The 576,716-nt window shown below is 34.2% G+C and overlaps 1 protein-coding gene and 1 long non-coding RNA gene across 3 annotated transcripts; both read right to left on the bottom strand.

The window, feature by feature from the left end:
• Positions 1-114,564: 114,564 nt before the first annotated feature.
• EDIL3 (EGF like repeats and discoidin domains 3) lies at positions 114,565-514,529 on the bottom strand (the record flags this gene model as incomplete). Of its 2 annotated transcripts, XM_081296057.1 has the most annotated exons (11): positions 513,912-514,529; positions 392,676-392,804; positions 370,059-370,088; positions 324,679-324,807; positions 285,115-285,228; positions 255,945-256,126; positions 226,968-227,123; positions 225,653-225,797; positions 220,934-221,118; positions 137,081-137,236; positions 114,565-114,714 (listed from the first exon to the last, which is right to left on the bottom strand). In XM_081296057.1, the coding sequence occupies exons 1-11, from the start codon at positions 513,976-513,978 to the stop codon at positions 114,565-114,567; spliced, it is 1,443 nt and encodes a 480-aa protein (XP_081152183.1). In that variant the 5' UTR covers positions 513,979-514,529. The 2 variants fall into 2 exon arrangements, with proteins under 2 accessions (XP_081152183.1, XP_081152184.1); XM_081296058.1 differs by lacking the exon at positions 370,059-370,088.
• A 21,656-nt stretch (positions 514,530-536,185) lies between these two features.
• Positions 536,186-539,280, bottom strand: LOC308658437. Its single transcript, XR_014024166.1, has 2 exons — positions 538,779-539,280; positions 536,186-537,129 (listed from the first exon to the last, which is right to left on the bottom strand). It is a non-coding gene; the product is annotated as an uncharacterized lncRNA (long non-coding RNA).
• Positions 539,281-576,716: the final 37,436 nt, after the last annotated feature.

The raw sequence follows: 576,716 nt of genomic DNA, 5'->3' as shown, positions 1-576,716 counted from the left end.
CACCACCCTGGAGACCAAATCTTTTACACATGGTCCTTTGGGGAACACTCTTCATATTCAAATCATAGCAATGGTACTAGGGTGGCCCAAGTTGATTTTTTTTAATTGGTTGTTCAAAACATTACAATGCTCTTGATATATCATATTTCATACATTTGATTCAAGTGGGTTATGAACTCCCACTTTTACCACATATACAGATTGCAGATTCACATTAGTTACCACACTAGTCCTTGTCTGCCCTAGAGTGAACCTAAATCATCCATCTCTAAATTACTCTGTTGGGTCTCTTAGGCTTTCCAGACCACAAGAGCCCTCTCTGGGCAAGAGGTAGACTCCAGGACTAGCCTCAAATTCAATGTATTTATTTGGAATCCACCTAGCATGAAAATAGCCTTTCCTTGGTAGGCAGCCCATGTGTAGCACAGCATTGCTCAACACAGCACATTCTCATTAATGAATGACTTTAGAAGGAAAGTGGGGCTGAGCATGGAAGGTTGAGGTTAGAGGTTTCTCAGAAATGTCTGTTTCACAGAGCAGCTATTTTCTCAGTTGAACAACTTTGAGCCTATTGCTTTCATTTTCCTCAAATATCTATCAGTGCTTTGTAGCTTATGAGCAAACAAACTGAAACAGAAAGTCATTTTTAATTTAATTTTATATTTTGGTACAGGATTGGAAACTGCTCTGTTCACACACCAGCTATAGCCTGTAGCATAGAAACCGTGCCTGCTCTTCCAACACGTAGCAGTGGTATTCAGTTAGAAGGGGATTAAGGATAAGAGAGGAAAAAAGAAAGGTCAGTTTCTATTTGTAGGTAATTCTCAATGTTCCCCTCTCAGAATCTCAATTACTTCTTTTTCTTATTTTCTTTTCCATGTGTGTAGTCATGGCCTTAAGACATGTTTGAAACACTAACGTCCCACATTCTCATCAACAGTCATGGATCGTAGCACCATTTACTAGCATTTTATTGCAATGTCCTGAGCTGCCCAGTCACCTCATGCTAAATTTAGGCTTAAATAAATAGAGCATTTTAGTTGTAGTGCTACTAGAAAGCAGCTGAAGAAAGGATAGATAGGTATTTTACTTTTGTACTTGCTGCAATGTGAGGGATAACTTTGAGAGTTATTTTTTGTCTTTTTTTAATTAAAAAAAAACAACTCAACAAACACACAACATAAAGGTACTGATCCTTTTACAGAGAAGTCTTCAATAAACTAAACTCATCTACTGAACTACTGTCTGATCTGAAAAACCCTAAGAGGAAACAAAGTTGTTAGCCTCTTAGCATCTTTGGAAACCTTGACTAGTTCAATTTTACAATTGCTCATTTCTCTTATATTAGACCATGCTGTCAATATGCATGTGGCCCTAGGAAGATTAAAGCTTACCTGCCTCATACACCCTTCTCTCACAGCACCTACCAAGGCCTTGTCCAGTGAGACAATCAAGAAATGTTTATTGACATGACTTGCCCTTAACATGAAATTGAAGTTATATTTTCCAGAACTAGTTTTAAAAGCTTATGTAGTGCTGTTGTGATAGCTCAGTGGTAGAACATGTGCCTAGCATGTGTGAGGCATTGGGTTTGATTCTCATCACCACATATAAATAAATAAAGGTCCATTGACAACTAAAAAAAAAAAAACGTAAATATATGTACAGTACAATATATAAAAGCTACTACAAAGGAGACACTTTACTTCTCTCCTAGTCATCTAGCTTTCCCTCCTGAGAGGTGACTCATGACTTCCTGTGGAACATTCCAAATAGTACCTTCACTTACAAGCTCACACATAAAAAAATAAATGTGTATAATCTAATGTTATTGAGGGCATACACTCTCTTGCACTTGGTTTTTTTTTTTCATTTAATGATATATTCTGGAGAATTTTGATCAATACTGAGAAATCTAATACATTCTTTTTAAAAACTTCATAGACACATTCTATGGATGTACATTTCCCTAAACTTCTTACTATTATAGATTATGTAGAATGAATATCTTTGTATATATGTCATTTTAAAAAGGGATAAGTATAGATAAAGGGTAAATACCTAGAAATAGAATTGCTGTGTAAAGGCATTGACAAATTGCTCTTTACCAACTTTCTTTCCAACCAACTTATAATGCATGTGGTGACCATTTCCTTGACTTGCCCTGTGATATTCAAGTGAAGAATGTGACATTATTAATGGCAAACACTTACATGGTACTTAGTCTATGCCAGGGAAAGGCCTATGTGCTTTACATTTATTATCTCAAATAAGACTCACAGCAACCTTGTGAGGGAGTTACTTTCATCATCTCTAATTTACAGATGAAATAAAACATCTTGCCATGGGTCCCCAGCTGACAAATAGCAGATGACATCTGAACCCAGGCTGTCTGGCACCAAGAGTCAGTTCTTATAACCATGACCCTAAACTGTGCTAATTAGGATACTTTTTCTTAAATCTTCTGCATGAGACATAAGAAGAATTTCTCAAGAAATAAATGTTCAAATGTTGATTAAGGAGGATTGCATTAAGGAGGAACCCTTCTTTTCCTTTATTGAAACCTGGGTCCCTCTCCAAAATTCCTTGAAGATTTTAGCTTTAGGTCTAGTAGCACGTACACTAACTTCATTCTTGTTATATTTTAGGGAAAATCAATGTTCATGTAGGCCAAACTTTCACTGCCCTGGCTTCTCAGTTCCTCATCCTCCTCTCTTTCAATTACTTTACCCTTTACCCCCTGCCTTGACTCTCTTTTATTGCAGACACACTGAGGTCTAGAACTTATCATCATCAACACCTATATCTTCTTTATTATATCATCATCCTACCATTGAGACTTTCAGATCAGAAGATAGATCAGGATATATATTGATTTATTAATACCTCTCTGGAAAAAGATCAGTATCTTTATGTTGTATATTTGTTTAATTTTATTTAAGACAAAAAATAACTCTCAAAGTTATCCCTCACATTGCAGCAATATAAAAGTAAAACACCTATCTAGCCTTACTTCAGCTGCTTTCTAGTAGCACTATAGGTAAAATGCTCTATTTAAACTTTGCAATAAAATGCTAGAAAATGGTGCTATGATCTGTAGCTGGGAATGCAAAAAGAGAAAAACACAAATATACCTCATAATTTCTAAGAGGAGGGAAATGACAAGGAACTCTTAATACAATGTTTTAACCTTGACTCAGGTTGTTGTCTCCCTGTCTACTTCTAGAGGAGTCACTCAATCCTCCAGAATAATGTTAAGAGAAGGAAGCAGAATCCAAGGTCTGAGTTGATTAGATTGCTCTGAGCCTCCACACAGAACATCAGAAGACTGAGTATCTGCTTTTGCTCAAAGACTGTTTCCAAATAAAATAGGATTGCTTTTAAATGGCAATGCCATTGTTAATAGATTAAATGACTTATCTGTAGAGCTGCGTGATGCATTACTGTGCATACATATACTCCAATAGGGGTCAGAAGAAGTAGGAATAAGTCTGTAATAATCAGAAGGTATCTCTTGTACTTCTTTTTACAAGTGTTGTATTCTTCCCCATTCATGGACATCATTCTGGGCCCCTATCAAAAATCCTTTCCACACTCCTCCTCAACTCTTGCTCAGTTTTTGACTCTCCTGTCTACATGTGGTTCCTTCCCTAATTATTATTTATCTCATTTGCACATGGTTTTTCTTATCATGATTCATTTTCACAAAGTAGGATTTACTTGTTAGATCAATGTAACAATGTTTTGACCACAAAGTTCAAAGCTGCCTGGTCTGATTTCTAACACGTTCTGGCCTTCTGTACTATGGTAAAATGGAGAAGCCAGCTGCACCAAATGTCTATTCCTTAATCCCTAGATAATCCCTGGAGAGTAAAAATTAGTGGTGTTACACAGTAAAATACCATCCAGATATGCTTAAGGTTATGATCTCAAGGTGGGGAAATTATTCTGGATTGTCCCTTTACACCTAATCTAATTATGTGAGCCTGGAAAGGAGGTCTTTCCCAGCTGGAGTTTCCAACAGAGGGTGTGAGAAGGACTCCTCTCACCATTAGTTACTTGAAGATTGAGGAAGAGGCCAACAAGTCCATGAGAGCTTGTGGCCACTAGAGGCTGGGAGCATCCTCAGCCAACAATCAGTAAGCAAAGAGGACCTTGGTCCTGCAATGGTAAGGAACGTAGTTCTTCCAACAACCTATTTGAGAAAGGAAGCTGATTCTCTTCCAGAGGAGTCAAAATGTGTCACTCAAAATGAGCCACTTTGGCATGTGCATTATTTTGAGCTGAAAGCATTTGAGGTTCAACCAACACTGAAAGAAAGCGTCTGGAGCTTCCCTCATCGAATTAAAAGCAGAAGCTTCTGAGACATGAGGATTGTTGTAAATCTCCTTTTTAGGGAAAGTTATATGTCATGAAGAAAGTGGAAAGTTGGCTCCAAGCTGGACCTTCTGAAACAAACCTTTCTCTGCTTATTTGCTTTCCCACATTTTGCTGCCTTGGAAGACTAAATATTTTCCTTTGTTTTGTCACTTCTTTGAAAATGTAATCGCTCCAAGTTCTAATTATCCCTTTTAGTTACCCATCATGGACTTTCTCCTACACGTATGCATACTGCATGGATTAACAAACCCTGTTTTTCTCTTGTTAATATGTTTTTTTGTTAATTTTATTCATAGGATCCACAAAAATATTAAATTGTGAATTTATAGTATTAAGGTACTCAATTTATTGTAATTGTTACAGAAACAATATAAAATGAATGTACCTTCTCTGTATGGTTAAGAGAATGTCCATTATTCCCTGGATTCAACTCTTCTGTGATACTGTTCTCTTTTTAAACTCAAGATCTAGCTGAGAGACAAAATTCTTTATTTTATAATCTAACTCCTTTAGTACTCTAACTCTGAAGTTTTCCCATGTGTATTACACAATAGATTCTTTTTCTAATACATGCATCTCACACAACATGGAAGTTAAATAAGTTTTAAATGTAAAAAGAAAACAAATAAGACTAGAATTTAAAATAGGATGCATCTGGTCTAAACAGAAAACACAAAAACAACTATTTTCATATTTGCTTGACTTTATCAAACAAAGACTCCATATGGCAGAAAGTAGATAATAAAGAAAACATCAAGAAAGTTCAGAATCATTTAACAAGTAAACAGAAGAAAACTAGATATTTTTATTATAATAATAAATGCAAATTGGAGAGATTAAACAGTAAAACAAAATCCAAATGACTTGATTAAAACAAACATACACAAAAGGTTTAAGTACTAAAGCAGTTATAAAATAATATCTAATATATTCAAATTGAAACAAGGTATGTATTATAATAACAGGATGTTAGTCAGCTTTTCATCACTATGACCAAAATAGTTGGTATGAACAAATTAAAGAAGGAGATATTAATTTTGGCTCATGGTTTCAGAAGTTTCAGTCTATGATTTTCTGGCTACATTGCTGTGAGCTTGAGGTAAAGCAAAACATCATGGTGGTCATGGTGGAAGGAGGTGCACACCTGCTTGCTTTGTGGCGGCCAAGAAGCAGAAAAACAGAGGTGCAATGTGGGGGAGAGAAAGAGAAGTTGGAAGGGGCCAGGGATAAGAAATGCCTACCTGGGGCATTCCCCCATTGACCTACTTCCTCCAAATAGGTCCTACCTCCCACAATTTCTACCATCTCCCAGTAATGCCAATGAATTATTAATCCCCTAAGGGATTAATCTATTGATAAGGACAGACCCCTCATGATCCACCACTTCTCTAGGGTCCCACTTCTGAACACTGCTGCACTGGGCATCAAGCCTTCCACATCAGCCTTTGGGGACATTTCAGATCCAAATCTTAATACAATCAATAAATTTTTTAACAAAGCAGAAAATAGGATAAATGTATCATGAATCACCTTTTTAAAAAAATCATGCTATATAAGGTACAAAATATCATATAATATTTTAAAAAGTAAATGCTCTGAGTTAAAGAACATAATTTATTTAAATATGTTATGTATATTCAAATACATGCTTTATATAAATGCAACTTCTTTACAAGTGCCCATTAATTACATACTAATAAATTTCTGAAAAGAGACATTTTATGGGTTATATTCCCTAGGCAAACTGATTTAATTAATATTAAAATATACAGTAATAATTTAACCTTAAAAATCTAATAATTTGGGCTGGGGATGTGGCTCAAGCGGTAGCGCGCTTGCCTGGCATGCGTGCGGCCCGGGTTCGATCCTCAGCACCACATACAAACAAAAATGTTGTGTCTGCCAAATACTAAAAAAATAAATATTAAAATTCTTTCTCTCTCTCTCTCTCTCTCTCTCTCTCTCTCTCTCTCATTCTAAAAAAAATCTAATAATTTAAACACATTAAAATACTTTACTCAGTATTTATTGATTCAAAGTTGAAATCATCACTATAATGCAGAATATTTAGAAATCAATAACCATAGGAAGTTATATGGAATCTGGCCAAGGGATTACTCAGACAAAAATTCACAGATTAATAAATGTTTCAGATTAAATAGAAAAAGAAAAAACAATGTACAACTAAGGGCCATAAAATAAACAAATAAGAAAGATAGATGGGTGATTTTCTAGGGAAATGTGAATTACTAAAATTAATTGAAAGACAACATGACTAATCTAAAAAGATAAAAGTGATTCTCAACTTATCAAAAAATTACCCTTATTAAAGTTCTGATCTCTATCCAACACTGAGCTTATTCTATTATTACCAGGAATAACAGGCAATAGGGCAAGAGAAATTTATATGTAGATTTTTTTATACCTACATTATGTTCTTGACACACTGTGCAAACTGCTCTGAAGGAAATGTGTATCCCAATAACACATAATAATCCATCATAAGAAATGCATTTCCTTAAAAGCTCAGCTATCCCTAAAGGAAATGAACCATTAAGGCCCTCATGTCTAGATGAGTTGGTCAGGTTGCTTTGCTGCACAATGACAAAAGAAATGAGGCAAAATGGACCATTAGTGTGATTTTGGGAACACCTCAGTGCAAATCATTCATTTCCTTACCCTTTCTCCTGAACTCCCACTGTGACCAATTCTTCTCAGACCTCAACCAAATGTGCACAGGGGTAATCAGATGATGCCTTTCTGTGGCTGGCTCCATGTACTTCTAATCTCTGCCCCTGGTTTCCTTGATGTGTGGTATGGGAAGTCCATAGAAACTCACTTTGCACTTGTGCATTTGATACTTTAAAAATATAGGTGCTTGTGTATAGAGGGCTACTTTTGACCAAGGAGAAAGAAAAGCTTATGAATAATTTTTTTCTCTTATCCCAGGTTTGAGATCTGTCACCTGTAGTGGAGGCCAACAAGCCCTTGGATGGGCTTTTATTCCTTCCATGTTTCTGTTCCTTTGTCCCCTCACTCTTCTAGATGAATTGCTTCCCAAATAAGGACCTATGCTAGAGACCACTGTGGGCTTTGCTTTCTGGAGAATCCAAGCTGATGTGAGAAATATGGCGATAGTCTAATAGGGAAAGGTGCAAGATTTGTGTTTTCTTGAGGTTTGTTTTTTTTCTATGGATGTTAAAAATCACTGAATAGTAAAGATTTAAGGAGCTAAAATTATACCACTTAGAATTTTATATTCTTTGGTGGTAAAGAGATGGGGCAGAAAATAAAAATATTCTTTAAATATTTTAACTTTAACTTCTTTTGCTTTCACATGTGTATCACTAGGTAATGACACTAATTTGAAAACCTCTTTTCACATCCACAATCTTTTCTCTTTAAGAAAGTATTTCCATTTTTAAGAATGATTAATATCTTATGTTGTCAACTACATGAGTTATAGTGGTGTTTAAATATATCTATATCTATCTATATATACTTTTTTTGAAACTCATGATTTAGAATTAAAGGTTAAAAAACACATTTCAGAAAAGTCATAGATACAATGACAGAAACTTTGCATGTAAGCCCTTTGGCATTCTTTCAAAAAATTTAAAACTTATCATTCAGCAAGAGAGAGAGTCTGTGTTATTATTCTCTGTGCTTAAGGAAAAATTAACACTTCAGCAGATGTCAATGATTTTTCTCTTTTAAAAAAAGCAAGTGACAACCTTGCTGAAATTCAAGGTTTTTTAATAGAAAATTTCTTAATGCACATCCATAAAACATTTTTTAGACTTATTGTAGGAACTGCCTAAATTATCCAATGTGGGGGTTGAAAAAAATAAAAATTAAGAACAAGGGCATAAATAGATGAATGACTGTATGTGACATTATTGTTCACTATTTTTTTTAATCCTTGAGATTAGAACTGTCCTTACAATGTATTATAAAATTATATTCTATTTTTTTTATTTATGTTCTACTATACCATGGGTGACCAGAAAGGGATTTTCCTATTGACTGGTGTCTATCTTGCCAACAGTGCTAGAAATGAACAGAGGTACAGATCTGAGAATAGGTTATCAATCCTGGAGTGAGAAATCTGCTCAGAACTGAAGGCCTCTACTTCTCTGAGACCGGTCTATATCTGAACAATTTTATAATGTCAGTTCTGAGAGAGGAAACCCAGAACACGTGGAAGAGAAAAAATGCACAAAGCTGGAGACAAATTCAGACAGACAGAAGCAGTGATATGCTCTGACCTTGAATGATTTTTAGATAACTGCTTCATTCTTTCTTTCCCTGAATGTGAAGAGACACTGTAATTGTGGAGCATAAATTTTCGAGTCTCCGTTTTGGCAAGGGGGAAAAGTGTAAGAATTCAAATTAGATTTCTTGCTCATCTTTACCCTTTTTATTTCCCTGCGAGTCAAGGGAATTACATATGAACACTAGCTAATTGTCTAGGGGTTAGGGATATCTGTTATTGAGCACTGATAAGTATAGAGGTACAATCTATTTCAGAATCCATATTCTATTCTAATTTTCTTTTGGGTCAAGGGAGAGTACAGCTATGGCATGAATTTAAATTCTTGTTTCACAAGAAAAAAACAATGTTCAGGAACCAAACTGTTCTTCAAAAATAATCATTTCTCTGGTAGGATTCCTCTCTATTGCAAAAGCTGCAGAGGTGGAAAGTGTTAAATAATAAAGGTGACACTTTTCTCTGTAGTCAATTCCATCCATGAGGGAGGTGCACATCTCTTTCAGATTGCTAGAGAAGACTGAAGGGAAAGGATCCAGTATCATTTTCTCAATTTCCTGCAATGGCAATTTACCATACTTCTTTTCCTTATTGCTTTATATCTACAGATTAGAAATCTAAACAGATTGGCACTTCTCTAGTTAATCTGATAATTTGGGTCAGTTAGACAAATAATCCAAATGCTAGTGGATATGCTTGACCTTGATGACCCAATTTGGCCATTTTCAATCATGTGATTGACGCAAATGTTGCCAAATCTCCACTACAACACTTGGAGCTACTGCTGTCAGTCTCAGTCCTGTGGGTCCTAAGCTGGCTCTTGCTGCTGGTGCAGTTACACACATGTTGCCTGCTCACGACCTACTTTACTGCCAAAAACCCACTTATGAAAATAGATAGAAGATCAGGGGGGTTGTTAGAAAATTAGGTGGCATTTTCGAGTATAGCCCAGAGTCATTCCTTTATAATGTAGGAATAGAAGGAAAACCTCAGGAATTAGGGAAACTGATCATTTCTATTTTCTCCTCAGTCTTACTGGATATTGGAGTTAAGATTGCCACTCTCTTAATGGGGCATCTACAATTATTGAGAACAAGGTTTCTGTAGGGTCTAACATTTCTCAGGAAATCTTATTAGAGATTTCACTCTCAGAGTTGTGGTGAGACAGCCAGGCTGCTGGAGAGCCCCACCTCTCTGGTATGTTCTGGCCTGCACAGCAGCCAACCAGAATGGCCCTGAGCCCAGGCTGAGTGGCCAAAGCTGCCCAACTTGGCTAGGGAGATATGCACAGTGTGCAAGTCAGCAAAGCCCTGGCTGCCGGGCATTTTGGGTCATGAAAATTTAATTGTGTTTTCAAAAATTTCCCCAAAGCAATCAGTGAGCAGTACATAGGAGATTGTCCTTGTGTTTCCCCCTCATTTTATACTTTCCACATCTAATAAGGTATTTTCCTCCACAGGTTTAGTTTCAAGCCAAAAATTCAAGAGGGAAGAAAAGTTGTGACACAAAATTGAAGTAAAAATTGAACTAAAGGAACGAAGTTGTAGGATGAGCTGCTACCTAAAGAATTCCTGTCTTTGTCACCCTTGGTACTCAGGGTGCTTAGGAATAGGCCACATCAAGTCACAGGCTGAGAAAGACCAGATTTGGTACTCTAATTTGCATATCAAATATGACTACTATGTGTTCATAAGCAATTTTAACCTAGTAGCTAAGGTTAAACAAAATCACTGAATATTTTTAATCTAAAATGTAACCAAAAATATGTGTATGTATGTGTGCACACTTATGTATAAGAAGAAAAGATATATGAAAAATAGCCCAACAGGATAGGAAAAAAATGAATCATCTTAAATTGCATCAAACAAATCTGTATGGCATTTTAGATACTTTCTAATTCTAACTACGGAATATTTTGTTAAGGAAAACAATGATATGTAGTTGTTTGAATATTTTTTAAGATGAGATATAGTTAAATAATTAAAAATTTTCAGAATGACTTGTCTATGCTGAAGCTAAGGTGGAAACTAAGTAATTTTTAGGGGCCCTTTGCTCATCTGTTTTTGCTGTTTTGCTGACTTAAATACCAAAAGGCATACTCAACTCTTACTACTCCTAACTTAATCTTTAATTAATATTCCTATTTATTAATAGGAAGTCATTATTACAGCAATTCAGGGGGGTTTAAAAGACAGTACTTAAGCTTAAAGAGATACCAAGAAGAATCCGTTATAGCCACAGCCTGGTGCTATAGAAGGGTTTGTAGATTATATGATTTTATTTTTTCTTGTTCTCTCTCCTCTCTTCCCCACCTCGTCTACAGCAATTTCTCCCATGATGATTAGGGTGGTGGTTCCTGAAAAGAGTTTTAATTTCAAAATCTTGAAAATATTCCTGAGTTGTTAAACAGGGAAATATGAATGTTACTTGTTGCAGACGAGGAGAAACCTGTAAGTGGCAGATGGTATCAGAAGTCTGACAGCCTAAGACAACCTCTGCAAAGGCATCTGGGAGAGGAAACTGTCTACCAACTACCACTCAGGGGAAAACCTTTTAGAGAGTTGACTTCAGTGGTTTATAAACACAGGCCATTTTCTTACTGGAATATCTACCTCTTCTGTCAGATTCCCAACTAAGCTTTGCCCTGCTATTAGGTTTCTAGCTCTCCAGAACATCAACACTACCTCTCCTGCTTCCCCCCCCCCCTTTAAACATATCTGTATTTTTCATAAACCTTTGGAATTTGGGACATGATACCAGTTACATATACTCACAGAGAATAAGCAGCCTCTTGAACTTAAATTTTCATTCATTTTATTCTCTCTGAATGATTGCAACAAAAATAAAGAAAATAAAAGTAATTTGGAAACAAAGAAAATCTGGGCTTGAAAGGTGTTAGGGACAGAAGACTAACATTAGATACAGATGAAGACACTACCTTTTAATTTTCAAAATAGAAATATGCCAGAATATGCCAAAATACTCCTCAAAACACAGAAATTCATTCTCACTGTATTGTTATTTTATTAAAATCAAACTAAATGAGCCTTTCAGAAATACTACATCCTCCTAGTAATTATTTCTGCCATCTGTACTTGTGATCCTTAGTGATGGGCTGATATTATTAAGCATAAGGCTATATGAAACACCCAGCATAACCCTATATTCTATGGATATTTTGTAAAGATGATTTTCATTCTGGCTGCCAAATAAATTAGTGAACAAAAATAATATAAACATGGTCAAAAACAATCAAAATTATTACAAGAACTTTCTTGTATTTTCATTGCTCTTTGTATTTTAAACACAGGTACTACAGTATATTCCATTTGCTATTTTATTATCACACAGCCTCTTCCAGATGTGGTTCTTAGGAATGAGTACCATTCCAAAGAAATGCAGTTCACCGAGCATGAGCTGCCCTACAGAACATTCCTATATTTTTGTGCTCCTCTCAGGATGGAGGTGAGGTACTTTTGTCCAGCACTTGAAGCATGTTCTCTGCAAGTTGCTGCTGGGCCAGCTCCAGGTGAAGATGTGAAGCAGAGAAATGTGCTTTTGGTGCTCTAAGCTTTCCTATTTTTATTCCTTCCTGTTATGGTTTAGTTATGAAGTGTCCCTTGAAAGATCATGTGTGAAACAGTGCAAGAATTTTCAGAAGTGAAATGACTATATTGTGAGGTATAACAAAATCGGTGGATTGATCCATTTATGGTGTAACTGGGAAGTAACTGTAGGCAGGTAGGATGAGGCTGGAGGGAATAAGTGACTGAGGATGTGACTTTGGATGTGACTTTGGCGCTTTAGCTCTCTCTCTCTCTCTGCCTCCTGCCTATCCTGTCCTGCTGTGACCAGAATGGCCAAACTCAAGAGTTTGGGTGAGGAGCAAAGTGGGATAAGAAAAGTAAAGACTAGAACATGCAGATTTTGAAGATAAAGCTGGGGTCAGGTGGACTGCTGCTCTTTGACAGAGAAGCAGATCTAAAGAATTATAGAATTATACCAGCAATATATATCTCAGGTTAAAAACTATGTAAGCATTATTCTTTGTATTCGGAAAAGTTACAGAACTAGAAACATCTATGCAGCTTTTCCCCAGTTGCAATGTGTAATGTTAGGAGCTTTGTGTAGCACTCAAGAAGGTTCATTGTTTAAAGTTACTGTGAAGTGGACAGACTCAGGAGTAGAAGAGCTGGTAAAATATTGTGATTGTCTAACATGAGAATTCCTTTATTTCCAGGATGTAGGTGCCTGAGATCAAAGTTGAAGCTGATAAGACTCTTGCACAGAGCCTCCTTAGGCAGGGCATTACCATAGCAACTGAGCATCTTATGCTCCTGTACAGAAGCATTTCCAGACACCAGGCATGCCATAGCCATGAGGTCATCAGAGACCCCCAATCTGTCACTGCTCTCCCATTCTCTGTCACTGTTCTCCATAATGTCCTAAGTAGCTTTCCTCCTCCATAAGCTTTCATCATGGTGTTCTGCCTTACCTTGAGCCCAGAGCTATGAAGTTGGCTGACCATGGAAACCATGAGCCCAAACAAACTTTAGCAATGCAAAAGCTGACTAAAACACTATCCATTCTTTATCACTTACTGTCTTTAACTTCTCAAACCTGACAAAATTTTCTCTCAGAAAAAGCTCTCCTTGAAATTCTTTTTTAGGTCTTAGCATGAAATTCTGTGTGTAACCCTTTCTAGCATGATTTGTATGTAAATTCCAGAATAAACTGCTTGGTCCCTTTAAGTAATTCCATGCATCACTGGGTGGATGAGGAAGAGATTCTGGAATGAGATCAAAGAAAGCCTTCTCAGCACACTGGAATATTCCCTGGAACATGCCTTGAGTTCACATATACACACCCCCCCACTACACACACACACAAACACACACAGATTTAACCTCTATTGAAACAGGAGTTTCTCCACTTCTCCAGGCAGGTGGAGTCTGTGCAAGATGCTGACTTCTGCAGCTGAGAAAGTGCAGTTAGATATTAGCTACTAATCAGGGCAGGAGATGCCTGCCAGCATCAGCTCAGAGAGTCACAGCTGGCAAAATTGGATTCATCTCCACTACCATGGAGTGTCACAGCTCTTAGTAGTGGACTATATTCTCTAGTGTTGTAGCAGATCCCAGCAGCTGACCACAGATTTCTTCCTGGGTTCTTCTCTGACAAATCCTAAGAATGAAATTCATGGAAGGCAAGTGTAAAAGGAGTAAGATTTATTCAAGTGTGAAGAATAGAAAACAGAATTATCATAGAGATGGGACCAATAACAGGTCACTACTTGGGTGTGCTATCTCAGGGTTTATATAGTTCTTGGGTCAATGTAATTGGTCCAAATTTATGCTAATCATGTTTTGGAAAGTACCAGTGCTATGGGTTTGCCCTTCAGTCTGAACTTTTCTTCATTCACGTCTGAACCCACTTAATTTTTTTTAACCATTCGTTTGCCTGGACCAGCTGCTGTGGGGCAACAGGTCAGTGCACTCTGGCTTGCCTCAGCTCTGTGCCAGCAAGGCAAGCTCCAAGCAGATGTGCCCTTGCTCACCACTCACACTCCAGCCTGTCTGGGTAGTTGCTCCACCACTTTGGGACAAGGGCTTGGCTTCAGCATCACCTCTCTAGCATGCAGTAGGAGGCACAGTAATTCTCATTTGTATGTTTCTCACTAGATTCTTTACTGCAAGTGAGTAAGATTCAAGACAATGTTTAAACTATTTCACAAAATCATGAAACTAGTCAACCTCAGGTTCAGGATGAAAACCTTAGTCAACAATCAATCTTTTTGTATATTCTAATTATTTTTGTTGATTTCCCTTTGCAGTGAAAGTATTCATGGGGCATTTTCTGGGCTCAAATCCACATGAAAGTATGGGAGAAACCAAGTGGGAAAACTTAAATATAAAAATGTTCTTAGAAACTCCAGGGGAAAGCCAGAACTATTTTAATGTCTGAGGTCTTCATTTCTCTTTTTCCCCATCTTTTTGAAGTTTCTAAAGAGACAATTCATTTCTCATCTTTGTATCATCTCTTGCTTTGGTTAATGGATGGTGTTTCACTTTGATTACTGACTGATCCCTCATAACTTCTGTGCTGTGAGTCATGAAACATTTCACAGCACAAACATGGCATTTTCTCTAAAGAACAACTAAACATTTATTTCCCTAGAAATGTTCATCAAGGTCTGGGTGCCTTGCTTTCACATTTTCCAACATTTCCCTCTTATTGATTTCATTATTGCTAACAACATTCTGTCATAAAACTGTTTTATAGGAGATAATAGATAAAACTGTTATAAATCCTTTTAGGAATGCTAATGCATACTCTACTTCAGATGGAAATGAGTTTCCTAACAAGTAAAGGACTTCTAGGACTCAGAACATGTAAGAAGTGCCTGATGCTGATATTTTCAATGTTTGACTTTTCCTTTTGCATTTATAGCTCTTCAGTTGCCTTCATGCATATTGACAAAGAGAAGACCACTAACAAAATTTCATATATTAATTATTACTATTTTAAGCAAAGGGTATTTATTTATTTAATTTTGGGGGGTATGTTTTAGTATGGGGATTGAACTCAGGGGCACTCGACCACTGCACCACACTTTATTTTGTATTATTTTATTTAGAGAGAGGGTTTCATTGAATTTCTTAGCACCTCATTTTTGCTGAGGCTGACTTTGAACTTGCAATCCTCCTGCCTAAGCCTCCCAAACCACTGGGATTATAGGCATGCACCACTGTGCTCTGTTTAAGCAAAAGGTATTTTATTTTATTTATTTATTTATTTATTTATTTATTTATTTATTTATTTATGTAGGTGGTGCTGGGGACTGAACCCAGGGCCTTGTGCATGTGAAGCAATCACTCTACCAACTGAGCTATATCCCCAGCCCCTGCAAAAGGTATTTTAAAACAATTGTTCATATCCAGTAGCAAAGTAAGTCAAGCAGTTTGGTAATTATTTGTTTTCTTTTTTGCAGCAAGTATTAGTAGCCTCCTATTTATATGCCACACATTGTTGTTGAGCTAGGGAATTAAAGTTGGGGAAAGAAGTCTCCTTGCTGTCCTACAGACTAGTTGAAGAGATGGGTATTTGTCAGTTGGAAATGCGATGAATGTATGATTACAAATGGAAATGAGCACTCTAGAAGAAAAGAAAGATGTGATAAACACCTTTCTATAAGAGTTATAAAAAGGGAAACTACTGGCTAGGGAAGTTGGTGCACATCTGCAATCCCAGCAACTTGGAGGTTGAGGCAGGAGAATCACAAGTTCAGTGCCAGCATCAGCTACTTAGCGAGGTCCTCAGCAATTTAGCAAGACCGTGTCTCAAAAAATAAAAAAAAAAAAGGGTTGGGGATGTGGCTCAGTGGTTATGTGTCCCTAGACTCAATTCCCAGTACTGAAAAAAATAAAGGAACTTACACTAGCATGAGAATTCAGAGATGGGAAGCTTCCAGAGCAAAGGAGCTCTGAGCTGAGATCTGAAGGATAAATAAGATTAAAATGAAGACCAATAAGAAAATTTAAAAAAATAAAATAAAGTGAAGGAACATGATAAAGCAGACCCTTATAGACACAAAAGAGCTGTTAAAGGCCTGGCACTTGGAGACACTGGGAATTTCAGAAATAGAAAGAAGGCAGTTTGACTTGAGCTCCTAGAGGGAAAGAGTGATCATTCAATGAGGCCAAGGAGATAAGAAAGGGCTGGACCAGGTGAACAGTTTAGGTGGTGGTAAGGATGTCATTCCTTACATTAAGAGCAATAGGGATTTACTGCTTGCCTTTGATCATGGAGGTAACATGATTGATCAACTTTGTATTCCGAAGAGATCTTCTTGTTCCTAGCAGAGTGTGGATTGCTGAAAACATATGACTCAATCATCAGTTTTGTTCTTTACTGTCCAGTTATTATAAAGTTTTCATGGGAGAGAAAAATGAATAAATGTGTTCTATAATGACTAAGGAATGTCTTTTTCTCCTTTCTATCTTTTCTTCTTTTTGTTTTCCCCCCACTCTCTTCCTCCCTTCCTTACCCTTTTTCTTTCTTTCAAAGGGATTGATACTATCAAAAATGGTTTATTCAAATTTAGAAAAAAATCTACTTGGGAAAGGTATTTTCTAAACTTTACTTAGAAGGATATATAGAAAACTTTAAATTTGTACACACACAGAATGAAGAAAGAGTAATAGATAATAACCAGTCACCAAATACAGAAATATGAGCTATAAACATTTTTTTTCCTCCAATGAATACGATGCTTTCAGGAAAGACATAGTATACTTTCTTATTTACAAAAATATTCTAATCATTTGTGGAATGTTTTTCTATGAAACATGGATGTTTTATAAAACCACGGGATGAAAAGGAGCCTTTTTTTCTTTTTTATCCAGGCAGAAGTATACCAAAACATTCAAGGAAAATATTTATTAAATGTCTCTTAGTGCTAAAAAGAGCACTATATTTGATTGAGTCATATATTCATTCACTGAACACATTTTTACGTATGTCCACTTTACTCCGGATACTGATTCTAGGGCTATCACTGAGAACTAAAGAGATAATGGATTTGGGCTTAAATTTTAATAGAGATAAACAATAAAGATAGAAACAAGGAAATATAATATGTGCTGTTAGATGGTGTAAACAAAAGGAAGTGTTATTGCAAGACTCTAAGTGCTTGAGACACACACACACACACACACACACACACACACACACGTGAATAATGAGACCACATTTGAGCAGGTCATAATGCTGATATCCTAACTCAAAGAAAAGCTTTTTAAAATGTTTTTTTTTTCCTACCCATTGAGGAAAGACAAAGAGTCATCTCCATGTTTAACATTTTTTAACATCAAGTTTAAGTGTTGTTTTCTTAGTATTTGATACTGGAAAATCTTGCCAGTGCTACCTTACCTCTAATCTGCCATCCCTTCTTCTGCTTTCTTCTTTGTTGCTCAAAGCTGATCTACTTCTGGCTCTGTCTGAAGAGCTTGCAATTTGATGATTATGGATTCTATGAATAGCATGTTTGGTAAAAGATCCACTTAATTTGCAACACAGTTTAATTATAAAAGAACTTTTAAAACTAACGTTTCCTTGCTAATTTCTTTCTCAAAGTTGGTCTTTCTCTTTTGTTTAGCAGATGTGTTTTCATTACACATCCATTTGGCAATTTTGAAACAAGTTCACAACAGCCCATTTTCTAAACAAATCTGTACGAATATGTAAACCATGAACTTGACTTTCAGCTTTATAGATGCGACAGTCAAAGGATAGTTTTGTCAAGAATTACCATTCTGAGATTGAAGATTAAATAATTTCCAGTGATAAAATTAATTTTTAGGGTAGTATCATGAAACACTGTTACCTGTTTTAATATACAGAAACAAAATAACAACATATTTATTTGTAATACCAGTGATTTCAAGGTATTTAAGAATCTGTCCTTCAGTTCAATAATATTAAAATACAACAAATAAAATCTAAGCTTCTTAAATATTGCTTTCATGTAAATATTTTAATAGAGTTGCATGTCTGTCATGTGCTATACTATTCTACAGAATCTTTTCAGGTGGATCATTTTATTCAAAGTCCATATATGGGTTGTATTAATGAGCTCTCATGTTTGTGTCCTCCCCCAGTACATACATTGAAATTCTAAAGTCCAACATGATGGTATTTGGAGATGTGGTTTGAGAGATAAATAATTTCTATTCATGCACAAAGAGGTCACATGAACACACTGCAGATACAGCAACTGCTTACAAACCAATGAAATCTAACTAAATCTAAATCATGGACTTCCCAGATTCCATTCAGTAGGATGATAAAATAGATTTTGGTTGTTTAAGCCATGCATGTTTCCATGGTATTTTGAGCAGACTATGACATAAGCTATACCAGCTCTGTTAATAAATGATTTTTTTTCATTGGTAAAAGCAATATGACAAAAGATACTAATAGGGTTTTTCTGTGTAAGGTTTTGGAATAAGGAAACAAAAATGAAAATATGAATGTGTCTAAGTATGTGCACAACTGGGAGGTAAGTTATTTGATTGAGTCCAAATAAGTACTTAAGAAACATTTATACCATTGGGTCCCAATTCTTACAAACCCTTAAGATTCAGAAACATAAGCAAATGAATAGTTCACCTTCAGGCTTGCCTAAGCTTTTGTTAATGTTTGATCTACTATTAAGGAAAATCAATAAAGTTGTCATCTCAGAATACCAATGATGCTTATCATATGATATTGAACCTTTTGGTTTTAAAAGGAGTATAAGAGTATTTAAAATTGTTTTTTAGACCAGAATAGAACTATCCAAGGTGCAACTCAAGAATCCATATGGAATTATTGCTGTGACTTAAACTTTTTTTTCTTATGGAATTCTAAATAACATGATTTAGAAAGATTGATTCAAAAACAGTTGTTAAATACAATATGAGTTAGATTCCATGATTCAAACAGTAAATTTCTTTAAGAATTTATGAAAACTACTAAAAACTTGCTCACATATACAAACTTCCCCCTGTTCTTTTAGAGTCTAAGTTGAAATGGATGGGAAGGCCACATTGCAAATATTATTCTTACTTGAGATCAAGGCTATGGGAGGGAACTATTAGATTTAGTTCCCGAGTCATATTTAGGATTAAGTAAGTGTTTGACTCCTGAAAAGTCACCTTTTCTCTTCATGTATAGAGTTAAAATAATGTAATAACTTGTCCTTAAGTGTCTCCTGAATGGCGATTAATGACTACTTACTAGATTTCAGAAACATTTAAATATTTTGGATCTATTTTCTTTTGAAATTAAGTTGCATTAAGGTCTGAGTCTATCTAAGCTGAAATAAATCATGAAATTGGGTATGATATCATGTTGGGAAAACAAGTCTTAAAGTAAAACAAATCACATACACACAAAGCTAATTTAAATTACATGTGATCCACAATAAATCTAAAGCACTATGAAATCAGGAGACTCTCAGAAATTAAACTTCATCAATTTAGTCATGGTCAGTTAAGTTCTTTTCAGTGGATAATAATGCCACCCTACCAAATTCTGCCCCACAGGTACCCATTAAACCTTAACCAACATTAATTAGCAAGAGACACATAACAGTCCATGTAATATGTTCTTTAAACTTTCTGCTCTTTTAGGAGCTCTAATTATTAACTTCTATAAATTATCCCTCACAGCAGACCCAACAGTTCAGAGGTTGAATTCTCTTACTCTCTGGAGGCATTAGGCAACCAGAAATAATTTAAACTCAAATGCTTGGATTGGCAAGATTAGGGTGTGCCTCAGCAACATCGCAGCCAATACGTGTATATTAAATAGCTTTAACAAACTAAGGTTCATTTCTAATGTTCATGTTTGGAATTAAAAAGCCACAACTTTCACCTTTTCAAGCTCATTTCTCATCTCTAAAAATACTGATTAGCAAATCCTTGATTGTTGATGGAAAATGGGTGACAAAAGCACTTGGAGGTGTATGGAGTCCAAGAATAGAATGCCGGGGACTCATTAGCACAAAGATTATAGCCCAATATAATATCATACTGCACAAAATTTTTGAAACCAGTTGAATTCGTTTCTGTACAACGTATTATCCATTAGGATATAGAAATATGATAGCAAACATATGTCTTGAGGCCTACTTCAATGTAAACTAGATAGTGTAAATTTTAACACCTTTTACTGCAAATGATTTTAGTTTTTTTTTTTTTGTCTTGACTTTTTCTGTCTCTCTTGTGTCACTTTTACAGTCTGTCACATATTGTATTCATACAGTTACATGGTTGAACTCAGTCTTAGCCATATAACTTTATTTGGCCAATGAAATGTGAGTGGAAAACTTCTAAGAAGCTTTCAGGGGCAGAATATGCTCTATAATTTTCTCTTTTCAATGACTACATATGATGTTTCGAGTACATGATTCCCAATAGCTTGGGTTTAGGATTAAAGAAAATATGGATCATAGTCACATTCTACACATAAGAGACATATAGCATGAATGAAGAATAAAATTGTTACTTTTTACCACTGAGATATTGGGGACTAGTTGTCCTCCCATCACCTAAGATATACTGCTCAGATGTAACCACAACAAAACACCAAAAATTACAAACATAGTCTGTCTGTGGTTTCATTCCCAAACCTGAAGGGTGGATTTTGAAACCTGCTAAGCACAGGCTTGCATTCTGACTGCATCTCTTGCTAGCTTCATATCATGATTCAGAGACTTATTAAATGATAAAGCAATATATTCTATAATTTTTTTATTATTATAATACTTAATTGATGACTTCAGAAATACTTTAGTATATGAGTCCTTTCTGAGGTCAAGACTAATCGCCATAGCATTTCTTCTAATAGAGTTTGGATTTTATTCTTATACTTTTCCATGATAATGTTTATTTGCAAATTGGTTTCCTACCGTTTGGGGCATTTTCTTTCTTTTTTTTAACATATAGAATTAAAATTTTATTAGAGATAATCATGACATTGGCAAACTAGAGATATATGCTATAATCTCCATGTTCTAGACCAGCAGATCTCAAACCTATGACAAATATTTTTTAAATAATTTCAAGACTTATTGAGAACTCTCATGAGTTTCTGTTATGTGAGTCATTCCTATTAGTTTTTATTATACTTAGAAATTAAAACTGGGAAGATTCATATTGTTTATTAAAAGTAAAAATACTACTATTAAATATCTCAAAATAATATTTTAATAAAATAAAAGCAAATTGATGAGAAGAATGGTGTTATTTTAAATTTGTGCATACCTATTTAATATTTGATGTAATTAGAAGATATCTGAATAATCATATGCTTCTGGATTCCACTTGCTTTCATATGCCACTTTGGTTAAAATTCTAAAATAAATATGTTTTTTCACAGATCTGCAGTTGTAAAAGGAAGGAGTATTTTAGTAGTCATTCCAAAAATTATACACATTCTTCTTTGATACTACACCAAAACTTGACATGTGATAATTTCTTGAAGTTCAGTTACAATGTAAAATCTGAAATTATATCAATAAACTTCTTATATTCTGTTATATTAGAATCTGTAAAACACTGTCACTTTGAATAGAACTACTATACGTCTATGATTGATTTAATAACATCACACATTGGTTACTTGGAAAATATTAGTTCACTGAATCATAAATTTTTCAAGTGCTATCATATAATACTTTTCAATATCAAAAAGATAACATTCATTTATATCCCCCACCAAACCCATTAGAAATATTGTTATGTTAGGGGATGCTTTCAAGTTTAGAGTGGAGTCAATTTTCTAATTCTATTTTTCACTTAGAAATCACATTTTGTCATTTACAGCAAATGTGGTTAGTTGTTCTCCTGAATTGACAAATTCACTTTGTTTATTTTTGATAAAGGATATACCAAGTATTTGAGTGTATATAACAATACTTTTTTAGTAACTCTTTCAAATAAAATTTATGCTCCACAAAAACTCTGCATAAGTGCTTTTTCTGGAGAACACCCTTAAACGTCTATGTGTGTAACAGGGTTTTATACTTATATTCTATGTAGTTATACAAACTATCTAAATGTTATGTGTTCAAATGCAGAGCCTTAGTAAGTAAAATCCACTTAATTCATCAAGGATATTAAGTAAAACTGAAAAATGCCTATTATGGTTTTTAACTGGGAACATACATGAAAGAAAACAATGAGGACTAGAATTGGGTATCAATGTTCTGATTAAGGCATCAGTAGTCTTGCCTAAAATTGGCTTTTGCAACACAAGTGCAAATGTGAACACAATGAAAAATGAAACCAAAATCATTGTAGTATTATAGAAATGGTTTTTACCACTCAGAGATACTGAAATGGTTCTGAGGACTGAGGGATTTCACAAACCACACTTTGATCTATTTTAGATCAAGAGTTCCAATTTTCATTTTTGGAATAATTGACTTCTTTAAAAATTTAGGGAAAAAACTACAGTGATAATAATAACAGCAATCATCATTTATGTAGAGCATTGAATATGTCAAATATGAACTAAGACACATTTTTCTATATAAACCACCAGTGTTGTATTATTGTACTTATTTTATCATGAGGAAATTGATGGACCTGAAGGATTAAGTAATATCTCCAAATCATTTTGCTTAAAATTTGTGCAGTTGAAAATAGGATCTTGGCATTTACAATACAAAATCCTAGCCACTCTTTGCCCTGGAGTTAATATAGTTTTCAAAATAAATATATATTTGAATACAAATTTGAGGTTATTCAGGGACTGTAAAAATTCAACTTATGTGAACACATATTGTTCTGGAATTTAAATGACTTATAGATGTTCCAAGTACAACTTTTTCTATGATGGTTTTCCATGGAATAAAACTCCATACTTTTCCCCATAGAAAATTATTATTTTTGTCCTAACCTTTCATTCCTATCTCTGTATGATTTTTTTTCACTCTGAAAATTTAGACTCTTATCCAATGAAGTCATTTAAATTTTTTGGTGGAAAGCATTAACAATCTCCTCTTTTTTGTCTTTTTTTTTAAACAAATGGTATTTCAGTGGCTCCACAGACTCACTTGAGATTTTCATATCACTCCGGATTAAGCAAACATAAAGAAGTGTGTTTATTTTCTTTTAGATGTTAAGCCTCTGGGAACAGGAACTTGTTTCATCACTATATTGTCTCCTGTGTGACATCATTGGTACCACTCCAGATAAGCAAGGCACAGTGATAAGGGGAAGTCCCATTTACTATACCCTGCCAAGCACTGATAACCTCACAGTGTTGTTCATTTCCTGTTTGACTTGATTCTTCCCTTTCAGATAATGAGCTTTTGGAATCTGTGGGAACTCTGCTTCAATCATGGCAACCAGGTGCCCAGTAAGTCACTGACATCTAGGCTGAAGGATTGAAGCTGGGCCACCAGTATAGGACACATGAGTTGTGTGATTCTGTGTTCTCCTCAGGGGGTTGAGGGACAAGCCTCCTGGCTCTGCATGGCTACCATTCACACTCACGCCTGGTCCTAAACTTGTGAAAGAAGAGTACATATTGTACTGAAAACTCGTGATACCAAATATACTTATTTATCAAAAACTTTCATACTTTTATTCAACAGATAGTTCCTGGATACTTACTTCAGGCCCAGTGTTGGAAGCTGGAGAGTAATGTATCAAGAGTAGTTTTCCTGCCCTCAGAAAATCTGCTCTCTATGGGCAAAGCCAGTTAGTAAGTATATAATTACAATCATGACTTTGTCTATGAGCAAACATTTTGGTGGAGTTCTTCTTACTTTTTTTTTTTTATTTACAAGAAACATTTAACTCAACAAAAGGAAAATCTTTCCTTTGGGTCTAGACCTGTGAAAACCTCCTGCTTTCAGCTTAGGCCACTGGTGAGGGCTACCAAGCTGCAGCCATTCAAAACACCTTTCTACATGTACCATGTTTTCCTTCACTGAAAGCTACCTGTTTCCATTATTTTCCAAGGAAATTACTCATTCCTAAAGTCCCAGTTCAACATTACCTCCTCTGTGCAGCCTTCATTAATTCCAGACAGAGCAAAGGAATCCTCCTGTTGCATTCCCCTGGAGTTTTGAGGAAGCCAGAATGCATTACAGTTTCCTTTCCAATAGTCAGAATTCACAACACTTTGGTTCAGAGGCCAGCTTTGCTACATCTTGCTGTGTGATACGGGACTAGGAGCTTACACTTTTCCACTTCAGTTTCCTCAACTAGATCATACAATAGCTTGACTGAGCATTTTTGAGAAATAACCAGAGGACCAGGTGCAAATCAAGCCCTCAGAGTTTATCAGGCAATCCTTTACCAGTGAGTGCATTTATTCTTTAGTAGTATAACTCCTGTTCTATTTTATTTGTGAATCTGTGAGTGAACATTCAAAAACCTAATTTAGACCATCTTCACTTGTGCTCAAATTCCTACAATGGCTCCTCTGTTACTCAGAATAATATGAAAATCCTCCCAGTGACCTACAGTGAGGCTGCAGGAAACCATGCCTTTCTGTCTCTGTAGTTGCCTCTTTCTGCTCTCTCACCCTCTCGCTCTCCCCCAGCCACACAGCTTCCATGTTGTTTCTGCACCTAAACCATCTCCTGTCTTCAAACATTTGTACTTGCTGTTCCATTTCCCTGGAATGACCTTCCCTCAGACATATCCCTGGGTTCCTCCTCTACTTCCCACATCAGCTGCAGACAAGACCATCCCCCACCATCCCAGTTATCTACAATGGTGGTACCCCTTTCTGATGCTCCTGGGCCCATTTTCCTGCTTTATATTACTTTATGGTCCTTATTATTTCTGTGCCTTTTCTTTGTCTACCTCCTAGATTAGAATATACATTCAGGCTGAAATTTTTGACTCTTTCATTCATCACCAAACACCTGAGCAGGTAGCACAGTGTCTAGTGTTGAGTAGGTGTTAGTTATTATTACTGAAAGAAAGAAGGAATGGGGTTCCCCACTCTTGAAGTGCCTTCATGATTTACTTACGAAGTATTTAGAAGATAATCAAGTACTAATTTAGCTTAAGCAAATACCTTGTAGAAAGTAGTTGAATTAATAGATTACCTAATCTGCTTTTATCTATAAAACTGACTTGGAAAGATGATATTTGTCCTTTGTGAATAAAACTTTTTACTTAATAGATAGATTTTCACTGCTTGTATCAGGGACATGCTCAGAAAGCCCTTGTGAAAAGTATTCCTCCTCCTTCTTCATCACAGCACTCACTGTATAAGTAGAAAGTGTAGAAAATACTATGGATTTGGCATTCAGGGGTGTGTGTGTGTGTGTGTGGGTGTGTGTGTGTGTGTTTCTCCCCCTCTGTGTCTGTAGCCTTGAAAGAAGGTAGAACCTACCTTTGAATTTGTGAAATTTTTATATGGGCTTTTGAATCATAAGAATTTTTCAAGAGATTTAGATCATTCATGAACAGTTTTTACTCCAAGAAACAGTATAATATTTACAAGGTCTTAGGACAAACAATTCTACTGTAGTATTGGATGACAGTCAGCATTTGTAGGAGTTGGCTTTCCCATCATTCCCTGCCTATTACTACTCACAAATTAAATCTACAGGCACACAACAGTTCCTCTTTCTCATCTGCTCAATATTTAAAAATATAAATTGTGCAATGATTTAAAAAAAAATTTATTCTCCTCATTATATTCTTGGGGGGTGGTGATACTGGGGATTTAACTCAGGGGCACTTGGCCACTGAGCCACATCCCCAGCCCTATTTTGTATTTTATTTAGAGACAAGGTCTCATTGAGTTACTTAGTGCCTTCCTGTTGCTGAGGCTGGCTTTGAACTCATGATCCTCTTTTCTCAGCCTTCAGAGCCTCTGGGATTACAGGCATTCACCACCATGCCTGGCTCCTCATTATATTCTTTCGAACATGTCTTTCAGCCTGAAAAATTTTTTTTATCCTAAGCATGTTGCTAAAAACCTTTTGTTCAGAATGTGGGTAATGCGTGCGCTTGTGCATATGATACAGTGGTGCTAGGAAAGGTGAATGCGTGCAGGTATAGCATAAACCACCTTTGATACCAAGGGTAGTAAATAGAGTGTCAGTGTTGCTTAGATGACAGTCAATCAGAGAAACACATTCTGTAGTTCTCTAATACTCGGCAAAGTGGCCATTGAAACTCGTGCTAGGGAACTTGTGAACAAACCAGGTTAATTTTCTATTATGTTTTGTTATCATTATGAATTTTTGCTTGAAAACTAAAGGAAAAAAAGCTTCTTTTACTGATTTCTGCATTTTAACACCAAATATAAAACAAGCTAACAAGCAGAAGGTATAAATTTCCTGTAGGTGGGAAACTATTAAATTTAATGACTCCATCCTCAAAGGAAAAATCGAGATGTACAGAAATGAGCCTCAGGTTTGGGGAATTTCAGATGTCAGTGCTCTGTGTCTACTTGCATGTCCTTACTGCAAGGTCTTTTCTTCTCTTTCTCTTTCTCCTTTTACAGGGAATCAAACACAGGGTGCATTGAAGGGTGGTATGTAAGCAACTGCCTCCCGGCAAGACCCAGGGCAAGAGCCAGGGACAGGGACTACACCATTACCAGGCTTAAAAGCCCTGTGCCATGGAGGTGTTAGTAGAAGGGGTCCAACTTTCCTAAAATCTCAAACTTTCCCAGGAAAAACAGTGGTTCCACAGTGGCATTTGCTACTTTTGTCATGTTTCTGCAGTGTGGGACACAGACTTGAGATGCTATGAGGCTTATTACAGCATTCACATATGTCAGCACTTCCTCCTACTGGGAATGAACTTGCTAAGACTTGCTAAAAAAAAAAAAAAAAAAAAAAACAGGCTTTGTTTAGTTGATCTGGGGACTGATCAGTCAGAGTGACCTTCATAGGACAGGTGTTTCAGTCAGCTTTTTCAATGCTTTGACTAAAAGGACACAACCAGCACAATTATAATGGAGGAAGACTTTATTTGAGGGCTCAAGGCTTCAGAAGTTTTAGTCCGTAGAAAGCTGGCTCCATTCCTCTGAGCTCTAGGTGACGCTGAACATCCTGGCAGGAGAGGGTGGCAGAGGAAAGCAGCTCACATCATGTTGATCAAGAAACAGAGAGACTCCACTTGCCAGATACAAATATATACCCCAAAGCCATGCCCCAATTCCCATATCCTACTGCCACATACTACCACTTAAATTAATCTCATCAGAGATTAATTCACTGATTAGGCTAAGCCTATAACTCAATCATTTCTCCTCCAAACTTTCATGCATTGTCTCAGGTGTGAGCTTTCAGAAGATACTATATCTAAACCATAACAACAGGTGACCTGAAATTGTGTTTCTGGAGTCATTAGCAAAATTATATACATCCTGGTGAAATCGGGAGTTTGGGACTCAGCCTGTGGCTTCCAATTTAGATGCAGCTTTGATGAGACTATTCACAAGACAGTTGTGGAAGCTCACAATGGTGCAAGGAGGAGCTTTGTCTTCTTGACTAACACTGTGAAGGCAGAAATTGTTTGTGCATTCCTGATTATGGGTTCTCCAATTCAGATATGTCTATTCAGCCCTGAGGGTCACATATAAAGACTGATTATCTCCTCAGGGTTGAAGCTATGTCTAGTTTAGCAAGCCAGGAAAGATTAGTGTGTGTGTGTGTGTGTGTGTGTGTGTGTGTGTGTGTGTAAATTCTCTGTGAACCTTAAATATGTATTTTATTTTCTCATCATAATTTTATTATCATGGACACAAGAAAATATATTCTGAGGAAAACTATGATCCATTTTATTAGCTGTTGAACTAAGTACAAATTACCTTCTTGGGGCTTCAGTTTTTTGTTTATAAAATGATAAAGGTTAAGTTAGCTGTGGAGATTAAAGGATTTCATAAATGTAAAACACTTAAAACTATGCCTGGCTTATAGTGTGTGCTCAATAATTATCAGATGTTTTATAGTCAAGTTGTTTTTATTCTGTCCAGTTTCCTCCACAATTCAATGTTACATTGAGACTGGTTAACAAACACAAATGAATAACTTTTTCAACATAAAATAATGTCTGTACTATGCTCAAATCCTATTTTGTAATAATTATATCTGAAATCACTAAGGTCCCATGTATTAAGCACTTGTAGGTTCTAGGGAATGTTTCATTATTCACTGGAACAACCTCAGGCATGTTTTATAGATAAGTGGTTCCTAAAGTTCAGTGTGATATGATCATCTGGAAGACTTGTAAAACACTAATTGCTGGGCTTTGTCCCTAGTGTTTCTGATTCAACAGTCTAGGGTAGCTACCATGAGGTCATCTGCCTTACACATTCCCAGGCAAAGCTGATACTGCTGGTACATGGACCATACTTTGAGAAACAAAACAAAAGCACTCATTTTCTTTTTTTTTTTTAAATGTGTCTTATCACTCTTGATGCATTTCCCCCATTTTTTTTTTCTTACTAGTTTACATTCACAGTTTTGGTTTTAGGTTTCAGTTTGAAAACTGATGAGGGTTAGATCCTTGGAAGCTTTGGAAGGGGAGTCATAATAGATAAAGATCAAAAAGGAAAGCAAAAATTTTGACAAGATGGCATTATTTGCACTTTTAATGTTGCATTTTTAAAGCTATATTAAATTCACTTTGCTTTATATCTTTAAAACATTTTATAGAGGTTTCCTCTTATATCCACCTTATATGATACATGGACACCATTTATGGGCTCTGGTGGAACAGTAGAAAACATTAGTAATAAGAATGGTTTAGCTGAATATTTCTTCCAAAAAGATTAAGGAATGTGTTGCTCTATTAATCTCCTTTCTCTTGCTTTCGTAGAATTCGAGAATCACACATTAACTAACAAGTCAGATTTAGAATGTGATGTGATTTCGCACATATGAGACCCAAGATGTGAATGGAAATTCTGTTTCTAATAGCTATTTTTAAAACTGCTTTGGCATATAAGAATATTAATAAGAGGAACAATGAAATCTCAGTTCTAAAAGTATATTTTTCCTTTTTGGAATTCAGGATTCTGAATGATGGTGAGTACTTCTCAAGCTGAACACGAAATATCAAGATAGGTCACAATATTCTTATTTTTTTTTAATTAACAGAAACTTCCAACTGCAGAAATGTAATAAAACCTTGGAACATAGGAAATGAGCAATTGATGGGTAACAGAAAGATCTTCCAACTAACCACCAGCAATAACCATATACTGTCTCTTCTTATAGGTAAGTAGTTATTTTATGATTTTTTAAAAAAGGGCCAGTCATATAAACTACAAATAGAGCCCTTTCAAGCCTTTTAATAGCATAGGCCTTCCCGGTAAGAGTATGCAGTTTCCATCACACCTGTAACTAAATTTGATCTTGTCTTGGAAACACTTCACCTTCTTGGGTTTATGCATTTAAAAAAAGCTCATTTTAGTTTGAAATATCTAATTCAGTATATTTAGCCTAACTTTAACACATAGTGACTCAGGAGATACTTTCCCAAATACCTCACTCAGGAGGCCATTTGTAAGCTGTCCAAAGACAAGTGACCACAGGCATGAGTCTTGGGGAGGAGGTTTTGAAATAGCAGCCAAAGAAAACTGTGTCTTGTTAAATGGGCATGCTATTTAGAAACAAAGTTGCCCTTTTGCAAAGCTTGTTTTTGGAATATTACCAATTTTAGGGTGGCATTAAGTAAAATAAGAGTTAAAATGAAGTTCTTCAAACTTGTTCTTTAATGATCTTGGAAGTCAGCATCAGGCTTCCCACCGGAAGTTCCATTTTAGGGCTGCGACAGAGAAGCAGCTGATGAGAGAAAAGCACTTTGCTAAGACAGGATGTGCCTGTGCGTTGTCTCCACAGCTGTGTCCTCAAAGAGGATAAATGGGGGCATATTCACTCTCATTAATCAACCAAGAGGGATCGCACACACAGAAAAAGGATCCAATCAAGTTGCTCGGATGTTTTGGTCCTTAAGCAAGATCACTGATTGCCTGGAAATGTGCCTACAATTAGAGTTGGCCCTGGGCCTCTCTTCTCTCTTTTTGAGTCCAGTCAAAGAAGCAAGAGCCAGCTCCCCAAATCCTGTCTATAGCTTGGATTATGACACTCAGCTATCTCTGTGCATTTGCCAGAAAGGAAATGGCAACCAGAGTTTAAGTGGCAGAAAATCCTTAGTGACAGTAGGGATACAGCTGGGAATGAAGTGGTGAAATAGCCCATCTCTTTTAGTAAAGTCTCATTTAATTTGGCTTATCTGTGTTGTTTTTTTAACATTATATATAGCTTCTATTTCTATAGAAAATATATTGGAGAGTCCACATTTAACAAGTGTCAACGAGACGGTGAGCCTTATGAGCCTGAGAGGAGCTATTTCAGTTTGGAGTGAGTTATAAGGCAAAGCAGTGCTATGGGATTGAGACAACAATTCTTCACAGTGAGACTTTACTATTTAAAGACAAACTCAGAGATGCTTTGATTTGTTATGCTGTAAGGGGCCCCAGATTCTCTCTCTGATCTCATCTTTTGTTTCTCCTTGTAGGAAACAGAGGCTGCAGAGGGGCAATAACTTGCAGAGGTTACTCAGTAGTGGATCCAAGACTAGTTCCCCAGTGTTTTGATTCTTACTAGTGTTTTAGTTTGAAGCGAATTTCCAGATCATTCATATTCAAATGTAGGAACTAAAACACATTCTGAACTAAGAGAGAAAGATTTTTTTTTCTCACAGAATCTTTTGCTAGCTTTGTCTTTATTACAAATGGTCAACTCTTAATTATTTGCAAATGTATCTTTTAAAAGCTGAGAGAGATTAAAGAGATACATATCTTCCCTGAAGTGATACTACCTCAGACAGAATTTAGAATGTATTAGTTATCTTATAAATACTTTTTTACCTGTACCTTTATGAAAAATCACAATTTTTTTTTCCAGAGTGTAACTTTTGTGGTTTGAGAAATAACCATACATTAAGCTTAGGTTTACTTTTGGGGGGAAAAAAAAAAAGCACAGCTATGCACAAATCAGCCCCCAGCCTATTCTCATCTGTAGAGAGGTAAAGGACCAATCAATAGTGGGACAAAGGTGCTGAGCGGCTGTCACTGGCAATTTAGCAACATTTCATACCACTCTGTTAAATCCTTCTCTCCTTTGCTGTCAGCCATAGTCACTTTGCAAAGAGCAGCTTTTTTAGATTTTAGGATGGTGTTGTGGGGGTGAAGGTTAGGGTCAGGAAATAGGAATATTGGGTAATTGTGGCAGGAAGCACAAAGGTTCTAAAATGAGGAGCAGTATGGACTGGGGCTGACTCACAGAACCTCAAGTAGAGAGGGAGTTGCTGCTCAACTCAGCAAGCAGGGTCTACATCAGACTTGGGATTTGGAGAGGAAAGGGTATATTCATGAGTCCACATTTTCTAACACATATCTATGGTCAAAACTGAGGTCAAACTGACTCTATTAAAATATATTAAAATATCTGTTTGTTGTGTTTAAAAATAAAAATGTGTTCATCATATAAAAATGTTGAAAATCCAGAAAAATAAAATAAGAATTGAAAGCCCCATAACCCGTAGAAACAAACACCATTAACATTTCAAGGTCTTGCTTCCTGCCAGTTAGTCACAGGAATGTATTTTTCAGAGCCACACCTAAGCAGGGGATCTGGTGGGAGAGGCCTGCCCAGAATGCAGGCTATCAGGAATCCATTGTTTTGAGAGAATTTAAAAGCAGCAATAAAACCATCTGTGGATCTGCTTTTTATTAACACATGAGACAACATCTCTAAAAAAGTTCAGTAATAATATATCCCTCCCCATCTAAGGTGGCCATCTCCCAAATCTTGCCTGTAATAAAGCTCTGGTTTTGTTGTTGTTTTCCGTATGACAAATCAGATAGTTGTGTAAATGTTTTTTTCAATGAGAAATCTATCCTGAAAATCACTAATCAATATCCTTCTGTTTTATAAATGTTACATGTGCCTAACATATCACAATTTATTGACTTAATCCCTTGTTTTTGGTTATTTAAACTGTTCCTGATTTTTCCCTTTTATATTTAATTAGGTGTATGCAAGAATGGAGATTTTGAGTCACATGGAAAATTATCAGGATTTAATACTTAGAAAATTTCACTGAAGAAAGGTATTACTATTGATTTCATGAGCAATGTAAGATGGACAATAGACTTTTTCCAACAACTGCGGCAACTCTGGAATTTATTTTAAAAGAACACAAAAAATATAAACAAAAACTTGGACAATTATACAAACTTTTTAGATATTATATCTGATTTTCTTTCCTGCATGCTAGGTGAGCAAGTGCTCTACCAAAGAGTTATGCCCACAGTCCCTTGACTGTTGTTTTAGTTCAAATTACTTTGACTGGCAGTGGAGCTGATCATCATAGTGGTGCATGTGCTTGCTCTTTTTATTTTAGTTCTTATAGTCACCTTCTTAATATCCTTTAATGATCTATATCCTTTAATGATCATTCCCCTCTTTTTTTGCAGGGGGTGGGTATCAGGGATTGAACTCAGGGGTACTTAATCACTAAGCCACTTCCCCAGCTCTATTTTGTATTTTATTTAGAGACAGGGTCTTACTTCACCACTGGGCTATAACTAGCCCTCATTCCCCTCTTTTTAACTGAAGTGTGTTTGTATGCATTCATAAGAGCCTTATGATAATGGTGCTGTTATCTTCTATTATTTATATGTGTCAAAGATACTTTTATGAAGTTTATCATTTGCCCCTTGATTCTACTGATTTTCTTTCTGAAACTTTGGGTTAAGCAGAGCTGTTTAATACTATTCAAACCTATCTTTAATATTTTCTGAAATCAACAATGTGATCATGTTCTTTCACATTTTCTTCAAGCATTTAGCATTTTTCTTTTTGAAAGTTTATATTATACTCAATAGGGAATATGTTGTCTTGGGGTGTAAAATAGTGATTCAGTTAAGACATTTTGTTAAATAATGAGCCCTTTCTTTTTAATAAGAAATGACACCCATGTGTTTATATATATATCTATAAACACATATTTATTATATGTATGTGTGTGTGAATCTTATATAATCATAGTCGAGTTCTGGAACTTTGGTTTATATTTCATATATTCTGTATTTATGACATTGCCACTATATTTTAATTATTACTTTTCCGCAATATATTTCTGTATCAAGCACAGTATGTTCCATTCATTAATTAATATTTTTATGAAATATATTCTTGAGTTTTATCTATCATTTATTTTGGATACCCTGGAAAATCATACTAAAAAACTTACAATAGAGCTCTTCTTGGGATTTTTATTAGATTTATATTAGTTTCTAATTTTATTGCATTATAATTTGATGATATCAATTTCTACTTTTAAAAATGTGAATGAGATTTTCCCTGTAAGTATTCCATGAATGCTTATGAGGTTATGGTTTTCTTTTGTAGAATTTTAAAATATTTTTTCTCCATTTTTTAAAGAAAAAGCTAGAGAGGGCCAGGTACAGTGGTGCATGCTTATAATCCCAGTGGCTCAGGAGGCTGAGACAAAGGCAGGAAGATTGCAAATTCAAAGCCAGCCTCACCAACTTAGAAGATCCTAAGCAACTTAGTGAGACACTGTCTTTGTCTCCAAAAAAAAAAAAAAAAAAGTCCAGGTTGGGGAGTGTAACTCTGGGTTCAATCCCAGGTACAAAAACAACAACAAAAACACTAGAGAGATATATTGTTGTGTTTTGCGAATTTCTTATATTTCTGAGAGTTTGGCTCCATTTATTTTGATATTTTTGACAAAAAGAGCAATACTCATTCTATATTTGTTGAACATTGTACCAATTAGCAAAATAAAATAGTGGATTTCTGATTTAATATTCTTCCTTGACTTTGTTACTTTTTAAAGCTATTTACTACCACCACTTCCTTTCTGTTTACATTTCCATAATAAGTGTTTGCTCACTCTTTCATTTTAAATCTTTTACCTAATTTTACTTTAGTTATATTCTTGTTAAATAGAATTTTTATAATAGAGGAAAATAGTATAATTTAAAATCCAAATCAAATGAAATAGCATCTGTCTTGAGGTTATAAGGAAGGGTGTGGGAACAGGTGGTATCACAATTTATATTCGTGGAAATATAAAATGTCTAGCTCCCTTGCATTTACATAAGCTATGAAGAAGGAAAATATATAGTGCAATATCAAAGGCTATTCTTCGGGGTTGTTAAAAGGTGAAACCCAGAGAAGATGGGTTGTTTGAATAGTTACATTAATAAGACTTTGAAAAAGCAAAGGTAGGATAGAAGCCCACGTGTTGTCCAAAAGCTAGATAAACTGCTTTTCTTGATGAAGGAATGGTTACTGAGTTTTCTGAAAACACACTAGTAAGGGCTTCTTGGAAATCTGAGAGTTCTACACATGTGTATAGCATCAAGAATGAAGAAAGGACTCACAATAGAGTAACGTGGCACCTTCCAATGTACCAAAGTTTTAGAAGCAACTACAGTGCACACCATTATCTATCTATGGATTTGGGGATGAGGAAACCAAATAAAGCAACAATAGTATGAGTTGGAGAGGTTGGAATCAGATGCAAGTGAGATTTAGAGTTCATGAAAAGACATGGAGAGCAGAGATAACTGCAAAAATAGACCACCCCCTATAGAAATTCACCATTCCAGAGCATTCATCATGTAAAATATGTGATAAAACAATGAGTATTTGCTTAGCTTTGCCTAAGTATTTACCTTTGAATAACAAGCACAATCTACTTACATTAATCATAACATTTGATGCCTTTTTTATGCTTATATTTTATTCCACGCTACCATCCTGACTTCCATGATTTGGAAGTTCTCTGTGTGGCATTTTTAAATAGTGGTTACACTTGAAATTCAAAAATATTTAGACTTATTGTACATCTTGAATATTCCATTTGAAGAGTCAAGCAGGATTTAAAAGTTCTATTAGTTGAAAAAGAAACCTTTTTTCTCTCCTCCCACTGCTTCTCAGTATGTTGTTAATAATCACTTTCCAGTCTTGCTCTTTTTTCCTAATACATTTCTGGTTGTCCATGGACCTTTATTTTATTTATTTATATGTGGTGCCAAGAATTGAACCCAGTGCCCCACACATGCCAGGCAAGTGCTCTACCCATGAGCTATAACCCAAACCCTCTTGCTCTGTTTTGATTCCTATTCATCCCTTTGTGAATTAAACACAGTATCAGATAGTTTTTAGAAGAACACATGTGTGATTTTATCTTTTGAACACTTGAATGATTAAAAATATCTTTCTCTAGCTTTTTCACATAAATAGAATAAAACATGGTTAAAAAAATCTTGGGTTAAACTTTTGCTTTTTTTCTCAAAACTGAATGAATTCACCTTGACTATCTTCTGCTATCAGGGTTAGAAAGAAGATACCTAAATCTAATTTGAAAAAAAAAAAAACATTTTAAGTTGATAAGTTTTCCCATATAGTAGTTGAATGTCTCATACCCTTCTATTTTGTGAAATGTGAAAGGCATAGTTAGGATACATTACAAATTGTTTCTTTTCATTATTTACATCTGTTTTAGTTAGGATTTTTGCCAGTGTGACTAAAATACCCAACTAGAACAATTATAGAGGGGGGAAAGTTTAATTGGGGCTTACAGTTTAAGAGGTCTCAGTCCATAGAACGCTGGATCCATTCCTTGGGACTGTTGGTGAGGCTAAAGATCCTGGAGGCAGGAAGCAGCTCACATGATGATCAGAAAGCAGAGAGAGACTCCACTAGCCACATACAAAATTCATACCCAAAGGATATGCTTCTAGAGACCCACCTCCTCCAATCAGACCCTACCTACCTTAAATTACCACTAAATTAATCCCCATCAAGAGATTAATTCACTGATTTGGATTAAGGCTCTTATAATCCAACCACTTCTCTTCTAAATCTTCATGCATAATCTTACACATGAGCTTTTGGTGGGAAATCTCATATACAAGCCATAACAATATCTTATACTTACTAATTCCCTTTAATAAAGATTCAGGCTTTTTCTTCAGCTTAAACTATTTTTTAATGTTAAAATTTCATATTACTTTGATTTTCTGATTTCTTAAATTCTTTTTCTTTTTCCTAGGGTACTTACCATAAGTTGAGTTCTCTGCCTCTCTTCCATATCTAACATGTTCATTGAATGATTTTAATATATTTTTTTTAATTTTAGATTGATTTGCTGAGTTTATATTCTGCAATACTAAAATAACCGTATACAGAACACATTTTTTTGTCAGAGCTCACATTTTTATCAGGTCTCAGAATGCAGCTAATAAAGGAGAGTGCTGTTTGTAAAAAACTTTTAAAATAATATTAATAAACTCAGTGAAAAGTTTGCTTTTTATTGTTGTCATATAATAACAATTTTAGTAATTTTGGCACAGTGTGTGTGTAAGTTGTGTCTCCAATCCTGGTGGGAATATGTATTCTTGCATTTAAATAGTGATTGTAAAAATTAATAATCAAACCTGTAGTTATTTCAAGTCTTCTTAAGTGGAGATTTATTTGTATTTAAAATTTAATGTAGTGAAACAGTAAGAACTGTAAGGTGCAATATTTTTGTTTGTAAGTGGAAGTTTTTTTCATGCATAAAATACCATATTACATTTTAAATATTACTTCTAAAAATAAGATTTATTTCTTTAAATGTTAATCATGTTAAAACTAAAAGCGGAAAAATGAAATTTTTATTATAATTATTACTGATTATTAAAATATTATTTTCTATCATATAGAGGAAAGAGGTCTAGAAAATTATCTGTTCTTTTATCAAACATACTAGGAATGCCACTGCCAACTATAATTGTCAGATTTTTGTAGCCACTCACTCCATAAAGAAGTTTGATCAATGAAATTTTCTCTTTGCAATAGCAATCTATTTTTCAAGGAGGTCTTCATTTGCTGGTATTTCTCTTTTTGACTACTGATTCTAGAATAAAAACTATAAACAGTGACTACGTGATGTGGCTATTTTGTCCACCCTGACCTCCTTTCTCTCCATGCACACCAGCCCTGTGTGAACAGAACTATGTGGAATATTTTTAAATGTTTCTGTATTTATTTCCTAGCCAAACTGTATTTTTGTGAATCTATGTTTCTTTTACTCCCATCCTGTCTGAACTTCATCTTAAAGCAATTCAGCAAAGCTTCTGATTTTTAATTTTTTAAATAAAACCTTTTCTAGTTTTCAGATGCATAAAAGTTTATATATATATTAACGAGAGAATACCATAGGTATGTATAGGTGTGTGTGTGTGTGTGTGTGTGTGTGTGTGTGTGTGTGTGTGTATTCATGAGAGAACAGGAAGATGGCTTTGTTCATGCCATTATTTTACTCAAAGCCCTCTGCTTCTTACTGACTCAAACTTCCAAGATTATCACTCCCTTAAATGCATTTGTGGAAGAGGTATTAATAAAAAGAAAAAAAAAGGAGTGTGTGTGTGTGTGTGTGTGTGTGTACGCATGCACACACACATGGATATATGCAATGGTGTACTTATATGTGTATTACTTTAAAGACTTGCAGCTGTTTGAAAAAAGCACTTGAGTAATCCTGTAATTATAGTGTGCTGAATAACTTTAATGAATCCATGCAGTCTTAGTTTTCTTTCTTTTAAAGGAATTCAAATAAGAGTCTGAATAAGGGTACTGTTATGACAAATTATTGACTAAGAATTCTTTAAAGTTTATACATGCTTGCATTCATAAATGAGGAGCCCCAGAAAACAACTTTAACAAACTCAGAAAATATAGCATTTATAAACCCAAAGAGAACACCCACAGTAGCTTGTAAAGGTAGTAAAACAGTTTAAGAATTACTGTTTTGAAGCTGAAAATTCAGAATCAGATCAGGGATTTGTGTACCTAGAATTTTAAAACTCTTACTTTCTCCGTTTTTTCAAGATGGCAGAATAGAGGAGGTTGTGTTTTGGGCTGCTCTGTGGTATGACACCAAGAAAGCAGGCAGGAAGCTTCTCTACAGGTGGGTGAACAAAAAAGGGGTGGGGGGAGGCTTTAGTGAAATTTAAAATTGGACACTTAAAACAGCCCAGGGACACAGGAGGTTAGATATAATAAAATAAGGAAAAAAATCCCCAGCAGCACAGCTGCTGCTACCTCTGGCCTGAAGCACCAGCCAGAGCAGTCCTTCCTTGAACATAGTAAGCAATAAAGGAATGAAAGGAACTTGCATTTTGGGGAGGCCCAAGAGGCCTGTTTTGGTATGGGGCATTTAGAGACCGAGAACATTGCCCCGTGCTGTACAATATCCATGTGTAGGGAAAAAAGCTACCATCTCTCCAGGGGCATGAAGACAAAGGAAGGAACCATTTTGCAACTGCAGTATGGGGACTGGCAGCTGAGGGAGTCAATTCCTGGCAAACCTGAGTTTGGCTTGAAAATACAGGCCCGTTAGACACACACTGCATAACATAGAGTGTGCTTTAGTGACCAGGAGAGAATTAAACATGGAGTGAAGTTTACACAGGAGACAACTGGTCATGAAAACTCACCCAGCTCTACCCCTCCCCCTCCAACCTGGCTGCTTGCAGGACCAGTTTGGAGAGATGCATCTGGCTAGGAACTCAGAAGGGCATAGGCAGGAGGGATTGTTTGGGTTGAACCTGATACCAGGAAACATGGGGTCTGCAGGTGATGTAGGAGACTATGAATTAGCTCCTCCACCACATGAGTGGGAGATCCCTGGTGTTCAGTCTTCCAGCATGGACTAGCAAGTACTGGGCACTGGAGGTGAGCTGATTTAAAATCCCCAGGCCAATTGGCATTCAGTGAAGAGCCTTGAGCCCACCTAAGCTAAATCCTGCCTCCAGGAATTCTGCCTACAAAATTACCTCTTACTCCAGCAATCCAGAGAGTGAAGAATCATGCTACAGACTATCCCACCTAAAACTGCTGAGAAGAGAAAGTGAGAACATTTTGAATTCCCAACAGAGAGCATTCTTTAACTTCTCATAAAGATTTTGTTCTTTATTTTTAAAATTTTTTTCTCTAATTGTGACCTTAATGGTACATGGACAATTATATGTTTTCATATATTTTTTTCTCATTTCTGGTATTTTGAAGCCATTTATTTTTCATGGATTAGTATTTTTGTAAACTTGGATGTTTGATTAGTATATTTTAGTTTTGTTTTATATTCTTTTATTTTTATTTTTAATTTTTTAAAAATTATTTTTACTTTACATATGTATTTTTTCTCCTACCTATTTCCCTTGATTCTCTTTTTCTTCCGGTAACAGCCAATTTCTATTGTTCTTTTACTCTTTCTTTAATTTTTTATTTCTATTTTCTCTCTTCCCTCATAATCATCACATCCTATATCACTTCTATTCTCTCTCCACTATTTGAAATTGTAAACCCTTTTGCAAACATGCTGCTTTTATTGTAAATAATAACTGATCATATAATTTCTGCTTATTATGATAATTAACCTTGTAGACATGATAGTAGGAACTATTTGGTTTAATGCTCTACATGTTTGCATTGGTTGTTGTTATTATGTGTCTCCCCCTAAACAGTGAGATACTGGAAACCTTCAGGGACACTAAGTCCACAGGGTAGAAATTTTACTACCTCAGATCTATACTGTTAGATGGGTAGTCACAAAAACAACATGAAAAACAAAGGGAACAAATCACCTCAAACAAACTCCAATAATAGAATCCATTAACACCACAGTGGAAGAAATGTCAGAAAAGGAGTTTAGAATGTACATAGTTAAACTGATCTGCAAAGTAAAGAATGGTATAAGCAATGAAATCAGAGATAAAATATAAGAAGTGAAAGATCACCTCAATAAAGAAGCAGACATTCTGAATAAAAACCAAGCAGAATTCCTCAAAATGAAGGAAAAAATGAACCAAATTAAAAATTCTATGGATAGCATCACCACCAGTCTAGACTATTTGAAAGACAGAATTTCAGACAATGAAGATAAAATACATAATCTTGAAAGTAGAGTTGACCATGGAGAGAAGATATTAAGAAACCATATATAGAAATTTCAAGAATTATGGGATGGGGCTGGGGATGTGGCTCAAGTGGTAGCGTGCTTGCCTGGGATGCGTGCGGCCCAGGTTCGATCCTCAGCACCACATACAAACAAAGATGTTGTGTCTGCCGAAAACTAAAAAAATAAATATTAAAAAAATTCTCTCTCTCTCTCTCTCTCTCTCTCTCTCTCTTTAAAAAAAAAAAGAATTATGGGATAACACGAAAAGACCAAATTCAAGATTTATCAGGATGGATTAAGGCATGGAGATTCAAACTAAAAGAATGCACAATCTTTTCAATGAAATAATATCAGAGAATTTCCCAACCTTGAAGAATAAAATGCAAAATCAAAAACAGGAGGCTTACATTATACCAAATGTACAAAATTAATAACAAATCCAAACCAAGGCACGTTATAATGATAATGCCTAACATACAGAATGAGGATAGAATTTTAAAATATGCATGAGAAAAATACCAGATTATATACAGGAGAAAAACAATTTTGGATCTCAGCTGACTTCTCAACCCAGACCCTCAAAGGTAGGTGGTCCTGGAATAATATATACCAAGCTTAGAAAGAAAATGGATGCCAACCAAGAATCCTATATTTAGCAAAATTAAGACTCAGATTTGGAAATGATATAAAAATCATGATAAGCAAATATTAAAAGAATTCACAAGTAGAATGTCTTCACTACAGAGTATTCTCAACAAAATACTACATGAAGATGAAATAAAAAAAAAGAAAAGGAAAACCATCAAAGGGAGGAACTACACTAAACGAAAAGTAAATCAAAGGAGAAACTAATTCAAATTAAAAACTAGAAATAAAACCACAAAGACCAGAAATACAAATCATATCTCAATAATAACCTTGAATGCTAATGATACAAGCTCATCAATCAAAAGACACAGATTGGAAGATTGATTAAAAGACAAGACATAAAAATATGCTATCTCTAAGAGACTTACCTTATAGGCAAAGACATCCACAGACTGAAGTGAAAGGATGGGATAAAGCATGTCACTCACATGGCTGTCGTAAACAAGAATAGGTTTCTTATCCTCATATCAGATAAAGTGGACTTAAAGCCAAGGTTAATCATAAGGGACAAAGAATAATATTTCATACTGCTTAAGAGAATTAGACATCAACAAGACATAATAATTGTAAATATTTATGCCCCAAACAAGGAGTATTTATGTACGTAACACTCTTCTCAATTTCAAGAATCAAATAGAACACAAAACAATAATATTGGGAGACTTCAACACACCTCTCTCACTATTGGATAGATCTTCCAAACAAAAACTAAACAAAGAAACTATAGAACTAAATAAGGGATTTAAATAGGAAAAGAACTCAAACTATCATATTTCCTGATGACATGATTCTATATTTAGAAGATCCAAAAATTTCAACCAAAAAACTTCTATAACTAATAAATGAATTCAGCAGAGTAGGCGGTATAAAATTAACACCCATAAACCAAATGTGTTCCTGTACATCAGTGATGAATCCACTGAAAGGGAAATTAAAAAATCTACTCCACTCACAATAGCCTAGAAATAAAACAAAATAAAAATTTGAGAATCAATCTAACATAAGAGATGAACTATCTCTACAATGAAAACTACAGAACAGTAAAGAAATAAATTGAAGTTCTTAGAAGATGGAAAGATCTCTCATGCTCTTCAATAGGCAGAATTAACATTGAAAAAATGACTATATACCAAAAGACTTATATAGATTTAATCTGATTCTTATTAAATCCCAATGACATTCTTCATAGAAATATAAAAGGCAATCATGAAATTCATTTGGAAAAATAAGAGGCCCAGAATAGCTAAAGCAATCCTTAGCAAGAAAAGTGAAACAGGAGGCATCACAACACCAGACCTTAAAACTATAGTAACAAAAATGTAGTAATGAAGCCATAGTAACAAAAACAGCACAATTTTGGCAACCAAAACAGATATAGAGACCAATGGCACAAAATAGAAGAGATAGAGACAAACCTGCATAAATATAGTTATCTCATACTAGACAAAGGTGCCAAAAACATACACTGGAGAAAAGATAGCCTCTTCAACAAAGGGTGATGGGAAAACTGGATATACATATTTTGCAAAGTGAAATTAAACCCCCATCTCTCACCCTACACAAAAAGCAACTCAGAGTAGAGCAAAGACTTATGCATGAGAACAGAGACTCTGAGTCTAATAGATAAAAAAAGTAGGCCCAAATCTCTTCCATGTTGGCTTAGGAACTGACTTCATCAACAAGACTCCCACAATGCAAGAAGTAAAATAAAGAATCAATAAATGGGATAGAATCAAACTAAAAAGCTTCTTCATAGCAAAGAAAACAATTAAGAATGTGAACAGAGAGCTTACAATACAGACTGGGAGAAAAATCTTTACCACATGCACCTCAAATAGAGCATTAATCTCCGATATATAAAGAACTCAAAAGACTCAACACCAAAAAGAAAAACAACCCAATCATAAGTGGGCAAAGAAACTAAACAGACACTTCCCAGAAAAAGAAATACAATCGATCAACAAATGTATTGTTCAACATCTCTCTCAATTACAGAAATGCAAATAAAATAAAATGTTCAACATCTCTCTCCATTAGAGAAATGCAAATCAAAACTATACTGTGATTCCATCAGAATGGCAATGATCAAGAATACAAATAACAATAAATGTTGGTGAGGATATGGGGGGAAAGGCACACTCATACATTGCTGGTGGGACCGTGAATTGGTGCAACTAATCTAGAAAGCTCTACTGAGATTTCTCAGAAACTTGGAATGGAACAACCATTTGACCCAGTTTTTCCACTCCTCAGTTTATCTTGAAAGGACTTAAAATCAGCATACTACAGTGATGCAGCCACATCAATGTTTATAGAAGCTCAATTCACAATAGCTAAGCCATGGAATCAACCTAGGTGCCCTTCAACAGATAAATGGATAAAGAAACTGTGGTATTTACACAATGGAATGATACTCAGCCATTAAAAAAAAGGCTTTATGACTTTTGCCAGTAAATGAATGGATCTGGAAACTATCATGGTATGTGAAATAAGCCAATCCCAAAGAAACAAAGGCTGAATGTTTTCTCTGATATTTGGATGTTAATTCACAATAAGGCAAGAAGGGCAGGGAAGAATAAATGTACTTTGGATTAGAGATAGGAGAGTGAAGAGAGGGCATGGGTAATGGGGGTGGGAATGATAGTAGAATGAACTGACATTATTACCCTATGTGCATGTATCATTACATGACTTGTATAACTCTACATCATGTATAACTAGAAGAATGAAAAGTTATACTCCATTTATGTATGATGTATCCAAATACATTCTGCTGTCATGCATAACTAATTAGAACAAATTAAAAGAAAGCAAACTGCAAACACACTTACATTAAAAATGAGTAATAGGCACAAATTAATAATAATTCTTACTACCTTGGAAATCTTGGGTGTTGGGGAGAGTGGATGGCTGAGAAGCAAACAAACCAAAATCAAGCAGAAGAAAGGATTAATGAAGATCAGAGCAGAGATTAATTATATTGAAAATAGAGACAATGGAAGAAATCAATAAGACAAAAAGCTACTTGCTTGAAACAATTATTAAAATTCATGAATTTATAATAGCATTGATGAACGAGAGAACAGACACATTTTCAATATCAAGTATTAAACGGAATATTAATTATGACATACCCTGGAGTCATCAACAGTTTAATAGGAAATAGTGTCCCTGCACAAAGTGTTCATGCATTGGCAGTTTGGTCCTCAGTGTGGTGATGATGACCAGTAGAATCTTTAATAGATAGACAAAGTGAAAAGTTATTGGGTCATAAGGTATCAAGAATTTGTAAGACCATACTTGCTAAAGATATGCACTTCATTGATAAGCCATGGAAGTTGTATGATTGTATGAATTGATACAGAAATATCATATGAAAAAATTTAATACCTATGCATAAAATCTCTTAGAAAAATAGAAATAGAGTTTGTTATGGGTTAAATTATATCTTGTACAGCATTTGTATATGTTCTAATCCCTCACCTAAGAAAAAGACCTTTATTTAAAAAAATATGACAATATCATGATGACAATATCATGATCTTTCCAATTCCCCTGCCCTCCCAAAGAGGTGTCCCAGTGAGCCTACCCTTAGAACCTTCCCCTTACCCTGTAAGCCTCCCTTGCCTGAGGAGGCCAAATGGTCAGGGCAGAAGCACATCAGGAGGGCCAGCCAGCCTCCCATTCATCTCTATTTCCTGCATGCAAGGACCTCCATACCTGACTTAGCCTCCCAGCCTAAGATGGGGTCATAAGGGAGTAAGGCAGACTGTTGTTTCAATGTGACTTGTGACCTTATAAGGAGAGCTGGGCGAGCTCCTGATTCACAGTGCCTTGTATCCATTCATGATTATCTTCTCTCCTATCTAGCCAATATTTTTACATGGAATATTTGAATTTCCATCCCTTTTGTTTTGCATATGTCCTACAGATATTTCTGTACAGTTCCCTGAGCATTCTCTTTAATATGAGATGAAGAAGCAATTCTAGTGTGACCCTAAAGCAGCATGAATTCAGTACCAGAAAATGCTGTTCTTGTACATCTCTACCTGTCCCCCTAAATTACTGGTGTCACAATAACATGCATGCATTGTGTATAAGACTGTACAAAGAAATTACGATGAGCATTTACTCCTTCTAACCCCCACCAGGTGTTAAAATCATGCTAATGGTGTTGAAGGGAACAGAGCATTTTGTTATACTATCATCATGTGAGGGAGATGCTACCATCCTTTTAACACCAGTTATTCAAAGTTGGAAGAAAAAGGACTTAAATGCCTTGAGGATAGATATGTTTTGGTCTTTCAAAGCAAAACATTATCACAGAGTTTTAGGCTGAAAGTGAAAAGTACATTGAAGTTCTGTACAAATAATTCCCAAACAAGTAAATAAGTCTCCATAGCCCACTAAAACTGTCTGGAGTCCTTCCTTATTTCTATTCTGAAAATGAAAGAAGTTCTGGAGGCCCCAAAGGGAGATGACCACTGGGAGTTATGACCAGGCATGACTGAGCATTGTGAGTAAGTTTCAAAGTGCAGGTATATAAAAGAATGGTGCAGCTGAATTTTTGTTCACAAGTTTAGGAAGCTCTTTGTGGTGACCTGTTGGACTCCCAGATACTTAGTTCATTTTATGGTTGTTGGTTTTTGGTGGTGGTATTTGGATATTGGTTGTTGATTTGTGTTTTTTGTTTTGCCTTGTTTTTGATTTTGATTTGTTGTTTTGGTCTGCTATTTATTTATTTTTTGTAGCTAGCATCCTTAGTTGGTGTTCCTGCTTAGGATATATAGCCAGAGTATTGACACTAGTGTAGTGTTTCAGGGGCCCAGCTTCTGTAAGAAGGCAGTCTTAAGGAACTATTATGAGTTCCTGAAAGTCATTGGACATGGCAGGTTTGGCCAGATAAAACTAGCCTGCCATCGCCTCACTGGGGCAGAGGTGGCATTGAAAGTCCTGCTGAAAATAGGGTAGAACCTTCCGGGCCTCTCTGAACTGGATATGACAAGGACCCTGGCGCATCCCAATGTTATTCAATTATTTTGGGTTGTTGAGACCCGCAGAACTTTAAACATCATGGTGGAGCATGCAGGCAGGGGACAGCTATTTGACCACATCCTGCAAGGCAGCATGCAGGAGAAAGAGGCATGGAGACTTCTCCAGCAGACAGCATGTGCTGTGCACTACTGTCATGATAGGAGCATCATGCACTGAGACCTTAAGCCAGAGAACATCATGGTGGATGCCAGAGGCCACATCAAACTCATCAGCTTTGGCTTCAGTGCCAGGTTCATGTCTGGGCAGAAACTGAATGAGTTCTGAGGCACAGTCTCACACTTTGCTCCCGAAACTATCCTGAGGCAAGTGTATGAGGGCCATCCAGGGGATATGTGTAGGATGGGTGTCATTCTGTATTTTATCATGACAGGGAAGTGCCTCAAAAATGCTGAGGCAGATAGTGCTCAGAATATACTGTGACCCTCCCCATGTTTCTCTTGCAACATGAATGCTTATCCACCAAATGCTGACCTTGGACACCTGGAAGCAGCCCACAGCCAAGCAGATTCTTCAGCCCCCATAGCTGATACAGGGTGAGCAGTATTTATCCCATGGTTATAGTGAGGAACTCCCCAAATGCCCAGACCCTGAAATACTGATGATAATGTTTGATATGGGTTATGATCTAGACGAGACCTGGGTGTTCAATGTGGCCATGGCTACCTACCTCATATTCCAGTACCAGAAAAACTAGTGGGCAGGCTGCATGTTCCAGGGGAAGCCTGTGCCTCTGAGGGTTAAATCTTGCCCATGCCACATGGATCTTTCCAATTCCCCTGTCCTCCCAAAGACGTGTCCCAGTGAGCTTGCCCTTTGTACCTTCACCTTGCCCTGTGAGCCTCCCCTGCCTGGGGGGGGGGGGGGCAAAACAGTCAGAGCAGAAGCACATCAGGAAGGCCAGCCAGCCTCCCATTCATCTCTACTCCCTGCATGTAAGCACCCCCGTACCTGACTATATCATGACTATGGACAACCCCATGCCAACGGAAAGTGCTGGAAGGAAGTCTGCTATGATTGCTACCTGTGTCCAACAGCTGTGCTGTTGCATGCCATGTGTCAGCAGTAAGGTGACTCCAATGTCAGAGGGCAGAAACATGGCAGATTCATAAAGTATAGCTACATGAATGGAAGAGCTGACACAGACAAAACCGGTGGACTGTCAGAGGACCCTGTGCTCTGTGGATCCTGACATCTTGCACAGGTATTGATCATGTGGACTCTGAACAGCTGCAGGAGCAAGATACAAGAACTACCTCAGGTTTCTCTACCCAGGTTCCAGCCAAGAGCACTTCTGTATCCACTGGAACATCAGGAGTCTCCTCTGCCCCCATCTGCAGAAAACATCAGAGACTGTGATTGCTGGAACACTTCCTTCTGCCCTGCTCCTCTGTCCTTTCTCCCATTCTTCTGAGATGTTTCTGAATAAACTTGTTTCACAAAACAAAACAAAACCTCTTTATTTCTATCCTATTTTAGAGCTGATATTTTTATACTCTTAGATTTATCCACTGTAATGCACCTTTAGTAAAACTGATTTTACACAACAGAACAGAATCCCTGGCCTCTGGGAGAATACCAGCAAGCCCATAGTACTGGCTGCAAGAATAGCAAGAATGGACAATTCCTGGGAAACATCAAAGGATTTTTGGTAGCTCAGGACTGATTTTGGAACCTAGGGATAGTAAATAGAATCATGCCACTGAGATAGTATAATCTTTCAGGATTAATAGTTGACTGACTTAAAAAATTAATATTTATCATATTGAAGACTTAAGTTTGTAAAGGGGAAGGAAGGCTATTGTGTGATGATATAGTTTAAATGGGAGTAGTAGCTTATGGAACAAAAATGAACCATTTGTCCAGGTGGGAATAGACATTTCAAATTCTGATTTGCTTGGGGTTTCTGGCTCACCTTCTCAGAGTGTGTGTCTCATATATACTGCAATATTTCATATACCTATGATCTATCTCCAATGAACTGTGGGTTTGTTTCTGAACACATTTATCATAGCATGGTTCCCTTGTATGTGCTAATCCCTCTGCCTGGAATGCCTTTTCTACTTTAACTTGCCTGACAATTCCTTACGTGTACATGGGAGCTCAGTTCGAATGTCCTTCTTTGCTGAACAGTGGAAATTCTTGTAGTATCTGCACCCACAACACCCCATCATCTCACCATATCAGGCATTTTGTTCTAACCAAGCACCTACAACGTATACTGTATATATTTTGGCAGGTCTCTCTCTACTGGACTGCAAGCTGATGGAGAACCAGACTATGTCCTATTCCTCTATGAATTTTCAGTATTTTAAACAGTGTCTGCTATTTTGTAGAAATGGAAACATGTTAAATTCATGAAGGAATAAGTAAAAAATTCTATAATTTTAAGTACATCTCTATAACATAGGCTTACATTAACTTGTCTAAGAAAGATGGATATATTTATATAACTGCATTTATTAAAGTCATAGATAAACTTTGAGTGTTGTAGTATCTTTGAGAGATGAAATTTCTAGAACATGAGAACATGATAGATACTGTTACTTTTAAAGGGGACCTGGGCACTTGATAATACTAACTATGAAAGGTGAGAAATTCTTTTCATTTATGCTAAATTTGGATGGGGAAATGGAATATTTGCAAATAATTCCTTCAAAAGAAGTGCATAGAGCATTGGAGTAAGTTTTTCTGGATTTTTCATAAAAGATTGAATGTAAAAAAAAGAGTACTAATGTGACAATATTATTCTTTTCTATTAACACGTGCAGGACCCTAAAGGTAGACTCTATTCTTGGAGGCTTAGTAAGGAAGACAGAAAAATCACCCCAAGTTATGCTGCTCCTACAGCATGTTCTATAAAGATATTTAAAAGTGCTTCATTTGATCTCATTAGCTAACTAAATTAAGAATTTATAACAGGTGTACACTTATGATCTTTCTCTGCCATCTGTGATACACCTGCAATGTTAAAGTTATTTATTCTGGATTGCACTTGTCACTCTCATCAGCACTGTACTTATCAAAGATTGTACAATGGGGTATATCTTTGATTTCACAAAAAATATTCTTTAGGTCTCCATTTAAGTATTAATTAAAATGAACTCATCATGTATTTAATATTTATTTGTAGATAAGTGTCCATAAACATGTGTGACTTGCTTAGGATGGTCTGATACCTAACATGACATAATCGATCTTATCCACATCTTCTAAATGTATCTGTTCTTCTTTGTATGCTGGTTACTTTTTGTAGAATTGGGATTAATTTAAATGGCATATTTGAGAATCTGTCTCTGCCTTGGAAAACTATGTATATAATAGCTAAAGTTACAGAGAATTATATTAGAGCTTCTTAACTGTGGTGCCAACATGCACTTGTGTGCCTGGAATGGCAAAGATATGGATCCCTTCAACCCCAGGATATCCAGAAGAAAGTCTCAGAATGGTACCTTTGGTCAAAAACAAACTCATGCTTTTATGTTACTCTGTTGTCCAAATATAACCATTTTTTTGCATGTGATATGACATGAAAAAAGATTAGGAAGTAATGAACTAAATCATATTTTCACAAAACTCCAAGAGATATATCTGCAAGAAATCTACAAAAATATTGAGGAGGTCATAGTATAGTGGCCTATTTGATGAAATAGGATTTGATGAAATGCTGCCTAAATTTGAATCCCTGATCTGTTCTTTACTAGTTGGACAACACTGAACAAATTACATAGTTTCACTGTGTTTCTCCTTTCCTACCTGTAAAATGGAGGTAACAGAACGTAGCATATAGGACTGAGAACATTGAATAAAATAATATACCCAGAGTGCTTATGTTTATAGTCCCTGCTTCTCTGTTTTCTTGATAGCTGCCATGAACTGAGAGGCTCTCATTCACCATGCCCTTATGTCATGATATTTGACCCTTCTTCAGACCCAGGGCAATGGAGTCAGAGCTGATCATGGACTGAACCTCTGAAACTATGAGCCAAAAATAGACTTTTCCATTAAAAGCTGTTTCCATCAGGCATTGTAGTCACAGTAACGAAAAGATAACTAACACAGAAATTGGTATCAGGAATTGGGATCCTTGCTGTGATATACCTGACTATTATTTCAGAAACTTTTTTATCTGATTCACAGGAGAAGTTTGAAAAAGTTCAAAGATGCAAGATTTAGAAGCCTTAGAATATAAGCAGAACTTAATGAGCAATTCTGGTGGGAACTCAGAAGACCAATACACAAATAGAAATGTGAACAATAAAGACTGTGCTCATGATACTTCAGATGAAAATGAGAGACTAATTTAGGAATTGGACTAGAAGCCATTTGAGCCATTCTGGCAAATACTTGTCTACATTTTTCCCATATCCTGAGATTTTGTGCGAGGATGAATTTAAAATTGATGGATCTATTAATCTGGCATAGGCAAACTTGGTTATTTTTGAGTAGGTATGTCTATTGATGTCCCTATTGCTCTGGGACTTTGGACTCCAGCTTCTTCACCTGTCCCATGTAAACTCTTCCAGGCCATCATTATTGGACAGGGGCTACATTATTGGACCCTGTTATTCTAAGGCTCCTTCTTCTTGAACTGGACAGTTACTGGGTCCTCTGGCTCTCATGGATGCAGACAGCCATTGTAGGACTATACAGTTTCTGATCATGTAAGCCATTTTAATAAATCCTCTTTTATAATCAATCTTATACATATAATGTTGGTTCTGTTTCTCTAGAGAACCCTGGTTAATATAGCTCAGTTTTTTTTTTCTTTTCTTTCCAGTACTGGGGATTGAACCCAGTGTCTTATACAGTATAGGCAAGTACTCTGCCACTGACATATATATCTCCAGCTAGTCAGAGTGCTTAGAATATGTTTGACTTTCAGTAAAGGTTATAAAGGTATTGATTGTTATAATTCATTTTCTTGGTAAGAAAAAAGTTCATTTAAATATATAATTGATAAGAAAATTTGTTATCTTTAAGGTGGGCTCATCTCTAATACACTATAAGCAAATACTATTATGTTTACAGTTATTTAGGTCAAATCAATCTTCAAGCAGGAGTTTTAAATTCTGGATGGTTTAATAAGGGATAGTTATTTCTTGAGCTGGAATCATCCATGAGTTAATAAGTAAGTATATGGTAGGAAAATAGAAAACAGGTCAATTTTAATAGTTTATTAAAAAGATAATTCAACTCACATAATGGTTTCACCACGGAAAATTTGGAGAGTAAGAAACTAAAAGCTCCATCACGCCTATAAAGATGTTAGCTGACTGATGGTGGCATCTGCTTAGCCAAAGAATATGGGAATGTTTTCTAAAGTTTAGGATGTCTTGCATATGGACCTGATAGTAAAGCACTGCTATTATTTAAAATCACAGGACATGCCTCTAACATTAAATTTTTTCTCACCTAACCATTTTTGTATGACCAACAACCCTTTTTGAGGATTTGGTTTTGATAAATTAATACAAGATAAAGGCCACAAATATAACTTATTAATGAATTGACTCAAAATATAGTTTCATACATAGAAAATGGTGAAAAGGTGATTATGGTATTCCACATAGAAATGTAGATAGTGCATGTGTAATATTTTGATTTGTAGTTAAAACTGTCAAGTCTTTAATATTTTATTTGTTTGTTTGTTTGTTTGTTTGTTTATTGGTAGCAGGGATGAACTCAGGGGCACTTAACCCCTGAGCCACATCCCCAGCCTTTTTTTTTTTTTTTTGTATTTTATTTAAAGAAAGGGCCTCACTGAATTGCTCAGTGCCTTCCTAAGTTGCTGAGTCTGGCATTGAACTCGCTGTCCTCCTGCCCCAGCCTCCTGAGCTGCTGGGATTACAGGCGTGCATCACTGCGACCAGCTTCAAATGTTTAATACTTAAACCACATCTCAACTGCATCTTCATTAGTATGATAGCAAGGATTTGAAATAAAAATTGGTAAATTTAGAGATCTTTCTACATGTTCTGTTTTATTTGAAGGATACTAACAAGATTTTTTTTATTCCCTAATGTTGAATCAATGCTTCTATTCATTTCGATTCAACACACATCTGATAACTGCACCCTCCCTGAAAATTAAGTCTAACCATTAACCAAAATTGTGATCAAGTCATAAATTAATCATGCAGTTTACTCACCCACTACTGCGGTCATTCCCCAACAGCAACTTAGATGCTGCAGTGTAAGTTGACTATGGAAGTGCACAAAATAGCATCTTAATGACCTCAAAAAGCTAATACAGTTCTGTAAGTGCCTAGCTAAATATCACAGAGTGACTTGGACACTGGGGAGAGCTTGGCTCATTATTTAACTTTGTTAAGCTAAATCATCTGGGTTCTCTTTATTTGCTATTGGCCTTTCTCTTTTCCTTTCTTTGCTCATGCATAAAGAATATTGATTTAAATATAAGATACTGTAAACATGCACTTTGTTAGGGAAATCTGACTATGCAATTATAATTTCAAAGGTCAGAGTTCTTGCCATGCTTGATTTACATTAATTTGTGCTTGAGGAAAATGCCTACTTGACTAAATAAATTTTTTAAAAAATTGATTCACATATTGCCCTCTGCTCATCTATCATGTTCTCCCAGAGCTGATCAAAGGGGAAAATCATATTTACCAGAAAAACCTCAAACTTGGGATCAGGCCAATATAGTAAAATAGCTTAAATCACTGAGAAAAATAAGTAGGCTGAATTTAAATCTGGAAGAATTTGGACTTCCATCCTAAAATGTTTTGCCATAGTAAAATAAGCAGGTTTCCAAATTTTTATTTTTATTTTTAGAGATTATTTTACAACTCTTTCTAGGACAGCATACCTTTTTTTAGTTCCACAAAGAAATTTTAGAGGTGTATCTTTACTGACATGGAAAAACTGAGATTTTAAAAAGATGATTATAGTGCCCATGTATTGCGAAAATGGCAAATAATTTCAGTCATTTTCCACTCCAGTAGGACATATGGTTTTAAAGAATGATTTAAATCTGTCTTAAAGTGCCCTTATTTTTTAACATAAATTCTTCTTTCAGTACTGACATTCTTATGTTAAAATGTTGTATAAATAAACATTTTTGTGGAGTGCTATTCCTCCCATGTATTTTTAAATTATTTATTAACCATTTTCTTACTTTAGTTACTTCATAGTGTCCAAAGATAAAGAGTAATTAAAATTTTGTAAGACAATGACCAAATGCAGTTGACAATGGTGTCATAAACACAAATCCCCTAATTATGTAGCATTGTGCTATTTTTTTTTTATTATTAACAAACTGTAGGCCTGTTTGCTTTTGCCAGAGAGATTTGGTTCCAAGTTCCAGCTGGATTTCTTACTAGATAAATTGTGAAATGGGATTAATAATTCCTACTTTATAAATTGCCAGAAAAATCACTGATAACATTTGTGATTATTTAATGATTACTCTTCCTGCAATGTGTGAAGTACCATAATGTTCCATTTCATCCTTTTGACAAATTTTCGAAGAAGATAGCAAGATTGTTATATTTATTGCTAAAAAACTGAAGAATAGTTATTTAATATTTAAGATCATATAGCTATCAAATTACTGAGCCAACAAGGGAATGTTGGTAATATGACTCTCAAAAGAGGGGGGGGGGGGTTAAAAAAGAAGGATAAAAAAAAAAGAAAGCTTAACCATTGAAATGAGTTGTTTATGACTATAAATAATGTTTTTAAAGAACATAGAATGTTACCTGGAATCTAATAGGTGCTCATTAATGAGTAAATTTTAATGCCATAATGAAATATTAATTGTAATTTAATGAAATAATTAAATATTGCAATTGTGATGTTCAATAAAATCATTAGAATCAACCAGAAATAAAAAATAATATGGGAGTTAATATACTTGTCTTAGTAGTTGAAATTCTAGACCTACCACTGGCTTATGTTATTTTTATATTACATATGTTTGATGGTATATACTTTCCATATCTTTGATGGCATGTGTGGGTGCTTGAATTCTGACTTTAAGTTGGATAACTTCCCTTCCCTGTCAAATTCTCCAGAATTATAAGCACTTTTGACAGATTTACAGCTTTTCAACGTTAGATGCTGGCAGTGTACAGAATCAATTTTATCTCTGCTTTAGGTATACATTGGTCATTTGTTTACCATTCCATTGCTATAGGCATCCTGTGCCTAGTTCATAAAACCTTCTTTATTCACTTGAACTGTTCCCCACACACAAATTTGCATCCCTTCACCCCTTCTTCTTTTTTTGTGGACTCCATTCTCATTTTGCCTATAATATGTTAACAGTATAGAATATAATATAATTTTATGTCACTGTACTTTACTGTTTGCTTCTGCCTCTACACATTGCTAAAGTCCACAATAACATTTCCCATAAGGAGAATCCTAGTGTCCACAGGGTTCACATAAAATGTTTTCTGTACATTCTTTATCATTATTTAAGTACTTGTAGTAATTTCCTTTCAAGTTGAATACTGTCCTTTATTGTTTCATGACAGTGGTTGTTTTTTTTCTTCATAAATGCCTAGAGTATTATACACAGATATAGAATTATAATGAGGTTTTGTAAATTTAAGATCTACTTGTTGTTTTCAAGTAAATGTAGCTTTGTCCTAAGGATAAAGTCCTGATCATACTTATGAATGTAATGGATCATTCTTACTAGTTGTGGAACATCTTGAAGTTTTTTTTTTTTTTTTTTTTTTTGGTGGGGAGGGTGGAGTAAGTACCTGGGAAAAAAGGATCTAAATAATGTTACATCTTTGTGATGACATTATTCTGTCCGTACATACTACACACCAAAGGGTATTCATTTGTTAAAATATATATATGCCTAAGAAACATAATTGGCAAAATTTATATATGTATATGTATTGAGTGATATATATATATATATATATATATATATATATATATAGATAGATGGATAGATAGTTACTGTTTCATATATATTGTTAGGGTCTGTAAACAAGTCAAGATGGCGCCTGGCATTTTGCCAGAGGGAGTGGTTTGTGAAGTAACGCCAGCGAGCCATTAAGTATGGAGATTTCTTATTGGTTGACTGCTGTATCTAGTTTATGTTAATTAAGATAAGCTGTGTGTAATGTATATATACCCCTCCTGTCCTACAATAAACGGCTCCCACTCCTGCTGTATCAATGTACACAAGTTGCTCGTCACCCCCCGGTTAGTTTGCTGCAGCCAAACTGCGGCATATATTTGTTAACATATACAGGTGCATTTTATATAATTACACTAATGTGCATACATACAATAACATAGACTATTATGGAGAAATTATGTAATTAAATATAAAGTATAATGCTATACGTATTGTTATAGAATATGTTCTATATTATTCAGTCCAATAATTTCCTTCATTCATGTGAATTGGAAAATTAATTTTATTTCTCTTTGGCTTCCATTATATTGCTAAAAGTATTAGTTTTCCATTTTCCATGTATGTGTGCTAGTATCTGTGGAGTTATTGTGTTTAATGCAATAAAGCCTTATTAGAAAGAATTTTGCTATACATACCATTTTTCAGTAGTATCAAAGGAATGGAGAAATATTTTGAAAATTCATTATGATACCAAGCAGTTTTCTATTACATTGAAAGTGAGAACCTGAAAAATTGATTTCTGGCCATCAAAATCACATATATTTCTTAACTATTTTTGTTTTTCTGGTGCTGGGGACTGAACCCAGGGTTTGGTACATGTTATACAAGCACACTACCACAGAGCTCTGCCCTCCAGTTACTCTTTTACTTGCTTATGTTGAGCCTTTGAGTTTAGCTTTATTATTATCTCTATTATTCAGGTGGAACAAAAGCCAAGTCAAATGTAGTCCCAGAACTTTAGAGTTGCAGTAACTCCTATAGAATATCAAATTTAGATTCTTCTGAATCTTATGTACCTTTTCAAAATTAGACTTTCATAAGTAAACAAAACAAAGTACTTGACAATATAGTATTGGAATGTTTTAGGGTTGTTTTTTTCCCTCTCAGAATTTTCTCTGACATTCTAATGAGGAAGGAAAAATTACTTATTACTTGGTTTTCAAGTTCCTCTTTAAATTTTTATAAAGGCATCTCTTTATGGAAAAGCATCTCCTAAAATGGCCTGAGGTAACCTCTATGGGATAATGGTTTATAAATACATTTTAGTTGGTTCAGTGGTAATTAGTGACACATGAGTGAAGAACCATATTTTAAGCTCATGGATATTGAGCTTAGTGAATGATGTTTTGCTTTATAAGAGTCTGTTGGGGGCTGTTATGAATAATAATGAGAAAAGAACAAATATTTGCATCTATAGCGAATGCCCCACGGCAGGGAGGCCTTGAGATTCCTCGCTGTCCCGGGTTCCACTGCATGAGTGACATCCCAGACTACCTCCCCTGCAGAACGTAGCTGCAATCAGCGTGTTGCTGCAAGGATCATTACCTTTTTGACACCACTTTCATTGCTTCTTTCATCCTAAATTTCTCTGAAAATGAGTTTTATTCATTCTATAACTACAGTACATCTAGTTTTGACACCTTTTATCAGTAATTACAAAAGAATCAGTAGCCTGGAATTTCTTACAATTCAGATTTTGTCTAACTCAACTGTGAGTCTTTGCTTTTGTGGAGCTTCTGATATAAAATCCGACAAGCAATTTTTTTTCCTTGTACAGTGAGGGCCAAGGAAAGATATCTGCACAAAATCTTCTCATTAGAGGCAATCTTTGCATGCTTTTCCTAAACCACCACCATCCCCATCTTTCTCTATTTTCTTTTCCTTCTTTATGTTCTTTCTAGCATGTAATAGTAGCTGACATTATAATATTTAATTATTAACTCGCTCTCTGCCTCTCCAGTTGAATATATCCTCTATGAGTAAAGATTTCTTCTATTTTGTTAACCATTGTATCTTTAGTGTTAGAACACTGGCACGTTTTTATTAGATGAATAAATGAGAAATATATTTTTAAAATCTGAATTATGAGAACTTTGAAGTTGGTTATATATATATGTATATATATAAATGTACATATTCATTTTGTACATATATTCATTTTACATATTTATATTTATCATATAGGTTGATAATTCCAGAAGAGTAGTCTACAACATTTATACCACACTAAATAAATCCTGACTTATGTTTTAGGCATTAGATTTGTGAAGATGAATAAGATGGAACCCCTGTCCACATAGAACTAACCAAACTATAGAAAATTAAAATAATCTAACTTTCTGAGGATGGATTTTAAGACTACAATAGGAATAGAACTTCTTTTTAGGAGGTTGAGTTTGAATATCAAGAAAGACACCCACTGCAAATCCCAGAATAGAGTTAGTCTTAAGAGTTAAGTCATTGTAGTTGCCATTGTTAAATGCCAGAATATTAACAGGGAGTTGTCATTTACTGACCCAATAGTACCTATAATAACTGTTTTATTAAAGCAATGGATTGAATTTACCATGTGCTATGTATATCAATATACGTTCTCAAATTACCTAGTAAGAGCAGAAGTTTAGATTTGTGAAAGGTTGTACTTAAGGCCTGAGAGAGAAGTCTAAACCGAGTGTATGGTTTTGTTAATGAATGATTCTTGATTTTACCAGGGAGCAAGACCTGAGCTAAACAGGGAAGAATATGAGAGACCAAAGCACTTGGTAGGTAGGCATTAAGGGGGAAAGGGAGTCAGATGTAGAAGTGAAAGTTTGTCAGAGTAATATTTATGATTTAGGACTCCCCACAGAACTTTAAGGTGGACTCAGATATTTGAACTTATCTATATTACTCTATATTTTTTGATTATTTCATTTTAGAGATATGAAAATGAGTCCTAGAGAAATGTTTGGTGACTTGATCATTGTCAGTTGCTAGTGAATATTTGAGAACAATAGTTATCCCAAGATTCAACATCCTTTTATTTTTATCGGTATAAATGCCTGGTATTTTGCTTGGAGATCTGCCCTTTTTTTACTCTCAGCTCTTGTGGCATAATAGCCCTATTTGCAGACTCCAGTGGTGGGATATGAGACCTGAGCCTAATTCAACCAGAGCAAGTTATTTCCTTGAAATACTGATGATTTCAGCAAATCTCAGATGACTCAAGGGACCAATTGCTATGACCAGACATTTGATGAGAGACCAGAAAGAAATGTTCTGTTTCTAGCTTGACTCTAACCTGTAAGGATGAGAGGCTGAAGCTCTTTCATCTATCATGATATCAAATGATGGAACATGTCTGTAACAAGAGCCAAGGCAAAGGACAGGGAGCAGAGGGAGGACTCAGGAATGTGGTCGTTGTTGGAAACTTAGCATCAAGCAATGCAAGAAATATAACAACTCCTCCTGGACTTCTTGGTTATCAGAACCATTGAGTTCCTGCTCTTATTGTTTACACATGCTTAGAATGAAGGCTGAGTTTGGTCTTTGCATGTAAATGTTCTACCTAAAACATTTGTGGATTTTCAGTTCAGTTCCTACCAGTTCCCTGTTTATGAATGGTCACAAAGGCAAATTCATCAGTTTGGTATGATTTAATTTTAGTTCTGACGATAAAGCCATGAAAAAAAATTAGTGCAGAGGTTTAGAGCACTAAGTTGGGATATAAACTCTAGGGATTCAGACCATTATTCTTAAGAACTTCAGCAATTTCCTTAAGCTTTCTTCCTTCCAACTCTTTCATCCACAAAACAGAGACAATAATTATACTTATGTTCTAGGGGTTTTGTGAGGACTGAGTGAGATCAAAGGTGTGTAGCAACTAACAGAACCTAGAACAGTGTAAACACTCAAAGGAGTGTTATGAAGATTAATATTGTATCAGGATACACACACACACACACATACATATATACGTATTGTATCAGGATATATACATATATACATATATATCCTGGCATAATATTATATACATATATATCCTGATACAAAATTAATATTAATATATGCCTTGATCTCTCATATATATATATATATATATATATATATATATATATATATATCATCCAATTAAATAAAATATATTAAAAATTTACAAATAGATGGTTTTAATATGGGATTGGAAGAATTTGACCTTATTCTCTTCCTCAAAAATTTTACTCTTAAAACTTTTTTTTAAAATATATATATATATATATATATATATATATATATATTGTTGTTTAAAGAGAGAGTGAGAGAAGAGAGAGAGAGAGAGAGAGAGAGAGAGAGAATTTTTAATATTTATTTTTTAGTTCTCGGCGGACACAACATCTTTGTTGGTATGTGGTGCTGAGGATGGAACCCGGGCCGCACGCATGCCAGGCGAGCGCGCTACCGCTTGAGCCACATCCCCAGCCCTACTCTTAAAACTTAATTCCAATCCTTTTTCAATTTTGTAAACTTTAGTCAATGAATTTTTTAGGCTATCATTTTTTATATTGTCCTCAAAAGACTCTGTCAAAATTTCAGTTCTATTGATAATTTCTTTCTGTATGGCTAGGCTATTTAATAGACAGCCTGCCACCTAATAAAACATGTTCAGAAAAACTGTGTTCAATCCATTTATTTTTAGTTCTCATTTGTTCTTATGCTATCTCTTAAGATGTTGCTTAAAAGTTTCATCTTCAGAAATCCCAGTTTTTCACCTAATAAATGCCATTTGGTGTTTCTGGAATATATATTAGAACAAGTAGAAACATAGGTATTTCAAATATCTTCACAAGGGTGCCAGCTTTTGCATTGATACAACAATGCTGTGTATTTCTCTCTCCCTTCCTCTCTCATATAGGTTACCCTTATATTTGATAATTATACAATTTAAGGGATTTGCAGTTCTCTGATCATATGTTGATGATGTCTCCTCTTTGTATTAGCATGTATCAGTGGTGCAGTTTTCAGTCAGACTGGACCACATGCTGAGGAGAATGGAATAACATGGCAGTGAGAATTTAATAAGTACAGTAACCTGGGACTCCCTTATCTGGTGATTAATAGGAGGGTAATTCTAGGGCATGATTTTTCAATTACTTTTCTTTTGTTGTATATAATAATTTTTATGAATGGTACTGTTTTTATTTCAACAAGACTTCAATTATATAAAATAATTTTAAAAATAATATTATTATTGGTAGTTCTTTAAGCAGAGAAGGTGTGGAAACAAGGTCCTAGACCCTAAAGGCAATCTAACACAACAATATATTTGAGAACAAGAGGAAACTAATGGTTCTGGCAACACTTCTAACAACTACTGTCCTGAGTGGACCTCTTGAATGAAAATCCATTAATGTTTTTGTCAATGCTTCATGAAAATATAATTTTTTAAAGGAAGGAACATTTCTCTGAATCAATGTGAGCCAATAGCTGGAATAATAGATTTTTATGAGCTTAGTGCATCTAGTTTGAGAATTAAGATGGTGACTCCCCTTTATTTCTAGGTCCTATTATAAGATGGAGCAAGGGCATTTTAGCCAGATTCTTAGCTGCAAAACATAAATCCCATGCTAGCTGGCTAAATTTCAAGAGGTTATTAATCACATAATTATTGGCAGACCTGAGAAAATAGATATTGGAAGATTTCAAGAATGATTTCTGAAAATGTATAGCTGAGCTTGATTATTAAGGGAGCAGATGACTCTTCTGAAAACTGGTGGAATCAGGAAGCTACTGCCACACCTCTCAACTACAGCCTCATAAAATCCAAGCCTCTATCTGATCTAGAAAGATGTATATCATATCAGATGTATATCATACACTCATCCCCCTTCTTCTGTGTAACTCAGTTTAGATTAGGAGTCTCATGAGAGTACCTCAGTCAGCAGAATCTATGTCTGGAAGGAACCCTAACTGAAGAAGAGTCTAAGAAGCCTAGACTTTATCCTTTCAGCCACTGCAGATGGGAAGGTGGGCTGGAAGAGGATTAGGATGATTGCTGAGAGAGCCAGCCACAGTATCTGCCACAGTGGGCTGTAGAGGTGGACATGTTTTAATAAGTTAGAATCTGTTACAGACAATTCATATTTAATTCTTGAAATCTTTGGACTGTAATTATTTGATGATTTGGCAGGGAAAACAGAGGGGGAGGGAGAGATGGGAAGGACCAGGAGGGAGCTGATAGAAGCCAGGACCGAGGATCAGACAGATTCATATTGGTGAGACTGTTTTTAGATTATTTAGTCCCTTCTGTCATGATCTTTGTCCTACTTTTTTCAATGGCAGTTATTTGAATAAAAGTCTTCCTTGAGTTGGAGTTTTAGCTCAATGGTAGAGCATTTGCCTAGTATGTGGGAGGCACTGGGTTTGATCTTAAGCACTGCATAAAAATAAGTAAATGAAATAAAGGTATTATGTCCACCTACAACTAAAAACAAATTTTTGTTCTTAAAAAAGTCTTTCTTAGCTTACCTCTTTATCTTACTCATTCAAACTCATTTTACAGTATAGAAACTACTTATCTTCCCAGGTAAGACAGAAAGTTTTTGTCCTTAAATGAGAAATAAACAGTTTTCTCTGTTTATTTTCTGACTAAAATTGAATGCACCATTAAATACAGGAATATGCTCCTTCATACATTTAGAACTCCCTTTGCAGAGCTTGGTGCTACTACCAGCAATATTTGTTTGGGGAATGCTTAGAAGGTGGGAATTGGCATTGGGACAACTATAGGGATGGGGATCTGAGACATTAGCAGAATCTTATGGTCCCATATCAAACTCTCAATTCCCCAGCTCTGCTAAATTAGCTGTTTCTTTCCTCTACTCAAGTGGAAGCATCTGGGCAGAGACTTCAAGATAAGGAACATCTGTTCCAACCCTTGAATTTTCAGCTTCTCCCCAAGACTCAGACCTGAAACCTAGTGTATTGCTGAGTGAATAAGCCAGCTGTGTTTCAGTGGCAAACTGCAGAGTGAGTTGCTCCTTCTCTGAGCAGTTTTGCAGCCTCCCTCCTTATCAGGAGGCATGCAGGGTCTGTCATCTGTGGTACATAAGGCTGCCTCTCTGCAGGCAGGTTTGCTTTGTGAAAGATCTGAGGTATTTTTTTTTTTTTAGGATTTCTTTGTGATGCATTTTTTTATTCTAATTATCTTTAAGAAGGAACTGAGAAATTATGAACAAGATTGGAAATGCTGTCCCCCTTCCCCTCTGAATGGGGGCAATTATTGTGAAACACAGGTTTTTAGGCTTCATCCAAGTATTTAGAATAGGTATTTTTAAATAATTACCTACTGGCCTTTAGTGGAAAGCTTCCTTGCTTTTTTTTTTTTTGTTTGTTTTTCTTTAAAAAAAACAGCAACAACAAATCAGGAAATCAATGTCCATTGTTATTTCAAAATTCTGAATTCTTCTTTGAATATTTTATAAGATGCCAGCCATTACCAAAGGTCTACAAAGTAGGCTGTTACTTTGCCTACACAGATGCCCTTGTCCTTTTGCACAATTCAGCACAGTTGGCTGGATGAGTCAATCCTGTAATGTCTGCTATTTGGTAGAAAGTAAATGGTCATTTGAGTCTAGTAAAGGACAATAGTTATCTTCTAACAGGGACTGGTGATATTAAATTCTGGATTAAATTTCTAGAAGTGTCAACTATGTGTTAATTAGATAAGTGCTTTTCCAAGTGAAGGAAAAATTCAGATGACAGAATGTTTTAATTTTCAAACTTATAGTCCTCAAGTTAACAAAATTGAAATTCAAAAATGTATTTTCACATTAATGTAATGCTCAACTGTTTGTCTAACATTTGGGTTACTACTATTAGCTTCTACTATTAGCTCTAATAGCATTTGTAACAGACATGCATTAATTAAAACGTTTTGCAACACTATTTTTTTTTTGTCAATTAGTAGCAAATGAGTTCCCTTTGAAACAGGCTATGCAGAGAAGGGTTAGATATTTTAGTTTCTGTTGTAGCTTGCCATCAATATAGAAGAAAACCTACAGACTTTGAAATTTTGAATCTATTTCATTTGTTATTTAAATTTGGAAAAACATTCTGCATCTGTTTTCTCAGAGGTAATTTGACAATAATTATTTTGAAATTAAAAATTTGTTAGAGGATTAGGTACAGTTATTAATTTACTCTATAGCCATTTACTGGGTACCCATTTGGTACCATGCACTAAGCTATGATGGATTATGGTAAACAAATATTTGTAGTTACTTTTTTAAAAATGTAGGATGGGTTAATTATATTTTGGAAAAAAGACACAATGCTATATTCTTGGCATTAGATATATTTTTAAATGTTATTTCAGGATATTTTCTTAAAGAGAATTTACACCTTCATAGACACTATCCACAAATAACAGATGATCATTTTTTAAATTGAAACTCTATCATGTGATGCAGGCAAAGTCTTTATTATCTCATGATAACTAATTTCCAACAATGCAATTAACTAGTTTTGCTAGTTATAGCCTAATTCAGATTATAGTGCCTGAAACAAATTTGGGGACCTTCTTTAATAAAATTAATATGATGTCCCAAATAAAAATTTGTTTCAAATGGAAAACTGATTTTAAACAAATATCAAATACCTATGAGATACTATAAACAACGGAAAACTTTTTTAAAAAAGTGGTTTCTTAGTTAACTTTCTCTAAAATTAAGGATTTATTTTTTTAATGTACTTTTGGTGCCGATTCATTGATCACCTATTCATATGCCAATAATTGTCAAAAATCACTTTCTATGTAAACAGTAGTGTTCAGTCTCTTGTCAAGTATGGTTAATTGAAAATTGCTTTTATTATTGGTAGTCTTAAAATGTTTCTTCCAGTTGTGCAGCTCTTTATTGATAATATCAGGTACCCTTTTAATTCTGTCAAGTTTGGGGAAACTTCTATTAAACACTTTTGAAACATGAATTGTACCATTTATAAGAATTTCCTGTGTTCCAATATATTTCATTCTCCTCTCTCCTCTACTATGACTCTGCCTGCCAGGCTTTAGAATACAAGTCCTGATTGGGACGGTGCCCTCACATGTTAAAGGAAGTCAGGTAAATAGGAATCGCTGGGTGAAAGTGTGCCTGAAATCCATTCCTGCACTGAGATGACCATCTATAATTTAATCATAAATGGAAATGACTGGAGCTATGTAATATCTTACTAAACAAAAACTTACCATATCTTCAACTTATCATTCCCTAACTGGATCCTTAAATTACCACAGCCTCTTTAATGCCAATCCATATACAGAGAAGCAAGAGAGAAGAGAAGCAAGACGAGAAAGAGATAAACGATTACCTTAAAACATCCTATATCTTTATAAAAAAAAATGTAAATGCCTATGTGAACCCACTGCTAGGAAACCCACCATCACCACCACCAAGGGCTGCAGGAGAAATCTGTGCAGGAAAAAGGACGAAGACCCAAGATGATGCTTTATTATCTCATGGTAGATTTGTTTCTGTGTTTAGCACAAGTCTTTCTGTATAAAGCAGAATGTTTACTTCATATTATCCAATAAATATTCAATGTTTTTGGGGAATAGTTCTTGTACTAGTATTACAAAAATAGTAGTATTTTAACGTGACAGTCATATGGTTCCATCTCCCCGAATAAGACCTTTATTTCAAATATTGTTGCTATCAGCTGCTAATTTGTTGGGAACCATTAGTTCTTAATTTATGCATGTAGTTAATCAAACAAATGTTGCCTAAGACAACTATGTTAAGCTCTACAAGTGATCAGAGATGTCTGAGTGCTACTCCCTGACCTCAAGGAATTGTGACAGGTTTTTAACAAACAGTATAGAATTACTAAATTAAGATTCACACTCCTTGGAAATCTCAGCTTTCATCTGATATATTACAGTGATAAAGAAAAATCTCTTTCTCAAATGTCTCAGAATTTTTCTTTCTTTAAACCACAGTGACACATTTATAATATTCTCTAACATTCTCTATTTTTAAGTGGATATGCCTCTTTCTACTAATGGTATGCAGATTCCAGATTCCAGAGGCTGTCTTTCTTTCTCTCTGCTCCATGTAGCTTTATAATTAAATGTTTATAGCTATGTCCCCTGGCATAGACTGATGAAGGACAAAAATATTTGAACATGGCCAACGGTCTTGCAATGCTGTCTCATTACTAGATACATGGAACTATCAAAGCACCTCATTTCCTTACACTGTTTTTTTTTTCTCCCTAGCATTCTATGCCTGTTAAAGACATTTTCCTTTCATATTCGTTTTAGATGTAATGGTAATCATTCTGTGCCTTCTCACATACGATTTAGTGAACCAGAGGCACTGGCTGATAAAGCACTGATAATTCCCATCTAGCACAATGTATCATTTTTGAGAAATCAATCATTTCTGAAAAACTTGTATGGGGGTTATTTTGATTTTGTTAAGTGATTTGTATGAACAGTTTCGCATTATGTGTGTGGCATACATTTTCTTTTTCTCAAACAAGAGTATTACAGTTAAGAATTCAACTGTTCACCCCAGAAACTAACAGTGTCAGACTGGAAAAAAAAATTGCTCTTCACTCAAAAAATCAGGGGCTTTGCCAGAACCTTAGAGGAACCCAGGGCATTAGGCATGATTATCCTCTAATTAATTAGGATAGAATAAGAGCAGTGATTAAAGAAAGCCTTGGAACTTTTTTTTTCTTACTTAACCATTTTACTTCTTAACAAATCTCACTCTCAAGCAGTTGTTTTATTTATAATAAAATGACCCAAAGGTGAATTTTGTAAAGGCAACTCAGCAAGAACATTTTAAAGGGTACCATGAATAAAGTGATCACATTGAGCCTTGGAGTTTTGAAGACTTCCAATAGCTAACAGGAAATGGGATAAGTTTCTCTGAAAAATATTCCTATTAAAGCCATGAAAGCCCACAAATTTGTGAACATTCATTGAGCCTATCTAATGTGAAGGACAACTACACCTCCAATTCTTAGGTGTACTTTATTCCTCATTCAGATTTCTCTGGAACTCTTTGGTGAAATACATTATTTTTAATTTTTTTTTTTAGTTTTAAAGAACACAATGCCCTTGTTTTATTTATTTTTCTAGTTTTTTGATTTTTTATTTATATATGACAGAGGGATGCATTACAATTCTTATTACATATATAGAGCACATTTTCTCATGTCTCTGGCTGTATACAAAGTATATTAACACTAATTTGTATCTTCATATCTGTACTTTGGATAATAATGACCATCATATTTCACCATCATTTCTAACCCCATGTCCCCTCCCTTCACTTCCAACCCCTCTGCCCTATCTAGAGTTTATCTATTCTTCTCATGCTCCCTCTCCCTATCCCACTATGAATCAGCCTCCTTATATCAAAGAAAACATTTGGCATTTGGTTATTTGGGATTGGCTAAATTCACTTACCATTATCTTCTCTAACTCCATCCATTTACCTGCAAATGCCATGATTTTATTCTCTTTTATTGTTGAGTAATATTCCATTGTGTATATATTTTATTTATTTATTTTAATTGGTGCTGAGGATTAAACCCAGAGGCTCACACATGCTAGGAAAGTGCTCTACCATTGAGCTACAACCTCAGCCCTGAAATATGTTATTTTTCAGAGATTTATTCATTCAATATTTTTTTCATTGTCTCTAGTAATATCATGACAACATATTGAGAATCAAAGAAGAGCAGAGATCCAGTTTCTGACCTTGAAGAACTCAGACTAGGCAAGTCTAAAATAAAATATGTGTGAGGACAGTTGTAGTGGGATTATGTTGAAACAGAATGGGGCATATTAAAATTTATTACTAAGTAAGGGGAGAAATGCAGGTGTTTTACCCAGCCTTGTCATACTGGCATCTTTAAATAGCTTTTTACATTATGAAAGAAAATACCTCCCTTCTTTGGAAAATGAGCTCTAATACATTGGATCTTCAGAGTATTGAAAAATCCATTTCTAAAAAAATTGATACTTGAACTGATGAAAGTGCCTTCTAGACAAATGAAGTTGTTTTCAGAGTCAAATTCCCACTTTTTCTCACTAATTACAGGAAGCAAGTTATTGGTTGTGTTGTATAGTTGACCTCTACTTCCACTTATTAACGCTTTAGAAATAGTCAGGTCTAATCTCAAAGTACTCAGCTATCCAAGCAAGACCAATTAATGACTTGTGACATAAAATTAAAAATACATTAGAAGTTGTAGTCTAGTCACTAGGTGATAAGTGGTAGTAGAAATTGAAAGAACGTTTTAAGGCATTTTGAACGAGCCTGGGCCAGACTCGAGAACAGCTTTTATATAGAACAGTGATTCTCATTCTTTTTATACCACAGACCCTTTGAGAGTTTGATGGACATGTGTATCCTCAAAGAAAAATTCATATGCAAAGAATTATTGAAATTCCTTTGAATCTGTAAATGGAGTTTCTATCAGTTTCTTGGGACCCTTTCTATGTCTTGGATTGCTTGCTAATGCTCTTTTCATTAAGAATCCACATTACATGATGGCTTTTTCTTTTGGGGGGAATTTTGATGATTCTGTGAGATGAGAGCACAGGGTTTATATTGGAATGTACTAGACAGTTTCTAAGTGGCCCCATGTTCCTGCCTCTGTGTATTCATGCTCTTGTGTAATTTTCATTACTAGAGTGTGGGACATCCTCGCTTTTAATGAATATAATGCTGCAAATGTGATGGGATGAGGTCACAAAATACTGACTTCATTCTATATGCACTCTTTTTGACTTTTTTGATTTTTGCTCTGAGGAAGCTAACTGCTATGATTTTAGACTATGTGGCAATAAACTGAGATCAGCCTCTGGCCCACAACAAGTGAGGAAAGAAAGCTGCCATCCAAAATGTGAGTGAGCTCCAAATCAGATCCTTCCTCAGTTGAGTGAAATAAAGGGAGTTGTTCTGTCACCTGATTACACACTTGTGAGGGACTCTAAACCGGAGAATATAGTTAAACCATCCCTGGATTCCTGACCCACAGACACTGAGAGATCATTATGATTTGGATCTTAAATATCTCCCACAGGCTGTGTGCTAAAGGCTTAATTCCCATCTAGTAATGCTACTGGGAAGAAGAAGTGGATTACCGGAGACAAGTCTTTGAAGAGTTTCTCTTGTCCCCAGGCCTTTTCTCTCTCCTCTCTCTGTCTCTCTTCCTAACTACCATGAAGTGAGCTATTTTCTTTCTCCTCTCCTTTTACCATTTTATGTTAGCCTCCCAGAGACATGAAAGCAATACAGCCATCTGATTATAGACTCAAATCTCTAAAACTGTGAGCTAAAATAGATCTTTCCTCCTTTAAGTTGTTTGACACAGGTATTTTGTCAGTAATGGGAAGCTGAATAATATAGGTAGCTTGTTAGATAGTGATATACAATCAGTCAAATATATAGTTAGAGATAAGACCAGAAAGGACATTTGAGTCTCCATGGTAGAAAACCTTTTATGTCATATAAAGAAAATAGTAGGCAGAATAATGCCCCCACCAAGGGGTCCACTTCTTAATTCCTGAAGCCAATGTGTATGTTAGGTCACATGGCAAGGGGGAATTAATATTGCACATGGAATTAAGATTGCTAATAAGCTGACTTTAAAATGAAAAGACTCGTTTGGATTATTTGGGTAGGTTCAATGTTATCACAGGGGTCCTTATAATGTAGGAACTGGATCCTCAAAGAGGAAGGCAGAGGATTTTGACCCAAAGAAAAAGATGTGATGATAGAAACAGAGATCAGAATGAAATAATTGTTAGCATTGAAGATGGAAGAAGGTCATAAGTCTTGGAACTGGAAAGGTAAAAAACTGGTTCTCTCCTAGAACTTCTAGAAGGAGTGCAACCATTTTAATGCCTTAATTTTAGCTCAGTGAGACCCATTGACACTTTAGGCCTTCAGAACCCTACAGTTATAGATTTGTCCTGTTTTAAGCTAAAAAATTCTAGTGTATTTTTTAAAATCATACCATGCTTATTGGTTTTTTTTTAACTTATCTGAATCAGGGTTTCTTATGAGTAGAAACATTTCTAGCTTTAGAACCCAGCCCAACCATCAGGGCAGTAGATATAGACTGCCAATTTGTTGAATCAAGAAGTGATTTTGGAAGTAAAAAAAAAAAATTCTTATTTTAATAATAACAATGAATGTGCAGAAAAGATGATTCATGGTGTTTTTTTTTTTTTTTTAAAGAGAGAGTGAGGGGGGGGGAGAGAGAGAGAGAGAGAGAGAGAGAGAGAGAGAGAATTTTTTTTTAATATTTATTTTTTAGTTCTCGGCGGACACAACATCTTTGTTGGTATGTGGTGCTGAGGATCGAACCCGGGCCGCACGCATGCCAGGCAAGCGCGCTATCACTTGAGCCACATCCCCAGCCCCATGGTGTTTTAATCAGTCTTTTATTAGAGCATTAAAGTAATCATATAAACTTTTAAATCCATCCAAAAGCCAATGTTTTTTAAAATGAGTCCTAAAAAAAAAGAGCAGAAATTTAAGGTTTTTGGTAAGAAAGAGGAAAAGAAAAAATAAAAAAGTAAGAAGAAGAAGAAAGGAAAACAAAATAAAAGAAAGTGCACAGATGAGCATCTTTGGGTAACAAATTGGCAAGTATTTCTAAATATCACCTGGAGGCTGGCTTTAGCTCCCAAGTTCAATTTAAAGTGCATGAAGTTGGCAAATGAATGTGGTGACTTTTATCTCAAAGAATGACCAGCTTGACCTACTGGAGCTTGCGGATATCATTTCAAAATAACCTTTGAGGCATTTTGTAATTGTACCAATCTAGATACAGAATTAGATCATCATTATTACCCTCGTTTTAAAGGCTGCCATTTGTCTTCTAGATATTTCTTATTTATTTATTCACCCAGATCATTTAAGAGGCAGTTAGTTTTTCCATGAAACCTAACAGTTACTTTTAAAAACTTTCCAGTTATGAAAAAGGTCATTCTTGATATTGCTAAGTAAATATTCTTACAGTTCTATAACAGGGATAGATGCCATTTTATTTTGTAGGGCATTACATCTTTACTTTGACCTTTTCACATTTCTTAGAGTTATTTTCCTTTATGTATTGTTATTTTTAGGAGAACAATGCTCTGGTTAACAAAAAAATATTAAGTACAAGTAACAAGAGTAGGAAAAGAAAGATTATGCTGACACATTAGTAAAGCACTCATTTCTATTTCAATACTGTTATGTTTTTCTCAGTATGTATGTTAATTGTTTAATAATCACCGAATTATATCACCAAATATGCAAATTGAATTGATATTTTCTAAAATTTGAGTTGGCATATCTGGTGTTTTCACTTTAGAAATAGAGTTAGTAACAACAAACAAAATATTGTTACAGAATAAGTTTGGGGAAATGGAAGTATAAGATTTGTGAAGGGTTCACCTACCAGGAGACCAAGTTAACCTTTAGAAGGGGCCAACAAAATGAATGAATAAATTTTCTTTATATGCATGATTGCTTTAATGATGTGTGCATGTGTGTGTACAGATGTGTAGGAATCTGAATAAAAGTAAATACATATATACATGCAAATATATGTTGTGTTTAATGTATAAATGATAATTATTAAAAAATGAGTTGCTCATATATATTAATATGATTAAATAATGGATTGTTTATATATTAAATATATGATTGTTCATATATATTAAAAATCAATTAATAGCATTAAATGATCCATTTTATATAATGGTATAACATACATTAATATTATTAATATTACTTGTATATAACAGGCCTTGGGATATAGCTCACTGGTAGACAGCTTGCCCAGCATGCAAGAGGCCCCTGGATTTGATCTTCAATTACCCATACACATAGTGTGTGTTTTTCTGTCTGTTTGTCTTTAGGAAGATAAACATCATCTGTGGAGTCATCGAACTTCATGTGAATTGAAGTTATTTTTTAAGTATTTCAGAAATCAAAGGCAGCATTTACGACTTGGTATAATACACTTCCACCGCAGTTACTTGATTTATCTGCTTTAAATAATCCCTATTGATTCCTTGCTATGAAATGTAAGCAAATTTGGGCACTACAGCTTTTTCCCTTTCTTTCCTCCACTCCATCTCCTGTTACTCGTATTTTTTTTTTTTTTAGTTCTTCATTCCAAAATTCCTATTGTTAAACTTTGATTTACTCTTGCAAACAATGACCAAAATCAAAAGCCATTTTACTTCATGTGAGTGTTATTCTCATGCTTTAAAAATATTATATTCTTCCATAGAAGGAGGAAAAAAACTGGTTGTGAAAACAAGTAAAATTTAGGAAACAAAATAAAATGAAAATAATTACCCCATAATAAAAGGGCACTTAAACATGGTAGCAGCTTTGTAAAAAGCTGAGAATTTAAAGGCCTCTTAGAAATTACTGCTACTAAACTACAAAGTATTTATTTACTTTGTGAATGGCATCATGTCCTTTCTTCTCTGAGGGTGAGTTGTCAACAGATATATCTTTGAATCAATACCATTTTAAAGGAGTCTCCAAGTTAATTTATCGTTTCAGTGTCTTCTGCATATGGATTGACAGCTAGGCAGACTTTATAAGTGTAAACCCATGTCGCTTGAGATGAAATAGTTTGTGGGGAATACTAGGTCACTCTAATTACTATCACTCTAACTTAAACATAATGGCAGCTTGCCTTTTGATTCAGTCTAATGGTATAAAAGGATTTGAAAAATGATACAAGCTTTCAATCTACTCTTTGCAGAGTGTTGAATTGGCAGTCACAGGGACAGAAATCAGAGGCAAGCTTTGAGTTAAAAACTGATAGAAATGAGACATCTAAATTTACATTTACCCATAATTATGATTCTCATGCTGATTATTGACAAGGCTGGTCTTCAGCTCCTTTAGATTTAAGGACAGGTGAAATTTGAATAATGTCTTTAATAAAAAATGGTGTGATAATCGTTCTAAATACAATCACTCCTTTTGGACCATCCTTTGTTATTGAAAAGAGGGTCTCTGCTTGACCCTCTTGAGCCCTGATTTGCTAGAGCATCTGCTTCCATTGGCTCTGACAGGAGCACTTTCCTAAGGGAGTCCCATTCTTCACTCTTCCTTTCTAATTATTCTTCATGTTTCCCTCTTGCCTTCAGCTATTTGCATCTGAGCAAAGCTGTGTTCAGTGATTTCTCCTGAGATAAAGCTCCACTGGCACTCACTACAGACAACGTGGATGTGACAAGAAGTCACCTAATAATTTGTAAATACACACAAGAGGAAGAAAAAAATCCAGATGACTTAAGCAAAGAGGACATCCATGAAAATATCCTTTTTGATGCTTCAGAGATTTTGCAGAAAAGGAACTTTTATGATCTTACACACAGTGGGCACTTGGAATCTGCTTATTGATAATACTAATGATTATTGTAGTTGTGCCTCTTTAGAAGTAAATACAATGTAATCACTATCACTTTCTAGCTAGTCTTAGCTCTCACTGGCAATCTGACAAATTGGTTAGCTAGTTATTTGATGTTTCTCAAGACAGAATAACCTAGAGAGTTTTCATTGATACCATAGATGAGAGATTCTAATTTACTTTGTCTCATGTGTAGACTGGGCCTCAGGATTTTTGGAATTACCCAGGTGATATGTACATTCACTCAAGGGTGAAAATCATTACCTGAAGAGAATTAGCTGGCATATGCTGTTTATTTTGTGCTGGCAATCCACTAAATGTGTTATATATAGTATTTTGTTTGCTGAGCAGGTATCCCTGGAGTTGCAATCATTATGTCCATTTTGCAGATGAGGATACTGAACTCAGGTAACCTCCATGAATTTTTTATTCATCTGGTTGACAGATGGTAAAGGAAGGATTTTAACCAGGTCTATCCACAGTACTATGCTTCTTAATATGTTTATTGACAAAAGTTTTGAGGTCAAGCTAAAACAAATGGCTACCTATAAGTTTAATATTTTGTAAAGGAGAATCTTCACTGGTGAGGAAAAGCTGCCCAGGGCTTTCCAACTATTTTTTAGTGATGAGGATTTTCTGTGTCTTCCAACACTAAATGCTGACTCAGCAATTCTGGGTTCAGCACCTGCCGTGGTTTGGATGTAAGTTATCTTACAAAAGCTCATGGGTGTGATGATGCAAGAAGGTTTAGAGGGTTGTGTGAGACTTTACCCAATCAGTGAATCAATCCCCTGATGGTATTAACCGAGTGGTAACTGAAGGCCCATAGGGTATGGATTAGATGTGGTAGCTCATTGAGGGTGTGCCTTTGAGGTATTTATTTTGTATCTGGCAAGTGGAGTGGGATAACTGGGTCAAATGGTGGTTCCATTCCAAGTTTTCCAAGGGATTTCCATACTGCTTTCCATATTGGTTGCACCAATTTGCAGTCCCACTAGCAATATATAAGTGTGCCTTTTCCCCTACATCCTCACCAACACTTATTTTTGTTTGTATTCTTAATAGCTGCCATTCTGACTGGAGTGAGATGAAATCTTAGTTTTGATTTGCTTTCTCTAATTACTAGAGATGCTGAACATGTTTTCATATATTTGTTGATTGATTGTATATCATTTTCTGAAAAATATCTGTTCAGTTCCTTGTCCCATTTGTTGATTCAGTTATTTGTTTTTCTGGTGTTAAGTTTTTGGAGTTCTTCATATACTCTAGAGATTATTAATCTATCTGATGTGCATGTGGTAAAAATTTGCCCCCAGTCTGTATGTTTTCTCTTCACCTCACTGATTATTTATTTTGCTGATAAGAAGCTTTTTAGTTTGAATCCATCTCATTTATTAATTCTTGATTTTATTTCTTGCACTATAGAAGTCTTATTAAGGAAGTTGGGGCCTAATCTGAGATGATGGAGATTTGGGCCTACTTTTTCTTCTGTCAGGCATAGAGTCTCTGGGGTAAATATTAGGTCCTTGATCCAGTTTGAGTTGAGTTTTAGGCATAGTGAGAGATAGGGGCTTAATTTCATTTTGCTGCATATGGATTTCCAGTTTTTCCAGAACCATTTGTTGAAGAGGCTATCTTTTCTCCAATATATGTTTTTGGCACCATTGTCTAGTATGAGATAACTGTATTTATGTGAGTTTGACTCTGTGTCCTTCATTCTGTACCATTGATTTCCAAGTCTATTTTGGTGCCAATACCATGCCATTTTTGCTACTATTGATCTGTAATATGTTTAAGGTCTGTTATCATAATGCCACCTGCTTCATTCTTCTTACTAAGTATTGCTTTGGCTATTCTGGGTCTCTTATTTTTCCAGATGAATTTATTTAATGATTGCTTTTTCTATTTCTATGAAAGATATCATTTTGGATTTTGATTGGAATTGCATTAAACCTGTATAGTGATTTTGGTAGTATGGTGATTTTGACAATATTACTTGTGCTTATCCAAAAACAAGGGAGATCTCTCCATCTTCTAAGATCTTTTATAGCTTCTTTTTTTAAAAAAAAATATTTTTTTAGTTGTTGCTAGACGCTTATTTTATTTATTTATATTTAGTGCTGAGAATCGAACCCAGTGTCTCACACATGCCAGGCAAGTGCACTGCTGCTGAGCCCAGCCCCAGCCCCATCTTCTTTAATTTCTTTCTTTAACATTCTGTAGTTTTCATTGTAGAGGTCCTTCACCTCTTACATTGATTCCCAAGTATTTTATTTATTTTGAGGCTATGGGATGGTTTTACTAGTTCCTCTTTCAGAGAATTTGTCACTGATATACAGAAATGTCTTTGATCTATGGGTTGATTTTATATCTAATAAGATATAAAGTAACAACTTTGCTGAATTCATTTATTAGTTTTAAAAGATTTCTGGTGGAATTTTTTTGGACTCTGTAGGTTGAGCATCATGTTTTCAGCAAATAGTTTGAGTTCTTCTTTTCCTATCTGTATCTCTATCTTCTTCTGTCTGTTTAATTGCTCTGGCTAGACTTTCAAGAACTATGCTAACTAGAAGTGGTGAAAGAGGGCATCCCTGTCTTGTCCCAGTTTTTAGAGGGAATGCTTTCAATTTTTCTCCATTTAGAATGATGTTGGCCTTGGGTTTAGCATAGATAGGCTTTACAATGATGAGATATGTTCCTATTATTCCTAGTTTTTCTAGTGTTTTAAACACGAAGGGGGGTTATATTCTGTCAAATTCTTTTTTTTTTTACATCTATTGAGAAGATCATATGATTCTTATCTTTAAGTCTATTGATGTGATGAATTACATTTATTGATTTTTCATGTGTTAAACTAACCTTAAATCCCTAGGATGAACCTCACTTGATCATGGTGCACTATCTTTTTAATATGTTTTTGTATTCAATTTGGCAGAATTTTATTGAGAATTTTTGCATCTATGTTCATTAGAGATATTGGTCTGAAGTTTTCTTTCTTTGATGGGTCTTTGTCTGGTTTTGGAATCAGGGTAATATTGGCCTCATAGAATGAGTTTGGAAGTGTTCCCTCTTTTTTATTTCATGAAATAATTTCAGGAGTATTGGTATAATTTCTTTTTTGAAGGTTTTGTAGAACTCAGCTGTGTATCCATCTGTTCCTGGGCTTTTCTTGGTTGGTAGGCTTCTGGTGTTGTCTTCTATTTCATTGTTTGCAATTGTTCTGTTTAACTTGTGTATATCAGCCTGAGTCAGTTTGGGCAAATCATATGACTCTAGAAATTTGTCGATGCCTTTGATATTTTCTTTTTTGTTGGACTACAAATTTTTAAAATAATTTCTAATTATCTTTTGCATTTCTGTAATGTCCATCATGATATTTAATTTTTTATCATGGATGTTAGCAATTTGAGTTTTCTCTCTTCTTCTCTTTGTTAGCATGGCTAAGGGTTTATCAATTTTATTTATATTTTTTTCAAAAAACCAACTTTTGTTTTGTCAATTTTTTTCAATTATTTCTTTTGTTTCAATGTCATGGATTTCAGCTCTGATTTTAATTATTTCCTGTCTTCTACTGCTTTTGATGTTGATTTGTTCTTCTTTCTCTAGGGCTTTGAGATAAAATGGTAGGTTATTTATTTGTTGACTTTTCTTCTTTTAAGGAATGTACTCCATGCAATGAACTTTTCTCTTAGTACTGCCTTCCTAGTGTCTCAGAGATTTTGATATGTTGTATCAGTGTTCTCATTTACCTCTAAGAATTTTTTAATCTCCTTTTTGATGTCTTTTGCAACCCATTATTCATTCAATAGCATATTATTTAGCCTCTGGGTGTTGAATTTGCTTCTATTTTTTATTTTATCATTGATTTCTAATTTCATTCCATTATATTCTGATGTAGTATATTCAGGGTAGTATCTCTAGTTTTTTTTATTTTTATATTTTCTAAGAGTTGATTTGTGGCATAATATATGGTCTATTTTAGGGAAGGATCCATGTGCTGCTTAAAAGTAAGTGTATTCACTCATTGATGGATGAAATATTCTATATATGTCAGTTGGGTCTAAGTTATTGAAATAGAATTCTCTATTTTGTTTGTTTAGCTTTTGTTTGGAAGATCTATCCAATGGTGAAAGATGTGTGTTAAGGTCACTCAGAATTATTGTGTTGTGGTCTATTTGACTCTTGAACTCGAGAAGACTTTGTTTGGTGAACATAGATACTTCATTGTTTGGTGCATATGTTTATATTTGTTATGTCTTGTTGATGTGTGTTTCCAATTAGCAGTATGAAATGTCCTTATTTATCCCTTTTGATTATCTTTGGCTTGAAGTCTACTTTATTTGATATGAGGAGGGAAACCCCTGCTTGTTTCTGCAGTCCATGTGAGTGTATATTTTTTCCCAACCTTTCACCTTCAGTCTGAGGATGTCTTTTTCTCTGAGTGAGTCTCTTGAAGGCAGCATATTGTTGGGTCTCTTTTTAAATCCAATCTTCCAGTCTATGTCTTTTGATTGGTGAATGTAAGTCATTAACATTCAGGATTATTATTGAGTCATGATTACTATTCCCGGTCATTTTTGTTTATTTTTGGTATTTAACTTGACTTGGTTTCTCCTTTAATTGGTTTTTCCTTTAGTGTTATGCCTCCTTTTGCTGATTTTCATTGTTGTTTTTCAGTTCCTTCTCATGGAATATTTTGCTGAGGATATTCTGTAGTGCCAGCTTTCTAGCTGTAAATTCATTTAACTTTTGTTTATCATGTAAGGTTTTTATTTTGTCATCAAATCTAAATATTAATTTTGCTGGATATAAGGTTATTGGCTTCCATTTTTTAAAAAGCTTGGTATATGTTGTTCCAGGATCTTCTAGCTTTCAAGGTCTGGGTTGAAAAATCTGCAGATATTCTAATTGGTTTCCTTGTATATGTAATCTGATTTCTTTTTCTTTTGGCTTTTAAAATTCTCTCCTTATTCTGCATGCCAGGCACTTTCATTATAATGTATTTTGGTGTGAATCTGTTGTGGTTCTGTACATTTCATGTCCTAAGCCTCTTGTATTTGATTTTCCAATTCATTCTTCATTTTTGGAAAATTTTCTGGTATTATTTCATTGAACAGATTGTTCATTCCTTTGATTTGTAATTTTATGCATTCTCTATCCCAATAATTCTTAAATTTGGTCCTTGTATGTTATTCCATGATTCTTAAGTGTTCAGCTCATGGTTTCTTACCATCTTCACTGTGTGGTCAACTTTATTTTCAAGATTATATAGCTTGTCTTCATTGTTTGAGGTTCTGTATTCCAAGTGATCTAATCTGTTGGTGGTGCTTTCTATTGAATTTTTAATTTAGTTTATTTTTTTTCCTGAACTTCAAGGGTTTCTGTTTTTTTCAGACCCTTCATCTCATTATTGAAATAATCTTTTGCTTCCTGTATTTGCTTATGTAGCTCTTTATCAAAATAATCTTTTGCTGACTGTATTTGCTGTCTGATATCATCCTTTAATTCACAGAACATTTTCATCATGTGCATCCTAAACTGTTTCTCTGTCATTTCTTCTGCCATGCTGACCATGTATTCTAAGAATGCAGTATATTGGTTTGTTTGGGGCACTTTCTTCCCTTGTTTTTTCATGTTGTTTTTGTGTCTTCCCTTCTAACACTGAGGATCCAAGGTGTTACAATTTTTACCCTATAGGTGTATTGTGTCCCTGTGGGGTTCCAATACCTCTCCTTTATGGCAGAGACTTTATTAATAGATCCCAATACAAAGCATATACAACCTTAAAGCAAATAGCTTTTATTTAGATGTTTACAGTTTTGTTACAATATACAGAAATGGAGAATTCAATTATTATCTATAATATGAACAGTAGGTTTGCAAAAGGGTCTACAGTTTCTGATGGTGGACAAAGAGAGAACTGAGGGTGGGTGTAGGATGAGATATTAAGGAGGTATGAGATGAGGATATAGTTATTAGATCTTATGAAGTATGAAAATGGAATCTAAAGAAGTTTGCTAGTAGCAGGAGAAAAGAGAGAAAATGATTTTGGGGAAACAAGTGAATGCAAAGAAAATAGAGTACACAAAACAAACAAATATAAAAATTAAGAAAAATAAAAAATGTGAAAATAGGAGATAAAAGTGTATACAACCCAACTGTAATATACTATTCAGACATCCTGGTAGCCTAATTAATGAAAGTACTTGGTTTCACAAATATTGGGGATATGAGGGTTGGATGAGAGAGAGAGAGAGAGAGAGAGAGAGAGAGAGAGAGAGAGAAAGAGAGAGAGAGAGAAGAGAAGAGAAGAAAAACCAATGTCAAAGGAAAATATAAGGATTGTTTCTGTTCTGTATCTTTCCTGCTTCCCTTCTCATCCAATAGGTGGAGTTGTCTTTTGTTTATTGATATCTCCATCCTTAGGATGGTCAAGGTTATTGGGGGGGAGGGCTGTTCATGGGCTGTAGTTCCTGGAGGTGGGGTATAGCACTTGCTGGTCCCCAATAGGAGACTGCACCCCAAGGATCTCCTTTGAGGTTCACTCCTGTGTTGTGGGCACCTGGTCTTATCTCCTTATATTACCTGTAGAACTCACAATTCCTGGTCTCTAATTTAGTCTCTAAACTGTATGTCACTCACCCCCTCCCTTTCAACTTCCTAATCAGGAACCTCTGTTTCCTGTAGTCTTGTGGGCTGCACTCTTGGGGCTGTGCACCTGTCATGGAGAGCTGTTTTGTATTGGGCAGTTCAGGGCCAGGCTTTGTGAGCTACGGACCTGCTGTGTAACTGCAAGCACTGTGCCAGGTTAGTGACTGCAGGGGAGAGGGGGAGTTGAGGACTATAGGTACCTTGATATTGCTTATAGGCCCCAGCTGATGTCCCAAGTGGGGAGTTTCCCCAACTAAAGATGATGAGAAAGGTGTCCCAAGATAGAGGCAGCTACTTTCAGAGATGGGGGTGTCCTGTTGGATGGGGCCGGGTGGTGGCATTGGGTAGTATATTCAGAGATGCAGCTCTGTGAAGTGCAGGGTTGTGGGCTGGTGGCCAGTGTCCCCAGGTGCAGGCTACCTCATGTAGGGGACTATGGCAGTGGTTGCAGTGTCACAAGATGGAGGTAACCCAGGGAGCCCCACATTTGTAGATGAGGGTCCACACTTGAGTGTTCATGGGCAGTGGCCAGGTATCCTGATGGGAGCAGAGGCCAGGATTCCTGAGCTAGTGGGTGGCCAGGGGTCCTGCTCAGGAATGCAATACTATTCTTCCTTGATAAATCTTAAAAAAAGAAAATGATGTCTATATTTCATATTTCACATAACTAAAAGGAAAGGGACTGGTAAATTTGATCTGAAAAATGCTGTGTTAAGGCCTTCTGGCCCAACCTAGGTCCCTATGTATATTTATTTTTTATGAAGAGTTTTCATGACTAGAGGTTTCATTGAAATGCTTGAAAGAAATTTTCTTCATAGTTACTTCATTATAGATTAATATATCAGAATTTCTACCTTAGAGACTTTATGACATTCAAATATTTTAAGGATTTTAGAAAGGGTTTCTATTAAGGAAACAAAAATCCTTGCCAATTTTCAAAGCCATGTTACATGTCAAATCAATGTGACATAACTAAACCTAAGTCTTTAGCCAAGAGCAAAGACAGGTTTCACTCTAGGAAGCATTTCCTGCCCATTGCAGCAAGAAAAAAGTAATTCTTCCTTTTTCTGATGCATTGCTGCTTTTACCCCCAAACTGAACTCAACACCAAGGACCAGTATCGGTTGATTTTCAGAGGTCTTAAGAAAGCTCCTGTTTGGTTACAAATGTTTTGTTTTGATTTTATATATATAAATAAATATAGTGATTTAATATATAATTGAATGGAAGAAAATACTTAATCATATTGTAAGATTGTTAAAATAGTGTATTTGTGTATTTGTCTTATTTCTCTTGCCCAGATTTTGTCAAAACTGAATCTACTAGTACCTTATGTTGGGAAGTAATTTTAATGGTCTTCCTTCAACACCTATTTGGTGATAGCCCCTCAAAATGTCTCCTTTCTGTTTCCATGGAGTCACTGAACCAGAGTCAGCTCTAAGGACACATGATCTGTGTAGTCCCTAAAACCCCATGTTCAGAAAGACTTTATTCTTCATGTCATGCTCTGCTTTTGTGTAAAAAATCTTAATAATTTTTAAAACATTGGGCCTGAATTTCCATTTGACACTAGACCTGCAAATTATATAGCATGCAATTGTTGCTCTTTGGAGAGCATTGACAACGTTTGTGTTTTCTTTATAATAGCCTCATTACTTAATGTAATTATTGTTCATTAAATATTTTCTGATTATATGGAAGAGACTCTCTGCCAATCTTTGCTGACACCAGCAAGGAAGATAAATAGTCTGGGGCTGTGTACAATCTCTTTGGATAAAAAGCATTTCGCAATGGTAATGGTTTCCATTATGTAATTAAATAGTTCATGTTAGCCATAGAAAAGAAAACTTCTCAGGCAAATGGACATATGACACAATTTTACAAGGTAATCAACATTAAAAATTTTTATAACACTGAAAATTAATGTTTTAACTTCATGCATAATATCAGTAACAATAATTTATATTAAAAATATAATAACATTAGGAAAAATCCAACTGAGATTTCTTGTCTCATTTTTACTTAAGCCTAAAGGTATAAAAACCCAGCTGGCAAACATGGGTTTTGAATAATCAATTAGAAAAGCCTAAAACATTTTTTTAATGTTTCATGAAAAAAAATTTTTTAAAGGAAAGGAGAAAGGAATTCTTACCATTGACTCAAATGAGCTTGCACTGCTCAGTGGAAAACCTTAATCAGTTCATTATTATCTTAATGTTATTTTCTTTCACTAAGTATATGAATTACACTGAAAAATGAAAAATAATGAGCAAGATGATAGTCTTAGTTCTGTACCTTGAAAAGCCAACAAAAGATTCACCACCCTTTAAAAGCCAACAAATTTAGAACATTGGAGTTTTTCATTATCAAATCTTAATATTTGTGTATAGGGGTATTGAACATGTAGAATATGGAAGGAAAACACTGCTTTTTAGGGTACTACTTCAAATACTGAGGTATAATCTGATCAGTTTAATTAATGCATATATATATTAAATAAAAGAAACTTCTTTTTATAATTAAGAGTGGTATAATTGAATAGAAGAAAATAATCATATTGTAAGATTGTTAAAATAGTGTATTGGATTTTTAATGTGGGTCGTAATACCCTTTTATGTTTAGAGAATGAATAAACTAAAGTCTTGGGCATCTACCGATTTAATTGGGCCTTCACTGCAATCATGCTATGGAAGGAAATAGTGCTGCATTATATTTTGAAAACTGAGGCTATCTATACATAGTAATAATAGACACTGTAGGGACAAATAAAGCATTGCATTAGCAACAATTACTGTGTATTGAAAACTTGACCTTTCTGACTGAGCAGGTAGTTTCTATTCAAAAGAGGCAAGTTACCAAAAATGAATCAAATTCCCCTTTTATCATTTTTATCTATTCAAGTTTCATGCTGAGGAAATTTTCAACAGTCAACAACATGATGATTCTATCCAAATATGCACTTTCCTCAAAAAGAAACCATTTATTTGGCTATTGAAAGATTTAAGAATTTCAAGAGTTAGGATGGCTATGTTCTGTTAATGAATTAAAAGCGATGGCATTCTGAATTTTTAAAAGTTAAGCTATATTATAAGTTAAGAGATTTATATGAAAATATGCAAAATGCTTTGGAAAAAAAGAAATTGTAGAAACAAATTGTTTTCCCAAATGAATAATCACATTTTGTTTTAAAATCATTATAATCCATCTATGCATCAATTTTATCATAGATTATATCTCTTTGGGGGGAGGAGCAAGGTCTGTTCATCTTTTTTACATATAAAATATTTACTAAAATATATTTCTAAAAGGATTTGTTCAATTGTTATAAATATGATAAAAATACTGCACAAATCAGCAAAGAGAAAAATCCCAACCATTGGCTTATGTGTCAAAGTACATTCTATTGTCATGTAGCAAATTAGAACAAATTTTTAAAAAGAGCAAACAAAAAAAAAAAGAAAGAAAGAAAAGAAAAAAAGAGCAACAGAAACAAGAAGGAGTTTGGCCTTCTATGGACACTATTAAACATTAAATGAAAATTAAATAAAAATGTGTTCCTTTTTTAAAATATCTATTTATTTTAATATCCTCAGATAGATTCTGCATGCTAGAAACCTGAGAGACTAAATATGGCTGTAAGTTTTATGCCCTGGCCACACTTAATTTAGATGTCAAGCCTGTTTTCACATTGTCACACAAGTGAAATACATATTGTTAATATTTTGTAAGCCCATATAGTTCTTAACATCTAATTATGTGACTAATAACTGCATTTAAATCCTAGAAATAATGCATAAATTTAGCCCCGGATGTAGTAGGTTGGCTGCTTGTATGCTAGTGTGGAAATCTTGCTAATTCTCAAGGAAGACTGACCCTCCCTGAGGCAGAAGTGGAGGTAAACATTAAGGGCAGGTGCTGGGGCAGGACACTGTTTCTGGAAAGCCCAGGAACATACTACTTCACTCTGTGGAGCTAGAAAGGACAAAGCCTGAAGGCCAGATTTCTGGAAATGTTACATGAAATTTGAAAACAGACTTCCTGTGAAATGTAATATTTTCTCATTAAACTAATGACTAGAGAACAGCTGTTGACTCTAGTTCAGTGAGCTTTGGGGCTTTCTCTTACTGCATTCTTCATAATGTACAAGTGATAGTATGAGGATTAAATCTTAGGCTCAAGTTATCTGACCTGATTTCAATTCCCTTTCCAGTGCTGATAGGCAGCATGATCCTACTCATCGGGTGTCCCTCTGCCATACTTCATTGGCATGTATGAAGTAGGAGGATATCTTAGACATTTGATCATTTTTGCTTTAGCTGCTCTACAGAAAGGGAACAGATCTTTTATTAGATGATTTTTTTCCTTTGGTCCTTTATTTCTAATTGACATTCTATCTCTATAGGCACTTTACATACGCATGTGAACATGCACATGCACACACCCACACATTTTTGTGGCTAAATGGAAAATATTTGTGGCTTCACCCTCCCTTAAGTAAAGGTATCTTAGTATATAAGAACACCTAAAATGTCTTTGTGTAAGTCTTCATGCGACTTTTTTTCCCCCCAGTCACAGTGAGTTTATTTGATTTTACAGTTCATATTCCCTACTCTGTATTTATAGATATATATTAAACATACCCTTTGGTTAAATCTCAGTTTACAGATTATTTTTGCTCACATCAGAGGGTCCTTTAGTTTGCTTTGGTTCATAAAAGCCTACATTTAGTTTGTAGGAAATATTTAGAGAATGTGACCTTTAGAATTAAATGTACTTAGAAAGGTAGTGTGTCAATAGATCTTTCTCTTGTGGTTACATAATGATTTCCTCTTTATGAAAAAAATAGACTATTTAATTCAAATGACTTAATGATTTTAAATTATACATGTTAATGATTTCAAATTTCATATATTTCATTTTGTAGTATATAAAACTGATCATTCTATAATTTTTATTTTATTTTACATTTTAAATCCAATTTGCATTCATAATGGTACGGGGAATTGCAGCAACTCCTCCAATTTTTACAGAAGGTAAAAATGAAGTGTCTTTAAGCTAACTGGGTACTAGATTTGAAGTCAAGTCTCTTGTCAAGACTGTGTTGTTTCTATTTAAAAGTGCTCAGTGGTTTAATTGACCTTCCTCCATTTAGTTGAGATTCATAAAGCTTAGTGAATGTTGTGGTAGAGGATGCACTTGTTAAGCTATGCCACTTACAAACTAAAAAAAAAAAAAAAAAACTGTGGGTTGCACTAAGACCTAAACTGTCTTTAAAAAGAGAGAGAGAGAGAGAGAGAGAGAGAGAGAGAGAGAGAGAGAGAGAATATCTTTACCAAAGGCTGTGATGTAGCAATGAGAAAATGCTCATGGAATTTGCTGATCTTACCATTTTGTCTGTCATCCTGAAGCAGCTAACATGGTAGAACAGTAGAATGGCATTTGAAGACAATTGCAATGTTAGCTAGATAGCAATACCTTTCAGGGATGGGGCAACTTTTCCCAGTAGAACACATAGACTCTAAATTTAGACTCTAAATTGATACTCAATATTTGATGCTTTCTCTATGGTTAGGATTCATGGGTTTAGAAATAGCGAGGTGGAAATCAAAGTTGTACTACTTGCTATTACTCCTTGTATCAAGCAAATCTTTTTCTTTCTGTCCTCATCATCACATTTTATGCTGGAGTAGATTTCAGTTCCAAAAGAAGAATGTTTACACCAGAGATACAATGATTCCATTGACCTGGAAATTAAGACTGACAGTTGACCCCTTTAGGGCTCGTCATTCATCTGAATCAATAGGCAGAGAAGGAAGATACTTGCTGGCTTGAGTGACTTATCCTGACTACCAGTGGGAAATTGGACTGTTATTCTATAATGGAGACAGGGAAGAGTATGTTGGGAAAGCGCAGATTTTTTTTTCCCATGTATTAAGGTAAATGGAAATCTGTAATAATTTATTCAATTCAGCAGGATTGACCCAATTGGATTAGACCATTAAGAAATAAAGTGGATCACCAACAGGTAAAAAACAACATCCACTAAAGCAAAAAAGAATATGGAGTGCGTATCAGAAGAAGGTAGTTATATCTATGATCACAGGACTAGTTATAGATTTGAGAACTCTAATTGTCCAGTAGTTCTCCCTTATCTTGTTATTAATATGTATGTGTTTAGCAGATTGTTATATGCTTGTGTGTAATGAATGTTAATTTCACATCATAGTTTTAGTATATCAAAGATATCATGCAAGGACCTTGCATCCTCTTCTGGGGTAAGATTAGTGCATTTTCTGTTGCATGTGAGACAGTTGTATCATGATAGGCAGAAATATGATCTTGCTATGTCTTTATTTGGCGATTAAGTGTGGCTTAAGGAAATATGCATAGATGCCAAGGTGACAAGGAGTGAATTAGTGATGGGTAATTTATGTGTCAAGTTGATTAGTTCACAGTCAATCATTATCCCAGATGTTTCTGTGAAGATATTATTTAGGTGAGACTAACAGTTAAATCAGTAGACCCATAAAGCAGTTCACTTGTAATATGGGTAGGCCTCATTCAATCAGTTAAAAGCCTTAATAGAAAAAGACTGACTTCCTTAGAAGAAGGGAATTCTGCCAACATACTGCCTTTGGACTTGAACTGCAACATCAACTCTTGCTGGGCCTCTTATGGCCTGTCTTGCAGATTTTGAACTTACTATCTCCAAACTTGTATAAGCTAATTCCCTTAAAATCAATCTTTTTGCCTCTGTCTCTTTGGAAATATCTAACACAGAGATACAGGAATGGAGAGAGAGAGAGAGAGAGAGAGAGAGAGAGAGAGAGAGAGAGAGAGAGAGAGAGAGAGAGAGAGAGATCTTTGGAGAACCCTAAAACCCTAATAGTGCTACAGTTTGGATATGAGGTGCCCCTCAAAATCTTGTTAATGGAAAAATATTCAGAGATGAAATGATTAGATTTTGAGAGCTGTTAACTTAATCAATCAATCCTTCTTTGAATGAATTAACTGTAGGCAGGGGGGACAAAACTGGAGGAGATGGGTCACTGTGCCCAGGAAGGTCGCATCTTCCTTCCTTGTAACTCCTTCCAGCATCACCCACTCTGCTTTCTGATGCCACCATGTCCTGAACTGCTTTCCTTTGCCATGCCCTCTGCCCTAATATTACACATCATCTCAGGCTCAGAGTCAGCCATCTATGGGCTGAGACCTCCGAAACTGTGAACCCCAAATAAACTTTTCTTCCTCTAAGATGTTTTTATCAAGCATTTTGGTCACAGCCATACAGAAGCTGACTAAAACAAACATAGATAAGTTTCTGAGATGATTTAAAAATATATATAATAATGAATTGCCACTAGAAAGACAGTGTGATTCCACTAGAATGTGAGTGCAGTGACCCATACTGTAGTATATAAAACTAATCATTCTATAATTTTTATTTTATTTACATTTTAAATACAATTTGCATTCGTAATGGTATGGGGAGTTGCAGCAACCTACAGTATGGGTCTCTTGGTCATTGCTTAGTCCAGCACTTAGAATGCTGCTTAGTGAGGAACAGGCAGTCAATAAATACTTGTTGAATCAGTGAATGAGAAATATGGGGGAAAGATCATTGTCTGATAAGTGAAAAACTGTACACAACATTTATGATTAAATAATCAAACCTAGTATACAATTAAAAGCCAAATTTGGGGTAGTATTAGAGGAGTAGTAGAGGCAGGGATCAGCTTAACATAGATTTAGGGTTTGTTGAGAAAAAAAGCAATACATGTAAATTATCTGTTAAAAGTTTGGTAATATATAATTCTCACCTGCTATGTCTTATTCAAATAGGTGACTACTTACCAAACAGTTGATCATAATAAAAAGATAATAATTTCACAACATTGATGTTTGGAGTGGTTTGTTGCCCTGTGGTAGCAACTGGAAAGCAGGAGTGTAGAGGATTGCTGGTGTGTCGTGTTTACACAGCCTATTGCACATTCCTCATGGAAAGCCTCATTCATCAAGAGCACGGTGTTATTATTTTTCCCACTTCTCATGTATGGTGATCAAGGCAGAGATAACACAAAGCTTCTCTTCCAATTGATTCATGTAAGCTTAGTACTGAAACTCATGTCTTTTCACTTTACAAATACAAAGAGGTTTAAGATCAGGAGAGAGAATAGAGAAGGGGAATTATAGAGGGCCCAGGAAGAATGTGGGTTAGATAGGGTCTGTGGATTTTGAGTAGAGGCAGAAGGGGTGTTTTTGGCCAAGTGGGGTGCTGCTTCTGAGAGTGGAGGGTTCAGAGGCTGTATTGGTGCGACCCTCTCAGCCAGAGGATGAGGGAATTGGGAACACTAATGACCTTACTTGCCTCTTCTCTGAATAAGTGGGTTTTTTGTTTTTTGGTACCAGAGATTGAACTAAGGAGCACTCGATCACTGAGCCACATCCCCAGCCCTATTTTGTATTTTATTTAGAGACAGGGTCTCACTGAGTTGCTTAGCACCTTGCTTTTGCTGTGGCTGGTTTTGAACTCATGATCCTCCTATCTCAGCCTCCTGGAGGCATGCACCACCACACCCAGCTGAGTAAGGGGTTCTTTTTTTTTTTTTTTTTTTAAAGAGAGAGCGAGGAGAGAGAGAGAGAGAGAGAGAGAGAGAGAGAGAGAATTTTTAATATTTATTTTTTAGTTCTCGGCAGACACAACATCTTTGTATGTAGTGCTGTATGTGGTGCTGAGGATCGAACCCGGGCCGCACGCATGCCAGTTGAGCGCGCTACCGCTTGAGCCACATCCCCAGCCCCAGTAAGGGGTTCTTGATGAGGCTGAGGGACTGAAGAAAGGAGTGAGGGCTTAGATTAGAATAAAACTAAGGTGCATGGGAGATAATGATGGCCAAATTGAGGCACAAGTGTTATTGAACAACACTACATGAGGAGTTCATGAAGAACTAGAGATGAATTTATCATGGCAGCCATCTTCATAGCACTGTGACTTTCTCCTGGTGTGTTATCAGTGCAGAAATCTGCCTTGGTGAGGCAACTTTTGGGACTAGCTTAAGGGTAGAGACATTTAGGATCAGTATGTTGGAAGAATGGGGAAAACAGGAGGAGAGGGTCATTCATTCACTTATAACACAAATATTATTCTTTTTTTGTGATGATGATTGTAACCAGTGATTGGCTTTACCACTTAGCCTATCCCCAGTCCTATTTATTTATTTATTTATTTTTATTTTGAGACAGGCTCTCACTAAGGTGATTAGGACTTCACGAAGTTGCTGAGGCTGGCCTCAAACTTGTGATTCTCCTGCCCCAGTCTCCAGAATCACTGGGTACAAATATTATTCATTATATGCTAAATGCCAGGCTCTTAATAAATACTGGTTTGAAGAGTCCAGGAGGCTGGTGAGGTGAGGTCTAGGGTAGTATAGGGAATACAGATCTGAACAAGAACAAAGAACAATTACAACAGAATAAGGAACTCAAGATCCTGACTAATAGGGGATTGTGAAGAGGAAATATGGTATTAAAGTTTAAAATACCAAAAGACTCATCTTGCTTGATAGGGATAAGGTTTTGAAGTACAGTAGCTTTCTTCAGGGAAGGGGAGGATTTGGTAGACATGGGGAATCCAAGGAACTAGGAGGCTACACAATCTATTTACCCAATCTTTCCAATCATTCAATCTGCTGGATACAAAGATAATGGGACTTCCAGGTGAAAAAAAAAAGTGAGGAGGGATATTACAGACACAGAGAAGAACTTCCTTAGCGGATCAAAGAGGATGAAAGCCCTTTGAGCCAAATTAACCATTTGTTGTTTAGGCAGAAGTCATCTCTGTGGTAGCTTCCTGATGTATTTAGAGATGTGAGATGTCTGAATGAGATCAATCTCTGTTTACATTCATGAAATCATCCACTTCATTATGAATGCAAGCACATTTTGGTTATAAAAATATGAATCAAGGCTTTGGAAAGATAAGTGAAAGTCTGTAACACTCCATAGGCCTATGTTCTACATTCTTATTTGCATGTATATACAGAGGAGGAAAAAAAAACTCTTGACTTGTAGCCAAATAATATTAGCAGTGAATCATGAATATACATGCTTAATTTAGATCTTGGGAATCATCAGACAGCTGGGCAAAGGTTATGCTTTTCCCTCTGTACTCTAAAGAACATGATCAAATGGCTTTATGAGTTCATAATTCACAGTATATTATATCAGTCAGTCTGGAAAATAAAAATGTTGGTAACAGTTCAGCCAGAATTACTCTATAGAGTGAAGTGCCCCAAAGGCACAGTGCATGAAGCTCAAACTGCTAATTACCACCTTTGTTGAACGTGCTCACCAGGTCAAGGCTGAGCCCCATGCACTTATTTGGGCTCAGGAGGGCACTGTGATACTGAGCAAAGTGGAACACTGGGTTCACAGTGACCAGAAGAGAGCATGAGTTAATATTGGATCACAAAGAGGATTGCCTGAAGTGGCTCTTCTTGGGCTTCTGCTGCTCAATGGAGCAATTTAGTAACATGGGCAGAAAGCCATGCTTTTGGCGATATTGCCTCAATACTGGATCTGCCAGCTTTCTGATACATGGCTTACAACACAGTCTTCCTCTTTACTATTTCTAGTTTACTGCTTTAATTCAGTGCATCAGCCCACATGCAGGCTGTTTAGCATTTTATTAGTTGATCTCCTTCTTTTCTCCCTTCATTTTTTTTTTTGGTCCTGGGATTGAAGTCAGGGACACTCAACCCTGACATACATCCCCAGCCCTCTTTTGTATTTTATTTAGAGACAGGGTCTCACTGAGTTACTTAGCACTTCACTAGTGCTGAGGCTGGCTTTGAACTAGCCATCCTCCTGTCTCAGCCTTCCAAGCCACTGGGATTACAGGCATGTACCACTCACTGCACCAAGCTCCATTCACGTTTTAAGAAAATGTTTTTCAAATTACATTAGTTACATACTTTTGTAAAGCAGAGATTGCTAACTGTTTTCTAACATTTATTCTTCCCTCTTTCATAAAATAGACATTTAGCTGGAGAATACATTTCACTGCTTTCTTTGGAATGAAATGTGACAAAATTTTGTCCCAGAGGATATACAAAGAACTGATGGGTGTAAGTTCTGATCCATGGACTATGTTCTCCCGTGTTCCTTTCTCATTTCTGGCTGACTGGAGTACAGATATGAATGTGGGGACTGGGTCAATCATTTGAGGCTACATGTTTAAGATTGCAGAACAAGATAAAAGGGATCTGGGACTCTAACAGCATGTTATTTCCCTAGAAGATACAATTACTTCATCCTTTATTGTGCAGTGAAGCCTGCATTCTAAGATTCAGGTTTTAAAGTCTTTGTTGGCTCCCAATTGCTTAAAGATAAGTCCCTTACCCTTGAGGAGGGTATTTAAGATTCTTCCAAATCTAGATTCAGTTTACCTAGCAGCTTAATTTTCTGTCACTAGCCTGTGGATAGACTCTTCTACCATCTGAGTTCTCCCTTTTCACTGAATAAACTTCATTTGGTGTTTTTACATGTTCTGTAGCCTCTTCTTGGAATGAAGTCTTCTCTCTCTCTCTCTCTCTCTTATATATATATAGCTTACCACTCATTGTTTAAGGTCTAGTTCTAATGTTCTAATGTTACTACCTTGGTGTTGTTCTTCTGGACTGGCAACAATTTTTCCTGGTATGCTTAATTTTTCCTTGGGTCTTCCAGAGTACTTATTATTCCGTTTTATCATATTGGCCTGAAGGAAAATACATTCCAGCCCTCTAACCTTAGTTTTGTCACAGGCAAAATGAACAGCACATAATCAGGAAAAAGTTGGAACTCAGGAGTTTCTGTTTCTTGGGGAGAGGGATCCTGAATGAAAGGGAGGTTTTGTTGGCCAAAGAGCAGGATGAAGTTGGAGGTGCTCTAAGTTTTTTGCAATTTAAATGCCTTTGCCAATGCTGTAGTGGGTAGGGGAGGGGGACCAGGAAATCAAACAGCATGAGACAGATGCCTTTGGCTACTGGATTCAAGCTGGAAAAACAGACCCTGACAGGCTACAGTCATTGTCTTATATTTCTAGAACTTGAAAGATAAGGAGGAAATCTGCAGACTAGCGCCATAAGGATAGGAAGGAATTGGACCAGTGTAGTCCCTGAAAACAAGCATGTCTTTTTTCTCTGGGTGTGGAGATGTCCTGCAGTTTATCTGACACTGACAGCTGCCTTTGACACTTGCTTCCTGACATCTTAGGCTACTCTGATCCATTTGGTGTTCATGGAAAAAGTCACAGTCAATGTATTTGGTTTTATCTGCTTTATCCCATGTCCAGAACTTTGCCTTAAATGAAAGATGTTTTTAATATCCCTGTGGTCAACATTTGCGAATCAAGATTCCATATATCTTGATTCTCAGGAATACTCCAGATATACAAACCCTATGTAAAGGGTCTGTGGAACAGAGTTTTGTATATTCTGGTTATGTTAAAGCAGAAGACATTAGGGGAAATATGTACTACTAAAGTTAAAAACTGATTTTGAAAATAAACTTTGACATGCAAACCAGTTTTGTTTTCTTTCAATGTCTTAGTTAATTTAGCATAGTATAGAAGGCAGACTGTTTAATGACTGAATGGAAGCTTGTCACAAAAACAGTGATTCAGAGCATAAGTTCCAAGCTTTGTGGCCTGGTTTTACTTTACAACATTAGAATACTTAAACTGGTGTGTTTTAGTTGCCTCATGTGTAACATAGAGATATTATTACTATTGACCTCATAAGCCTCCTGTTAGAATTAAATGTGATACATATATGAGGTCTTCCTTTAGTGCTGGCACATAATAAAGGCCATAAATATTAGAACTAAACATTCTTATTTTATATAATATTTATTTGTCAATTAACACTCTTTCTTTGACCTCTTACATAGCCCAAGACAATGGACTCTTTCAAAACTCATATTAGTTACAGGGATTGGTGACATTATAAAAAAGAATGTCAAGAATCTAATATCTTCTCTTGTGACATGATAGGGTATAAATTAGGAGACTATAAGCTCATGTCTAAGTAATGATTCCAGTTTTAGTTTACACAAAGAAAGGGCTGTTATTATGTCAGTTCTTGGGAAGCTGTGGATAGGATGGCATATAGTGGGATTTTGTAGGTAGGTTTATGTAGGTGGTAGTGAATAAAATCATAAACAAGGTAGGGGAAAGTGATCTTAAAATTAACCCACATGGCCTTTTTGGCACATGTCTTTATACTGGCCACCCCTGAGACAGCACAAGGGTTTGAGATGGATTGATGCCCAAATTCCTCATGGCATATTTTAAAAGATTTTAACCAAAATATGCTGCCACAATGAACACACACTCTATGCTTTATGAATGGCCTGTTTATTGCTGTGGTTCCTCACAACTAGAACAGACTGCTCTAAACCAGACAAATTCATGCAAAGTCATGAGGTAGTGCTTTAAATCTAATCCTCACTTCTGAATCTACTTTCAACTACATTAATGTGTAGATATTGCAATGAAATATACTGGTTGTACACCTTTTGAACAACTCCATGCCTGTCGCTATTTAATGTGGAGCATGAAGGAATCTGATTATCATGCTTCAATGTGCTCTTCCAGAATACGTGGGTCTGACTGCAGGAAATAGCAGCTCTATCTTTGAAGCAAGGACTTTTCCTCTGCCTCCAAGAGTAAATAGCCGGCAAAAGCTTCCTCACTGTAAGGAAGTCTGAATAAATGTGTGATAGAGGGGAGAGGGCTGTCTGCTGCGAGTGTCAGAAGGGCACCTGAAGGAAGGCAGCTGGCTCCTGCAGAGTGATAAGGCAGGGGTTACTGAGGCAGAGATAAAAAGCTCACTCACTCAGTCAAAATACATTACAACCTGAAAGATCCCAATGGTTTTTAATATTGCACCCCAAGCCTTTCTCAGAACAAAATGACTGTTCTGATTTTGTGTGGGGAAGTAAGAAGCATACTCTACTAACTGCAAGGAAGGAAGGCAACAAACATGCACACGTGTTCTGTGTGTGTGTGTGTGTGTGTGTGTGTGTGCGCACATCTGTCTGTCTCTCATCCCCCCCCTCCCTCCTGAGGGACTGGTTTTACTAGTTGTAGGTGGGCAACTCTTTCTCCAAAGGAACACATTAACAAATCATTGCAGAGCTGGGGTTGTAGCTTAGTAGTAGAGTGCTTGACTAGCCTGTGTGAGCCACTGGGTTCAATCCTCAGCACCACATAAATCTAAATAAATGAGATAAAGCTATTGCGTCCAACTACAACTACAAATATTTTTTTTAAAAGAAACAAATTATTTAAAAGAAAAATTTCTCAAAGGAGAATAGACAGGATAGGGGATTTCATTGTCTGAGGCACAAACTGTTATTGCTCCAGATGCAGAAATTACTGCAGTTGGTGGAGACCGTGGTGGTGTTAAAAGTCAGGGTGTTCCAAGAATAAAACTCTTAGATGAAGAAAGCCATCAAAAATATTTACTAACTCAAGTCGATAGCTGGTATCTCAAGCATTTCCAAACCCTCACTGGTGTCTGATAAATTGGCAACTCTCTCCACTTTGGACCACCTCCCTTGCCTTCACAGTCACTCCCCACCCCTCATGCCCAACCTGTGCCTCCCCAGTGAAGATGTTATGTAACCTTATTGTCTATGATTTGTATTCCTTGAAAAATTAGTTTCTCTTACCCAAGTTATGTTACACCATGACCAGTTTCTTTTCATACTGTACAACACTTCTTATAACCACACCAATGGAATTATCACCCAACACTACTGGGCATACCTTCAGGTATTTCCCACTTTTTATTTTTCAGACTTATACATGCTTCCTGACCTTTGCCTTGCCTAAAAGAAATATAACTAAATATGTGTTGTAATAAGGAGATCTTAAAGGCAGATAACTTTTAATTACTTCCATATTTCAAAAAGCAAATAAAACTTCTCTCTCACTAACTCTTTGGAGATCCATTTCAATTTTTATGTTTTTCCACTCATTCAGCAACTTTCTACAGCATATCAAGAATTCTGAACAAGAGCCTGAACTTTATTTACCTGGTACCAATTCAGATCTGTCTTAGTGAGCATGGAGGCCAACAAGAGAACTCTTTCAATGAGTTTCTGTGGGTCTCAAGAGAAAGACAGCAAAGAATACACAGGGTAGCAGGTTCTAGAGACTGTTATTCACGGAGGGCAGGACCCCCAAAGGTCATCTTCCCCTAGGTACAGCTTGCTAGGTAGAAAAAGAACTACCCCACTAGAAATAAGGGAGAACTCAAATTTAAAAGGAGATGGGAATGGAACCATGCCCGATGGTTGAATGGAAAGTGATTTTGGAGCACCATGGGCATTCCAGTCATTTCCAGGCATATGGTTTAGGAATCTTTACCTGGAAACAAGGATTGGGGGCCCCCTGGCATGAGATTGTGTCTTCAAGAGTAAGATCAGTAAGAAGAGGTGGCCTACTAAAGGAGTAATAGAGGTAAATAAGTAACAAAGGAAATTTGTATTGACACCAGCACGGGTCTTGTTGGAGCAATCTAGGAATAGCCACAATGATACTAACATATTAAAACCAATTATTAGCTTTTTGAATGATGGCAGAAATGACAAATGCCACAATGCCATACAAAGAAAAATAGTATGTGAGCTTTTGCATAGACCTCTAAGAACCAGAAAGGAGGGGTTGAAATTCCATGGAATCTGCTCCTACTAGATGAATCCATTTATTTCTTTGATACTATATTATAAATCCTATTGTCTAGGATGACTTGGAAAAATGTCAGATATTTCATTAGCACACACATCAAATAGTATTGTAGTTCCTGTCACAATGAGAAGGTTCACAGACCTTCAAGCACCGTCCTTCCATTTCCAGTACATCTAGATAATGGTCCACCATCTTTTCTTTTGTAAAACAAGAATGAAAAAGGGCAAGAGCAAAATACATGGCCTGGCTGTTTTCTCCCTCAGATTGCCAGGCGAGAATTCCTTTATAAATCCCATATTTCTCTGTGGTTCCACTTAAGTAACACTGGTCTACAATCTCTCACAAAGACAGTTTCTAGACATCTGCTCTGTTAGGCAAAGTAACGGTCTTCTAGTTGGCTGAGTGATTGGCAGCAGTGTTGAGGAGGACTCTAACTGAGAAGTTATGCTTGGCACAGCTCAGGAGCTGCAGTCCTTGGAAAGATGCTGCCACAATGAACACTCCCTACAGTAATATGAATGGCTCCTTGAAAGCTGTGGTTGTCTGTCCCTGGAGCAAGCTGGTTTAAAGGAGTTCTGTGTGCAGTGGGCTTTTCCAGAACTGTAGCCAGCTTGCCTTTCGTTTTTCCTCCTCCTCCACATCTTCCTTTTTTTTATCTTTTAACTTTTTTATGATTTATCTTTGTACTTTGAAACCCATGTTAGGGACAATAGGAGAGTTGAGGTGAATTAGTGATTCCCTTCAAAACATATTTTTTTAAACCAGAAAGGTAATACATTCAGAGACTTATATTTTTAGAGACTTACAGGATTTTATGTGTGTGTGTGTGTGTGTGTGTGTGTGTGTGCGGGCACACGCGTGTGCGCTTGCGCATATGCTCACATATAAATATGAACTATGTATGTGTGTCTAAGTATTTTCTTCCAACCCAAGAGGAAAAAACTCCTAGTAAGCTGCTCAGAGAAGGTTTGAGCTCAGAAGCATTGTCTGATTCCCAAACTTGGGGTTCCTCTCTTAGAGGGGAAAATTTCATAAACTGATGATGGTGAAGTTACTAATTTTTTTCACGCATGGACACCTTGGGTATATCAGTCTAAAGAGGGCGTATCACAAGCTGAAGATTTCTTCTCTTATCAGGACATGCTGCTAGAATGAAATTGAACCCTATCTCTCACCTTGCACAAAAATTATCAACACAAATTGGATCAGGGACAAAGGCATTAGACCAGAGACCCCACACTTACTAGAAGAAAAAGTAGGCCCAACTTTCCAACATGTCAGTTTAGGAACTGAATTCCTCAGCAAGACTCCTAAAGCATAAGAAGTAAAATGAAAAATAAATGAGATGGAATCAAATTAAAAAGCTGCTTCACAGAAAGAAAACAATCAAGAATGTGAACCAAGTACCTACAAAATGGGAGAAAATTTTTGCCACCTGCACCTGAGATAGAGCATTAATCTCCAGGACATATGAATAGCTAAAAAAAAAATCTTAACACCAAAAAACAAATAACCCAATCAATAAATAGACAAGTGAATTGAACAGACACTTCACAGAAGAAATATGAATATCAACAAATATATGAAAAAATGTTCCACTTCTCTTGTAATTAGAGAAATGTAAATTAAAACCACACTGAGATTTCATCTTACTCCAGTCAGAATATCAGTTTTCAGAAATACAAGTAATGATAATGGTTGGTGAGGATGTGAGGAAAAAGTTACACTCATATATTGCTGGTGGGACTGCAAAGTGGTGCAACCACTCTAGAAAGCTGTATGGAGATTTCCCAGAAAACTTGGACTGGAACTTCCATTCAACTCAGTTATTCCACTCCTCAGTATATACCAAAGGTCTTAAAATCAGCATACTACAGTGATGCAACCACATTAATGTTTCTAGCAGCTCAATTTATAATAGCTAAGCCATGGAATCAACCTAGGTGCCCTTCAACAGATGAATGGATAAAGAAACTCTAGTATATATACACAGTGGAGAATTACTTAGCCATAAAAAAGACTTTATGACTTTTGCCAGCAAATAGATGGATCTGGATACTATCATTCTACTTGAAGTAAACCAGTCCCATAAAACCAAAGATTGAATGTGCTCTCTGATATGCAGATGCTAACACACAATAAAAAGAGGAGAGAAGAATAGAAGTTCATTGGATTAGACAAAGGGGAATAAAGGGAAGAGAGGCAAGGATGGGAATAGAAAAGACAGTAGAATGAATAGAACATAACTTTTCCATGTTCACATATGAATACATGACAAGTGTAACTTCACATTATGCACAAACATAAGAATGGGATTCTAATTATACCCGTGTATGTATAATATGTCAAAATACACTCTAGTGGCATGAACATTTTTGTTTTTATTAGTTGTATATGGACACAGTACCTTTTATTTTGTTTATTTAGTTTTATGTGGTGCTGGGTATCGAACTCAGGGCCTCACACATGCTAGGCAAGTGCTCTACCACTGAGCTACAACCCCAGCCCCAAGTGGCATGAATATTGAAAAAGAAAAAAAAAAAAGAATGGAAACATGCCGCAGTCTTGCTGGGCACAAAATCACGAGCCATCACACACCTTGTAGATTCAAACAGCAACTCTTTATTCTGGAACTGTCACCGGCACTTTACACACACGTTCTGGGCAAAATCCACACCTCCACTAGGCTCTGTATCCCAAAAATACTCTCTGAATCCCGCGAGAACTCAACGGGAACTCAAGGAGCGGGTGCTCCTGAGGCAGCAGGATATGCCCTATTCCCAGCAGGATACACCTTAAACCTGGAACCACCTTAAACCTGGAACCACCCTAAACCCAAGGACCTCCTTAAACCCTGATCCGCCCTAAACCCAGATCCATCCGCCCTGGTCCTTGAGCAAGGTCACCTTACATGCAATGTCACTGCAAATGACCTGGGTCATGCCACGCATCATTCCTACTTGGCAATGGCTCTCAGCAGAAACACTGAACAGTTTCTTCTCGCTTAACCTTGTGCTCCCATGATACTTCTCTGTCTTGCTCCAAAGGGACTGGGTTTCAATCTCAAATCCTGTGACCTTGTGTGTGAAGGGCAAGTTTTTAATATTTCCAGGGTATGATGCGGAGCACATGAAGGGAGGATCATTTTGCCTATGCTAAGTGATAACCAATCACGTTCTAGTTTTACAGTGATTCCTTCTGCTTTATTCCTTTCTCATAGATTCTTTTCTCAAAAATGTAATTGCATTTTTATAGTATCAGAAGTTTTGACCAAGTTCTTTGATGTTTGATATTTGTTCAGTAGTACAGAAATACAAGTACTTTTAAACAACCATCTTACCAATTAACATAGAGAAACATTTTCTAAAATACATCCTTAAGTATTCATAGACCTTTCATCTGCCCGTTCAGCTTTTTTCTGATTTGTGAGATGACATTTTGTTAATTTGCAATTTGGATTCTTATCATAATTTATATTTCTACATATTTTAAGAAAAGATTTATAAAATAAGCACATGCATTTTGGAAAATAATTCTAATTTGTCAGAATTTTGAAAAGTAAATTCAGTGAGTCATAGGATTTTGTTATATTTTTGCCTGTTCAAGGGAGCCTGATGACTATCCTTGCCAGCCCTTTCTTTTACATACACATATGTACTAAACTATCAAACTTCTTAATAAAAGTGGGATCATAATATATATACTGTGTAACAAGAAATTTTCAAAGAATAGTACATACTTTTTGCCGTTTATTTAACTGGAAATAAAGCATTTGTTAAGTGGGGGAAAAAAGAGAGAGAGATGCTACTGAATTTTGTAGGATGTCTGCTGCATTCCCTAAGGATAGATTGGAGATTTAGGTTCTTAAATAGAATTTACAATTTAAAACATCCAGATTATCACATGCTAATATTACTAAATTTTCTGCATCTTTATCTTTGAATAATGTCAGAATGTTTGAGCTTTGAATAGCTGACTTTTCAGCAAAGTAGGTGGTAGAAGTAAGAATACAGCACCCAAGTGGATTACTAGTTTTATTAAAACTTAACTCATAATACTGAAACCACGTCACTGAAATGAACCACTTCTAATAAATGATTTTGACACTAAAGTAAATTTCAGCTCAGTCACAGTTTTATTGTTTCAGGGCTCAGTTTTGTGATAGAGGCCAATTACGTTTTTACTTAGACAGTGTTACATAAATTCTGAAATTCCAACAGAAAGAAATAAGAATTATGTAGGGAAAACATTGCCTTTATTTCTAAGTGATTAGAAAAATAAATGTACTCACACAAGAAGCTAATTTACGAGGTGTGTAGTTTTAATATTTTAATATTTTTAATCTCTTCAAATTATAAAAAAAATATTCTCATCTCCTATTCATTTATGGGAGTATCTTAATGTAAGTTATAGGGAAATTTCTTATTAAGTTTTCAAAAATACAATACTTCCTTTCAGTCCATTTTTATTTTGGAAATATGCAACATAAACCATAAGCTATAGGACAAATGCACAAATACTTTGCTTTGTTCGGATTTCTGGATAAATGCCTGGTTAGAATATTTAATGTGCTCTTGAGACAAAAGTAACTTAAATGTTTTAAAAATAATATCAAAAAGCCAATTGTGGCCAATTCAATATTTCGTTAGTGTCAACCATTTTCTTAAGGTTCAGAAGCAAAGTCTTAAGCACATATAGAGGTGACATGCAACAAAGGAGGTGCTGCATTTGGTGGGGGCACAGGCATGAGTTCCTTTTTCTGATCCTACCCAAAGTGCTGCCATCATTATTAGCAAGCCCTCTGAGTTCAGGCAAAATGTCAACTTGGTTCTCTGGATCCTCAAATTCATGCACACTGAATAGCCTTCAGTGGAAATTTATTGAATGAATAATAATATTCCAGAATTATAATTTTCTTTTTTGATCCAACATAGTAATCAGGTGATACATTCTTATAACAACTCTTCTATCCCCTTTTAAAGGTAGAAAACAGAAAAAGAAAAAAAAAAGACCTTTATACTCATATTAGGTCAAGTATGTGGACCACAATCAGCGGAGGGAGAAATATGGGAGCAAAGACTTCAGTTTTCACATTCATGTCTAGGGTTTTACTAGAGTGGATAATTTGCCGATTATGATAAATGCATTAATAATTATAAAATATTCCTAGTCTTCCATACTGGAGGATCACCTTTAATGAAAATGGTAGGCAGGCATTAGAACTAACCAGCTTATAAGGTGCACAGCATACAAGATTTTAATTACAAGTTGGATCCTCTGAGAATGTGATGTGAAGGCTCTCCTTGTGGACAGAGCTTCTTCAGGATGTTCTATTGCCAAATTAAAATAAGGCTGGATTTGACTAGCATGGTGTCCCTGGATTGTCTCCTTGGTGTGTGACACAAACAGTTCAACCTTATCCAGCTGCTCTGGATATAAGTGTTATCTTTGATAATTTCATGATTCTTTTTGTTGTGCCATTAGTAACTTTCTCATCCAGAAAGTTTCTTGGATGAGATGATGCCAGCAGCACAGTTTTCAAATCATTATTCACTGTGAAGATGGTTTAAAAAAAATAGGAATGACATTGACCAAATTAAGCTATGTACCTGGTGAATTTCACCTTCACGTTTAACTGTAAAGGACCAATTAAAAAAATAAATAAATAGAAGGAAGATCTTTAGAGTAGAGGAAGGGTAACAGGTGGAAGGAAGAAGGGAGGGAAAGAGGCAGTACCAGCGAATGAAATGGAGCAAATTATATTCTATGTGTGTTTGTGATTATGTCAAAATGAACCCGGATATGATATATCACTCTAATGCATTAATAAAAACATTAAACTCACTGTAAAAAAAATTAAAGAAAGAATTAGGAGTACATAAAGTTATAATCCAAGTGTGTATAATATGTCAAAGTACATTTTACTGTCATGTACAACTAAAAAGAACAAATAAAAAATTCAAAAAAGGAATTAGGGATACATGTATGAGTATGTGCTTAAGAGAGAAATGAATTCCGGCTCACAACCAGACCTGGAATAACCTGATGTAGAGAAAGCAGTAGAGAATCATGTATTCAAAGCAGACTACAGATTGAACATTCATGAGACTTGTAGGTGCTCCTGATAAATAAGCCAACTAAGGATAGAAAACAAATAATCTTTTCACCACTTAAACTTGTTATATCCAGTTTCATACCTCACAGTTTTCAGAAGATAATTCAATGCAAAGTAGTGTTTTAAAAATGTAAAGAGAAAGCAAAGAAGGATTTTTTTTTTCATGGAAAGGATAAGAATGTAGTAATTACAAATAGAAGATAGTGAAGGCATCGATAAATTTCTTAAGTCATATGATCTGCCCAGACTGAGTCAGGAAGATATAGACAGCCTAAACAGACCAATAACAATAGAGGAAATAGAAGAAACCATCAAAAGACTACCAACTAAGAAAAGCCCAGGACCGGATGGGTATACAGCAGAGTTTTACAAAACCTTTAAAGAGGAACTAACACCAATACTTTTCAAGCTATTTCAGGAAATAGAAAAAGAGGGAGAACTTCCAAAGACATTCTACGAGGCCAACATCACCCTGATACCTAAACCAGACAGAGACACTTCAAAGAAAGAAAACTACAGACCAATATCTCTAATGAACCTAGATGCAAAAATCCTCAATAAAATTCTGGCGAATCGGATTCAAAATCATATCAAAAAAATTATACACCATGATCAAGTAGGATTCATCCCTGGGATGCAAGGCTGCTTCAATATACGGAAATCAATAAATGTTATTCACCACATCAATAGACTTAAAAATAAGAACCATATGATCATCTCGATAGATGCAGAAAAAGCATTCAACAAAGTACAGCATCCCTTTATGTTCAAAACTCTAGAAAAATTAGGGATAACAGGATCATACCTCAACATTGTAAAAGCAATCTATGATAAGCCACAGGCCAGCATCATTCTGAATGGAAAAAAATTGAAGGCATTCCCTCTAAGATCTGGTACAAGACAGGGATGCCCTCTCTCACCACTTCTGTTCAACATAGTCCTCGAAACACTGGCCCAAGCAATTAGACAGACGAAAGAAATTAAAGACATAAAAATAGGAAAAGAAGAACTTAAATTATCACTATTTGCAGACGATATGATTCTATACCTAACAGACCCAAAAGGGTCTACAAAGAAACTATTAGAGTTAATAAATGAATTCAGCAAAGTGGCAGGATATAAAATCAACATGCATAAATCAAATGCATTCCTGTATATCAGTGACAAATCTTCTGAAACGGAAATGAGGACAACTACTCCATTCACAATATCCCCCCCAAAAATAAAATACTTGGGAATCAACCTAACAAAAGAGGTGAAAGAACTATACAATGAAAACTACAGAACCCTAAAGAGAGATATAGAAGAAGACCTCAGAAGATGGAAAAATATACCCTGTTCATGGATAGGCAGAACTAACATCATCAAAATGGCGATATTACCAAAAGTTCTCTATAAGTTCAATGCTATCCCAATCAAAATCCCAACAGCATTTCTTGTAGAAATAGATAAAACAATCAGGAAATTTATATGGAATAATAAAAGACCCAGAATAGCAAAAACAATGCTAAGCAGGAAGTGTGAATCAGGCGGTATAGCGATACCAGACTTCAAACTATACTACAGAGCAATAGTAACAAAAACAGCATGGTACTGGTACCAAAACAGGCGAGTGGACCAATGGTACAGAATAGAAGACACAGTAACCAATCCACAAAACTACAACTATCTTATATTTGATAAAGGGGCTAAAAGCATGCAATGGAGGAAGGATAGCATCTTCAACAAATGGTGCTGGGAAAACTGGAAATCCATTTGCATCAAAATGAAACTGAACCCCTTTCTCTCGCCATGCACAAAAGTTAACTCAAAATGAATCAAGGAGCTCGATATTAAATCAGAGACACGGCGTCTGATAGAAGAAAAAGTCGGCTATGATCTACATACTGTGAGGTCGGGCTCCAAATTCCTCAATAGGACACCCATAGCGCAAGAGTTAACAACTAGAATCAACAAATGGGACTTACTCAAACTAAAAAGTTTTCTCTCAACAAAAGAAACAATAAGAGAGATAAATAGGGAGCCTACATCCTGGGAACAAATCTTTACTCCACACACTTCAGATAGAGCCCTAATATCCAGAGTATACAAAGAACTCAAAAAATTAGATAATAAGATAACAAATAACCCAATCAACAAATGGGCCAAGGACCTGAACAGACACTTCTCAGAGGAGGACATACAATCAATTAACAAGTACATGAAAAAATGCTCAACATCACTAGCAGTCAGAGAAATGCAAATCAAAACCACCCTAAGATACCATCTCACTCCAATAAGATTGGCAGCCATTAAGAAGTCCAACAACAAGTGCTGGCGAGGATGCGGGGAAATGGGTACACTTGTTCATTGTTGGTGGGACTGCAAATTGGTGCAGCCAATTTGGAAAGCAGTATGGAGATTTCTTGGAAAGCTGGGAATGGAACCACCATTTGACCCAGCTATTCCCCTTCTCAGTCTATTCCCTAAAGACCTAACAAGAGCATGCTACAGGGACACTGCTACATCGATGTTCATAGCAGCACAATTCACGATAGCAAGATTGTGGAACCAACCTAGAAGCCCTTCAATAGATGAATGGATTAAAAAATGTGGCATTTATACACAATGGAGTATTACTCTGCAATAAGAAATGACAAAATCATAGAATTTGTAGGGAAATGGATGGCATTAGAGCAGATTATGCTAAGCGAAGCTAGCCAATCCTTAAAAAACAAATGCCAAATGTCTTCTTTGATATAAGGGGAGTAACCAAGGAGAGGGTAGAGACGAAGAGCTTGAGAAGAAGATTAACATTAAACAGGGATGATAGGCGGGAGGGAAAGGGAGAGAGAAGGGAAATTGCATGGATTTGGAAGGTGAGCCTCAGGGTTATACACAATTACATATAAGAGGAAAGGAGGGGTAGGAGAAAAATTATATAAGTAGAAGAAACGATTTATAGTAGAGGGGGTGGAGAGAGAGAAGGGGAGGGGAGGGGAGGGGAGAGGAGGGGGGATAGTGGAGAATGGGATAGACAGCAGAATACATCAGTCACTAGAAAGGCAATTTGTAAACCAATGGAAATGTAACTGATGTGACACAGCAATCTGTATACGGGGTAAAAATGGGAGTTCATAACCCACTTGAATCAATCTGTGAAATATGGTATATTAAGAACTATGTAATGTTTTGAACAACCAACAATTAAAAAAAAAAAGACCATGACTACCAATTTTCTGACTTAGTGAAATATACTGATTCAGCTACAGTTGGCTATCATGTAAATATTAGGTAAGATTCATTTTGTGTTAGAATTGTAAGAAAGTAATCCAACCATTTCCTTCTTTTTTTTTCTTATTTTCTTCCTTTCCCCCACCATGTGACATTGGGGATTTAACCCAGGGCCTGTACTTGCAAGGCAAACACTCTACTACTGTATTAAATTCTCATTTCTTTTTGAAACACTATTTTGAGATACCATTTGGATGAGTTATTCATGTAGGCCTCCAAATTGTGATACTTCTGCCTCAGCCTACCAACTTGCCAGGAGTACAGCTGTGGTCTACTGAGCCCATCTATAGCCCCATCTTGAACACACTTAGATAATAGATGAATAATAATCTAGGATATTAAATGTTTTTTTGGGGGGGTACTTGGGATTGAACTCAGGGGCACTTGACCACTGAGCCACATCCATAGCCCTATTTTTTTTTTTTTTTTTTTTTTTAGAGAGAGAGGATCTCACTGAGTTGCTTAGTTCCTCATTTTTGCCAAGGCTGGCTTTGAGCTCCTGATCCTCCTGTCTCAGCTAGGATTACAGGCGTGCCCCACGCACCTGGCATTTTAAAAAAAATATTGATTCTTTTTAGTTACACATATCAATAGGATTTATTTTGACATAATTATAAAAACATGGAATATAATTTGTTCTAATTCAGTACCCAGTACTTCCACTTACTTCCTCTCCCTTCCCCTCTCTTCCATTCTATTGATCTTTCTGCTATTAATGTATTTTTTAAATTAGTATCTGTGGACATACACGATGGAAAGACTCACTGTGGTGCACTCATTCTACTGACTTTCCCTATCCTATCCTTCCTTTTTCCCTTCCATTCATTCCCCTTTGTTACTTCACTGATAGAGCACTAATTGCTAGGGTATATAAAGACTTCAAAAAGCTAAACACCAAGAAAACAAATAACCCAATCAATAAATGGGACAAGGACCTGAAGAAATACTTCTCAGAAGTTGATGTACAATCAATCAACAAATACATGAAAAAAATGTTCATCATCTCTAGCAATTAGAGAAATGCAAATCAAAACCACTCTAAGATTTCATCTCACTCCAGTCAGAATGGCAGTTATTATGCATACAAATAACAATAAATGTTCACAAGGATGTGGGGAAAAGGTACACTCATACACTGCTGGTAGGACTGCAAATTGGTGTAGCCAATCTGGAAAGCAGTATGGAGATTTCTTCGAAAATTGGGAATGGAACCACCATTTCACCCAGCTGTCCCTTTTCTTGGTTTATACCCAAAGGACTTAAAAACAGCATACTGCAGGGACACAGCCACATCAACATTTATAGTAGCATAATTATTCTATTCCTTTTTAAAAATTTCCTCCCCCTATTTTGGATTAGCTTCCACATATCAGAGAAAACTTTCAACTTTTGACTTTTGGGGACTGACTGACTTTACTTAGCACGATAGTCTCTAGTTAAGTCCATTTACTGGCAAACACCATAAAATTATTCTTCTTTAAGGCTGAATAATACTCTATTATGTATACATACCACATTTCGTTTATCTATTCATCTGTTGAAGGGCACCTAAATCGGTTCCATAACTTGGGTATTGTGAATTGTGCTGCTATAAACATTGATGTGACTATGTCACTGTAGAATACTGCTTTTAAATCCTTTGACTATATGGTAAGGAAGGGGATAGCTGGGTTGTATGGTGTTTGAACTAATTTGCAGTCCCACCAACAATGTATGAGTGTACCTTTTTCTGTACATCCTTGCCAATATTTACTGTTACTTGTATTCTTGAAAATTGACATTCTGACTGGAGTAAGATGAATTCTCAGTGTAGTTTAAATTTGCATTTCTCTAAGTGCTAGAGGTGTTGAACATTTTTTCATATATTTTTTGCCCAGGTATTTCTTCTGAGAAGTGTCTGTTTAGTTCCTTTGCCCATTTATTGTTTGGGTTTCTTTGTTTGTTTGTTTGGTGTTAAGCATTTTGAGTTCTTTCTATATCCTGAATATTAATGCCCTATCTGAGGAACAGGAGGCAAAGATTTTCTCACATTCTGTTGGCTTCCTCTTCATGCTCTTAATTGTTTAGGATATTAAATGTTAAAACATATGTAAGGCTGACGATATAACTCAGTTGGTGAAGCTCTTGCCTTGCATGCACAAGGCCCTGGGTTCAATCCCCAGCAAAACACACACACACACACACACACACACACACACACACACACAAAATGTATTCCAGAGTGAGTGGTCCCTCAATTCTGGTTGTCTAAGATTCTTTCAGATTATTCTAGTTCACTGATGAATAATGTACAGAGAATTAAGTATTTAAATCAAATTATGGAAATTTAATTTACTGATTACTTGGGGTCAAACAAGGTTATTTGTGACTGATTAAGCTCCTAATTCTACTAATTGAAAAGTCACCAGAGAGTGAAAAAGACAATGCTCAATCTATTGTTGAAAGTTGACTCCTTAATTGTGTTGTTACCATACTTGACTTTCTAAGACATTATTTACTACAGTTCATCTTCCAGTTAAGAATATATTTTGGGAACTAGAAGTCAAGATAGGGTGATTTTCTATTGTGTTGTGTGTGTGTGTGCACTCACATGTGTGTGTGTTATTTGAATCCTCCCCCACTTTTTTTGAAATGGAAAAACCTTTCTTATCTTTAGAGGACTTTTTTTTCTTTTTGGGACTGGGCATTGAACTCAAGGGCACTCGACCACTGAGCTACATCCTCAGCCCTGGTTTGTATTTTATTTAGAGACAGGGTCTCTCTGAGTTGCTTAGTGCTTCACCATTGCTGAGGGTGGCTTTAAACTTGTGATCCTCTTGTCTCGGCCTCCCAAGCCGCTGGATTACAGGCACAGTGCCTAGCATCTTTTTCTTTTTTACTAAATACAGTTATACCTCAACTGATGATGGGAATGAATCTATTATTGTAAGTTGAAAACATCATAGTAAAAAAATGTACTTAATACACCCAACACCATAGCTGCCTTGGAAGTTCAGAACACTTATAATAGTCTATAATAGGGAAAAACCATCTCACACATAGCATGTTTTATACTAAAGCTCTGAGTAGCTCAGGTAATTTATTAAAACTCTGTATCCAAGAAACACAGGTAGCACTATACTCTATGGAGTACCAGCTGTCTCCCTCCTGACTGTATGGCTGACTGAGAGCTGTGGCTTACTACTACTGCCCAGTATCTCAGAAGATTATCATATGGCATATTGGAAAAAGATCAAAATCCACAATTTGAAATATGACTTCTACTGAATATGTCTGGGTTTCATATCATCATAAAATTGAAAAATTATAAACTGAACTCTGGTAAGTCTGCTGTCATCTATATAAATATTCTTGATTATTGCATTGAAGATCTCATGCTCTCCTCATGAGGATAATCTATTTGCTGTGTTTTTATAGCAGATGCTTTGACATCTTGAGTTTATTACTCACCTTTTAAAAAATTAATGCCATCAAGAATCTCACAGTAGTTCATTAGCTGTTCAGATATTTGTGTATTTTTAAAGATACATTCATGAGATCAACCCTTCATACATTGACTAATTATTTCAAATGTATGTTTTTAGGTAATACAGGTGCATTCAATTATTTAAGACCATATGAAAAACATAATAAACAACTTGTAAGTGCTTGGTTGGAGGAATGTCATTCCTGTTGTTACCACAGTGAAACTCATTTTCATTGTACTTTGACTTTTTAAAAAAGAAATATTGAACTTGGGCAAGGGATATCATAAGATCTAACTCATAGTCCTGAAACCAGGGCTAACCTAACCTCTTTCAGTTTCTCTTTTTTTTCTTGCAAAGAGAACATGTTCATCCATTATTCCTAGAATTGTTATGGATATAAATTAAATATTTTGTGTATCACAAATAATTGATTTTGGAATTTTAATGACTTTTTAGATGTCACTCCCTCTTCTCTGATCTACCTCAGTGACTAGTGTAGGTTCCTCTGCTGTGTCTTCTTTTCACACATGGGGCATATTTTTGTAATAGCACCCATCATAATTATTTGTTTTCTTTTTATTCCCAGCCCCATCCTCTAGAGTGTGAGTTCCTGAAATCAATCTTTCATTTCGGTATTTCCAGAATATCACAGAGTGGTCAGAGAAAATTAGATACTTAAAGTTGGCTGAAGGAATGATTAACATATTGATAAAAAATTTTGAATGATTTAACATTGTCCTAATACTAATATAGTAGTTTCTTTAGTGTGTTAGTTATAAATTATTAGAGAATTAGATTTTCTTTATATCTTAAATGAATCTGAAAACACATTTTACTATTTTACCAAGCCTGAATTATAACCTAATATTACAATTCAGAGGCCTCAATGTTTGTGATATTCAGCTTGGTTAGGGAAACACTTAAGAAATTAGTAATGTGAGTTTCTGAAACATAGGGTAGGAGGTTAGAATGAGGGTGTGGAGGAATTCAGATTATGAATTTTTAAACCAAAGTGACTATAGAAAAATCTAATTAAAAATACATCCAAGCCTATTAAAACAGACAAAACCAACCCATGGGTCTGCATTCTGTTTCACCCAAAATATCAAGTTTTCCAGTTAGCCTTGATTCATGCTCCAAGACGAACTTCAAATCCTATTCAATACTTGGATACATATTTCCTAACAGAATCAATAACGAAATGTAATGTGGGAGAAATTGGTTTTTCATTAGAATATTTTATGGGGAGAATGGCAAAGGGCTTTGCTCACCACATTAAAAAAAATTCACACAATTCTATGTTTACTGTCTCTACTTTTTTTTTTTTTCTCCTAAAAACCTTTACACAGTTCCTGGCACTGAACATCTTCTGTCTCCCTATCAAACCTCTTAACAACCTCTATTGACAGGATCTGTCCAGTTCTGCCTTATAAACTCACAATCATTGCCTAGTGTACCAAAACTAAGCAGCCTGCAGACAGTACCCATGAAGAAAGCAGCTCAGGGACCATCTTGCTAGTGGTTTTAACTTTTATGACTGTGTCTCAGAGAATGAAAACTAATTTACACTATGATTAAGAATACATACACACTCAGGAATATCATTGTGATAAAATAGTTTATAAAATAATTTTATGGTGTACTCATATTTCTTTCTTCTTGCCTCTCTCTCCCCTCTACTCCTCTCTTTTCTAGTGTCTTGGTCTATTTAATGAAAAAATGAATAAAACAAGTCCTGACTCATCAATTTATCAATCATTGGCAGTTTAAAAACCATTATTTTACTATTGTTTAAACATGGATCTTGGATCTCTGTCCTCAAAGCCCAAGTATCTTATCAAGGTATTTATGCCACTGAAAACAAATTCTTTTTAGGGAGACTTCTGTTTTCAGTATTTATTTATTTAGCGTATTATTATCTCAGAAACTTGAGAACCAAGGAAGTAAAGCTGCCTAAGGTTGATTATTTAGTGCTTCCTGTGTTATATGTCACTTTTAACCCCTTTGTTCAATTTCTCCTCCCTTGGCCCAGGCAGAAAACTACCATTAGCCTTGTACAGCACCCGATGCTTCTGTCTACCAGGGCCACTGGTCTGAGAAGCTCTCTTCCTGAAAGACAAAGTCTTTTTATTTTAATGTTTCCTTTCAATCTCTGAAATATCATTTAAAAGTGGAATTATTAAATATGTGTATATTTATGTTTAATTTGTCACTTAGTTATTTATCACTGAAAGTATTTCTTCCCTATCATTTGCACACAGTCTATTCACCACTGACTTCCTGTTAATTCTCAAAAGTGCTTTGGCCTGATGCTTCTATAAATTATCACAAAGCTGTTTCATTACAAAGCTGTTTCCATACTGGCCATGGGGGAAGTATTGTCTGAATGCGTCATCAGTCTCACTGTCACCACTTCCTATACAGGTGGCAGCAGGTCGAGCTAACGTTGCAATTTATCATCAGTGCTAACATATTTATGGGTGGGCATATGAAGGGCACCATGGGGTTTTTACATAAATATGGAAGAGCGTGGTTCGTGTATCTGAATTGATTACAATAAAATTAAATCAGAGGCAATCACCATATGCAATGCTTAATCATAAGATGTGGTGGCCATTTGCTGATGCTATTGCACCATATTTCCACAGCATTAGTGTTTTCAAATGACTCAATCAATTTCTGCCAAGTTATGCAAAAACAACTAAATGAGACGTCTTTTCCAAAAATGTTTTCTTCTTGCAGCCACCAAATTCATCTAATAGATATAGTTCTTTGAGTAAGTGCCACTTGCCTACTGTGCAAAACACTTTATTTTGCAGTGAAGTTGAAACATCCAATATGAATTATAGGCATTTACTACAATAGAATCAAGGAATCCTATTTACCCCTTTAAAATCAATAGAAAAATTGCTACTTACATGAAGCATTTTTTTCTTTGTGAAGACAAATGACAGTGTATTTTGTTTCAGGGTAGTTGAGACATTTTTTAACTAGTAAACTGGTTTAATCCTCCATTTTACCTGTTCAGATAAAAGGATCCTTTTTCATCTCAAAAGCTAGAGGCAATGTTTTTCACAAATGATTAATCTACTAATTGATTATTAATTAAAAAACTAGTCTTTTCAAAAAGAGATAGAAACCACTGCTTTTTTGAGAGTAAACATTTAATATTTTGTTACTAAAATTTTTACTTTAGGGATTTGTATTCAAAGTTGATGTGGTACACATTTTAGTTTATATAGATAAAATGTATTTTTATTTATGAAGTTATTCTTAATTCATTTTAAAAACAAGTTTTAACCTGTCCAGGCTTTTCTCTTTGAAATTCTAAATGCTTCTATTATTTCTGCATCTTGAACCAGTAACTTTAAAAAGCTTCATAGCTGGAAATATTTTGTTGGATAATTATTCTGTTGTCAAAATGAATTTTTGTCCTATACAGATGTCACAATTCATTTTTGGCCTTCTTGAAAATATTTGTGTATAATTACTTTTATTTAAAGTAACACACACATTAGTGTGTGTGTGTGTCTGTGTGTGTGTGCGGTGTGTGTTAGTCAAACAATGGAGCCCCACTGAAACTTTTATATTAAAATTCAATTAAATAGGAACATATATGAATAAACACATATAATAAGTGAATACTGAGAGCTATCAAAACTCATGAAAGTTCAAATAAGTAGTCAGTATTCAGTATCTTAGAATTATCGTAATTTTTTTCAGTCCTAAAAAAATATAAAAAAGTTGGAAGTGCATCTACTTAATATTTCCCTAGTGACTTCCAGAGAGTCAGAAGGAGGATTTATGAAGAAGCCAAATGTTATGACTTCAGTTAAGCAATTGCTGAAGTTACATGGAAAATATATTATTAGTGTCATATGATTGCTTGCTACTGACTGGCTCACCTCATTATATTCCTGAGTATAATGAACTGAAAGAATAATAGAAACAATAGCAACATCTGATTAACCACAGGCACATCACTCTTGCAACACAACATTTTAAATATACATGAGGAAAAAAGTTGACTTGGGATTATTAATATTTAGTAACATTTCTACAAATTAAAGGAATGTGAGGATGTATACACTTTAGCAATCTTTGAAAGACCAATTTAGCTCATATCAATATATTCTGCAAGGGTATTGTAATTTCTATTTTTTTTTTCTGTATCAGTTTAATTGATCTGTACAGATAAAAAAGAAACCAAGCATGTGGTCAAGCGTAGTGGGCACTCAAAGACAATTTGTGTATTCTTACAAATGTGTTTAATTATAACTCCTTGGAAAGTATCCCAGATTTTCAAAAGTTTATTTTAAGTTTGAAGACTAGACAAGGTCATACTGATTTTACAACATCCTACGTGATTTAAGTATATATACAAAGAAAAAAAAAACAACAACATTGGAATATTACACAGCTTGAAAGTTTGTAAAGGTTACTGTGTCTTGGTTATTTTTGTTCTTCCTGACACATCACAGCCAGCATTCAGCATTATATTTCATAGTTTGTTAACTAGCAAAGATACAATCATTAGTACCCTAAATCTTCAAAATTCACACCAACCACTATGAAGTTGTTCCAAAAGAGAAAGTCAATCATGAAATTGTAGTTAGTGAATACAATAAATGCTTTAAATAAGATGTAGATTCAATGGGGATGTTTAAGTCATGAGTTTTATAAATTTTAAAATTAGCACATTGCAGTTACTTAATATAGTGAAGAGCAGGTGATTCCTTTTGGTTTCTGCTTATGAGATTCTACTTGTTTTAGAATTAAAATAAAATAAATTTGCTTTACTTTGATGTCACTGATACAAGTGACACAAAGGCTACTTCAGAATAAGTATCAACATTTTCACATGTGAGAATCCCTTTACTGTCATCAGCTTTGGGCATCAAGGGACAAACAGAATCCCCATTGGACATGCAATGTTGTGAAAAGCACATCAATCAGAGAGAACACGCCCAAGCAGGGGAATCATTTTAGTGTCTTTCAAAAGGTAACTAATATAATTTTAACCAACTATCTTGGAAAAAATATTTTTAACAGGTGTCAATAGAAAAACATTCAAAATATCATGAGAACATTAATAATTTTGGTGAAGTAAGTTATCACAAAGAATTACTCGTAATTTTTAATAAATACTCCTAATGCATGATCTGTAAAGGAAAACATCTAGAAATTCAGTAGGCCAGGAAATCCAAAAGAATTAAGGACCATCGGCTAGATAAATAAGTGTATGTATATTTTTAAATCTTAAGTAATTATTTATAACATGACTTTAAAATTTAGCCCACTTAAAGATATTTTTCATTTAATATTATCTAAAAAGAGAATATCAATGATAGAATAATTTTGTTTTTGAAGATGTTGAAAACTAATTACCATTTCTGAGGCTTAAAAATCAATAATTTCACAATAAAGCCCTAAAGTAGAAAGCATGGGGCATAGAACCAATATGTGGCCAGCCAGTCCCCTTGGACTAATTAACTTGCTTTTACTAAAAATGTCAATGTGATTGACTTTCTCTTTGAATTCTTCACTATGATTGAAGACCACTCCATATATACATCAGTAAGAAATGCTGTTAACACATGGACAGACAGGACAGTAACAGTCTAGTGGCTTTTGTTATGCAGCACAAAGATTAAAGGAAATAAAACTTAGCCGTGTTGTGTGGGACCTTAACAATTCGTACACATACCATCCTTCCTTTTCCAGGACCCTTAATTTAAAATTCCAATAATTCTGTTTCTAAGCCTTATAAAATAAATACTTGTGAAGCTTATAAATTAGATGTTGAGGACTTTTATGGAGGCAATGTAAGCTTTAATTTTACAGACATGTCACGGAAACCTCCATTATCAGTAACAAATTGTTATGATAATTGCTTATTTTTTCAGGACCTTTGAAGCAAAATAAATAGAAATCAATTTTCATCTTAGAAATGGTTTACGACTTTGTCATTAGTAAATACTTTGCTCCTTACAAATACCTACACAATGTGCTTTCCTGGGAAACCACCATCATTTTCAAATATCAATAAAATTTTAGTTTCACAGGAAATTCGGAGATGAACAAAGAAACCATGAGTATGCTCGGCCAAGCTATGCAGCACTTTGTTAATATCTGCTTGCTAATTGTTTTAAATAGACAAAAAAATAAAAAATAAAAAAATGAGAGACTAGTATTTCTAGTCTTGAAATTCAAAGATGAGACTATAAATACCATCAAAATGAAGATTTAAATTTAAAGGTACATAATGATTTTTGTTGTTTCTTTTAGCAAATGGCATCATGGTTTTCACAAAGGAAGTATTTGGAAATTACCTTGTTACACCTTCCTTCAAAAATAAAATTTCATATTCAATTTACCAATATTAATTATAGTTCAATCTACTGATCATTAATCAGGTTCCTTATATATGAGTAAATATGAATATTCTTCAGGCAAATAATTGGAGAAAAATTCAGTTAGGAAAAAAGGATTGACTTATCCAGGAAATATAAAAAGTAAAGAATACACATGCAAAGAAAAAGGAAAAAAGTTATATAATCACTAATTAGAAATAATGAAAGTAAAATGAGAATCATAATATTAATTTGTACTGCATATTACAGATTCTTCTTCTAATTCTGTTATAAACACTGACAGTGTTAGGTAGGCACAGGGAAACAGGGTGATGCAGTCATTACAGAAAAAAAACCCTTATTGCTAACATCATAGTTTTTCTTTTATAAGAATTAGTTGAGTATTGATTTTAAAAGCTCTATCAACTTTTACCAGATAACTATGAGGTTCTTTTTTTTAACTTTTGCTATAAAAAGAAGGCTACTTTCTTTCCCTAATGTAGTTCAACCAGTGCAAATAATTCAGAAAAACAATGAGAAAAGTAATTTACAGTTAATGTGATGGTTACTTAAGAGAGGTGAACAATAAAAAAAAAAATCAAATAATCAAAAAGGCAGGCTTAGACCTCCTTAAAAAGACAGTTAGTGGCCTACCATAATTTGAGCACTTTTTCATGAAAACAAACCCCGTTCAGTTTCCTACAGATTTAGCACAGTTTATTCCATGGAGATACTTTCAGCGAAATAAAGAAGGGTGTTGTGGGATGTGCAGCCTCTTCATTCCTCCTCTGTGCAACCCAGCAGCTCTGACCGCAGTGTGATCCTTCCGTACCAAGACCAAGGAAGGATTCTTATGTGTCGTGCATAGATGGGAGGGTCGATGACATTTTTTCTGTGAGTGTCATTGTCAAAATTGCCCTGGAAGACCTAATAAAAAAGAAAAAAAAAATTTCAATCATCTGGTCTTCTTTTTCTACAGAATAATTTTAATTTACTTATTTGGAATGTATTTCCCAAATGCAAGATTTGATTAACTATGAATTATTTTCTTTGCTTCAAAAGATATTGCAGCCTCTTTCAAGAGATCATTTAAATTGAATTTTCAATTAATGTTTAAAGAGTTAGAAAAGGTAAGAGTTGATTCTAAAGCTGGAAGATATAATTTTTATCTGCCTTTCTCCATTTTTAAAGAATGCAACAGTTTTTTTTTTTTTTTTTTTTTTTTTTTTTTTACAAAGACTGATGTTGGTCAGGCAGCTTGTCCAATTTACTGTCTTTTAAGGAATAATTCAGAGATCTAACTTGCTTTCAGATGACAGCCATCATTTGGAACATGTGTGCTTCACATTCACAAAATGCAAGGGGAAAGAATGTTTTAAAGAAGAAAGTTTGGAAGCAACTTACATTATTCTGATTATACTTGACCTTAACTAATTATATGGCCTTTAATTATGGAGGTTGGGAATTGGAGTACATGGAGATTTGGTGAGAAACAACAGTCCTTATCACAGTGTCGTTTGTTCACTTCTTATATAGAAAACAAAATTAATTCATCTCCCAGAAAGACAAGCCTATCAATGCTTGTTCTGAACTAGATTTTCTTTTCATCTACTAAAACTTGGATCCATAAGATAAAATGTTATAATCATGTGACTTAAAACATTTTGAAATTCTTCATTGCAAGGCTGCTTTCATTCTTCTTTTTTTTTTTTTTTTTAAAAAAAAGGTTTTATAGATTTTTTCCCACAGAGTTGTTTTTGTTATTTTTCTTTTGTACCAGGGATTGAAGCCAGGGGTGCTTAACCCCTGAGCCACATTGCCAGCCCTTTTAATTTTTTAAATTTTGAGACAGAGTCTCCCTTAGTTCTTAGGGCATCAGTAAGTTAGTGAGTGAGGCGGGCTTTGAACTTGTGATCCTCCTGCCTCAGCCTCCCTAGCCATTGGGATTAGATAAATGCCAGTCACCATGCCTGGTCCATAGAGATCTTTGAAGTAACTTTGACAAGTGCCAATTAAAAAAAGAAATCGTAACACTGGGACCTTGATAAGAATGACAGTAAATTATAAATTACTTAGGCAGAAACTGAGTTACTTATTTATCTGAAGATTTTATCACTTCTCCTACAGATTTTGAGTATTTCTTATTAAAGTAACTGCTAACATTTTATTGTTTTCACTTAGCTCAACTAGGATAGTGAAAATCTTTTCAAGGTGTTTCTTTCATACTAATAAGTTTTCCTTTTGACTAACCAGTTAATTACGTATAATAATAAACTTATTTATTAAAAGGAAAAGCATCTTGTGATTGAAAGATAATTTTTTCTTATTTAAGATCAAAGCATGACTATACGGTCAAAGGAAGAACTGAAAATACCTCCCCCACCCCCCAAAAGAAACTTCATCCTATAAGAGAATACCTAACTCACATCTTTGAACCTTTTCAAATTACAGGGAATGCTTTAAATATAAGTCTCTAGAATAAGTTGGTATGGTCTTAAATGGTCACAAAAGATTCCCCTAGAAAGAGAAAAATAAAGACACTTTTCTTTAAAGCATTAGACAGTGTGGCACTGATTAATTGAAGCAACAGTTTAGAGTAGGTAGTCATCCTGCTATTTTCATGGAAAGATTATTTGCCCTTGAAAGCAAATGGAAACTGCTGTCCCCATCTGGTGGGGGAATAATTTTTCAACTTGACACAAAATACATCTCAAAGCTGATTTTTGAACAAACATTTGCTGAAGAATAGAATACTGAACTCTGCTTAGTCCTGAATCCATCATCCTGACACAACAAAATTTATACTAATTTAATAGGAACTTTATTTCCATCAATGCTCTGGCCTATATTAACCAAGGAAGAACTTACTCTGTATTGCCATGTGTTACTGAGTTAACAGTGTCTCTGTTAGCAAAAGCTCCTACATATAGGAAATACCATGTAAACATGCACTAAAATCTGGAAAGAGCTTGTCATTTCAATAGCAAAAACAAGGATACATGCTCTGGTTTCCTGACATTCTCTCTGGGCACAATATTGGATTCAAATGCTTCACTGTAATGTTAAAATTTAATATGGAATCTAAAATCCAATTTTGTTCCCTGCTAGAGAACTTAATGCATATCTTTGAAATAATAGATTTTAAATTCATTAACTTTCATTGCAAGATCTATAATAGTTCAAAATATAGTGTTATAACACCTCTTGGAAGAAAAAAACAGGAAGAAACAATTTTAAGACTCTCTTAGCACAGGTTTTAATGAGGAACTATCAAGACACAAATCATTAAATGATTGATTATACTTATTTCTTCATAATTTATTTATTTCTTTATAATATAAAGAAAATCTGCTGGTTCTGAAGTTGAATACATCTTTGAAAATTCAGAGTTTTTGAAATTTAGAAAAAATCATAGTTATTTTGATGCTCATTTAAAGAAACAAGTGAAGTTTCAGAAAACAGGATGATTTTAAAATGAAAGTGTACTGTGAAAAATAGCCAAATTTATATTGAAATTGCCCTACCCGTGGTCTGAAAGTACCAAAACACAGTTTTGTTTTGAGAGGTTTCTCAGTAATGACAGCGCAGAGCACAAAACACACAGTTGCTAAGAGGACATCTTGCGGTTGCTGTGTAAACATATGGCACATGAGCTGTTTTCTTGTCTCCAGCCCTAGGAAGACCCTGCATAAGGACACCATTTCTATGTTTACCTGGCAAAGGAATGCAAACACAGTATTTTGGGTTGCCTTCATAAAATATCTAATATTTCTAAAAATGTGGGTTTCAGATGCCCACTTTAAAGATATAGGCATTCCAACAGAAATTGAAGTCTGAAAAGGCTAATGGAGAATTACATCACTATATGGAAGGGAAAACATTTTAAGTGAGAGACACAGTTTGATTTACATTTAGAAAATATATGATCAAGTTTCAGTTAGACAAGGAGTCTAATTAGCTGATGACAAGTTTGCTGATATATTCAAACATGATAATGCCTATGGAGTCTTTGAGGCATTTCTAACATATGAGGCCTCAAGAAAAAGGCATTCAAGGCATTTTGGAAAGACTTTCATAATTACAACCTAAGAGAAGAAGAGAGAGTGAAAACACAGTACCCTCAACTTAGATCAGATTTTGTATTTTGTTTTCTATTGTTGACTCTCCAGTAATGCTAGTTGATATTCAAATCAGGTTTTAGTGGGGATTCAATTCTCAACACAGACAGAATAGCAGATAAAATGTAACAACTAAATGTTGCTTCAAGTGACATTTTTATATATATTTTAGGATGAGACTTGTCATTCATTTTTAGGGACCAATGTCTGTTCAGACCAGTGTAGCTGTCATTAACAGGAGGCTGCCCAGGCTCATGAAGAAAAACAAGACTGTCCTTCATGACATGGTTAGAATGGTGGGGCATATCTCAGCTCTTCTAACATTCATGGACTAGGACTTTATAACTATGCAGAAATTATTTGGGGATTTTTTGTAGATATTTCTTTAGAAAAATCATCTGGTTCATAAAGATGTACTTCTTTTTATTTGTTCTAAACTCATTAAAATTTTTAAATAGATTTTCATTATTTTAACCATTTGGAATTTATGTACACATCATCCAAATAGTGACTGGTTTTAATTTCCTGAATTCTTCAAGGTTAAAGAGTCAGCATATTACTGAGGTCTCATCATAATGGAATGAAATTAGAAATCAATGATAAAATAAAATAAAAAAAACTACTCCAACACCCAGAGACTAAATAATATGCTACCCAATGAACAATGGGCTGCAAAAGACATCAAGGAGGAGATTTAAAAATTCTAACAGGTAAATGAGAACACTGATACAACATTTCAAAATCTCTGGGATACTATGAAGGCAGTACAAAGAGGCAAGTACATTGCATGGAGTTCATTCCATAAAAGAAGAAAAAGTCAACAAATAAATGACCTAATACTACATCTCAAAGCCCTATAAAAAGAAAAACAAATCAACACCAAAGCTGTAGAAGACAGGAAATAATTAAAATCAGAGCTGAAATCAATGATATTGAAACAAAAGAAACAACTGAAAAAATTGACAAAAAGTTGGTTCTTTGCAAAAATAAATAAAATTGACAAACTCTTAGCCATGCTAAGAAAGAGAAGAAGAGAGAAAACTCAAATCATTACATACATGATTAAAAAGGAAATATCATAACAGACACTACAGAAATACAGAAAATAATTAGAAATTATTTTGAAAACTTGTACTCTAATAAAATAGAGATATTGAAGGCATCGAAAAATTTCTAGAGTCATAAGAGTTGCCCAAGTTGAATCAGGATGATTTACACAATTTAAACAGATCAATTTCAAGCAAAGATATAGAAGACACCATCAGAAGCCAACCAACCAAGAAAAGCCCAGGACCAGATGGATACACAGCTGAGTTCTATTAGACCTATAAAGAAGAACTAATACCTATACTCTATAAATTATTTTGTGAAATAGAAAAAGAGGGAGCATTTCCAAACTTATTCTATGAGGCCAGTATCACCCTGATTCCCAAACCAGGAAAAGACACATCAAGGAAAGAAATCTTCAGACCAATATTTCTAGTGAACATAGATGCAAAAATTCTCAATAAAATTCTGACAATTCAAATACAAAAACATATCAAAAAGATAGCGTACCATGATCAAGTGGGGTTCATCCCAGGGATGTAAGGTTGGTTCAACATACAGAAATCAATAAGTCATTCATCACATCAATATATGTAAAGATAAGAATCATACGATTATCTCAAAAACACAGAAAAAGCATTCGACAAATATAGCATCCCTTCATGTTTAAAACACCAGAAAAACTAGGGATAACAGGTACTAATCTCAGCATTGTAAATGCTTTCTATGCTAAGCCCCAGGCGAACATCATTCTAAATGGAAAAAAAATTGAAGGCATTCTCTCTAAAAACTGGAACAAGTGAGGGATACCATCTTTCACCACTTCTATTTAACATAGTTCTTGAAACACTAGCCAGAGCAATTAGATAAAAGAAATTAAAGGGATATGGATAGGAAAAGAGGAACTCAAAATAGCACTATTTGCTGATGATATAATTCTATACCCAGAAGACCCAAAAAATTCCACCAGAAAACTTCTTGAACTAGTAAATAAATTCAACAAAATAGCAGGATACAAAGTCAACACTCATAAATCAAAAGCATTTTGGTATGTCAGTGAAAAATCCTCTGAAAGGGAAATGAGGAAAACTACCCCATTTACTATAGCCTCAAAATATAAATACATACACACACACACACACACACACACACACACACACACACACGGGAATCAACCTAATGAAAGAGTGAAAGACCTCTACACTGAAACTACAGAATACTAAAGAAAGAAATTAAAGAAGACCTTAGAAGATGGAAAGATCTCCCTTGTTCTTGGATAAGTGCAATTACTATTGTCAAAATGATCATACTACCAAAACCACTATACAAATTTAATGTAATTCCCATCAAATCCCAGTGACATTCTTCACAGAAATAGAAAAAGCAGTCATGAAATTCATTTGGAAAAACAGGAGACCCAGAATAGCTAAAGCAAACCTTAGCAAGAAGAGTGAAGCAGGTGGCATCACCATACCAGACCTCAAACCATACTACAGAGCAATAGTAACAAAAACAGCATGGTATTGGCATCAAATCACTATGATAGGAGACAGGCAAATTAGAGTGGTGGGAACATGAAGTTAAGGAAATAATTCTAGAAAGTGAGCCCACTGTGCTGACTCCTATGTGCTTACTTTTCTAAGCAGCAATCTACCTGCAGCTCTGCCTGGCTTAAGTGGACAGGATATGTCACATTCCTCAGGAAACTATCTGCTATCTGCAGCAGAAATGTAGCTTTAAAAAAAAATTCCATTACAAGAAATGCAAGTTACCCTGAAGGGGAGGCTTTTGTAACTCTTCCACAGACCAGATCCCAGAACTCCAGGAGTTAAGGATAATTCCCATAACCATAAAATCTGTAAGAACAGATTCCTATTTGAAACAGCATTAGGGGCCAAAGTGATCTAGAGTGGTCACGGCAAGGGGGACTTGAAAGTCTGAGGTCATCCCACTGTACTCAAATGTCAAGAGGTGGACAGGAGTGGGATCCTCTAGAAACTTCTATGGAATCCCTCATAAAACCAGAGGTCAAGAAAGGCATGCTATCATTCTCCTGCTCACAGGTGAGAGTGTCCCTTTTCCCTTTTCTTATCCCTTCTAATAAAATCATATCTGTTGCTCTGAATGACATGTCTGAAAGCTTTCTGACTTATTTGCAAGAATAGGATCCAAGTGGGGAGGGCTTTGCACAGCCTCAGTTTCCCAGAAGCTCCAGCCCTGTAATAACTTCATCACTCTGGCTCTTATTTCTCTTTTCATATGTGTAAACTCCTACACCTGGCATTCTATATATTATGCCAACAGAAGTGGTGAATAAAACTTTCTCAAGTTTTTTTTTAATTGTTTAAATTTGCCTTGTTAATGGTGTCAAGCACACCATTGTCTTTATTGACTACACCTGTACACTAAAGTGATGTTCTTAAGAAATAAAGGACAGATAAAAATTCCACTTTCCTAAGGCAACGTGTGTGTGTGTGTGTGTGTGTGTTGTGTGTGTGTGTGTGTGTGTGTGAGAGAGAGAGAGAGAGAGAGAGAGAGAGAGAGAGAGAGAAATAGATGTGGCTGAAAGTGAACAATTCTTTATTTGACATACATAATTTCATTTATTTATCCTTTCACCTAGAGAACTTTTAATAATGAAGTTAGATAAAACAGTCTTTACTAGCTGTGATCCTTGCGGAATCTTGCTGTAATCTAATTCTACCCATACAATAAAGAGATTTGAGACAAGGAAGAGAACTCAGATCTGCCAGTGCTAAGTTCCCTCTCTAATATTTCTGACGTGGAACTTTTGACCTATCCACAGACAGTCTCAAACAAATAGTGCAGGTGTATATTTAGATAATTAGAAAACCTATATACTTATTAGAATTATGCCTGTCTATAATGTCAACCTACTAGTATTTTATTATCAATGAGCAGAGACATTTAGCCCATCTAAACAAACAAAAAATTTTGACATCTTTAAACAATAACAATACAACTCTTTAAAAATTCAAATCTAATGCTTCAGGATAGATATTCACAGCTAAAAAAAATCTTTGTGTTATAGAATTTGAGACCTGACTTCATCTTGATTGCATTCCATTGGATACTCTATGTTTTAAGTATGACTCAAAGTGTGACAGTCTGAACACACAGTAGGATAGTATTAATCTACTACATAGTATGAACAGCTCAAAAGACAGAGAATGCCTTTACTGTGGATGCAGTATTTTGATCAATGCCAATCTAAATTTTAAACCTGTTTAGGTTTGGGGTCATAGTTGATTGATTTATGGTTAGATAACCTCTGAATTTTTTTCAAAAATTTTATCTTAAGCCAAGATTTTTAAATTTTTTTTTACTTGTGAAATGGTTATAGCATAGGTGCATAAATTTATATTTATTCTAATTTTATTTTATTGAATTCATGACATTTTCAAAATAGTGATTTTTAGTAAAAATTATAACTTATTTAAAAATAGTTGAAACTTAGTGGGTATCATAATTTAAGTACCTTTTTCATAAAGTGATAATTTATGTATAATGAGTATAAAATCTGACTTTCATGGGTGATTTAAAGGTAAGATGCTCATTGGTTCAAGGTCTAGCATCATAAAACTCTTTTATACACTTAGTATCAATATTACTTAAATTTTTCAGACTGAAAAGTTTAGTTACAATATGAGTTAAAGAATTAGTTTTAAGGTTTTAAACTCATAAAAATTTTCACAGTACTAGTATATACAAATGAAATTAAATATAATGTATTTTATTTGGATTGTGTTTAGAAGAGATACACTCTGTTCATAATTCTATGATTTTATTTTCAATAATGTTTTAAACTAATCTACAATTAATTTGTGCTCTACTTGGCTGTAGGGCATTTCAAAAATAAAAAGTTTTCTTTAAAAGTAAAATACTGTGTTGAAATGTGTAGAAACTTTTTAAAAATAGTATGAGCCTATATAATATTTAAAATTTTAAAACTTGTACATGTATGAAACTTCTGTTAGTGATTTGATCTAAAAAGTTTAAAACCAAAGTTTGATTCTTTTAGCTAGCATAGGCTCCAACTGATATTCAGTAAATTCAATTTTATAAGAAAATTTGCCAGCATCCTGAAACCATTTCATGATTGAAGGAATAGTATATCATTCTTGATGGTTTCCTGTGCAATCAATTCCACTAAACCAATGAAACTCTGTAACTAAATTAGTCTAAATATGAACACAGCCTTTCAGATGTAATAAGGAAATAAGAAACTATTTTCCAGGTAAATTCCAATATACTGAAAATGTTCCTTTGGAAAATAGGGCATATTGAGAATCGCATTCTAAATGGTTCACATGCACTCAAAAAAAAGGCTTTGGTTGGAGTTGTAGATTGTGTTAACAAGAGTCTACATATACCATCAGATTGCAAAAGAATGAGCTGAGGGATCAGCCTTCTCCATAGGTTATTCCTACAGTGCTGCAGCAAAAATCCTCATGGACACAGGAACACAGAGCTGCCATAATATCTTTTGCCCTTAAGAATCCTGGATAAAATTACTGCTCTCCAAAATTGCAGGTGAAGTTAACAGCCAACCAAACCTTTTAGCGGGTGAGCATTTCTGTGTATAAATTAAATGGGAAGAAATTCAATTAAAGTGAATACAAAATATTTGCATATAAAGACATATAAGACTTTAAGGTGAGCCACAGACAGTGACAGGGGCACATGTCCCAAGTTGTGAAAATATCATGTATATAGTCTTTAGGTAGGAGATCATATGGAAAACACCTTGTTTTTGTATCATCTACTAGTTACAACAAATTAGACAACCAGCTTTTTTTCTGTTTTTCAAAGGATTTCATCATTTTGTTTTCTTTGCAAGGAAAATATAGCAAGATACATTTTTGTCTGAAGTATGCCTCTGTGTGCTATCTTCAATCAAATTGCTAAATAATGAAATATTTCTCTGGTAGGAATCTCTTTCCTTGAGTTTAGGATGTGTGAAAGCTAGTATAAGCCTAGTGTTTGTGTACATGACACTCTGGTGATCAGTATTCAGTTCATACAACTGTGTAATATGAGTGTGCAATGAAAGATTAATCTAACCCAAAGAGAGGTCTGGCTTTTTGCCTTCAGCTCCCATGAAGTAATCTCTAAGCTCTTGATGTGCTGTCTGAAAAAGTACTTTGTTTACCTGGGAGCCTTGGACTATATCAGACAGTCTATAGTAGCACTGCAATTTCAGTTGATTGCATTGGGAAAACTTCAACACCAGAGTATCTGGAAAACTAAGTTCAGCCATGCAGAAGGTCAACCATGTTAACATGACTGAGGCTCAATAAAAACTCTGAACACCAAGACCAGGGTGAGCTTCCTGGTTGACAGTACTTTAGACTTGCTGTGTCACATTATGGCAGAGAATTCAGCACTCTCCAGATTTCAACTGGGAGAAGATAACTGAAAAGTCAAGACTGGGAAATTCTGGAACCTGCCCCATATGACTCTTTCCTTGACAGATTTTTATCTGTATGTTTCCACAGACATGAACTGTGAGTATACTATTTTAAAATATATTCTGTGAGTCCTTCTAGTGAATTATCAAATCTGAAGATGGTCATGGAGACCTATGAACCTGCAACTAATGTCAGAAGTGAGGGCAGATCCATGCACGTATGAATTTGTTGGGATGAACCCAACTGCTATGTATAACCACGAGGCTCTGAAAAAAAAAAAACAACTAAACATAAATAAATAAAAGAAGAAGAAGAAAAAGAAGTGAGGGTTGACTTGGGGAATCCTAAACTTTTATAGTAAGTGTTGTTGAAGGCTACAGATTTTTTAGAGGAATTTTTTTTTCTATTTGTAGCATTAGCAGTCAGAAAAGGAATGTCAGTTGTGTAAAAGGGTATTTATAGTCTAAAACTTCCCCTACTTCATGGGCCAACCCGTGAGTGCTACTCAGGCTTCAAAAGTCATTCTGATCATACTCTCTTTTTTAATTCTTTGAACAAATCTTGACATAAAAAATCTAATGGAATTTCTTTATTTTGTCTCTTGCGCTTTCTATATCCTCTACTTTTAGGGTCTATGTGTTTTCTCCACTTTTTGCTTTTAATCTCAATTTCTGGATGATATTTATTCTCATGAATATGAACCTAATAAATATGTCAAATAACTAGTGTCCATTGTTTTCTTTTATATTTTAGCAGAAAAAATATCTTTATTCTCCTGTATTTCTTTAATATCCTTTTCTGCAATGGTTTATAAATTCTTTGAGGAGCATTACTTTGGACATCTAGTGATTATTAATTTGAATTCCCTTGAGAAACTTCAGTCAGGTTTTCTGAATGCTATAGAGCATGATGACATATATAAATAAATCTGCACCATGGTAATTTACATTGGATACCAATTTTTATCTATACTCATTTCAAAATGATGTTTTGTTCCATAAGTCCTTTAAAAACCTAGATCCTGGTTGCTTTAGAGATTTGTTTGCCTCTCAGGCTCTCTCAATGAAATTATATGAGGCTTTCAAACTGCCTATCTAAAGATTTAGCTTCAAAGGTCCAATTGTAGAACATTTTTGCTTGATGGAGAAAGTAAAAGAAAAACATAGACAAGTTCTACAGATTTCTACCAATGTATGAATGACCTTAAATCTCTAAAATAAATATACAGAATTTCTGAGAAAATTATTTTCATTCCCATTTTGCTCTCAGTATATTTTTTTATGCTCTAAAGTGTGCTGTCTATTGTAATTTTGTTAAAAAGTAGATCTTTGATTTTAGGCAATTCTACATTTCACTGAACTGATCTGGCTTAGCTTCATGCTCCTAGTAGCTATAAATCTCTAATTGTATTGAAATAAATTTTTAACTAAACCACAAATTTAATGTTCATTTAGAATTCTTGCAGCATTATTTTCACTCTGTTGCTCTTTCTAAAAGATTTTTTTTCCAAAATGCATAAATAAGGATTTCAATTATAATTAGCAAAAATGCAAATATGGTTCTCTTTCTTTTTTAACCTACATTTCTGGCCTTTCATTGCTTTTCACATTGCCATACATTTTCCTTAGTTTTCCTGTCTTTGACATGAAGGCTGATTGGCTGATATTTAATTCTTGATTGGGAAAGGGAACCGCATGATAGCTTTCTAAATTCCATTTTTCTCAGATCTTTTTGAATTTGAGATAGTTGGAAAAGTGGTGGAAATAGCATACCTTTGAGAGTATTTTAAAAAGCTTTCAATTCATGGCCTCTCATGGACAGGCTCAATGTACCCCAAAATGTGTGAGATTAAGGGGTCCGAATCTCCCCTGTAATACTGACCTTTGCACTACTGACATGGTTGGGTAAGTGACATTTGTAATTCCTTAGTCAACTATGAAAGTGACAAGTTGATCTAAAAGTTGCTAAAAGCCACCTCAGTCAAATGAGAGGCAAAAGGGACCTCCACCACTTCTGTAGACTGTTTATTTTATTTGTTGTTGTTGTTGTTGTTGTTTGTTTTGGGGTAAACTTGGCTTCAATTAGCTATAGAACTGGTATCTTCTTTTAAAAAAATCAAAAGAGTGTAATTTCCTTTTACCTTTTGTTATTAGGTCATGACCCTGGGAATGAATCCCAGAGAAAAATCAAAGCAAAAGATGCTAACTTAGTTGACTAGTATCTTTCTTCTCCCACACTCACTGGAAATTTAGAATGCTCTGTCTAAAAGTCAGTAGATAGGACACACCACCATATTTGACTTCTTTTATGATCAAAGTCTCCTTAAGTAACAAGAATATTCTAGGAAATATATCACATAGGATGATTGCCTATAAAGATTTATGAAACATAAAATATGCCATTCTAAACTGTGGCTATATATTTAACTATCTGCCTTCTAGCACTCAGATTTTGACTGCTTTTAAGAAACATTCCTAAAGGAAAAAAAATAGAATTGGAAAATCATCTGCTTTATAAAGATATCTCCAGGAGATATTACCAGGAGTAGTCAGAAAGTAAGAACATCTATTTTTTCCCTTTTAGTCTTACATCAGAAATATAGAAAATCCCTTTCTTCTCTTCTTTAAAAATACAGAGCAACCTGCTTCTCTCTTGAAGCTCAAAGCACATCTCTTAGTGTCGCCTCTTAAATCATACCAGGTATTTTCCATTTCATCAGAACAATTTGTAGCCTGACTCTATCCCTTCATAGCAGATATATAAATGATGTGGCAGTAGAGAAATTGATGTCTTTGGTAATTCTCACCAAACATTAAGAACTCTTTCCTCATTCCAAGTCTCTTTGAAGAGTTTCACCTTATCTGGTCAGAAATGACTTAATATAGAGCTGTATGTATGAAAAGAAGTGATTTAAGCATTCAGCCATATGTCTTCTAAGCAAGACTGTTGTTGAGGAGGAAAGAATGTTAGGGTGTGGGAGTAGGGAGAGCTGTAGCTGATGGTGAAGTGGGATCTTGGCACTACACTGGAGTGTACAGATGTGGTGTGTATGCATCTGTGTGGGTACTTGTCTAGAGAAGAAATTAAGTATAATTTTATTATGTAAAAGTAATATTGCTTCCATTCACTTTTGAGGAATCCCTTCCTTTAATTATTATTAGCTATTAAATATCTATACAAAAATAATTTTGTTTCTAAATTGTTGGAAAACAGAAAACTGGCTCTTGTGTTCAGTTTTCTGGGTGTAATCTTCTGTTCATAGCTGCAGAAAAACTGCAAGTGATGCCTTTTCATGTAGGTGTGATCACTGGATTCATCTTTTATTAAAGTTATTTTTTAATCAGTTATATGTCTCAAATTATGCCAGAAGGTTTATGATGGTAAGAAATGTGTTACTTTTTGAAAAAGAGCCCCCAAAAGCTATGTACAGATGTGTTTTTCCCAAGAGTATTCTATACTATTTGATATGTTTTCTCTTTGATTACTAAAAAAAAGGAAGAATATGAAAATTATTGTTAAGTGGATCATTTTATAGGGTGTGGCAGATTTAAGAATATTTTTATAGTTTCCTATAAACATGGTCAGATAGCAAGTATCTTTTATTCTTTTTTATATTTAGACTTTGAAAAATTAGGAAAAGGCTGGAACATTAAGTCATTTTGAACATGTTAAAAGACTTTTAAATGCTTAACATATTGTAACTGATGGTGTGATGGCAGATAGTAAAAACAGCATGTGTGCCGTGCAGAACTCATGTCCTTGAGCATTTTTTACCTCCAAAATAGACTATAGTATACAGTCAAAATATTAATTTATAATTATTTTGAAATTAAGGAGTTCTTATCTATATTCTAGTTAATGAATAATACAAAACTTCAGTAAGCAAAACATGGATTTTACCAAACTCAGATTGATTAATCATTTGTTTTCTCAGTAAAAAAGATAACTAAAAGACCTATATCAAATAGGACTCTGCCTTTTTTTAAATAAAAATGCTGATAATTATCTTTCATTTAATCTCTTTTTCTTCAGGTATTTTAGTGCCTTTTAAAGATTACATGTGAATTTTAAACAATTTATTAAAGCTTAATAGCTATGACCATTTTGAGGGGAGACCCATGGCAAATTAATATTTTTATGTTAGCATTTTTAATCAACACAGTTTCATAGTAGGGCTAACAATCATGTTGCTCACACTAGCAGTACAAACATAACCTAACAAAAGCATTAAGTAAGTTTTATACTATAAAGTGGTCATTGTACAATTTGATGTCTCAAAATAAAAGGAATGACTTCTTAAAATTAATAAACTCCTAGCCTGAATCAGTGGCGCATGCCTGTAATCCCAGAGGCTAAAGCAGGAAGTTCACAAGTTCAAAGCCAGCCTCAGAAAACGTAGAGCACTAAGCAACTCAGTGAGACCCTGTTTCTAAATAAAATACAAAATAGGGCTGGGAATGTGGCTCAGTGGGTGAGTGCCTCTGAGTTCAATCCCCAGTACCCCTCCACCAAAATACATTAATAAACTCCTTATAAAGAAATGGCTTCTCAATTGTTTCAGTGGCAAGCCTGTCCCTCTCGCTTGTCATTTATTTTCAGCATCTAACTAGTTGCTCTATTCTATGGTTGTGATTGTGTAATTTCTTCTCAGTTCTGTCCCATAAGTCTCATTTCCTGCTCTCCTCTTCCTTTTCTGCTGTTAAACCTGACTTTATCCAGATTCAAGAATAATCATTGTAAGGTGAATAGACCACTTGGAGCTCTTGTAAAACACAGATGTGGAAGCACAGCCTAGTGTTGGATCCAGCCTTATTTACCTTTAGACTTGCATCCAGTCTTGCACCTTGTTTCTGACCCCCACCTTCACAATTGATTCTGATAAATTGTTCCTCCACATGGACTTTGTGCATTTAAACAAATGTTATCATTGGTGAAAGTGTGCTGCTTTTCAAATTCGAATTTGTTTGACTAGGTTATCCTTTACCAAGCTGGTAGGTGGATGTAGGTCTGAAAACTACTGTCATTTTGTTAGGTCAGTTCTTTGGTTCTGACTTAATATTTCTTGACATATGGCCCTCTTGGTCATAGGCCTTTGGGAAATTTACAAGCATTCTATTTTTGGCAAAAGCACAAATTCTAAAACTGATATATGGAATTACAAGAGTGCCTTGAAGTTAGCTATTAGTGTACATACCGCAATGGACTGCATGTTTTTATCCTCTTCAAATTTATATGTTAAAATCCTAATCCCCAAGGTGATGGTACCAGGAGATGGTGCCATTGGGAGGTGATTCGGTCACTAGGTTGGAGTTCTCATGTATGGGATTAGTGCCCTTTTAAAGGTCGCCCAGGGAGCTTTTATGTGTGTCTTTCCTGCCATATGAAGACACATTTAGAAGACACCATCTATGAACAAAAAAAGCTTACCCTTATCAGACACCAGGTATCTTCGAGTATCTCATCTCAAAATTCCCAGCCACAAAATTTTTGAGAAATAAATTTCAGCCTTTTACAAATTATCTGGATTTTCTTATAATAGACGATCATTATGGAAAATACTGAAAGTCTTTATTTACATGTCTTCACTAAATATTTTGTCTCTGCCTATTTATTATCAGTCTTCATTTACTTTTTTTTTAAAAAAATCACTTTATTTTATTCATTTATTTTTATGTGGTGCTGAGGATCTAATAACTCAGTGCCTCACACCTGCTAGGCAAGTGCTTTACCACTGAGCTACCACTATATTCCCTTCATTCTTTTTTTTTTTTTTTTCAGAGAGAGAGAGAGAGAGAGAGAGAGAGAGAGAGAGAGAGAGAGAGAGAATTTTTAAATATTTTTTAGTTTTCAATGGACACAACATCATTATTTTATTTATGTGGTGCTGAGGATCGAATCCAGCGCCCTGCGCATGCCAGGCAAGTGCGGTACAGCTTGAGCCACATCCCCAGCCCCCTTCATTCGCTTTTGATGAACACATTTACCCCTAACATTGAACTTTAAAAAAATTCCTAATTCCATGTCATATTTATTGCATTAAACATGGGGAAATGATATTAGCTATTGTCTCTGTCTTTCCATTCTTGGGCAGGATTATTGACATGATTTAAAATTAAAAAGCTTAGTTCATCACTAAACTTTGAATTCTGCCAAAAATAGAAACATTCTTAGTTACCCTGGGATTGAAAATTCTATAATTCCCACATTTATGTGAACATAGACAATATGTGCTCTTCACACCAGTATAGATCCTAGTCAGGTCTCATAATGTGGAATTATGACACGTAATTAAGCAGATAAAGTTCCAAACACTGATACCAGATGGTGTTTACCTAAATAACAATAATGTCCTCAGTTTACACAAGGCTGAAACTATTTCATTGTCTCCTTAACTTTGGTTTCAATTAAGTCACTCACCAAACATCCAAGTGAAATAAAGTGACTGTATATGAATCCCAATCATATGTGGGCACAATTCACTGGGTATTATTGAATCTTAGTGTTTTTGTAACAAGTCATTTAGTTCTTGGAAATTGCTTTTAGAAAAGCAGATTTTTTTCTTCCCATTTTGCCTTATTTGAAAACAAGATTCTGAATGGGTGAGAATAATGGTCTCCATGTAATATCAAGAAACTTGTCCTTGATCTTGCTGCTAAGAAACATGTGGCTGCTCCTCCTTAAAATACTAATTCTCTTCTTTAAGGTATTTCCCCTGCTAGCATTCTCTTCCCAGACTACCACTGAGGATTCCATTTTGTTTACTTCCAAAGGGTTCTTTAGGCTGACCATTGTCACCCAGATCAGATTTCAGAAGAGCATGTCCATCACCTACTCATGTGATTTCTGCCTTACCCATGAGTTGGAGTTTCAAGGCTTTAAACATTCAAATTTAATTTCAGCTCCTTTAAAATTCCAGCTTCTGCAGAAATGACAGGATGCTCTGTGGCATCTGTAATTACAGTTAAACTTGAATATATCCTTCAATACTGATAATGGCAGCTTTATTGATGAAGGATGATGATGGGCCACTTATATTTCTACACCAATGTTGAGAAAGGGAAGGAGGATGAGAAGAACATCCTGTTTCTCTTACGGAAGAGTCATGAACTTTTAGGAAACTGATAATATACGTGCTACTTCTCCTCTGCACTTGTTTTATCAAACTATACACCTTGGTAGTTTATACATTTTGATTGTTTAAAATATGCTGATCATGTCAAAGTTTTTTTCTACCAGCTCTGAGCTCTCTGAGACTGGGAGTTCTTTGTATCACTATATCATATTCAGATTTTTTTCCCATACAGTGTTTGGCATAGAGTGGTTAATAACTGCCTCCAAATGCATAATTGAATAAATATAAATACTAGCTATTAGGTGCTCTCAGCCCATTCTGTATTCCCAACTACCTATTATTTCATTATAAAATTTGTAAAAACTAGTGTTTTCTATAGATGTTCAAAAGATATTGGAAAATATTAAAATTTAAATTATTTTTGAGGACACTGGTTCATATTGATTCCCATCAACCAGTTAGAAGGCCAATAAAAGCATAAGGAATTATAATAAATTTTATGCTTAATTTCAAAAATTTAATTTTGGTTTTGGCAATCAATTAGAATCATCCCTCCCCCACTTGCTTTATTATTCAAACAAGCAGAGACATTTACAAACATTCAGATTCCCAGCCCATCTTTTGAAAATCCACAGAAGGGCCCAAATATATTTCTCAATAACCTTTCTCCATGATTTTTTTGATCAGACAAGTTGGTGCCTCATCTACTGAATTAGAAAGTTCACCAAGGGGTTGCCATGAATTCTTGGTGAATATGAGCCATTCATCTTTAAGGACCAACTTAGTCTTTTTAGAAACAGCGTTCTTTATTTTTTTTTAATGAAGAAACCCGAATAAAGTTTTTTTTTTTTCAATTTATGCTTTAAAAAATACTGACTAATTTCAGGGAGGAAAATAAAATATTACCAGCTTCTTAATTCCTCAGAGAAGAAAGTTCCTGTGGCATGAATTTAGATTTAATTTAAATAACATGACGTTATGACTAATATATTGGATGAGAAAACCCATTTTCATTTCTATTTTCCCAAATATGAACTCTTCCTGTAATTTATTATTGTTTTACTTTGGCTTATAACCTGAAAAAATTAAATACTGCAAGTGTCTGTCAAGTTTTGCAGTTTTCCTGCTAAATGCAGTAAAAAATAGCTCCAAGAGTGTAAAACAAATGTCACTTTCATAAGAGCAAAGGAACATTTGACTTTCAAATAAAAAAAAAAATGCAGCTGAATCCATGTTGTGAAGAAATATAAAAGTTAGTTAAGTGTTAGAAAATATTGTAGACTGGAAAGAGAAATACAAGAATGTATATACTGTAATAAGAGTGTCATCACAGGCTCAGTTACAAAAGATTTAATGTGTAGTGTTGTTATAAAACAGAATACTAAAGAAAGTTACAATCTTGTGAACACTGTGGGAGGGTAGTCAAAAACTGGTGTCTTAGCGAAGAGAACAAGGCGTCTATTTTTTTCTCACTCGACTTCAGGTATGTGTGTATGTACAGGTACACATACACATTCACATGTATATTCATATATTCCTATGTACATAGGAAATTTTTTTTTGGCATTTAATTCCTGAAGCTTAGTCAGTTCTGACTAATGAAAAACAGAAAGGGCATTCATGTATTTTTACATTTTCCTTTACACCACTTATTGTAAACCTAGAAATGGTTATTATTTTGAGATTATTTTTATAAAGTAATCTTGTATCTGAATCTGCTTTCAATTTCCATATCCAAGCTCTCAAAATCTGTGAAAGCAGTCCAAAAAAACAGAAGGCATTAAGTAAAAGAAGAAAGAAATATAAACCTTTGTTTGTAAATATTTCCTTTTGAAAAATGTATCTATAAAACATTTTCACATATACATTCATCCTGAAACATTTAAATTATTATATAGTTGAATTTACACTTACAAATATTGAAGATTTATTTTTTCCCTTATGGAAAGTAACCATAGGAAATAAGGCCTAAATAATGTCAAGAATCAATAGGAAAAAAATGACTTATTTAATCCCAGGAAAGTTAATTGCTAATTACACTCAGACCTCCTAAAAAAATGAAAATTTTTGAAATTACAGGTAAAATATCTAGTAATAATAGCAACAATAATTATTTTGATATTCATCAAAAATATTTTGATTGATATATATCTCAATAACCTTTCTCCATGATTTTCTTGATCAGACAAGTCGGTGCCTCATCTACTGAATTAGAAAGTTCACCAAGCGGTTGCCATGCATATAAACACATATTGTATATTCATATGTACATATTCATATATTCATATAGCCTGACTTTTTAAGTGTTTAAAGGATATATGCAATACATTTTCATATTTATGTTATTAATCTCCCTTACCATGAAGGAATAAAGAGGTTCCATGCCTATTAGCTCCTTTTTCTACATAAAATATTCCTTTATCATAATATTAATTGCTGCATTTTTATGTGTAGTTTATAGGTATCCATTGTCTCCTCTAATAGTAGTAAACTTACATTAGTTTTTTTTTCCATTGTATCTAATTAGTTATAATATTATAAGCTAAATGACTAGATTTAATTTTAATTTTAAAACTATCAGGCAAATAGGTTGTCTTAGCCAAAAGGTCATATGTTTCTAGTATAAAAATGGTTTAATTTTCAAAAATTTTCACACTGTATAGATAAAAGAGTGATTTTATTACCTCACATGAGAATTTCTGCTTATAATGTTTTCAGTAAATAGTGTAGTACATTGCTATTCTCACAATTTTTGAAGTTTCTTAATGGAAACCTGTTTTTTATAGACTTATTTTGATCATATCCAAATCATATATTATAATAAATGTTTTTCTAAGTACATGAATTTATAACTACAATTTACTTTGTTGGCTTTTAGAAGTAAGTTCCTGGGCCTGAGCATTCATTTGGAGGCAGCCTTCATAATTTTAAAATGTAGACCATAAATTCTAAAGCAATAACTAAAATAACAAAATACTATAGCCAAGTCTAAAAGGACATAAATGAAATCATTTAAAAATCCAATTAATCCAAAAGAAGCCCCACTCCCAAAAAAGGAGAACAGAGAAGGTGTAAAAATAGAAAGTAAATAAATAGCAAGAAGATAATTTTAAACCTAATTATATCAATTTCCAAATCAAATATAAATGATTTTAATGCTCTAGCTAAATAGCAGAGATATAATGGAAAATACAGAGTATGCTATATAGAATAAGTGCATTTCAAATATAGAATATAAATAAGTTAAAAGAATAGGAATAAAACATACAAAAATAATGAAATATATATATATATATATATATATATATATATATATATATATACTTCTATTAGTACCAAAGTAGATTTTAGAGGAAAATATATTACATGATAAAGTGGTTGTTTAATCAAAAGGACACTAAAATCTTATTTATGCATATTTTAACAGAGCTTCAAAGCACATGAAGTGAACATTGACTTGACAGTAAGGAGAAATATACATATCCACAATTGTAGTTGGAGATTTCCACCTTCCTCTCTCAGTAACTGATGACACACGGATAAAAAATCTGTAAGAATATTGAACAATTGGAAAACACTATAAAACTAGGTACAGTGATGCACTACTAGAATTCCAGCTACATACACTGTAGACAAAGGTCCCCAAATCTGGATCAGCCTCAGCAACTCAGCAAGACCCTGTCTCAAAACAAAAAAATAAAATGGGCTGGAAGTGTAGCTTAGTGGTAGAACACCCCTGGGTTCAATTCCTAGTATCTCTCTCTCTCTCTCTCTCTCTCTCACACACACACACACACACACACACACACACACATAAAGAGAGAGAAAAGGAAGGAAGAAAAAAAGACACTATAGAGCAACTAGACAAATTTGAAAGAAAAAATTTATGTTTGTTCAGACTGAGATGAATTAAAATGCATTAATAAGTAAATGTCTAGTCTATCAATGAAGAAGAAATTTAAATTTTTCACATATAATCCATAAGTTAAAAGTTTAATATAAATGGAGACAAGTATTTTTCTTTACATTTCTTCTCTAAATAACTCACAGATTTTAATATTACAGTTGTACTAATTACACATGTAGAATAGAAGAAAATACTATGTGTCTTTAATTTAAAGGCTATATAATTAAGTTTAAAAAACTCCATATGAAACAAATCATATGTATGCATCAGAGGGCCTACTATAAAAGGAAAAGACAGGAACTGAAATAGTTATTTGTAAAAAAGACTGAAAAATATTTGTTTATAGTCCATAAAATAAATTTGAAGAACGGTTTGCAAAATACTCAATCTTCATTTAATCTATGGTGCTATTGATTATAAAGCATGCTCTTATTTTAAGTTTTACAAAGAAAGAGTAAATGTTTCCTATTCTAAAAGTTTAAAATGTAAAAAGCATGTGTATCCCGAGATATTAACTGGTTGTTCTGACAGTTAAATGCAAATAGACTTGGCTACCTAGAACTGAAGGTAAAAATATCTCTTCTAAAATGAATTTTGTGTGAAATTAATTCAGATTCTATTGACTCATGGAAATAACCACTACAGACCTAGTGTTTCTGAGGAATTTATAAATTTTCTGCTTTCAACACTTGAAGAAAGAAACATTCTCAACCTCTCTGGATAAAGATGCCAGTATGAGAAAAAGGCCAATATCAAATAAAAAATCATTATTAACTCAGATACTTAACATGTATAAAAGAGGTTGCTATATTTTCCCTGAAATCCTTTAAATTTTTCTGTTGATGTCTTCAGAAAGCTAGAGTTCTTTGTCTGAAGACTCTAAGCAATGAATTAACTCAATGTCATTAGTTCGTTGAGGCCAAATTTTAATATCTGATCCCAATTAGGCACTAGTATTACCCCTGGGCACTATAATTCTTCAGGATCACACAGAACTTGACACTTGTTGATATATAAAAAGATGTTCAAGATGATAAAAACTTAATAAAAACCAATTAGAAATTGTACGCTTAGAATCAAATTCTATGTGTAGACACAGATAGTTACAAAAACATACAACTCAAAGAAAAGTCAAACAAACCTATTAATATAAACAGTATGACTAAGAAAATTTTTGATGAATTGCTCTGATAATTTTTTTTAATTTCTAAATTTCCTACTTGTAAACATAATAAAGGAAATATTAAATATTTAAAAAATATTAAATTTTTGAAATTTTTTCTTAAATAATGTTTGTTATAGCACCAGCAATTTGTTTTGATAATAAAAGTAATAATAGTAGTATGTGTCCCAGAAGTATCATTTACATGTGCATTATGGTAAATTATTCAAGTTTCTATTAAGTTTATAAGACATGAAGTGAACCACACATAGCTATAACTCAGACAACTGACAATGTGGGAAATGTTATAAGAAAAGCAGTTTTTTTAAGAGGTTTTCTTATTATATACACTACTACAAATTCCTTGACAAGGTTTTTCTTTAAAATTTCTTATTTAACATAGAGTTTTTAGGACTTGTAGAGGTTATTTTCAATATATATATATATATATATATATATATATATATATATATATATATATGAAGTTCATTCAGTCAACTTGAATAGAATTTGATCATCTAGTTGTGAACTTTATTAACTACTTAGATGCCTTACCTTATCTTTTCTTTGTTTTTCATCCTGGTATATAGCCCAGTGTTCTCCATCGTTGCTATAGGCTAGTTTGTAGGAACCAACAAACTGTACGTGACCAAAATCTTTAGCTCCTTGTGTGATGATGCCAGTCACTTTGGTAGGGACAAGAAGATCCACCTAAAAGATAAAAACACACAAATTAAATGTAACAATTGGATCCATTGTAAATTTGAATCCTTTATAAACACAAGAAATTAAAAATGATACATGCAAAACCAAAAATATACTTGGCTATTGTATTCTGAAAGAGATGGCTGAGTCTATTGTTGGTTTATGATTTTGATTTTGTCATTGGCCAAATGTGGTCCAAGATTTCTTGAATAACCATTTTGACCATTTTAAAAATAAAACAAAGGTCCACAGATTCATTTTATACTAGACTGATTCATCTAGCTGTGCAGTTTCCATATAACTGAGAATGGAACTGGCAGGGTAACTTTGAGATTGATTATTATCTCCCAGAACTTATGCGTATATTTCAATTTACTGACTTTTCTAAGTAATTCAATAAAATAAAAGTAAAATTGTACTGTATATAACATGAACAAAACTGTTCATTTCATAACAAATATCAGATATTTCACAATAAAATTTAAATAAAAGGTAAACCTTTTTAGTGAATATAATCAATTCAGGAATATATAACTGAATAATAATAATCACTGTCCAATGAAGATTCCTATTCAGAGAGCTATAATCCTGAAAAGCTTGAGAATAAAGTCAATTACTCTTCAAAAATGTAAGATTACAAATGCATTCCTGACTGGTGGGATCTGTGCTTATACAGTGTTTTTTTTTTCCTTCTTCTTCTTCTTCTGCAAAACATATAGGACATGAGAACCAGGTCAGTTTAGTCAGCATTAACATTGTGAAAATATAATTGAAATGCAAAAAAAAGGATGGTTTTCATCAAAGAAGAGTATATAATATTAATAGTTTAATAATTTCCATCTTCATTCTCTCATTCTTGATTCTTATATTTTATAACTCTAATTAAAAAATAAATCTGTGAAGCTTTGTTTTTCATAGGAAAACTCTTGAAAGAATGTTACCTTTGGTTTTATTTGTGTCCCTTGATCTATACATTTGTTTTCATCAAGTAGTAGCTGTCTACTTCCACCTATTTCCTATCACTAAGTGCCATGCTACATCCGTGATCTTATCATCTTTAACTCTCATGAGACCATCCACGTGTGTGACCTTGGTGCTTTTAACTACTATGTCCTTTTGTTTCTATTTCAGATCCTTCATCCTGTCAGATGTAAGGTAGCCATAAATAGTCTGCCATGGGTCAGATGCGGGCCATAAATGAGAACAGAGAGCTAGGGGCAATGCATAGAATAAGACCATATTTAGTTGCATAGATGCCATCAGTATAAATATGAAAAAAAAGTTTCTAATGTGTCACTGAGTGTCATTATATTCTTTTAAATTCACCTGGAGTTTTTTGCTCATTTTTTGGAACATGCGTTAAAAATATTAAGCTCAAAAAATATCACGAATTAAGGTAGATAACTACATTTAATGCTTCATTAAAAATAATTCCGAAGAGAATATATATTTTCCTGTGTTCCAAATATGTGTCGTATTCATCTAAAATATCATGTGCTGTTCAACAGTGCAGGATGGCAAAATTATGATATCCTGGGAAGGAAATGGTTGATACTAAACATTGTACCAAGTGTAATTTTCTATGTGCCTAATTTCATCCTTTCAGGGACCATGGAAAATGAGATATTATCTCCTCTTTCCATATGAGGTAGTAGATGCCTAAAGAAGTAATGTAACATGTGATCTGAAGATAAGCAGTGAATAAAGAGAAAGGGAGAATTTCAGATTGCAAACCATGTCTTTCTTCTTTAAAGGCTCATCATACATATGTATTCTCCAAGTAGTGAATCACATTTTCATCCAATGATTGTTTTTTTCCATCCTCTGTAACTACTTTAGAAATTTCTGAAGAATCACCACACTCATCAAACTGACAGCAAGTCTAAGACAAACAAAAACAACTCTGGATTTACACTATTAGGAGAGTTCTATGTTTAATCATGAATTTCCTCTGTGTTCTTCTGCTGTCTGGGCTTAAAATATTGATTGCTTTGTTGTCCTAAATCCAAATCTAATTGCTGAGAGATTCTCAGGTAAAGCTGCTGTTCTTTACAATATTCTTCATGTTGCTGACACTCAACCAGTGGTAAAATAAATAACAAATAAATAAAATCATCTCACAGAACTCTGAGTCACTGTGTTTCCATCAAAGGAAACTCAGTGACACCACGGATATGAACAACCCAGGGCTGAATTCTTCAGCCTAAATGTCCATGAATCCTGAGCTCAGATGACGCAAGGAGGCGTCTTCCTTCATCTCCTTTCCTGTGGTGGTTCTGCCTTCAGCTGGGTTTCCTGCTGGGTGGAGATGTTTTCTCCCAAGTTGTGTGTCTTGGCTCTTTCCAGCAGATATGTTTTTCTCCCCTAACTGCTCCGCTTCTCCAATTTTTTTTGATCTAGAAATGTTTTTCTTTTTTGTACTAGTTAAGCTTAAATAGGCAGCAATCTGTTTCAAGCTGGATTTTGTCCTAAAATTTGCCACATTAAACTTGAAATACAAGATCTCAGCAAAGCACTTCTTTCAGTACAAAATTAATCAGCAACTCATATATAACATGAGGTTGCTGAGAGGGCATGTACAGAGAGAACCCTGAGACATGCTCCAACCCCAGAGTTCAGCATGTAGTATCATTCCAGAGAAGGCCATTTCTCAGAACCTAACACTTGCCCTTGGCCTCCGACAACCCTGACATCTAATAGATCTTCTAAGTTAAAGCTGAACTACAAATATTCTGGACATGTTACCTTCTGCTGTTTTAAACACTCATATCCTGAAATTTGGCTCTAATATAACAGGTTATTTAGGGCATTGTGTTGGCTCAGAGTACTGCATTTCATGTCTGGGTCTATAATGTATCTTATAGGTAATAGGTCCTCAATAAATGTTCTGCTGGATTGGGCTAAAGCTGCTTCCTAAGTATGTTCCACAGTGAAGACCCAGTCTATGGATAAGGAAAATAGCATGTAATAATGCAGCTGCCTTTCTCCAATACTCCCATGTGAAATTACATTATTCATAAAGGAAACCTGCTATTTTAGCTGTATACATGAATTTTTACTAGTAAAGGTAACTAGCTAAAAGTTCTGTCCAGTCTTTAGGAATTTGATTATTGAGAGTCAGCCTACTCTAAGGAGCTGCATGGTGTGGGGTCCTGAATGGGCTACATGCCTTTGGACAAATTATTCTACTTCTTTACATTTCATTTTCCTCATTAAAAAAAAATCTATATCTATATATATATGTATATAAATATGAGGATAAGAGTATTTATAGTATAAAAAGAGTTAACATTTATTAAATATATAAAACAATATATAAAATACAATAAGTAGGAAACTTTGATGACAAGCTGAAATAAAGCTGAAGAAAGAATCTAGTATCAGTCTGAGACAACCTTGTTAGAAATATACAGAAAAAAAGGAAAAGGGGTAGCTGAATTGCTTTGGAATCAACTTCTGGATATAATATATTCTGATTATATTCTCAAGATGTACAAAAAGATAATCATTTCATCTGTTCTTAAAGTAGATCAAATTTAAAATGGTTCAAATTCTCATGTATGAGTTACATTATTTATAAAATATAAATAAAATTTTTTATGACATCTTTCATATTTCTATTTGAATACTGGTTTGTACTTCAATATGAAATGGCTCTAAATTAATATTAAAAGAGAAAATTTGGTTCCAGAATGTATTGTGATTTATTTCACTCCAATTACAGGAATGATAGTAAGAGGGGAGGAACACTTATTGAGAGAGACTTGAATGACTTAAAGTAAACAAAAACATTGCATAAGGGTTATGTAGGAATATTTGCTGTTATAAAACTCTATAATATTGTTTTACCAAAGCATAAATTATTTTGGAGCATGTCAAAGTTAGAAAAATGGTGTGGAACATCTGCAAGCATTTGTTAGAGAAAGATCACGATAAACTGCATTTCAGAAATCTGCACAGCACCCTGACAATGTCTCCCTGGAAAAAGATATGGAAGGTTGAAAGAGTTACTTGTTTTTTTATGGAGACATTCTTAAAGGGTTGAGGAAAATAAAAAGCAATATAGATATAGAGGTGTTCAAGAAAAGTGAACAGAGCTGAAGAGATTTATTACAGAAATGTGCAACTCAGCTGCATCTAAAGTGCTCTAGTTTTTGCTTTTATGTAATTTAGCTTGGATTATGTATTTTACAACTTCCTGGAGCTTTGTAAAATTAACTCATTAAGGAGAAATAACACTAAAGCTAATATAATTATCTATTGCAGTCATCCCTTGGTATCTAAGGGGAATTGGTTCCAGGACCCTGCTGTGGATGCTAAAATCTGTAGATGTTCAAGTCCCTTATATAAAAAGAAATAGTATTTGAATATAACTTATGTATATCCATCAGAGATTATTTAAAATGATCTCTAGGTCATTTATTATATGTATACATTCTGAATTTTAAGTAAATAGAGTTAGATGGTATTTTTCAGGGAATAATGGATAGAAAAATAATCTCTATATGTTCAGCACAGATTCAATCACCCCCTCCCAAGTATTATCAATCCACATTTGGTTGGATTCATAAATACAGAACCTACAGATACAGAGGGACAAACTATATTAAGAAATTGAGTTATAGGACAAATGTTTAGATATATTTTGCTATAAACAAATATTTTAACCTTTAGAGTAAATAGGTCAATTGCACATAATCTCAATTATATTTAAGACATAAAATAGTTGTACTTGGAGTTTGGACAATATTGTGGGTTATCAAAGTATATTGTTGCAGACCAAGTGGCTAATGTGCTAAACTTATTATGAGCTATGGTTTAGCCCCTATATCTGATTTGATATTGAGTTTCTAAGGTTTATAATCCTTAAACTATTCTGAAGTTCTGTTAATACAAGAATTCTAAAGCTCATTAATGTACTCTTCCCTTTTAGAGTTTTAAATCCCCCAACATTATTTTTTAACAATTTTAAATAACAATTGCTTTTTCTAATTTTTCCTCACATCATATCTTTAAAAGTAGAGCAAACAAAATTATACCACAAAACAACCTTTCAAAGGATGCAGAGGCTTCACTCTTATTGGTGTTTTAGGGTGTGCTTTTTATATGTGAAGCCATACATGGCACTACTGAAAACTTTCTCTGCTCAGGTGATCATTCAGTAGTGCATTCTGTAGAACACAGGGCATGTTGTAGCCATTCCAAATATTCAGGTATCTTCTGCCCTGGACTCAAACTTGAGATAATTTCATAGTTAACCACCTGCAACTGCAACATGGGAAAATGCTATATGTCAACCAGAGCTGCAGCCATGGTTGCTTTCAGCTCACAATTACTAACTTTTCAAAAGGACTTATTTAGAGTCATATAATTAGTGTAACTGCGTATTTGTATTGAGAATGGGAGCATAATTATGAGGATTTTATATTTTATAATTTTTATATCTTACCTTGTGAATGTATTCATGTTACATAGGAAAAAATTAAAATACAGAAATTTAAAAAACAAAACCTTTGTCTCCCCATCAGAAACAAACAACGTTTTTGCCCTGTTTATATATATTTTTAGATAAATTTATAATTCTCAGTATTTGAAAAATATTATAGGTTATCAGATGTTATTTACACATCTCATCCACATTTATAGGCAATTATTTACTCTCTCTTAACATTTCACTAATTTTCTAAGATATTATTTCAATTTTTTTCTTATTCTAAAAGTCATCTTGAGAATTTTCCATAATCCTGCTCTTGTAAATCAAAAAGGTTTCTTGTCCCCAACTTGATATTTTCCCATTACAATCAATAGTCTCATAAAATCCTAGTCTTCTCATTCTCAACACATATCTCTTTATTCCTAGAAACTGAATTCAAAGAATTAAAGTCACTGGATCAAAGACCATTTTTAAAGAAATAAAAATAAGATTTTTAAACGTGAAAATATTAGTTGGTACACAGATATAATCAGAAATATACTTAAAACTAGTTGTCATTCTACTATTCAGTTAACTCCAGTTAATTGCTTTATATACTTATTTCTAGATATTTTTCTATATATCCTATAAATTTAGATCACATTACATATGTGGCTTTGAAATTTTGTGTTTTTTCTCACTTCCCATGGGTATTTTACATACAAATAATTTGTAATGGCTATACAACTATGCATGCATTAGATATAAAATTTACTTTATCAATCCCCACTTGATGTTTGTTAAATTAAAAAATAGTACACATTAATTATACAGAATAATGGGTTTCATCTTGACACATTCATCATGCACATAATTCAATCAGTTTCACTCCCTGTTATCTCTCATTGATTCCTCTATCTGATTGCATTTCTCTATCCTAAGGCTTTTATTTTCTATAGATTTTTTATTCTCTATTTTTTCTTTTATTCTCTATAGCTTTTATATATGAGAAAAAAAAACACGCAAAACTTGTCTTTCTGAGTCTGGCTTATTTTGCTTAACATGATCTTCCAGTTTCATCCATTTGGAAATCAGCTGGGATGAAACCAAATGATCATGATGACATTTTTAATGTGCTGCTGAATCTGATTTGCAAGTATTTTGTTAAGCACCTTGCAACTATGTTCATCAAGGATATTGCTCTATAATTTAAATTTTTTGATTGTTCATTCTAACAATATATACAGATGTAGTTTCTGTAATGCCCCTTATCTATTATCTATTGAAGTAAAGATTTTCTTGTTAAAGGACTATTTATTTGTAGTCAACATATTTCCTATTATATTTGTTGTATTTTCACCTAATTTGATATATAATTTATTTTTTGACACAAATATTTTTGTTTTATTTTTTACTAAAATTTATCACTTCTTTTGCAATTGCATTTTTTGGAGTGTCTAAAAAGACATTCTATTTAATTAGGTCAGTTAAAAATTATTTACATATTCTTGTATGATTTCCTCTTAGGTTTTCTTTCATTCTTCCTTCTTTAACATCTGAATCATCTTGGTTTTATACATACATCTTATGTGATATGAGAGCATGTCACATTTTTAATGTAAAAATGGAATCTTCTCAACAGTATTTGTTTAATAATCTACTTTGTCTTGTTTCCCCCTACTTGGTGGATTATTGTGAAATTTGTTCTTTATTCTTGAAATTAACAGTATAATTCATCTTCATCTGTCAGAATCTCAGTCTTTCTCTCTCCCTCTCTCTCCTTCCATCTATCTATCTAAATTTGTTGCTACATAAGGGAATGAAACGAGGGAACTGTATCACAGTGTTACATACTCAGACCTTTTTATTTTTCGTTTTGATTCAGTGTCTCCAGTTGCTCAGGCTGGACTTGAACCTTGATCCTTCTGCCTCAGCCTCCCAAGGTTTTGGAATTACAAGCATGCACCACAAACTTCACTTAAAATTTTCCTTTGCTTCTTTTTCTTTCTTCCATCTTTTTCTTTATTTTCTTTAGTTTTTTTTTTTTTTAATGTAGTGCTAAGGAACAAACCCAGTGCCTCAAATGTGCTAAGCAAGTGCTCTACCTACAAGCCACAATCCCAGCCTGCTTTCTAACCCTTGAAAGCCAATTATCCAAAAACTGTTTCCTTACTTCTGAGTTCTTGTATTTAAAATATTTTCTTAATCATCATTTTCATTTTTTTTTATTATTCTCCCTTACATTCTCAAAGTTTATTGATTTGACCTCAATATTATAAGTTTTATTTTTAGTAATGTAATTTCTGTACTTACATTTTTAAAAATATATTTATTTTTATTCCAATTTGTTGTATATGACAGAAGAATGTGTTACAATTTGTATTACACACATAGAGCACAATTTTCATGTCTCTGGTTGTATACAAAGTATAGTCACATCATTTGTGTCTTTATGTCTTTATACATGTACTTAGGGTAATGATGTCCTTCTCATTCCACCATCTTTTCTACCTCCATCCCCCTCCTTTTCCCTCCCACCACTTTGCACTATCTAGAATTCATCTAATCCTCCCATTCTCCCCCTCTGAACCCCACTATGAATTAGCCTCCTTATATCAGAAAACATTTGGCACCTGGTATTTTGGGATTGGCTAATTAACATTATATTCTCCAACTCAATCTATTTACCTGCAAGTGCCATGATTTTATTCTCTTTTATTCTGCACTTAAATTTTTAAAATTTTCTTGAAACACATTTCTAAGATAGCTCCCTAATCTTGAATTTCACCTCCCATTATTTTATGGAAAAATAAAATATCATTTTAAATAAAATATTATTTTATTTCTTCCATATTTTCTAATTTTTCCATAAAATATTTTATAAAAAATATGTTTATATATTCTAATAATTTGCTTATTCTGTAGAAAAATTTCCATTTTCATAGCTTTTCTTCATATCTTTAGAATAATTCCCACTCTTTTGTTGTACTGCATATTGTAAAAGTAGGCCCCAAACAATCTTTCTTTATTTTTGTGTACTTGATTTGAAGAGGGAAAAAAGAGTCCTGGTGTTTGACACACCCTGTCCATCTGGGTTCCCCCTTGACCCCTCATCATATACCAGGCAGTTGAAATAATTTTCTTTCAGATTTTAAGTATCAGCACTACCTCTGGCTTTCTTGCCAGTATCTGGCAATACAACTAAAGCTGGTCTGAAAAACAATTCTCTTCTACTCCTGTTTTCTTCCAAATATAGAAAAGATAATTTATCTTCTTGACATACAAAACTTGAAGCATTGCTTATTCAAAGGAGATTTTGTTAGAATAACTGAACTCTCACTGTTTCTGTACTGTGTAATTCACTTATATTATTACTAGTCTTTTTTGTCAAGGTGTAAAATTACATGGGTGGGAAACTTGCTTTATGTTGTTCACCATGTAATTGAGGTGTTTCAGTATAAATATATATTAAATTAATAGTATCATATCTTATAATTTTGTGAGTTAACAAATCCAACACATTTTCCTTTTCCTTTTTCCAGGTTAATATTACTGAAGGTTGTATTCTCTGTCAACTGATTTGATAGAACATTGGAAGATGAAGCACTGACCCAGGCATGGGTTTTCTGGTAGTAGAGTAACCACTAAAGCTCTAGCACACAGTGCTCTGAGTCTGGGTCACTATTTTTCTGATTGAGATGTCAGAATCCCCCACTGTAGTCGCAGGAGATTCTGCACAGATTCAGGCAGTCACCAATGGGCTTCCTGATGCACATGCATTTGTGTGCCTGCCTCAGAAATTTGGAAGGGAAATAAAGGCTTCAGTGATCCCAACCAAGAAGCTGAATAAGTTAAAAGGATGCGATGTACTCAGATCCTCAATACAGGAGAACTTAAACTGAGTTCAGTTTCCCAGTTACAGAGGAAGCTTCCAAATGTAGTTCTTAGGAAAACATTTAAGAAAATTCAACCATGTGTGAAAGTCATTCTAAATGATTAAAGTCCATATATCAAGATCTTCTCACCAAATTTCAAAGAAGTTTAAAAATAAAAAGCCAAAATTACATTTGGAGTTAAGAAAATAATATTATAAAGTTAATGCCCTTGTATTGATGTACTTAAATTGTAACTGCATCAAAGGAACAGTACTTGGTTTTCTCTTTTTTTATAATGAGCAGATCTTTGTGCAATATTTTATAAAAATTTATTTTAAATTGTTTTGAAATCCCCAAATATTTGTAGTTAAAAATAACTAAAATTGACATCAAGTTAACCTGCTGAGGGCCATTGCCAAGTAGGAAATACGCATCAAAATTTCCTTGCCAGCATACCCCATGTTAAATGGACTTGCCTTGGAATTTCGCTGTTGACATTGCATGTAAGGTGACCTTGCTCAAGGACCAGGGCGGATCCGGGTTTAGAGCTGATCAGGTTTGAGGAAGTATCCCGGTCCTTGGGTTTAGGGCGTTCCAGGTTTAAGACAAGTTTAAGGCGTTCCTGGTTTAAGACAATATGGGTTTTAGGGAAGTTGGAGGTTGAAGATTATTGCTGCTGAAAATAGGGCGTTCCTGCTACCTGAGCCCCCGTTGAGTTCTCGGGAGATTCAGAAGTGAGTAGGTGAATTGGGGGGAGGAGAACTGGGATTGCCCCAGAGCGTGTGTGGAGGCCGGTGTGAGTTCGGGAATAAAGAATTGCTGTTTGAATTGACAAAGCTGTGAGTGGCTCGTGATCTTGTGCTCAGCCAAGACATTGGCATTAACCAGCTAGCTATTGTCCAATCTCAACAAATATATGAAAACATGTTCAACATCTCTAGCAATTAGGGTAATGCAAATCAAAACTACTCTAAGATTTCATCTTACTGCAGTCAGAATGGCAGCTATTAAGAATACAAACAAAGATAAGTGTTGATAAGGATGTGGGGAAAAGGCACACTCATACATTGCTTGTGGGACTGCAAATTAGTGTAACCAATATGGAAAGCAATATGGAGACTACTTGGAAAACCTGGAATAGACTCACCATTTGAGCCAGCTATCCCACTCCTGGGTTTATACCCAACGGACTTAAAAGCAGCATATTATAGTACCATATCAATGTTTATAGCAGCACAATTCACAAAAGCTAAACTGTGGAACCAACTTAGATGCTCTTCAGTAGATGAGATGAATGAATAAAGAAAATGTGGAACATATACACAATGGAATATTATTCAGCATTAAAAAAGAATAAAATCATGGCATTTGCAGGTAAATGGATGGATCTGGAGAATATAATGCTAAGTGAAATTAGCAAATCCCCCAAAATCAAATGATTTCTCTAATTTAAGGATGCTGATTCATAATATGCTGCGGGAGAGTGGGGGAGGATTAAATGAACTCTAGATCAGGCAAAGGGGAAAAGGGTGGGGGAGAAGGGAGGGGTCATTGTTACCCTAATTACATGTATGAAAACACAAAGGATGTGACTCTACTTTGTATACAACCAGAGATATAAAAAGTTGTGCTCTATATGTGTAATATTAATTGTAATGCATTCTGTTGTCATATATAACAAATCTAAATTTAAAAAAAATATGTTGAATCTAAGAAAATACAGATCAAAGTGAAATTAAAACTGAAACATGTTGAAAAACAAAATTTTCAGGACTCCTAGGTAAAACAATAGTATGTTTTTCATGGTATGACTGAAAGTAATTTTCTGCTAAGTTCATCAAAAATAAGATCAACCTGGGAGGGCAGAATTAACATATTTTCTTTAATTACCTCTCAAGAATGATTTTGATTAGGGTGGAAATCTTGACTTATTCCATGAATAAAAATTCAAGGTGGTGACTATTTGAATTAGTCTATACTTGATAGGATCATTACCAATTCGTTAATGGATAATTCATACAACTCTTTGATTAAAGAGCATGATGGTATACAGTAAGGCTTATTCAGATAGGTTAATTACAGCAGAACCAAAGCCCAAATGGAGCAGAAAAAAAATATCATTAGTAAATAATTTCATGTGACTTAGAAAACAATTACATAGCCTTTAAGTAGGCAATGATACAGTTTGTTATTCAGTGCTTTTTGACAGCACAGTGTAAGTACTACCCAGGTAAACATTATGTTAGCATCTTTTGTAAAGTGAACTGTGGATCAACTTGCATGCATTTCAGTAACTAGAATTTGGCTGTTATTTATACTTGAAAATCTGTTTGAATATATCTTTGACAATTGCTTCATTAAATATAATTTTATCAAATGCATTGTATTTTGTATAGCCATGATATATTTTAGAAGCTGACATTGACAAAGAAAAATCTTCTATATACAAATATGTTTGTGAATGTGCACAACTACATAAATCTTGCTTTGTGACAAATAAACACAAATGATAACAACATGTTGAATGCAAACATGTAAGAATGAAGTGTGCTACAACATCAAATCACTAAATAGTAAGGGGCTCTCAAAATGTAGGGAAGTTGACAGAACATTCAATGTCTGTTTGTATGTCATGCTTGCTGCAGGAGCTATGCATTTTATATTGCTGTAAAATTTAACCATTCCCACTATTTGAAAGTCATGCATAAATACCACTTTGTTTCTTCAGACCAAGCAAACTATAATGCTAGAATTTCCGATTTTAACTGAATACATGTGTGCTTTATGGTGATTGAATTTTAGGTTAAACCAACAAAAACAGAGCAAAGAGACCTAGCTGCAACATTTTCCCCCTTTGACCTTACAAAAGGAAATGGAAAAGGCATGGCCTTTCAGGATCAGCTATAAGGTAAATGCTTTATATTACTTTAGAAAAATGCACCATCAGTGTTAATAGCCCAAAATCACAAGGGCAGAACAGAGCTCTGAAGAGCCTAGAGAGAAGAGGGAGAAGACTCAGCAGGTGTATAAGTACCTGCAGATTATAGTATTGAGATCCATTGACATAGGAAAGGGAGATGCCCCAAAAGATGACCTCTAGATATAATATTTTGTCCTAAGAGAGATTACATATACAGGATGGATAAAAGCAATGCAAATTATTTAAATTCAAATTTGTTGTCAATAGTACTGTGAGTACTAATATTCATATAAGAAAGACAATCAGGCTCCAGAGGATCTTGTAGGGCTATCTAGTTTCTCAGCCCTTCAGTTACCACAAATTTTATCTGTAGTCTTACAAACTCACTAAAAGCCACCGTGTAGATTTTCTTATTCAATATCCATAAAATCAACATGTTTTACTTATGCACACAAATATTAATTTATATATTGTATGAATATCTATATTCTTCTGCTATTATTGATGCTAATGTCTCCTCCTTGTCTCCCCCTCCTCCGGGTCCTAGTGAAAATAAAGAGCAGTCATTGTATTCTTGAAACTCTGATCTCATCAAACTGCTCTTTTAGGTCTCAATTTCTATTTCTTATTTATACTTCTTTATACAGTATCCAGAGCCTTTCAAGCATATTAAGCAGTAGAATATAAAACTGGGACTGAATGATGAAAAAAATCTGAATACAATCTAATGACCATATTTTAATTAAGTCCTATGTACAATGTGGCTCAGGTACGTCTATAATAAAGCCCCCAAAGGGTATGTGGCTAACAGTTATAACGTTCTAGCTCGAATATATGGTGTATAACTCCTATAAAATATGTTGCTCTTGACTGCATGTGAAAAATAAGATGCTTCTTCTTTCCTTCTGGTGAGAAATGGCACTGCACTTATAGGACTCTTGAATATATGCTTGTCTCAGAACTTACACAAGGGCTAATTTCCCTGTGCCATCAGTTCCAAACAACCTCATACTTTTAAAATCACATTCTTTAACTCTAAAACTATTCATGCACTATATTTTTATTACTATAAAATAGCTCATAAACTGCAGTCTTAAATTAGATATGGAATTAATAAATCACTTGAAACAAACTCATTATATTGAACTTATTTTTCGTTTTGCATATATAGTCAAGATATTAAAAACTTCCCAAGTTATAGCTCACTTCACTGAGGGCTTACTTGTAAATTTAAATAGACTCTGTTGAGACATCCCTATCAGTTGAATGCCTTTATATCCCACTGAAGGATTTAGACTCAAAATTAATGACATTTAGATACAATTTAAAAAATAATCAAAGACAACATAAACAGAAAATATAAATATATTTTCTTTTTCCTTAATACTATAAGTATTTAAAGAACCTGAAATCTAAAGAATTTTTATTAAATTCAAATACTACTCAAAGAAAGAAAAACATAATAATGTAAAAATTCTTACACTGACACTAAAAGTATATCAGAAAATTATTTTGTAATCAGCAAGAACCAATCAGCAAAGAAGCAGAAAAACAAAAATAGAAATTAAAATTCTTCATTTTCATAGATCACTGTCTCTTGAGCTTCTAGCTTTATGTATCTAAAGATGTTTTTTGATATATTCTTCCCACCTTGGAGAAATCTGGCACATTTCAAGAAATGCTGAAATACCTATTAGTTTAGGAATCTAAATATAACTTTGACATGTCTCAATGTTCAACAGAAACACTATGGGCCCAACACAAACGACTGTCCCAATTCTCCCTAAGAGGAGAGGAGACACGAGTGAACAGAGGCCACATGTAACATTGACTGTCATTTTAGTATTTTGTGTTCTGAAAATGTGGCCTTGTGTTGGGATGCATTTCCTTCAACTCTCACGTAGAGTGATGCTTTCTTTAAAAGGTAACAGAATGACAAAAACACCGTGTCAACAACATATTTCAGGAACAAGAAATATCTTGGTTGCTGAGATGACTGAAAGGTAAATTTTGAGGAATAATTCTCAAATAGCACATTTTTTAAAACTATCATGTCACTGTAACTAATCGGGTTATATTTTCAAGACAGAAACAATAACTTGAAATAATCCAATAATAAAACAGAGATTAATATGTCTAACATTCTTGTTTTCTATTATAGATACATTTTGTTAGGTTAAGAATGTTCTCTACTATTATTTATTTGCTATAAAATTTTAAATCATAAATAGGTGTTGAATCCTATCAAATTTGTATGTATTTTTATATTGTGATAATCATGCAGGTTTCTCTATAATCAATTAATTAATTAATACACAATCAAAGCTATAAAAACAACACCCATCAATCTGAGAACTCTAACATTGACAACAGTTATGCACAAATCTTTCACCCTATCCTTCTTCTGCCCACTAAAACTACCTGATCCTGTATTATTTATTGTTATACTGCCTTCTAAAACAGTTTGCAGGTATGACTTTAATGTTAAACACCAACATTTAGCTTTAAGTTATTTTAAAAATGCATAAAAAATGTCATAAAGGCATCTTCTGGGACTTGCTTTTTAAATTCAATATTATATTACTAAGATTCTTCCATATGTTTTCTTATAGTTACAAATTCCAGTTATTTTTACTGCTTTATAAAAGTCCATATGTGTATATATATATACAATACAATTATCCCTTCTCATATGTATTTTATGATTTCCAGATTTGGGCTTTTAAGATCAGTGTGATGAACATTCTTATATTTGCTTCTTGGTATATATACTAAAATATTTTTCTTGATTATGTACCTAGAAGGGTCATGTTTTTAGTTGGAGAGTATACAAATACTTAATGTCACAAGATATGGACAATTTTCCAAAATGGTTTTGCCAATTTACACAATCATCATTAAGATACTATCTCTTTAGCTTTAATTTTATAAGTTGGTGAATAACACTAGTAGATTTTTTTAAATTTAAAACTTTTCGTTCACACTTGTGAAAAAATTACCCTCTATCAGAAAACACATTTAAAGTTTGATGGATCCCCGTATTAATTTCTGCTTTAGATGCTTACATCAGGTTCACAAGTGCTACTCTCTTTTGCTCTCTTTCCCTGTGCTTTCCTGCCCATGTTGGGTACCAGTAGGTCATGTTTTTCTAAACAATCTGGGAAACTTGCCTCTCTTTCTCATCTGTGAAATAGTTTGTGTAAAACAGAGAGTATATGTTTTTTAAACTGTGAAGCCAAATTCAATGTCTTTCATGCTCATAGAACTATTCAGGGTATTTTTGGTTGTTGTAGTTGTCTTATTTTTTTTTTCCCTGAACATACAGGTTTTCCAAGTTTTTAATGCATCTTGATAAAAATGTCTATTCTTGTTGCACTATAAGTTTATTGGCATATTTATATTAACAGTTTTTTAATTAATCAGTAGTTTTGTAGTTTTCCATTTTTAAAATTTTCTTCTCTTGGATAAGTTTGCCAGAAATTTAGCCATTTGCTTCAATAGCTTAAAAAGGTTACTAGACACAAGAGTATTAGGCAGAAATCATTAACATTTCTATCTACTAGCCTCATCCAATTGGAAAATGCAAATTAGAAAAACATTTACTCTAATAACAAATCTCATATAGATTAGGTATCTATCCAGAGATTTAAGTCCTTGTGAAAAAATAGTTTCAATGCTTTTGAAATACCTAAGTGAATGAAAAGATATAGCCCATTTCATAAAAGTAAAGCCCCAATATATAAAAAAGATACTAATTTCCTCTAATTTCTCCAAAATTTTGCATATTTACCATCAAAATTTTCTTAGTATTTTGGAGGAATGTGCTCAAATGATCTGAAATCTATGGGGGAAATAATGAAGGACCAGGAAAATCCAATTAGAGGAATGGCTGGTGGTGATGATAGGGTGTGGGGTGAGGCACTATTACCACCTAAAATAGAGATTTCAAGCTGGCAAATTTTTATTTTACCACCTAAGATAAAAATTAAAGTGAATTACTTTAATTAAGTAATTAAGCAGTGATATAGTTGTAAGGATAGGCACACAGGCAATCCTGACAAAATAAAGACAAAAACAGAGTCATCTGCAAGATTGGTGTGTGACAGAGATGGCAGCATAAAATCATTGGAAGTACCTCCGGTGAGTGATGCCACAGAGACTGTCCACTTATACAGAAAACAAGGATCAGAGCCCTCCTTTTTTCCATGTGCCAAAATGAAGTCAAGTGGGTCAAACCACTTCAAGGCAAAAAGGAAGATTTTGAATATTTCTAAAGAGAATATGGAAGCTAGTATTTCTAACAAGGAAGGAAAAAATTTTAATTGAAACTAAATAATGACACCTCTTACCAAACTACAGTGAAAATTTCCATACAACCAACCCATAAAAAATCAACTAAAAACGTAAAAAGAAATAGTTAGAACCTGGGAGAAGATATTCTCTCAAAAGTTGTCAGTTATGTTTTCTAATTTTTTTAAAGAAAAAAACAAACAAACCAATAGAAAAAAATGTGGACAAAAGGTAAATAATATAATTACAAAGTATAAAATTATGAAGAAAGAGATACAAGTGAAAAGCTAACCTTCATAAGTAATCAGAGAAATAAAAATTAAAATAGTGCTTATCCTCTCTTTCTCATTCAAAGCCTAAAGGTTCAACTATATTAATGGCTGGTGAATAGACACTGAAAGAACCATCAAGGCTTGCCATCGGAGAAAATGCCCGTTTATTGAGGAACAGCTCTGCATATTTATAGAGCCTGGGGCTGTTTGACAGTTATGACAGTTTAATGGTTGAACGGTTTTGACAGTTGGCTGGGGTGCTTTCTGATTGGTGGGTAAGGATTATGTGAGCCAGCAGGGCTCACCATTGGATGGCAGGATCATGTGAGCCAGCAAGGCTCACCATTGGACAGCTCTTCTTGGGGATGGGGAAGTTAGTCTTTGGAGCCCAGGCGACTCCCAACAGACACAATCTGCATAAGCATTATGGGTGAAAATTCAAATTGGCTTGACAACTTTGTAGCCACCTCACAGGTGGCTACAAGGAGACAGAAACAATAATGTTATTAATAATGTAAAATTGTTTTCATAGCAAATAATTGTGGGAAATCTTGAAGTCTAAGGAAATAACTGATCACTTCATTATATTCATTCATGATTCATGATTAAAATGAATAAAATAGAGATAAATCTATCAACTTGGGAAATCCAAGTTGTAGAGAGATATGGACATTTACAATTCTTTACTTTGGGATAGCATAGAAAGCAGCTCAAACAATTGCATAGATGTTGCTACCATCGTATGTTTTTTCTAACACTTCTGCCAAATGTCCCAACAGGTGAGGCCTGGAAAAGAGGCTTAGATTGAGGTTCTAGTGCCTCAGTTTGACACTCCAAGGGTAGAGTATCTCACCATTTCTGGTCCTAATAAAGTCACGCACTGCAGGTTATGCAACAAACCTCCTGAATAGAGCCCCAAAAGAATCAGATGCCACAACCCAGAAATACAATGTTAATGTCCTAAAAGGAAGATTCTACTGGGAGAAAAAGGAAAAAAGGCCAGTTGATGATATGCTCTACTCCCTTTCTATCTCTCACCCCAACATTGGCCTCACTGTAGACTTTCTGAGCAACTCAGCAACTGGCTGTTTTGGGGTAAATTGTAGCCAATTCAGATACTTACAAACCTTTTATTTATTTTCCTACCTTCTTCCACTCCCTCATTCCTATAGCCCAGGACTGTATCACCCAAAAGTATTAGCTAAATTCAAGATTTTTTTTTAATAAGGTGCTTTGGCTGAAACAATTATTTACACAGTGTTCATTCTTTTTCACTATAAAGTGCTTCCTAATCAAAGCAATTAGGAAATAAATAAAAGACACCCAGATTGGAGAAGAAATAAATTTCTCTATTTGCAGATGAATGATCACGTATATAGAACATCCAAATGAACCTTTATAAAAATTATTGGAACTAATGAGTTCACCAAGTTTACTGGATAGAAAATCCCTATACAAAAAATAAATTGTATTCTGTGAACTAATAATGGATAAATCCAAAAATGAGATTATCAAAATTATTCCAGGGGCTGGGGTTGTGGCTCAGTGGTAGAGCTCTTGCCTATCATGTGTGAGGCACTATGTTCGATCCTCAGCACCATATAAAAATAAATAAGCAAAATAAAGGTATTGTGTCCAACTACATCTATATATATCCATTTATCTATCTATCTATCTATCTATCTATAGAGAGAGAGAGAGAGAGAAAGAGAGAAAGAAAATCATTAAATTAGTGTAGCCCCTCAAATATCTGCAGAACAAATTTGACAAAAGAAGTATAAAACTTGTACACTAAAAACTGTAAAAATTGTTGAAAGAAATTAAGACTGATTTAAATAAATAGAAATATATACCATGATTGTGGATTAAAAGACTTATTAACATTGTTAAAGGCAATATTCCCCAAGTTAATCAACAAAATCAACACAATTCCTATCAGAATCCCAACTGGCTCCTTAGCAGAAACTGACACTGACCCAAAATAGCTAAAATAATCTTGAAACATAACAAAATTGGAGGATTCATTTTCCTTATTTCAAAATGCACTAAAAAGCTACTATAATCACAATGATGTGGGACATGCATTTTATACATGCACCTATGCACATATACAGACACACATGCTCACATGTATACACACATACATGTGTTCAATACTTTGAAACAAATATGCATTTGAAAATATGATACAATATTAACTTGCTAAATTACTAAATTTGATTGTATTATTGTGTGTACAGGATTGAAATACTTTTGTAATTTAAAAAGCTGAAGTATATTTGAACTCCTAGGGAAAGAATTAAGCTATATTTTTGTTTTTAAGTTTTATGTGGGAGTAGGAGAAGTAGACTCTTTTAAAGTATCTGTCTAAATTTCTCTAGCAAAACTGACATTTTCTATTCAGTTTTGCAGTATAAACTAAAAACATGAATAATAAGAATGCAAAGGAACAGATAAATAGGCAATTTCTGGATGCTTCTTAAGAACTCTGCTTGATCTCAGGCATAGCAAAAGCTAATGTCTGGAGGGTTTTAAAATCAAGCCTCTTTAATTATTTTTACATTCTACATGACCTCTTTTCATTATTATTTTTATTATTACTACAGAAGTAATATCACCGAGTAATTTATTTTAAAGAAAGATTTTAACATCTACTAGTTGAATTTATACTGTATAACTTGTTCTCATACATTGCTGCCTTTTGGCATAAAATAAACATGATAAACATGTAAGCAAGAAACAAGAATTACAACTATAATATTTAATAAATTATATCACAAAATTAGGTTTTCCCTAATTGCAAACTTGCTCTTATATAAAAACTATATGTAATTATTTTCTACAAATGTTATCCTATTAGTGTTAAGTTTTGCACAATAAAATAAAATAGTCTAACCCATGTATTTTAAAGATTTTTTTTTGAAAACATGCATAATGGTTATAGCATTTAAAGAAACCAATTACAGAATATGTATTGATTTCCAAACATTTTCTGTCACATCCCTAAGTTTTTCTTATATGACATAATGCCTGGTATAGAATAAGGGGTAGAATAAATTTTACTTTACTTTTATTATTTCATTACTGAATCAGATTAAAATTATGTCAATTAATATATCAAAATGAATACATCTACATTTGGTATTCATTTGAAACTCAAACATAAAATACTAAGCATTTTGGGGCTGGGATTGTGGCTCAGTGGTGGAGTGCTCATGTGAGGCACTGGGTTTGATCCTCAGCACCATATAAAATATTAATAAATATATATTTAAAAGGTATTGTATCCAACTAAAAATATTTTTTTAAAAAAGACTAAGCAATTCATCAATCAGTGTCTCTCATTTCCTCAATTGTTCTATTGTGAAATTCTCCAAGTCTCTGTACTTCTGTCTTTCCTGGATGCCTATCTTTGTTAAGAATTTTGGCTATTGTCTGTATGCTTTTGCTCCTTCCATTTTCTCCCTGACTTTTCAAATTCTCATTTGAGGACATAAAATGAGGATTGCATATTTCTGGGAAGTCTTTCTTGGCATTCACTTTGAAGTGGAGTTTATTTCTCTTTTAATCTCTAGAATAATAGTAATAGTAATTTTAACTGAGTGCTTATTAAGCATCAGGAAATGGAATAGATATTCATTCTATCCACCTAATAAAACTCTTGAGCAAATTTCCATTGTTAACTAGTTTTGTAAGTCAGGAGATCTCAAGGAAGCTTCAGGTGACTAAGTCAAGGTTCTCATCAAGTCCATTTATTACATGGCCAGTTTGCTGCATTGTTCAGATTTCATCCTATAAAAGAATCCCTGGTAGATGAAGCACAAATGGACTTCGTGTTTTGCCCATGTTCTGATTCTCAAATTGTACACCCTCTAGTGGCTGCAGCTTCTGGAGAAGAGAAGTCACTTTTCTCATTGGTCTTCTGAAATGGAAATACTTCTTCACAATTCATTTGCTCACAGTGGAAAGCCTTATTCTAATTGTCTCAAATAACCTATATGAACTAAAATGGGTCACAGTTAGATTCTAGAGCCTTTGTTCCCAGCTATCATCTTATATTCTCTTCAGCATGTCCTTCCAGTATAGTAGATATCACTTGCATTTTAAGTAATCTGTTCACAAATGCCTGTCCTGTGCAAGATTTTGAGCTCCTCAAGTTCCCTAATCATATATTGGTTATCTTTGAATCTTAAAAAAATATTATAATGTCTGCACACTTTAGCATCCAAGAACATGCTTATTAGACAAGTGGACCAAAAAGAAGGGAGAGAGGGTCAAGAGCAGAGGCTGAGGCTTGCTTTCAAAATATAGCAGAGACAACTTTTATTTATACATAAATAGGATGGAAAAACTATATAGAAATTCCTAAAGAATTGTTTTATGTGAAAACAAAGATCTCCCGAGAAAAAAGTTTTAAGGTGGAGTATTAAAGAATTTCATGTTTATACTCCATAGCCCTGTGAATTTGGTAGCACTGGGTAGGAAAAACTGTCAGCAAAATAAGTCACAGAGAATGACATTAATGTTTTGTGAGTAATGCAGAATGGGATAAAGTTACTGAGATTTAAAGAGTGGTGATGAGAACTGAACACACAGTGACAATCTGGCAGGTAAAAGGAAAGGGCATTCTTTTTTTTTTTTCATTTTGTTTTTTCACTCAATTTAATCAGAGTTTAAATCAAGATAAATAACACCACACTAGCAGCCAAAGTGGATAGATAAGGATCTTTTGACAAAGTAGAAGAAACTAGAAGAATATAAAAGCCAGTGTCATTTTGCAGTGTCAGAATCAGGAAGCAGTATAGTTTGACCTCTCTAGATAGCTGCAAAGGTGAACTATGCAAATGAACTGAAGAGGGCAGACAAGAGGTACAAGAGACTTAGGAGTGACACTGAGCAGCAGGCAAAATCAGAGCAGTTGGCCCAGACAATCTTCAGAAATAGAATGTTAAGAATGATTGATGAATTTCAGAGACCCAGGACTCACAAGACTCAGAAGAACTACTATGGGAAATTACAGGAATCAGATCTAAGTCCAGAAAAGCATGTTTATAGGAAGTAGAGTGTGTGAAAAAGAAAGGGTATAAGATGGGGACTGCAGGGAGTTTGGAAAATGCTTTGCAAAAAGCAACAGGTAAAGTTCCAAGCACGCAGACAATCCGTGTCATGGAGCAGAGACACAGGTACAACATTAAGTCCCCTAAGTGGTTGGATTCTCTTCTTGACAAATAATGATGGGGTTAAATTTGGGAAGGGATTAAATATCAAGCAGTGATGAACTGGGAGATCAAATGGGGTTGTGATAAAAAGAATTAATCAATAAAGCAGCAATTAAAAGCTGTACATGACAACAGAGAGTAACAGCAGTGATAGTAACAAGGCCTGGCCACAGACATCACATGTCAAGGCTTTCAATCTCCACTGTCTAGGGAGTTGACTAACTCCAGAATCTACGTCTCTGAGGGATGAATCTGCAAGTATGCATGAGGCACTCTCAATTGTGGAGGCTGTGATTTGGCACAGGCAGAAAGCCAAGGAGATCATTATGCTGAATTCCATCCAGATTAATGAAGAGCGTGAGGATCCTGATGAGTGGGCTATATCAGATGTCATCTGTTCCCCCAACATCCCTGGTGTAAAATTCAACCCATTCAGGCTAAAGAAGGTTTCTGCCTGTGACAAACTAGCATTTTGTTGTTGGGGGGGTGGGGTGGGAAGTGAGGCTTATCTACACCATTGTGCTAAGCAAGAATAGTGTGCACATACTGAAAAAGAAATGGTATGGTCTCTACCATTTAAAAATTCCTATGAGTCTCTCCTCACTCTCTTGATTCTCTCTTCCATTCCAATCTAAGTAAAAGGAAGTCTATAGGATAATGCAGAAAGGTCTCTTTGCTGTTTTCATATACTCTTGAAAGCTAGCTGTATGCTATATTCCTCTGCATGTTGATTAGAGAAAAATAATCAGAAATCAATATAATTAAAATCTCTTATGACCAAGGTAAGGCTTTGGCACAGATTCTTCATTCTAGCATGGTTATTTTTGGTTTTTGAATACTTTCCAGGAAAGATGTATATTTTACATAAATATTTTAATTGAATGAAATTTTCCTTTAAAATCCTTATTCTTCACTCTTGATTGTGGAAAAAAAAAGTAGGTTTTAAGAAAAATATTCAACTGAATTTAATTGTGTTGTCAATATGTTGGTGCAACGCCCAGAGAGTTTTGTGAAGCAGGTGGTTTTTGTATAGTTAAGTAATAAATATGGGCCTCACTTCTAAAATTTCTTACTCATCTCTATACCTGAACTCAATTTTTGATTAAAAGAAAAAAAATCACAACTTATCTATTGCTAAACATGTAAATTGGCCTTAATTTTATGCCTGCTAGACTCTCTTGCTAATTGTTTTATGTGTTTTATCTAGCACCAGCTGTTGTTAGGTAAAATCATTTTTAAATTCACGATGCTAATTCACAGAATTTTAAATCTTTCTTCTGTGGCCATATGAATAGGTTTGCATTGTTATTTTAAGATTAAGATCTGATTTTTTTTTTCTGGGTCACCTTGATGTTAGAATTAATGCATTTTTTTTAAAAGTCAACTAAAGTTTAAAGTGAAACATAAAATTAAAAAAAAAATACAGGGTTGTAAAGCAGAACATGAAGAAGGTAAAACCTGGAAAACAAGATCCATGCCTATAGTGAGAAAACTGAAGGAGAGGCTAAGATTAAGAAATAATTATATATATAAAATATTCAGTACCACTTTAATCTGACAAAAAAGAATATAATGAGCAAACCATTTCAATAATGGAAACTAAAACAATAGCCCCTATGAAATAATTTAATCAAAAAGTGTCCCTCCAATACTTGGAAAATTTCTTGCATTCTTCTCTAATGGTACAATCCCAGATGACCAAGACATAGTTTACATAACAAAGTTTCTTTCATTAGATGTTTTATGGTACAGCATTAAAACTACAAGATATGGATTTAAATCTTGAATCTCTTATGCATTAGGTTGGTGACCTTAAATAAGTTTATTAACTTCTCTGAGTATCTTTTGTAAAATTAGAGGCATAGGTTATAAGACTTTTGAGATTCCTTCCCATTGGAAATTCTCTGTGCTTCCTTATGCTGCATGTTAATCCATAGTAACTACCTCTATTTGACTTTTTTCATGCTCTAAATATTCAATCAGCAATCCAGTATTCATTGAGTTTCTACAAGGTGACTACAGTCTCCTTATGGGGCTTGACTATCGTGGGAAAAGCAGATGTCTGCATATACAGATCATAGCATAGAGTTGTGGACCCCTTCCAAGTATGGGAACAAAGCATATAGAGGGGGATGCCAACAGAATCTAGCAATCAGATTCATAGGAGTTAGAAAGTGAGGGAGACAGGGGAGACCAGAAAAGCACTGAAAATACAAAACATCTTGAAAGTGCCCTGTGTGTTTGGAGAGAGGAAGAATTTTCATGTGATTGGAACACACGGGAATATAACCACAGGAAAGGAGGCTGAAATGGAAGGCTTGAGCTAATTTGTCAAGAAATAATCTCAGTACCTAGGAATAATAAACTAGGCATTCTCAGTAACACATTTACTGTCTGAGAAATTGAGATATTTGACTAATATTAAAAGACACATAAATTAGAACTAATCACTAAGTAATTAGGTTTTCAACATGTGGTCCACTTGAACAAATATTTTAACCTCTTTAGATTTTGAGGTCTTTGTAAAATGTGTGCATTAGACTTGACTAGACCCACACTTAGACACTATATTTCTGTTTTAATCTTATGTTTATCTCTAAAACTGTGGAGTCTCTAGATATAAATTCTTATAGCAAACACTTTATATGAAAGTGGCCTGTTATTTTGTTGTTGTTGTTGTTGTTGTTGTTGTTATTTCAGTCAAAAATAACATAAAAGTCCATTAGCAGCACACAATTTGAGAGTCCAGAATGCATTCTAGGAACATTTTATGGTTTCTTTAAAAGAAGCACATATCTACATGGAATAATGTAAATTTAAAACTTTTGATTTAGTCTGACTACCAAATAGTGTTCTATCTTTAATTTCTGGTGACATTTTCATGCTGACTTTTTAATGTTTACTATTTGTTAAAGTATGCAGAAAATTTCTCCCTAGCATTTTTCCAGAAATGCTGGTGAAAATTTTGTTACATCGCCTTTTAGGTGTTAGAAAAATTCAGCTGCTAAAAATCAATTTTCCATTTCTGGAAGGTTCAGCTTCTCTGTGTATCTACAGCTTATATTTCAAACAGTGTTTGCTTCTTACAGTTTTAATCTTTTAAATGGACACTGTAACTTTGCTTTATTTTCCATATATATGTCCAATAAATGCAGACTCATCACTTGTGTCCAAACCTCTGCATCTTTGTTATAGTCTCTGAGGAGGAATAATTACATCTTTAACTAAGTCTCTGAAGATAATGCAAAATAATTCTTTTTATTCATATCTTTGGGTCCAAAAATAATATTGCAGATATTAGGGAATGCACATATTTTTAGTAAGAAAAATCTCAAGTAGTACTTACTTTGATATAAATCATTTTCTACTAGAAGGCAATGAGGAACCTCAGTTGGGGCACCGAACTGGAACACAGTGAATATCTACAACATCTTCAATATGGCATGGTCTCCTGATTGCGCAGGATGCACCTATCTATGATTTGATTTTTCCAATTGAAAATGAATTTCCTTGTTTAGATACTACCATTTGAATACACACCAACTTTGATTACAGGCATCTTTGTAAATTATTTCTCATAACATAAGGATAAAAGTAACTCAACAGCATTAAGGCAGCCAAAATCAACACATTTGTGTGTTGACATTTCAAATGATTTATGTGCTTATCAGACGGCTTAATAAAATAATGCATAATTACAAAATCTACTGACACATAAAAGAGAACTAATCACTTTTTTCTGACTCAGGCAACTTATTTTCTAGTAAATGCAAATCAATCAGTTTTATATTTTTTAAATATAAATATATTTTAATTTGAAAGTTAAAGAAATGATCAATTAAAACCATAAGTGCAAGAGAAAAATTGTCCCATAAGTGCAAGAGAAAAATTGTCTTTCTTTAATATTTCTCTCCAGATTTAGTGTTATTGTTTGTCAGCTTTTCGGTGCTGTGACAAATACTTTAGGAAAACAACTTAAAGGAGGATTTATTTTAGTTCATGATTTCAGAGGTTTCTGTCCATGGTTGGCTGGCTCCAATGTTGTGGGCCTGAGGTGGAGCAGAATGTCTTGGAGGAAGGGCATATTGCAGGAAAGCTACTCAGCTTATAGCATCCAGCAAAGGGGAATGGAGAAGAAACAGAGAGAGAGATGAGGGGGGAGATATGGAGCTGAGAACAAGTAATATATTGGGCATTCCCCCAATCATCTACTTCCCCCAACCATACCCCACCAACTGCCTACAATTTCCACTACCTCTCAATTATCCATTCAGCTTTATCAATGAATTTAATCCACTGGTAAACTCTGAGCCCTCATGATCCAATCACTTCTCCAAAGATCCACATATCATCATTGCTGCACTGGGAACACACCTTCAACACATCGTCTTTGGGGGATACTCCATTTCCAAACTATAACAGTATCTATCCCATTTTGCACAAACATCATCTGCTCTAGCCAGGAATTTTGCAAAAGAGCTCTTCAGCACTAACAGACGTGTATTCAATGGGACCTCAGCATTTATTGCCTTGGACAATAATGCATCCTCTGATCTGTTTCCTCTCCTATTAAACCATAGGAATAGCAACTGTCCCTGACTCTTCATACACTTGTTTGTAGAGTCAAGTGAAAAAAAATATGGAAATATCCTTGTAGAGGCAAAATGTTATATAAAAATATGTTAAAACAAATTTTCTTTATATTAAATAAAAAACATGGTTTTTGCCTAAAAAGTACTATAAAAATTGTGTCCTAGAAATAAAACTATACTGATATAAAACACAGTACAAATGAGTAATAAAGAATAACAGGCACATAATGACCAGTAAAGATAGAATTTCTTAATCCTGGACCAAGATCAAGTACTACTATTGTAAAGTTGTTCAGCCTTTCAATTTGAGAACCCTCTGACAAGGATTATTTTTAAGTTATTGAAAGATGATTTTAATAAAAATCAATATGAAATATTGAGTCTTTTGTTTGCAAAGTTGACAGGGTTATGAAGTAAATTTCAGATTGCTTACTTAAGCTTTTAGGTAGTTCAGGATAATTGAATAAATCCCTAGAAGTGGAATTACAGTTCTTCTTTGGGTACTTAAACTCTAGGAACTAAGCTTATGTTTAATTTTAACAAAAGCTAAACAAAGAGAAGCAGCAGCTCCTACCCATCTGCTCTTCCACACACAGAGAATTAGCTCCCTTAGAAAAAGACCTGGAATTTCACTGAATTTGTTTCTGCCTTCCCACCCTCATTTGTTAGGGGAACCTCCATTCCAACTATCCAAATGTCAGTCATTGTTAACAGTGTTACACAAGAGAGATTACTCCCATATAGAGGAGCTATTTTGGCTGAAGTATGTTCTGATTTTTTTTTTCCCTGAATATGCTTGAAATATGCACTATTTTTCTTTTGGGAAGTGAAAGTGGAATGTCACTGATGGTTCTTTTGGGTTTTTGTAAAATATGTTCTAGGATTCATCCTTTGAATGGAGGGATACAAAGGACAGAAGAGGAAATAGTATGCTGAAGAGATAAACAGATTCTGTAAGAGGTATTTTGATCTCTTGATCAAAACATATTATATGTTTCAGCAGACCAGAGCTAGAGTTTCCCCTTCTTGCCTAATAAAGTCAATGGTCATGTTGAGAAACACACATGGCAAGGAACCATGTGTGGATGACCCCTAGGACAAGATGGTAGTAGCCATCTGGCAGTCAGCAAAAAAGGGTGAACCATCATACAGCAAGAAAGAAATTAATTCTCTCAATAACCTGAATGTAGTGAAGTATATGTTCTCCCATTAAAGCTTCCAGATGAGAGTACATTCCAGTCATCTCAACTGCAGACTTTTGAGACCCTGAGCAGGGGACCCAGCTAAGACATGCCCTGATTCCTGATTTCTGAGTTAGAAACTGTGATATAATTAATATATGCTATTTTAATTTACAGTAATTTGTTAAACAGCACTAGAAAACTAACACATTAGATAACAGAAGGAAGTCAGAAAAATGGCTTAGTAAAATGATTTGAAGTCTTGTAATAGAGAGAGATGGAAGAAAGAGATAAGGGAAGGGCACAGGGCAATGTGGGGAATGGATAGCATAAGAGTGTTCTGCATTATTTACAGAGTGTAAAGACCTTATTTGTGAATGGAATGTGAAGCATCACTGTTCAGAACATTTTAAGAATTCAAAGTCATTTCAAGTTATCCTCTACTTCTTTGATTCTGAAGCTTTCCTTCTGATTAAACATTTATGTTTCTCGCTCCTTAAGCGTTATCCCTATATTGCAGATTTAATTTCCACAGCTTTATTCAGATTTCCTAAATCAACCATCCCACTCCCATGTCCTTTTCTTACCTAGTTGAAGTGAAAGAAACTCTGCTTTTATAAACATAAAAAGCAAGGTTTCACATTGTAATAGTCATCTTTTATAAAGGGGAAGAGTATAATGAAGTAGTTAAATCTTTTTTTAATTGGAAAAAGCTAAATGTACTGTCTGGTAACCAATCACTCTGTCTTACTGTATCTGCCTCATCAATTCACCATCTGCTTTCAAATTTCATCCAACAACATGTTTTTCTTGTTTGATTACACCTCTTATTTTCTCACTTTTATTTAACTTCACATGAACTTCATGAAAGTTAACACTTTGATGCTCAACACACAGATGATCATAGTCTACAGTCCATTCATTGCCAGTTACTCTTGGTCATTACTTAAGTAGTACAGGGAACACATTATCTGGACAAATTGATATCGACACTGGACAGCAAGAAGAAACATCAGGGTCATATGCAAAAGCACTCACAGTTACAAACAGCATCTTTTAGGTTTTGGCAGGCTTTTCACACATATTTTGACTATCTGCCTACCTCACCACAGGCAGAACATAGGATTTCCATACTGTTCCCTTTCCACCTTTTGCCTCGGTGAGAGGTGATTATTTCCCCCAAAGTCTCCCCCATGTCAGACTGTGAGTATACTCACATCTTCTGCCTCAGAAAATGTATCTGGCATTTCTGTTAAGCAAATATGTGCATTCATATAATTTCCATTTTATGCTCTGAAGTCTATTAGTCAACCTGGGGAGGTTTCAAAAATCTTCAGTACATGCAATACACAGGGGTTCAGTGACATTGGAATGACAGATGACAAGAGCTTTTGTCACTGTGTTACTTTTCCAGGTGGCAGTTCCCAGCATGGACTAGAAAAACACTTGAAGGTAGACTTTGTGGAACACAACCTACTTCATGACAGTGAAGAATTTAAAAATTATGATAATTGTGTTCAGAAGTCTATCATGAACTCTTTACATTAAAAGTCAATGTAAATTCTGCAGACACCAGCAAAACAAAATTCTGATCTGGCAATTATCAGATTGATTTAGACAATATGCTCTATGAAACTTCATAATAATTAAGACTAAATGCTCCTTAATTTAAAAAAAATCTTCACAATGCACAGTCTACTGTATTCAGGTAAATGAATGATTCTGTGCATTGCCATCTAGGCACTGAATAACAGAGTGGCAAGGGAGAGATGGGGCAACTAAAAAAAACTGAAAATAAATTTTTACAAGAACCTAAAATATGCTTATCATTAAATTTTGAAAATTAATTTCATAGTCAATTGCAGCTTTATTTTATCAATGAAAACACAGAGATACATTTTACTATTTAAACATTGCCCGAAGAAAAAGATGATGTTTTAAAAGTAATTTTACATGAATCTATTAATTCTAATGTTATAGATCAATATAATCTAATATATCATTATCTGTGTTGGCCAGCCATGGGCTCTGTGGGTGAAATATGAGAATTTTAGCACATGGGAGGACTGGCTTGATGTTGCGTGCTTTTTGGGCCGTGCACGTGTGTACTTTCCTTATTCTGCCTGTGTTTCCACACAGCACCTGAGATGGGTGTGACTTGCAAAGATGTCAATCAGTCTACTGACCACAAGATATCACTAAGTTAGACTCAACCCTCTGAAACTTGACCTTTTGCCTTATTTGGGAAGAACATTCCATTGAACCTCCCTCTGTGTCCCCTCTGTAAAAATAAAGAATTCAGGTGGCTGGCTCCCTCTTTCCAATGGACCCGTAAGTTCGAGAGCCGTCACTGGACCCCAAGAAAAAGCTACTTTCTGTGTCTGTGTAATTATTTCGTACTTACCCAAATTCACCTGAAGTAACCCTGAATAATTTGGTTACATGTCATGGCAATTATCATCATATAGCCTGAAATTTATGACTACAGAAGTATATTAAAATGAGATATTTTCACTAATTAGTTAATAATTACTATTTATTTGAATTTTTTCATCTGAATTAATAACATGCAAACATAGGTTTTTAAATTTTGGCTCACAGTAATTGCCTACCCAAATCAACTACCGCTGAAGTACCTGTTGAAATATCTGGAAACACAATGCTTATTTGGAAGACTCAATTTACCTAAATTAGAGAAAGATGTTAAAATAGCCAAAATATGAGATATTAAAATAAATAATTCTTGTGAGGAAGAAATGAAAAATCCCAGTTTGTAATAAAGTAAATTTTCAGCAAAAATTTAATCACTATAAGGCAATGTTTCCTGACTTCATAAAAGGCCTACCTCCCTTTGTTGAATATAGAGATTTTACACCTTTTGAAATATTTGAAAATTTGAATACATTTCATGAACAACAGAAATCAAGTAATTTGACATAGTGTATTTATGCTGTATTTGTAGGTCACACATATTCCCCTCCAACTGCCATTAAATCAAATACGCTAGGGCTGGGGTTGTGGCTCAGAGTTGAAGCACTCACCTAGCAAAGGTGAGATCCTGGGTTCGATTCTCAGAACCACAAAAAAATAAATAAATAAAATAAAGGTATTGTGTCCAACTGCAACTAAAAAATAAAAATTAAAAAAAAATCAGAAACCCTAGAGGTGCATTTATTTCTTATTTGTACTGTTACTCTTTCACTCTGTAAATGGCATGATTTAATTATATTAAGGGAGACTGAAGGAAATATTCAGAGAACAGATATAGAATCTCCTGGCCCACCTGCCACAGATAGTCTTGAATTCTAAACCAGAGGCTTTCAGGCATGTGTTACTTGTGGCTTGTGTTTGCAAACACAATCTTCCATGGAACCTGAATATGTAAAGAGATATAGCTGGGCCATTCTGACAGAGAAGGGAGGGAGGTTGTCCCAAATTCAGTTACTAAATCCTCCTCACTGCCCTCTAGCACTGAATTCAAGACCTGCAAGGCAGTTGTGAGGATCTGAGAAATATAATCAGAAAACCACCAATTTAAAATACTTGTTAGCTATTGTTGATCTCCCACTGTGCCTACCTTCTTCTTTTGCTTGAATTTTGGGCCCTCAGGTTTCTAAAGTGGTCCATAATCATGTACAGTTTCTCTAAGATTGTGTTAAATTCTAATATGGTTGGAAACCTTAGAAATTATTTATATATCTCCATGTATTTGTATTTAGTATGTTATGTTTCCTTTTTGGTATAAACAGCTTTGGAATTATCTCCTGGAGCAAGAGATATTAAACAGAATTTATGAGTTACTTTCATTAAGTATATTCTTTTTTTTTTCAATAATTACATACATGCTATACTTCTATCAAGAGAAGACAAAGTCAAATAGCAGTAACTTTGATTACTTCATCAAGTTACTCTTTTGGAATAGTATTTGAATTTAAACTTACAAAAATTATATGAGAAAGCTTTTACAATATTATTTTCTCCAGTTCAATTATTCTATGATTTAAGGCTATTATGTAAAGAATTTTATGAGAGAGAGAGAGAGAGAGAGAGAGAGAGAGAGAGAGAGAGAGAAAGAGCCTTGTTTAAAATTTAACTTTATATTCAGGTAAAAAAGTTGGTGAAGTACCCATTTACTTTTTTTCTATAATGGCTGGAGAAAAGAAAGACCTAAATAAAAGTCTTAAATTTGGAGTTTGGTAATTGTTATAGATTCTCGGTTTGGCTGGCATTTTATCAGAGAGAAACAGAGTTTTCCAACACCATGTTGTTTGGTTCTTTCCAAATTACTTCTTGCCTGGAGAGAAAACCTGAATCTACTGGATGTGTTTTCACCTAAATTTTGTGCAGAGAAAAACATTCCTCACTTTGTTTATCAAGAAATTTGTTTACAATTGAAATTACTTGATTAAAATTAAGTTCAATTAGAAATCATTATTATGAATAAAACTTTTTTAAAAAAATTTTTAGTTGTTCACAGACCTTTAATTAATTAATTAATTTATTTATTTATTTATTTATATGCAGTGCTGAGAATTGAACCCAGTGCCTCACACATTCTAGGCAAGTGCTTTACCACTGAGCTATAACCCCAGTCCCTGTGCAAAATTTTTCATTCCACAGCCCCCAACTTCATAGCTCCTTCTTTATTTCTTTATCTCTTATATGTATTTCTCTAGACCAATGATACAGAAAAGCTATTGTCTCTTTTATTGTAGGAACAGTGTGTGTGTGGTTTGGATTACCTTTTCCTTTATATCAGTAGCTTACTTATAACATCTGCTTATTGATAAAAGAAACAAGCACAGCAAGAAAATAAGCTTTTAAAAAATCCATGACATTTTAAAATGCATTTTTATTTAACTCATGACTACAGTAGTGAACACACAGACATATACACACACAAATACACACACACACACACACACACACACATATATATATATCTATTTTATCTAAAAGACAACATTTACTATGTTGGGAATCCATAGTAGCCTAGCAAGCCTTCCAACTCTCCTTCCTGCTCCCCTATCATCAGGGGTTTTACAGGACCCTGTTTTAATGCCATGACATCTGTGTATAAGCATGTTTTAGAAGAAAAGGGTAAGAAGCCAAGGGATGGTCTTTATTCCATGAATGTTACTTCTATAATATCCCTACACCAATACTTGGCATACAATTGATGAGACACTTGCCAAGTTATCTTTACATCAATCTAAAGAGTAGAATTATCTGGCAATAATCATTAAAACTGCTGAGCTGTTACATACTAAAAATGAATGTTAAATCTAGGAAGCTGAAACTTTAATCCATTTTCATATACTCTTAAAATTTTTAATAAAATCCAAACTCTGTAAGACTTATCACATAATTACTTGAGGGATTAAAAATATCATAATCTTGCCTGACGTCTCATTTTAATGGTCAGTGAAATTTGTATGCTCTCTGTGATCCTACTTAGTGGATATGTCTCAATTTCTGCTTTATTACATTCTATTACCATGTTTTATTCATTTGCCTATTTCTCCCTTGCTCAAAATTTCCAACTGAGAACAGAAAATGCTTTAACATCCATGAAGGCTTTTTTTTCCTCCTACCAAATAAGCAAGGCTCTGAGTCTGATTATGTTCTTGATAGACCTATTTTTTATCCATAATGAGTTAAGACAATGTGTACCCTAAATTTACCTTGGCTTCTATAATTGATCAATTAGGAAGCATAAAGTATAACCACTAAGCTCATATTTTTCTGTGACCTGTTTATGAGTAATCTTAAGCTTCCTTCATTTCAGTAGTCAAATTTAATGACCCCTGGTAAATCTGAAGATATTTTGAGATGAATAATCTAGATGAAAGGAGAGCAAGTTGTTTCTGATTAACTTTAGTTGTTCCTGTAAGTACGTCAGTCAATATATTATTGGACAACTGTGAACCTTTATAGTAATATTGAACGCAAATCAATTAAATAGTAAAATCCCTTACTGCAGTATTGTCAATAACTTTTCATGATGCCTATATTTCTGGACAATTATAGTTATGTTTCCCACTTCAGTACTATAGCAGAATCTGTCTTGGCTAAAAGGAGTTTAAAGTATCCTTCTTCTAGTGCCAATACATAGAAGAATATAGAACAGCAGAGGGAAAATGGCTGCCAAACAGCAGAAAACTCTATGGTGCTCTGAAATTCACACATTATATTCTCAAATGGAGAGTCAGTGTTGCCCATTTTGATTCCTAAGCAAGGAGAAGGTACAGCAGTAGTAATGTCATAAGGTAATCTGAGTATAAGACACATTGCAGAGGATCCAGAATGGGTAACTAGGCTTTGCCATGTTCACAGTACCAAGATGTATGTTGATATCATCAGCTCATGAGGCTGAAGTAAGTGCAAGAAACAGGCAGTAACAGTTCAGAGTCAGGAGGTCTGGTGTGGTAATCGTGCTCCACAGGACTCCTGGGAGTTGAGGCAAGACTTCCAGAACTGGTGGTATCTGAAGTGTGCTCTAGAACCTTCCTAGTCAGAGTGTAATACAGCAAACAGAAACACTGGCATCATCTAGAAGCAGTTGCTAGAAATGCATAATATTATGCCCCTATTTAGACCCATGGAAGAAATCCGCATTTTCCAGATTTCCAGGTAATTCATATGCACATTAAAGTTTGAGAAACATATTCTAGAAGATAACTGGCAAGTAGCCAAATGATCAGGCAAAGAGACAGTCTTACCGGTTGGGGGAAAATCTGGCACAGGGCTCAAGACAGAAAGAAGAGATCTGCTGGACATACAGGTTAGTATGGCTGGATGGCACAGTTTATTAAAAGATATAGCTGAACAGGAGGCAGAAGAAATGTGCAGAGGTTAAGTAATGATTCAGAGATAATCAAATAATGCTGTATTAAGAAGATAGACTTTTTACATGCAAATATTAATAAGATAAGGTATGTATTTTAGTAAGACCACGTTAGCCTATAGATGGAGAAATTATGGGGAAAAAAAAACAAGTATTGAGGCAGGGAGATCATTCAGGAACTAATTGCAGTAGTTAAGAGGGAAAAGGATAATGGCAGTCATGGTGGAAAGAAGTCCATGAATATAAAAAATAGCAATGTAAAAACTTTTTGAAAACTGAGAAATAAACTGAATAGAGAAGCTGAGAGGGATTGGCAGAGAAATATTTCTGGCTTGGTAATTTGGATATCTTCAGGACCAATTTCTGCAAATGAAGATTGAAATTTAAGATTTAAAAATGGTAAGCACTTTGTTGACTTGTTGAGTGTGAAATATCTACAGGACACTGAAGTCCTAATATCTAGTGACAGCTGGATATATACATCTTAGTCTAGAAATTTAGGAGTCATCAACATAGAGGGTTTTAACAAAGGACTAAGGATAGATTGCATTAGCCTGGGCCACCATGTGATTCAAATGTAAAAGAAGGGGTATTGCATAGATTAACCATTTCCTTTGGCAAGCAGAGGAAAAAAATCACCCTAAGACCATACCAGAAAGGATTAGTTTTATAACTAGAAGAACAAAATATTATTAAGGTAGAAGTAGCATTTAAATAATGTTAGATGTAAAATCTCTATTGCTGATATGACCTTGATGAAAGCAAGTTTTAAAGAAATGAAGAGGCAAAAGAATGAGTTGGGGGTGGAAGGGAAGTGAAAAAATGAGGCTAATGAGTCCTAGTTGACTCTTGGTATAAGTGGAGAGAGGGAACATGTTGATATTTTCATGGAGTACATATTAAAAGTGCTACTTCAAGAATAGTCAGATACAGATATCTGAATGTAGCAGGCCCTCCCAGGATAGTTGTTTCTTTTGCTTCACTTGAAACTTCCCCAGAATAAAGCCACTTTCTTTATAACATTCTACTAATGAGGTTATTTCTGTTTGAAATTACATATTGTACAACCTCAAGACTAGGAAATTAGGATAGTGATAATCATTAACCTAATGAGCATTTTGCTATAGGAGTCAGACTAAATGAAGCCAGTGGGTTCTTCAACATCTTTTCCAAAGTTGGAAGATCCAGACTGTGATATGATATGACATTTTCACTCCTTGGGCTGTGTTAAGTCTTTGTGCTGAATGAGAAATTTTTTGAATACATTGAAGACACCATCTACCTGTGATATGATCAACTCTAGACATAACCTAAGCATGCTAACATTATTGTCAAGCAATTAAGCAAAATTCCAGGTAGATTAATGTTTAATTTAACAAGGCTAACATTTAAGTTAAGATCCTGTGAGATTAATGACATTGAGAAATGTCAAGAATAAAGAACACTGCCATGAGTCAGTTGTTACACAAACATCAAATTGAGCCTCAATAAAGGGGAATTAGATTTCTGGAAGGTTTCTAGAAATGATTGGAAACCCTGAGATGAGACTTCTGTAGTATTCCAGAGGCAGAAATAGAGCCCAGTGAGGTTAAGCAACTCATGCAAGTCACACAGCTAGCAGGTGGCCTAGCTTTGACTTAAAACAAAACAAAGCCTGGCACATGCTAAAGTTCATGCTTATACAAGCAAAGTAACTGCTTCCCAGGACCTCACTAAGTACTTACATTCCAGGATGTTGAGGAGTTTTGTTTAGAGAATGATTATCAGCCAAACTTCCAATTTTTGTGCCTTTCTTAACTAATGGAATGAATCTTTCTGATATTATTACCTGTATCAAGGTAAATTTCCTAATCTGTAGTTTGGGAGCTTTATAAGAAAGATACTTTCTACTCATGTTCTCTGAGTCTTTATCACACTGTGCTTTCACATTCTTCTTACATTATGCAAGACTGCTAATTTTCTCCAACTTTGTTCTAGTTGCTTTACTACATTCTTCTCTCCTTCAAAATTATTATTTTTCCAAATTATTTTTAAAGAGAAATTCTATTTCCTCCAGTATTTTAGTACTCAGTTGTAATTAGTTTTTACAAATAAATGTCAGGCACAGTTTCTATTATATTGCCATCTATTTGTACAGGTGTCATGTAGTATTTATAATATTGTATGCCATTTTTTGCTTACCAGTCTACAAAGCATAGACATTCTCTCAATTGATTATTCATTTTCATATACATGATAACTTTCATTGTATTGCAAGTTCTATCATGTTCTTTGTGAATTAAATAAATCTTGAATCTCTTGCTATGGGGAGTTTTGTAAAGGGAGATCTAATAGGCAGTTTGCACTTATGTTCAATCACATTCTCTTTTTGAGAAGGATTCAGATAACACAAAGACTGCAGCAGCTGAGAGGTGTTTTCCAGGAAATGGTCTTGGGCTTCATCCAATCACAGAGTAATTCCCTGCCTGTGATTAGGTGGCATACACCAAGGTAAACAGGGTGGAAGTTGTAGGTACCACAAATGCAATAAACCCCCATAAAATGGCTCCGAGTCACCTTTCAGTGTGTGAGGTATCACTTATGTACAAGTGATAACTTTTTTTTTTAATTAGGGCATTATAACTATACATAGCAGAAGGGCACATTTTGACAAAGTCATACATTCAAGGAATTTGATTTCAATCCCCATTCTCCCTAAAATTTTCTTCCTTTCTCCCTTTCCCTATTATCCTTTCTCAATTTTCTTTTCTCTTGTTTATTTATTTTTGATTGGTATTTTGTATAAATACATAAAGAAATTCCCTTTGGTACATTTATGTTTTAGTCAGCTTTTTCACTGGTATAACTAAAAAACCTGACAAGAACAATTTTAGAGTAGGAAAAGTTTATTCTGGGGCTCACAGTTTCAGAGATCTCAGTTCATAGAGAGCCAGCTCCGTTCCTTAGGGCTCGAGGTGAGACAGAACCTCAAGGTAGAAGAGTGTGACAGAGGAAAGTGGCTCACAGGATGATCAGGCAGCAGAGAGAGAGATCTCCATTTGCCAGATAGAAATAGTCATGCCCTGGATGACCCACATCCTCCAGCCACACCCTACTCACCTTCAGTTAGCACTCAGTTAATACCATTAGGGGCTTCATCACTGTTTGGTTTAAGACTCACATAATCCAGTTATTCTCCTCTAAACCTTCTTGCATTGTCTCACACATCAGCTTTTGGGTGACACCTCGCATCCAAATCATAACTATTTATTGGTGCTCATTTTTATAAATTCATTCCATATTTCTTCCCCTTTCCCTTCCTTACTCCCTCCCTCTCATTCTCATTTTTCTATTCCATTAATTTTTCCTATATCTTTCTGATATCTGATCCCTGCTCCCATCACCATTTTTTCCTTATTTTTCTCTAGCTTCCACACACAAGAGAAAGCAAGTTTTAAAGTTTAGACCTTTGATTGTAGCATGGTGTTATCTACTGATAGCATTTCCTTTAATTTTCATATCCTTCTGCACTAATGGCATGTCACATCATCTCTGTGTCTTCATACTTTTTTGGCCAGCTATATCATTACCCATTGCAAACCCACAGAATTCTAAACCCACTCTTCCTCTCATCTTCTCTATGTCAATTTTTTTTAATGAAAACAATTTGAAATCATACTAGATTTTTCTTTTCTCTCAAATGCTAAATCCATGCTACCAAAGCACATAAGTCCATCTTAAAATTTGACATTATTGACTCTGTTCATTTCTCTTTACCTCCATTGCTATCACTCTAGTTCAAACCCCTTTTTTATTTCTTACCCAAGTATTATAATAAACTCTCAGATGATCCAAACTCATCTCACTGCTCCTATTCCTGCCCCATTTTTACCACCCAACATAATCTTCTAAAACTCATACACAAGTTCAAGTTACCTCCTCCTTGTTCAAAATCATCCGTTGTTTCTCTTCACACCCAAAGCAAAGCCTGTGAGCCTGCGTGATCAGGGTCTCGTATGCCTCTCCAGTCTCATTTACAGAGCCTCTCACGTGCTCACGCTGCTTTGGCAACAGTGGCCTTTCTTTTACTTTAATTATCAAGATTACTCCTGACTTTTAGCCTTGGCTTTTGCCTTTCTCCCCAGATCTTATTTTCATGGCTTGTTTCCTCAGTTTCTTCAATGGCTATTCTAACCAGAAGTCCTCAGAAAAGTAACCCTCTGGCTACACTACCTAAAATAGCAACCCCATTTCCTCACATATGTGTGCACCCATGCTTTATCAATTATGTCCTGTTTTATGCTTCCTTTATGGTGCTTTCACTACTTGATATTATTAATTTAAATTGCTGATTGGCATCTTCTTCAGTAGATGATAAATTTCATGAGAGTAAGGGTTTGGGCTTAGTTATCTTTATTTCCAGTGCTTAGCATAACTCTTCACATACAGAATGTACTCAGTAAACACTGGTTGAAAACATTATAATTATTCATATCTACCTCTGCAGAAAGCATATGAAAAAGGTGGATCTGACAGGGTAGGTTTCCTAAGAGAAACATGATTGAGAGTGAAAATGTGATTTGGAGTTCAACCATCTTGAACTTGAACTAGCTAGAATAGAAAGTTTGCCCTTAACCAGCCAACCATTTGATCTGAGGCAAGTTACTTACCTTTCTAAAGTGTTTTTCTCTTTGACATGTAACTAGAGGTAAGCATACTTATTTCCATCATTTTTTAAAAAGATCAAAGATAACATATGAAAATGCAACCACTATGCATGCTTCTGCCATTGGCTAATTCCTCCAGGACCATCCCTAGTCATCAGTCTAGTCTCAGTGCCAGAAAACTGACTTTTTTCTATTTCAAATGATATGTATCAATTACCCTAATTGAACATTATACCTGGTACACATATATTAAAATGTCACACTGTACCACATAAATATGTACATTATGTGTCAACTAAAAATTAAACAATAAAAAATAGTTCAGTAGCATTTGTGGTAAGGCCTAATTAATATTATTGTAACAAAGTTTTTAAAAATATATTTTTGTAAATTACACAGTAGGTTTTGAGCATGCAGAGTAGACCAATTTTGCATTGAATTGAAAATATACCATTTGTAATTGTAAACAAAGGTTCTCAGTTGATATTCTCCATGGTTAATGCATCTTTATTAATTATAATGACTACTCTGAACTGTTAAAGAGGATGATAAAGCAATGAAAGAAATACCAAATCCTTCCAGATAAGATTTAATCTTTTTTATTTTTCTGACTGAAGAAGCCAAACTTATTATCCTACAAATAGCTTTCACTTTACATTACTCTAACTGAATATATAAAATCTATTAGGTACATTACCATTTATATGTAGATTTTACTGTATTCAGATAAAATGTGCACTTCCAATCTTACTGGAGTTTCCTCCTAATTAAAGGAACATACGGCTGGCAGATTTAAAGAATTAAAATTGTTTTAAATTGTTTCCCAAATATAATTTTTAAATAATAAGAAAATCTTTCCAAGCTTTTAAAGAAGGATTTTTAACCTACTATGCTTATTTTATTCTAAGAATAGAAGCTAAAAGAATTAATGTCCCATTTTAAAATGATCTCATATACAAGTAGGATATAAATTAAGGCAATTTAAAAATTAACTTTCAAACGTTCCATTTAAAATTTTCCAGGGGTATTGTTCATTTCAAAAATACTGTGCTAGGATAGCTCAGTCAAGGTAGTAAGTGTCATTTGTGATTTACTGCATGGGTGATTTAGAGCTAGAATGGATCGTAGTTTGATATTTTTAAGCATTCTCTTATTATGAAACCTGAAACTACTTGAAATTTATCAAAAGACTTCAGGAATATTTTCCTGCCAACCAGAGAACAGCAGGGTAGTGACTTAATTAATTCTTTGAATGAAGACACGCTAGGGAATATGGGATATATATCACTTGTTCGTCTACTCTCTTCATTCATTCACTAGACAGTTACAGAGTGCCAATCACAGGTTAAGAATGCTTCTAGAAGTTGAAAAACAGCAGTGAAGAAAGAAGAAAGCACTATGCATAAATGGATGTTTCTTTTCAATTCTAAAGAACAGGCTCAACCCACATTGAATGATGTGTGACAAACATATCTTTCAGGACAGAAATCATTTTGAATTCAAACATGTTTTCCAGGGGATAGATCTTAAACTAAATCAGCAAAATGCTGAAATACTAGATCACTTATATTAATTTGGTTCAAAATTGACCAATCCAATTATGTCATTTGGAGTAACTCATGGATAAGTAAAATGCTAGCTTTTTGCTTCTCTTCCGTTTTTAATGGAATGGAGAGCACCTCAGAATTATCCACAACTGCTTATGTTATATTAGACATTTCAAGCTTCAAAATCTAGAGAGTCATCTCCATAAACCTGCTATGTATGATGATATCAACATTTTACTTAGTTGGAATAGCTCTTGACCCTGCTATGAAGGTTTTACGATGTGCTGCATTTTGGACATGACATTGTGTAAATATTAAAGAGTCGTGTCTCTGACTCCAGTTGTTTGGTTAGAGTTAGCAATAAACTCAAAGCAATAGAAAATTATATCTTTATTATTAACTGGACACAATTTTGAGCTCCTCAGCTTCTTCTGAGAGCATAAGATTGCTGTATCAGTTGTCTAGAACTGTTAAGTTACTTTCAATAAATATGATGATCACATTTGTGACTAAAAATTAAAGCCTCTGAAGAGATGTAATGTGGAATGAAATGGTGGAATATCTCTATGTAAGTAATCCAGGAGAAAATATAAAAGAAAAACTAACTAAATGAGGAAATTACTTTTTTGTGTCTTAAAGGTCAGCCAGCCATGAACCCTGGCTAACAGAAGAGCAGACTAGTAACTTTGAAAAGCTGAATCACACTAGAAATTGATGTGACCTGCATTTTTGGCTATATAAGATTAGCACATAAAAACAGAACGAGATTGGTCAGGGCACACTATGATCTCAGTGTCACAGATCAGTTTTTTAGACTTGCTTCTCTGGATGAGTGTAAAACAAAATGCTCTTCTTTTATAGATGAATAGAATAAACCCCCAAATACTCCAGGATACTTGGATGAGTGGGAAATGATTTTAGTATGTGGTGCACTTGGGGACTAACAGGGTATATATACTCAGTGCTTGCTTTTTTGAGCATGGCTATGTGAGAAGCAGAAACACTAGTTGTGAAGCAATGTGGTCTCTTAAGGACAATAGCTACTTTGAGGAAAATAGCAGCTCTATTACAATAAAACAATGACAGGTTAGAGCTGAGTAAAAGACACAAGGCATCTAGTCCAAGGAGGGACTCTAAGGCAGTAGTATCACATAGTAACGTGGCAGGGCTGGGGCTGGATTGCTATTTTAGTTCTAAGGATATTATTTCAGATACAGACTCATGCTTTCATTCCTGAATTCATTCCAGGTTTACTTTCTAGAGATAGTTCTATCACCTTTTAAGGATTGCACAAATGAACTTTCTATCAATTAAATAAATGTACTTGATTCCTAAAATGGAAATATAGAAAAGACATTATTTTTCACAAAAGTGAATATTTTCCAACAATACTCTCAATATTATACTAGAAAGTCAGTTGGTTGGGTCATAGTCGATAAGAATATATACTATTAATGTACAGTGAGAATTATCACAAGAGTATACAGACAGAGATATGGCTGGCCGGTATTGAAACAGTGAGAAAAATCATGGTCATCCTCAGTCATAAAACTCAAGGAACTTTTGTCCAAAAATGAGGCAAACTGGGAAGCCTGTTAGAAATACAAAGAATCATATTAACAGCAGAAATTCTATTATGAAGTCAATGTTAAAATAGCAGAAACAGCCCTAAGAGCTTATATTTAGAATTATAACTTTTGTAGAGAACTGTATTTCTCCTATACTTTTGTCATCTCATAAATTTATTTATTACTGTTTGTGCTGAAGTTCTTAGAGAAAATTTGCTTCAACAGATTTTTGATGAAATGCCTAGCCAAAATAGAATGTATAAGCCAAAGTTCAGCATAAGTCAGGATTATCTTCATGCATACCAAAACATGGGGTAACTCTAATAAAGCTTATCTCATTCCTTTCTTTTCTTCCTCAAAAACCTCATTCTGATCCCAGCATTGTGGAAGTTAATGTTCTGGATTTATATTCCCTATTGTATTTCATGTGGGATGGACACTGTAATTCACTTCATTCAGCAAGTATTAATTGAGTGTAAATGCTTTGTATTAAGAGATATAAGAGCTCTGGGGTTGTGGCTCAGAGGTAGAATGCTTGGTTAGCATGCCTGAGGTACTGGGTTCAATCCTCAGCACCTCATAAACAACCTGAATAAAAAAAATAAAGGTAATTTTTAAAAAGATATAAGAGGTCACAATATAGGGAGGACACTGAAGGACATTGGGCATGGGGGTTGAAAGACTTAGACTTGAATTTTTCCTGTGTTACTTAGTAGCTCTGTAATGTAATATGGTCCTTCACCATCATGAGTCTTGGTTTTCTCATGTACAAAATCATGAGGACAATATTTACTTCTGTCAGTCACAGAGTTTCTGCAGGAAATGCTCAATCAACCTTCTCTCTATTGATGTTCTCAGTCTCACATGTACCCTCACACTCAACCTTGGTCTACTGTCAGGATTTACAATTCCTTTTGTAAATCTAAATTGCTGTACAAATATAAGGTATTATTATTACTCTACTGTCAATGTGCCAGGCTACTGTATAGGACTGATGAGCACGTTCTTCATTTTTTATTCAGTATGGTTCACAGAAAGGTTCCATGAGAGTTGCTAGTATTTTAAAATTCTTTTCTAAAACACTTTTGCTCTCTAAATGTGCAACTGTCACTCTGTGACTTTATTAGGATCACAATACCCTGAGTTTCTTTTGAGTTGGGAAGTTTCTTTCAGAGGCAGCTATACTTACTCTTGACAAACTATGTGAGGACCAAAATCATTTTAAAATTCGATGCATAAGATAATGCTAGGAATAGAAACAAATATTGGCATACTGATGCAAATTTTTATTTTTTTTAAATGTGTTTTTAAAATAAATGTGTATTACTTGTAAGAATGCATTCATGGGACAAGAAATATACAATGAAGCATGGCATGGGAAACAATGACAGAGTGTGTGTACTCACTGGGCAATATGATATGAGTTACAGGTATTACAAAGTGAATTCATTTTGTTGTTTTCTTTGCAATGGTTACATATTCTGTCATCTGTTAGTATTGATCATAAATTGTGTCACTTCCAGGAAAGTTTCTATATAAACCCAGAGGAACAAATTAACAGTTTCCAAGGAAAGTGAATCATCATGGATGTCACCTTTCTTTGAACATCATTTGAAAATCTCTGCTACATTGGTCTTACTCTTCTATGTCCAACTAGATCCCTTCTCCTCTCTGAAATCTGGGTACTAACGTCCATAGCCATCTCTTGGTTCTAGGAACCCTGTGCCATAGTTGTCTGCAATTTTCAGTTGTCCACCAGTATATATGTTAACTTGCCTCATTTTTGCATCTTTCTATGTATAGAATCTGACTTTACATTCAGGCGTCATTCCTTTACTTCTACCTCTTCTTTGTAGCCCTCCTCTCAGCAGAGTCTGAAGAACTGATATTTAGGAAACATTCCTGCTAAATTAACTCCTGCCTCCCCAAGAAGATTCATACCCTTCCTGATGGGGAGGGTGTTTGGTTCCTCTAAATCTTTTGGGTGTTACAGACTGATAGACAAGAGAGGCAAGAAGAAAACCCTCAATAAATCTAATCACCGGAGTCCTCACTCCATGCATTTTTCTTCACACTCCACCTTGGTCTGCTGTCAAAAGCCGTAAAGTGTCATCTGCACTTGGCTTCCCCATTTCTGTGATGGCCTCTGTCTTGGGCTGGAGTAATTGGGAAGCTAATAAATTTCTCTGTTCAAAGAACTGGGGAGATCTTAAGAGGCTTACCTTTCTCTACTGGTGTTAGGAATTCATTAACTCAGGAATTACAAAACCCCAAATCACTAAAGGCAAAGGGAAAGTTTAAGCCTGAGGCTAGCTCTAACACCTTACAAAAACTATCCTTCTTCTCTTAAAATGTAAAAGAGGGAAGTGACCCATTGGTCTTGGGTTTTCAAGTAATTTGCATATGAATGGTTGATAAAGACCTGTTTTTATTCTACTTTGCATAGGAAATTTTAAACCCAAAGTGGGTTAACTTTCAGTTAAAACTGAACCTTGGGGTTTAACTCTTGAGTTGTTGAAACTTGTGTTCCAATTTAGTTCAAGCTTCCCGCTAAAACTGTTCTGAGAGATCCTGGGACTGCTAGTGCTGAACTGCTTCTCCACAGAGGACTCATCTTGGGCCACTGCCCAAACAGCTACAAGGCTGAATCAGAGACAGGAACACTGTATTTAATGCCCTTCCTAAAGATTTGAAGATTCATAATGAACATTACTGCATTCAAATGTATATTTACTTTTGTGAAACAAACAAAACTCCCTTAAAACTAATAACAAAAAGCAAAAACACTTTCATTGTCAAATCTTGCTTTCTGAAGATTCTAAAGATTCATTTTGTAGTACTGGGGTACATGTAGAGACATTTCTTTGTAGATGTTGTAAATAGATTTTTTTTTCCTGCATATGAGCCTCATATTCAGCTAATAATTGCTTTAAAAGATAAGGAAATTGGATGGATTGGGGCATGATTCGAACTTACTTCACTCAAAGGAAACATGGATTAAGATTTCTTTCTCATGGGTCATATCTCCAGAGAGAGTTGCTTGAATTAAGGATGAAAATGTCAGAACAAACTCATTTCTTATTACAGTCTAGCAATCTGAATGGTAGCTGTTGAGATAAGTTTTGAAGGGCTTACATTTAGACTTCTAATCAAGGGAACAACTTTATTGACTATTTAATACCAGTTCTTATTTGCATCTCTTTGACTGTTAAGGAAATAATCATTACCAGGTTCAAGTGGTAAAAGTAACTCTGACCCTAAACATGGCAATGTACTTTGACCCTAAGTGTATTTACCACGGGATGTAACAAGTTGGTTACCCCCCACATCCCACGCACACAAATATACCTTAGAAAAGACTTGCATCCTACTGATTTATCTACCTTTTCCTATAGCTAGCTGCACCTCTCAGCAAGAACAGTAGAATTTGATGGAGAGGTCTATATACCTATATGAATTGTTGTTCTCTTCAGAGCATAGTTATATTAGAGAAATATTTTTTTTTAGTTTACCTTTACATTTCTTTCCTAAAGGGAAAATATGCAAGAATAAGCCAGTAGAGAATCTCACATACACAAACATACAGATGCCAATAGTTACTGCTAATTTCAGATAGAATAAAGAAAAAAACTGCATGCATTTTAAAGAGCCATAAAAAGTAAGACAAAGAGAAGAAGTCCAAAAAGATATAAAATAAAACTATAGACAAAAATAATAAAATTAGGGAAAAAAATAAGCAGCTTTTAAAAATAATCTAAAAGAAATGACTGAACCAAGTTCTAGGGATCTGATGTATAATAGGGATAATAATGGTTGTGTTAACAAATTTGATATTGATAATCATTACAAAATATATACATATATCAATTAATCAACCTTGAATATACATAATTTTGTCAATTAAATATATAAAAATAAAAACTAAATAAGAATTACTAATTTATGCCTTCTTTATATTTTAAGACTTATTTGTGAGAATTAATGGTGTTCTTGTTCCACAATGTTCAGAGTAGTAACTGTGCAAATGTTTAAGTTTATTTTAACCTCAAATGATTTTAAGAACAAATTTTGGACAGCATAAATTTAGTCTAGCCACTGTTAATATATCATGATATCTCATTGTTTGGAATTCTGCAGGTATTAATCAATTGCTTGGATTACATACTTTTACCTGATTAACAACTTCAAAACTAGGCAAAAAGTTTAAGTACAGACTATTTGCCTGCACATAGTCCCTCACACCATGTAATAGCATGCTTAAAATAAACATAATATATTTGGCTTCTTAGGTGTTATTTAAATTTAAAGCTGAAAAGATTTTTTTTTCTTTTCAAGAAGGAGTTGGGTGTCAAGATTCCTATTAACCTATTATCCTTTAGACTTTTCTTTTGTATTGTATATAGTGAATGCAATTACTAACTGACTTAAGGCAAAATGACAAATTGTGCAATAATCAATAAAAATAACAAAATTATTTCAATATTTAATCACTTGCAGGATTACAGTTCAAATGACACAACAGCACTTCTCAATTTAAACTTACATCTTTCTGTAAAGCTCAAAAGCAGATTAAATTTGAATAACTAACTTTAATGTTTTCATTTATATATAGTATATTAAAATTTTACTTGCTAGGAGCCATTAGAGATGGACCCAATTTCCAGAATTTCTAGATTGTTTCATTTCAGATTAGCCTTGATGTTTAGACCAGGCAAAGCTCAGAGGCAATGCAAAATTTACTATACTTCACTTTTTGTCCTGACACAGGCAAGCTATGACCAAGCAGATTTTTCATAGTAAACCACTCTCAAAGTTATTCTGTTTATTTCCTGAAAAATATACTCTGTTGATTACTTTTTAGTCACTCTTTCAGTACATTATAGTCCTTCGGCATTACTTTTAAAAACCTTAGAACAAATTTCATTTTGCATAGCCAATAAACATGTTTTAAGCATAAAGCACCTCATTTGATTTTTCCTTCTTTCTAGAAATACATCCAGTTTTCAATCATTTATTCATTCATTTAATGAGTAATTGAGAATCAGCTACATATAAAACACACACACACACACATACACACACACATATATATATATATAGATCCTAATCTCATGTTGTTTACCTTATTGTAATAGTGACAAGATATAAAGCAGCATGGTAAAACCTGGAACAGTCAGGAAAAGCATTGAACAAGGTTTCAGAATCCTTAGGTTTCCATAATAAAAAATTGCCACTTGCTAGCTTTGTAATATTTACAGTTATAATTAGCATGGTGTTATGGTTTCAGCAAACATACGAAAAATGTTCATTATCTTTAGCAATTAGAGAAATAAAAATCAAAGCTACTCCAATATTTCATCTCAATCCTGTCAGAATGGCAGCTATTATGAAACCAAAGACAATAAATGTTGGCAAGGATGTGGGGAAAAAGGTATATCATATACTGTTGGGGGACTACAAATTGGTGCAGCCAATATGGAAAGCAGTATGGAGATTCCTTGGAAAATTGGGAATGGAACCACTATTTAACCCAGCTATTCCTCTCCTTGGTCTACACCCAAAGGGCTTAAAAACAGCATACTACAGGGACACAGCCACATCGATGTTTATAGCAGCACAATTCACAATAGCTAAACTCTGGAACCAACTTAGATGACTAGGTAAAAAAAAAATGTGGCATATATACACAATGGAATATTACTTAGCAATAAAAGAAAATAAAATCATGGCATTTGGAGAAGATAATGCTAAGTGAACTTAGCCATTCCCCACCGCCCCCAACCAAACAAATGTTGAATATTTTCCCTGATATAAGGAGGCTGATTCATAGTGGAGTAGGGAGGGGAAGCATGGGAGGAATAGACAAACTGTAGATAGGGAAGAGTTGTGGGAAGGGAAGGGAGGGGGCATGGGGTTAGAAATGATGGTGGAATGTGATAAACATTATCCAAAGTACATGTATGAAGACACGAATTGGTGTGAATATACTTTGTATACAACCAGAGATATAAAAAAGCATGCTTTATACGTGTAATATGAATAGTAATACATTCTGTTGTCATATATAAAACAATTAATAAAAAAAGAAAAATAAAGAGGTGACTCAAAGGCAAAAAAAAAAAAAGTGCATGTATGAGACAATGCAAGACAGTTTACAGGTGAAATGAATGGGTCATGACAACTCTAATCAGTATGTTAATCGCCTGGTAGAGATTAACTTATTGGTGACTATAGGCAGGTAAGGTATGGGTGGAGGAGGTGAATCACTGGAGACATGCCTTTGTGGGGGTGTATTTTCTTCTTGGTGAGTGACACCTTCTCTCTCTGCTTCCTTGTGCCATGTTCCCAACTCTTTCCTCTACCACACCCTCTGCCATGATGTTCTGCCTCATCTCAGGCACAGAGCAATGAAGTTGGCCTTCTATGGACTGAAACCTCTAAAACTGTGTGCCCCAAATAATTTTTCCTCCTCTAAAATTATTCTTGTCAAGTCTTTTGGTCACAGTGGCAAAAAGCTGACTGAAATGCAGGGATAATCAATCCATACAGATTAAGTATTTACTGAAATTTGTTATTTTACATGGCATGAATTCTAAAAGGAGGGTACCTCTGAGATTGGTTAATTAAGGAACCCATTAGCATCATCAAAGATAAAAGTTATTTTTATTTTTTCCTACTCTAACCACTTTCAGAATAGAAATCTTTTCTCTCCCAGTAGCTTCTTTTCATATTCCAAGATAATGGCCAAAATCAGGTGCACAGTAGGCCAATACAACAGTGTTCAATGTTCATATATTCAGCCAAACCACACTTACCTAAGAAGAACTATCTCTTCACTTTATAATTCCTACTAGCAGCAAGAAAATCTTTCCCAGAAACCCTCAAATAGAAATTCTCATGTTCTGTCAGTAAGAAATGGATGAACAGAGTTGGCATCACCTGTGCTGTGGTTAGAAATGCCAGAGTATCTGAATTTCCATCTCCAAAAATATCTCACTACATATTGTACTGACTTTGAATCTGCATTATAACATGATGCCCAGGTGATACACATGCACAGAACATTTTTCCAGGAACCAGTTATAGATTTCTGTTTTTATTCAACAGATGCTTTGAATCTAAATATTTTATCAGAATTATACTTACATTGATGCTTTCATTAAATTTTTTCCCTGAGGCAAACTGCATTGAGCCAACTTAATTCTTTAATTTCCTTTTCAGAAATATGTGTTTCATATTTTGTTTTTTATTTTTATGAAATTATTTCAATGGATCAATTCTTCTCTAAATCTAGTTTTACACCAAAGGTTTAATTCAGTCATTTTGTTTTCCCCATGTAAAATTATGCTGGTTCACCTTCTTCTGCCTGTAGATTTTTGTGGGGTTTTTTTGGACATTTATACAAACTCCAATATTTCTGACTTAAATTTATCCAACTTTTGCCAAACATTTTAATTATTCTAGTAATGGTATTCTATTAAGGCTTTGTTAATATAAAATTTACTATCACAGCTAATTTTATTTTCATTTGATTATTTCCTACAACAATTTCCACTGTGAATTAGATAAAATCTGTTCCAGATGCTTATTTTTAAAGCAATCAAATAGCTAATCTGATGTGTTGCCTACCAAAATCTTAAATCAAAAGACAGAGCCCTATTCACTAACAGATTCACACCAGTTCATGTAAGAGAACACCCTATTTTGGCACTGGTATCCATTGTGGTCATGCTGGATTACATTAGCATATATTATATAAAATAAAAAACACCATAGAGAATAGCATGTTTTGATTACCCTTAGAGTACCTACAAATAAGGATTCTCCTGGAATGTGAGCTCCAAGGGAAGGGTCTGTGTCTCCCTCACGTTTATCCTCCAGAAAGGTGTTCCACATATTTGTTGAATTACAGAGAAGTAATAAACATTAATAAACAATCACCCCGCCATCAACCACATGCTATTTGAATTTTGAGTAGGAAAACTCACTCTTATTTGAGTTTCCAGGGAGCTTTCATGGAGTAGTTGGCATTTCTTCTGGAAGATATTGCATAATCCAATTGAAGAGTCAGAAATGCCTTGGGCTTTTTTCTGGAACACTGCCCACTCTTGTTCAGTGTAAAATGCTTATGAGACAGCATTGGAAAATGGATTTGGAAAAGCAGGAAGACTAAAGGGGAGTCTGAGCACCCTGGTCAGTGAGACAGTGGGGCAGCCAAGAGCCTTAGAAGGTGGAAAGTGGGACCAGGAGAGGGATGTGCTGAAAAACTGGAGTAGTGAAATTAGCGTACAGAGCCTTGCAGAGATAATAAAAGTCTGAACCCAGAAACCAGGAACTAGAGTGGAACAAAAAAGGATAGATCCTGAATACACCTGTAGTATTTGTGTCCCTACACCTCTTCTCTTTCCATGTTGTACATTCTCACGGAGGAAATTAATCTTCTCTGGAACTATTTGTCAATAACTTTAAAAATCTAGCTTGCTCTTTCCTGAAATGTAGACATGGTTTTATCCACTTTAGACTGATTCCTGTGCATTTCCATTGTCATGTCTTACAGTGCTCCAGGAGTAATATATTCCATGGGCTTTCCCAAATTAAGATTTTCTTTCATGATGACTGAAATATGAAATGTAAAAAAATTAGCTCCTATACATCTGATCATACACAACTACAATTTTTTTCTCTCTCAATTCATTCACCCATTTCCCACTGCTTATTCCTATTGCTCCAAGCTATACTTGGGGGTTATTATCTCCCACATTCCTTTGAGGTGTTTCCTAGCTGGTCTTCCTTGCTAGTGTCCCCATCCTCCAAGTCCATTCTTTACACACCTGCCAAAGTAATCATTCTGATGTGCAAATCTAACTATGTCAGCCCTCTACTTAAAATCTTTCAATGGTTCCTAAATCTTGCCTTCTGGAAATGTAGTGAGTTATGATGGAAAGAGAAATGTGACTTAGAATCAGACATATAAACTTGAATATTGGCACTATCATATATTAATCATGTGTCCTTGAGCAAGTTATTTATCTGGCCCTCAGTTTCAAAAAATTTACAATGTTATTCTTAAAATTAAATAAAATAAAATTGTAAGTAAACTTTACACACACACACACACACACACACACACATACACATACAAGTATGATATAGTCAATGGACAATATATTAGAAATTTTTTAAGCTTCAAATAATAGTATCAAAGTTTACAATAATCCTATGCATATGTGCAGGCATTGTGTATGTTTATACATACTCACACGTGTATATTAGTATAGTCTTTATAAACATATGTATAATATTGCTTCCGTGTTCATACACAGATCCATACAGTATATGAGTGTATATATATGCGTGTGTGTATACATATTAATATTTTTTTTTTTCAGTACTAAAGGTTGAACTCTGGACTTTGAACATGATAGATGAGTGCTTTACCACTGAGCTTCATCCCCAGCTCTTTTATTATTATTTTTTTAGATGGGAGTACAGGCACTTTCCACCATGTCTAGGATATCCTGTATAATTTTTAATTTGAATAACTAAGTTCCATCTGTATTCAAGTCCTATATATATGTTTATATATTTATATTTCATATAAAATAATAGAAACATCTGGGTAAAAATTAAAAGTTACTTTGATGCTTTTATTAAAATGGAGCATTCAATTTTCATAAAACTAAGCTGATCTTTATCACAAGGTATTTCTTTGAACACTACATTGGTATCCTGCAATTAGAGGGAAAAACCTTTTTTTTTTTTTCTCCTAGTGCCAGGAATTGAACTCTAGGTTTCAACACATGCAAAGAAGTGCTCTAACACTGAGCTATCCCTCTTACAGAAGAAAAAAAAAAAAAAACTTCAGGTTTAAGTTGGATTATAAGAGCAACATGCAATAACTCCTTTGTGTCTTTCCTTTAAGAAATGATAATGCGCTTTTTTTTTTTTCTTTCTTTAAACCAGGGATTGAACTCAGGGACACTGGTTCACTGAACAACATCCCCAGCAGTATTTTGTATTTTATTCAGAGACAGATTCTCACTGAATTGCTTAGTACCTCACATTTGCTGAGGCTGACTTTGAACTCGTGATCCTCCTGCCTCAGCCTCCAGAGCTGCTGGGATTACAGTCATGAACCACCATGTTAGGCAATAATGCGCATTTAAAAATGTGATAATACTGAAATGATAATAACAACAGCTTCCGTTATGACAAGCTGCACTAATTGAAGTCTGTATTTAAAAAGTCCAAGGTAGGGATCCCCTTACAATGCATATAACCCATCTCATTCATATTGATGAAACATTAATGGATCACTGTGTCCAATTCTGGTGACAACATTTTAAAAGAGCTATTTAAAAATACTACATCTAAAGACAAATTAGTTTTCTAGGGGTTCTGTGCTATTTAGACTGTTACAGGTATGAAATAGGCTAGAAACTCAGGAGAGCTTTATTTAAGAAACAGCAATCTAATAATTATAATTCATGAATGAATGAAGTTTCTGAAATGGAAATTGTGTAGACTCAATAATCACACATACCTATAAAGATTATGGTGAAAGGATCCCAAACATTCAGTCTGATTTGGATCTGGATAAACTTAAAGTTTACTCCTAAATCTATAAAACAATTATTAAGAAAAATGATATATGCAGTGAATACCATTTAGTGGTGCAAAAGTATCTGTGTTGTTCTTTTTTCCTTGTTTGTTTTTAGTTCAGAGTAGTTTTAAAATCTTCTGTGTGACATACTTTATAATTATAAACTATTTACATGTTTATAAAGATTGATAATAACATTTAAGATTAAAAATTAATTGCATTTCTTGGAAAGTTCAAACCATGGATCCACAACCTTTTTTTTTTTTTACTTTCAACCTTGTAACCTCTGCCTCACAAATATTTAAAATGGGGTTAAATGACTCTCCATAAAGAATAACCACATCAGGAGTTGTTCTGAAATATCTCTAAGCAAAGCAATTTTGTAACATACAACTGGGATATGATAAATAGCACCAGAACATATATTGGATTTTGGCTTATTTCTGGGACTGTCCTTATACACTCATAGCAAAATGGTTAAAACATATTAATTTAAAAATATACTTTAAAATATCTGATAGATTATGCTACAATGCTGTGAAGTTTCATCATGTGGGATTTAGTTTGAGAATGAAATAAAAGCATTTTCTGTCCTCTCCAGGCTCTATCCATAAAGGTCCTTTGGGATATCAATTTTGATTTCAAGAGGAGCAGAGTCACAGAAGTAAAGTCTGGGGAGTGGCCAAGGCCCAATGAGCTTGACAGTTTGTACTTCTTGGCTGTGTTTTCCTCTTATCTTCTCACCAACAACCCAAATTTATTTTATTATAATTCTGAAGGCTAGGAATCCATGGATGGAGGGGTAGAAAGGGATGGTTTCTTTTCAGTCCTCCCCTTGGCTTGTATGGTCACCTTACCAAGATCTTTACGAAGTCTGTATGTACGTGACTGTGTCCTGACCTTCTCTTATTAGGACACCAGTCCTCCTAGATTAAGGCTTACCCACATAACCTCATTTCACCCTCAGAACTTCTTTAAGAATCTATCTTTAACTAATTCACATTCTGAGGTACTAGGGTTTAGGATTTCAACATATGAATTTTGGGGTGACACAATTCAGCCTAAAATAATAATTTACAAAGAGTAATACATTAAGCTGAGTTTCATATGAAATACCTGTTTGACACAATTTTTCAAACTTTCACTGGATATTTTATCATGAAGGAATTTTGTTAAATTAAAAATGAAAATATGGGCAATAATATTTACTTTAACAAGCTGCTTTTTTCAGAAAAAAAAAAAGTCTGAATCCTTTCTGTGGCTTTGACTTAGTTGATACTTCTACCACTTATTTCCAGATGTTAAGGACTAAGTGTTAATGTTCCCTCAAATTCATACATTGAATACTTTTCAGAAATATCTTTATTTTATTTATTCATTTTTATACAGTGCTGAGGATCAAAACCCAGAGCTTCGTATGTGTTAGGCAATGCTCTACCACTGAGCTACAACCCCAGCCTCCATACATTGAATGCTTAATCCCTAACACAATGCCAATTTAATGGTGTTTGGTGGCTAAAGCCTTGTGAATGGGATTAGTGCCCTTACAGTAAGAGAATTTCTTTCTTCTTTGTTCTCCACCTTGTGAGGATCCATTAAGACAGCCATCTGGGAACCAGGAAGAGAGCCCTCACCAGACCCTTATTATGCTGGCACCTGATCTCAGATTTCCCAGGCTCCAGAGAAATAAATTTTAGTTGTTTAAGTGACCTAGTCTATGAAACTTTCGTTATAGCAGTCCAAACTGACTAAGACACCAGACAAATATGAGACAAAAATCTTTCCAAGAACTTAAAATATTTCAGAGGAATTTGAGTTGTGGTTTCAGGTATGCTGAATTTATTAGCAAAAACCTCATTGAAGTTAGTTATAATGCTCCATGAGCCATAATAAGGAGGAAAGCAAAGTAGTATTTGTAAAGCATACTTGTTCTTGAGATATGGAAAAATCAGTGTTTTCTTTTTCTAATGAAAGAGCTTCTTCTTGTAAGTTTGCTGAATGCTTTTTCCTATTTAATTAAAAATAAAGTTTTATCTGAAATGGATTAAACACAACTACTGTTTAATTAAACCAAAAACCTTTAAGAGGATCACTTCCCTAAGATCAATTAACATTCTGTTCCATATTGAACATAATTAGAAAGGCAATTCTTGTAATCCACTGGAATAACCTTTAAAATTCACTTGATCTTTACAACCTAACTATATGGCATTTCCTTAAAAAATCCAAATAGCTAAAAAGAGAAATCATATACTAAGTTTAATGTTGGTGCTTATTTTCAAATTCATTTATAAATTTATAAAATAGGACTAATAAATCTTACGTGGTACTTGGTGCTTTTGAGTAACTTGACGTTTCTATGTGAAAGAATAGTTCCTGTGGGTAAAACAAAATAAACTAAACCTTAGGTTAGGGAACTGGTATATTAGGCAAATATAAAATAAATTTTAGTCTCTCTGCAAGTTTTTTAAAAGTAAACATTTCCACTGAGAAATTTGAAATATGTACCTTAAATCTCTGAGTTACACAGCTTATGTAGACATAGAGAAATTTCATTAATGCCAATTATGGCTTGAGAAAAAAAAAGATTTTATTATCAGCACTCTTGACAAACATTCATGAAATTTTTAAGAAACAGAAAAAATATCTATGAATGTGACCTTTGACTACTGTTATGTGGTGATATGCTGATTACTAATGGAGATTTAAAGTATCCCTCATGCTTTCAGAAATATGCATGACACTGTTTGCTTCTAAAGGTATGCTGTTATGTTTCTACTATCAGAAACAAAATATTTTGAAATGTGCACTAAGGTGACTAAGTGGCTGTGAAGGTATACACAGGTTACAACCACCAGTGTGTGGCTGGACTAAGGGACCCTTTACAGAGGTCTGGCTTCAGACATATTCACTGACACATGGCACCAGCTTCAGGACCCTCAGGTTGAACTTACCCTCTGTCTGCTTGAAAGGTTATACTTTCAAGCCTTGTAGGCTGTCAGCTGGAGCAGGTGTACCCGTCAAGGGGTTGCCTGGAGTTTGCCCTCAGAACCTTTTACATGATTTTATTTTGTGAGCTACTATTCCAGTGTAGGGAGCTTCTATGGAGAAAACTGCTCCTAACTCCTCTGCTTTTTCTGTTACCCACATATTGCACTGCTTTGTGCTCTGCAATTTTGGTGATTGACTCTGATTGCTTCCTGCTCAAAAAACAACTCAGCATTATAAAAACTAGAGTCACTTGACCAATAAGAACAAGTGACTCATTTTATTCATCTTGTTCATGCTTTATTTTTGTCAAGTTTTTTCCCTTATCTGACTTGAAAATTTATCTAAAGAATTTTATAAGATACATATGAATCACAAAGATTAAATAATTACCAAGTTGTCATACAACATTTATGGAAATAAGGTTCAGAGAAAATTTGAAGGACCTGGAGTTCTGGTACACTTTCTGTGAGCAACCAGTTGCCTCCTGACAGCTGTGTTCTGTGAGATCTACTAACTTAATGATCTTGAATGGTATGTGACTCAACATTTTAATATGATATTACAGACACAAGGGGGTTCTCTTACACCCATGTCTTTGTTTCTGACATGAGAACAAGGTTCCTTCCCTCTCTGCATGGTCTTGTCTAGAGGAGAAGTTCTCCTTGGAGGAAATAGGGGGCACTAGTTGGCCTGTAGCTGCATCAGTCCAAAAGAAGACAGGGCAAGATTCTGAACAGTCTCTGGCTGGGATATAGTGTTGGACACAATATCTGTGTGCAGCTCCTGCATGTAATCAGAAGACCAAGAATATGATAGATAAAAAGTCTTTGCCATTAAAATTTGCTCATTTTAAAAGAGCAATTTGTTATGTATTTCAAAATAGTTTCATCAATTTTACTGAAATTAGAAAAGCCACACATTGCAGGTGCATAATTACACTTGCCATTAAACACAAACACAGATGCACACAACAAAATTAGATGCAATCATTTCATTGAGAAAAGAATGGCACTTGTTTCTCATTTCGTATTTTTTATTTAAACAATTAAACTAAGTTTTGTCTTCCTCAAAGAATGCAGAATATGTATTGTGTGTGTGTGTGTTTGTGTGTGCGTGCTTTCACATTTTAGGTGAGAATTAGTGATGATGTCATTCTGGAATTAGGGAGGGGGAGAATCTTCATCATGTCATAGATTAGGCAAAACCACAATAATACTAGGTCGCAATCAACTCTACATGGCAGACACTGCAAAAAAACAAATCTGCCTTCAATCCTTCTATAATGGCCTTTGCTATAATTTCACTACTATATCCGTGTGGGGAACAAGGCGAGGGAATGTGTGCATTCATTACATTCATTGCTCACATGCTGGGAAGTACCGAAACTGCTTTCATGATGTCATCTCCCTTCAGCTCTCAGTAACCCCTGGAGGTTAGGTTGACTTCATTGTGAAGATGAGGAGTTCTGCACATACACAGCTAATAAGAATAGTAAGAGCTGGGCCCAGCAGTGCACACTTGTAATCCCAGCAGCTTGGGAGGCTGAGGCAGGAGGATGGCAAGTTCAAAGCCAGCCTCAACCAAAGCAAGTTGCTAAGCAACTTAGACAGACACGGTCTCTAAATAAAGTACAAAGTAGGGCTGGGGATGTGGCTAAATGGTTGAATGCCCCTGAGGTCAAGCCCCAGTACCTGCCCCACCACAAAAAATATATATATAGTAAGAAACAGGACTGGGGTTATAGCTCAGTGGTAGAGTGCTTGCCTAGCATGTGTGAGGCACTGGGTTCAATTCTCATCACCACATAAAAATAAATAATAAATTAAATGTGATCAACAACTAATATTAAAATAAAAAAAATAGTATGAAACACAATTTGAACCATAGGGAGATCTAATCTGGTATTTTACCTTCTTACCAGTCAATAAATCCTTGAAAGTAAACAACCTTCTGGTATAGGCTGGTTATGCTTCTGATATGAGGTCCATAACATAAGTCCTTTAGGCCTTAGTGAGTGACCTGTCCTTATATACTTACAATTTTGGAAGACAGATTTTATAATTTTATTCTTACAAATTCTTTGACCTTCTTTTTTTTATATACATCATAGACAGTAAGACCATACTAATGCTTTTTTAAATTAAGCTTAACAAATTTTAATGACTTCTTTTCTGTAAACACACATACCAGGGATTGAACTCAGGGATACTCGACCACTGAATAACATCCCCAGTGCCCTATTTTGTGTTTTATTTAGATACAGGGTCTCACTGAGTTGCTTAGTGCCTCACTGTTGCTGAGGCTGGATTTTTAACTTGAGATCCTCCTGTTTCAGCCTTCACAGCTGTTGGCATTACAGGTGTGCACCACTGTGCCTTGCTAGATGATTTCTCAAATCAGTGTTACTTGGGAATAAGTAAACTGAACCCCACATCAGAATTCTCACTAGTATTAGCTCTAACCAAAAAATAATTTACTTGGGTATCTATGGAAATGAAGCTTTTTTAATTTTATACTTTGATTCAACTTTAGGAGGCCAGGGAGCAAAGTTCACCTTTACAATGTTAGAATAACTAAATCTCAGCCAAGAGTCTGCTGATCACTTAATATTTCCCATGGTAGGCTAGTAATTTTATTTTCCTTCTTTCCAACTCTCATTACAGAAACTTTTTTAGTTTTAATATTAAATGATATATTTTTAACTTCTCTTAGCTAGATTAAGAAATAAAACCAGTTACATTTTTAAAATGATGATCTCAAAATTAGATTCATTTAATCCATAATAAATATTTATGTGAATACTTCTTAAAATAGGGCCATTCATTGGTACAACTTTTCCATTAAGTATTTTAAATTTCATTTTACCATTGTTATCATTTTATTTAATATGATGTGCAGAGTGTACTGGTTAGTGCACCAAAAACTTCTCTCAGATTGTTAGGAACTGAACTTCTTCCAGTTTTTCAGACACTTTATAACACTTCCAGACTACACATATTATTCCTTCTGGAACTATTTTTTTTTTCTATCTTCTTTCTCCTACGTGGAGGCACAACTAACGTTTGCCCTACTCTGATCCCCAGACCAGATCTCTGCCATATGTTCCAGTAGAGTCATAATTTAATATTTTATGTGCTATAAACTTAAAGGCAAGAACCTTTTGTTTCTTCTATAACTCTGGAACCCAGAGTCTTAACCTTGAATTCATTCAATACATATCTGTTAAATGAGTAATGTGTGATCTTGGTCACATTGAAAACGTGAAAGTTTTGTGTTAAAAAAAAAAAAAAACCTTCAGAGGGTAGAAAAAATATTGATATGAAAACTATTACTCACCAATGATTCCTTCCCGAGTAGCCTGAACGATGATGCCACCTTCTCTTGAGGATGGCAATAGATCACAACATGTGTGGTTCTTGGATAAACATGGGTAGATTTAATGTTTCTCATCTGTAGGATCGTTCTTGATTGTCTCTGGATTAGCTACTATTTTACTACACTACTATAGACATCACATTTTCTTTCTGTGGATATGGGCTAGTATTAATAAGAAAGGTGGGTATTATTGTTTGTGGGATATTTCCTCTACTTCAAAGAGGAAACTGGGATCCAGAAAAGGCAGGCCATCATCTTAGACATTTAAGATAAATTAACGAAACAGAAACAGGTTTTAAGGTAATCTAAGCACCATATTGAAAGATATTTCTTTGGAGTTCAATACCTTATTGCCTCAAGCAACAGTTAGGTAGGTTGAGATTTTTAAGACATCTTACATTCAGTACTCTTACAAGGGTGATTCCAAAGTCCCTAAGAACGTGAAGGATCCCAGCACAATACAATTGCAAAGTTGTAAAAGCTTAGCTCTATGAGGAAACTAGTCTCGTTTAGAGCTGATTTGCTCTAATGTTCTTATCCCTCATATTAAACTGCTTTTTCCCCTCACTGACTTCAACTTCTGTTTGTCAAATAAAAGATCAATGTCTTTGGCAGAGAAGATGACAATGACAGACTTGGCCAAAGTTACAGGACCATGATTTCACTACTCTCTTAGCTGGGCTCCAGCTCATTCAAAAACAGATCAAGCTAAACTTGAAGCAATAAGTTTTGCTCCTCTTCCCATTTGTCTGGATCTTATCTTAGGTTATGTCAGAGATGCAGTGTACAGCTGTGTGGGTTGTATCCTGAACAAGAGTACCCAACTGCAAGATTCAGGTAAAATATATCCCGGGGTCTGCTCACCAAGGCATGCTCTGGCATCACTTGTCCAACCAGAAAAAGGAGCACTTTTGCACAAATGTACCTTATGCACAGACAGTGACCTAAGATCACTCTTGTTCAGGGGATATAATACACTTTTCTTTCTGCCCACTGGGCTACTGTGATTGAAACTTGAAAGTTCTTGGATAGATCTGTCTCTAAAGTAGCACTAATTGGCTGGTGTAATGCCACCACTCACTTCATCATTTTCTTGTGCTTCTGTATGTATTTGGTGGTTAACTAGTAGAAAAAAAGTAATTCTCACTTCACATTTGCTAAAATATAGCCTATCTGCTGCTTATATTTCATTTTAAACATATCAAGAAGTAGGCAAACTTTTCAAATTATAAAGGAGACAGAAATAAGATAGATATCTATAATATGTTTTTCATTTATTTGGTCCATTTAAAAAACCACCTTGAAAATGAACATATTTATGTTTTATATAAACACATTTTAGCATATTTTTAAAACCCCAAAGAATAAGCTTTTGAAAGAGATTTCTAACTTTCTATATTTAAGCTTTATTAGCATTTAAATTCCTGATATTATTTATATATTGAATTTTTTAAGTACTGTGTTTTTATTTCTAAGAACAGAATAATAGGAAGAACACTGTGATTTTTTTTTAAAGAGAGAGAGAGAAAGAGAGAGAGAGATAGAATTTTTAATATTTATTTTTTAGTTTTCAGCAGACACAACATCTTTGTTTGTATGGGGTACTGAGGATCAAACCCAGCGCCCCGCACATGTCAGGTGAGCACGTTACAGCTTGAGCCACACTCCCAGCCCAACACTGTGATTTAAAACTATATTTCCTTCCATAGACCAACGTGGCTAAAAAAAAGAAAGAAAAATAATACCAAAACAATCAGTAGTAAGAATTTCTTAAATCATAATTTTTTTTGCTATGATTTTTTCTTAATTATCAGGCATACTTCACCTCTTGTTGGTTAGTATGATCTGGAAAATGAGGGACAAGTTGGCAATTAATATGAATAATAAACACAGAAAAGTGAAGTGTGCTTCTTACTCCTGAGTAGTTCTCATGTCCAGGCAGCTCTCTTTATACTTACCCTTTTAGACTGGGATACCTTCTACAAGGAAGTGCTCTTCCAGAAGAAGGAAAGCTGGGTGTTATGGTTTGGATATGATGGATATGAGTTGACCCTTGAAAAAGCTCATGTGTTAGGCAATGCAGGAATGTTCAGAAGTTAAATTATTAGTCTATGATGGATGTAAACTCATCAGAGGATTAATCCATCTGATAGACTTCCTATTTTTTTGGGTTACTGGATGTTAACTGTAGGCAGGTAGAAGAAGTAAAGTCACTAGGGGCGTGGCGTGCCGTTGGGGATGAAATCTTTTCCCTGACACATTTCTCATTTTCTTTATGCTCTTTGGCTGCCATGGACTGAGCAGCTTTCCTCCAATATAAGCTTTTACCATGATTTTCTCTCTCATCTTAGACCCAGAACATTGCAGTTGGCCAAACATATCTGGTCCTCTAAAAACATGAGCTCAAAATAAACCTTTCCTCCATTAAGTTGTTCTTATCAGGTCTTGTGATCACAACAAAGAAAAGCTGATGAACATACTGGGCTTAAAGAACAATGAATAGGGGAGCCGCTGCCTGGGACGGAGCCCAGGCCTGTGATTGAAAACATCAAGTCATGAGCCAAGGTGGAGGAAATCCATCACGACTTCAGCGCGAACAGTAAGGCTGCAGCCCCAGGTACACGGCTCTATCGGCCCCATCTCCTTCTCCTTGCCGCCTCTCCGCCTTGCTTCTCTCCAGCTGTCTCTCCCCCCAAGCTCAGTCTCTAAATCTAGATTTCAATTTCTTTCCCCCATCCCGCCCGCTCTCCCGCGTGTCTGGTACCCGGCCCCCGCGCCCCGAGGCGCCGCCTCCCCTCCCCCAACCCGCACCCCCTCTCCGGGGGTCCCGAAGGCCGCTGCCGCCGCCTCCCACAGAGCACCATAGAGCAGACTCTTCACCACGCGAATGAGCTGCCGAATTAAATGAAACAGCTGATAAGATGAGAGACAATTTAAAATCCAAGTGAACCGAGAACACGCACTGAGCCCTGTCTGGTACCCAGACCACTCGGCCCTGAGGCGCCGCCTCCCCTCCCCCAACCCGCACCCCCTCCCCGGGGGTCCCGAAGGCTGCCCCCGCCGCCGCAGCCACATCCCGCGGAACACCATAGAGCAGAATCTGCACCGCGCGAATGAGCTGCCGAATTATATGAAACAGCTGATAAGATGAGTGACAATTTAAAATCCAAGTGATCCGAGAACACACACTGAGCTCTGACCCGCTGAATTCAAACTCCCGGTCACCTGCTTCCCGCAGACAAACAGCTATGACACTGCATTAATTCATCCGGCTGAAACAACTGGTCAGCCCTTCTCATCATACGAATGTAAATGCCTACCGAGCCTTCATAAGTAGTGGCCACTGGTTTGAAACGGGGCTTGGGAGAGGAGGACCCACACGTTGAATTGGTCGCCCGGCAAAGGGAAACGACGTCATCAGACTGCTGCAGAGGAGATAACTTAGTTGAAACAGGTGTGTGATCCCATAGCCTTACCTCTCCACACATCGGGAAACCCTTAGGGCCCCTCCCAGCTCTCCCATGAGTGCTACAGCCAGCCCGAGGAAGTCAGGGGTGGTGCGGGTCCCGCGGAGTGGAACCACCACCCCCACCAGGGCTGACAGCTGAGGTTCCTTGCACCAGCTACCGGGGGCATGGCTACTGGAGGGCAAGTAAAATACGCTGAGGATTCTCAGCCCCAAACTCTACAAGCTTAGGGTCTGAGGGAATGGCAAACTGGAAGAGTGTGCCCAGTCGTTCATGAAAACAGGGGTCCCGTGAGCAGCAGACTTGGCGTGTAGCCAGTATTGTGAGAGGGGGCCTGGCTAGAGAAAAAGTGGGAAGTGACTAGACACAAGAGGAGGCCCTAGACACTCAGGATTGGAGACTCGCCCAGTCTGGGAGGAGCTACTGCACAGTGATTGGTTCCCGCGTATTGACAGGAGTAACTTGACCTGGTGGGCACAGCGCCATCTCCTGGAAGAGAAGTTAATCAAACTCTAAGACTGCATCTATTAGGGTTTTTTTTTTTTTTTTTTTTTTTTTTTTTTGATCTGGGTTTTTCTTTCATTTTCATTTTTTCTTTCTTGTTGTTTTATTAATTTTTTTTTCTTTCTTAAAATTTTTTTTTTAATTTTTTTTTTCTACTAATTTTAATTTAAATTTTTTTTTAAATTATTATTATTACTTTATTTTATTATTTTTTTTAAATCTTTTTCTTTTTTAGTTCCTATTCTTTTACTTCTTTAGTCTTTTCATTTTTCTTATCCTCCCTTTTTTCTTGAATTCTACCTGCCTATTCTCATTCTCTTTAGAGACTTCTTCCCTTCCCTTCAAATACCTTTCCTCCCAAGCATCAAATTAATTTATAGGGTAAACAGTAACTCAACAGTCAAACAGAACAAGAAGCAACATGAGCAGCTTCAAAAAGCAAGGAAGAAAAGGAGTACAAACAATGCAGGATAGCCTAAATATTCAGGAGGACCTAGAGTCATCAGAAAAATGGTCATATAAAGACCTCAAGGAACACCTTAGACAGATGGAATGGAACCTTAAAGAAGATACAAGACAGCAAATTCAAGCAGCGAAAGAACACATTGAGAATGCATTTCACAAACAGATAAAAGAAGAAGTTAAGCATCTTTATCAGGAGATAGAGGTTATAAAAAATAATCAAACAATAATTCTAGAAATGAAGGAAACGATAAACCAAATGAAAAACTCAATTGAGAGTATCACTAACACAGTGGAGCAGGTAGAAGCCAGAACGTCAGATAATGAAGACAAAATATACCATCTTGAAAAGAGTCTAGCCAACTCAGAAAGGCTGGTAAAAAATCACGAGAAAAACCTCCAAGAATTATGGGATAACATAAAGAAACCAAACTTACGAGTCATCGGGATAGAGTAGGGCACAGAGATTCAAACCAAGGGAATGAGAAACTTGCTGAATGAGATAATTACAGAAAACTTTCCAGAAATAAAAAAGGAAACAGATATACAAATTGAAGATGCATACAGGACACCGAGCACACAAAATCACAGTAGACCAACGCCAAGACACATTGTTATGAAGATATCCAATATACAGAACAAAGAGAAAATATTAAAAGCTACAAGAGAAAGGAGACAGATTACATTTAGGGGTAAACCAATACGGTTAACCACGGATTTTTCATCACAGACACTGAAAGCAAGAAGGTCATGGAACAATGTATTTCAAACACTGAAAGACAATGGATGCCAACCAAGAATTCTGTATCCAGCAAAATTAAGCTTTAGGTATGACAACGAAATAAAAATCTTTCATGATAAACAAAAGTTAAAAGAATTTGCAGCCAGAAAACCAGCATTGCAAAGCATTTTGAACAAAACACTACAAGAAGAAGAAATGAAAAACAATAACCAAAACCATCAGTGGGAAGTGCCTCAGTAAAGACAGAGGGCGAGGGGAAAGACAATCATGGAGAAACAAACTAAATTTTTTTTTTTTTAAAAAGGATAAACAATCAAACATGGATGGAAGTTCAAACCACATATCAATAGTAACTCTGAATGTTAATGGCTTAAACTCTCCAATAAAGCGACATAGGCTGGTATCATGGATTAAAAAAACAAATCCAACAATATGCTGCCTCCAGGAGACACATCTGATTGGAAATGACATACACAGGCTGAAGGTGAAAGGATGGGAAAAAATATACCACGCACACGCTCCTCGCAAGCAAGCAGGGGTGGCCATCCTCATATCGAATAAAATTGACTTCAAGACTAAGTTAATCAAAAGGGATAAAGAAGGTCATTATATACTGTTAAAAGGAACCATTCACCAACAAGACATAACAATTATCAATATTTACGCACCAAATAATGGTGCTGCGACATACATAAAACAAATTCTCCTCAAATTCAAGAATCAAATAGACCACAACACAATAATTATGGGAGACTTCAACACACCTCTCTCACCATTGGACAGATCCTCCAAACAAAAGTTAAATAAAGAAACTATAGAACTCAATACCACAATCAATAACCTAGACTTAACTGACTTATATAGAATATATCAACCATCATCAAATGGATATACTTTCTTCTCAGCAGCACATGGATCCTTCTCAAAAATAGACCATATATTATGCCATAGGGCAACCCTCAGTAAATATAAAGGGGTGGAGATAATACCATGCATTCTATCTGATCATAATGGAATGAAACTGGAAATCAATAACAAAAGAAGGAAGGAAAAATCCTACATCACATGGAAAATGAACAATATACTACTGAATGATCAATGGGTTACAGAAGACATAAAGGAGGAAATCAAAAAATTCTTGGAGATAAACGAAAATACAGACACAACATATCGGAATCTATGGGACACAATGAAAGCAGTTTTAAGAGGAAAGTTCATCGCCTGGTGGTCACTCCTCAAAAAAAGAAGAAACCAACAAATAAATGAGCTCATACTCCAACTCAAAGCCCTAGAAAAGGAGGAGCAAAACAACAGCAAATATAGCAGAAGGCAAGAAATAATTAAAATCAGAGCAGAAATTAATGAAATTGAAACAAAAGAAACTATTGAAAAAATTAACAAAACTAAAAGTTGGTTCTTCGAAAAAATAAATAAGATCGACAGACCTCTAGCCATGCTAACAAAGAGAAGAAGAGAGAGAACTCAAATTACTAACATACGGGATGAAAAAGGCAATATCACAACAGATGCTACAGAAATACAGAAGACAATTAGAAATTATTTTGAAAACCTATATTCCAATAAAATAGAGGATAGTGAAGACATCGATAAATTTCTTAAGTCATATGATTTGCCCAGACTGAGTCAGGAGGATACACACAATCTGAACAGACCAATATCAATGGATGAAATTGAAGAAGCCATCAAAAGACTACCATCCAAGAAAAGCCCAGGACCGGATGGGTATACAGCAGAGTTTTACAAAACCTTTAAAGAAGAATTAATACCAATACTTTTCAAGTTATTTCAGGAAATAGAAAAAGAGGGAGCTCTTCCAAATTCATTCTATGAGGCCAACATCACCCTGATCCCGAAACCAGACAAAGACACCTCAAAGAAAGAAAACTACAGACCAATATCTCTAATGAACCTAGATGCAAAAATCCTCAATAAAATTCTGGCGAATCGAATACAAAAACACATCAAAAAAATTGTGCACCATGATCAAGTAGGATTCATCCCTGGGATGCAAGGATGGTTCAACATACGAAAATCAATAAATGTTATTCACCACATCAATAGACTTAAAGATAAGAACCATATGATCATCTCGATAGATGCAGAGAAAGCATTCGACAAAGTACAGCATCCCTTTATGTTCAAAACATTAGAAAAACTAGGGATAACAGGAACTTACCTTGACATTGTAAAAGCTATCTACGCTAAGCCTCAGGCTAGCATCATTCTCAATGGACAAAAGTTGAAGGCATTCCCTCTAAAATCCGGAACAAGACAGGGATGCCCTCTATCTCCACTTCTATTCAATATAGTTCTCGAAACACTGGCCAGAGCAATTAGACAGACGAAAGAAATTAAAGGCATAAAAATTGGAAAAGAAGAACTTAAATTATCACTATTTGCAGATGACATGATTCTATACCTAGAAGACCCAAAAGGGTCTACAAAAAAACTACTAGAACTAATAAATGAATTCAGCAAAGTGGCAGGATATAAAATCAACACGCATAAATCAAAGGCATTTCTGTATATCAGCGACAAAACTTCTGAAATGGAAATGAGGAAAAACACTCCATTCACAATATCCGCAAAAAAAATAAAATACTTGGGAATCAACCTAACAAAAGAGGTGAAAGACCTATACAATGAAAACTACAGAACCCTAAAGAGAGAAATAGAAGAGGATCTTAGAAGATGGAAAAATATACCTTGTTCATGCATAGGCAGAACTAACATCATCAAAATGGCAATATTACCAAAAGTTCTCTATAGGTTTAATGCAATGCCAATCAAAATACCAACGGCATTTCTTGTAGAAATAGATAAAGCAATCATGAAATTCATATGGAAAAATAAAAGACCCAGAATAGCAAAAGCAATTCTAAGCAGAAAGTGTGAATCAGGCGGTATAGCGATACCAGATTTCAAACTATATTACAGAGCAATAGTGACAAAAACAGCATGGTACTGGTACCAAAACAGGCGGGTGGACCAATGGTATAAAATAGAGGACACAGAGACTAATCCACAAAGTTACAACTATCTTATATTTGATAAAGGGGCTATAAGCATGCAATGGAGGAAGGATAGCATCTTCAACAAATGGTGTTGGGAAAACTGGAAATCCATATGCAACAAAATGAAACTGAATCCCTTTCTCTCGCCATGCACAAAAGTTAACTCAAAATGGATCAAGGAGCTTGATATCAAATCAGAAACTCTGCGTCTGATAGAAGATAAAGTTGGCTCCGATCTACAGATTGTGGGGTCGGGCCCCAAATTCCTTAATAGGACACCCATAGCACAAGAGTTAACAACTAGAATCAACAAATGGGACTTAATTAAACTTAAAAGTTTTTTCTCAGCAAAAGAAACAATAAGAGAGGTAAATAGGGAGCCTACATCCTGGGAACTAATTTTTACGCCTCACACTTCAGATAGAGCCCTAATATCCAGAGTATACAAAGAACTCAAAAAATTAGACAATAAGATAACAAATAACCCAATCAACAAATGGGCCAAGGACCTGAACAGACACTTCTCAGAGGAGGATATACAATCAATCAACAAGTACATGAAAAAATGCTCTCCATCTCTAGCAGTCAGAGAAATGCAAATCAAAACCACCCTAAGATACCATCTCACTCCAGTAAGATTGGCAGCCACTATGAAGTCAAACAACAACAAGTGCTGGCGAGGATGTGGAGAAAAGGGTACACTTGTACATTGCTGGTGGGACTGCAAATTGGTGCGGCCAATTTGGAAAGCAGTTTGGAGATTCCTGGGAAAGCTGGGAATGGAACCACCATTTGACCCTGCTATTGCCCTTCTCGGACTATTCCCTGAAGACCTCAAAAAAGCAAGCTACAGGGATACTGCCACATCAATGTTCATAGCAGCACAATTCACAATAGCTAGACTGTGGAACCAACCCAGATGCCCTTCAATAGATGAATGGATAAAAAAAATGTGGCATCTATACACAATGGAGTACTATGCAGCAATAAAAAATGACAAAATCATAGAATTTTCAGGGAAATGGTTGGTACTAGAGCAGATTATGCTTAGTGAAGCTAGCCAAACCCTAAAAAACAAATACCAAATGTCTTCTTTGATATAATGAGAGCAACTAAGAACAGAGCAGTGAGGAAGAGTAGGAAGAAAAAAATTAACATTAAACAGAGACTTGAGATGGGAGGGAAAGGGAGAGAAAAGGGAAATTGCATGGAAATGAAGGGAGACCCTCATTGCTAAACAAAATTACACATAAGAGGTTGTGAGGGGAATGGGAAAATAAACAAAGAGAGAAATGAATTACAGTAGATGGGATAGAGAGAGAAGTTGGGAGGGGAGGGGAGGGGGGATAGTAGGGGATAGGAAAGGTAGCAGAATACAACAATTACTATTAGGGCATTATGTAAAATTGTGGATGTGTAACCGACGTGATTCTGCTATCTGCATTTGGGGTAAAATTGGGGGTTCATAACCCACTTCAATCTAATGTATGAAATATCATATGTCAAGAGCTTTGTAATGTTATGAACAACCAATAAAAAAAAAAAAAAAAAAAAAAAAAAAGAACAATGAATAGGGCTGGGGATGTGGCTCAAGAGGTAGCGTGCTTGCCTGGCATGTACGGGGCGCTGGGTTTGATCCTCAGCACCACATAAAAAATAAAAGATGTTGTGTCCACCGAAAACTAAAAAATAAATATTAAAAAATTCTCTCTCTCTCTCTCTCTCTCTCTCTCTCTCTCTCTCTCTCTCTCTCTCCCTCTCTCCCTCTCTTTACCTACTAACTGTGTGATATTAAGAATGGTATTATATCCCTCAACATCAGTTCCTTCTTCTGGGAGATAAAACACATGCCATTTCCATAAGGCTGTTGAAAAAAAAAAAGAACAATGGATAATGGATAAAGGTGGTGGTAGTGGCAGTGAGTATTAGCTTTTTCCATTGATAACTAAGTAGAGCTATTGGGGGAAAATCCATATGTCCTGTCATTATTTGGAATATGTGAAATAAAATTATTCAAAGCTAGGGATGCAAAGTATCCATTATTTCCTCTTTTACCTTTGTCTTTTGAGTAAACAGAATATAGCCATAGGATTTAGGGTAAAAATTAGTTAATCTCTAGAGTAGCTGTGTTATTTGTGAGGAAAAGGTTGGATAAAGAACTTGCACAGGCCCTCACACCTTTATGGGTATGATGCAGAATATTTTATTATTTATGTGAACCTATTCAATTTTTCAACAGCCTATGGAAATGGCATGTGTTGTATCTCCCAGAAGAAGGAACTGATGTTGAGGGATATAATACATTCTTAATATCACACAGTTAGTAGGTAAAGAGATCAAGATTTGACTATATGTTGTTCAAATGCATCCCCTGAACTAAAAGCGAAAATAAAACAAAATGACAAACAACTAGAGGATCTTAAATGTAATCTAGTACAATTAAATGTAATCTAGTACAATACCCCATTTAATTCAAATGTATGAATTGTCAAGATCAATGTACTATCATGTGTAGCTAATAAAAAATGTAATCTAGTACAATTAAATGTAATTTAGTATAATTTCTACAAACTGTAAACACAAGATCCCAACTATCAGTCACTCAAGGGTATTATTGGCAAATTCAACCTACTCCTGAGCTAGAAAATACTGAACAGAATTATTATATAATGAGAGAGACTAACTAGGGGATCGGATGAAGCCTTTGGATCCAGACATAAATCCAGGTGAATCATTCTGAAAGGGTTCATCTGATCCCCAGAAATCCATTATGCATAGAAAAGCTAGAATAAAAAATTAGCAGCTTCATTTTGCCTAAGAAAACAATGAAGATTAAGAATTTTGAAGTGGAAGTCAATTTAAAGCACATTTACTTGGAAGTTAATAAACTTATTGGACTTTTAAAATATCTGTTCATCTATTTTTAGAAGCACAACACAAAACAATAGCAGATAAGCAATCTACAAAAATCATTACCTACTGACCAAAATCACCTCTGTACCAGAATTGTAACTTCATTTAATTAGATACACCAAAGGAAAGAAAGCAAATGAGCCAGAGTAAAAATAGGGTTGCTGCATTTAGTAAATGAAATTTGGGATTCCTAGTTAAATTTGAATTTCAGATAAACTCAAATTTATTTTAATCTAAGTATTTTTCCTATAATATTTTGGACAACATTATACTAAAAATTATTCATAATTTATCTGAAATTCAAATTTAAATAAGCTCCTTACATGTTTATCTGGCAACTTTAAAGGATAGAAAAAGCCATGTATAGTTTCACTGGGTACTGAGTTATTCTAATCAATAAAATAATACACAACATTTTTATAGCAATTATCTCTTAAGCACTTCATGAACAATAATCCACTTAATTGTGAATATAACCCTATAAGAAAAATACTGTAGACTATTACTTAGAAAATAAGAATATTGAGATCATAACAGATGGAATCACTTGACGTAGTCACACAACTAACTAGTGATGGAGAAAGTATTTGAACACAGATGGTTCTGTTATAATTTAACACCCTAACAACCATTATGATAGGTTGTCTCCTATTAAATGTATTAGTGTATTCAAAATTATTATATAACATGTATACAGATTGACAATTTTTGAAAATAATAACAAACTTTCAATGTGCATCAAGTAACTACTTTACACAAAGCCTCTTTAGAAATTGATAATACTCATGGTCATAATTAGGAATATGTTATGTGGTATATATATGCTCATATATATAGCTATCCATATATACATGAGCAGAAATGTGAAAAGGCTAACAAAATAGTAAACTATTTGAATTTCTTAATACCATATAAAAGATATTTATACTATATATAAACACACACACACACACACACACACACACACACACACACTTCCTAGTCAGAGAATACTGGAATTACAGTTATCAATGCAGATCTAATACAGATCCACTTTATCATGGATTTTATGTCTGATTCTATATGTATATCATTGATATACTTTATTTCCTACAAAATTAGAAAAAAATAAAGATTTGTTGTTCAGAGTTATTCAATAAATACCAGATCAAACTAAGGCAGGATTTTCCAAGATAGCATCCTGTTACCATGACATTTCTTTGATTTGAAGTGTTCCAGTACTCTTCCTCTAAATATCAATTAGATTCATAGTCAGTTTTCAATTTGATATGTTTATAAGCAAACCCCATTCAAATTGTTGCCTCAAAATAGTTCCTATTTTCTCAGACTTCACCTTGCACAAAAATCTAAGGATATGATATTAGTTCAAAAAGCACATTTCCTTGCCCAAATCAGACCCCAAAACATCAGAATCTTGGAGGATAGAATTCAAAATCTGTTTTTCAGTAAGCCCATGCAGCTGAGTCCAAGGCAGAAGGTCTCCCAACCATACTTTGAGTAAATGACTTTGACACCCAAGATTCGAGAAGATACAACAGCTGGTAGTATGGGTTTCTTTCCCCCATTGAGAGCTTTAAAGCTGTTTTATTTTTAGAATTTTCCCTATTTCCCATTACAAAGTTTGAGGCAGCTGTAGAAAACATACGCATATATATTTAGTGTCACATTCTAAAGTACTCTTAGATCCATTATGCTGTATTACAGCTCCTCCCACATCATCAGGCATATGCCTAACAGAGCAGATGGGTCCTGTGGCACTCATGAAGGTTCATCAAATCCCACAGCACTGGGGATTAAACTTTACAGTACTTTTCTTGAAAGAAACAAAGGCTGCACCCCTAAGAGATGGTAGGATGCTGGGAGAGGTGAGAAAGGTGACTCAGCATTTAACAAGAATAATGCTTAATTACATTTGCTTTCATTGTTTTCTTTTACCCTAAATCCTCTTAAGCCTATGTGATTTTGCTAATTATGCTGCATATACAATGGCAATAATAATCAAGTATAATTCCACAATGATAATTAATACAATTTTCAATAAATTTATCATTATATTTTATTTATTTATTTTTTAATTATTTTATTGTTGGTTGTTCAAAACATTACATAGTTCTTAATATACCATATTTCACAGATTGATTCAAGTGGGTTATGAACTCCCATTTTTACCCCGTATACAGATTGCTGTGTCACATCAGTTACATTTCCATTGATTTACAAATTGCCTTTCTAGTGACTGATGTATTCTGCTGTCTATCCCATTCTCCACTGTCCTATTTTGTATTTTAAAACGATAGAATATGATATTACTAGAAAAGCAATAATAATGGCTCTCAGTAAATATCTCTTATTTTTTTCTCTTCTTTCATATTAGATATCTTTGTTGGATAACCTTCCATAAGCTTGTTTTTGACAAATTTTAATAGCATAGAGAATATAGTCAGGTACACGAACCTGTTCTACTAAGTGGAAGTATACGTCTGTCTTTAAAATTTTCTGATTCAAAAGACACTGAGCAAGCAGATGAGAATATACATGGAACAAGAGGCTACAGTTTGACTTGTTAAATGTGGATTATGTACTAAGAAAAACAAAAACAATGGCCTTTTCATAATTTACAATTCCTGTTACCTAGCACATAGAAATGTACTATCAAAAAACAAAAACAACTTAGAGAAGTCAATGTAGATGGCACATTTAACTCATGACAGGGGTTCACTATTCTTCAGTTATGTCTAGGCTAACTTTAGGTTATGTACCATTTTTCAAAAAAATGAATGAAAATTGTTCTGTGACTCCATTAGGCAATTTTAAATACAGATATAGACCTAGAATTGATAACCTTGTTTGATACTGAGGGGGCCTATAATAAAAACTGCAGAAAGCAGTGAATTGAAAACTCATTTTTTTGAATACATGTATTTTTCATATCATAATGAAGAAAATCATGTTGATTAAAAAAGAAAGTTGCTAATGTCATATCCATGTGTCAGACATAACCATGGAAAAAGAGGTACTAGATGGAAGAGAGAGAAACTGGATTTTGGGACCAAGTTTTCTTGTTTAAAGAATAAAATCAGGTAATCTCTGAAAATTGTTTTTTCATATTTGAGAAAGAATACCTTACACAAATGGTGATATGTACCCAGATTATTTAAAATATACACTAAAGAAAATTAGTATAAAAGCCCATTAAAAAGAAGAAAGTGTTACAGAAATGCAATTCAGTTAATACCACATATTACAAAGTAGTTCCTTGGGGATATTAAGTTGGCTATTTTTAAAAAGAACTTCCTTATGAAATAAGTTTAAAAGTCACTAAGTAAAATAAAGTTAAACAAATCACTTCCCTATAGCATTCCTGGGAGTCTTTACTATGTTAATACGCATGTGCAATAGTAATAAGAAAAGATGAAGAATTTACCAAATTTATTTCCACATTGAACTTTTTCTTTTTGGAAGCACCTTATGGAAGCAATGCTTTTCAAGATATATTTTGTAAAATGTTGATAAAATTAATTATTTGGAGAGAAAGAGAATCTAATTTATTTTGGAATATTGCATTTTTAGAGTGATATGTCTAATTCCAACCTTATCAGTTCATTATTAGATTAGGAAAAAGACCATTTTGAAAACTATAGGGGCAGCTGTGCTCAGGAAGACTCTATTCTGGTAGCAAAACTATATGAAGAAAAGGAGTGTCTGTAAAATAGAAATTGTGAATACTGAGGAACAGCTTAGAATCACGACAAGGACCAGAACCAAAAGAGCAGAGGGGTGGAGATCCTAACATGGAGTCAAGATGGCAGCAAATTGCCTCCAGACATGCTGAGAAAGCCTTGTCAAGGTGACAGACATCAGGTGGCCCCTCAAGAGACAAACAGGGTCTGAAACTTCCATGGAGATACAAGAATCAGAGGCTAATCCTGGGCAAAGAACCTAACTAATGAGTCAGGCAAACCTTGTTCTGCCTAGGTACTGAGGTGGCAATATCACCTGATCAAAGAAATGCATATCTATTTTTGTTCTAAAATATAAATTAATTTCCAAAAGTGATTAACTGGGACCTGTGGGCAAATAGATGTGAGCTTAGCCACATCTTAAAGGATCTCAGAGAAGAGTGTAACCACAGGTTAATGCAATAAAGGACATGGCTAGGCGGACATACAGTTCTCGGGGTATGTACCATGCAGGTGAACTGTGACAGCAGTATAAAACAAATGAGACAGAAGAGATTTAATAGTTGCTTCACTGTGCCACGTTTCCTCAACAGAAATGTTAATCTATTAATAAATAGATTATGAATACAATATTTGGTATAAATAAATTATTTTAGTTTGATATTAGCTAACAAATACTTTATGAATGAGAGATATCTATAATACTGAATATAAGCAAAAGTGAATTACCTATTCATTACAGCATTGCTGGCTTTAAGGAAAAATTACGAAGGTCTCTAGGACAAAGCAACGCATAGGAACCAGGTGAGTTTAACCATTATTAAGACTGCCAGACAGATCAACATTGACTCAAATGCAATAAGTGCACAATAGGCACAATACTGGGTTGTAGGAAGGAAATATTAAAATTTCTCCTCCTGTTTTTTATTTGTTTTATTTTAAATAAAAAAGAGTGGATTTGGGCTGGACAGGGTGGCATGTGCTTATAATCTCAGTGAATTAGTAGGCTGAGACAAGAGGCTCACAAGTTTGAGGCCATACTCTCAGCAACTTAGCAAAACCCTGTCTCAAAATAATAAATAAAAAGGACTTGGAATGTATCAGTGGTAAAGTACTACTGGGATCAATCAGCAGTATCATAAAAATAAAAATAAAAATAAATTGCATTTCTCATTTTTCAAATATTTAATATTGTGTAGGTATTCAATGTTGAATAATGCTGTAAAGGTTAAATTTTATGATAGGAAACCATAAATTAGTTGACCAGTACGAGCTTCAGATATACCAGTTGCTCTCATCCAAGATAGGGTAAGTGGCTGGAACTGCGTTGGCTAGGATTTGGTGATAGAAGGGATGCCAAATCCAATGGAAATCCTGAAGCAGTTAGTCAGGACACTCACTAACTGGTCTAATAAAGATTGTAGTAAAAATTATCACACAAGCTACTTAGCATGTGTTTTCTTCTTTCCACTATATCCTGGCCATGAAATCTTTAGCAAGCTTCTATGACTCCATGACCTCATTATGAAACAAACATAGCTAACTTTGAGGGCTACTTTAAAGACAATGAGATCAGATCAAAATTTATTTCAGTTTTATTTGATCTTTATAAAATGTTCATCTTATTTAAAAGGGTATTACCAAATTCTAATTTTTACTCACTGGCATATTTCTTTAATTCATATTTTTAGAAGAGAACAGTTTATCAATCTTGGAAACATATTTTGTTAGTGCAAAAGTAACTGATATGCAACAAATAAATAATCATTTGCACACAAAGAAATCAGAAGTCATTTAATGCTCATCATCATAAAAGCCTGAATGGGCCTGCTGTGCATATACAAATTCTGCTGTTCAGTTTTTCAGTGGTTTCAAATACTGCTTCTAAACAGAACCATCCAACTTCCCTTATTTCTGTTTATTGCTTTTTCAATGTTGAATCTATGAAAAGCAGGGCAACAGTAACCATACATGCAGGTAAACACAATGTTGAATATGACTTTCTGTACCTTGCATCTGGCATTGTGTTTTGTTGGAGCATGTGCCTCAAATATATTTATTTAAATTAAAAAATTATGAAGTCACTCAGAATAACTTCTGATCCACAAGGATTCCACCCAATTTTTATGTACCACCAGGCTTATCTTTCCAAGGCTGCACCATTTTATCAAAACCTAATCTTTTTCCCGTTACCATGATGGTTTCCTTCAAATATTTTTCATGATTTTCTATATTTGTTTGTGTATTGGTACTTAATAATGGCATATATGTCTTCTTTCCCAGTCTTAGGGAGTTTTTAAAAGAGGTATTCTTTTTTTTTTTTATTAGTTGCTCATGACAATCCAATGATCTTGACATATCATACATTTGAGTCAAATGGGGTATAATTTCTCATTTTTCCAAGTGTAAAAGAGCTATTTTTGAAGAGATATAACACACAAGTGACCAAAAATTAGAACTGATGGGGAGGTAAAAGCATATATCAGAAATTAAGTAGATATGCTATGCATTATATAAATACTAACATTTCGGAAGGTTCTATTTAAAGTTAGGTGGCTATTTCTGTGCCAATCACTAATTATAGTGTCTTTTTGTTAACTTCATGCTTAGGTTTCATAAGGAGAAATCAGTTGGTTGTCCTTATAATTTTTATTTCTTTGGATTTAGCCAACTATCATATAGGTACTAGAATTTTGTAGATACTAGATACTAGAGATGTGAGAGTTTTTAAAAGCAGAAGGTATACCTGGAAGTGATCTCTTTTGTAACGTCTGCATCTTTAAAATAACAACAAGAAAAATCTGAGTCCCAGAATATTGATGTGATTTATCTGCTGTCCAGTCCATATATCTGGATTTCAAATTATGATCTCAGTATAGTACATTATTCCTGGCTGAACTTTTCTTTGCCCTCTAAGTATTTCTACACAAATATCCTACTCCATTTTGTTTTGTTTATTAAAAGATCTATTTTTGAATTAGATAGTAGAGATTCCCTTTGACAGCATAAAATTATGATAAAACTTTAAGGATGATTTATAGTCTATGTATGGCAGGGGCATTCTTTGATTCATTTAGTGTCATCCAGAATATATCAACATTATGTAAGCAGGGAATAAAGCACACAAAATAAGGTGCACTGCTTGATCTCTTTCAGAACTTCTTTATAGGTGATCTTTCACATATCTTACTGTTTATTCTCTATGAAAATACTTGAGTTGTGAGTTGAAAATCAGAATAATCCTTCACATTGACAAATAATTCCTAGAGGCCTAGTGGTCACTTGATCCTTGAAAACCTTTCCTTCAACTGCCCTGTAAATAAAATAGTCCATAGGGAAAGGGAAGTCAGTGGCTTTTTAAAGAGTTGTGAATTTTGTGGCTAGAATATTCCCTTTCACAATTTTGAAATGAACTAAATTACATAAGGCTTATTTAATTTGAAAGTTGAATTCAATTGCTTTCCTTCACGATTCCACAAAATTAGTATTGAAATGAGGCTCTGTGGGGTTAGATGCAATTTTGATAAAGGTCAACATAAAATGTGCAGTCTAACAACTCTATTAATTCTACTAATTTGATTGAAATACTATGTAGACTGCCTTAAATTAACAAATGTCCTGTGAAATAGACCAAAAGGCCATTTCCTAGGTTACACTGTGACATTTGCTTCTTGATGGCCATTTGTATTGTTACTCTTTGTGAATTTTTACTAGATTTATTTATGGACAGTGATTTCCCATTTTCCATAGTCATCACCAATGAGACAGTGAATGCATAAAGTGTATGCACTGTGAAAAAAGTTAAGATGTCTTATTTTAAAATAAGTTTTTAATCAATCCAGGTTCATTCTTAGAATGTCCTTGTTTAGCTTCATGTACCACACCAAAATACATTAGTGTATTTCTTCATGATTTATGAGATAATCACAAGTGATGCCCTTCTTTCTGATAGAATTCCATTAAACATCTTAATTTCATAATTAATTTTGATCAGTTTGTTTACTCTAAGCATGAATAAAGGAAGAATTTACTGAATCTGTTAAGTCAGTGGTAGTGAATATAAAACACTTAACCATTCTAGTAAGATCAGAGTTTCAGTAGAGAAGATTAGTAAATGGTAATGGTAAATTGGAAATACTCATTTTAAATTATTAATATCTATTATTACTACTTCCAGGTAAAGAAGTTGAAAAATCTGATACTACCAGATAAATACATTCCAAATATTTTGTTTACCAATGCCATGGCTTTTGTGTGTGTGTGTGTGTGTGTGTGTGTGTGTCTGTGTGTGTCTGTGTGTGTGTGAGAGATACTGGTGATTTAACCCAGTGGTACTCTATCACTATGCTACCTCCCTAGCTCCTTCTTATTTTTACTTTGAATCAGGGTTTTACTAGGTTACCAAGTCTGGCCCCCAGCCTGTGACTCTCCGCCTCCGCCTCCTAAGAAACTGGGATTGCAGGAGTGTTCCACCATGTGTGGCATACTAATGTCAATTTAGGTAATTTATCTACATTATTGGCTATTTACAGCCTATCCACTAGTGTAATGCTTTGCATTTTATTGTTTTACTGGAAATTCCATTTTGAATTGAAGAGTACATACCCCCGCCCTCACACACACATTTGCATTCTTAATTGGTGGTATCAAATGTTTTCATCCTAAAGTTACCCAAACCACCAGAAGAGAAGAAAGGACTTCCCAGTACTGGATACATATACCATGAGCTTATTTAATCCATATAGCAATCTGACACAATTCCAAGCTTCTTTACAAAGAAAGTAACCAGAGAAGCCAATAGTTTGATCCTAAAAAAATCTCTGTAAGTGAAATGTCACTTTATTTTTATAACAAGGTTTAAAATCTAATCCAATAATGTGTTGGGGATATCCAGCCATGAGTCAGGAATGAATGACTTAGTATTTTTCCAATTTAAATGTTGATAAGATTTCTGAGAGGCAGAAACTGCAATTTTAAGTTTTAGGAAGCTTTTGGAAAACACATTGTATGGCTTTTGGATAAAAGTTTTGGTTGAGTTTTAATGTTTTGGAGGACATCATAAACACCACAGTGATAGAACAGCATTCTTTCAGAGTTCTGAAAAATGCCTCATCTAGGACTGCTGTGGATGTGACACATTTTTAACAAGTTCAGATAGAAGTAGCATAACACTTTTATGACTAACAGTAACTCAGGGAAGCTAATCAGTTCCATATGCTCACTTCTTTTTTTGGCACTAGGGGTTTAACCCAGGGGCACTTTACCACTGAACTACACTCTCAGTCCTTTTTATTTATTTTTTTTACATTTTGAAACAGGGTTTTGTTAAGTTGTTGAGGCTGGCTTTGAACTTGTGATTCTCCAATCTCAGCCTCCCAAGCACCACTGTGCCTGGCTGGTCCAGTTTTTAAAAATAACACAGTAGCCTTTAACTTTATAGAAGAGACTAGAAGAAATACTAGAGTTGTAACGAGTATACAATGTTAAAAATTTTAAAATGATTTGTGAGTATGTGGGAGTTAAAAGAAAAAGAATAGAACAGTAAAACCCCAAACCAAAACTAAAATAATGATTCCTTCAAATATGTCACAGTTAGGTGTAAGAGTATATGAAGGCTTCATTTACAAAAATATATCTGAAGATCTATTTGATTAGGTTTTGTCAAACACATTAAACTGAAATAACAAAGGATCACATGTATAGTTGTTATATGGAAGAAATTTTTAAAAAATCAATCAGTAAGAAATTAATAATGAAGGAAAGGAATTTAAATGACAGAAATGTCTTTTCTTCTGAAGAGTGTATTTAAAAATATAACTAAATTTATAACTCCAAAAACCTCAATTAGCAATAAAATTGATCTCTATATCAGCAGCTCCCAAACAAAATCACCCTATGCATTGATATCTATAAAAATATTAATCTTATTTTTAACAAAGACGCTAACAAGCACTAATGCCAACAATGCAGTTGAGCAGATTATATTCTCCTGAGGGGAAAATACTAAAAATAGTCACAATACTGGAGCTTTTTCTTGCATGAAGTCAGAAAAAATAAATAAATTAAAAAGAAAGATGTCAATTTAATTTGCCTTGAGGAGTCTGAATATGTTTGACACAACAAAAATTAGACATCTACTGGAAGAACTGGTCCTTGAATTGACAGAAAATCTGTCATCAGCAGGATGAATCGAATCCAGCAGGCAAGAGACTTTAAGGAGACAGTTGAAAAGCCATCTGAAACGTAGTGATGGATAAAGGGTTTGCAATGAAAAAAATCACACCCTGATTCATGTAAGATATTTGTTTTATTTTTGTCTTTCTCAAGAAAATTTGCCACTGGCAATTGCTTTATGTGGATACATCTAGTCTACCAGCCTGAGTTACTTTTGGAGTGTAAAATGTTTTGTCTTATTCCAGAAGGCATTGAGACTCACAAATAATATTAGCTATACCAAGTTAGCATAAAATATGACTTGAATATTTACAATTTAAAAATAAATGATAGCAACAAAGAAGTTTAACTTTACCATTGTCAAGTCTAATAAATGGAAGATTTTTTTTATGATTTCTTCATAGTAAAAACTCAAAACGTTATGTATTATTAAAATGTAGCTGTTGTTGGGCTGGGGATGTGGCTCAAGCGGTAGCGCGCTCGCCTGGCATGCGTGCGGCCCAGGTACGATCCTCAGCACCACATACAAACAAAGATGTTGTGTCCGCCGATAACTAAAAAATAAAATATTAAAATTCTCTCTCTAAAAAAATTTAGCTGTTGTATTAAAATGACTGCTTTTTGATACAATATTTCACATTTCTTTTGTACATGTCATTTTAAATTTTGAGAATATTGAGCTGGGGGTGTAGCTCAGGGTTGGAATGTTTGCATAGTATGTGTGAGGCTCTGGGTTCTATCCCTAGTACCAAAAAAAATAAAAATAAATGGGAAAAATATGTGACAGTTGGGGACTCAAACTTATGTACTCTGTAGTCCCAAATATGCATCTTGAATTATTCTCTGAAGTAATCAGTCATTCACTAAGTCAACAAATCTTTAAGGAGTACCTACAACATGTCATATATTGCTTCAAGTATTTGGTTAGGTACTGGACAACAAGTTGAGAAAGTAAACAATACAGGCAATGTCCTAGTCCTCCTAAAGCAAATGAACTAGGTCAAATAAACAGTTTTTAATACAGTGTCATGATTTTACTGTGAGAAAATTATGGAGAATGCATGAATTCAGCAGCCTTCCTTATCCCTGGCTTCACTTTCCACAGTATTAGTTACACAGTCAACCTTGGTTTGAAAATATTAAATGGAAATTTCCAAAATTAAATGGAAATTCTGAGTACTGTGATGAAATATTATGCTGTTCAGTCCTGTCCTGCTCAGGACCTGAATCATCTCCTTGTCCAGTGTATCCAACCCCTACCTGCCCACAGATCCATTAGCAGCCATCTTGGTTATAGAGTGACTGTTACAATATTCAAATGATTGTGTTCAAGTGACCCTTATTTTACTCAATACTGTGGCATAAGGACAAACTAACTCTGGTAATTAGTGGCAATGCTACAGCTCACATAGGAAAATAAAGACAGTATATGTAGGGTTCAGTATTACCCATGGATTCTGAGATCCACTGGGGATCTTGGAATATATCCCCCAAAGATAAAGAGAGACCATGGTATATGAGAAGGGATCTAAATCAGAGGTGGGAAGGATGCAGCTGGCAGCCAAAACATCACAGAGAAAGGTAGATCCAAAGTGCTCTCCCTATTCTTTTCCTCTAGGAAGAGGATTTATGAAAGAATGGGAAGAGACAGATAGTGTTTCCTTTGAGAAACTAAAGTGAATTTAAAAGACTATCATAAAGACGAAATGGGGCCAAGTCATGCAAAGACTTTTAGACTACATTAAGGAATCTGTACTTTATTCTGAGGCTGAAAGAAAGTATTTGATAGATTTTTAAATAAGGGAATAAGAGTAATATTTTCATATTAGATACACACACACACACACACACACACACACACACACACACACAGTAGTTACAGCTCCAGAAATAGATTTTTTTATAGGACTCACATCAGAAACAAGAAAGCTGATTAAGAGACTTTAGCAGAAACCCAAGTGAAAGGTTGATTGTACAGATTATGACATGACAGTGGGGATGACAAAAAGTGATTTAGAGTACTTGAATACTCTATATAGTAATTGAAATTGCCAGGATTTTCTAAAAATGTTAATCTGAGTTGATAGAGTTAGTGAAAGAGACATCAGCAGGAGGGTAACAGCGTGGCCTGTAAAGAACACTGGGAAACATCAGCTAGAAGGAAAACAAAGTCTAGTGTCATATAAGTCAAGTGAAAGATAGATTTTAAGAAATACATTTAAAGAGCAGGAACAGAGTTGTTGCTGGCTTGTGTGTCTTCACTGTTTATCATTTGGTGCTGCCTGGGTGCATCATGCATAAACATTTGCAAAGCAAATGACTTAATTTAATAAACACTGCTACATGCAAGACAAAGATATCAGGTTGGGGGTTGGAAAGACAAAAAATACTTCCTTCTTTCAAAACAGTAATACATGCATAATAATATACAATGTGTGATAGCTAACATAAGGGTTTGCTATAACTGCAGATAAATAAAAATCCATGAAGAATATAAAGGGAAAGAAAGGAAACAGTGAATATTTCTTGTTCCACGTTAAAAAAAAAAAGTAAAACCAAGTGAAAAGACTTGAAAAGGGACTATTGCAAATTTCAGGTGACCTTATTAAATTAGTTTCAGATTTGGCAAATGTGACTTTTAGAGGGGTAGTATTTGCTATTTTAAAAAAATTAACAATTTCCAGGCATACAATAATTATCACAAATTTTGAACTCATGCATATTGCATAACAATAAATAAGATTTGAACTCAGTTCTAGCAAGAAAAGTGATTATAAAATTGATCTCTCTCTCTTTGCCACAGAAGACATTAAAAAATTCCATGCACACTTAAAATTACTCCCCAAATGAGTGCATTTCAAGGTTGTTTTAAAAAGCACTGTCAACTTATGTCATGTGCAAATGATAGAATGACTCTGTGGAATCTATGCTTTCCTTCTATAAGCAAGTTCTGTCAGGTGAGTATAATAAAATTGCTCCATTGCCTAGCAGTCACAGGTAAAGAGCTAATATGTCATGAGTAGTGATACTATGAGACTACTGCATGTCAGTGACATGATTTCAATGTCCTTTGGATTCCTGCCATCAAACTTTCAAAATCAGTATTAACACAAAGCATTCAAAAAGATGCAAGTTAATCCAGAAGCTCTGCCATCTGCTACAGTCTGCAATATCAACCTGATGGCATCCGTAAGTCAACACCAGAGTGAAAATAGTCCAGGGACAAGACTTTATAAGGAATTTTTGTTTTACCAATTTAGGTAAGCCAAAATCAAACAAAGGCACACTTAAAATTGTGTGAATGTGATGACTTCAATAGTCACCTAACCAACAGCAAATCTTGTAAGGCAGGGGACCGTGGGTGGTGAAACAACTTAAAAATGTTACCTGTAACCATTGTGACTGGTCATTGTGGCCAGAGGTCCAGGCATTCACTTTGCCTTGCTTGTCCAGCCGAGCTTTCCTGGGTTCCCAAGTGAACATGTCCATGTTGAGCGTTCTGAAGATGCTGGAGGCAGTGATCTGATAGTCTTGTATGTGTCCTGATTTCATCCCCAAAGGCTCAGAACAGCCTGAAAGAAAATGATAAAAGCTCTGTGAGAAAAATTATTTGTCATCCTGTAGCTTTTCTGCACTCATTTTCGATAGGCAAGAGAAGATTAAACATAATGCTATTCATTCCTCCAAAGAGAGAGCATCTAAATTAAAAAAAAATGTGCCATAATCAGAAACAAATCTAGAACAAAATAGAAAAACAAGATAGCCAATTCAGGCTATTTTGTCTGAATATATTTTGGAAAAATTGAAAATAAGACAGACAATTCAAACTACTTTTGTGTGATAGATGATTTTGCAAAATGAAAACAATGCTGAAATGCTCTCTCCTGTCTCATTACTGGAAGCCTTGTGACTGTTCCCTGGTTTTCAACAGTTTCATTGTGTCTTTAAAAATGGGACATTTTCTCATAAAGTATATTCGGTTTTCTTTTATTTGTTTTCATAATACTGCAAATGAAAATTCCCCCAGTACAAAATCATTTCCACAAACTGTTCTACTGTTATATTCTGAACTGGACAGCATTTTGTTGTCTAAGAAATATTTCGTAATTTTTACCACTGATTCTTACTGTACCAATATGGTTTCTACCCCAAGACAGGAAACTCATATTTACTCAATGTTTAGCTTGTACAATATGGAATATAAACTAGTAAATGAGATAACAAAAGAAAATAAGCAGATTCTAGCAAAAGCCATTACTAGACACATCTTTTTATAAGTGCTAACATTTCAATAATACTCAATAAATTTTACTCTTAGAATATTCTTGGAAGATTCTCAAATGTACCACATTTTCCAGATTGATATGGTACAAAATTTATGTTTCTCCACCAATTAAGAATGTTTGTGGGGCTGGGGATGTGGCTCAAGTGGTAGCGCGCTCGCCTGGCATGCGTGCGGCCCGGGTTCGATCCTCAGCACCACATACAAAGAAAGATGTTGTGTCCGCCGAGAACTAAAAAATAAATATTAAAAAGAAATTCTCTCTCTCTCTCTCTCTCTCTCTCTCTCTCTCTCTCTCTCCCTCTCTCCCTCTCTCTTTAAAAAAAAAAGAATGTTTGTGTGTGTATACATATATGTATATATATATATGTGTGTGTATATATATACATATATGTATACACACATAAATAATTTCCCAATCTCAAACTATGACTGACAAAATTTTATTTACAGAGTTTGTAATAGGAAACACGATTCAATCATCTTTAGCTAGTGACTGAGGCTTTCTTAAGTCAAATTGTTATATTTTAGCCAATATATTCACAAAGTAAGTTTGATCAAAGAAGCAAAGATAAAAGAACTGCCTTATCCAACTGATACCTTCTTCTTATATTCTACTGTTCCCTCACTTACTGACTGTGTGGTCTTGGTCTTGTATTTTTATTATTTAGCCACTTTCAGTTTTGTCATCTGTAAAATGGTGATAATAATAGAAACTACCTCAAGAAGTGTTCTAAGAAATTAGTTAATAAACATGAAACTTATAAGCATTACTGGCACACTTAGCATTTAGTAAGGGTTGGCTATTTTTACTATTTCCATGAAACTTATTCCAACAAAAAACAATGTTATAAGTCTCCAAATATCAGTTTATTAATGAGTACTAATGATGATCCTGTGACTGACTGAAGTTGCTAGAACTAGGCCATTTTATGTCTAGGCGCTGAGACATTGGTTTAGAATTCTTCATTGATAATTCTTAAGCACAACCAACTGTCTTCTGTCCTGGTCAATCTAGGTCACTTGTCTTCCTTGAGTCTCCTCCATTTTCATCTTGACCTCCCCTGCCTAGGAATGGCCTATCTTTCCCAACCATGACAAAAAAATGGCATGGAGGGTTGTTGTCTTTACAGGAATCTTGCTGAGGAGGCATACATCCTGAGTCCTATGGTAAAGATAGCACTAATACCTAAAAGCAAATTTTGAGTGAGAAAAATATCATAACAACTCTCCAAAAATTCTATAAAGTCTTAACACCCCTGTTGGCATGATGCTTATCTAGTTCTAAAGTAACTTGCATTGTCTGCTATAGAGATTTTGGTTCGATTTCTATTCACACCCCCACCCTACTACTGTTTCCTAAGTCTTTGTAAAATGTTAGTTGTCATAAATACAAGGAAAAAGAAAGGTAGTTGTTTTTCCCCCCTCTGTTATATAGCATACCAGTTTAGAGATTATATAGAAAAAGAATGCCTTTGACTAATTCTTCTTAGTCATAAAATTAAATTCATATTCATTCTATTGTATAGTTCTTAGCCAGGCTGAAATGCTGAGTAATTATTTGCTTAAAGAATAAGTACTTGAGTTTCATTCCTCTAATTACAGTCTGGTCTATTTTATTCCAAACACATAAGTCATATCTCTTTCAGATAATTTAAAAGTTGTTCTTTTTAAGGGTCTACAAAGAAAGTAACTGCTGATCTTCTTGACAGGGTTAAAGGTTGAATGACAATTTATTGCAAAAAGCAAACAACAACAACAACAACAACAAAAGGAATTTACAGCATTGCAGTCCACTAAAGAAAATAGTTTGTTTTTTTTATGTGTGTATTTATTTCCAAGTATTACAGCTAACTTCTCTGCCAATATACCCTCTATCACAAATTCCCATTTTGTATTATTTTCATGCACATAAAAATAATTAACTCTTTTGCCAGTGTGAGCAGTACCTGAGCAAATTAAGGTATTAACACAGAAACTGGTTATTTCTATAGTGAAATGCTCTAGTTTTTAAAAAACAACCACTGTGAGGTATTATTCTCTGCATGCAAGTTCAAAATCAATTTGCAGAGTTGGAAGGTAGAGTATTACTTCTATTTCAGAAAACAAAATCTGTAAAGTGTCAGGTGTAACCTCTTGTCAAACTTGAAAGTAAAATATATTTACACCTTAGGGGTGTATCCATGCCATGTATGAGAGACTGATCCTCATGAATCAGAAGACTGAAAAATTGGGGAAGGTGATGTTGAGCAACTAAAAACCACAGGGCTTATAGTGAACCTCATCATATTGAAGCTTCCCCCTGATTACTTTATGATGAATGGCTTAGGGATGGCACTGGCCTCTGGTGATTTAGTGACATGCAACACAAACACTACACAGCAATGATTCAAAGATTTACTGACAGCCAATAAACTGACTGAAATTACCAAATAAGAAAAAAAATCTGTTAGAATAATTAATTGCACTAAAGCTGTGTATTGGTTGCTTCATAAAATATGCAGATATAGAATATGAAATGTAATTCTTAAAATGATTCACTCATCTAGACTAATCAATCTAATTTCTTTAAATGCAATGGGCTAATTAAAAATTGTTCACATTTTAGTGCTGCTTTTTATTTGTTTAAAAATTATTCCCTAGCCTGGTGTGGTGGCTTACTCCTGTAATCCCAGCTACCGAGGAGGCTGAAGCAGGAAGATTGTGAGTTTGACATAATCCTGGGAAACTTATAGAGATGTCATCTCAAGATACAATAAAAATATTCCCTTTTTAGGTATCACAAATAAGACTAAGAAGTGAAATGGATATAAAGTATGCACTTTAATAGATCAATCAAACCGCACATTTGTCTCTTTCCAAGGACTTAATTTCCTATTTTCTCAAAAGGTATTGTTTTAAGTTGGTAAATATTTTTCCACATTTTTGAGGTTATGCTAAGAAGTGAACACACGTGAACTTCGAATTTTCTTCTCAGTTGCTTGAACAAAATAATTTGGTGCTTCTGTGGCAAAGATAGGAAAAGGTTGAGGCTAGAAACATAAGAACAACCTCTAAAAATATAGAACAGTAAAGTACCTCTAGAAGATTTTATATTTTGTTCAGAATCTATCTATAATGAAATAGGACCACTGTGAGATCTACACATTAAGTCTTCATCTTTATGTCTAGTATTGATGTTCCCAGAGGACAAGAATTACTTAACTCTGAGTCCTTTGATAGATTATTCTGGAGCTGAATAACCACTATTTGTACAATAATCAGGTTGCTAGCTAAGAATGATCCCAGAATAAATTTATAGTAGCAATCTTGGTATTGAAGTATTGTTCCCTAGGGAGGAATGATAAATTTACATGTTTCATAAAATCTAAAAGAAGAAAAAAGCACCAAGTTCTTATGGTAGGTAGACAACGACAAAGCTTACTTTCCTGTACCATATATCGTAAACTTAACTGCAATTTATGAGGTCAGACAGATTCCATTTTATGCTGAACTTCTGTCACAAAACATAAATCACCGTTTCTACCCCAAACAATGAGATACATCCAAATTTGACAAGTTTCCCGTGAGCATTGTTTGTACTTTATTTGGCCACTCCACAAAATATATTACTATTTCTATACTAATTCTATTCTGTAACATGCTTTTGAGCTTGTTTATTTTATGCATAAGTGGCAAGCTGATTGAAACATGCCTTGGACATTTTGAAGCAGAAATTAATTTCCATGGGTATTTGGAAAGCTATAGGTTAGTAGCAGACTACATACAAATGTGCTTTTTATTTTCTTTAAAGACAGTACAGAAAGAGATAATATGACACTCACCAGAGAGTTCACAGCCAAGAAGTTCCATTCGCAGAGTGCAGTGCCTTCGACAAACTTGGGGATAGAGTCTTACATACTGAGCTTTTATGGGGGGTGTGAACGAGTTAGCATAGGGTGTGTTGTTATCAACATTTCCACGGAACACCTGGGCAAAGACATGAAACAGAATTTTAACTTATTAAATGCTGTAGCTTCTTTACTTATTTTCATATGCTGACCTTTACCCTCATTGCACATAATTCTTAAAAGATTATATTAAATATTTTTGGGCCTGGAGCATTTAAGAAGTACCTTACCATCAGTAGTGAATAAAAAACCCATAGATTAAAAAACTAATTAAAGCTATAAACCACTGTGGCCTCTGGCATACTTTCTTAGGATGGTCTTATCAATATTAAGGCCAGCCCTTAGAACTGGGAAACTACTTCTCTCTTTTTTGAGAAATGGCACCTTCAATCATTCAACTTAATCTGGGTCTGTCTGTTCATTTTGCAACTCAGTACATTCTTTTGGAGTAAAGACTAGTTTCCAGTAGTGCTTCCTGATTACTTTATCTTTCTAGTGCTATAATCAGATTTATGATGCTTAGGGTTTGACTGATAAAGATTACCTTTATCAACAAGTCCCAGATCACGGCAAAGAGGCTGACAATTCCTTATATGTATTCTCCAGTAAAAACTACTTTCCTTTTAAAAATCAAGTAATTCCTTTATATCTCATTTTTTAGTATACATTTTATATAACCTGGCAAACAGAAAATCTTATTTAAATTCACTTGAGAGGGTAACTTAAAAAAATATTTCAAAAAATTTCTCAGATTTTAATCTAATGCATGATTTTAAAATGGGATGATTTGCAGTTCTGATATCTCTAATTTTAAAATTTTTGAGAAACAATTAATTTCAAAATTCTGAATATCATTTTATATTGCATATTATATCCATTTCCTGTAGAATATTTTTAAAGTAGTAGATTTGATCCACAGTTATTTGATTAAAGATGCATACTGTCTGTAAAATCAGTAATGATGAAATTGAAAGTTGACTTCTGGGAAAGTAAAGGCTTTGCTAACTTTGCAAAAAGTATTGGTGGGAACTCTAGTTAAAATCTAAGAACATCTTAAATAACAACTGTTGTAAGTTTATAACTTGGAGAAACTCCTCCTCTCTTCACTTCACTAGCCAAATTAAAAGCAAAAATCACCAGAAACATTTTCAACATAGGCTTCTCCTGAAGGCTCATTTGTGATGTAATCATCAGTGATAGAAAATAGCATTTTTACTTTTACTTATGTGGGTTAAGGAGTCTGTCTTACCATGTCTTCATTGGAGCCTTTCACTTTGTACATTGTCCAAGTCTTTCCATCATTACTGTAGGCAATTTTGTAGGATTTTATATACTCTGGGCTCCCAATCCTCTTGGCCCCTTGGGTAATCACACCAGTAACTCTCATTTTTCTTTGCAAATTTATCTGAGGAAACAAAAAAGTCAACAAAAAACTCATTGCTTCCAGGCTATTCATATTTTGGGAATAGAACATTTTTATTTATCAGTATAGATTTATGATCTTATGAAAAACTAATATTTATCTGAAATTTTTTCAGATAAACATATAAAATAGGCACATATTAAGTTTAACTTCATAATTGCTTTCTATAATGGAATAATGCTTTTTTAAACAGCAAAACAATGCAGTGAGCAGGCTTCAAAAAGTATAATGTTCCCATAAATCAAAGATAGAAAACTTTTGGTTGGTTCTAATGTGCAGGTGTGAAAAATGGGAACATTTTCTTGTCAAAATATCAGCATCATTACTGCTAAAGTGTCTCAACTGACTTAAGCTTCGAGAAATATTCATTTAAAATAAAACATTCAAATCTCACTAAAATTTGAGTATTAGAATAAGGAAAGGTAAAAATAACAATGATGATGAATCCAAACCAAAGTATCTTTGGCCTCTTCATTGCTACATTGTAATATCTGTTGTGGGTTGTACAAATGGTCATGAGGGAACTATGATTTTTCATCAAATTCTTGCTTTTTTTTCTTAAATTTCCTATATGGAGACTTCCTAATTGGCTTTTTCTATCCATTCCAAGTCAATTTATAACAGTTTACAGCAGGAGAAATAAGTAACTAATAAAAATGTTAATGTTCTTTTAATATATAAATAAGGATCTCTTTCTGATACTTAACATAAAATAATTAAATAATACAATGCAAAATATTTTATTTACATAGAGTAAACATCAAATTTTGTTTCATTCACTTTAAAGTGCATTTATACATTCTAAAATGTAAACAGTAAAACTGTCCTGTTGTAATATTCTTGATAAATTCTTATGAAGCACCCCTTTCGACCAACATAAACCAGGAAAATTTCAGTAGTTCACACTGTATTTTTAATAATTCAAAGACTATTTTCTGAGAAAGAAAAAATTAAAAAAAAAAAAAGAAAATCCTTAGGTTCATGTAAGTGACCAAGGTTTTCCACTCCATGATCTGACTTCAAGAATCAGCATATGAATGCACATGATGAGACAGTCTCTCTCTAGTCACTTTTCTGAGTGTTCTAAAGCCCCATCTTCTCCTTCTAGGTGTCATGAGCTCCTTCCCAACTGGTGTTCACAAGGAAGTTTTCAGTTCTACTCTTGGACAAAGCCTGGTCATGATGAGTTAGAGTCCCAGCCTCTCAACTGCTAAGCTGAGTTTACCCCTTTCACGCTTTCAACACAGATCTTATAAACAACCTTTTAAAATAGAGATTTCATATTTAAAATCCTGGGTATTTGTCTCTTTTTTCCTCCAAAAACGCTGTGTGCATTGACTCAGATACTCAGTCAGGTTCAATTTTCTCATTTCAATGTTCAGATATCAAAATGTTTATAGACATGAATATATTTTAAGTCCCATTCTTTTTTTGGAAGCTCAAAAAGAGTATATTCTTCATTAAGGTATATATTACTAATTTAATATTTATCTACATTTATCTCAGCTAACAGCTGACTTTGGAGTTTTATGTGTGAAATTTGGAAAAGGGAACCTCCGAGAGACACTTGTTTTAGTGAGTTAGGTAAAGCAGCACATTGCTATGGAAGAGCAACATTCTCTCGGTGTCTTGTGAGTGATGTTATTTTTCTTTTTAATCTGAGGCTCTTCAGAACCTAAACCTTCCCAATATGTACAACACAAGCAATGGGCACTCTGAATCACATTTCCTCCTATTTTGGAAGCCAAGTTCCACATTTCGCATTGCTGAACATTCCTTTTTCAATTATCTTTTATCTCATTTCAATTATCTTGTTTATACCTCTTATAGACAGCCAAATTATCTTTGCTAGATTTTGGCTGATTAGCTATACACTAATTTTCTAAAGCTTAGATTGTAAAAATATAACAATAAAAAAATCAAAACCTGATTTCATGTTTTTCTCTATGTCATTAGAAATTATATTTTAAAAGATTCATATTTGCTCTAATACTTAGAAGTACCAAGTACACATTTTAGAAATTTCAGGTAGTAAAGCATTACCCAACTTGAGTTGTCTCCACTTTAAGAATTTGTAATTAAACATCAGCACTATTTTCATTAAACACAAAATAAAAACAAAAAATTGATTCACAAAATACAGATTCTGGGATCACTAAGTTTTAGTAATTACTAGGTTTCGGACTATTGACTTCTTATGCATCTAGCACCGTTAAGCCTGGATAATAAAGAATTTAATATAAAGAGGATAGAATTTCACCTTCATAATCATACTTAAGTTTAATGTCAGAAATCTAAGTTGCTGTAAAAAATAAACTAGGCCTTAGAGGAAGGTTATAACATAATTTTAGAAACATTTCCACTTCAACCACCTCCTATAAGTGATCTCCTTTCATTATATTCCAACATTATTTTTGATTGCTTACAAAATAACAATGGCTAAAGGTAATCTTAGGTTTACTCTACTTAACTGAACTATATGAGACACTACGTTAAAGGTTTACTGGAAACTGAACTGGAAATGCCTAAATTACTCTGTGGATGGATCTTGGATATAAAATAAAATACTTTCACTTATATATCTCATTTCAAAGAAATTATTGTTATACTGGATGGTAGGTACACTATGTAACCTTAAAATGTATCCTAAGATATTTTTTATCCCCTCATAGATATGAAGAAGAATTATTTAGATCTAGCATGCCTTGAACCTTTGCATAGGCCAGGCAGAAACAGAAAGGACTGGGTATTTCAGTTTGGTTTTGTCACTTCCTACCCAAGAATGTTGGTCAATTTGCCTTTACCTCTTGAAGTTTAATTTCCTCATAAGAAGGTTTCGATAAAATTATTATATGTGAAGATTATATGATATACATATGGAAAAATTTAACAGTATCTGCCTTCCCCCAAACTCTTAGAACATTCAATTTTTGGTTTGATGTTCAGGATGTTGTTGTTGTTGTTTTAATTAACCGAGCATTGATTCCAGTGGTTCTTTATCCCTGAGCCACATATTTATATTTATTTATTTTTGAGATAAGGTCTCATTAAGTTGCAGAGGCTGGCTTTGAATTTGTGATCCTCCTGCTTCAGCCTCCAAGGTCCTGGTTTTCTGTTTGTAGTGAAAAGAAACATTCTGGAAAGGTTTATCCGTAAGGGTTTATAATCATAATAATGATATAAACAGAACTTTGTAAAAAAAATTCCAGAGCTACATACTGATATTTATTATGGTTATTTAGGGCTACAGTAATCAAGTATGTGTATAAATCTGACCATTTTCTTCAAAATAGTTAAGAGAAGGGAAAACTAATAGGTTCATGACCAAATAGCAAGTAGCATGGACCAGTGTGCCTGCTCCCAAGAATCCTAGCACTAAGGACACTCCAATATAAGAAGTTGCTGAGAAGGTTTTGGGCTTTATTGAAGTGTACCACACACATGCATGTGAGTGCACACACACACATACACACACACACACTCCAAATCATGTAACAGGGGCTCTTGAGATCCCCAGTGCACATTGATATATTTGGAGTGTATGAAGGCAAACTCTAAAGGCTGATCATGGAAATTAGACTTGAGAATTTCCTAGATGCACTTTTTCTCATTCTCACTTTACCTATCTGGGTTGTACTCAGTTCTAAACAGTATGAAAAGTGGTAAAACATGGAGCCAGGCTGGAATGGGAGCCTGTAGTCACCAGGAGATCCACTAGTTCTACCCTTTGCATCCCACATCCTTACTTTATGGACCTGGGAGGTGAAACAGTGATAGAGGTTCTTGTAATGTCTAGCTGTGTCTTGCAAGGAGAATACAGTACAGGACTACCTGTAGAATCTAGTTTGGCTGTGAGAACTCTCAATGCCAAATAGTCTACCTGCAGTAGCTCAAGCTAGGATATGAGTTTTACCTCAGTTTTAGGTATACCCCTAGCCAAGACATCAATATCAAACTCCTTGAAGAACGCAAGTCCCATGATCAAAAGGGGGGAAACAACAACAACAACACAGGACTAACACCAGGAAAGCCTAATTTAATGGATCTGCCAGGTTAAAACCTTAAAACAACAAACAACATAACAAATTCTTAAAAAGCAAAAAAAATGATTTTGAAGCATAAGAGAAGAACAATTATATAAATGAGAACTAACTGAAGATATTAAGAATGAAAAATATGGTTGCTTAAATAAAGCTTCCTATGAGGGAGTTTAGCAGCAAAAGAGCAAAAAGACATAGCTGGAGAACAAACTAGGAAGTAGCAAGACAGCATAGAGGACCTTTTCCAGAAAGAAAAAAGATGATACTGAAATTGTCCATATTGGCAGATGATAGAACAATTTATTTATTTATTTTGATAGAACAATTTATGTCAGGAGTTAAAAGTTCTGCAATTTGGCTTAATATAGATCAAAGTATAATGTATTCCAGCAAGTAACAACTGACAAAATAATATAAATAATCAAAATAGTGGGATATTGACACATGTAGAGATAGATGAACAGAAGAGAAAGTCAATAAATAGATCACAAGATGTAAAGAAATTTTATATATTAAATAAGTGACTTTAAAATCAATGTAGAAAATAAAGAGTATTAAACATCTGGGTTGGGAGAAATAGGTAGATGTCTTAAACAACATTTAGATAATATCTGTTCCCTCGTTCCAGAATAAATTCCAGTTAAATTGAACACTTAGGTGGAAAAAAAAAATGAAAATAAAGAAACCACAAAATTATCAGAGGAAAATATGGGATTTTAAATCTCTAAGGTGAAAATGGTTTTCTATTCATGACACAAAATTTAAAAATGTTGTTACATTAAACTAAAATTTCCTTCAAGATAGAAGCTAGATAAAATCAACAGACACTAGTATGGCAGTATGTAAAAAAGTGGATGTGTAACCGATGTGAATCTGCATTATGTATATGGGGTAAAAATGGGAGTTCATAATCTGCTTGAATCAAATGTATGAAATATGATATGTCAAGAGCTTTGTAATATTTTGGACAACTAATAATAATAAAAAAGCTAAATAAAATCAATATACAAATAATAATGAGGATTAATCTTTCATAAATCATAACAAAGAATTGATTAATTCAGTAAATTAGTAACTTTATATTTCAATAGATGAAACAAAAATAACTCAATAAGGTAATGGGCAAAGAATTTCATTAGGTGACATTAAATGAAATACATATAAACATGAAAATAAACATGATCTCATTCATAATATAAGTTAAATTTAATCTATTGAATCTGAATTGAATTATGATAAATATTATAATTCATCTGTCCAAAACAAAGATTAGAAAGTTTGATTACCCAGTGTTAGCAAGAATGTAGATAAACAAGTGCACTTAATGAATTTCTGTGACAGTATAAATGACACAGTCATTACGAAGCACATTTGGTTACGTGAAGCAAAACGAAAAGCATGCATTCTCTTTAACTCTGCAACTCTATTGTAGGAATGGAACCTACAAGTATAATCATAGCTACCTAAGTTGGCACAGGTTCCCAGTTGGTTCTGTAACACTACATGTAATACAACACAATTTAAAACAATTTACAATGTTATTAATAGAGATATAAGTCATTTCAATATGGGAAAGTCCAGAAAATAGGATATTATTCAGTTGTGAAATATAAGAGCAAGAACAATGCAGGGAGAGAGTGAGGAAGGGATGGAAGAAAGAGACCAATAGACCCTAGCACACTAATAAGAGCAGTGAGACTACAGTGCAGGACAGTGTTTCATATACTTCCCTAAAATTGAAATAATAAGATTCCCTGCTTGACCAAGAACATCACAGGTCAAGTTTATAGGACAGTAACTCCTGGGGGAAGGTATTTGCAACATCAAAAATTGGCATGGGCTTATTATTTAGGAAATCATTTTTCTTAAACTTTGGACACAGAACTCCTTTCCTTCTGAAAAATTATTAAAAGTCCCCAGAGCAAATATGTATACATACATGATTTTGTGAGATATTTACAATAAGTATTATATATTCACATGATATATATAAATGTTTTATGATTTAGAAATTGAAACTAATAAATTTTAGAAATATTTATTAATCCATTTCAAAATAATAAACCAATTAAAAGTTATCATATACAGCAAATTTCTATAAAATTCTATTGTTAGAAAACAAAAACTTACTGAGAAGGAAAGGCTATTTTTTACATTTCTGCACACCTCATTCATATATGGTTTAGGAAAAGACATGTTCTCATGTTTAATTCTGTAGTGAATACACTTTTATTTGCTGAAAAGAATCCAACTTTACACAGATTTGTAGCAGGAAAAGTATGGGTATTTTAATAATATTTCTAGATAAGTATGGATATTCTTTGTTACCATACCAAAACTTGAAAAGTTTGTTTCTTAATTTTTAATGCCTTTATTTTATTTATTTATTTTTATGTGGTGCTGAGAATAGAACCCAGTGCCTCACACATGCTACACAAGTGCTTTACCACTGAGCCACAACCCAGCCCCTGTCATTTATTCTTTGAAATACACATGATGCTGCAAAAAGGAAGAGGGGGGTTTCATAGTAAAGTTCACACAATGTTGCAATAGCTTTTCCTGAGGATGATCATCACACACTCAGCAGAAGTGCTTTATGCATAATTCCCCTTTCATCACACAGAATATGAAAGATCTAATAAGGACTGGCATTTAATAACATTAGCTATCATTACTGCTTCATCAAGGGCATTCTTAAACAAATTGGGTATTCTTTTCTTCACTCCCACATGGGCATGATAGACACAATTCAATAACTAGTATGGTTTGGCGCCACCATTCAGATACTAAGACATAAGCAGTTTTATTCATCATTGCTGGTGGCATCAGTACAAATGTTAGCACAGTGAAAATGGCAAAAACAGCCTTAGAAATATTATGGAAATAGCAATGATTTGTGAACCTCTTGAATGGGTTTTTAGGACCCCCTACTTCTGCAAACTGTAGTTTTAATTGAGAACTACTGATATGAAATGTAAAAGGGTTATTATTTTGTGAATTATTCACACACACACACTTACCCACACACCTAAATTTTGAGAAAATAAATTTTTTAAAATGGAGTAAAAAGAAAGGATATTAAAAATCAAGTCAGAGAAAATTAAATGGTAATCACTATAAATTATAAGGAGATACTAACATATAGTCAATAGAATGACAAAACAAAAATATCAGACAATATCAAGTACTGGTAAAATATTCTGCTGTTGATGGTGGGAGTATAAACTAGTACAGTCATTCCCATCTGTTAGTTATTAACAAAATTAAGCATTCTTATATCTGGGCATTTCTTCTCAAAATTTTTTGCATAAATGTTTATAGAGAAATGCATACGCATAATTATTTAAAAATATATTTTATATTTGCAAAGAGGAACAGAATAAGTAGATATCACCAGAGAAAGAGAGAATTAAAATTTAAAATTTTTTTTGTGCATGACATGTATGTGTGTATGTGTGTGTGTGTGTGTGTGTGTGTGTGTGTGTGTGTGTATGCGTGCATGTATATATTTAAGAGTTCTTGGACAAGAACCAATATTCTCTAAAGACATGAAATCTTGGCCTGAACTTACATTTGGATATCTAAAAACCATAAGAATATGTGAAAAAGTGTAGAATGAAATGCGCACAATGGCACACATGTGCATTTTAAAACATATTGAAATATAAAATCATGTGTTTTCCAATAATTTGTTAGTCCACATAAACACAGGGAAGGTGAAATGAAAGGTCACAGGTCAACTGTGCTAGATTGGTTTCCTATAAAGGTAAGAGGAGTGGGAAGAAAGGTGGGAACAAGTAACAATTTCATATTAAGTGGGAAGATATCTTGCTCAGACTGATACTAACTATGTGCCTTGAAATAAAGAGGTGCATCCTCAGGTCAGTGCTGGCACATGATATGCTAAGGGGTGGGAGGAGGAGTCTTTAGTTCCTCTCCTTTAGAACTCTATTCTTAAGGTTAATGACTTAATATGGCCCTCGGATGCAAGTACAGGTACCTACCTACAAAAGAAATTTCCTAGGCTTGTTCACTGATATCGGATATTGTACATAAGCATTTCAAAAATACTTACATAGTAACATACTTAAAATTATTCATTCAAATTTAGGAAAAAAGTGAAATAAGTAACTAATTTTATGAATAGTTCTGTTTTTCTCTAACTTGACATTGTTGCTGAAAGTTGGGATATATTTAGTACAGTTAAGTGTATGTCTGACAGGTAGTTGGTGTGACTACAAATAATTCCAATATCTGTGTGTGGTGCTACACACCTGTAATCGCAGGCACTTGGGAAGCAGAGGCAGGAGGATTGCAAATTCAAGGGCAGCCAAGGCAGTTTAGGTAGCTGCTGTATCAAAGTTTTTTAGAAAAGGCTAAATAGACTGAGTTGTTGATCAGTAGTCGAGCACCTTGGGTTCATTCCCCAGAGCTGAAATAAGTAATTAACCAAAATACACACACACACACACACACACACACACACACAGAAATAATATGTAAAATGAAACCACACTTTCTAATGTTATATGGAAAAGGTTTTAAATTCAGGGTTTTTAAATTTTTTAATACTTAGGAATTGAAAGAGAAGTATTTCTTTTTCAAGAAATTCCAGGAATCACTGTCAGTTGAAGACTAATAAGAAAGGAAAAGAAATGCCTGATTCAGAATTTATTCTTTGGAGGAAAGTCAAGTTATAATCAAACACTCAGTGGTTATTTGCTTCTTTTCTTCATAAAAAGTAATTTGTAAGCTACTATTTTTTAAAAAATATGAATTTAAATAAAATGTTACATTAGAGCATTATGCAACTATATAGTATTCATATAATAATTGTAACTCCATAGCAACCATGATGCATATGAATATATTTTTAAAATATGTACAAAATCCAGGCAATTTGTTTAAATAGACTACTGAATGCCAGGAAATAGAGATTTTTTTAAGTATTAATGTTTCTTTTTTAAGTTTGGGGTTGTGTATTACCCCATACATAGTAAAGTATCAGATAAAGTAATACAATAATCTTCAAGATGGGATAAGTTTTAGTATATGTTCCATCATTAGAATTACCAAAAATATAACAGGCAATTTGCTATTACTGTAAGTAAGATATACACATATCATCAATGCTTAACCTAAAAGAAGAGTACATTGCATAAGGATAGAAAAAACCAAACTGTTAACTACCTTTAGATCAGTAAATAAATATTCCACTTGGACACCAGGTCTTTCTGTTGAGTTAAAATATTGTTTTTATATGATTGTTTTAAAAATTTTTTGCATAATTAAAGCACCTAAAATTATAAATTATTATCATTCAGGATACTTCCATCTTGATATAGAAAAAGTACACAACCCACAACACACACACACACACACACACACACACACACACACTTGATTCCTGTGACCCAAAACCCTTGTAGAAAAGGGTGGTTAAGAGAATCTTTTGTTTTCACCTTTGGTTTTTGACACGGACAAAAGCTCTAAATACCTCTGTAATTTCTTGAGTGATAGGAGCTTCTGACACAAAAGTCCTAAAACCCTTATAATTTCCTGAGTCTTTTGTCCTAAGATATTCTTGGTGGGTTCCTGCTAGTCTTAGGATGAGAGCTAGTTGCCTGGGAAACCAATTAAATGTGATTAGAGGTTAGGAACTTTCTGTACCACTTTCCAATGTTCAGGGAGGAGCTGAAGACTGAGTTGACCACCAATGGCCTGTGATGTAATCAATTATGTTTGTATAATGAAGCCTCCAAAGAAACCTCAAAGGACAGGTTACAGGTTGCTGAAGGTTCTGGACAGTGGTGCACCAGAGAGAGCAAGGAAGCTTCAAGCCCCTTCTCTCATACCTCACCCAAAGCATCTCTTCATCTGGCTACTCATCTGTATCCTTTTTTAATATCCTTTATAACAAACTGATAAACATGAGTGTCTCACTGAGTTCTGTGAGCCTTCCTATTAAGTTAATCAAAACCAAGGAGGGGTAGTGGAAAGCTTGATTTATAGCCAGTTAGTAGTACAATTTATTGCTTGCAATCAGTGTCTGAAGAGGTTTTGACAGCACTGAACCTGTGGCATCCACAGGACTCAGGTTAGCATGAGAATTTAGTTAAATTATAGAAGATCCAGTTGGTGTCCACTGGATCTCCAATGGGAAGAAATCCCCATACCTTCCAAAAAAACAGGAGATGGAGTGTTGTGTTGAGCATTAGAATAGGAAAAAGTTTTTCTACCTCAAACACATGTTTTCACCAATCACCAAGAAAACAACCCCAGTGGGTGCCTTTGTTTAGCAGCTGGCAATGAGAACACACCTCAAGCAAAAAAAAAAAAAAAAAAAAAAAAAAAAAAAAAAAAAAAAAAATCATCTTTTTTGTATGATGTGAGAAAAGGCTTGAGCTTCCAAACCAATTCTAAATGTGACCCCTTATGATTCAGATTGCAAATAAGCTACTTCAGGGGTTAAAAAAAAGTGATAGAGTTTCCACTTAAAATGATAAGTTAGAATCTAGGCACAGTGCTACACACCTGTAATCCCAACAATTCTGGAGGCTGAGGCAGGAAGATTGCAAATTCAAGGTTAACCTTAGCAATTTAGTGAGGCCCTAGGCAAATTTAGCAAGATCCTGCCTCAAAATAAAAAAATAAATAAAAAAGGGCTGGGGAATGTAGCTCCGTGGTAGAAAAACCCTGGACCAACCCTCCCAAAAAAGTTCTCAAAAAATTACAAAGAATCAAAATTTCAGTGTTCTGTTAGAAACCTGGTATACCCCAAAACCCTGGTGCTCTACACATTTCCACACACTGGACTATTCTTGGCCAGGCCCACTCTCCTCTGTTCTTGCCAGCTAAACTGTCCACTACCAAGAGTTAGTTCTGTTTTTACCAGTCTGTCCTGTTTTCTTTCTTTTTTTTTAATCTTAATAACTTGTGTTGTTATTCTAACAAGATAATTTAATTAAATATTCAGTAGCCTCTCCATTCATTTTTATATTTTATTATTTCAGTTACCCATAGACACTTGCAATCTCAAAATATACATGGAAAATTCCAGAAATAAATATTTCATGAATCTTAAATAGTGTTTATTATAGTAATTATTGTAACTGCTCCATTTTATTATTTGTTATTGTTGTTAATATCTTATGGCACCTAATTTGTAAGTTAAATTTTATCAAAAGTATGTTTGCACAGGAAAAAATCACCATACATGGGATCAATACTGTCCATGGTTTCAGGGATCTAATGAGAGTCCTGTAACATACCCTCTATGGACAAGGGAGGGAGCAACTGCAATTAAAAAAAACGTGAATGGGAAAGAAGAGAACATTTTTTTTTCTATGAAGACACATAAAAGCTTTCTGAAAAATCTCAAAACAGCAAATTACTAAATACAATCTATAATATTGAGAATATGATTAACATCAAGGATTCTACACTGGAATAACTTCACCAATATGTTAAGAAAAGTAATAAACAATAAGGCATCAGTAATGCATTTGCTGGTGTGGTTTATCCAAGAATTATGACATGTAGTTTAAATTTTTTTATTTTAATCGAAGTTTTTATTAACTATCAAACGCTAGTTCTGAAACTCCAGATAAGAGGGACTGTACCCTATCCTCCACTGTCCCAAGCATGGATCAGTCTTCAACATGAGTTCAGTTAACTATCGTCTTTGAATAAAGATGGGAAAAGGACACACACATAAACATTAAAACCATCATCTCTTATGACTCCTTACATTTTGCAGAACTTCAAATTAAAGTGAAACACCCCCTTAGTATATAGCATGAGGCAGAAAAAAGACCAGCAGGGGTGTACTTGGTTTGTTGTTCTAGAGTCTTGGCCAGGCATAGGTTTCCTCTGAATCTCCATCTGTTTTTTCAACTATACTATACTCATCTCTCTTGGTTCTCACTGTTGTTAGAACTTCTTCACATGCTCCGTCATTTGAGAATGTGAACTCAGTGTGAACTGTGGCTACTTTAAATATTTCAGTTTGGATGCTAAGTTTGGAGGAATAGTATATATTAAGACAATCAACGACCCTCATAAATAAGTTATATTATTTGAGTTACAGATTTGAGTTTATATGCTCTGAATTTTGAACTTTCTTGTTTTTTTTTCTGGTTACCTCCTATGACCAGTGCAAAAACTAAGGAAATATTGGCTTTGAACTCAAGGAGATTCAGAAAAATAAAGAAGAACTAAAAGGAGAAAAGCATCACTATTTTCTCTGCATAATATACTATGAAGAACAAGTAGGAAAAATTTGAGAACAAATAAGAATAAGAAGAAAATCATATAAGTGCATGAGCAGAAAAGAGAACCCCAATAAAATCACCTTAGAAACAATGAAAATAAGATTACCTTACTAGCATATATTTTTGAAATAAATAATTGGTGCTACTAAAAAGAAAAAAAAATCCCCTTGATGCACAAGTACAGGGCCAGTGAGTGCTTTGAAAGAGAGAAGAAAGAGGAAGTCTTTAAGGGACTTGGATTTTTAAAATTGCTCAGGGGTCCATGCCAACAATCCATGTCCTTTGAGTGGATGTTTAGTGGACAACGCAAAGACAAATACCAAAAGAAATCATCACAAACCATTTCATCAAAAGAAATAAATGGAGTTTGAAAATGTTAAGTTTATCAATGTAAAAAATACTAAGAGAGATGTGAAGAGGTTCATTACTTCTAAGAGTCAGCCCAGGCAAGAGGGAGAGGAATCTCTCTGTAGGGTTCCTGTAAATATGGGCTTTAGCTTGGACCCTCTCACTGAATGGTTTTCGAGTTAAAGTGACAGAGGACAGCACTTAGTGCATTGGAAAGGAAAAATAAACACACAATATCCTATTAGTCTGACTAGAATGTGTTACCCACTACCTCCTCCTCTGATTTTTCTTAATTCTATATATTGCTTTCATCATGCAAATAAAATCTATCAACAGAACAGTTTCTGAGTTTTACTATGAAAATACTCTAGACCTTTCCATGTGTGAAAATATTATTAGTAATGGCAACAAGTGTCCTGAAGTTCTAAATGCTGACTTGGGATCAATTAAACTTCAAGACAGAAACAAATATCTCCTAATAAAAAGTTAAAAGGTACTTCTGGGAACCAGAAAACTGTGATGCTCTTCATTTTTATGCACTGAAGACAAAAGAAGTCTGCAAAGCAAAAATGTCCTACCACAAAGGGTGGCAAGTTTTCTAGGGTATTATTTTCTATTATTATGATATGAGTAAATGAACCAAAAAGGAAAAGAAGAAGACTGAATAGGAGGAAGGAATCTACAAAATACACAGTAGCTATTACTAACTAATAACTTCACATCCTACACTGTGTTCTGGCTTTGTTTTAATCTAAATGACTATACTCTTTTAACTGCATCTCAAAATTAAAGTTAAGATAATACAGTTTAGGACTTAAATGGCATTATTGCTTTGTATGTATCAGTTCAGAAAAAAAAAAAGCATAAAGGACTTACACTTAATGGTTTTTCTTTAGAACTTATGTTTCTGATTAAAAATTTGTATAAACAGTCGAAACTACTGCTTGGATATTTCTTCTTATTATTAAATTCTTACTTTAGACCTAAAGGTAATTGCTAGTAATGTTATTAACTGGGCTAACCAGATAATCTAATTTTAGCATAATTTTTTAATTGATACACATTAAATATACCAAATGGTGGGCCTTATTTGGCATATTCATGCATACATAAAAATAAAAACATAATCTGATTGATCTTATTCTACAGTACTTCTCCATCCATCTCTCTGATGCCCTTCCTCTATCTTGCTTCTCTCCCTTCAATTTTCACAGCATACCCCCACCACATTTTATTTTGGCTTTTTTTTCTTCCTTTTGGGCTTTAGCATATGAGTGTTAAAATAACACTTGTCTAACTCACTTGCATCATTCAAAATTATGGACTCCAGTTCATTCCATTTCTCTGCAAATGACATAATTTCATTCTTCTTTATGACTGAATAAAGTTCCATTGTGTATATATACCACCTTTTCAGTGAGTGCTTTGAAAGGGAGAGGAAAGAGGGAGTCCATTCATCTGTTAATGGAAACCTAAACTGATTCCACAACTTGTTAATTCTGAATTTTTCTGATAAACATGTATATGCATGTATTTTTCTAGTATACTGACTTTAATTCTTTTTGATAAATGCCAAAGAATGGCATAGCTGGATTATGTGCTAGTTCCATTTTAAGCTTCTTGAGGACTATTCATACTGATTTTCATAGTGACTGAACTAATTTACATTCTAACCAACAGTGTGCAAGAGGTCCTTTCCTTAGTGTTTAATTGTATTTTTGATGATTGCCAATATAACTGGAGTGTGGTGGAATATCATTGTAGATTTTTACATGCATTTCCCTAATGCCTAATGCCGTGGAACATTTTTTTTTCATGTAATTATTCATGCGTACTTCTATTTCTGAGAAGTGTCTGTTCAATTAATTTGTCCACTTGTTGATTTGGTTATTTTTTAAATGCTGAGGTTATTTTTAGTTCTTTGTATATTTAGGATATTGGTCTTTTGTGGAAGGAGTAGCTGGAAAAAAATTTTCTCCCATATTGTTGATGGTCTCTTCAATTTGTTGTTTCCTTTGCTGTGCAGCTTTTTAATTTTTATGCTATCTTATTTATTGATTCTCTTTTTTATTTCCTGAGCTGTAGAGGTCCTCCTCAGGAATTCTTTTCCTGCATCTATGGCAAATATCAGAAACACAGAGACAATATTCCATAATATTTTAAAATGCCACCTGACATCACAGATTCAGTGCTGCTTATATTCAAGTTTTCCTGAAAGAAGTAATTTAAAAAAAAAAAAATCCTTCCACCCACTTATGCATTTCTACAGTAAGGATTAATTTATAATTTCATTGTATTCATATAAACTTTTTGGGTATTGCATTTAAATATCTGATTATGTTTTATTAAAATGGAAGATAAAATATCCTAAATTGTTTTAACATTTTGAACAAATTTGTGAGCAAATACATACTGAAATTTGAAGCCACAGTTTTTCACAACAAAAGGACTTCAGGAACTGCACACATTTTGGGACCTCACATTGTTAGTGGTGAGAGAGACAATCCTGGTGCTATGAGAACACTGGAAGATGGGAAGCAAAGAGGCAAATGCCTAGAATCAGGGTCCCATTCTAACTCTCTATAGAGTATGCAAAGAGGCCCTACCTTTGTTGGTGCTGAGCAAAACGATGAATATTAACACACTTGCCTGTCTAGATGGAGAGATATGAAAGAAGAAAAATTAGTGGTGCTATCTCTTATGGCAGAACAGATCACTGTAGTTAGAGCCAAATGCTTATTTTAGGAAAACCTAGGCTTATAATTGTCTGTGCTATACACTAGCTAACATGACCCTAGACAAGTTTTTAAATATTTATGAGCTAGAATTTCTGCATCTGTGTAATAGAAATAAGATGCTGTCTAACTCTTGAGGTTGTCTGGGTAATAAAGGTGATGATGTCCCTCAGGTGCCTACCACGATTTATCTCTCAAGGACTGTTTTCTATTATTACCATTGATTTCTAGGAAAGAATAAAATCAAGTTCCTCATTTACAAATATAGAATAAAAATGAGCAACAAAATAATTACATGATTCTTTAATTCACACTGATCAGAACCTTTGGCTCTATACATTTTACTTTTCAAAGTGCTTTTATATAGATGATATATTATTTCACTTGTTCTTTTTATTAACCCTAAGAAACAAATTGGGTAATTCTGGTCTCCTGTATGGCCCTCAGGGGAATATGATGGAGAATATGGGTGATCTATATCCTCTTGGAAGTAAGGAGAAAAGAATAATAATAAAAAATAGAGAAGAAAGAAAAACCAAACAGAAAACAATTCTACTTTCCTGACATGTCACTCCTGTGCAACATGAACTCATTACTTCCTAATGTGGAAATAAAATATTTTTACCCATTTTCAAAGAAATAGTTTAATCACTATCAAACAATTCTGTATAGTAAAATATTAAATTTTTTGAAAATTTATGAATAATTTGATATTTTTCATAATTTTAAAATGATTTTGCTGAACAGAAGTGGGCACCTCAAAAATCTTTTAAAAACTCAGATTGTATTTTAAATAGTTTTATTTCTACTTCCCCTAAGAAGAATAATTTCATCTAACATTTTCTAAACCTCAAAGAACTAATTAATTTTAAATGAGAGAATATATTCTTTCATTTTTATAATTTCATCAGAGTGTAACCAGAATTTATAAAACACATTATTTTTGATGATCAAAAACTAACTCATACCACTAGATGTTTTTCGTATAAAATTATATCTATAATTCCATTTCACAGTTAATTTTATGAAAGGTGAACTTAAGTATTTGTATGTTTTACATATTTACATTTAATCATATGACTCCAAAATTCTAAGATTCATATGATTTAAAAGTGATGTAAAAAAGTGATATAATAAGTGGTTGGTGATGTAGCTCAATACTGGGGTGGTTGTCTAGCATGTGTGAGGCTCTGGGTTCAATCCTCAGCACCACATAAAAAAATAAATAAATAAAATAAAGGTATTGTGTCTATCTAAAACTAAAAATAGTGATGTAACAAAATACTAAGATAATTTTATTAGGACATTCAAAATTATACAAATCAAATTACACTTGTCCTTTTTTAAAAAATAAACTGAACTATAGATTCTCCAATTTTGGATAACTTCTCTGTGTTCAAACCTCCAATGATTTCTCTTTCCTACCAAACTTAAACACATACATCTTCCCCTCTGGATCACCAGTTTATGCAGGATCACCACAACTTATTTTTTCAGCTGCATCATTATATCACACATGCATTGATTTATGCTCTGAATAATTCACTAAATATATTTAACTCATATGATATTTTTTGGATGTCTACAATCTATAAATACCATGATAAATGCAGAGCAAAATAAAAAGACAAGAAAGATCTTTGTACTTGTCACAAGTAATCTAAACAGGAAAATTCACACAAACAACAATCAAAGACATAAAGCAAAATATTATCAAGTTGTCAAGTGTTATCAAAAGGTCAAGTGTAATTTGATTTGTATAATTATCAATGATACCAAAAAAGCGGGAAAATGCCTTGCCATAGATATAAAGAAAAGATATTAATTAATAGTGACTGCAGACAGGAAGCCAAGATCTAAATCATCAAGCAGCACGACTGAAGTTGCATGCCAGCATTGATTGAATGGTCATTCCAGTGGGGTAAGAGAAAATTCAGGAAGTAGAGTGTATGTCAGGATGGGGCATTGTGAAGTGTATTATTAAGCTAGAAAGAAGGGCAATTTTTTTCTTTTGCTATGGTAAGCCATTTTGAAGAACCCACTCACCTATTGTGGCAGACTGAAAACACATCTGCAATATAAGTTTCATTTTAAATTAGACTTTGCACTTAACAATCTACACTTAATAATTGTTGTGACACTGCTGCAATCTGCTTTGGATCTGATATAAAACCTGCTATGTTGCAGACTCACTTGAGGTACAATTAATTTCAGATTCTAGTAACTGAAAGCCCAAATTAACAGTGGCTTAAAATGTAAAAGAAGTTGTATCCTACCTTGTGTAAACATATGAGTAGGCAGAAGGGGCCAATATACCAGGGCTGCAGATGCTTTCTAATTTATTTCCCACTGTATGTAACCTGATGTCATGGTCCAAGATGGAAGACTGAGTTCAGGGCAGGATAGAGAGATGGATGAAGAGGGGAAAATAGGCCTCTGATTGCTGTGTCTCAGGGAAAGTTTCCATTGTATAATATTCACAACCACTCTAAGAGGCTGAACTAATATTGTTGATGCTTTAAAGAAGCCCTACCTTAGAACAGTTCGATAACTTTGTTCAAGATGATAGTTAATGGCCAGTTGAATCCAGAACTACTGATCTTGAACATGATAGTGCTTTACAACAGAATAACAACTGCTTATGCAAATGTGATTCATCTGTATTAAACACCAAGAGAACAGGTAATGTGGCTTATTTATCTTTGCACTATTTGTTAATTCATTTAATAAATAGTGAGCAAATAAAATTTTTCTAGGTGTTAGGATACCAAAAATTACAATAGTATGCTATTTTTATTAATTAAAGTTTAGTCATTGGAATTGGTAAGAATACAAAGTAACTGTGACAAGTATTATGCAAGAAAATAATAAGTTAAAAGAACATATAAAGAAGGACCACATCTAGTCCAGGGTTGTGGGGGTGATTGGGGAAGGCTTCCCTGAGGAAGTAGTGCCTAGAGTTCCTCAGGAAGGAATGACTGGTATATGGGAAATGCTGAATAAATATGTCATATGAATAAATGAATTTGTGAATGTAAATGGAGTTAAGGATCATTCTGGAAGATTCTTTTTCCAAGCCTGGAAAAGTTTCCTTCTTCGAGTCTGCTCAAAGAAGTCCCCTATGGCTGGAACTCATAGAGTAAATTCTCTATATTTTCCAGAGCATAACAGTTGATTGGATTAAATCAAATGGCTTTTTCCCTCTCTAATGTCACAGAATTAAGTAGAATGTTTTCACATAAGATGATTTGAAATGTTTTATCTATTCAAATAATCCCTATGTGGACATACAAAACCTGTTTATTGTACAAATAACTCTACAGGTAGCAACTCAACAAATGGTAGTTCACATATCACAGATTTGAAACTAAGAAAAGCATTCTAAACTATATTAGATAATGTACCCTTCTTTCACAGTTTGTGTACATCTTTCCAAATCTAGGCTAATGCACCTATGAAAGGAAAAGCTAAGATCCATTGGCAATTATATTAAAATGCCTGTCTTGTTTGTTCTGCGAGATAATCACATTTCCATTTAAGAGCTTCTTGAAAGCTGCCATTATGTTCAAATACCGGCTTAGGTTAGGATCCAGCTAGGGAAAAACTAAGATAGTCACATCTACTTCTAAAATTCAGTACTTTATCTCTTAATGGCACTAATGATAGTAATAAACTAAAGAGACCTGAGTTTAATATAGTTGTTTAAATCTGAGAAATGAAAATATAACCCACATATTATAAACACAGGGAAAAATGCTTCAAAGCTATTGAAGCATTAAGTATATAATAGAAGCAACAAATCTGAGAGTCCATTTGTGAAAAAAAAAGAAGAGCTTTATTATTTTTTCAAGAACCCGAATCATAACAAAATAAAGCAATCTATACTAACTACACCAATGTTAGGCTGAACAGCTACGATTTTAATTAAATATATCAATTCTAGGGAAAACAGCAGTGGCAACAACATTAAAAACAAATACATGAGAAAACGTAACCAACATGTGATATAAAAATAAAATGCTCTGGAAAACAAATTAATGGGGAATGGATTCATTTATTCATAAAGTCAAAGTTCAGTTCATTTCTTCCTGAGTCCCACACCAAGGTCCCCTCCTCCCTACCCAGGTAAGCCGTCTAAAAAAAGATTTTGGTAGAAATGAAAACAAGAGAAAACAAAATTTTATCTTGGGATTCCCATTTATTCTTTTAAATATCTCTTTCAACTCTAACTCAGGGCTGGGGTATAGCTCAGCTGGTAGAGCATTTGTCTAGCATGAACCAGGCCCTTGGTTCAATCCTCAGTAGAAAATATAAACAAACAAACAAAAACCCAACAACAACAAAATCCCCCAAAAACTCTAACTGACATTACCCAAAGTCCCTTCCACTAGGTGTAGCCATGGGACACACAGAGGCCCTTGGCAAATAAGCAGAAGCAACATCTGACAATGGTGCAGCATTGCAGTGTTATCTACTTTTAATCCACTTACACTCTATTCAAAGTATCATACTCACTTTTCCAACTTTATACTGGACTCCATTATCAGGATTTTCTTCAACTAAATAAAAAAAAATGGGCCAACTCGTTCTCCAGAGATTTATATCTGTGTTAATGATACCACCATCATTACCTGGAGCTGTGTTTAATTTTTCTTAATTTTTCTCCTTCCTCTAACACACAATCTAACCAATTGTTCATGCTGTACTCCCAAGCCCTTTACCATTTCATCTTTATTTTATTTAATAGCTGCCAATCTAATTCAAGACCTCCTTACATCTATCTACCTCTGGGCAAGTCAGGCTGGTTGGTATCTCTGCTGCTAAGCTCCCCTCTCTCTACTAAAATTCAATTCAACATTTGTTCAATGAAAATTTACTGAATTCTTCTTAGTACTAGGCATTGTGTTGGGTACTCATAATACAGACCACTAACAAGTCATTTTCTTAAACTGACAGTTAATATGCTGCTAAAATCCCATCAGTAGCCATCCCAAACAACCTCAGTCTCAGTCTGACACTCATGTGTTTTCACACTTTTGCAGATGTTTCCTTTTCCAGAATTCTTCCTCCTCTTGCCCCTACCTATGACCAGCTTTTCAGTATAGTAAAGCTTGTCCTTGATGGTCCTGTAGCTTTCTTCTCTCTTCCTTGTAACTTGTTCATCCTGTTCTCTGCCTGGAATAACTTCTTCCTTAATGCCATTCTTAAAGATGCTGAATATGCTAAATTCACCTTTAATAATTAAAATGTAAATGACTTTTCCGTGTTTTCATTATAGTCTGATCACATGGAAAATAGCAACTTCTCCTTTAAAGACTCCTAAGACACAACAGAATTTAGCAATGAAACATTCAAAGCCTAGTCTTTAATGGGGATGTAGATACTTTTACAATCCTTTTGCTATTTAATTATGACTTAATTATTGAAGGCCTTGTATTACAGACAAAGACCTTTTAGAAACAATTAAACATTGCCATTTTCACTTTTTGGAGGAATATGAATTTCTACCTAAGGATGACACAAATATAGGCAGGTAAATCACAAAATAGCACCAAGACAGCTCAGAAAGGTAGGTCTTGGATTTGTGATGTCTTGATGTCATTCACTCCCTTGAAATGTTTCTCACTGTCAGAGGTTGAGGCAAACACCTATAATCCCAGGAACTCTGGAGGCTGAGGCAGGAGAATCACAAAGCCAGCATCAGCAACTTAGAGTGGCCCTAAGCAATTTAGCAAGACCTTGTCTCAAAATAAAAGAGAAAAAGGGCTGAGAATGTGACTGGGTGTTTAAGCACCAGTTGCCGGTACATAGAAAATAAAAAATAAATTTAAAAAATCTTCATACTGATATCTCATTTTGAAGAGCAATATGCTATTCTTTAATATCTTAGTTTATTTAATTAAATTTGCTTTTGATAATAAAAGAGAGACGCTCCAAGGTAAAGTGTGTCTCTTTTGCTAGATTGTGAGCTTTATCAAGGCTGTGATTATCACATTTTCTTACCAGGATAACTACCTGATAAATTTCTTTGAGGTTTCAGCTTCACAGGTAGTACCACTCTTGACATACTAATTCAGAAACTCTGAGGATAAGGACCATGTTTTAAAAGCTCCTCAAGTCATTTTAATGTAAAGTTTAAGAACCATTGCTCCAGGCTACAAGTGAACTACTTGTTTATGAACATGTATATATTTTATAGGATCGGATAGTTACTTTTACAAATTTTAAGAAAATTCAAGTCTCTTGCACACCCATTATATGCTAGTGTACAGTCCCCCCCAAAAGTATACGGGAACTACCAAAAGCTGTCAAAGAAAGGACATTGCAGAAGTTAGGAACAGGGTAGAGATGGTCTCTCAGAACAGCTGCTGGAGTTGGAATCACAGCTGTGTAAAATAAATACCAGTTTAGTAAACTTAGCCAACTTATCTTTATATGCCCGGATTTCCAAATCTGAATTATGGGGATAAGAATGATACTGATTCAATGTAATTTCAGTCAAAACAGCTGAATTGGTACATAGTGCTAAGCACTAGCTGTTAGGTCATAAAGCTAACATGCAATACGGTAGGCAACAAAGCTAATTTCTAAGCTAAGTGTAGGAAAATATATGTCTTTTTCAACAATTAAATCTAACTACACTCGTTAGTTTTAAAAAACAGCATACTCCTACAGATAGAAATAGTTTCAAATTAATTGCTGCCTCAAGAAAATAAAGCTTTCAGAATCAGGCCAGGTGGCTTGGTACTGGGTCACATTTTCAACACAAGGAGGTTTTCAGGGAGGCATTGGGGTAGAACAAATTGGTTCAGTGTCTACTGTGGAAATAAGGAATTCCTTCAGCCCAATCCAAATAGTAATCCCACTAGCTCCCAGAAGATAAACATGAAGAGACAATCAAACCTTTAGTTCAGACTGGCACTTTTCTCCTGCTTCTCAGCATTTCTCACCTCCAGGGACTTGAGGACAGGCTGTCAGTAAATCTACTGTGTTTCTGCAGGAGACACTATGCAGCTCTAATTGTTGCATTAGAGGCAGTGAGTGGGTGACTCTAATTCATTAGCCATGTCTCCCATCGGCAGGTCTCATAAGCAGATTTAATGCCTTAGGTTGAAGCTGGATTCAGAGTCACAGGGGAATACAGAAGAGTGCACTTAGATATATAGAAGAGTTGCAATAAGAAACACTGAACGATAACAGGAACTCAGAGTGCAATCTTTATTCCTAAGTGCCAGAAATGGGGCTATGTAGCCCAGAGGTTGCATAGCTGGTCCATGAAAAGAGACATGCAGAGGGAAACAGAGGAAATTTGCCATGAATACAGACAAGGTACATTGGAAATCCAGATTTTTTGGATTAAATTTTGGATTTTTTTTGGGGGGTGGGTGGGTAAAAAAAGAGAGTTGCGATATTCAGTTAATCTCTTTTTTCCCCATTTCACTCCAACAGTATCATAAAAAAATAACTTGTAATATTCATGAAACAATGGAAACTAACTAAAACACAGGCATCTAAAACTCCAACCTTTGTAAATACAAGTCAATTTAGAAAAGCTTTTCTCATGGTTAAAGTATATAGCAATAATAATGAAAGAGTGTTTTATCTAAGCATAGTTTAGTGAATTATCAAAGACTTTAGTAGAGGCAAAATATTGTGTTAAAGTAAGTCCCTGTAAATCTATGTTCTGCATTTTATGAGTGATAATAATAACATACGATTTGTTTGTCTTTGACATTTTTGCAAGTGTAAAATTTCACTGAAAAGATACTACCATTTTAAAATATTAACTTTTTTTCTTGCCTTTTTTTTTTTGAGGTACAGAGAATTGAACCCAGGGGTGCTTTACCACTGAGCTTCATCGCCATTTCCGTTTATTTTTATATATTTTTTTTCCAAATTTTAGACAAGATATAAGTTGCTGAAGTTGGCCTTGAAATTGTGATCTTCTTGCCTCAGTCTCTTGAGTCCCTGAGGTTATAGGCTTGCACATACCAGACTAAAAAATTTTGAATTAAATTCATTTTAGAGGGAGAAGATACATTTATATTAACAATAGTACTATCTAAGCTTTCTAAACTCTTAGAAGCTAAAATAGAAAATTTTAATAACATTTTAGGATTGAAACAAAAGGGATAGGAGAAGGTGAACAGTGTGATGTCTTATACACAGTCTGTGAGTAGCAGACGTCTTGACAAGCATTTTACAAATATTACACATTCCTGTCTAAGGTTACTTGTAAGAGTGTCTTGTAGTGATTAGGCCACTGGGATTTATAGAAGTGTGGTTCCTCTGTCCCTAGACAGGTGTGACATTCCCTGTGTTCAGATCATTGTACTACTTGTGGTATCAATAAATGTATACCAGCTGAACACAGAGTGTCTGAATTCTTAGGCATTCAACTACTCAATACAGTATGATTGCCATGTGAAAACAATCCCCATCTTTTCCCTTTTCCTTTGTATCACATTCCTTATTCTCTTATTAGTCAATTACATCTATCCAACATAGTTTTTATACAAGGTGCTATTGTAATTAATTTAAATCAGGTTTAATCCTTACTATTAGTTGATTACAGGATAGGAGGCAAGGAAAAGGCAAACAATGACTCTGAAGATATTTTAGCTGCTATGATGGAAATATATAATTGACAGAGTGAGAAAATAAGAATGTAGTCACTTCTATCTGTGGAGATAAAAGACAGGAATTGCTTCCTACAGAAGGCAATAATGGGATGAACCCAGAGAAGATTAGCAGATGATCAGTACAGGAACCATGTGGTGCATGTGCCCAAGCACAGCAGCATAATAAGTCACATGAATTTGAGGAACAGCAAGAAATCCAGGTCAGTGAGGCCTCTGGTGTTGCAAGTCAGGAAGGAGGCAGCTTAGAGCAGAGGAAAGATTCCAGGGGCAGCTCCTTTTCTACTAAAGCACAATTGCCATGCGGGTAATCATGCCCTGTAGCTCAAGGAATCTTGAGTTAAGATTCAAAACACATCTTTGAAGGCTGATAAACAAGCAATATGAACTAGGATGGCATAACTGTGGTATATGACTAGAAAATTCAAGAGCAAATACATTATTTATAGAGACATCAAGTCATTTTTAATGCAAATGCTTTTTAATTAAACAAAAATGTTTGTTTTTAAAATGCATGACTATGGATGAAAATTCATTTCTAATTAAAAAAAACAAATGAAAATGGTAAATTTAAAATTAAAAATTTAAAAATTTTTAAAATCAGGATCACAGTTTTTTACAAAAAGATCATTAGAAGTAGCAATATATTAAAGTCTAGATATATTAGCCTTAGAGAGGTATTTATTATAACAGGACTACATCTGGGAAAGTAGTTTGTATTCAGGAAAAAAAGAATACATTCTAAAATGTTTTTCAGTTGAATGAGAAGATAGTATAGATGGATTAAATGCTATGTAATGCTGGTGCTAGAACTAGAAAACAGCTGGAAAATGAAAAAAAAACTTTAATTCTGGACTTTACAAAAATTATTTGTGTACCTTGAGGAGCCCCAGGTATCTTTAAGAACCGAAAATTTTTCACACACATGTACAAACTTTTAAAATAAAACCAGATGATTAGTTTATTTTTTGGTAGCATTCTCAATCCCACTCTGAATGCTTAAAAAAACCCCAAATTATTATTTGTTAAATAACAACAAATTATTAACTATTATTTTGATAAAAATGCAAAAGTCAGATGATTTTGCTTTTGACTATTTTAAATTTTGTAACAAAGAAGAATCCAAGAGTCATTTAGGAACTTTAACTGACTCAAAACTAACCATAAAACTTTCTTGTGAATTGCTGCCAAACCTGAATGCACTTCTGATAAAGATACATAGCTTGGGGCTGTCTCTCCCTGGTTTAGAGATTTCATTGAGCGGCCTATTTTCCACTGTCCTTCCTTATTTTACTTCACTGTTCTTTCCTCTCTATTTCCTACGTAGTTATTGGTATTTGTGGTTGGAACAACAAAGTGCCCAGATCACCAAGCAGAGTGCTTTTTACTTTGTTTATCTTTTTACTCTAACTCAGGCAGTACAAATCCAAATGTAGTACAAAATCCAATGAGACAGGTTTTTACAGTGTAGTCTGAGGATGACCTGGAGGAGATCTGGGGAGCAATCCAGAAATTTCTATTTTTATCAAGTGACCTATGATTTCTGTGTACATTAAATTTTAAGACTCAGCTATCTTTTCCCCTCACAAACTCTGTGGTTTATAGAAAAGGGACATATTAAGAGCATAGCCACATTTTCTTAAAAAAATTAAGAAATAATTTAAAACAGATCATTCAAACACTATTTTTCCAGTGATAAATTACTACCAACAAAACTAATAGTAAATTAACTTTCAAATTAAAGTTTGATATGTATTACACTATATTATACCTATCAAATGTATCAGATGCAATCATCTAGCTATGTAATATTATAATAGAAATTTTGCTGTTTGTATTCCATAAATATTATGTTACTCTAACTTTAGATTTAATAAAATTTCCACTAAAATATTATGATTCAAATGGAATAGTTAGCAGACCATGTAAGACAAAGCCAAACATTCTTTATGGTTATTTTTGCCCTGTTCATTTTTCTGTTTCCTACATTCAGCATATCTGAAGGCACTATTTATTTTTCCTAGTGACTAGTAGAGGGTAGAGAAAAGAATACACATTCACTTGGTAAAATTTTGTTAAATGTATGAAGAAATGGATGGCTAGGTAGTCAATGCATATGCAACCAAAATCACCTTAGAGATTAAAAAGAAATAAAGTTTTAAAATTGCTACATATTGTTATAAAAGAAAAACCTCACTATTAGAAAATAGATAATAGTCATCTTAGCTAACTGTACTTAGCAAAACACCCAAAAGTTTTCAGTTATCTTTGTATTTTTCATATGTGATAATTCAAGATATATTTATGTTATTGGCTAAGGTTGATATTTCAAATCCCTGAGTCAGAAATAGAAATTTACATTCTAGAAAGCTAATGAACTAATTTTTAATGTGGTCATTATTTAATAGTTGGAAATAAATCTCAGAGAGAAAATCAAGAAAAACTTTGAAAAAGAAAAAAAGAAGTTTTGTATGACTGCATTTTCTCTACCAACTCTTTACACACAGAAACAACTTTGAGCATTAGTATCAATAATCATATGTTGAGCATGTAAATTTAAAGTGGTAATTTCAATTTTCATTTTATCAACACAAAGAAGAAAATAAAACTGAATAATGCTTAGTTAATCAGTGTCAAACACCTGAAAGATTATAGGAATACTATGTTTATTACAAGTGAGTTTATATGAAGTTTGCAAATGTTTCATTTGAAAAACTAAATAGAGATAGAATATTTAAGTGATAAGAGAAATTAATGATGAATTCTCTAATACTGAAAGTTTGGTACATGATTAGAATTCTGAATCTTTGAAATATGATTTTTCTTTAAAAAATTGATAAGGTTTTTCTTATTAGAAAAATAACTTGGAAAATAAAAATTATTATTAAAGAATACAATAAAAACAATATTCCTTGAACATATCACTAAGTAGTCACTGAGTAGCAATGACAAATTTTTAGTTTTTCATCCCACTATATGTGTAATTTCTTCCTCTAATAAAATGTTTACATTTATTTTACTATTTTTCCTCTAAGAGTTCATTATCACCTTCAGAGAAAAAGCAAAATCATCATCATTGTTATCATCTTTTCCATCAACTCACAGCCCTTAAAATGAAGTTTTTGTTCTGTTTACAATAATAAATTAAATTAAGTTAAACTACTTTTAGATTAAATGTCTCTGAGATGATCATTGTCTTATTTTCTTGAAATTATTTCCATATATTGTTTCTGGAAGAAAGAAGACAATTCCATACCTTGAAAGTCAGAATGATGTACTGTGTTATTGAACAATAAACCAAGGTGAGATAAAGTGAAAAATAAGGACATAAAATGTAAATTTATTTTTTAAAATTCTATCGTGAGTGTGATTCTGCAAATGCAGTTTAGAACTATCAACTAGATTCACTAGAAGTGTCTCTGGAATGATTATTTATTCTGTATCTCTTTTAATACTGAATTGGGTTTTCAGTAGCCTATAATCAAAACTGTATATGGTTGGTGATTTAGCTCAGTGTAAGGTTCATTCCCAGCACCAAAAAAAAAAAAAAAAGAAGAGGAAGAACAACAACAACAACAACAAAAAACTGTAGATGTGCCATTTTCTATATCTGGAATTCTCTTTGCACACATGGGTATAGATGGAAAAAGTCAGGTGCAATAATAGGAAGAAACTTCTGAAATGCATGCAAAAAAATTCATAAAGGACTTTAAGTAACTCTACATAGCTGTTTATATAAAATAATTTTATATATAAGGACACATACACACACTCATATACATATCTGTGAACTATAAGCATTCCCAAGAAACTTCAACAAAAGAAGTTTCTGAAGGAGATTTTGGTGCAGTTCCTAAAGTTTAGAAGTCTTGTTATTTGGTCAGAAATCAATTTTCCTTTCTATTAAAACAAACTGTAAAGCAAACTTCATGTTTTTTGCACTGTTTATGTCACATCAGGGACTTCCATGTTTCTCTGACTCAAAATACATAGTAGACAGAGAAACAGATCAGCCACCTAAACTAATCAAAACTCTGTAGCAGCTCCTCACTCCAGTGAAACAAAGCCAAAATCTTTTAGAATGATCCTGTGACAGAGCCAACTCACACTAAATTTGAACAAATCCCTCTAGCAACCTTTAGTTGTCATGAATTTCTACATGCTGCTCCCTAGATGCTCATGTAGGCCTTTGATCATGCTCTTTCCTGGGCATCTAATCTCTATTGAAAACACTTCCAAGGCCTTCCTCAAAAGCTGTCTTCCCCATGTAGCTTTATAAAGATAATTAATTACTTCTTCCTCTGACCTCACATATATTGGATTTTTCTTCCCTTCAGCACATATCAATGACTAGTTAGACAGTTATAAAAAGAGGGTGCTGAGGTATTATGATAGCCTATATATTTTCTATTTTTACATGTGGAGACACTTCTTAGAAACAGAGAAGAAAAAAAGACATTTTTTAAAAAAAATTTCTTGTAGTTTAAGGTGCTGCTAATATAGTGTGGATGAGAAAGCATCCGTCTTAAATATAACTTAAGATAGTGCACTTATACCCAAGACTTCTAACACTTTGAATCCCCTGAACACACTTTCAAGTGGAACATCTACTTTTCCTTCATTTTTAGAGTCTGTAACCAATTTATGCCCTTAATTACATCACCCTTTCCTCTGACTATTAGGAAGAGTCATGGTGAATTCCTTTTTGTTTGCTCTGAACAGTGACCCAGGTCATTTGGACAATCACTGCCTCCCACATCATTGTTACCTGAATCCATGGCCATCTGTCATTTTCTGCAGCTGTCCAGGCATTTATAAGTCCCTTCTTATTTAGACGTGCATAGTAGGGATACCACTTCTGGAGACCAAAAAGAGCTCTGTGGGTGGATGAAGCTGTGATTTGCTGATTTGATATGATGCCTCCTTCAATTCCCAATGGGCCTGAGCATTCTGGGAATAAATCAGAAAAAAATGCAAATATATTAGAAATAATACATATGCAAAACATGGTTATGATTTGATAGGAAATATTTGAAAAGTAATTTTAATTTGTATATCTATGACATTTAAGTCCCAGTGGACTGATCTATATTGATTCCTACATTAAGGAAATAATTCTTGCCTCTCTTGAAGCTTTTTTTCCCTATGTTTTGGAAGTGGCCTCTAAATAGGCACTTTCTTTCTGTATTTCTATTCTGCTTGATGTACTGTTATCTTTTTGGTTGTTGATCACGTCAACAAAAGCATAATGCTCTTAAAAGACGTATCTCTTGTCAATTATAAAAATAAAAAATGTAAGAGCCCCATCTCATATTTTATATTCTCAGAGATTCGTGTGCCTCATAAATCATAAGCCCTCAGCAAATATCTGTGCATCTATTATTTCCTGACCAGCATAAAGCTGAGTTTTGGGTCAAAATGATTTTTGTACCAATAGCATATTTTCACTATTATAAGCCATTGACCTGAAATTTTACAACTATTCCAATTATGCTTTCACAAAAAGGCATTGTGTAAATTTATCAGTGTTTTGAAACATTTATGTTACCTATGATATATAATAAATTATAGAAGTACATAGAAAAAGTATTTTATAATGAGAGAAGATGATACTGTAATATAAATGACAGTGTGTGTACTCATCAATAAATGAAGATGCTAAAATATTTATTTTTCCAATATATTTAGTTCAAAATTCACAACTCTATGTGAAAGTATCTGCATTTACAACTTAAATTGCAAAATTTTCTCTATAAATTTCTGCCTTGGAAATTTGTGAAAATTTCCTAATAAAAATTGACAACACTATAATTAAATAATAATAGATATAAATGATATTTTTGATGATATCAGATGTGTTTAATTCCTAAAATTAGAAATGGAAGTAAATTCACCTAAAAATCATATGTATATATTATATACAGTTGTATATATTATGAATGTTGGATTTCTTAATCATTTTAGAAAATTTCACTAATTTTAAATTTAATTTTAAAACTTCATTGTAAGATTATAATATAACTAAACTAATACTTGATTTTCCTAATTTTACCAACATTTTATACCTTATATTTAAAATTTTGCCATATTAGATTTGAATAATAAATATAAGAATCTTATTATAGAAAATCTATGAAATTGTTTTTGGAATTCCTGAAAATATAAAAAGAGTGCATTGCTATCATCATCAGCATATGGTGTCAACTGGATGGGTGATTGCTATCAGCACACATTAATTACTACTAAAGCCCAACATTATTCAGTAATTCAATGTTTGTGATTAGATTGAGTTTGAAAGTATAAAATGAAGAATTCCCATGTTGGATTATAATATTTTTAGAAGGAAATATTTCTCATTGATAACCATATTTTCATTGCTATATGCTTCCTTTTCCATTCCATGTTTAATAGTAAGCAGCTTTAAGCACATTATCAACGTTTCTCTGGAGGCTTTGACACCTTTAAATGTTTTCTTTTTTTTTTTTTAAGAAAAGGATGGAAGCATGTGGATAAGTAATCATCACATTCAGTCTGCATTAATGAAGATGATTAATATAGTAAACATTGTATCTTTTGAAATTAATAAGAAATAATGTATATGCTCTATCTAGATAATAAAGTCTGTTTCAAAAGACTTTAAAACATGTACTTAGAACTATTCAACACTTTACACAGTACTCTCTTATCATTTTGAAGTCATTAAGAAGTCATTCATTTTCAGAATTATACTATTAGCTGCAGATAATACTCTGATTTTCACATTTCAAAATACTTAACACTAAAATCTCAAAATATTGATTCGTCAGATTCTTGTTCTGCTTCCCATTTTAAACTTCAGGATCTTTATAGACTTCATAAAAGCCCTAAGAAACTTTCATGATGACACTCAATCTGATTTTAAAAACTGTAGGAGACTGACCTTTTAAGAATAATGCCATTAAAGGAGTCTCAAGGATCCTTGTCCTTGCTTTGTGCAATATTTGGATAGAAAAATGTAGCAGGCAGGGAGGTCATTTATCGTGGGCCATTTATTGTAGGTCACTAAGTAGACTGGCAGAGCTGCAGAGTCAGGCTTGATCAAGTAAACTGCTTGATAGCCTTAGCAAGAACTCAGTGCCATCAGGCAGTGTGCATCTGAAGACCTCCTACTGAACTGGACATCTTCACTGAATTTGCATCCAGTTGATAAGAAAAAGTAGATCTCAAACCACATTATTCAGCAAGTCTACTTTGTCAATTCTCTTAACCTATCACCTACCTTTTATTATCTAACACATCAGCAAACCTACTGGCTGTGGGCTGTAGCATTATCATAGAATCCAAACACAAAGTGAGTTTTACAGATTTGCATGGTTTGTCTGCCGTAAGGCTCCCCGTCTTTATAATGATCTCAATCATGAACATTCATTCATTTTAAAAACATTTAAAGGGCTGGGATTGTGGCTCAGTGGTAGAGCACTTGCCTAGAATGTGGGAGGCACTGGGATCGATTCTCAGCACCACATAAAAATAAATAAATAAAATAAAGGTACTGTGTCCAACTACAACAAAAAGAAATTTTTAAAAAAAATTGAAACATATACACTGACATGTTTTATTGATCTGGAGTTTTAACAGTGTATCACGTATTGTCCCATGAGGTTTCTCACTTCTTGTTAAAGTTACAAGCACTAATGTCCCCAGTCCTGCACTCCATGTTGCAGTTGTTTTCCTTTAAACAAGCTTTATCACCCATATAGAGTCAGAAAAGCCCACCACAGAAAACACCACTGTGGCCGAGATTCTTGAATAAAGCCTGAGTCTGATGTATCAATTTCCTTATTGGCTAATGATCCTTGATTATTTACTTTTTAACAATCTGGGTTATTTTTTTTTTCTTAGAGAGAGAGAGAGAAAGAGAGAGAGAGAGAATTTTAATATTTATTTTTTAGTTTTCGGCGGACACAACATCTTTGTTTATATGTGGTGCTGAGGATCGAACCGGGGCCGCATGCATGCCAGGCGAGCACGCTACCGCTTGAGCCACATCCCCAGCCCCAATCTCGGTTATAATATCATTTAATTCACCATTTGTGAGAAGGATAAAGATAAACTGGTTTTCCTTTGTAACTATAAATTACTTAAAAACAAGGAATATGGCCCTGTAAGTTCATTTTAAAGGACTTCAATTGAGGTGATCCTGGCATTTTAGCCATTTCATAGCAACACTGGGTTTATTTCACTGCGAAATCCTCATAGGCACAGTTTCTTGTACACAGAAAGAGCTCAACAAATATGTGCTGAGCCTTGTTTTTGAGGCTTTTCTTTCTTTCTTTTTTGGTAAGCAGTAAACTAATGTGCAAATTAAGCTTTATATTTACTTTACATTGGAAAGTTGTCACAACAGCAGCTTTTCTTCACTAAACATGTGGACCACAATCAACTGGATGTCATCATAATAAAAGGTTCAAAGTCTAATTTCCTTTTTGCCTGTGCTATCCACTTCCCCAGTGTCCTATTAAACCTAACAGTTATACAAACCAATGAAGAAGTTGCAATTCAGAGTTCGAATGATTATATACCTAAGAGTAAGTCACTTTAAACAATCAACAATAAGATGCTTAAAAAGAAATAACATGGAATTATTCTTTGCCATTACTATCGATAAGTGAAGGAAGGGATATGAACAAATGATTAATGATGTAATTAATATCAAATGAGAACTCTGAAGATTGAAAAGAGCATCCAAATGAGTTTCTCACATATCTTCAAAATAATGCTTTCAGGAAAAAAAGGTTATCAACCCTATTTCATAAATGAGGACACTTGTGGGGAGATAAGTTAACAATGTCAAAGATAAGCCTGCAATTCAGATGAAGTGTTCATGATTCTTCAATGGTCAACTCTGATATAAGTCTGCTGTTACTATATTTGGGGGACTCTCCTACTACGGGAAGAGGGTGGGAGAATTAATATGGAGGGAATATGAAGAATATCATGAATGGCATTCAGGATATAACAAACAATTCACAGATTGGGATGTATTAAAACTGTCACAAAAGTAAATATGGAGGATCTATGGTGTTCTACACCCCTTGAGATGTTAAAAATTCACCTGAGACCATTATTGGCCTATGTATTGCCAATTTAAGTGTGAGTTACTATTTCGAACTCTTTTTATGTGCCCAACCATCCATCAGTCTATTCATTCATCCATCTTCCATTCGTGTAATTCAGTTTTAAAAATACATATTTACTGAAAGTCTGCATTATAATAGGCACTTTCTAGGCAGTGGTGATACCAAGGGATAAATAAGACAGAAGTGTCTTTGTTGGCAAGGAATTCATATTTTTAGTTGGGAGACAAATTAAAAATACTTAAATAAACAAGAAATGACCATTAAGTGGTAAGTACTATGAAGGGGGAAAAAAAGAATTTCAAGGAAGGTGTGTCAAGCAGTCATTGATGGCTTTCTTGAGAGGTGACATTAAATCTGATCTCTGAGTGGGAAGCGAAAGCTACCTACTATGCTACATTTATAGTATTGATTTCCCCAAAGCACTTTCAGTTCAGTAGGTAAGACACACAGAACAATAACTTTTTTTTAAAATATGATATAGCCAATGATTGTGGATTGGTATATGCACAGAGATCAATGTGAGAATGGAATGAAAATCAAACCTTAGGTTCATGGAAAAAAAAAATTCAAAAAAGAACGGGGACTAGCAGAGTAGAGAAGAAACATAAAACAGATACAAGTGGGAAACAAGCTGGTATAATGGGGGTAGAGGCAGTTCAGTGTCACTAGACCAACATGGTTTTCCAGTGGAAGTTCAGAAACAGTGTGAAGAAGCAGAGATAGTTTAGATGATTTTGCTAAAGAGATTGTTGATACCACTTAATTCTGTCACTTATGGAGAGTTTTTGAAAGACTGTAATGATGGCCACATTACCACTTATTATAGATCATACCCACTGTACCATGAAAGGGAGAATTAAAAGGGAACAAACTATCACCCAAAACACATAGAAATAGCAGTTGTTTAGGTGAAAAATGATGTGAGTATAAAAGAAGAGTAAGAGTTAAAAAAATATTTAGGAGGTAAGAATAGGCAGTCCTAGTAATGATTAGTTGTAGGGTAGAGGAAGGAAATGAAGTATGAGCTTCAAAAACGGCAGGCAGCTCAGAGAATGCGCCCTTTAATCGACATTGGTCAATTGGTGTATTTAACAAATAATAGCAGTGAACCTAATTCCTCCCTTAAAAATCTGTCAAGACTCATTCTTATTGCTGGTTTGAACATTGTTCCATGAGTTTGTGATAACCACTACCCTGGGCCTGACAGGCTCTATCAACCAGGTTTCAGGGACAGGACTGAAAAGTGAAAACTGTTTCTGCTCTCAAGCTGTCCTCAGTATGTTCCTGACCTGCAACTTCTATTGCTCCATAAGATGGGAACCCCTTTGCAGGGAGGAATTATATTCCTCATTATCTCTAACATCAAACTTCAATTTTAGAAGGCTTTTAGAAAGTATCTGTAGAAGGAATTAATTAAAAAAATACAAATGTAAGCAAACAGTACAGATTACAGGTGACATCATAGCATTTTATATAATTCATTTTAAATTTTTAAAAAACCATTTTTCATCTGTACTGTCTAAAGAGTGCAAGGATACAGAGGACCTCTATGGAAATTGCGCTGCAAAAGGGGAAGTGCATTTGTTTACTAATGAAAAACAATGAGACTGAGAGTGGAGTGGATCTATTTTTCAATTACCTGCCACATGGCATTACCAGGTATTTCTGAAATATCTCTTCTTTACTTCCACAGTGGACACAGTGGTAATTTGATCAGTACTGTTGAGTCCAACAGTGGAAGGCAGTAGTAGAATAGAGTGGCAGAACATAACAGTTCTATATTTGTTGGCTGTGAGATCATGTTTATGCACCTTTGGTATTGGGCTTGTTTCTGTCAGGTATGACAATAATCCTAAATTAATGAGTCCATTTAACATTGATTAGCAGAGGCTTTAGGCATCGTTTACAGAGTCACTTAACAAAACTGCATTATCTGAATTGTCTGGGTGGACTGGAAATGCCTTCTGACCTGAGACCTGCTGTTCAGACTAACACTGAATGAACAATGTCACCTGGCAGGTTGGGCTGGAGCAGCTGGGCCAGCTGGTGCCAAGCCCCAAGTGCCCTCCTCAAAGCAACTTTGCATGTGAATAAATTAGCTTCAGAGTGAAGTCTTTCCCACTCTGCAAACTCATTCTTTGGAGTGTGGCAAAGAATAGTGTCTGCATTTTATTGATCTTGCAGCTGACAAGTAAGCAGCGCCACAAGATGCCTCACATCTTGCTCCTGAGTGTGCTGATTAAGCCTTTCAAATAAGTAAGATGCACGGCTGAATCTGTAACAGGAATCCACTGCTTTCATTTGCTCTATCTCAGTATCCAGACATCTTCAGAATGAAAGGATTTCAAATTAAAGCCATGTCAGAAACAAATCTCCTTTAAACATCTCCAGTTCTCCCTTTCTCTGAGCATCTCATCTTCTTATGGGAGTGAGTCCTCTGCTGGTGTTTAGCATAGCGTGATAATTGTGCTGAACATGAAGATTGGTGAATGAATTACTGATGACCTCCAATACTGCAGAAATTAATGCTGATTCAAATGTAAGCTTCCCTCTATGTTGTCTAGACCATGCCTTGGCTTCATTTTCCTAATGTTTGTTTTATGTGAGAGCAGTCTTCTAATCAAGTTTTAAATTGGTAAGGGAGGATCAAGGCCACCGTCTCTCACACTGTTCCCATAAAAGGAGTCCTGAAGATTTTTTTTTCTCACCTAAATCGTCATGCATTTGATCTGATTTCTCTCTAGGCAATTGTTTTTCTAGTGTGAGGAAGTTGTATTAGAAGAGGGTCAGGGAAAGAATGATGACAGGAATTTTAAAAAAGTTTCAGAAAGGTTGATCTCAGGGAAAGGCCCTGAATGTTCCAGTGTAACTGGAATGAGGAGATGGTAAAGGAAGCTCTGGGATATAGAATGCAAATGTGAAGGTGAAGGCACACACAGCCTTCCCAGTTCCCACTCATTTACACATTTCTACAGAGCATCCTATTAGGCGTCAGCCTTTGGTCATAGCATTGAGCGTGATCTCCCTAAAAGAACCTGGAGTAGAAATCCTAGATATTTGTTTCCCTGCATCCTGGAGACTACTTCTTTGTACCAGGGTATAAATTCAACACAGAGCCGTAGCCATCTTGCTTAGGGAAAACCAGCAATTGAAAAGTTATCAATGTTGTTCCAAAACATCCATTAAGCTTATTTGGATTGCACATAAAATGTATATGCACCTTAGGAAAAAAAAAAGTCTATTTATTTGTATAATGGGCTTCTCAGTTTAGATAAATGCTAATTTTCTTCATAAACATGAAGGCTTTTTTTTTTTCTGTAATGTGCGGACAGGAAAGCATTTCTGCCATTCTGTTGGAAATTGTGTTCTACTAATTTTCCATATTGGAAGTCTCAGAAGGTGTCCTGGTTAAAGAATGAGAAACAACTACTTGTGCATATTTTTTTTTTCTGTTAGATGACAAACTTCTTGAAGTTATTCCCTTTGCATCATTTGTTTCCAGAGCACTTAGAACAGTGTTCTACAAACTGGCAGTTTTCAGTATTATAGGTTAATGTAGATTAAAACAAATTACAGTATTTCGGAGTTACTTCTCTTCCTTATTTGAAACTGAATTAATCTTTTGAATATAAATATTATCACTCTAAGGATTTATCATACTTAAAAAAATCTTTTTTGGTATGCTGAAATACTTATAAATATGAGTCAATTCTTAGAGGTAGAGGAAATATCATGATTAGAATGAAAACTGCATTTATAATGTTACTAATTCAATTATCAGCAATCTAGCTACTTTCCTATAAAATGTGGTTATTCTTTTCTTCACACTTTGTTATCTCAATTCAATTATGATACATTATCAGTTTAAATGAATTGATTTGAATTCAGGAAAAGTTAAATCTATGAATAAGCTAAATTACAATAGGAAATTATCCACTATTATTTCCCCAAGCTGACTTATAAGAATATTGCTGCAGAATATCAATGTTATTTAAGTAGTAGGGCCTATGCATTCTAGTGTAAGAAGGCCATAATTCTTATTGAGATAATTCACAAAAGTCAACACAATCTAAAAAGATTATCATTCTACCACAGTGAACAGTGCTCCTGGAGGACAAGAGAGTGTTTTAGTTTGCTTAAGATGCAATTTTTTTTTTTTTTCAAAACAGAAGAGCATATGGGGTTTTCAAGTGCTAAGTGCACTTTTGCAGCCAGGCAAGATTTCAGTAACTTGTACTCAGGATTCCACTTAAACTTCACATCCATCTTCTACCAACTATGAAGATAACAACATGGTTTGATGAAACATTTGTCTGTATAGTCAAAAGCTTGCAATTCAAAACCAGTAGCTGTATGCCTATTCTTGCTTTCTGACAAAACAGGAAAGAGCTAAAAAGGGGTTTAATGCCAAGGTAAAATGCTAAAGAAGGGATTCAGTTGCTTGAAGAAGCATGAACTGAATACCAAATGTAAATATTCAAGCATTGCTATGCAGAAGACTCCTTTTTGTGTTTTTAAGTTATTTATATCTTTTAAGATTTTTTGGCAAATGCATATCTGGGTAAATGATACAAGGCATTTCCTCTGATGTTTTGTTATAAAGCAATATTACTGTCATGTCAGACACTGATTTTTATTTTTGAGATAAATCATAGTTTCAAATTCAATTACCAGCTCTATCTATCCATCTTTTCCATACAATATTGTTATACTTTTCTTCACACAGGATGTCATGTCAGGGTGAGTTTGAATTCTCAGTGTTCCAGAGGTCAAACACCAAGAGGTGAAACAGGAAGCCATTGCAGATGACAAGGTATAGCATAATGAGCCCTCTCTAATGTTAGAACGTGTTGAAAACTCATGGGACAAATGATGAAGTGCAAAATGGATCCTGAAAATGTGTAGAGGATGATTGGTTCATTTGAACTGTAAACACATGTATATTACATATTTCCTCTTAAAAATGTAAGGAAATATTTGTTTAATTTAGAAGATAAACACATAAAACTGTACAAAGAGAGAATTAAAATTTTCTCTTTCTCTCTTTCTCTGTTTCTTTTTTTGGGGGGCAGGAGGATGCTGAAGATTGAACCTAGGGCTTCACATTTACTAGGTGTTCACCCTTCCACTGAGCTATTTAACGAAACCCACAGCCTAGGGGACTCAATATTTTTGTAAATGATTTTTACATCTGCTCTTTAAGTCACAATCTGAGCTATTTATTTTTTAATTAAAACATATCTCTCTATTTATATTCAGTATTTTCAGAATAGAGCTGGAACATAAGATACATTTTTGATAATATTAATTTTAGAAAATGAACATGCCTACAGACAAAAAATATCACAAAGTTTCTGCATATTGTATTCATAAATGGCTTTTGTTGTCCTGAAAGGGATAATTCAGTATAGTATTTTGAATGATACTGAATGTAAAGCTGCTAACACAAAGGATATTTTAGTAGTTTTGTGGGAAAAACTTTCTAGGAGAATTTAATAGAGTAACATATTAATTATGAATCTGTAGAAGTTGAGCCAGTTTTTCATACATTATCTCTCATTCAACAGAGACTCATACCAGATCTGTTTTACAATGTAAAGAATATGAAATATCCTAGAGAAATAGTAAATATGACTCCTGATTATTTTTAAACTTATAAAGTATATTAAAATAAACCTTGATATTATGTCATGTCCAAGATAAATGCTTATTTTTCTTGGAAAACATTTGCAGAAAAAACAGTATCTAGAATTTGTATCAGCACTACTAAATAATATAGACAAGTAAAGCCATTTAAAAACCTCAAGTCTGTATTTACATTTTCAGTTGCTGAAATAAGTATGAAGTGTTAGCTATGTTGAATAAAATATACATAATGGAATAAATTGCTGTTTTATGACACATCATAATAGAATACATTACTCTATATAACTCAGCATAATTATTAAAAAGACAAACAATGTTTCTTATAAATATATTAAATATAATACAGATGCAAATTTTTAAACTACAAACAGTCCTATGTATGCTCATCATGAAGTTGTAAATTTTGAAAAAAATTAGTCAAAATTAGAATTCTATGCTTTTTAAAAACTTAAAGAAAAGAGAACTTCATGTTTCTCTCACTTTGGAATTACAGGAAATATGAGGTTCTCCAGAAAGTTTGCATCTTGTAAATGTTGAATAGCTCACCACCCTCATATGTTAATTTCTATTAGGATTCAGGAATCAGGTAAGACCATCAGCCTCAAACATAAGACATTGCATATCATTAAACCAAAATGGAGACAGGAGAATTAATTTCACTTCTGAAATAATCTTGTATAAGTGAAAATAATAGTGACTTGCTTTTCTTGGAAATAATTTTTTTTGTAGTCAAGTGCTTAAAAATAGTAAACACAACTATTTTCTAATTTAATAATCACAAGGACACAATAGGACATAGTGACTGTTTCTTATATAAAGAAAAGATAAATTGGATAAAAATACACAGAACTAGAGAAACAAATTCTACTTTACATTAATAAGAAAATATTTAATCAGTTGAAAAATTTTCCTCAATTACCATTAACTGTGTGAACCATAAATTGCTCAGGCAGGGGGTAAGGACAACATATCCCTCACATCTTAGTAGCTTGAAAAATTATCAGTTCATTTTAATAAAAGTGGCAAAGATAAAAGAAATAATAGAAACATTCATTTTAAGTTTGGTTGTTTAAAGTGCATGACTTCATTAGATCATAAAATTTTCAAATGTAGGCAATATTTTAGGAAATAACTAAGATAACAAGTATAATGTTATGCAACTTATTAAGTCTTGGCAAATTTTCAATTGTGTCAGTTCGTGGAAACTGCTCTTCATTTTAATTTTGGTTATGGGTGTGAAGGTAAATATAGTTCTAGCAGTCTCCACTCTGAATAGTACTGAACACCACCAACAAGATGCCCTGCTTCATTGAAGACTGAGTTATGATATGAAGGAGGTTTGGGTTTGAATTCCTATACCAACCCTTACTAGCTACGTGGACTTGGGGAATTTGCTTAACGTTTCAGCAGTTTCAGATGAATCCAGTTTCCAAAATTTGCTGCACATGAGGATTACACAGGAGGCTTTTAAACATTCCAAGGCCAAGATGAATCTCAGACTGATTTAATCAAACTTCCTTGGAGTTGGAGCCAGATAACTTTATTTTTAAAAGGTCTGAATAATGCCAATAGAACACAAAGTATGTGTGAACTGTTGGGCTAATCATGAGTATTCCAGGGACTATAATATTCATCTCATAGATTTTTTTTCAACAGGTTAGGAACAGCACAACATGACATTGACACACAATACATGATACCCAATGTGCCTAGCATGAATAGGAGCCCTGTTTATCTGTTACAAAACAAAAGTAAGAGATAAAAATTCATGGATGGTAAAGTCTGACTTCTACCATAACTACCTGGAGCTCATGATTAAACGAATGCCACTGTTTTAGACAGGTTTTGCATGTATTCATTTCTTTTCAGAGGGAAATTGAAAAAAGAAATAGAACACCTATGCCCATTTCCTATGGAAAAAAAAAAATGTTCTTTAATAAAAATTTAAGTATACACATAAGCAAAATTATTAATCCTGCACAGTTACTGGAAATGATCCAAAATATCATGTCACTTGCCATCTCCTTTATACGTATCCATCATCAGATGTTTCTGTCATCAAAGCATTCAAGTTGTCAGATAAAACTCATTGCCTGGGGGAAATATAAGCTATGGCTCTTGTAATGAATGAAAATGAAATGATTCTCCATAGTGTATTGCAAGACTCACTGGAAATAAAAATAACTAATTAAATAACCTCCTTTTAAAATAGGTCTGTGTCTGGCAGGCCCCCTTTCTTCACTGGGACACAAAATGGGGGTCTCCTCTAGAAAAGCTCCTGTTAACCCTTTGACAAGCCAGCTTACAACTCTGAAAACACCTTTATGATTATGCTTTTCCCCCAATTTAATATCTGAGAAATTTTATCTTTAGGATAAACGGAGATGAAATTTTAGCTGCTGGCACTTTTGTTGGAATAATCAAAGAAGTCTCATTTCCTCAAGTACATAACTGAGAAAAGTTAACAAGACATTTCTGCCCAAATGGAACCCCCTGGATCCCATATCTTCAGCATTGCCTTTTCTGTTTCATCCTGACTCATATGTCCAATTAACATGAGGAAAAAAATGTTAATATTCATTCTTTTTTAGGTTTCCAAGGGCATAAAGAGGATATATTGGGGAAAAATAATCATGCAAAACTCATTAGCACCCAGCCGACTCTTTTCATGATCCGATTGGGAGAGATAAGAAAAGCATGCACACATACTGGTTTCTTAAGAATTGTCATGCAGAGAAAGTAAAGTGAAGAGACAGTTTCAGGGGAAAAAATAACTTTGTGATAAATTCAAAAAATGCATACCTTTGCACAGTGTTCGTAAGAAGCACATGGTTAAAACACAAACAAACAAACAAACAAAAAAAAAAACTTCAGAAAGTCAATACAGCATTCTGGTGGAGTGACTACAGCCTATGCTCTGGGTGCATATGTGCTGAACAATCCTAAGAACATGGATCGAACCCTCCAATTTTCTTGTTTCTTTACTGTCTTTATATAGTTGCTAAAAGTGATAGATTAAATATTGATAAATGATCCACTAATTTCTGTCTTTAAAATACTCCAAAATACCACAAATTAATGTTTTGAAATCGAGCTGTACATAAATGTTACTGGTTAGTTATTAAATTCCGTGTGTGCTTTAGCTATTTAAATGATTCTTTTTCTCATCTAGCTAGTACCGCCATACACAGTACCCATTGCCTGCATGAGCCTCTTTGTTTCTCAGCTAATTCCCTCACTGATCCTATACCTTGAGTTTAGAGTAAATTTTTAGAAAATCTGACTGTTTCACTCTTCTGGTAATATGTAGTTTTTCCTGGGTTCCCATTGCTCAGAGGGTAAAGGTTATCCTCCTGGATGTTGGAAACTTACTTTCTAGCAATACCAAACTACACACTTTAGAACAGATTTTACTTACATGGCAGAAAAAGAAATACTTTTGGCAGTTCGTGTCTCTGACTTTTTCTTTCCTCTCCCATCTTCCTCCAAGCTGAACTAATTGTTACTATTCTAAGGTACAAAAAGACCTTAAGCATACTTGTAATCACAGACGCATTTGGCATTTAAGTATAATTTGATGTGAATTTCATCATTTATTTACTTAATTAATTTTATTTAAGCCTATCTTTCACCTTTTCCAAACAATATTTATATCAGGATTTTGTTTGGTGAAACAATACATTTCCCACATCTTTCATGGCGACTGTTACCAACAGTGCTCCCAAACTTTATTGAGCCATTCAATTAAGGCTCAACATAATAAAAAGTATAATCCCCTGGGGTGGTTCTGTACCTGGAAATGCATAAATTATCAACTCAAGCTCACTCACCCTTTTTATCTCTTTCAATATCTTTCACTCCTCCAACTGAGACAGGTAACAGCTAAATAAGCTGAATTCTTCTAGGTGAACTTTCAATACATTCTCTCTGCTCCGTCACCCCCTATCCTGCACTGCCCCAAAGGTATGAATCTATTTTATCTTACAGACCTCCCTGGAGATTACAAATGAAGTCTATACAGAGAAAAACAAAATTGTTGGACATTTCAACATAACCTCATGAATAGTATTTTTATTCTCAGTTTTAATTGAGGCAACTGAGGCCCACCAAGGGTCAGCACCCCCTCTACAGTCACAGAGCAAGGATTTGGAGTCAGGCACATTCATTACTAGTGGGTCATTACTAACAGTTTGATATGATGGGTTGGCATTCTTGGAGCAGCATATGCTTTAAGGAGTGCAGAGAAGCTACAAAAAGGGTGAATGGGATTCTTGGCCATCATGTTTATAAAGATGTAGACCAGTGGCTAGCTCATTGTGTTTCTGCTATGGCTTAGGGACTGAAGGGTCAACATAGGCTGTTACTCCTTCACCTCTGACCAAATATTCCTGGAGCCTCTTCTCTGTACAATGCAGAGTTAAAACTTTATACTTAGTCTTTTAAGGTTAAATTCCTTTATACCTGGGAACCGCTTAGTAGGACCTAGTTTAAATTTAGCATTATTTTATAACTAGAGATCCATAAAAAAGAACTATGGTAAACTGCCTTGCCCAAGGATTTCCATAGCTTTCTTCTTCCTCTCTTTAGCTTTTTATCTTCTCACTATAAAGGATGAGTTTCATATGTCGTCTTATAAGAAAGCCTATTATCATTGTGCATTCTTCTCTGTTTAACAAATGCCTCAAGACAACTTGTGGAGGCAATCATTTTCAATGTTAACACATTTTAAATATGAAGTCAGCACCTGTGTAAGAATCATATCACTAGTCTAACTATGGATGAAAAGATAAAAGTTTATGTATAATTTTCAACATTACCTTATGGAGAATGCTGTGTATTAACCTAGAATTGTTTTTGAAGTTGTCAGTTTTTTATTCTAGTAGCTTTGTAGTATAGGTACACAACAATCCATAGAATGAATAAGCAAAGACCAGTTAAACATTCATGTGCACAGAACCCTGAATTTTCCCAAGATATTTTTCTTTTTTTATGATGTTCACTTTAATCTGGATTTAAGGTTCATTATCTGTGTTAACAAATTTAAAAGTAAATGTGAGTAAAATGAGTCAATTGATTATATTTACCCTCTAAATCTTGCAATCATTTTAAAAGTCAGATTCTACTCTCAAGTCTCATAAGCATGACTAATTAATAACCTGAATTATTAACTGAAACATGATTTTTGTGGGTTTTAACTTCTATCATGTACTGTCTGGTTAAGGTAGAATACTAAAAAAAAAAAAAAATCACTTCAGTCAGTAATAAAAGCAGCCTTGTTGAAAATATACTTGGCTAGCCAGCTCCTGAAATTTCAAAAACTGTATGTACTGTTATATTCTTGGGAGTAGAGAGGCTGTGACTAGAATGTAAAGCAGTGGTTCCTTTTTACTTCTATGTTGCTAAAAAGTGTCAGACTAATATTATAAATTTTCTAATATTTTTCTTTTTAAACTTCAGTTTAAATTTGGATTCAATTAATCTGGTTGTCTCTTCATATGTTTAAATAAATGACAGTCTGCTTCCATTTTTAAATCAATTAAAGTAAATGAAAGCAACTCTCTAGAGAATTGTTATTAAACTAAAAAAATCTTAGTTATCCACTCAGCTGACCAAATTTGTCAAGTGTCCAAATTTTTCCATTTAGTTACTTTAGGTGTTGTGGAGTGGAGGACAGTAAATACATTGAAGAACAAGGCCTCTTCCTGAGCATGATGAGATCTGAAAGAGATCTGTGCTTCAGACAGAGGGGCACACACTGCGAAAGAAGGAGTGACTCAAGTCAATGTCATGTACATTGCTGTTGGTGGTGTGTTGCAGGTGGTGGATTTAGCAGATTCCATTTCAAAAGGAAAGGAAATTAAAACATTAATTTTGTGTTTTCCAAGTGCTCTTTTAAAGATATCTATTGCTTTTTTAATCAGAAAAAAATTACAAAGAAAATATTAAAGGGCCATTCAAAACAAGGGTCCCTTAGCAATTCTCCAAGTGAAGCTCTCACACTTCATAAAGTAGCACAGAGATACTCACTAGAAATTACTGGGTGTGAACTGTACCTTAGAAAAAAACTCCCCTTCCATTACATTCATTTATCAATTTCATTGAACAAAATTTTCATATTATTTTGCAATATTTTCAGGGTAGCAGTGCCACCAATTACAGTATAAAAATAGTTTTGCTTATTATGATTAGACCAAATAACAGAAGTTCGTAGTTAGTAGTTGTGTGGGGACTTTTATAGTGTTTTGTATAATGAACAAATTTACAGAAGCTTCCATGACAAAATCCACCTAACTACTCCAAAAGGTTAACTGTGTATAAACAGCTGGTATTTTCCCACACTGATGAAAGGAGTTGAGAAATACCAAACAAATTGTTTTCCTTCTCAGGTACACTTGTAGGATGACTGTTTTTCTTGTTTTATAGATTTTCTAGTACAGTCTATAAAACTACTTATTGTGCATTACAAGAAGCAACTTCAAATTAAAATATTGTTATAAATGAGAAGTATCATTAAGTTAACTTCATCATTCATGCAGAGAAGGGAGTAAGAAAATAAGGAGAAGCAAAAATTTTCTGAGCCATATGACCTAGACATGGGATCAGAGAGAGAAAGACAGAACTACACAGAAAACCAAGTAATGAACAAGACTTCTTCATAGTTCTGGTTCATGGTTCTGGCCATCTTTTTACTGAGGTAAATTGAGGGGATCTTTTGGTAAAAGGCAGACTGAGTGTGCCCAGCTTCCTGGGCAGTGCATAAGGGTAAGGGATGAGGAGGGAGGAGAATTGGAGGTAGTTACTTAATTTGGCTCTTTCTCTTGTCTTTTAAATACAGGTTAGTGTTCACAGGGTAGGTACCTTAGAATACATCACATCTCCAGAATTTAAAAACTTTTAAAATCTGTGCTCTTGATTAGAAGTAGAAATGGGTTCAATCATAACACCTCAATCTTGTTAATAAAACCTCTGTGAACACAGTGACAAAAATGTGGCTTAACAATGTGGTCTTCTGCTGTTGTACTTACATGTTTTTAACACATAGAACTAGAGAACAAAACTCAACAGACAGGCCAGGAATAAAGGTTAAATAAATTTTGCTTATTGATTGCTTTCATTTCTAAAAGTTTCAAGCATATTATAAGGGGAAAATCATATTTTCAGACAGATAAAGCATTAACTTGGGGTTATTAACCATTTCTATGGATAGACCTCTTTGTCAGTTTGGGGAAGCCTAGGGACCTATTTCAGAATAACACATTTAAATGAGTAAAATGAAATGTAAGGAAATACAAACAATTGAAATATTTTAAAATGCATGATATGTTAATATAAGCATCTATCTACTAATGCATTAAATAAAAGGCAGATCTACTAGAAATTCCTACTAGTGAAAAAATGTAAATGAAAGTTTTAGAGATTTGCAACAAATTACAGTATTTGTGATTTCTGTTAGTCATAGGTATTGCTAATTCTAAAGTTGTCATTGCCTATATTTGTAATTGATAGAAATTCTAAATTTTAGGCAGTCCTTAATAAAAACGAATGTTTTATTTTTGTTTTCTCATCACACAGCCACCTTCATCCTTCCATTGAGAGTCTTATACTTTGGTTGAAAATCTTGCATTGAGCACTTAAAGACTGGGATTGAGAACACTCTTAAATCCTTGTAGAAAAGCATTCATGCTCTGTTAAATTAAAGACTATTAACAATGGTAAAATCCAGGAATAATTCCAGTGGAAAGGGAAATGGCATTATTAAGTTTCTGCCAAGTAAATATAAAGAAATATTTATATTCCAAATAGTCGTTTTATGAATGTTTAAAAAAATTGTGTCTGTGCAAGTGTTCCAGAGAAAATATGAAATGAATTTTATCTTGAACAAACCACCATGGATATCTCTGGATTCTCTGAGCTAAAAGCTGCAGTTTCCATTCCTTGGTGTTTTGTAGTTAGATAATAGTGCTGAGTATTTATAGGTTTCCTTATATAACTATAGTTCTTACCATTTTTTCTTGTCAGAATAGTTTATTTTCTGTCCATGCTCCTGTTTTCCTTGAATTTTAGTATTGGATTTACTGACTTTTCTCTGGCTCTACTTTTTATAGAACCATATTCCTCAAGTTCAATTTATTTTTAAGTTGGATACTTTATGTATCCATTCCCTTTAGAGCTCTAAAAAGAAAGTGTATTATTGACCAGATAAAGCTATTAAAGTAACTATTATGAAATTTATTTTTAGGACCTTAGTCACCTCAATGGCTCTTTAGGGTTTAAGATATGCTCCAAGTACCATAACTTGGGAGGTATGGTCTGTGGTTTTCATTGCTTACTCTGCACCTGCTCAACATGAGCACTTTCAATCCGTCATATTTCTCCTCCACCCACTACAATTATGTAAGGACCATTAAGGGTTTGAGCCTCCAAATTAAGACATCTTTTTTTTAGTCTCCATTTCCTGTCCAGCTCCTATTCCAAAAGCACCCTTTACGTGGTTTCTCAGTCTTTATGCTCTATTTCTCAGATTACTGCTATTCTATTTTTTGAAACTTTGCAGATAAACAATGATTTTATCTGCTGTAAACTCTATTCTTAGCAATCTTCCACTCTTTTCATTTTTTTTTTCTCTTGGCAATGCCATCCTATTTTGTCACTTTACCAGTCTCATCTGACTTTATCAAATCTGAATCTTCATCACCAAGGCATCCCTGAACTACCATCTGCATTTTAGTAATCAGCAGCATTACCTCATCTGAGTATCTCCAATGCACCTATAATTCCACCAGCCTAAAAAGGAAAGCAGTCTGTCGTGCCCTAATTCTTCAGTTGATGAAGACAGCTCTGAAGATAAAACTCAAAATGTGGACTTGGCTCTTTGTCTTACATGCTGCTGGAAGCCATCACTTCCAAGTGTGCCGATTCAGTTGAAAACTGTGGGCAAGGGTCATGCCAGTTGTTGCTGTCACTGCCAAACTTAGCCCCAGGTTGCCAGTAAAATTTTATTGCAACCATTTGAAACCCTTGAGAGCTCAGGAAATCATGTCATCATTTGGAACACTGTGCACATTCAGAGAAGATCAGGAACCATCTTTTTTTTTTTTTTTTTCTATCTGAGGAAGGCATTTATCTCTGCTGTTCTTGAATATTATAGAAGCAGAAATCACTGTGATTTGTACTGTAATTTTTTCATTATAAAATATCTATTTCAGGCTCACATTGATCGTTGGATCCCAAATTTTACCTTACTACCCAAGAATGCTATGTTAGCATTTATAGGATAATATCTTTCCCATAAATTACACTTGAACCAAGTTCTGAGTGTCCACTTCTAGAATGACTTATTTTCTTTTTTCTTTCTTTTTTTCTTTTATAAACTGTAAAAACTTTAAGTTTCCCCATTTTCTGCAAGGGTGGGAACTGTGAAGATGTTTGAAAATATTAGTATTTTCAGTGAGAAAAATACAATAATTTTTAAGGATCCACTATAGTTCTAAATTTTATGAGCACTAAATCAAGTTATGCTATTCCCAAAATCCTTGTCTCTGAGTACTTTATCTTTTTTTCTTTGAATTGGGAAACATTAGGGTACATTTTTTGAAAAAGCCAAGAAAATAAATTTATGGTTAACTTACAGAAATACATGTTTTAACATGTATTGGGAATGCTGATATAATTTGAAAATCAAGAATACATAAGAATGTCTTACTTATAAATTATTTTGCAATCAAATAAAAAAAAACTACCAAGTAATAAGAAACCTATTCAATTTGTTAGAGGTATTTAATAAATCCTAGAAAGTCTATTTGAGCATATTTTCTGATATTTTCCTCTTTCTTTTATTACATTATCCTTTTAAGGTACAGCAGGTGAACTTTCAAAATATGATATGTCTGCACAAAACTGTTGGGTAACATTTGAAAAGATATAGCCAGAGGCATCTGACTGAAGATGGAACTTATGTGTCAGACACAGAAAATCCAATTCAGTTTTGTCACCAAGTCAATTTTTTTCTGTTTATTGTTGCAAAGACTTCACCCTGCAGTAATGTTGGAATCATTTATTTTCTTGAGAACTATTGATACACTTGCACAGCATTGTGTTTTCAAACTTCCTGTCATACCCTTTAAAAGAATGTGAGAAGTTGAAATAATTATCTGTATTTGAGAATATATCCCTGTGGTTATTTATATTTGTAGACCTGCATATTCACTGGTAGACTGGAAATATTATATATCTTGGATCTAGTATTATATGCTTAGTGCTGAGTATAAAAAGTTCATCAACTCACAATTTTATTTTTTCTCTTATGTTCATAAAAGGTGGAAGCCTGAGGAAAATGGTCCTTTTTCCATTCTACTGGACTGCTGGATTATTATTTTTTTATTTTTAATTTGTTCTTTTAGATATACATGACAGTAGAGTGTATGTTGACATACTGTACATACATGGACTATCACTTATTCTAATTAGGATTCCATTCTTGAGGTTGTACACCATGTGGAGTTTCACTGTGGCATATTCATATATGAACATAGAAAAGTTATGTCAAATTCATTCTACTGTCTTTCCTATTCCTATCCCTTCCCCCTTCCTTTCATTCCACTTTGTCTAGTGCACTGAACTTCTTTTCTTCCCTTCCCCACCCTTGTTATGTGTTAGTATTTGCATATCAGAGAGAACATTCAGTCTAATATATCAAATATTAATTACCTGAAATAAAACAAGGATCAATGGTAAATGGTTATTTTTCTGTTTCTCCTTGATTTCTTGCTATATTTCTCAGACAGTAACATTTACTGTCTGAGTTAAGCTCTATTTAGTGTTTTACAAATCCTTTCTGGTTGTAAAATATGTAGTTTATAATGTGGATTTTGGAGTGCATAAATATTGTTTTATCTTGATCTCCAAATGAAATTTCTTGACTCCATAATATTTAGACCTAAAAATCAGGTGATCCTTCCACAAATGCTATCACATGATGATTAAAAATCATTCTTTTTTTTTTTTTTTTTTTAAAGAGAGAGTGAGAGAGAAGAGAGAGAATTTTTTTTTTTTAATATTTATTTCTTAGTTCTCGGCGGACACAACATCTTTGTTGGTATGTGGTGCTGAGGATCGAACCCGGGCCGCACGCATGCCAGGCGAGCGCGCTACCGCTTGAGCCACATCATTCTTAACTCATCACTGAATTTTAGGATTCGCAAGGACAAGTAGGTTGTTTATCCCTGAGGATATTATCCTTCCCTTTGTAAAACTCTCATCTCCACCACCCTCCCCCTTTGTTAAGGTACAGATTGCATTCTTCTGCTCTCAGCTCAAATGTCTCTTCTTTAAACCCTCAACCAGAACAGGTATCCCATCATAACTTTCTCTTCTCCTCTGCCTTCATGGCACTCATTAGATTTTATAATTAGGTATTATGTCACTCTTGCTCTTTTATTCCATTAATCTGTGTAATACATGACAATAGAAACTGGATTTAATCTAATGATATTTTTGCCCCAGCTTTAGACATGGTAGCTAAAGTTTGATGTAAGTAGGTGAATGAATAAATTCATTCACATATGTCCTAAAAACCTTGTACATAGTTATGCTAAGAAAAGCTCAATACACATTTGTGGCTAGTTTATTTAATCACAGAGTTTGATATATTCATTTAAGTGTGCTTCAATTTGCTTTTTCACTTCTTAATAAAAAAACCTCTTGATTTAAAACTATTTTATATCAGATTTTATTTTTAATTTATTTTAAATGACAAAATTATAAAATTATACATATTCATCTAGGATGCCATGTGCTGTTTCTTTACATGTACACATCATGTAATATCTGAATAAAGCTAAATATATCTCTCTTCTCATATTATCTTCCTGGAGAAAATTTTCAAGATCCTTTGTTTCTAGCTTTTTGAAGTGTGCAGTACATAATTGTTATCTACAGTTATCCTACTGTGCAAGAGGACACCAGAACTGTATTCTCCCTTCTAAATATAAGTTAGTACCAATTGATCAATTTCTTCTCTCCCTCCCTTCTCCTTCCTCTCGCAGCCTCTGGTAACAAACATTTTACTCTGCACTTATCTGAGATTAATATTCTCATACTCCACACATGTGAGATGGTGGGTCTCTATGCTTGGCTTATTTCACTGGCAAATTTCTTTCATATTTTGTTTTGGGGTCTATGTCCTACCTGGATAGAGAAGAGTAGGACTTTAGTGTTGTATTGTAAACTTCCATAAAAATTTTTGTCAATTATGTATTCTCAGTTACAAAAGATAAGTGAGCTGTTTGACCATATAAAATATCTAAATTATACAAAAAAGCAAATGTAGGGATACACTGGTTTTGGCTTTTCACACAACTCCAAAATCCTCATGTGTATTTACTTACGCATTAATTTACTTACAATATTTATTGACCTAGGCATTTTACATCTACTATTAATTTTAACCTGTTCATCAATATGAATCAAATTAAATTGTTAAGTTCGCTTACAGATAAGGAACCCGAGGAACAGAAAAGGCAACTAGTTTGTTCAGGATATAAAGATACAAATAGAAAAGTCATAGTTCTCTTTAAATGCCAAGACTGTGTTTTTCCCTCTAATGCTGCTTACACTCACCAAGACCACTCATCACGTGTAAGTGTTTTTAATATATGCAGTGTAATAAACAGTTTCCTTTTACCCTGCAAGAGACAGGATCATATCATACTTAGAACTGCAGGCTCTGCAGCTGCAATGACTGGGACTGAGGCCAAGCTCTGCAGTTTACTAGCCATGTGAACCTAAGCAAATTATTTAATCACTCAGTAGCTCAATTTTCTTTGTAAAATGGAACCAGTAATAAATACCACCTATTCCAAAGACTGCTGAGAGGATTAAATAAATTAATATTTAAAGTACTTTGGACAATTCTTGGCACACAGTGAAGTCTAAAATTAAAATCAACATTATAATATGACAATTGGTGGCAAGACAGTCTAGCAATGTGTTTACCATTATTTACAAATTCATCTTTATAAAGCAACAATTGCATTGAATATATACAATACATATCACATTATTTACTTATGTATTTTCATTGAATAAGCCTATACTTACATAAAGGTATAAAGTAGTACACACTGACAATAAAAAGAATATATATATATATATATATATATATATATATATATATATTCTTTATATATATCACACACATATACTACACATATATGTGCATTTGTAAATAATAGTTCATTTTTATTATGGTTAAAGAGTTATGAATGCTCAAAAATGAATATAATTTACAGTTTTAAGAAAAGCATGAATAATTTTGACATTTTGAAACCTCACTTTGTTTTCAATTGAAGATTTTAGTTTTTATTTTTCATAAAGCCCTCTGAACTCATCCAAGTCTTAATTCATTTTGGCATAATAGTTTGGCAATGTTGCATTCTAAGAGCTCCCTTGGTAACTATCTTAATTTCCAGAAATAGTGTCAGTGACGAAAATGTATTTGAGTGCCATTCCTGAAATTTAATCATGTCACATTTAAACAGCCAGGAGGGAATTGTATATGGCTATTATGGGCCATATAGCCCGATAAATGAAAACAATTCTAGTTATTTTTAGATTAGTTATCTAATGAGCTATCAATTTCCATTGTACTTACTATGGTTTAAACACCACATGCTGTTAAACATACATGGCAAGGGGCCGGGTTGTGGCTCAGCAGCAGAGCGCTCGCATGTTCGAGGAGTTGAGTTCTTTTCTCAGCACCACATAAAAATAAATAAAAATTAAGGTATTGTGCCCAACTACAACATATATACCTATATATAAAACATACATGGCAAGGCATATCTGTTCTTATGAGAATACATTTCTCATTCCAGTCCGTCATCATTTTCCTTTCAAGCTGTTTATGGAAATGACTGTCTGGACACTTGAGCTTTCATCATTGAAAAGAATCAAGGGAGTCTAAATGAGGACTTTAATTAGAAAAATTGTTATAATGCTGTAATAAATATGGTAGGAACACCTAAATGACTTTCATATATCAATCAATAGCAATTTTATTTAAAATATAAAACTAAAAGATAATTAAGATCTTCCAAAGGAGATGAGTAAATTATATAGGCCATATCTAAAAATCTGATGTGACCTTACTTAAAGTTTCATTTCCTTAACCCACCTATAAATGTAATTAGTAAATAATTACTGGAACCTTTACCTGCAAATTTTATGGCAAAAATTAAAGGGTTAATTGTTAAATCAAAGAAAAGCAATGCAATTTGCATCAATATTTATTGAGTACAATGAATGCTAGAGTACCAATCTGTACCAATGTTGTACCAAGTAAGTACCAAAGTGCTGAATTACATTTTATTATATTGCTAAAGGCAGTTTTACAATACTGCTTTAAAAAGGAAAGTCAAATAAAAATAACTTGATAGTAGTTGAAGACACTGAGAGTCTACGGCCATACCACCCTGAACGCGCCCAATCTCGTCTGAAGACACTGAGAAAAATAATATCTCATTCCTATTCTTAAGGAACTAAAAATGCTAGGTTCATTCATTCATGAGCAGATTTTTTATTGAACACACTATGTGCCAACACTCTTCTGGCAATTATAAAATCTCATGGAGCACAAACTCAATTGAGGGAATAGTCAATAAACAACATATAAATCTGAAAATAATTGTTAGTGATTAATGTTAAGGAGAAAAAAAACAAAGCAGAAAGTGTGTTCCACTATGCTGAGGTCAAGAGGAAGGCTTCATTGAGTTTTGGGGTTTTTTTCCTTTTCTTTTTTTTTTCCAATTACCTGAAAGCAGGATGGGGATGTGTCACAATAGCAAATACCGCAGGAAAAAAAAAAAAAGGAATGGGAAAGGAAATATTCTAGGGCAATAATACACCAGGTATATGCTAGAAACAGCTAGGAGGTCAGTGTGGCTACAGTTGTGCATAAGAGTGACCAGAAATGGTGTTTCAGAGAGAGCAGTGAGCAAGGTTGGGTAGAGATGGGTCCTTGAATCTCAGAAAAGAGGACTATAACTTTTACTCTGCCTGACATCAGCAAAGTGAGAGACTGGGCTGTGAGTTGGTGCTTTCTCAACTATTTTTGTTTTGTTTTGTTTTGTTTTATAAAGGTTGCTTCTGACAGCTGGATTGAGAATAGATTGGAAGGAGCACATGTAGAACCAAGGAAATACTCCTTTAAGTAAATTTGCAAAATGAGGGTTCTTTATATCTTTGAAAAAACATTTTTGTCATCTTCTTCATTAATAATTTCCCTCCATGAACACATTTCTTCCTGGCATCTGTGCTTGTGAGTGTGGGCATATAAGCATGTGTGAAGGTGTGAGGAGCTTGTGGATCCCTGTAGAGAGTGTGTGCCCCTGTCAGAGTTTCCTCCTGAGCCTCCTGCTCAGCATGGGATCCTGGCTTAAAGCTCCCACCCTCTCCTCTTCTCACTCCCAAATGAGAGGGAGTAGATAAAAGGCAGGGGAATAGGCAATGAGAGAGGTGAAGTCAGTCTTTATTTTTCACATAGTGCTCTCTCTTTAAATTTCATTTAAAATGTAATTACACTTTCCAGGTTATAAAGGTAATATAGAAAAGTTTCAGAAAATTCAAAATACACCAACTGTAAGATGAAGATACAATTCAACTCTAAGTATTAAATTGCTTCCTTTATGGAAATTTTTTTTCATATTTTTGCCATTTGTTTCCTGATGTTATGTTTAATTGTAAGAACTGAAAGATATAATAAATTGAGGATAATTGATATTCCTCTTCTGTCTTTATTATAAATGTTCCACAGTTTATTTTTGGCTTTTACTATTTTATAGTTATTATTAATATTATTAATTATTATTTTATTTGGTACTGGGTATTGAACCAAGGGGAACTTAACCACTGAGCCACATCCCCAGCCATTTTTAAAAATATTTTACTAGAGACAGGGTCTCATCGAGTTGCTAAGTGTCTTGCTAATTTGCCGAGGCTGGCTTTGAATTTGTGGTCCTCCTGCCTTAGCCTCCCTAGCTGCTAGGATTACAGGCATATGCCTCCACACCCCGATAATTATACTATTTTAAAGTCAGTTCTAGTCCTTTGCAGTTTCTTCTATTATTTACTATTTTTGAGGGTGTTGAAATGATTTCACAATGAATGACTTTAAAAATAAATCACAAATGCAAAATTCCACCAAAATAAATTGAACTAAAGCCATTGATAGAAATATGAAAGAAGTAAAGCAAATAAATGGAGTACACAAGCCCAAGATTAAACTAATGACCATTGGGTTTGAACACAAGGGCAGCCATGTTTTAGTACAGGTATCCTCTGACACTACCCAACAGTTAGTCTCCCTTCTTTGTGAGTTATCCCAAACAAATAGCTTCTCTGCCATTCTTACAGGTGTAAGCTAGTCAATGGTAACACTCTGGGAGTGATGCAAAACCCAGATGAAAATTTATCAATTTTGCTGCAGGGTGAAAGCTGTCACATTAGGTATAATCTAACTAATGTCAATTCCTAAGATCCTAACTTCAAGCAGCAAAGAGTTGTGCCATCTGTAACATGAAGCTGCTCCTCTGTGGTGAATTTTCAATGTTCTCAATGTGTAGAACTAAATTTTCAGGTCAAGGAAGACAATTCACTATCATGTCTATGTTCAAAGGAAAGTCTTAAATATAGTGTATAAATACAAAACCAAGCCCAAGAAAAATAGAATGTTTCTCTAAACACAATATCAAAAACTGATTGGAAGACACCAGGTACAAACTGATGGCAAGTGAATTGACAGCTGATTTCAATATATGCTTTCCATAATCAATCAGTCATCTTTTTTCTCAAGGGCAGTTTCAGATGCAGTAACCTCAACAAAAGTCTCTGATGACAGTATAAACAGGTTTTAGCTCTTGGTTTCAAGATCCAGCTCACACCCAGTCTTCTTTGATTTCAACATGTTGGCAGACAGCTGTGTGTTCAGTTGATCTTTGGGCAGCAAAAGCATCTTTCCCTCTTTCCTGGTGTTAGTGTTTATTTCATAAGCTCCACCTCCCCCAGCTATCAATTCTGACCTCCACCCCAATTCCTTAATGCCCTACGTCTCGGTCTAGAATGTTCATATCTTCAGAGGCTAGTTCATCTGAATCTGATTCAGAGAGCTAGGAATGGATCAACTCAGAGTGACAGTCATCCCGAGGCAGTTCTCATGAGTCCCTTAAAGAAAATGGGAAGGCCTCTCCCTCCAGCTGCTAACTGTCCAGTCTTCCTATGAATAAGAAGTGTGGCATTAGCATGCCTGGATGTGCTAAGCCAGGTGCCATTTTAAGCTCTGCTTAGTTCCAGTGCTTCTTGGAAGATACTCTATTCTGGTCCCAGAACTATTTTTGCTACACAAATGTAATATAGTTCACTGACGTTGGTTTGTTTATTCTTCATCATCTTAGTAAAGTGTTCATTTGTAGACATCATAGGGGTAGCTTTTTAGCACAACTATCAGCACTGACTAGGCAGCCATCTTCATTTTCCATGAAACAAACAAACAAACAAACAAACAAACAAAAAACAAAGGATCAAAGTTCTGTGCCTGGGGTTGGCCAAGAGCTGAATCTGCATGTGAGTTAATGAAGGTGGTCAGGTAAGTGCTCTATGGGAAGGTTGCTAGACTAGCTGCTTGGCTGGCTACTGGTCTCTGATTGGATGGTCTATCTGTCCTCAAGCTGCCCTTTCATCCCTGTGGCTTGCCTCCTCAACCCATGCTCAATATCCTCCAATCATTTGAAGCCAAGAAAAATTTCCCCCTCAGTCCATCAGTTTGTACCTTGTGTCTTCCAATCAGTTTTTTTTTTTTAATATTGTTTAGTGAAACATTCTATTTCTTTTTGACTTGGTTTTGTATTTATATATTGTATTTAAGACTTTCCTTTGAATATGGACATAATAGTGAATTGTCTTTGATATTAATAACTTGACTATGTTAGTGTAATTTTTCAGGTTAGGATGATGAGTATGTATTTTTTAGATGATCATTTGTTTGTACATATAACTCAAATAAATTGTTCAATATAATTCCCTATTTTATAGACCTTGTTGGGAGGGAAAAGAAGAAGGAGGAAGTGGGAAATGTGTGACTATGACTAAAGAGATAGAGAAAAAAAAGAGAGGAAGTAATGGTTTTATTGTATGTTCATTTTGATCATCTGTATCCGAAGAGGTTTCTCAGTTTAGAGGAAAATGCACTGAATTGGGAATATAAAGCCTGCATTCTTATTAGTTCTGCTTCTATAACCAACTAATTGACGAATTGTGAAAGCTTGGGCAAACCACATCACATATGTATCTAAATTTCTACATCTGAATTCTTATCTGCATCTTTATTCTGAGTTTGAATGATATTGTTGTGATGCTCAGATAGTATAATACACATAAAATCTGTAGCATATGAAGTTTCCTAAGTACCCAACAATTATAAAGTGATATCATTAGTGTTCTTATTTACCTGTGTTTCTGCCTAATTTAGGTCCCTCGCCATTGACAATAGCCCTGTTACTACTTTTAACCTCCTTTTTTTTTTTAATTTTTAAAGAGATTAAAACTTTCTGCCTGTTTTTAAACATTTCACACAAATTATTGTCCTGCCATTTGATTTACTATCTCAAAATGTGACTGTGTTAGGTTTCTAAGAAGACAAATAAATTATATATAAAATCCTTGCTGATGTAACTAAATCCTTTTTTATCTCTACCTTTATTTGTGATAGAGGCTCTTTGGTTCCAATGTCTATCAAATCAAAAGTAACCACTCTGTTAGTATAAATCTAGGTTATAAACACTCTCAAAATCAAAATGGGATTATTTGGAAAAACAGACTTGAGTATCTTCAGGACTGTTGCCATTCCTTTCTGACCACAATGCTACTTCTATGCATACTGTGAACTGGAACATATCCTGGAAAATATGTGTGTGCTAATAATATTATGTCAATAAATATGGAATGTGCCATTTTGACCAATTATGAACTCTGAAAGAAATGGTAATGATTTTGGCCGGATTCCATAATAAATGAAGGATACATAAATAAAATCATTCATGTATGTGTATGTATATATCCACATATGCATATACATGGATATACATATATAATATATATATATACACGTATGAAAATACTTACTATATTGACAATTTCTTCCCATAAATTCTCCTGGGCACTCACAGGAATAGTTAGCAACAAGGTCCGTACATATACCACCATTTTTGCAAGGTTCTGCTTCACATTCATTTATATCTAAGGAAACAAGAATAAAGGAAGAGGGTTATTGGTAAAACAATGATTAGATATTAGAAGGTTTTAGGTATTTCAAATGAAAAAGTACTTACCATGTCAGTGATACAAATTCTGCTTAAACCAACAGTTCATTAAAATCAAATTTAATCAATTTCAAATAGAATTGAAAAATCCAGATGAAGGATCAACAGAATTAAACCATTCTCAAATTCTAAAAATACATATGAATAGTTTGGGGAAATATTCAGTATATCCTTAGAATTAAATCAAACAAATTAACCCTGATGGAGAGATGAATTGGTTTTACTTACAAGATCTAGAAACCACCCCGCAGCAACTGCCAATTAACACTGTCTCATTTCATCTTAATTCATTAAAATTCTAACTGACGGAGATGTTTTAGTTTTTAAATAGTTTGCCTTTGATGAATACGATGAGAAGCAAATTAGAGTTAATCGCTAAAGCTCATTACATGCAAAGTATAATAAATGTAAATGATGATCACTTCCTAATCTCATTCAAGAGTTTCTAAAGTTTGGATGACTAAGGGGACTTACCTTTCATATACCATTATCACATATGATACAAAACCATATGTAATAACATTCATCAAATTATACTAATTTCCATGCTAATTTTAGACAACAGAGAAAATGAATATGAATTGAATGTAAAAGGAAAAAATGACTAATTGAGTCAAATATCAATCATTGATATTTCCAAATAATTCCCTGTAGTACAACACCAGGTTCTGTAGAGCTAGTAAGATAGGTGGAGAGCAGGCTGCTTGCTCTCTCATCTCTTTTTCTTCCTATCATCTATTCCAGTCAACTCCCTGTTGGTCCTGAATCCGATAACTCTGTTGCTGTTTTATGTTTAACCAGTTTAAGACATAAACAGTATTAGTTGCTAGAACTCTAGGTATATGCCTTTCACCCTTCACCTAGTCAGATGGCAAACTTTCCACATGCATATCCTGACTCCCTGTTCTTTGTACTCCTGAAATATCACACTCTACTTGAAGACCACTGGTGCCCATAGTGTTTCCTGCTACACTTCTAGCAAAATAATAGAAATAGTGACATGTGCAACCTAAAAATATAGTTTCAGATTTAATGTGCCTTCTGATCCACTATATCAAAAGGTGTATCTGAAGTCCTAGGTTATCACAGTTGTTTAAAGCAATTTGATCACTAAATTATCCCCTCAAGACCAAACAAGGAAACAAGTACCAATTTCTGTCTTCTAAACACTATCCCCTCCTGAAAATTGAGTTTGTCACATTCCCATTCTTGGTGCACTATTGAAAGTGAGGTCTTATTTTCTTTAAGCGAGTTATGACTTTCTCTGAAGGCAGTTCTTTTTTTGTTTTTAGGTGTCCCAAACTGAAAGAAGAGATAATTCATGACTATGTTGAAAATAATCTCAATAATTTCAGTATTTAGAAATGCAAAATAGAATAAACGTAGGATCTGACAATGTCTAAAAAGAACTGTGTGCATAACTTGAAAATTATGACAAGCTCTCAAATATTTGATACTGAAACTCTCCTGAAAGAGAGAGAGGGGAGGGAGGGAAGGAAAATGGAGTAAATAGAAGGGGAAAGAATGAACCTAAGTAATTTCTTCACTTTCCTAGCTGATGAACTGTTCAATTCTCCTTTTTATTATCAAAACTTCAGTTACTCTAAGTGGCATGAAAATCTCTGTGTTATTTATTTTGTTGCAATTCAATTTAAGACAATGGCAAAGTTTGCTTACTTTGGAACATGCCCAATATGCCTTTTCCTAGACCACATTTACTGTAATTTGTTTTAGATAAAAACATGTTATGGTTGATAAATTAAATCTTCATTTCTCAGAAAAAGCATTGCCTTATTTTATGAAGCTATACATAAAAAGGTTATTTGCTTACATATGCATATGGAAGATACTGAGTACTGATGCCTGAAGAAGAACACATAGGGAATATATTTTGATTTTCACCTTGAAGGAAAGGTTTAATCAGGATTAATAAGGACAAGATGGACACTGTGGTGTACTTCCAAGCAGGGAACCGGAATTGATGACAACTTTGATGATCTGATGGTCGGTTAGATACATGAATAGTTCCACTTTGGAGCACAGAATGTGAGGGGGAGTAATGGGAATCCCACGTCTGAAGATGCAGGAAAGGGATCAAATTACAATGAACACTTAGCACCAGTGGAAGGAATTGCAGTTTGTCTTTTGGCACTGAAGAAATGGAGCAGGATAGAAGGATACCCCCTTTATCCTCCTGCTTTAGAAGGACCCAGTGAGGCCATAGTGGGATAAACTTGAGAAATGAATAGAAGGCAGGAGAGAAACCCACTCTAGATTTGGTGTTAATAGTACAAAATAAGAACTTAATACTCAGGTAGAAAGCACTAAGAAATTTCTCATTTTAAGAATGCAATACATCATGACCAAAATCAAACCCAACTATTGCACCTTTGAAATCTTAGTAGAAGGAAGTTCCCTAGTCAATAATGTGAGAACAACCAAGAATTGTGTGTACTGTTATTAATATGCAGGCACAGTTGTTCTTCCCTAAATCATCCATGTCTTTACACAATAAATAGTGTTTAAAAATATGTGAATGTGCATCTAGGACAAATCAACCTTTGAGCCTTTTATTAGCTATAGATCCATAAGACAAATCGAGAGTCATCAACAAGCAAGTTATAATTAAGGAATTCTGGTTCCAAAAAATCAAGAGTTAACACCTTTAGTCAGTGTTAACATGAGGTGGAGTGAATTGGAATTACATTTGCTGAAGTGGAAAGGCTTTATAGACATACTTAATTTATGTTAAAAAATAACCTCTTCATTGTTTAAATATTCACTTTACAATGTTTATTTTTAAAACTCAAACTACTTAAATCTAAATGTATAAAATGTAAATGTTATTTTAAATGAATTATATATATTCTTTAGTACAGTATCATATTTAGCAAAACATTTTTACATGTGTACATATCCAGTAACATGCAGGCTCAGAGAACATATGCAAATTACAGAGAGGCGTTTATATATTAGTATAATGCAATTCTTTCAGCAGTAAAGGCTATTCACACTGTGATTAACACTGCAAGCAATCTAAATGGAAAATGACCTCAATTTGTATAAATCATGCTTAATTAAAGACTTATAAATGTTCACAGACTATAATGTAATGAAATGAAAATTAAACATCTTCATAATAAATTGTACATATTTGTTTTTGTCACAGATCAAGTCATTATAATTTCCAGAAAAAAAAGGCCACATCTATTCTAAATATAGTGGGATACAGCAGAGTATTTTTTACATCTTAGAACAATTTCACACAGCAGTCCTTATATAAAATAAGAATTTCTATAATTAATCAATCTTATAGCTCATTTATAATAATAGTATGATAGTTTTAAGGTCTGAAGGTCAATGGGTATACTTATTTCTTTGGAAGTTTACTTAATATACATCTGCATTCTGAAAATTATTTAGTTATGCGTGGCCTTTGTTCTGAATTTTTGTCAAACCCAGTATTGTGGAAATTACAGCCCAAAGTCATGACTTGCAACAGCAGACTGTCAAAAAAAAATTTTGAAATCAAAATTACATTGCTTGTTTCTTATTTGGGTCTTTGAAAAGCAAGGCATAATTTTTGCTATGGAAGCCATATTGCTTCTTTTCAGAGAATTATATTTAAATATGCATTAATCCCATTCTTCCTTAGACTGCACAATATCTATACTCTAATTCTCCGGAGCCTCTTCTAGAAATTTAAAAAAATAATAATAATTAACCAATTAATCAGCTAATTAATTCATGACTTTTTCTCTAGGTCACCTTTGTACTAGGATCACAGCAGTTTTTATTCTTGGATTATCATTGTCTTAATTCTTCCTTGAATTCTCTCAGAACTCCTTAGGTGGATGCTGAAATCCTAGTAGTTGAGGTACATTTCCTCTTTCAGCTTGGCTTACAATATTTTGAATATTGAACACCTTTTACACTAGAATAGCTAAATCTCTGGGAACAGAAGTCCATTTAACCTTTCTGTCAGTCAATCTATCCTCTTATCACACCCAAGTATGTACCAAGCCCCAAGAGCATCAAGAAGGAATACTTTCAGTATTATGGTTTAAACAAAAGGTGTCCCCCAAAAGCTTATGTTTAGCCAATTTTGCAAGAATTTTCAGAGAGAAATTATTGGTTATAAGAGTCATAAGCTAATTAGTGGATTAATCCATTGATATGGATTAACTGTGGTAACCTTGGGCAGGCAGGGTGTAGCTGGAGGATGTTGATCACTTGAGGCATTCCTTTGGGGTTAATATTTTGTCCCAGGTGATTGGAGCTATCTCTCTGCTTCCTTGTTCCCATATTCTGAGCTGCTTCCCTCTACCATGATGTTCTGCCTCGCCTTGGGCCCAGAGCTATGGAGTCAACCTTTTGTAGACTGAGAAACCTGAAACTATGAGGCAAAATAAACTTTTCAACCTTTATCTTGGTCATATTTTTGGTCACATAAATGAAAAAGCTGAGACTTTGGCTGAGCACCTTGTTTTGATACTAAAAGGACACCACTGTAGTATGTTTTTGCTTTTTTTTTCCATTTTGCAAAGATATGATTTCTTGGTTTCCTTATTCTTTTCTCTTGGGTTATCTTTCCCTGCAATATTGTTATTGACTGCTAATTAACTGGTGAAAGCTTATTTTCAAGGGTCTACTATTTTTGATCCTTAACAACACATCTTCCCTGAACTCCCCATTAGCTGTTAAATATTACTCAGACATCCTGTGAGTGATTACCTTTAAAGTTTGACCTTTATTTTTTTTACTTATCTAAAGCCTATGGTTTTTCATTTTCTCTTTTAAGTAGGAATGACTTTATGATGAATTTCTAGAATACTGTTCTTCCACTCTAACATAGAATTTAACTATGCCATAATCAGAATTACCTAGAGAATTTCTCAGTCATTTCAGGGACAAGTTCAGTATATTTTTTCATCTCATAAACTTGAATTCCCTTTTGATATAGCTTTGTCCTATGTTACCTGTCATTTATTTTTCAGTATCAGATTAAGATCAACATTCTCCAATCACATCAGTACACGTGTAATATTTTTATAATGACTTGTTGGTAACTTTTACTTACTAAGAACAGTAAGGTAACAAAAGTTCCAAATCCAAGAGATATTCACCTATAACCTCTTTCAAACAAAAGAGCTGTATTCTCTGCCCATCTCTCTCCTGGCATCCTAGCACTTATTTTAATATCTCAATTTTGATGCAAATGCCTTTTCTATTACTATCAAAGTGGTATCCATTCCAATTCTTTGGAATACTTCCAAATAAATTATTTTATTAAGGCTTAAGGCTTATTTGCTCATAATCAGATATTTGGCTGGTGAGATAAGACAGCTGTTCCAAGGTACTTGTAAAGCCAAAACCAGCTGAGAAGCAGGTTAAGGAAGGGATAACTGAGAGGGTTGTGATGTCTCCATAATTGAAATATTTGATGACTTGAGGGCATTCCTAAATAAAAGCATACAATATAAGCAAAAAAAAAATCAAACAAAAAAAGAAACCCAAATGCATCCTTCATTGAAAATTTTCATTAGAGTGCAAACTGTCTTCAAGGATGTGGGCATGCAGCATAATGACTTGTCCACAGTAAATATTTGTCGATTGGTAAGAATGAACCGGGAATATTGGAGATGCGTAGACCTAAGTACTATAACAAAGAATTCACTGATTAAGACAGGGGAAAGCAATAAGGGATCTAGCCTCTTTCTAAAGGCATTATATTAAGGAAATAATGGAAATTGAGTAATTTTTTTTCAATTGATGTGAACTGAATGACTTCTCTTTTTGAAATCAGAAAAGTCACACAAAAGTATGTCAGAGAAATATTTCAAATGTCTTTTTTTGTAATAATATGGCATCTCATGCATGATACAGCATGTGTTATGTATTTCAATATTTGTCTCAAGATGTAGCATACCTACATAATCAGAACTTCTGATTCTTGTGTGAAATGGAGGTAAAAATGTTATTTTAAAAGGAGTTCAGGTGATGCTGAAGGATAAGCCAGGTTGGAAAATGTTGAAAAGAACTTCTTCTTCTTAGGAAGTTCATTCTTCCATTCATCCATCAATTTATCCATCCATCTATCTAACCACCAGTCAGTCCTTCCATCCATCCATCCATCCATCCATCCATCCATCCATCCATCCATACATCCATCCTTCTTTGGTTCTGTGCTAGGTACTAAGAATGCAGCTAATGATTTATATGTCATGGTCCCTTATTTTTTTACTCCCTTACAGCTGACTAAATATAGAAGGAAATAAATAATTAGCTGCAGTGTAAAATGATAAGTGCTACACAGTAAAATGCAATGTCTCAAAACAACTCCAAATATTGGAAACTAAATTGGTTTTACAGGCTAGGAAATGTTTAGTTTAGCAGTTTAGTAGAATTAGGAAAATTATTTTGAGGGGTATTCTCTTATACATACTATATATCAGCAATCTGTAGGTCTAAGTGTGACTTCTCATTATCTCATTGTTCTTTGATCAAAGTATGAAAAGTATATATTCCCTGGTTCCCTACTTTTATTATGGTATATTATCACTTATTCATTTTTGCATTTTCTAGTGCCTTATCCAAAATAAATTACTCCATCCTATCTGCTGAACCAAATTATTTCACTTGTTCCTCTTTCTAGTTTTAGCAGTCAACTTTGATTAACCATTCTGAATTTTTTATAGAGAATTATCACAAACCATAACAGGATAGGTGAAATGGGATTCATATTGGAAACAAAGCTCTGATTCATATAATCTGCCTTCATCCTTTCATTCACTCATTCAGTTATTAAAATTCTATGAGCACCATCTATGAATTGGGCACTAAAATACATAATTGGGTGCATCAGTGAATTGGGATGGTTCCTGTTCTAAGAGACAGCATTTCTACCCTTTTATTTAGGAAGGAGATAATTATAATGCTATATAGTGAAATATATGCCTTAGAGTATTAAGCACAAAATGTTCTGTGATTATAGCAGGGAACTTTGTCTACAGGAGATGTGGAAGATTGTTTGAAGGAGGTAATAACTGTGGATGGTGTTTAAAGAATGAGCTGGAGCTTTTTTTTTTTAGATTGTTAAATTAATAATGAACATAAAAGCACACAATGTTTTCTGGAAGAACTGAACACCTTAAGTGTCTAGGGCATGCAATTTGACTGTGGGAAGGGGACATGGATTACAGGGGATCATGGTTACTAAGAAGATAGGAACCAGATTTTGGCTTTATAAATCAAGTTAAAAATTTTAAACTTTATTCCTGTGTACTGGGGAGTTTATAAAGATCTTAACAAATGTGGAATGGGGCATGATTTTATACAAATGTTTGTTTTAGAGAGCTCATTAATGTACTCTAGAATTACATTATTTTTTGGCAATATTTTGGAAATGTATGCTGAGTCTACATAACTTGGATTATGTATGATCTAGAGTGTTTGGATTTTTAAGGTGGTTTGGAAATAGATTTCCTAATATTTAGGGTTGCTACATAAAGCAAATAAAAACAGAGGATACCCATGAAATATTTGTGATATGGTTACAAAAATTAGTATGCGCTTGAAATTCACATTTACCTTGGCATCTTGTATTTTATTCAGGAACTTTATTTAAATTGTCTACTAGAATGTGATCTGCTCATGTTTTATTTCTTTTCCTTTCTATAAGCACTTTAATTTTCAGCATATGGTCATGTTTTCCATTTTGTATTTTCAGCAGACTCCAAGGAAAACCACCTACAGTAGAAAATCCTTCATAACAAAGAATTTTCCTTAGGCGCTTGCTCAAACTAAAATTTGTTGCTGGCATTCTGTAAAGAATTTCATAATCTTTTGAGTTCACCTCTATGGAATCTCTAATAACAGTATGGTCAAACAGAACTTCAAGATAAAAGCTGATTGATAACACTTAGCACAACCCCAGAGTTACAATTTCTAATCTACATACCAAACATCATGGTAAGCCTTTTATATGTATCAGTGCATGCTATGAACTAGTTACTGTAGTTACAATTCTTTAGGAGATGAAGGAAGAAAGGGAAGAGAGACAGAATGGGAGGAGATATTAGCTCCTTCTCCAGCAGGGGATTAATGTCCAGGATATGCAAAGAATCAGAAAATCTTAACACCAAAAAAGCAAGTAACATAATCAATAAATGAACAAAAGAACTAAACAGATACTTCTCAAAACAAAAGTAAGAAAGAAAGAAAGAAAAAGAAATACAAACAGCTTGCAAATAGATGAAAAAATCTTCCATATTCCTGGGAATCAGGGAAATACAAATTAAAAACTACATTGAGATTTCATCTCACTTCAGTTATAAAGGCAATCATTAAGAATACAAATAAAAATAAATGCTGTTGAGTATGTGGGGAAAAGCACACTAATACATTGTTGGTGAGATTGCAAGTTGGTATAACCACTCTGGAAACACCGTTCAATCAAGCTCTTCCACTCCTTGGTGTTTATCCTGAAGAACTAAAATTAACATACCATAGAAATACAGGTACACCAATATTTTTAAATAATAACCAACTTATGCAAATGGCACAGGTACCTATGAACAGATAATGGATAAAGAAGAGACTCTGCATCTAATAGAAGAAAAAGTTGGCCCTAATCTCCATCTTGTGGGTTCGGGCTCCAAATTCCTTAATAGGACACCCATAGCACAAGAGTTAAAATCAAGAATCAGCAAATGGGACATATTCAAACTAAGAAGTTTTTTTCTCAGCAAGAGAAATAATAAATGAGGTAAATAGGGAGCCTACATCCTGGGAATAAATTTTTACCCCTCACACTTAAGATAGAATGCTACAAAGAACTCAAAAGTTAAACAACCAAAAAACAAATAACCCAATCAACAAATGGGCCAAAGATCTAAACAGACACTTCACAGAGGAGGACATACAATCAATCAACAAGTACACACACACACACACACACAAAAAAAAATGCTCACCATCTCTAGCTATCAGAGAAATGCAAATTAAACCACTCTAAGACACCATCTCACTCCAGTAAGAAAGGCAGCCATTATGAAGTCAAACAACAAGTGCTGGCAAGGATGTGGGGGAAAAGGTACACTTGTACATTGCTGGTGGGACTGCAAACTGGTGCAGCCAATTTGGAGGGCAGTATGGAGATTCCTTGGAAAGCTGGGAATGGAACCACCATTTCACCCAGCTATTCCCCTTCTCAGACTATACCCAAAAGACCTAAAAAGAGCATACTACAGGGACACAGCTACATCAATGTTCATAGCAGCACAATTCACAATAGCTAGACTGTGGAACCAACCCAGATGCCCTTCAACAGATTAATGGATCAAAAAAATGTGGCATTTATACACAATGGAATATTACTCAGCATTAAAAAATAACAAATCATGGCATTTGCAGGGAAATGGATGGCACTGGAGCAGATCATGCTAAGCGAAGTTAGCCAATCCCTAAAAAACAAATGCCGAATGTCTCCTCTGATATAAGGGAGGTGACTCAAAACAGAGTAGGAAGGAAGAGCATGAGAAGAAGACTACCACGAAACAAAGAAAAGAGGAGGGAGGGAAAGGGTGGGAGAAAGGGAATTGCACAGAAGATGGAAGGAGACCCTCATGGGTCCACAAAATACATATATGATGTGAGGGGGACAGGAAGAAAAAAAAGAGAGAGAGAAATGGCACAGTAGAATGGGTAGAGAATAGTGATGGGAGGGGAGGGGAGTGGGGATAGGGAGGGCAGCAGAATACAACTGACACTAGGATTGCTGTATGTATACACATGGATGTATAACCAATGTGATCCTGCAATCTGTACACTTGGAGAAATGAGAATTCATACCCTATTTGAATCAAATCTATGATATGTCAAGATCATTGTATTGTCTTGAGCAACTAATAAAAAAAAGAAAATGTGACATGTATATACAACGGAGTTTCACTCAGACACAAAGAAGAATGAAATTATGTCATTTGCTGGTAAGTGGATAAAACTGGAGATCATCAAGTTCAGTGAAATAAACCAGATTCAGAAAGTCAAGGGTCAATTATTTTCTCTCATATGCAGAAGCTAAAACAAAATAAGATGGAAAAAAGAAGGAACCATCCTCATGAAAATAGAAATCTGTGGAGTAAAGGAAAGGGATTGAGGGGGAGTGAGGAGGAATGGGAAGAGGGAGGAATTCTGGAATGAAACTGACTAAATTATGCTATGTACATGTATGGATAGACTGCAGGGTATTTCATATATATGTATATATACATATATATATGTATATATATATATATAAAACACTAATTTTTAAAACTATAAATAAATAGAAGGAAGATCAATAGAGCAGAGAACAGGAAGTTAGTAGGAGAAGGGAAAGAGGAAGTGTTGGTGACTGAAGTGAAGCAAATTATAGTCTACACTTGCATTATTATTATTACTATTTTTATTGGTTGTTCAAAACATTACAAAGCTCATGATATATCATCTTTCATACATTTGACTCAATTGGGTTATGAACTCCCATTTTTACCCCAAATACAAATTGCAGAATCACATCGGTTACACACTTACATTTTTACATAATGGCATATTAGTGACTGTTGTATTCTGCTACCTTTCCTATCCCCTACTATCCCCCCTCCCCTTCCCTCCCATCATCCCTCTCTACCTCATCTGCTGTTGTTCAATTCTTTCCCTTGTTTCCCCCCTTTCCCCTCACATCCTCTTCTATGTAATTTTGTGCAACATTGAGGGTCTCCTACCATTTCCATATGCTTTCCCTTCTCTCTCCCTTTCTCTCCCCCACTCGTCTTTGTTTAATGTTAATCTTTTCCTCATGCTCTTCCTCCCTGTTCTGTTCTTAGTTGCTCTCTTTATATCAAAGAAGACATTTGGCATTTGTTTTTTAAGGATGGGCTAGCTTCACTTAGTATAATCTGCTCTAATACCATCCATTTCCCTGCAAATTCTATGATTTTGTCATTTTTTATTGCTGCATAGTACTCCATTGTGTATAGATGCCACATTTTTTTTATCCATTCATCTATTGAAGGGCATCTAGGTTGGTTCCACAGTCTAGCTATTGTGAATTGTGCCGCTATGATCATTGATGTGGCAGTATCCCTATAGTGCGCTCTTTTAAGATCCTCAGGGAATAGTCCAAGGAGGGCGATAGCTGGGTCAAATGGTGGATCCATTCCCAGCTTTCCCAGGTATCTCCATACTGCTTTTCAAATTGGCCTTACCAATTTGCAGTCCCACCAGCAGTGTACAAGTGTACCCTTCTCCCCACATCCTCACCAACACTTATTGTTGTTTGACTTCATAATGGCTGCCAATCTTACTGGAGTGAGATGGTATCTTAGGGTGGTTTTGATTTGCATTTCTCTGACTGCTAGAGATGGTGAGCATTTTTTCATGTACTTGTTGATTGATTGTATGTCCTCCTCTGTGAAGTGTCTGTTCAGGTCCTTGGCCCATTTGTTGATTGGGTTATTTGTTATCTTATTGTTTAATTTTTTGAGTTCTTTGTATATTCTGGATATTTGGGCTCTATCTGAAGTGTGAGGGGTAAAAATTTGTTCCCAGGATGTAGGCTCCCTATTTACCTCTCTTATTGTTTCTCTTGCTGAGAAAAAACTTTTTAGTTTAAGTAAGTCCCAGAGTTCAAACTGTACTACAAAGCAATAGTAACAAAAACAGCATGGTACTGGTACCAAAACAGGCAGGTGGACCAATGGTACAGAATAGAGGACACAGAAACCAATCCACAAAATTACAACTTTCTTATATTTGATAAAGGGGCTAAAAGCATGCAATGGAGGAAGGATAGCATCTTCAACAAATGGTGCTGGGAAAATTGGAAATCCATATGCAACAAAATGAAACTGAATCCCTTTCTCTCGCCATGCACAAAAGTTAACTCAAAATGGATCAAGGAGCTAGATATCAAATCAGAGACACTGCGTCTGATAGAAGAAAAAGTTGGCTACAATCTACATACTGTGGGGTCGGGCTCCAAATTCCTTAATAGGACGCCCATAGCCCAGTTAATAACGCTTGCATTATTATATGAAAAAGAACCCCCAAACTATAATGCACTAATAAATACATAAAAATACAAATATATTTCTCAGAGTCATACTGGTGGTAAAACTGAGATCAAAACTCAGATCATTTGTCTCTAAGGTCTGTGCTATTCATCCGTGTACTTCATGACCACCAGGTAACATTAGCATTCCTTCTCCACCAGTACTTTACATTTGCCTTCAAGGTACTGCATGCGAACGAGAACACATAAGGGACACTCCACCATCTTTTTTTCAAGTTATCATCATAACCTAATAATATTAGTATTTTTCTTCTAGGTCAAAGACTCCACTCCTCAAGTTTTAATTTGGAATACCCCCACTAAACACTTTATCATTCTTAATAATTTTCCTAAAATCTTGAGTGGACATTTGTTCTAACATTACTTTCCAAATCCAAACTGCTTTTCTATGTAGAAATGTATTTCTTTGGCTCTTACATTCTTTATTACATGCCTCTTAGCTTTATGTTTTAGATAAAAAGAATACATTTGTTTTGAAGTTTCCTTCTTTATAGAGGACAGGGATACATTTTATATCTGTGTAATTAAAATAACTGCTCTTTCTGAGAGATAATCCACATAACATAAAAAAATCTTTATTTGAAAGATAACATTCATACAGAAAAGTATATAAAATAAGAAATTAAATGAGTAATTATTAAGAGACAACCTGTGCAAAAACTACCATGGTCAAGCACCAGAATCCTGCCAGAACCTCAGAAGTCCTCACACTCCCCTTCCATTCACAACTTCTCCTTCACCCTCACAAAGGTAACTGGTTTCCTGATTTTTATGGGGTTCACAGTTTTGCTCTTTGTATAGTTTACAATTTTGCCACTTAAATATATATTCCTAAACAGCATCTTTAACTTTTACCTGTATTTGCATGTCACAGTTAAAAGGCAGCTAGCTATTCAGTATGTGCTTTTGTCTTTGTGGCTTCCTTCCCATCCCTGTTGCAGGAGGCCATGGGTTCATTTCAATTGTTGTATAGTTTGGCACTATGAAAACAGACAACAGGAATTTTTCTTTTCTAATGTTAATGGTCTTTGTGTCTTTGGAAGTCAAATTATCAGAGAATATGCTTTAAATGTCTCTTGATGCCCAAATGTAGTGAATTTTTCCTGGTTATACTGAGGAATGAAATGACTTGAGTCATAAAGATGCATATATTCCACTTTAGGAGAGAATGTCAAACTGGTTTTTAAAGGGGTTGCAACAATTTTCACTCCTATCAGCAATTTATTTCATAATGTTTTTGAACATATGAGCTGTATGAAACCTGCAGGTAACCACTTATTTCATTTTACATGCATATTGTTAAGAAGAGAGGCATAACACCAATATACCTTCTAAATATACATTTTTACCCAGAGGGACTTTTAAGGGGATGCTTTCAAACCCTCAATTTGCCAAAATAAATTGTAACTTTATTTTCAAGGACGTTGATATTTGTAAACATAGATAGAAACTTATACTAAAAATGTTGAACCATAGAAAATTTGCGAGTGATGTTACATTTAAAGAATAGGCAGTCACTGATACACATACAGTCACATATTAATATACATAGAAAAATAATTTTCCTTAACCTTTGAATTAACTTCCTAAAAAGAATGCTATCAATCAACTCTCACATATAGATACATGAAGATTCAGAGAACATAGAAAAAGAATATGTCAGGTTTCCACATTTGATATCTTTAAAATTTTGTGTTATAGCCATAATTAACTACAACAATGTTCCCAAGTGAAGAACTATATCATACTTTCAGGGCTACTGTGAAGAGTAAATAAGGTAATAGATGGTTAAAAAAAAAATCTTTTCAACTTTGAAGACTATAAAAAGAACTAACTATCCATATTATTATGAGTTAAACCATATTCATATCATTCCATAGAATGTTTCTTGATTATGTCACTGGAGGAAAATACAGATTAATTTCTGGTGAGGCTTTAACATACACAGAAAATTCTACTTTGGGAGTATTGACAGAGTCAATCAAGGGGAAAATTTTTATAAACACTGTATGTAAAAGTAGCTCTGCCTTAGAGTGGAATGACCAACAAAATTGTAAAGCCCATGGAAATTCAACCAACTGAATGGGATAATTCAAGAAACACTCTTAATATGTCTCTTTTAAAAATGGTGACCTTTACTTTAAAAAATAGCACATCAACTCTCCATAAATTCTGGCAGATAGACCTCTGAGAGCTATACCTGGTAGATATAAATTATGGCTGGTAAATATAGAAAAGACTGCTTTTGAAACTCTTAGGCATTTCAGTCCCCATAAAAGTGAAAGAGCTGGATGGTTAGATTTCTCTCATTTCAGAATCTCATCTACATAATATTAGGATATTTTGTGGGTTCCTGATTCCTGGCAGAGATAGAGGCAATGAAACATCTGCCACGGAAGAATCAGCTTCAAGCAACCAACTCATTACTCAGTGCCAAAAAGCACTGCTTACAAGCCATTGCTTCTTGTATTTTATTTTGTCTCCCATATTCATTGTTAAGCATGCCAAATTGGCTTATTTTCTTCATTAAAAGTGATAATGTTGAAATTTGAGAGAAGTCTGCTTTTGGCCAAGACACTAGTACCAGGGACCAAATTTTTCAGGTAGGTTGCTCCTGCCTGAAAAACAATGTGTGGGAGACAACAATGTTCAAGATTGTGGACATTAAGATGTAAAAGACCACCATAAACCAGGTGACTTCTATCACTTATTGTCCTGAGAGGGATTTCAGACTATGGGATTAGGAGGAAGAATCCAGGTGGAACCTGGTTAACTACCTGGGCTAAAGATAATTATGAATGTAAATTAGTACATCTACTGTGAAAATAGTATGGAGGTACCTGAAATAAATAATAGTATTATTATATGACTCAGAAGTCCCACTACTGGTAAATATTCTAAAGAAATGAATTCAGTAGGTCAAAGATTCACCTTCATTCCATGTTCATTGCAGCACCATTCAGAAAAGCTAATGAATGGAAGCAACATAAATATCCATTGACTGATTAATGGATAAAGAAAATGTGATATATTACACACACACACACACACACACACACACACACATATATATATATATATATATATATATATATATATACATACATACATGCACACTCATACCATAGAATACTAATCAATTATGAAAAAGCGTGAAATCATATACATGTGACATCATGGATAGAACTGGAGATCATTGTGTTAAGTGAAGTGTGTTAAGTAAAGCGAGTCAGATGTAGAAAATCAAGTACCACACTGGCTCACTCAAATGTGTAACCTAAAATCATTGAAATCATAAAAGTTGACAGTAGCATAGTAGTTACCAGAAGCTAGAGAGAGAAGTGTGAGGAATAAGCATAGATTGATGATGGATACTACTTTACAGTTAGACAGAAGTAAGAAATTCTGGTGTGCTGTTGTACATTAGGGTGACTAAGATAACAATTATGTATTATATATATTTCAAAAAGCTGGAAGAAAGGATTTTGAACCCTTTCACCCTACAAAAGAATAAATGTTTGAGGAGATAGATATGTTTACCCTGATTTAAACATTACATGATTTACACATGTGTTGAAACATCGAATCATACTTATGATATACATGTGTATGAAACATCAAGCATACTTATGATACCCTGTAAGTATGTAAAAAAAAAACCCACTTATGTTTTAATGTATCAATTAAAAAAAATTGTGATACTTGAGTTCAAACCTAGGGGCTTCTGTATGTTAGGCAAGCACTCTACCACAAAGTTATACCTGCCTCTGAAATATTGAATTACAAAACAAGGGAGATGAGAAAGAGCTGTGAGTCTAAAGAGGTCAAGGAGGCTATGGTTTATAGGATAGAATAATTTTAAAGGCAATGAATACCCAGAGAGAACCCACAGAGTTCTGGGGCGGGGGGGCATGTCCTGAACATTGGAGTGTCCGTCATTCATTTAGGAGAACGCTTCTAAGCACTGGATTTTGAGTGACCTATTGGTGAGAGACCCATCTGAATTGACCAGAGGGTACAAGAGTTGCAGCTCATTCTGGGTCAGGAAAATGACAGTTCCCGCCAATCAGCCTGGAAAATAAATGAACATATATAGTTGGGTAGAAGACAAGGAAGGGTCTTACTTCAGTAGTGGGAAATAATAAGACCTGGACTAAATCCCTTAATTGGTCCCACCTCATACATCTAAAGCAAGACCAGAATGATCAAGCTGTTTCCATGTAAGGAAACTATATGAGACTACTAAATTGAAGAGAATATATAGGACCACAAGGCAGCCAGCACTGAACAAGGCAAATATCATGTCATGATCATCGAACCAAGATCAATAGGCATGCCAAAAATCAGAAGAAAATCTGTATGTTAGAATTAGCCAAAAAGAAAGAATCTCAACAAATGCTAAACACATGAAAAACACAGAGCTACAGGAAGGTACATCATAATTTCAAAATATACAAAACTAATTCTGTAAATATATAAATATGACTTTTCAATAAATTATGGGTATTTATATGTTAAAAAAAGAAATTTAAAGAAGTATCTTACCCTTCACAGAAAATTCACTCAAACTAGATTGTAAATCATAACACAAATCCTAAAACAATTTCAAAAAATCTAGAAAAATCATAAAAGAATATCTGTTTGAACTCAGTTTGGGCAAATATTTTGTAGGGCCAACATCAAAAGTGTGAGTCAGTAAACACTGATAAACTATACTTTGCCAAAATTATAAACTTATGCTCTTTAAAATCAATTTTAAGTAAAACAATTTAAAGTGAATTCCAATTGCAGATTGGAAGAATATATTTGCAAATCAAATATCTAATAAAGCATTGTATCTCTAACATATACGTAATTCTTACAGTTCAATAATGAGAAAACTACTGATCTGAGTAAAGTGGGGCAAAATATCTAAAAGTATATATTTAAGAATGGTCAATAAGGCTGTGATTATAGCTCAGCGATACAGCGCTTACCTCGAATATGTGAGGCACTGGGTCAATCCTCAGCACCACATAAAAATGAACAAAATAAATAAAGATTTTATGTTCATCTTAAAGTAATCTTTAAAAACAGAATGGTCAATAAATTTATGGAAAGATGATCAACATCATTTGTCATTAGAGTAATACAAATTAAAACCAAAATATCACTACACAACTATTACTCTGGCTAAAATGCCCATACCCCTGTTGATAAGAAAAAGGAGAAATTTAACACTTATGAACTGATGGTCTAATATAAAATAATACAATCAGTTTCGAAAATAACTTGACAGTTTCTCAAAATCTTACACATGTATCTCTCCTTCAATCTAGCCCTTAAATCCACTCCTATGTCTTTACCTAGAACAAGCCAGAGTATGTCCACATATACTTCTGCAGATGTTCATAACAGCTTTATCTACATTAGATAAAAGCTTGTTGTTCATCAATTAGTGAATGGACAAACAAGTTGTAGCACATTCATGAAAATGTGCACTATCTATCCATAAGAAGGAATAAACTATTGATACCAGCAACATCATTGGAGGAGTCTCAGAATAATTATGCTGAATGAAAGAAACCAGACAAAAAGAATGCCATCTGATTCTATTTAAAATATCTAGAAATATAGCTAATCTGTAGTGGCAGAACATAGATCAGTGGTATGTGGGATGAAGTTACAGGGGCAGAAGGGAGGGATTACAATAGGGGCAAGAAAATGCTAAAGGTGAAGACGATACTAACTATTAAAGATGATAATTTCACAGGAGCATGCACAGGTAAAAACATATCACACTATATATTTTAAATATGTGTACTTTATCAATTTTACCTCAACAAGGCTGCTAAAGAAGTAATTTCTTGAGGATTCTTTTGATAATTCACATCCTTACAGACTGTGAACACAGAACGACACACAAACAAACATGCCCATGCACAGTCACACATAGACCCGCAACCCACAGGAAGAGCACGGCAATAACTGACCCATAAAAATAATGAGGAATATCAGCCTTTTCAAAGTAACAACAGAGAGTGTTCCTCTCCCCCAAGATAAATTTTAACTTGAAGTAAGACCATTCAGTCCAAATGAAATGAGGCAGGCTGTATTGGAAAGACTTCAATAAAGCATACTAATAGGAGGAGCTGTATTCATAAAAATGACAAAGATACCATTTTTTTTTTCAAGGCAGTTCTCCCAATGCTTTGCAGGTTACTTTAATCACTCAAGAAAGGATTTCCAAGAAGCTTTAAATGCAGATGAAGGAAAACATAACTGCTAGACTTTCTATTGCTTTTGTATTTTTGGTTTTAGATTGAATTCCTTTCTGGTACAATTGACTACAAGAAATCTAAAGCACATTAAAGTATAACTGTGGATAGTGAAACTTTTAAATTTTCTGAGATAAGTTTATTAATTATATTGATGTGTATGTTTCCTGTGCTTTATGATTTATTTAAAAGACTTTAGTCTCCCTAAAGGAACCATGAACTGATTTACTCTATGTCTCTTTGCTCCTATGAAAAGTACAACTTTCAAAAATATATATCTGTGTAAGAGAAGATATTTATGATTAATTTCTCTTCATATACATTAAGATGGGACTCTCAATTCCATTAATTACTCACCATGTAACTTTACATTGGAAAAGTGAGCCTTGAGGGCAACGATTTCCATCATATCCAGTGAACCTGATTAAAATAATTGGTTGTTTCCATAACAAATGCTTTGGCAAATGCTCCTTCTTCTGTTAGTGAGGAATGGGTTTTATTAGAAACTTCATTGTTATAGAAAGCTACTACAAGATTAATGTATAAAAATGAAGTTTAGTTCCTTTTAATAAAATTCAATGACTTGTGAATTAGGCTAAGTATCAGTAAAGACTAAGTGTAAGTATAGCCCCATCCACTTAATTTGGCTATTTAATTTGGCCCTGAGTATAATGATTTTAGTTTATGTGGCATCTTACTTCTCCACAGTTATTAAACTTTCTACTGTGGTTCAGAGGACAAAGAGGACTTAATGTAGTCACAATTAAAGGAGCTACAGAGCCATCTTTGGAGATGATATTAATATTTTGCCAAAGTAGAATCCTTCCACAATGTACTGCAAAATTTAAAATCTTTGAGCTGACATGCAATGATAGAGAAAACCTAAAAGTTTTTGATCAACTCATTTTACTAACTATGCAAATGGATTTTTAAAACATCGGCAGAACAGTGTTCAGGTACTACCACTAAACTGTACTAAATTCACATATTATGGAATTATAGAAATCATTATAGTTTTGTATAGTTAAGCATAAATTACATCTTATTTTCATCTGTTAAACACACATATATACACACATCCAGATCTACACACACATATATAAAATTCTGTGAGTTTGTACTTATTTACCTCATGGCTTTTATTCTATTTAATTCATTATTTTCAATAGATAACTCACAATACAAATGAGAAAATAATCCCCCCAAAACCTTCCTGCTATTAACCCCACTAAAATTTTAGTTATATAATTATTTTAGTATTCACACAGATCTCCTTTCCAACCTTAAATACTATAACATATTTAAACTTACTGTTTGCTCATCAGCTTTAAACATTAAATTTGCTATGCTACCCTTCACATTTCTTTCTTGCCTCTAAAGCTGTATTGTATTTATCATTTGTGTTTTTACAAATTCTGTTTCATAAATGTATGTCAGTCTTAAACTAAAGCTACAATCACAAACCCTCCGTTCTTACTACAACAATATGTGTGTATTTATTTCTCAGACATCTGAGAGTCATTGGGGTGGGTGGCCTGCACTCTAGTGCTTCACAGAGAAGCTGGTTCTCCTGAGCTCTGTGCTCAAGTCTCCTCCCTGTGGGATCATCTGTGAGGTCTAAGCTGAAGGTGCAGTAACTATCATTTGTACCTCCAATGTGACAATAACAGAAGTTCAAACAAGCAAGTGAAATATGGGTGACTTAAGTCGGCTTAGAAGTGACTCATTGTCTTTTGCTCCATTTAATGGCCAAATCATGACCTATCTCCAAACCCAAAGCCAACAAGTGAAGAAATGCATTCCTCCTTCACAGGATAATTTCAAAGTTATATGACAAAGAATGTGGACATAAGTTGGTGTGAATAATTTGAGATATAAAATCATCTGTACATTGATTCTTCAATAGTAGGGTTTATAACTGATTGCAAACATTATCAAAAAAGGATATTTACCATACTATGATTTAAAAATTATTCTTCATTGTAGAATAAAGTATAAAAATGTCCTTGTTCTTCACCAAAAATGTACCAAACTATTGAGGTTATTCTAGTATCACAGTCAAATGAACTTTCTTTTGACATATTTTCTTAATTGTATTCTCTTAATTATGACTCATTTACATATTTGGCTTTATACAGTTTTTATTGCCTTTCCTGGAACATTGAATTATTATTTTTAATGAGAGAATTACATGTTTCTGCACCATGTGATCATGATATGTCCATATTAAGTGCATTAACAATCTCTGGAAGAGTTGCCTTGAACTCTTTGACTTCTTGCTCTGAGTTGAGTTGTAAGCTACATCCTGGGATGTCTTTTCCTCTTTCCCCTGGGTTTATTCTACTCTTCATTGATTCTAGATTTCTTCTTCTTACATCCTCTTTTCATATGCCTTAGGACATTTTCAGGTAATTTTCATGAAAAAAGCAAGGAAAAGGTCATTTTGAGCCTTTGTCTTAAAAAAGGGAGACCACATTTGCATGAAGTTCGCCTGCTAATAGAAGTCTAAGTTCAAATTCACGTATTCCCAGAAAGTGAATAGTACAAGAATTTATTTTCTTATCTTGTAGTGCACACAATTGCTACCTAGAATATTTGAAGCCAATATAGTTTTTGCTTCAAGTTAACCTGTTACATCTTGTGATGGTATCAACTTGAATGGATTATGAGATAAACAGATAAATGGTAAATCATTATTTCTGAGTACATCTGGGATCAGGTTTCCAGAAGAAATTGGAACTTTAACAGTAGATGAAGTAAGGAAGAGCCCTTCTCTATGTGGGCAGGCAAAACCTAGTTGTTTGAGGGCCTGGAGAAGACACTAAAGTAGAGGAATGGCGAATTCTCTTTCTGCCTTCTTGAGCTGGAAGACCTTTATTCTTGTGCTTTGAAAATTAGGACTCCAAGTTCCCCAGCCTTCGGACTATGGGACTTGCATACCCTTTCCACCCAACTGATCCTAACCTTTTTGTCTTGGAATAATGGTGGCACTACTGAATTCCCTGGTTCTGAGGCTTTTGGACTAGAACTGAGCCGTACAACTGGGATTCTCTGGAACCCTGAAAAACCTTATTTTCACAGGACCATCAAACTTCTCAGCCTCCCCATAATCATGTAAGCTAATTCCTCTAAAAAAATCCTGTCTATCTATCTTATCTACTTATCTATGTAGATATGACTTACTGATTATGTTCTACTCTGGAGAACAATAGCATCCATTTCTTTGGGATTATGAGATTTTACCTCCATACAGATTTCTTTTTAAAAAATTTATTTGTTCTTTTTAGAGAGACATGATAGTAGAAGTAGAATTTGATATATTTATACAAACATGAAATATAACTTATTCTAATTAGGATTCCAGTCTTATAGCTATACATGATGTGGAGATTCATTGTGATATATTCATATATGGACATAGAAAAGTTATGTCAGATTCATTCCACTGTCTTTCCTATTCCTATTCCGCCTCTCTTCATTCCCCTCTGTCTAATCCATTGAACTTCTAGTCTCACCTATCCTTATTATATGTTAGTATCCACATATCAGAAGACCTTTGATTTGGGGGCATTGGCTTATTTCACTTCTAGATCCATCCATTTACGAACAAATGTCAGAATTCTTTAGAATTTGTTTAAAAATGTCTTTTGTCATTCACTGTGTCTGTACTCATTTATTTATTTCACACAAGGATTTAATTATTATTGCCTCCAATTTTTCTATTTTATTATAAATAAAATATAGTTCTGTGTGGAATTTCTTAAGTCAAAACTCCTTGTTTATTAAGCATATAACTCATATTTTCCATTTATTTATATTTTCATCTAAGTTTTTAAGGTGTCTCTGAATTTTACTTCTTACTATACTAAAAAAATTCCTCCAATCCAATTTTTCATATTCATGAACTCTTTTTCAAAGTGGCATATTCTTGTTATATAAATATCCTATTTTCTTTATCTTTATAATTAAGATGTGTTGACGAGGTCTCTCTATTCCATGAACCATACCTTATTCCTCTTGCATCAAGTATTTTATGTATTCATTTTGGATTTTCTGTTTTGTGCAGTTCACCTTAAATGTCTGGTGAAGCTTAGTTGTCTTATATATATGAGAGAGGAGATTAAGAGATATTCTTAAATGATTTCTCTTCTTCAATACTTTTACGGGTTTATTTTCACCAACAGGCTTCTCCCCTGCATGAGAAGATTGACTGCCACTGCATAGGCAGAGTGCAGATATCAAGGCTCATCCCATCTTGCAAGAGAAGATTCTCTTAGTGTTTTCAAATTCCACATTTGGAACCCAAGCTCATTCCTAGGAAACTCTTATATTTTTTTAGAAAGAACTATTATAGTTTTAATGGTGAAAATTACGCTGTTTTGGGAGAGGGCACAGAGAGGGAAAGAAGGGGCAACCAGAGCAGCCATTTAAAGAAAGCTCTTAATTGACTAACCTGATTTCTGTCAGGTCTCTTCTCTGAACTTAGCTAGGACCTGTTCTACTATGTGAAGAACAGCCTTGTCTCCATTTCAGACTTTGCTGTGTCAAGGATGTAGGCTCTGGGTGGCCTTCTCTATTTACGTAATGGTCTCCCACACTCCTTCATCCAGGAAGATAAAGGTCTCTCTCACTGATTTTAGATCATTAAATATTATATTATCTTTATTTTATTTAGAATTCACTGTCACTTCAGTGAGCTTTCAGGGTAAAGAGATCAAAATACATATGTCCAATTTGCCTTATTAAACACACACATAACACACACACACACACACACAGACAATCCACTGTTCATCCTATTTTCAAACATTTCAAACAATGAAACTAAAATGTTCACTATTTATTCCAAGTTTCCTAATGGAGAGCCTTTTTTAGGACTTCAAATTCAACCTCTTACCACATTCCCTCTAGGGAGGCTACCAGCTCAAACAAACAATTTCTTCTGACTGCTCAGTAAAATTAAGAAGAGTGTATTTCCTGTGAGAGCAATAATCTTGGTCCTAAAGATTGTTAAGGAAAGCATCAAGAGAAGTTATTATGTTTTATATTTGGCATCCACTAGATAAAAATCTTTCTCTAGTATATATGCTTTTGAGACATCAGGCCAGAGTAGCATTCGCACATAGTATAGACAGAATGAAAAGGAGAGAGTAAATACTGGAGTTTCCTCCTTCTCCAATATCATATTAATCAAAAATTTTTATGCCAGAAGTTAGCATCCATAATTTTTAAAGAAAATTTAATAGGAGAGAAAAAGTTTCTTAAAAATATCAGAGATTATATCTTTCATTTTGTTTAAAGAGTATTCCTTTTACCTTTATTTTCACTTAATGGTTACAAAAATATAGAATATTTTAGCTTTTTCTTTAAAAAGAAGCAGGGGATTTACTCACATCATTGACTGTGAAAAAGTTTTACATATATTCCAGATGTGAAATGAGAAGCCCATTAGATAACATTCAAATCTTTCTAAAGAAACAAGATGAAGAAAAGGTTGGCTGTGGGTCATAGGATATAGAACCAAACTTTTCAAATTTAAAAAAAAATGTAAATTATACATACATAATGTTTGGCATTTTTGCAAATCAATTTTTAAAAACATAAATTCTGGTTCTATATTTTCTCAAAATCTATTTTTAGGCCCTTTTCAATCTTCCCACCATGTGCCCACAGAACTTAGTGTTCCTGATAATGATAGAACTTCCAGTCTGTCTGATCTTTGTAAAAAGTCTATGGAGAGAATGATGGAGAAGAAAGTGATGAGGATTTTTAATCTTTCTGAATACTTTATGTCAAATTTGCTTTTCCCTTGTAATTATTTCTTATACAGATGTATTATGAATTTAAAAATAAGATCATATAGAAAGCTAAATGCATAATTTACTAAATGCATAAATATTCAAGAGATAATTAAAATATAGCAATACTTCAGCCTTAGAACGTTGAATATTTTGGTTCCAATGAAAGGGGATGTTCTGAAAATTTCTAGACAATAATAGCTAGAATATATTACTGAACAAAGAAGTGTTTCTATAACAAAGCAGCATGCTGCATACAATTAAAGCATTAGAACAGCATACAGACAAAACTGTTAGGCACAACAAGCTTCATTGAATATGAGGAAAGACATAAAAGAAAACATTTATAAAATCGGATGTCCTAATGATGGAAAATAAAAGTAAATTGAAATCTGACTGGTTTATAAATTTATCAATTATATTGGACAGAGTCAAGTAACATTTTGGCATTCTCATTTCACCACTCTCATCTAGCAATTCACAAGAATAGGCAATCTTCAGGGTCTTACAATGTACTTCTTAACTCTGCAAGTGAACACTGCTCTGAGATTTTAAAGAATAATATCTGCACTAAAAGTAATTATAGTGAATAATGGGAAAATAGTTTATCCAATTACCACTAGCAAAATAGACATACATATCTAAATATGTCTACTTTTATTTTACAGACACTTTCCCTGGATTATGCTACAAAATAGAATACCTGGGAATAGAAAGGACATTCAGAACCTCAGCAGAGATATACATGCATTACTGAAGCATATTTTAAAGTGTTTCCAGCATGTACAAGATATATTTATATTCCTCAATTTCAGGGGGAAATTGAATATTTAAAAAATAGAAGAACATATAAATATAAAAATCTTTCATTTAACGTCTTAAAACCCTCTATCTAAAATGCTTACAAAAATTCTCACTCAAAAAATTGTATTTGTGATGAATTCTCTCATCTACCTTTATTTTTTGGAACTTTCAGGTTAGGGGATTTACTTTCATAATTCCATGCTTTTACATTTCAGTTCCATTCTCAACATATAGGGTATTGATCTAATAATCATACTCCTTCAGATTTCTATTTTTTTATGTTCCCCCCAAACTCATTTATTACAAAATCCATAAAATCATTCCCTGTGGTGCCTATAAAAAAAGAAACAAATAGAACAATAAAATGAAACAATGTACATTTTTATTACGTTTTAATGGTATCCTCATTGTCTGTACATGAAACCAAGTGGAAACATTTTGGCCACAGGCATCTCCAGAGATTCACTTTCTGCCATTCTGCAATACAAACTAATGGGTAGAAATTTCCATTAATAAAAATATTGAAAGTCAGCTAGGTATTTATTTTAAATAAATACTGAATTTTTGAGTTAACTCAAATTACTATAGGAGAGTAAGCTCAAAGACACAACCATAGATATTTTTCCAAGGGCTTCAAATATCCCTTTGATTGAATCTTTATGTTGTTTCAATAATCATAAGTAGACTGCAACTTTGTAGGCAAAAAATAGTGTCTTTAGGGTTAGATAGAAGCAGAGGAAAATGGTTAATATAAATATAATAAAACATCTGGTTATTGGTTACTTTTACAACTTCAAGCTTAAATCAGCTTCTATATTGTAAGTACATCTTTTCTTTCAAAAACTCTAAACGCCTTCTAGGTCCCACTAGTCATGCCCACAAAACACGTGTGCATACATCTCTATAATCTTAATTATGATATGCACTTCTAATAAATATATAGTTAAGTAGTTATAAACTATATGAGTATTACATAAAAGATTGCTAATATATTGGATACATCACTGAATGTATATAGGAAATGCAAATAAATAACATATATCAACATATTATATATCATAATGAAAGTTTCAATATGAGGAGACAATTTCTTATTGGAAATAATTAGTTTGACACACTTTGTCTCATAACATTTTATTTAGCTCATAATAGAAGAAATACTAGCTTCCATTTTCTTCTTTGCTTGCATTATTGGTATTTTCTTCAACTTGACATTTCTGTGCAGAATTTTTAAGCCAATTGTGGATTTGGAGAGGGTACATTTTATTATAAATAGATAATATAACTGCCACATTGTGCCTGGAGTGTTCTGCTTTGTAGAACTGCTGCTCTATCCTCAGCACCTGTGCACTGGTATATTTTGACAGGTAATCCAGACTAGGTGCATCCTTCATGTGATTAAATAACTTCTCACTTAGTGTGTCTAATTTTTAACAATTCAAAAACATAAAAGGAAGTCCTCTTATTTTCTTCCTCTCATAGTCCTGTCTCTTACACTCTCCTGTAACACATGCAGCCCAACATGGAAACACTATAGCTCTATAAGTAAAGTGTCTAGGGAAATGATGTAGGGATTTAAAATATGTCCTATTTACTTTGAACATAAAATGAAGCTCAGTTACTTACAGTTCTCAGATAATAATTAATGGTTGATAGAATTGCATATTCCATATTTCAATCCTAGATCTAAGGAAATACTGCTGATGTAAGGTAAGGGTAAAGGAGACATTTCCTAGTCTAGCTTCAGGGTGACTGCCTTTGTAAAGCCTGGGGATTTTTTATGACTAATTCTTTTCTCAGGTCCAGATATCTTGGATAGATGCAAGATCATAGGATCATAGGATGCCTGTAAGAAAATGAATCACCAGAGCAAACATAATGAACACTGTATTCTTTGTGAACTAGATTTTCTCAGTCTATAAGACTTAAAATGAAAACAAAAATCTTTCACCTAAGATTAGATATTTGTTTCTTTCTGATACTGAATCAAGTTCTTGAAACAACTTTCCTGGTTTTTCTTGTTACTTTTAGGTAAGAAAAATACCTTTATCTGAGTTACAGTTCATAAACATTTGCATGTATCTCACACACTAAAACAAGTCCTGTCTTGGGCATGTAGAAATCCATGATTTCTCGCTTGGATCTTCTCCTCCTCAACTCAGGCCTGCTGAACAAGGGAAATGATGTGGGCCAGAAGCATAAGTAGGTTCTCTCCTAATAGGGGCAGATCTGTGTGAAAATAGCAGCCATCTTACAAATCTACATAATTAAAAGTTACAAATAAGATGAACAAATATTTAAAACATTTCCAAACATATGGAAGGCTGGGTTCAGATTTAGAACTCTCAGACATCTCAGGGTTCCATAAAATAAAGTGGGGACAGTGGGAGAAAAAATTCTGATCTCACACTTCTTTAAACATTCTCCAACCCAAATACCTAAGCTCTGCCTCCTCCATACAGAAAACTGCAGCCCCAGGTTTTGTCACCAAGATGAGCATTGTAGACACTAATGTCATGGTCATCCGTGGAGGACAGACATGGAGAAGAGGCCCATTTAGGACCTGGACCTATTTTCAGCATCATTTGACCAGAATATTCTGGCATCAGGAGTTCCTTGAGCATTGTCTAGAAGAGACCACAGATCTCTAAATGAGTATGACCCCCTATACCTGCAAACTCCTAGCCCCATAGAAGGGATGATGCTAGAGGAAGTCAGAGAAAAGTCTCCAATGTGAGACTCAAGGCAGGGTTCCCTCCAGGCAGTAACTTAGGAAGAAACTGGGAAAGAAGTTATGGACTCACTCTTTTAAACCCATCTAGTCCTCTTCAAGACAATAGCAGTATTTTGATGTGTTCTATATCAGAGTAGATGAAATGAAAAATCTTGCTTGGTGGTTGGGTTGAAAGATAGTATTGGTAACCCCTTGGAATAAGAAGATATACAACTGTGTGCTTTTCTTTTCCTGGAAGCAAGTTTGAAGATTCTTGAATGCCATTTTAGCTCTGGGAATTCCGCATCTGTATCTGCCTTCACTCACGGGCCACTCTTTTGGGACACCCCGTACATCCACCATGCACTATCCTTTTGGACCCCATCCTTCCAAAGATAATATAGCTGCTTGGTTTTGAGAGTCCCACATGGCCCACAGAAAATCCATCAACATTCTTTTCTTGCTACATTCTAGAACTTCAGCCCTGTCCCTAAACCTTTTCCTGTCCTTGTTCTGTATCAGCCACAGCTTCTTGTATTCAACCTCTCTAGTCAGGCATTTAATCACCAGTCTATATATAATTGACCGCAAGAAATCACAATAAATAACAAAAGGAAAACTCAGTTTTTAAATTTCATTCTGAACTCTTTGCCATATTATTTTCCCTTTATTGCTAATTATGTACTTAACATCAATCATAGTTTAAATAAAATATTTGGAGAAAACAAGATGGTTTGCTTTCGAAATCCATCAAAGCTCTCAAATTTGTTTTGAGAACGCTTGATTAAAGTTGGGCAAGAAATGTGAACTTCAAAGAATGCATCTACTGTCAAATGACAAAACCACATCATGTCCAAAGTCCCCGAGAAACAGGAAATGACCAGGAGGTTCATTTTAAATATATTCTCTGAGCCATTTGAGAATGGCAAGCCATAAACTACAGCAGATAGATAGGTGGCAATAAATATTTTTCTTCAATTCAACTACTCTGAAGAGAAAAGAAAAATACTATGTTCTCAGATAAAAATGTCCTCTATACTCTTATAAGAGTGCACTCAAGAGAATTTGAAATAAGTTTTATTTCTAAAACTCTCAGAGACAAATTAAAATGTATGACCTATTATTAAGAATTAAGCTATTTCAAGGAAAAAAGGCAAGTGTGTGTTTGTTTAGTTTTTAGTATAGAAGACTATCAGTGTAAATATATACTAGATATCATAGATGGCTTCATAAATTTTTAAAAAGGCATCATTAGTCCAGGAACCTATCTAATCAGATTACCACTAAGACTAAACAATTCATTTATAGAATTTAGGGCAAAATTGATTGGAATGTGTGTCATCATTTATAGGAAAAGAAATGTACACGTTAAATTACACAAATACATAATATTTACATGTGTGTCTGTGTGTGTGTGTGTGTGTGTATTCACATTTCATTGGGCTTTACTTAGATGAAGATATAAGAAAAAATGATTATTGGAGCTGAGGTTGTGGGCTCAGTGGTAAAGTGCTTGCCTAGCATGTGTAAGGCCCTGAGTTCGATCTTCAGCACCACATAAAACAAATAAATAAAGGTATTGTCTTCATCTACAACTAAAAACAAGTTTTTAAAATTGATTATCCATATTGAAAAATATCATCTATACTGTCATCAAAATAATACCTCATCAACTTCAAAATAGATTCCATTGCTTACTCCCTTCAAATATGGTGAGTCCTTAGAAACTTGGAATAATTTTCTGCCTCTAAAAAGGCTGCCTGGGACTTCTGCAGCTAGCCATTGAGAAATAACTTTACTGCTGTGCATACCTTGTTTTGCTATAATTATCAATTCAGAGCCAAATGGGAAGAATTGGGAATATTTATTTATTTTTGATGTATACTATGTTTTTCAACAAATCAGTTGAAAGAGTTTGAAGTAAAATCCCTACATATTAAAATACTCAAAAATAAAAACAGACATCAAAAACTGCAGATTAAAATGGGAGCTATAGGAACCTAGGACAGGTTACTTATTAGATTTTAATATTAAGCTTTCTTTTGCCAGACAAAATAGCTTTTATAGGTCTCATTCCTAATAACATAGAATATTCCTGTACTTTAAAGTTGATAAACATGTGTGTCATTATGGTTAGATCTGGAATTATCTCCAAAGGCTCATGTGTTGAAAGCTTGCTCCCCCGTGTAGCAATGTTCAAAGGTGGGCTTTGGGGATGTAAGTAGATAATGAAGGCTCTTATCTCAAGAATTGATTTAATCCACTGAGGGATTCATAACTGAAGGGATTGTTGGGCTCCTCTCCTTGGGGACTGTATCTTGTACCTGCCCCCTTCCTCTCTGGTATGTTTTTTTTTTTTTAGCTTGCTGAAAGCTACCATGAGCTGAGCAACTTTCCACCACCACACCCTTCCACCATAATGTTCTGTCTCATTGCAGTCTATAGCAATGGATCCAATTGAACATGGATGAAAACCTCTGAAACTATGAGCCAGATAAATATTTTCTCTTTTAAATCTAATGTATTTTATCACATTGACAAAGAGGTAATACAATGTGCTACCTTATATTTAGTAAAAATGAAAAAATAGAATCCAGATAACAGATACCCTCACGTTGATTCATTCAACAAATGCTTACAGTACATTGACCATGTGACAGAAACCTTGCTGAACATAAGGGATCATTTTGTATGTCAAACAGCCATATAACCTGTTCAGTAAGGGCAAGCAAGCCTAGAGGTCTGGTCCAAGAGACCAGAAAATTGCAAAGATTTCCATGCAGTTCACCATTTTTTTTTTCTAGATTTCTATTTTAGTAGTCAAATAATCAGCAAGTATTTACTAAGCCCTACTACTCATTAATTTGTCAAATATATTTTCATTACCTACTATGTGCAAACCACAATTCTAGGTTACGATCATGCATCAAATATGAGTCAGGTAGAAATTGCCTTTAAGCTACCTGGGGTGATGAGAAATATACAAATAAATACAAAACAAGTTAGAAGGAAAAAGAATAAGTGTTGTATAAGGTAGAAATTAGGAGTTTCTTTTTGCCTGATAATGAGTGGGAAGGGTAGAAGTGTTCATGGATGATCTGCATCTGACATTTGTATACAAGAGAAGAAGAGAATGGGCTTTACCAGCACAAAAAGCACAAAATCAGAAGCAGTACCTGGGGAATCACAGAGTGTGGAGGGGGCATGGACAGTGGCATACATGGGTGAAACATTTGGTATACAAAGGGAGATGTGGAAATAAACTTGGAAAGTTGGGTCAGTGATAGATTTTAGTAAGACATGAGGTTCAGAATATGAGATTCATCTGGTGCCTCTAACTATGCCTCTTGCTATGAAAAATGCAAAGGACATAGATTTCATGATTTAAAATATACATGACTGGACAGTAGCAAGATGCTCGCAGTGAATGCTTCCTGTACACCTTTCTTAAACTGACATATAGGGTCCTAAAAAGAAAACAACTACATTCTCAGCACAGCTGTGAGAAGGGGACATATTCAAAAAACATTAATTAGCCTAGGGTGCAATAGTGTTTTGCTCCCTGATAGACTTCCTGAGTCTCAAATGTCAATTTGAGGTATGAGGAAACTTCTTTGGCCATGTTACAAAATAATACCCCTGAATTCCATGTCCCATCCTGATAAACACACATGGATACTAGATATTACATATTAATGCTTTATGCTTTTTAATTAAAATTTTCATTAGTTACACACTCATATTCATTATAAAAAATAATACAAAGAGATCATGTACACTTTGCCAGTTTTTTCAAATGAATAATAAAAGTATAACCAAAATATTATTGACATTATTAAAAATATGCCAATATTATTCAGATGTACAGAGTTTTACTTATTTGCATATGTAATTAGTTCTATACAATTTTATCATATGCATACACTTGTGAATCTATCATGGCAGTATGCTGAACAGTTTCAGCACCACAAAGATACCTCATGTTGCCCTTTCATAAACCACACTCACCTTCCTCCCTTTCTGTAATATCTGGAAACCACTAGAATATTCTCCATTTCTAAAACTTGGTCATCTCAAAAATGTTATAGAAGTGAAGTATTTAGTATACAGCCTCATGAAATTGACTTTTTTTTTCTTTTCACTCAGCTAATTTCCTGGAGATTTATCTAAGTTTTTATAAGTATCAATAAATAGCTCCTACCTTTCTATTTTGAGTAACAGGTATGCATGTACCAAAGTTTGTTTAACCAATTACCTGTTGAAGGACATCTAAGTCAATTCCAGTTTTAAGCTATTACTAATAAAACTGTTATGGACATCCATGAACAGGTATTTAAACTTTTAGTTCTCTGAGATAAGTGCCCAGGAGTTTAATTGCTTGACTTTATGGTAAAGCAAGTGTTGCTGTTTTTTATTATAATTTTTTTCCCATTAGGATAAAAGCCCTGAAACAGCAGGGATTTGGTTGTTTTGGTTCAGTGCTGTAATCAACATACAGAACATTGCTTGGTTCAAAGTAGGCATTAATCCATACCTGCTGGATAAATAGGCTTCAGATACATAAAGAGATTTATCCTTGTGTGCACAGACGCTTTCAGAACTAAGGAGAAATGAGTCTGCAAAATAGATTTGGGGGAAGATGATAGATATAGGGATAAGAGGTATAGACATGTTGCCTTCTGACCCTAGCAAGCCTGGGGAATCTGCTTGAGCCCTGAATGATAGAGCAGCTCCAGCAAGATGGTTGAGTTCATAAAAAGATTTGTGATCTTCTGAAAATAGCCAACACCAAGGAACACAGTAGGACCCAATGTGGGTAAAATGACTAGACTCCTGCTGCTTCTTCAGACCATGTACACTTTAGCTGGTGAGGTAATCATTTAGCTGGGGACAGAGTAGCCTGCCCCTGAGCAGTATGTTCCAGGAGGGGTCAATGGCAGAGCTAAGTACATGACACATATTCACCAAAAAGTAAGTTCTCAATAAATACTTTCTAAATGTGTGAATATATAATTTCCTGATGTGTCTGGGGGATACTCTAGGAAAGAATGAGGTCCCATGGGAGCTACATGGAAGTTTGGAAGGTAGCAGCAAAGAGCAATAGTGATCAGGAAATCAATGTTAACATCTCTGGGAGATTGTGTAAATTCAAATTAATCACATTATTTTTAAAAACTGCTTTTGTGGTTTTATTTGTGTTCCTTTAGAGAATCTTCATAAACCATGAGTGAACCCATTCTAGAAGCTCAGGCCTATTAGTATAAATATGCTCTCTTTATGAGTATAATCTTGTAGCAAAATTTTTAAAAGATATTTCTGTTCAGAGTTTATTATTTTGGGACAACCAGGTTTCTTTTAATAAGTAAAAGGATAAAAATGTTTTTCCTATTATCTAAAATAGCCATTTTAAAATATGAGTTTTATCAATATCAGAGTTTGTTTACATATTTGAGTAGTGTTTCTGTGCAAATATCTATTATCTATGTTGTACAAGACCATGTTCTTTGTTGGCCTCTAGCCAAAAAAGGAAAAGAAGAAAATAAAAATGTTTTGGAACTCTGGCTAATATAGATAGATTAAAGAATGATGAATTATAAGAAGAATAAGCTAACAACTTCTTCTGTCTTGATTCTTTCACTTAGTTAGGAATTCTTTCTGTAAGATGATTTGCATGATTTTAAATAAAGGTTAAATGTCACAATTCAATAAGGTTTTAAGAAGCTCATTCTGTGTGAGCTTTTAATTAAGTATACTAAATTTAGTTTCCCTTTGAGTGTATCTCTGCTTATTGGGTTTAGATACTGAAATTCCTCACAAGATGGTTCTAGAACAATGATTTCCAGCTTTGGTTGCACATTAGAATCATCAGGGGAGGTTTAAAAACCCCTAATGCCTAAACCACACCCTGGACCAATTAAAAATCAGACTCTGGGGTAGAAGTCAGCCAATACTATTTTTTATAGGTCCCCAGGCAGTTGTAATGTGCAGCCAAGGTTGAGAACCAGAGTTCTAGGAACATTTGTGTCACTTTTACTGGGGGACTTGTTAAGTACACCTGGGTCCAAAGCTAAGTCTATTACACTGGAATCTCTGTGGATGAACAAAAGAAATCTGTGTATTTATTTGGACGTCCACATGATTCAATGTTTAGTGAGTTCCAGGACCTCTGGTCTATATACTTAAGGGGCCTCACACTGACCCTCAAAGTCATCAGTGAGCAGGAATATTTCAAATCTCGACCTCAGTTTTTGGGTTTGGAAGCAAGTCTATTTTGAAAGTCTTCTTAGAGATATTTATTTAACCAATGGAGTTATATAGTTTGAATGTGTAAGTGATAACTCCAGGTAAAAGTTTTTACAAAATTTGGAAGTGAATTCTTTGTTAGGACAAATGGACTCTGTAGTGAAAAAGCTAAACTAAAGAAGCCAGGAAGATAAAAATTATTAAAAATTGATTTAAAAATAATAAGAATTATCTTTAATTAGGATGTTAAGAAAAATTTTTATAGAAAAACATAAAGTTCTCTTTATCCCACATTACAGATTTTTTTCTTAAAAAATTAAAACATTTTTAAAGGAAAGAAAAATTCACAATCAATAGGAATCAGTATTAGATTGTAAAACATCAGACCATCAGGCATACCTAATTCTTCCAATTTTGTAAAGTATGCTCTGAAACACCTCATGTGACTCTAATGAACATTTTTTTAAGCAAGCAGGGTAAAGGGCTATTAACTCCAGTTTTTGCAGACATGTTATTTTGAGCATACAACACAGTAAGCTCTCAGTAAATGTCTATTGCATTGAATTATTGGATGAGAAACCTGTAGCACAGAAGCATTAAGTGCCAGCTGACCCTTCATCTATAGATCAAGATAGAGCTGCATCAAAATCCAGGTCTTATCCAGAATCCTGCCCCTTATATTATGTCTCCTCCAGTATAATTAAGATACTGAAGGTTAATGGTCAGTCATTAAGCCAGTGTTCCTTAAGTTTAGTGTACCTAAAGATCATATGGGTATTTTTAAATCCTAAAGCATTAAATCCAAGGCATTGACCAAAGATTCCAATTCAACAGGGCTTAGGTAGACTATGAGTCTGCATGTTTAACAAGTATAATGTATCGGAGAAAACACAAAATTGCCAAATATGCAATTAATCCTATTAACAATGATTTTTGAAACAGCAAATATCATTATCTAATTCTAAAAAAAGTGGAACATATAATTTGCACAAGTGAAAAAATTCAAGGCCCCAGTAGATTTTTATTTGTTGAATGTATGAATCCATTAATCAATAACATAAATCTAAGACCAAACTGATTTACAGTATTTAGCAGAATAAAGAGGAAAGCCTTCGGTCTGTTTTCCTGACCACCTTTTACAATGAGGAAAAGGGCTAGTGAGAATTTTATCTTTCCTGAGCCAATCTGATCACATGGACCACTTCTTTAAACCATTCCTTTTGCTTATAGGGCTTTCTGGGCTCCTAGACCAGCTATTCTTCACCAAAAAATAGAAACTGACAATTTTTTCTTGAAGGAAATAATGGCTGTGAAGTTGTGCACTGACTGGGAGGGAAGAATGCATAGAGTCTGCTGTGGGAAGACAGGCAGAGTCCTGGGAATGAAGCAATAGTCCTTCTCTAAGGCATTAGAGTTGTTACTAGGCAACGAAGACAATATGATTACTTCTAGCATGCCCCAAATGCAGCTCCCAGTAGAATGCTGCCTGCTTACAAATGCCTTTCAGATCTTAACCTTTGGACTACTTTGGTGCTCAATTTATTCTACAATGTATATCTTTAATTTATATACATACATATAGTGAGTATGTGTGTCTCACATTATCCTATGGCATTTTCAAAACAAATACAATTTGATAAGTCTATATGAGATTCCTAATGATTATTATAAAATTATTATAGAGTTATAATCTCATGCTATTTTTATTATGACTAATGTTGATGAGTATGTTGAAAAACAGGGACTCTCATTAATTGCCAGCAAGCAGGTAAAATGGTACAGTCCTCATAGGAGGCATTTTGGCAGTCTCTTATAAAACTGAAGGAACCTTCCCAGATATTGCTCTCCTAGGTATTTACCCAAATAAATTGAAGACTTATGTTCACATAAAACCTTGCATGTGAATATTTATAGAAGCTTTATTTATCATTGCCAAAATTTGAAAGTAACCAAGGTACCCTACAAATGGTGAGTAAATTGTGATAAAACCATAGAATGAAATATTGTTTAAGTGTAAAAACTAATGAGCTACCAAGTCCTAGAAAGATAAGGAGGGACCTTAAATGCATATTGTTCGGTGAAAGCAATCAATGTGAAAAGGTTACATTCTGGGGAATTCTAATTATATGAATTTCTGGAAAAGGCAAAACTATAGAGACAGTGAAAGATCAATGGCTTTCAAAGGTTGGGGCAGGGGAAGGAATGTATAAATGGATAGAGTACGGGGGGGGGGTTAAGTCAATGAACCTATTTTGTGTGAATCTATAATGGAGAACACCTGAGCTTATCCATTTTTAAAATCCCAGGTAATTATAAAATAAAAAAGAAATCAACCTAATGTAAATTATGGGCTTTAGTTAATAATGTTGTATTAATGTTTGCTTACAATTGTAATAAATGTATTGCACCAGTTCAGTATGTTAATGCTAGGGGAAACTGTGTATGGATGTGAAAGAAAGCTAGATGGGAACCCTATATGTCATGCTCAGTTTTTCTATAAACTTTACACTAAAATAAAACTTATACCATTAAAAAATCCAAAAAGCATATGTAGATATTAATTATGGAAATAATTTTCCTAATTTGTAAAACATTGGTAACATAGTTGTTAAACTGAAATGATTACCTGTATATTCATCACTGGGTATCATAAAACTTAATTAAGTGTCTAACTATATTCTAGAATATTTAGTGAATATTCTATCACATAGAACTGATTTAGTAAGCATTCCCCCAATGGCTATCTGCAGGATTTTTTTCTATTCTTTTTCCAAATGAAATATTCATATTAAATTAATACATCTCTAATTTTTAGTAACTTTCAATGAAGTTTTGCCTTTCAAAAACCTTAAACATTTTGCTCTCATCTATTTTATGCAACTGAATTCAACAGTTGCTATCAGTGTAGGATATGATCATACTTAGCTATTCAAAACTTTATACAGTAGTTCTCAAACTTTCTGATGTGCAAGAGTCACCTGGGGATTGTTATGGAGTACAGATTCTGATTCAGTTGACTTGAGGTGATGCTTGATAATCTGCATTTCTAAAAATCTCCTAGGGACATTCTGAGTAGCAAGGCTCTAGAGAATATCTCGGTCATGAAACTGTTACCAGTGTGAAAAACAAACCCAAACACATAGCAGTTCTTGCAGGGGATTAAAGAGTTGTATTTCTGTTTCTCCTACAGAAAGATTTCCAGAGCTACCAGCACTTCTAAATCTGCTTTCCCAATATATAATCCTTTTCAATTTCATCTATAAAGAGGAAGGCTTGATAACCTTTATACAGTGAGTAAGCAACCCATTTAGTCATAATATTTTCCTGGCTCATGTGAACCAAAGGTCATCTATTTCTAGTTCAATTCCTCAATTTATGTGTCTTTGGTCACAGAAAGGTCAAATGACTAGCTCAAGGTCACTTATCCAATAACTTTAAAGGTCAGGTCTCAAATCTAGATTTCTGATTCCAAATCCAAATCTAGTCTTCTTCCTTCCATTGACTCTTGCAACTAATAATGATGCAATCTACAGAATAGAGGAAGGTGATTTGACAATAAAATTCTAGTTCTGAATTGAATCTCTCAGCCTCAGGTTTTCCACTGCAATGCCTAAAATGAATTTAAGGTCTTGGGGAAGGGGTCAGGTGTAGCAAGGGGAGCAGTCATTTGTTCTCCAAAATAAACTTTGAAATTTAATGAATTTTCAGTGTGATGCAAGGGTATAAGGCAAAAGACTGGGACATACAAAAGATGACTTGATTTTTTTTTCTGAGTTGCTTAGGGCATCATTAAGTGGCTGAGAGTGACTTTGAACTCGTGATCCTCCTGCCTAAGCCTCCTGAGGTGTTGGGATTATAGGCATTTGCCACCACACCTGGCTGACTTGATATATTTGATGGAACTTCTAAGTGCTTAAAAACAACTGAAATGAAATGGAACTTCTCAAAATGAAGAAATTTAGGCCTAGAGATAATGAAAATAATTTTGTATCACTGTATAAATATTATTCATCAGAACTAAGATTTTGAGTTTTCCAATCTCTGGCTTAAGGGCAGGCCCCAAATTCATGCTGCCTTCAACAGTAGGTTGGGGAAAAAGAACGAATTAATGTGTAATACATGTGACATTAGGGGTCTATACATGCCTTCCAAATATAATCCTTCCAAATTCTGTAAGGATTTCTTCTAACAGTAAGAATCTGCTTGTATATACTCTCAGTTTCTAAAAAAAGAAATCAGAATAATTTGACCTTACATTTAAGGCCCATGTCTGAACACCAGACAACAGTCCATCATGGAAATCTGATTCCAGGTGGGTCTTCAGTGTGTATGTGTACAGGCTGCTCTGAACTGAATTGAGGGAGGTGGCCAGATTGTCTCCTCTGGGCACTGCCCTGACACTGTATCTCAAGGCATTGTGATAAAGGATTGCCAATATTCTCTTCATTGGATTAAGTGAATATCTAGGCACTTGGGATGCTTGGCTCCAATCTTCAGAAATTCTACAAACTCTGGGACATGGGAAATGTCCAGAAAAGTACAAGATGCTCCTAGAGTTTCAGGTTTGGGGGACACTATGCTTGATGCTGTTGGCTGGAACTCGGGCTCTGGCTGACATATCCAGATTTGCCTTACTTATTTTTAAAACCATCACTTAACTGTCACTCTGATGTTCATGGCTCACATAATCCCTCTCTACTCTTCCTACCACATGCTCTTCCCCTCACTCTGATCAATATCTAGTCCCTTCTTCAATACTCAGCTTGCATGTGACACCCCTATAAAAACTTTCCCTGAGAGCTTGCCTGCTGGGATCCTGTGGCAATTTAGAGTCCACACCACTCATCTGACATTTTTGTTCAGTTCTGCTTCTAAGAAGAAATCATCACAAATGAATTTATTTTGTTGAAATTTCCAGGATAAATAAGATTAGAGATAAAAGAAAGAAGTGCAGATGACAGGCTTGTTGACTTTTCAAAGATTTACATGCTAAAATGACAATAAGAAAGAAGGAGAGCCCTATCTTACAGATAGGGCAGAGTGGAGAGTGCTCTTTTCTGGGTATTATCTCTGAACCTAATCACCAGGATAATTCTGGGAAGCTTGAAGAATGTAGCTTTAATGCAAATTTGAAAGGGAAACAAATATCAGTTTGACAGGAACAGGAATATTTTGCAATTATGGTTGAACAATGATGAAAAGGGCAAACCAGGATATTACAAACCCCCCACATCCCTGAAAGGACTGCAACATAGTCGAGTCCTCAGCTGAGGACCTGGTGTATTCAGTGGGAGAGAAGCTGCACAGCCAAGTGCTAGGGCTCTTTGCTGCTCAAACTGCTCAAAGAATCTATGATTCTACTACAAACAAAGAATGGTAATGACTTGTACACTTTAGATCAATAATAATAAAAGCACAATGACTAGAAATAACTTACTGTGCTGACAGTGAATCCCATTAAATCCTCGGGGACATTTACAAACATAGCCTATGAAAGTGTCCCCTCTGTATGCTTCACTTATTTCACAGGTTCCTCCATTATGGCATGGATTAGGAATGCAGGGACCTGAAAGACAGAAAAATATATATTGCCACATGATGCATATGCTTAAAAGTAGATCAACATTTTGCAATTAACAATTTTATAGAAAAAGTACTTTAGATATTAACATACAGGAAATGTACTGGTTGTGTAAACTCTGAAGACCTGGGTTTTATATTCTGGTTTTACCACATTTTAGTCCATGTCACCTTGAAATTTATTTATTTTCTCTGTTGCCTCAGTTTACTCTTGTGTTAAATATTAATATTAATAATATTTATCTCAATGGGTTCTGTTACCAATGAAAAGAGTTCATACATACAAAATACCAATGAAAGTGTTTACCACATATTAGGAACTCAAAAAATATAGCACTAAGTTAATTTTCAAGGCATCTGAATTGTAGAATAGCTTTTGCATATTTAAAAATTAATATCGAATAGTAATTTTTGAAGTTATGAACACTGAAGAGTTTTTGTCCTCTGTTGTAGCATATGACTGTAACCACAGAGACCAAGAAAAATTTTATAAGCTACTTTTGAATTTAAGGTAGAACATGCCTCTGGAAAAACATGTTTCTTGCCAACCTAAAAGGGGCAGCTAACCAAAAGTTGCACCTTTGGAGAAAAGGGTCTGATCGTCACTTAGGAGCTTTCAGAAAGTAACTTCAACAGAGTGACCAATACCTGTGGCAAGTGACATTTGTGCTCAGATCTCCCTTGGAGAGAACCAGACTGCCAGCAATGTGGTTAGTTGACAGCAGCCAGGTACTGAACGGTAGGATCTGCTACAGTAGCGTTCATTCCAGGTCACACTCCTTAGTCAATGGCTAAGCACCATGGGGCGTGTCAAGCTGGGCCAGTCCTGCTAACCTAAGACCCTTCAAGTGCATGTTTTGTATGTACTCTGGAGTGCTCCACTAGTGAATCTGAGATTTTCTTTGAACCCTGGGAGTCTGAGGGTTTTTCTACGCAATGCTCTTTCTTTCCTTTTTCTTTCTTCAGAAATGTCAGGGAATGTCACCATCTGAGTACTTAACCTACCTACTCTTGCTGTCTTTACCCTTTGTCCATTACATTCTCCCTGAGAATTTTTTTTTCTACTTATTCTGTATTATAGTCTGCTTTCTGGAGAATATTATTTGATGACAGAATCCAGACTCAAGATTTTGAGGAAGGGTAGAGTCTAGTTGAGGAAAGAAAAATTCTCTCTGTGAGATAAAGAAAGACCAAACAACAAAAACAATGTTTTTTTCCCTACTTTTTTTCTTTTCTTTCTTTCTTTTTTTTTTAACTATGGATATTAGAGCACATTTCAAAGTGAGAAAAAATATCATGTGTATGCATGAATGCATGAAGACAAATCCCAATATTATGTATGGTTGTAATGCATCAATAAAAATACATGGGAAAAAAAGAGAAAATAAAGTTAAGGTGTACATATTAGCAAAGGAGAGTACATATACAAATATACTGGTGAATTTTACCTTTATGTATATCTATAAAGCATCAATTTCAAAACAACAAATAAATAGAAGAAGACCAGAAGAATAGAAGGAGAATAGGGATGAGAAGGAGGGAAAGGAAGTACTAGACACTGAAACAGAGCAAATTATATGGAATCATGAATGTATGATATGTCAAAATGAACTCCGCTACTATGTATAACTATAATGTACTATTAAAACATGAAAAAAAGAAAAGTAAGATTAATAAAACTAAGTGTCTATGAATGAAAAGTGGATTCCAGAGTCCTGAAGGAAGATGCACTGAGAAAAGGAGCTAATGCTTTCAATTGAGACAGGAAGGAAGGCACAGGGTTGGACACAAGAGGTCCCAACAGGGAGGACTAGTCAAGGAATGTAAAAGTGAATGGCTACTTGAGTATGGGTCTGTTGAGAGCCAGCTATGGGCTGGGTATGCACATTTGAACATATGAGGGAACTAGACTGATGTTGCTGCTCTGACTGGACTATGTGATGTATGTGTCCTTTGCAAAAATAAATTTTATTATGTATAGTTAAGGACACATACATCACATATTTATTTAAGTAGGCAGTTTTGTGCCATTCAGTACATATCAAAAATAAATTATCTAACCTTTTCCCTTAAAGTGATGCATTGCCAATATTGGAGACAGAGACGAAAGTGCAAGACCAATGACTCGCTTGAGAGGAATTTGAATCATTTTCTCCCATTGCTAAAATGTGTAAATTGTGCTGAAAACCCAGATCTATTATTTCTCAGTTTTCACTTTTGTCCTCATTAATTAATTACTATATGGTAGTGTCTTACAATTTCCAAATTCTTTTTATATAAATGTTCTCAAATATTCCTCAAAGCAATTTGGCAAGGTCATCACTATCATTTTCTTTTGTGGTTAAAAAAAAACAACTGAAGATCAGAAAGATTAGATATTTCTCAAATCCACATCTTCTACACACATTTAGGAGTGAACAAAGAATATCTGATTTCAGAAAGGGATGAAGAAATAAATGGGGTGTTAGAGGTTTTACTCATTGATTCATTTCAATATCAGATAAAAAAGACAGATATTTTTTAACTGATAACCATACAGAAAATAATTGTTAGAGAAAGGTAGAAATAGATTCAAATAAATAAGTACTTTTAAACAAATAAAGAACTTTTAAAATTACCTTATGCAATCTCTCAATTTTACAGTTGAGAAAGCAAAACCTAATAGGAATATATCTAGAAAACACTTAAGATGAAGAAAATTGAGTTTAACAAATTATATCTAGGAGGAAAAAATAGTTATTAAAACCAAAATTAATGAAGCTATTCCTGTCCTCTCAAGAGAGTGCAGTGATTTACATCAGAGAGAAAATATTTTTCCATGCTCCCTTAAACTTTCAGAGTTCTATTAGTGATGACTAAAAAATACTGAATAAAGGTACTTCTACCAGTTCTTGGGTGAGTTAGAACATAGATTTCCAGGAAAGTGGTCAGTGGAAGTCACTCTAAAGAACAAAGGGTGAATCCGAGCCTGGAAGAGATGGCTACCTTATGCATACCTACATCTTAGCAAAATAGACTCATGAGACAGCAAACACAGGGAGATGAGCTACATGAACCTGTGTAACAAAGGGAAGAACTGAGGAAGGGATTGGGAAGACCCAGGAGAGGAGATCTTCAAAGGAAAGCTGAAAGTAAAGTAAGTCTTCAAGGAGAGAGGTGGGTCAAGCAATAGACTGGGATGCTGTAATATTTTGGAAAAAGTAGCTGGTAACAAATGTAATGTCTTAAATTCCAGTTTTAGTTGTTTGCACTGATGCTATGTGAAAAGTCTTTGCAGGAGAATCCAGCTCTACACAGACATTGGCTAACCACCCATGCCTGTGAGTTGTACCTAGGGAAAATAAAGGGAAGCGGCTGTGTTCTCCATCCATCTGGTCCTGCCAGGAGGGGAGAAATGCTCTCCATTCAGCTCATCCTGCCAGAAGTAGAGAAGTGCTGCTGCACACAAAGCCCCAGGGGTTCCAGTGGAGACAGGAATCTGAAGGTAGAGTTGACTGGGGTATGTTAAGTCCCAGGCACTCTGGGCGCTTCCTGAGGGCATAGGTGAAGCTTGCCCAGCAATCCTGGTGTAGCCTCTCGCATTCCTAAAAGATGTGAGCTAGTGAGTTGGAACTCATTTCATTCACATCCCAAAGGACATCAGACCTCAGCTGACATCTGGGTTTTAGAAAAGACTACAAAAGAGACTGCTGCTATTATTTTTCCCATCCCAAGGAATTCAGTGATTTTCATTTAAAGTAGGATGAAATAAAGCCAATAGTATAAAGATTTAATCTTTCTAGAGTCTTTACAAGCTAGCAACAGGAAGTTTACATTTTTCTTTATATTACTTTTTAAGAATATATTCTTGTTTTAGAGATAAAAAAAGCAGGCTTGGAGAGGTTAAAGTAAATAACGTGTCTAACTATAAAAGCAACAATTTTAACACATTCTTCCTAGCTGCAAAGTCCACATCCTTTCCATCAAGCCAGGTTGACAATCTATATACTAATATGTTAGCTATGACAAATGTAAACAAAATTAGCATGAATTCACCAAGCACATTCCTATAAATAGTATAGCACTGCAAAGCCTCCCCACATGAGAACATCTCAGAATATTTTCAACAATTGTGTCACGAGGTATTACATATACAGGCTCTACTATACTAACAATACTGTTTCATTTCAGCTATGTTCAAAATCAACTGTCAAACACAAAAATTTCCCCAATATTGTTACTCAATAAATATATGTGAAACTGATAAAATGCTAAATGCCTTGTTTTTCTTTTGGAGTGGTCATGACAGAGCTGAAGTGAATGGTTCCTTGTCACTTTTCCCCTGTATATCATAAATGTCACTTGGAAAGAGTCATGGTCAGCACACAGCAGGTGTTTGGTACATTTTTAAATAAACAAGCACACAAGGTGTTTGGTACATTTTATATGACAATAATGAGTAATAACAACAATATCTATTGCTTAAACCCTATTTTAATTTTTGGTTTATAGAAGGTTTAGGCTTTTCACTCAATAATTACTATGAATACTTCCTGTAACTTTTCTACATCTTTCAATCTTTAAGTCCTTTAAAATTTAATTAGGTTCCAATGTTTTTGTCTCTAATATGGTTTCATCTTCAAGAATGTTACACAGAATTGTAAATAACAGACTGTTTGAATGTGTACTTTTACATAATGATTGCATGTATCTTAATTCTTAGGCAAATATACAATCAAGAACAACATAAATTTTCACAATCTCATCAACAGTGTTTTACTCTCCCAATTTAACAATTCTTACTAAATAAAGACATTCACTTGAAAAATGAGCAAAATGAAATAATGAGAAAGTAAGTTATTACATAAAGAAAACAATAAATGAAGTGCCAGGAATCAACTCAAAAAATTTGTTTGATAGCCAAAAGTGTTTTGGGTTTGGTGTATGATTAAAATGCATATCAACAGTTTCTTTTTTTCTCCAAGTGATAAGGGGATTTAATCATAAGAAAAATAGAGGCCTAGAAAACTTCTATTTTTCTTTGTGTTTTCCCCATAACATAATACTCAGCTGTATTTTGATATTGAAAGTATTATTTTAAAGTCCCACTCTGATAAATGATAATAATCAGCTATAGCATAAAATGATGCTACTACCATGAGGATAAGAAATAAACTGACCCTGACAGACATAGAAGGATTTTCCTACTAATTTTAGGTTAAGTACTATTTATTAATTTGGTACCTAATGTACTAGTAATATACGACAAATACTTTGAGTAGAATTAAAATTGTCGGCAAAGACTAAACTTGCAATATCATGTGTAGTTTTCCAGTTTATATGATTCATTTTTAAGGTGAATTTAGAAGCTTTCCTTCACTTGTGAATGTGGTACAGATGATATGAACAAAGTTCCCTGTTTGTATAGTGGTGTCTGGAAATTAATTCTAAAATCTCTCAATGCCCTCATATTAATAAATGTTTTTAATAGGTTATGTTTTTAACTTTAGCAGTCAAAACTTTAGTGTACTGAAGGTATTCAATATCCTTTCTGTAGCATGTCAGCACTAATATAAACATCTTACCCAAAGCTTTGAAAACAATTTAACAGCAGAGCAAATTTTGAAAAAAATTAATAGTACTCAATCAGTTAGAGCAAATAAAAACAAAAAGAAGGCAGTCAAGGGTGATCTTACCTCCTTTCTACTTTGATAGTCTCTTTAAAGAAGTTTGCATCTTCTTGCATTATAAATGTGCAGAAGTATACAGACTGGTGGGTGTAATCTTTATTTCTGATTAGTATTTATAAATTACAGATTATCTGATTAGACAACAAGGTTTGGTGATATCACTCTTAAAAATGAAAGCATAAGTGGAGTTTCAAGAGGCTTAAGGGAGTTTTAAAATCGATAGTGCTGTAATACTTTTGTAGGTAATCTTTAAGTAGTTCCTAACGCAAATGGGGACAGCATATAATCAATATTAATGAACAACATAATTCAACAGCATGTTTTCCAGGCATTTTTATGCAAGTTTATATAAGTATGTCAACAAGATTAATTGCTCACAAAAGCAATAGATCTATACAATTTCCCACTTTTCTACATCTACCTCCTCACAATCCCAATAGTAAAGTTATTATGTGTAACATGGTTAGCTTCTCACACATTTGGAGACTGTGCTCCAAATCATGAATACCTTATGGTAGATACCCCTATTATTAGGAAGTGAATCCTCTCCTGTGATAATGTGTACCAAAATTTTGTTAATTATGCAAAGTACACTTCCCAATCATTGGAAGTTAGATATTAAAAATGAAGGCACACTCACTTTAGATTACGCAGCATAGAAATGTCAATAGGACAATTGCAAGAGCATAGTTTTCCTACTCTAGCATAACACATAAATAAGAATAATTATGAACCATGTCTACTCTAAATTCTGGTTTTGAAAGCACACTGAAATTCTCTCATAGCATTGCCTTTACATTTAATAATGTCTGAACACTTTGGCAGTTGCCAGTTTGAGCTATTGCCACTCTATTTTAAAACTAGTTGAAAAGAAGAAATTATTCTGGGCACATTCATATGACTGATGTGTTAAAATTTTTTTATACTATTTACTTCTTTTTCTCCTCTTTTCCTTCCCTCCTCCTTTATTCCGTTCTTCCACGATAAATGTAAATGTGCAAGATTCCATCATTTGAGGAGAAAAATTGTCTATAGATATTTTATATTTAAAAAGAGAGATAAAATATTCTAATACAATATCTAAACATCACTTTCATAGAGGGATAATTAACAATTTTTTTCTTTAAACTATGCATACATTTAGAAAGATTATGAAAATTAACATCTGGATAATTATGAAAATGAACATCTGGGGCTAAACAGATTTTTTTTCATACCTGTTTATAACTTTTTCCCTCAAGTATTAAGGCTGAGTATAACTAATTAGAACAAATTAAAAAAAGAATGAATGATGGGCTGTCTTTATAACTGTCTGTAGGAAGGCATGGAGGTGATAGAGTCTAGAAAGTTTACTTCAGAGCACTTGAATTCATTTTTCAGTATTGCTATGTCAAATTATCACAAATTTTGTAGCGGTAAATAACAGAATTTTTTTTCTTCATAGGCATAGAAGCTAGAATTATGAAGCCAAAGAGTTAACAGGGCCACACTCTCTCTGAATATTTTATAGGAAAAATGTCTTTCTTGACTATTTCAGCTGTGGGTGGTTTCTGGCATTCCTGGGTGTGTAGAACCACAACACCAATCTCTGACTGCCTTCATATGCTCTCTTCCCTGGATTTTTCGGTTTCCTTTCCTTTTCTGATAAGGACACTGGTCACTGAATTTGGGGCCCTCTCTACTGCCAGTATGATTTCATCTAGATATCCTTCACAATTCACATCGACAAAGTCCTTGTGAACAGGTGAACTGTGCTCAGCTCAAATTCACATGTTGATGACTGAGCTTTAGTACCTCAGAATGGCAATCTCTTAGGAGACAGCACCTTGAAAGAAGTAATTGAGGTTAAATGAGGTCATACCGGAGCGCCCTAACCCAATCCAACTGGCAACCTTGTGGGAGCAGGAAATTTAGGCACATAAAGAAACCCAGTGATTCTGTCACACAGAAAAGAGCCATGTGAGGACACAGACAGAAGGTGGCCCTCTGTAAGCCAAGGAGAGAGACCTCAGAAGGAATCCAACCTGCCAACACTGAAGTTGCTTTCCTTACAGAAAAGAAGTTAATTAAGGTAACCAGAGTCTTATTTTATAGCCAGAATTGGATGATAATATGCTCATATTTATCAATATTAACATATTAACATCTTAGCTAAAATTAATTGCTCTTGGTTGTTACATAGCAGTGGCAGATAAGTTTGGTTGGTGGTGGAAAGGAAGAGAGAAGTCTACGTTAGAAGCTGTGATTAGGAAGAATCCAGAAATAGTTAGGTAGGTGGACAGAAGGAAGTATCAAAGAAGGAATAAAGATTCCTTGGAGTTGATCTTTATTCTTTTGAAACTTTCATCTGAGCTAGGTTTGCTGATAGTAAGTCATCAACTTTTTGAAAGAGTCATGGTGTATGTTAATTCTACAAACACAAGTAATAATGGTGGCACAGTTGTCAATACCTTCCCCCACGGTGGATGAATATTGATATGACTTTTAAAAAATGAGTTAACATATTAGAGCAAAAGAAGCTATTGCTTTACACAGTGATGATTGTATCTTAGTATGACTCACTCCCCCATTCTCTTTCCTGTCCACATCTTGCACACTGCTGCCCAAACAACCTTTCTATAATACTAAGGGCATCATGGAAATTCTCAGCTCAGAAAGCTTAATTTCCCCAATACTAATATATAGTCACATTATATATATATATATATATATATATATATATATATATATATATATATATATGTGTGTGTGTGTGTGTGTGTGTGTGTGTGTGTGTGTATTTTCTTTTATCCTCTGTAACATTATATCACTTGGGGCATATTATGGTTTACCATTAATATTTGTTGATTGGCTGTTTGATATTATCATTGCAGAGCAAATTACAAGACAGAGTGATTACAAGACAAAAACAATGTCATCCCTTTCAAAGACTAAGAAATCTAGATCTGATATAATGTGCTTAGGAATAGAAAAGATAGTGTATAGAAATATTTTATTATAAATTGATGAATGTTATGAAAATAAGCTTTATCACTATTAAATTTAGTAAATATAAGGTACAGATGCAATTCAAGGTGTTGGGTCAATGAGATAAACATTCCCAAAGTCTAAAACAGACATTTTTTCAATGCATAGACTATCACAATAACCAATATTTTAAATGCTTTAATTAGTGCATTTGTTATATATAAAATTGGGTTTATGTTGACATAATCATACAGGCATGGAATATATTTGTCTTCTCCTCAGTCCCCAGGGATTTCTCTTTCCCTTCTTCCTCCCCACTTCCCTTCCTCTATTCAACTGGTCTTTCTTCTACTTATTTACAGTTTAACTTAATTGGTGTTTCATAGATATAAAGGCAGAATTCACTATAGTATTTTTATATGTGTACATAGACTGATTTGGTCAATTTCATTCCACCATTTCTCCCTTTTTCCATCTCTCCTCCCTCTATATCTCTTTCTTCTGATCACTATTTCACTTTCATGGTGTTCTCTTATTTTGCTCTAGCAGTCACATATGAGAGAAAACACATGACCCTTGACTTTCTGAGTCTGGCTTATTTCACTTGGTTTAGTGTTTTCAAGTTCCATTCAAATGCCAACAAATGCTACAATTTACCAACAAATGCCACAATTTCATTCTTTATGGCTGAATAAAATTTCATTGTATATATAAACCACATTCTCTTTACCCATCTGTTCATGGGTACCTGGGCTTGTTCCACAACTTAGGTATTGTGAATTGTGCTGCTATACACATTGGTGTGCCTGTAAAGTTTCTATACAATAAGGGGAAACGAGAGCATGGAGAGAGAGCCTACAGATGGGGGGATCTTTCTTAGCTACTCTTATGAAAGGGAATTAATATCTAAAATATATAAAGAACTAAAAAACTTAACAACAAAAATTAAATAACCCAATCAATAAATGGGTAAAATAACTAAGCAAACACTTTCAAAAGAAGAAATACAAATGGCCAACAAATATATGAAGAATGTTCAAAATACCTAGAAATCAGGGGATTTAAAAATGAAAACTACACTGAGATTTCATCTTACTTTATTCAGAGTGGCAATAATCAAAAATACAAATAATAATAAATGTTGGTGAGGATGTGAGCAAAAAATCACACTCACACTTTGTTGGTGGTACTGAAAATTAGAATAATCACTCTGAAAAGCAATATGAAGATTCTTCAAAAGACTAGGAATAAAATGAATATATGATCCATCTATTCCACTCCTTGGTATTTATGCTAAACAAATAAAATAAACACTTTTTTATATTAATTTGATGGCTACTATAATAATCATGTGAAAATATTTTCCATGTGAAAATTCCTATGAAAAATTCAGCAAACATAAATGAAATACAAGCTGATTGATATAAAAAAGAAAAAAAAATTAAAAGAAAAATTAAAAAGATACTCCATAATTTTGAAGCAATCTAAGAAAATTCTTTTAAAAACTCAACTTTAATCAGGGAACCAAACGAAGATATTTTCCATGTGCAAATAACTTGTTTAAAATGCATATAATTCAGAATTCACAAGCCATTCCCTGCAAAATACAATTCAGTCTTGAGGATACACACCAGTGAAGGGGTGGAAAATGGTGAGATATCATCCAAATTTGCCTTTAGCTATCATAGTTTGGTTCATGTAAATGTAATAGGACATAGATAAAGACAGAATAGACACCACTGTTTTCTATATACATTTTATAAGAAAATATCTGAGCCTAAGTTTCAGCAACATCAGGCAATCTCACTCTATCACATGGTGTCTCTAAGCAAATGCAAAATTTCCATGTTCTTCATCAATCTTTTTCTGACAGCTCTTCACCTTTTTCAGGTTCCTCCTCAATTTGCTGTCTATGCAGCATGATTAGCATCTCACTGTAGACTGCTTTGTTCTTTCATTATTCTATGGGTCTCTTTTTTTCCCTGACTGGATTATAAACTATTTGTGCACATGCATCCTGACTTCTTATATTTTTGTACCCCCATAGACTGTAAAATGCTAGGTATTTGGATATTACTTCATACATTTGTACTCATTGACATATAGTTTTGGAAATGTCAACATATAACCTAAAATACTAACCATAATCTATAACAAAAAACCAAGTTTAGAGAAACATTTTTTAACTGTACCCCTTTTAATTTGCATTAGTAAATTGTGACAACCCGATTTTAAGCCTATAGCCTAGTCAAACTTTCTTTGCCAAATGCTGTAGCAATCTATAATAGATTGTGACTAGTCTTCTAATTATAAATAAAGGGGCACACTCTTGCAACAAAACTAGAGCTCTTTCTTTTAAAATTGGCTAGGTGATTTTTATCTTGGAGACAGTGATAGGAGGTGAGGGGGATTTCCATTTCTACTTTTGGAATCAGTCCTCCACTACCACCATCTTAATCATGAGGGGGAGAGATCCCTACTGGAGCTGTTTCAGCTATGCTTGGGTGGGAACTGCCCCCACTCCAGACTTCACAGATGAGAACACTGGAAGCACAGCTGGACAGGCAAATTGCTGTTTGCATTCCCTCCTCAGTCTTTGCATGTGGCTTATTTGTGGCAGACTTCAGAAGGCATAAAACAAAGCAGGCATGGATTCTGGCCAGCTGGCCATCTGTTCCTTCACCCACTGTGATAATTTGGTCTTGTAGAATTTTGTTAAGTGAGCATTAAGTAATGACCATGTCAAACAGGGTACATACTGACTATTTCTTAATCACTGGATGAAAGCTTAGGGAATGTTTGCCCAAACACAGAAAAGGTCACTAAAGCTTAGAGGAAAAAAAAAAGCAGTGAAATAGATGCATAACAGCAACAATTAACTTCATCTACATTTTTACTTTCGACCATGTTGAATCCATGTCAAATAGAACAGGGTAAATGTGGTATGAGGAAGCTGTGTAAATATCATCAAAGTTCCTAATGATACACTATGCATGTGGCAATGTGTACAGACAAACTAAAGGAAGAATTTTAAAACCAAGAAAATATGGGAGGGACTTTATCATCCTGACTGAATTAAAGGCATTTATAGTCATTGACATCAAACGTTTCAAAATCATTCCCAAGAATAACAGCAAGTAGTCACTTATTGGCCAGAATACTTCCTGTGCTGGTGTTTCTTAAAAGATCATTTGAAGGATCTCATTCTGAGACAGCAGCTTTTTTCTCATATATAATTGAACTGCAAAACCATAAGCTTTTTAAATCCCCTGAATGGATACTTAATGATACATTCAATGAACTATATATTTGGGATCATTTTCCTAACTGATCTTAAACAATGTTAATCCAAAATTTTTGTTGGCTCATACTGCCTGGTATTGCAAAGTCTATAAATTGGGATGAATCTGAGATGTTATCGCCACTGTTTGCAAAAATTAACCAAATGCTTCACCTCATTATGTTGCCTTAAACTTCTACAACATAAAGGAAACATCTTCTCCCAGAATTCTATTCAAGTAGTTCTCCAGTTCAGAATACTTTCTTTACAACCTTACTTTGACTACTCCAAGTTTCATATCCTCCATCAATTCTTCCCTATCATTTATTCTTATTTTCTTCAATGCATTTGTATTACTTTCTGTTATATACTCCTTCTACTCATTCACTCATTTATTCACCAATACAATCATTTAGTTCATATTTGGAGCTTGCTCCTATTGAGTTCTAGAAGTAGCTTGGTACCAAGGTTCAAAGCAGAACAGTTGCATGTTCTAATCTCAGGTAATTTTAGTCATATGGGAGGACTGAAACTAACCAATCACATTTTTTAAAAAAAGAAGGAAGGAAATTGGCCAAATTACATTTTGTGCATGTGTGAATATGTAACAAATCTCATTAATAGGTGTAGTTACAATGTACCAATAAGCCACTTTGTTTTGTAAACCTCATAGCACACAACAACAAACCTCATAGTATACCTTTTAAAACTGAAATGTAATTATTCAAGGAATCATAAAGGAAAGGCATATTGTGTCCTAAGAAACTATTAATGGGAAATTTCCTGAAAACTTAACATAAACTAGAAGTTTAACACCAAGTAAGGCCAGGTAAGCGAAAGAAGAATATGAATATTCCATTGTAGGTCTGTGGAAAGAGAAACAGGACCAAAATAAAAGCCTATCAAGAGGCCAGTATAGCAGAAATAGACGGAGAAACAGTAGAAAGTCAGGGATTAAATTGTGAAGGCCTTCAAAATCAATGTGTGTAAAAAAATCCTGTTTTGTGGACTACATTCACATCTTTAAACAATAGAACAACAGACCTGGATTTCAAAACTTTACAAAAAAATCTGTTTGTTCTATAGAGTACTCTTGAAAAGTATCAGCATAGATAAAAGCAGACCAGTTAAGATCACCACGCTAGACCAGGTAAATTGTGACAGTCTGGTAGATACAGACCAAAATGGGGCAGATTTCAGAGAAAATGTTCAAAAATGACTACTCTGTGTCTCGATTTCACATCCCAGTGATAAAAGCACCTATTGGTGATGTTTGCTGACACTGCCATACAGGAAGAGTTTCTAGGTTGGGAGGGATGATCATGAGTAATCTTTGCTGACATGTTATTCAAGAGGTAGTATCAAGTAGCAAAGGATAGCATGGCCTGGAAACAAAAATAGTGGTGTTCCTGGGAATAGGTGGCAGTTTATGGGCAGGGATATTGCTATCTGATGAAAGCTAAAAATAGCAGAGGGAAAAGAGCTGAGTGTGGTGGCACATGCCTGTAATCTCTGAGATTTGGGAATCTAAGGCTATAGGATCACAAGATCAAAGCCAGCCTCAGCAACTTTGTGAGGTCCTAAGCAACTTAGCAAGACCCTGTGTCAATCAATCAGTTTTTAAAAAGGGCTGGGGATGTGGCTCAATAGTTAAATGCCCCTGGGTTCAAAACCCTATACCAACACACACACACACACACACACACAGAGAGAGAGAGAGAGAGAGAGAGAGAGAGAGAGAGAGAGAAAAGGACAGAGAATCCAAGACTATGCCTCAAGAATGCTGTCATTTGATGGCCAGATAGACCATACAGTAAAAGCAGTGGCCAGAGAAGTGAAAACAATTAGTAGGAACAATGTATCACTGTGGCAGTTCAACTGTTCAAGATATTCATATCTCATCATTGAGAATAGATGCTCAGCATCTGTAGCTGTGGGATTTCTGTTTTATGCTTCTTTGTAAGCCACTTTGTTTTGTAAACCTCATAGCACACAACAAATATGTGCTGAATGAATGTGCTTACAACTCATAGTACACTGGCAATGCCTATTAAGGAAATCTTCGCTGTATGTGACATTATTTCATACCACAGGACATTCTGGTTAATCCCTTTGCTTATAAAGAACCACTTTCCTATAAACAAAGAAACACCAAGTTGGAATACTGGCCAATGCTTTCTGCTCCCCCAAAGAAGTCTTATTTGGCCTATAGGAGGAAAAGCAAAAACATGGGAACAAAAAGAGAAATATCTGACCACAGGGAAAAAGACAGAGAGAACATGTGGAGTGATGATTCATGTTTTCAGATTTGCTGAAAGTGTTTTCTGGCCATTTTTGTTTTGCTGAAATCTCTCTCTCTCTCTAGTGCTGCTGCTACTCATTGTGGACTCTCCTTTACTAAGCTGGATGCCTTTTGTTTGATGGTACATCTAAGACTGGTTCCTGTGAGATCATTCTGACTATGGAGCTGACTACACTGATCTATCCTGAGGATAAGAAAACATCTAGAAAGCTTTGCCCACAGGGTTAGACAGAGCATCGGAAAAAAAAAAAAATTAGGAATGATAACAGCACACTAGCACACTTTATGCAGAATACTTGTCTGTACGCTTCCCAGTAGGCATGAAAATGTGAGAATTAAATATTTGAAAAGTCTTGAAATTCACTTAAAATTCATATAACAGTTTATTATGATTGCAAACCAAATAAAAAATGTTCAACTATTAAACACAATTTACTTTCTAAACCCACAAAAGTATTAAATGTATACAGCCAGATTTGTATTACTATAAAAATTTTATTTCTACTTTTCCAGTATTATGCATTTAAATTTGTAAATTCTATGTTACATTAATCACATGAATATAGATGGGCAAATTTTAGATGAAGCTATAGTAATTACTGTATTCCCCATAAAAGAAATCATTCCTGCTGACAATTTTTGTGGTGGATATTGTTAAAGATTGACTGTAGTTCATAAAATGGCAAGGCTTCTTTCATGAAAGTTATTAGACATTTAAGCCCTCCTCAGTTTGATCAAAATGATAAAGTAATTAAATAGGATACTTTAATATCACTATCTATAGACTCTGACACTGTATTTAATACTACATAGAATATGCTCATAAAACCATTAAAAGAAGTGGCAATAATCCAGGTTTGACTGCAATTTAATATTTATAACGTTTTAACATTCTAAGTAAAATATACTGATTGAAATTATCAAGATGTCACCATCTCTGGATCAATAAGAAACTTGAATTCAGGGAAAATACTTTGTGTTATTTCTGCCCAGTATATTTTCTTATTTCTAATTAATTTCTCTTTGGTTAAATGTTTTACAGTATAAATAAACATCACACAAAAGAGAAACCTTTAGTCAATAAACAAATATATCAAGTAATTAATTAGACCTGTTATTACCAATAATCTATTTAAATAGAGTAGGTCTGGACTATCACTCTTTATGACCAGAATAAAAAAAGAAGGTATAAGTTTTTTAGAGTATCCAATAATTTACTGCAAGTGGCAGCATTTGTGTTTTTCACTTGGTCAATACTGAAATTTTAGTGTGATTTTTTTTCCTGCAAAGAAGTTTTTTAAAAGTTATTGATAAGTCTAATTGTGGTAGGTCACAACAAAATAAGGAGATTTTTGATTATTTAGTGCTAAAATAATCAGCATAAATACATAGACAAGTCATTTCCATAGATTCAACTAAACTATGCCCTCACATAGTTGTGTAAGACATGTTGGTAGCTTTTATTGATATATTGAATTCTAACAGAAGATTGGTAAGCAGCAAAAATATCTTTACATAGGAATTTGAAAGATGATCTACTTTTCAGGATTAAATATCTATATATGTGCTCTGAGGCTCACCCATGTATTATTATACTTCTTTCATAATTTTCAGGATGAAATAATTTTAACTATCTGTATAACATAAAACTTGAGGGCTCACATTCTCTTTGATCTATGTGCTTGAAGGAAGCCAGAAAAATCTCAAGGTTAAATTTAGCTCTTCCCATAGGAGTTACCTCAGTTCACCTGAACTAAAATGTGCAATCTTTGATGTAGACACCTGTGTTTGCAAGGCCATTCATTTTCTTTTCTTTTTTTTTGGTGGGGGGGGCAGGGTATGATGCTTGGGATTGATCCCACAGCCTCATGCATGCTAGGCAAATACTCTACCACTGAGCTAAAACTCCAATACAGGCCTCTCAATTTTCATTAAGCGGATGCCATTTCTACCTCTGTCTATGCTGCCTTTCAGAGAATAAGGGAACATATGTGTTCATCTTGCACCCAACTCATTAGGAAATGCTTTGAACTTTGCCTTCCAAATACTGCAAGGCCAAAAAGTCAGAAAACTCATGAATGCCAACAATAAATAATTCATTAATAATGCATTGCAGATAGAAATAGTTTGGGTACATGACCCTTGTTGCTGTGCAGAACATGCAAGAAAGACTTTCTATTCCAAAAACTACACTGGCTGCTCCCTCTATGGAGCTGTCCTCTAATTCCTTCATCTCTATTGAGCCTTTGTTCAAAAACATCTTCTCAACAATGGTTATCAGGAAGCAGACTACTTAAAATGACTAACCCTACCCCCAACCCAATATTTCTGTTCCTCCCTTACTGAACCTTGTTTTCTTAGTAGTATTTATATGCTTTTAACATCAAATATAATTTACTTATCATGCTTTTGGGGTGGTGTTTATTTTCTGACTCCTCCCAATAGAATGTGAGTTCCATGAAGACACGGATTTTGTTTTGTTCACTGATATTTTCAAAGTGCCTGGAAATTATCTATTTATCTCATCTTTTTATTTTTCTTAAAGTGTTTTTTTTTCTTTAGATATTGATGGACCTTAATTTAATTCATTTATTTATAGGTGGTGCTGAGAATCTAACCCAGTGCCTCACTCATGCTAAGCAAGCACTCTACTACTGGGCCACAATCCCAGCCCTTGTCCATCCTTGACTGACTATGTCTCTGCAGGAAATAGAACCTTAAACTTGCTCAATATTGCTCAAATGGTGAATCTAGTCCTGCGTTATGCCAGAATCATCTAGCCATGTACATTATATCATTTTGACAAATACAGTAATGCTTTTATAGGATTCTGTTTTAGTGTTTTCCCATGAAACCATAAAAAAATACCCTGCTTTAATTTATTTACTTCAATTGAATTATATTAACTAGGTAACAAGGAGAGGTATCTCTGAACTTAAGACCAAGAATAGTCTTGTTTCTTATGAGCAACAGATCTACTTTATTCTTATGGACAATTTGATCTTATAGCATCAATTGGTCATTAGAAACTTGTTAAGCACCTGTGCGTCAGGCTCTCTGATTAATGACCAATATCAGAATATAGCCAATGGCGTCAAGAATCTTATATTCCAATAAATAGTAGTACAGACAAATAAATATGTAACCTAAATATAATTGGATTAGTGCTAAATCAGAGTAAATACAGAGAGTTCTGACAGTGCCAACACTCCCTATATACCTGATAACCTATACCTTATACTTAGTGAATTAATATATTTTTTTTTCTGGATTAGAAAACCTGTGTCCAAAGTACAGATATGAAGGCTCTGAGAAGATGTCATCATTGTTCCAGAACTCACCCTCCTTTGCCTATACTTTTTTTATATTATTAGCAAATTCTGATTTTGGATAAAAATCTCTGATTTATATAAGGCTAATCTGACAATCCAAGTTTTTGAATTAGCTCAAGTCCATTGAGTTAGACTTAACATAAAACAATACCAATGCTCACAAATTAAGGAATGACTAGATAATCTACAATATAACTTTGAAATGGAATAGTATGGTGACAGTTACATTTAAAAAATTAATATATGCTAAAATTGCATAGAATTCTATGTAATACAAAAAAAAGCACAGTATATGGTGTGATTAAGTAAAATCATACCAAAATCGAGGGTATATCATTGCAGTATCACCCAATGGCAGGCATTAGAAAAAGTAAACAGGTTTTGAAAACAGGATTAAGATTCAGAATTGCATTATAAAGAGTTTGATAAAGGAGAAGGTCAACATTTTCATGGAAATCATTCTGAAAGTCCTTGTAATTGCTAGGTGATAGTCTATTTCACAAATATTCCAGCTCTCATGGACACAAGGAAGCACAGCATTTTATCCCTTTTCCACTCAGAAGTATATATGTGAAATTCTTTGGCCAATCTCCACTGTGAGAAGAAATAATGTGTGCCACTTCCAACAGAAGTTTTAAGAGCTAACAAATGATTAACCATGTATTTTCCCCACTGCTTTGGTAACTGTGGGAAGTTGATTTGTATCTTTGTTAATCTGTCCCTGGGTGTCCACAGTGAACAGAAATCCTCTACTGACTCGTGCCAAAACTTTTGGGTTTTAAGCCTCTGGTATCTGGATATAGCTCTCTCTTAGGGCACAACCAAGTTCATCCTGGCTGATTAAGCATCAGAGGGGAAATGGGAGTCTGAGGAATCTCCTCTGTTATATTTTTTAAACTATAAAAGTTAAGTAAAGTTTGTGTAGGCACAGAGGTTTAATACTATGTCAGTTAGGAGTACACAAAGGAGAGTGAACTTGACAGTATTGGAAACAAGAACCAAATAAATATAGAAGACAAGGGTTGAAGAAGAGAGAGAATAAAAGGTGACTTGGTATTTTTATCCTGACATAGCTATTAGTTATGCCATGTACTGAGAAAATAAATGTATAAAGGCAGAAGTTAAGAATATTCAGTTTTTGCATAGAGGCCATTAGACATATGTAGCTGATGACTGAAAATGGAAGTTTAAAATTTAAGAGAAGGGTCACCAACATAGAAGAGAGAGAGGAGAAAATAGAGTCCTATATATTGTGAACTGACAATTCTTGTAGGTCTTCTTCTTTTTTTATTTTTTTTTAAATTTATTTATTTTATTGATTGTTCAAAACATTACAGAGCTCATGGTATATCATCTTTCATACATTAGACTCACTTGGGTTTTGAACTCCCATTTTAACCCCAAATACAGATCGCAGAATCACATCTGTTACATACTCACATTATTACATAATGGCATATTAGTGACTGTTGTATTCTGCTACCTTTCCTATCCCCTACTGTCCCCCCTCCCCTCCCCTCCCCTCCCATCTTCCCTCTCTACCTCCTCTGCTGTTGTTCAATTCTCTCCCCTTTCCCCCCCTCCCCCTTGCCCCTCATAACCTCTTATAATTTTGTGTATCATTGAAGGTCTCCTACCATTTCCATATGCTTTCCCTTCTCTCTCCCTTTCTCTCCCCCCATTCGTCTTTGTTTACTGTTAGTCTTTTCCTCATGCTCTTCCTTCCTGTTCTGTTCTTAGTTGCTCTCTTTATATCAAAGAAGACATTTGGCATTTGTTTTTTAGGGCTTGGCTAGCTTCACTTAGCATAATCTGCTCTAATGCCATCCATTTCCCTGAAAATTCTATGATTTTGTCATTTGTTAGTGCTGCATAATACTCCATTGTGTATAGATGCCACATTTTTTTATCCATTCATCTATTGAAGGGCATCTAGGTTGGTTCCACAGTCTAGTTATTGTGAATTGTGCTGCTATAATCATTGATGTGGCCGTATCCCTATAGTGCGCTCTTTTAAGGTCCTCAGGGAATAGTCCGAGAAGTGCGATAGCTGGGTCAAATGGTGGATCCATTCCCAGATTTCCCAGGAATCTCCATACTGCTTTCCAAATTGGCCTCACCATTTTGCAGCCCCACCAGCAGTGTACAAGTGTACCCTTTTCCCCACATCCCCGCCAACACTTATTGTTGTTTGACTTCATAATGGCTGCCAATCTTACTGGAGTGAGATGGTATCTTAGGGTGGTTTTGATTTGCATTTCTCTGATTGCTAGAGATGGTGAGCATTTTTTCATGTACTTGTTGATTGATTGTATGTCCTCCTCTGAGAAGTGTCTGTTCAGGTCCTTGGCCCATTTGTTGATTGGGTTGCTTGTTATCTTATTGTTTAATTTTTTGAGTTCTTTGTGCATTCTGGATATTAGGGCTCTATCTGAGGTGTGAGGGGTAAAAATTTGTTCCCATGATGTAGGCTCTCTATTTACCTCTTTTATTGTTTCTCTTGCTGAGAAAAAACTTTTTAGTTTAAGTAAGTCCCATTTGTTTATTCTTGTTATTAACTCTTGGGCTATGGGCGTCCTATTAAGGAATTTGGAGCCTGACCCCACTATATGTACATCGGAGCCAACTTTTTCTTCTATCAGACGCACCGTCTCTGATTTGATATCTAGCTCCTTGATCCATTTTGAGTTAACTTTTGTGCATGGCGAGAGAAAGGGATTCAGTTTCATTTTGTTGCATATGGATTTCCAATTTTCCTAGCACCATTTGTTGAAGATGCTATCCTTCCTCCATTGCATGCTTTTAGCCCCTTTATCAAATATAAGAAAGTTGTAACTTTGTGGATTAGTCTCTGTGTCCTCTATTCTGTACCATTAGTCCACCTGCCTGTTTTGGTACCAGTACCATGCTGTTTTTGTTACTATTGCTTTGTAGTACAGTTTGAACTCTGGTATCGCTATACCTCCAGATTCACTCTTCCTGCTTAGAATTGCTTTTGCTATTCTGGGTCTTCTGTCTTTCCATATGAATTTCATGATTGCTTTATCTATTTCAACAAGAAATGCCATTGGGATTTTGATTGGCATCGCATTAAACCTGTAGAGAACTTTAGGTAATATCGCCATTTTGATGATGTTAGTTCTGCCTACACATGGACAGGGTACATTTTTCCATCTTCTGAGATCTTCTTCTATCTCTCTCTTTAGGGTTCTGTAGTTTTCATTGTATAGATCTTTCACCTCTTTTGTTAGGTTGATTCCCAAGTATCTTATTTTCTTGGAGGATACTGTGAATGGAGTGGTTTTCCTTATTTCCATTTCAGAGGTTTTGTTGCTGATATACAGGAATGCCTTTGATTTATGCGTGTTGATTTTATAACCTGCTACTTTGCTGAATTCATTTATTGACTCTAGCAGCTTCTTTGTAGACCCTTTTGGGTCTGTTAGGTATATTATCATGTCATCCACAAATAGCGATAATTTAATTTCTTCTTTTCCTATTTTTATGCCTTTAATTTCTTTTGACTGTCTAATTGCTCTGGCTAGTACTTCGAGAACTAAATTGAATAGAAGTGGTGATAGAGGGCATCCCTGTCTTGTTCCAGATTTTAGAGGGAATGCCTTTAACTTTTGTCCATTCAGAATGATGCCAGCCTGAGGCTTAGCATAGATAGCTTTTACAATGTCAAGGTAAGTTCCTGTTATCCCTAGTTTTTCTAGTGTTTTGAACATAAAGGGATGCTGTACTTTGTCAAATGCTTTTTCTGCATCTATCGAGATGATCATATGGTTCTTGTCTTTAAGTCTGTTGATGTGGTGAATAGCATTTATTGATTTCCATATATTGAACCAGCCTTGCATCCCAGGGATGAATCCTACTTGATCATGGTGCACAAGTTTTTTGATATGTTTTTGTATTTGATTCGCCAGAATTTTATTGAGAATTTTTGCATCCAAGTTCATTAGAGATATTGGTCTGTAGTTTTCTTTCTTTGAAGTGTCTTTGTCTGGTTTTGGGATCAGAGTGATGTTGGCCTCATAGAATGAATTTGTAAGAGCTCCTTCTTTTTCTATTTCTTGAAATAGCTTGAAAAGTATTGGTATTGATTCTTCTTTGAAGGTTTTGTAGAACTCCGCTGTAAACCCATCCGGTCCAGGGCTTTTCTTGGTTGGTAGTCTTTTGATGGATTCTTCTATTTCTTCCTTTGATATTAGTCTGTTTAAATTGGGTGTGTCTTCCTGTCCCAATCTGGGCAGATCATATGCCTTAAGAAATTTATCGATATCTTCACTCTCTTCTATTTTATTGGAATATAGGGTTTCAAAATACTTTCTAATTATCTTATGTATTTCTGTAGTGTCTGTTGTGATATTGCCTTTTTCATCCTGTATGTTGGTAATTTGAGTTCTCTCTCTTCTTCTCTTCGTTAGCATGGCTAAGGGCCTGTCTATCTTATTTATTTTTTCAAAGAACCAACTTTTAGTTTTATCAATTTTTTCAATGATTTTTTTTGTTTCAATTTCGTTGATTTCTGCTCTAATTTTAATTATTTCTTGTCTTCTACTACATTTGCTGTTGTTTTGCTCTTCCTTTTCTAGGTTTTTGAGGTGTAGTGTGAGTTCATTTATTTGTTGGTTATTTCTTTTTTTGAGGAATGAACTCCAAGAAATGAATTTTCCTCTTAAAACTGCTTTCATTGTGTCCCATAGATTCCAGTATGTTGTGTCTGTATTATCATTTGTCTCTAAGAATTTTTTTCATCTCCTCCTTTATGTCTTCTGTAACCTATTGATCATTCAGTAACATATTGTTCATTTTCCATGTGATGTAGGATTTTTCCTTCCTTCTTTTATCATTGATTTCCAATTTCATTCCATTGTGATCAGATATGGTGCATGGTATTATCTCCACGCCTTTATATTTACTAAGCGTTGCCTTATGGCATAATATATGGTCTATCTTTGAGTAGGATCCATGTGCTACTGAGAAGAACGTGTATCCACTTGATGATGGTTGATATATTCTATATATGTCGGTTAAGTCTAGGTTATTGATTGTGCTGTTGAGTGCTATAGTTTCTTTATTCAGTTTTTGTCTAGAGGATCTGTCTAATGGCGAGAGCGGTGTGTTGAAGTCACCCATAATTATTGTGTTGTGGTCTATTTGACTCTTGAACTTGAGGAGAGTTTGTTTTATGAACGTTGCAGCTCCATTGTTTGGTGCATACAAATTGATAATTGTTATGTCTTGTTGGTGGATGGTTCCTTTTAACAGTATATAGTGTCCTTCTTTATTCTTCTTGATTAACTTAGGTTTAAAGTTGATTTTATTCGATATGAGTATGGCCACTCCTGCTTGCTTCCGAGGGCCATGTGAGTGGTATGATTTTTCCCAACCTTTTACCTTCAGCCTGCGTATGTCTTTTCCTATCATATGAGTCTCTTGAAGGCAGCATATTGTTGGATTTGTTTTTTTGATCCAGGTTACTAGCCTATGTCTCTTGATTGGTGAGTTTAGGCCATTAACATTTAAGGTTACAATTGAGATATGATTTGTACTTCCAGTCATGCTTCTTTATTTATTTATTTTAGTTTGGCTGGTTTTACTTTTTAGTTATTTTCCTCCCCCTTTATTGAGACACCTCCTGCTGTTAGTTTTGGGCACTATTTTTCAATTCCTCTTCTTGTAGTATTTTGCTCAAAATGCTTTGCAGTGCTGGTTTTCTTGCTGCGAATTCTTTTAGCTTTTGTTTATCGTGAAAGATTTTAATTTCATTGTCAAATCTGAAGTTTAATTTGCTGGATACAGTATTCTTGGTTGGAATCCATTATTTTTCAGCGTTTGAAATACATTGTTCCAGGATCTTCTCGCTTTCAAAGTCTGTGATGAGAAATCAGTCATTAACCTAATTGGTTTACCCCAGAATGTAATATGCCTCTTTTCTCTCGTAGCTTTTAATATTCTCTCCTTGTTCTGTATGTTGGCTATCTTCATAATTATATGTCTTGGAGTTGGTCTATTATGGTTTTGAATGTTTGGAGTCCTGTAGGCTTCCAGGATTTGGCAATCCATTTCATCTTTCATCTCTGGGAAGTTTTCTAGTATTATTTCATTTAATATGCTGTCCATTCCTTTGGTTTGAGTATCTGTGCCTTCTTCTATCCCGATGACCCTCAAATTTGTTTTTTTTATGACATCCCATATCTCTTGAATAGATTGCTCATGGTATTTAAGCATCTTTTCTGTGTTGACTATATTCTTTTCAAGTTGATAAACCTTGTCTTCATTATCTGATGTTCAGACTTCTACTTGGTCAAGTCTGTTTGTAATATTCTCGTTTGAGTTTTTAATTTGGTTTATATTTTCCTGCAATTCTAGGATTATTGTTTGATTTTTTTTTTAAGATCTCTATCTCCTGGTAGAGCTCGTTCTTTGCCATTTGAATTTGTTTGTTTAATTCGTTTTCAAAATATACTTTTATTGCTTGGACTTGCTGTCTCATGTCTTCCCTAATATTCCTTTCCATTTGAGTTAGGTAGGCCTTGAGTTCATTCCCTATCCCTGCTTCTGATGTTTCTATGTCCTCCTGTAGAATTAAGTTGTCCTGTATTGTTTGTACTCCTTTTTTCCCTTGTTTTCTCATGTTGTCCACGTTACTTTCCAGCTCTATTTGATTGCCGTGTTTCTGCTCTCTTCTATAGATTTGTTTTGGTTCTGTATTACTCTATTGTTTCTTCTTTGTATTATTAAACTGTGCCTGCTAACATGGATTCTGCTGGGAAGGAATTCCGACGGCCGAGCTCCAGTGACGTCACTACTCTGCTATGACGGGCCCCAGGCTCCTTGCTGGGGTGTCCTAATGGGGCTGTGTGAGTGGACTGTCTCTGTTTGGTTTCAGCTCCCCGTCGAGGCAGGCGGGCAGTCTCCAGCCGCCCAGTATCTCAGGCAGCGGGCGGGTGATCGGTCGCCGGCGGGGGAGTGGACTTCAGCCACCCAGTTGCGCGGGCAGCGGGCCGGCTGTCGCCGGGGGGCGGGCGATCTCTAGGCACCCCGTCCTGTGGTCGGTAACCGGCGGGCGGGCGTTCTCCTACTGCCCAGTTACGCGGGCAGTGGGTGAACTGTCACCGGCGAACCTGTGGTTTCCAGCCGCCCAGTCGCGAGGGCCTGGCCTCTAGTCCCCTAGTTTCTCCTGCTAGTCTTGGTTTCTTCTGCTAGACCAGATTTCCCCTGAGTGATGGCTCTTGGCAGTTCAAACTGTACTCTGGACCTGCCATTTGTTGGGTGTGGAGGGTGTCTATTGGGGACCCCGGCACTCTATTGTTTTGTTCCCGTTGTGGGGGAAAGAACTGTACCGCTTCCTTCCCCCTCTGAAATCCCATACTCAGCCCTGGGGTCAGTGCGGGCTCATCCAGCAGGATTCCACAGAATTGCAGCCACTTTTCTCCCTGCTTGCTAATTAATTACTTCTCTGCGGTGCCCCACCTTCTGTAGCCGTGGGGAAGGCCGGGCGAATCAGTCAGCCCGGATCCCCGGGGTCGCACAATTGGCTATTGGGATCCCTGGCACTCTATCGTTTTGATTTTTTCTGCTTGCCCCTCCCCCAGCGCTGGCTAGACAGGTTTCGTTTTGTTTGCTGATGGGAGGGGGAGTTGAAGGTCAGGTGTCTCTAGCTTTCCCCTAGCCTTTATGCGGGCTCACTCTGATACTCCCTCCCCCGGAAAGCCTAGGAGAGCCTAGGAGACACAGACCTGTTTTATTGTTGCAGTCTGTCGGAGAGTGGCGGTGGATACTTCAGCTCTCCAAGATGGTGGCCGCTGATTGCCTTGGAGGAGTTTCCGTTGTGGGGGATGGGACTGTATAGCTTCCTTCCCCGTCTGAAATCCCGTACTCAGCCCGGGGGTCAGTGGGGCTTGGCCGGCGGGGTTCCACCAAATGGCAGCCACTTTCCTCCCTGCTTGCTAATTAATCGCTTTTCTGTCGCGTCCCGTGGGGCAGGCCGGGCGAATCCTTGTAGGTCTTCTTCATATAGCATCTCTAACAATTTTAATTTTACCATCTTGCTGAAAGAGCTGAAAGTCTAAGATTTACCTACCTAGATTTGGGAGTGCTATTCATAAAAGAGTTAATGAAACCTGAGATAAATTACATAAAGAGGGACAAGGAGACCATAAGACAATATCCAAGAAGTAGCAAAGTAAGTGGGAAACAAAGTGTAAGAGACATTCTTAATATCAAAGTGACAGTACAATGTCACTTAGGCTAAGGAAGGAAAATGTAAGTAAGACATGGATTGTTGATCATGCTGAATGCTGCAAATAAAACCAACTACATTCATCATCTTCAAATTACTTGATTTTAGGGGCTGGGGTTGTGGCTCAGCAGCAGAGTGCTCACCTAGCACGTGCGAGGCTCTGGGTTCGATCCTCAGCACCACATTAAAAAAAAAAATTACTGGATTTTGCCTTTCAATGGTTAGCCTGTGAGGCACAAAAGCTGAGAAGGACTCTTTTATTGTATATTAATAGTTTGCACAATATTAATCTGAATAAATCTCAGATGTGTGGTTTATGAACATTACACCTCATGGTTGCCTAAATTAAAATCTAGGGAATTAAACAGATACTACCACTAGGATATATATATATATATATATATATATATATATATATATATATATATATATATATATTTCTTTAGGTAAAAGATCTCTAGGAAAGATGAACAAACAGATGTTGAATGAACCCCTTAACAAGACTAAATAAAATAGGTAAATTAATTCCACAAATTGCTCTCAAAAGGAATTTGAATCTCAGTGCTGATTTTGGTGCACCAACAGCACATGTGTCTGGTGGGTCATAACACATAATGAGATGCATGGGAACCTCTGAATTGGATGAAGTTTAAAGTGATGTTCAGGGAAATCCTGAATTAGAATGCACTCTGGTAATTTATTTGAAAGGTCATATAGGTGAATGGCTATTATAAAATCTATAACATAAGGGAAGTACTGTACTCTCAGGAGGCAGTTAAGAACTTTAGGTCAAGGGCTCATCTCATTTTTAGACTTGTAATAAGACAATGCTCTTTACTTAAAAAAAAATATCAACTTTTCTCCAAGGAAACAAAATTCCACTCTTCTTACATAAATTAAGAGAAAGTATTTGCATTTTTTCTTTTACAAACTCTCTGAGAGGAAAGGCAGAATTTTAAGTAAGAAGGGTAAACATTTATAGACAATTTTTAAAAAATTGGCGATAAATGCTTTTGCCATTTGCTTAGAAACAATAATTCTTGCAGACAATGTTTTCATCATTTAAAAATATAGCTTTGATTTGCTGTTTCAAAGAGTTCTCCACTTTGATTGTTTTTTTATTTATAATATATTTATTCTAAAAAAGCCAAAGAAGCCAGACTTCAAACAAAACCCTACTTTAGTGGAGAATATTTACAGAATTTTTAAAAATTCTGTAATACCAGAATTATGAAAATTATTTTAAATGTTTTGCTAGAAAGTGATGGTTTACAAAAAAACTCCACATTTATAGAGTCCTGTTAGTCAAATTCACTTTCATATACACCACAGAATAAACTCCATTGTTTATCATTTGAAACTAACAATATAGAACACAACCATTTTAAAATTAAAATACTTTAAACACTTCGTACTCTGATTATATTTGTTACTGAAATTCCTTTTTTTCATCAAAATGTACATAAAAATAAAAGAGAATTCAGGCATCAAGATAATACATTTTTTACAATCAAGTTCCATGTCTTTGATGTTCAGCCTCTTCTTCATATGTAATTAAAAAATTCTTCCCTTTTCTTCAATTATATTTTAAAATTTTCCTGCATCCACCAAACACCCAGACTTAGTCATTATCCACTTATTTTCTTTCTTATTCTACATATAACTTCTCCTTCTCTCTTCTGCTTGTGTTCCAATTAACTTAGAAATTCTGCAGGTCCTTTATGACCGTACAGCAGCATCCTTCAAAGAGTCATCTGCTCTTCTTTGAAGTAACATATTAGTGATCTCAAAATCGTTCTTAAAATTCTCTTTTCTATTATGCCCATTTATAAGCATAAGTTAATTGGCCTGATACCAATTTTCAAAAAAATACATCAATTAAAAGTGAAGTGTTATTTTGGGGTGGCTTTTAAATGTAGTATGTCCTATAAGCAGGTCTAATCATTAAAATAGTAAGTATTGGGGCATGCATATATGTTTGTACTTATCTACATCACTTTTTTTTTTCAGGAACAATCTTAAGCAGTTCCCAAATGCTTCATGTTTAAGCTACAAATATTCCAATAAAAATAGCAATGGATGGTAATCTTATAAGGAGAAGAAAAACAATAAATTCAGATATATTATTTTAAAAGAACCTCACAGGAGCAATTTACAATGTGTAATAGTTATAATATTTAAGATTGTATAAAGAAGCTGTGTCTACTGGAAGAACTTGACTGTTTAATGACAGGTGGTGAACAGGAAGGTTATTGTCAACTTCCATCAATCATTGGGTAGAGAAATTGGGAGTGTTGCAACACTCAGCAATAGAAATACATGTATTTATTAAGTATCCAGTTCACTGGTAAATAAAGTGGAAGAAATTCCATTAAAATGTTTTCTTGACATATTTTTCACAGCAATCCATTGGTATTTTCTCCTCTATCCCTCCAGTTACTCAACATGATGATTTCCCAAGGGTCATATTCACATTGCATTGAGATACTTGGCTCTTGTATCTGAATTTGGAAAGAGGTTAGTCGTGTGTCTAAGCACTTTATACTTTGCCCTTTATCGTCAAATCCTTCAAAGGAGATTTTCAAAGTATAAGAAATTTACTAAGTTATCAAAAAAAGTGTGTTTAAATTAGCCTGAAAGTAAAATTTAAAATAACAATAGTTTTAAAGTTCATTTATTCAAAATAGTAATTAAATTCATAATTAAACTTCAACTCCCAATTGTTAAAATGAATTTAAAGAATTAACAGTTCTCATATACTACAGAAAGTATGTGTTTTCAATTCAAAATGGATAAGCTATACTGAGTTGATTTTATATACCAATGATAACATTGAAATGGAAGTAAGATTGGGTTTAGTTTTATGTTTTACAACTCAGTCACTCTAGTTAAGATGACTAGATAAAATAAATGCACTTATTTTATTTTTTCTACAATCTGATGATCTGTGTTTATTGTTTTGCAATGACTGAATCTAGAATTAAAGAACCTATAAAACATGAAATAGTTATAAAATCATGTTAAAATAATTAATAAATTTGTGAACTTCAATGTTTTTCTTTATAAAACAGAAAGGAGCTAGCTTATAATGTGCTTTAAACATTGTTTATCTCTGTGTTTTCCTTGCCAGATGTTTTCTAGGCATATGTTCAAAGTAATATAAACACTATCATAGTCGCTGTCTAATTTTTTATCTAGGACTCGTTTCTAAAAATATACAGTTGTCACTGAATAAAGGATTGTGCCATTATTATTAAATTTTGTTGGTTAAGGCATTGAAAATAACTGTAGGCTTTTTTTTCAGTTTCTTCCTTTTAATTTTTAAGTTTTTATATATTCCTTGGGTTTTATGTATGGAATCTGTGATGCCTCATTGAGTAAACCATTGATTCCATCATTATATTTTATAACTTATTTTCATCTAGGAAATGTAAACCATAAAAGTTACAAAAATAATCTCACCCATCCTTTTGAATGTTTCAATTCACATTAACATGTTTATTTACTTAAAAATTGCACATGCAGAAAATACCAACCTAATTCATTGTAGGTTTACTTAGCACATCTACTTTTACTGTTGTAGTAGGTTGAATGGACCCCCCACTACCCACCCCACCCCACCCTCACACACAAGGTATACCCATCTCCAAATGTTGGAAACTGTGAATGTTCTTATTAGAAAAATATTTGTTTCAGATATAATTAAGGATGTTGAGATTGGGATGTTCCAAAATTATACAGATGAGCCTTATATCCAATAAGAAGCACCCTTCTGAGGCAGAAAAAGACATTGACAAAAGAGAAGGTGATGTGAAACTAGAGGTATAGGTTGCAGTCATGTGTGGGCTTCAAGGCAGTGGAGCCAAGGAATGTCAGTAGCCACCATGAACTGGAAGAATAAAGAAAGTCTCTATAGAGCCTACAAAGGGAACATGGCCTCTTTGACACCTCGATTTCAGAAACTCTGGTCTCAAAAACTGAGATAATAAATTTATTTTAAACCACCCCAGTGGTACAACAGTCTTCCTTTAACAGCAGATTTGCTTTCTTGGTTTCAATTACCTCAGTCAAATGCAGATAAAAAAAATATTTAATGAAAAATTTTAGAAATAATTCACAAATTTTAAATTACATGCAGTTCTGAAGCCTCATGAACCTTGTGCCACATTGCTCCATCCAGGCGGGGAAGTGAATCATTCATTTTTCCATTGTGTATCCATGCTATATACGCTACCCACACATTAGTCACTTAGTAACTATTGATTATCAGATCAACTGATTCAGTGTCACAGTACTCTGTGTTCAAGTAACCTTTATTTTACTTAATAATGTCCCCAGTATAAGAGTGGTGATTCTGGAAATTCAAATATGCCAAAGAGAAGTTGTAAAGGGCAGCCTCAGAAAACTAATAAATCAGTAGATGTCAAAAGGATTAGGAGATGATATAAGTCAAGGAATGTGACTAACATGAATATAATTTGTACAACTCAAGAGAATATACTACCTTTCCCTCTCACTCTCTTTCCCATCTCTTCAGTCTCTGCCTCTCTCTTTCACCTTATAAGATCCCAAGAGATGATCTTACTTTACATATATTAACCTGTTGGTCACAACATATATACATATTCTGTCCTCAACATTGTTGGGAATGCAATGGAAGGATGAGTCACAGTCAAGAATGAGTTCCCAGTCTAGGTGTGGAAACAATTCCAATCATATTGTATGTGATAAAGAAACTCAAACCCCTTTGGACATAGAAACTATTGCTTCCCTTAACCTCTGTCCTATTCTTCTTTCATATTCGCAGAAACATGATTTACTTGGAAAGCAATAGTGGAGATACTGTGATCTTACAGAGAACAGAACCCTTTCCCAGTCATGCTAATCATAGTTAACTGCCACAGAAAACATTCCTAACAGCTACACAAGTTGAACTTTGGAAAGCGAGAAATCAGTGTGGTTTATAGCAGATAGGGGTAGGATGTGAGATGAGTGTGAAAGGACTGAGAGATTCTGCAGAACTGAAAGGAAAAAAAAAGCTCATTCTAGACAAATATAAACAGAAACTTCGGAGGGAGAATGAACAGAGCATATACAACCTGGCATAAAGGAGGCTGTGCTGCCTCTCTGGAGAAGAAGCATGGATGTGAAGGGTCATTTAAACTAGGCACAGGTTTCATGTACTGAAATTAAAGAATAATTTAAAGGACTCATTTTTATTGATTTTCTCAGAATCAGAATAAAATTTAAAATGTCTAACAAATACAAGAGAAAATGTTCAACATTCCTAACAATCAAGGAAATTCAGATCAAAACTACACTGATATGTCATCTTATCCCAGTTCAAATGGCAATCATCAAGAATACAATTATCAATAAATTCTAGCAAGGATGTGGGGGAAAGGTACACTCATACATTGTTGGTGGGACTGCAAATTAATACAACCACTTTGAAATCAGTATGAAGATTCTTCAGAAGACTGGGAATGGAACCAACACATGACTCAGTTATCCCACTCTTTGGTATTTATCCCAAAGAACTAAAATCAGTGTACTACAGTGATACAAGTATATTAAAGTTTATAGCAGTGTAATTCACAATAGTCAGGTGACAGAGCTAGCCCATCTGCCTGTCAAAAATGAATTGATTAAGAAACAGTGGTGTATAGGGGAATAAAGAGAAGGGAGGTGGAAAGGAATAGGAAAGACAGTGGAATGAATCAGACATAACTTTCCTATGCACAACATATATGAATACACCACAGTAAATTTCACAGCATGTACAACCACAAGAATGAGATCATAATCAGAATAGTTATACTCCAAGTATGTATAATATATCAAAACTTACTCTACTGTTAATAACTTCTAAAAGGAACAAATAAAAAAGCAACTGATTGTTTAAAAAAAGAAGAAGAAAATATGGTATATATACACAACACACTTTTACTCAGTCAAAAAGAAGAATGAAATTATAGCATGTGCAGGTCAAGGAATGGAATTGGAGACTGTCATACTAAGTAAAATAAACCAGACTCCGAAAGTCAGGGGTCAAATGTTTTCTCTTGTATGTGAAAGCTAGAGCAAAATGAGGAGAAAACAAATGAATGAGCAAGCAAGAAAAAAAAAAAAAAAAAAAGCAAGAGAAATCCATGAAAAATTGTTAGGGTCTGTAAACAAGTCAGGACGGCGCCTGGCAAATGTTAGAGTCTGTAAACAAGTCTGGATGGCGCCTGGCATTTTGCCAAAGGGAGTGGTTTGTGAAATAACTCCAGGGAGCCATTAAGTGTGGAGATTACTTATTGGTTGGCTGCTGTACCTAGTTTATGTCAATTAAGATAAGCTGTGTGGAATGTATATATACCGCTCCTGTCCTACAATAAACGGCTCCCACTCCTGCTGTATCAATCTACACAAGTTGTTCATCACCTCCCCCCCCCCCCCCCGTTATTTTGCTGCAGCTGGACTGCAGCAAAAAACAGAAGGGATATTAGGGGAATAGAGGAAGGGGATTACGAGTTTCTAGTAAACTTCTATTTATTAAAGGGGTGGAGGAGAAATGGGAAAAGTGAGAAACTTCAAAATGAAATTGACCAAATTATGCTGTTATACATATGACTATAACACAGTGAATTTTGCCTTTAGGTATAACTATAAAACACCAATTTAAAAAAAATAAATAAATAGAAGGATGACCAGTAGAGTACGGGAAGGCAGCAAGGCAGGGAGGAGAGGAAGGAAACAGGAAATATTGGGAACTAAATGGAAAAAATTATATTCCATACAGGTATGATTATGTCAAAATGAATCCCACTATTATGTATAACTATAATACATTAGTTTTAAAATTTAAAAAAAAATAAAACTAAGATGAGTCAGTAGTTTAATCTTAACCTTCCACCAGTTTTACAAGTGTCAAGGAACACCAGTCATTGGGTGATACAAAAAGAGATGAAAAAAAAATCACACTTTGAAAACTTGAGGTATTTCAGACTATGCTAAACTCTCTAATCTAGCGCTCTATAAATTCCTAAAAAACTTAAAATATGAAAAAAGTGTTTGAATACTCTGGCTAAAGAATACCAGGTTAAGGGTTTATCATGCCTTAAGAACTTAACATGGATCTGATTTTTCAGTGGTTTCTTGACAATCATATAAATAAGACTTAGTATAAAGCTCCTGTTTTTACATAGGCAAAGATGTGGAATGTTCAAATGTTTCTGAAAAAATCCTTACTCCCTTACTCTCCAGACATTCTTATTTTAGCTTTGTTCTTAGCAGCTGAGCACTTGCCGAAAGCATTGATACACTAAGGCCTGAAAGAAAAGAGGCTCAGAGGGCTTCAGTCTCAGGCAGGTTTCCAAAAATCCTCTGGACAACATTTCAAGCTGCCTCACAAACCACTGGCTAAAATGTACCTTGGTTTTCATTCCTCACTTTTATTATTGAGAACTGTATTGTTTGTTCTTTTTCAAGAGCTTCTAGCAAACTTTCAAAACAATCAACAGATCCTTCCTCATTTAAATTTATTTCTAGGGAAGCAGAAAATTGAATAGATATGGGATATCCAGTGTTATTAGTTCTAGCATTTGAATAACTGCTTTGAATAAATGTAATTTTCCTTAAAAATAATATCCCTGAGAATATGCTACCTATGTACATTTTATTTGATTTTGAAATATATTCCTAAATGTATTAATCAAGGTTGTTTTTTTTTTTAAATGGACTATTCATATAATCTTGAAAAAGAGACAATGCAATAAATCATAAAATGTTGTTAAAAAGTTCCAGCCCCTTTATTATTAATCCTGGACCCAAGGCTAAGGAAGCCTGGTCAATCCTCAAGCCTGTCTTCTTGGAGGCTGCCAGGTGCTCTGTACTGAGGTGTGTCATTGCTCTGACCCTGCTCACACTCCAAAGCCAGCACTAAGTAGATGGTGTACCTATCATACCTGAGGCTTCCTACAATCACCTTTGTGGTTTCCAGCTATTAGTTACTATCAATGGCTAAATTTTTGGCATTGTTAGCTGAAAGAGTTACTGAGCACAAAAGTACTTTATTCTATGGCAACAAAAGTAGAAAGATAAAGATCAAAGTAAAGGCCCCTTTCTTTCTGCCAAGGAATCCAAATAATAATTCAAAAAATCCTTAATACTCTGATCAAATAGTGTTATCGTTTTATTTATTTCTTTCTTCAGTTGGGAAATATCTATGATCATTCCTGTCTTTATACCACTCTCCTAGATGGAAAAAAATGATGTGGTTCCTTTGGTTAACAAGAAAAATCAGCATAAAATAAGTATGGCTTAATTTATTCATTAACTAGTAATACAGCAATGTTTATGAAGCATTTGCTATGTATGAAACACTTGTTGTAGCCGTGGAGACTTCAGTAGTTAATAAACTAGATTAAAAAAAAAAATCCCAGTCATTGGAGGGGGGAGGGGGGTATGTATTCAACCTAAACAGAAATAAATAAACTACATAAGCATTATGTGCAGACTTATTAAAAGATAAAATTAATATCATAATATAAGGGAAGGGTGCAATGAAAGGTAAATAATGATGTGAAATTTTTAGCCATGAAGAAGAGCAGGTGTTTTTTGGTCAAAATATGAAGGATGTAAAGAAGTAGCAAGCAGAAATCTGCCAGAGAATTCCACAAGGCAAAGGATTTGAGTGCTCAGAAGGGCCTGAGGCAGGGGAATGCCTGGAACCTGTGTTTGTGTTTATTTTACAGAAAAAGGAAGGGCCACATAGCAATAGGAGGAAATGAAGTCAAAGAGTAAGGGAGAAAGGTGCAAATAGTAGTCCACCTTACATCTACTGGAGGAGTAGATGAAAGATGGGAGTCCCTGAGGCAGAAAATTCATGCAATCTCACAGCCTTGTAAAAATATCAGGTTGGCAGCTCTGTTGGAAAAGACTGAATAGATGCAAAGGGCATAGCAAGGTCAGTAGTGTAGTACTAAAAGTGTAGGAGAATGGAGTCTTAGAATAGGGTATTGGCAGAGATGATGGCAGGAAAGGATTATATTTTGGATTTATTTTGAAGATAGACCTAAGAGGATCTGGAGAGGACTGAATGTGCAGTAGACCTTAATGAGTCTGGTGTCGAGATCCTGACATGGTGAGGACTTTAAGAGAAGACTGAAGCAGTGTAAGAGGCTGTATATTTTTAAAATGTGTGTGTGATGTGGATGAAGGCAATCAAGGGATTTTCCATTCCCTGCTTCATGCTTTCCCAAAGTATCTACATGGTCCAGAAACTACAATAGTAATCTGGTAAGCATTTAAAATATATAAAATCTTCTTCATGTTATTACATATAATTTTATACTACATGCATAAAAACTTGAAAAATTCTGTAGCTTTTACAATTAAAAAATATAATATTTAAAACTCTTTGAAAGTGAAAGGTAGAATTTAATGCATTAGAATAAGAACAAGTTTTTTTAAATTTTTTTTCCCCAGAGAAACTGAATTGACTTCAAGTAAAACAGATGAAATGGGACAATTAGATGTAGACTTCCTTCAATTAGTTGAAGATCCATAAGTTCAAAAGCTGAGATTTCCCAATAAAGTAGACACTTTGGTTCAAGACTATAATTTAGAAGTCCTGCCTGAGTTTCCAGCTTCTCTGCCGTACAGATCTCAGACTCATCAGCCCTCACAATCAGTGCATACACACACACACACACACACACACACATATTAGGTTCTGTTTCTTGGAAAAACTAGAGAAATCTCAGAAGCTCTCCTTTTGCCTTTATAACCTTTTCCATTAATATTCCTTTATAACTATTAATAATATCATCTTAATTATTATTTTTTAAACTTTAATGCTTTTCATAATTGATTTTAACTTTAAGTAGGTTTAATTTTTGGCCCTTCTCCTAGTATTCTAGAGGTAAACAACACAAAGTCTAATCATCAACGATGTACTATCATGAAATTTCTACAAATATTTAATAAATATTTAATTTACATCTCTGGGGGCAATCTTTCTACATTATGACATATGTTTCATAAAGTTGAATTGAATACACACACACACACACACACACACACACAAAGATTATTACTTATTTTTCTTTCAGGTTTAAAAATTTGACTAAATTGGAATGACCATTCTTTACTATTTTAAACATAAAATTGTTATATTTCAGGTGTAGGTTCTTGAAAGCTTTTTAAATCTCTCATATAATAATAATAACAACAACCTGACATAGACTGTGAATATCTAATAGTATTAGATAATGAATTATATTATCTAATACTATTAGAAACGTTTTAGAAAATACAGTTTAATCTGGTGGTCAGGTATTGAAATGTGAGAGAGGAAGGCTATATTCAACCACATCTAGGAAATAGGACCACTTAAACTTGGTAGTTCCTGTGAAAAAAAAAACATTAAAATTAAAAGGGAAAGATCAGGTCAGTAGAGATGAGGCACATGAAGATCTTGGACAAGCATGAAAAATGTGTTTATGAACTTGAGGAAAGACTAAACATTACAGTGAAGGTAGGATTTTAAGAGTCACAATGTGTAACTCTGCACCTAAGAATATACACTTTAATAATAGATGTGCACCAAATTTATTTGGCAGCAACCAGATTTCTAAAGTCTCATAGGATATTTTATAAACTGACACGGAAAGCATGCCAAGGTGTAGAATATCTATGAAGATATATAGAATATACCATCAAGCAACAGAGGTTATACATCTGTTAATTCCAATTGGCTTTGCTGGTTGTTGCATTGACCTATCATGCACTTCCCATTTCTGTTTTAAAGGAGTACCCTCAATGTTATTCATGTATTCACACCTCAGTGTGAATATAGTTCATGATCTTAATGAAAGCTGAAATAAACCTCATGCTTCAGCAGAGGGTCTTTTTTTTCCTTATTGGTGTATTATTGTTGTACATAATGGTGGGATTTGTTGTTATATCTTAACACATGCTCATAATATAATAATATAATTTGGCAAATATCTCTCAGTGGAGAATCTTGACTCACTTTCTGCTTCAGGGGTGGCAGGAGGAAGCTAAGCCTATTCCATCAGAATGTTCTCAGGACTTTTGCTTGAATTCAAGAGAACACATGCAATCTTTGCCCTCTTATGGACTGGGTAAGGATTCACACAACCTCAGTAGCTGTTGTCAGATATATCATAGCCACAAGAAAAACATTTTAAGATAAAGATAAACTTTAGAGTACAGAACACAGCACAGAAAAAAAATAGCAGAAAGTAAAACAAAAATAAGACTTTCATCAACCTCATGGAGGTATCCATTCTTAATTCTTCAAGTCAACTAAATCTCTATTTAACCAAGATCAAAGTTTCTGATATTTGCAACTCAAAAATCATGTCACAATACATAACAACTCTTTTTGAATGTATGTATTTCTAGATACTTATATATCCTACTAAATTTATGATGACTTCAAGCTGTACAAAGAGGGACTTTAGATAATTTATTAAAAATAAGATATAACCTGTTTACTTCGGTTTTATACCTTGAGGGACTATAATAGATTATGTAATTACATATATGTTAAGAGATATATAGGTCAAGACACATACAGATCTTCATAGTATAAAGACACTATTTTTCCCTTCTGTGATTGTTTCATTCTCAAGCCTAAAGAGAAAGATGTGGAATATACAATCTTCCCAATTACCTACTGATATCACAATCTTGTTGTTCAACAAATTTTATCTTGTTAAAAATGTGAAAAACACCAGGTACACAAAACAAGGATTTAAATTATAATTACCTTTTCCTACAGTTCAATATCACTGATACCTATCAATAAGGAAGTTTTATTTTGTAAAAAAGAAAAAAAAGAAAAGTAAACACTCATTTGATTACTGTATTAATGTTTTGGAAAACTAACCAGGTCAACTCTTCAGGGGTAATGATTTCTTCCCTATTATACTGAGGATCTACTCATTTTTTTTCTTTTTTTGATATTGTAGCAATAAACTTGTGTTTTTTATGTATTAAGTTTTAATATTTAACACTACATAAGATATATTATGAACAAGAGTATACTTGATAAAATAATTAGCAAAATTGATCAATGCACAACGGGAAAAATAAGCATTTCTGTACAAAAAAAGGGAAATTTGTAACAAATGTAAGACAAAAAAGAATAAGGATGCACAGCTCTATTTAAGACCCCAAGGAAATAAAGTACTAACATCAAAATGCAGAGCAACTCTTATTCATTAGAAAATAATAGGGTAAGACATCATTCCTTTTCAAAATGCATGAGTTGTAGAATAATTGAACATAGTTGGCCGTGCAGAATTAAATTCCACAAGAAAATGGGAATGAGAGCTAAAAGAAATCTGCAGCATAGTTAAGGGGAAAAAAAAACCCGTAAACAAAAGTAATAATTTTTATAGAAGTAACAATGAATATTTCAAAAGTTAGAGAAAAATATCTAATCACTGTGTCCTGTTTGTAGCTGTACAGAATATACCTTGTTTTATTATTGGCTTTTTATCTGCTAACATACAAACAACTGCAGCATCAGATCTTTACTAGTGCTAGCCAGCATTCTATTATCTTTTTTAATGTGTATATTATTAGTGTTCTTAGGTGTATTTCCTCAATGGCCAAACTGGTGCTTTAAATTATTAAAAATTTATTTAAAAATTTACAAGAAACTGTTTAAAAATTCTGAAACAGTGGTATACTCAATTACAATTATCTCCATTTATTTGCATATCATAGAGTTCACAAGAAGTCTTTCTTTTTTTGTTTTTGTTTGTGTTTTTGTTTTCAGGCACTGGGGATTGAACCAAGGGTACTTAACCAGTGAGCCACATTCCCAGCCTTATTATTTATTTTTGCGACAATGTCTCACTAAATTGCTTACAGCTCTGCTAAATTGCTGAGGCTGGCTTTGAACTCATAATCCTCATGCCTCAGCCTCCGGAGCTGCTGGGATTGCAGGCATGTGCCATCATGCCTGGCTAAGAAGTCTTTTATACACTGTTTTATCTGGGTGGTGACCTCTACCACCATGAAGCATTGGGATCATATTCATACATACAATTTTATAATTTTACTAACATTTTAATATTACAATTATAGGGAGACTAGTACACTTTTCATAGTTTCATATTTTAATACAGCTGTGATTGACAGAAAGATTTTACCTTTTTACCAATAGCCATCCTGAAAGATGTGAGATAATATTTCATTGTGGTCTTTATTTTTACTTCCTTAATGATTAGTGATGCTGAGCACTTTTTCATATGCCTGTTGACCATTTTCTTGTCTTCTTTGTAGGAGATTCTATAAAAATCCTTTGCTTACTTTTTTTAACTGTTTTTTTCTTTTTTATTGATTTGATTGATTGATTGTTACTGCATTGGGAGAATCCTATTTATATTTTGGATATTGTCCATAGTTTGGACATGAGATGTCCCTCAAAAGCTCATGTGTTAATGCAGGAATGTTCAGACATAAAATTACTAGACTGAGAGTTGTAATCTCATTGGTAGATTACTCCATATGATGAATTAATAATTTTAATGTGGTAACCACAGGTAAGTGGGTCATGACTACAGGAAGTAGGTCAGTGGGGAGGTGTCCTTGGGGATTATACATGTTCCTAGCTCTCTCCTCTTTGTCTTTTTATGTCTTGATCTCTCTTTTTCTGCATCATGGCTGCCATGAGCTGAGCAGGTTTCTTACTTGTTTGCTTCCAGACCCTTCCATCATGACGTTCTGCCTCACCTCAGGACCAGAGCAATGGAGTCCAGCAATCATGAAATCTCTAAAAGCATAAGCACACAATAAACTTCTCCTCCTTTATGTTGTTCTTCCCATGTTCACAGAGCTGACTAACACAGATGTTAACCTTGTATCAGATATATGGTTCATAAATATTTTGTCCCAATCAGTAGCCTTTTTATTTTGTCGATTGTTTTCTTTGCTATGCAGAAGTTGTTTAGTTTGATAAAATCCTACTTGTTTATTTTTGTTCTCACTGCCTGAGATTTTTATTGCAATACCCCAAAAAATCATTGTCAATGTCAATTAGCTTTTGTTCTTTTTATTTCCAGGATTTTCATGGTTTTAGAACTTATATTTAAATCTTTATTTAAAATTGATTTTTTGCATATGGTGTAGGATAAGTGTCTAGGGAACACTTGCACATTGTTGATGGGTACGCGAACTGGTGCAGCCATATGCAACAGTATAGAATTTCCTCAATAAATTAAAGGTAACACTATTATACCCAAGGATCCTCCTCTGGGTATATAAAATTTAAACTTAATAAGATCACTTTAAAAAACACTTAGAAATATCTGTACTATCATTATTAACAATAGCCACCATATGGAAACTACTTAAGTGACCATACACAGATAAATAGGGAAGTAACTTATAGAATATGCAAATATATGGCATATATTAGAATGTAATGTAATACTATTCAGCCTTAAAAAATGGATCCTGCCACTTGCATCAACACAAATGAATCTAATTTGAAAAGCTGAATTCAAAAAGAGTAGAACAGTGATTATTGGGTATGAGTGTGAAGTTGAGAAATGGGGAGATATGTCACAGAGTATAAAATTGCACTTATGTAAGAAGAATAAATCTAAAGTTCTAATACAGAGTCTTAGGATAATAGTCAATAATATTGAATAGTGTACTGAAAAATTGCTATGAGGGTAGAATGTAGATGTTCTTATTACATTCCAACAAGTAGTAATGATATGAGGTAAAGAATGCTAATTTGATAATAAAATGATTTCATCATTATATATATATATATATATATACACATACATATATATATATATATATATATATATATATATATATGAAACATACTTAGGTATAAACAACATAGAACATAAAAGATTTTAACTTTTACATATGTCTAAAAGATTCCACATTCTCCATACATAATTTTCATTATTATAAAAGTTAATCCAGTATTAATAGTGACTACTTTTTATGGAAACTGAAACTCAGTCCCTTGCCTGATATATATTAAAAAAAGACCAACTAACTAAAAATTTCCCTCAAGGAAGAGATAAGAATAAAAAATAGTTTTTTTTTTTTTTTTAATTTGAGGTGATATAAACAACTAAATTGTGGTTTAGTTAATTTTAACTATAGACACTGTATATCTACAAGACCTACACTGTGTCATTTTCAGACTGATTTTGGTTTCATTTAATAATATTTTCTTGTTCTGACCTTATTCTAAATGTCATAATAATTTTCTGAATTTGATAAATAAATGACATTTCTCAAGATGTAAAACTAATAAAACCATAGAAGTTAAGAACACTGAGAAAATTTAATTGGGAATAAGCTTCATTTAATATACCTTATAGTTAATAAATTATAATTTATATAGATTATTTTATTTTTAGCAATCAATTTTCTAATATAAATGACTTGATTTCTTAAAGAACATAGAATAAGTTTTGGAAAATGAAATAAAAGATAAATAAAAATTGTATTCGTGCTGCTTAGAAGCAGCCACTGATTTAGCTTTATTGAAGAATGTTATTTACTGAAATTTCAACTTAATATGATCACTTTCAAAAAATGAAGATCAGATATGCAAGTGAAGGTTGTTAATGTCAAACTTGCAAACCTAGCATTTCACATGAAAATACTTCTCCCTTCTCTCTCTCTCTCTCTCTCTCTCTCTCTCTCTCTCTCTCTCTTTCTTGCAAATCTTTGTTTTTGAAGGCATAGTTATTAGGTCAAGGTCTGATGAATATACTAGCACAGGAATAATTGATCTTGCAAAGTCAATATACAAATTTTGAAGGAAATTCTAAAAGAAAGTTTCCAAAAATTATTTGAACTATAGAAATATAATTAGATTCAATATATGAGTTCCAAAGGTGACTTCATTCAGAGGCACAGTTATTTACTATGCTGTTTTAAAAATATGAATCTCAGTGTGGAGTAAGGGCCAGCTGAGTTGGCCCAGCCAATACCCGCGGAGCCTGCACTGGGTCTGAGCTGCATCTTTGAACACACTGCACAACACCATACCTCTATCACTCCATTGCTGAAAGCAGCTGCCTCCATTTTAGGACACCATAGTCACCATCTTTAGTTGTGGCAATTCCCAGCTTGTAATACTGGCTGGCCAGTATAGTGTCCCCAACCATGCAGGGACCCTATAAGTCTAAAGCATAAAAAACAGTAACGCTGCATATCCTCAGTGCTAGAAGGAAAGACACATGATCAGCATGAACAAACAAGGGAAAAAGGTTCCTCAAACAAATCAAGATACTACATTATTAGAATCCATGGTTAGCACAACAGAAGAAATGACACAGGAGTTCAGGATGCACATAATTAAAATGTTCTGTGAATTAAAGGAAGAGAACAAATACAGGCAGCAAAAGATCATTTTGATAAAGAGCTACATAAGCAAATACAGGAAGCCAATGATTACTTCAATAATGAGATGAAGGGTCTGAAAAACAAACAAACAGAAATCTTTGAAATGAAAAAACACAATAAACCAAATTAAAAGCTCAATAGAAAACACCACCAACAGATTAGACCACTTGGAAGATAAGACATCAGACAATGAAAGCATATTTTATAATCTCAAAAAGAATGTAGATCACACAGTGAAGATAGTAAGAAAATCATGAGCAGAACATTCAGTAAATATGGGATAACATAAAAAGACCAAATTTAAGAGTTATTGGGATAGAGGAAGTCATAGAGTTCCAAACCAAAGGAATGACCAACCTATTCAATGAAATAATATCAGAAAAATTTCCAAACATGATGAATGAATTGGAAAACCAAATACAAGAGGCTTACAAGACACCAAATACACAAAATCACAACAGATTCACACCAAGGCACATTATAATGAAAAAGCCTAGCATACAGAATAAGGAGAGAATCTTAAAAGCCATGAGAGAAAGGAATCAGATTACATATAGGGGAAAACAATTAGGATATCTGAAGATTTTTCAGCGCAGACCCTGAAAGCTAGAAGATACTGGAACAACATATACCAAGCTTTGAAAAGAAAATTGATGCAAATCAAGAATCTTATATCCAACAAAATTAAGCTTTAGATTTGATGATGAAATAAAAACCTTCCATGATAAACAAAAGTAAAAGAATTTACAGCTAGAAAGCTGGCACTACAGAACATCCTCAGCAAAATATTCTATGAGAAGGAAATGAAAAACAACAATGAAAATCAGCAGAGGGAGGTATTATACTAAAGGAAAAACTAATCAAAGGATGAACCAAGTCAGTTAAAAACCAAAAGTAAACAAGAATGGCTGGATAAAAATCATGTCTAAATAATAACCCTGAATGTTAATGGCCTAAATTTACCAATCAAAAGACATAGACTGTCAGATTGGATTTAAAAATATACCAACAATAGGCTGCCTCCAAAAGACTAATCTCATAGGAAAAGACATCCATAGGAAATGTTGGAAAATATCATACCACTCACATGGACTGGTGGAAGCAAGCAGGGATTTCCATCCTCATATCAGATAAAGTAGACTTCAAACCAAAATTAATCAAAAGGGATAAAGAGGGACATTTCATACTGCTCGAGGGAACCATACATCAACAAGACATAACAATTATAAATATATATGCCCCAAACAATGGAGCATCTACATTCATAAAACAAAAACTTGTCAAATTCAAGAGTCAAATAGACCACAACACAATAATTCTGAGTGACTTTAACACACCTCTGTCACCACTGGATAGAACTTCCAAACAAAAGCTGATAGATTAGCTATAACCTAATCTAAAGATACTATTAGCTATTATCTAATCTAAAGAAACTATAGAATTCAATAATACAATCAATAATAGACTTAACTGACATGCATACAATATTTCATCCATCAACAAGTGACCACACTTTATTCTCAGGAACACTTCTCTAAAATAGAGCATATATTATGCCACAAAGCAATTCTTAGAAAATACAAAAGCATAAATACTACCCTGCATTCTATAAGATCATAATGGAATGAAATTAGAAATCAATGATAAAATAAAAAATAAAAACTACTTCAACACCTGGAGACTAAATAATATGCTATTGAATGAGCAATGGGTTGCAAAAGACATTAAAGAACAGATTAAAAAAATCTTAGAGATAAATTAGAACACTGATACAACATTTCAAAATCTCTGGGACACTAAGAGATTTAGGCAGTACTAAGAGGAAAACTCATTGCATGGAGTTCATTCCTTAAAAGAAGAAAAAGTCAACAAATAAATGACCTAACATTACATCTCAAAGCCCTAGAAAAAAAATTTTAAGAGCCAAAAGCAGTAGAAGACAGGAAATATTTAAAATTAGAGCTGAAATCCGTGAAATTGAAACAAAAGAAACAACTGAAAAAATTGACAAAACAAAAAGTTAGTTCTTTAAAAAAAATAATAAAGTGGATAAACCTATAGCCATGCTAACAAAAAAAAAGGAGAAAGCAAACTCAAATTACTAACATCCACAATGAGAAAGGAAACATTACAACAGACAATACAGAAATATAGAAGATAATTAGAAACTATTCTGAAAATTTGTACTCTTAATAAAATAGAAAAATACTGAAGGCATTGACAAATTTTTAGAGTCATATGATTTGCCCAAACTGAATTAGGATGATATACACAATTTAAATAGATAAATTTCAAGCAAGGATATTAGAAGACACCATCAGAAGCCTACCAACCAAGAAAAGTCCAGGACCAGATGGATACACAGCTGAGTTCTATATGACCTTTAAAGAAAAACTAAAACCAATACTCCTCAAATTATTTCATGAAATAGAAAAAGAGGGAACACTTTCAAACTCATTCTATTAGGCCAATATCACCCTGATTCCCAAACCAGGCAAGATATATCTAAGAAATAAAACTTCAGACCAAGATCTCTAATGAACATGGATGCAAAAATTCTCAATTTAAATTATAATTGTAAAAATTAAAATTTTAAATGAGTATTTGAGGAAAGAACAACTTTTTTATTTTTAAACCTGAATATATACCTAATACTGGTCTCATAGTTGCTATAGCAGTATTCTATCATAAATAGTTACATTTCTGGATGTTTACTTTATCATTTTTTTGATATTTTTATCATCCTCATATTATTTTTCTGTTTTATCTCAATGTTTTCATTTTCCAATTTTTCTCATTCTTTAATGATGATGTGCCATTTTTATTTTTTGTGTGTGTTAGTTAATTTTTTTTATCTATTTCTTTTTATTCAGAAGTCTTAATCAACATCATTCTGTCTGGCACAGCATACTGGGTCCAAGACACAAAAAAGTAAATATGCTTTGCCCATTTTGGTTGAAGTATATATTATTGAAGTCATTAAATTAAAAAATGGCCTTTAATTTGTAACATAAGAACTTTACCTGCTGAAGTTGGCTCTTCTTCATCTGATGCTATGTTAACAGGAAAAGAGGTGAAGTTGGGGCAGGTAGAGGATTGAGGTAAGGGAAAAAAGGGGAAGAGAGAAAAAGAGATTGAACATAAATATGTTTCACATATTCAAAAATAATCCCCTGACTTATAATTTTTTGCATACATTATAAATCATTCATTATTTAAGGACAGATTCTTGAGTATCTACATCAAATTAAAATGTACACACACTTATTCTTTAATATACATATTTATTAGAAAAGGTGTTGTCTGAAATTTATTTTCATTTTTCTTTGAAAACAAGACTGATGTTAGTTAATATACATGCATAATCATAAACAATGTTGTTTAAAATATACATTGTATATGGTACCCCCAACCATCAATTTTTTTTGAGAGAGAGAAGAATTTTTTTAATATTTATTTTTCAGTTTTTGGTGGACACAACATCTTTATTTTATTTTTATGTGATGCTGAGGATGGAACCCAGCACCCTGCGCATGCCAGGTGAGCGTGTTACTGCTTGAGCCACTTTCCCAGCCCATCATCAAATTTTATTAGCAAAGAGGAATTAAAAGACATTGTCAATGGTCAAAAAATTAGGTATTATCTGAGAGAGAGTCAAAATCACTTTGGTTTTTGTTAAATATGCAGATTCTAGCACACATACTCTCCTTTTCTCTTTCTCCTCTGTATCCCTCTTTTGTTCTTCTCACCAACCCTCCCCCACAAAAAAAAAAAAAAAAAAAAAAAAGAACTCACACACATGCACCACATACTTTAAGATTCAGTGATGATGATTCCATGATAAGGACACAGGAACATTACATTTTAAAGGTTGACCCCAGGTGGTTTTCACTTATGTGTTCTGCAGCCCCCACACACACAGATAAATATGGATATTAGAAAAGCAGAGGCCACAATGTGAGTATACAATTTATCCTGGAGTAGTGTTTCACAGCCCTTGTGTTGACAGAATGCCAAATTCTGTTGTCTACCTCAAACTAATTAAGTCTGAATCTCTTTAAATGGTACCAATTTGTAACCAAGTGAGATATTACTAGATAATATCAACATAAGGTAAAATTAACTGTAACTCATTAAATAGTGAATCATTTGGGTTCCAGTTTTCAAACTAGAGATGTTGAGAGCAGCAGGACTCCAAGGGCAATAACCTTCCACTGCATGTACGTGTGAGATGGTGGAAGGCAATTGCTAGAGTGAAAAACACAGTTTAACTTTGCAGTTTTTGCCTAAAATCCACCTATTCACCTTTCCACTTCCACCCATCCTCCAGGAGGAAGGCTTTCTGCTCTGTACACAAGCACAGTTTCCCGGAATATTACTGCTGAATTACATGATATAAGCCAGTCCTATTTCACTTGATTCATGAAGTTTTAAAATAAAAGTCGGTTAGCTGACTTGCTTACAAAGGAACTTTGTTTCCAGCTGATTTGTTAATCAAGGCATCCTTGTGCAGCCAGGGAGCAGTCTCCAGTCTTTTCCGTTAAGGTTACATCTGCACAGAGCACACACTAGACAAGCTTACTTTGTGTCCTGACAGTATTTTCCTCTCACACTGTTTGGCTTGTCTCCTTGGCACATAAAGAAATGAAGAGAGCAAACACAGTTGGCATACATGGCGTGGAGAACATAAATATTTAAAAAGCTCTTTGCTGCTTTATCGTGTCCAAAATATATCATAACATGTTCAAAGAGGAAAGTCATTGGTAGCTTCCAGGAATTCCCTTTTAGGAAAATACCAAAGAGGCTTGCAGAAGTGCTGAAATAGATGGGTCATTATAAAAGTCTGAAGATTCAAAATGGAAAAAATTAATAAACTTACAGTTACAATTGATCACTTTAAAATTTGAACTCATATATTTTACAAAGCAACCAATGACCAATGGGACACAAATTGATAGAGGAAGTTACAAAGTTTGAGTGACCAAAAACTTTGTCAACAGTCAAAATGAATTCGAGATTATGTCACTTTGACTTTAAAATCAAACTCTTAGCATTATGCCTAACTCTCCAAAACAGTGCTGATTCTGTGACTGCTTAAACAGGGAAATCTAAATGACAAAGAGTTTATTAGGATTTGGGTACTGCTATTTACAAGTGTTGCCTCAGGATGGAAACTGGCCAAATTCCTGATAATGTTAGGTTTTTTTTGTTGTTGTTATGTTGTGTTTTTAAAATTTTTTAGTTGTACATGGACACAATACATTTATTATTATTATTTTTAATGTGGTGCTGAGTATCAGTGCCTTACACATGCAAGGCAAGTGCTCTACCACTGAGCTACAACCATAGCCCCTGATAATGTTAGTCTGATAAACACATACTGCAAAAAGAAAGAGAAAATAAGCAAAAGAACAAAAATTGATGGAGGGCTTCAGGAAAGAACTCTCTTCAAGTAATAAAGATATTTGGAAACTCCTCCAGATTTCTTACAATTCAGATATAGAACTAGACAAGTGAGATCCTGACTACTGATTAATAAAGCACCCTCAGGAAACAATAGCTAAGGAATGAAGGTAACAAATGCCAAGACTTTACTTTTCACTATGGATATATAAGCAAGAATACTTAGATAGGAGGTAGCAAGCCCAAAATAAGGACAATTATAAACATATAGAAGTTATAGCAATCAGATTCTTTTAAATCCAAAGCCTATAGGGCATGAAGTGTTCTAAGTCATGGTTGAGCTTGCAATACTGGAAAGCATCTTTGTAACAAATTAACAAGATTAGAGTCAGCAGGTACACAAGTTTTCAGAGTCCTATTTTTGTACAACATCTCCTTAATAATGCTTCCTTATAATATGAACATGTCACTAACTACTACTATTTATACTATTAAATTATGCACACAGTCTCAAAATCACATACATTCCCAAGGGTTAGTAGTGGTATTAATTCACAGCTTGAACTGTGTGGCAAAGACAGTAAACTATAATACTGAATGAAAACATCTCCAACAATTAACAGGTGGCAACTAGAGCCCCAGAGTAACAATAAACCTCAAAGTAGGCACTAGTGGCCCATATAATGACATTTCAGTGAAACAAGAATCACAGAAGATATCGTCTTACTACCCAAATGATTCTTAAGTCTTCCTATTTTCTGCTTAAAGTCATGAAATTAACAATTAAAAGAAAAAAAAAACCTGAGTCTACACCACTGGGACTTCCTTTAATTCAGACAACTAAAGCACAGGTACCAAGCAAAACAAAAATAAACAATCTAAAAAAATAAATGTTGTGCTGTACAAACTCAGCATTTAGAAGGATGTACTGAAATTTCTATGATGGAGGGAAAGAGAGAGCAAAGACATGTAACTGATGCATAGGATTTAACTAAATATAGTTCTCCCATCTCCCAAAACAGAATCTCCCTGGGTGTTTATTAAAATGCTATAGATGTACTTGCTTGAATTTTGGGTGGAAGCCCAGGCTTCTGCATGTTTAAAAAGCTCTTCAGCTTTTTATAAACAATAAATGTTGAAAAATATGACTGCAGCCCATCAAAGTTTTGTATCACTAGGAAAGAGCTTTGGATCCAGCTGTTAGAACTATAGCAGCAAATGAGGAAGCTTACAAAAGCCCTTTGCAGTATATGCTGTAGTGGCTTCACCAACTTTCAATGCTTGTCATCTTGCAAATCTTTAGGTTTTATTGGATATCTCCATCAATACTCTGGGAGAAGATGACTCTCTTTGAGTTAGAGAGAGGCCTATATCTCAGAACTAACTAAATCTATTTCTTTTTGTTGACCATAGTCATTGGTCAACATATAGGTAGAAAACTATTTGCAAATTGGTTACAAGAGTCCCTCAGATACCAAAATCATGGATTCTCACATTCTTTATATAAAATGGCATAATGTTTGCAAATAATCTGTGCACAATCTTCCTATACTTTGAGTACAATTTCTCTAGATCAATTATTAGACCGAACATGATGATTCTTAACTATGTAAATAGTTGTGACAAGGAAAAATCTGTTCATGTTCAGGTCAGAAGCAGTTTTCTGTCTGTGGCTGGTTGAATTCACAGAGGCAGAACCCACGGATGTGAAGGCCAACTGTATCCCCAGTGGAGCTATATGTAAGGGGTGGGAGTTGGTGTGTTTGTATTGTGAAAAGCAACTGCAAAGGAAGAGCCTCCATTATTCTGAGAAAGTATCTGGAAAATTACTGCTTTTCTCTCTTTTTATATGTAGACAAGTAATCCTGTGACCCAGGAGGTAGCTAGCAAACACCTTGCAAAAAAAATGGGAACCAGCTTTCAAAGAAAGCTGATCCTGTTCAAAGGCAAGGTTCAGAAACAGAAAGAAATTGGATTCCTGATATTATTGAGCCATTGAATCATAGTCATGAGTTAAGACCTCTGGACTTCTAGTTCTGAGGAAAAATAATTCACTTTACTGTTTACCTAGTGCTGAGTTGGTCTTTCTGTGATTTGCAACCAGGTGGAATTCTGCTATGACCCTAATCAGTTTTGTCGTTCCCTTTTATAATATATTAGGATACATAAGAAATTGATTATTTGAGGCAATTGAGCCCAAAAGTACACAAGGCCTGGGACTGAGCTTTCAGAGGGCAGATGGGACTCCAGGGCTTTGCCACACTGCACTCCCCATCCTGCTTTAATACAATAGCTTGTCTTGTGGCTTCAAAGTTAGTCACCATCTTTTCAGCCAGCCTAGCTGTGCTCATATTCAAGAAGTGTGGAGGTGCTTGGAAGGAAGAAGCACTATGCAGACTCTTGTCTCATTCTTCATTTCTCCCCTTCCCCCTTTCTTCTATAGATTTCAACTCTGAAATGCAGCAGCTACCCAAACCCAGTGGTCTGTACATTGCTCTATTTCTTTTTGATGTAAAAATCCAGTAGCATCTTTGTTGGACAAACTTCTGTCTGTGTGGTCTCAAGAATTTTTATATATTCTGTTTTTTTTCTTTTTCATCCTTGTATGTTTTAAGCAAATTTGTATAACTTGGATATTCAACCTATTAAAAATAATTCTGTACCCAGTGTAGCCTATTATCAAGTAGGAAAAGCTCATTATGAAATATAAAATATACATTTTTTACTATGTTATACTCTTTTATATGTGGCCATTACTCAGTTTTTAGGGACTGATCATTTTATTGATTATATCATACATTTAGATAATTGTATACCAAATATGCTTTACAGTATACAATTATCTGTGCAATTATTTCTAAAGCAAAGTAACAAGAAATATGTATTACTATGTCATGACATATATTTTGAAATGCTTTTACTCAACTGTAGTGAAACACAAATAACAATTATGATATTTATGCATGATAAATTATGCCTTCTGAGTTGTTAAATGCTATAAATGTGTGTATGTGTGCATTAATATATTTTCAAGACAAAAAAAAAGCAAACAATCACTTCAAATTTGTGATCTCAGTCATTAAAATAGGTTGTGGAGCTGCCTCTAGAAGTATTCAGAAAATGTTCAGAAAAAGTTTTAAATTATTTGGTCCTGTTTTCTTGTTTCTTGACTAAGGATTTAAATGTTTATATTACCAACTTCTTACATGTCAAAGTATGACAAAAACAGTGATATTCCTCCTGGTCGAGATGAGATCTTAGACATCATAGGATGTAGTTGATTGTTCAGCCTCAGAATTGCAGAGTATAGGTCACAGTGAGACACAGCAGACGTTATATTTGTTCAAATATTGTTCAGAGAATAAAAAAAATCCTCTTCTTTATCAGACTTTTATATGCATTTTTTTTGTTACTGTACTAGATTTGGGGGGTAGCATCTATTTAAGAACACTTGATACTATATAATATATACAATATAGTCATGTATGCATGCAATTAATATGTAAGTCTATTTTTATGTCTATCAATCTGTCTCTTTAGACTCAGTTTTATGAGAACAGGGATGAACTTTCTTTGCTCACCACTTGATCTATAGTTTTTAGAACAGTTCCTGGAACAATGTAGGGATTCAAGAAATATGTGTTAAAAGAAAGTAAATTTGAACATATTTTTAATACAGTCCTATTACTTAATAAAGTTCAACTGTTCCATTATGCAACATTACTAAATATGTCAAAAAAGATGACCTTATATTTTTATCTCTTTCATGCTATAAATCTAGGAAAAATTGTATATGTTGATGTAATTTATATAAAAATATGTAGGGGCTGGGATTGTGGCTCAGTGGTAGAGCATTCACCTAGCATGTGCAAGACCCTGGGTTTGATCTTCAGCACCACATAAAAATAAATAAATAAAATAAAGATATTATGTCCAACTACAACTAAAAAATAAATATTTAAAAAATATGTAATTTCTTTCTTGATGCAGCAAGAAAAGGAATAATATTTGAAAAGACAATGGTTATTCTAACAACCATTTGATCATTTCATAAAGAATTAAATCTGTAATTGTTAAACTTATTTTTACTTATTGTTTAACTTATTACTAAATTATACTTGTTAAAATCATCACACTATAGTTTATTAATTACATAAATTCACTGCAATAGAACCACAAAACTCCCTTTCTATGTTTAGTAGTGACATAGCTTACACAGATTTATAAGCTACTTATACCATGAATCATTTTAACAGCAATTAGTAGTACATTTGTGATTTTCTCATTTTAGAAAGAGATACAAATGAGGAACTTAGAGTGAATGGAAGCTTTCGTTTTATTTATTTTTGCCAATGAGTAAAAAATGTAAAACTTGCAGATATGGTAAAACTGAGCCAAGAAAGCTGGAAAGAAAGTCGGCTCATGTAACCTGCTTTCATAACTTATTTGATATTAAAGATCTTTGGAAACATAATTGGGACATATTTTGCTACTTAAAGGAAGGATTAATTATCCTTCATCTAGATGATTTGACATCAAAAAGAAAGCTATAACTCAATATTTTGATACCTCTCAAGTATCTCTAATTTATTCCAGCTACCTTCCTTTCCTATCCAAATTCATTTCATCCTTGTAGACTAAATTCAAACCTCGCCACCTTCAATTACTTAATACCCATGTCAGTCTCCAGTTTTATGTAGTTATCCCCTTCCATCCTCAGCTAAGTTTTAAACTATCACCTAAAGCCTATAATAAACAAAAACAGCACATAATATTTTCTGGTCTTGTTTCCCAAGCTGGACATTATCCTTCTTTCAAGGGCAAATGGTTATGTTTTAATTTTGAGCCATGTATATAATTGGTACTGTGTAAATATTTTTGGAAAGTTGTCCAATTTTAGAGATGAGAAAATTAAGTCCAGTATGTGAATTTAATGACTGTTTTTACATTATTATTAGCCATGTAAAGTGGGGATTGGAAATTAAACCCAAGGTATCCTAAGAGAATTCATAAGCAAATAAAAAGAAGAAACTTGCAAGGGATAAAATAGATCAGAAGTTAATATAAATGTTTTCTCAGATTTATCCATTTTCAATAAAAATAATAAGTTCATAATCTTTGTGAAAATTTAATACAGGAAAAGAGGAATCATTTTACAATGAGAATGCTGCCTAACATGCCTAGAGAAGACCAGAACCTGTGGTTGCCTGCCTGCTACATGTGAGTTGGGGATAGTCCCAGTACCACAGCATTTCCTTCTAAGTGAGAGTGAGGAGCTAAGACCATCAGATTCATGTTCCAAGGATTTCTATTTTATTTCTCTGGGGGAAATTGGTCTCTTCAACCTCAATTCATTTCCTTAAGTCTAGACAAATGAGCTAATCTAAAAAGCCAATCTGTTAAAACCAAAGGAACAAAAAACTAAAAAGTAATGGATAGATCAGCAATATTGGCACAAATCTCAGTGAGTGCATCCACGTAAGAAAACCACAGGGTGAGTGTACATAAAATGTTAATGCTGGAAGAGACTTAGTAATTCAGATTGTTGGCAAAATATCCATTGTTAAAATAGGTGAAGGTCTGCATTAGAAAACAGAAGTATATTCATTAAATCATCTAAATTGCCAACTAAGACCTCACCATGAAAGGAATTTTGAAGAAAATTTATATAAACATCAGAACACATATACTTGAATGTAATAATAATTGTGTTTTATGGCATAATGAATAAGAATACACTGCACATACTTTTCTATTATAATCAATGAATATGGACAATACCGAATAATATGTTATTTATGGATACAGCATACTATTTTTAACTAATCCTTTAGTGAATACTACTTGGATGGATTCCAGGGTTCTTCTCTCCCAAATGAGGTTTGAATAAATAATCAGATTCCATTTGAATCATGGTAGAAATATGAAACAAGAAAGTATTATCAAATTATTTCATTAAATAAACAGAAACCCATGATCCTAACAAAATATATGATATTCTTTTTGTATGTTAAGGTTTTTAATGATCTATCTATGCCACTAGGCTGTCTTTAGTGACATGCATCTTAAACATATTGAATAATATTACATTTCTGCCTTTTCCTATGATAGTTACTTTTTGCTTTAACAAAGTTTTCATAATGGAGATTGAGTCAAATTTTCAATGTCTTACATCAAGTAGCATAAGACAGATAAAAATAATTGAACCATTTGCCTCGGCAGACGAAGACTTTAACATCCCTATCCGTCATCATCATCTTGGGGTGGGGGAGAACATAAGAAAAATAAAGGTTGAAAAGCTACTCTAACTCCTGTAAGATCTCATGAAAAATGTAATTTGTAAACTAAACAAAAAATCAAAGCATAATTTATTAAGTAAATACAGCCATTAAAATAAAAGGAATAGGGCCGTTGAGAGTTAAATACTGAATATTTTACATCTTCTGGGATGTGTGTGTGTGTGTGTGTGTGTGTGTGTGTGTGTGTGTGTATATATATATATATGATAAAATTTCAATAGTTTTAAAAACTAAATGGTGATTACAGGCAAGAAATCATTTCATTGCAAGATCATGGCGTTGTGTGTGTGTGTGTGTGTGTGTGTGTGTGAGATCACAAGCAAGTATTTAATATCATAGTTATTACAAAGATTATTTAGTACTTTTAAAATGTATGAAGCTTTCTTAGTAAAATATCATTTTAATGTTTATATTCCAAAGAGGAATTCAGAAATTTTAAGATTACTTTGAAATGATGGCTTTCCAGAATGCAAACCCACACATTTGGTTTAATTAAAATACCTTTTGACTCATTCTACAGTCCTTCCCATTGCCACAGCCTCACCCCTCCCCCTCACTCCCCTCTAATTAGAACATTTTTTTTAATGGAAGGGAGACTAGTAGAATAGAAGAAGGGGATCAAGGTCAGGGAGGGGGAGAAAGGGGAGATACTGGGGAATAAAATTGATCAAATTATACTGTTTTATCTTGTGTATGTATGAATATGTTATAACAAATTCTGTTATGTATGATTATAATGCACCAATAAAAAGGAAAAAAAATAAAATATCTGTTGAAACACAAAAGATGAAGGTTAAAACAAGTGGGAAGAAAAAATTTTAAGAGATGAGATATTTCTGTTGTATCTGTTTCCTTTTGGTGAAAGGGAATTATTTTCTTCATGTAGTTTTAACTCATCCCAAGGACACTAACTATAAAAGAAGGTAAAACACAGTTTGTCTATATAGAGTTTGACTAATCTAATGTCCCCCTGAACTGAGTTAATGATTGCTATAGAAGATTTTTTCTGATTATTAAAAAAAGCGCTAAAATTAAATGCTTTCTTTTCAGAATCATTAGGACCTTCTTTAAAAGAAAATAGTGTATCTGTATCCAGGTGTTAATCAAATGACATGGACAATGTAATTTCCCTATCTGCCAAACTTGTCTTCCTAGGCTAAATTTTTCCTTAATTGGAATGTCTTTAAGAACTCACTGATAAAAAAGTAGATGGGTCTAACTTTAAGACAATGGAATTACATAAAGGTGGAGGGTTATCCAGGGAGGACCCAAGCCTCATTTTTTTATGATCTTTTAGATTGTTTTCTTTAGGGCTCCAGATATAGCTTAGTAGTAGAGCATATGCCTAGTATGCACTAAGCCCTGGGTTTGATCTACAGTATTGTGAAAGGAATAAATAATTTTCAAGTTGTAAATGCATGTTATTAATTTCTATTCTTTCAAACCTTCAAGAAACAGTGAAGAAAACAAACTGTTCAGAATAAAGGGTATTGCAGCTTTTAAAAATAAAACTTAAAACCCAAAGCAAATTTAAAGGTCACAGTACAAATTGACAACCAAAAAATCTAGATATCATTCAAAATTTCCAGCACAGGGGGAACTCATAATCTCCCAAAGGAACATGTCACATCTCTACCAGTGTTAGTTTCTGGAGAACAATGGAATAATGTGAATCTTTCTTTGATATTCCAGCCTTTCAAATTAATTTTGATAGCTATCATAACCCCATAATTCTTTTCTTAACTGATGCACAAATCCTCACTTAATTTTATATGTCATGGTTTTATATGTCCTGATCATCATTTTAGGTGAGCTACTCTTGAAAAAGCCAAATTTCTTAAGTTATTTTAAAATATGGTTACAAGAATGTAAACAGTAATACAGAGGAGCACTAAGTAGCCCTAAATACAATTGTGTTCATAACATGTTGAGGCTGCTCTATTACAATAAGCAATCAAACATTATACACACACACACACACACACACACACTACTAAAAGAGTAGGAATTAGTTTCTTTTCCCTTCTTCCTTCAGTTTCATGGACTAATTTTTACAGTACTGGATACTAGTAATCTTATCCCCTCTTGCCTGGAGACAGGTTGGGGGAAAGGGGGAAAAGCAGGAGATGAGGTCATGCCTTTCCAGGAAGGTGGAGGAACAAATGAATGGCATGCAATAATGTCATATTAAATATAGATAATTAGAAACTATTTTGAAAATTTATACTCCAATAGAAAAAAATTTTGAAGACATCAACAAATTTCTAGAGACACATGACTGACCAAAATTTAATCAGAGACATAGAAAATTTAAACAGATCAATTTCAAGCAATGAAGTTGAAGATGCCATCAAAAGCCTATCAATAAAGAAAAGACCAGAACCAGATGGATTCTCGGCCAAGTTCTAGCATATCTCCCCAAAATAACTAACAAAAATCCTCAAATTATTCCATGAAATAGAAAAGGAGGGAACCCTTCCAAACTCATTGTATGAAATTAGTATAGCCCTCATACCAAAACCAGAAAAAATACATATCAAGAAAACTTCAGACAAATATACCTTATGAACATAGATGCTAACCATTCTTAATAAAATACTAGCAAATCGCATACAAAAATAATGTCAAAGGTATCTTGATAATGGGAAAGAAATATAAAATTTGAAACCAAACTAAGCTTTGAAGATAATCTTCCAATCTTTCAGCAAAATATCTAGTTTGCATGTATCTTGTATATAGGTGACAAGAGTACACAGACAGGAACAGCACTCATTTGTTCTCACGAAAACATTGTCCTTAATGTCCAGGATGAGGTGGCCATTTAGTTGAATAAAAATATTTAGTGGCTTTTCAAGGGATTTTCCATATCAGCTGACATTTCTAGTTATAATGGGGTCTCTTGAAAAATGTCTTTAAACTTTTATAGCTGTTCCTTCTAATAATTATTTTCTGTTTAGAAACTGGAAGTTAGAAATCAGCACTTATTTCAGTCAATGAGCCACATTCAACTCTTTTCAGCTCAATTACTTATTAGACCAAGTCCTATTGAAAACAATTGCAATAATTAATGGATTGAAAAATAGACTTATCTTGAAGGCAGAATAAAAATGCAAGAGAAAGAAAGTACAATTTCAACAATTTAATCCTCAAAAGAAAAGCCTGAGGTAGTACTTAAAAATTACCCCAAATACTGTTCAGTTGAGATTTGTATTATTTTGTTTTTCTAATGATTATATGCCTCAATAATGTATTATTAAGAGAGGTTATGAAATCATGTCCCTGGGTTAATTTTGATATTAACAAAGAAAACTATATTATGGCAACAGTTAATAGAGATGCCTAGAGGTTCTATACATCTTTGAAAACTTCTTTCCCAATCTTGTTCCCAATCCTTCCCATAAACACCTTATTCTGAGCAACCACTAATACTAATTCTCCCTGAAAGATCCTGCCCTTTCTATCTGTTGTGCTTTTTAACATTTTGTTTTGCTTACAATATTCCCATTGAATAACTTGCTCTATGGAAATGCATTTCTGCTTCAGGGTATCTCAAAAATTACCTCAGCCATAAAATCTGAACTATAGTACTAGAAGTGATCTTTTCTCCACTTGATACTCAAACACTTTGTTACTCTCTTATAATTATCATTTTCTGCATTGTGTAATGATTATTGATGTATCTATTTTTTCTCAACTATAAGTATCCCAATAGCAGGCTCTTCATCTTGGGGTCATTGTGAAGGGTATATCACCCTTTGGGGTAAGGAAAAGCCATTCTGGGAAGCCCAATATACATTTGTTAAATGGAAGATTCTAGTGGATCCCTGCCCTCACCAAGACGATTTAATCTTTCTTCAAAGCCACAAAGAGCTTAGTGTTGACCTATCACACACAAGAATCTAACATTAATATGTCATCATAACTTACAACTTGGTATTTCTTATTCCTTTACAGGATTCCTGTTCTACAATCTTACAAAGAAAAATCAGTTCCTAAATTATTTGTAGTAAGCATAAGGAAAGCTATTTTCCTAAAGGGTTGATTCCTAATCATGCAAACATTACTTATATTACTCACAATTTCCAAGTAATAAAATACAGGGTTCTCTTTTTTCCATACCAAATGAGGTGATTTGTCAAATTATATGTTGAAGGAGTTTTGTTTTGTTTTTTTTTTTTTAACTCAAAAGCTGACAGATAAATTATCCCTAGTTTGCATAGTCAAACAAAAGCAGAAAAAAATACTGCCATAAAAATAATAGGTCAGGATTTATTGGACACTTCAGTAATGTTATTAGTAACTGAAATGATGAAAAAATATTCAAGACTTATATGTTTGATTTCTGCATGTAGGTTTTGAATTGTATATAAGGTTTAATTATTTATATTACTCGATAACTGATAACTTCTAGCTGGCACTATAAATTAGGCATTGTTCTAGGATGTTACATGTGTTGATTCAGTGAATTTGCACAAAATCCTTTTGAAGTTGATACGGTTGCTATATTTTTACAGATGCGGAAACTCAGACACAGAAAGATTAAGTAACTTTCCTAGTCACAGATATAGCATAGTTTTCCCTTGATGTCCAAGGTTCCAGGGCCCCCTGCAAATAACAAAATGTGGAGATGTTCAAGTTCCTTACATAAAATAGCATAGTATTTTCAGTTACATGGCACAAAGAACTTTGTGGCTAGGCACACTGATATACTTTAAATCACATCTAAATTACTGATAATAAATAACAATGCAAATACTATGTAAATAATTGTCATACTGCATTGTTTCAGGAATAATAACAAGGAAAATCTTACAGTACAGTTGCAATTTTTAAAAATTTTTTTCTCTTTGTATTTGTTTGAATCCATGAGAAGTGCAAATACTGAGGACCAACTGCAGATAGAAGAGCCAAAATGTGAACACAGTCTGGCTGGGTTCTTAACCACAACACCGTGATGAGTTCCTTTAGAGAATGGGTTTCTACAGATCTCTACAAACTACAGAATTACAAAAGAGTGTGTGATAAACACTGGGATTAAATGGATGATGATAATGATGATGGTGATGAATACGATGATGGTGATTTTCAGGTTCAATTAGTGTGTGTGTGTATGTGTGTGTGTGTGTGTGTGTGTAAATGATAGTATACTATAAATATACAAGGCAGTATTAAGAAGAGGATTAATTTCATGGCAATCTGGTGATAAGTAAACTGCATAGAAAGACCATCTGCCCACACCTTTCCTACTCCTTACATGACACCTGACAACCACAGAGCTGGTTGTGAGGTGAGACTCTTGACCAAGAGTTTTGTGTCCGGAAATCATTATGGAGAGTAATGCTGCAGGACCTCCACAGCTGAACAATTAATGAATTCTGATCTTTGAAGCCAGAGGCTATTCTGTGATGGACCTCAATTCATCTATTGGTTGGGGAGGCAAAACCATTGATTGAGGCTGAGTTAACACTTAAAGTGTCTGACTTGTTCTTGAAAATGTATGTAGTTTCTCAGGTAACTGAGGAACAATGAGTTCTGTACCCAATAGTCCTCTGTGATTTGAATGAAGCACTTGGGCTTACTTTTGCAAGGCAAACCTCAACGGATAAAAATGTTATAGGACTTTATCAAATGCAAAGAAGATGCTAACTCTTATTTGAAATTTGTTATATTTCCTATGAATTGGTACTTAAGAAAACAGATATCCTTTTCTTGGTTCTGTCTTTCACTGAAATATCTAACTTATACTCTATTTTAGTTTTCAAGCTTTAATTGGGATAAAAGAAAGAAAAGAAATATGAATCGTTGTCCACTTTAAAGTGTAGCTTGATGAATTTTATATTATAAAGAGAAAAATATGCTCTGAGAATGATTCAGCCCAAATTCTCTTTCATTATGATTCATTTAAAAGTTATGTGTTGCCACTGTGCTTTAAGTAATATGTATTACAGAACTTTCCTTCATATAAGTATTTTGATATATGTTGGATAATAAATTTTCTAAAAGTATAAACTCACCCCTGGTTTTCCTTTAGCTTTAGGGAATGTGGTCAAATAAACCTTTAAAACAATGGAATATACTTTAAACCTCTTGATAAGAGATTCATGCCTTGTTTATTATTTCAGTAATGCTTTATTCTAGCAATTTCTCATAACAAATAGCACAATTCTAGAACAGAGTAAGTACCAATAAGATTATGTTAAATGCTACAGAAGTTTCTAAAATTTTCAATTGGTCAAAATACTTTTAATGAATTCTTAATGTTTCATCTCTTTTTCTTCATTCCATCTTCTGTGTCACTAAAGCATGTTTCTGAAGAGGAGAGAAAATATTGTCACTCATCCAATAGCCTTCCTTCCCATCAGAGTGATATTAATCATGTTCCCACTTCTTGTCTTTATCTAATTTTCTTATGCTCTCTATCAGTTATCCTAAGCCTCTCCATAACCTAGATGCTCTAGAATGCTTTAAGTTTTGATTAAATGTCTTTACTCTCTTACTGGATTTAATTTCATACAACTGTTCTTTCCTTGCAGGTTTCATCAATCAAACTAGACTATACAGATGCCTGGTTTTAGTCATTTCAAAATAATTTATGACCTATAATGATAAAGTATTTAAGGGACAATAAAAAGGGATGGAATCTTTATATGTTATTTTAAAGCTATATTTGATAAGATAACATTCTTTTCTTGCAGATAGGGTATCACTATGTTTCCCACGTTGACCTCAAACTCTATGATTCTAGTACTGTTGAATCCATCTTTCCAGAAATTATCATAATGAGAAGTATCCTGCAAGGACTGAAATAATTTCTCAAAATATGTTAGCTATAGAAGACTGAGCTTCTGGTAGCCTACAAAATCAGCCACCAATCCCTTCCCCACTGTCATTCTCATCTTTGCTATACAAAATGGAATATCTTCCCATTAAAATTTTTGTTAGCTACTGTGACACAAGCTAAGATTTGAAAAATGCTTGTAATTAGGATTTGATATTCCTCACTACTTCGGTCCTTGTCTCTGCCACCATTTAAGGAAATGCAGTCCAGTAGAGATCACTACCTAGCACCAGGGAATCATTTAGCTGACTTGGCTGACGCAGGAAGGAGAGCACTAATGACCTACAAGGTGTCCCAGATACGGTCACTCACTCAATTAATTACATCACAAAATTTTACAATTCTTTGTTAAGTAGTAAAAGCTTACTGATACATGTCCAATGTCATTTCATACACAAAAGTATCCCCAATTAATCAGAAAGGTATACAGTCATATAAATGGTATACACCAAATATTTTTAATGCCTTATATTGTCTTTTGCTATAAATGAAAGTTTTAGTACAAACTGGTTCTTGTGTTTCAACTGAGCAAGAATAGCTTTCTGTACTCCTAATTTCTAAGGTTCTCTGTTGTTCTACTTTCCCCCCTCTGAGTTAACACATAATTGCTAGAGCTTGGAATTGCAAACAATTTCTAATCATTATAATTAATGATAAATTGGAAATATTTTAAAATCAATGAGATTATGAGTTGATAAGCCATATTACAGGAATTTTATACATATAAAACAAAATTACTTTCCTGTAGTATGCACAAAATGAACACAAAAATCATGCATTAAATTATTGGCTGCCACTTAACTGTGTGATTCTTTTTATAAACACATTTCATTTTCTTACATTTTGGAAAGTAATTATAACTTTGAAAATAATTTCCTTTAGCTCTAGTTAGACTGGGAAATCTCTTAGCAATCTTCTATGGCTAGCAGATTTGGAGAAATTATTTCAGTCTATGCAGAATAGCTCTCATTATGATAATTTCTAGAAAGATGGATTCAATCGTGAGTTATCCTTCCTTAGTCCAAGAACTAATCTTAAGAGGGAAGAAAACCTGACAAGTACTCATAATTTCACCTACTGTATGAATAATTGAAATTTTGAATCCTTCATTTGGTAACCAAACTCTGGAAATCTAAAAATAACCTCACAATACCCAAGATGTTTATTTAAGTTTGTTAACATTCTGATATTTCATGATCACTAACAAGAACTATTTTAGACAGATTCAGACTGTTAACACTTCTTGATATTCTGACACTGATCACCTTTTAAAAGATAAACATGAATATGGTTATTCACAAGACAGCCACATGTACAATCAATCTGTAATTTTACTTCCAATTTGTTCAATAGTCTTTATGTTTCTGAGGTAAGCATAATCATTTTTTTCATAATGAAACAGGAGCAGGGAAACAGATTATCAGTGATGAGACTAAAAAGTCACAAATTTAATAGAATGTGGGAAATAGGTTTGGATGTGAAGAAGATAGAAGAATATAGGGAAGAATAGAACAGGATAATGTACCTTCATGTTTATTTATTTATTTACTAAAAATGAGAAGACTTCTCAGAAGCCCAGTGTGACTACAGAGAAGAAACAGAAGCAGAGAGATATAAATAAAATTATATACTGACTTTATTATCTTAACTAAACTATTCTCAATAATGCACACCTGTAATCCTAGTGGCTTGGAAGGCTGAGGCAAGAGGATCAGAAATTCAAACCTAGCCTCAGCAAAAAAACAAAACAAACAAACAAACAAACAAACAAAAAAATCACGAGGTGCCAAGCAACTCAGTAAGATCATTTCTCTAAACAAAATATAAATAGGTCTGGGGATGTGACTCAGTGGTAAAGTGCTCCTGAGTTCAATCCCCAGTACTACAAAAAAAAAAAAAAAAAAAAATACAGGTCCTTTCCAAAAGTGATGAACGGTCTTACATTACTACAACCAAATTCCAACGTTTATATTCCTTGTTTTTAACCTGTAGATTTAATAGGTTAAATGTATGCTAATTATTTGTAAATTTCTCTAAGACATCTAATAGCTTATTTTCAGAAAAATACCAACTTATTTTTTTTGTATTATATCTGGACCATAATAACATTAGAATCTTTAGTTCTAAAGGAAAACTATTCCTTGGTTCAAATTCCCCTCTCAGCTACCATTCTCATTCTCCATCCCTACTTATCTCAGTTTTCATCTCAAAACCATTTTTAGGTTTACTCTCTGTTTAAATGGTAACTTTTCAGTCCTTCAAGCATCACCTTCTCAGTCTTTGAGATTCGTGAACGTAAAGACTATTATTTTTTAGGGGTTATATCTTCAGTGCCCAAACCAGAATCTGGTATAAGGTAATTATTAAAACATTTGATGGATGAGTGAGTAAACAAATGTATTGTTGAATGCTTATTTTAGCTATTAAAACTTTCCCCAAATTCTTTATGCACCAATGTCTAGTGCTTTCTCCACAACTCAAGCAAGACTGATCATCTATAAAGCAACAAGATCATCCATAAAATGCATATAATCAATATAAATGCTTATCTACTTTTCCAGTTGGACATCAATTTCTGCAAATTTCTTTACCATGCATCTTCAGCATTCAAGAAATTGTTAGTAAGTACTCAGTAAATTTTTACTTAAGAATATAAGTAAGCTAAGATTTAATTTATGTACATATCTATTGATTTATTTATTTTGGGTGATGGTGGAGATGGAACCCAGAGCAGTACACATGCTAAGCATACGCTCTACCACTAAACTATATCCCTAAGATTTTATTTTTTAATAAAAGTTTGAACACTTATTTTGCCCCCTTTGATTTAATTAACACATAAGTATCTGAGCTGGAAGAGTTTATATTTGTTATTAATTTACTGAATTAATACACAATGTAATAACTACCAATATTTCTGTTAGGGTCTGTAAACAAGTCAAGATGGCGCCTGGCATTTTGCCATAGGGAGTGGTTTGTGAAGTAATGCGAGCAAGCCATTAAGTGTGGAGATTCCTTATTGGTTGACTGCTGTATCTAGTTTATGTTAATTAAGATAAGCTGTGTGGAATGTATATATACCCCTCCTGTCCTACAATAAACGGCTCCCACTCCTGCTGTATCAATCTACACAAGTTCCTCGTCACGCCCCGGTTAGTTTGGGCGTGACGAGGAACTTGTGGGCACAGCCAGCTGGGCTGCGGCATATTTCTGTCTAGATCTCTAAAACATCCACTGGCAATGGAAATTTGCTATATGAAATGAATGTATGAACAGTATATTCCAAACAACACAGTGCTGTCTAGACATGTGAGTAGGTAACTGAAAAGTAATTTGGGCTTAGCCACTGGAGGTCACTCCTAAGGTGCCCTGGAAAGGGAGACAGCACGTAGTGTGTGTATCTGTGTGCATCTGTGCCTGGAAAATGTCTACACATTCAAAGATGTGAAGTAGGTGTTGTTGTTTGTTTTTCTTTTTTGGGGGGGAGTTGTTTTTGTTTGCTCTCAGAGAATTTTTTCTACTGGCTTTTGCAGATACCAGAAGTGAGTTTTAATAACTGTAAAAGCCTGGACATATTAAGATATGTGGGTTTATGTGGGAAGAGTTACATGTGTGGGAGACAGAAACACAGAAAGAGTGAGGGAAAGTGGATATTGGAGTACACAGAAGTATCCAAAAGAAAATAATAAGAAGAAAAAGAAGAAAAAGAAGAAGTATCCAAAATAAAGTCCAAAGAGAAGCAATATTTTCTAATGAATGAAGTTCACAAAATGGAGCATGCCGATTTGGCTTACTATAAGAATGTAAATGATGAGAGGACTGATTGTAAAAGTTGTAAAGCATTTTCTGCATATTTGACAAAAATGTACAAAACTGTACAAAGATTTCTTTTAAAATAAGTAGCATCAACTTATAACAAGGATAATCTAAAGTATTAAGGTTGATAGTGAAATATTGAAGGGAGATTTTTCTCTAAGTATGCATTTGAAACTCCTTTTCAGGTGAACTGCAATGAAGGAGTATAAGTTTATCTGTAGAATGAGCAGGGTAAATGTAATTTTAAAAATTGAGACTAAAACCTAAATTTTTCTAAGCAAATATGAATAAGTTTCTTTTCTTGCCCTTGGAAAGTAAAAGGAACATTTAGAACTCTATATAATTTACACAATTTATGTGTTTTGAAAAGGATAGAAGAAACTTTGGATGCAAAGAAGAAACTTCTATATTTGATGTAGTAATGAGTAAGTAAAATAAAGCAATGATGACAGTTCACCTCTTCTGTCTTTTAAGATACTACCTTAAAACACTCAGTTTCTTGTATAAAATATTGCTATATCCTGTTTTCTTCACTGATGTTAATTAAAAGCAGAGAAGAGTAACCGCAAAAGTTTCAGCAAAGCAGATCATTTTCAAATTGAGAAGACAGAATGGACTTTAAGAATCTAATGTTATTTTTTTTTTAAAAAAAATTAGTTGTAGATGGACAAAATACCTTTATTTTATTTATTTATTTTTATGTGGTGCTGAGGATTGAACCCAGTGCCTCACACGTGCTAGGCAAGCACTCTGCCACTGAGCCACAACACCAGCCCCTAAGAATCTAATGCTCTGCTGAGCAATGTGGTACAACTGTAATTCCAGTGGCTCAGGAGTCGGAAACAGGAGGATTGCAGATTGAAAGCCAGCCTCAGCAATAGCGAGGTACTAAGCAACTCCGTGAGACCCTGTATCTGAATAAAATACAAAATAGGGCTAGGGATGTGGCTCAGTGGTTGAATGTCCCTTAGTTCAATTCCCAATATACTCCCCCCTCCCCAGGGAAAGAATCTAATGTTCCAAGTATTTAGTCCAAATAATTAGTTTTGAAAATATGAAGAAACCTAAGGTAGGCTAGATACTAAAAGCATTACTGCTAATTATTTGGATTTAATAAATAAATTGTATTCTTTTAATATATGCGACTTGAGAAAGAGGATATATAGAAAGATAAGTAACGTAATATGACTGTCCTATAGAGGTATCTAACTTCAAAATTGTTTTTGATTTCCCCTTATATTCTGACACCTCAAAAAAATTTAAATAGCAAAATTTATATGAGAAACTACAGATGTTTTAATTTTTAAGATTCTTGTTTTCTATCATTTTAATGGTATAACACCTATATGTGAAATTAAGATTGGTATAACTACTATACTATGTTAAATAACAGTGCAAATACTAACACAAACACATTTATTCCAAGTAACATATACCTGAGTATATCTTAAGAAAGAGTGCTGTTACATATCAAACAGACATATAGCTTAAGTTAGTAAAACTATACAATGTCTGACTATCAGAGGTCTTTTAATAACATATCACAATAAATATGAATTAAATTTAATTCTATAGCTATCTGAGTCCCCAAAGACTCACTAAATTAAATGAAATATGGTAGGGTGCTTAGTTTTCAAAATGTTACTGTCCTTAAAAACCTCTCTTCTAATAAAATGATAAATATTGAATTAATATTTAAAAATTTGGCCCCAAAGTTTCAAGTATTTACATAAAATTCTGTGAAGATGCCACTTTTTAAATTATTTAAACACATTTGTCATCGATTCTATATTTTTTTTTCAAAGTACTGACAAAAACGTAGACTACAAATTTATAAGATGTTGAAATTTGTGGTTGTTGGGTTAAAATATAACACCAATATTCTATTCTATTCATATTGTCATAGTAGGAATATTTATAGCTATAATTTCCTTCATAAATATTACTCTGAAAGGATACGATTTTTGGTTCTAAAAATCAAGTGTATATATTTGAAGATGGGGTCAAAGTGGTTACAAAATTTTTATTTCTGTGGTACTTTGTCAAATCTCCTAAAATACCATGAGTTAATGAAAACTTTAAAGAAGATTTATTTTTGAAGTGAATTAAATGAACAAAGTACCTTTCAGCAATAATTTAATTAACTCTTACAGATACAGTCAGACCAATGTTAAAATCTCAAAATGAAAGAAAAATACATTTAAGAAATAAAGTACATGAAAACCCAATAACTAGATAACTAGTGGCCAAATATGGTAAATTAATGGTCCTATTTAATTGTTCTACCTTTATTTAACTGACAGTTAATGGGTTCTTACTATGCATAAGTTACTATTAGATGTAATGATTAATAACACAAATTGATTACTGACTAAAAATAGTAATGCTTATCTTCTTCAAAACCATTTTCCAAAAGCTATTAAAGTACCCAAATTTTCCAAGGACCATTTTAGTTAACTGATCTTTCTGAAAACATGGTTTCTTTTTATAAAGAGATATAGTCAATTTTGTACTCTTCTTTGTACAAATGTAAAAAATATAATTGTTTTTCAGACTTAATTATAATATTACCTTTAATCAGAGTGGAAAATCCCTGTACAAGTTTACGGAGTATCAAATTGTTTTAAAGTACACCACTTCCCTAATGGAGAGCTATTTAGAAATTCTAAAAGTTATCCTAAATCCATAACTATACATATCAATGAAATACTTCACAGATTAAAATAAAACTTCATTTTAAAATGCAATCAGTGACTCTAATCAATTTTTTCAAAGCAAAGTTTTTGAAAAGATCATGAAGAGTATTGCAGTTGGAATACTGTCTTGTTTAAATTCTTAGAAATATAATATGTATTTATATTCTAAGAAAAGTAATTATTTAGAACAGCTACAAAGTACAGGTGCATATTAACAGGGCCTAAGAAACATAAATTCTTTTTCAACTAACTTAATTTGGAAAAATTAACTTGAAAATTATTTGTTAAATTTGAGAATAAAAAGTTAAATTAACTTTTGAGATATAAGGATTGTGTTATATTCAATTATTATTTATAGTGTCTTGAATTATAGTATGAATCACCAAAAATATAAGAAAAAATTTACTTAGAATGCCACTAATGGAAATATAATTTAATTTAACTGGAGATGATAAAGTTGAGAGTCCTACAGATAAGTAAATCACACTGCAGTCTAACACATAATCTTCATAACACACCAGCCAAATTTGTCAGTCATTCATGAAAACTAAGAGGATAACTACTGAAATGCTTAAATCTTGCACTTACCAACCTCCACAACACTAGAACAGTTGGGATCTGTGAAGCCATCTGGACACTCGCAGGAATAGGAGTCATCAGCCAACCCTGACAAACAGATGCCTCCATTCTCACATGGATTGGGATCACAGATATCACCTGAGGAAAAAGGAACAGAGATTGACTTTTTGTGTTTCAGGAAGAATGAGGGGTTGGCATTGAAAAACATTCACGAACCGCAATGATGTTCCTTGGCAAAGCCACTTTAGTATTTGGATTTACATATAATGTCTGTAAAATCAATTTGAAACTGTGTGCTTTAAGACAAATGGTATGTAACAGAGGAAAAATTACACCACATAAAAATTATTGCATCTGCAAGTTATTAATTCAGTTTGGGATTACTTCATTTTGTGTAAAAGAAATATTGTTTAATTTATTTTAAAAAGCTTAACATGAATATGTTGGGTAGACTGGATTCAGAATAACTATAACAAGTACCTTCTTTGCATTCATACACTCAGCTCCGTAACTCTGTAACTCCTTGCACCAAAGGGGTATAATTTATTTCTGGATACTGAGAAGCTGGACTTGTCCATATGATCTGCTCTGGCTAGATCTTAACAGAGGTTTGAAAAAGCACATGAAAGTTCTCACATCCTCTTTTGGAACCTCACCCTTGTCATGAGTACCCATTCATGTTAGCTTGCTTGAAAGAAGTGATAGAAACAGAAGAATAAGACAGAAATTGCTATAGAGAAATAAGAAATACCTAATATATATAGCCATGGCTTTGGTAGGAGGTTGTAGATAGGATCTGGAATAACAGTCAGGAATGACCACAGATCTAGAAAAAGTAATTACCAAAGTCACATAGTAAGAAGTAATTGGTAATGGTGTCACCTGATGTAACCTGGGGGACAGAAAATATACCCAGTGAAATTTTGTGTATGAGTAATGAGATTTCTAGGTAGACTGTTAAAATATCACACCTCTTATTACTTGCATGCAATGTGGTACAATAAGAAAGAGAGAGGCTAAATAAAAAGCCAGTTTGAAAATAAAGAGAAGGAATATAGAGGGACCATGACTTGTGCCAGAAAATAAAACTATTTCTCATCTACAGCCTCTCAAACTAGTAAATGATCAAATGTAGAACTTTTCCAGAAAGGCATGATCACAGTAATACATATGAAATCAAGGATGGAACCAAATTCCCTGCAAAAACATTTCAGATAATTAAGTTGAAGTTGGAAGGATAATCTCTACTAAATAAAAGCACATCTAGAGCTAGGTGCAGTGGTACACACCTTAATCTCAATGACACAGAAGGCTGAGGCAGGCAGGAGGATCGCAAGTCCAAAGCCAGCCTCAGTAATTTAGTGAGGCCCTAAGCAATTTAGTGAGACAAACATCTCAAATTTTAAAAACAAGTAAATGAATAAAATATAAAGGGCTGTGATGTGGCTCAGTGGTAAAAGTGCTTTGGGGGCTCAATCCCCAGTACCAAAAACAAACAAACAAAAAGCTATCTAGAAATCTTAAGGATTGTTCCTGAGCTTCCTGGCACACCTAACACAGAACTGAGTAAGTCTGGAGTGAAAAATCAGTCTTCAGACAGAATCATAGGTGTGCTTTACTGACAAGGTTCTTAAATCAGATTCCTAGAAGAGCCTTCAGTTTTGAAAGGTACTCCATAGGTGCAAGTACCACCTCCTGTAATAAAAGAGAATGGGGCTTTTCAAAATTCAGAAAAGCATCTGGGCCCTAACGTCATGCTAGTATATATTTCTTAGGAACTGTATTACCTCAGAAGAGCTTTCCCAACCAAAAGTTACTTCAATTTTCTTCAGATGAACCACATTAAAATTTTAGAACAAAATAAAAATGGGAGTTGAAACTTTTGTCAAAATTATAAAGCATTTTATTAGCGACACTAAGATAACCAACAAAAATAGTATATTAGCACTAGTGCAGATATTAGAAAAGAGTAATAAATGAGGAGTAAATGAACAAGTAAAATGATAGTGTTTGGGAATGTCAAGGTATTAACTATGGTTGGGACATGGAGTGTTTGCCTGGGAATGACTGAAAAATGTACATATCTCTGATCAGGGAAGATTAAAAATTATGTTGTAATTTATGAGGAGTCAATTAATGTTTTGGCTTGGTGAGATCAATTTGTGAAAACAACTTCAGCAGTATTTCACAGAGTACATTCTGAATGGGGAAGTTGGTGACTGATGAAGATATTTCCGTAGGCTTTCTATCTGTTTATATATGTAGCTAGCTATCTAGCCACTTGACCATGCTTCCATTAGTCTATCCCTCTGTTCTCTGAGTATCTACTGAAGTAAGTACTGAACATATCAAACTAATTAGAGTCTTCACCCTGAAGAAGTACAGAGCATAGTAGGGGAGAGTAAAAAATGCAGAAACAATTACAATTATAGCACAGAGTCATAAGACCTGTGTTTATTATAGATGACTGAATGAGGGATCAATAGACACTTCAAAAGGGATTCACTACTGTGAGGTGAGGAAAATAAGGAGAAGGTACATGCTCAACATCCAGGCAAAGGGAATAATATATTCAAAGAAAAAAAATCACGGCCAATTCCAGGAACTTCACATAGACTAATACAGCTATGGCAAAGATATGTATGAGGGACAGACAGGGATGAAGTAAGAATAAGATAATACACAAAAGAATTTGTATGCAGTGTCAGAATTGTTGGCATTTATCTTTAAGTGATGAAAAATCATAAAAGGACATTAGACATGGGAAAGCACAGCACTCCATCTATGTTGAGGAATGATCCCTCAGGTGGCAGCACTGTGTTGGAATAGATGAAGGAAGCAAAGCTGATGACCAAAGAACAAAGCATTAAGCTTTTGAAGTAGTCCCAGCAAAAAAATTATGAGCCTTGTCTTGACTCAACTTAAAGGTGACTATGGAGAGTGAAAGCAATAGCGGCATCATTTTTTTAAAGTATTTTTTAGTTGTATATGAACACAATATCTTTACTTTATTAATATTTATGTGGTGCTGAGGATCAAACCCAGTGCCTCACATGTAAGGGGCAAGTGCTCTACAACTGAGCTACAACCCCAGCCCCTAGGGGCATCATTTAATCTCAAATACAGCTAATAAATGCTAGGTAGTGAAACAAAAAATGAAAATCACTGCCTACTGGTTAAGTAACAAACCTAAACACACAGGTATCATTGTTGAGATGTTTTTGGTAAAGTTCCCATCATTTATATGTAATATCATGCCTGTCTACCTTTAATGTAAGCAGCACAGCTTTACAGTTAGACTGACAGCACTTCCCTCACTAACTCCCAATAGCACACGACAATGAGCATTGACCCCCCAAACATTTTTTCAGTGTCAGTCATAATCCTATATATTTTCCATATTTCCATAAAGAGGAGTTCTACATTCCCCAGACCAGGATCTGTTGGTACAGCAATGTCCATGGGGATAAGTCAAGATGTAGATGTTTGTATTGATTTATTTATGCTGACAGAAGCAGTGTCTATGGAAGACAGACGAAATCCAAACAGTATTCTAGAGGCTTTCTGGCATACCAGCTTGTATTTACATATTTATTCAAAATCAAGTAGCTCTGATTGAGATCTCACCCTCTCTTGCAGCCATTTTTCTTCTCAGTGCACTTACAGGTGTTGGTGGACAGTCCTCATACACCCAGGCTACGTGAGGCTGGCGTTTCTTGTCCCTTTGATTATCCCATCATTCTGGAGAATTTTTTGCTATCTTAAGAAAACTTTCATGGCACCCATCCTGTCCTTTCTAGACAATAATACTCAATCTAGTTAGTCTCCTACCACACATGTGTGTTAGTCATATGATGCTTTTGCGGTCAGAATGAGACAGAATGGTTATACTCTTGTTATGTCTTATAGATGCCAGCTATTGTTTAGTTGACCTCTTTTTCTCTTTTGTCTTTACACTTTTTTGTCCTTCCTTTTTTTCTTAAGTCTATTCATTTCTAATACAGTATAAGACTTGTGAACATTCATTTTTAAGAGAAAAATTTATATGCACTTTTATGTACATTTTGATATTTTAGAGATTATGTATACCTTGTGGAATGACTAAATCTAGTTAATTAACATGATCATTACCTCACAGTTACCATTTTGTGGTGAGAACCCTTTATATACACTTTGTTAGAATATTTTAAGAATACAATATATTGTTAGCCAAGTGCAATGGCGTATGCCTATAATCCCAGCAACTTGGGAGGCTGAGACAGGAGGATATCAAGTTTAAGACTAGGTTCAACAGCTTAGAGAGGCACTAAGCAACATAGTAAGACTGTCTTAAAATAAAAAGTAAAAAATAAAAGGGACTGAGTATATGGTTCACTGCCTCTGGGTTCAATCCCTGATACAAAAAACAAACAAACAAACAACATATTTTTAACTGTAGTAACTATGCTCTTTCTTATCTCCATCACTAATATTTATATAGTATGTTTTTCAAAGGGAGAAAAGAGATGATAGATTTGTCCAAAATGATCTTGTGTCCAAATTGAGAAGGGGATCGAAGGAGGACAAGAAATCTGGGTTGACTTCTATAGTGCTTACCTATATGACAAGATGTGTAACAAGTAATACATCTTTGTGAGGATGTATAAGAGGTTCAGTTTTTTTTTTTAAAGAGAGAGTGAGAGAGGAGAGAGAGAGAGAGAATTTTTAATATTTATTTATTTTTTTTAGTTCTCGGCGGACACAACATCTTTGTTTGTACGTGGTGCTGAGGATCGAACCTGGGCCGCACGCATGCCAGGCGAGCGCGCTACCACTTGAGCCACATCCCCAGCCCAAGAGGTTCAGTTTTAAAGAGTATTATATTCGAAAAGCCTATAGGATACCTAAAATAAAATGTACAATAAAGCTATTGAATATGCACATGTAGAATCGGAGAGGTTTTGCTTCAACATAAATTAAGTATGAATGTTAACACCAAATGTTAGTGGGAGTTTGTAAGACAGGAAAGGGAGGTCAGGAAGGGAGAGAAAGGGAGAACTTCTGGCATAGCAACCAATATGTGAAGAAAAGAAGGAAGATTCTTCAGAAGGAAATTAGTTTGGGGCCCTTTCCTCTTCAACATAAATGTTCAGTTTATGTCAAGGCCTGCCTGAGATTAAGGAAGGCCCCACATGTAATGGTGTTAGGTGGATAATGGCTGCATAAAACAACATTTTTGGCTCTGGACAAAGTAGAGAATAGACAATAGCAGCTCACAAAATATACCTAGGGTAATGGTAGGTTCTGCTTGGAATCTGTCTCTCTATACCCATTTAATAATAGCATCCCTGTGCCAGTTGGGTTGTCCGGAAAGTAAAAGCTAAAATGAAGTTAAGAGTGTAAAAAGTTTATAAGAAGTGATGAATGTGAACAATAAAATAATAAGGAAGCAAATATGGGCAGGAAAAGTCTCCATCTGTGACACAGATCTGCCACCTCTGAGAAGAAATAAAGGAAAAGGGACAGGAGCGATAGAAACAGAATTGAACAGGAAGAGCCTTCGTCCACAAGACAGACTTGACAAAGTCTTAGCCAATTCAGCAGGAAGCTCCAGCGCAAAGATTCTCTTTAGATGAATCCCTAGAGGGCTGGAATAGCCAGGCTTGTGCCCTCTTACCACATACAATAATTGGCTGGAAGCAGTCCCAGCAGAGACTCTAAAGTTCAAGTGGGATTCCGAAAGTTCTGCACAAGAAGACTATCAGTTCTCTCAATTGCTGGTAACTGAAAAGCATGTTTTCTCTTAAAGGGAAGTTGGAGTAGTGCACCTCCATGTACCATCATGCCCTTCACTGTCAAAGCTGTCCTGGTTCCGGTAAGTGATGTAATTTTATGTCTTAGCCTGTTATTTTCTCTACAGCCATTATCCCAGTGGGTGACACAGATGTGGGTTGATACCTTCGAGGGGGGATAGTAGGGGATAGGAAAGGTAGCAGAATACAACAGTCACTAATATGGCATTATGTAAAAATGTGAATATGTAACAGATGTGATTCTGCAATCTGTATTTGGGGTGAAAATGGGAGTTCAAAACACAATTTGAGTCAAATGTATGAAAGATGATATATCATGAGCTATGTAATGCTTTAAATAATCAATAAAAAAAGAAAAAAAGAAAAAAAAAAGAAAACAAGCTCTCCCTGGCTGGAATTTGATGTTCAATTAAAATACACTGTAGGAACTTCTGATTCCCTGTAATTCAAATTAATCTAAGGTATTATCAGCTCAGGAAAGAAATCCTGATTAAAATGCAATAAACTCCTGGATTTTAAATCAATGATTTTCTCTATTGGTTTATTTCTTCATAGGTGTGTTGGTAGAGTCTTAAAACTACAATGGCAACCAGCACAAAGCAGATTCAATAAAGCAAAACAAGGCAATACAAGATTTCAGGGTTCTCTATCCCACTGTCAGCAATCTCTTAAAATACACCTCTGCATATTGTAATCTGTGTGCAGCATTATACTTTGATGTTTCTTGGCTGCCTGGCCTTACCTGCTTTAGATTAGGACAGATGTGTTTAATTTTATTCTAACTATGTTTTATGGTTCCATCTGCAGTTTATGGCAGACTCAGGCAAATTAAGCTGATGCCGGTTTCCCTTTTGGCAATAGAACGAAGCAATTATTTTTCCCAGGGGCAAGAAATCATTGCAGGCTAAATTTAACTTACTGTTTGCCTGCTTTATCCACCCACTCTGCAGGGTTCTGAGCGGACTGGATGATCAGCATATATTCAATATTGACGTCATTCTTCTTACTGACCTACTACTTGTCGCCAGTCACCTCATGCTTAAAGGTGGTTCATTTCATTTCATCATCTATTTGCAATTCAACATCTTTTATTCTGGACAGCAAAGTGTATAAGCGCCCATAAAATATCATGTATTACTGCAGAATACAATGTGAAGCAAATAAAACCCCTAAAATCTGTACCTTTATTATTGTGGTTGTACTTTTTTTGGGAACTCAATATATACATATATAACTATGCAACTTCTTATTCCATCTAAAGAAGAAAATTCTATAATAGTTGCACTCTGGGAATCAGTTGGACAAGACAGCTAATTTATTTCACTGACATTTAAGCTCTCAGATGGTTTATGTTTTCAGGCTTTTGATATGTTATTGTCTGTCTCCAGTTCACATATCAGAGAATCACTGACTCATTCATCATATATTCATGTGCCAGGCACTGCAGTAGACACCAGGAGTACAGCTGAGATAAAGCACATAAGGTCCCTGCACTTGTAACAATTTATATTAAAGTGCAGGAAATGTGTTGCCCACTGTAATAATAGAGGAAGGAAACAGACTGATAAGAGAGTAAATAGAACTGGTTGCCAAACAGTCAAGTAATGTCTTTATTTGAGGTGAAAATCAAAGGATAAGCATAAACCAGCAATATTAAAGCTAAGGAAGAGTATTCTAGGTCAAAGGAACACAAAATGTTCAGCTCTTGTTCTAGGCAAGAGAGTGATGACATCAGGAGAACAGAAAGGAGGCCAGCCTATCTGCTGAACAGTAAGAAAATGCCTGAAAATGTTTATTGTCTGAAACTCAAGTTGAATAGAAACTGATATGTAACTTAATGATACTGGCCAAATGATGTTTTGTATTGTGTGCATGTAAAAATATGTAACAACAAATCCCACCATTATGTAAAACAAACTATAAAGCACCAATTAAAGATATGGGGAAAAGAGTCTCACATTTGATCTTCTATGTTCATGACAGTCAAGGGCAATTTGCTAAATTTATTCTTTATAGGTATTAAACACTTTCTGAACATAGACTCTTTTATTTTAATGTTAATGTATTTTACATTTATATTTTAATATCTTTCTTACATATTAATGCAATTATATAATACGGCTAATGTGTTTCTATATTTAGAAAGTCAAATTAATATTAGTAATTTATTTGAAAGAATGCATGTTTCTCTATATTCTCTGTTCCATTAGCAGTGCTGGCAGCTACCTGAATATGTCTGCATGATCATTCCTGACCTCTTTCCACTTGTGCAAATAAACCTGTGTACAGATGTAAATTAACAACTTAAAAATGGTAACATATCACTCAAACATTTTACTTCACTGACACAGATATTGCTTAATTACTTCAATAACTCTGAAAACTAAATGTTAAGGATATTAGCACACATATTTATATGCAAGGAACTAAAACACAGAGATCATTTAAGTTCAAGTTCTACACCTATGACAATGCAGGTCCGAGTATTACAGCCTCATCTTCTATTTACTGCTCTCCCATTGAATTTGGCAAATATAATATCATTTCATTAAAGAACCAAAACAAAATAAAAGCTTTGCTTTCAATGGTACAAGTCAGAATTTTGAAACATACATAAATAAAGTACTTGGCAACGTCAGCCAACTCTAGTACACAAGTGAGCAATAACTCTACTTAAAATGAGATAAAGTACATAAGAATTTGCATAGTTAAACTGGAAAAAACTCACAGAAAATGTTAGCACCCGTGTGACTTATTGTCTATGAAACTGTGTGAACAAAACAAATGTCATTTTTGAATCCACAACAGGCCTCTCAATTTATGTCCTTGCCTCTTGAGAGAACATTAGTGTTGAATATTAACATTTTAGATGTGTATACTGATGAGTTTAACTCAGATTTTCATTTTAAAACTTTCTCTCACAAACTAAAGCTTCTGACTCTGGCCAAAACATATTTAAAAAAAAATAGTTTAAAGGTAAGATCTGACTCTTACCTTTATATCTGCTTAAAAATTAAATTCTAGCTAATATAGCATACCATCCTGCAATTAAGAAAGAACAGAGAGGAAAATAAAATAAAAATTTCAATAGATATAAGTATATCTGCATTAATAGGATCTGCCATCTTAATGGTAAATCATTTGACATTCTTGTAGTGAATGACTATCCAATTTATAATGTACTTCCATTTCCACAGAATCCATAGTCAGTCATGGAAGACTCAAATCAGATACATGAACAAATAAACCTCTTAAACTTCAATGTACTCAAAACCACACTGGTGCTCATTTAAAGCAGGATGTAACTCAGCTCTTGCTTACAAGTTTGTCTCACTATTTATTAAGTGATTTTCTTTTTAGATAATTTTCTAAATGCTAATAGTATATTGGCCTGAAAAAAAATAGAAGAAAGTCAGCAACAATTATTGACTGATGACTATTTGAATTTTACATCTGATAACATGAGGCTTCAATCAAGGCAACTAGATAAAAAGACAAAATATTTTGTTCTCTAACATTTTGAAAGAGAATCTTCTGGTATGTTTCGTATTTTAAAAACACTCTTGAGACTCCCTTAAAATAACAGAACCTAGAATTTTTAGAAGTGAAAAGTACATTAGAGACTATCTAACCCAGTGGCTCTGAAACTTAGCTGCATTTTAGAATCACAGGGGAACTTTTCAAATGCCTGATGCCCAGTTGGATTAAATCAGGAACACAGGAGGTAGAAGAACGTTTCTTAAAGCTCACCCAAAGACTTCAAAATATTAAAGAAAGAAAAAGAAATAGGGGAAGGTGAAAAAGGAAAGAAAGAATATAAGGAGAAAGGCAGAATGAAGGATGGAAGTTAATTTTCATTTTCCTGCTTCTGATAACATTTCTTTATGAGAAACTATTCTTTATTATTTTCCTAACCATAAGTTAGAGGGAAAAAAATTATTTCCAGAAATCTACAACTGATAAATCACATGTATATGGGCACTCACAATATTAAAACAGAAGAACTACTATTTAATGTTAACATGTATTGAATCCCTATAACTTGAATTAGCTTAAATTTGATAAATATCCAGATAATTCAATGTATAATATAATTTTCAAGGTTTTCTAAAATTAATTTCCTTATGGTACTGTAGATTGAACTGAGTGGTATTCTACCACTGAAATGCATCCCAGCCTTTTTTCACTTTATTTTGAGAGAGGATCTCACTAAGTTGCCTAGGACCAACCTTAAAATTGAAGCTTTCCTGCCTCAGCCTTCCAAGTCACTGGAATTACCCCTGTGTACCACCAGGTCTGGATCAAGAATTCTTAACTTAAATATTGCTACCTATAAAGAATATCCGTGCAGTTATTAGATGATACTATTAAGTCATAATTGCATCACATACCAGGGGGCTCACCACGGACAAATACATGTTCTCAGAATCTAGTAAAATATACAAATACACCAAGAGGTAGTTACCACTGCATGTTAAGGCTAAAGCAAGCACAAACGAGGGGCATCAAACTCAGAGTCATTGACCCTCAATTTGAGAACAGCATAAGAGTGTCACATGCTGATTGATGCTAGCTAGTTAGTTTAGACTAAGGATTTGCTTTCCTTTGATGACCTGGATGAAGGAGTGTTGGGTATCCATTCCAGCCTGCCCTTGATTGAGGAAAAAAATGGGAATAATGTATCAGAATCAATGATTCATAACTCTTTGAATTTAATTAAAAACATTTCAGCTTGTAATGTGGAACACATCATTGGATTAAAAAGTCAGAGGGCTAGACTTGAAAGCTTATTCTGCCACTCACTATTATAGTTATTTTGTTCTCTGCTGGCTTGTATAAAAAGTGACAATTGGTAAAAATCAAACGCCAAACACGTGTTACACGTTTTAGCAAAGCTCTTGGCATATAAAGCATTCAATAAAAGTCATCAAAGTTGATATGAAAGTTGATGGGAAACAAGGTTGTAAATGTATTCTAAATGGCAGAAAACTGCTTATGTTTTGGTGCTGATGAGAGGCAGCTACCGTAAAAGACAAGATTATGGAGAACTCTGTAGAAAAGGGATAGTCAGAGGATGTAGGAATGTGGGGGGGGGGGGAAGGCAGATGAGTCTTTTTGCTCAAAGGAAGTCATTAAGTGGAATAATTCAATTTGACCTGAAGGGACAAAATTTAAGAAGTTTGTGCCTGGATCTGTATGTTTGTAGATGCCTTGACAAAAATGAAAGGACATACCATCTGGTGTTGTCTGTGAGGTAGGCAGCTGAAATTGTGATGGGATCAGAAGTTTGAGAAAAGTAGAAAGTAACTTTCACTTCCAATAGTTAGTAGATCATTGTCTGGAAAACAGAAAAAAAAAAAAAAAGAAAGAAAGAAAGAAAAAAAGACCAAAGGGCTGAAGTTCCAATTGAAATGGGAGACAGGAACTGTCAGTGGCACCATGTACTCAATCACATATCTGGTTACAGCTCAATAGTTGGGGTGATAGAAAGACTCATTAGGGCCTGATCCAGCCTTGGGGCTTTATCAGACAGGCATGGTAAGGATCAACAGAGGACAGGAATGATTTCTGACTGCTTTGGATTTAAAAAAAAAAAAATGCAGAAGATGGACTTGCAGAATTGCATTGAGAAACTGATGTGACTCCATTTTTGAGAAACCAGCCTCTACCTCAGAGCAGGGCCAGTCCAAAGGAGGGGGTGGGGAATGATCCTTGTCCTTGGAAAACCCATTCCTAGGCACATAAAGTACCCTGCTGAGTCATTTGTCCATACCAGATGTCCTAGACTCAGCAAATGCAAGTTCCTGAAGAGACCAAAAGAATGCTTGAGGCCTAATTCGGACCACCAATCAGAGTGAGACAGGGAAAATATCTGAAATGCCAGGTGACCCTCCCAGTAGTTTTGATAACAAATATAGTGATTGATAACATGATTAGGCCACCCTTCAGTTTAGCCTATACACTCTTGCAACACCTCCCAGCCTAAACCAATCAGTTCAAATGTATCCACCACTTGAACTAACCAATCACCCTTGCCAGACTAGTTCCCGCCAATGAATGTGCTAATCAATGTTAAGAGTTGTTGTTTGATATTCCTGCAGTGTGAAATGATTTGCTGTGTGATATTGTGATACATAGAGTATCCCCACCAGAAAATCTCACTGAACTAAGGGTCAGGACTCACTCCTCAGGACCGCTTCTTCAAAAATGGTTGTGAGTCCAGGCTGGAGCTTGCAATAAACACTCTTGTGTGATTGCATCAGATTTGGCTCCTGGAGGTCTATTGGGGTCCCATGAATCTGGCATTACAGTATGCTTTTAAATTATATTTTTATAATGATGCAGAAATAAAAACCTAGTGAATTTTTCTTCCAGATAATACTGCAGTTCTTCATTTGACAGGAGAGGACAAACTAAAAGACAGAATTTGGCTGCTGTATATAAAGAATGCAGCACAATCATGTTGGTACCAAATAGTCCATCAATCCCTGTCAAGCACACAAACTCACATTGACTTTATAAAAACAATCAGGTGCTACAAAGATGAAATTCAGTGTCATGTCCAACCATGGATGTTCATTTCACAGTTTTTTCCTTATCTAGATCTTAGATCATGCATTCTGCCTTTTCAAAGTGTGAAGATGGTCACCCACAATATAAAAACAACCTAAGGAAAACAAGTCATTCACAAATCAGCTAACTTAATCACTTATCACATCACGCATCAAGTGTTGTAGGCCAAACAGAAAACAGGACATTTAATTAATCACTAGATAAACATTCTATTAATTTTTTAAATTTCTTTAAAATATTTTTTAGTTGTAGAAGAACATAATACCTTTATATTTTTTTTTTATTTATTTTTATGTAGGGCTGAGGATCCAACCCAGTGCCTCACATATGCTAGGCAAGCACTCTGCCACTGAGCTACAACCCTAACCCTATTCTATCAATTCTTGAGGAAAGATATGTCAAGTGAAAAATAATGGAAAAAAATTCAGCCTTTCTTTTCTCTTTAGAATATTTTTTAAAATTTCATAATTTAAGATAGTGGTAGATGAATCAATTTATAATTATGGCATATAAAAATTGAAGAATATCTTTTGCTGCTTTAAAGGCAGTCCCAACTACTTATTGCCAGTATGTCAAAACAGTCTCCTCACACAACAATGTAAACTGTGACAGAAATATGACTCCACAGATTTATCCCTTTGGTAGTTGGAGGAAACAAACATTACAACTGGACATATTCCAACATCAACCAAAAAAAAATGACCATAAACAGTTAGGTTATAGAATTGAACTTGTATTTTAAAAGTCAGATTTAGATCTGTGTAAAATTTTGTTAAAAAGGAATGAGTTTATATTGATATTTTGCAGCAAAATTTTTACATGAAGTCAGTACTTTATAAAATAATGGATGCATACTCTAATTGGAGATATAGACTAAATTTCAGAATTTAAATCTCTTTATCCACAGCTACAACAGTCTTAGGTAACAGAAACATGAATCAGTTCAACAGGGCACCCCTCTGTAGATGTTCTTACTGATAAGCATGAGATCAAATGAGCTCTTTATTTCTTCGAACAAACATGGAATCTGTTATTCAGATTTAATGGCTATATAGACAATGTGTTTTCCTAATTTAAGGGAGTTTCTGACACAGAAAGACAACTGAGCAATTAACTCAATGGTAGTCAGAAATTATGGGTGTTCTTGGTTTGCAACCAGTGTCAAGTTATTCCTGCTAACACTTGCATCTTTATAGGGACCAAGATGACTGTAAAGAGTGAAGCAAAGTGACCTTTCTTTAGGAGTTCCTGACGCCTTAATGGAACTCCATTTAGAATATTAGTACTTTCCTATTATGTAGACCTAGGACATACCTTGGAAGTGAGACTTTGCTACCCTTCTGACCTACTAAACAGAAATGTGACTTGCTCAAAGGAAGTCATTAAGCACAGAATGGACAACTATTTTACAGAGCCTGTATGCATTTAAAAACCCATTGCCTCCATCCTGTCAGTAGTTTCCAGGTGAGACCGCACAGATATTCAGCCTCTGCAACACTCCTGTCCTCATTTTTGCGAGATTGATACTCACCAGCTCCTTCCCAATCCCCGAACCAGCCCTGACTGAAGGGAAGGGTTTAAGCAGTCATATTCCAAAGCAGAACCTAGTACCACTTTTTCTATGATCTCATTAGTCTCTCCTTATCTTGTGGGCTAAATTACTCTCCAAAACATTTTCCCACTCATCCTCAGGAGAGCAGTGGTCTGAGTGCACAATGTAGGGCACAGGACTTCAAAGCCTCTAAACCCTTGGGAAACTCCCCATTCCAAGTCCTGGGTAGTTCTCCCGCCACATGCCTAAAGCAGCAAGTAATTAACACCGATGAGAATACCTTCTGTCCTCCCAAAGTTGGAAAACAAGAAACTATCTTGAAGCACTTTTGTAAAAACCCTCTTTTGTGCTTTCTCCTCTCTCCATTCCCATGATTCATACCTATCCTTAGGCCTAAAATCAAGCAAACTTTTTCTCAAATATTTTTCTAACACAAATCTCTATGCTCAAACTTCCAAATTTAATTTGACCTTCAGTTATTTTGCTCCATTACTTACACTGTTATAAATTTTCATTATTTTATAGTAAGACTTGACCAGAACCACTGTAGAGAAGGAAAGGTTTATTCAGCATCTCACAGTTTCAGAGGTCTCCATCCTCTATTCCTCAGGGGTCATGGTGAGACATGAGCAGGAGAATGTGGCAGAGGGAAGCAGCTCACATGGTGATAAGTAAGCAGGGAGAGACTCCACACTCCAGATACAAAGTATATATCCCATATCCATGCCCCCAATGAACCACTTCCTCCATCAACACCCCACCTGTCTCCAGTTACCACCCAGTTAATCCCATCGGGGAACAATTTGGGGACTGATTGGATGTAACCCTCATCATTTCTCCTCCAAACCTTCTTGTATTGTCTCACACAACACAAGCCTTTGGGGAAACACCACATCTAAATCATAACAGGTTGGTTAATATTTCTCATTGTAATTGCATGCCAAACATTTTACTGAGTAATTTATGGGTATTATCATATTTAATTTTTACAACACTCCTATGAGAAAACTTTCTGATATTATTAATAAATCTGATTTTATCTATGGAAATATTGAAATTTATTAAAGTTGTTACTGACCAAAGGTAAATAACCAATGGCAAAATTGGAACTGATTTGCAGGCAGCATGGCTTCACATATAAGAAAATATGTGTGTTGGGATGGTTTCTCTTGCCACTATTCTCTTTTACTTTCTCCCTTCACCTCTTCAAGTTCTTCACCATCGAGTTCTTTGCATTCTCTGCCTGGTGACCAGTTATTTAGCTGTGTGCTGCCCAGCCTTCTCATCCTTAGTAAAACAGAGCCTCTTGGAAAATTCCTCCCAACATTTGCACATCCAATCCTCCATTTGCTAAAATGATAATAATTTTATCATTCCTTGCTGCAGTTCACATAGCTGTTGCCTTTAGAATGGCATTTTGTCATCCTCCTGTGGAAGGTATATAACATGAGGAAAGTGACTAAAATTGAACTAGTTGCAAAAATATGTCGAGCTACTGATTCCTTAATGACACATTTATTGACTCTTAAGTATATATTAAGTATTATTATTAACTAGTATTAAGCAAATATCTCTCTAGAATTTGAGTATTATAAAAGGAACCCATCTTCCAATCTTACCTTCAAAGGTTTGTAAATGACCAAAGCATAGAAAATTGGATTTAGACCAAGGATGACAAGTCCTAGAACAATATTGGGTCCAAAGCAGGTTTAACAGACCTCTGGGCAAGGTATGTCTCACATATATTTGAGTGCATTTGAGCACATGCTCATGTCTAAAAAAGGGCTGTGATAAACATACAATCCTGTGAAAATAACACCTATAGTGGAAATACCACTTTCCAAAGTTTGAGGTAGCGCACCTTAGAAATAATTCAGAGTTTACTGCCCTCTGTAATAATCCTGTGAAACTACATATATAAATCACTAAATAAAATAGAGCTATTAGGAGAAGTAATGAATAACGTGTCTACTATGTGGCTTGTGACTGCTTTTTTTTTTTTTTTTTAGTTGTAAAGGATACTTTAAGCAACAGTAAATGATACATTCTCTCTGTGAAAACACCAAAAAAAAAAAAAGCCAGCTCATTCATGATGGAAAAATGAAATGATTCCTCATGACCAAAGTAAGAGCATTATGACTTACAATAATAAGAACATTCCAGACATAGATATGAATACCATTTTAATCCTGTTACCTACTTCTCTTTACTTCACTTTGTAATTAACTTAATCTATGTTGCACATAAAGCTGCTCAGACCATCAACATTTCTCTCCTAAGTTTTTAGGTAAACACAACAATGACATCTCTGTTTTACTGCATATCTAAGATGATTCAATCACTATTATTATTAGGAAAAAATTAATAAATTTCCTTTATTCACAGTGTTTGAATCCTATCAGCATAATTCAGGAACATGTACTATAAATCACCACTTCCATTTTTAAATTCAACATTTTCTCTAATTCTAAAAATAGTATGTGCTCATAGCAAATAATTCAGACAATAAATGAAAGAAAGCAGAAAAGTTCTCCATAATTTCATTCCTTAGTTAACAAATATTACGAATTTGAATTATACCCCACAAAACCTTGCCTTCTTTAGCCTATTGATTCTAATCCAATATTTTCAACTCTAAAAGAAATCTAGACATAACTTTGTTTAAAAGCTAAAAAGTTATTACCTGAACATGGAGTATCCCCTTTTCCTACTTTTCATTCCCTCTGCCTATAAATAGACCTTTTTAGTTCTTTCTTGTATATTTATTTATATATAAATATTTTTATGTCTGTTTAACATAAGTGGACAGATATGAGACATTGTCCTGTACCTCTTTTTCTTTCTTTACCACATATTCCAGAAGTCTTCAGCATAGGTATTTCATTTTGCTTAACATGAACATGGTATCCAAAAATATGAATACACTATAATTTATATGCAGTTACATACTATTGGACATTTAAGAGGTTTCAAATTTTTCCTATCCCCAAACATCATGAAGGAATCACTCATATAAACATTTCTGTGAACTTTTACCTGTACTGGAAATATAAACAGAGAAGTGGACATATGTTTCAAATAATTTTATTAATACTGCCTAATACCCTTTTGGAAATATTATTCTAATTTAGAGTACTACTAATAGTCTATAACTCTTTTATGTTTGGAGGTATTGTGTTGTGACTGTTTCTGAACTTATTTACATTACTACAAGTACTAGTACATATGATTTGGTTTGCTCCTCATTTGGGGTAATTTACAAGATCATTTTGAACAAGATAAACTCTGAGTTCTTTTCTCCTGGGAAGAAACAATGAAAGATGATTTGCTTTACTTCATTACTAATCCAAGATATACACAAATTTAGGGGGTCTTAATGCTTTAATTCTATTCTGAGTGTCAAATACAAAGTTAATGTGATTTTTGTTGGCAATTTTCCCAGACCTAGGGTTAGGAAACTCAAGAGACATATCAGAGGACATGAAAGATCCTGCCATCTTTCCTTCTTATGCTCCTGCCCTCCACCTTGGGTTGGGGATAACCCTTACAGGAGATGATTAGAATTGTATCGCAGGATCACTGCACCATACAGCAGGCTCTTGTCAAACATGACTAAAACAGTATAAGCTCTATGACCTCTCTCTAGAGTTGGAGAGAGGAAAATATATGTAAAGATATATCCGGAAAGAGATATGTAAAGATATCCATAGGGGTTATCTCTGGATAGTGAGTAATAGGATTAATTAAATATTCTATATTGTGGTATTTTAATGTTTTCTGTTTCATGCACTATTTTTCAGTAATAAAAAACAATTTAATTGAAAGACTCATGATATTTTAAAAAACCAATTAGCAGTTATGTAGAAGCAGAAATGATAACTATCAAGGTTGAACTGAAAGAAACAGAGGTTAGTGAATATCCTGATAAGCCATGAATATTTAATGTTTACTTAATGCAGGGAATGCTAAAAATGTGATCTTCAGGAACTCAGCACATTCTCATCACACACACATTACAGGTATGAACTGCCAAGTCTATCATAGCTGTCGGAGCCTGAGGATAGGTAGATATTTGTAAGCGAAATGTTGGTCTTGTTTGCTTACCAGATGTAGTGTTCTTTGTCAACTGCAACTCCTCTTTGACAAAATTAGTGCTAAAAACAATTCTCAAACAAATTTTCTTTACACTGATAAATATCCTGAGAGGGTAAAATTTTTATTCACACTTCACTTAATGTTATAGTTTGAATCTGGAATGTTCTCCAAAAGTTCATGTGTTGAGGACTTGGACCTTAATACAGCAATATCCAGAGGTGAGACTTTGGGAAAATTATTGGATCATGAGTGCTTTAACCTCATCTATGTATTAATTCATTTGAATGGATTATTGGGATTTTGGACCTTTTTAGTTACTGGAGAGGATGCCTTAGAAGGGTTTATCTTGTCCCCAACCACTTCTACTCTCTTTCTGTGCTTCCCAGGTACCATGAGCGTAACAGCTTTCCTCTGCCATGTCCTTCTACCATGATGGTTGTGCCTTGAAATCAGCCATCCATGAAGTGAATCTTTTAAAACTGTGAGCTAAAATAAATCTTTTCTCCTCTAAGTAGTTCTTGTCAGGTATATTAGTCAGAACAATGAAAATCTGACTGACACACCTAATTTGCAAAATTAACAATAATACCAACAACTATAAAAGCAAACCATTAATAACTAATTTTATGCCAAGGACTGATTTAACACTTTCTTGATTTTATCTTATATTAACTCCACAATAATTGTAGGGCATAAATGTTAGTGTTACTATTAGAAGAAACAGTTATTATTAGTGCTATTATTAGTGTTATTAAAGAAACAGTAAATGTCAAGATTCAGTATCACACTCAAGATTCCACATCTAATAAGAAATGTCACTATATTTAAAACTATTTCATCTGATATCTTGTTCCCTGAACTTGCTTGCACATGACAGAAAGAATGAAAAGATATCCATGGAGAAGTCCATGCATGAACATACTACTATGAAATCTGACTTATATACATAATTATAATGTACCAATTAAAATAATAATAATAATAATGAAAGGGATATAAGTAGTAGAGCAAATAAATCAAGGGAAGGAGGGAAAGGAGCATACTAAGGAATGAGATTAATCAAATTATGTGTGTGTATGAATATGGCACAAATGAATCCCACAATTATGTATAATTCTAAGACACCGAAAAACTAAATTAAAAAAAAGAGCTAAACCACAAACGTGTGAAGCAGATTTTCTCTATATAATCTGTACTTAAAATTTTATAGAGGTAATTAAAAAAAATTTTTTTCTGAGTCTCTCTTAAAGGGAAATAGGAAAACTGACTCTTTGAAAATATCCCATTATTAATATACAATTTAATGTGGAATTATATGGGAAATGAAACACTCCCTTTAACTGTCATTTAAAGGAGAGTTTGCTACAGAAAGAAAACTATGTTCAGAGGGTCCCTTATGAATGATTTATGTGCCTTCAATTGTCTCCATGAAGCCCCCAGGTACCAATATATGGTAAGCTTGATATTTAGTTTACTTCTGGAACAGAAACCTACTTTATGTTCACTCAAGATGCAATCTTTTAACTTTGATTAATGAAATTATGCTTCATACTTTTAAATTTAATTACTTAATTACTCAATCAGCTACACTCTAATACTCCTAGGAATAAAATTCAATTTTTTTATTAGTAGGGTAAAATCTAGAAGCATTTCCAGAATCAACATAGAAACTCTTCTGGAAAGCTAATATGATGGACAGCAGCCAAAGGAATTCCAGAATATAGAATCAACCACACAGTCTCAGGTCCTCTGCTACTGCTATTTTCCCAGAAGAGTTACTTGGAGATTTTCTCTTCCTTGGCAAAACTTTTACAAATTTTATTTTGTTCCTTAGTAACAAATAGAAAATCTGGAACTCCTTACAATTTATATGACCTAGGAACATGGAGTTCATAGCTCAGAAAGCACCCAAGCATATAGAAATAACATCACTCACACTTGAGCTGGTCTTTGTACATTTTTAATTTTTTTTTAGTTGTAGATGAACATAATATCTTTATTTTATTTATTTATGTTTATGTAGTGCTGAGAATTGAACCCAGGGCCTGATACATTTTAGGCAAGTGCTCTATCACTGGGCTAACTCCCTAGCCCCATGGTCTTTGTATGTTTTCACTCAATATTGTTTTTTGATGTTAAGAAGAAAATATGATTATTTACATTTTGAATCAAAATATGGTGGTTTTCTATAAGGATGAAAATCAATTTAAAAACTTAGAAATGCATGAAATCAATTTGAATTTGCAATCTTCTAGTTAACATCTAGGGAAATAGTTTTTCCAAATCCACATTTTACAAGTAAGGAAACTAAGGCTTTACAGATTAAGAATCTTGCCCAACAAAAGCAATTCATAAATAGTGTAACTGAGTTTCAAACACCAGGCTGAAGGAGCTATCCAACACTTTAATGTTCAGATGCCAGTTCCTCTGAAACAAAGAACTTGAATATTCAGAGAGAGAAGTAGCTTCTATTGAAACACCTTTTTAAATAGCATGGAAATTATTATTAACTTAGGAATTATAAAAATGAAAGAATACATTAGTTTATTTTTCTGGAAGTCAGACACTATGAATGTCTTGTTTATTTCCTAAAGGAAATGGAGTGTAGGATTGTTGCATGTGTTAATGTCATCTTATTTCAGAAACTCCTCTGGGAATTCAGAGGTGGGGTGACTTGAGGCAGCCAGTGTCTTAGCTTCTGTTTATCTATAGTCCTCTTGGCCTCTGGTACCTAGTTAGGTCCAAAGATTATTTATATACTGCTTCAAAGACCAAAGTGGTCAATAGGATTCACCATCATGCCCCATGAACTCCAGAAGACTGCTTCACAAAGACCCTCTCTAGTAAGAGCAAGAGCATGTCTTTCCCAGAAAGTTTACTGGACCTCCATTCTTGATCTGTTTCCTGTCTTTGGGGGGCTGCCTTATGAGGCTGGCCTTAAGCCTTCAGTTTCAGAGCTTCTGAATCACACACTCTGCAGAAGAGGACAGGTTTTCTTTAAAACTAATCAGTCTCACTCACTAGTATGATCATCTGCTAATGATGATTTCAGTCACCTTCCCCATATGCTAGGGTAAGTCCCCTCATCATCACATAGAAAAAATGGAAATAATAATAGTACCTAATGTTAGGTAAAATATGAGATAATTTAAAGAAAAGGTGAATTTTTACTTAGAATTTGTGATAAATGAATATTCTAGAAATCAAAAGAAATGACTGATTTTTAGAAACACTTCACCAATAAAAATAAACAACAGTAATAGCTATACATACACATAAGGAAAAAAGACTTTCAGAGCACAATAGTGTTCAGTGTGAATAATAAAGAGTTTGCTGAATTTTATAAAAATTTATTCTTTCAGTAAATTCTCACAAATGCTTATTTCCAATATTGAAAAATAACTCTTTAATTTAGTATAATTTATAGTCCTAAAATTTCAGGGACAAAAAAAAATTCCTGAGAATGTATAACCCATCTCCCTTGATCATTAAATGAGGGCGGGGGGAGGTCTAGAAACATAATGACAAACCGCCCAACCAGAGGGTGACATGTTTTGGATTGAAATCTTAATCCCCTGATCTCCAAATCAATTTGTTGATTTGTTGCCTTATGGTCCCATGCCACATATTCCATAGTAGGTTTTTTGTTTTGTTTTGTTTTGTCTTGTTTATTGAGGGTGGAAAAAAATGAGATCCTAGTGCTAATGAGTAACTAGAAACCAATTTTCATGAGTCAAGCCCCATACCATTTCAAGAGTTCACAAGGTCTCACAGATGAGAATGTAAGGAAGTCCATATTCCAGTTTACATTTAGTTGAACTTTCATATTGTCAAAAGTGTGAAATAATTTATTTTTGTAAATGCTTTCTACCAGTTTTTGTTTTCTACCTAAAACATTCTTATTTACAATACTCTGTTCTGTTAGCAAAACAAGAAGAAAATCAGAGGAATCAATGTGAAATGCATTAACACGTTCTTAGAAATCAATCTCACAAGTATAACTTTTAATTTATTGATTTCATTTACAAACAGAATTCCCATTGAATGGTTTCTCTCTTATTCCCAACTGAATTGGCTTTACAGTAGGATATATGTTAGATCTTAAAAAAAAATGCTCTGAGAATTCTTTAGTTTTATTACTGAAGCAATATAAAGAATCATAGAAGTGATGATTTAGAATATCTGTAGCTCAAATGTGTGATTAAAGAACCATCATTATTCATTGACAGTGGATATGAAAGGATTATAACAACTTGGCAAACATATTAACTGAGTCCCTAAAGGGAGGCAGTGAATGATTTTGATAAATGCATGCTCCAAAACAAAGATCTGATAGGTAAAATGCAAAAGGAAATTTTAAGCATGAACATTTTTCATGTCAAATAGAACTATTAATACTAGCTCAGGGCCTCATTATGGCAATACTGAATTACTTTTTATTCATTGAATTTATATATTTGCTGCAGGGTAGTTTCCTTGTTTGCATTTTTCATTGCATAATTATTCAGTAAGTTTTCCCTTTGTATTGATAGGATCTCACTTACTTTCTGACTGAAGTATTTGGAAGCCAGCCTGATTTCCCACACTCCTATCTGAGTGTTTATGGAGTGGTCCTTTACCACCTTATCCAATTGTAAGGAACACTGAAGTTGGCTGCTTATTCATGTGCTTCTCTCTTTGGGAATTTCAGCTTCCTTTAAGTTACAGAAGAAATCCCAAGATGAAAAATAAGGCTCTCTAGTTTGAATCCAGTTTTAGAACATTACATTTTGAGACTATGTCTAAACTTACAGACAGTAAGTTTATGAATTTGAGAAAATATTTACATGCTCTTGTTTATAAATTCAAACAAAAATTCAAGATGTGTTTTCAGATCTGTCAATTCTGATTGTTAAATCTCCTCATATATTTAATCTCTATCTGTGCTTTAATTGCTTTTTCTGTAACTTTTAAAGATTTTCTTTCATAATCTGTCCACACTAATTTATTTGCTTTGGGATCTATTTTGTTCACCAATATTTCCTCTTGTTGTTCCTTTAATGATATACCTCATGACTTCATGTCAAGTAGTTTCAGTAGTGTATAGCACACTCTAAAATAAATAAACCAACTGAAGCATTTTTTTTTAAAGAGAGAGAGAGAGAAGAGAGAGAGATAATTTTAATATTTATTTTTTTTATTTTTCGGAGGACACAACATCTTTGTATGTGGTGCCAAGGATCGAACCAGGGCTGCACGCATGCCAGGCAAGCGCGCTACCACTTGAGCCACATCCCCAGCCCAGAAGCATTTTTTAATATTTAAATGCTTCAAGTATAAGACGCATAACCATCAGTACTGTATCATTCTCTAATTTTGGTCCTTTAATGTCAGTAGCCAATAAGACACTGTCTATCTGACACAAAATAAAGAAAAATTCAAAATTCAAAAAGCTGTTTACTTTTGGTCTAAACATTTCAGACACTGACCACAATGAACTTATTTTTTATTTTCCTCCCAAATTCACATTTTGAAATTCTAATTCCCAAGGTGATGGTATTAGCAGGTGTGGCTTTTATGATATGATAATTAATGTCCTCATAAAAGAGACCCCAGAGACTATCTCCTCTTTCTATGATATAAGGTTACAGTGACAAAAGGGTTATGAATGAGGAAGCAGCATTGACCTGCTAATGCTTAGATCTTGCACTTCCTAGTCTCCAGAACTGTCAGATATAAATGTCTGTTATTTGTAAGCTACCCAGTCTATGATATTTTGTTAAAGTCATCTGAAAAGAATTATAACATGATAATTTGCTATTTTTTTGTTATATAAAAATTTTATTTATTCTTAAAAATATTATAATTTATCTTGACTTTCAAGTATGTGGATAAAAAATTTGAGGTCAGTGTTTGAAATAACTTACACTGTTTACTTCCTAATATTTCATAACATAGTTCAGTATAATTGTCATAACATTTTCATTCATTCATTCAGAATATATTTTAAAAGTCCCTGCCTATGTCTCATATAATGAAACAGCAATTTATAATATTACAAGTATACTATTTCCATGAGGACTTTGTTAAATATTTTATTTTTTTTTCCTGAGAACATTGGACTAATATATATTAAATTAAAACTGGTTCTTTTAAGGCAAAACTCCTTTTTGATGAAATTCAACCCTAGCTTTGAAAGTTAGTTTGCATCATAATATACTTATTGAAAATAATGCATGTTCTTCTTTTGGTATTAGATCCTCTCAAGTACTGTTCCTAAAGACTCAACTTTTTAATGTCTCCAACAGTACAACTGAAATTCTAACTATATATGTTTGTTTTTAGCATATTTCCCTAAATAACTCAAAGCAGTTATACAAATACCTTTTTTTTCTGTCACATCATACTGATCCAAAAGTCTAAGTTGATGTCTCTATTTTATAGGTGGAAAGGAATATGCAAATAGAGAACAAATATATGCCTAATGAAGATTTTTAAGGATAATTTAAGAGCTTATGAAAAATGGATAGATGGAGGGGGAGAGGATTTAAAAAAATACGTGAAAAAATGAAAGTATAGTATCACATAAAGTGTGTCTGTCTCATGTATCACTGTGCATTTCATTCATTCATCCATTCAAATTACTGTCTGTATTGCTAGTAGAGTGTATAGCTTGAATATATGGGATGAGTCTATTTTTGTGTTTCTAGAATCAAACCTGGTATGAAATAGGAATTCAAAAATTATGCAGATTTCCACAGAATCAAATAAATAAAATTACTGCCTCAAAGTTACAAATGTATGCTGTAAGACTGAAAACTCTGAACAACTTATTTTCATTCTTTCAACACAAATCAGCAATATTAAAGACCTACTATGCTCCTGATAGTTTATTAGGCATATGGGACAATAAAGATGCCCAAGAGTCCTCAGGATTGAAAAAAGGGGCTGATAACATGTGCAAGTTCATTGTTAACTTTAGATTCTAACCTTACCTTAAGGAGAATTAATTTTTCTTCAAGCATTGAAAAAGGACAGTGCAAATTGTCAGTGAATAACTTACTTCCCTGCTGAAATGCCTTTGTATGAGAAACTGCAGATCTGTTGGCATCTCTCTTAGAGGAGCAGGGATTCTCTATCCTGTCTTTTAGTGTTCTCTAAAAGACATACAGTGGCCAATGCTGCTGTTCCTCATATCCCCATCTGCTCTTGAGAGCATGCAAATGGTAGTGTGATGTAATTTAAGGGATATTGGCTTTAAGAGTCAGATCAATCTCATTTTCCTTCCCAACTTGACTACCTGTAGCCAAGTTACCTTGGAAAAAATCCCCACTTCCTCAATTTCTTCTTCATTCTTAAATTGAGAGGCTTAATTGGGATAGCAGGATAAAGCATGTAAAGCTACACACACAATGCCTGGTACAATTGCTATCAATTTCTCTCTTTTCCTTTTTCATGAATGAAGAGCTATTCAAATTTGCATTAGCATAAAAGTCATTAAGCCCAACCACCTACAGAAAGAATAAGTAAATACATAGGGGTAATCACATTAAAACACTTTCTTATCTATTAGACAACCCTATTAATTAAAGAAAACCTATACTCCTCTTAGAGAAGGTCCTTCAGCATCCCACAGACATGCTCAAAACTAAAAATATAAGAAAATTATATTTTCCCTAGATACCCACCATATAAATTACCATAAATACTGTAATCTGCATTCTACATTGGGATTCTTTACTGGTATGCAATGGTATTTACAGAGATTACTCTCATTGCATGCTACTAAATTTAAAATTGGTGGATGTTTTATGTTCAGAGTATGTGGCACTGCACATATCTTAAAATTGTTTCATTGTTATTTGGAGTTAAAGCTACTATTTAAAGAACATTTTGCTCTTAGTAACCCTGCCTCTCAGGATCTAATTTGGACAGATGCATTGGAATGAAAAGAACTTTGATCTTTCCTATTGCCTTGTCCTTTTGCCACTACTGTGACCCACTGCCCAGGGCAAAATACAGAGGAGATACGTCTCTAAGATATTTCTCCTGCCCTTTGCTGACACTTTCTCGTAGCCAACTCCCACTCCAAAATTATCTGCATGCTGTACTGTTGCACATTCTCCCGAGACATCCAAGAATTCTGGACAACAATAAGCATTTCTTTGTTGTCAATGTATAGATACACCCCAGTGTTAAATCCCTGGGGTCTCTTTTCTGCTATTTAATGTACCACTGCTTAAGAAGTGATGCTGTCCAGCTTTCACAGGAGACTGAAAGCTGAACATTGCCTTTGCTTTATGGTGCTTGACGCTTTGGTTGTATTTGCTTTTCACTCTTCCCACATGACTGGCATCACTGAAGGGCAAGGGCTGAGTGAGATAAAGGTAAAATGTAATGTTTCTCTGCCTTCCACTCTCTACAAAATGCCTGGCAAAGATTAATTCCTTGTGATGCCCTAGCACTCTGTCCCTCATTGTTCTTTCCTCTCCTTCACCTTTACGGAGTAGAGTGTTAGAAATGTAAAGGATGATAGGACAGCAACTCCCAACAATCTTATCAGACATACGTAGTGAGACTGTTAAAGCCCAGATAGTATATGCTGTGGCAAAATGATATGGATTTAGGGTCCAGAGATTTGTGCTCACATTCCAGTTGCACCAAGCATGAGATCTGAAATTTGTATTGATTCATCACTTTTTCTGGTGTTCAGTTTCATCTCCTTGAAAATGATCATCTAGCAGCTTTTGTTCAATAAAGGCTGCTCTTTTACATCCTGATGATCCAGTTTTCTACAGTGTTTCCTGTTACTCATCATTTTGTACCTCCCTGTATTTTTCTTGGTAGACTATATTCTTAAAGCTATTACATTATGATTTTGTCTTGTCTTTGTTCATAATCCATTATCTGCAAATATGTATGTTTTATCACTTTTTTATATTATGTCTGTCAGAACTGAATGGTGTCTAAGAATCTGAGCTTTGGAAGTCTGTCCTCATCACAAACTGGTTTTGTGACTTTGATAAATTTATTTAAAATCTGTGCTTTGGTACTTGCTTCAGAAAAGGAGAAAAAATCTATTCACATTACTCACAGAATCATTACAAGTGTTGTAAGAATTAATATTTGGAAAATCCAGAGAACAGTGGCTCACTCACAAAAAATTCACTGTAAATGACCAGTTTCATCATCAACTACAAATTTGCTAAACTCTATTTAAGGGATTTGGTATGTTCCTTACATGTTTTCTTATCAGTTCATTTTCATTCAATTCTATATCTTACTTCACTGTGATCAACAAAATTCAGAAAGTGTTTCAAGAATTCTGATATTTTATGCATCAGATACCAGCCAAATTAGTTGGAAGTGATAAAATTTTAGACTACAGAAGAGTGTGGGGTCTCCCATGTCTGACATCCCTTCATCCGCACGTACATTTCTCATTTATTTTTGATAAACTTTTGATGTCCACATTCTCTTTCAATAATGGGCAATCAACTATAATGAATTCTAAATCTTATTTAAATTTGACTAAGATTCCATTTTATCCTAATGCCATAATCCACATAAAACACTCTGCAAAATATCTAATCAGTGCTTTAAAATGTTAACTATTAATATGATTTGTGGGCAACAGCTGTGACCATGGTGTAGAAATAGAAAGTGCACACTGTTTTTTCTGCATGGGCAGTTGTGTATCCACACTTGACTCCAGCCTGTTCGCTTTTGATTATGACAACCAGATGCTCTCTCTACTGGCTTATTAATAAAGAACTATAATGCCAGGAAGTCCAAGCACTTTCCCAAATTATGACACATTTGAAAAATACAGAGATGTATGGAGAATACCATAATTAATACACACATACCTGTGTCCTAAATGCAAAATTTTAGCATTTTTGTCTTTCATTACATTTTTTTTAAAGGAAACAGAGCTTTAAAGACATAATTCTGTGTGTGCATGCCTCTTTCATCCCTTTCCTTTTACTCTTTCTGCATAGGAAACCATCAATACAATTTCTGTATTTAGCATTTTAGTACATGATTTATACTTTTGCAACATAAGTACATATCCAGACATATCTAGATGTTTATTTTACCTTCAGAATTTTACATACAGTACCATAACATAATGTATCCTTCCACATTTTGCTTTTTATCTGAAAATGCTATTTTTGATATGTACCCCTGTTTACCCACAAACTCTGTTTTGTGCATTTTAATTTATTGTAGCATCCTTTTGTATAAATGTGGTATAGTTCACTTATTCATTCTCTTGTTCATGGATATTTAGTTTTGAAGTATTTCCTGGTTTTCACTATTATATTTTAGTATTTCTCTCCTTTTACACAATGCAAAAATGTCTTTAAGATGTACACCTAGAGGTGATTGTTGTGCATGAATGATAGGCATTTACTAAACTATTCTCAAATCACTCTTCAAAGCAGTGATGGCTACTTACATTCCTAGTATAATGTGTTAAAAAGTCTCTACATCTCTATATCCTATGCAACACTTAGGATTGTCAGGCTTTGTATGCTATGCAAATCAATAAATATAATGTCAAATCACTGGATGGCTTTAGTTTGTAAATTCCTGACTACTCTTCAGTTTTCTTTTAAATTGTGGAAACTGACATCTGTAGTTAAATGTCCAATATTAATGTCCAAGGACTGCCTCTCTGTTATATACTTTTCCATCAATTTCACACTTTTTGAAAAAAAAAAAACAGTACATATAGATCATATTTTGGAAATAAATTATTTGGGGAATTATTCAATAAATGTCATTTAGGAAATATAACAAGGTAAAAATAGATTACATCTACTTCTTGATTTTTTTTAAACAAACATTCTACTATGAAAGAAGGTAAGCTAGCAAAATTTTGCATTTGGCTGGTGTATTTGGTTTTATATGTTGGAGTGTATAAGGTATTGTGATTTGGATCTGCAATGTCCCCCAAAGGTCCATATGCTAGTGTTGATGACCAGCCTGTGTCACTATTGAGAGGTGGTGAAACCTTCAGGTGAACCTACTGAAGGAATTTAGATCATAGGCGGCATGCCTTTTAAAGGGATATTGGGACCTTGGCCCCTTCCTCTGTCACTTTCCTTTCCATTTACCATAAGCTGAGTGGCTTTGCTCCAATACACACTTTCTGAAGTGATGTTCTAACCTCACCACAGGCCAAAAAGAGTGAAACTAAAGGACCAATGCCCAAAATGTCTGAGAACATGAGCCAAAATATGAGTATACTTTTATTTTGATTTTCTCTGGCATTTTGCCCTAGTGATAGAAAGCTGACTAACACCTATGGAGTATGAGAAGTGTAAAAACCTCTAACCATTAATGTCCACTAAGCAAGTGATAATTTCTTCCCAAATGTGCTGCCCCATGTGAGTATTTAATAAATGGCTGCCGATGATACAATAATCACAACATCCTGGTAATAATTATTAAGCTATTGATGATTATTAATTAGGCTCAGAAACCACTGAGATACATTGAATTTCTCTCTTTAAAAGCATTTTTCTTCATTTTAATTTCATTTTTATTCCATGTAAATAAATTAGACAATTGGTTTTTCTAAGATATTGTTAAAAGATTGGAACATCCTCTGCCTACTTTGGCCTTATCTACCTCCAGGCCCAGCTTGTGGCCACCCAGAAAGGCTCTCCAAGCATGATGTCAGCTCCCGTACACATCAGGAACATAAAAAGGAATCTCTCAGAAGGGACACTAGGAAGTAACTTTAAAGATATTTTTAAAGCTAAATGTGATTCTAGGTTTTCCTTCAAAGGCCATTTTAAATTAAACCAGTTTACTGCTTAAAGTCCTTCAGTGGTGCATCATTGACCTTAAAACAAAATTTCAATTATTGTGAACTACACATAAATTCCTGCCCACATTTCTGACTTTATTAAACTACTGTTTGTAACTCTCAGATCTTTTTCAATGTCTCATGGCTGTTCAGCACCACAGTACATCATCTCCTCTGTAAAAAAATATACGTAAGCTCTTACATGTATTCCCAATTTCTTACTATATATTCGTAGATTTTTTTCCAAGGCCAATTTTTCTTTGTTTTCTTTACCAGCTAGATATCTCAGTTCATAAGTCTCTATGGCACCACAAATTGATTTTATTCAAAAGTGAACATCTGCTTTCTCTAATCATCCCCCAAAACTCTTCAGTGAAGAGTACACCACTCATCCACTTGGACAAAGCAGAACCTTGCAGATGTGCTCTTCCTTCTCTCATCCCCAGAGTTTAATCTATTACCAAATGCTTGTCATTCTGAACCTCCTAAGTCATCCTGGGATCTATCTCACTTCAATATCATCCTCAGACTATACTGCTTTAGGTAATCCCTTTGCCAAAATTCTCCACCCCTCCTTAAGTTTTTTATTTTTTGTGTGTGTGTGTGCATTATTGTTTTAATTTGCATTTATGTGATTTTTAAATTAATACAGAGATAGTATATCTTTTTACTTTCATGAGTCATTTGGGTAATTTAATGTGGCTATTTTAAAGACCAAATACATCGTCAACATTTGTAAATAAATATTTAACATGTAAATATTTATCCTACTTTTAATCTCCTTTCCAAACTGTAGACTAACCTTGTCAAATCCCTGCTGCCATCCATACCATTAGTGGTACCACTTCTCAGACACCACATAGCATTTCTCCAATGGTATTGCTAGCCACATCTGTGCCCACCTCTGTTTACTGCTCTCCTTCCCCCACTGAACCATGAAATATTTGAGGACAAAAGCCTATCTTTCATCACTTTATCGCTAGCACTAACCATGGTACACAGAGCCATCATGATTATTCAAAATATACTTGCTATAAGAATTGATAATAGACCTAATGAGATGGACATTTCTAAAGAAAGTAGCTTTAGAGTCACTTGGATGGTTTTCTTTTTCTTTTGTTGCTTTTGACTAATGTTTCCACTTAATAGAACAAAATGCAAACTTCTAAAAATCTTTAATACTTTTGGCCCAACATCAAAATTAAGAGTGATGCAATAAAACAAATGACTGAAGGAATTCAAAAACCAAAAAAAAACATAATTGAAAATAGATACCTCAGCATATTGCTGTAAAGCTACCTTTGTTTTTATATAACAAAGACAATGCTGTCCTATTCCTTTCTGAAAGATATATATTTTTTTGATTTGCAGTTAAGTATCAGTTACCATCTAGAAGACACTGTGAAAAAAATCTATAAAAACTATTATTTTCAGTGACATCCTGTGTATCAGAGAAAGCTCTGTGATGGGATGGAATTTCGTTTAACAAACAAACCAAACAATTGTCACAAGAAGTCAATACCTACAAGAATGTTTCTAAAGGCAGGTGTTAGGGAATCAGTGTTAAATAGCACTACAATTAGAGTACATTTAAACTATATACATAAATAAGTATAAATGTGAACTTGAACTTTCCTAAATGGGTCTTTTCTAAATTTCAAGTAATCATTAACTCCCACATAATCTGAGTCATACTTTTGAAATACATTGATTTTTTAAGGACAAGATTACTGGTTAAATGCTATCATTAATTAAGTACTGTAACAAAATTTTCACATCCCAACAGATATATGTAAGTATGTTAACTATATTGTACATGTGTGTGTACATGCCACTTTGTCTACATAGAGATTTGCTAATCTGAAAGCCCATTAGGAATTTCTAATTATCTCATGTATAAGAAGTTCTTACTCAGTAGGCACCATGCTGGGAGCCTTTCATCTCTCATGCATAGCCCAACATCTGGTATATAGTTGATATGCAGTAAATGGTCAGTTGAATGAATGAAACTGTTTGTTTTTACAACACTATAAAATTAACATTACTCATATTACCTGAGACAATGCACAGATAAAAGAAAACCATAATAGAAAGGTTAGCTTATGTTAGACTGAGGTTTCCAGGTTAGTGAAAATAAACTCACATGTGGCTACTGAGATGTTTGGCCCCACTTGGTATGCATTACTGCACTTCCAGTGCTAGCTTCTGCTTTCACCATGGATTTAATGAAGGGAAGTGATGGACGGTGGAAGGCCTCAGATAGAAAGCCTTTAAAGAAAAAAGTGTCAGGGTGACTGTTCTGTCAGTGGCATGAGGGATCCAGTAGCACTGATTAATTTCAGTGCCAGTACTTTATATGGAAATGGGGAGGCACTCGGAGCACAGAATTGAAAATATACATGTAGTCCCTTTTGAACATTATTGCTGGCAGCCAGAATCTCAACCTATATAATTCCATGGGAATTTTTTTCCATGGATTTACCTAAGATGAAACTCTTGTTCTGTATTTTTAAATTCTTGCTTTAGCTTTAGGCTTACTGTGAGCTCTGTAGTCAGGCTGCATAAATATTCTTGAGCTTTGCTTTGTGCACCAAGCTCTCCAGAGAATAGCACAGGCAGTGGATTGTAGTTAAGGATTTTAAAAATGTTTTTAATTCTGTGATATCGTGTATTCTTACAAAAACTGATGTGTGTTTCAGCTTGTTGAACTCCCTCCACCCTGTACTCTTAAGATGGAAGAGATAGCAGGGAGTAATAATGCCTGCCCTCAATTTAAAAGGAAAAGACATAGATGTCCACAGGAAGAACAGAAGATTTATTAATGGAAAACAAAATAAATAAAATACTCTCTAAAGTATAAAAAGACTATTCAGCAATAAATCTTGCAGTACAGGCTGATATGCTGTGCTTAAGGTCTTATCAAGCCGAGATGGAAGGAATTCAGTAGACAGCCACACTGTGGATCAAAACAATATGTGTAGTTCTATTGGTTTAAGCCTATTTTCATTCATTTGTCTTATTTCTATGAGCTATATGTAATAATCTCATTTCTAAAGAAAAGGAACTATTTTAATCCCTTATATATGAATAGTAGCTTATTTTAGATGTAATAAAATATATAAAATTATTTTAAAAAATATATTAAGAATGTAAAATGTGGATGCTTGACTTCTATCAATAGCATATCTCCATATCATCATTTAAGAGAACTGAGTTCAACAAGACTGAATAAAACAATGTTCTTTTTCAGATTCTGTGTATTTCCAATACTAATTATAGGTGAAATCAGCATTTAAATTTTGTCAAAATGGTTTATGATACTGCTTAAGAATCCAGGTTGAATTCTGAAATTAATCAACAAAATTACACACATGCTTAATGAACAATTGTGATTAAAATGCAAGAATTTCTGTATAATAGAAGGACACATACGTAGGCCTGATTTTTACATGGTGATACAGGAACTAAAGTGAACTCTTTAAGCACTGTTGAATTCAGTTCTCAATTCTTAATCCTCATTATATTGGACCAATCAGCAGCATTTGACCCAGCTGAGCACTTCCTACACTGTAAAATATTTTCTCTATTGGCTTTCAGTACACTTTCCCCCTTAGTTTCCTTCTGACTTTTATAGCTATTCCCCCACACCACCTGTTACTCTCAGTACTGAAGGTTGAACCTCAGGTTTTAAACTTGCAAGGTCAGCACTCTACTACTGAGCTACATCCACAGCCCCGGCTATGCCTTCTTTGCAGTTTCTTTCTTTTCACTCAAATTCTTAATTTTAGAGTGCTGCAGGGTTCCATACCTGGACTTCTTGTCTTTTCTATCTTTACTCACTCCCTTTGTAATTTCAAGCAGTGTCCTGGCCTTTAATACTTTCTATAAACTGATGACTCTAAATATTTCAATCTCCAATCTAAGATATCCCCTAAAACTCCAAATCTATAATTACAGATTCACTTGGATGACTAATGGGCATCTGAAATTTAACAAGTCCAAGCTCCTGAACATTTCACCAGACCTACTTTTCCTGCTGTCTTTCTCATCTCAATTAATGTCAACTTCATTCTTCCAGTTATTCAGGCCAAATGCCCAAGGGGCATTCATGACTCATTACTTTCTTTACACTGATCCTCTCAGTCAGCAGTTCTTCTGAGCTCCACCTTCAAAATACACCCAGAATATGCCCATGTTTCACCCCTGCACTGCTAATACCAAAGAGCAATCCATACTCCTCTTTTGCCTCAATGATTTCAATAATCTCTTATCTGGTTTTTCTGTTTTACTCATGACCCTTTCAGGATCTTCTCAAGATCAGCTGTAGTGATGCTATAAAAGCATTTCAGATTATGCTACCCGCTGCTCAAAATTCTCAGTGTAAGGACAACACTTCAAAAATTTAACCCAATTGAAATATATTCCAGCATCAACAAGTGAGATTGGTCCTGTACCTACCAGCTATCTGTCAACTGTACTCCAATGGCTTCCTATCTTTCTGTCATTTCTCTAACCATATCTCCCAAACTTCCTTCCATTTCCATTTTCTCCAGTCATTGTCTCCTTGGTATTTCTTCTGGTGCTTCATACACCCATGTGAAACACTTCTCTGTACCTGCAATGTTCTTGCTTTGAGTATGAGAAGGCCTTGTACCACTGTGTTCTTGAATCAGAAATTCCCTGCTCAGAAAGGCTTTCCCTGACTTCTCAACTGAAAGTTGTTGATCTTTAAACCCCCATACCCTGCCACTTTTTTTATAGCACTTATCACCAACTATCATCCCACAAAATTTATTTAAATATTTTGTTTATGTCTTTCTTTCACACTAGAATCTCCATGTGAGTAGAATTCTTTGTTGTTGTTGTTTAAACTTCTAAACTTACTACTTAGACACGCTTTTCACATAATTGATGCTCTAGAACACTTGTTGAATGAAAATTAGACAAATGAACAAAAGAAAGAAAAACTATATACAATGTAGACCTGAGAAATACACATCAAGACTTGCAGATTATGACATAAACATCCCTATACTGCTGGAGAATGCTACATTTTAAAATGGGTTTGTTATGTTCAGAGAAATTGCTAAACACAGCAAATTCCATCCTCTAGATTTCTAAATAGAGCTGAGAACATAGAAACAAACAAGCAAATAGAATGTCAAAAATGTTAAGTTTGACTTTTTGGTTTTAATGTGATATATTTAGTGTCCTGTTATCTTAAACAAGCATTTTAATTTAAAAAAAAATTAGTTGTAGAGGGACACAATACCTTTATTTTATTTATTTATTTATTTTTTTGTGGTGCTGAGAATCGAACTGAGTGCTTCACACATGCTAGGCATGCACTCTATCATGGACCTACAACACTAGCCCCAGCACTTTAAATTTTAAAACAATAACAGAGGTTTTGTTTTGTTTTTACTTTAAATTAGCAATTACAGATTCTTTAATTTGTATACCCTGTATCCTATAGAGAACTTACCCTCTCTACCTCCTCCATTGGGGGAACATGTCACCATATTCAGCACTCCATAATTTTAGTTTTGCATTCACAAGCTCTTTCTGTGGACAGATACATGTTCAATTGTCAAATACACTACTCTTTTATTATCATCTTGTTCACTTCTTCATTCCTTTTAGTCTGTGTCTGTCCCCTGCTTATCACCTAACAAGCAACCAAGGGCCCCTTGTTGGTGAATCTAGTGGATGTTTCTCAGCCTTTATCCTACCTGATTTTCTCAGCAGATGGTATGGCTGACCACTCTGATTCTGAAGACACTTTCCTTCTTGGTAGCTTTCCTTTATTCTTCCTCCATCTCTCTGACTAAACTCCCTAGCTATTCTTTCTGACATTACCATAAACAAACATTATTAATAACAATTCAGATACTTCCAATTTTTAAGTCGAGAAATTGTTTGTATACTACACTGTATTGAAGAAACAAAAACCTGATTAAATTTGTTGTATACTCTTCTGCAGATATAGCCTGTCGATCTTAAGTAATAAAATTTTCATCCCCCAGTGCCTAATCAAAAGAATTAAAACATCCTCCTTCTGCCTTCTGAGTAGGACTTTGTGGAAAATTCTGTAGTGAGCTTCTCAAGTGCCTCTTCTGGAACACAGCATTAATTTTCCCAGCCAGGAGTATCAGCTCCTAAAAATACAAAAAAAAAAAAAAAAAGTACTTCTTCCCCACTAACTTTTCTAGCCATGAGACATGCCTCATCAGAGGCTGTAGCCCTCCCATGGAGACAAACCACATCCAATGGCTGCTTGGTTCTAGGATAAAAAACACATCTCCTTCACCTGAATACCCAACAACTCAGAAGAGCCATTCCAGCCTCACATGATGTTACCTGAGATCTCTCACAATGACATCATAGCAAACCTCTCCATCTATCTGCCCAGTCCTGCTTTCCTTATTCTTTCCCAATATGCTTCCTACGATGTGAATCTCCCTTTCAGACTCTGGTTCATGCAGGATCCTACTTACGGGATACTTAACATACTGAACTTTTATACTATTGAAGAATGGCAGAATATGCCACTGCAAAATTTTGTCATAAGGATTATTTTTAGCTAAAGAAACTTGATAGATAGAAAATGCAGAACACACGTTCTAACCTCCCTTTTTCTATGGTACAAGGAGAAAATAAACATTGCTACCAGAGACAGGGAGTTGAGCCCAAGAAATACCTGTACAGACAGAGTTTGCTGAAATAACTTATTTTCCTTAGCCTTTCCATACATTTTATTGCTATCTCATAGTTGCCATTTTTCGTTCAACCTAGTATACCATAAAGGATTTGGGCTTTGCCACTGTTTTGGGTCCTCACTATTTTGTGAGGATTTCCATGTTCATGAAAAATAAAATCTGTATGTTTTTCTCCTGTTAGTTTGTCTTATGTCATATTCATCCAGTCCCAGTAAAAGAACCTAAGACCATAGAGGTAAAGTTTTACTTTCCCTGCATTATTTCAAGTTGCTCAGTTTCAGTCCTTGAACAGACTGCCACTGAACACTAGCTAGTTTGGCTTTACTCTGGCTGTAATATTCAAACTAAAAATATACTCCACCATGGAACATTATAACCAAGAAAGCTTGATCATATTGCAATCTGCCCAACAATTTTCTTTAAAATTTAAATATATGATACTAGAAAAAAGATGCATGGTAAAACCTTCTCAACAGCAAGGTTATATGACATGTAGAATCATACTAAGGTCTGGGGCTGTAGCTCAGTGGTAAAGCACTTGCCTGGCATGCTTCAGCACCACATAAAAATAAATAAAGATAGAATCATATTTATTACTGAGTAGCTGCTTGTAGAACTGAACAGAACTAAAGGAAGAAAAGATCTCATAGCTTTTTATTCAGCTAAATCGTTTAAGACATATAGTTTCTGCTTACCAAATTGATCTTAATTATCTCCACAAGAAAGTTAGCCAAATGATATTGAGACAATTATATTTTAGTTATATTCATACACACACATGCACATGAACTGGCTTGTCTGATTATGGTTGAACACTTGAACATGGCAATAATCTCACTTTCTAAGAGGAGTTATCAGGTTCGATTTTTGAGCCCAGGTACATTATTTTTCCAAAATGTATATTTATTTAAAGGAAAATAACCCTGAAAGAAAACAATATAATGAAGTATATAGAGAAAAACATTCCAATTACAGAAAATAGATATAAATATCAAATTGCCAGCATGATCTTGGATGCTATCCTCCAAAATTATGAAAAAAAAAAGTTTCTGTTGCTGAAGTCACCCAGTTGGTGGTACTTTGCTATAGTAATTCAAGCACACTAATACATCAGGCTTGACTTTTGTTATAATGTTCTCTCTCCTACAGGTCTATTGAAGACGCTTGGAAATATCAATAATATGGATGATTATTTTAAAAAGTCAAACTCCTGATATTCAAAATTTAGAGCTTATTTTCAGGAAAAAAAAACTTTTACAAGGCATTGAGAATTTCAGAACTTATTTCATGCTGAATGGAATGTAGTGTTACACAGCCAGGAAAGCATTCACTTTTATAAATACTCTTTTGTTTAGTTTGCTCAGCTGCGTGCAGAAGAAACAGAACAAGAGAAAGGCACAGCTTTGTGCAGCATATTGTCAAGCCAATAGCAATGACATGGCAGAGAAGAGGGTGCTATGAGGATTACCACTGATGGCTGCAGAGAGAAAGTTAAAAAATAATGCCATATAAAAAATTGCATACTTACTATTTTTATACATTTGCAAATAGATTTCAATAGATTTGAAAATAAACTACCATTAAAATATGTGGCTCTGAGACTATAAACACTTTTAGTGATTTTAGACTGAAAAGTATATGAGCTACACGAAATGCATGTATATATTAAATAAATCCAGATATTAGAAATATACAATATAGTTGTTGACATATTTACCTAATGAACAGAAGCACTTTCTAGGTCAATTAACTTAATTTTCCTAACAACTCTGTAAACTAATACTATTATACCAATTTTACAGTTGAAGACCTGAAGCGCAGAGAAGATGAAGAACTTTCTCAAGGTAATTCAGCCATAGTCAGTGTTTCAATCCAAGTTTTAACAACGTGAAATACTTGAGTTTGCAAGTGACTCTGCCAACCCCTGTTTTCAAGCACAGACTGACCCACATGTAGGCATATGCAGGGGAAAATGAATCACATCAAGCTCAATCCACATGCATTCCAGCTAAGTGTTTACATACAGGTAAAATCCTAAAGCTGGCAAATCTACAGCTTTTAGGGATACATTTTCGGATTGTAATTTGATGATACAAGTGACAAAGTGACTACTATAATCAGGAAGATCAGTGTTCTTCTTTGTCAGTGTGGGAAGGTCATGGAGGGGAGACTATGGTTGGGAATGCCTCTCAAATACAGAAATTTGACCAAAAGAGTGGTTTTATGAATTTCCTCTTTAAAACAATCCATTATGATATAAATTCATTTTATTCACTTTTCTGTTTGTAACTTTTCCATAACAAAATCAATATATTTTTATGGATACATAATTACATCTTTGGATTAGTTTGAAATGGTGCCATATTTACAATCCATCTTCTTCTAGTGTTTATATGAAATATGTGAGGTATGGTAGCATACAGAAAGGAAATCAGTCTCACAGATTCCTTCTCAAAACTTCATGCACTGTAATGATCATAAAGTTAAATCATTATCCAGATGGAAGTGATCATACAGATGGAAATGCTGTGAGAATTATCAACTAGCCATGTGTACTTCACAAATATTCCTGAGAAATAAAATGTCCTGAACCTAATTCATTATAAAATTTTAGTCTTTGGCTAAAGTGTGTGTGTGTGTGTGTGTGTGATGTATGTATGTGTAATATATATGTGTGTGTGTGTGTATATATATATATATATATATACATATATATTACACATTATATATTATTAATATATATATATATATATTACACATACATACATCAATACTGTTTATCTTACTTAAGTACTAAGTAAAGGGACTCTAACATTAAAAAATATATATAAACCAAAACCTATTTGTATTGGCTGAAAGCATTTTGAAGAGCTATATAGGCTCTTGCTTTGGAAATCTATCAGCCAACATTTACTGTTTAATCTTTACTCAGGGCTTACAAAGTGTCGGGGGTGTGATAAAACATTATGTCCATTATCTTTGTAAACCCAAACAGTAAATCCAACACCATCCTGGTCCTCCTCTTACAGAATCCAGATATTAGTTACTTGAGCAAGTTACACTGCTGATATATTTAGAGTCTGGGTCTAGACTGAAGCAACCCCTCTTCAAAGGTACAATATCACTACACTGAAACAATGTCAACATGAACTGTGTCAGTAAATTGTATGTATGTATATTGGAGCACAGTGAAGTTTCAATATTGCTACATTTCAACACAGTAACTGTAGCATTTATCTAGTTCCCTTAGATGAATACAAGACACATAAAAGAATAAAGAAGAAGAATCAATGTTCACCAAAAAATGGAAAATGTGATACTCTTCCTTTTACCACACATCATAAAATAGAGGAAAATACTGTTTTGTATGTGTGTGCATGTACATGCATGTGACATTTTTAAATAACATCTTTGTAGGTATGGATATGGATAAGTACCTATTTTAAGCAGTTTATCTGGTTAATATGTTATTGGAATCAAGGATATTACTTCACCTAAAATAATTCTAGAAGTCATTCATGCTAAGAATATGAATCACAAAAGGGAATAATCTAAGGTAATTCACACAGTAGTATTTATACACAAAGACAGTTAGCAATATTACCACGGGAAGTCTGCCATCATAACAGTAGGGTATTAAAGCATACCCATCAGAAAAATTAACTCAATTAAATTGTTAAGACTTTATGTATTATTTTGAATACTCAACAAAAAAGTAATTCGTAAAGGCAGACATACAGTTTTCTAAATTTAATGACTAATTTATGAAAGCTATAATCAGAGTTCATTGCTTCGTTTAAAAAATAGCAATGAATAGTAATTAACAATATGACTCCTTACTTTAAATATATTATACCTAAAAGACACAACTACAAAACTGTGCCATATAACTTACAAAACAGTAACACAGACTCATATTCACCAATCTTGTTTATACATAATACTTGGGTTGAAATCTCTCTGTTGTTTTACTACAATATAAACACTACCTACTATATTGTAACAGAAATATTTTGAATTCCCAAAGACATTATCTTCATCTGATAAACAGTAACTCTAGCTGTCAGTAGGAGTTACTACCTCTTATTACAGGCATGTGACATGCATTAGTATGCCTTTACTCCAGAGTCAGATGCTACCATTTTTCATTTTGGCCATATTTATAATAACTACCTCTCCTAATCCTAGTTTCATGACTAAAATAGGGAAATTAAAGTTATAACTTAATTTGTTGTAAGGATAAATTCATACTTCACCAAAGGAACAAACTTTGTATCTGACACATAGTAGATATTTTATACATGTCAAGTACTTTCTTTTTGCCAACTTTAGCACTATGTTGTTGCAGAAAAGACATGACATTCCTTCTCTCCTTCCTTGCCCAAGTGCACCAATCTTTCTTCCAACTCTATACATGGAGCTCCAGGTAGTAAAGTTCAGACCAGCTAAATAGTTACCTTATTACTAGTGTACCAGCATTCAATTTTACTTTAGTGATTTTTGTGGATAAACGTTATATTTCTGAATAACTCAATTTTATTCTGAATTCCTACAGGATCTAGGAAAGTGACATGTATTTAAGGAACTTTGATACATATTTTCAAATTAAAATGAAGTTGCATTTGCATTTGAAGAACACAAGGTAATATTTGTTTTAAAAAAATTAATGTGTATTTAAACAGATCACACCAATATACATGTAAAGTTTTTATACCACCTAAAATTTAAACAATTTCTTTTCTCACCTAGTGAGAAGAGCACCTAGCTATGGGGCTTTTTGAAATCCACTCTTGCTAAGTTCATACATAATCTCTGCACTGTGAAAGTAATGGTTACAACTTTGCTCACCTTTCAAATTAAATGTGATTCACCCCTCCATCCCTGAAACCACTCACTTCTCTTGGCTACCACTGTCCACTGGCTTCTTTTCTTTTCTCATTGAATATTGCTCCCAGTCTTTGGGGGTTGAATCATGGCAGGGATCAGCCCTGTGATGATTTCTTTACCCTCTACTGCTTCCTTTTCTAGGCCACCCCAAATAGCTTCATTTGCAAATTTCTTGCTGATTACTATATCATTTCATAACATTATAGCTTCTTGCTGATTTACTATAACATCTGCCTTCAAATGCAGACAGTTTCATTTCAATTTTACTTTCATAGACCCTGTGGGAAATGCAGAATCAAACTGACTTATTCTGCAATATAACTTTTATCCACAAACTTGCCAGAAAAATCTCTAACAAAGATCAAGGGGGGTGGGCTACAACCAATACATGAAATCTTTAACAACTCTCAGGAAAACCAATAATCCCATGTTGAGCAGTGAAAAGTTGTGAAGGACAAATTGGTAAAGAATATTCTTTTAATGATTTGTAAAACTGGCAAGAGAGGACCAACTTCTTGAATCCATTAATAGGTAGTGTGTAGAAAAACAGGTATAAGTCTGGAGTGGTGGCACATGTCTTTAATTCCAGCTGTTCAGAAGGCTGAGTCTTATGGTTTAGATGTGAGTTGTCCTCCAAAAGCTCACATGGGAGACATGCCAGAGGTTTAGATATGAAATGATTGAGTTTTGAGATCCTTAACTCAATCAGTGAATTAATCCCCATATAAGAATTAACTGAGTGGTGACTCTAGGCAAGTAGAGTGTGGCTGAAGGAGGTGGGTTTGGTGGGGTGTGCCTTTGAGCTATATATTTCGACCTTGTTGAGCACAGCTCTCTCTGCTTCCTGGTAATTCCTAAGCTACTTCCCTCCACACATTTTTCTGACATTATGTTCTGCCTCAACGTGAGCCCTGAGGAATGGAGACAGCCTTCTATGGACTGAGAGCTATGAAACAGTGAGCTCCCAAACAAACTCCTCTAGATCTAATTCACCCCAAATTAGATCCTCCTCTACTTGTCTTTGTCAGGTCTTTTGCTTGCAGCACCAAAAAAACTTACTAAAACACTGAGGCAGAAGGATCAGAAGTTCAAGACCAGTCTTGGGAACTTTATGAGACCTGTCTCAAAATAATAAATATAAAGGGATACAGATGTAGCTTAGTGGTAGAGTGCCCATGGGTTCAATTGTCAGTACAAAAAAAAAGTTAAAAAATAAATAAAAATAACAAAAGAAGAAAGAAAAAATAGAGATACAGACAGACCCTAGATATAATCCTTATTAAAATAATAATAATTTGATGTCCATAGCTATTGAAAGATGGTGGTATACATACATTTAAAAGAAATTATGAAATCTAATACATGAAGAAGGAGATAAAACAGGTAAGAACAGTAACAGATCCAGAAGCAGGATGGGGTTAGTAGCAAAAGGACTGTTTTCCTCTGATAGGACTTTTAGTGTTATAAGATATATTTTAAAAACAACATATGCTATTGCTTGGAAGAAAAAAAAAGAAATATATATATATATATATACACACATACATACATACACATATATATACTCACATGCACTCATATATGTACCTAAGCATGCATGTGTGTATGTAAAATCAGTTAGTGTAAGTATAATACTTTCTTGAAATTCTGTCCCTTTGAGATCCATACTTCCTAATTATCCTTATAAAATTTTATGTTTCCAATACAGCTGGCCCAACAGTTCCGCCTTTTTTAATTGGCTTTTTGTTCATAACAGGAATTTTATTTTTTTATTTTGTTTGAGTCATTTTTCCATTATCCAAGTACAAATTCAAACCCATTTGTTTCATTTTTGTGACTATAATTTGTTTTCTGCTGTTCCAAGTAGCCCCAGCTTACTCTATCTCATTTTGTGTACAAAGTCCAGTTTATCCTGGAGTTAGTAATTGGTTTTTAAACACATCGACACCTTTGTATGTGTATCTTTATTTCAATTGTATGTTCACAGTGGATAAAATTTGAACACAGACAATTTGTTAGGAACCTTGACACCAAAGATCCAATGTGTTATTTCTCTATACATTAATCATTATTAGCCAATAAATTTGGAAAAAACTTGTATGTCGTATTTGAAACTCATTGTGTTACCACATAAAATATATTTAAATTTCTCCTTCCTGGTCTGAATTTTCCAACATTACCCAGTGTATTAGTTTTCTATTGATGTCATAACAAATTACCACACACTTAGTGATTAAAAAACATCAATTTAATTTCTTATAGTTGTATTGGCTAGAAGTTCACTCTGGTTCTTACTGGATTAAAATCAAGGTATCCCTAGGGATGCAATCCATTCTAGAAACAAAGGGAAGAATGTGTTTCAACCCCTACCCAGATTCTACAGGCTGCCTACATTCCTTGGCTCTTGACTGTCTTTGCATCAAAAACCTTGCATTTCTCTTACCATTGTTCTGTAGTCACATGGATCTCTCTCCTGATTTCAGGTGGAAAGGTTTTCTGATTTATATATGCACATGAGTTCATTGGGTCAGACTGGATAATTCAAGATAGTCTCACAAATATTTCAACTTTGAGCTGATATGAAAAATATCTTTTGTGAAAGAGGGAAAGATATATACAGACCTGTAGTATTAGGAAGGATACAAACATCTTTGAGAGGCCACTATTCTTCCTAATACTCAAAGTATCAGTGATGTAATCTAATTCATAAAAACACTTAGCAATACTGTTTTATTTCATCAGTTATATGTCTATGTCAAATAAGTAATTATTATTGTATAGAAAATGAAATATTATTGTAACCAATAGCACATAAATTTATCCTCAACAAACATTTCTTAATTAAAGAGGAGTATACATAATAACTCAGTTCCATAATACTTCTATTTGCAAAGTAATTTTACATTTTATCTCAAACAAAACTACATTCTCAGGTAAACTGTATCTTAATTCATGGATAAGAATGCAATCAAGTTTACTTAATGCACTTATAGTCATAAAATGATTAGATTACAAGAGTTCTGTACTATTAAGAAATGGTAGAACGCAAACTAGATATAGAATTCAAGTATGTTGGTTATGTTTTCCTCATTGTGACTAAAACACCTGATATTCTTAAAGGAGGTAAAGTTGATTTGGAGAACATGGTTTCAGATGTCTCATTCCATAGTCATCCAACTCCATTGCTCTTGGTCTGAGGTGAGGCAAAAAAAAAAAAAAAAAAAAAAAAAAACACGGCAGAAGTATGTGGTGGAAGAAACCTGTGCAGCTCATGAAAGCCAGGAAGCAGAGAAAAGGAGGAACCAGGAAGGCAAGACAGAATCCCCAAGGTATCTCCCCTGAGACCGACTTACTCCAGCCATGCTCCACCTGCCTATTGTTACCACCCAGGATAGTAGTTCTTTCTAATTATTAATACATAAAATGGATTAATCCACTGATCAGGTTAAAGGTCTCATAATCAAATCATTTCACTTCCTGCATTAACACAGATACTTTTGGGGACACCTCACAACATCCATACCATGACACCAGGTATGTTGACTCCAAGTCAAGCATATATGTGCATATATATACACATCCACATACACGCAGATAGAGGTTTCATAAAATGGTATAGAAATTTTACAGAATAATGTGGACCCAAAAGAACAAAAAGTCAAATGAAAACTCATGAAGCAAAATGAATCTAACAGCATGAACTATAAAAGACAGTTATTATGACAGCATGAATTTTAGACTTGCCAATCTCAAACTAATACTATTACATCAAGTCATATGTAATACAGCATACTCTTATTCTTGCCAGGCCTAGTGTTGCTTGCTACAGTAGGCCAAATACAGAAATAGAATGGTCAGATCCTTTCCTGCTAAAATATGTCAGCCTCCATCTTGTCATATAAATCACAATTATACCGATTTTGAAAAAGACCTGTCATAATTTTATTGCAGGGTAAAACTCCAACTGTATATCATCAAGTGGCAAGGCACTGTGACTTATGGCCTAGCAAAGCAATCATCAATCAAATTCTGTATCAAAATAAAATACCAAGAAGCAAGCTTTTACTTGTGATAATTTTGCTATTTTTTAAAAAGGAAATTTTCTTTTTCTTTTTTTTTCTTTGCATTGATTGGTCAAAAGTAGATAGAGAAAGTAAGAAAAATGTAAACAAAACAGGAATTCTATGTGTTTCTTCATTAGAATTCAGATGTTTGTGTGTTTGTGTGATATGTTTTTCCTGATCAGAGGTACCATACATTTTATTACATAATCAAAAGTGGTATTAAGTAAGGCTAGTTAAAAATCCATCCTAGGATGAGGGAAACATTAAAATAATAGTCATTTAGTACAATTACAGTTCTTATTGGTAATTGCCTAAGGAATTTAATATTAATCAGAGAGCATTCATTTTATTCTTTCATCTGTTCCATTTTAATGTTTTATTAGTTTTTTTCCCTGAAGCTTAAATTATCACATTGATAATGATATGTAAGAAATACTTCACAATCATGACTAACTTTTAAAATTTATTTATTTGTTTGTTTATTGATACTGGGGATTGAACCCAGGGTGGCCTAACCACTGAGTCACATCCTCTGGCCCTTTTGTTGTTCTTTTTTAATCTTGAGACAGGGTCTCATTAAATTTCTGAGGCTGACTTTGAACTTGCAATCCTCCTGCCTCAGCCTCCCAAACTTCTGGGATTACAGGCACATGCCACCTTGCCCAGCATGACTACTTTATTTAAAATAAAACCCTAGTAGTGTATACAAGGTTTTGTATAAATGGTTCCCCTTCATTTCTCGGAAATACCCATGAAATATTATTTTCCAAAGCCTTTTCTGCATGATCTATTATGTGTCATTTATTCTAGATAATATCCTCACCTTACATTCTGTGATTTTGAACCACAGGGACGACAGTAAAAAAGCAAATAATTCTATTAAGATAGAAGGTGTTCAGTTCCTCAAATTTATGAACAAGACCAAGATAATATATCACAAAATCAATGAATATCATTTATTTTTACTTGAGGCAATTTCTTTCTGGTCTTCTTATGTGATTTTAACTGTGTTCTTCATACTTTATATACATAAGAATCTCCTTATTGAGCCACCGCAAGGGAGAGAAAAGTGTTTTCTGCTCAAAAGAGAATCCCTGTACCTGCGTTCTGGGTCTCACCTCTTACCTACCTGTCAGACTTTTACTTCTGCCATCAGCACACCCAGACCTTCCATTGTTCTCTTATCAGGAATTTTTTTATCTTGAACCTTTCACATGTGGTCTCTCTTAACTTTAAAAATAAAGTATTTTACTTAATTCCCATTACACATTCAGTTTCTTTGCAAACATCCTTAAAACAGAAGTCTGTATCATCATCACATCCATGCTCCATTTCAGGGTTTGTGTGAAGTTCAATCACTGAATCAACCATTCATTTACTTTGCCCAGCGAATAGGCTAGACTTTGTGTCTATTACAGCCATTTCCCTCCTAGTTTGTGGTATGAGCCATGACGTCTCAAAATACAAGTGAAAGGTGTTGTGACACTTTCTTTGAAGTGACTGTGATCTAGACTGCTGATCATCAGGACATTGTGAACCACTGCAGTCTGTAACCATACAGCTCTGGCAAGCCACACACCTGGTGTGAACAGTGCTCGAGGCAGCTGCATGCAGTGGTGTGACCACCCTGTTCTCATTAGACTTCAGCTAGTGTAACTTCTCCCTCTGCCTTTCATAAGTCCATCCTGGTCAGGTCTATCTATATTAAGTATTTTCTGAAGACCCTCACTGTGCTGGACCACAAAACATTTTGTCTAGCATCCGTCTTTGAGTCTTTCTCATGGAACTTCAGAGTAGGCCTGTGCTCTGTCCAAGTTGACATTTTCCATTTTCCTTCTGATATCCATTCTCTTTTCTCTTCTTTAGATGTTTATCCAATATACCCCTTACTCCTTTTTTTTTCCTTTTTAGATGACCCATTAATACAGAAGACAGAGCTGTAATATGTTCAAAATGTGCTTTCTGCCACTTCTCTCTTAGCTTCATAGTCATCCCTCCCCACCTGGATGTAAAGCAGTAAGAACTAGAGAACTGAGAATTGCCACCACACTTGTCAAGCTAACCATACTATCAACAGAGCCTGGCTGCTCCTATCCCATCTCATGGCCATCTGAAACATGCTGATGACAAGTTTTGAAGAACTCTGAATTCTGTTTTCTCCATTTTACAAACTGCTAATCTGAAATTCTGAACTCCATTCACCAGTCGTCATTTATTGCATTCTGGTTTCATGTATGCTAGTCTGTTCTCCCTAATGTAGCGATGGACATCAATGTGGGCACACAAAAAAGTAGCCATTATCTTCATTATCTTTCACATCTTTACTGACTCATTTTTTATTCCAAAAGTTAGCCATTAAAAAATATAAATCTGTAACAGAAAAAATATTCAGTACCATGTCAAATTCCTACTTGTTTTCTTCTAGCTCTTAAATCTGACTTCCCAGAAGTAAGCATAGTTGAATAGTTGTTTGTGTGTGGGGGAGGGTGAGTTTTTGTGTGCATATATCTACATGTAAGTACTTGGGATAAAGTGGATCACGTCATATATACTACGTTACAACTAGTTTTTCTATTCTACAATATGTCATGGCATCTTTACAAGTCTATCCATATAAATTTATCCCATAATTTTTAATGAGCACAGAGTAATATATTCATTAGAATGGTCTAACCATATTCTAAACAGTTTGTGACTCTAAATGATTTTCCAAAAAATATAGTTATGAGAATGATAAATATATGAATGGTAAACAGAAGTTGATGGTCCAATAAACAACACAGGTCATCTTCAATGCTTTCACCATTAAGTAATGATGTTTTCTATGTAAAACCTGAATTGATAACAGAGCACTGGTTTTAACAGAATGCAACAAGCCTGACTACCTTTTTTGGTACATGTCAATGGAGTGGTAAGAATGTCAGACTTAGAATTTTTTGACTCACAATCACCTAGGATACACCATAATTGTGATATTTGTAGAATGTATCTTTGTCAGTGTGTTACAGAACATCTGTGGCATTTCTGTCATTTAGCTGACATGCACGGCAGACCATAACATGCTCAATGCCAGCTTGCATCATGTAGTTTTAAACAGACAGTCTCTATTTCACTGTTTTTGCTTTGGTGGGGTTGACACAAGAATTTTAGGGGAAAAAAGTTCATATTTTATGCATCCTAAATGTATGTTTGAGGGCCAGTCATAGAATATTTTGCTAAAGTGATCAATTAAGTGTTCAAAGTAAAACTATGCTTTGAGTATAATACTGGGAATCTGATCAATGATGCATATTTTCTTGAGATAACCTCACTGAAACCTATTAAGTCTCTGAAAAGTTATTTCAACATAAACAAATATAAGTAGTCAAAAACAATGCAACTAGGGCTGGAGTTGTGGCTCAGTGGTACAGCACTTGCCTGGCATGGATGAAGCCCTAAGTTTGATCCTCACCACCACATATAAATAAATAAAGTTTAAAAAAAGATCCATTGACAACTAAAAACTAATTTTAAAAACATGCAACCAGTGGACACAGGCCAGAGAATCTTAAACATGGTGAAAACCATCATTTTTTTTTTTAAAACACAAAACTAAAGCCCTCATTTTATATGGGGTAACATACTTTCAATGTCTTTAAAAAGCAACGGTTTTCTTCATTTAAAATAAACAAATACAAACACCATTGATATAACCCACAGATGAGGAAATTGTTATTTTAATGTAATTAATTATGTTTTAATATAACCCACAGATGAGGAAATTGTTATTTTAGTGTAATTAATTATCTTAAACTAAAGTAGAAATATTGGGAGGGCAAACAACTGTACTATGCCAGTGGCTTGAAACATTTTGGATGAACCAACAAAGTTAAATTTACTCTTAGTATCTAATAAGGTGAATAAAATAGACAAAAATAAAGTAAATCTAGAATTAACAAATCTGGAGCTTAAACAGTAATTATATAATCCAGACTTCATCGTTCTTTTGAATAGCAAAGGTATATTTAACTGCTATTACAATTTTTGTTTTTTTTAATTCCCGTGATTGCCCCGTGGGTACATATGTGAACAATTACTTTAACTACCTCCTACTTCTCGCATGGTGATGCTGTTTCTTTGGACCACTTTGCAACCATTTTCTGTGCCTACTTTGTATATAATTTGTTCTGTAAAATTGAGCTCTTACCAATTTTTGTGTAATCGCTCCCAGAGGCTCATATTAGCGCTGCTGCCCTTGGTCCCAGGAGCCTTTTTAGATCCAGGCTGTAATCCACCAGCTAAATGAAGCAAGGTCTCTCTCAGGCTCTAACAGAGCTTGATTTGGTGTTATGTTGTACAATTCCAAGCTGTGAGTTCTACTGCTCATTAATTAAAAATTAACTTCAAGATACATTGTGTGCTATGCAGGTGTTTCTTACTTTCATCTTGTGTCCCCTAGACTCTCTGATCTGTGAATGTGAAGAATTCTACTTCAGTCTTATTTCAGGAGTAGGATGTCTTCCTTTTTGTGTAAGAGATGTTGTCTTCCACTTAACTTTCTACTTTTTCAGACAAAAGCATCAAAGTATGCTACAGAAATTATCCTAAAAATAGTCACCAGGCACAAATAAACCCTTTCCTTTCTACATTGCTTTCACTTTGTTGGCAGAGAAGTATTAGAATCAACTGCCAGGTTTACAAAAGTCATTGGCTTACGTTAAGATCTGGCTTAAATTATACAGAGGAAAGTAATCACAACAGCAACCAACCTGGTAATGCACTTAGGACTGTACTACTTTAAAGTCATAAAATGTGGCTAGTTTTAAGATGGGCTAAGTGACACATGCCTGTAATCCCAGGGGCTAGGGAGGCTGAAGCAGGATGATAGGAATTCAAAGCCAGTCTCGGCAAAAAGTGAGGACTAAGCAACTGAGCAAAAAAACCACCAAATGTGGCTAATTTTAAAAACAGTAACAGGAACTAATTGAAGTCTAGTGTTCGTAAACATATTTCTATAATTAGGGCACACTTTATTGATGAGCATATGTACCAATATTTCCCAAAATATTTCCTACAGACAAAATAGAATTTTCCTTGAGTTCTGGAATTTGGCAAATGGGTGAATTATATTCTATTATCAAAGTATCAACAATTCTCTCTTGATCAATACCTCTCTGATCATATCAATAATTTTTGGAGTTTACCCAGTTAGTGCTAAATCATAAGTCAAGTTTCAAACACAAATTAATCTCTAGTGAAAGCAAATTTTTTTCCAGTGTACCTACTGTTTTATTATTGAGTATTTAAAAGTTGGTGGCAAAACTTCAGAGTAGACAGTTACACTTCCTCAGCAAGTCCTTTCCTAAAAAGACTGAAGTACCCTATGTAACCCTTTCAAGTCGCATTTCCTATACCGAGTTAAGTGATCCTGTGGATGCAGAAATCACAAACCCCAGCATTACTATTCACCAGCTATGTGACAGAAGACAACTCATTTTATCTTCCTGTGCCTTAGTTTCCCTATAGATGAGAGTAATAAAGTACTAGTTCAGAAAAAACTTCATGGGAAATATATGAAATAAGTCATGCAAAATGGTTCATGCAGATCATGACACACACTGAGCAGTCAATAAGGTTGATCTATCAATCATATATTCTCTGGTTAGCACCAACTATGCACCCCTCAGTGGCACATTAAGTGCTAGAGATACAGAGGACCAAAATAACAGGGTCATAACAGACATAATCTAGTGAGGGAGGTACAACTGAAGAATAAAAAGAAATGTATATACTTTAAAACAAATGATAACAAATCCAAAGTGAGAAAGAGGAGAGAAGGTGATTAGTCAAAGGTTTCATGGAATAAATGAATCCAATCTTTGAGTTCAATGAATTCTGCAAGTCAATAAAAAATATGGGAAAGAAAGTTCTAGGCTGAAGTCAATAGAAAAGTTACAGAAAAAAAATTATCCTCATTGGAAAAAATGGCCCACAAAAATAGAAGAGACATTTGATAAAGAAACCAAATGAAAAAAGAGGGGTCAATTGTAGGAATGTTATACAGCCACAGTTAATTAAAAAAAAAACTAGGTTTATCTTTACATATAAATGAGAAATGTACAAGTCACTATAATTTCAAAGAGGAAAATAACTTGCTAAAGATTATGTTTTAGAAAGGTTTTAGAAAGGTTATGCCAGAGCTCTAGGCTGTATACACTGGTGGAGGAAATACCAGAAACATAGAGGTGGCAGTGAAATCTTTGAGAGCAAATGAACTCTCTCCAAGGGAGTTATTAGAGTGAAAATAAGCAGAGGCCAAGGCCAAACTTGACAAAAGCCCACAATTAGCTACAGCTTGTAAAAGAGATGCATGTAACTCACACAGGAGGAGAAATCTGAAGAAGGTACAGTACCTAGAAAGTTTGGTTTCCAGTGCACAGAGAAGAGAAGAGGTAGAGAATACGAATTAAGAGTAGGGAAAATGGGCTGGGGCTGGTGCTCAGCGGTAGGGTGCTTGCCTGGCACGTGTGAGGCACTGGGTTTGATTCTCATGTAATAAATAAAAATATAAATAAATAAAGATCTATCAACAACTAAAAAGGTATTTTAAAAAATATTTAAAAAAAAGAGTGGGGAAAATGCAAATGTGGGTTCAAAAGAGGATACTAGGGTAGAAAGTGAAGTCAGGTCATGTACAAGCATAGGACTCTTGCCTTATCCTTTTACCCATTAAGAGATTTGAGTAATCATGATTTCATCTGTATTTTAGAACAATAATTCTGGCTTAGAGTATAAAGAAAATAATGAGGCCATAGAAATTTGAAGGAAAAGAGATAATTCAGGGATCGCCAAACATACTCCATTGTGAGAGATGTAGACTTAGAAATTACTCAGAGAGGAATTTAAGGGACAATGGGGCTTAGAATCAATATGACCTAGTGGTCAAGAGGCCTCCTAACTTTCTGGGCTTTGTTACAAATAAATGATTCAGTATAGGCAGAGAGAGGAGAGATCAGAAAGTATGTGTTTTAAAAATGCTGAGTGTGAAGGGCTACAGGAAATTCAACCAGGCAGGTAGTAGCTTGCATTTGGAATTTTGAAGAGAATAGCAACAGCTATATAAAAAGCATTGATGTAATACTGAATGTGACTTAGGCATATGAATATTTCTAATGAGTCTTGTGCTAGCTCTCCAAATGAAGTATTTTCCTAATCAGCTGCAGGGTGTCTAAACTAGTAACCATTATAACTGTAAATGGCTTTTATATGATGGGTACATGCCTTCTATTGTATTTCAAGTTAATTCAGTATTATTTGAAAAAAAAATGTTATTTCCTTGATCATTTATAATGTTAAATTTAGTACTCTGCTAATGGCTAGTAATTGTAAGAAATAGCAAAATACAATAAACATTAAATTTTTAATTTAGAATCCAGAATTTCGGATTTTTTTAAAACAGAAATTTTGGATATTCCATCAGTAGAAGATGGCTCATAATATTTTTATATAACTAGAAGCAGACCTCTTATAATTACTATCACCTGTAAATGACACCATTGTTATCTTGGCTTGACACATATTTGATAGTAATTTTTTAAAATTAAATTGATTTGTTTTATAGAGATATAAATTATCTGTTAAATAAAGACTCCATAGGAGATTCAGTATAGTCTTATGATCATGTAAGTGAACAAAATCCTATCACTCTTCATTCAGTTGTTCCATTTTGGACCCATGAGAGTTGGAGAATGATCCTTTATATAAGCTGAGTATTGTTTATTGTGGGACATACAAAAGGAGATACTATATTTATATTTTTCTCAAATAATTTTTCATAGTTTATATGAAGATATAAGATCAGATATATCATGTTTGCATTTCCTTTCATTAGTTACAATTTTGTTCCTACATACTGAGCACAGAAATTTCAATCTTAGCCAAACGTCTATGGCATTGATGATTAGCATTTTCCAATAAAATTTCCTCACATATACTTTTTCATGTACACATAAGTAAAATTATTTTTAAAAATTAATTACTAAGTTTTTGTTTGCTTGTTTGTTTTTCAAGCAAACAATTTGCACTTTTGTGGTAGTCATAAATGGTTTTACTTCATCTCTTCAACCCAGTGTCACTCCATGTGATCACTGCCTCCTCTCAATTCCAGAAATATATAACAAATCTGAAATAGGAAACCTCTATTGAAAATAACAATATCCAAGCTGGGAGAAGTGGTGCAGACCTGTAATCCCAGTGACTCAGGGGGCTGAGGTAGGAGGATCACAAGTTCAAAGCCAGCCTTAGCAATATAGTGAGGTCCTAAGTAACTTAGTGAGACTCTGTTTCAAATAAATAAATAAGTAAAAATGGCTGAAGATGTGGCTCAGTGGTTGAGTACCCGTGGGTTCAATCCCAGGTGCCAAAAACAAACAAACAAACAAGCAAAAAGATTTCCTTGGAAAACTAATAAATGCATTCTGACACAGATACTATCACTTTAAAATGATACTGTGGAATCATTTTGATGATAAAGAAAATGACCAAACCTTGAAATGTAGACATTATTTTAGAAAATACTTCTTAGTTCAGAGTATACTTTTGTATGGGATGCTAATGATGAACACAGGGTCATATTATTATAAACCTTCATATGAATGTTGGTAAGTGATTTATTCAAATTATTAGAAAAAAAATTATTTCTAAATGTGAGGGACACTACATTAGGGCAATGTTAATTTTCAAGCTCCACTGTCATTATGTGAAAACCATGTATTCTAAGAATTGTTTGCTCCTTTTCCTTTTTGCTAAAATACCAATTTGATATCATTGGAAGATTTCACACACACACACACACACACACACACACAAAATAACTTTAAAAACTTAACTCTATTGCACTGTGGAACATAGGCAAATGTTGAAAAAATAGATTTCCTATCTAAGCACAATGGTGAGTGACACAGCCACCTGGACTCCTAGTTCTGAATCTTCAGAGGCCACGAAAATATTCTCCTCATACAAACATTCACTGTGTCCAAAGGTCTTGGCTTTTCGTAGCCTCTATCCTTTTAGATTAAAAATTTTAAACACACACACACACACACACACACACACACACACATACACACACACACACACACACACACACACACACCAGTTAACTATACTCTGATCAAGTTATAATTTGCATTCAGTAAGTTGCACAAACCACAAGTGTGCATCTCCATGTTTATAGAGGTATGCACCTTCAGATGCTCCAGATGAAAACCCAAGTAATTTCCCGCATCCCAGCACGCTTTCTTATATCCTTACTCAGTTAATACTTATCTCCAAAGATAAACACTCTCAGTTTTGCTTGCTCCTGGATTTCATGTACTTGAAATGCATTCTTTTGTGTCTGATTTCTTTCACTCAATATTGTCTGTGAGATGTAGCCATATTCTTGCACAAAGTATTTTTTATTGCTATATTTTCTTGATGAATATACCAATTTATTATTAGTCCTTTCCACTGCTGATGGTTGTTCCCGGTTTTTTTCATATTATAAATAATGTCACTATAAACATTATTGTATAAGCCATATATTTTAAATGTTTAGTTATGCATGTGTTTAAGTAGTTGGTCTATTTACTTACTAGATCCAGTAGATAATGACAAACAGCTTTCCAAGAAATGGTAAAAAGTATCTTTTCACTATTCAATGTAATTTCTATTTAGCATCTTAACACTCTTGGTAGGATGAATCCTTTTTTGCTATTAATTAACACTTTTTATTAACTATGCCTAAAATAATCCATCAAAGTGCTTTTCTTTAAGTTAGAATGCCTCTTTTCTCAACAAACAGATGATTTAAATATAAGTGGTAATTTTAGCATGTAGGATAGAGAGAAGGAAATCCATAATTTAAAGTAATTATCAAACCTAATTAAGTATACTTTGAAAGAAAAATATAATTTTAACCAGTCACAGAAGTGTTTTGAGTGGTATTCTGTTTCTGCCATAACATAATGTGAATTACTATGTGTTAAGGTGTGGGTTTTATTACTGGCCCTCAATATTGAAAATACATGCATATTTTCTAATGTATAACTAAAATCAAATATGAGCAGATTAGAATTTTATGTCACAAAGTAAAATATATGAAATATCAAATAAATATCTTGGCCCTGCTTATCAGGCTAAAAGAACAAACCAATTTACATTGAAATGGACCACTGCAATTCCACATTTAATTAAGGGGAAAAACTAACCTGAATAATTCTACCATAATAGATACAGGAACTTGGTAAATAAATAAGTAAATAATGCTTCCTTAACATCTTATGAAGATAATTGTTTTAAAAATATTTTGATATAGCAAGAAAAGAAACCATAGCACACAACATAAAATTAGGCCTACTTCAAAAAGAAAGGGAAAAAGCAAACCTGCAATGATGTAACAAAGATGGGATCTCATAGCCACCTGTGTGGTGCTAACCTTAGGCGAGTTACTCAGTCTTTCTGATAGTTCAGTCCCTTTCCTCTACAATATAAATAATATCTTCCTAGAAGAATATTTGGAATATTAAACTAAGTGATCATTACAAAGAGCCAAATAGAATTTCTGGTACATTCTGAGGAGTTAGAATTATACATTAGTCACCTGGAAAGATTGAAGAACTCCCAATAACCAGGCCATAACCCAAAGGCAATTAAATCAAAATCTCTGAGAGTAGGATGCAGGTACCAGTATTTATTAAATCTCCCAAATAATTTGTAGACATATTGTAGATACTTATAACAGATGCATATACTAAAGGTTTAGGAGGAGAACATAAGGTAGGTACCACTTAGTGGGCTCTGGGAGTCCAGAAAGGAATGGATGATCCAGTGGGAACCAGAAGTAAATCCACACTAGGATACAGTGCATCATATGGAAAAGGGGGTTGAAACAGCAGGCAGAGACTCCAGTGACAAATCTCTCCCATCACAACTTTGACTCACTCTGCCAGGTCTTTATAGCTTCAGAAACATCTGCTTCATCTTCATGCCCAATTTACTTTATTCCTTTTCCTTTTTAATTTAGCTTTGACTTTTATATAATGAATGAATGCAAAGGAAAGACTATTTTAGGCTATGGGGAATTCTTTTTATCAATACAGATGTAGGGAAATATATGATAAAAGGTTCCTTAAATTTCCTAAACTCACCATGCTAAAATTATTAGGTCAATTTACCTTTGCAGGAAAGAACATTAATCTTCCTTCCAAAACAGTTTGAAGAAAAAGTGGTCATCATTTAATCCTTTCCAATATAGCTTTCCTACTATATAATATGAAATATTTTACATACATAAGCTATAATTTCTTAAAATCATCCGTAATAAAACATTATAGCATATAAATTTTTACAAAGCCTTCAGTATTATGAACTTTAAAATTCAGTCCCAGTTTAAGATACATGTATTCTTATTCAGTCTTGAACAAATGAACAAATCCCAGGAATCAAAAAAATTACAAGAAAATTATTATGGTAACCCTGTTATTTCAATAAGTTCAAATGATTTAATTTTAAAATATAGTGCAGAAATAGACTAATAGGACGTGCTACTAAATGTTCTTAATATATGAATGTTTTTGTATTGCGATTGTTTTTTATTTATTTTCTGGTCCAACAAAACTGTGATGATAAGTGCGAAAAACAGATGAACTGATCCATTTCTTGTTAGTGTGATGAACCAAAGCATTTAATACTGATGATATAACAGAAAATACTTGTGCTTTTTAAGTGACTCAGATAATTGCCTGGACTCACCTCTGCACTTGGCTGCTTAGGATATGCATAAAATATTTGAAATTTCCTATATGAGCTATCTCAAAACTCCTATAACTATAAAAGTTTTATGATCATATCTGTTTAGGGAAAGAGCATTCAGAGAAATCATGAGACTCCTGTTTTCCCAGATGAAGAACCAGAGATCTAGATATTTTAGATCATAATCAATGAGCTATACAGCTTGCAGGTCTCATGATTTTCAAATCCAAAGTTGTCCATTTGTTTGAATTCCATTATACCATGATTTCTTTTCATGATAGAATTTTTAAAAATAGATTAAACACTTCACTGATTTCAGTGTGTCTGTGAGATCAACTATATCAAGGAGGTAATTCAAGGAATTCACTATAATTAATACTGCTGGAAAAACTGCCTGAAAGTCATTTTCTAATTGAATCTCTTTATGTTTAGTAAATAAAATGTACGGATTGAAATAATTATTCTATAAGTACTTTAAAAACACATTTTGCTGTTTAAAACATATTACTTAAAAATTGTGTGGGTCATTGGCATTGACATCTCTTTAAAACTTGTTATAAAGGCAGAAGGTCAAGCTCCACATCAGACTCAAATAATCAGTATCTGAAATTTTAACAAAAGCCCTGGAAACCTATACATCCACTCAAGTTTGAAAAGTATGGTAGCTATTCTGGTCCCAATCAGGAAAAATTATGCTAAATACAATTTGGTCAGTACTTCTCATTGATGAGACATGGAAGTTGGGACCACTGGACTCTATGAAGATATGACAGCTATCTGAGGCTGCATTAGAATGAAGATATTCTATCTCTTTCTATTCCAAAATGTTAAAGCTCTATGCAATACTGACTGCTTCTGAGCAGGTCCATTCCACCATATTAACAGTCGAAGTGGGGCCCTCTGAATGTTGTAAATGACCTGGTTGCAAGATATCTCACGCCAACCACAGGAGAGAACAAGTAAACTTCCATCAAGGTTTCTTCCATATAGAAATATCATCAGGAAGAAAAAGTAAATGCAACATGACATTTTTGTACAGGGGGCTGAATTCAGGGGCACTTGACCACTGAGCCACATCCCCAGTCCTATTTTGTACTTTATTTAGAGACAGGGTCTTATTCAGTCTTGAACAAATGAACAAAACCCAGGAATCAAAAAAATTACAAAAAAATTATTATACTTAGCGCCTCTCTTTTCCTGAGGCTGGCTTTGAACTCGCCATCCTCCTGTCTCAGCCTCTGGAGCTGCTGAGATTATAGGCATGCAGCAACGCACCTGGCTGCAACATGACCTTATTATTATTATTTTTTTTTTGGTTTGTTGATAGTTTTGGTAGAGAGTCCTTATCAAGGTAAGAAAGGAATTTATTTCTGTTCTACTTGGCTGAGAATTTTGGTCATGATTAATCATTGAATATTATTAAATGATTGTCTTCAACTATTTTAAATAATTATTATTTTTTCTTGTTAACATATTAATATGGTGACATGATTTTCAAAGTGTCAGCCAGATTGCATACACAGAATAAACCCAGTTTGGTTACAATTTATTATATTTTATTCCCACATTGCTTCAATTTTTTAAAATTCTGTTCATGGTTCTTGAATTTATTTTTATGAATAAAAATAATTTATAGTTTTTCAATTGTATTTTGTTGGGTTTGGGGATCAAAATGATAAAAGCCTCATAATATAAAAAGTACATTCTATTTCTGGCTTAGAATTTTCTTCATAGTTATGTATTTCCCTTTAATTATTTTTAATAATTTGGGATGTATTCAGATTTTCTATGACTCAATGGATTTTTGCACTTGAATTTTTGTAGAAATTTGCTCATTTTATATCTCTAATTATCTTTTTATTCTGTATAATATTTGCTGTATGTCTAAATCATTTCTTTTAATATTGTATATTTAAGCCTTTCCTTTTTTATCATGATGAATCTTGACAGAGGTTTTGAAACTTTACCATACCAATTTTGAAAAGCTAGTTTTTTATCTTATTGATCTTAATTATATTTTTTTCCATTTTTTAATTTGGGTTCTCTTCTTTATCAACTCTTAAATTCTACTTGGCTTATACTCTTATTTTTTACTATTCTTTTAAAATTTCACTTCTAAAATATAATATATAGTGTCAATATTTTTCTTTCTTTTTTGTGGAGGTTCTGGGAATTGAACTCAAGGGCACCTGACCACTGAGGAACACTACCAGACCTATTTTGTATTTTATTTAGAGACAAAGTCTCACTGAGTTGCTTAGCACCTTACTTTTTGGCTGAGGCTGGCTTTGAACTTACGTTCCTCCTGTCTTAACCTCCTGAACCGCTGAGATTACAGGTGTACACCATGCCACCTGCCTAATAGTTTTCTTTCTTAATGTAGGCCCTAATAGTTATACATTTGCCTCTAATTGATTGTTTTATTGTATGCTTCAGCAGAAATGTATTATTTCCATTATCATTCACTTCAAATCATTTTATAAATTCAACTATGAATTCTTTGATTCATGGGCATTTTATGAATGTGTATTTTTTAAGTTACAACCTTACAGAGTTTTCTAGTTATTTCATTCCTTTATGGCTAAATATATGTATTAAGAATAAAATCTAAATCTCTGAAAAATGTTGAGTTTTTTTTTTATTACCTAGATCTAGGGCAATTTGAGATAATCTTAAAAATAGAATGTATTCTCCATGTGTTGACAGCACTGTTGTATATATGAGTCTATTAAATTAAGTTTGGGTTATTCATATTTCCCATTACAGACACAATTTTTTCCCTTTTATTCTATCTACTACCAGAATATGAGTAATTATATCAATTACCACAATGTTCCTTGACAGTTCATTTATCAGTCTATTCTTTAATTTTGATTTCAAGTATTTTGAACTATTATTAGCTGATACAAGATCAGAAATGGCATATGTTACTGGAGACTTAAACATTTTATGAACATGTAATCACTAAATCTCTAGTATTGCTTTTTTACTTTGTGTCTATTTTGTGTAATTAAACACTTTTATTTTGGTACTTGCTTGTTTCCCATTATTTTTCTTTCAAATTTTGTATCCTTATTTTTCAAAGTGTCATTGATAAATATTTTGTTTTATTATTTTATTTCACCTTTTCTTTGAAATAGAAAGTACATTCACACTGATTGAGATTACTAATTCTTTTACTTAGTTCTACCATCTTACTTAACACATTCAATAAAATCCATGTATTAAAATTTCATAGCAATCATCATACTCCATGGCTGAAGGTTAAAAGCTTGTCTTCTAAGGCCATGAACAAGACTCACTTAGCTTACTTGTACCTTATTTATACAACTTAGTACTGAAAGATCTAGCCGAGCCAATTAGGCAAGCTAAAGAATTTCAGGCATTCAAATTAGAAAGGAAGGAGTAAAATGTCTCTCTTTAAAGGTAATATGATCCAATATACAGAAATTCCTAAAGATTCCACAGTAAATTAGAACTAATAAATGGATTCTTTAAGACATCAAAACACAAAGTAAACACACAAATATCTGTCATGTTTCCAAAAAAACCCAAAAAAATCTGAAGGAGAAATTATGAAAACAATCCCATATATAATGGGATCAAAGAATAAAGTATTTGGGAATTAATTAAGGAGGTGAACTAGTTATACAATGACAATTTCAAGACATTCTTAGTGAAATTAAAGATGACATTAAATAAATAGAATCACATTCCATGTTCATGAAAAGGAAGACATAATGTTGTTAAGATGTCAGTACTTAGTCATGTACATGTAAAAAGAATAAGTAAAAGTTAATTTAAACATGTGTTCTGTAGATTTATTTTAATTTTGATCAATGTCCCAATGTGGTTTTTGCTAAAAGTAAATCTCTTCTTAAATTTCAATAATTTTTTCAAGTTAAATTCTCAAGTTGATCCCAAAAATCCAAAACAATCTTGAAAGGTAAGAACAAAGCCAGAGAACTCAATCTACCAGTTTTCAACACTTACTACAAAGCTGTAATAATCAATGGACTGTGGTACTAATAAAAAGTCAGACATACACAAAAGTGTAATGAAATAGTGTGTCTAGAAATGAACTCTCACACATACAGCTGAATGATTTTTGACAAAGGTGCCAAAATCATTAAATGGACAAAGGACAGTCTTTTCAACAAATGGTTCTAAGAAAATTCCACATCCTCATACAAAAGAATGAAATGAGACCCTACCTAGCACTATACAAAAAATTAAATCAAAATGGATCAAATTTAAGTCCAAGATCCAAAAAACATAACATATTTAGTAGAAAACTGCATGATCTTGTGATATTAGATTTGGCTATGTTTTTTTTTTGATATGACATAAAATATATAGGCAAAAAAATACCAAATAAACAAAATGAATTATATGAGATTTCAAAAGCATTTTTTATCAATAGACATTATCAATGAAGAATTTAGCCACAGAATGAGAATAAATATTTATAAGTCATGTCTGATTAATATCCAGAATTTATAGATAGTTCATAAACCACAACAAGAAGAACAAAAATACTCAACTAACCTGATTCAAAAATGAACAAAAGATTTATACAGGCATGTCTCCAGATAAAAAATACTAATAACCAACAAGTTCATGGAAAGAAGGTCAACATCACCAATCATTGCAGAAAAAGAAAAATAACTGAAATCAGATATTACTTGATGACTACTAGGAAGGGAACTTTCAGAAAACAAACACACACAAAGTAGGAATAAAAGCATTTGAGAGGATGTAGAGTAATTGGAACTCTTGTTCACTCTTAGCAGGAATGTAAAAGAGGATTGCAATCACGGAAAATATTATAGTGGATCCTCAAAAAAATTAAAATAAAAATAAGTTACAATGTCTTCCTAAAATTCTACTTGTGATGAAGTATAGAACTGAAATCAGGTGCTGAAAGGTACATTTGCAAAACTATGTTCACAGCAGCATTATTAACAATAGATAATAATTAGAAGCATCTCAAGTATTCATCCACTTATGAATGGTTAAGGAAAATGTGGTATATAAAGGCACCAGAAGATCTTCAGCATTAAACAGAAGAAGTTCTAACATGTGCTACAACACAGATAAACCTTGAGGATATTGTGCTTAGTGAAATAAGCCAGCATCATAAAACAAACATCACAAGATTCCACTATATGACAAAGTTGGAGCAGCCAGAAATATAGGCAGAAAGAGTAGAATGGTGATTGCCATAGGTTTGGGGCAAGGGCAAATGAAGAATTATTGTTTAATGTCTAGGGCTTCAGTTTTACAAAATGAAAAGAATTCTGGAGATGCATTGCAATAATGTTTGCACCACATTATAAAAGTATTTAACACCATCTAACTGTATACCTAATTCTGGCTAAGTTGGCCAATATTGTTATCTTCATTTTACTGCAATAACAGCAATATATAACAACAAAATCTAGGGGAAAACCAAACATAAGTCTAGATTTTACTGCTTTAGCAGTCTTGTTAGTTTCTCTACAATTACATTATAAGATCTCTTTGCCATTATCATTCCACAGTTTCATGATGTTCCATCAAATATGGATTTTTAAAAATTCTTCTTCCTTTCATTTTCTGTGTGAACCAAATTTTTCATCATTTCTAGAAAATATTTTAGATTTATCTTGACTTTTAAAAAAGTCATTTTCTATATTGTCTTTTTGAAAGTTGAATTAGATATGTGTTAGAATTTATTTATCCTTTATTCTTCTTAATATCTCTTTTATGTTTTTTTCCATCTCATTTTCTGTCTATGTCACACTCTGATTCATTCCTTAAATGTTTCTTCTTGTGAACCAAATGTCTTTTTATTCTGGTTTTATTGATATACATTTAACATAAAATTTATGTATTTAAGGAATATTTTGAGATATGTATGCATTCTGAAATGAAATCACCTCATGTAATTACTTTCTTTTTTGTTGAAAGAAAATTTAAGATCTATTCTCAGTAAATTTCAAGAATAAAGTACGGTTGTCCTTGATATCCGTGGATTCTGCTGTTTCAACCAACTTCAAATTTAAAATATTCAGAAAAACACTGCATCCATACAAACTTTTCCTTTGTCATTTACCAACAAATAATAAAATATAACTCTATTCACATGGCATTTTGATTAGGTATTATTAGCAATGCAAAGATAATTTAAAGTATACAGGAGGGCTATGTACAGTATGTACAAAGACTTCATCATTTTACATTAGGGGCATGAAAGTGTTAGGATTTGGGTATTCACTAGGGTTCCTGGAACCAGTATTCCACAGCTACAAAAAGATGACTACACCTAAGTCTCCAGAACATATTTATTCTGTTACTAAAACTCCATACCCATTCACAGATAGCTCTTCATGGCCTTTTAATTCTACCTATTCTTTAGTTTTCCATTTAATACATTTGTTTCTAAAGATTTGCTGTTATTATGGCTTTCATTTTCAGCAATTCAATTTTGTTTCATTTCCAATGTAACAGGACAATATTTACCATCACCTGTGCCTTTGTCATATTTCAACCTCAACTTTCCTGGCTTTTTCGTGGTTGTTATTGTTGTTTAAAGAGAATAATGTAATTATTTTATATTCTGTGTTTAACAATTTTATTATGTACAGTCCTTGCAAATTTGATCTGCATTTCTAAATCTTTTTTTATAGTGGCTTAATTCTCTATATATTTAGTTATTATTTCATTTGTTTTTTGATTCATGTACTTTATTTTTTGTTTCTGTGAGAATGACTGGAGTTATGTATTTCATTTTTCATGTAGAGAGACATCTTGCACCTACATCAGTTAATGTACTGAGACGTCGACTTTCCAAGATGTCTTAAATTAAGTTTTGTGCTTGCAGTGTTTGGATCCATACAGTCCATGTAAAGTGTGGTCTCATATGGGTGGGAACTGTGACACATGATAACGAATTCTTAGGGAGACATTTTATTTTTATTATTTTTACCTATTCTACTTTCTGGCAAGGATAAGAAAGCAGGGGTTCCTTCAACTTCTTCCTCTGAGGGAGAAATTCTAATTCATTTCAGTTTTATATGGAGTTAGGGTATGAAGGACTTTTCAGTACATAAGAGGTTGACTGTATCATTTTGGCAAATGAATGACTGAATTATTTTCAAAGAATAGTTGTTTGTCTTTTTAAAGAGTCTTTTTATTAGTGCATTATAATAATATATGATATTGAAGTTTATTTTGACATAATCACACATGCACGGAATAAAATTGATTCCATTCCAGTCTCCAATTCTTCTCTCTCCCTCCCCTTCTCCATCCCTCTGTTCCCTTTCTTCTATTCCACTGGACATCCTTCTATTATTTGTTTGTTTTTTAACTGGTGCTTTGTAGTATACATAAAGGTGAAATTCACTGAGATATATTCATATATGCACACCACATAATTTGGTCAATTTCAAAGAGTAGTAGTTTTTTATATTAAATTTATCACCTTAATAACATTCATTAATGTTCTTTAGAAGTAACATTCCCATTGATTCATTAGAATTGGAAAGAAGTCATCAGTGCACAAGAGTTTTAGCAAAGGATGGATAACAGGAAGCATTTTTGGAAGCATAACTATAGAAGCATGTCATGTGCAATTAAACATTTGATCCTTTCTCAGTAATCCTCTTTTACGGAACCAGAAGTTCTATATTTAGAACTTGTTTCTTAAAGCTGTGCCTGAAGATGGAATCAATCCAAGCATATAACATTTTGTGAACATTTGTGTCATGATGATTTTGGCTATACAATACTCCCCCCACCTCCCCTCTTTCTCTATGTTACTACTTTAAAAAGAAAGATGTGGCTATTACCGTAAGAGAATGAGCTTTAACATTCCCAAGGGAATAAATCTTTGCATGTCCACACTGAGCAGTGCAATCCATCTAACAATAAATGCTTTAGGTGACTTTTGATTGCTAAACCTTGAATCAAATATTTCTGAAATGGATAGATGATTTCTATGTGCCTAGGGTTTCCTCGTGTATATTATAAATCACTCGACAGAAATATGAAGCTCACCCCAATCTCTCTCTGCAATGACTCTGCTTCAGTGCAGTAAATGGCAAACTTCCTCAGCTCACAGAACACCAGAACTTAGCTTTAGTAAAATGCTTTCTATCATTCCATCAGTAAAAGAAGTGCAGGACCCTGACTAAAGTAAAATTCAAGTAACTGTTTGTGTTTCAAGTTATCTTTCACTGCTACTGTAAGATATTTCCGTTCGGAGGAGGAGAGGCATATACTTAAATTTTTCTTTAAAATGCTTGGAATTCTCCTCAGGGTACTTTCAACTTCATTGTGTGACACTTGGGGGTGGGGATATACTAAAAGAACTAAGTTCTCTGGTACAGAGCTGTGGGTCTCATGAAAGCTAAAAAGCAGTCAGTGCTACCTCTTGGGAATCTTTGCTATCTGCACGCTAAATGACATTATGCTCTATACACTTATTTTCTATGATAAATGTAAAAAAGCATGTCTGCTTTGAGAACAAGCAAATTTATATTAAATTTCTTCTTTTCTTATCAAGATGGGGAATGCATGAATAGGAAAAATGACCTTGCTTTTCATCTGTCAATGCAAATGCTACTTTTGAAAACCAAAACACTGTTATCTACTATCTGAACGTTATCACTCTACAATGAAGGCAAGAAAAGCAAATTAAAGTTGGACAATTTCTATTAAATGTGCTGAAGTTTTTCTGTAATACTGTTTTCCCAAGAATATTCAAAATAGTGATTTTCCTCTATTTCCCTATTTTATAAATGTAAGATGCTTGCTCTTTAGATGTTTTATTATGATGAATACATTTGTTCCCATTACACAGGGCTTGCCAGGAAAGGCTTAGAGTTGTATAACTTATTTCACTGTATTCTATGACACTATGCCATATTACTAATTTACGTAATTTTCTGGAAGTTGGCACAATGATTATACCACCTCTTGTGAGAACTGCTTGTCTTTGTTTCTATGTTTGATATTTTCTTGCCACCTTAAGATTAATACGGTATTACTGGTATTTTTTTTCTTACTTCTATTGTATAAGTTATATGGAAATTTCTTCTAGTAATTGCTACTTATCACTATTTAATAATGGCTAAGACAATTTTACCATAATAAAAAATCATCAACATAAAAATAAAGTTTTTCAAAGTATTTTAGCAAATACGATTTCTAATACTGGCAAATAAAATGAGGGGCCATATTATGTCCTTGAAACAACAGAAAAATAAGGGACTAGGAATTATCAGATGGCCTGTATAATATTATATAATTTGTAATTTTTAAAACAGTATACTCAGATTTATAGGAGAAACTTCATTTCTCCAAATTATCTTCTCACTGATTTCAAATATCTTATTTAAACAGCTAAATTTCCTAGATACCTAACATACTTAGAAAGAGAGCACATCATTTTCCAGAGGCATATATTATAGATATTAAATTCTAATATCTCAAATAACTACTTCATCCCAAATAAAAGTGAAATGAGTAAGATAAGCAGAGATTAAAATTTTCCCCAAACTAATGTTTTTCCTAGAGTAACCAGTTGCTCTCCCTTTTACTGCAAAAAGAAAAGGTGTTGAATGTTAAACCTGGTTTGTAATGATTGGGATTCAGAAATGAATCCCTTTGATTCTGACAGCAAAGAACAGTCAAAGTAAGACAAAGCCATAGGATCCAACTACTGTGCACAACTCACCAACTTGCCAAAAGGCTTTGGAAAGGTGTAACTTGTTACATTTTAAGTACTCAAATAACTCATTACAATAGAGTCTCAGGATAGTTTATTTCATTGCTTTACAGACACAATCTAAACTTTACATGCATGAGATTTTCCTCTCCTCAAAGTCAGAAAACTTTACAAAAACCAAAATGGAATTTACTCTAAGCAATTATTATGTTAGAAACAGTATAATTATAGGTTCCAAACTTATACACGGCAAAATTTTAATTAAATTAAAGATATGTACGTTATATATATAATCAGTCTTGCCCATCCTTTGCAGGAAAAACTGAAAAGAAAAGAAAATTTAAATAGCATCCTTGTTGATAAGATGCTTCTTCACCCTCAGCCATCTTTCTTTATCTGTCTTTAATAAGCAGAGTCAACAAAAGCATTGTCTATATTGCAAGATTATAAGATTAGTCATCATTTAGAACTGTGCTAAATTATAAATGAAATTTTATAGTTGTTTTGGTTTTATGCATAATCCAGCTCCTCAGTTCTTAAAAGAAGGGGCCACTAGGGGGCCTCCTGCAGTGCTAGGAACCTGTCTGTACTCAAACTGGCTCCCCACCCCCACCCCAGGAAACAGATCTTAGAACAGCTCAGAACAGTATTCTCAAACTGTGGGGAAAGGAAAGGGTTGGCACTTCAGCCCTTACAACATACCTGCTGTTTTATTTTATTTAATTTCCTCACTGATATTGATATTATTTTTTCTTAAATGAGAGCAGTCAAATAAATGTTTCTCTGTGTATTTTTTTTCCCTGTAGCATTAGGATCGACTTGGGTACAGGACTACGTTCTTTTTAATGCCTTCCATATATATCCAGAATGAGAACAAAGTATCCTTAATCAATACTTGATGAATAAAGAAGTAAATTCATTATATACAGTCTTAGGAAATTATTGAATTATTCATCCTTAGAGTTAGGGGCAAGTTGGTAAACATGGTGTGTGAGGTGGAATACATTCATCCCATTAGAAAACTCGCTGAAATCCTCTCTAGCCAATCTGTGGAAGGGTATTATCTGACTGATAGAAGGAGGAATATAATAGCAGACTCATTCTGGGAAAATAAAGTGAACTAAATACTACAAAGGTTGATTTCTTAACTCAGGTGAAAGTCATTTTAGACATTTCAAGATGATGTTCTGATTATAGAATTTTAGCTTTCAGTGCAAGATTTCACAAGCTCAAGTAGCTGTCTCCCTTACTGGACTTAAAAGCACCCCTTTCTCTTTCATGTATAAAGAAGACATGTCAGGATCATAACTGGTGGAGATATAAGTCCTGAGAAAGGAGAGTCCAGAGAAAGTGTCACTAAATTAGCATTACTGACATTTGTCAGTGATACCAGGAAAAATGTGATTCAGAGATACACAACTTAAATAGTAACCTGACAGTTCTTCAAAGGCTATGAGGGACACAAAGAGCTTCCTCTGAGTAGGATCACCTTGAAATTCCATCCCATGAGCATACTGCAGGATAGGGGAAAAACCAAATGTTTAGTAGCTTTTATTACCCAGAGGAGAGGGAAAATTGGGCTATCTTAAATGTACATGGATGGATGGATGATGAATACATAGACACAGAAAGAGAAAAGAAGGATGACTAGTAAGAAAATATGCAGCTGACTTCAAAAAAAATATGCAAGGAGAGTCGGGCATGGTGGCACATGCCTATAATTCCAAAGCTGAGGCAGGTGGGTCTTGAGTTCAAAGCCAGGCTCAGCAAAAGCAAGGCACTAAACAACTCAGTGAGAACTTGTCTGTATATAAAATACAAAATAGGGCTGGGGATGTGGCTCAGTGGTCAAGTGTCCCTCAGTTCAATCCCTGCACCCCTCCCCCCCAAATAATTGTGAAGAACACAGAATTAAACTGATGTTCAGGGCTAAAATTCCTACTGATGCTATCATCAAGTAGTTTGACACTTCTTCTCAATTTGATTGTGAATTGGTAAATTATAGTTGATTTCTTGTATTTATATTGCAAAGATGATGGATGATCACTAAGAATTAAAGCTATAAAGTATAAAGAACTTTACATTTGCTAAAATTCTGCAACTTGTCCACAGTTGAAAATGAACATAATTTATCATTTGATTGTTTAAATTTGGAGATTGAACTCAGGGCCTATCACTTGTTAAGTGAGTGACACTAAGCTATATCCTTAGTCCATAATTTGTCTTTTGAAATCAGGATTCAGAGAAATTTGTAATTTTAGATAGAGTAAACAATAAGTATAAAATCTTCTTAGATGAAAATCTAAACAAAATATCGAGTATTAAGCACATATACTAATATACTCCATTTGTTTAATTTCAAAGGGCCAATTTAATGCAGAATGAAAAATACAAAAAGAGAAAACTTGGACAATACCCTTAGGTCTCAATCTTTTTATTTAAAAAAAAACATTTTTTAAGAGTCATACCACTAAGCACCATTTTTTTTTAAGTTGTTCATATTTTTTTTTATTTTTTAGTTGACACATAATAATTACATTTATTTATGAGGTATAGTGTGTGTGTGTGTGTGTGTGTGTATATATATATATATATATATATATATATATATATATATATTCAGAACATGTACACAATGTGTAATGATTAAATTGGTATAATTAGCATTTCTTTCACTTTAAATATTTAGCATTCCTTTGTGTTGAGAACCTTCAAATTGCCCTCTTCTAGTTCTTTATAATGTGGATGATAAATTGTTAAAAGTTATTGTCACTCTGTTGTGATGTAAACACTAGAATTTTTATCTCTGTATTCTTTCTCTGTTCTCTCTCCCTCCTGCCCTTTCTGGCTTCTAACAACTATTACTATTCTCTATTTATATATCAATTCTTTGAGATTTCACATATGGGTGAAAGTATGCAGTACTTGTTCTTCTGTGTTTAGCTTATTTCACTTAACACAACAATACAGCTTTCATCCCTGTTGCCACAAAAGATAGGATTTCATTACTTTTATAGCTAAAAAATATTCCATTCTGTATACACACTATATTTTCTTTATCCTTTCATCTATCAAGAGGCACCTTGGTTAATTTTGTACCTTGGTCACTGTGAATAGTTCTGCAATAAACATGGCAGTAAAAATAGTCTGAATAGCCAAATAAATCTTTTTTTTTTTCATTACAATCCTTATTACATATATTGAGCACAATTTTTTCATATATCTGGTTGTATACATAGTATACCAATTCGTGTCTTCATACATGTATTTCGGATAGTAATGATCATCACATTCCACCATCATTAATTACCCCATGCCCCCTCCCTTCCCTTCCAACCTTTCTGCCTCATCTAGAGTTAATCTATTCCTCCCATGCTCCAGTTCCCTATCCCAATATGAATCAGCATCCTTATATCAAAGAAAACATTCAGCATTTGGTTTTGGGGGATTGGCTAACTTCTCTTAGCATTATCTTCTCTAACTCCATCCATTTACCTGAAAAATGCCATGATTTTATTCTCTTTTATTGCTGAGTAATATTCCATTGTGTATATATGCCATATTTTTTGTATCCATTCATCTACTGAAGGGCATCTAGGTTGGTTCCACAGTTTGGCCAACTTCCTTAATAAGATTCCTGTGGCACAAGAATTAAAATCAAGATTCAATAAATGGGATGGACTCAAACTAAAAAGTTTCTTCTCAGGAAAAGAAACAATCTGTGAGGTGAATAGAGAGCCTACATCTTTACCCCTCACACATCAGATAAAGCACTAATCACTGGGGTATATAAAGAACTCCAAAAGCTAAACACCAAAAAAAAAAAAAAATACAAATAACCCAATCAATAAATGGGCCAAGGACCTGAAGAGACACTTCTCAGAAGATGATGTACAATCAGTCAACAAATACAAGAAAAAAATGTTCATCATCACTAGCAATTAGAGAAATGCAAATCAAAACCACTCTAAGATTTCATCTCACTCCAGTCAGAATGACAGCTATTATCTTCATAAAACAACAATAAATGTTGGGAAGGATGTGGGGGAAAAGGTACACTCATACACTGCAAATTGGTGCAGCCAATATGGAAAGCAGTACGGAGATTTCTTGGAAAATTGGGAATGGATACACCATTTGATCCAGCTGTCCCTCTCTTCAGTCTATACCCAAAGGAGTTAAAAACAGCATATTACAGGGACACAGCCACATCAATGTTTATAGCAGTACAATTCACAATAGCTAAACTGTGGAACCAAATAAATCTTAAGCAAAATAACAAAGCTGGAGGCATTATGCTATATGGTCTCAAAACTTACTGTAAAGCTACAGTAGTCAAAACATAGTATCACACTAAAAATCAACACAGAGATCAAAGGATCAGAACAGAGGACCCAGAAATAAGTCCATGTGTCTCTACCCAACTGATTTTGACAAAGCAACCAAAAGCATACATGAGCAAATAAATAATCTCTTTAATAAGTGATGCTGGGAAAAACTGAATATCTTTATGCAAAAGAATGAAACTAGACACTCATCTGTCCTTACATACAAAAATCAACTCAAATTGGATCACAAGCCCAAATATTAAGACCTGAGAACTGAAATTTCTAGAAGAAAATGATAGAAGAAAAACTTTAAGATACCAGTTTAGGCAAGGATTTTTGGATAAGATGCCCCAAAGCACAAAAAACAAACAAAAGTATACAAATGGGATTATATCAAACTAAAGCTCCTGCAAAGGAAACAATCAACAGACTAAAGAAACAATCTAAAATACAGGAGAATATATTTGCAAACATTGAATTTGAAAAGAGATTAGTATCCCGGTATATAAAGATTCATAAAACTGAACAGAAATAACCCTAAATAATCTCATTTTAAAAAATAGGCAAAAGATCTAAATATACATTTCTCTGAAGAAGATATACTATGTACTATATAGTACATATAGTACATGTCTATAGAGATTTAAAGAGTAATTATTATACATTCAAAAACTATGAAAATCAAGAAATGAAATAGTTATGAATATTAGAATATTACTAATTTTATATATTATATATTATACATGCAAATTAACATATGAATATATATTAAATGAGATAATTAAAAGATAATGAATACCTTCCTACAAAGAAACAAATGAGAGGGTTTTATGGGTATAAAATGAACATTTCACTAAAAAATACTATTAGAAAAATAGTCCTAGGAAACTGAAATAGTCACAATGATGTAATCATCTTTTAGAGTTTTCACAATAAACCTCCAATTAATAAGAGATGAAAAGCAAGAACATAATGGAAGAATTGTTTGGAACTGAAGGGGATTTCTGTGTCAAAGATAAAAAAAATAACTGGAAAAGAGGATTTTCTTAGTAGGATAAAATAATGTCATGCCAAAGTTTTTCATTTTTTATTTTTTAATCTTGAAGCACTTTTTGTTAGTTGATCAGACTACAAGGCCTTAAGATAAACTAATAATCAAATATAATATCAATATCCAGAGAGATAATACCAATATATTCTATTTCTGACTATAGCATACCTAATAGAATAAAAACTTCCCCTAAAAATCATTATCAACAAAAAAAATCATTAATTTACTATATTCACAATTCATATATGGAAGAATTTCTCAGCAGTGCCTTGTGGAAACAGAGATACCAAAGACACCAAGTATGCAGCATTTTTGACATTTGGGTAAATGGGTAAAGGCCATAATAGAAGGTAGAGTAATGGTATGAAATGTTCCTTCCTGCACACAACAGAACTAGGTATTGGCAGACACTGAATTTCTTTCATACTGAATTTTTTTATGTACAAGTAATGCATGCCCAGGGGGCACATGGGCGCAATGAAATATTTTATTCTTCAAATGCTGCAACTGAAATAAAAAGGAGAGATTTTTCTTAAAGTATGAAATGTACTTCTACTATCTGCTTCATTTTAAATTTAGTCAAACCTCCTTTTATGGAATTTTTTGCGGATTTGCCCAGATTCATTGTGCTTTTCAGTGTATGGTTTCCAATTCCCTGTCTTCTCTTTCAGAGTCACAATGTTTTAGTCAGCTTTTGAATCACTGTGCCCAAGATACCCAACAAGAACCATTTAGAGAACCAAAGTTTATTTGGAGCTCACGGTTCCAGAGGTCTCAGTGCATAAAGGGTCAACTCCATTGCTCTGGACCCACAGTGAGGCAAACATCAGGAGGGAAGGGCCAGCAGAGGAAAGCTGCTCAGCTTAAGGCAAGGTCAGGAGACAGAGAGAGACAGAACCAAGGGAGAAGGGCTGCAAGGAAGACACACCTTTCGGGGATGTGCCCCCAGTGTGCTTTGTCCTACAGCCATGGCCCACCTGCCTACAGTTACCACCCAGTCTGTCCATTCAAATTAGCATGGACTGATTAGCTTAAAGTTCTCATGACACAATCATTTTACCTCTGAATACTGCTGCATTCATGCAGGAGCTCCTGGAGGATGTTTCATATCCAAATCATAATCCATACCTATTGGTTAATTTGGCAGATACTTACTGAAGGTATTTCATGTGCTAGGCAAAAATGGGGGAAAAAAACTGGTTCCTACACTCTGTGGGTTAAAGTCTCATCAAAATTATGGCATTCCATTATTTTTAATGACACTCTTAAAGTCATATTTATTTCTTTATCTTTTGGCTTAAATATTATTTTATCAATATTCCTAAAATAATTTCTTCCTACAATCTTTTAAATACTCTCTCAAAAATATTACTTTCTTAAACCATTCTAGCTAACCACTGATGAATATTTGGCTCACATACCTTTTTGTGCAATAAAATTTTAAAATAAATCTGGGTCAGAGGACTCTTAAATCCTTTTCAGTTCTATATTCCAGGTCAGAGAACATTAAATAATTGTAATACAAGTTAAATAAGAATTTTATAGGAAGCAATTCTCGTTACTTTTCACTGAAATTCTAACTTCATAATCCTCTCAATCATATCAAAATTGAGGAAGTGTCACATAATTTCCTGGTAAGAAGAGTCTTATATTGGTCCTTCCTCTTTGGGAACCACAGCAGTATATTAGCCCCAGGAGATGATCAGCATCAGGAGCTGTAACTGAAAGAGACCCTGCAGACCACAGTGCCTTGAAAAACTCACTTGGAAATCACAGCAGTTATTTTCTCCAACTGCACAAGGCAGCCCACACTCCCCAGAGCCACAATGCTGAAGGGATTTCCGCACATCTTTTGGGGCTCAATCAAATAATCACTTCATTCATTGGTGTATGGTTTTCCAGGACAGCATAACAGTTAATAGGACAGGCTCACTATGAAGATTTGAATCTTTTTCTGCTTATTAATGTATATTTGGGTACAAAAATATCTTTGCTAACTTCAGCTTCCTCTTCAGACAAATTAGAATAATAAATGTACTCTGGATAAATGTTATGAAATTTATGAGAATAAATATATAAATATCTAAGTGCAGTTGTAACATTTAAGTAAGACACTGCTAACTATCTGCCTTTATCTTTGCAGTGTGACATGATTTTAGGGAGAAGCAATATGTCTTGGGACATTTGTCCTATAGAATCCACTAAACTAGACATTTATACAACAAATGGTAACTGTTGTATAGTATATGAACCATCTATCATGTGCAAAATTACTTCACTGTAAGAACAATAATAGTGACCAGCACTCGAATGCTGAACCACCATTCAGTCATAACCGGTTAACCAGCAATTCAGTGAAGTCTCTAAAATGTGGTTATAAATGATGTGACATTTATGAGCAGCAGAGATCTATTTTAAAATGAATTCTTTTGGATATTGATTTAAAAATTTAAAAACTTACCCTAAGATACCATCTCACTCCAGTAAGATTGGCAGCCATTATGAAGTCAAACAACAATAAGTGTTGGCGGGGATGTGGGGAAAAGGGTACACTTGTACACTGCTGGTGGGGCTGCAAAATGGTGAGGCCAATTTGGAAAGCAGTATGGAGACTCCTGGGAAAGCTGGGAATGGATCCACCATTTGACCCAGCTATCACACTTCTGGGACTATTCCCTGAGGACCTTAAAAAAGCGCTCTATAGGGATACGGCTGCATCAATGATTATAGTGGCACAATTCACAATAGCTAGACTGTGGAACCAATCTAGATGCCCCTCAATAGATGAATGGATTAAAAAAATGTGGCATCTATACACAATGGAGTATTATGCAGCACTAAGAAATGACAAAATCATAGAATTTGCAGGGAAATGGATGGCATTAGAGCAGATTATGCTAAGTGAAGCTAGCCAAGCCCTAAAAAACAAATGCCAAATGTCTGCTTTGATATAAAGAGAACAACTAAGAACAGAACAGGAAGGAAGAGCATGAGGAAAAGACTACAGTAAACAAAGACGAATGGGGGAAGAGAAACGGAGAGAGAAGGGAAAGCACATGGAAATAGTAGGAGACCTTCAATGATACATAAAATTATAAGAGGTTATGAGGGGCAAGGGGGGGAAGGGAGAGAATTGAACAACAGCAGGGGAGGTAGAGAGGGAAGATGGGAGGGGAGGGGAGGGGAGGGGGGATAGTAGGGGATAGGAAAGGTAGCAGAATACAACAGTCACTAATATGGCATTATGTAAAAATGTGAATATGTAACAGATGTGATTCTGCAATCTGTATTTGGGGTGAAAATGGGAGTTCAAAACACAATTTGAGTCAAATGTATGAAAGATGATATATCATGAGCTATGTAATGCTTTAAATAATCAATAAAAAAAAATTTAAAAAAAATTTAAAAACTTAAGCCCATGACAAAAATCCTCCTGTGTGGGAGAAAGTGCAAGAAGGTGGGAAAAGGGAACCACGTAAATGTAGAGAAATAATCCTAGTCTTAACTCCTCCCAAGACCTTCTAAAGCATTTTCTGCATATTCAGTTGGCCCTGCCATTGGAATAATGGAGCTCCAGCCATAGAAATCCATTAGAGTCTCTGATGAATCTTAAACCTGGGCTCAAGGGTACTGTAACTGCCAGAGAGGTTCCTTTTCCCTCTTCTAAGTACCACCTAAAGTCAGGCATCTTTAGAGTGTTGCTATGGTGGAGGACACACCAATGCTGAGGGCTCCTCACACCATTTCACCTTACACTCGGTCTCTTTTGAGTCACCCTCTTCCATATTATCATTCACTGCCAGGATGCAAGAGCTGGATCTTTTGCCCTGGTAACCAAGAGCAAAAGTGCACTAAAGAGCAAATTAAGAGCACAATGCATTTTCTATTCAATTTTGTTAGTAATTACGCAATTTTAATCAGAATTCAGATATAATTGTAAAAAAGGAACTCTTTTTTCTTATAATTCCAAACTGCCTGTAGTGACACACTGTTTGTTTTAATATTTTGAGTTTTTTTCTTTTTTCCCACATTTTTATTGGTGCACTACACTTGTACATATTGATGGCACTTGTTGTTACGTATTTGATTCATGCATACAATATCACTCCCCAGCACTTCTCCCCATCTCTTCCCACCTCATACCCCTTGGTCCCTTTCCCCTAGTGATCTCCCTTTGATTTTCATGAGATCCACCCCAACCGTTATTTTCCTTTTTCCTCTTTAGCTTTCACATGTGAGAAAAAACATGATCCTTAACCTTCTGAGTTTGACTCATTTCACTTAACATAATAGTCTCTGATTCTATTTCTGCAAATGACATAGTTTCTTTATGACTGAATAAAACTCCATTGTGTGTGTGTGTGTGTGTGTGTGTTCACATATATATACTGCATTTTTTATACATTCATCTGCTTGTTGAAAAATACATAAATTCTATAGCTTGGCTATCATGAATCGTGCTGCTATAAACATGATGGGTATGCATGTATCACTACAGTATCATGACTTTAATTCCTGAGACTAAACACCAAGGAGTGGTACAGCTGGATCATGTGGTAGTTCCATGTTACTCTTCCAAGGAGCCTCTATACTGATTTCCATAGTGGTTGAACTAATTTACAATCCCACCAATAGTGTGAAAGTGCTCCTTTCCCCACAGCCTCTCCACATTCATTACTGTTTGTATTGTAGATGACCACCATTCTGACTGTGACACCATACTTCAATAAACACTTTACACTAAGTTTTCACTTCAGCTCTTAGTTTATACAGAGATAAATTCCATTTCCTCCATCCATAAAAGTAGCCTCAGAACTTAGGCTTGTGACTCTATGTCTTCATTCCATATATTCTAAATGTGTAGTGTGAGATTCCCTGTCCCTTCTACACCCCTTTGCAATAATTTTTTTCAACTATTGCAGGTCTTCCCCCTCACTATTCTTGGCAAGGACTCTCCAGCCAACCTATCCGTTAACTCATCCCTGCTTTGCAGACCTGTTCTCCCTGCCCTCTCGTCACTGGACTTTTTGCTTTCTCCTTTTCATTCTCTCTTTTACCAGCATCACCACGCCCTTCATTTTTTACCCCCACGTTATTTTTCCTTTTATTCTATATGTTTATACTGACTAGGCAGTGATGTGCTCAGCAGTGCCACTGTACCAAAAATCACTTCTGGAATAACTGCTTTGAGTTATGCTTTAAATAAAAATCTGAGTCTATAAAGAAAGACTATGGCCCCATTTTTTAACCTAATACATACACAATCAAAAGGAGACTACAAATTTGAAATAAATAATTACAAAAAATATTGGCACTAATTGTTATAAGTAAGAAAGTGTGTATGCCTTAGCAAGAGAGTAAACAAAAGGGGAAGGAAGTAGGGACTGTGAGAACGGTATGTCAGTCTGACTGTGCTGCTATAACAAAACAAAGACTGAGGGCTATATCAACAGCAAAAATTTAGTTCTTAGTCCTGGATGCTGTACTGGAGAAAGCTGAGATATTGTTCAGAATTAATCAAAGTAATTATCATAATCCAAGGGAAAATGATGGGCATCTGGATCAAGGTAGTGATAGTAGTGATGGGAAAGCAATAAAATGTGACAGTATTAGAGAGGACATAAATAAGATTTAGTAATCACAACTGGACAGGGCAAAAAAGGAAGTCCATAATGATTTCTTGGATTCAGGTTTGGTCCCCAGGATGGGTGACATCTATATCTATTTGAAAGAATTTTCAATATCATTAAAAATTAACCATTTCCTATAATTTTATTTCTCTTTGGTAATAACATACAGCTTCAAAATAAGATGCCAAGAACTTATCATTCTTATTCTCCTTTGAAATGAGATCTTATCTCATAAATCTGAGATAAATTTGTTGAAAAGTGTTCAAAGGTTAAGAGACCTGCTCAAATTCATTTACCTAGTAACAGATGTGGACTCTAGTACAAGTTATTCACTGCCCATAGGCACAAGGCCATTTGACTAAATGGAGACTGAAATCTAGCCTGTGCTCCACAGGTCACATCCCGAGCACTGCTCCATGCCTGAATATAAAACATGGAAAGGTGCCTTTTCCCAATCCATAGAAAAGTTCTAATAACCAAGCTGTGCACTCTCAGAACTTTGTCTTTCTGCATGTGATCAATTGTTAGAATTTGCAGGAAGGTACCAAAGCCACTTATGGTCTTGGGGTAGCCTTCTTTATGCACTATATTTTAAGGACTTTCAATAGAGGTTAAACTGCTTTGGTAAACAACAAAGGAGTACTGCACCAAAACTAGAAGAAAATAGAGAAGGAGTAGAAGCAATAGTAATGTAAGTTATAATTTCCATGCACAGAACAACAGAAATTGTCCTGCATTAAGTTTCAAATGGTAGTTATATCTTCAAACTTGAGAACATAGATAACTAATAAGGAAAAACTGTTCTTATTATACTGTGTCATATATGTATGTATGTATGTATATATATGTATATATATATATATATATATATACACAAACATATACACATATCTTTATGATATGACTCTTCTAAAATCATTATAGAAGTGATTTCTTCTATAATGAAGCAAAACTTAATTGTTACTAAAGAATTATAACCTTGAATTCCAAGCTGAATAAGAAATCATAATAATATGCAACACTATGCAAAAGGTATGAGGTTGTCCTTTTTTGTACTATAATAAAATATGAGGCTATTAGTCATGCTACTTTATAAGACTGTGCATTTTTATTCTATTTAGGGCATGTTTCTAGGCTGCCCTGAAGTTTCTTAACTATTATTAAATGCTGATGTATAAACATAGATATATCTATAGTGGTCAAATAATTAAATGTAGATACACATTTTAAAAGCTAACTCTAGATTTTTATTAGTTTAAATTCTTGTTACCTTTACTAATAATACTATTCAGGCTAGAGTATCCCATAACCAACTAACATTAGAAATTTTACTAATGCCTGGGAATATAAGGAGATCTAAAGAGACCATTCCTTAAGAAGTCCATTTCTGATTAATTTATCTGAACATATAACTTTCTTTGACCAAAATATAATGCAAGTAAATGTGTTATGAAGAGGGACTTTAAAATGTGCTTGTGCATTATGGTTGGCTTCTCACACATATGTGGTGTGCCATAAGAAGACTATTCTATAGAACGCAAAACACATGATGCAGATATGAACTGAAGATGTAGCCCAAAATACAGTCATTATAATCTAAAGCAGAAGAGGTGCTGCCTAGCTGGCCTAGTCTAGTCCATCTATGGATATGTGACCATCAAACTCGAATTCTTGTTTTATGCTGCTGCGTCTGTGTGTGTCACACGCTATGATCTTGCCAATAACCAAGAAGACACTATCCATTTAACCTTAGATGAAATCCTTAATTTATCTGGATATCACTTTTCTCATTTGGAGGAAATAAAATGTTTGACACATGATGATAATGTCTAAGATCAATGGTTGTATTTTTTTAAAATTTAATTTGTTCTAATTTGTTATACATGACAGTAGAGTGCATTTTGACACATCATACATAAATGGAGTATAACTAACTTCTCATTCTTCTGGTTGTACATGACATAGACTCACAGGGGTTGTCTAACCCATATATGTACATAGGGCAACAATGTCCAATTCATTCTACTATGGTTCCTATCTCCAAACCCCATTCCCCTCCATTCACTCCCCTCTGCCTAATCCAAAGTACCTCTATTCTTTCCTAGCTGCTCCCTGCTTATTGTGAATTAGCATCCACATATTAGAGAAAACATTTGGCTTTTGGTTTTTGGAGATTGGCTTATTTTGCTTAACATGTTATTCTCCAGCTCCATCCATTTACTTGCAAATGCCATGATTTCATTCTTCTTTAAGGCTCAGTAATATTCTATTGTGTATATATACCACATCTTCTATATCCATTCATCTGTTGAAGGGCATCTACCTTAGTTCCTTAGTTTACTTATTGTGAATTGAGCTGTTATAAACACTGAAGTGACTGTGTTACTATAGTATGCTAATTTTAAGTCCTTTGGGTATAAACCAAGGAATGGGATAGCTGGGTCAAATGGTGCTTCCATTCCAACTATTCTGAGGAATCCTCATACTGCTCTCCATAATGGTTGCACCAATATGCAGTCCCACCAGCAACGTATGAGTTCAATATCATTAAAAATTAATAATTTCCTATAATTTTATTTTCCCCCAAATCCTCACCAACATTTATTACTGCTTGTATTCTTGATAATTGCCATCTGACTGGAGTGAGAGGAAATCCTAAGAGTAGTTTTGATTCGTATTTCTCTAATTAGTAGAAATGTTGAACATTTTTTCATATCTTTGTTGATAGTCAATGGTTGTTTTAAAAATCATAAGATAATTGGAAAATCATTAGCAAACTGCCTTAACTACCTTACTTCACATACACATGTAACTGGGAGCTTGACTCAGATCTGCTCCATGTTCACATTACAAAAGCACTAATTTTACCCAAGTATCTTTCTGTTCCCTGATGATTTTTTTCCTATTAGGTAGTTGTGGGAGGTAGGTAAAGTTGGTTGATTTATCCTTCCAATTGCTATAGCTTCAGAAGAATCCTAAAAATGCAGTACAAGACAAGGCAGCAATTCCCAAGCTAACTAACTCCCTGCTTTCCTGCTTTCTGCCATCAGCATATGCTCTTCTTATGGTGGACCAAGAGGGAGAAAGTTGAGGATAGTACTGCCTTGGGATTTTAGCTAGAAATCATTCCATTGCCATTCTACTCTTTGGCATTTTAAATGTGTTCAGAAAAATAGTAGGATGGGGAAATACAAATTCTTCCCACTTTAACGTACTATTCATTCTTGATGGGAGGGAGAAAATAATGAGAACAATACTTCAATCTACTTTTCACCAGGGAGTTTATTGTGCCTCATTTCCAAGGCTAATGCTGATCCGCAGGTGCATGTACACAGGTATATTGCCTATGAATTTCTCACAGAGCCATGTTTTAAAGGTGTCCTTACTCAGCTCAGTGTTCTACTGTGGTCTCAGAAGTCTTCACTGTGGAACAAGAAACACCACATTTTGCCCTGGGCCAAGAAAAGTGCCTAGCTGCCTGCAGCTGACTACTACTCCCTCCTCCTTCCCTCCTGCTCTCCCTTTCTCTCTTTTTATAGGGCATGATTGTCAGTGATGATGAGAGTGAAAATGTTGGAAAAGACCCCACTTTCCCATAGTGTACAGGATGCTCTTTATCATCATGATTAGAAGCAAGAAAGGAATCATATTCCTTCCTGCTACTGAGCTTGCTGCATAGGCTCATCATTTCCCATCAAAGTGCTTCATGTGCCAGAGGCACTCCTGAGTTTCCCATTTAAATCCCTCCAGGCACCTCATCTCCCTCATCTCTCTTAAGTCATTACCTTACAAGGCTAGGCTCAAAATCCACTTGGGAAAGACTTACCAGAAAGTTGCCCTCATCCTTTCTCCAGTATAAATCGATTCTCTCAAAGAACCTCTTCCATTTCCTTTTCAGCATATACTCATTGTCTGATTAATATTTATCTCCCCTGACAGCTTTCATCAACCTTTATACTAGAACATATCTTTTTGTAAAAATAAATTTCACAAATATTTATGGATTTATATACGTTGATTTTTAATTTTTCTACCTGACTCAAAGATTTTGCATATAGTAGTATACACTCAAAGTTTTCAGAAAACACTGAATGAGCTCCTATTTTGTGCAACTTTCTAAACTGAGATGAAGCAGTCACAAATGGCACAAAAATCCTTGCACTGATAAACTTTACATTCTATTTTAATGAAAAGTTGTTTGACAACTGTGCTTGACTACAAGGAAAAAAAATTATCAAAGAAGATCTGAGCCCTACAGAAACAAAGGGAAAGACAAGATTTTTTTCCCAAAATAGCACAAAAGTATCTCTAATATTTCTGTAAACTTTTATTAAGTTTTCTGTATACTTTTACAAAATAAATTTTAACTACTTCTATCATTCATGTTTTTGGTAGGTCAGAAGGCTTACTTAGACAATGTAAAGCCTTTTGAGATTAGTCCCTTAAAAAAAAAAAAAAAAAAAAAAAAAAAAAAAAAAAAAAACATTGATGACCAGAACAAATTGATCTAAACTGATATGGAGTCACTCAGAAATCTGTACCATTTCAGCTGCAGTTGGCCTTTTGTATCCATAAGTTCCACTTATGTGTGTTGCTGAAACCTTGGTCCTTGTCCTTGGTGCCAATCTAATAATGAAGACACAGTTTTTGTTGTTAATTTATTTTTTTAGTTGTAGTTGAACACAATATCTTTATTTTATTTATTTTTATGTGGTGCTGATGATTGAACCCAGGGCCTCGCACTGGGAGAGCACTCTACCACTGAGCCACAACCCCAGCCCCACAGTTTTAAGAAAAAGGAAAAAGAAGTTTTATTGTTTTTCTAGCAAAGGAGAAACAAGGGACTCCTGTCCCAGAGGCTGTGATTCTGCCCATCAGCAGGAACAGGGGTCTTAAAGAGTTGATTCAAAGGCTACATTCCAGGTGTTCTCTGAGTTGTAATTTACTTGTTAATTTGAGAGATAATCATTTCTGAGATGTTCTGGTACCATCCCCCAAATCTGGATTACTTAGTTCCTATGGTGGGTGTGTACTCAAGGACAGATTCATCTGCCTAAAATGGGGAAGAAAGGTAATCCTGTTTCCCCTGATATTAAGGAGGAGGAGAGATTAGGAAAGAGCAAAGACAAAGGAATAGAAAGAAACATATCCATTTAAAAAATCAGTTGCAGTAGCAGAGCAGCAAGGGCTATATATTCAAAGCATAAAGTGGACCACTGTTACATGTGAAGTCAACCAACCATGGGTTAAAAAGCAAAATGGATCAGTACTGCATATACACAGATTTTTTTCTTATTATTATTTCCTAATAAAATACAGTCTAACAACTATTTGCATGGCATTACATTATACTAGGTATTATAAGTAATCTAGAGATGATTTAAAGTATAAAACAGGATGTATATTTTATGCAAATACTAAATACAATTTTGTACAAAGGACTCAAGTGCATTTGGATTTTAGTATCCAGGGGTCCTAGAAATAATTACCCACAGACACAGAGAGATGACTGTAATTTTTTTTAAAAACCTTTAACTTTTAAATGGATGAAGGAGTTTTGAAAATGTTTTTCTTTTGCCACTGGTAAAAACTCATGTTTCATATGAAAAACTTAGTCGAGCATCTAAATATAGTATCCATTCTACAAAAATGCTCTGCTGTCTACCAGAAATGTAAAACAAATAGAGTTTAATATTGCTTCTTTCTCCCTACCTTAAAATAAACTAAATGCATTATCAATGCATGTGTTTATCCTCACACCATCCTTGAGTATTTTACAAAAACAGCAGCCTTTCTCCCCATTTTGAAATGAGGACAGTTTACAATCACCAAGTGCCCTGTTTGGCCCAGAAGGGTGAATTGATTTCTTCCCTTTGAAAGAAATTTTATCAATAAAATTTATGGACGTCCATTACTCAGTTTCCTAGAACTAAATAAGCATGTCTTTCATCTATTCTCTGAACACAGCACAAGGCAATCTTTTTGTTATAGACTATCTGTCCTTCATGATTGTTGAGTATTACATCCAGTTTTAACTTCAAATACTGACTTAGAATCAAGCTGTTTTCCAGAATGTTCTTCCTTATTTTCACTGTTTCCCCCTTATCTCTTTCAAACTTCCTGAGCTGAAAGTGAACTCAAATTATCTATCCATTGATTTACAATCAAGTTCCCCTTCAAATTTTGACACTACCTTTATTTTTTTTATAACAAAGGAATTTGTTTCCTTGAACTGCTCAACTGTTGTTGCCAGAATATATATATAATATATATATATATATATATATATATATATATATATATTTTTTTTTTTTTTTAATAAACCTTTCCTCATCATGGACCCTTACTATTCGAAAATAGCCCTCAAAAATTCAGAGTGGAAATCCTTCTGTGAATTCCTTTCCTAATTTTTTTATTGATTATTTAAAGCATTACATAGGTCATGATATATCATCTTTCATACATTTGACTCAAATTGTGTTTTGAACTCCCATTTTCACCCCAAATACAGATTGCAGAATCACATCTGTTACATATTCACATTTTTACATAATGCCATATTAGTGACTGTTGTATTCTGCTACCTTTCCTATCCCCTACTATCCCCCCTCCCCTCTTTCCTAATTTTTTTTATTGGTTATTTTGAGTTATACATGACAATAGGATTCACTGTGACATAATTATAAAAGCATGGGATGTAATTTCCTCTAATTCAGTCCCTACTATTATTCCTTTCCCTCTCTTCCTTCCTTCCCCTATTTCTTCCCTCTACTTTACTGATCTTTCTGCTAATTACTTTCAGTTTTTTTCTTTCTTTTTTTTTTTAATTAGTGTGTTGCAGATATACATGATGGTGAGATTCACTGTGGTCTATTTATTGTACAAATTTCTTCACATGTTCTCATGAGTTACTTAAAGTTTTCATGATACATAGACATATTCTACATTTTCAAGACTAGTTCTCATAGTATACATATATTTTGAAATTTTCACCAGCTAAAATTCAAGTAACAACAATATGTTTGCCTGTCCTTGTTTGTTTTTTAGAGAAATTGAAAGGAATATTGAAAAAAACATTTAAATATGGCCATTTAAGCTCTTTGATGTGTGCTTTATCTGCTAGTCATTTTTTTAAGTAGAAAACTTTCTCTAATAAAGCTCAGCACTTATAAACTACTTTTTTTTAAAATTTAACAATAGCTGGGTTTTCAGTACACTTGAAACCTAAAAAAAAAAAAAAAGAACAAAGAAAAAAAAAGAAGAAAAAAGGTGCTTGACATAAGTTCTATTCTTGGCTATGTTCCTAAACTGCTGTAAAAATGAACCACATCTTTTAAGTCCTTTTATCATGAAGTAAAAATAGTTTCTTGACATTTATGCTTTGTCATTAATTAATTGCTCTTTTTTCCACTAAAAAACTTAGTCATATTCTACATTTAAATAAATTAGTATAGTTTGAAAGTATTTGAATACTTTGATCTATATGACTATATACTATTACTTATATGATTGATTAATGTCCTCCAACTGCATCATTCAATGGTCATCACATTGCCTATTGAACACCTAAAATGTAATCACTATAATTTAAGAACTAAAGTTTTTTTTTTATTTAGTTAATTTAAATTTAAATAAAAATGTATTATTCCACTTAGCTATGCAAAATGTTTTAGTTAAGTTAGCAACAAAGTGGTATGTGGTCTCTTTTTTCAACTACAAATTAAGGAAATCTAAATATAGACAAAGTACTTCTGATAGCATGTAGATTGAAAAGTACTAGTAATATGAAATGTAAATCAGATTGCAAATATCTAGAATAAAAGAACGCTATACATATCATTAACAATTTAATACTATTAACCATATAAATGTGAATATATTTGGTATTGTATGTTAAATGAGATACAATAAAATTAACTTTACATACTTATATTTATGTTTTTAACAGCTACTAGAACATTTTAAATTACCTATGTAGTTGGAATTATAATCTTTTAATTAGATCAATCTTAGACAATAATAAATCAATTACTGTATTAAATGCTAGGGTTCTTAATGTAAACATTTTATGTTGCTTCAAAGTATAAAATCATTTTCAACCAGTCATATCACTAATATTAAAGCAAACTGGAAGTGCAACTCTAAAAACTCTTTTTAAATTGTTAGCAAGCATTTAAATAAGTTTATATATTTTCTCATAAACATATGAATGCCCACATTTCTTTCATCTTTTTCTATGGCTCACTGTTACAGGTCACACAATTATAATGGCACAGGCTGTACAGTAATGCGTATTGTGTAACATCTCCTACTGGAACACAGGAAACCTATATCCATCTGCAATTATATTATTGGGTAACTTGTCTCACCATACTTACTATAGAAAGAACCCTACTCACCAGGAATAACTGAAACATTCAAGTTCACCTACTTGCATAAAAAAAGAATTGCTCAAATATTCTTTTCAAAGTACCCATTATTCTTAGGGTAGTTTTTAGTAGAAAAATAAATAACAATGATTAAATCATAAGACACTAGGAAAGCCAGATAGCCTCTCCATCTAGAAATGATATTATGAATTGCTCCTTAATTGGACAAGACTCAAGGTGATGCAGCAAAAGATGATTTGTTCCACTCCTTGTCAGAAAAAGCCTTTTTATGCAATATGATAATATATTTTAAAATTCACACAATTAAATATTTTTGCAGAAGTTTCAAAAAATGAAATGGTAATAACAAGTACAAAAGAAGTGGGATGTAAACTTCAATCAAGTTGGTTCAAAAAAATCTACACACAGACATAAACACACATAATATTTATATGAGGTCCTCACTCAATAAATCCCTATGCAACTGCAGCAATGTATCCTGAACTATTAAAACAGATGACTCAAAAAAAAAAAAAACCTTCTGGAACAAGTTCAAAACACAACATTGTCTTGTTCTTATTTTAATAACTGATGCCCTCACAAATTGCATTTACTCTTTTAAAGTGCACCCATTTATTTCTACTATTTTCCCATAAACATCTATTTTTGAGTTCACCAAATTATATTATTATTTTAAAGACCAAATAATAAATGTATTAAGTGTGAGGATTATAAATGCCTTTGTTGGTATTTCTCAACTCTGTTGCTGTACTGCAAAAACAGCCAATGATAATACATAAAAGAAATTGTTTGGGCTGTGTTCCAATAAAACTTTATTTACCAAAGAAGATTGTGGGGGCTCATTTGGTCTTAGGGCTACAGTTGACTAACTCCTGCTCTATTTTCTTAAAAAACTGATCTTTCCAATTTAATTTTGCTTATCATGATATTTGCTTAAGAATGGTGGATGTTTTGTTTTTGCCTACTCTACTACCACTATTTTTGTTCCCTTAATAGCTCCATGATTTTCTTTTGGAGTCCCTCTCCCAGTAATAGCTATATTTTTAATGCCTGTTAAAATAATGTGGGGGAAAAGATGAAGAAACCAGGGCATCAGAACCAGTGATGCTTACTAAAAGACATTTCTAATACTCTCCAGAGACAAAGTTCATCCTCTTTCTACTAGGCTTGAAAATAATAAGCTGAATGTCTAGAGCTATATGAGGGAAGTTTACGTAAGAATGAATCCTGTGCAGAACAAGGGTGACAGTGAGATCAAGTTCTGATGGTATTATTTAATCCCCTGGATCCATCTGTGTGTGTGAAGCCAGGAGCATTCCACGACACAACACATTCCTGTTTTTACTTTGAGTTAGGTTGAGTTAGTTTCTGTCTTTCTCCTGTACCAAGTACTTGCAAAATGCCCCCGAGGAATTAAAATAGTATTTTTTAATTACATTTTACTGGTATATTATAGTTATACACAATAGTGTGGTTTACTTTGACATAATCATCAAATGCAACAGTTTATTCATTCTCAATCCCAAATATTTCCCGCTCCTCCTCCCTTCTGCCCTAATACCCTTCTACTCTTTTGATCTTCTTTCTATGTATTTATTTTTTTTAAAATTGGCACATTATAGGTATACATAAAGATGGAGTTCCTTGTGATGCATTCACATATACACATAGCATAACAAAAACTATCCAAATAAGAAGACTCACCAACACAGAAAAGGTCCTCAATCTCTACCAAAGGCACAAGTATCATAAATAAGGTTATGAAAATATTGAAGTACCACTTCAACTCCTATAAAATTCATATTCATATTTACAGTGTTAGCAATGCTACACTTAAAATATCTTTAATACTTAATTAAATTAAAATTGCATTTCATTACTTTTTATATTGTGAATATTTAAACAGTTTATTAAATCATTATTTTAACAAATAAATGTAATATAACTACTAAGTAATGATTTATCACCACATCAGTCCATAATTCAGATGTCCCTTATTCATTATAACTCAAAATGTCAACTAAGTTATAGCCCTTTAATTTTTTTATTTCAATACAGAAGCCTTTTTAATACATGAACAATACTCTTAACATCTATTGTCAAATTGTGAAACATGTTTTACTACCTTTATTTACAAAGAATAACAGTATACTTTCTTAAGCACTGGTCTGGAGTCAACAATGTGCCAGATACTTCTGTAGCCTGTGTTATGGAAATATCATGGTCCAAAGATGTCTAATTAGTGACAGTCCATCCACCTGTGTTCCTTGGCCCTGCTCGACTTGCAGTAGCAGCTTGCTTCTCCTTCCTACAGCATCAGGTGAGGTGGATTACAATGAATTGAACTAGTAAGTATCAACCAGCTAACTCCCTAGTCTCAAAGGTAACCTACAATAGTGACTATTTAACCATTTACTGGATCAAATCTACACAATGCATTACTGGATAAAAGAATGAATGCTTTGCAACTCAGATTTTAAAATGCATTTTTGGTGACTAACATAATTCAGAAATCCAGAATCACTTTTAAAAATAAAAACAAGTAAATTATTATACAGCAAAATTCACATTTCCCCAGTCATTTTTCTATGTCTAAAACAGAAAAACAATACACTCGACCTTTTTACTTTGTCTCCTTTCTTTCCTTCATACACCATCAACTCTATTCCACGTGAGGAAATACAGCAGATATCATTTTAATGACTGCTTATCATTTAATAGCATGGGTATACCAATATTCAACTAAATACTTCCAATGTATTTATTACATATAATATTATTGATTTTATACAATATTAATATTTTATTTTCATATATAAGATATATTTTTATTGATTAAAATTATATAATTTGCTATATGTATCAGGTTCTGTTCCCCAAAACTTAATCATCAAAATCAAGAGTTTGTTCATTCTCAATCCCAAATATTTTTCCTTTCCCTCTCCTACTCCCTTCTGCCTTAGTCCCCTTCTTCTACTCTTTTGATCTTCTTTCTATGTATTTATTGTTTTTTTAGCAGTATATAACCTACTTAATCCTTATAACACCTATTTGTGCTAAATTTATTCTTGCTTCCATTCTACAAACAAAGAAGCAGAGACACAAAGAGACTAAGAAACTCCGTGAATGACACATAGCAAATGAAAGATCTGTTGTCTAGCCCAGGGAGCCTAGCTCCAGAATTTGTGCTCTCACACATTATATTTAGTGCATTTGTCTCTCAAAATTATATGATTATGATTGTCTCCAGATTATATCTCACATTTAGATACTAAGTTAAACTCTTTAAATCTTATGCCTACTGTAGATGTTCCCACCAGAAAATTTGAAACAATTTCTGTTCTCTCCAGAAATCCATGACCAGAATAACATTAGATACTATCAAAATATTATTTTTTTTGTCTTACTGACAGATGGCAAAAGCTACTTCAAACAACTTTAATTATTTCTCATTTATCTACGAGTGAAGCCCAGTATTCACTGATGCATCTGATAGTCACTTTAGACAGATGTCTTATTGAGGTAATTGAGTACCTAGAATTTGGTTTTGCATGCACTTAAAGATTTAAGGCAAGCATATGCATATAACTAAATCTAAATTTCTGAAACATGTATATAATTATCCCTAGGCCAATAATCCCTCTGATAAGAGATAAATAAAGCTTGTTTCTGAATTAACAAAAAAATTACCATTAATTTTCTATTAATATTACTATAGTAATATGATATTGTTAAAAGTACTATAAAAACTGTGATGTAGTTTTTTAAATAGAGAGCCAGAGTTGTCTTTAAAAGACAGTAGTATTATTTGTCTTTTAAATTTTCACACAATAAATACTCCACATGAGCTGCTTCCTATGGCTAATTTGACCATTTACCCTGTTAACTCATACTCTAGCCACACACACTGTTCGACAGAAATATAAAGCCAGCTACATGAGAAACTTTATGTTTTCTAATAACCACATTAAAAAGAGGAAGTTTATTTCACATAAACTCTAAAAAAAAAGTTGATTTCAGAAGTGCAGACTGGAATGGTAGTTACCAGAGGCTGGGATGGTGAGGGGAAGAAGGAGTTAGAGAGATGTTCATCAAAGGTTGCAAAATTACAGTTATGTAAAAAGGGATAAAATTCAAAAGATCTATTATACAGAAAGATAAGTATAGCCAATGAATATATAGCATGCTCATGAAAAATGTAAAGATAAACCTGGATGACTGAGATATTTTTCTTTTTTGGTAATTATTCTTTGAAATCCACTATTTATTTTACAATCACCACACACATTAATTCGCCAGCCACATTTCAACCAATCAATAGCTAAGTATGGTCAATCACTGTATGGGATTTTGTAGTTCTAGACATTTTCAGCTATTTAATCCCTTCCCCATTAAACTATCTCTTCAAGATATTGAAAATATAGGTCAGCAAGGACAGATGTTTGTGGGAGTCTTTATGTTTACATGAAAATTTTATGGGTTTTTTGCATATTTTTATTTGTTATAATTCTCCCCAGGATTTTGAGACAATAATTCTGTAACATTTTTCTTCTTTTGTAATATTACCTGATCTAAAATCTATCTAAAAAGGGAGACTATTAGAGAAAAAGAAGGGAATCAGGGGAGGGAAGAGAAGAGGGTAAAAGAAGGTTACCAGGGGATAGAAAGAGTCCAAGTCTGTTAAAAGGGTGTACAGATATACCACAGTGAACCCCATCATCCTATGTCATTAATAAGCACTAAGAAAAGTAAATATATGAAATCTACCTACAATATTTGGCATTCATTTAAGACCTTCTACTGACAAAAACCAAATACTGTCCTAGGTATGCTTCTTACTAACTACGTGAACATGAGTGACCCAGGCTACCTGTTTGCATGTCTGTAGGAAAGCCATAGTATAGGCAAAACAATGAATTAGGTTTTCTGTCCCCAAATCCTTTCAGGATTCATAACCCAGTTTTCTGATGAGTAGTTGGTGATCCTGGGAAAGTCAATGAAGCACTCATTTCCCCATGTATCAAATGAGGATGATACAAACTTAACAGAGTCATTGCTCTAACAAAGGTATATGCGATTTACTCCATATTAAAAACTCAGTTTAAAAATAACTTTAAAAACAAATAACCTAATCAATAAATGGGCTAAGGAACTGAACAGATACTTTATAGAAGAAGAAATGCAATTGAGCAACAAATATATGAAAAGGTGTTCAACATTTCTAGCAATTAGAGAAATGCAAATTAAAACTACACTAAGATTTCATCTTACTCCTGTCAGAATGGCAATCATTAAAATACTGGCAATGAAAATCTTGGTAAGGATGTGGGGATAAAGGTACACTCAGACATTGCTGGTGGAACTGCAAATTGTGGCAACCACTATGGAAAGCAATATGGAGACTGCTCAGGAAACTCGGAATGGAACCACCATTTGACCCAGCTCTCCGAATCCTCGGTTTATACCCAAAGGACTTAAAATCAGCATACTACAGAAATGCAGCCGCGTCAATGTTTATAGCAGCTCAATTCACAATAGCTAAACTATGGAACCAACCTTGGTGTCCTTCAATAAATGAATGAATAAAGAAAATATGAGATATATATAGATACACACACACACACACACACACACACACACACACACAAGGGAATATTACTCATCTTTAAAGAAGAATTAAATTATGTCATTTGCCAGTAAATGGATAGGGTTGGTGAATATCATGCTAAGTGAAATAAGTCAATCCCCCAAAACCAAAGGCCAAATGTTTTCTCTAATATGCAGATGCTAATTCAGTATAAGAATGGGGGAACTAGAGAAGAATAGCATTACCTTAAAATAGGTAGAGGGTAGTTAAGGGAGGGTAGAGGAGGGGATATAGGGATAGGAAAGACAGTAGATAGAAACAGGCATTATTACTTTATGTATATAAGTGACTGCATGACCAATGAGATTCTACAATATGTACTCTCATCAAAATGAGAAATTATATCCAATCTATGTATGATATATCAAAGCGCATAAATGCATTCTACTGTCGTGTATAACTAATTAAAACAAGAAAATTAAAATGGTAAAAAAATATTTATTTATGTGTTAGGATTGAGGTCCCCAGCTTTCAGGTAAGGTAGAATTTTGGACCAAAAACAACTCTAAGCAGGAAGTGTGAATCAGGTGGTATAGCGATACCAGATTTCAAACTATACTACAGAGCAATAGTAACAAAAACAGCACGGTACTGGTACCAAAACAGGCGGATGGACCAATGGTACAGAATAGAGGACACAGAAACCAATCACAAAACTACAGCTATCTTATATTTGATAAAGGGGCTAAAAGCATGAAATTGAGGAAGGATAGCATTTTCAACAAATGATGCTGGGAAAACTGAAAATCCATATGCAACAAAATGAAACTGAATCCCTTTCTCTCACCATGCACAAAAGTTAACTAAAAATGGATCAAGGATATTGATATCAAATCAGAGACACGGCATCTGATACAAGAAAAATTTGGCTCCGATCTACATATTGTGGGGTTGAGCTCCAAATTCCTCAATAGGACACCCATAGCACAAGAGTTAATAACTAGAATCAACAAATGGGACTTACTCAAACTAAAAAGTTTTTTCTCAGCAAAAGAAACAATAAGAGAGGTAAATAGGGAGCCTACATCCTGGGAACAAATCTTTACTCCTCACACTTCAGATACAGCCCTAATATCCAGAGTATACAAAGAACTCAAAAAATTAAACAATAAGAAAACGAATAACCCAATCAACAAATGGGCCAAGGACCTGAACAGACACTTCTCAGAGGAGGACATACAATCAATCAATAAGTACATGAAAAAATGCTCACCATCTCTAGCAGTCAGAGAAATGCAAATCAAAACCACCCTAAGATACCATCTCACTCCAGTAAGATTGGCAGCCATTAGGAAGTCAAACAACAACAAGTGCTGGCGAGGATGTGGGGAAAAGGGTACACTTGTACATTGCTGGTGGGACTGCAAATTGGTGCAGCCAATTTGGAAAGCAGTATGGAGATTTCTTGGAAAGCTGGGAATGGAACCACCATTTGACCCAGCTATTCCCCTTCTCGGTCTATTCCAAAAGACCTAAAAAGAGCATGTTACAAGGACACTGCTACATCGATGTTCATAGCAGTACAATGCACACTAGCAAGACTGTGGAACCAACCTAGATGCCCTTCAATAGACGAATGGATAAAAAAAATGTGGCATTTATACACAATGGAGTATTACTCTGCATTAAAAAATGACAAAATCATAGAATTTGGAGGGAAATGGATGGCATTAGAGCAGATTATGCTAAGTGAAGCTAGCCAATCCCTAAAAAACAAATGCCAAATGTTTTCTTTGATACAAGGAGAGTAACTAAGAACAGAATTGGGAGGAAGAGCATGAGAAGAAGATTAACATTAAACAGGGGTGAGAGGTGGGAGGGAAAAGGAAAGAGAAGGGAAATTGCATGGAAATGGAAGGAGACTCTCATGGTTATACAAAATTACATACAAGAGGAAGTGAGGGGAAAGGGGAAAAAACAAGGGGAGAAATGAATTGCAGTAGATGGGGTAGAGAGAGAAGATGGGAGGGGAGGGGATGGGGGATAGTAGAGGATAGGAAAGGCAGCAGAATACAATAGACACTAGTATAGCAATATGTAAAACAGTGGATGTGTAACTGATGTGATGCTGCAATCTGTATACGGGGTAAAAATGGGAGTTCATAACCCACTTGAATCAAAGTGTGAAATATGATATGTCAAGAACTATGTAATGTTTTGAACAACCAACAATAAAACTTAAAGAAAAAAAAGAATTGTAATGCCAAAAAAGTACATGTATAATGGTATAAATTGACATAAACATACTTTATGTACAGAGATGTGAAAAATTGTGCTCTATGTGTAATGAGGATTGTAATGCATTCTACTGTTGTCGTGTATTTAAAAAAATAATAAAATCAATTTTTTTAAAAAAATATTTATTTATTTCAACTATCAAAAGTAAATTTCCTGTCATTTACAAAATAAATATTGAGTTTAAACTGGAATGCAATGATGCCTTGCACTTGAAATGGTTAAAAATATGATTAAATTTATAGAACCATTGCACACGTTCATCATATACACGACAGAGGTAAATCTGAAGGCTGCCTCTCCATCACTTCCCACCATGGGAAATGGAATGTAGTTTCTCGCTCCCCTGAGAACTGTACCAACAGTATAGTAGAGGGAGGAACAGTAGGCTTTTGTGTCAGACAGATTTTCTGTAGGATGCTTCCAATTGGCAATAGATTCAGAGGTGATAGTCAATGTGACCATTGGCAAGTTTGGGCACCAATCAATCACAATAGCTTCTGCAACCAACTAAAAGCAAGGGCAGTTTCTTGTTGACCAACCAGCATGACCACACTAGTGCCTCCCAGCAAGTATCAGCACTAGCAGGGAGGTGGGTGCTAAGGAAGAACTTCTACTTGCATAATGTGTGATCTTGAGTCCATAACTTAAATGAACCAAGATAAAGCTTTCTCATCTGTAAAATAGGATGTGTTTACATGACGGATATTTTCCAAAGATAATTTAATTTCAGGATGAAGGAATTTTAAATGAATATAACTAAATAGTACAATAACCTTAATACACAGTAAAAATCAGTTTGACTGATTTCAAGTTGTCTTGAAATAAAAACTATGCACTAATTTCATTTACTCTTATACCTAGCAAAATTAGACTGTAACTGCCCTAGTACTCAAAATAAAGAATCAAGAATTGACAGTCTGGGATAGAAAATATTTTATTAATTTATCAAAAAAATAAATAAAACATACTTTACTTCAGTGATGACAGTGACAGTACAAACATAAGGGTCATTTTGAAAAACATTTTTGTAGGTTTTTTATTAGTTATCCCATCAAATTGCTGTTAAAATGAATACTATGGATATATAGATCTCTGTAAGAAAAAAAAAAATGCTTCCAAATCAGAGCAGATGGTCCATTTATCCGTAGCAATATTAAACACAGCACTAGTTTAGTACTGTGGAATTATATACACATACTTAAAGATTCATTTATTAAACAGTTACAGAAGTATTGGAAAGTACAGTTTTACATTAAGGTTATGAAAAGGGAGTTAACCCTTGGGAGAAAATTATAACCCAGTTCACCATCACTAGTATGTCTTTTAAATGAACTGATAAACAAAGCTCAAACACATTGTTATCTAATTCAGTTATTCTTTCAGATGGACTCACTTCATAAATGTTTTAAAACACCTTAATCAACCACATGAAAAAATCATGTAAAGATATCTTACTACCAACATTCAGTAAACAAGATGGTTATAAGGAAGGAATGGCCAGGATGATGTGAATGGGTAAGATGATCATCCATTAGTATGTTAGGTTTGCTAGGTCTACTGACAAATTGCCACAAATTTAATGGCTTGAATATAGCCTGAATTTATCTTACAGTTCAAGAAACCAAGAGAATGGACATCACTGGTCTAAAATCAGGTGTCAAGGTGTCGGCAGAACTGTATTCCTCTCAGAGGCTCCAGGGAAAATTCTCTTCCGCAGTCCTACATCCCCAGCTGCTCAGGACTCACTGAATTCCTCACTCCTGCCCACTCTCCATTTTTAAAGCCAGCAATGGCCAGACCAGTCTTTTTTACAATGATTCTTCTAACTGCTCTATCTTCATGTCTTCTTTGAAGTTGCAGCCTCCCTCTTTCACACTTAAAGCTATCCTTTTAGTGACATTGGGCCCACTAGATAACTTGTTTCCTCTTCTCAAAAGCTTTAACTTAATGACACAGACTCATGTACAAAGCCCACATCATTAAGACGTGAACATCTTTGGGGGAGCATTTTTCTGCCTACCACAATAAAATAATGGGCTGTTATTTCCTGTCCATATAGTCTTAGGATGTAACAAATAATACTCATTATCTTTTAATGATTTTTATAGTGATGATTCAGAGTTTGATTTTCTAATACCATTTATAGACTTTGGGGATCTTGAGAGAATAATCTAACATCCCTTCCCATCTTATCTGCACCTCCTTTCAACTCCTCTTCATCTCAGGAATTCCACTGGGTTCTTACTTTCCTGTGAATCAGTAGGAGCAATGGTGGAGTATTCCATCCATTTCTTCCCCTCCACAGCTGCCGAGTCAGTGGTGGTAAACATGAGGAAACAGGACATACACCGAAAACAAACTAATCACAAGAATTCTCCACATTCTTTGCAAACCATAATTATCTATGGTATACCTTGAAACTTCATTGTTTGGAGATTAAAGGCTACTTACAAATGGAGACTGTGCAATTCAGAAATGCACAAGGTTGTCTCCAACTATTCAATATATCTATTCTTCCCCTGACACCCTAGATCAGGCAGTTATTGATAAAAATATATATAAACTACAAGGCCAGAGAAAAGTATTGTTCATAATTGTGAATTATCTAGACCATGGGGATGTATGCCAGTTAACAGAGAAGCTTCCCTGAAAGAGGAAGATCTCCTTTGGAATTTATTTCAGATATTGTGCTATAATATCTGAAATCTAAGTTGTGAAAATCTAAGTTGTCATTCAAGGTTACATGCGATTTTTTTAAGCATAAGATGCTTAAAACATCTTTAAAACTCATTCTGACTGAACTAGCTAAACCTGCAGGTGGAAGAAATGTTTCGTGATTGAAGTCAATTATGGCATGAAAACACAGTATTTATTTTTATCTTAATTTTTCAAAGGCAGTTCCAAATATTATTTGATTGTGATATCACTTAAAAAAGAGAAAGAGAGAGAGAGAGAGAAAGCCACACCTGCACAATTACTTTGAAAGATAACAGTCACGTAGATAAGGGAGCTTGGAATGTTTTATTACAAAATGCTATTTTAATATCATGGCCACTCTCCTTCACACAATTTAAGCTTAACATTTCATAGTTTATTGTTTTAGTCTAAGATGATTTAAATATAAGGAGCAATTTTTTTAAATCAACCAGTTGATTTCATTAAAACATTACTGCACATTTCTGCTTTTATAGTATTATTTAGGTATACACAACACAGCAAGAATTTGGATAAATGGCATCTCTGGTGCCCAAATTAGCACAAAATTTGTGCAGATAAGCATTTAATTAGAAAATATTTTTTGTAACACATTGCTTATCATTAAACATACAAGCATAAATTGGATTTCAATAAATGCAATCTTATTCTGAAATAGGTAACAAACCCAAGCATTAAATTTCAACATTAGAGTCTTCTACAATGGCTCAAACATACTAAGGTTTCAAATTGAAACAGGTTGTAGATCCCCTTAGAAGATGGAAATATGAAAAGTAAATTTGACATTTAATAGTTAAATTATAAAATTTTAATAGATAAAAAATTGACTTCTAGGCCAGCTAGAGTTGATTTGGAGCTAAAAAGATGTATTAACATATTTAAAGAATGTGTTGAACAAAATGTTGCCTGGATGAACAAGATGAGAAAGAGAGGTTGTTTGGGAATCAAAGCACCAGAATTTGGAAGGCAAAAAGGCTGACCTAACCCATCTAACCACTGACCAGAACAACAGGAACTACAGCACCAACTTTGGGGCAGGTGGATCCCTACTGTGGTCAGACCACTTTAACTTCCTAATATTAAATATTCAATTCAAACAACTAAAATTCTCTCTTCTGAGTCCATGAATATCAAGGAGTGAATGAGCCGACCAAATGTGACACCTGTTTTGCATATCCTCTGTGAACATAATTCCCATTGTAGAATTAAAAGTTCATATTCTGATAGATTTTTTTGTAACTTCTGTATCCTTTGAATTCACACCTAAGAAATGAATTGCTTTCAGTCCACTCACCAAACCATCTGAATACCACTACTACCATCCTTGCCTCAAATAAGAGGATGTGGTTCAAGGCCAAAGGATCCCAAAGGATCAAGGGAGTTAAAGAGAATGTTAAAGTGGGGCGAGTTGAAGCTCTCTGAAAAGAAAAGTAAGGAAATGCAGGGGATGTGTTAAGAGAAAAAAAAATAAGAGACTTACAAGGTCAAAGAACAGGTACTACAGGGATAACTGAGTAATTCAGAATTTAATTGCTTTTCAGTAGTTTGGGTCTTAGAGAAATATGAGAGGAAATATAGGAATAACTTTTGCACAGCCTTCCCTGAGTTCAATTAATTTAATCAGAACCAGTTAATTTACTTAAACACTGAAGTTTGACAAATTAAAGGCCAAGGTGTTTGAAGCCTGGGAATAAATTTATGTTCCAGAAACATCTCTTATTATAAATTGAGTAGATAAATTGAATGCCCTTTATCAGTCATTTCTTATTAGATTAGTAGAGAAGGAATAAGTAATGCCATCACTTGTGTCAGTTTTTAACCTCTAGAATGGTAATTACCTAAATGACAACCTCAGTAAACACTGAAAGGAAGAGAACTATGTGAATTTCAAAGGAGAACTTGGCATAAATCAGAGAAATCTTATCACAGGTTGATAGGGAGACAAGGGGTCTTTTAGGAATTTTTTGTTTTATTTCATTATAGTTGTATATGGTATATCCAAACCATTGGTGGAAATATTTAGTATGAATATATTACTTGAATATATTACTAACAATGGCCTCTCAAGAAGAATGAAATAGCTTTCCCAATAACTCAGGAAAGGGCTTAATTATCTTAAAAAATGGCAAAAATAATTTAATTAAGAAATGTCTTAAGAATTATACAAACATGATTCTTCTAGATACTGTTTTCCTTAAAATGATCAAGGCAGCATGTTCACATATTAAATATTTTTTAATGTGCTGCAAAGGTGCCAAAAATGAGTACCACCAAAGTGTATATCTTGCCTCTCTATATAGCTTTGTCAATAAGTCAATACTGCAAAATGAATAGTAATAGAAAAGACAGACAATTGATGGTTTTTACCTAACTTGTTTAAAGAAAATCTCATTAGTTTGGACTTGGTTCATTCAGATGTAAGTCTTTCTCTCTTCCTCTCTCTCTTCCCCTCCCTATCTCCCCTGCCCTCTCTGAGATTTTAAGATTTTTTTTTTCTTTTTGCTACTGAAGATTGAACCCAGGGCTCTTTACCACTGAACTACATTCTCAGCCCTATTTATTTATTTTTAGAATTTTCATTGTTTTATTTTGATCCTCCTGTCTCAGCCTCCTAAGTCACTGGGTTACAGGTATGCATCACAGAACCCAGTTACATTTTTTAAGCTTTTAAAGCAAGATCAACAATAAACAACAGCTCCTTGTCACCATGAGGCTAATTACTCTGTAAAAAGCTAGGAATACTGTAACTATCTATTTTCATAAATACATGAGTGAAAATTCTATACAAAATGGTTTAAGTGTAATCTGTATTTTTAGGATAGCAAAATGATCAAAGGCATGCTAAACTTTTCTAATTCTTTAACTGCATACCAATGTTTTTTTAAAGTTCTGTTATTTCAAGTTTCAATAGACCAGATTGTTATGAATCTTTATTTTTCTGGAAACTTGCATAATTTACTATAATGCAATTGAATTGTCTATTTTATTCTAATAGCACTGTCTCTCATGTTATAAAAACACTAATAAAATGGTTTTGTGGAAACTCAATTTGTCTTTCAAATATATACTATATCTGAAATGTTTTCCTAACATCTGTAAAACATACCAAAGTGCTAAAAATTCTCTATTATTTTATACTCAATTCCTGTTTCAGAACAAGGCAAAGAATGAGTAATGATAAAATCAAAGTAAAAATGTTTATATCCTATAAAACAAAATATTCTACAAAAATAAAAGAAAATGGTACTTTTAAATAGGAATTTATACACACATTTAAATGAACAGACAGGTCTTAGTGGATTTGAAGACAATAATATATTCATTTCCATCAAAGCTATCTATAAATTTAATAGAACTGTATATCAAAAATCCCAGTAAGATTTCTTGAAGAAATTGACAAGAGAAGTGTCTCTTCAGGTCCTTGGCCCATTTATTGACCGGGTTATTATTATTATTTTATTTTTTGGTGTTTGGCTTTTTGAGTTCTTTATATACTCTAGTAAAAAGTGCTCTATCTGATGTGTGAGGGGTAAAGATTTGCTTCCAAGATATAGACTCTCTATTCATATCACAGGTTGTTTCTTTTGCTGGGAAGAAGCTTTTTATTTTAGTCTATCCCATTTTGATTCTTGATTTTAATTCTTGTGCCACAGGAGTCTTATTAAGAAAGTTGGGGCTTATTCTCACATGATGAAGACTATGGTTTCTTCTATTAGATGCAGGGTCTCTGGTTGTATTCCTAAGTCCTTGATCCATTTATAGTTGAGTTTTGTGCATGGTGAGAGATAGGGGTTCAATTTCATTTTGTTACATATGGATTTCCAGTTTTCACAGTACCTTTTGTTGAAGAGGCTATCTTTTCTCCATTGCATGTAAATCAATCAACAAATACATGAAAAATGTTCATCATCACTAGCAATTATAGAAATGCAAATCAAAACTACTCTAAGATTTCATCTCACTCCAGTCAGAATGGCAGCTATTATGCAGACAAATAACAGAAGAAGACTTTGTCAGGCACCAAAAGTATATACATAATGGAATATTACTCAGCAATAAAAGAGAATAAAATCATGGCATTTTCAGGTAAATGGATGGAGTTAGAGAAGATAATGCTAAGTGAAGTCAGACAATCCCAAAAAACCAAATGCCAAATGTTCTCTTTGCTATAAGGAGATTGATTCATAGTGGGTTAGGGAGCTGGAGCATGGGAGGAATAGATGAACTCTAGATAGGGTAGAGGGGTTAGAGGGGAAGGGAGAGAGCATGGGGTAATCAATGATGGTGGAATGTGATGATCATTACTATCCAAAGTACATGTATGAAGACACAAATTGGTGTGCATACACTATGTATACAACAAGAGATATGAAAAATTGTGCTCTATATAATAAAAAATTGGAATGCATTCTGCTGTCATATTTAAAAAAATACATTACAAAAGAGATTGACAAGTTGACTCCAAGGAATTTTGAAAATATGCGTTATTTAAAATAGAATAAGTTTGGAGGAACCATACTTCCTAAATTCAAACCTCACTGAAAACTTAAAGTCAAAGGATGTTATAGGTGTAAGCTAGAAATCAGATTAAAGCCATAGAATATATACAACCAAGACACCACAACATTCCAACAATTCAATGGATAAAGAAAGTTTTAAAAAATGGTTAGACCAACTAAATCTTCCTCTGAAAAAGAAAACCTAAATTTCATGACATATACAAAAATTAGTTTGAGAATAATTATAGAATTAAAAAAGAAAAAACTCAGGATTTCTAGAAGAAAAATGAGAAAATATATTTGTAATATTGGGACAGAAGAAGACTTTGTCAGGCACCAAAAGTATGTTACCATGAAATGAAAATGATGATAAAATACATTTCATCAAAGTAGTATCCTTCATCAAAAGATATCAAGAACCAAGTGTGATGGTGCATGCTTGTAATCACAGGGGCTCTGGAGGCTGAGGAAAGTTCAAGTCCAGCCTCTCCAACTTGGCGAGGCCATAAGTTGTTCAGATGTAGCTCCGTGGTTAAAAGCCCCTAGTTCAATCCCCTGGTAACAACAACAACAACAAAAGATATTTAAAAATTCAACATCATGAAACAGACTGGGGTATTTCTAACATGTATCAAGCAATGGACTTATATCCAAAATATGTATGGAATCCAGCATATAAATTTTTAAATACACAAAAATATTGGACACTTCACTAAAGAGGTGACATATGAATGGCCAATAAACTCATGACAATATGGTTGAAATACTTAGTGATTAGGAAACACAAATTTAAAATATGGTGAAATACGATTTTTACAGCCACTTGAAGAGCTAAAATCAAAAGCAACAAAATTTGTTGATAGCCACAAATTTTGGTGAGGATGTGGGATAAGACATTTTATGGAGAACAAATTATACAATCATATTGGAGTTGTGTTGAGATTTTCTCCAAATTAAACTACCAATGATTCTGCAATTTTGTTCTTAAGTATCCCCACAAGAGAAATGAGAAATGAAATCACAGGTCTGTTAAGAAAGAAAAAAATATCTTCTATAAGACTTTTAGATTATTCATAATAGCTCAAAACTGAAAACAACTCAAGTGTCTGTCAACCAAAGAACAGAAGAACAAATTGTTGTATATTAACAAGGAATATTTTTACAGTAAAAAGAAGGCGTGTACTCATGACATGTTGAACAAGATGAATACTAATGCCACTGAGTTCAGTGAATGACTCTAGAATGAAATGCACAAGCACATACAATATTAAAACATGAATATGGTGTCCAAAACTAGGTAACATTAATTTAGGTGGTAGAAATTGAATACAAAACAAATGGAGAGGGCTGGTGCTGTGGCTCAGTGGTAGAGTGCTCGCCTAACATGGGCAAGACCCTGGTTTTGATCCTCAGCACCACATAAAAATAAATAAATAAAATAAAGGTATTGTGTCCAACTACAACTAAAAAATAAATATTAAAAAAATGCGGATAGTAAATACAAAAGTGAAATTTGTTTGGAATGACACAGGAGAACATTCGAGGATTATATAAGTATTCTACATCTTGTTTTGGGTAGTGGTCATGCAGGTCCATACAACTTTAAAATGTTATTGAGATAAAAATTAAATTTTTCCTTACAAAATTTTGTTTTACATTGATTATTCCCCCTAAAATTTTTATAGTAACACTTTTATTACTTCAGATATATCAGCGATTTTAATGAAAATCTTTGATTAATGAGTCAAAGAAACCAACTTAGATCTTACCAAAATTAGAGTCTAATGAGCTAAATTGGAAATCATAAATACTCTTTGGCTATGTAGGAGTTTTCTATACACATTGTTTTCATAGCTGTGTCTGAGTAACTTATCCTACAACAAGAAGCTTATGTAAACACACAGCAAAGTTAACTTGATACACAATACATATAAGCCATCTTTCTACAGGAGCAGTAATGCTAGAGGAACTGAGTTTTAATTATAAACATGTTTTAACAGGTTTTTTACTTTAATTTCTTGAATAGCAGATTCAAAGGTACACAACAATATTATAGGCTTTATTGCACACCACTGTTACCCCTCCAACAAAAGAAAGAATGGTGTTTAAATTCCTAGAGTATGACCAAATTGTTCAAGAATTCATCTTCCTATAATTTTCTTTTGTAGGAGTCAGGGAATGGTTGAACTATCTCGATAAGCTCTAAATTTTTAAGTTGTATTTTCCTCATGGTCAGTGTCTTTCTAAAGTTCTCAAATCAAATAAAATGGCTGATTCAAGCAACAATACAAAAGTATGAATTCCTACTACTAAACACTAGAGTGATTGTTTATGCTAATATTGTACAGTTACCTAAATATGGTTTTATGTAATGAAGTTGCATACAAAAATGCATGACACCACATTGATATACCCACATAAACAATCTAAGAAGTCACTGTTTAAATTAGTATTTGCCAATGCCTGGATTCTTTTTTTAAGTTTTGTTTATAGTAATTAACTTCACAATCCCAAAAGATTCCTTCATGTCTCTTATTATCACCAAATCAAAATACTTAATTTATAGTGTATTCCCATTTAACGTTAAATGAGAAAGCTGAAATCTCCAACCCTATGTCAGTGTACTACAAAGCTGTTTCAAGTAATAACAATTTAATATTTCAAAAACTGCTCAATTGCAAGGAATGCAGAGCAAAATTAATAACTGCCTCAGAAATAATAAAGAAATATTACTTCCAGCTGATAAATGTCACCTAATAAAGAACAGACAAGTTTATTTTAGCAAAAAAATTGCTTTTATTTTGTTTAATTTTTGCAAATTTGACTTCCAAAAACACTTGTTTTTAAAGTAATCACCAGAAAAAGAAAGCTTACTTTCACCACTTTCATTCAACATAGTTCTGCAAGTCCTAGCAACAGCTATCAGGCAAGAAAAAGAAATAAAGGGCATCCAAATTGGAAAATAAGACAAATTGTCAGTTTTCAGACGACATAATTTTCTACATTGGAAATCCCAAAATTTCCACCTAAAAGGTATGAGAACTGATGAATGAGTTTAGCAAACTTGTAGAATACAAAACCAATACACAAAGATCAGCAATATTGCTGTGTGCCAGTAATGAACTACTTGAAAAAGATATCAAGAAAGCAATCCCATTTAAAATAGAAGACTAGCTAGGAATAATTTAAACAAACAAGCAAAATATCTCTACAATGAAAATTATATAATATTGATAAGAAAAATGAAAAAGGATATATGCTCATGGAATGGCAGCATCAATATTATTAAAATATCCACAAATACCCATAATTATTTACACTTTCAATGCAATCCCTATCAAAATACCTATGGTATTCTTCAAACAACCAGGAAAATCAAATTTCAAGACTTACCTATAAACACAAAAAGTCCAAATAGACAAAGTCATATTAAGCAAAAAGAACAAAACAAAAGCATTACATCACCCAACTTCAAAACATACTAAAAATCTGTGGTAATCAAAACAGAAAGGCACTGGCATCAAAACAGACACAAAGACAAATGGAATGGAATAAAAGGCCTACAAGTAAACTTACACATTTACAGCAACTGATTTTCAACAATTTTGGTAAGAAACATGCATTGAAGAAAGGATGGTCTTATCAATACTAAGAAAATTAGATATCTGCAGCAAAAATGAAACTACACTCCCATTTCTTACCAGTTAAAAAACCTCAGCTTTAAATGGATTAAGGACTTATATGTAAGAGGTGAAACAATGAAAACACTAGGAAAAAAAAACAAGGTAAAAATGCTTCAGGACATAGGAATGAGCAAGGATATTTTTCATCAAGGCACCCAAAGCATAGAATATGAAACTAAATATAGGTAAACAGAATTATATCTAATTAAAAATTTTCAGCATATTAAAGCAAACCATCAAGAGTACAAAAACAATATACAGAATGGAAGAAAATATTTGCAAACCATACATCTGTAAAGAAGTTGATATTCAGAATATATAAGGAACTCCAAAACTAAAAAAATTAAAATTAAAATTAAAAAAATAAAAATTAAAAACAAAATGAGCATTTGATCTAAATTGACATTTCTCAAAAGAAGAGGTACAAATGGTCAACAGGTACATACAATCATACTCAAAATCACTAATCATCAGGGAAATGCAAGCCAAAGAAAAATGAGATATCACTTCAACCCAGTAAGAAAGACTATTATCAAAAAGACTGAAGACAACAAGTGCAGGGGAGAATGTGGACAAAACGGAACCCTTGCATAATTTCGGTGGGAATATAAATGAGTACAACAATTGTAGAAAAACAACTTAGAGGTTCCTAAAAAATAAAAAAAAAATTAAAAAAAATAGAACTAACATGTAATCCAGAAATCTCACTACTGGGTATATATCCAGAGAAACTGAAATCAGAATGTTGAAGATAACTGCACTTCCTTGCTCAACTGAAGCACTATTCACAAATTGCCAAGAAATGGAAACAGCCACAATATTTATCAACCAATGAACTGGATACCTTTATAACAGATTAAAAATGTGGTGCATGTACACCATGGATTAGTACTTAACATAAAAATTGTGAATAAAATATACTTTCCATAAAATAAAAAGGCAACCCAAAGAATGACAAAAAATTTACTTATCTCTAATTCCTAGAACTCAGCAACAAAAGACAAACCTGATTTAAAAATGGACAAAGAATGGGCTGTTGTTGTGGCTCAGTGGTAGAGAGCTTGCCTAGCATGTGTGAGGCTGTGGGTTCTATCCTCAGCACCATATAAAAATAAAATTTTTTCACTTAAAAAGTGAAAATATGAAAAAATATGACATTATTTCAAAAAAATGCAAGAAGAATTTGAACAGAGATTTCTCCATAGAAGAAACACAAACTACCAATAAGTAGAGGGGGGCGGGGAAGCTTAGCATCACTAATAATCAGGAAAATGCAAATCACAATTAAAATGAGATAATATGTATTCACACCCATTAAGTGTGAACTGCAATTTGTTCATTTCTCTGTCTTGCTAAAATCAAAACAAAAAAATAAGTGCTGTAGAAGATGTAGAAAAATTAGTAAACTTCCTTACTGCTGGTGGAAATGTAAAATGATAAAGCTGCTATATGTGTAATGCTAAACTTCATTTTTAATTTCCAAAATATTAAAAACAGAATTCGTATAAGGCTCAGAACTCTGAGTATATACCACAGGAATAAGAAATATGGTCTCTGAGAGATACTTACAAAGTCAAGTTTATAGCAGTGTAATTCACAATAGGTAAAACTTGGAAGGAAGCCAAAAGTCCAAGAATGTATGAATCGACAAGAAAAACATGGGATATTCATACAATGAAAGTCTGTCTCATCTTAAAATGGTAGTTTTAACAATGCTATAACATGAATGAACCTTGAGGACATGATGCTAAGTAAAGTAATGTGCCATAAACAGACTAAAACTCTGATTTCACATATATGTAGTACTAACAGAAGTCAAAACCATAGAGCTAGAATGTGGAAGGATGGCTGCCAGGGGCTTAGGAGAAGGAAAAAAATGGGAAGGTATTGTTCAATAGGTAAAATATTTCAGTTCACAAGATGAAAATAGATATGAAGGCGGATGGTGGTGATGTGAATACAGCATTATGAATATATTTAAACACCAAGAAACTATTTAACCAAACAGGGTTAATATAGTAATCCTATGTTACATATAATTTACCACCATATGAATTTTTAAAAATAATCTATTATGATATGACCCATTTTATTATTAAGCATATTGTTTAGAAATATTTATTTAAACAATACAGTTTTATTTATTTATTTAATTACTTAACATACAGATAGCAGATGTCAGCTATCGGTTAAAAATATTAAAACTTTAAAGCAAAACTAAAGAATTAATTTTCCATCTCCAAATTAAAATAAATAAATAAATAAATAAAAATTTTTAAAAAGGACTTCCCAAGTTTTTTTCTTGTCACATTAAAAAAAAAGTAAGCATTAGATTTCATGAGTTTTACTCTATAATCCTTTTCCTTTACAAACTTTTCCAGAAAGAAATGTCCTTTTAGAATTTTCAGAGTAGGTGTGGAAATCCCAGAATTCCTGGAGTCACAAAGCACATAAGTTGTGTTGGAACCACAGGAGCTTTTAAAGAAGGTAAGAATATAGTTGCCTACAGGGGAATAATCAGCAGTGTGTGGTGACATACAGATGTCATTACACACAGCTCTAAATGGTGCTTTTTCCAGGGCTTTCCATTCCTGGGCATTCACAGTTCCAGGTGTTGTCTTCTCTCCTCTGCCAAGAACTTCTGTGTTTAGCAGGTGTGAGTTCATGGTGGGCCGGAGGGTGCGGGGAGAAGTCATGGCCAGAGGAAGGTTATTGCTGGTGGAGCTTATGGAGTGATTGTTGGGCACTGGGTCAATTAGCAGATCAAAACACTAACTGCAGCTCTTCCACCTGACAATCTAAAACACCACCAAGTGCTTTGATTCTGTTGTACATACTTTTCTTGTTGACTCTAGTAATAAAATGACATTTTAAAGCATGTTGTTTATCTTCCACATACAACTATTTTATTCAAATTTGATACTTTAAGATAAAACCTAAATCTTCCTTATAAAATGTTCATAAATGAGATGGCTAGGGAAACATTAGACCATGTATTTACTCTGCTCTTGTAGCCTGCCACTACTAAAGCACATATTACTTTTTAACAATGTGTTTCTTGTACTATGATCCACAAGTCAATGCATCAGTGCCTCAAACAGATAAGAACTTGTTAAATAAGTAAAGAGATCTATCAAAGGAACATGCTTTTTAACCAGAATATGTGTGTGTGTGCACACGTGCACGTTTATATATGAATATGGTTCATATATAAGCATGCATACATAAATTAAGCATGCATACATAAATTAAGCAAACAAATACTGAGTGCCTACTAGTAGCAACATGTTTCCAGCTAGATATTCATTATGACACAAATTATTCTTTCTGCCCTTACAAAGCATATGGTCTACTGAACACATAATAGAAAATAAACAAGCAAATTAAAAGTGAATATAACTAAAAGTTTTGAAAAATATTCAATGTTTTATTTTTATGTTTATTAGTGCATTATAATTCTACATAGTGGTGGGGCTCATTGTGACATATATGCACATAATATAATTTATTTCACTACATTATCCAGTACTTGCCTTTCCCTTCCTCTCTTTTCTGTCTCCATTTCCATTTTGCTACTCTTCTAGTCTTCCTTCTATTTCTTTATGCATATATATTATTTTTATTGGTGAATTATAATTTTACATAAAAGTGAAAATCACTGATATATATATATATAATTTGGCCAATTTTATTCCCCTGTTCTTTCCTTTCCCTTCCTTCCTCCTCCCTCTGATCTACAGACTTCAAATCAATTTTTTGTGAAATCTTCTCCTTTTTTCTTTCAACCTTCTACATTGGACTGTTGACTTTGTGAATATGGCTTATATCACTTAGCATAATGTTGTCCATCCAGTTCTATTTATTTACCAGAAAATTATATAATTTCTCCTTATGGTTGAGTAGAACTCCATTGTGTGTATATACTACATTTTTTTCATCAATTAATCTGTTGATGAGAACCTAGGCTGTTTCCATACCTTAACTATTGTGAATTGAGCTACATTAACACAGTAATGCATATATCACTATATTATACTTATTTCAATTATTTTGGATAAATATTGAGGAATGGAACAGCTAGGTCACATGGTGGCTACATTTTCAGTTTTTTTGAGGAATCTCTATTCTGATTTCCATAGTGAGTATACTAGTTCTCAGACCTACTAACAATGTATAGGTGCTCATTCTTTTTAAAACAATAGAGTGCTAGAGAATAATAGCAAGGAGTATATGGTTATGTATACATGTGTGTGTGCACATGTGTGCATGCATGCACACACTTCTGTTAAAGTGTACATTACTTAGGGAAGACAATCAGAGAGAGATTCTCTGACGTTTTGCAGTTTAAGCTGAGGAATGAGCTTGGAGGAGAAAAATGGGAACATATGTGAGATAGTTAGAAATAGATACAGAAACAGAAAAAAAATCATATAGAAATAGATAAATTACAGTTTCCAGAGGATTATGAATACTTGGAAGACCTCAAGAAAGAATAACTATGAAATAAAAAGTTAATGACGGTATATGCACACTGCATTTTTTATTTAGCAGATATGTACATGACATAAAAATAGCAATAAATAGCATAATGCCATTTGCAGGAAATGAAGATCTATGGTGGGAAACATGCATCATATAATAGTAGCAACAAATATACTAAATACAGAATGCCAAAACTTTAAGTAAAATTCCATTGAAGCCAAGTGTAAAATAAAATTATGAATAGAAGCATGGCCTACCTATGCACTATTTAGCAAGGAATGACCCAATAAATAAAATTAAAGAAACAAATTAAGACATGTAGTTTCAAAATTAAAACACACACACACACCCACCCACACAAACACATTAATGTATGTAGGAATATTTTAAGGAAGCACATCCCTGGAATTCTCTGTTGAATTTTTGCAAGCCTGTGGAATAAATATGTAGGCTACTTGGATGGATGCCAAGTGAAACAACTCAAATGATGAAAGGAATGGCTTACAAGGACAGATTAAAGGAAAAAAAATGTATACAACTTCAGTATGTCAAAAACTAAAGAAGAAACATTACGGTTTACAAATATTTAAAACATAAATTTGAGGAAAAGAAATCATGTATACAAGGTTATGCAGTTATGAGCATATTAAAAAGGAAAAATATATGTCCTTGGCAATGATGTTAATTGTTTTCCTGTAAGAACCATTTGGACAAATGATCCAAAACAGGCAAGAATTAGGGCCACTCATCTAACATATTAGACGTTCTCAATCCCCAGTAACTATGCTGACCTCAAAGTACATAGAGGCCCATCTAAATGGGATAAAGTAGGTCAGGGCAGAACTGCAGAAACCTTCCTATCCCCCAGCTGAGCTTTAAATTTAGAAGGGATCCTTCTGTGGATTTGGGGCTTTTCTCTCTAATTGTGCTACAATGAAAATATTCCTGGATTTGGATCTATAAGACCTAGTTTTTAGTGCTGATAAAGTATCCTATTCTTAGTCTGAATCCTCCTCTGTCTGTGGGGATAATACCCCCTTAGGTTGTTATAAAGTTTAATAGAGCTGCTGTATGAGAACATACAATGTGTCACTGTAAGTTAAGATTTACCAACTATTATTATGAGTTTGATGTGTCACAGGCTGTAGGACAAGGATTGTGAAAGAGAAGGGTGCCTGGGACAAGGCTCTGTCAGTCATCAGACTCTAATGGGACCATCTCTCCTCCAGGTCACTCTTTGTCCTGCAGCCTTCTGAACTGGATACTGTTTTCTCTCTCTTAATCTCTAGATTTGAAATTGTGATGCTAAGTACCTGTTCTTCAATGGGTGTCATTTCCAGAATATTCTTCCTCCTTCTTCTCAAAAACACCCACATCTAATTTATGTCATATTTCTCTACTCCCCCATATGCCTGCTTAAAATAATGACCCCTGATCTCAGTACCCCATCCCCTCAACTCTTCAAGGTTTCTATTCCTAGTTCAGCATTCCTCTCCAACACTTCTCCTGGCATGTTTTGTTTTTTGTTTTTTGTTTTGTTTTTGTTGTTATTGTTATTGGGTGTGGGTGTGTGTGTATGAGAGAGAGATTTTAATACTCACATTGATGATTTTCCCAACATCTGGTCATCGAGTGTCTTGACTCTTATGTTGTAATCATTTTACCGTCTACCCTCCCTCAGCCATAATTCCTACAGTAATACAGCCCAATTTATATTGCCAAAATTACAATTATAAAGCAACAGCTCCATAATGTCAGACTACCACTTCCTAAAGTACTAAATTCAACCTTTCAGTCAACCTCATTAGGACTTCCAATCTATGGATTCTCTGTCTTTGATAGAACACCAGTTATCTTAGTGTCAGGAACAGGAAAAGAATTTTGGAAAGTACCTGAGTTTGGGCTTTAATAAGGCAGAAATAGAGAAGTCATTTGGGCATTGAACAACAACAACAAAAATGGATAAAAATAATGAATAAATCCATACATGGTCAACTACAGAGACTAGGAAGGAGATAAAAAAGAAGTAATGACTGGAAATCAGAGTAGTGACCACAAATGGATTCAGTTGAGAATGAGGGGTAAGGAAAAATAAAAGACAGAAAATTCTAGTAAGAGGTGGAAAATCTGAGACATTCAAAGTACTTATAGCTGAGTAATTTCATGTGATCAGAAATTCTATTGAATAATACTGCCAGAAGGAAATAGGGGAGGGAATCATAAGTGGTGGGAATTTCCAGGAAATTTATATCAGAACGTTAAAAAGCCAGAAGCATTAAGGATTATGTATAATCACCTCAAATTTTAAGGGAACAAATGATAAAGAAGAAACAAGGCTCTGAAGTCAGAAGTGAAGGATGTCATGAAGGTTAATAATGGGATCCAAGAAGAAAAGGAAGGTTTATATGCCAGTGGTCAGAAAGAAAGTGTTAATGTTAGATAAAGAAGCTCTTTAGAATCATTTTTGAAAAAACAACTATCATTCCAATCCATCCTCTTCATCTCATGACTTCAAGAGTTGAAAAAAAAGTATAACTTATAATTATGTCAAACAAAGCATCATAGCAAAAAGGAGTAAAAAATGTTTGAAACGAGAACATGTAGATCCAGATTCAGACTCTATGAGCTCTTTGAATTCCAGAGTGTGTGTCTGTTTTGAATCTCAGGTTCCTTATCTGTAAAATCATATTAAGAACACCTTCTCTTCTTGTGTTCCTTAAAACAGAAGTGCAAGATACTTCTCAAATTTTTACTATAATTTTATTATTTTAAGATATATATATATATATATATATATATATATATATATATATATATACACATACATACATAGGTCCATTTCAACTCTTAGCTACAAATGCATGGAAGAGGAGATTAATGAGGATGAAGTCATGTTAGATGATATGATTTTCATTATTTTGTAAAATATTTAAAGTTATTAGTTTGTTTTTAAAGAAAAACTTCAGTTTTGTTTAAATAGTTTAAATAAACTAGAAAGCATAATATTCTACTTGATGTGGTTTGAGACTATTTGGTGCCTTTGGTTAATATTTCTTATGAGTTTATATGGAAATAAAATTAAATGAGGATGGAATATAAAGCAAATTAAATACTTGCATTAAGCTAACAGAAATAAAAACTTTGTTAACCTCTAAAATCACTGTATATTATATTATGTAACTGAAAATAGCAGAGAAACCATGCTCCTATACACCTTATTGAATAGCAATGGAAGAATTTAGAATGGCAAAATCCTAAAATGCCAAAATGCATGATAAAAATCTTGTTAAAAGATTTTAAGGAAAATTTGCTTCAAATCACTACCCAAGTGCTCCTCTTCTATCTCCCTCAGTATTCTCACTAGTGATGTATTCTGACAGATACACCATGTTTTGCTGAATAAAATCAGCATATTCTTTCATTTGTGAATGTGAAAAATGCTAAGACACCTTAACAACTTAAATTCTGAATTTCAAATAATTTAAGAATTCAAATGATTTCCCCTTCCAAAATAATTACTAGTTAAATAATGGCTGAATGTGATTTTATGTTTCACAATATTAATATTTAACAAGGTTTCTCCTTTATACACAGGATGTTTCACTGCTGGAGACAGTATCATTTAGTATGTAAAAGGGGAGACTCTGGATTCAAATTTGATTCTAATGTATAAGCTACTTTGTATCTCTGAAAGTTATTATCATGAAAATGATTAAACATCTCTGTATCTCCATTTTCTCATTCACTTGTCAATCATAATAGTACCTGTGTAGTAGAATTAGAGATCATAATGAGAACAGTGAAACATATAGTATGTACTTAGTACAAGTTAGACTTATTTGCTGTACTTAAGAAAGCTATCAGAATGAATGTCTCTTGTTAATTTGTCTATCAAGACATTTATGCTGACATGATGTCAGGCTTCAAGTAAAGGGAAGAAAGAAAAGAGAAACAGGATTATGCCTAAAAACCATTGTTTTTAAGTCAAAATTAAAGTTAGGCAGAAGTGTCAGAACCTTGTATCTAACAAAGGAATCTATCATTGAAAAGTAGCTTTTCTTTTAATTGAAGATTCGTGACAAACAAAAAGCGCTCTATATTCTACCTGTACTTTAACATTACATATTTATCAATAGTCTCGCAGAAGCATTTAGGAGTACTTTCAAAGTAGGTTCATTCTACAACACAAGAGAGTAAGAAATGGTTATGTAAGAGAGTGAGAAACAAAGCTTTTAAAGTTCCTGAAACTGCTTTTGACCTATTTTTATGTGTATATACATATAAAGCACACTGCTGTTTAAAATGTGCAAGTACTTCCTAAGCAACACTTCATGTGTGTGAAGGGGGTGGATTGTTCCACTAAGTTCAGCATATATTCATTGTTTGGATTTTTACTACTGTTGTTTGGTTTTCTTGTTTGTTTTGCCCAGCACTATGTTAAGCCCTGGCTTTGTAAAAAGCAAAAAATATTAAACAAAAACTTGAAATATAAATATCAAAGCCTTATGGATGGTAATTTGGTTTTAGTTTTTATGTATAAAAAATTCCAAAATGTTAGGGTTTATAATATGTAAGTTAAACCATAGGAAGAAAAAGATAAATGCACAAGCAAAAAAGTAATGTGTATAAAATTAGAGTACAAGTACACTTAGAAAAATGTGATGGGAGAGGGTAACATGGATGTCAGGACAGGCAGAAAAGGTATAGCTGCAGGTGGAAGGTTATTGTAAATTAGAGGTTCACATTTGTTTGTTTTATTTCAAATAAAAACATTCTCCAATGTGCCCAATTGACTGTTCTGGATTTGTCTGCTGAAGGGTCATGAGCCCAGGTTACCTCAGCTAACCTCTGGTGTCAGTTTACTCTAAATGGTCATCCAGACCTAAGTACAAGAAGGGACTTAAAGGATTATTTTGCATTTTCAAAATAAACTACTTTGTCAAATGTCACGCATAAACCCTAAGGAATGCATGGTGGGCTAAACCCATTTAAAGATTACCTTCACATCAAGCACATTATCATCTAACACGAGAGTTGGATTTATGAAATATTATATCACATTAAATTACTTTAAAATAGATGAATCAGTTTGATACAGATTGGTTTTAGAAAAGAGAAAAAGTAAAGCCAAGTAAATCTTCTTTCGCCATAGTAACAATCACATTCTAAAGTGCTTTAGTGCTTAAAACACCTTCACCTAATTTCTTGAATATAAATCTTCCATTCTACCTCATGCACCATAAATCTTCTGTTGAACAAATCTTACAGTTACAATCAATGCAATAATGCATATTAAAAAAAAACAAAATAGCATTGTTCTTTTCTAAAATATAACCAAATAATTGCATGATATCTTATATGATTTCTGAGGTGTACCTCTTTTCTAGATACTAAATACTATGTCTCATAATACCTTCATTTCATAACTTAGAGTAAAAAAAATAAAAATGTATGCTGTCTTCACTGGCATGATGGGCCAAGTGGCTAAAAATTAATTTCTCAGATTTCTAACTCTTTCATCATAAAACAGGTTTACAAGCTTAAATATTTTTGATAAAATCTCTTCTCAATAATATCATTGCCTTGGTACTGAAACATGATGAACATATTGCAGATAGTGTTTCTCTAGGATGCAAGAGCAATATTTGTATCAATTACTATACTGTTCTCTCATAGAGGGATACCTTGAAGTCTGTACAACCTCCACCACACACACTAAATGTCCCCAGTTTCTTACACTGAAAAGTATTACTGTCCTCTTAATCTAACAGCTGACATGTTTTATTGTTCCAATTAAGCCTGACCTATTATATCATATACCTTTAATTTCCTGGATACAGTTTACAGACAATGCAAAACTGTGAAAGCCAAGATAAATAGACTATTCTACAATGAATAATCGAAAGCCTAAATGTGACATCTATTTTAGGTGGTCAGGAGTTTTTGATACTTTCTTCTAGATTCTCAGCTGTGTGTTATATGAATGAAGTTGTGAGGCAAGTGATTTCTACACTGAAGAGTGAAGATAAATTACTACCCAGTTGATAACTTTAGTGAAGGCAATTTGATAAAATCAAGGTGTAAAACTTCGAGTTGTTCCTTAGTTCCAATTCCAATTTATTTTCATTTATAAATCTCTGAATTTAGTAGGTGGGCTTTAAATTATAATCTTCATTTTTTTCTACCAAAAAGAAAAGTGTGCAGATATGACAATGTTTTGTAGATTTGCAAGCTCTGAATAATGACAACAGAATACCATACAGTTTTATAGTGAATGTGCTCTAGTTGCTATCTAGCAAGAAAATGGAAGAAGGAAAAAGAGAGAGGGTTTTTTTTGTTGTTGTTGTTTTTTTTTTTTGTTTTTAATTTCAGGAAGAATTTTAACACAGACAGGATGCCACTAGAAACAGGTCATTTGGCACATCAGTGACTATGTTATAACCAGAGCTGTATGCATTGCCTCATGCCTGTAATACCAGGGGTTTAGGAGGCTGAGACAGATGGATCACAAGTTCAAAGCCAGCCTCAGCAACTGGGTGAGGTTCTAAGCAACTTAGCAAGACTCTCCCTCGAAATAATAAATAAATAAACAACAATGAACAACAATGGGCTGGGGATATGGCTCAATGGTTAAGTGCCCCTGTGTTCAGTCCCTGGTCAAAGAAAAAAAAAAAACTGCTAGCAAGATTGTAAATGTAAATATACCACTAAGGGTTATATCAGCAGATATGGATGTGAGAAGTAATGTTGATAAGAGTCAATCTAAAACAAATGACTTCAAGTCACTGATAGAGTCTGGGACACAATATGCACATATATAATCTATATTTAGCATATATGGATTAATAACTGCCTAAAATTGATAATAACAAAGATTTATTTCTCACATCACATTTAGTCTCTTTTGGTGACATGACTTATGTTATTCCAATACTTGTCCTTTCCAGGAAATACACTTTACCATCACAACAGAAAAGAACAAATATAAGCACTCATCTCTTTGCATTGAGGGACATCAAAAATATAGGGGAACCTTAAGAGTAGGTATGGAGAGTAAGGTTAGAACATATGCTAGAAATTTAAGTCGTAATTTTTTTTTTACTAAATACCTGATAGACTTATGTGTTCATCCTTGGACTACAGTCAGGAAACACCTGAAAACAATGGTTCAAACCTAAGGGTGAACATGGTTGTCTGTGGCACAGCAATTCTTTTTCAACTTAAAATTCTATGGTACAAGCACTAGCTCCTTACAAGACCCTTCCTCTCCTTCTCTAGGAGCACTGAAAATTCATACATCAGTTTCATAGAAGGTTATTTTATGGGAATTTGTAAATTAGCACTTACTCTCTACTTCTTTTAGTTTTTATTTTTTCCATCTTTCTTGAAAAGATCTCTATTGAATATCCTGACACCTGCTGGTGAGGGCATGGTTAATTCCAGTATTGTTCCCTTCAACAACTCTTTAAAAGCAAAGATTTAAAGAATTTTATAGATATTTTTAGTGTCAGTTAAGCCTTAATTTATTCAGTTTAAGTAATATCTATTAGTTTTACAAAGAAAGTCATGAGAAATACTTTAATAGTTGCTCTACTTTATTTGTGCAGCCACATGACTTTGTCCATAAATGCATATTTTATTTGACTAACCCAAAAATATTATAATCATCACAGGGATTATGATAAAAGAACAAAAACAATAACAAATGTGCTAAGCATCTTCTTTTAAACACAAATAAGAATTTAATAATAGGAGTGGCTTGGCTTTGGTTTTCTACCTTGTTTTTTTTTTTCATACTAATGCCAGTTTTCAAACTACTTAGCAAATAAAAAGAGTAAACTGATTAGCTGTGATAGAAGCCATACTAAGTAAATATTTGTAAAATTTGCTATTTTTTACTCAGTACCTTCTCATTATGATTTACTTCTGGCTTGAACTGAGTTCTGAAGCCTGCACTTTTTTTTTTTTTTTTTTGGCAAGGATTCAATAAAACTGCTACATCATAAATCATACTCAAAGCCCCTGCACCTGCGAGTGTGCAGCAAACAACAAATATGAGAATTACTTTCTTAGGCTTTAAGGAAACTCAAATGAGAGAGTTTCTAAAAAATTAAACACTAATACACTCCAGAGCATTATTTAAAACTCTTCAAAGGATGAAACACCTACGAATAAATAATCTAATTAAAATCTTGATCTTAAAATCAAGAATTTAAGAGTTGAGTACTAATATAGCTGTTAAAAACTATGAAATATATTTTGTAATGGTATTGAGTAATCATGCTATTTTATTTTAGTCATGTAAATTTATTCCTTTATGTTGCTGTAATTTTGTAAGAAGGAAAAAATCACATGTATTCAGAAGGAAAGCAAACTTTATTAAAATATTTATTCAAAGCATTTTAGATCTGAATACATGATTTATGTGAACATTTACCTGAAGTAATTGCTAAAAAAAATACAACAGAGTTTTAATTTAAGGAAATGTTCAGAAGTGCAATACATTTGCATCTTTGGGGAAATCTTTGCAACTTCAAGACCATATAAGGAAGAATAGACCACTTCAATGTTTTCACCATCATTTTTATTATAAGTGTTTTTCCAAAGTCATATAATCTTAAAGCAAAATACATTTTAATTCTAAGAAAACATTAGAGAAATAATCCGAAATACTTTTTCAGGACAGAAGGGAAAACTTATTGTACCATGGCAATGTAAGGCATAGCCAGATTTTGCATCTGTGACAAATTACCACAGCAGTATACTTCATTTTCAGATTATTCTTAATTTAACATTACAAAATTATCTTTAAATATTTCAGCTTGAGTCTGAAATTAGTATTTATTTATAAAGTATAAAGTTAGTGGTCATGCTAATTAGGAAATGAAGGCAGGAATGTGTAATAATAACAGAAACCTGTTATTCCAGCATAAATATTGATAATACTATGTAAATATATATGGAGTAAGACAGTTAAGTTATTAATTTATCCTTATGTAGAATTAACTAAAAAATCACCATTAATTAAAAACAGAAATGCAATGTAAATGATTCATAGTATTTAGGACATGTCTAGACATTTTTAGATAGTGCCATTTGCTTAAAGACTTCAGGCACAAAACTGCATGCAGGCAGTGAGGAACAGATTGCATAAGATGTCATGTGATTGCTGCAACTGTATGCATGTTATTGAATTTTTTAAAGCAAACCCATAATGATGAATAATTTAGGAGTTAATAAAATATTCAATCTGACTGATCCATTGGTTTAATTTTAAAATAAAGACAACTAATAAAAGGAGTTGCATATCCTTATCATAGCCCATGCATTAATGCACAACCCACACAGAGGGAAACACCAATTCCTATAAAGCATTAAATACATTAGATATATGGTATGGTGTGTGGCAAGAGGAGCAGTCTCAGTGTAAGCACTGTTTTCAATAAGTTTGCCCAAAGTTTAATTGTGTAGAGCTTTCAGGCAAGCTGTACTCTGCCTTCTGCAGAGCTGGGAGAGGGGGAAAACAGAAAGAGAGGTTGAGTTTTTACAGAAAGAGCTGGAATAAAATGGCCAGTTCTTTCCTAAAGCCCTCTTTTCCTCTGCCCCAGAGACAGGCTGAAAAAATAAATCTGAATAATATGGAGTATAAAGCTGCCCCAGAAGTATCTATGAGAACCAAAATGGAAAGCCTAGCTTGACTGATAGAGTAAGTTGTGCCCTCAGCGTGGGTATCTTTAGCAGACAGAGTTCCCAGCAGCCAGATTTACCATGCCCCAGGCTCCTGTCACCAGACCTGGAGAAACAAGAGCGGCCAAACATGCTATATGCACTTTCTCCTCTCCTGTCCCAGCCGCTATCCACTTCGGAGTGGGAACAGAAGGTGGAGGCACTAACTGGGTGTAGATGCATGTGAGTGGGTGAATGTGTTCGTGTTTGGGTAGGAACAGAGGCAGGGAAGGAAGGAGGAGAGGGGAGTGCCTGCATTTCTTCCCTTTCCCTTCTTGCTAAGGATCAAAGTGCAAAAGGAATCCAGAGAGGAAATAAAGGAAAAATAAAGGCAATCAGGGCACTTATCTTTTCTTTAATGCTGGGGAATCATCAGAACACCTATGAAACCATTTCGATTCTTTAACCTTCAGTGGAGCGGATGTCGCTGCCTGATAACTGGAAGGACACTTTGGTAAACACAGTCTAGGCATACACCTACATACACGCCCGCGGGCTGGGAAAAATAGCCACATTCTGGGGGAGCGAAGGAGACCAAAGCAAAGCGCGGCCATGGATCTCTACTATTGGGGATGAGAGGGCATCTGACCAGCAACATTCGACTTCTTAGGCAAAACAGTGAGTCAAGAGTCCATCCTCTGAAACAGATAGATGAGTGCATGGATGGATGGTGTAGAATATTCATGCAGTGTCTAATCTTAAATGAATTCCAGTCAACGCATTTTTAAATCCAACTACATTTTTTTTTTTTTTTTTTAAGAAGCACAGCGTTTTGAGACCCTGTAGTGTACTCGGCTGGCTCTCCACTTGAAGCTGTCTGCAGAGGATTCTATTACCCGCGGATCCCTTTGAAGGGGCTTCCCTTATCCGTGAGCACAGGAGGGGCACAGATCCCCAATACCCCCCTTAGAGTCTCTGCCGCTGCACCAAGCGCCTTCTGGACGCCTACACAGCCCCTGCCAGCGGCTAGACCTAGGTCTGGACCAAGATTTGCATTGACCAGCCACCACTCTCTGAGGACCTGAAAGTCACCTAAACATCTCCATAGGAGACTCCTCGAAGTCTTGAATATTTTTTAAAGGCTGTTTTGTTTTCCTTCTTTTTCTTTTTTTCCATGCAAGTCATGGAAAGAGCGACCAGACCAGCTCTTGCAACTTTTCTGCTGCTGAGCTGGGGGCACGAAGGTTGACTCGCACCGCAGGATTCTATTACCCAGAGTTACGCTCCTATCTAGAGGTAGTACAGAGCAAAGCTCCAGGCCCCTGGGGTTAGAAGATGGGCGGGTTGTTGTAATCAATGCCACGCGTCAGGGAAAGGGCGGTGAGAGAAAGCCCGTGACCTACCAGACCCCTCTCCACCTCACCCGCGGCCAAAACTCCCAGTGCCGGTTCCGGGTTAACAAATGGCTCAGCCTGGGCCCTGTGCCAGAGTACCGCACGCCAAGGACCGACCGCCCTGCGGTTCTCTAGCCTCTTCCCGCATCAACTAGACGACACCCTGGCGCCCTAGTCTCCCTGGCTTCGGCCCCTACTAAAGCCCCGCCCGGCTTCCACTGCCAGAATCCTGGGCACTTGCTAGTGAAGGATCGTTTGGCGACCCAGTAGCAGAATCACTGGTGCCGGGGAACGCCGTCATCTTCCCACCACCTTTCCCCCTCCGTCTTCCTCTTTCCTAGATCGCACATTTCTTCCTATTCAGCCCGGAACACTCTGCTCGGACTTTGCTAGCACTTTTCCAGGGCACCCAGGGCGCGCCGCCTCTTCCGCGCCGCCCGCGGCGCTCGCCACCGGTGGCACGCACCGAGGACAGCCCGAGGGCCCCTGCGCAGCATTCCCTGGGGACTCCCCTCCCGTCCCGCATCCAGCGATCCGGGCCCCGCCGCCTCACCTTTGCCGAACTGGGGGACACCAAGGCTGAGCCCAACCAAGAGCCAGGTGAAAACCGAGCGCTTCATGATCCGGTCTTCCGGACGTGAGCCTGGCTGGTCAGGGGTCGTCACGGAGAGCAGTGAAGCCGAGGTGGCACCGCAGGTCAGCAGTAGACTCCGCCCCTGTTAGAGAATTCAAGAAGATGTCTTCTTCCCGCAGCGCTTTCTTAAACAAATTCTTGGAGAGGGCTAGAAAGAGTGGTGGCCACCAAGAGGAACGTTTCCTCCCCCTTTTTCCTGCGCTCCGGTGCGCGGAGGTGGGTGAGCTCCCTGGAAGCGCTGGCGGGCTCTGCCCTCTGCTGCGGGTGGGTCCTGGCCGAGGTTCGGCGGGCGGGGCGCGGACTCTCGTGGTGTCTCCGGGTCTCCCGCGCGGGCGGGCGGACCCGCGGGCGGTGGAGAGGACGGTGCTCTTAGCTCGCGCTGTTAACGCCGCCGCGGCTGCGGGGCTTCTGACTTGGAGAACAATGAAGAAGCGTGAGCAGGAGGGGAGCGAGCCGGCGGCCGGGAGCGCAGTGTGTACAAACAGAGGCGGCGTGCGTGTGAGCCTGAGCCGGGCAGGCGCGCTCCCTGCTCCCTGGGCGCCGGCCCGCCCCCCGCCCTCTCTCTTAATCCCTCCCGCGTTCTCCCGCTCGTCTCTCTTTTTCTCCTTCTCTCCCCCTCCCCCTCTGAGGTGGCTCCTTCTGCTGGAAGAGAAAAGGGAGACAGCCGCAGCCACACCCTGGCACCTGCCACCACCTCCGAAGTTCCTACATCATTGCCAGTACCTTTTCCACACAGCTGGGTACTGAGGGGTTAAGGGGAGCATCTTTGGTGTCTGAAAGTCTCTTGGTTTCTAGCATTGGCTTTATAATTAACCACGTAAAGGATTCCCCTGAACTTCCTTTCTCAGTATAGCCCGGGAAAATAAGTAGCTGTTGGGGCACAAAGCTTCGTGAGAGACCCAACCCTGCAAAGTGAATTGCCGGCCCGGATTTCTCAGGAAGTGCAACTTAGTCAGCAGCCAGACGCTAATCAGCTAAGACTGGGCTGCTCCACTGTACTGACTGCATTTCAGTTACTCTAGGGCTGAGGAGAAAGGGTTGTGGACTCGTATACGGATGAAAGCAAATAGGAGACATACATTCCATGCATCTAGTTAAGCAAGACATCTGTTTTAGATGAGAAATAGTGGGACGAATCTGGGGTCCATGCAAGAAAATAGAATGCAATAACAGAATCTTGAAACATCACTCAGGTGGGCTTAAATTTCACTGCTACCCACCAAAACTAAAATAAATGGATTAGTTTTTGCAGTGAAAGTGATTGAACCAAAAATACAGCCCCTGGCTTACAATTGTGCTTTCTCCTCTGTTTTCGGATAGAAGGATTGCTTACTGTACATGGATTCAATTCCTGCAGTTGCAGGTAACAAAATGAAACAGCTCTTTTTGGGTTGGGCTTTTTTTTTTTTTTCTTTCTTTCTTTCTTTTTCTTTTTCCTTCCTGGAGAGGGAGTGAGGGAGAGAAAAGAGAGAAATTGGGGGGGGGGGGTCCGGGGCGGAGCACAGAAACGCAGATATTGAAGGAAATATTCTCCTTGGCAAGAAGTGGAAAGAAAATTTTACCAAGATAAGGATAACTGAAGGCAATTAGCCAGGCAACCATCTTCATTTTTTCTTGAGCTCTTCAAACTTAAACTTCTGCCTTCCTTTTGGAATTTGAAGTGAGATCATCAATTCAAGGGGGATGGAAATGGATGGAAAAGTAATACCAAATAATTGCTAGGAAGAAGTAGAGACATTGTATCACAGGCAAACAACCAAAAACAATAAAAATTAATAGAAAACCCCTTTCCGAACAAGGTTTGTCAAAATCTCATGAGGGATAGGAGGGTCAAAACAGATTTTTAAAAAGTCATTTATTTACTGTCTGTTGTTATGCTTAAGTTCACAGATATTAGAATGAGGCAGTATTGTCCAGAGTTGTAGCAAAATACTTTCAAACAATCAACTTTCAACTTTTTGGCACAACATTTTTGCTTAGATCAGTAAATATACTTCCTGTCATCATGTGGCATGTACATCATAAAGTATTTCTTTATTTTTGAAATGAGATGTCTAATATTAGTTTAAGGCATTATTTCTTTTTTTTATTGGTTGTTCAAAACATTACATAGTTCTTGATATATCGTATTTCACACTTTGATTCAAGTGGGTTATGAACTCCCATTTTTACCCGGTATACAGATTGCAGAGTCACATCAGTTACACTTCCACTGATTTACATATTGACATACTCATGTCTGTTGTATTCTGCTGCCTTTCCTATCCTCTACTATCCCCCTCCCCTCCCCTCTCCTCCCCTCTTCTCTCTCTACCCCCTCTACTGTAATTCATTTCTCCCCCTTGTATTATTTTTCCCTCTCCCCTCACTTCCTCTTGTATGTAATTTTGTATAACCCTAAGGGTCTCCTTCCATTTACAAGCAATTTCCCTTCTCTCTCCCTGTCCCTCCCACCTCTCATCCCTGTTTAATGTTAGTCATCTTCTCATGCTCTTCTTCCCTACTCTGTTCTTAGTTACTCTCCTTATATCAAAGAAGACATTTGGCATTTGTTTTTTAGGGATTGGCTAGCTTCACTTAGCATAATCTGCTCTAATGCCATCCATTTCCCTCCAAATTCTATAATTTTGTCATTTTTTAATGCAGAGTAATACTCCATTGTGTATAAATGCCACATTTTTTTTATCCATTCGTCTATTGAAGGGCATCTAGGTTGCTTCCACAGTCTTGCTATTGTGAATTGTACTGCTATGAACATCGATGTAGCAGTGTCCCTGTAGCATGCTGTTTTTAGGTCTTTAGGGAATAGACCCAGAAGGGGAATAGCTGGATCAAATGGTGGTTCCATTCCCAGCTTTCCAAGAAATCTCCATACTGCTTTCCAAATTGGTTGCACCAATTTGCAGTCCCACCAACAATGTACAAGTGTACCCTTTTCCCCACATCCTCGGCAGAACTAACATCATCAAAATGGCGATATTACCAAAAGTTCTCTATAGGTTTAATGCAATGCCAATCAAAATCCCAATGGAATTTCTTGTAGAAATAGAGAAAGCAATCATGAAATTCATATGGAAAAATAAAAGACCCAGAATAGCAAAAACAATGCTAAGCAGGAAGTGTGAATCAGGTGGTATAGCGATACCAGACTTCAAACTATACTACAGAGCAATAGTAACAAAAACAGCATGGTATTGGTACCAAAACAGGCGGGTGGACCAATGGTACAGAATAGAGGACACAGAAACCAACCCACAAAACTACAACTTTCTTATATTTGATAAAGGGGCTAAAAGCATGCAATGGAGGAAGGATAGCATCTTCAACAAATGGTGCTGGGAAAACTAGAAATCCATATGCAACAAAATGAAACTGAATCCCTTTCTCTCGCCATGCACAAAAGTTAACTCAAAATGGATCAAGGAGCTTGATATCAAACCAGAGACAAGGCATCTGATAGAAGAAAAAGTTGGCTACGACCTACACACTGTGGGGTCGGGCTCCAAATTCCTCAATAGGACACTCATAGCACAAGAATTAATATCTAGAATCAACAAATGGGACTTGCTCAAACTAAAAAGTTTTTTCTCAGCAAAAGAAACAATAAGAGAGGTAAATAGGGAGCCTACATTATGGGAACAAATCTTTACTCCTCACACTTCAGATAGAGCCCTAATATCCAGAGTATATAAAGAACTCAAAAAATTAGACAATAAGATAACAAATAACCCAATCAACAAATGGGCCAAGGACCTAAACAGACACTTCTCAGAGGAGGACATACAATCAATCAACAAGTACATGAAAAACTGCTCACCATCTCTAGCAGTCAGAGAAATGTTAATCAAAACCACCCTAAGATATCATCTCACTCCAGTAAGATTGGCAGCCATTATGAAGTCAAACAACAACAAGTTAAGGCATTATTTCTAAAGGGTAGTACTGAATCCTGAAAATGTAAAATTAGAAACCAGTCTCTCTGTGATGAGATATTCTGGATGAGAATGAGTTAAGAGGCTTTTTTAGTTTCCTGTTTTGTTCCTTATTTCCACTTTTAAGTTAATATATTACCTTAATAAGCATGTTAGGAAGCTAAATAATTTTTGGCAACTGTATACATTACTAAACATTTATCTTTCTTTTAATTTAAAGAAGGGGTTTTTAAAACTCCAGTGGGCATAAAACTACATTAAAATGCATATTCTGTATCCAAATAACTGTAGTCATGACAATAAATGCCATTCTTTATTACCTGGTACACAATATGTGAAAGATGTTGCCAGTTTAATACCTCTCCTACTTAAGTCTCATTTTCAATTAAAAAATAATAATATATGGTCTTATACTCAGGCAGCATATGCAGTTATCCCCTTTTTACCCACTTATTGATAATGACCATCTATCATTTAGTCTTTCATTTTGAAAATTTCAGGCAATTTCTGTAACTTACATTTATCCCATTCATTTCACTTTTACTGAGCTCATGTATAGCCTCTTCAAATGTTAAACATAAGAAATATTAAAAGATCACAATGAATTATAAAAGAAAGAAAAAAAGAAAAGATTTAAAAAAATCTATTATGAATCTGTTACCTCACATAAAGTGCTAAGGGACCTTACTAATCACACATGATTGAGCCTACAGTTTTATAGCTTCTCCAAATTTGTGCGTAAATTGTTAAAAATGAATCTATACATCATTTGACAGCACTTCCCAAATTGTTTTCTGCAGGCCTCCTTTTCCCCAAAATGTTAATAGGTTTCTGGAAAACAGCAATGTTCCATGGTCAAATAATTTTGGGCAACATTGCACCTTAAACCAGCTTCTTGGACATTCATGGAGCATCATAGCAATATTAAATACTCTAAAGGTTATGTAGTTTAAAAATGTCCAAGAGTATTTAATTCCACATTTTGGAAACATCTCTCTTTGTTATTATGACAAACTTTTTCTCAAAACATCTGTTAACACTTTGTAGCTTAAGTGCTATAGGGAAAATAAAGTGAAAACACTTCCTTAAAGCAGAGTTAAGTAGCAGAAAAATTAAAAAAAGAACCTGAAGAATTTTACTGGATTTTGATATGAAATGAATGTTTTCATTTCTCCCAAATTCATATATTTAACCCTAAATCCACAATGTGAAGATATCTGAAGGTGGAGTTTTAAGGGTGCAATTATGTCAGAGGAGTGAAGTCCTTAAGAATGGGATTACTGTCCTTTTAAGAAAAGACTCCAGAGAGATGACCTCCCCCTGTTCTCTCCCATGTGAGGACACAATAATAAGAAAAGACAGACATCTATGAAACAGGAAGCAAGCACCCACCAGATACTGAATCTGCCAGTACCCTGATTTTGGATTCCCTAGTCTCCAGAATAGTTGAAAATATATGTTGTTCAAGCCACCCATTCTATTATAACTTGTAGCAGTCTAAACTGACTATGATAGTTTCTTTTAAAAAAATACAAACTTTTTTTTTAAAAAACAACATTATTTTATTTATTTTTTTATGTGGTGCTGAGGATCAAACCCAGTGCCTCACAAGTGCTAGGCAAGCACTACCATTGAGCTACAACCCCAGCCCACTGAAGCAATTTTTATGAATTATTATTATTGACTGGGAATTTAGATTCTGAAGCATACCTGGATTCAGGTATTCCTTGAATTTAGGACATAATTAAATTGGAAGACTCTCTCTATCTCTATAACTCCCTTATCTCAATTAAATCAATTAATTGCCATCTCTCAGTATTATCCTCTGTAAAATGAAGTTAATAATAGTACAAAACTCATAGTGGTAAGTCATTGTGGTGCACAAAAGTTCCTAGCCCATGTAGTAATGATGATGGATGATGATGATGATAAGGAAACTTTAGTCATACACAGAATTCCAAAAGAGTTTTCCTCAATAGCTGACTATCTTCACTCCACATTTTCTGCCCAGCCCTTGGATTATCTAGACATTTTGAAACTCATTTTTCAATTTGTCAAGTCACAAAAAAAAAATAAATCCAGTATTTCATATTATCTCTGTCATTATTGACATATGGTTTAGATATGAGGGGTCCCGCAAAAGCTTGAGTGTGAGACAGCACAAAAAAGTTTAGAGGTGAAATGACTGGATTATGAGAGTTTTAACCTAATCAGTGCATTAATTCCATGGTAGAGATTGACTGGATGGTGACTGTAGGCAGGAAGAGTGTGGCTGAAGGAGGTGGTCACTGGGAGTGGACCTGTGGGTCTATATGTTGTTTCTGGTGAGCAAGAGCTCTCTTTGCTTCCTGATTGTTATGTCCTTAGCTGCCTTTCTCTATTGTCCCCTTCTGCCCAAATGGTGTGCTTCATCTTCATCCCAGAGCAATGGGGCCAGATGTCTACAGATTAAAACCTCTGAAGTTGTGAGCCCCAAATAAACTCTTTCCCTTCTAAAATGATTCTTCTCAGGTCCTTTGGCTAAGCAACAAAAAGCCTGAATAAAACATTGACTATAAATGAGATATAGATATAATCTTAGATTATTTGACCAGATTACACTCAGTACTACTATTAATTCAGCTAAGAACAGTTGGATCTCTGACCTATAGAACTGTAAGGTAATAAATTGATGTTGTTTTAAAATGCCAAGTTTGTAGTCTTTTGTGTTGCAGCAATAGAAACTTTAATAGTGGGTCACTGTTATCCTTTTTCTTTAGTGAGAAGGATAATGCACAGAGAGGAGAAGTTAATTGATTAAGTTAGTGTTGGAGCTAATAACTGAATATAAGCAATCTGAATCCTGAGCCCATCATACTACATTTTGCTACCACCAATTGTGGAGAGTTCACTGTATGCTAAATTGTACATTTTTACAAATATTGCTTTCCTAAATAATCTCCCAAACAACTTCTTGAGGTAAATGTTTTCACTATTTCCATTTAACAGCTGAGGAAACCAAGCATCAAAACATTTTAGTATTTTGCCCAGGATCAAAGAGGCCATGAGAGATGCAGACAAGATCCAGTATCTGACTCCTGGTATGATTCCAGGAGTTGTTTTCATAACTATTATGTTCTAATGCATGTTTAGACAATGGTGTAACTAACTTTATATATTTAGATTTTTAATTTAAGTACCTAAAATTGTAACTGTCAATTTTAGTACACTCCACATTCTCTTGCCCTTCTTGATTTGTTAATTTAGAATATATATTGCTTGAATGTAGAGTTCCAAGCACGTTTTTTAATTCTCTAAAATATTTGCATAACTCATAACACTTTTTCACTCCTCCCAGCTGGAAGGCCTCTTATGAAGCCCACTAGCTGAATTCCCATCTCCCCTGAAGACCTAGCCAAATTATTCCAACAACACAGAACCATCGTTTCTTAGAATTACCAGTGCTTTTCACTCTTCTTTGGTTGTTTGATTCATGTTAATTTTATCTTTCAAAGGAATTATAAATGACTCCTGCTATTTAGATAATTGCATGCCTTAGACATAGCTGAGTGTTATGTTAAAATTCTTTGGTCTCTCTACTAGGAACACTAGGGAAAATTAATCTTTAAGGCCACAAGTTTTATACTAAATCTCTAGTTTCCAGTTTTCCCCTGCTCGACTCCCAGATGAATGCTGCTTCCAGAGAATGTGCAAGGTCTATGAGCAAGAGGTCACCTTTGCCTCCAATGTCTGACCTTGGTAAGAGAAATTTCTGGTGCTTCTAATTCCTTCCCTCCAGTTTCCTCAGCCAATTTCAGTAACTCCGTTTTTTAAAAATATTTTTTTAGTTGTCAATGGACCTTTATTTAATTTATTTATATGTAGTGCTGAGAATCAAATCCAGTACCTCACACATGCCAGGCCAGCACTCTACCACTGAGTTACAACTCCAGCCCCCCAGTGACTCAGTTTTTATTTTCCAGAAATATTTCTGAATAACTTATATATGTGTACAATGAAATTTCAATGGTATTAAATAGTGTGCAAGGAGGTAATATTTTCCCTTCTAATGATATTCTTTTTCTTGTCCAAGGTCTCCTTCCTCTCCAGACCAACTGTCAGTAGATAGTAGCTACTGCTTCTGTATTGTTTATACACACAAACACATACACAAATACAAATGCACAAACATATATATGTATGTACATATAATGGGAATGTGTATACAAATGTGATTTTTAAAATAGTTATTAAATTATATAAACATGCATCTTGCTTTTTTCACAGAAATTACCTCTCCAATATTGTGTAGAGGGCCGCATAATATTTGTGTATTGTAAATCCCTTTTGATGGGCATATAAGTTTTTTGTAATTTTTTAATATTGCAAGCAATATTGCAGTGAATATACGTTTTGTACATAAGAGTGAGACAAACTCATTAGGATAGACTGCTTGAGGTGATATTGTGAGTTAAGGGTATGTGCATTTATAATTATGATAAAAATCATGAAATTGTCATTTAGAAAAAATGTGTAAATTCATCCTTCCCTCTAATCTTCACCAAAAGCAGGCCTCTCTAAGCTTGGCCACTACAATGTCTTAGCACTCGTATTTTGTCAACCTGATGAAAATAACACCACATGATTTTGAATATCTATTATTATGACTAGGTTTGAGCAATTTTTCACATATTTAAAGATAATTTATATTTTCTTTATGTGAACTGACATTTCATGTCTTTTGCTCTTTTCTTATATTGGATTTCTGACCTTTTTATCATCGATTGGTAGGAGCTCTGTATATATTAAAGAAATTAGTCCACTTTGTGTTATATTTATGTCAAAAATTTATCCAGCTGGTGTTTGTACTTTAGTTTGTAACTGTTTTGTCTGATTTTACTGTGCTAAAGTGTATATAGTTTTGGTGATGAAATTTATCCATCTTTATGATTTCCAAGTTTTGTTCTTCTCTACTGTAGGTTCTCACAATTCTGTTCTCTCACTATTCATGTTTATAAACATGTTGTCCTATTTCTTATAGAAAGTTTAATGAGTATTATGTTTTCATGAGTGTGGTTGCTATTTTTATCCACCTCAATTTTTTGTGTGAAGAAATGGTTTAGATGTTACTTATTTTCCCCCAAATGCCTGTTATACTAAAACCACTTATTGAATAAATCTGTGTCTAAGGAATTGATATGACAACTCGGTCTCTTAGTCACTATATATTGGCTTTAATAGATCTTTTCACTGAATTCATGTGCCATTACCACACTCTTGTTTTAAAATGTTTTTGATAATCACTAAGGTAAAATGCTTTCATTCACTTCTTTTAAAAACTATTGCCTGACTAATGTGCATTTATTTCTCCCTATATAAACTTTAGGATGGGTTTGCCTAGTTGAAAAATAAGAATAAGGTTATTTATAATATTAATATACCTACCTATATATCCAAGTTGTCTGTTATATTCTTGTTTGGTTTCTACTTAGGTATTTTCTTTTTATTTACATGCCTAAATGCCGTTTTTACTTTTTGTAACTAGCTCTTGTATGTATATAAAAAATGCCATTCCTGTGTATTGTCTGTGTGTGCAAGAAGGTCAAGCTTAGTTTCTTTATCAAAGTCATTTTCTGTTTATATTAGTTTTTAAGGTGAGTCTTCTGGATTTTCTACAAATGATTGTGTCTTATGAAGATAACATTAGTTTTACCTTCCCTTTATAATTTTTTATGCTTATTTCTTCTTCCTATAAGATTTACAATGTGTGTCACATAAATTTTAAATAAATGGACACATTTGATTTATTCCGTATTGTAATGCAACCACTCCAGTGATCCTTAATGGGCATGGGATATGGCCTCTTGTTCAGAGTTAAGTGCAATCACTAAAGCCATTTTCCATATACAAGAATTTGTTCAAACAACCCAAGCAAATAAACAAACAAAAACCTTAAGGAGTAAAAACATTAATGTGAACTCAGAAAGAAATAAAATATTCATGAATGTTCAGGATAGAATAAAGGAAGAAGTCATATTATTCTTTTTTTAATCAAAAAGAAAAAGAGGCTAGTAAATATCTTGCAGGATTGGATATCCTAAATTTTGAGGTTGCACTTAGCAGAAAATGATAACTTAGTTCTTCTGATTGGAAACAGAAGGAAAATAATATATTTCTATATATTATAGCTGCATCTATTTGAATATATAGTCATCTGGGGAAAATCATATTATGACAGTTCAAAAAATATCTTAGACTATTTTTCTTTTATCTAAGTTTTATTAGCATTAGTCACTTTTTTTCTCCATTTATAGCCTTGGTGAAAATTGAGTCAGATATTTATTTAAATAAAATATACAATTCTTAAACAGAGTAAGTAGATTAAATATGAAGCTAAATGAAGTCTAAAACAATTTATGCTATCCATAAATAAATGCCAAAGATTATGAAGAAATAAGATCCTTTAGGGTTTTCTTAGTTCAAAATGAGCTGCAATTTAAAAGGTCTGTCAATAAAAACATTTCTCAAATGGTAGGAGACCTTCAATGATACATAAAATTATAAGAGGTCATGAGGGACAAGGGGGAGGGGAAAAAAGGGAGAGAATTGAACAACAGCAGGGGAGGTAGAGAGGGAAGATGGGAGGGGAGGGGAGGGGAGGGGGGATAGTAGGGGATAGGAAAGGTAGCAGAATACAACAGTCACTAACATGGCATTATGTAAAAATGTGAATATGTAACAGATGTGATTCTGCAATCTGTATTTGGGGTGAAAATGGGAGTTCAAAACACAATTTGAATCAAATGTATGAAAGATGATATATCATGAGCTATGTAATGCTTTAAATAATCAATAAAAAAAATAAAAATAAAAACATTTCTCTTCATAATTATTGTTTTATAAAAATATAAGAAATAGAAATGTTATATTGCTTTATTACATGGTATTTTGTCTCAGCAACTTAAAATATGGTTTGTTTCTTCAGCAATGGGGAGAAGAACATTTAATATTATAGGTTAAAATATTGAGATAGATTATTATACTTCTGGCTGTAGGTAAAATCATCTTAACATACTTTCCCTAACATTTAAAGTAATTTGAAATATCTCCTTACAATAAAACATAACATTATGCATGTCTCAGCACAATTATCTTAACTTATAATTGAAATTATAATACATGAAATATTTAATTAAATATTTTAAATCTTTCTTTTTTGTTTTTTCTTTCTTTCTTTTTGTTTTTGCATTACTAGGGATTGATCCCAGGGGTGCTTTACTTTAGAGCTAGGCCCCAGACCTTAGTACTGTTTATTTGGAGATGAAGTCTCATTGAGTTGCTCAGTGAATTTAAACTTTTGATCCTCTTATCTCAACCTCTAGAGTTGTCCATATGTTTCTTTACAAACTGTAATACCTACATTAAAGTTGGGTGGATGAGACAGTTATGGTAAGGTGATGAATATATGTTTATAGGTTTGATTTAATAACGCCACAATGTATGCATATATCAAAACATCACATTGAGATAACTTTGTGCTTTTACAAGTGACCAACACAGACATAAGGAATTTGAAACAAGTGCATTTTTTTGTTTATTTTTTGTTTGTTTGTTTGTTTGTTTTTATTGTTGTTGCTTGGGATTAAACCCAGAGGCTCATGTAAACATGTGCTCTGTCATTGAGCTTGCACACATAGCTAGTGATTCTTATAATATTTTATAATCACAATGACATCATGTCTTTGTTTCATTTAGTTATCCTAGGGACTTTGCTTCATAGGCAGACTTTCAATTTCAAAACAAAATTGCAAAGCTTGTATAAAAAAAGGCAATGCTGCAATATTGCATAATTGCTTCACTGAATTCTTAGAGATTTCAAAGGTCTTGGTTTGATTTACATAATTTTTTGTCTTACTATTTATAGCGATGCCACTTAATTTGTAAAATAATTTGTGATATGCAGTATGATTAGATGGACATTTTGAACTAAAAAGTTTAAAATTTTATAGTAAAAAACCCATTATAATGTAGGACTTCACTCATCCAATCGTCACCAAATTAAACTGAGAAAAATTAATTTTCTATTTAACTGAATTATCACTCTTGAATTACAAGGAATACATTATTGAATGTTTTCTGCAATATAATGCAATGAGAAACTAACATGAATTTGAAAGTCTGAGATTATAAATCAATCTGAAATGATTTCTGTAAATAATAAACTTGGAGGATCTCTTCGTCTTTCAAATTTGAGATGAGTAAATTAAAAGTACATCAAAATGGAAGTCAGGTACTCTATCAACCTTTAAAATACTTTGTAGCTGGGCTTGTTGGTGCATGCTCATAATCTCAGTGACTCAGGAGGCTTAGACAGGAGGATTGCAAGTTTGAGGCCAGACTGGGCATCTTAAAAAGATCCTGTCTCAGAATAATTAATAAAACATGTTAGGGATATAGCTCAGTGGTAGAGTAACACTGGGTTCAATCTCCAATACCACATACATAAATAAATAAATATTTCATTTGAACTACTATAGGAATAATTTTTTTTCCTACTCTTTCTATATATAAGCAGAAGACAACATAATAAGGCAAGGAGTGGAAATATTTCCTGTTTTGCCTTTGATGATCTCAGTCAGCATCAGCTGAAAATATCCTTGCATTAATATTTTCCTGTACTCTAGTAAATAATCTGTCACTCTAGGCTATAGCCTGAGAGAGTGACTCAGTTCTGTCCAGGATTACGCTTGGATGATAAGCAATGATTGAGAATACCAGAAAGTTTCCCCCACAGAGAGCCCTGGTTTGAGTAACAAGTGCAGAAATGAATGATCCACAACTTTTAGCAAGTTTGCTTTAAATAAAGGAAGATGTGGGCCCTTAACTTTTATGTTTTTTTTTAAACACAGCAAAATGTTTCATTGTTACATATCCTTTATATTCTACTATCCTAGTACTTTGTTATCAAATTTCTTTTAGCTTTATAATTTTTAAAATTTTTAATTTTTTTTCCAATGCAGGAAGTTAATCTTTTGAATTCTCTCAATAGTTTACATTCCTGAGAGGGAGACTGATAGCTATTTTGCTTCTAATTAGTTCTGTAAAATCTCTGTTAATACTGATCTCCTTTTGTAGTCTCAGATGGCACCTTTGCCCTAAAACAAGGTCTTGTGGAGGGGGTGGAGAGCAGAGAGCTTAACTTACTGCTCCAGGCAGTTGCTGGGACTCCCGGCTGAGGAGGTCTTCTCATGGGAGCAATGAGCATCAACTCACAGATGGCTTGTAGTAATGACCAGACTACTGTTGCTTCTACTTTCTGAGCTCAGTCTGTCCTTAATAAGTGAGTTCATGAATTAAAGATAATTTTTCTGACAGTGGCCAAGCTTTCCATTCAGCCCATAGTATGGGGTGAAAAGAAAATTAGATATTATCATAATTTCTTTGTAGATGTAGAGGTTCCATATATATTTGATAAGCTGCAAATGTTCTAAAATAATTTCTATTTAGTTTTTCACTTCTTAGACATTCCATTGTTCTTTCATGTTTTCTATCCTTCCTCAGACATATCTAATTTACCTTTTTCCTAATTAAATACTTAGTAAATCCCCTGATTTAAAATTTTACATTTTTCAAATATTATTTTTTCATATAAAATAGACTTTGCATACTTTCCTATTTTTCCTTTCGTCTTTCCTGTTACTAATGACACATAGTTTAATATTTAAGAATATATAGTTTATTTAATATCCACTACATGAAGAAGCTATTTCTTTGGCAATGTTTATCCTTATTCTAGTAGATGAACTTTTTTTTTAAGTTAAAATACCTCACTTAAATGTGATGGGTTCAATGGGTTCACTTTAAAATTGTGTAGATCAATATGAAAATAGCTTCTGTATTCATAGAATTATTTGATTTTATCTGATATATGTCTTTCAGTATATGTGCACCTTAAATGGACTTTAATGAAATTTTAGGGAGCTCTCTTTGTCTTTCTTTTTGAGTATTAAACATTCTCTTTACATTTGTTCAAAATATCATGTGGTTGTTTCTATTGTGACTTTTTGTCATTGTCTTCTAAGTGATTTTTATAAATTAAAAAACTATAGTATCTAACTTGTTATTCTTCCAAAGTTCTCGGATCTTTTCAGTTATTCTGAGTGTTTTTTTTCTTGCAAATAATCATATGCAAATGATTTTTTACTTTTTCCTCATATATCTATTTATGTCTCACTGCTTTATTTTAGTTCCTAGTTGCACTGTCCAGAATTTCCATGGAAATCTAAATAACTCATTTGTATGAACTGTCAGTGGTGTTCTAGCCAGACTACCATAGTAGAGGTGTGCAGATGTAACCAATTTACAAAAGAATACCATAGCAGGATTATCTGTGTCTCTAGCAGTTTTCTCCCAAATATCCGGAGCTTGGAAGGAAGACATTTTGTTATAGCTTTTGGAATATGTTCTTTAAAAATAAATCTGATAAAGAAAATTAATTTCTAGGTGGATTTTTTTTTGTCTCGTCTTTAAAAACACACAAAGAAGAAAAGAATGGTGGAGGGAGGGGATGCATTAAAGTCTTCTCAGGAAACACAGAGAGATGTGCCACTTTCCAATAAAGGATATCTGGATGGATAGCTTCTGACATGGGAGTGATCAGAACTCAGAATGTGTACTTGGAATGGGAGAAGTTGGCAAGCTGGGGAGAAGAAATAGCAGTCCAGGAAGAGCCTGAAGTAGAACACAGCAGAAATGAGGAAACATCTGCAAAACATGTTACAAGAAGCAGAGACCTTAGTCTCTCTGACACGCCTACAATCATGAGAGAACTTGAAAAAATTAGAAGTTGTAAGTAGTGACTACTTTTCACTTGCGTTCTAAATATTCAAGGCTTATTTTTTGCTATTGTACTTTATTCTTCAAAATCAGTCTCATAAATTTTTGCAAGCACAGATATTGTTGGTATTTTAGTATAATTTGTTTTCTTTAAGTTTACTTCATTGTCAATATGTTAAGTGATGTATGATTCTCTAAACAAACAAACAAAATAGTCAAAATGTTGCCTAAGTCACTGGGCAGGCTTGATTGTTCATGTACTGTAGCCATGTCCCATAGGATTAGTAAGGCACAGCTTTCACACTGACTTGAGCTACTATATAAAAACATAAGAACAACCCAAATGGTCTGAACACTATATCCAATTTTTCTATTTGGAACATCACCTCATAACACTTCTGGCAGTTAAACTTTGTGATCAATCTGTCTCTCTGGTCATTCTGACAATGAATTTAATCTTACTTGTGAAATTAAGTCCATGGTAAGCATTGCCAGACCCTCTGTCATTTTGTGCTACAGTCATTCCTCAGGATCCTGAGGGATTGATTCCAGGCTCCCAACAGAAACCACAATCTGTAGATGCTTGAATTCCTTATATAAAATGCTATCCCATTTTCATATAACTTATGTATATCCTCCTGTATACTTTAAGTCATCTCTAAATTGCTTATAATACCAAGTACAATAAAAATGCTATTCTAATAGTTTTTCTGCTCTATTACTTAGGGAACAATACGAAATTGAGTCTATATGTGTTCAATACAGATGCATTTATTTTTCTGAATAATTTTTATCCACAGTGAATTTAATCTAGAGATGTTGAACGTGTGAATATATACTCTGAGATGGGCTTAAAGCTTTTTATTTTTCAAGCTGTTTCTGTCATTTTGTACTAGTTACTCCTCAGTATCAAGAAGGATTAGTTCCAGGATCCCCACAGATATCAAAATCTAAAAATGCTCAAGTTTCTTATGTAAAATGCCACAGAGTTTCCATGTAACTTACAGTCTTCCTGTAAGTCATCTCTAGTAATGTTATTATAATAACTTATAATATCTGACACACCAACAATCTTCACACTCAATCTCCAATTCATCAGTAATAAAATATTATTATATGATATTCCATCATTCATCTATTTCATACATTATGGAAAACTTTACCATATACTATGTCTTGGGTATTGTACAAAGCATTTCCTTTAAGGCTATTGAATTTAAAGTCTATGAAATGATGATATATTTGTCTTTATTAGCATTATTGTAGAACTTACATGTTCCAGTAACTTCTTATTCTTCAATAAAGCTACATGCATATATACCCATTCTCCACATACATACCCCAAACTATGGTCTTCTAGGACTACACATCTATTCATATTCAATACAGATTATAACACTAGCTTCAGACAAAAGGAACAACAGTTTTCTCTGCAAACCAGAACAAAGTTCAATCCTGATAAGTCTTCTCTGTGACTATCAAAACTATTAATTAAAATGAAAAATTCACAATGAAACTTACTATTCTGTATAGTTGCTATGCACCAATAAATATGAAGAAAAATTACATTAAAAAATTATTACAATGATTAATTAAAAGTAATCAAAGCAGAAAAGAAACCTACATATTCAGCCAGTTTTTTTTGTTTGTTTGTTTTGTTTTGTATTTTGGGGCATTACTGGGCATTGAACCCGCTGGCACTTTATGCCAAACTATGTCCCCAGCTCTTTGTCATTTATTTATTTATTTATTCATTCATTCATTCATTCATTTGTTCATTCTTTTTTTTTTTTTTTTGAATTTTGAAACAAAGTCTATCTCTAAGTTGCCCAGGCTTACCTTAATCCTGCAATTCTCTTGCCTCAGACTCCTAAGTCACTGGACATGCTTGATTGTTCATTGTATTTTTTTTTTTTTTGTACCAGGGATTGAATTCAGGGGCACTCGACCACTAAACCACATCCCCAGCCCTATTTTGTGTTTTCTTTAGAGACATGGTCTCACTGAGTTGCTTAGTATCTTGCTGTTGCTGAGGCTGGCTTTGAACTTGCAACCCTCTTGCCTTATCCTCCATGAGCCGCTCAAGAAGCTGGTATTACAGGCACGCACCACTGCAACCAGAGGCAGTTCAATGTATGGTTAATTGTAATTTTAAGAGGGTTCAGAACTTTATTTTGTATAATAAATACAACGTAATAATCCAAATTCTTATTGATTGTGTTTTGGATTGTCTGAAATCTTTTATTGTTGATGAGCTCTCCATAATATATAATGCCATAAGAAATAGAATGGCAAAAAGTCATTATGAACTCTAGCAATTAAAGCAATTATTTATGTAGGAAAGATTCTTATTTGAAGGGTCACTAGGTGGAAAATGTATACATTTCAGAGTTTTAAATAATTTAATAGAGTTTCCCTAGATTTGCCATGAAATTTGTATCAACTCATACATCTAGCAGAATACCAAAGTACCCATTTTTTTCCCAAATAAAACTAGATACTAGCAAACCCTTTGAACTTATACAAACAGGATAATTAAAAATATCTCATTATTGAAATTTGTATTACCACTTCAGTAAGTTTAAATATCTTCATTCTTTTTTTATGGAAAAAAGTTTTATTTTAAAGTATGTTTGTTATTAACCCCTTGATTCATTCCAAAACCCAAATAAATGCATGAAATATCATTTAGGAGCTTCTTAAAAATTTCTATTCCAGTTCAATATCATAAATTAGATCATATAAATTTTATATAGTCCATAATACTCAATAAATATTTTATAATAATACCAAGGCAAATTCTGAATATCATGTTTCTACTAAGTAGAATATCATATATTATAAACATTTTTTCTTTTAATTTCTTATCTATGACTGCAGAATGCATTACAATTCATATTACAATTTTTCATATCTCTGGTTGTACACAACAAAGTAGAGTCACACCATTTGTGTAATAATGTCCATTGCATTCCACCAACTTTCCTACCTTCATACCCCCTCCCTTCCCCTCCTTTCCCTTTGCCCTATCTAAAGTTCATCTAATCCTCCAGTGCCCCCCACCCCCAACCACATTTTGAATCAGCAGCCTTAAATCAAAGAAAACATCTGGCATTTGTTTTGGGGGGATTGGTTTACTTCATTTAGCATTATATTCTCCAACTACATCCAGTTACCTTCAAATGCCATGATTTTATTCTCGTTTAATGCTTTTTTATGTAATATTCCATTGTGTACATATACCACATTTTCTTTATCCACTCATCTACTGAAGGGCATCTAGGTTGGTTTCACAGTTTAGCTATTGTGAATTGTGCTGCTATAAATATTGATGTGGCTGTGTCCCTATAGTATGCTGTTTTAAGTCCTGTGTGTATAGACCAAGGAGAGGGATAGCTAGGTTAAATGATGGTTCCATTCCTAATTTTCCAAGAAATCTCCATACTGCTTTCCATATTGGCTGCACCAATTTTCAGTCCCACCAGCAATGCATGAGTGTGCTATTTCCCCCACATCCTCGCCAACATTTATTATTGTTTGTCTTTCTGACTGGAGTGAGATGAAATCTTAGAGTACTTTGGTTTGTACTTCTTTAATTGCTAGAGATTACACATCTCCATTTTTTTAACTAGTAACTTTCATCTTAAGTGAATTACTTACCATGCCCATTTTTATTGTGAGATTTGGTTTTTGTTTGTTGCATAAGTTTATAAAGTATTTTTCTTAAAATATTTTACTTTTTTAATCGAATTTCGATTGGTTCTTTTTAGTTATTCATGACAATAGTATATACTATGTCCTAATCACAAAAGCATGTAATATATACTGTTCTAATTCACTCACCAGTGCTTCCCATTCTTTTCCCTATCTTCCACACCCCTTGTTTCCTTCCCTCTATTCTACTGACTTTTCTGCTATTTATTTATAGTTTTATTTTAAATCAGTGTCTTGTGGATGTAATTAATGGTGAGATGGCAAGATTCACTGTTAATTTAATGTAGTGAGGGTATATTTTCTTAAATATGTCTCAATATTCCCATAGGTTTTTTTCTTATTTTTTAACTTTGTTGCATAGACGTTTTAAATATTTCGTAATTTATCAGTCTTTTCATTTGTGTTTAATTATTATGCCATCATAGGCATATATTACATGAAAAATTCAGACTATTACATTATACTTTTTGATCCTTGTAATGTGTTTTGCATAATGATATACTTGCAAGTGTATAAAATTTAGATTATTTTTAAAATAAACATTTTATTACATATAACATTACATATTATATATGATTTTTATATAAATTCTCTATAGAAAATCATTTAAAAGGGCTTATATAAATTTTTATTGGTGTATCATAATTATACACACTAGTGATATTCATCCTGCTGTGTTATTCATACATGAAAATAATAAAGTTTGCTAAATTTCATCCCCTGGTACATCTTCTTTCCCTCCTCTTCTCCCTCCTCCAATCCTTTATTCTACCTTACTCATTTCTTTTATATTACTTTTTTAATTAGTGCACTATAATTATATATAAACATGAGATTCATTGTGGTATATTCTTTGTACAGGGATACAACATAATTTGGTTGAATTTATTCTCCACTATTTTCCCATGTCCTCCTTTGATTCAATCCCCTTCCTCTACTCCTTCTTCTACCCCTTTCATTTTTGTGATATCCTTTTGTTCTCTCTCTAGTTTCCACATATGTGAGAAAACCTTTGCCCTTTGACCTTCTGGGACCAGCTTATTTTATTTGATAATCTCCAGTTTGTTCCATTTACCAGCAAATATCATAATTTCATTCTTCTTTATGGCTGAGTAAAACTCCTTTGTGTGTGTGTGTGTGTGTGTGTGTGTATGTGTTTGAGAGAATTTTCTTCTTGTTAGTAAAACTAATATGTAGCTATCATTTTGTCATGTCATTGCACATTTTTGACTCTAGCAAATCTGAAAGCCACTTGCCTTGCATAGGAAGCTGACAGTGCCCACTTATCTGAAAAATATTAGTTACTCATTAGTAATTTTTTTGCTAATTTCTTTAGTTTTGTATTTTAGTAGTGAAGAATATTCTGTCTTACATAAAAACAAAGAAGAAGGACCAAAGTTCTTTGTTATTATATGTGGTTTTTAAGTGGGTCATGTTTTCCTTGCTCATATTGATGAATGAGTACAAAGAATAGATCCGAGTACTGTGGTAACTGTCACTTTTTTATATTGTTCTGGTCCTGTCTGTGAAAATCAGTTTAAAGCTACAAGTAAAAACTTAGATACACAAGTTAGCATTCATTGAAAGTTGCCAAGATTACTTTTAAATTTAAAAAATTTGAGGACGCGGGGGGGAGGCGGCGGCAGCTGCGGGGCTGCTGGAGGCAGAGGCGGAGAGGCATGGAGAGGCGCAGGGCCGCCGCCACAGCGCGGGAGGATCACTAGGCAATGCTGAACTGACGTGGATCTGGGGCGAACAGTCTGGGCCTCTCAGAACACACACTGAGCCCGGATTGGCTGAATTCAAGCTCCCGTTCGCCTGCTTCCCACAGACAAACACCTGTGACTCAGCACTAATCCATCCGGCTGAAACAACTTGTCAGCCCTTCTGTTCCTATGGAGGTAAATGCCAACCGAGCCTTCATAGGTAGTGGCCACAGGTTTGAAATGGGGCTTGGGAGAGACAGTAAGGACCCACCCGTTGCATTGGTCACCCGGCAAAGGGAAAAAAACTGTCGTCATTTGCAAGAGATACCACCATGGCAGAGAACTGACGTCACCAGACTGCAGCGGAGGAGATAACTTCATTGAAACCTGCGGCTACAGGTGTGTAATTCCCTAGCCTTCCCTCTCCACACATCGGGGAAACCTTAGAGGCCCCTCCCAGCTCTCCCGTAAGGGCCCCTCCCAGCTCTCCCGTGAGCGCGATAGCCAGACCAAGGGAATCAGACATGGCACGGGACCCGTGGCGCGGAGCTCCCGGCTACTGCTCCCACCAGTGCTGACAACTGAGGTCTCTTGCACCAGCTACCGGGGGCGTGGCTACCGGAGGGCAAGTAAAATTCGCTGAGGATTCTCAGCCCTAAGCTCTACAAACTTAGGGTCTGAGGGAATGGCAAACTGGGAGAGTGTGCCCAGTCGTTCATGAAAACAGGGCTCCCGGGAGCAGCAGACCTGGCGTGTAGCCAGTATTGTGGTGAGCAGCACCCGTGAGAGGGGCCTGGCTAGAGGAAAAGTGGGGAAGTGACTAGACACAAGAGGAGGCCCTAGGCACTCAGGATTGGAGACTCACCCAGTCTGGGAGGAGCTGCTGCACAGTGATTGGTTCCCGCGTATTGACAGGAGAAACTTGGCCTGGTGGGCACAACGCCACCTACTGGAAGAGAAGTTAATCAAACTCTAAGATTGCATTTGTTTTTCTTTTTTTTCTCTTCTTTTGATTTGGGTTTTTTCTTTCATTTTCATTTTTCTTTCTTGTTGTTTTTAAAAATTTTTTTTTACAATTTTTTTTAATTTTTTTCTTCTAATTTTAATTTGAATTTTTTATTATTTTTTTTAATTTTTTTGTCTTTTTTTATTTCCTATTTTTTTCTTCTTTTGTCTTTTCATTTCTTTTCAATTTTCTTATTCCCCCTTCCTAGAATTCTACCTGCTTACTCTCATTCTTTTTAGTGACTTCTTCCCTTCCCTTCTAATACCTTTCCTCCCAAGCATCAAATAAATTTATAGGAGTAAACAGTAACTCAGCAGTCAAACAGAACAAGAAGCAACATGAGAAGTATGAAAAAACAAGGAAGAAAAGGAGTACAAACAATGCAGGACAGCCTAAATATTCAGGAGGACCTAGAGTCATCAGAAAAATGGTCATATAAAGAACTCAAGGAACACCTTAGACAGATGGAATGGAACCTTAAAGAGGATACGAGACAGCAAATTCAAGCAGCGAAAGAACACATTGAGAATGAATTACATAGACAGATAAAAGAAGAAGTTAAGCATCTTTATCAGGAGATAGAGATTATAAAAAAGAATCAAACAATAATCTTAGAAATGAAGGAAATTATAAACCAGATTAAAATCTCAAATGAGAGTATCACTAATAGAGTGGAGCAAGTAGAAGCCAGAACGTCAGATAATGAAGACAAAATATATCATCTTGAAAAGAGTCTAGCCAACTCAGAAAGGCTGGGGAAAAATCACGAGAAAAACATCCAAGAGTTATGGGATAACATAAAAAAAACAAATTTAAGAGTCATCGGGATAGAGGAAGGGATAGAGATTCAAGCCAAGGGAATGAGTAACCTACTAAATGAAATAATTACAGAAAACTTTCCAGAAATAAAAAAGGAAACAGATATACAAATTGTAGATGCATACAGGACACCGAGCATACAAAATCACAGTAGACCAATGTCGCGTCTACCCGCCAGCAGGAATGACGACAACAACAGGATTCTTCTTTAACACGCTTTATTGGGAGCATCCATTAGGTATAGATGAGAGGAAAGACCCCGAGCCCGAAAAAACCACCCCTTATATACTTCAACTGCAGCCCTGCTCGTACACCATTGGACAAAGAGCGCATAGCAACACAGCAGCAGCCAATAGAATGATAGACCCAGCACTTGCACACAAGGCAAGAGACACCCAGTTCCAGCTTGTGCAAAACAACAAGCACTTCTTGAAAACAGTTTGTTCCAGGAGCTGGACAATTGATACATTCCATTCTAGGGAGTGGCTGAAAACAAAGAACTGGGTCTCAGCCCAAGAATTAGGCTCACGCCCACACAAGGCAGCACAGCAAAATAGCTCACCACAGTTCCCCCTTTTTAGTTTTATTCGAGCCATTTGAAATTCTCCCGATCCAGGAAGTGTCCTCATGATGACCCCTCCGATCAAGGGTGGCATTCAAAGGCCAAACAAGGAAGTCACCTTTCTGAGTGCAATGGGCAACATTTACCCTTCAGAGTGAAAAGGCTGTCTTCCTAAGACATGGAAGCCTTCCAAGGTGCAATGACAACAAGGTCACTTGGTGTGCAAAGGCCATCCACATCAAAACAGGGGTTTTAGGATTTTGCCAAGCTGGCTAGCCAAATTTGTGGGGAGGCCCCAGGTTCCAGTGCAGCAAGCGCCTGAACTACCTTGACTCTATCACTCTGCTGCGTGCGTCGCATACGACAAATCATCCAAAGGCATAAGACAAGGCCACAAAGAAGCATAGCACTAAATAACCCAACCCCTACCCACTCTTTAAAGTAGGAAAATATAGAAGAAGCCCAGGAGGCGAAGTCTGCAACAGAAAGAGGTTCCACGCGTGTTCCATTTAAGTTGGCAATCTGAGACAGCAGTTCTTGAGTGAGTCGCTCTCCTTCCTGGGTCCAGTTTCCCTGTAAAAATCTAGACAATCTATTACTCTGTTCCACGGAAGCAATCATATTGTAATATAAAGGAGTAACACACACATACTTATAATGAGATACACATCCTAACTGAGTAATTTTATAAACTTCCTCTACTTGTTCTTGTATTATATCTACTCTTTGATTAAGCAAGTAAATACCAGCAGTAAGATGTCTATTGATTTCTTCCAACGTAGTTAAGGCTTTAGCTGTTTGATCTACTACACTATTAATGACTTGAGCTGTTTGTACCTGAGAGGCCATAGCTATGGCTGCAATGGTAGCTGCTGCGGCAGACGCCACAATAGCTGTAACCACAGCAGCTGTAATGCCGAAATCTCTCCTTTCCCTGACCAACTGTACCAGGGGAAAAGAATTAGGATCGGCCTTAACTGGCATGGGCACAAAGGTCGGAACCTTTACCACCAAAGCCAATGACAAGGAAGTATTCCAACACTGGGTTAAATAACACTCTTTTACAGTACAATTAACTATAGTAGAATTGTCAGTATGATTAACACATTGTTCATACACTAACTGCTTCACTAGGGGCATCGCCTGCTCCGTATCCCCCAAAATTTTTGAAGCTGCTTGAAGCATTCGGGCGACAAAATCTGAAAATGGCTCAGTAGGGCCTTGTATGATTTTTGTAAGATTCCCTGTTGTTTCACCTCTATTGGGGAGAGCCTTCCAGGCACGTAAGGCCAAAATATTAATTTGTTGATATACTACTAATGGATAAACATTTTGATTTTGGGCCCACTGACCTGTCCCGGTCAGCATCTCCACATCCCAGTCTTGTTGACCATCAGCCGCATTCGCGTGAGCCTGTTGTATAGCGGCATCCAAGTATAATGATTTAAAATCAAGATATTGTCCCATGGAGAGACAAGCCTTTGCTAAATGATACCAATCCATTGGTGCCATAGCATTAAGATATAAGCGTTCAAGCAATGCAATTGTAAAAGATGCTGTGACACCATTAGTCCTGACAGATTCAGCTATGTCTTTAACTAATTTATAAGGAATGGGCTCAAAATATCTCTGTCCCTGTGCATCCTCAAAGACAGGATATGCACCAACAGGATATGCCCCCTCCTCCTCCAGCTTCCTCCAAGTACTGCGTTTTATGAAGCCACAAGCTCCGCCTGGAGCAGTGGGTGGAGACCCTTTACGTGGCAACAGTTGTTTAGCTACAGAATACGCCGGAGGCTTCGGAGGAAGAAGGGCGGCGGCCATTGCCGCGTCATAGCGGCCATGCTCATATTCAGCCACCATTTTCTCTAAGCTTTGTTCTTCTTCTGGGGTAAAGCCTTCTGACTCACCTTCCGACTCAGACTCATCTGAATCAACTATCTTTAATTTACGGAAGGCAGATAAATCTGGATAGAGTTTCGGGCGTGCTCCTAACGCTGGAGTCACGTCCTTTTGTTCCTTGAGTGCACTTTCACTTAACTTTGCATTAGATCCCCTTTTTTGTTTTGTTTCATGTCTTTCTTGCTTAGATTCCTCTGACTCTGACCCAGTATCCTGATGCTCCACCAAAATCTCCTGTCCCCTTTTAGTGGTTTCAGGAAAACAGACTGATATTGACCCATGATAGAGCACTATACTAAGCCAGAGCCACCGGACCAGGGGATTACTTACCGGCGCCACCGCTCCGCGTGTAAAGTTCTGAATCCTCCCGCAAAATATCGGGGGTCCCCTCGTAGCCAATAGATGACAATTCCCGGGATTTCGGCACCACTTGTCGCGTCTACCCGCCAGCAGGAATGACGACAACAACAGGATTCTTCTTTAACACGCTTTATTGGGAGCATCCATTAGGTATAGATGAGAGGAAAGACCCCGAGCCCGAAAAAACCACCCCTTATATACTTCAACTGCAGCCCTGCTCGTACACCATTGGACAAAGAGCGCATAGCAACACAGCAGCAGCCAATAGAATGATAGACCCAGCACTTGCACACAAGGCAAGAGACACCCAGTTCCAGCTTGTGCAAAACAACAAGCACTTCTTGAAAACAGTTTGTTCCAGGAGCTGGACAATTGATACATTCCATTCTAGGGAGTGGCTGAAAACAAAGAACTGGGTCTCAGCCCAAGAATTAGGCTCACGCCCACACAAGGCAGCACAGCAAAATAGCTCACCACACAGATATACAAATTGTAGATGCATACAGGACACCGAGCATACAAAATCACAGTAGACCAATGCCAAGACACATTGTTATGAAGTTATCCAATATACAGAACAAAGACAAAATATTAAAAGCTACAAGAGAAAAGAGGCAGATTACATTCAGGGGTAAACCAATAAGGTTAACAACGGATTTTTTATCACAGACGCTGAAAGCGAGAAGATCCTGGAACAACGTATTTCAAACACTGAAAGACAATGGATGCCTACCAAGAATTCTGTATCCAGCAAAATTAAGCTTCAGATACGACAACGAAATAAAAATATTTCACGATAAACAAAAGCTAAAAGAATTTGCAGCCAGAAAACCAGCATTGCAAAGCATCTTGAGCAAAACACTACACGAGGAAGAAATGAGAAACAATAACCAAAGCCAACAGTGGGAAGTACCTCAGTAAAGACAGACGGAGGGGGGAAAGCTAATCATGGAGAAGCAAACTAAATTTAAAAAAAAGAGATAAATAATCAAACATGGCTGGAAGTACAAACCATATATCAATAGTAACTCTGAATGTTAATGGCTTAAACTCTCCAATAAAGCGACATAGGCTGGTATCATGGATTAAAAAAACAAATCCAACAATATGCTGCCTCCAGGAGACACATCTGATTGGAAAAGACATACACAGGCTGAAGGTGAAAGGATGGGAAAAAATATACCACGCACAGGGTCCTCAGAAGCAAGCAGGGGTGGCCATCCTCATATCGAATAAAATCGACTTCAAGACTAAGTTAATCAAAAGGGATAAGGAAGGACATTATATACTGTTAAAAGGAACCATTCACCAACAAGACATAACAATTATCAATATTTATGCACCAAATAATGGTGCTGCGACATTCATAAAACAAATTCTCCTCAAGTTCAAGAATCAAATAGACCACAACACAGTAATTATGGGTGACTTCAACACACCTCTCTCACCATTGGACAGATCCTCCAAACAAAAGTTGAATAAAGAAAGTATAGAACTCAATACCACAATCAATAACCTAGACTTAACTGACATATATAGAATATATCAACCATCATCAAATGGATATACTTTTTTCTCAGCAGCACACGGATCCTTCTCAAAAATAGACCATATATTATGCCATAGGGCAACCCTCAGTAAATATAAAGGGGTGGAGATAATACCATGCATTTTATCTAATTTGAGAAATACATCAAGATTTCAAAAAATATTAATTATTGAATAGCTGGAACCATTGAGAATTTTTTTGGACATATTCTGTTTGATCACTTCTTCATTTAAAAGCAATTTTTAAGAAAGGAATTGCTACAAAAGAGATTTTATCATTTCTTCAACATGATTAATCAAAATTTTTATTAGTTTAATTAAGCTCTTTGTTTCCAGTTCCTAGTCAACAATGTCAAAAATTCGTATTTATTTATCTACCCATTTATTTATGTTTCAGTACTATAGATTAAACCCAGAGCATTTTACTCTGAGTTATATCCTTAACCCATTCTATTTCTTTTGAGACCATGTCTCACTAAATTGTCCAGGCTGTCCATGAACTTGTAATACTCTTACATAGGCCTCCTGAGTAGCTGAATTATAGGTGTGTGCTACTTAGCGTGGCTTACCGACTCTCTTTTATAAACAAGGAATAAGGTTTCAAGGAAAGTTCTATGGATTAGATCTCTGGTTTTCTATTTCTCAAACCATACTTTTCTTCTATAATCTATGCACAGTTGGTTATTTCTATATAGTCCAGCCTAAATTCTACTATCCCTGCTCTGGGCCAGTCAGAATAGTAAGTAATGTTCAAGGAATCTTTGATGTATCACAATAGTGAACAGTTATTTAGGTAGAAGTTATTCCAAACCATATAAAAATATGTCTCTGAGACCCAAATAAATATATCCCCTACTCAACATTTTCATAGTCAAATCCCTAGAATTCTCATGATCCACCAAATGTCACCCCTCATAAAGGAATGACAAAGAGAGAGTTGGACTAGAAAAAGTGACAGTATTTAAAACTTTATTTTTCTGATTTTTACAAAAACATATGACCAGATAAACCCATTGCCAGATTCCTGCCAGGACCTTGTGAAAATTGTTGCAAACGAGGTCAGGGAACTTGAGCTTCATTTGACATCAAGGTAAATCTGTCTCTACTGAAAACTGTGATAAGCCTATAAAATTGCTCTGCCTGTCTTTCCTCAATAAATCAATTCATTGCTCAGTAATTGGTAAACTATAAACATTTGGAAAGAAAAAGTAGAAGAAGTTATAGAATGATGCCAGATTATGGTTCACTGTGATCATCATCTAAACCACCCAGTGGTAAACAAATGCAAGTCTTAACACAGACAGAAGGACATTTTGTTCTTTTATTCATCAACAATTTGTTTATAAAAATTAAGAAATGTTAAAAGGCTGATAATATATAAATGTTGTTTGCTAAATATAATTGTGGGAGTAAAAGTAAAGTACTCTCCAAAATGGAATACATATAACACTTAATTTTATATTTTGGAAAATAGTCATTGATAAAAGAAAAAGAGCCATGATCCAGAAAGCAATAAAAGGAACTTTTAAAAGCAAATACAATATGATGTAATATTTGCTAAAATTGGTTCATAGATACATAGGAAACATTTTTTAAGGTTTCTATCAAAATATTAGCAAAGGTTATCACTAAAGCATACCATTAAGAGTATTTTGGAATTTAATGTGGTCATTTTTCTCTGAAAAACTGCATATACTACATGTATTGCTTGTTGAAATTTGTTGTACAATTATAAAGCCATTATATTTAAAAACATAATATACTGATGCTCAGCATGTAAGTGACAAAATTATATACTGCACTCATATAATAGAAAACTATTTTCATTCACATAAACTTCCTGCTATTCAGATTTTTTATATTCTTTATTTGACTCTAGTTTCAATTTCATAGCATTACTATAAGTCTTGATAACTCAATGAGTTTTCTGATAATTTTTAGCTCAATCTTGATTAAGCAGGTGATAATCTAAGTCTTGCTTTTCATGTTGTAAAAATCCCTCTATTCCTGTAATAAAGGCTTCATCTCTACCTATTTTTTTTTTCAGTTTTATAAATGAAACTCTTTAAGACAGTAAAATATTATGTGAATTATCTGTGTGGATTACTTACTTGGTTAATGTGTACACCGAGGCTTATAATAAAATAATTTGTTTTTTCTATTTTCAAGCACAAGGAAAAGCAATACATTTTTGAAATTAGAAGATGTGTGAATAAACAAACATACTGTAAGTAGAACTGGGCTAGCATACTGGTCTGATTAATTCTATTTTCTAGTTTTTTTTATGTGTGATTTTTAAGGCACATGATTTTGCTAATCTTTGGGATATTATAGTCAATGTTGCCTGTGGAGTTTTACAGTTTGTTTATCTCATCTTTTATATGGATTTTGTGGGATTATAGAGCTGACAGATATCCTATGAAAAAGGTTTTTGTCAATAAATTTTTATTTCCAATCCATCGACACATTTTTAAAATTGAGTTCCTATTTTTTTAAACTCAAGACTCTACAGAAAAAACATAGTTAATAGAGGAATCAAAACTTGGTTTTTAGCAGGGCAGGATGGCACACACCTGTAATCCCAGTGACTCTGGAGGTTGAGGCAGGAGGAGGTCAAACCCAGCCTCCACAATTTAGCAAGTTCCTGAGTAACTCAGAACAAAACAAAACAAAACAAAATTTGGTTTTTAAAAGCTGTGTGGGGGTATAGGGACTTTAACATTTAAAGATTATTAGGATAATTTAATAATATACAGTTCAACAATAATTACTGAGAATTCTGTTGTTATTTTGTTACTTATTAGTTCACCTCTTTATATCAGGGATAACATGTGACTGTCCTGGTGTCCACAGATCAGAGAGGAGGGAGAGCAGTGAATGACATACAGTGTATGTCTAAATATACTTAGAATCATTGAGCATATATTGAAAGCAATAGAAGGAAGCCCCAAATTCTGAAACACTCAGAAATGAATCTATTTACTGAAAATATGCAGTGACAACTAGGTTATTGAAGCTTCAATAATTTTTTTGAAGACATACCAGCTAACATTGATTTCTTTAATTGCAAATAATGAAAAGGTCATCTTGAATGGAAAGTTGTTGTTTCGATGCTTAAATCCAGAGATAGTTTACACCCCTGATATGGCTGGATTCAGAGAATCTAACTTAATTGCAAGCAGGGACTTTTCTTCATGTCTTGGTTCTGTGTCTCGATTGGCTGTCCTTAGAAAAACAAGCCTCTGTGGTGGAAAGAAGACTGCAGAAATTTTAGCCTTCACTCTCTCTGGGCTTCAGTGTACTCAAACAACGTGTCTTCTTCCATTAATTTGGAAAAAGTCCCGATTCAGTGTTTCAAATGGAGGAGAATGCCCATCTCTGAACTAGTCTGTCCTGACGGGAAAATGGAATAAAGCACACTCTTAAGCGAGACTCACACATGTATCTCTGAAAGCCAGTGGACTGAAAGTGGGGTGGGCCACTCCTGAAAGGAAAGTCAAAGAAAGAAAAAGGGTTTTAGAGGATCAAAGACCCATTTTCTTTTCATGTTTTCATTTTAAGATTAGTATCAATTGGTGATTGTGGGGCTTTATCTTTAGCACTTAAAATTTATGTAATGATACAGTTTATATAAGCCTATGGACTAAATGTTAACAAAATGGTTAAAATGTTTAAATATTATTTAAAGAAGAGAATTTCAGTGTTAAGGGAGTATTGGGAAATAAGTCCAAATGTGAAATGTTAAAAAAAATGAGGACAAATTGAATAGTAAATTGAAACATTTAAAAGTGTTTCATATTTCACCTACAAATTTGCATTTTGTAATTTATCCTAAGGGAAAAATTGATTAAGCAGAGATGGATATGCCCATATTTGTTGCACATTGGTAATAAAATAAAAAATGGGAAAACCGCTGAAAGATAAATATTAAAGAATTGAATTACCCACATAGTCAAATACTTTGGAAGCATCAGTCATTATGATTTAATGTATGTAAAATAGTACACAAAATAATTCAGGTTAAATTTTTTTTATATTATGATCATATTTATGTAAGTAAATTCTTAGAGAAAGTTTAGAAGAATCTATACCAAAAGATTAAAACATCGTCTCATTTGTATTATTAGTTAAAGTCAACTTTTCTTTTTGCTTAACTATATATATTTTTTAAGAAATAAAAACGTATGACTTAAAATGAATAATGATAGGAAAATTTGCTGGAATATATTCTCATTTTTAATTCAAAAGGATAAGGCAATTTCAGTAACAAAAATAAATTGGTAACAGAACAGGTAGAATAGTTTTTATTTTTCAATTCCACCTAAAAGTATTAGTTTTTTTTCAATGAACAAATGACTGAATTACATAAAATATATTAAATGGAGCACTGCTATATTGGGATTTAGACATTTAACTGAATGCATGGACCAAGGACCTTACAGTTTACAAATAAGAAGAGAATTACAAGCATAAGAAGGCCTTCAGTCACACATCACTCATTTTGAAATATAACATTTGATATCAGCATAAGAAGACTTTGAAAGGTTTATTCAAGATATTGTTAGTATCTTTCAGATAAAACTTACTATGGTTTCAAATATGTATAAGTGATTAAAAAAGAGTAAGTAGATGGGCTGAGGTAGTGGCTCAGTGGCAGAGCTCTTGCCCCGCATGTGTGAGACACAGGGTTCAATCCTCAGCACCACATAAAAAAATAAATGAATAAAATTAAGTTGTTGTGTCTATCTACAACTAAATTTTTTGTAAAGTACAACTATCTAAACCCAGACAATTTTTCATTTAAAAGGAAAATATAATTTAATGGTGTGTGACAGAATCAGAGAACTTGAAATCTGAATGGGTTTTAAGGATCCCCTAGCTTAAAACTTGTGTTTTATAAATATGACAAACTGAACATGATGATGCAAAATGACTCACCCAAATTTCTAGTTATTGAGGAAAAAGTCAAGACCAGATTACCTGACTCACAGATTCTTGCTTTTGCTGTTAGGCTGCACTGCTAAAGCAACCAGAAATTATCCTTGTACTCATTGGATTTTTCTCCCTATGGGTCTGGAAAATTGATTTGGCTTGTGGTATCAAGGAATGGGCGTAGACTTTGAGTCAAATAAACTATCATTCTCACACTTTCCCATGTAACTTTGGAAATGTTATTAAGCTCTCTGAACTTCACTTTCCTCCTTCTTCTTTCTTTGTTTCTTTAATTTATTTATTTGGTACTGGGAATTGAACCCAGGTTTGCTTTACCACTGAGCCCCATCTTGAGCCTTTTCTTATTTATTGTGAGACACTGTCTTGCTGATTTGCTTAGGGCTTTGCAAAGTTGCCGAGGCTAGCCTAGACTTGCTGTCCTCCTGCCTCAGCCTCCAATGTCATTGGGATTAGAAGTGTGCACCAACCTTTCTGTTCTTTTAAGTGTTTAAATAGAGCCTCCATAAAATTATTGTGAGAACTTTTAATTTTGGAGATAACACGCATTAAGTGTCTAGTATATACTAGTCCTACTGAATCATTTTCAGTTTTATTAAACTATCTTGCTCAGCAAAATATTCAATACCTGATAAAATGATTTCCTTTGGTAGTCTATTTTAGATAGCCCATTAAGAAATTGTGTTTAGGGTGCAATATATTTATTCTTAATTGCCTATTCACTGTACTTAATCATTTCCTATATTTTATTTAAAGAAACTGATATTTTTTATTAGAATGAGAAGATAAAGTGTGCCAATGTCTTGGCTTGGCACAGAATCACGAGCCACCACACAGCTTTGTAGATTCAAACAGCAATTCTTTATTCCTGAACTCACACCGGCCTCCATACACGCTCTGGGGCAATCCCAGTTCTCCTCCCCCTTCACCTACTCCACGAGGTTTTTTTCCAATCTCCCATTTGAATCTCATGAGAACTCAACGGGAACAAGCAGCAGGAACACCCTAATCCCGGCAGCAATAATCTTCAACCTCCAACTTCCCTAAAACCCCTATTGTCTTAAACCGGGAACGCCTTAAAACCAAATTATCTTTTTTTTTTTTTTTTTTTTTTTTTTTTTTTTTTTTAAGAGAGTGAGAGAGGAGAGAGAGAGAGAGTGAGAGAGAATTTTTTTAATATTTATTTTTTTAGTTCTCGGCGGACACAACATCTTTGTTGGTATGTGGTGCTGAGGATCGAACCCGGGCCGCACGCATGCCAGGCAAGCGCGCTACCGCTTGAGCCACATCCCCAGCCCAAACCAAATTATCTTAAACCCGGATACTTCCTAAAACCTGGATCCACCCTGGTCATTGAGCAGGGTCACCTTTCTCAAACACACATGCAAGGTCACAGCAAATTTCCAAGGCAAGTCCATTTAACATGGGGTACGCTGGCAAGGAAATATCGATGCGTCATTCCTACTTGGCAATGGCCCTCAGCAAAAGTGGGCAAATTTAAGAGACATATGACAAAGGAATTTTGTCAACCATATTGTCTAAATTTCCAAAATGTATATTTGAAAAATTTCAGTCTATGAAGGTGTTTATCTGGGCAATTATTTCATTAGATTTCATAATCTTTAAGGCTGGGGATGTAGCTGAGTGATATTGTGCTTGCAGAGCTTATGCAAAGACCTGGGTTTGATTCCCCAGTCCTTAAAAAAAAAAAAAAAAAAAAAAAAAAGATAAAAAAAGAAAAAAAGACATAATCATTTTTTTATAGTTGAAATGCTATGCCTTTTTTCCATTTTTTACTTTTTTTTATTGGTTGTTCAAAACCTTACAAAGTTCTTGACATATCATATTTCATACATTAGCTTCAAGTGGGTTATGAACTCCCATTTTTACCCCAAATACAGATTGCAGAATCACATCGGTTACACATCCACATTTTTACATAATGCCATACTAGTAACTGTTGTATTCTGCTACCTTTAAGACATAATCATTTAAAGAAGGTGATTTTTTAAAAATTTTAATTCATTTATGGTGGTTTATCTAAAATATATATTTCCCTATCTTATTTTAAAATATGCATAATAGTAACATTCTACTTCTAGAGATTTTTTAAACCATTATTAATTAATATCTGATAATACTTATCGATACACTGTTCCTTGAGAGGAATCTACTTTAAGATTTCCTCTTGATCTGTATAGCAAAAAGTGATAATAACTTTCAGTCTCTTACCTTCACTACAGAGGCCTGCACATTCCATTGTAATCAGAGGCCTTGAAAGTATGATGCTAAGAGCAAGAGGCTCTTCCAGCAGTTTAGGAATGTGAGTCAGTTTCCATTATTTGGGTTTGCAAAAGCCCACCAAATAACTCAAGGGCAATCCTTTCACTTAGAAAAGGAGGAGAAGCCTGATGGGATGGCGAGATCTGTGGTTTCCATTGTGAATAGTTGATTTCAGGCAGTGCTTACATGGGAAGTACTGAGTAGAAGTTATGAGGAATTGATTTCAGCCAGCAAAATGAAGCTTTTATTATGTGCAGCTGTCCAAAAATGTTATGGAAATGATGAAATCTTTGTCACATGAATCTTCATGACAAGATTTAAACATGCCCAGCACTTCCCTAAAATATAAAAATTTTCCACATTTAGATTATTCCAAAGAAAACATAATAAAATATAGTACTAATGTTACTTGAAATCTTTACTAGGAGTTTACAAGTAATTCCCCAAATCAAAATATAATGCTTTTTAAACATAGATTTTAAAATTCAACTATTGATTTAGGTCTGGAAAGAAATTAAGTAGCTTTATGTTTGCACATGCAGTGATCTTTAAAGCTATGATCCTTATAGACATTTAATTTCATATTGTGTTAAAATTAAAATAATAGGTATGTTTAAAATTGAATCAATTAAAGCAATTATAAGATTATAATTAATTTCTTAGGTTATTCTTCTGCAGGTGTAATGCCAATATTAAACTCAATGCATTTCTTTATGTATATCTTTTGGGGTTGAATTCACAAATATATTATGAACACACAAGTGTTTTCCAATTGAAAAATTATGAAAAGTTCTCCATGGACAAGACTGAATTAGATAAGGTGAAATATAATGAAGCAAAATTGCAAGATGTTTTTATTTAATTATATTATTTCCAAGGAAAAACCAATGAAATTCATTTTTTAAAGTAGTAAAAGTTATGAATACAATAATGATTAAATTAACATGTGCCCTTTGTTAAATTCTTTACATATCTTTTGTTTCTCCTTTTACATAAAAGAGATAAGAAGTCAGAAGTGAATTTTTTAAGAAAATTAGGGACACACAACTTCTCCACAGGGGAAACATCTTAAGGGATTCCTTCAAAGGTGGGTTTGTTGTTGTTGCTTTTGCATTACCAAGGATTGAACCTAGAGGAATACTTTACCACAGAGCTGTATCTCTGGCCCTTTTTTTTTTTGTTTTGCATCAGGGTTTTGCTATGTTGCCCAGGCTAACCTTGAACTTGCAATTATTTTGCTTCAGTCTCTGGAGTCACTGAGATTACATGTGTGCACCACCATACTTGGCTGCTTCAAATGATTAAACCAAGATGACTAAATTCCCTGGCTTAGTATCTTCTATTTATAAAACTGTGAGTTCAACCTTCAAGTGCAAATACAAGCTAGCAACAAACATTAAAACAAACAAAAAGGGAAAAAAAGTCACAGTAAACAAAAAAAGCTGATATATTTATGACACTAACCGAGAACATACAAACTAAGATAAAAGCTGACAGTATTTTTCTATCAATTCAATACATTCTATTTGTCAGGTTGATTGGTGCTGTGGGTATGATGGTTTAAAAATAAAACAGTAAAACAAGTGAACAACAACTATAATAACAAAACAACCACCTCTCTGACCTCATGGAGCTTTAGGATTCTGGACTTTATTTTGACCTTTTCTAAAAAATATTTGGGTGTCAATGTTATAACTGACACAAGCAATCTCTGACAAAAGACTTCTTATTTTGATATGTATCCATTAAACCTATAATTTCACTTGTCCAAAGTATATATTCAAATTTGGAATTATATATATTTTTTTTTGTGTATATATATATATATATATATATATATATATATATATATATATATATGACATTAGAGTATATTTTGGAATTATATTATTTTTTAATGTCATGATATGCTTTAATAAATGTTTTCCAAAGAATAGACTTGCTGGATTCAGGTCCTTTGCAATGTTGATGCTACACCCATCATGGAAGGGGCTTTTTCTCCATTCCCTTGTACCTGAATGGTCCTGATTCTTACTTTCTTTAATATTATCTTCCCAATATGATGTTGGGTGAGTTTGGAGCCTAGGCTGCAACAGAACTTGGAGTTTTTGGACTCTTGATAGTGGAAGTGTAGGAAGAAGTCTGTTAAGGGATTAGTGGATTAGTACAAATTGATTTGCTTTAAATTATTTATTTTATTTTATATTATTTTATTTTTGCATTACTGGGATTGAACCCGGTGTGTGTGGGGGGTACTTTGCAATGGAGTTATATTCCCAGCCCTTTATATTTTTTATTTTGAGGCAGGGTCTCACTAAACTGCTCAGGCTTGCCTTGAACTTGTGATCCTCTTGCCTCAGTATCTGAAGTCTCTCTTTGAAAGAAGGCCAGTCAAGCCTACTGGAAGGAAGGAAAATCAAAATATCCTAGCTGAATGGTGGCACTCACTTCCAGACATGGATGGGGCTGAGAACATTTGTGTCATGGAGCCCAGCCAGCCTCTTGCTCAATGCAGCCACATGAATGAGCCCAGGCAAAATCAGCAGTAGAAATATCCAAATGGCCCTCAGAATTATCTGAAGTACTAAATTATTTTTTAAAACTCTAAAATTTGGAATGCTTTGTTGCAGAGCAATAGACAACCAATACATTTCCTTACTCATTTTGTACTAGATCATATAATAGGGCACAAGAAGTTATAGTCGTTGAAAATCAACTCAGAATTTATTGATTTTTAAAATGACACTATAAACATATAACTGTATTGAGATACACAATAACAAAAGTGAAAAAGAGGCTATCCATCAGCCAAATGGAATGTGAACAGTTATTACTTATTGAAAGTATGTATTTAGTCAGTATTTTTGAATGAATAAAACATATAATGAAGCATACCATTATCTCATACCATTGTGCAGAATGTCTACAAAGGAATATAAAGAGCAAAGTTAAGGCAATTATCCTGTGAAAACATTTATTTCAGAATCTTCTCAATTAAGGAAACAGAAGACTCTTAGAATGAGTCAAGATTTCAATCATCATACATCAGATTAATTATCTAATTTTTTGATAGATAGAATGTAACTACTTAGGTTAAAGCAGAGGACACCATATTGATAGAATTTATAACCTCTCTTTGTGACGATTCTAGGTCCTTAGATGATTTAATATGGGAAATGTTGATTCCAACTTCTACTTGTTTTCAATGTATCATAGAAACCTATTAATATTTAATCAATATTTTATAGGTACATTGAATCTCACAATTTACTTCTTTCTAAAGTAAATGTTCTCTTCTTGTGGCTATTAACACAAGATGATAGAATGACTTTCACTTTCAATTTTCCAAATATTTTGAAGGCTGCTCCATGGAGGCACCCATTAGACTTTGAATATCTCTGAGGCCCACAGGCAATCTCATTTATCTCTGTGTTCACCCGACCAACATTTTGTGATTGTATGGCAGAAGGCAGTTATTCAATAAATGTTGGCCTGTTGAATGAATGATCAGAGAATATGGATTAATTATAAATATTTATAATCCAGATTCTTAGTAGCTATATGAGTCTGAAGTGAAGTGCTCTGTCCCTACTTAGGTCTTTCCTATAACATAAGAGCAACAATAACAAAAATGTTGATGTGCATGATTTGTCCAGGCAAAGTGAAATGTATTACATGATGGCCTTTGAGTGAAAGGCTTTGAGAGAAAAATGATTTTCAAAATATATATATACTCATGTTTGTCAAAATTCTAACATACAAATATATTATTGGAGGAAAGTTGTTAGGAAATGGGCAAAAATTACTTCTGAATTATAACACTTGGATCACAGTGGGAATAAAGTCTCCATAAGATTCTGGAATAGATTAGAGATAAAACAAGTACTTTTTGCACTATTATGGTGATTTCCAGGGTCCTGCTACCTGTCTCAGGATTACTGAGCTGTTATTCCTCTCTTGACAGTCCCTACATCTAACTCCTTTTGCCCCTGGGCTGGGAGAACACAGAGCCATCCTGAATAGAAAGAAAGAAGAAACTTTCTAGGGCCCATTATCTTCCACTATGCTTTGACTTTGAAAACAATTTCCCCTCGGGATAGGTTTTAAAATATTTTTTTACAGAACATATTGATTTGCCAAAGTACTTTGTGGTTTCCTTGTAGAAAATGCACTTAGGACTAATGGCATGGTTATTTCTTGCCCCTGATTTTAGAGGAACAGATCATTTTTTTTCCAGAAATTAAACAGAAATATTTTTATTTTTAGTATAGGCTATCTTTGTTTTCTTATGTATTCATTTTGGCTTGAGATCTATCACTTTTTCATATTTGTTATTTAAATAAGTTAGCCAGTAAAATGGAAAGTTAAAATAAATAAAAAGGATAATGGTAGTGAAAATGTCATTATTAAATATAATTAATGATTGAAGAAAAAATGCATGAAAATATTTTTCAATGTTTGGATATAGATTAGGTGAAGTATGCATTTAAAATGTCTCTGCTTATTGAATAAAATTTATGCATTCAGATTATTTCCAAATATCTAAGATATTGATGTTGTTAACTGTTTTAATGATATAAAAATACATAGTAGTCCAGTGGTGGATATGAGTCATGTTCTTACATGATTAGTTTTGTTGGTTGTGAGATATAGCATTTCTAAGAAAAACTCAGGTGATTTGGATACATTAAACAAACAAAGGTATTTTAAATTGCCATTTTCTGGAGTAATACTTTCCATGATTCCTCAGTATAAAGCTGTTTCTGATCACAAGGTATGTGCCACTAGCCAAACTGACTACCAAAGAAATCTGGAAGTTTAAGTGTAGCCATTCCTTTCTCTTCTTTTCCCAAGAGATTGTTTCCTAAAGAGATCAGATGGACAGAGCAGGCACACTTTCCTGTGCAGAAACCTCATAGGGGAATCAAAATCCAAGCAAGGTAATAAGGATTTCCCTGCTAGGGACAGAATACTTACAATGAAATGTCTGTTTGTTTTGTTTGTACTGAGTTCATATGTCTTCCAAGTTTGGGATTGTTTCAAACTTTTAAAAATGCAAAAAAGTACCAGAACAGAAGCTTGTGCTTGCTTAGTAGCAAATAAGGTAAAAAAAAAAATCAATCAAATTTAAAAGTTGCAAATCATTTTCTAAATTGTAGGTTGGTTATGCCAAATAAAATTTCTCTTCAAAGTGTTTTACCCCCTCAAAAGCCTGACTGTGTTATCAAATGTTTATTTAAATTCTGTGAAGACAGCAGAAACTATAATTTATCCTGGATTTTTCTGTATCATTGAGCAGGAAGATAGGTAAATAACTCAAATACTGCCTGACTGAAAATTATAAACTATTAACTTTCAACATGTAAAAGAACCAAATAACTCAACTCAGAAGTCCAGTGAGGGTAAAATCTTTTGAGAAAAAAAATTGAATTATAAACTTTAGCTTCAAAATGTATTTCTTTTAGACAGACCTATTTTTTTCTGTAATTTTGTACTTTTTTGTGCAGAAATAAAATGGTTAGAATGATTAAAGACTTAAAAGATGGTTTAAAATAGGTCATTGCAGAATAAGTTGATGGTCTAACTCAGTGAAATGGATTGCAAAATAAGCATGTAGTATGGATAACTTTGCTTGATTTGAAGTATTTCAGAGATAAAAGTGTCAAACTTCTGTATAAACATTTATTTGAGAGACCATCACCACAAATAAACACAATTCTATAATATTTCTAAAAACAAGTAAATTTTCTCAGGAGTATTATCACTTTACCATAGATCTTATCACATTTTTAAGAGATTTAAAGTGGTTTTATAATTGGTAAGATATTCAATAACTAATATTTTAAGGTATTTTTAGCTTTGTTATTCACCTAAAACATTTCTCACCTGAGAGTAAATAGAGATTGAAAGCAGCCAATATGGATTTGAGTAACATTTATATCTATAGAAGTGAACAGGTTTTGCATCTTACTTTTCTGAATTCTTGGTTTGTTACATGCTAAGTAAGACAGTTTAGATTTCTTTTTTTTTTTTTTTAAAGAGAGAGTGATAGAGGGAGAGAGAGAGACAGAGAGAATTTTTCAATATTTATTTTTTTTAGTTATCGGCGGACACAACATCGTTGTTTGTATGTGGTGCTGAGCATCGAACCCGGGCCGCACGCATGCCAGACGAGCGCGCTACCGCTTGAGCCACATCCCCAGCCCTTTTTTTTTTCTTTTTAGAAAATATTCAGTGCTTCTTCTCATACCTTCAATGGATTCTATTTTTCTAGCCCAAAGATGTTGACTTAGCTCTATCACTTTGTCTTTAAACAACAGATTGTTAAAAGCTGTGATGGAGAAATATCCCTGATATCTCCTAAAACAAGTCTCAACTAGAACTGAAGGTTAGGCCCAAATCAAAAGACCCAGCCTACATTAGCTGAACAGAAGCCAATCACTATATTGGGGAGCTAGAAAGAATATGTATTGTTTTAAACTTATGTTATTTTATAGTTGCTTATTACTCAGTATGAGAACAACATAATGGTCCTCCAAACATGCCCACATCCAAGTTCTAGGACACTGTGATTATGTCTCATTACACAGAATGTGGGAATTGGCAGATGAAATTTATATTACTAATCAGTTAACGTTAACATAGGGATATTATCCTGGATTATCTGGATGGGCCCAATATAAACACAGGGTACTTAAAAAAAAGAGGAATATTTTATTATAGAGAACCAGTGAGGTGGCAGCTTGTGAAGGAATCTGCCTGCTGTTGCTGGATCTTAAAATGTAGGAAGGCAGACATGAGCCAAAGAATGGGAAAGGAAGAGAAACAGATTTTCCTCAAGAGCCTCCAGAAGGAATTCCTCCCTCCCTAACAACACCTTGATTTTAGCCCAGAGACACCCATTTTAGATTTCTGACCTTCAGGACTCCAAGAAATATATTTTGGGTGTTTTAAGGCAGTAAATTTGCAGTAATTTGATACAGCAGAAATTGGAAACATTATAATAGGCACAGGAATGACTAATAGCAAAGGAATTAGCACATTAAATTGGGCTAATATCAAAAGGGATTTGGGTCCAGGTGGTCAATTAAATAGTTATTGGTGCCTTGTAAAATTTTTAGGAAACTGTTATAAAACTGGTAAAATAATAAATCCTAATATATAATAGTGAATTATTCTATAAAGTTATTTTTGTGATATAATGAAATTCATAAGTTATATCTAATAAATTTTAGAGAAACAGGAAGGCATTTCTAATCAAAATGTTGAAATTTTAAGTTTAGCATTTCTAGTTAATACATCACAATTAGGAAAGGGAAATTAAGTTTATAAGTAGAATTAAAAGTGAATTAAGACGGAACCTGAGTTTTAGACTGGCATGATTAGAAAAAGTGAGCTGTTTTTTACCAAATCAATCGTGCACCCAGTACAACATAGTCTCAGGAATAAGACCAAATTCAGAATGCTCCGAGAAAAACAAAGCTTCAGAGTAAATATCAAATTGTTTGGTTTCATCAGCTTTGTTAAGAATGCTATAAACACTGAAGTCATATCAAGTTAATCCTTTAAACTAGAAAAAGTGTACAAGAATGATCAATATTATGGGCTGAGAGAAAGCTGACAACAAAGTACCTATATATAAATTTAAAAAGATAAGTATTTAGAAAGGTTAATTTTGTCAAGTTAGTTGTGTTGTGGTGCCCAATTATTTAATCAAATGTCATTGGGAGTGTATTCTTTGACAGTATTTATTTAGGATGAGAGAAACATTCAAAACAGCGGATTTTGAATAAAACATATTGCACTTCGTAATATGAATGGGTCTTATCCAGTCAGCTGGAGGTCTTTATAAAACAAATATTGATCTCCCTTAAGCAAGAAGGAATTCTTCCGGAAAACTGGTTTTAGACTTGAATGGCATCTCTTTGTTCTGTTCTCAGTATGCGAGCCTATCCTGTACATTTTGAACCAATGAAATAACACACACACTCTCTCTTTTTACACACACACACACACATACTACATATTGTCATCTTTATTTCTTCAGAGAATCTTGGCTAATCCACCATTTCTAGAAAAATCTATGGATGTGACTTTGAACTAGTGATTTTTTCTGAATCACATAAATAAAAAATCACTAAATTTTTGAGAGAACTCCAAATATTCATTCTATGAACTCTCAGAAGTTAAAAGGTTTCCCTCTGGAAAGAATAAAATACAAATATACTGCCTCATGGGTAATCACACATAGTTAATAGTAAATATATCATGTCAAAAACATGGTGAAAGTTCATTTGCTGAATATTAGGATATTCCAGACTCCTTCCATCCTCTCCCTAAATCCTGGCATTTAGAATTATCTATCTCTAGGAAAGATACTAGAAAAGTGTTCATTGGGGAATCATACCAGATTAAAATAAAGTGTATAAACTTAAAAACATGTATTTCTCAAATTAAATGGAAGTTAGATCACTCTACAATGAATTCTATGTTGCTAAACCACAATCAAATGCCTAGAAATTTTAGAGTACCACATTCTTAAGTATTTCACTAATATGAGAGCTTGCAAAAGATTGCAGTACACATGGAAAACTCACATGATAGGCAGAGACAGAGAGTATTAGCTTATGTTAAGAAACAGACAAAAGCCCGGCCCAGGTTTATAATCTCAGCAGCTCTGGAGGCTGAAACAGGAGGATCTCAAGTTCAAAGCCAGCCTCAGCAACAGCAAGGCACTAAGCAACTCAGTGAGATCCTGCCTCTAAATAAAATACAAAATAGGGCTGGGGATGTGGCTCAGTGGTTGAGTGACCTTGAGTTCAATCCCTGGTACGACCCCACCCCCACAAAAAAAGAAATAGACAAAATCTCTAAAAGATTTCTTATTTCAGCCATAGATACTACATAAAAAAGAACTTGAATTAAACAACAATAACCAAAAAGAAATAAATGTGATTTTTAAAAAAGAGGTTAATAAAGCAAACTTTTGGTTAAAAATCTCCTAGAAAGTAAAATAAAATATATATCAGTAAAAACATTAAAAAGTTCAAGATATCCAAGGTCTACTCCAGTGGCCTGATATCTGAATTTTAAAAATTCTAGTAAGAGAAGAAGAAAAAGGGAAATTAGTAAATCATCAAAGAAAAGTTCAAGAAAATTCCCAAATCTTTGGGAGAGTTCTCTTTAAATTATTAAAACTCACCAATGCTTAAAAGATTGAAAGAAATGAAAGAAGTTAACTCATAACACAGCATCTCATCATGACATTTATATTATTTGGAACAAAAAGAATTATCCTATTAACTTATAAAAAAATCACAGGGTTTCCTACAAAAGAGCCAAGAATAAAAAGACAGGTATATTTCTTAAAGCTATCATTTAAATTTAAGACAAATGAAAATAAAATCCTCCAAAAATCTGAGGAGAAATGGTTTTCCCACTTAGAATCTAATACCCAGATAAACTTTCAATAAGTGTGCATCTAGATAAAGATAATTTCTGAACTTTTTAGGTCTCAAAATGTATCTTCTATTCAACCTTTTAAAAAATTATAAAAATACATTTTACTAAAAGAGAGTCATCAAAGAAAATACTCAAATATTCAAGAAATAAAGGATTCAAATTAAATGCTAGTTATGGGATTCTTTAGAATGATAGAGAAGAGATATCATCAATTGACAGCTATTAAATAGACTTATGCATTAACTTGAATTATTCAAGTAAAAATGTGGTAGGAGAAATTTATTCAACAAGACAAAATAAATTGTAAATCTATATGAATACTGAATGGAGACTTGTTCAACTGGTAGAGAATTACAGGTTGAATTTGTGATAAAAACAAAGAGACCAAATTGAGGTAACTATTAAAATACCTCAAAAATTTATATAGGAAAAAACAGTCATGTATTATTATAGGCTCAGTTATGAAAATAATTTGATCATAAAAATATAAAAAACCAGTATTGGTCTAACCAAAACTTTTATATATTTACATTGGTATGATAGAAAAGTAGCATGCACATAAATTCTGTGTGAGAAGAGAAATGGGTGTTGATAAGTAGATAACTCCTAAATAGATAGAGACAATCGTAATGTAAGTATATTATTTTCCATTGAGACATGTAATAATATAGCATATTGGTAAAATTTTTTGAATACTTTTGCCAATGGGAAGTGTGGATGATGGGCAAAGAGAGTGAACCATAGTGTCCATGGGACTCCAGACTTTCATTTGGAATGTTACATAAATATTTGATTCTTTATACTTTGCACATAAATAACAATGCTAAAATTAAAATTAAGTTACATAAAACATTTTCTTAAAGATTGTAGGAGAGGCATATCTGCCTCTGTAATGAACTGCTGAAAAATCTCTTATTTAATTTATGTTAAATTTGCTATTCTAATTTCTTAACTCATCCTTTCATGACATATTTATTGATTGCCTAATTGTGCAAGATATGTGGGCTATATTTCTTCTTTTTACCAGGTGAATAATTTTTGTCTTGACTTACACTCAACCTTGTTAAAACTAGTAGTGGTCATAAGCAAATGATAAGTTATTGGAATTCTTTGTGTGTGTGTTATAGAGTAAATGATTGTATATGTCATAGTCAGCAGCCCAACTCAGTTTAGCCTTCATAATGTGAGAATTAAATAGGTTTCTGCACTGAGATCATTAAAATTGTCAGTTTTCCTATGTAATCACCAATGAGATTCTGGAATTGAAAAATATGTGTTGGAGACATAATTAATTATGGTTAAAACACAAAATATAATACTAGCACTGTTTATTTTTTAGGTAAAGGAACAAGTGAATTACAGTTCTAACTGTAATTTTGTATTTTATGCAAGACAAAATAGAAAGGAGGGATGATTATGCCTTTCCTTTTAGAGGTAGTGATAAACTCAAAATAAAGTTCTTTATTAAATAAATACAATAGTGTAGAATGATCATAGAGAAAAAATCCACAATGGCAAAGAGAAAAAAGGCACAATTAAGAAGTGAAGCTCATAAATCAATATGTATTTGTGTTTGAGCCTATCCATCAATACATTAGTAATTAACATTTCTTTACGTTGTCTTTCTTTAGAATAGTAAAGATTTTTTGAGTTCTTGATTAAGATATTCAGTGAGTTAACTGAAGCTTGATGTTTCTAGGTAAAAACAAAAGCACTGATTAAGAAACAACAACAAAAAAAAATGGGTAGCTAAACAATGTAATAGTACTCCTTAATTTAACAAGAAAGCAGACTTTAAAATTTTATACATTATAATAAAAGTGAACATCTTAATAACATTTTAATTTCATTTCTCTCTTAAACTTTTATACAGGTCTACTTTACTTTGTGAAAGTTTTATCTATTTTTAAGAACTCAGTAGGCAGATAATTGAGCTTTAAATTCTCAGGTATATTACACCAAAGCTCCACTTTTCCCTTCTGTCGTTTGAATGTCACGCATCATAATATTGATTAATCACAATGATATTTCTAATTTATTGTTAAATATCTCAATCAAATTGCCCTAATATTTTAAGTGTGGTCATCTTTCTCTAGATCAGAGATTCTTTGAGTGAAGCAAGCTTTAGAATCACCTGAGAGCTTATTAAAACAGAATGCTGCTCTTCTGTCTCAGAGTTTCTGATTTAGCACGTCTGTGCTGAGTCCCAGAAATTTACATTTCTAACATGCTCTCAGGAGATATTGCAGATACTTATGGGAGCACCACACTTTGAGAATCCTGCTATTGATTACATATAATTGTTTTTGATAATTCAAAAAACAAATCATTAGTTTCTTCTTATTAAACATCTGCCAGACATTTTGTTGAGGACAAAGATAACAAGGATGGAAAAGACAAAGTCTGTGAGTTCAAAGACTATCAGATTTAGACAAAGCTTTCTACCTAATTTACCACTATAAAAATCAAACACATAATATCAATCATTGGCAATCAAAAGCAGTATTGTTCAAGAGAAAAAGAAATGGAACTACCTGTTCAATTTTAAATATTCTAGTAGCTATGTTAAGAAAAGTAAAGTGAAATTAATTTTAATGGTATATCTGAATTACATGAATTTATCCTAAATATTAGTTTTACATCTGATTGGTATAAGGATTATTCTTATATATTCTTTGTTTCATGTTAAAGATGAAGTAAAATTCAGATGCTGAGAACTCATCTGAATTTGGACTGTTGACATTTTAAGCGACCATTAGCCATATGGCTAAATGACTACTGCATTGTACAGTGAAGATACTAAGAACCGAGAAGCTATAAAGAGGGGCTGGGGTTGTGGTTCAGTGTCAGAGTGATCCTCAGCTATAAAGAACCAGTTTATGTTCCTATGGATTTTTACTGTGATGTGTATGAAGACCTCATGTGCAAATTTTCATGACTGACTGCTCATTAGGGATTTTGTCCTGTATTTCTTTCTAGCTGATTATGGCTCTTCTTACTAAGTGAATTTTCTCTGTAAACCCCAATACTTATAAAATTCCTTTTTCAAAACTAGCTCAGTTTTTGACATCTTTCTTTTTCCCACTGCTTTATAAGTTTAAAACTTCAGTATCATTTTTGATACCTTATTTTTTCAAGTTGATCAGTTTATTATATTTTTTTCATGAAATTTTAAATTCTATTCTTATTCTGAGTTGAGGCTCTTTCAACCAGAATGTGTATTATTACTGGATCCAGTCCCTTTCTTCCTTTTTATTTACTTTTTCTCAAAACATATTTTATTCTTGTCACTATACTATGCTCTAGAGATAAAAAGATAAGTAAGATACAGAATCCTCTCTAGCTCATCTTGTTAGGATAGGATGTAATTCAGAGTAGTTTCTGCTCACAGTATCCAGTTTTCAAGGATTATATTGCCTCCAGTATAAAGTTCACATATGATTATATTTCTTTATAGCTTTATCCATCACTGTTCTATAGCATACAATTTCTCTGCCACCCACACTGGTTTCCTTACTTATGCATTTTAGTCTCATAATTTCATTCTTGATATTTTATATTCCTGATTATATATGTTTTTAGTTTATATTTATTATTTTTAACTTTTTAAATCTTTGCAATATATTGTTAATCTGGAAAATGACTACTATGACCAAGATGTAGATTGCTTACATTTGAGTGAGCTCAAAATAAATAGATATTTACTTAAGGTACTGACAAGACCTGAGAGTATCCAAGAAAATTCCTTGCTCAAAAAATAAAAAATAAAAAAAACCCAGAAATGATGGCAAAATAAGATATATTTAGAGCAAATGTTCAATCTTTATGAATATTCTTGACCAAAGAACAGTAAATACCTAATGAAAAAAGGAACTACTTAATACTAAATAACTAATTCCCCTTGGAGTTAATTGCTAACATAAAATATATCAAAGAATTTTGTATCAATGATCCAAGACTAAAGGTGCTTTTGAAAAATATTCCTAAAAATATCTCCTGTTTTGATACTTAACTACTCACTAAGGATAGGATTATCAGGACTCCAAATACTAGTTTACTTCCTAAGAGATGGTATCATTGGTTATTTACTTCAGAACCCAAGGAGTCATCATAAATGTGAGGTAATGCATGATCACCTCCAATTCAAGATATATAAAGAGTATAATAATTATCATTATAATAATTAATCAGCAATAATCTGCACTGGATTCCAGAAAAGCAAAATTTGTTTCCAGACATGCACTTCCAAATAAAATCAACATTGGAAAATAAACATTTGGTATAGTTATTTAAACAATTAAATATTATAAATGAAAAACAATACACAAGAAGTTCACAAAAATGTATTACATGTGATTTGCTTATAAAGAAAAATTACAATGTTTTAAACCAAAAGGAACAGAATTAAGAGGTAATTTTGAGTTTTGTTTGAGAATAATAACCATGATTCAATTATTTTTGGTAAATTGAAATACTGTATAACTAAACTTTGGGAGTCAGTAGGAATTTTCTATGCACTTCTCACCTAAAATATGGAAAGAATAAGTGGACAAAATCAGCATTCCAAATTCTTAGAATCTCAGTTGGTCATATTACAGGAGAGGTACCCTGAATTTAGGGAGCCCAGATCTCATTATATACAGTGAGTATGGCTGACTTTTGCTCCAGAGTGAAAGACTATATAGGTCATCCAAGAGTTTTCCATAGGAAAACATGTTTGGAAAGATAATGTAGAACAAACAGTGCCTCTGCTTGCGGAAGGTGTATAAATGCAATAGATCCTAGAGAATTGTCTTTCTTTTTGGTTGCCTTTGGAAGAAGCAACAAGGAGAGCTGAAGGAAAATCAAGTCCAAGCTGTGCTATGTACTGACTTAGCAATTGACAATTGATGTGATGTGTGATTAAATGACCTACCTATCCATTGTGAAGAACTGTTTTCACATCATCAAACAGAGATAATACTACCAGTCTCACATATTGTATAGAATACATCTGGAGAACAAAGTAGAAGAAACTGCACAATCTAGAATTGTTCATGATTAATAATTTAAACATTATTGTAAATTTATTTTTATAAATAAACAGTTCATAGTTAAATTATTTAGAGGGATATATTTTTTTAAATCAGCTTAAAATAAAAATACACATTATTTTTACTCATACTTTTATTCTTTTGGGGAGGCAGAAGAGTGTGTGATTAAAGTATATTTTTTTTTCCTTTTTTTGGAGCATTATAATTATCCATAACAGTAGGATTTCGTATAGTATATTCTTATGTGCACACAATAAAATAGTATGATTTGATTGATTTCTTTCCCCACTACCTTCCCTTTTCTCCTATCCCTTCCCTTGATCCACTTCTTCTATTCTACTGGTTTCCCTTCTATTTTTTTTAATTGTTCTAATTGATTATAGAAGACAGTAGAATGCATTTTGATGCATTGTACACAAATGAAGCACAACTTTTTATTCCTCTTGCTGTACACGTTTCACAGTCATACTAGTAATGTAACCATACATATATAGGGTAATAATGTCTATCTCATTCAACAGTCCTTCCCACCCCCAAAAGTAATGTTTTAAATAAAAAGTTTCAGGTTATTTGGGATTTGCTAACTTCACTTAGAATTGTAATGCATTCTGCTGTCATATATAAATTAAAAAATTAATTTAAAAAGTATATATCTACTTGCCCCCCCCCCCAAAAAAAAAGTTTCAGGTTAAAAAAAATCTCAATAATGCCACTTACCAGCAATGAACCTATGGGCAGGGCCTTTCATGAAAGGATAAAACTTTCAGAGCCTTAAGTTATAATTTATAAAATGGGCGGTAGGGGCTGGGGTTGTGGCTCAGTAGTAGCACACTCGTCTGGCAAGTGTGAAGTACTAGGTTCCATACTCAACACCACATATAAATAAAATAGAGATATAAAAATAATGTATAAAATAGGGATAAGAACTTCTATTTTCCAGAGACAAAAATGTTTAGTACTTAACTTAGTAGATCCATGTAAGTGGTGCTCACTAAATGGTATTTATATTACAACTTTATATTGTGCCCACAGAAAAGTTTGATTGACATTATAATGATATTATAATGTCATCTAATAATCAGTTTTTTCCAAGTTGATGCAGAAAAAACATTACTATATGATCTAATCTAATATTATTATTCCAATATATTATAACATCAAAATATAAAAGGTTATATTGATATCCCTTTATTTATTTGTGTGTTTAAAAGCTATTCTTACGGTTGTTGATGCTGATTTATTTGTTGACATAATGCATAAACAAATTATTTCAACATCTCACTTCAGTTTCCTATTAAATATCTAATTAACTGTAATCAGAAGGGGATATATATTGACACTAAGTGGTAAAATAGGCTTTACATTCTTTGTTTTCACTTTCACAAAGGAACTCCAATGATTATGTACATATTAAAATGTAATATGAATATTTTCATTCCATTATTAAGTTACCACTTAAATGAGTCTGAAATAGATTTATTAATTTGATAGATGGGATTTCTTTTAATGTTTTTAATAATTATTGAGGTGTACCAGTTTATGTTTTAATGAATAAAAATAATTTTCATAATGTAGCTCAAGTCCTCAAAAGTTTCATGTCTTTACTCTGTTTGCAGGATCTTCTCAAATTTTCTGGATAATTTTATTCATTTAATTTGCTTAGTTTATAAAAATTCAAATATATCCAATATACTTACTATGGAAAAGTAAAATAGAATAACAAATAAAAATTATCTTTTGCAAGTATACTTACAAATAACAGTGTTAAATTTTCAAATTAATTTTCACTGGTGATTTAATAACTTTAATTTATTTTTTTTCATCCAATCACCAAGTCATTATGGTACTTTATGAACTAAACATTATGTCCCATGGTAGAACAAAATGGTGAGCAAAAGTATGCATTTATTTCTGCTTCCATGGAACTTAAAATCTAGGGTAAGAACAGATAACTAACATTCAAAATGAAATATAAAACTATCATGTGAAGAAAGCTATCAAGAAGAAGTATATCATGAAATGGGAATACGTTGACTGATTTAGGGAAGTTCAGAAGGTCATCCAAGAGGCCATGATTTAGATGTAAAGAATGAAGAGGGGTCTGCAAACTGATGGTGCAGAAATGCAATAAACATAGGAGACTGTGGGTTAAGTGGTCCCATGAAGAAGAAATTGCAGGGATGTGCACCGTGGAAGAGATCAGCAGCTACTACTTTTGTGTGTATATATTTAGAGCCCATAACATTTTAAGCAGAAATAAAATTTTTACAAATAAATGATAATGTCAGTGTCAATTTCAGGTTTTAATTTATTAGAGATGCAGCTATATTTGGCATAATTACACAGAGACAAACACACACACACACACAGAGAGAGAGAGAGAGAGAGAGAGAGAGAGAGAGACAGACAGAGAGATCACCTCAAAGCAGAAGACTGCTATGGCTCATTTTCTGTGGCATTCTTCTGATTCTGGCAAAGAAAATCTATGAAGTGAATGGTGGTTGCATCAGTGTCTTGCTAGAATGATGCTTCATAACAAACTACCTCTAATATTTGATGGCTTAAAATATTAATTGTAGTTCACAAACATGCAGATTAGCTAGGAGCTTCTTCTAGCCTCAAATGGGTTCCCTCACGGGCCTTTCATCAGCAGTATCTCTGCTAGCAGGCTCTCAGTATCTCGGCTGGACTCTTTCACATGTCTGCTGTATGGTATAGAGTACCCATAGCTGGGACATCTGGAGTGATTTAGCTTTGCACCAGTCCTTATCTTCCAGCAAGCTTCGCAGAGAGCAAAATAGTGAGAGCACTTAATTGCTTTCTCAAGCCTTCGCTTGTTGAAAGTTTGCTACTTTCCCAGCAGTCAAAATAAGCCACAGGGCCTGGCCCAGAGTCAGTGGGCAAAGGGCATAACCAAAAGTTATGGGTGTTGGGCTGGGGATGTGGCTCAAGCGGTAGCGCGCTCGCCTTGCATGCGTGCGGCCCGGGTTCGATCCTCAGCACCACATACAAACAAAGATGTTGTGTCCACCGAGAACTAAAAAATAAATAAATATTAAAAAAAATTCTCTCTCTCTCTCTCTCCTCTCTCACTCTCTCTTTAAAAAAAAAAAAAAAAACAAAAGTTATGGGTGCAGAGAGGTATGAAAATTCAGGGCCAATAATTCAGGCAATCAACCACAGTTGGCATTCAGAGGAGCATCAGTGGTTTTAAAAAAAGAGTACTCTGCTTTTGGAGCTTTTTCTTATAGATTCCAAAAGCATGACACACACACACACACACACACAAAAAAAAAAAAAAAAAAAAAAGGAAAAGTCAGTTTGGCTAGAGTGCTGAAAGCCAAAGCAAGCACAGTAGGAGTTGAAGCTGGAGAGGCTGGTCCTCTGGAGGGCCTTATTTCCTAATTCAGTGACATTTTTTTTCAACTGAGTGAATGTATAAAATGAACAATGTATAAACTTTCATATTAGGAATAATTAAGTGACAAATTTACAGAGAAACCAAAATTAAATCCTTATAATATAATTTCCCAAGAATAACACTAAAATTGAAGTAATAATTTCAATGAAACCAAAATTATAAAAAGTTCATTGCAATGCTTAAGAACACTATAATTCTACAATTAAACATATATTTAAATCTAATTCCCCCCCATGATTCTTAGATATTTTAAGTGGAATATAATTTCCCTACATATTGTATTTCAAAAGTTGATTTTCTTTTTTGTTAAAGATAAGATAATTGTGTGCATTGCATTTTATGTTTAAAACATAAAACTTATATACACTTATTTATCTTTGAATTTCTCTAAAGAGTATTGCATAAGGCTGGGGTTGCGACTCAGGGACAGAGTGCTTGCCTAGGACATGTGAGGCAATGGATTCAATTCTCAGCACCACATATAAGTAAAAAAAAAAAAAGATCCATTAACAATTAAAATTAAAAAATTTAAAAAGAGAGTATTATCTAGATTTTATATATATTTCTAAAATTTCTAACCTATATAATGTTTACATTTGCCTGATTTCTGGAAAATTTTGATATATAGCCTTCATGCAGAAAACTGCACAAAACAGGTGGAAAGCTCACTTCTCACAGACTAAACATAATTTAATCAAGAAACAGACTATTACCAGCACTTCAAATACTACTCACCCATCCTTTCCCAAGTATTTACTTTCCTTGCTAAAAGTATACTTATCTTCTGACTTCTATCATCATCAAGTAAATTTTCCTTTTTCAACTTTTAATAATTAGTCTGATTTATTTTATGCTACTTTTTTCTTATGAATTTTATTTAAATCATGTTTAATTTTCATATAAATGAAAATTATATGAAATTAATTCATATTAGTTATATATATAGTTATTTGTGTATATATATATATTTGTGTATTAGTTCATATATAGTTATTTGTGTATAACTTCTTTCAGTAGCATACTTTTGATGTTCATTCATCTTATAGCATGCATCTATGGTCTTTCTTCCATACTGTTGCCTAATATTTTATTAGGCCAATATACTACATTTCCTTTACCTTTTCATAATTGAGGGGCATATCTGGTGTTTGCATTCTTTGTTATAATGAATGCTTGCTTTAATCTTAATATTTTTGACCCTTACCATTCATATGTTGAAGCCTAATTCCCTGTATAGTGGTATCTAGATATGGGGTGGCTGGGAGGTAGTTAGATCATGAGGACAGAGACACTATCAATGAAATAAACACACTTATAAAAGAGGCCACATAGAAGTACTTTGTCTCCTGCCATTTGAGAACTTAACAAATCATCTTCTCTGAACTAGGAAATGGGAAATTACTAGAGAACAGGGTTCTGGTGCTTTGATCATGAACTTCTCAACCTCTAGAACTATGAGAAACAAATTTCTATTTTAATAAAATCCTCAACTTATGATATTTTGTTTTAACAACCTTAAAGGACCAAGACAAATTCTGTTCTCAGCTTTTATATACTAGTTAGGGAGGGACATTAGTTTTTATTTTCCCTAGGTAGATATCTAGGAGTGAAATAACTCACCTATATGGTAAATCTATGTCAATGTTTTAGAAATTTTCAAAGATGTCTTGCTAAACTCCATTTCCACCAGCAAGGTAAAGATCTTCAATTTTTTATGCTTTCCAATATCATTATTGCCAGAATACTTTTGTTCTAACCTATTCTGATAGATGTGCAATGGCATATCATTTGTGCTGTAAATTTGAATTTCCCTAATGAAAAATCATGTTGAACATCGTACTATGTGCTTATTTTCCACTTGGATATCTTATTTGATAAAGAGTTTATTCAGACGTTTCATTATTTTTAAGGGTTTTTCTTTTTTTCTCTTGTTGAGTTATAAGAGCTCTTTATACATTTTGGATACAAGTCTTTTCAGCTATGTTTTCCAAGTGTTTAGGATGCTTTTTAATTTTCTTAAGTGTCTTTTCGACAGCGAAAATTTACAAGTTCAATTTATCATATTTTTTTCTTTTATAAATTGTTTTAAGTGTCAAACATAAAAAAATTCTCCTAATCCAATGTTATCAATATTTTCCCCTGTGATTTCTTTTATGTAGTTTTATAGTTTTGTAATCTCACATTTAGTTCTACAACCATTGTGTTTTATTTTTGTGTGTAAGGTGTGGAATAAAAATCAGTATTCTCTTCTTCCTTCTTATCTACAGATGGGCTCCATTTAGCCAACATTATTTGTCAAGTACACTGACATTTACCTCATCAACTACCTTGGTAATTTTCCAGTAAAATCTATCCTTATGTCTATACCACTCCTTGATTACTGAAAATGTAAAACTATGTTGTATATTTTTATTGTACATTTTTGTAATAAAATAAGTATGTCAACTTTGTTTTGTATTCTAGGTCCTTTGAATTTTCATATAAATTAGGATGATGTTATTAATTTCTACACAGGTCTAATAGGTTTTGAAAGTCTTTGTGATTTGTTCATATTTAATAAAATGTTTGATTTACGTGTGATTTTGTTTTCCATTCTTACTCCATGTTTTCTACTGTCATCTACTACATGTATACTTCTTTCTCAATTTGTATATTCTTGTTAATTAGTGAAGTACTTATTATTATTGCTCTATTTTACCTGCTATTAAATACAAATTAAATATAAATATTTTTATTATTTATAAAATATAAATATTAAATATAAATATTTTGGCTTATTGAATATAAATATTTTTGCTTATTTAATATAAATATTTTTGCTATTTCTCTAGTGGTTATGCCATGGATTTTTAAATTCATCTTTGATTCATTAGTGTGTAATATAAATTATTATGTTCATAATTCTTAGGTCACTGTTTTCCAAAAATGATGAAAACTTGTTATATCTGTGCCATCCCATATTGTAGTCAGTATGTTACATTTGTGTATATACTGTATCTATATTATTACAAATTATATTTGTAAATATATTTTGTATGCATTACACTTATATTATTGTATATGTGCATATTTTATTTGGAATTGTTTTTAATATTGGAAGATTTTAAAATGTTTGCATCATTTAGGTTTAAACAAAAGGTACAAAACAGATGGAAGAATTTCAAAAGACACAAATAAATGAAACAATATCCTTATTCATGAAGTGGAAACTTAATATTGCTAAAATGTTCATGTTACCCAGAGTGATCAAGTTCAGTGCAATCACTAACAAAATCCCAATGATATTCTTCACAGGAATAGAAAAATTACCTGTTCTTTTGCCTCTACAGGGTCATTTTGGTTCTATATATAAAGAAAAAAAGCTAAAGACATATTATTGCCTACTTTCAAAATCTACTAAAATTTTGTTTTAATCAAAATATATGGTGCTGGCATAAAAGCAAACAGATAAGTGGAACAGAATAGAAAGCTTACATATAATCCCACTCATATATAGTCAAATTCTGTTTGAAAGGGTGCTATTTTAATTTGCTGTGACATAATGCCAGAGACTAGGTAATTTATAAAGGAAAGAAGTCTATTTGTGCTCACAGTTGTAGAAGGTGAGAAGTTCAAAAGCATTCCACTGGCAGCTTCTGGTTTCTGGTGAAAGCCTGATGCTGCATTGTTACACAGCAGAAAAGCAAAAGAGCAAACAGGAATCTATGGAAGAGAAAACACAAAGGGTGGCCTGGTTTTTAACAACCCATTTTTGCAGTGATCAATCCAGTACAAACAAGAAATCTGTCACTGCCATGAAAAGTAGCCTGGTCTTTCCAGAGCAGCATTAATTGCTTCCTTAGAGTGTAACCAGCATGAGCCAAAGATCAGTTACAAATCTCCCCACCTTGCAGCACCATTATGTTGGGAATCCCATTTCAGCATGAGTTTTGTAGGTATAGGGTGTCATTCAAACCATTACAGGCGCCAATAATACAAAATGGGAAAAAAGGTAGTTCAAAATAAAATTGAACTCTTATCTCACATCATATACAAAAATCAAATGAAAATGCAATAAAAATTTAAAACATAAGACCTAAAACAGTAAAACTCCTAGAAAAAAAAAAAAAAAAACTTAGGAAGTAAGTTCTTTGACTTTGGTCTTGGCAACAAATTTTTGGAAAGGACACTAAAGCACAATCACCAAAAGCAAAAATAAACAAATGACACAACATCAAACAAATAAACAAACAAAAATTTGTAAAACAAATGAAACGATCAACAAAATGAAAAAAAAAAACATCAACCTACAGAATAGGACAAACCATGTATCGATTTGCAAACCATGTATCTGGAAAGTGGCTAATAGTCAAAACATAGAAGGAGATCATATAACTCCAAAGTAAAAACAGTAATTAAACATGAAAAAAAGAATAAAAACAAATAAATATATTATTAGTTTCCAAAGAGGACAAATAAATGGCCAATAGTAAATGAAAAAGTGCTCACTTTCACTACTTATCAGGGAAATGCATATCGAAACCAGAATGTGGTGTTAGTTCACATCCCTTAGAATAGCTATTGTGAAAACAAAACAAGGAAACCTTGGATGGATGTAAAGAAGATTTAATTCTGGTATGCTGTTGGTGTGAATATAAGTAGCCAGTCATCATTAAAATAGCATAAATTTTTCTTTAAAACTTAAAAATAGAATTACCTTTTGACTCAGTCAGTCCCATTTTGGAGTATTTGTCCAAAGGAATTGTATTTAGGGTTTCAAAAAGACACCTGTACCCCTATGTTTACTGCAGTATAATTTTAAAAGCCATGGTATGGGCACATCCGAAAACTCCTTCAATAGATAAATAAAATAAATAAAGAATCACATAAGGAAAATGTGGAATGTACATAAAAGGGAATATTATTTAGTCTTATGAAAGAAGGAATTTCTGCCATTTGCTACAAAACAAATAAAACTATCAACAAAGGGCATTCTGCTGAGTGGAATAAACCAGAAACAAAAAGACAGGTACTACGTGATTTCATTTTATGTAGATTCTAAAATCCGAAAAAGTTAAAAAAGTCAAAAACCCATAGAAGTAGAAAGTACCAGTGTGGTTATCAGGAGCTGTGCTTGTGTGTATGGGTGGGCCACTAAGAGAGAAATGCTGGTCAAGGGTTCCAGTTTCAGTTAAAGAGAAGTAAGCTCCCAAGATACAGCATGGTGACTATAGTTGATATTAATGTACTGTGTACTTGAAAATTGCTTAAAATATATTTTACATGTTATATCACAAACATATAAATGTGTGAATTAGTAGATAGATTATTTGGCATGATTTTAATTATTCCAGAGTGTACAAAACATGGATCAAAGCATCACATTGTACTCCATAAGTATATACAATAAATAGTTTACCAATGCATTTGAATGCATTAAAATTTTCACTTTATAGTATCTTTAATTTTTTTCTAACATGAAAAATATACACAAATGGAAATTCGTTTTTTAATGTTTAGCATCATCATAATTTCTCGTGCCTTTTCATTGAAATAATGGGAAGCCTTCAATGTTAACTTTCCAGATTTTAAATTACTTCTCCTCAACAGTCAATCACCAAGCTCTAGAGAATTCCATAACTGATTATTTAAAACTCCTTAATTGCACCAAGGATTTCTGTTTCTCATATGCTCTGGACAGGTTCTGTAAGTTAGCACTGAAACTAAGGGCAGGGAGGAAAAAGCACATCTCACTTCTTATCTATCTATATGGATTGATATTAAAAACTCCCAAATATTAATGCCTGACATTTTTGCTTGTTTGTTTGTTTATGAATAGAGCAGTGGAACAGTTTACTTCTTTTCACCTAGACCTACAACATCAATTCATATAAATAAATTCTAGTGTTTGTTGTCTTTATTTGGGATGGGAGGGAGGGGAAAGAGGGAAACAGGGTAAGAGAGGGCAGAGAACCAGTGACCTATTTTTCTTCAAACAGGAAGTACTATTATCCTTGGCATTTCACCCGAAGGGACATTTGCATTCTAATAGCATCCAGGACTATTCTGTTGAATTTTGAAATGGGGAAATTATCCTTCTTTTTGGCACATAATACACACTGGCATTAGGTCAGTGGATCTAGTGTGTTTGTAAGGTCAACAGGCAGAGGTGGCTGCATGTGCTCCAACGAGATCAGACTCATTAAGACATGGCTGGGAAATGGAGGAAGTAGGGAGGGTCAGAGGACTCATCTCAGGAACAGTGACCAGAGACTTGCAGGGGAAGGAGGAGGAGAATAGATAAAGGACATGGGCAGGCCAGTGCTTCAGACTCCAGTAATGCCTGATATATTAAACGTGGACATATGTATTTATTGGATAGAAAATATTTTAAAAATAAAAGGGAAAAAATTCTGAACCTCCTTTGTCCCCTATTGCCTGCTTTGTCTCAAACATGTGTTAGTTTTGTTGGGTTTCTGTTACTTGTTTGGAATGTTAAGCTGCTTGAAATCAAGGAATTCATATGACTTGGTCATTTTGTGTATTTAGCATCAAGAACTATTTCAGAAAGTTACTATATTATACAGGAAAACAAAGTAGAACATTTTTGGAGAAATAATACTATTTTAGGAAGTGCAGCAGGTTTTCCTTTGATAATTTCACATCAACATGATCTCAGCAAGTTTTTCTCCCTATAAGAAACGTAAATACATCAGGGCTCACAATTACAAGTCAGGATTTATGAGGCATCAATAGTAGCTCAATGGTTATATAGAGAAAAATGAAAGTCTAGTTTATATTATATTATGAAGGCCAGCTTCTATTATGATGTAGCATTTAGATGAAGGTTGACACCTTAACTGTAACCACTTGCACAAGATATCTGGGAGAGAGCTTCCTTACCCTGCTCTTTCTCCAACAGTGCTGTCACATTAGAGGCAGTGGCATTTCCTTATGACTCTTATGGGATATTGAAAAAAAGCAAGTGTCAATACTAGAGTTTAAACTGTTGAAAATATAAACTTAATGTCAATAAACAAATACCAAAAACTCTAGTGATCAGAACTTGATTGCTGCTATACTGTGAATATTTGCATTCCATCTCAATCCGTCTGCTGAAACCTGATCACAAATGCTAGGTGGTGGTACTCTTGAGAAATAATGAGTTTTCTTCTAAAAAGAAGCCCCAGAGTGCTGCTTTGGCCCTTTCGTCATGTGAGAATGTGAGTCCTCACTAGGCCCTGAATCTGCTGGTGCCTTGATATTGGATTTTCCAGGTACCAGAATCATAAGAAATAAATCGCTGTTGCTTTACACACTACCCAATTTATGATATTTTTTATAGTCACCAAAAAATGGCTACGGCAATGGGCTATACAAATCATCCCTAAGTTGAATATAAAAGATAAGCATTTTCTAGACTATTACTTCTCCCTAAGAATAATACTAAAAATATTTTTAAAAATACCATATAAAAAATGACCAAATGACAACTTACTGTTCTCCCAGATGTTATTCCTCACTAAGACTCTGGATGTCAATCAAAACAATGCTGCTGCTTCTTCTGAGCTTGGAGCCAATTAATATAAACGTACAGAAATTCATAAGGCTATAGCTAGTGTATTGAGTATGCTAGATTCAGCAGGGAGTATGAAGAAAGCACCTGCAGTCTCTTACCACTGTGCCTGTCACTTTGCTCACTCCACTTACTCAATCCATTTCATTATATTCTCTTTTACTTTTCTTTGGAAAATGAAGAGGGCCCGGATTTTGATTTAAGAATTCCCCAATATTGTTTCTGGCTCAAAATTCAAGTTTGGTATGCCATTGAGACACTGATGATAAAGAGCTTTATTCTGTACCACAAAGAGCTTATAAGGCTATAGATGAGTCAGAAATGCAAACACTTGTAATAAAAGGAACAGAAGCCAGTGAGCCAGGACTCTGGAAAAAGACCTTCAGACAGAGTAAGCGGCATTAGAAAGGAAATGAAAATGCTTCATTTCAAGGACTTCTTAGTTCTTTTTATATAGAAACTCACCAATTCTTTCACAGTGAAATGTACTTGACTACAGAAGAGACCACATGACTATTTTAAAGGTAATTAATTATTCTACCAATGAATTAGAACATTTCTTAACAGGCTTACCTCATTCTAAAAACGTGTAGGTTTCATTAATATTCATTTTTAGATTAAGAAAGCAGAGGAAATTTTGTAAATTTTGAAAAACACAAAATAATTATCCAAGGTTTATTAGAAATAAAAATAGTTTTACTTCAAAACAAACATGAGATAGTTTACAGTTTTCTCTATCTGACTGCATTATTAGCTGTATGTGTTGCCATACATTTGATTTTTAAATTCTTAACAAAATATTTTGTAAAATTTCAGGTTGTTTGAAACATGTAAAAAAGAAGGAAATCATCACTTCACCCTCATGAGAAAAATAAAGATGACAAACTGAAAACCAGGGTCTTTCCTTAGATTTATCAGGAAATTGAGGTCACAGGACAAATGACCACCTCAAAATATGAAGGGAGTGGCATATAGACAGGAAGCTGAAATCAACTCACCTGAAGCAGAAGCTGCTGTGGCCAATAAAGACTGGGGACAGTAATTTTCATTAAGTTTTGTAGGCTGAGAGTGGACTAGATTGAGAATTAAATATACCTTGAGGCCCAGTTTTCGGATAGTCCTCCCACTTTTGTGGGTTTTTATCCTCAGGAATCCCCACAGTTTTTAATCCTAACCCTAGGCACATATAGAAAAAACAAAACAAATTTTAAAAAGTGAACAACAACAACAAAAAAACCTCCCTAGTTTCAGGCAAAGGGGATAAAGCTACAAACATTTTGGAAAAATCCCAGGTGAAAAGTAACCTTACTAAAGAAAGATTCTCCTCCCTAACAAAAGCCTGCCTTTCAAGTGAAGCAACTTCACCATACCTTGTGGAACCTGAAGAAGGGGAAATTACCCCATTCCAGCACCATTTATCCTTCCTGTCTTACATAAGGTTTAGGGCAAAATCACCTAAAAGGCATTGCTTAAGTTCACAGGTGAATGAATTACAGGAAACTGAGATTTGCCTGATACGAAATAGAGATTAATCATAAGAACGCTAATGGTTAGGACACTTCACTTTCTCAACAATTCACTGGCACATTAACAGGGCTCTAGTATAAAAACTGTCAATTAAGCCTGTGTGGTGGTGCACAATGGTAATCCCAGTGACTCAGGAGGCTGTGACAGGAAGATCGCAAGTTCTAGGCCAGTCCCATCAATTTATTGAGACCCTAACAACTTAACAAGACCTTGTCTCAAAAAGAAAAAAGAAAGAAAGAAAGAAAGAAAGAAAGAAAGAAAGAAAGAAAGAAAGAAAGAAAGAAGAAAAAGAAAATTAAAAGAACTGGACATGTAGTTTAGTGGTAAAGCACTTTTAGGTTTAATCCCTAATCCCTAATACCAAAGATCAAGCAAAGAAAACCTCAAGGATTACAATTGAGAGAAATGAAAAACACAGATTTTACTTTTTAAGGAATCCTTAAGCCTCCAAAAGAAAAAGGGAAAGGAAAAATAAAATAAGTAAAAACGGAAACTTGGGCAACCTGAGGCATCTGTGGCATCTGTTGTTACAGTAAACACTAAATGCACCCCAGCTCCTGGCCAAACTAACATGAACCTCAGGATAAAAGCACACTTATATCAGTTCATATTACCTAGTCTTTGTCAACTAGCTTTCAACCAAAATTTCACATAGCTTTCTAAATAAAGAAGCAAACAAAAAATCAATACAATGTCTGAAGATATATTAGAACCAAATTCGTTTGTGACACAGATTTGAGAATATGAAAGTTTATAATATGATTAACTTTTTAGGAGCTCCAATGAAAAATAAGACAACATTAAATAAATAAAGGGTAATCTAAGCACAGAAACAGAAAATCTAGAAACCAAAAGTACTGTAATAGAAATTAGAATGACTTTAATTGGCCTAACTTTAGATTCAGCATCAACAAAAAAATAATCAGTGTGCTTGAAGATATCAATAGTAACTTTCCAAATGGAAATGAAAAGACAAGAAAGAAAGAGACATTAAATAACTGGGACAGTTACAAAAGTATGACATGTATGTAATGGGAATGCTAAAAGAAAAAAAGAGGGAAATAAGAAGAAAAAAAATAATTGAATTAATGATAGCTGATAATTTTTTCAAAATTAGTGAGTCGTCAAGCCAGAGATTAAGGATGAATACAGAGAATACAGAGTAGAATTAATACCAAAACACTGCACTTGGATATATCATGTTCAAACTGCAGGGAATCAAAGACAGAGAAAATCTGAAAAGAATCTAGGGGAGAGAAAACTCCATACCTACAGAGGGGTAAGGATAGAACTGCCTTACAATTCCCTTTAGAAACCATGCAAATGAGAAGAGAGTGAAATGAAGTAAGGTTTAGAGAGAAAAGCCCATTAATGTGGAAGTGTGTGTCAAATTAGATTACCCTTCAAAATGGACAAAAAAGATTTCCTCAGACAAAGAAATTGGGGGATTCTCTTCAGTAAATGTATCTTGCAAAAGAAAGAAAGAAAGAAAGAAAGAAAGAAAGAAAGAAAGAAAGAAAGAAAGAAAGAAAGAAAGAAAGAAAGAAAGAAAGAAAGAAGAAAGAAAGAAGTTCTTCAAAAATAAGGAAAATGAAATGTTTCAGAAACTTAGACCCACATTAATGAAGATCATCATAAAAGTAAAAATGGTTATAAAATAATACTTTATTCTATGATTCATAGCTAAATAGATAATCCTTGCTCAAAATAACAATGACAATAATTTTTGAGTTATTATAGCAAGTGGATGAGTGGAAATTAATGATAACAATGTTATAAGGGACAAGAAGAAAAATTGAAAATTCCCTAAGATACAGGTACTACTCATGAAACAGCCCAGTGCTATTGGAAAGGGGACTAAGATTCATTGTGAATGAATATTGTGAACCTTAAACCCTGAAATAATTTAGAAATGTGTAGTTGTAGGAAAGAGTAGAATGAAACTGACTTAACTTTCCCAGGTTCATATATCAATACACCACCAGTGAAAGTCCACACCATGTACAGCCACAAGAATGGGATCCTAATTCAATAAGTTATGCTCCATGCAATGTATAATATGTCAGAATACACTATACTGTCATGCATATCTAAACAGAACAAATAATAAAATTTTAAAAATATGTAGT

Source organism: Spermophilus citellus (assembly GCF_964194105.1).
Source record: "Spermophilus citellus genome assembly, chromosome: 1".
NCBI classification, from domain to species: Eukaryota; Metazoa; Chordata; class Mammalia; order Rodentia; family Sciuridae; genus Spermophilus; species Spermophilus citellus.
This window is presented reverse-complemented; position numbering and strand designations above follow the sequence as displayed.